Source organism: Drosophila albomicans, chromosome 3 (assembly GCF_009650485.2).
Source record: "Drosophila albomicans strain 15112-1751.03 chromosome 3, ASM965048v2, whole genome shotgun sequence".
Classification (NCBI taxonomy): domain Eukaryota; kingdom Metazoa; phylum Arthropoda; class Insecta; order Diptera; family Drosophilidae; genus Drosophila; species Drosophila albomicans.
Genome location: NC_047629.2, coordinates 53,508,190 through 54,081,163, shown reverse-complemented (window position 1 = coordinate 54,081,163; position 572,974 = coordinate 53,508,190). Strand labels below are relative to the sequence as shown.

Sequence of the window (572,974 nt, the reverse complement as noted above, 5' to 3'; positions counted from 1 at the left end):
CCCACCAAATTGAATGGGAAATAATAATAACAACAACAAAAAAACAGTTACTAGCACTTGGTCAAGCTTATCAGAAGAACTTGCGATTTACGTCACAAAAGACTGCGCGGGCAATTCATGAAATTTTACAATTTATACTTAATAAATAATACTGAACTGAACTCGATGTGTAGGTGTCGCGCTTGATAAGCGATTGATAAGTGTCAAGGCACTTCAATCGAATCGAATCGCAGCAAAGTTTTTTATACCCGCTACCCATAGGCTAGAAGGGTATTATAACAACAGCCGAGACGATCTAGCCATGTCCGTCTGTCCGTCTGTCCGTATGAACACCTAGATCTCAGAGACTATAAGAGATAGAGCTATAATTTATTTTCGACAGCATTTGTTATGTTTGCACACAGATCAAGTTTGTTTCAAATTTTTTTCCACGCCCACTTCCGCCCCCGAAAATAAAAAAAATCGAATAACAAGCGTAATTTTCAAGCTAGAATTGCATTTTTTTTGGTATATACAGTAATTACTATAGTAGTTAAAATTCCTGAAAATTTGGTTGCGATCAGATAAAAATAATCGAAGTTATTAAAGAAATACTTTTTTATGGGCAAAAACGCCTACTTACTAGGGGTCTTAGTTGCTTTGGCCGACAATCTGGTATATTGTGCCGTTTTTGGTATATTTTGAGTGCGGTACTATATCGATATACCAAATATACCACTTAGTATATTTTTAGTATTTTCGGTATATTTTGAAAATAATACAGCAATATTTTGCTTTCATTCAAAATGGGTAGCGGGTATCTCACAGTCGAGTACACTCGACTGTAGCTTTCTTACTTGTTTTTTTTTTTGTGTTTTAGTGGGTGGTTAGGCAAAGAAATTTACAAGTGGACGCTTTAAGTGTGCATTGCATAAAAGGCCAATAACTGACTCATAATCTAAAGGCGACGACGACGACGGCGGCGCTTCATTAGGCCAACATTCGAAACCTGTTGCACGCAACACGCAACTTGCCCCAAAGAGTTGTCTGTCGCTTAGCACATGCAACTGTCTGCACTTAGCGCTCGCTGTCGCCAATTTGAATGTTGTGTGTACTCATCTCGCTCCTCTCACGCCTCAAGTAAAGCGGTTTTTATCTCCCTCTCGTATTTTCATTTTCATATTTGTTTTTTTCTTCGCTCAAATTCGTAATATGTTTGTGCATTTTATAAGCACAAATGCCTGTCGCATAAAAATTAATTGTAATGTTTGTTTATGCGCTCGCCAAATGTGAAACAAGTTTTGCATCGTGCGGCACACACGACGTATACGCAATTTGCCAGAAGTTTGCGCAGTTAAGCAGCGATATGAACTAAATTCTAGACTTCTGCTATGACTTTGACATATCAGTCGAATGACAGCTTTGAAAGCACATTAAAGCTTTCAGCTGATGTCCGTTGATTGAGGCACACATTAAGCACACTTCAACGGGGTTTTTCCTGCTGCCAAAAATGTTGCACTAAATGTGCGATAATGACTCAATTTATTTATTTTTTTTTTTCATTTGAAATCGCCCTCAATCTGTGCTCACTCTCTTTCCCTCTTACTCTCTCTCTCTCTCTCTTTCGATCTTTCTGGCTTCCTCGCTGCTAATGAAGTACATAAATCCTCGTAATTTCAACAGCTTTGAATTATAATTGTTTTTTTTTTTTTGTTTTGTAGTGTCTGCTGTTATTTGTTTATAACTTAACAAAACACTGCAGCTGCTTAATTTATGTAATTCTCATTGTTGTTGACATATTTGACTTTCCTTTGCCGCCTCCAAAAAGCCAAACTTGTCGTCGTTTTAAGTAAGCGCAAATGGCTCTGGCTAAAATAAAAATAAAAACAAAAACAACAACAAACCCAGAGAATATCTTCATGCCAACAAATCCATTACAGTCAAGTGCGCGCCAGGCAAATAAATAAAAGTAAATGTGTGTGTGTTAACTTAAAAAAATTAACCGAAATTTTATTAGTATTTGCGCAAGCGCAGGCAATGCCACAGCAAATATTTGACAGACAGTGGGACTGACCAAAAGATCAGAGCTGAGAAGAGAGAGAGAGAAAAAGACTGCAGCGAAAGAGAGAGAAAGGGAGAGAGGAGAAGGGTCTGTTGTGGTCCATGACCAAATCTCTGTTTGAGTTTCGAGGCGGGCAAACCAAGCAAAAGGCAATTAGAGTTGACACTTTTGGTTTTGGCGGCGACTCGAAAAAGGGTTGCCCAGGCAGCCTAAAGAAGTTGTCGACGTCGTCGTTGCTGTCGTTGCTGTTGTTGAAGTCCAGGCGATGACGTGCCCAGGGACAGTTTAATTTTCACTAGGCAATGGGGCACTTAAAAACCATTTTCACTTGAGACGTGACCGCTGCTGACGTTGTTAACTTCTGCCCATTGTTGTTGGTGTCTTCTAATGCTGCGTCTTTTGTTTTGCGTGGTGTTGTTGTTGTTGCTGTTGGCTGTAGCTGTTATTTATTATCAATATTGACGCAGCAACAACAGGAGAACAACAACAGCGAACAGCGAACAGAAATCTGTAAAATACCACGCAACATTGTAAACAAAGTGTAAGCCGCTTTATAGTTGTGTTCTTCTTCTGCTCATTGTTGTTGTTGACGCGCCTAAAACCAACCAACAACAACAACAACAACCCAACAACAATCGGTGTCCCCAAAGCTATTTTCGACATTTTCTTTTTGGCCACCTCCGCCTAACAAAAGCCGACGAACTAATCATAAATTTGTCGCGCGATTATTTTACAGTTTTCAATGTTTGATCACGATGATATTTCAATATGAAAACTGAAACTGAACTGAGCAAGAAGAAGGCTTTTCAGACAAAAACAATTTTGAGTTATGAGCTCGAGAAATGATTGGAAACGAGCGCCAAATGAATATGCAAATTATAGTTATTATTATGTTTATGTTTATGCAAATACTTCTATGAAATTCTCTCTCACTTTATGCTGCTGCTGTTGCTGCTGTTGCTGTTGCCTTTGTGCGCTAATTGTCGAAAGAAAGAGGCAAATTTTTCAAAAGCGACTTTTAAATGCTGGCACGTGTGCCTAAACTTGGCCATAAATAAATCCCAGCAACAACAACAACAACAACAGTAAAAGCAAAGCGAAGCAAAGTGAGCGAAGAAGAAAAAAAAAATTAAACAAACGGCAGTCGAAGAAGCTAAACATTGTATATAAATATATCTTTTTTTTTGGGCTCTTTTTTTGTTGTTAAGATATTTACTTAGTCTCCTGACTTGAAGTCAAAGTCAAAGTCAATTCACCCCTGAAACAGAGAACGCTATCTGTAAGTGTGTGAGTGTGAATGTGTGTGTGTGTGTGTGTGACCAGCACAGGAAAAGGGAAGCCTGTTGAGTGGCAAACTGATTTCCGTTGACAATTTATACGAAAAGCAACAGAGCAACAGCAACAACAACAACAAGAAGAGCGAACTCGAAGTGAAGTTTTAAATTCCATGGCATACACGTTGTTTGTTTTTGTTGATTTGCTTGTAGAATTTGTAGCAACAACAAAAATGCATTGGGGCAAGCCAAAGACAGCGAAACACATTGACAAGCAACACGAGAGAAGAGAAGTTCGAGTTCGCAGCTTGCAACTGTTGTTGTTGTTGCTGTTGTTGTTGTTGCTCGAGACTTGACTCGACGCAGTTTTGCTTCTCACGCTCGCCACACAAAGGACACGCAGACCGCAGTCTGTCCTTCTCTCTGTCCGTCTGTCCGTCTGTCTGTCCATCTGTCCGTCTGTCCATTCGCTGTCCAGTTAGCCCAACAAGCAACACACACCCACAACAAAGCTGAATGCCGAAGCGCAGCCTATCATGACAGCTTATAGCATAAATTTGTGGCATGCTGCAAAGTGCACTCAAGTCGACTCGACTTGCAGATACGCTGTAAATATCAACAGCTGCAGCTTAGAGGGTATTTCTGCACTCAGCTTTCAAGTTTGCTGTTTGCTGTTTGCTCTCTGGCTGTCGCATTTTTATCGGCTTTGGCTTTGGCTTTGACCAATAAAGTCTTATTATATACTCATCAATTCAGCAGCAGATAAAAGTCAAAAACTTGAGATACGTTTGCGTCGCGTTGTCGTTGTCCAAGACTCTGAATCGTTGTGGTTGTTGTCGGGCCAGCAGCAGCAGCAGGCAGATAAATTATAATTAAAGCAGCCGCAGCCAAAGAAGATGCCGATGTGGATGTGAATGTGGTTGTCGATGCTAAGATGCTGCTCTGTCTGATGTCAGAGCGTATTTAAAATACGAGTAGAACAACCTGCATCTCAAACGCCGACGCCGACGCCACACGACCAGAGCAGAACAGAGATAAACAAAACAAATAAACCGAATCACAAAACTCAAAACCAAAGCTGAGCGAGGTGAAGACAGTCCACAAGACGCGTCGCATAGAATTGAGCTTCAGTCAGCGCAAGAAACACCTGTCAAACTGGTCCACAACACAACACACGCGACGAGGGCCCGAAAAAAAAATCACTTTGTATATATACAGAGAGAGATATGTATAAGGGGGAATGCTGTTTGGATAATGACGTTGCCAAGGAAGCAGCTCAGATTCTTTTCGAGAACGAAACGGATATGCAATAGACGCCCCAAAACATTGATTAGGCAGCTACCATTTAATTGAAACTAAAACGGAAGTGATTACAAACTCTTGTTGCAGTTGCAGTTGCGACTGATTTGATTAGATGATGCTGCAATATTTGCGCACCTAAAGCCAATTATATAAGACTCTGCGCTACAATGACTCGGTTCTTTAGGCGGCCACCAAGAACCTTTAAGCAGGAAGTGCCAGCTGGCTCAAAGGGGGAAGGGAAGAATTCTTCCCTAAAAGGCAGACAACATTTTGGTGTCATTTGAGGCTGAAATTTGACTTGTTTCAATTAGCAGCAAAACACGCGACTGGTGCAAAAGAAACTTAAACTTTCGACACAAAAGGCAAAACAACTTAACTTAACTGAGATACAAAACAAGCGAGCAGCAATCAAATTACAAACTAATCGCATGCAAGCGAGCAGAAAATCAGCAGCAACAGCAACCAACAACTAGCAACAACAACAACAACCACGACAACACTAACAAGTTCATGTCTATGGTGTGGATTACTTTGGAGTCAAGTTTTGTTGGCAACGCGGCGCCTTCGTCGTTGTAGTTGGGGGTGTTGAGTGAGCCAAAGTGAAATGCAGCCACGTTTTTGCCGCAACATGCTAAAACACAACTGCAATGCGTGCGTGTGGCAAGCAAAGAGCACAAAAAAGTTTTCTTTGCCGCCTTCGCCTTCGCTGCAGGAAATGACGCAGTACGCTGCAAAACGAGGACAACTTTGGCATGTCTTGACAGTCGACAGGAAGTGCGCAAAATGCCACAGCAAAGTGCAACCCCCACACACACACAAACACACACACACATAGATACATACTGACACTTACACGCACACTCAGATACACTCAATTGCATTGTGTAAAAGTATCTTTAAAGTTGCATGTTGAACGCTTGTAAACAAGCTTGTCGCGTCGGCCTATAAAAATATTATTAAATTAAAAGTTGAGCGGACTGAAGTTGAAGCTGAAGCTGCTGTTGCTGTTGCCTTGGAGGCGGCCATTGTGAGGCGTGACTCCACCCACCAACAACAACAACCAACTTAAGTGCAACTGCAACTGGCCAAGACGAGGCACAAAAAGGCAATGCGCAAAAATGCAGCCTGTGCATAATTATGGAGTCATGACGTTGCCAACGTGGCGATTGCAATGGCGATGATGATGACGACGACGACGACGGCGACGACGTTGAGACCCAAGCTGCCTGCCTGGTCATTAACTGCTGATGAGCCGTGGCAGTAGTTGTGGCGAGAAACAGTAGCCAATGCCAGTCTCTCTCTCTCTCTCACTCTCTTCGACTGGGCAGCATAAATAATTATTGGCAATTGTGTGCAGGTGCAAGCAGCAACCAGCAAGCAGCAACCAGCAACCAGCTAGCAGCAACATAACTTTGCCTACTTTAATACTTATTGTTGATATTGCACTGCAATTTAAGCATTTTTCACATTTTATGCTGCCGCTAAAACAAAAGACTTAAGCAACGAACTTGCCGCCGTTCGCTCTCTCGCTGTTAATTGAAGAAGAAGAAGAAGCAGCAGCAGCAAGCGAGGGCTGCACGAAAAGCAGCTGACAGTTACACGCAGCGTGCCCCCGAAATTATGAGTCTGCTGACCACCCAGCGATATTATTTCACTCGTCTTAAACAAACTCAGCCCCCTGTCAGGCAGTTCCCCTCCCCCTCCCCCGCTCTGTGTCTCTCCCTCCATCCTCTGCAGACAGACAGTGCAGCTGTAGCTTTAGCTCGATGTTGTAAACGTCAAACTGAAAAACCACTCAAAGTTTTCAAGCGGCAGCAGCAGATGAAAAAAAAAACCAAGAAGACGAAAAAAATTATTAACTGACATTTTAATGATGATAATGATGATGCCGTTGACGTTGCTGCAACTGCGTCGGTGGCTAGACATTAAAAATAAGAAGAAGAAAAAACCCTTTTTGCCCCACCGAAGACACACAGGTAGAAAAGAGAAAGAGAGAGAGGGAGAAAACCATCACTGAAGCTGTTGTTGGTTGTTTGTTGATGTAAGCGGCGTGATTTTTATCAGTTGGAGCCGCTGTGTTTGCCCAACTGGCGCCAGTTTTTATGTATTTCAGTCGCCCGAAAAAACATACAACATACAACAACAAAATGAAACGAGAAAACGTTTTTCGAAAAGTCTTCTTCAACAAAAAGTGAGTGTAGGTTGCATCTGCGTGTAAAAGGCATTTTCAATTGCAATGTTTCGAAGTGTGCACAAATCAATTGGCTATGAATTTTAATTGATTTTTTGCCAGCACACAAAGGCAACAACAGTGGAGTAAAGTTGAAAGTTGTATTTCATTTTCAGTTTCGTTGCGCTTGTAAAAGGCTTGCGCTCAAATAAAGCATGAAAATAAGTTTTGTCTGCAAAGCAAGTTGCAACTGCAACTTCAGGCGAATTGTGGCTAATTTCAGTAATCTGCAAAGAATGCTGCAAAAGGCACCCACAATTCGCTGCACAGACTGAGCTGGACAGGCAAAGCGAGAGGGGGGAAGGGGAGGGGAGGGGGAGTGACACAGTCAGACAGTGCTGTCCAGACATGTGTGCGTCTGTTTGCAACCTGCTTAATGTCATGCAGCGGCAACAACAACAACAACAACAGCAACAACAACGCACTGTCACTGTCATGCATCATCATCATTGCAGCCCGAACTCTGGAGCTCGAGCTGGAGCCGGTTGCTGGCTGGAGTCTCTGCAGTCTGCAGTCTGCAGTCTCTCTCTCCATGCTGTTGTATTTGAAAATTATTGCATGTCCAGTCTGCAGTCTGCAGACTGCCCCGTCTGAGGCTGCAGGCTGAGTCTGCAGTCTGGAGTCTGGACTCTAGAGAAACTGAGAAGGCGAAACACTTGCAGCATTGGCATGGCCAGTGAGTGATGCGATTATCTGCAAGATTCGCTTATCTACGGTGATCCATCAGCTGTGTGGCACTGTGAGCCACTCGCAAATGTCAGCTTGCCTTTCTCCTTCCCCCCTCTCTTTGAGTGTTGCTGCTGCGTGCAAAAATGCGTAGCCTGCGCGGGCGTTTTGCCTCATGCAATATAAATTAGAATGTGCCTTGTTATTTACCACATATAAGCACATAAATTTCAACAAAAAATATATACACACGAATTTATTTGTGTTTTCTGGAGGCTCCCACGGTTGAGCAACACCCGCTAGCAGCGCCTGCGGTTTGTGTTGCTGCTGCTGTTGCTGCTGCTGCCAGGAAGCGTTGCTGTTGGCGTAAACCACAGCGTGCCTCTTTTTTATTTTTTGTTGACTTTGATTGAAAGTTGACACAGCCAAGCGTTGAAAACCACATCCGTGGTGGGCAGCAGCAAAACATCAGCAAAAACTGACAACTGGCCACTGCAGCAGAAGCAGCAACCAGCAACCATCAACAGCAGCAACTTTTGGCTTGTATGCAAATGCAATTAGTTTTTGATTAAGTTGTAGTCTTTCAGCCAAAAAAAAAAGTACTAGCCAGAGATGGCTTCTAACTGCTGCCACAGCGCACCAAAAGTACACTTAAGCGCAGCGCAAAGGCAAAAGCAAAAGCAAAGGCAAAGCGACAGACCGTTAAATTGTTGCAATTACCAAAGCTAGCGTTGAATGTTGCTGCCGCCATATTTGAGCATGTTGCCGGCGTGCAGCTGTAAAACAATATGCACAGTGGCTGCCTTTCGCTGCTTGTATGTGTGGGTGTGTTGCAGACTAATGTTGCTGTTGCTGTTGCTGTTGCTTTGGTTGGGCCAATTGTTTAGCACGCGCTACTAATTTTTTCGCTGCTGCTGCTGCTGTTGCTGCTGCTGCGAGGCAGGCAGCAATTTCTAAGTTGCATGCACGCCTCGTTGATTGTAGTAGGTGGCCCAGAGACCAGAGACCAAGCCAGCAACCATTATAGCCGTTGCAGTTCGCAGGGTGACCAGAGCCGCGCAATCATGCTAATAACAGCTTTGTGTTGCTGTTGCTGCTGTGCTTTTTGTTTTGTGGCTGGTCAGTTGCAAGTTCTATGTGTGTAATTTATGCCTGTAGCTAATTGCATTTGAAAGTTTAACTGCAAAAGTCAAACGGTTTTCAGATATGCATAAAAACACAATAAACTTGGCAGCCGCCCCAGTGAAATGCTATTTTTCTCACAAGAATCTCTGAACTGATTTTTCCCCTCTCTCTCCCTCTCTCTCTCTCTCTCTCTCGCGATCTCTTCTATTGTCGCTGGCTCATTTGAAATTCCAATTTCAATAACGCTCAATGATGTTTATCGGCATTTTTTTCTATTTTTATTATTATTTTTTTTTCACTTTTGAGTAGGCGTTGTCCGCAGCAACAGCAGCAACATAGCTTTGCCTTGTACCAATTTACGCACATATATTGTAGCTGCGATGTGTTGGGCCAAGGTTCAGGGCGGGGCAGAGGATTGTGAGAAGGGGGACTGAGGCTGGGCAGTTCAATGGCTAGATAACGCCATGGGAAGCCGTCAGCTTCAGTGCGTGAGCCGATGCTTTGGCTGCTGCTGCTGCTTTGGCTGCTGCTGTTGTTGTGGGTGCGCGATAAGACAGACCCCGAATGAGAGTCAAAAGTTTATCAGCAACTCTGTGGCCTGGGCAACAGCTTGTGGCAGCTGCGACACATTGAAAATTCAAAAACTGAAACTGAACAACGACAAAAATCGAACATTGAAAATTGTTGCGCTAATAAATTCATGTCGCTGCCGCAGACAGCAATCGCCTGGCTGCAACATAGCTGAGATATATGTTTAGAAACAAGTTTGTCGGGGCGGCATATTTGTTAAGGTCGCACAGCTGCGACGCCAGCAACAACAACAACAATAGTAACAATAACAACGACAGCAACTGTTGCTGCGGTAGCCATTCCACACAAATAGCTGCTGCTCAAGTGGCACATGAGTTTCTCATAGCGCATTTTATTTTCCTTGCTTTGTTGTTTTGTGTTTTTGGCTATTTGCACACCCGCATTGGCAGCCGCAATGCAACAACATGCCATGTTGCATGCCTAATTGCAACAGGTGGCAAATGCCAGCCAGCCAGCCAGCCAGCAGCCGCAGGCAGACACAGTTACCATGTGTGGTTACAAGGGTTGCTGCTGTTGCTGTTGCCGCCGCAGCAACATGTCACATTTGTGCCAGCAACAAGCCAATTAGCGGCAGCAACAACAACAACAACGACAACAGCAGCAATAATAACGTTTGCAATTGTCAAACAACTAAATGCAAATGCAGCGCCGCAATTGTTGACAATTCTGCTAAATGATTAGCAAATAATAGCACACATTAAAACAATTGTTAATTGTTTGTTGTTTGATGTGTTTGATGTTGACCAAAAAAGGCAGCAGCAACCACTTTATGTTGTCACTTTGCCGTGTGTCATTTGATTGGCCTTTGATTTGTTGCTACTGCAGCAGCAGCAACAGCAGCACCACAAATAATTAATGAGTTAAATATTATAATTTATTTAAACCTGGCCACGATCATTAATCAGCCATGTAAAATGACTCTCCAACAATATATTTTTATTTATTTTTGCGCTTGGGCTTGGCATTGACTCCAACTTCAGCTTCGACTCGGCTTCGTCTTTGTTGTGTGTCTCTGCCACCGATTTGTTAAGGAGGGGGAGAGGAGCGGCTGCTGCCACGCCCCACTAATTGGGCAAGCAACTGTTTATGCTCGTTTATTTGGTGGGTGGCACCACGCTTTGCTTTTCTACTAATTTCGCATTTATTGCCAAACACACTCAATCAATCAATGTCCCCTCGCCTCGCCTCTCCTCTCCTCGCTCTGGGACGCGTTCGCAACAAATGTTGCAATCACTCGCAACATGTTGCGTAAAATGAAAAAAAGGGGGAAAAAAACTGAACAAAATCAAAGCCACGCAGTCTGCTTGAGAAAAATCATTAAATAAAATCATCATAAAGTTAAGCAAAACTATTTTGTAGACTTGTCGATTTTGCGGCATTAATATTTATAAATTTGAGTTGTGTGTTGTGTGGCAGATACAACATTCTCTCTCTGTCCATTCAGCATCGTGATTAATGATGTTTGATCCGTTTTGTTTGACTGCTGCGTTTGCTTTAATTACTGCGGCAATTAGCAAAGAGTTTTTGACCGCAGCCACAATTTGTCATGAGCATCGAGCAGAAATGTTAACACATTTCCATCCACATGCCACATGTCCACCACACACACTCTAATATAGAGGTAGACATATGTAAATAGAGTTGCCTCGTAAAGTGGCAATAAAATGTTGCGAAAGTTTTCTAGAAAGTCTCTTTTATAGCAAAAGGCATTTTTTATAGTTTTTGTTTTTTTTTAGCTGAAATTGCGCTTGTAAATGATACGTTAATAAAACCATATATCTCTCTTTTCTCTCTCTTCTCCTTACAGAATACAGAATGTCCATCAGTTGGCCAGCGATCATCAGATCCTAACTCAACCGAGGTAAGCATACACAACTCGTAAAATATAATGTATTAAGTTGAGTTGAGTTGAGTTGACTTGAGTTGCACGGCAGCTGCTTTTTTCGGCTGACAATGGCAACCCTGGCCTGGCCATGCACAGCAGCAACCTTCGAGTGCAAAAAACGACAACAACGACAACGATGAAAAAAGCTGCAACGCATTTTGAATTAAATGCGTGCGTAGCAGTAGGACAAAGGAGGAGGAGGAGGAGGAGGCTAGGGGGAGGGGGGCAGCTCGGCATTCGGCATCGATCATGTGCGCCTGTCCAGCTTGCAACATTCAAGTGTCGTCTTGTGTTTCGCATGAATTTCGTTTCGCTCGTCGTCTCTCGCTCTCTCTCTCTCTCTCTCTCTCTCTCTGAAGTCTCTCCGAAAGTGTCTGCGACTCCGATTGCGATTGTTGAGACTGCGTCTGGGGCAAGCTTGAAGTTGCGGGCGTTGTGTGTTGTGTGTTGTGTGTGTTGCACGGCAGGCGACCTTCTAAGTCGGCCGCTAAGGAATTGCCAACTGCCATTGAAAATGAGTGAAGTTGAACATTTTAGACAGATTGCCAAGTTTTGTCATAAAAAAAATACACAAACAACTTCGACGTGTTGTTGTTGCTGCTATTGGTCTTGGCTCTTTTTGAAGATTAATTGCTTGCGACAGTTTGCGAACGATGGCGACGTTCAAATTGCAACCACAGTGAATGTGGCAGTGGCAGTGGCAATCGCAATTGCAGCTGCCCCTTCTAGCCATAAAAATTGGCATTTTGTGGCTAAAATTAACATGACTTCTCGCTCTCTCTCTTACTCAGTCGCCTCGTCAATTGCTTTTTGGCTTAGACTGCGACCTTTGGCTGCTTGTTGTGCGATTAAGGCCGCAACAGCAACAACAGCAACAGCAGCAACGACAACAGCAACTACAGCTTAATCTCATTCGCTGTTGCCCGGCAGCTAATTTTTAATTTATTTGTTGAAATTTCTTTTGACACGCCCTAACAAAAGCGACGCGCTTTTGGTGTCATCACATTTGTTGCTTCGTTTTTTTCTTGTTGTTTGCTTCTTTCGAACATTTTTCATTTGTATGTTTTTTGGCTCTTTTTTGCAAAAAGCAAAACCGTTGCTTTGGTCGCTTTTATTCATAAAATGTATCTCGCGACACATGAAGTACAGCTTAATTAACAAAAAATCTGAAGACAACCTGCAGCTGCTGTCGGCTCAAAAGTCAAAAGCGCAGTTCCATTCATACATTGAATCCATTCAGTTAAAGTCATTCAAGTCATTCGGTGCGTTTTTCAGCTCTCTTGATTTATGTTGATCAATTTGTCACAATATTGTTGTCATAATTTTTTGGGGTGAGTAACAAGCTTCAACTTGAGCTTCAACTTGAAGCCAGCAGCAACATTCACAACGATCACAACGACAATCGAACAGAAAACAAGCCAATGAAATCAATTAACACCTGCCGAAGTCAAAGCTAAGTCCAATCCTGCCACGAGCTGCATAAATTAAATAGCTTTGGGCTTTATGTTCTTTTCATTGGCAATCAGTAAACAAATGCTTTAAATTAACATATCAAATACAACATAATTGCGCGATAATAACAAACAGACAAACAAGCGATCAACATGAAATGCGAAACCTGTTCTCAAAACATCAAAATCTTTCTATGATAAATGGCAACATTTCTCACACACAATAGTAAAGAGTAGATAGAGATAGAGAAGAAGAGGGAAAGAGCGATAATCCTGCCTCAAATATTATTTTAAAAGCTATTTTGACGCCTGAAGCTCGTTGAAAGCCGCCTGGCAACGTGCAACGTGCAATCTGCAACCTGCAACATGCCCTGCTCCTAACTGTTGTAATGCAAAGTGACAGCGACAGCGACTTGTAGGCAATCAAAATGCAGCATAAAACATGTGCAGCTTGCAATAGTTAGGAGAGTGTTGCAGGTTGCTGGTCGCTGGTTGTTGGTTGCAGCTGGCAAGGGGCACAAATTGAAAGAACTTGTTGGCTGCACGCAGTTGTCGACGACAAGCAAATTGAAAGCTTTAGCTTTGCACTTGCTTTGCGGTCAAAAAGCAAATACTCCAATGGCAAGAGCAACTTGTGGTGTTGCTGTTGCTGGTGTTGCTGTTGTTGGTGTTGCTGTTGCTGGTGGTGGCCTGTTTGGTGGTTACAACTATTGATTACAAGTTGCCAATCGCTGGGTCTCACATTACCCAATACAACAAGCAAAAAAGCAAAAACTGGCAACGACCTCGATGCGGGTGTTGCAGACAGGCGCAGACAGGCTCCAATAACAACCAGCAACAGCAGCAGCAGCAGCAGCAGCGGCAGCAACAACCACATGGCATGGAGGCTGTAATTAATGCGGGAGCCTGTGCTGACATTTTGAGAAATTTATTGCTCCAAGTGGATTTATAGTCTGCGACATTTTATAGTTTTGCCTTGCGGTCGTTTTGCGATCGATGTTGCCAGCAACATGTTGCTCCGTACTGGCTGCTGCTGTTGGTGTTGGTGGGAACTGCAACCCTTTAATGCGCATCATGTGCGCGCGCGCATATATAATTTGGCTACCCGATAATGATCGGCCTTTGGCATAATAAATTTACAGCAATGCCGCAAAACGTTGCAAGCAACTTTCAACTCGCAAAGCTAAAATGTTGTTGGCGTTACCTGTTGTACATTGTGTACGGACGTTGAATCCTTTAAGGGAACCGATACACGATATGTGCGAGAGAGTATCTCTACCTTGCAATCTATATTAATTTTTATATATAGTCTCGAGTCTTGAGTCTTGAGTCTCGAGTCTCAGTCACGCTGCACTTTCATAAATGCCCAAAAATTTCACCTGCTTTCACAAAGATGATTAAAAATAAATATGCAGTGACTGCGAATGAAACGAGTGCAGTTCTGAGCTGCAGCCATGATATACGATAATTTCGTTCTGATAATGTGACGGACAGCGAGCCAAAGACTCCGTCTGAGGCTCAGTCTCTGACCCAGATGGCAATGCGTGAGTGTTGAGCCAAAAATCGTTTAAGGCTAATTGCAAAGATCGCTTTCCGTTGATAAACGAGCCAGCACAGCAAATCAAGCCGATCACATCGACTGAGCAGCTGGAGGAGGAGGAGGAGGGGAAAGGAGGCATTGGGAGGTAAGGGCGGGCGGGTGAAACGGTTCACTCAGGAATTGAAATGCCTCTCGGCGCTGACCCAAAACCTTTATGAGCCAAAAACCAAAAAAAAAACAAAGCTCAGCTAAACAAATACGAATACGAAGCGCGTAGTTAATGATGATTGCTGGCCCCCAAAGGTTAAAATTAAATAATTTTCAACTCCATCTCCAGTCTTGAGAGTCTCGAGAGTCTCTGCCACACAAAATGGCGGGCGTTTCATGCATCCATCGGAGGCATTCATTCATTTCATTCCATTCATTTGCCTAGCCATATAATTAGCATGAAATGAGTAGGATTTTTAGTTAAATATTTCAAGAGGTTTGCGCTTCTGGCGCTTTTTTCTTCTTATTGTTGTTGTTGTCTTCTTCTCTCTATGTTAATTTTTAGTGGTTTTTTTTTTGGCGCTTTGGCAATTAAGCAGAAAATCGTGTAGCTAATTATGATAAACATTTGTGAGAAGGAGGTAAAACACAACACAAATATTTCTCTCTCTAAAAACCACAAAAATGGCAACAGGAAGTGGAAGGTCAAAACTCAAAAGAAACTCAAAAGAAAAAATGATATATGGATTATAGCAAAGTTCATAAAGTCATCAAAGATTACAACAATTGAGCAGAATAATTAAGCGAATGAATCATTTTTGCTTAATGTGTTGTTGACAAATGAGAATATCAAATAATTACGTATACGTCTTCAATTGAATTTTAATTAAATTGTAATAAGTTCTCCTCCCCGCTACGCTCTCTTCTCCACTCTTCGCGATTAAATTGTATGAATTATCTTTTGTAATTTGAAAATGTTTTCAGTTTATTTCAAGCACATTTATGAGTCGTTTAACTTGACTTGGCTTATAGACACATCTCGGCATGCAAAAACCGGTTTGGTTGCAGCTCCTTTGGCCCATTTTTATATGCTCATTTGGGGCGACCGCAGGCGCCGCAAGTTGTTGCAAGTTGTTGCAAGTTGTGGCAAGTTGTGTGCTGCTTTTGGTCGTCGATAAGGCGGCAATGGTTTAATTTAGCTGAACAGCCAAACAAAAGGCAACAAAAAGCAACTGCGACGGCAGCAGATGACGACAGGATCGTTGGGCCCAGCCCACGTGCAGCTTGCAACGTGCATCATGCAGCGTGCAACGTGCAACGTAGAGCGGCAACAAAAACAAATGTGTCTGTATATCGCAACTAAATTGACTTTGATCACGCGATCCCCCGGCCTTTGTGGCAAACGGAAGTATGCTAAGCAACTTGTTGCTGCCACGCCGGCAACATCCAGCAGCAGCCGCAGTGGCAGCAGCAGCAGCAGCAGCTGAAGGTGTATATTGCAAAAATAATTACATTTGATTGTAAAAGGCCAGAGCGTCTAGGCCGCAGTCGAAGCCGGACTCGAAGTTGGAGTTGGGGCAGTGCCAAAGAAAAATGTGCAACATGATTGCAGTTAACAGCGATGCAGAGTCGAGAGCCAACACCGGCAGCAACAGCAGCAGCAGCAACAACACAAAACCAACAGATAAAATGCATTTACAATTGAATTTGAATGTAATTTTATTTAAGCTGCGGTCAGCCAGGGGCATATGTGTTGCTGTTGTTGCTGGGTGTTGCTGTTGCAGCTCGGCAGCAACAATTGGCCAAGTGGCAGGAAATTGCCATTATCTGGCATTATCCACTTGTGCAACGGTAGCAACAGATAACAGGCGTAGGTTACACATCAATCTTTGGCCAGAGATCAGAGGTTTTGCCATCGTACTCTCTCATCTGATGCTCTTAATTAATGAGGCCATCAAGGCAAAAAGCAAACAAAGCGAATAGCAACAATTAGCATATCGTTAGAGATCGCAATATTGACGTCAAATTTCGAGCCGCATTTAATGAGCAGCAAACAAAACAAAACAAAAAAAAACAATTGAAATCAATTCGTAGTCTCGTACTCTAAATTACGGTGATCATTTTAATTGCAGTGCGCCAAGCCAACTCAAGTCTAAAGCCAAAGCCAAAAGCAACTCTGAAACTGGACGCCACCCAACGCTCAATTACAGCAGTGGGAGCGAGAGCGAGACAGCTGCTTGTATGTGTGTGTGCATTTTAAATCAATTAAAAAGAGCTTTCTAACAAGCTTTGGCCTAGCTTAAGTATGTTTTGAGCTTCGGCTTTGAATGGGGCGTGTTTACAGCGAGCATTGCAACATGTTGCTGACTCAACTTATGTTGCTTTCATTGCTGCGTACTTGTTGCTGTCGTTGTTGTTGTTGTTGACGTTGTTGTTGCTGTCAAGTGGGCTTTGCTCATTGGCTCTTTGCTTAGGCGTGGGCGTATGAATTGCTTTTGTCAGTTTCGTTTCGTTTCGTTTTGTTTTCTTTTCTCTGCTTTTCACTTGATGCGCACTTCATTTGTTTTTGTTGTTGGTTGCTCGCCGTGGTTGTCGTTGTTTTTGCGTTAAGCAAATGGCGTTTTATTTTATTGGCCATATTTGTGCGCTGTCATGCTTTGTTTGCTTTTGACTGAACAACTCCATACGCAACTCCGCAGTTGTTGTGCGTCTTTGCGCTAAGCCAGTCAGTCCATTATCAATGCGTATCACGTTAGTGGTTGTTGTTGGTATTGCCTCAAGTCGTTGAAGTGTGCTTAAATGGCGTCAGCAGCAAGACATTTGCCAGTGCTTAATGGGTTAGTCTCTTCATGCCATGGACATGCTACCAAAATGTAAGCCAACATTTTCAGCAAATAACAAACACAGCGCTAATAAAGGAGTCCACTTCAGGTATCGCTTTCCCTCTCTCTCTTTCGCTCACAGGGCGTGTCGTGCACACAATTTGTTTACATTTTAATTTCTGCAATTTTGTTTAGTTAACTTTGTGAGGTTTCGCCGTAGGGACGCCATAGGCACACAAACACAGAAACACAAACAAACACACACACACACACACACACACACACACACACACACATACACACACACACACACAGACAGAGCTTATCGCTGACAGCCGCAGCAGGCCAGTTGACAGAGCTGGCCAAAGGGGGGCGCCACTGTGTAAAACTTCATCAAGTTTCAGCTGTGCGCCCTCTGTGCGAATGTGTGTAAGCGTGACAAAAGCTAAATAAACTCACTCACACACACTCACATGAGAGATATGCGAAGCGCAGCCATTGCAGCAACTCCCCCTCACACTCGCACACACACACACACACAAACACATGCAGCAACGTTGCATTTTTATGCAACAATACTGTTGACGCTTTTGTTACTTGCATTGTTTTATTTGGTGTTAAAACTGTTGTCATAATTATGCAGCTTAACAAAGAAAAAAAAAAACAAAATGACAATGAATCATATTTCCATTGGCATTGCACATTTTTAGTTTTCCCCACTTTTCTTCTTATTTTACACTTTTGAGTTCACAATGAACAACGTTCGACGCATTGCAAGCAAAAATCAACAGAAATAAATGAATAAAATAATGAGCGCCATTTAATGCTGTCCGCTTCCTCGTTTCATTTATTGTTGTTAATTGTAATTAAGCATTAAACATTAAGCGTTTAGCTTAGCATTTTGCACTTGGCTTGCACTCGCAGATACAATTGTATCTGTATCTGTATCTGTGTCTGTGTATCTTTATGTGTGGCGGCGTTCCAGTTCCAAACATTTGCTTACAAGCATGTTTCGCTGTTTTGCGCCATGAAGCGCCATGTTGATGAGGTTTTTATGTGAGATATTTTGTGGCCAAAAACTCACTAGTTAAACAAAATAACTTGCTTTCTACAGATTTTTCATTTGATGTCTTTGGCCATTAATGGAACTTATTGCAGCGCTGCTGTTTGCTGACTTTGCAAACGAACCACTCATAAAAAATACATATATTTCTTTTTGTTTGTTTGCGTTCGTTTTTTTTAAACGACCATAAAATATGTGTTTTGTATTTTGGCTTTTTTGTTCCCCCCTTTTTTTTATTTGGGTAATTGCACAAGACATAAACAAGAAGCTAACTGGCCAGGGTTGCCACCAACTGCATAAATATTTATGGCATTTGATGTCTGCTGGCGCTTGATGAATAATTTGTTGTTCAAGAACACTCATAAACGGTAATTGCAGCATAATAACAATCGCTTTGATTGAGTAGTAAATGGATTCTTTGACAAACTCTGAAGTGCTGAGGCAACCCTCGTTCTTTCCAGTCGAATTTGACTGTCGAATTAACACTTCATTTAGCATAATTTCACACCATTCTCAGTCCTTTTCTCTTCGTCTCTATTATGCAATCTTTTCTGCAAAAAAAGAAAGAAAATAAATTTATAAAAAAGAGATATGAAAATCTGGTGCCATAAATCAAAAATCTCCGCTGCTCGTGGACAGCGCTTGTTGGCCATTTGCTTCCCTTCCTTTTTTTTTTTTGCTTCGCCTCGCTTGTTGGCCTTTTCGCGTGCTAACAAGGCACAGACACGAAGAGGGAGAGCACCTTGGAGAAGCAGCAGCGACATTGCTCCAACGCCGCGGCGTGAAAATTTATGTTTTTTTTACAAGAAAGACAAAAAAAAAACTACAACTCAATGTCTTTTGGCACAAATAATAATACTATATGCAAAAAAGAATTATGAAAAAAAAGAAGAGAAACATTTGGTTTGCTGGCGGCGAGCAAAAGTTTTTCGCATAGTTGTCAGCGCTGCGTTGCTTAATTACGCTAATTAAGAATATTAATTGCCATTCGCCGTTTCGGGGTGCCGCTGTAACTGTGACCCCACCGTCTCCCCCTCCCGCCTTTGTTGGCCCAGTTGAAGGTTCTTTATTGCGCAATATAGAGAACATGAGTTATGAGATATGATATGCGACATAACGAGTAAACTTTTCCCTATTTTCCATTTAACTTGCTCGCAATCGAAAAAGTTCCATCACCGAGACCGAGAAGGAAAAACTTTTTAAAGTAGAGACAAAGGGCAGCGCACGCACTCCATTAAACGAGTGTCGAGTGCGCCAGACATATGCGACAACAGCAACAATAACAAGCCACTAACTGGCACAGGACATGCCTCAGAGTTGAGGGGCAGGGCAGGAGCAGGGCAGGACTCAGGTGTCCATATCGCTGGCACTTCAACACCCAAAGAGCTAGGCACACAGCGCACGTTTCCACAACGTACGTTCGTTGCGACTCTTTTCATTTTCTCAACACGTAAAGTAAACACGTGACCGTTAAGGACACGGATACGGACATGGACACGGCGAAAGCTACCTGCTACAACCAGCTACTGTTGTAGGCGCAAATTGCAAACAGAAGGACAACGACAACGACGAAGTCGAGACTCCGCCATAAACTGCCAGCTTATGTCAGACACAAAGCCAACTCAGTCCCTGCTAGCCAAAAGCCAAGTGAAGCGTGTGGCATACAAGAACGAGTAGCAACCTCTCTCTGTCTCCCTCTCACTCGCTCTCCCACTCTAGGCATGCGTGTGTGCACAATATTCATATATCACAAGGATAAGCGCAATGCAGCAAACGTCCTTACAGACGTGCCGTCGCTGTCCCTTTCCCTTAGTCTGTGTTACTGTGTGTCCTGTGTGTTCTATCCTATATCCTATATCCTGACAGCAGCCAGTTGGCACTGACCACTTGGGGTTGGGTTGGCTGCAAACTAAACTTGCGCTTCATCTGTGTGTAACTTTTAATTATTTGCGAATGTTGGCGCCAGACGTCGACGTCGGCTTAGGAGATGCTGTTGCAAGTTTCATGTGTGTGTGGCAAACAAACATTCATTGATTTCCAGTTGGCGCTTTTGAGTGACCAACGAGTGGCGAGTGGCGACGAGTTTGCAACGAGTGAAGCGATGCGACGACGACGACGGTCAAGGCAATGTCATAAACTTGAGCACCATAAAATCTGCTGGCAGCGCAATAAAAAATGCCACAGCGGGATATAGCAGAGATGGCGATAGAGTTGTTGTTGTTGCTGTTCTGCCAGGTCCAAGTCCAAGTCCAGGGCGTGACCAGAGGGAGCAGCAGATTTAGTGACAAACGCCAAACGCATAAAACTAACGCAGCGTAAACGGGCAACGTTTGGTGTTTTGGCAGCGATAGCGAAAATTTATTTTATTTATTTGTTGAGCGAAAGCCAAGAGAGCCAAGAGCAAGTGCAGCATTTTGATGCTTGACTGATTGCAACGAGTTTATGAGGCGCCACTCGGTGAATGAAAATTTGCGGCGTTGCCAGCCAGTCAGACAGTCGAGTCAATCAAGTGCGGCGTTGCCAATTGCCGTTAAGCAAAATACAAACTTGACAGGCCAGCGAATTAAGCAAAAAAAAACAGTTAAATAAAGCGACTAAATCGGCTTAACTTTCTATTTCTTTAAGATATGAAATTAATTTTACATTTAAATACGACTTTACATTGTGTCAAACAAAAGTCAAGTTTCGCCACGCTTCATAGTTGGCAACGCGTCAAAATGTGTGTTGGCAACGCTGCGCGGTTAACTTTGAAATTCAACTTAAGGCGTAGGTGGTGTGCGTTAGAGCGGGACGACACGACTAACATAATAAGCTGTCGACGCAAATGGGATTTCAATGCGTGAAATTGCGAGCATTCAGCATAATTTCACACCATTCTCAGTCTTTTTCTCTTCGTCTCTATTATGCAATCTTTTCTGCAAAAAAAAGAATGAAAATAAATTTATAAAAAAGAGATATGAAAATCTGGTGCCATAAATCAAAAATCTCTACGACTTTACATTGTGTCAAACAAAAGTCAAGTTTCGCCACGCTTCATAGTTGGCAACGCGTCAAAATGTGTGTTGGCAACGCTGCGCGGTTAACTTTGAAATTCAACTTAAGGCGTAGGTGGTGTGCGTTAGAGCGGGACGACACGACTAACATAATAAGCTGTCGGCGCAAATTGGATTTCAATGCGTGAAATTGCGAGCAATTAAATCGGGTTGCATGACCAAAAGGAATTAATTAGAATTAAAGTTACTAAACGCTAGCAAAGCAACAAAGAATTCAGACAGTTAATGAAAATGCCGGTAGTCGAAGTATTTATTAAATTCTATATGTGTGGAATATGATATTAATTTGTGTTATTTTCTTTTGTGTTCTCTTTTGTATTTGCAGTCATTTCGGTCGCGTCAGGTCGCCCGCAAGAATCCACGGCCGTGCAAGCTGAAGTCGACGGACTGCAAGGAGAACCACGTTGCACGTTGCACGCAGCACACGCAGTCACAAAAAGTTGACCTCATGACGATGGCAGAAGGCACCGACCCCATGGGGCATCATCATCACGCCGCCGGCTCGCACAATCCCCACCATCACTACCACCACCACCATCATCCCCACTCCCACTCCCATCCCCACTCGCAGTATCACCACCAACACTATGCGCCCGCCCAGCAGCCTCCGCTGTCGGGTGCAGCTGCGGCTGCCTCCCACTATGCGCCCTACGCCCAGCTACAGTATCCGCATCCGCATGCCTTGCCGCCCCACCATCAGCACTTGCCCTTGGCCCTGAGTCTGCATCAGCAGGCTGCTGCAGCGGCGGCGTCCGCAGCGGTTGCTGCTGCAGTTGCCAGCGTTGAGCAACACAACAACAACAACAACAGCAGCAACAACAACAACAACAATCAGCCGCTGATGGCGAACAACAACAATAACAACAACATAATGCCATGGAAACAACGCAAGCGCAAGCGACTTTCGGCTGTGCTCGATAAGCTGCACAACAACAACAACAATAATAACAACAACAGCAGCAACAACAACAATAACAACAACAGTAGTAACAACAACAACAACAACAATGGCGTCACCTGCAAGACAGAACCCATGGACATGGATGAGCGGGAGCTGGACGACATGGAGGAGGAGGAGCCGGAGGAAGACGATGAGGATGCGGCACGCGAAGCCAAGCGTCACCAGGAGGCTAACTACATTAAGAGCGAGCAGCGCGAGGCATCGTTGATAGCAGCCAGCGACGATGAGCAACTCGAGGCCGATGCCGAGGCAGAACTCTCCACGGAGGAATTATCGCACTCGGATCAGGAACCCGAACAGGAGCACGATAATCTGCGCATTAGCATGAGTCCGCTGCAGGTGGCAGCGACGCCAGCATCGAAGCCAGAGAACGTTGCGGTGGCCAAGGAGAATCCACTGCACGTGGACATCAAGACTGAGCACATGCCAAGCCCGTATGATCGCTACTTTCCCATTCCCTCACCACTGTTCGGCTACTATCTGCACACCAAGTACTTGAACGAAGTGTTCCGACGTCGCCATGATCTCTACCCCTCGCCGCTGCAGCACACGCCCTCGTCGATTGCCTCCGAGACGGAGACATCGCCTCTCAGCCAGAGCAAGACATCCTGCAACACATCGAATGGCAGCCAGAGCAATGGCCAACAGCTGCTCCCTGCCGTGATGATCAATGCATCGCCTCCACCCTCGTTGCCATCGCCGCCTCGCAGCGACTCCTCGCAGACCACAGCGCAACCTACACGTGTTAGTCCGAAATTAGGGGGAAAAAAGAAGGCAGCAGCCTCATCTGGAGCTGGCGAGAAGCCCATGCCGCCACCCCAGGAGCGTCCGCTGGATCTGTGCATGCGCAGCGACGGTCTCGGTGAGCCCAAGAAGTACAAATCCTGCTCGCCACCGCTGCATGCCACGGCGGGCGCCATGATGCCACCGCCACAGACATCGATGAGTGCCGCGAGTAGTTTGGAGAGCATGAATGCACTTTCGCCCGCATCCAGCACACACTCGAACACCTCGCTCACCAGCAGCACGCCCACATCCACGCTAGCACCGCCCTCAGCCATGTCGCCGTATGCCATGACCGCTGCAGCGGCTCACGCAGCAGCCGCAGCAGCTGCCGCCGCAGCCATGATCAAGATGGAGATGCCCATGCATCCGTTGCACTCGCATGTGCCGACCACAACGGTGGGAGTGCCGGTGATCAAGGGGGACGTCGCCTCGCCCACCACCAAGGAGACGGTGGCCTGGCGCTACAATCTCGATGTGTCGCCGGTGGTGGAGGAGATGCCGCCCGGCTCGGATGTGGCGTATGTGTGCCCGACCTGTGGCCAGATGTTCTCGCTGCACGATCGGCTGGCCAAGCACATGGCGTCGCGTCACAAGTCGCGCAATCCCGCCAACGACATTACCAAAGCCTACTCCTGCGATGTCTGCCATCGTTCGTTCGCCCGCTCCGACATGCTCACCCGCCACATGCGTCTCCACACGGGCGTCAAGCCCTACACCTGCAAGGTGTGCGGTCAGGTCTTTTCCCGCTCCGATCATCTCTCCACCCATCAGCGCACGCACACCGGCGAGAAGCCCTACAAGTGTCCGCAGTGTCCCTATGCCGCCTGCCGTCGCGACATGATCACTCGCCACATGCGAACCCACACTCGCTACGAGTCGCGAGGTGGTGGTGGAGGAGGAGGAGGCGGGGCTGGCGGCGGACGAGGTGGCGAGGGACGCGGCGAGGAGCCAAAGTCACCGCTGCCGCTGCTCGACATGAAGATGAACATGAATCTGCCGCTGTTGCTGCAGCAGGAGGAGCTGCTGCAAAAGTCGCCTCTGGGTCTGGGCGGACCCATGCCCATTGTGGTGAAGACGGAGAGCGCCTAACGGTATCTCTATGCGGCCGCCGCCAGGCAGTTTATGACCTTCTAGGCGCCCCCAGTCCTTGCCCCTTGCCACCCCTTGATCCCTTGCCCTGAACAGCCCATAGATCAGCTGTAGTCGTCTAGCTACGCGCAACACTGGAAATCTCTCTGCCAAGACTGAGAACCTAATTACTACCTACAGTTAGAAGGCCTAGGTTTATGCATAGACATACTAAATATATAGATATATATAGTATATACCATTTAAAGCAATTAAATACTATTTTTTCATACCATAATTTGTACTCATCAACACACACGACAGACAGAGACAGCGATAACTCAGACCACCAGCCAACGTATTAGCGTTTAAAAAGAAATCTATACATATAGTTTTAGGGTATTCGAGACAGTCGGCTTTAGTTCGTATTTGTATTCGTATTCGTAGTATTTTAGTATTTTTTGCATAGATTTGTTATAGACAACGTTCAGATACAGCTAGCAATTCCATGTTCCACAATTTAGTTGCGTTTATGTGGCGTCAACTTATTTTCTAGTAACTTAGTTAGGCAGAGGTCAAAGTTCCCACCTCTGGGCATTTTTTAAAACACAACAACAACATTGAAATTACTCGTATTAAGCTAGAGACACACACACAAGCACACAGATAACTAGGCTATATATATTTTGCTATTATTATTAATATACACTTTTAGATTTTATTCGTATTTAGTTAACTTAAAAGCAAAGCGGACAAACCACAAAATAATTATTTAGTTACTTATTGTAATTTTACACTTCATATTAATTTATTTTAGTTTTTATCAACTGCAGCATTGCGCATTTAGTTTTTAAACATTTTTAGCGCTTAAAAGACAACAATTTGTATTAATTTAATTCTAGTTTTATATATTTACAAAATTTACATTTACAAAAACGCTACAACAACCACAACAACAACAACAAAAAGACAAAGAATTCTCCCTAGGGCACAAAACAAAATTTATTTCGAATTCGTACGTGAACATTTCGATGAAAAACTTTACAATCTATTATACAATATTCCTTCGGTTTTTTTGTTTAACAAAAATCTTGATTTTGTTCTTACATTTTTAATTTTTTCTCTTCTTTTTTTCATAAAATGAAATAAAATTCTTTGCTGTTTTCCTTCTTTTTTTAGTTCAAATACATAAATTATTATTTTGATAGACTTTTTTCGGAGAGACACATATTTGAATTGAAAGCAAAAAATGATATTTAAAATTTATGGCGATTTTCTGTTGAGCCACAAAAAAATATTGAAATTTCTTGATATTTGTTTCAAAGTTGAAGTTTTTGTTATTTATTATCACTTTTTTGCGGAGCGTATGAAATATTGATTATTAATTCTAATTAAACGTTTAAATAAATTATTAATTTATGTTATTGTAGTTGGTTATGATTAGTTATTAGTTCAAATGTTTTTGACAAAATAAAACAAAACACACACACAAACACAAAATAAACAAACAGTAAAAAAATAAAATACAATGAAATTCAACACACAAAAAACAATACACATAAATCTTATTATTTATTTTCTTTTATGGTATTTTTTTCATCTTGTGGTATAATTTTGGTCTCGCCCTCCAATTGATTTATAGCACACTGAGAAGGTGGAGACGCCACATAAATTATTGGATCAACATAATTAACGCTATATGGGGTTTATCGAGGTCTCAAGTTTCACCCAAAAAAACACCTAAACAACAAATTGAGCTAGCACCAGCTAGAAGAATGATATTTTTTATCTCTTTCATTTCTTGTACACTTTTCCATTTATAAGGTTGACTTTAAAGTTGACTCTTTTTGAGTTGCGTTTAAGTTTTTGGCCCAAAATCCTTTTACCGGAAACTGGCTTACAAGCTTTTAGGCAATTGAAAGCGCTTACACGACATTGCTGAAAATTGGGAGTTGGAGTTGCAAGTTGGAGTTGCAAGTTGGTGTTGGGGCTGGTCACGAAATTGCAGTCTGGCACGCAGCAGACGAAGGCCACACCCCCGTCACAAGTCTTTTGGCAAGTTTTTCCCACGCTTTGCCACTTGCGGGGGTGCCTCATCCCCCAACCCTTTCATGAACATGAACATTTCTTTAGGCTTAATGGCCTGACGACACGAAGGCTCCCAAAAGGCAGTGTGGCAGCGTGGCAGGCGTGGGCGGGCGGCCAAATTGTGCCCACTGTGCGACTGCTGCAATGCAGTTTGCGGCTAATGTTTGACCTTGTTTTCCAATGACTAAATTAATTCCTTAATAAGTGCAGAGGGGCGCAAAAGCCAACACACTGCAGACATGGCACAGTTTGTGGGTTTTGGGTTAATTGTGGCAGCCACACACCGCTCCTCATTCTGTATGCCACCCGTCTGGCTCACTGCCTATTTGCTCCCTCATTCGTTTGGGGGGCTAATTAAACGATGCAAAAGTTTTTTGGTGGCAACTTTAAGGCGTCGTTAATTGACAGACATTGCGGGATCCTGGCGAATGCCGCAACAGCAACTGCGGCACATAAATCAGTTTGCGTTCGCTGTTGACTAAGTAGCCTAGGCCTAGTCATGTTGCACATTGCACGAGTTGTGACTTATGGTTAGGCAGAGATTGGAATAGTGTTATGTAGTGTAGTGGCTGATGCCGCATTGCATAATCCATTGCCCCGAACGTGCCCCATTCCCATTCCTATTCCGCTCGGTCGTCGTGCATCATTTTGGATGCCGCCGCCTCCGGTCGACGTTGACATTATTTGCAGCTCGGCCCGGATTTTTCTACGCATAAATCTCTAAACAAGCGCGCGTGTCGTGCGTTTATTATCACTTCCGTCTGGGCCAGGCCAATACACAGAGAACAGAGAAGAGTGAACAGTGAACAGCCAACAAGCCAGCAGCCAAAACTCCTTTTGTCTCTATGGCCATACGCGAAATTTATCGCCATCATTTGTAATTGTAGCGCGAAAATTGAGTTTGAAGTTTTCGGTTCAGCTAGGGTTCATTTTTTGGGGATTCTTTGCTGCGCAACTTTATTGTTTTCATCAACATAATTCTTTGGCGCTCGCTGCGCTTTGGAGCCAGTCCAAATGATTGTTAGTCGAAGATTTACTGCTCGGCAAAAAGGTGGCACTAAGCTGGGTATTTCCAGCTCCTAACATAGTTTCGCGACTGCCAGGCCATAAATATGCACAAAGTGTATATAAAATGTTGCAGACGACAGACCGAAAGACAGAGAGAGACGGACAGAATGGAAGACAGTTATTGAAAATGTATATTTAGTATATTTCCGTCACACGGAAGTGCCTTAAAAACCCAATTTTTGATACGATACGCATTGGACTCTCATGAGTTATGGATATTGACATTGTAGATACATAGTTATACTAGATATATAATATTCTATATACGCGCAGATATTTTTAATATCTGACGCTCACACATTTGTCTTATTGCATTGTAAATTGTGCGATTTTTGCAGCGATCACATTTTTGACTAATACTAAAATTATACTAATATTATACTTACTACATAGATAACAACTATTTACCAGGCATACGTACCATATTTTTTACTGAATAATAAGTCTAAACAATTTTCAACTTAATGCTTCTGAGAAGTTAAAGATTTAAGCATTAAATGCTGCTTTATAAGCACTAAACTAAAAGTATTTTTATCAAGCTCCATTTACTAAAACTGAAAAACAAAAAACGAGAAAAAAAAAAATTAAAACTAAAGTCCAGAAAATCTTTTAAAAATGAGAAAAAAAAAGTTTAACTAATCGAATAACGAAATACATTTTACTAAAATCGCTTCAACAAAATATTTTTATAACGCTTTTCGAATTTTACCTAATAAATACACGAAAAAAATGAAATATGTAAATTAAAGCAATAATTAATTGATATTTATCAACAAATCGAAAGACTTTTTCAAACTCTTAGCTTACATTTGCCTTTTAGAACTTAAGAATGCGAATCAAAGATTAATGCAAAAAAATATGAAATATTCAAAAATTTACTTATAATAGAGTTTAGTTTAACATAAGCAATGCAAATAATATTAATAATCAGTGAGCAACATTGTGATATTAGTTGAGAACAAAATCGAATTACTTCCATGCTATTTCCGATATCATTTGTGAACGTTAATCTAAAACGTTTATAAAGATCGGTTCGTCGATCTTTCTAGTTAGTTAGTTAGTTTCTCTTTTAAGGTGCAGAAGTTAATCCGTCTTCTTTTATGGTGCTATGTAAACTTGTGCTTAGTTAGATTAATTTAATTCTCAGACCCAAAACATTGTTTGTTTGTGGTCTATATCGACAATCCTTAGCAGCCCAAGAAAAACTTGAATAAAATATCAAATTACTTTAACATTGACTAGGACTCAATCGAAATACATAAAAAAAAAATAAAAACAAAAAATTAGTAATGATCTAAACTCTTGGATCTAGATTCATAAATCATTTCTACTGCATGTCACATTTCGTAAAAATTATTAACACATTTAACTAAATTATGAATAATCTATATTGTATTATACGCAAATTAGTTTTTTCACAATTACAACGAAACTAAACTAGGACACTTTTCAAACAATATTTGGAGCCCGCAACCCGATCTTAAATCAAAAAATCTTAAAAATAAATAAATAAAATAAAAAATAAAAAGGAAAACAAAATTATGCAGCTGAGTTTCATTTTGGCTGCTTTTTTTTTTAGTTTTGGTTTGGAATGCGAAAATAATGCAAATGCATTTGGCCGGCGGTGTTTAGTTGAATGCAATCAGTGGAGATTATGGAGGGGCTGCACCATCGCGATGGAAGGAGGAGTGGAGGAGTGGAGGAGAGGAAGGTGGCAGTCGGTGGCAGCAAAAGGGCTGCAGAAATAATGCGCGTAATAACAAACTGCAGGCGTAACTGAAATGCCAAGCTACTGCGCATTTGTCCAGGCAATGGCAATGGCGAAGGCGTTGGCCAAGACGGACGACGGGAGGCGCAACTGCGGTAATTACAATTGCCGCCGGACATGGACAGCAGCAGCAGCAGCAGCAGTAGCTGCTGTGGCAGTGGCAGCAACACAGCTGTGTGGCTGTGGCATCAACGCTACAGATCTCTTCGAGAGCATCCTCGCTCGCCCAAGACAATTATATGCTGCCAAAGACGCATGCGCAGCAGCAACAACAGCAGCAGCAACATCAGTTCAGTTCAACTCAGCTTCCTGGCTGCATTTTGTTTTTACGTTTTTATTTGAGCAAATTGCTGGCAACTTTGCGCACTGTGACTGACTGAATGATAGACTCACTGACTGCTTGACTTACAGAATTTCAGGTTGACTGAATGACTGACTGCCTGACAGTTGTTGCCTTGCCCGCTGCCAACCAATTGCAATTTGTTGCTGCTGCCCCTCGATGCAACAACAAAACGAAACTGCAAAAAAAATATGCCAAAATGAGTACGTGCGGGCGTTTTACTGGGGCCAAGGAATCTCTGAGCCCGGACAACGATAATGATGATTGCAGCTAAATTATGATGCCCAGCTGAGTGAGTGAGTGCAGAGCGAAGAGAGAAAGTGTAGCACACACAGACGCAGACACAGACAGTTCAACAGAAGCTGCCAGCAACATCATCAAAGCCACATCGAAAGAAGGGCAGCTTCTCGCCAGCTTTATTTAGCATAGCATCGTCGCCATCGCCATCGCCTTTGGGGCCGGCAGCAACAGCGACGAGAGAGTAACAACAACAACAGCAACAACAACAACGAGAGCAAAAACAAAACGTAATAATTGCAAAGCAGTTTGCCGCAGGTGCGCCACCCGCCTTTTGTCGAGGACCTGCAACTCAACCGGCTGCCGCCTTACAGAGATGAGCATGCCCGATAAAGCGGCGGCAGCAGCAGCAATAACAACGTGGTTGCTGTAGCAACATCCGATGCGGACAACGTCTCGTATTTAATGCATTTGATCCTTGATGCTGTTGAAAATGAACTGAGCTCGAACATGCAATCAACTAGCCACCGCAGCCCGCCCCCGTTTCGTTTCGTTATGATGCTGTTGCTGTTGCTGCTGCTGGACAATCTGGCCAATTTCATGAATGAAAACTTGGCAGAGGATGAGCGAAGTCTTGGACTTTTTGCATGTTTGGCTTATGCTGCTGGCTCGTACTTATTATATGCCAGGAAACAACACACGCACACCCACATCTCGAAAAGTGGCAGAGGAGCTGCTTTGCTGCTTGCAACATTTGCGACGCTGGTGTGTTGCAGCTGCAGCGCATTAACCTCGTTCATTGCTGCTGATGCCGAGCTGGCAAGCAAAATATTTACCAAAGTGATTAAGATGCCTGAGTAATTTTTAACACAATTACGCTGCCAAGCAGACGACGGCAGTCGAGAGTTGAGAGACGGCACTCGGCTCAGTCTGCAATTGTTACTGTTGCTGTTGCTGCCTGCCCCGTTGAGTGGCTACTGTAGTTACACCGCCTCGGCGTCAGTTGCAGTTGCAGCTGCAATGCTGCTAATGACCAGGCCAAGCCACTCGCAATATAAACTGTGGCATTGTCTGACTACCAACTACCAACTTCAACTCCATCTCCAACTCCGACTGCCATCTCCAGCAGCAGCAGCAACAGCAACAGCAACAGCTTGAAGCAAGTGCCATCACGCGGACACCCAAACTTCTGTGTATCTTAGCCATTAGCATTGCCACACTAGGCTGGCTTTAATCGTAGCGAAACGGCGATCGGCAAACCGAAGCGGCCGGCGGTTGCGGGTGTTTTACGCATCAACGTTTTTTGACAGCTTCTTCTACGCCAACAGTAACAACCACAACAACGACTATCAACAACCATCAGCAACAAAATAAAAAAATATAAATAAATTTGACGATTTGTTTTGTGATTTATTGTATATGCGATTTTTTGGCAGGTGTTGAGCTGGAGTTGCTGTTGCTGTTGCAAAGTCATTGCAACGTGCGGCACATTTGACGCTCATTGCCTGCCACATTCGAACGCAACGCACGACAAGGCAACCAAATGGCCAATAACAAAACAAACAGCTAAAAGAAGAGAAAAAAAAGGAGAAGCAAAAATCGTGATGCGTTTGGTTTAGATTCGAGCAGCACGATTTTGCTGGCGTTAGCAACATTAACAATGTTGCAACAGCAATGAACGAAGATGTTTGTTGTATCGCCGTTGTCCAGGCAGAAAAAAAAAACAAAATGTTGACAAAGAGCAGAGTTCGCGATTTCTGAATTTGTTGGCCATTTAGTCAGTAATATTTGCACACTCACTCCTCAGAGAGGCTACCTCGAATTGATCAGGTTGTTAGACGGCTGTCATTATATGTTAGTGTGAGTTGCTACACCGATTTGCATATTGAAGCTAAGTAAAACAGAAAGGTGAATCAAGTAATCAAGTTTTGCAGTTGTGGTTTAATTGAGCCTAAGTAATTCTAAGCAATTTTATTCCTTAATTTGTTAAAGTATTAAAAGTATTTTGTTTGGATAGTTATAAAATATTTTTTTGTTTTATTTTATCAGGTGAGACTTTAAGTATAAACAAAGTATAATCAAGATTTAAGAATACCTAAAAACTATTATTATTTTTAACGCAGTTCAAAACAGAATTTCAATACTTTTTTGCTGAATAAATGCTAATTTTAAGCCATAAAATTTGATGGCCAGCTTAAGATATTTACAATTTGTAATATCTTGTTAAGCTCCACTTGAAATAGTTAATAATCTTATTGCAGTATTTCCAACTTTCTGTGGCTTTTGCTTTATCCAAATTTGGTTGTAAGCTCTCCATTTGAAGTCTCTAATACTCGTCGAAAGTGAATTTATTTGACACTCCATAGATGAAAGAAACATATTGTTTATTTACAGAAAATTAAAAAAAGATTAAGATCGAATCTGGTTTGGTATCTCCAATTAATGTTGCATTTACATGAATATTTCTGATCATAATCTCTTGAGGTGGACTTTCAATTTAAATAATCCCATAAATCTGTCACCTCGATAATTATTCGTTATGAAGGGAAACTATTTATCGGTTAGCTGCGCATACGTAAAATGTCTCTCCACGCTTTGGCTATGACAAACTCGAGGCTCGAGCTTAAGTCTAATTTCCCTCGTTCCCCTCCGAAATGAAAATGAAAATGAGCGCGGCACGCGCTCAGCTGCCGCACGACTGGAAAATTGCAGCGATCGCTTGGCTGCACTTGGAAATAGGGAAATAGGGAACGGTAGAAAGGGTGTGAGAGTTGTTGTTGTTGTTGTTGTTGTGAGGCACTGTGAGGCAGCCACGTGTTGCGCATGCGCTTTTGGCCCCGTGGACATGCAGTTGGACACGACGCCCTAAGTCTCACAGTCTTTGCAGTTTGCGTTTGTCAGGGTCGACTGCACCGCGTTGGCTTCGTGCTCGCCACTTTGCAATTGTTCCAAGAGTGCTGCTGTTGCAAGTGGCAGGCACGTTGCACGATGCAACGCTTCAGCGTGAGGAAGCGAACAGCAGCAACAGCAACGGCAACAGCAACGGCAGCAGCAACACCTTCACTCTCTGCGGTTGTGGCGATAGTGCGATGATGTATGGCATGTGCCTTCAACGTTGCAACACTGCAACACTGCAACGAGAGTGCAACGTTGCCACTGCCACTGCAACAGCTATTGTAGGCGTCAACTCACGTTTATGCTTTGTAGACATTATCGCGCCTGTTTATCTTTAAATTGCAAGTAAATTACTTTGGCTCGCGCAGCTTGATGTATTATGCTGCCTTGTTGAGTGGCCACTGAGTGATTTGATGAGCTGCCCCAGGAGAGGCGTCTAGAGGGGACCAGGACTCCAGAGAGTGAGAAAATAAGTAAGAAAGCGGTTGAGTGTGCTCGACAGTGAGATACCCGCTATCTATCAATGAAAGATGCGGTATTAATACTAAAATCTACCAAATTAATATACCGCAAGAATACTAAAATTATACCTAAGGTTTTTTTTTTCGTATGTTATTGTAGTACTACATACAAACATCACAGTGCGGTAATAACTTTAAAATCTAAAAAATGAATACTCCGCAAAAATACTAAAAATATACTAAATGATATTTTTGGCATATTGGTATAATACCAAATTGATACAAAACAATGTGGTATTAACTTTAAAATCTACCAAATTGATGTTCCGCAAAAATACTAAAAATATACCAAAGGTATGTTGGTATAGTACTACATGCAAGCAAAACAATGTGGTATTAACTTTAAAATCTACAATTAATATATCACAAAAATAGTAAAAATATACCAAAGGCTATATTTTTTATTTTGGTATAATACTAAATGCAAACGAAACAATGTTACATTACCTTTAAAATCTATCAAATGAATATTCCGCAAAAATACTAAAAATATACCAAAGGTATGTTGGTATAGTACTACATGCAAGCCAAACAATGCAATTTTAACTTTAAAATCCACCATTAATATATCACAAAAATACTAAAAACATACTAAATGATATATTTGGTATATTGATATAGTATACCATAGATTGTCATATACCAGATTGCCAGTCAAAGCAACTAAGCAAGTAGATGTTTTTACCGACGGACAGACAGACGCACATGGTTAAATCGTATCGGCTGTTGATCAAGAATATATATGCCTTATGGGGACGAAATGACATTTTCTATCTGTTACTTACACTTCCTGGAGGCACAAAAAATAACCTTCTACCCTAAGGGTAGTGAGTATAAAGAGAATGAGTTTATGGTAAAAAACAACCCGTTTTTATTCGATACAAACTAAACGTTGTGCGTAATAAATTAGCTATGAAAGCGTCGTCATGCAGTTGATTGTGTTGAAGTGTGTTTAAGTTTTGGATGGAATGCTTTTGGGGGGAAATCTCTCTCAGTAATGAGTCTCAGTGATCCTCACCTTGCCATATTTGCCATGCAAATGGTGTTTGGCAAAGGACAGCAAGTTGGCATGGCTGTGCACATCAAGGTGGGCGGGCACGATGGTCTTGTGGACGACGGCGGCGTGCGAGTGATGATGATGCACCAGGGGAGCGGCATGATGGTGGTGCACCAGCGGAGCCGAGTGAGCATAGTGATGCAGATCGGCGTGGTGGGCATGATGGTGTTCATCGATGTGCGCATCGTTGTGGATGATGTGGTGATCGACCACGGGGTTGCGGTAGTGCAGGAAGTGATGGGGTTCATCGTGCACCACCTTGTGCACATGATGAACTGGCGCCACCTCGTGAATGGGCTCGTGGCTCACAATCTTGGCTGGGGCATGGACATGAGCATGGTGCACATCGTGATGGACATCGTGGTGATCCAGGTGAGCTGCGTAGCCATCGTGATGGTAGACTGGATGGGGCACGGCGTCCACATGATGATCGGCACCATCGAGTACGATGGCCGAGCTGTGGCCCAGGTGAATGCCATCCGAGTGATGAATATCGCCGTCCACATAGTGTGGCAGATCCTCATGGTGATGCTCGTGCTCCAGATGGGGCAGCAGACCAGCCTGAGCCACGCCCAGCAAAGCCAAGGTGCAGATGAAGAACTAAGAAAGAGATCACTTGATTGTAACCGATCTTTAGTTTAAGGGTTATCCTGTTGCTCACCTTCATTATGGAGATTTCACGCTTAGGTTGAGTTAATCCAAAAGTTAAGGTTGTCGGTGAGACACTTGTGTGTGCTGCTGCTGTTGTCGCTGTGAACTGTGCCTTAATCCAGCAATGCCCACGCATTTTATAGCCAGCTGACAATTGCAATTATTGGCCAATATCACGTGCTGCCCTGGAGCAGCCACTGGTCAATCCCCCAAAACCAAAACCAAAACCCAAAGCCCTACCGAAAATCGCAACAAGCAATGAAAGTGATGTGTGTGTTGTTGAGTCGTGCTCTGCATTCTCAATGAGTTTTATGTTGTCGTCACATTTGAAAGGTGCCACTACTCATTATGTAAAGAGCTCAGAGTGCAGTCAATAAACCTTTTCCAGGTGGCTGACGGCCTAAACACTCGTCCGGTCATGTCATAATTTTATGGCCAATCGCATGACCAACAAGCAAATGAGTTGCGTTCGGCTCGATTATGGTCAATTGCTGGCAAGGCCATTTCACCCTCCTCCTCCTTCTCCTCCTCCCACTTTATGCACTTCCCAAATTGCATTTTGCAACCAATTTGGCAATCTGTTTTAGCCAGTGAAAGCGTTAGCCAGCTGACCAACATTCCTACTCCGATTCATACTATGCAGTATTAACAGTATCGTTGTTTTTTCTTATAATGGCCAACAAAATCGATTCACACGATTTGCATGGAGCATACAAAATTCATAGCGACTACGTGCGAAATTTGCCAAAAAAGATTGAAAACTACTATTTATATATACTCACACAAATGTGTTAACAACAATAATCACCCAAGCACACTTCGTAGTTGTGGGTGTTGTCAATCGAAAGTGCCAAATGACAGCTTCAGCTTTGGCTTCAGCTCAATTGCCAACTTTTTATACCCGCTACCCATAGGGTAGAAGGGTATTATAACTTTGTGCCGACAGGAAATGTATGTAACAGGTAAAAGGAGGCATCTCCGACCCTATAAAGTATATATATTCTTGATCAGCGTCAACAGCCGAGACGATCTAGCCATGTCCGTCTGTCCGTCTGTGTGTCTGTGTGTCTGTGTGTCCGTCCGTCTGTCCGTATGAACACCTAGATCTCAGAGACTACGAGAGATAGAGCTATAATTTTTTTTCGACAGCATTTGTTATGTTTGCACGCAGATCAAGTTTGTTTCAAATTTTTGCCACGCCCACTTCCGCCCCCGCAAATCAAAAAAATCGAATAACAAGCGTAATTTTAAAGCTAGAGTTGCAAATTTTGGTACATATAATAACAACTATAGTAGTTATGATTCCTTTTGATTTGGTTGCGATCAGATAAAAATTGTCGAAGTTATTAAAGAAATACTTTTGTATGGGCAAAAACGCCTACTTATAAGGGGTCTTAGTTACTTTGGCTGACAATCTGGTATATTGAGCCGTCTATGGTATATTTTGAATGCGGTACTATATTGATATACCAAACATACCATTTGGTATATTTTTAGTATTTTTTAAGTATTTTCGGTATATTTTCAAAATGATACCGCAAAATTTTGCCTTTATTAAAAATGGGTAGCGGGTATCTCACAGTCGAGCACACTCGACTGTAACTTTCTTACTTGTTGTACTTGTTCATGTGCTGCCAAAAATAGCTACTAAAATAAGCACGATTCTTGAGGCGTCAAAATGTTGTTGAAATAAGTGTTCTTAAATATTTATTTTATTTTCAAAGCAATGAAGAAGATACAAATTTTTATTTATATTCATTCGAGTTCTAAGTGATTCTTAAAAATGCATTTAATTTATATTGATTATGAATTGAAGAATGAAGAATTTTGTATCTTCAGTTTATTTAATTTGTACTACATAATATCGCTGCGGAAGGAGCGAGAGAAATGTATTATTATTGATTTCTTAATTAATATTGTTGTCAATTGGTTGTGTCAAATGACAGCTTTAGCTTCAGCTCATTTGCCAACTTTGTATTTATGCTGCCAAAAATAGCTACTAAAATAAGCACGATTCTTGAGGCGTCAAAATTTTGTTGATATAAATGTTCTTAAATATTTATATTACTTTCAAATCAATGAAGAAGATACTATTTTGTTTATATTCATTTGAATATTCATTTGATGCTTAGAAATGCATTTATTTTATATTGATTATGATTTGTTTGTATCTTGAGTTCATATATGATTATTGATTTCTTAATTAATATTGTTGTCAATTGGAAGTGTCAAATGACAGATTTAGCTTCAACTCAATCGCTAATTTTGTACTTGTATTTCTACTGCCAAAAATAGCTACTTTTGTGATAGGTGCTCTCAAATATTTATTTAATTATAATAATGAAAGGGGTTTGTTATATCGTATATTCATTCTATTTGAATCTTCATAGTGCAATTAATTGATATTGATTGTTAATCGAAAGTTAAGCCACTTTTGACCTATTTTCCAGTGCGATATTATTCTTAAAATAAACCAAATTATATACCACAAAATACTAAAATATTCCGAGGTTCGTATTTTGTAATTCGTTGAAGTTCTACATTTGAAATATATTTGGAGTTAAAATATAATAGATTGTCAGCCAAAGCAGCTAAAACCCAATTTCAGAAAGCTCAATTTGACATGTAAAAGTATTTTCTTACCTTCTACAATTTTTTTCGGATCACAAACAAATTCTAAGGAATCATAAGTTCTATAGATATTATTGCCGCTGATTAAGAATTTGTATACGGGTATAAAAAGTCATTGCGCAGACTAAGCCTCATTAATAATAAAGTTAGTAGTTGTCATAAGATTTATACTAAATAGATGGTTTTAGAAAGAAAACTAAACTTAAGACTAAATCCATTGAATAAAGGAAACACATAATTTATGGGATAATTAAAATAGAGAACTTCTAACTGAAATTAACACCACAAACAACTCTTACAAACTTAATGCTAATGCGGCAAACAAGTTGTGTGATAAATCGTAATAAAAATCAACAGAAAAACAATTTGAATTTATCAAATGGAGAAAAAAGCTAATAAATAAATGTAAATTGACCAACATTATGGCGTGCATGTGAAGCACGGGTATAAGTTTTATTTGATTGCCATTCATCAATGCAACTGCACTTCCTGTCCAGACGACGTGCGGTCAAACACGTTCCATAAATTATGAAAAAAATTAAATAAAACTTTAGGCAAAGTTGCCTGCAGTCACATCAGCTGTCTGTGGTTGTGGTTGGGGGTCTGGCAAGATAAGCCAAAGCTGCCAAAGTGGGTCAGTCCACTATTGGCTATTGGCTAATTACATAATAATTTGGTCAATTTAATCACGGCGCTAATGAGCTGCGTTGTATGCAAGGCGTTTAGTCTAACGACGATGAAGCGGGGAGGGAAACTATCGCAACTATCGCTTTGGGCGGTGGCCCACAAAAAGGCGGAACGGAGCGGACGTGCACGACATGTGCAATGGGCCCCAAAAAAAAAAAAATGTGTAACTTTAAAAGGCGGCGAACGACTTAAAATGCCCGCCAGGTGCCCACGTTAGTTTGACACGTTGTCTCAGTGTTGTTGTTGTTGTTGTTGTGGGTTACTTTGCTTGTCGGCCTGGCCAAAAGAGTTTTTTCGAGTGCGAATTTGTCTTGGCTTCGATAGAAGCGCAAACGCAATTTGTACGCCTGACAAATGTTTGAACATTTCCAATGAGTTTTGCGTACGAATTTGACAATTCTTTTTCAGTGTTGCGTTGCCTTTGGAATTGCCACCAGTTGTCGGACTGTCTGTCGAGTTGTTTGCTGCGTGTCTTACACCTGCCCCAACAGCCAATTAGCCACAACAGTATCTCGTGGCATGCCACCGAGTGGGGCGGCCACTGCAGCAGCAGCAGCAGCATTTGTAATTAGACGACTGCCAGCGACGTCGACTTATTTCAATATGCAAATTGTTATTAGACGAGAACAGCGAAAGATTTGTGCATAAGCTAGAGCCAGCTGCAGCAGAGGGAGACAGCAACAGTGACAGAAGCAGCCACAAAACCAAAAAAAAAAAGAAAACAGAATAGAAACTGAAAGCAACAACCACAAAAAAAAGAAGAGACAAAACAAAAATCTATAATTTATTTGCACAAAAATGACGTTGGCGCATCTATTTAATTGAGTGCATCGTTAGCGGGGCAGCAGCAGCTGCGGGGGGCTGGTGGCGGGGGTGGGCGCTGTACTCGTATTAGCGACGCTGCCAACAACTAATTTAATGCCAGCGGCATCAGCAACCAACAGCATCAGCAGCAACAGCAGCAAACAGCAGCGACGGCAACATGTCAACAGCAACAGCAACGCCTGCCGCCAGCAAGGATGATCCCCCATCTGAGGGGGTGACATGAGGTCGAAGGGGGAGACGACATGAGAGAGGAATGGGCAGTGGCCACTGTGTGCATATTTTATGCCTTGCGGCACAACACAACACACTTGTGATGCGGTGGCCATTGTGGGCAGCCATAAAACAGAGCACACAGCTCGGCTGCAAATAATTTTGCATCACATTTTGTTCGCCAACCACAAATCAACGGTATGAGAAATTTGATGGTAATTAATATTGTAAATGGTATAACTATGTAGGCTTTTGAATAAATGGGTGTGTTAGACTTAATGGATCACGGCACTAGCTTTACGAGTATATGCAAATTGCAGCACTTGCTACAGCATCAGTAGCAAACAATTACAGCGAAATGCCATGGAAAAGTGCAAAAAATAATTTATTTTTAGAATATGAATTATTAAGTGCGGCACATAAGTATGAAATATATTTTAGAGTGGCATGACAATTTTTTTTTATGAATATATTTTACAACAAAAGAGCTAAAACTTATGTAAAACAAAAATGATCCCATTTTGAATTTTAGAATATTTTATAGTTAAAAAATTAATAGTTACAACCATATAGTACTTATTATAAGTAGGCGCATATTTTGATTATGAGAATATTTTGAAATATTGGCTTTTTTATTTTAAAATTCTTTATTCAAAGAATTTATCCTAAATTTATCCTTTGATGAAAGCAAAATAAAGATATTCATACGAACAGATGAATGGACAGACGGACGGACAGAGAGACAGGCAGACAGACGGACGGACAGACAGACAGACACACAGAGAGACAGAAATGGGTATATCGTCTTGATTGTTGACGCTGATCAATATATAATATTATATACATTCTATACAGTCGGAGATGCCTCGTTCTACATTTCTTGGAGGAAAGTTATAATACCCTTCTACCCTATGGATAGCGGGTATAATAATTAATATTCTAATGTATCGTATATATTTTTAATATTTTTGAATTGCACATCGTTGAAAACTTTTAACTGTATCCATACAACATTTTTCAATGGATCGAAAACTACTTCTTTTTATAGTAAGGTTTACAATGTTAATTTGTTTATTTCTGGAATGCAACAGATTTTTTATCGAAATTATATACTATTTCATATATAACCAACATGTGTTTATTGTAATCTAGAATTACATAAAGCTGATCTTTGAATTGCTCCCCTGTTTTTTCTCATCCTGAGATTACAATCCCAATTGCCTGTTTATAACTATAATTGAAGTTTTTTTTTTGCTGGCGACTAGGACTTCCACTCTTACTCTCGATGCTACTTATATTGACCCATTCCGATTCGATTACAATATTAATTTCACAATCATCATTATGCACTCAACGCATCCGCTAACCAAAGGGCCAACCAATGGCGTTTTTATTCCTCTGGTAGCTGCCTTGATTACACGTTCATGGCCGAAAGCCCCTTTGGCTAACTGGGGGAGCTGAGCTTATCAACGGTAGCTCGTAGTTGGTAGCTGGTAGTTGGCTTCGATATGCAGGTGTTTTTGGTCAATGCTCCAATTTGCTGTTCATATTGTTTTCGATTTCTCAGCACACGATTTTTAATCATTATCAAGTCCATCGGGGTTGCAGTTGGAGTTGGAGTCGGAGTCGAAGTCGGAGTCGGGATTGCATGAAAAGAGAATCACATGTGGCTAGCTGAGTTGGCTCTTCCCCCAACAAACAAATTGCTTGGCGAGGTTGCAAAAAGCTTGCAACTGGCAGTATTATTGCATTTTCGCCAGGTAATGAAGTTCAGCAAAAAGTTAATCGGAAAAGCAAGGCCCCGCAACTAAATAGACAAATGATACGGAACGGAAGCTGCCAGAAGAGCAAGTTGCCAGTTGCCAGTTGGCCAATTGTGCGGTGGGTTTAGCTTGCACATTAACGGCTATAAATTGTCTTAATGCACACACACACACACATCCACACACATATAATACATATGGGATAGAGAAAGAGATCGGGGCCAGGCAGACACCTTGAACGGCGGCAAAGATCAGACCCAGAGGCAGAGAATAAAACTGAGACTGAGACTGCAACTCGTCGTCGTAGTCGCCGTCGTCGTGTGATTTCTGTTGGAGTTGGAGTCCAGGTTCGGCATTCTGATCTTCATACATGATCATGCATTTGGCGAGGCGCGTGTTGTGTATCTGTATCTGTATGCAGCAGCCTCAGCTACAAGAGTATCTGCATCTGTAGCTGTGGGCCAGGCTGTTGCATAAGCTGCTGTTGCTGTTGCTGCTGCTGCATGTCCAATCGCTGTAAGATTGTGAAAATTGTAACGCTCGATTGAGAGCTCAAAGTTGCAGTGGTTGTTGTTGTTGCTGTTGTTGTTGCTGCCTGCTTTGGCTGCTGCTGCTGTTAATAATATTGCACAAAGGCAAGTTTGCGAAAGTTCGTCAGCAGAACAATGGCTTCGACTCAATTTGAAGTGCTGCTGTTGTGCTCTTGTTCTTTGTGGCCATTGTCAGTTGATTTCATCTGAAATAGAAAGCATGCAATTTTCATGCCACGCTATGGCGTCGATAGCGGCAGCAATTGATCTGCCGATCTGCGGATCGATTGAAGGAGTTATTACACACGAACAAAGTAACTGAACGATGGGATGCAAGACGATGCCAGAGCAGACGATGCAATAGCATGTGGCATCAAGAGTGGAGAGTGGTCTCTGAATGAGTGAGTCAAATGCCAGGCTATTGCTCTATTAGTGTTTAGTGTTTTGTGTTTGGGCCTTGGCTGTGGCCATCCCCAATGATGTGGCATAATGATTTTGCGGAATTTCAAATGGACCGTAGGACAGGTGCTAATTTCATAGAACGGCCAATTGAAATGCCTCGCCAAGAGCTTCACAGGCCGCCGACAAACTCATCGACAAGTGCGTGGCTAAAACTAACTATGAATTACACTGCACAACAGGGGAACATAAATTTGATTAAAGTGAAGGAAAAGATACTGACATACATAAGTGGAGCATATTTAACTAGAATGTGTGTACAATTTTCAAATACATTTTAGAATATTATAGCACTTTTGTTTCTGCATAATTTGATCCAATCATTATAAGTTAAGAGTGACTTATAAATATTCATTTTGAAACTATATTTAAAAATGAATTCTTGCTTACATACTTATAAATAATGTTTGCCCCAAATTAACCTTTAAAATATAGCACACAAAATCAATAAATAGTTGAACCTAAATAGGTTTGTTTTGTATTTATTTTCTATACCAATTGTGAATATTTTCTATATGAAGTGTATAGCTTAAATTGAAGTACATAAGATGAAAAGAAGTTAAGCAAGTAAAGCAAATATGTTTTGCATTCTCATTTATTTTCGAAGACAATTTTTAATTATTTCTGACTAAATTCTGAAATTTTAAAATAGTGCGAAATACATTCTTGGATTATTTATTTTTTTAATGCCAATTATTAAGTTATTCCTTTTTTATGTGTACTAATCACATGTTTAACTTTTTGCTTATTTGGTTTGAACTTGTTAATCTACTTTTTTAGATATATAATTTAGGTTTCTGCTCTTGGACGAATTGTGTTTTTTCCCCATATTTATATTCTAATACTTTTTTGCTTATCAACCAGAAGCCTGAAAATGTTGTTGCATAGTGTTAACTAGTAGGCAATTGGCAAATCGAACAGCCAATTGACCAATTGGACTGCAACTTCGGGTTCGGATAGCGGCTCGTTTCGGCATCCGCATTGACAAAGCGGCGTTTAATTGCCTCAATGAAAGTCAGCCTCTCGCATTGCCAGCTGCCAAGTTGTCCCTGCTTTGAGTAAGTGAGTGTGAGTGAGTGTGTGTACATACTTCTGTGTGTGAGTGTTGAGCTGTGGGCAGTCAATCCTTATCGGCATTCCCACGCAACATCGGTAGACAGGTAGCCGAGTTGACAGGCAACATTGCCACCATGAAAACTCATAAAATGTGTGCCCTAAGCAAAAGGATTCTTAATGCATTGCTGATAAGGATGTGTGTGCACCGGTGTGTGTGTGTGTGTGCCGACAATCCCGTCGAAGCCCGATCCGACTGTCCATTTAATGTCGGCACATAAATTAGTCAGTTAGGTTCGAAGGCAGGTCGAATGAATGAAATCGATTGAAATTGATTGAGTTTAACTGTAAATGCATTTTTAAGCGTATGTTTTGCTGTGTTTTGTTCAAGATACAGCCGCAGTTGCAGCCGCGCTTATCAAAGCCAAAATATCTAAGTGGCTTTGTAGTTCGTTTGTATGGCAACAGAGGCAAAGACAGCTCAAGCGACAGAGCAACGACAGCGTCAGGGACAGGGACAGGGACAGGGACTGAGGCTGAGACTGAGGTTGTGGTACTCTTTTATGGTATCCGACTGGGCAACGTCTACATGCATTTATGCATATCAATTCCGAGACTTGTAAATCTGTGCGTATGCCATTAATTTTTTCCTCCATCGGCTTTTTCTTCGACGTTTCAACAACAACAATAGCAACAACGGCAACAACATCTTGTAAAACTGTAATTTTAAATTAATAGCCGCGTATTACAAGCAGTTTATATGCGCAGGCGTAGGAGGCGGAGGCACCTCCCTCACTCTCCCCGCCCCTTCTCTCTCACTCGTTCTCTGTTGGAGTCTTTGGCTTTATCTCGGCTAAGCGGGGCCCCATGAAGGTGTTGAAATCAACAGCTAGTCCAAACTCTATAAGAATTTATAGCGGAATTATGTGACAGCTGCTGCCGCACGGTCTTAGTCTCGACGTTGGAATTGGAATTGGTATTGGAATTGGTATTGTTGTTATTATTGTTGTTGTTGCTGTTGTGGTTGTTGTCGGGCTAGCGGGCGTTCAATAATAACAATAACAATGCGATAGTCAAGTCCGTCTCCATTTGTAGTCTCAGTTTCAGTTAGACGTCTCAGATTTCGTGCGTTTCTTACGGCATTTCATTTCAACGCATTTCATTTCATTTCATTTGATGCGATTCGATTCGATTTGATTTCTTTTCTTTACATTGCCTTTGGGGGCCAGGCATGAGAAGCTGCTGCTCTTTAATTTTCACCTGCCTGCTGAAGGCTTTAACTAATTTATGCAAATGTATATTTAATCGTCGTTGACAGTTAAGGCGGGCGCTGAAGAACACAAAAGAGGCAACAGCAATGACCAGAGCACCAGCATCAGCAGCAGCAACAGCGACATCATCGACAACAGCAACATCATCGGCAACAGCAGTAACACATCAGCAACATTGTTGTTGTTGCTGTTGTTGCTGTAGATCGTGAGCTCTTTTGTGCGATGATAGATGTTTATGAGGCGGCAACACCCACCGTAGATGGGACTCGAAGATGGCGCTGAGCTGATGTTGTTGGTGCAAATTTGTTGACGGCGCATGTTGTGCATTTAAAGAAGTTCTCCATCTCGGTGCCCAACTTCTTCTCTGGAACTCAACCCAGCACCCAGTTAAAGCAATTAAACAAAGCAGTATAGACATTGTCTCCCTTTGCTCTAAACAAGTTATTAAGGGTATAAAAATATGAATAAAAAGCAAAAAAAAAGAAGCAAAAAAAGATTGACTGACTTTGAGATACCAGAACAAATTGCAAAGAGTGCTATTTAAAATGTTATTAGCAAGTAACATAACAGAAATGTTGACATTGTAGTCGAATGTTAAAAGTAGCATTGGAAGCTTCAAGAAAACAAACTTAAAGCAAAAGTAAAATTTCTTTCCTGAGCTAATTTTAAAGGCAAAATTTTATCAGCAAGTAACATAACAGAAAAGTTAACATTGTCGTCGAATGTTAAAAGAAGCAAAGAAAGCATTCAAGAAAACGAACTTAAAGTAAAAGTAAAACTTCGAGACTGGGGAAAATAGCATTGAAGTCATATATAAAATATATGAGATACCTAAGTAATATAACAGAAAGGTTAACATTGTATTGAAATGTTAAAACAAGTTAGGTAAGAAAACATTGCATTTTGAGAAATTATTAAAGCCAGAAAAATTAAAGTAAAAGTAAAATTCCAAATCTTAAAAAAGTAATATTGTTCTATAACATAACAATTGGAACATTTATCGTTAACTATAAGATTTCTAACATTTTGTAATGCAATTTAACATAAAAGGATAATTTGACATAGTCGACGAATGTTAAAAATTCGAAGATTAAAAGTAAATAATATTAACTTTCTTTAAATATACCAAAGTCAATATTGGAATTGCTTTTAAAATGTTAAAAAATTAACTTTAATTATAATATTTATAATATTTGGTAATGCAATTTTATATCAACGAAATTGTAGTCAAATGTAATAATAAACAAAATAAGAAAATATTGATTTAAGAATGCATGAAAGCAAGCAAATTTCAAATAAAAGTGAAAATCTACGTCTTGCAAATTTAATATTGGAGTTTTATATTAAATTTAATAAAGTCAACATTGCACTCCAATTTTCAATCTAGAAAACTTAACCGTAACTATAAAAATGCTAACATTTCGTAACGTTATTTAACATACATTAATTTTTAGCATTTTCTCCATCGCTCATTAATTTAATGAAGTTGTAAATTCCTGCTGCAATTGTGGCCAAATTAGAACTTAATATCGCGCATAAATCTCTGTGGCTTGAATGAATTGGTTGCAGGTTGGTCGAGTGCCTCCCTTAAGGCGGCAGTTTTGAATTGATTAGAAACAAAATATGTCCCAACACATGGGCATTAAAACTGAAATTACTACCTGAATTCCGCAAGCGCATAAAACAAAGCCAAACGCGACAAGACACAAGATGTGGCCAAGGCAGTGAGCACTGTTTAGCTTAGCTGGCCATGATGTTGTTGTGCTCTGTTGGTTGAATGCTTATAAAGCAAATCATAGACAAAAGGCAACTAGCTTAACGGGCGCCATAAAAGAGATGCTCAGATGTGCTCTCGGTGCCGCTTGAATGGCCGCAAGTGTCGTGGACAGGATGCAGCACGCGCTGACCAAAAGCCTGCAACAACAGGGGAGACTCTTCGATTTCTCAAAGAGAGAGAGAGGAGATGGGGGAAAGGAGCTCAGTCCCCGCCACTCGCTAAATATCAATAACATTTTTATTTATTTTGTTTGCGGGCATTTTGGCATTTTTGAGTGCATTTATTTTAACGTCCTAAAACGAACGTTTTGTAAAACGTTTTGTCTGTGCCCCTTCTGCATGTGCTGCATGCCCCGTGTTGCCAGTTGCCAGTTGCCTGTTGCTGATGTTCCCCTTGCTTACGTTACGTTCGAGTGCACGCCGAGATTTGCCACAGTAGCCATTGGCCCATTGGCATGGCGCGTGCAACTGCAGCTGCTGCTGCTGTGGCTGCTGTTGCACTTGTCTGCAACCACACCACAACAACAGCAGAGCAGAGCTGAGCGGAGCACAGCATCGCTGCGATGCCGATCGCTGCTCTCCTGGCAACAATAAATAATAAACCTTTTGTGGATTTTGGTCTTGATGGCGGTGGCGTTGGACCGGCTACCGATCGGCCCAAGATCAAAGTCCCAATTGCCGCCATTGTTTGTAGGCTCAGCAGCAGCAACAACAACAAAAATACCGAAGCTGCAAATCGAGTGAGCAAATAAATATGTCTGCAAAGGAGTTGGAGTCGAGGTACACACACTCCAAAAAACAAAAAAAAAAAAGAAATAAATAAAAAATAAAACAACACTTGGAAAGTTGGCCGCATGATTGTTAGACAAGTGCTAAATGCGGGGCATTTATATTAAATTTTAATTAAAAAGGGAAAATCGAGCGGAAGCTGACCTACAACAGCCGCAACAACGTAGACAACAAACTGCGGCAACAAGTAGGCATAAAAGTGAGACGGACAAGAAAAACCGGTGGCAATAATTTTAATGCCGCTAAAAAGCAAAGTACGGACATTCAGAGAGTGAGACGGACGGATGGATGGACAAACGGCGGCGGCATCGTAAAATTCTTAAAACATATTTTATGAGCAGCAACAAGAAAATACGAAAAACGCAGCACGTTGACAAATTTGAGGCCCAAAAGAGGTCGGCGTTGCTTGTTGGTTGCTGCTTAGTTGGTTGCTTGCTTGCTTCGATGATGTTAGTCGGGTCGCTCTGGTAGGCGCCCAAAAGGAAAAGCAGCCTCATAAACGATGGCGATTTAATTTAACGATTGTCATACTCATACTTAAAGCGAAAGGGTAAAAATTCGAAGCAAACATGAAAAGGCAGTTGCCAGTTGGTTTTTGGTCGAGTTTCGGCCGAGTTAACTGGAACTGTGTATGACTGTGTGTGTGTGTGTGTGTGTGTGTGTGTGTGTGTTTTGTGTGTCGATGTGTGTCAGACAAGACCCAGTGGAAGCCACCCACATAAAACAACAAACGCTGCGCCATTGTCTCAGGCGCTGAAATTCACTTGAAAAAATCCCATAAAACCCCGAAATAAAAATGAGCAACAGAAATCAGAACTTTCAGCTGAGTAATCGACTGTGCAATGCTCTGTCGGCGTTTTACTCAAAGAAGCTGGTAATAATGGATGATCATAAATATAACAACTGATAAAAGTCAAGTCAAACTTTGTGAAATTAATATATAATTTAATTTTGTAAATTTAAATTATCGATATTTATTTATAAAATATGTATCAAATATAAATTTGTGTAAATTTGAAATATATATGTTTTTTTAATTTATATGGTACATTTTAGATTGTAAATTTTATAAGGATGAAAATGAGAACTGTCGATCTTGGTTAGCACATTTTTGCACAGATGCCCTAAAAGAAAATCGAAAGTATAGTCGGTTAAAGAGTTCGCTTAATGTAAGAATGTTTGACTGTGTATAAATCCTCAGAATAGTGAAGTAAAAAGTAAGGAGGAGTAAAAGTTAATAAGATAGAAAACAAACTATATTGATCGCTGATCTTAATTGGATCTTTAATATTTATATAGGTGATATTATACTTGAAAAACAATCGAATATATCTGGTATTGATTCACAAATATTAATATATAACAAAATGTTATCAAAATATTTGTAATCGTAACTTTTATGTTATGATCTTACAGAGTTGCAACAAGCACCTTCAGCTGCCCCATCTACCCTCGAGTGTAGTGTATGAGGAGAAAAAGCTACATTGAAATACATAAAATTGTATTGAAAAGCCCTAAAACGAAAGCAGTCGACGATTTCAACTGTTTTGGATCTCTGCACCCAAAAGTCAGCAGTAGCAGGAAGAAGCGGAGGCAGCGGTGGCAGAGAGGAAGAGGGAAGGAGCAAGAAGAGGCACAGATCAACAACGTTGATCACGCGCATGCGACGACATTCAATGTGATTTCGTTTGAAGCGCCGCGCGCATGCGCGGGAGCAAAACAATCGCTTGACAGAGTCGCCGTCGTCGTCCGCGTCGTCGTCGGCGTCGTTGTGGTCGTCGGACATTGACAGTGGCGTCGCTGCTCAAATTGGATCGTCAAGCGATGGCTGGGCAGAGATCCCTTTGGCAGCCACGCCACTGTCAAATGGTTAATATTGCCTAGAGTTAGTTGTTGTTGCTGTTGTTCTCCTCTCTCTACTAGATGCGCGCCTGCTAATGTTAGCTGGCCGCTCAAAAAGTCAAAAGTGAGCCAGTGCAATCTGATAATAATCTGACAAACTGTCGCTGGCGTTTGACGTCGCACAAAAGCCAAAGCAAAAGCCATAGCCAAAGCACAAAGGCGGCAGCGAGAGCAGGAAGAAATCAAATTTAAGGTAAGCGGGAAAGCTCATAGCGAAAGGAGGGAGGGAAGGTGAAACTGAGCTTAGAGAGCGGTAGCGATTGCCTTTTTCCTAATGATGACAATTTGAGTTGCAAGCTGAAGCCGCTAGCTGGCTGCAACAGCAACAGCAGCGGAGACAACGGCAACTGTATTGAATTTTGAATGATTAGTTTGATTCGCGAGCGATCGGCAGATTGAGCCTGACTTTTAAATGTCGCAGTGTCGTTGAAGTTGGCGACGTCTCGGCTGCTTATTAGCCGCGCTAAATTGCACTAGGGACCCAATTTTGCACAAAGCCACGACAACGTCAGACTCTGACTCCAACTCCGACTCCAACTTCGACTCCATCTCCGAGACTGACTCCAACTTCGACTTCGACTTCGAGTTGAAGTCAAAATGTAACGTGTGTCAGTTTTAAGGCAAGCGTCAACTCTAATGAACTCTTGTGTGAATTTAGCTGAAGTCAATAAGCCAAGCGCTGTATATCAATTAAACTGGCAGACATTTGTTGTGCAGCGGCTACTACCTGATCGTGTGGATCGTGGCTACCACAAAGCCGAGCAGTGTGCATGGCTTTTTGTGACGCCCACTTGCGGGGCAACATGATGATCAATGATCTCAGCCTCTCTGACTCTCTGGTCACATTGAGGCACGTAGAAACATGCGAGCTGCTTGTCCATGTCAAGTGCAACAATTACCACAATTGAACGATCGTGTGTCCGGCCAACAGCACAGCACAGCACAACAGGCAGTAGCCAACTCATATTATATAGTAGTAGAATATAACCTAGGCCAGCTGATCAATCCCATTGCAAATTGAATAAGAACATTATCACTGCACTACAAGCCACAAGGCTACACGACAATAATAATCAAGATCAATTGCAATTACAAGCACAATGAATGCATTGCCTTCAACTTGACTCAATGACTATGACTCTGACTACAACTTACAATCGCAGTCGCAGTTGGACTTGGACTATGACTGACTATCGATCTGGCAGGTAGACTCAGTTGTTGTTGTATTTGTGCTGCCCACCTTGTTGGCATTGCTTTTGCAGGAAGTGCGCAGGAACAGACGACCAGACATTGACCAGACACATGGACAGCCTTTTGATATGATTTGCTGCAAACATTTTGCTGCCTGCAACAAGGTTGGTTGCAACTTTGTCTGTCTCGTTTCAGTGGCTGCTGCATGACGCGACTAATGCGCTAAATTCACACAATTCATCATCATGCTACACTCTGGACACTAACAAGCCCAAATCATTTTTACAGCTAGCAAACACAGACGCACAGTGGAAAGTTTTCATACAAAATTGTCAACTTTTGCTTAGAAAATAAATTATAAAAATAATTCTTAGATGCGGATGATATTTTGTAGCTAATTTCAGGAAATTCGAAATATATTTGATTTATCATTTGATTTATTTAAATATATTTATTCACAGTATCTTCTTTGGTATTTCAATAAATATTTTAGTATTGAGATTAAGTTGAAAGTAAGTAACTAGCAAGCTTAAATTTCAATTATTAAAGAAGTGATAAAGATAAATAGATATCACATTTATATTGCTTTGATCTTTTACGAAAGTGTGTCATATAAGAGTTTATTCGTCTTCAATTTTCATCTATATTAAATCTTATTTTAAAGGCATATTTTTTCTTATACTTTAAACACACGTTTTATATTCTCCTTGCAATTGATCTAAATTACTTTTTGTCACATTGATCAAATTTCTTTCCACTGTAAGTGATCACTCAGTGATGTATCTACTTAAGTCTGTAAGCGCTATAATTGCTTAACGAGCGTTCAAAATGCTGCGACTGCAAACCAGCAAACCAGCAGCAACTGCAACTGAAACTGAGGCGCCTTAATATGGCAAATGTGCAAGGTGATTGACAAGCAATCAGAATTGGTATCTGGTAATCTATATGCAACTTGAATGCAGCCAAACAAAAGTATCTTTGAAGTACATAGTAGAGAGCGCAAAACTTGTTGCTGAGAACACTGTTCTCAACTCGGATACGATTATTTTATTTTATTCCTCATTTTTATATGAAAATTTGTAGCATTTTGTGATTTCCGCGGAATAGATACATCTACGAGAAGCGCGTCTATAAAGAGTTACGCCCGCCCGCCACAAAGAGTCGAAGTTGTCGACGCCGCCGCCGTCGCTCTTGATGTGATTTCGTAGAAGTGACCGCTGATGGACTATTGCGTATTGCTATTGCGCGGTAGGTACAACACCAGCCAGCCAGTCAGCCAACAAAACACCATTGGCCAACACGCTACGGTGGCGGGCCAAACGACCTCCAGTAAGCCAAGTCCAACACTTGGAGTTGGAGTCGGAGACGGAGATGGAAGCGGTGAGCGGAGAGTGAGCCCGTCATCATTTCATTGTTGCCATAAACTTGCATTTATGATGACTTACGGGTCAGTTTTCCTTTTGTTTTTCAGTCGTCGTCAAACCAAAGCACTTAATGTCGCACATGAGTTACAAATGCGATGGCGATGGCTCCTCCACACACTTGAGGCGACTCTCGCTCGATGCTGTTGCTGTTGTTGCTGTTGTTGGTGGCGGTGGAGGAGTAGTTTGTGTGGCTGTTGCTCGAGCCTACGCCTGGATTGAACCTGGTTGCTGTCTGTGCTGTGCTGTGCTCTGTGGAGTGTGAGGCTCTCTTGGCTTTTCGGTAGTTGTGGCCAGGCCAGCGAAATCGTTGTTGTCAGTTGTTGTTGTTGCTGTTTCGTTGTTTGTTCTTTTATGTTAACCTTTTGTTTTTACCTGATTTCGACGTCGTCGACGACGCGACGGCACACAAAGTTACCAAACGCATTCGCCCTCAATGTCACAACAACAACAACAGCAACAACTGCGGCAGCAACAGCAACATACATTTCATGTTGTTGTTGTAACATTCGTAGAAATCACAAGTGCCAAGCGCGCTTCATTGTGGGAACTGTTTTTGAAGTTGGCTCGCTGTCGGTCCAAGTGTCTGCGCCCCTCAAACCCTCCCTCAACAACACAAACGATCGAGTCAACTCCCTCTCTTTCTCTCTCCCTCTCCCTCTTCTTGTGCGTCTCTTTCTGACCTGTTTTATACTCTTTTGGGCCACTTCACGTATTGACTCTAATATCCTTTTGAAATTGATTTGATTAACCTTTTGATGATCGATGATAATGAATATTTATTAACTGTTCGCCGGGCGCCACAATTTCCCACACTCGCTTGTCCAAACATGTCATAAAACGCAAGCTACAAATACACTATAAACATTAATTTTGAAATACTAATATAACGATAGATAGATGGATACAAAGATAAAATGTAGCATTTTTTAAGTAGCTTTTTTGTGTATTTGTTATTTTTTTTTTTATTTTAAAACAGTTTCCTGCGGTAACAGTTACCATTTGATAACTGCTATTAAAAACGAGAAGACTTAAGAGATTTTTTATTATAAATAAACTGTAGCTAATTGGGTGTTGGTTGTCTTTTTTGGGTTGGAGATCGGGAGCGGGAGCGAGAGCGAGAGAATTAGGAATACGAATACTGTTAATTAAGCGTCTTAGTTTCAGCTTTTATGGCTCAATTTGGTAGTACGAAACCCGCTAGCAGCAGCCGCAGCCGCAGCAGCAACAACAACAGAAATATACCAAAAATGACAATTTATGAAAACGAAGAAAAAAAAAAAATAACGCGTAATAAAAAATCAACTCATAGCCGAACCCAAAATCCGTATGACGAGTATTTTTTTTTTTGTGGTGGGGTTGGGCTCGATTTTGAGGGCTGCCCATTTGCATAGATTCGTTAATTAAACGATCATAGCCCTGATTTTAATCAGAGATAATTAAGTTGCATATGCCAAAGGAGCACTGCTTACCATGTGATAAAATGTTATTAATGAGATTTTACGAACCGCATCTAAATACAGAAAATACCGAAAAAGGCAGCTGCTGCTTCTGCTTCTGCAAAAAAAATAAACATACAAAATCAAGAGACGCGACAACAAGTTGAAAACCGGGGCCAAAACATATGTTGAAGCCATTTTGATAGATTCGCAGCAGCATCATCAGCAGCGCAACGGAAACATCAAAGCCTGGCAACGGTTGTTAACTATCGAATATGGTAATCTTGAGATAACGATAACACGCACAAATGTTGTCGATCAATCGCTGATCAAGTTGTCAGCTGCAGACGCAGACGCAGACGCAAAGCAAGTGTTGGATTTGAAACCGTTCAAATAGTTGATATCTATAAAGGGATTGTTACTAAATAAATCAGAAAATTATGCTAATGATTATAAGTGATAGTTTGAATAGTGATAGAGCAAATTTCAGATAACGATAGCATGGCAAATGTGCTCTATCAATCGTTGATGAAGTTGTAGTTGATATTTCCAAAAGGAATATGTTATAAGTTAATGATTTCATGCGATAGTTTGTGTAGTAAAAAATAAAGCATATCTTGGCAATTGAATTTGATTTTCAAGGGAAGGTTTCTGTAGTAGTAAGTTAAATGTGCTCCATCTATCTCTGATAAAGTAGTAGTTGATATTTTCATGGGAATATATTATAAGTTAATGATTTTATGCGATAGTTTCTATAGTAAGCAAGTAAAACAGCTACAGTCGGGTGTGATCGACTGTGAGATACTAGCTTTCTATTTTGAAAAAAAATAAAATAGAGCGGTATTACTTTTAAAATATTATTCATTTGATACCAATTATACCTATGCCATTACCTATATTTGATATATTCAATATAAAGTGCATAATATACCAGATTGGCTGTGAAATCATCATGCAAAAGTATTTTTTAAAGAACCTTCTTTAGGGTCGGAGATGAATTCTTCTATCTTTTACATACATTTTCTGGAGGAAATACCGTTCAACGTAATGGATAGCTGATCTAAAAAGTAATATCTAAATAAACATAACTTGGCAATTGGAGACGATCACTAGTTGATATTTTTAAAGAAATGTATTACAAATTGATGACTTTATGCGATAGTTTCTATAGTCGTAAGTCGATCACTTCCGATCACTCCCTAATGAAGTTGCCTGCTAGTCGATATTTATATGAAAAACGAAACCGAATAAATCACAAATATAATGATGCCCATTTGAAGCGTTAGTCTCAATAGCCAATGACCCATTTAAGCACTTTGATTGGAAGTGGAAATCATTCATTATACACGCTTAGTCCTGTTTTGCATATTCAAGCACCTGTCAACTTGCCTCACGATTGTCAACCTGTTATCATCCCATTAGAGTTTCCTAATTTTTAGAGCAGCTCATCTGTGGTGTGACATTACGCCGAAAACTCACCGGATATATAATTTAACCACTTTATAGATGGCGAAGCACCGCAGCAGGTAACCGAAAATCATATTGCTAAACGTAGACGGTTATTTGAATTTTCTCGTCGAGTCAAGTGAAGTGAATGCGATGGGTGGTTTTGTTTTCGGTTTGTGATACAAATGCATTTGCATAAATATGAAATTTATCAACGCAGCGGACGGAGGTTCCAAATGGATGGTGATTGGACTCATTTGGCTATTCAGAGATTCAGCGCAGTCTTTATGGTTTATGGCGGTGCCACATCATAATAAACCAATACAGAGAGAGAGAGAGGGAGAGCTAAACTGGGCTTGTTTAAACAAAGGCAGTTTTAATAAATAGACACATATGAAACACGACAACTAACACCATTAGCTCCACTTTAAATTGTTAAATTATTCAAACACTAATATGGTGCAAATCTAACACGACTAACAACGGCGACAATGCCAACAACAACAACGGCCAAACGATAAAAAGCCAATTTGTCTGTCATTTTTGGTCAATTTCATACAATATTTTAGTGATCAGTTTGCCAGTCTCTTGAGTGTGTGTGTGTGTGTGTGCGTGTGCGTCTGCTCTATATATATACTATATATGCAATATGGACGAGACTCATTTGTGCGGACATCAAACAAATTACTTTATCAACAGCACAACACAACAAACGAGCCAAAAGCTGTTGATGTGCTGTTTATGCATCGCCCCCTTGTTGCCCCTATTCAACTCCACGCCCCCCTCTGAAGCACTTCGTATAAATGTGTGTGTATGTGTGTGTGTCTCTGTCTGACACTTGCTCTCTCTCCCTCACAATTAGCATATTGCGGGGTGTGGTTGCCTAAATGACAACCAGCTAAACAAGCAGGCAGCCAACCAACCAGCAACTGGCAGCCAGCCATAAAGTGGACCACCAACAGCAACAGCAACAGCAATAGCAATAGCAACAGCAGCCACCACCACCACAGCAACCACCACCGCTAACAACAAATTAACTTTGCGTTGTTGTCGTCGTCTTTCTGTATCGATATTTGTGTTGTTGTTGTTGTGAGAATTCAAATATATTTTTATTAACAAGCTAGGAAATTAGTAAGGGAAATCATAATTTCATAGCTATTTCTGCTTTTATTGTCAACTTTTGTATCTTTCGCTTTGTTTCTGTTTGTTGTTTGTACGTTTTTTTATAACTGACTTTTGGTAATATGATATGATGAGGACCACTCAAAAAAAAATGTGTATAAAAAACAATATGCGTATACTATGAGATTGTAAAACATAAATCTCCAGCTTCATTTAGTGTTTCATGATGTCGTTAAATGTACCCCCATGGATGTTTGGCATAGCGCGCGTAGCTCTAAAATTTTGACATTTATTTCAAAATTAGTTTTAGAAAGCTCCAACACAAAGATATCATATTTTATGGGCCGCCGATCTATTGATATCCGAGATACATAACATCATAACATATTTGTGAAAAAGAGAATACGCAATGTTTTTTAGACTAAAATGTGACCATTCAGCTGCTAATTAGATAGATAAGCCCCACTTAGATGGACCGCATACCATCATGACATACTCTATAATAACTAAATACACGTATAGTATACATACATACTATATTTTATTTGATACACACGCTGGAGCGCAAGGTGTCTTGTGTGTTGTGTTTATAATAATAAAGACATAGTCATATATTTATGCTTTAAATTGGTTTCACGTTATGCATATGGACACACATGTATGTTTAAGCTTTTGGGTCTGTAGAGGGGGGTACAAGAAAAACACAATATCAAAGGTATACTATACTATACGTAGAGTAGAGAGTACCAGAGAGGCTCGTGTATGTATAGTATATGTTACTATACAACCAGTTCTTTTTCCATTGAATTTCAGTCATGCTGTCTGCTGGCATCAGGCTCAAAACTTGTCTTGTTGTAAAAGCCAAACTATAATTTTGTCATTTTTTAAATTTATTTTATGAGCAGCAATTTTTTTCTGCTTGTTTTTTTTTTTGTTTAAATAATGCCCAAGTAGTCACATAATTCATGCAAAACTTTGCTGCCACAATTATGCTAATTTTAATTGAAAGATTTTTGTTGCCGCCGACGATTTCTTCTACTGATTTTTCGAGCTTGTACACAGAATTTTCAGCAGTTTTTTTTTTGTGGCTTATTTATTATACATTTCGTATATACTACATACAAAGTATTTTTTCATTGTGTTGTTCTGTTAAAAAATCAACGGCAGAGCCTATAATTAAAGTATCATATAGCACTCGCGGGGCTGTGCATGAAACTGTCAAAATATGTATTTCCCTTTTGTGCGAGTAGCAGCCGAAAATAACCATCGTTATCTAGCCAGAGCCAGAGAGCAGCTTAGCTTTTGGTTAGCTTTAGCTTAGCACACACGGGCATAATGATTAGCCGGTCATTAGTTGGGCCTCCAGACTGACTCTGGATGCCAGTCGAGAGGGATTCATTTGAAAAGCCTTTAAGCCAAAAACTGATTCCGTTTCGTTTTGGGTTGCGTTCTTTTGTGGCATCTACAAGTATGTGTTTTTTATTTTTTGGTTTTTGGTTTTTGGCCGGGGGTGCAGCCTAATGATGCTACAAATTTTATGCACACATGCCCATAATTATGTGTAGGCACACAGAGCAGCAGAGAGAGAGAGAGAGAGAGAGAGAGAACCCGGCCAGGTCTCGACCTAACACCGACTTCGACCCCGACTCCATTTCAGAGACGGAGTCGGAGTCGGACTTTTGGGGCACGCAAATGCACCCACAATAAGAGAGAAAGAATGAAGAGCTACTCTCTAGCCATGGAGACAATGGAACAGCATACTTTGCTTTGCTTTTGGCTGCTTTGTATACGTATCTGCAGTTCGCATCTATTTATGTAAAATAAGCAGAAAAATGCTTGTCACTTTTCGATTGTCTCTTATGCGTTGTGCTTTGTTTTATTTATTTTTATTTTTTGTTTTGTGTATGCTGCGATCTCTCACAGATTTATAGCGAAAAAAACATTTGAAAATCAATTAGGCGGCCGGCGGTCTACGGTTTTTTTCTCCTTCTTTCTTTCTTCTTTTTTTTTTTGTCTATATGACGATACGGTCGTCGATGGCGACGTTTCACTGATAAGCAAGTGACAAAATTTGAAAATTCAACTTTGGTTTTCAAAGCGGCAAAACGGTGAAGAAAAATGTTAAAACGTTGATCAAAAGCTCAGTTCATTGGCAGATGCTAAGTTGGTAAATAAATAAATTAGGTTTGGTAAGCAGGGGCGTCTAAAGCAGAGGGAGTTAGCTAAAAAGCAATCTCCATTATTAATAGCAAATTTGTTAAACATATTTCCTCTTACTAATGGAGCTGTAAACATTTTTGAGCAATATGTTCGAACGGTTTTGTAGAACATTCTCTTTTTAAGTTCTTTTCGGGGGCAGCCTTTCACTTATGCAACATTACTTTCTTTTTTTGTGTATTGTTGCCAGCCCCTCCCCCCTTTTTTTTCTGTGTGTGTGATTATTGTGGACACGCCTCTGCGCCGATTTATATAGTGTGTTTATGCTCTTTTTGGAGCTATCTGGTTGTGCATATCAAATTTCATTCATTTCGATCCGTTAACCCAAGAAATCGGTCGCGAGTTCGAGTTTAAAGATCGAACTCCGGCCTGGGAAGTCGCAACTAAATCGACGAAAATTAATTAATGATCCAAACGATGCTGACACTCCTCCCGCATAATGAGCCACAAATATGGCTACATCTGAGATAGGCTTAGGAAGCCTACTTATATACACATATTTAAGTATAGATTGTGTTGCTTTGTTGTTGCTTTCTTCGGCCAGATACGGCAGCTATAAGTCGCAAGTTTATGGCGCTGTTCCCAGGCTTGTTTTTTTTTTTTTTTAGTGGGGGCTTTTGTTAATAATATTAAATTAAATTAAAATATGTTGTTGCTGTTGCTGTGGTGCTCAGCCTTGCTGACTACCGTTAGAGCTAAATGAATTTTCAGACACATCGCTAACAAAGACACGGCGATCGCCTATCGATGGCAAAGCTGGCCAAAAACCAATCAAACCATGATGAACAATTTATATGCTTTTATGCAAATCGAATGCCGTCCACATATTTCACTGTGTTTGTTGTTATTGTTCTTGTGGCTGTTTAGTCTTTTGAAATTGTAATTTATTAAATAAAATAAATGTTTATGAGCTTTTAATAAAACGCGCCACAATAAAATACTTAAAGTTTATATAAGCTGTCGAACTTTTTGAACAAATCGTGCCAGACATTTTGGCAACAAATTGAGGGGGGATTCACACTCACAGACACATCGAGTTGTGGCTATTTTTAGAGCAACTCTCACTAAGCGAGAAGTTGGCCAAAAAGTTGGATTAAGTCAAGAGGCAAGAGCCAAAAGCGGAATGCCGAAAGCCGAAAGCCGGCGGAAATCCACTGTCAGTCTATCAATATCAAAGACAAAGACAAGCATCGAATCGTCACAGTTTGCAGTTGCTGTTGCAGTTGCAAGTTGCTGTTGCACTTGCCACGCAATTCTATAGACTCCACTGGCCATGGGCCATTCGCTGCCGATCCCGTCGGACGTTGTCAGGTGTCAACAACAATGCGACGATCTCATCGGCATCGACATCGATTCGAGACTCGAGCGTCGAGCGTCGAGCGTTGCTTTGGCATGCAAATGCCCAAATGGGTGTGTGTGTGACGATCTCTCAATCTCTCAATCGCAATGTGCCAATCAGATGGCCTTGATATCGACGCCTAATTAAAATAATATGCCTACTCGGATTATGTATCAATTTAACACAGGGATTGGCATTGTTTTGCTCTGTCATCGTTGAACAACTGGTTCACCAGCCAAGCGAGACAAACAGTCTAAGAAAGAGAGAGAAGGGGATGGCGAGACTTTCCCAAAATATACAGCTATAGTATATCATCTCATGAGAGAGTGAGAGACTCGTAGTATTTGTAGAAGGTGCAACAACTTTTGCAGCCAATTTCACACAGTTTATTGGACGAGCCGCAATATCGGGCTGACACATTAATTATGAAAAATTATGTACGAAAGGCAGAGTTGTCTGCCACATGTGGCAGCAGGGCAACAGCCAAGTTAATTACAAGTTGCGCCCACTACAAAACACCAATCGCCAGGGAGACGAGTAAGCGGTCGATTCGAACCCAATCAAGCAACGCACAATCGAACTTTTCATTTTGCCAGCGACAATAAAAATAAGTATACAAATTGATAGTGGCAAGAGGGGGACCAAAAGATACCCTGTAAAGTTAGAGTAAGAGAGTAAGTAATAGGAAAAATTAAATAAAATTTAAAGATTTGTTTATGCAATATAATATTTATTGTAATGAAATTAAATCCAGATAAAAAACTAGATTAAATAGATGGATAAAATATCCGGTAAAATAAAGTGAATTTATAGGCAAGTAGGAAATCAAATTTAGTAAAATGTTTAATTGAACTATTACGTTATTTATTTTAATGTATTTACAACCTGATGAAAAAATAGATTAAAAAGGTTGATGTTGATGATGTAGAAGTAGAAGTAGAAGAAGAAGTAGAAGTAGAAGTAGAAGAAGAAGTGGAAGTAGAAGTAGAAGTAGAAGTAGAAGTAGAAGAAGAAGTAGAAGTAGAAGTAGAAGTAGAAGTAGAAGTAGAATTCCTTCACTATATAGTATTTCTTAATAATAGCATTCCACATAATACACACAGTAGTCTAGCATACCCCATTGACCCTACAGCTACACATTTCATAAAGTAAATGCCTCTCATTTCGTCTGAGTCAAGCAGCGTCTCCGATTAACTTACAAATTGAGATTAGCGGGACACCGAGGTAGCCACAGACTTCGACTTCAACTTCAACTCAAAGTCCAACTCAATTCGAAATTCAGACGCCGCCTTCGATGCTGATCTTACATGAGAAGACCCCGTGGGGGGGAGGGATCTTGGACCTTGGTGGTTGTAGCATACTGAGTCACAGCATTAGCACAATTAAAAGCGCGTTCTACGCATTCATTTTTCATATTTTAACACGCTGCCCCCGCAACTGGCTGGACTGAGGCTGGGGCTGGAGCTGGGGCAACAAAGGGTTCAAGTTAAAGAGTATCGAGCGTGTGGAGTAGGACTCATTAGATTTTCCATATCTAATTATGTTCGAAATATTTGATTAATTATCGGCGGCTTGATTGATTGACCACGCCGAACAAAACACCTTGCAGCAACCAGTGCAGAGACTCGAGCTGAGAGTGAAGAAGCTGAGACTCTGTGTGTTGCAGAGGTAGAAGAGGGATGCAACGTGCCACCGAGGTTTGAGGAGACTCCCGGCTGGCATTGAAAAATGCAACAGCCAAACGAAGAGCAGAAGAACAGCAACAACAACAGCAACAACAAACGGCTTTCATTGTGTTGTTGTCAGTGGTAGACGCCACAGCTTGTGGTGGTGGCAGCAACTGTTGCTGTTGCTGCCGCCTGGAAGTTGCTGCATGTCAAAGTTGTATGTTGCTGTTGTTGCTGCTGTTGGTTGTTGCTGTTACCGCTGCGCAGCTGTTTGATTGATTGCCAATTGAATATTTGTGCCTTGCGTGTTGTACGCTGTACGCTGAACGTTGTCTAACAAAAGCTTCGCATGTTTTCGATGTGCCTCGACATGGTCAAGTCCATTGATAAAAAGAAAAAACGATACCAAGCAAGAAAAAGTGAGTCACAAACAGAGCAGAGAAGCAAACCAAAAGCCATATGTTTTTCTTTTCTTTTTGGGGCTAATCAATGCTGGACAGATTTGCACCGCTAAATGCAACAATTTCCTGCCAACAATTGAGGCAGCGGCAGAGGAGACAACACTGTAAGCGGCAAATACGTTTGACACATAGAGAAATAAATAAATAAATACGCAAAATGGCAAAATGTGTAGCGACTGACAGGCGGGGCATTAAATTTATGGCGGCACAAGGTATAAAACGTTGCCCAGCGGAAGAGACCAGTCGGAGTCGCATTCGGCAACAAAGTTACAGCCCGAGAGGATGTGGAGCAAAATCTGTGTACACAGAGAAAAAAAAATAGTGTAAAGATAAGAATGAAATTCTAGAGTCTGACAATAATATATACATAGGTCAAAAATGTAAATGACACTGTTAATGAATTGCAATTATAAAACAAAATTAATACAAAAACAAAATAAGATGTTAACTTTAAAATGCAAATTTAGCGTATAAATTTTAATTTTCAATTTTGTATCCAAAAAATCGCATTTCAAAATTGTGTTTATAAGATCGAAAAATTCTTAAATTAAGATTCGAAATTTAGTTTTCAATCTATAATAAAACATTCTTGATTCAAGATTGTAATCTTAAAACAAGATCTTGATTTCAAGATTGTTTTTTATCTAAAATCGAAAAATCTTAAATTATGATTTTTTAATCTAAATTTTTGACTCTTTGTGTAAAGCTATTTTTATCATATTTTCAATATTGACTAAATTTTAAAGAGAAATAATAAAGAATGTGTTTTTCGAAACTTTTTCATAAGGCATTTTTTTCTAGTGCGCATTTCACTGGTTCGCATTCACTTTTTTTTTTTTTAATTTTTGTAAAATCAAATATTATATTCTGAATTTAGAAAATTATGTGTTTCATTGCTTTAGTTTCCTTTTGATTTAAAAATTTGATCGAAAACTTCGCACTTTTTTTCACTGTGCCTGCTGAGATGCTAAACGACTGCAGCGCAAAGGAAAAAACAAAACAGAGGGGGAGGCTAAGCAATAGCAACATCAACAGCAACCGCAACAGCAACAGCAACAGAAAATCGAAGCATTTGATTTCGGTCAGAGATACAAATTAATTAAGCAGCATGCAGCAGAAACGCTAACTTCATTGGTTCACGCAATAAATCAAATTGCCGCCGAAGCAGCTGCTTGTTCAAAAGGCACCGGCAACAATGTCACCTGTCCGACGTTGTTTTGTGGGGCAACAACTAGTGCGATGGCAATTGCTAGTATGCAAAGTGTTGCAGGTTGACCGGATGAATTTATAAATTGCGAACGCAATCGTTTAATTATCTTAGCACTAACTATATTACACATAAGAACTATTCAGAGCAACCCACGACTCGAAGAAGCAGCAGCAGCCCCATCATCATCAGAAGCAGCAGCATCATCATCATCAATATTATCGTCATCATCATTACAACTTGGCCCACTCTTTGATGATAGTCTACGCAACATTGCGACAGCAACATGTTGCTGTTGCTGTTGCTGCCGCATGCTTTTGGTGTCTGGCAGCAACACTTAACGTTTGTTTATCGCACTCGCACGAAATGTTGTTGCCAGGCGCTGTTGCTGACGCTGCTCTAACTGCTGTTGTTGTTGTTGTTGGCCACGACCACCGCCCACTTTGTCAGACGGAGTACCGTTAGTTTTGCCACCGCCGCCACGCATGTTGGTCACTTCACGCGTTATTTACAGTTGGGTCGGGTGTACGAGGGAGTTTGTAGCCGTTAGATGTCTGCTGCCGCAGTTGCTGCTGTTGTTGCTGTTGCTGTAGCTGATGCTGTTGCAGTTGCATGTTGTCGCGATGCTCCATCACATGAATCACGACGCACTCGCCTGGCAGCCAACAACATTGAAATTGAGGCAATTTGTTTGCTGTTGTCGCGCATCCTGCGGGTAATTAAAAAAGGCGCAAGAACAGCAACAGCAACGCAGCAACAGCAGCAACACAGCAACAGCAACAGCAGCGACAGCAACAAGATCAACAACGATGCCATAGACATGACTATGGCCAATGGCGGTGGCAAAAACTGGTCACTGCAGTGGCAATTTGTGGCAATTACATGCGGAGCCATTTACATTTAGATTGAAGGGTATTTATCTCAGCCACGTTCAACACATTCGCAGCAGCAGCAGCAGCAACAAGAGCAGCAGCAATGCTGTGACTTGTGCCCAACTTAACAGACATTATCAAAATGTTTCAGCATTCATATTCACATGCGTTGGCGCCCGCTAATGAAGTGCAGCTCGAACAGTTCTCGAAATGTTACAAAATGCTAACAAGTTGTTATTATAAATCGACATGGAAATTAGTTTGCACTTGAAGCCGTTTGCCCGTTTGATTTATTGCCGCCTGTCGCCTGTTTGCCAGCTGTCTACTACCAACCCAGCCACAGTCAAAGCTAAAAACCAACGCTGATACCGATACCGACACCACCACAGAGACACCAACATCGAGACCGACACCAACTCCGACACCCGACACCCGACACCAGTCAAAGCTGGCGCTGAATAGACGGCGCGTGGATCCTAGTCAACTGGAGCCCCACACTCTGGTATGGTTCGCTTTGCTTTGCTTTGCTTTACTTTGCTTTGCTTCGGCTGTATTTTTCTCCGTCTGTCTGTCCGGTGTGTGCTCCATAGGTCGCGCTGCCTGTCCGCCCAATGCCGCTACAAAAATAATTCATTGCAACCGCAGCACCACACAGACACACGGCGAAATAAATTAAAACCTAATAACAAATAAGTCGTCGAGTGCTTCGCTCTTCGCCATACACGCTTCTTTCTGTCTGGTTTCAATTTCAATTTCAATTCCAAGCCAAAGCGCCTACGCATAGGCAGCACTTTTTAAAGCACAAAACAAACAAGTTGACAGAGAGCTTTAAACAAACAATGCGAAAATTAAAATAGTTTGGGGAAGTACTTAAAGTTTAAGAAAAAATAAATATCCAAGCTTGGTGAAGAAATAAATTTGTAAATTATTTACTTTATTATTTATTTACAACTGGCTTACAATATTTTTTGGTAGGTTATTATTTAAGTCCAATAAGAATTTTGACAATAAATTAAAGTTTTCATACATTCACAACTATAAGGAAACTACCTCATTTAAAGCACTTGAAATCAGATATTCTTAAATGAGATGTATTTCCCCATGGCAAAATGGAGCTGCTGTTGCAATTGTGTGGAATAATTCACCTGATGTTGCTGCTACAGTTGCTGCTGCTGCCATTGCAATTCCATCGCCATTTATACTTTTAACGTCGCTTTATTCTGGCCACACTTTTAAGCTGTCAATTTTGGGGCACTCTGCGTCTGTTAAATGCCTACTTAAATGCCACGCCCCATCGCCAACTGTCTGTAAATATGCGCTTAATTACATGTCATTACACAGAACACAGAACACAACACACACATTGCCGAGAACAATGGCAATTGCAATGGCAATGGTAAAAAGACAGCAACAGCAGCAGCAGCAGCAACAGTAACAACCTCATAAGTAATAAAGCACGCCAATTTAACCGCAACTCGGAATTCAACTGCGTCTCCAACAACAACCTCAGCAGCAACTGCCACAGCAACAGCAACTCCAACTCCAGTTGTGGCCCCCGGGTCATGTCACATTTAGCGCATAAACTATGAATCAATTTACGGGCGGGCATCGGGCGTTTATCAAACATAATGAGGAAACAACTTTTTGACTTATCAACTGCCTGGCTGTTGGTTGTTGGTTGCTGGTTGGTTGGTTGTTGCTCGATGAAGTTACTGCTGTTGTTGTTGCTGTTGCTGACTACCTGACAGCAACGCCTGCTGGCGAGCCAAAAGTGTTGGTTAAAGTGTCAGAAAATTTTCATTATCGCTCACACACACACACATACAAAGTTGTGGCGCAAAAAATGTCGTGCGGCATGCAATGCAGAGGCAGCAAAAGAGAGGGAGCTACAGCGAGCGGCAAAGACAGACAGAGAAAGAGAGAGGGAGCTGCTGCTATGCCGGTGTCTGCAGCATTTATGCCAAAAAGGCAATGAGATATGTAAAAATAAAATGAAATTAAACAAAAAACCAAAGCAGCCCAGCAGAATAAGTGCGAGTGTGTGATTGTGATATAAGGTAGGCTGTACTGCCAACAACAAACTTGCCCAGTCGCCTGGCTGATATTATTAAAAAACTGTCAAAAACGCCTGCGCGACGGCGCCGAGAAGCGAGCTGAGACAGAGATGGAGATGAGACAGGGACAGGGCGAGTGACTGAGACTGGAACTCAGACTGAGACTCAGACTGTGCGTGCTGGACTCGCTTGTTGTGTTGTATCTGTAGCACATTTATCATTTTCATTTCAATTTTGGCGCATTATTTTTGCAACTAAATATCGCAAGCAGCGAAAAAAAAAAAAAAACTGAGAAACTGAGAAGGCGTGGGCGGACAACTGTCTGATTGGCGCGGGGCCACATGGCGTATGAGCAACGTGCGAGTCGCCTTGTCAGTTTCAGTCGCAGTCGCAGTCTGAGACACAGAGTCAGCATCTCGTTCTCATTATAGGCATGTTTCGCGCCTCAACTGGCTCACACATTGCCGTCGCCGTTGCTGTGGCTGTTGCAATGCTTGTTGTGGCGTGTCATAAAACAGTTTGAAAGCCCATAAAACTGTCAAAGTCAGTTTACTCGTGCTTAGAATTTTCTATGCAGGAAGTTACAGCACCAAAGCAAAGCAAAGCCAAGCACAGCACAGCCCAGTTACTTGCTGTGCTTGTAGTCAATTCAAAGATGAGCGGAAATGTTGCAAGCAGAGAGAGAGAAAGGGAGAGAGAAAGAGAGATTTGTATGTTGAGTGAAAAGAACATTCATTGATTTTTTACGAGGTCATAAAATATATGTGAAAAGCTTTACAACCATTTGAATCAATTGAGCAAGTTAATAGCTTAACTCTTTAGCATTAACTCCAACAAATACTTATATTTAACTCTTCTAATTTATACACAAAATAATAATATACTTCAACAAAAAACTTGTATTAAATTTAGTTGATCAAATATCATAAATTCCTTGCTGCATTTTCATTTTCTATTTTCCATTTCTTGTGCTGCAGTTTTTCACTTAAAGTTTATGCAAACGGAAGTCAGCCTGGCAGCTGGACATACTGTCTGCTCTCCCAAGAGAGACGCGAGGGTTAACTGGAGGTCGCCAAAAGGCAATGAACGGCACCTACAAGGAGCTGGGAGTCGCTGTTGTCGCTGCTTTGCTGTCCCGTTTTGTTGGGCTGCCAAGAAATTGCAGTGCCAGCAAGCAGCTGTAGTCGGCAGTCGACAGCAACAAAAGTCAGTCAAAATTATGCAATTTATGCGATTTACGTGGCAGAGGCAGCAACGCTTCTTGGCAGGCACAAGGACACACAGGGTTAACCAAAAAACACACTTGGCGCCAGTTCCCGCTGCTGCTGCTGCTGTGTTGTTCGCTGCGTGTTGCCACCCATCACTGCCTCACTTTTTTTGTATTCCTTTTTTTTTTTGCAACATAAATTTGCTAACCACGTACGCGACTTGAGCTGCAATGCGGCGGCTTTTGTTGCTACTGTCATGTGTTTGGGGGTTTTCGCTTTGTTTGCCTGGTAATCAGACAGCTTCAGTCTGCTCCTGATGCTGTTGCTCCTGTTGCAAGTGCAGCTGCAGTTGCTGCTGCTGCTGCGACAAAACGTTGCTCCAAAATTGGCTAAACTGTGTGCGCTAACAAAATGTATTAGATTTCGCGCAGATAGCGTCGACTGCTGAAGCGTAAAATGTGCGCCTATCAAGCAAATTGTATCAGCAACACGTTTAAGTTGCTGCCGTTGCAGCCAACACTAACACCAACGGCAACAGCAACAGCAGCAACATTGACCCACGCGACGGCAACATCATCTAATGCCGGGTGAAAACACTTTGTCTGAAATTCAATGCCAGCGGGCGCTTTGCCATTTCGCACCTCTTTGACTTGCAGCTACCTAAAAGCCAAGCACCTGTTATTGTTGTTGCTGCTTCTGATGTTGCTGCTGTTGCTGCTGCTGATGGCAGCTGGTATAAGCCTAAGGCGAGCGCGTGCCCCCCACAAAAGTGGGGATTTACGATGGCTGAAATAATCAGCGCAAGCGAATCGCAGACAGCCCAACACAAACTAAGGCAATAAAAAGCTTCCGGTGCAGCATCAGCAACAGCACCAACAGCAGCAGCAACATCCACGACAGCAGCATGTTGCTGCTTACTGACGTTGAAGTGATGCATGAAGATTATCGTGTGATATGTTCTAGACCGCGTACTGAACATTCAAACAGTATGCAGCCACAATATTTTGGCTGTCAGCAGTTCCAGTTGATGTCGTTGCTGTTGCTGTTTGCAACTTGCAACTGGCAACTGGCAAGAACCTTCGTTGTTGTCGTTTATCAACTGCGAGTGATCGCGTTCGCGCCACATTTGATGATGACTCTTGAAATGCGCTTACATGCAGCACATTATCTTAATGTGATGGCAAATAAATGCGCCTTGTTTGCCGCATAAAACTATTTACCGACACAGACGCAGAAAAAGACAGAGAGACACACGCAGATTGCGTATACGCCACTTGCACCAGGCACCAGTCAAGAGCCAATAAAGTTGTGGTTGTTGTCAGTTCATAATCTGCTATTTGGCAGCTGGTAATTTGCTTAGCACCCGCAAATGAAGATAAAACGTTTATTGTCGTGTAATATTTAATCAACGATGCGCCGTGTTGCACTTGTTGCACAAATGACTCATCAATTTTTTGGCACACAACTTGCGCAGACAAACCATAAAGTGCATATTTAAAAGTCTCCCACATGTGGGCAGCAGCAGCAACAACAATAGCAGACAGAAACGCGGGACGAGACAAGAGCCGATGGACGGGCAATGTTGCTGCTGCTGATCAGATAAAAGCGTCGGCAATCAGCAGCGTCATAATTTTTCCAGCGATAAATGAGTTGCGATAAGCGGGGAGAGGCATGAAATGAGCAGTCCGCAAGCTGTTCAGCTCGGAGTCTGTAGTTGAAGTTGGGGTTGCTGATGGCGATGCTGATGGAGTTGGAGTTGGAGTCGTCGTCGCAGTCTGTGCCTGAAAGCTGTAATTAAATGTCGTCAATTAATCAAATGTCACAATAAAAATAACAGAGTATAAAATCCTGAAATTAATATGCGTTAAAATGAAATGGCCTCAACAACAACAGCAGCAACATGGCCAGCAACAACATCAACAGCAGCAATTGCTGACCACAGGAGCAGCAGTGTTGCCTGCATTCTTGGAACACAAAATCGTGGGAGCAATTATAATTATTTTTAATCCACACTCACATACAAACATATGGCATATGACCTGCTGCTGCTGTTGTTGTTGTTGTTGTTACTGTTGCCCTGTTGCCCAGTTGCCCAGTGACTGGCACTGGCTGCGTCTCTGGGTGCGTGCGTCGTATTTCATGAGCTGTCCTCCAACAACGACGTCGACGACGACGACGACGACAACGACGATTGTGTGGCATCTGCGATTTTTATCGCCGCAGCGCATATAATAACAATAATTCTTAAAGTGGGGGAAGGTCAGCGCACAATGACAACATGCAAAGAACACAAGAACAGCAGCTGAGACTCCAGGGAGGCACACGGAGACACAACCAATGCTTGAACTGAGCTGAGCTGAACCTCCGTCCCCAGAATTGGCGACGATGTGAAGTCGATGGCGTCGACGAAGGCGGGGAGTCACCGAGACAGAGAGTGAGACACTGGAAAGCAGAGAATCGAGCGCTTAAACTCAACAGCAACATTAATTTGCAGCATCAGCAGCACCACGGCAGCAGCAACATTTGCATAAGGGCTCAGTGATGGCAGCGTGAGTCACGTGATTAAAATGTCTTAAAAATATCGAACTTTAAAATTGGATAAAATGTTTTAAAATTAAATGAATATATTTAATAACTTATAATAATCGTGATTATGAAGTACAATATATATGATAAATCATTTTAATAAGTAATAATAATCGAAATTATGAAATAGAATATATAAGATCAAAACTTCTGTATTACATAATTTTTAAATGAAATGAATAGTTTTAAAAAGTAATAATCGACATTATGAAAGAGAATATATAACAGAGAAATTCCAATATTAACTAGAATAAGTATTGAATAATAAACATATTATTGATTGATATATAATATTATTCTGTTGTTTTTTATAACAAAACTGCGAGTGACTAAAACCTAAAATTGGTAAGTAATGAACTTGTGCTGCAAGCTTTTAAGCTTTTACTTTAATTTACATAGCATTTCAAAATCTTTAGAATACGATAGTTAAGTAAGTTACTCTATCTATATACACTCACGTGTCCATCTCTAGGAGGGCGGCTCAGGTCGGTTGTCGCAAGGCTTTTGGCTCTGCACAAGTTGTAAAATGATATCATAATATGCGCCATCAACGGTTGCAAAATTTATAACTTATTTCGTGGCATCAACTGCAAATGGAATGAGGAGCGTGAGAAAGAGAGAGATGCTGAGGAAGAAAAAATGAGCGAATGAGACAAAGATAAACTCCAGTGGAGCGTCGGCGGCGCCACTTTGGACCATTCCACCAAAAGGAATGAAATTGTGACTGTGAGTGGAGACTGAGACTGTGACTGCGACTGCATCTTCGACTGTGCCACATTCAACAACAGCAGCAGCATCAGCAAGAGCAAGAGCAAGAGCGACCCCCTACAGTAGTGCCAATGAGCTGTTAATGTGTGCGGCAAGGATTTCATTTCATTTGTGCGAATCTCTGACTGCTCCCATAAAATGATGTGCTTTAAATTTGCTTTAATGTTGTGGGTGATTGCATTTTGATTGTCTGCCGTTGTTGTTGTTGGCTCTTCTGACCAAAAGATGTGGGCAGCAGCAGGATGCACATGTTTGGTTGGCCAGCTCTAGTCGCATTTGCTTGTTGCCAGTTGGCAGCCCAAGGCGCTTGGCCAGCTCGGCGCTTGTGTCAACAGCATGTCAGACTGAGACAGCAACTGGACAGTAGGCAACATTGCCTACGCTCTCGATGTTGCTGTTGCTGTTGCACCAACCAACAACATCTCTCCTACTCGATGCTCGTTTTTTTATTATAATTTTGCTAGCTCTTTGCCAGCTTATCAAGCTGCATTATTGGCTGTCCCGCAGACTGCACTTGAACTTGACTTGACTTGCTGTGGGCAGTTGTTGTTACGCTTGTCTGGGCTGTCTAGGGCGTTGCCGATAGTCAGCAACAACAGCAGCAGCAACAGCAGCAGCAGCAGTTGCAGTAGCAACTTGGCCAGACATACGCCTTGTGGTTGTAGCTGTTGTAGTTATACTTATGTACTTCTTGTTATTGCCTGGCTATTAATTTATGAGGCTGCCATTTATCACATTTGCCTGATTAATCAATTAATTTCATATTCTAAAAATATTTTCATAATACACTTATGCGCATGGCATTAAATGAGACTGGCAATAAAATTTATTAATATATTAATCAAAATATCTGAATGAAACTCTGTATTTTAATAATAATGTTACTTGCATAACCGCCATAAATTAATCATTTTTAATATTTTAAAGTTTTTATACGGTCAGCAACTTCGTTAAAGTTCAAAGTTTGCAAATTGCGCACAATACATATAAACTTGTTAATCAAAAATATTAAATTACATTTCGCGAATGACGATAATATTAACATCTTGTGTTGTTGATTAAGTTAATTCGTTAACTTATCTACTGTTGATTAATTGCGCACAATAAATTAAATTTTAATTGGAAATTGTTTTCAAGAACAGAATATTTATTTTCTTTTACTTATGATGATGTTGAGTAAAAAACTATTAAACTTCAATGTAATAGAAAAGATTATAGAGAAGAGATCTATTTTTTTGAACAAGAATATAGTTTTGGATATTATTGTAAAACAAATTGAATATATTCAAAAACACTTAAAATGAAAATATATATTTTTAATATAGAGCTGCTAATAATAGCCTTTAAAGATAATTAATTGTTTACCAGAAATAAATCATTGACTGAAATTAGTATTGCATTTTATTTATACGGGTTTATGTCGATTTGTTTGTTTTCTCAATCATCGAGTCGCGTGTTAAATATTTCAAAGTCTCAAAGTGTCACTTCTCAATAAATATAAAATTCTCCGCCCCAAATCATTCGACAAGACGTGTTTATTTTTTAAGCTAAATAACGGCATGTTTGCCATCAATCTATGCCTGTTAATTCTTGGCTCGTTGTTGTTGTTTTTATACCCGCTACCCACAGAGTAGAAGGGTATTATATCTTTATGGCTGCTTGAAATGCATGTAACAGATAGAAGGATGCATCTCCGACCCCATAAGGTATATATATTCTTGATCAGCGTCAACAACCGAGATGATATAGCCATGTCTCTCTGTCCGTCTGTCTGTCTGTCCGTATGAACACCTTTTGCTTAGTTGCTTTGGCTGCTAATCTGGTATATTTTGCACTTTGAGGTATATTTTGAATGTCTTCGGTACAATTTAGTATTTTTGTGGTATATTTTTTTTTGATATATTTTAGAAATAATACTGCACTGCTTTGCTTCATTTCACACTGGGTAGCGGGTATTTCACAGTCGAGCACACTCGACTGTAGCTTTCTTACTTGTTTGCTGTTGTTGTTGTTTTTCTGTCCGCTCAGCTATGTTAATGTTAATGTCCATGCGACAATGTTACTTCTGCCATGTCCAATGATTTAGTGGAATTTTTATGGCAAATTTATTAGCGCGACGCACACACACACACGTATATACACACACACACACACACATACTGGCATACACACGCATAGAGAGCAGCACGAGAGAAAGATATTTTAATTGATTTTTCAGCAAAAGTGTGGGAAGAGAGTCCCCCGAAAGAAAGTAACCCAGAGAGCCATGGCAAATGATATATCGATTTGTGCGCTGTTATTAAATGCTTTTGCACAGAGAGGACACAACGCCAACCAGAAGTAGAAGCCACATCAATTGCCTGGTCAGCATTTTTCGTTGCCATTGGAATCGCTCGAATCGCTCGGATCGCTTGAATCGCAGCAGATCGAGTCGAAACGCATAATTAATGCGAAAACCAACGCACTTGAGCGGCAGCGGCGCATGCGTAAGGCCAACGAGGAGGGACTGTGTTGCAACTGTCGGGAGCAACAGCAACTGGTAACAACTCCCCACGCAACAGCAACGCTCTCCGCCCCCCTTTCTTTGGCCTGGCTGTTGCTACCTGCTCTCTCATGCGAATTCCGGAATTTTTAATAATTGCACTTGTTGCGCCCAAAAAAAAAAGAGGAGAGAAAGAAAAGAAGACAACGCGAAAACACAACAGCAAAGCGAACAGTGGGAGCCAGTCTAAGAAGACTTCCAATCCAACTCCGACTCCAACTCCATCTTCAACTCCAACTGGCAAGTGCAAGACGTTGCGTTGCAAGGCGACGATGAAGACGACAACGACAACGAAGATGACGCGGCAAGGCTGCAGGTGCAACGTACGAATGGGCAGCCGTTGCGTCTGCGTGGTCATGCCACAGTCCCCCCTTTGGTGTTGCCTCGCCTCGCCTCGCTTTGCTCCTGCGCCGCCTTCTCTCGCTCGTTGGCGAGATAAATTATGTCGCTAATGCAAAGTGCTCCGCTTTATGCAGGCAGGCAGGCAGCTTGTCAGGGGAGCAGAGGAGAGCTAGGGATGGGAGCCAGTCAGAGTCGGAGAGAAGGTATGACAGGAAGGAGTTGCAACAGAGTCTGAGGCAGCGAGTGAGGCAGACGCAATGCGTTTGGCTTTTATCTCGCTTATTGGTTGGCATTTGCGGTGTCGTCGTTGTCTTGGACTTCGACTTCGACTGGCTGCAACTCTGCTGGACTGTGACTGTGGTGCTTGGGAGTAGGCGTAGGCCATATTAGCGGTACAACTTGCACAAAAAACAAACCCGCTGATAAAGTGACATCGTTAGGCTGGCGCTGTCTGCATTCGCTAATTACTGGAACCACCAGACTCCGAGCTCTGAGATCTGAGCTCAGAACTCAGTTCTCTCTCAAGGCGTGGGAAAATGGGGGAAAAATTGCTATTCAAATCGGAGGAAGTGAAGACACGTTTAAGAGTTATTAACCATTTTCATATGATGCAATCGCATTTCAATGCAATCGTCTTCTGATTGTCCACTGACATTTTGCATCTTTTCCGACAGCTAAAAGCGAAATTGCTTAGAGATTCCTTTCATTCTGTTTTGAGCTCTTAAATGGCTTGTGTACCTTTAATTGTGCCCTGCCCTGCTCTGCTATTTAGCTAAAGTCACGTTTTTTGCTGTGGCTAAAATTTTTAATTAAAAATATTTATTTAAAAAGCGAAAAAGAAAAACTGCAACGAACATGTGACTGTTGTGTCTTGTCTCTGTTGTTGTCTGTTGTCTGTTGTTGCTTGTTTCTTGTTTACTTTCACCATTCGCGCGACAAATTCGCTGGTCGGCAAAACTGCTCAAATTAGCAGGCAACAACAATAACAACTAATAATAAAAACTCTGAAAATGAGCAAAAGGCAAACAAAACATTTGTGCATGGCAGCAGCAACAGCAGCAGCAGCAGCAACAACAGTGAACGAAATGACACAAGAAATAAAAATGAGAGCACGCTTTTTGGCTTTTTGGCTTTTGGGCCGTGCAGCTGTTACAAAATCTTTTGCCACATGTGGCAGCCATTTTGTATTGCCATTAGGTGAGATGTTGTTGCTGCCGTCGCTGCTGCTGTTGCTGTTGCTGTCGTTGTCGGTGTCGTTGTCGCCGTGTTGCCCCACATGAGCAACAAAAGACGACAAGAAATTAATTTTATGCACATAACAAAAACGAAAGCGACAAAAAATTCACAATTCACAACGTGACATGGAAAATATTTGCTCGCGTATTTAAATAAACTTTTTTTCATGTTGTTGTTCCTCTTTGATTGTTTGCTTCTGCAGCAGCAGCTCCTCCTCCTCCTTCTCCTCCGCCTGTTGGTGGGGGTTGAATGTCTGAGGCGTTGGGGTTGCAACGCGGCGACTTTTCCACACAAATTAGCTTACTTTTTGTGCCGCCAAGTGACGCTAATTAGCACGCGCCACCATCGCCACCGCCAACACCACAGCAACAACAGCAACATGGGGCACCATCACCCGTTGCCCGTTGCCCGTTGCATGCTGCAACGCTTATTAGATCATTTTTGCGGCCTGTGTTTTTGGCAAACAGAATGCAGACTGCATTTTGCGATTTTGTCACAGTAATTGGACATATTAATCTCTGTTCACGTACAACTCTTTGACTAGCCGAGGTCTGCCAACAGCAACCACGTCAGGCGGCGGCGTCGGTGGCACCGATGACGACGACAACGACAACAGTTGTCCTCGTGTTCCGCGTGTCGTGGATGCCCAGACTGACAATTTTTTATCGCCTTGTGCGATGCGAAAAACTGTGAAAACTAAATACGAAAAGCGATTAGAGCGTGCTCGATACTCGAAATTTGTGTTAGCGATTTGTGTGCGATTTGCGGGCGATTTGTGTGCGATTTTTGTACGAATTAGTAAAGTATTGCAAAATAAAATAGTTTCAATTTATCATTTATTGACAAAAGTGAATAAGAATGCGGCTTTGTTAAATAATTGTGATATCTTTAATCTGGCAACATTTTGTTGGCAATCGCAAATAATTTGTAGTCTGGCCTCCAACAAAAGCGCGCACATATATTATTAGAAAATGTTCGCAAAACGATTGACTCCACGCAGAGTCGGAGAGTTGGATTCGTAGTTGCGATGAATTGTGGACCTGCTGCAATTTTCAAAACGAATTGCTAATGAAAATGTCATTTGAAATTGCGGCACGTACTCGGCCAGCAAAATGGGCAATTTGTTGCTCGCTTGTGCCGCGAGTGCAACGCGAGTAAGAAGTAAAAATTTCCCCATCTAAGATCAAGCTCTAGCTCTCTCTTTACCTCTCTCTAGACATTTTTTTCCTTTGCGGCTAAGTGACAAAGGCCTTGGCGCTCAATGCCCTAAAAGGAGTCTTATCATTGACACCTTCCATGGCCTCAACCCTTACTCCTCCACCGCTGCCATTCAATGCTCCCTCCTCTCCATTCACAATCTAGTGTTGCTGCAGCCACGTTGCAACGTTTCGCGTCTCGTTAGCTGCCAAACGCTTGGCGATTATCGCATTTGCATTCGCGAAGATGGCAAACAAAGTGTAAAATTATTTAATGCATGTGCTTAAGCATGTCGATGGACAGAGAGGGAGGAGGCAGCTGGAGTAGGTGGGCTGTTGTTGTTGCTGCTGTGGTTGCTGTGGTTTCTGCACTTGCAATTGATGCGCACGCAGCGATATCATTTGGCATTTTTGTAGGTGTTGCTGATTGCTGCACGTACTATAGTTGCTGCTGCTGCTTCTGCCGCACCATCCGCACTTGAAAGTCAAGTCGAGGCAGCTGAAGCTAAAGCTAAAGCTGATGCTGTAGTCAGGCTCTTCTTTTTTTTCTCTCAAATTCAATTTAGCTGTGTGCTGTTGTTGTTGCTGCTTGTAATATTGTTGCTGCAACAGATGCAATCAGCAGTTGAGGTAAAGGCAAAGCTATCGATATCAGTTGCCGTTGTTGTTGCCAGAGCCACAGTCAGAGGCAAAGCCACATTGCGAGTCAAAGGCAATCGTGCAACACGGCATGTTGCAGCTTGTTATTGCTTGATTGCCGCTAAAATTAAGTTGGCTATTGGCCGCAGTGGCTGCAGCTACAGCTCCAGCACCAACTCCAAATGATAAATCACTTAATTGCACAGCGAGCGCATAAAATGGAAATTGAGCGTGGTCAAGACATGACAAGGGGTTGCTCTTGTTGCAGTTGCTGTTGTGCCCCATGTCGCTGACGCAGTTGTTACTGTTGCGAATGTAAAAAGGAAAGGAAGAGAAGGATCGGGTGACCGCCCGCATAATAAACTCAAATCATTGCTGCCCACACAATTGCCCAATGCGAATCCCACAAATCGAAGCTGATATCGAAATCAATGCCTGACAAATTGACACAATTGCCGCATGAGTCAATTGAAAAAGTTTCACACCACATCGCTGCTGCTGCTGATGATGATGATGATGATGACGTTGCCGGCGCGCTGTTGCTATTGCTGTTGCTCATGCTGTTGACTGTTTGCCACTTTGTTTTATTGTTTCCCCAAAGGCAATGCAACGAACAACGAACGGCAGCAGAAAGTGAAATAAATCGCGCCGTCTGCCTGCCACAATTCTAACAGCCAGCGTCACGCAATAGTCAAAAGGTTGCTCCCCCTCCTCCTCTCATTCTTTCCCTTGCCGCACTTGGTGTGAATTGTCGACAACCGGCGACAACAGCAACATCAATTAAGCGAACAGCAGCAACAACAACAACAGCTTGTATGCGGGTGTAAGTTGTCGTTGTTTTGTCATTGATTTCATTTCAATTTGATTGCAAATTGAAATCAATTGTTATTGTTGCTACCCTTTTGCTTGTGATTTGGCTTTGGCTTTAATTGATGCATTGATTGTGGATAATTTGTGACAATCGTTTGCCCGATTTTGATACTCAAATAACACAAATTCAAAATGGAAATCAAGCTGAAGCCGATTTGGTGGGAAATGTTGTTGGCCGCTTTTGAACTTTCACACAACGCGAGCTGTGCGATTGGTCATGGCTGTTTTTGGGCTTTCAAAATGTTTCCATTGATTGGCTAATTAACTGGCTTTTGCACCTGCTTAGCCGAGACGGCTAATAAGCGTTATTAATAAGCATAAAACATCGCACAATCAGAGACAATCAGCGACAATCGGCCAATCGGACAATCGACCCACGCAAATGGACCAAAACGAACACTTTAATTGATACAAAACAAAGCAGCAGAGCAAAGAGATGAAAGAGCTAAAAGCACAGCAACAACACAAACAGCAACAGCAACACCAACAGCTAAGCCGCAACAACAAACTGCGACAATAGCCCATCTCAAGATGAAGACGGCAACATCGATGGCAACAGCAACGGCAACGGCGACGACGACGGCGACTCAATTTAGCCAAGCGAATGACTGATTAAAGCCAAAGAGCAAAACGACAACAAGACATTCGCAAAACGCACATTTAATGCTCTTACTTTTTATTAGCATTCTATAATATTTTAAATACAGACCTTTTAGTTATTTAAAACTGAACAATTCTTTATGTCTCATCATATTCAATCTTCTGTTCAAACTTATTAAAATATTCTACAACTTTATACTTTAAAAGCTACACTCATTTATAGTTCTGTAATAATAATTTTTTGGTAAATATTTGTTACCATTTTACCTTTACCTTATAATTATTTCGATTCTTTTCATTTTTCAATATTTCGAGTTGCAATTTCAAGCACAAAATGTTTATAAACATTTTAAAAGATAACAATAAGGTGAAAAATTCCATTGAAATATTAAAAAACTTTTAACTTTTAAGTTTATATTTTTTAATAGTTATGTAATTTTTCATTATTTCTTTTTAATTTCTTTGTTAAAAATATTCAAAGCTTTTTTTGTCTTTATTAGTAGTTTAATATTAATTTTTCAATATTTCAACAAACTTCTAAGTTTTTCAGAGATTGTGAACACTTCTTCTTAAAGGTGTAATCATTTTTCTTTTTTTTTACAGATAAAGCTCTTTTTTAAATATTTTCAAATATTTTACTTTCAATCTGATTATTATTATTATTATTTTTTTTTTTATTTATTTGTCTGTTAAGGCAAACATTCTTTAAGATATTACACATTTGCTTAAGCTACCTCTTTAGCTGCCCACAAAATATTGGCCTATATTTTAAGTGAAGCTCTTTTGCTGATTGGCCACGCATAAAGATTGCGGGTCTATTACGCAGCTGTAATACCCTTGAAAAGCTATTGAAGTGAAGTAGAAGACGGCACAACTAAAGAGCGACACACAAATTAGCATTTCCCTTGTAGCAGCAACAGCCAGAGCAACAGCAACAGCAACCAAAGACGATGGGGAAGCAGTGCAGTGAAGCGCTGAAGCAGAGAACAAGCCCAATTCCAGAGTCGTCGGACTCATCATTAAAATGTGTCCGCTCGCCCAAAAACTTGATAGCGACATTGCCTGTCGTCGTTCGTTGTGGATGCTTGTCGTTGTCGTCAATGTCGCCACAAAGGAGCCGACGCAACGTTGCCGCCGTTGCCGCCGTTGGCGAGCAGAAAAATGCGAACTGGCCTGCATACTCCCACTGTAGACGACGGACAGACAGACAGACAGACTGCGACTGCAGACTGAGGAGTGACTCTTGGAGCATCTGCACCTGTCCTTTGCGTTTGTGTACTGGGCACGTCATTTAAATTACATTAAATTGTTGCGCTGACCATGAAAGCGCTGCAAATAAATTCGTTAAAATAACTGAGCCAAAAACGCAGCAGCAAAACAGTCTCAGATTTGCTGTTGTTGCTGTTGCTGTTGGTAAAGTGGAGCACAGTGAACGGGGGCAACAATCCCCGCAAGCAAGCAGCAACCAGCAACGGCAACGGCAGCAATTTATGCGGCCAAGAGACAGCAACTGTTGCTGCTGCTGCTCTGGCTGCTGTGGCTGCTGCCGGGCATTTGATTTGCAACACAAACAATGACAACGGCAACAAATTTCATGAATGAAAGATTGTGCTGCTTCTGGACAGGAAGTGAACTGCATAACGGACGCGGAGGTGGAAAGGATGTGGTTGCAGTTGCAGTGGCTGTTGCCATTCTCGTTCGCATTCGCGTTCCCATTGCTGTTGCTACTCTTGTTGATTGTCTGTCGATAGGCGCGTTGTTTTGTCAGTGGGTTGTGCAAAAATGTTGCTCAATCAGCATGCATAATGCAGCTGATACTTCGACAAGCAACGAGGGTGGCTCCAGCAGTTGCAGACAGTCCGCACAACATTTACAGCAAATGGCCACAAATTGCAGAGTCGAACGTCAATTACGTGCTTGCAACTTGACATTGAGACTGCCCCATATAAGGCAGGAGCTGCGCATTTATATTGTAATTATGCTGCAGTTGGCGTTAATTTCATTGGCAGGAAGAGCCGAAGCACCTGCAATACAGTAGCAACCAAAAGTTGTTCGACCAGCTCACATCCCTTTCCTCTCACTCACTCTCTCTGTTGTTTTTTTGCGAGTCACTTTAATTCAATTTACAAGTCGACTCAAATGTTTTTGGCCAGCTTCAATTGCTTTTGAGGGTGCCAACTGGCATGGAATTTGTGAAAGTGTTGCCTTTGCTTGTGTTGCTGATGTTGCTGCTGATGTGGCTGGCTTTATTTTGGCACTGCTAAATTAAGATTCCATTAGCTGCCGACTCTGGCATCTTAGAAATGCATCCGAGAGCTGCGGCGATAAATCTCGCAAGTGTCAAATGCTCCTCCGTCGCCGCCAGCAACATCCTCGCTAAGTGCCGCAACAATTCTCAATTCTCTCTAACAGGCAGACGAGCAATTGAAACGTGTGTCGTAGACAATAAATTCCAAACTACAATAAATTATTGCTATAAATATTTCGCCAAAGGTTTTTCCTGCTTTTCTTTCCTTTTATCTCTACCAAAGTTTGAAGGCGTTGCAAAGCAGCAACAAAGCATCAGTAAAGAGAAGGAAAGTAAAGACAGCCAACAGATTTAGCTACTTTAGCTTTTCTTTCACAGTTTTTTTTGGACAAGTGACAGGCCAAAGTGACAGAGACTGCCAAGACAACCCCAAAAATTGAATTAGCAATTGAGAGAGAAAAAGCAAAGTGCAATTGTTCAGCTTGCCAGTTCATAGTGTTCCACAAGCAATGACAATAAATCGCTCACACTTATGACAACCAGCAGCAGCAGCAGCAGTTGTAGAAGAGAGGACAGAGGATGGAGGGAGCATTGGGAGCCTGGTCAAAACGGAAAGACAATCCTTTTACGGTCAGCCAAATAAATCATCACAGCCGCACAATGATGAAATTATTATTTATGCAGAGAGTCTTTACAAACTTGCGTGTGCTCCAGTTAAAGTTAAATTCACTTTTCGCATACACTAACTGTTGAATGAGCTGCTTCGACTAGCAACAGTTGCTGAAGTAACTTATATTTTTTATTACAACTAATCGCTAAAAGAGTATCAAAGTGTTGTCCTTGCTGTGGAGGGGAATTGGCAGCCCAGCTGGGAGCTGAAAGTTGGGATTGTGGTAGCCCAACTTTAACTTCAATTGGCGACCTGTGGACACTTGTTGCTTGCAACATTGCTGGCTGCTGCTGCTGTGGCTGCTGCTGCCTTTGTCGCCATGAAATTATTGCATGCAACATTTACCGTATTAATAAATTATGAGTATTTATGTGCTGTCAGAAGTCGTGACGGCAGAGCGACACACAAAGTGATAAAATTAGCACAAAAATCTGTGCGTTTCTCAGTGTTTCGCTTATTCGGCACAGACTCGTAAATAATGCAAGTGCGTATGTGTGTGTGTGCTTATTGAATGTCTTCATAAGCGGGCGGGCAACAATTGGAAATTTATGCTCTGGACTTATATGGGCAACAGGTTGCACATGGAGACGTTGAGTTGCGCCGCACCGCTTTATAACTGTAACTGTAACTGGCTCAGCCACAGCTAAGCAGCAGGTGCAGGCAGCCAGACAGACAGACAGCCTGGGCAGTCACTCAACCAATGTAATATGTCCTGCAACAACACGGCGGCAACTCCAACTCCAACTGCAACAACAACAACTTGTCTTTTGACACTTGGCGCATTTGACACTCAACGCGCGCATTCACTTTAAATCTAAATTTACTGATATCTGCGTACAAAATAGTATCAACAGCGGCGACAGCAACAACAAGTGCTACAACTCGACTCAAAAGCACCAACAAGAAGAACAACAGCAACAACTACGACAACGACAACAACAAGCTTCGGCTTGCTTCGAACGAAACGAACGACCTTAGAGGTAATAAACATAAATAACGCCATTGAAAGCGACGCAGGCGCAGCTGAGATCAGTCCAATACTGAGTCTAAGATTGCAATGGACTGTGATCGAGAGACGCAAGACACACGGGGAAGGGAGAGCAGAGGGAAGTGGGACATAGAGACAGCTGTAGAGGGAGACTGGCCGCCTGCCTTGTTGCTTGTTACTTTGTTGGCTAAAAGACTTTGCGAGTTGGGGCCTGACTTTGACTTCGACTCCAACTACAACTACGACTGCGACTGCAGCTTGGTTGTGACTTGCCTCTTGTCTATGGGCGGGCGTCACAAGAGCCGTCGAAGGTCAACAGATTGTCGGCCTGGTGTCTATCGGTGTCTCTCTCGCCGGTTAGCTGCATTTTTGCTTTTTGCTTTTTGCAGCCGGCGTGCCTTGCCTTGCCTATAATCGTGGCTCAGTTGAGCGGGCGGCGATTTTCATTTTGGCCAGGCGTTGCCGTGATAATTGTTTCTTGTCCATTTGGCCAGTTTGATTGCAACTAATGAACTCTAATGAATAAGCAGCAGACAAGCTTTTGATGGCCAAATTATCGAGAGGAATCTCTAAGCTCATTTCCTAACGAGCTGCAGTTTAGCTAAGTATAAGTTGGAGGTATTCATTCATACTTTCATTCATGCATTCAAACTATAGAAAGGTAATAAAAGCTTCATCGAATTGAATTATACATTTCACTTGGCATAAGTTTGAGATATTTATAAGACTTAGATCCTACTTTCATTCATGCATTTAAGCTAAAAAAATGTGAAACAAGTTTAACGAATTGATTTCTACATTTTAGTTGGCATAAGTTTGAGATATTTATAAGACTTACTTCTTACTTTCATTCAAACTATGGAAAGGTAATAAAAGCTTAACTAAAACAAACATAAGTTTGAGATATTTAGAAGACTTACTTCTTACTTTCATTCATGCATTCAAACTATATGAAGGTAATAAAAGCTTCAGACTTAGTTCTTAGCTATATCGAACTAAGTTCTACATTTCATTTAGCATTTAATAATTTATGTTGTCCTCAGCTAACGAATTGAATTCTACATTTTAGTTGGCATAAGTTTGAGATATTTATTAGACTTAGTTCTTAGCTTTATCTATATTATTTATAAGACCTACTGACTTTAATTTAAAACATTAAGCTATTGAAAGGTAATAAAAGCTTCATCGAATTGAATTATACATTTCACTTGGCATAAGCTTGAGATATTTATAAGACTTAGATCCTACTTTCATTCATGCATTTAAGCTATAGAAATGTGAAACAAGTTTAAAAAATTGATTTCTACATTTTAGTTGGCATAAGTTTGAGATATTTATAAGACTTACTTCTTACTTTCATTCATGTATTCAAACTATGAAACGTTAATAAAAGTTTAACTAAATTGAGTTCTACATTTCACTTGGTTCGAGATATTTATAAGTCTTAGTTCTTAGCTATATCGAACTAAGTTCTACATTTCATTTAGCATTTAATAATTTATGTTGTACTCAGCTAACGAATTGATTTCTACATTTTAGTTAGCATAAGTTAGAGATATTTTTAAAACTTAGTTCTTACTTTCATTCATGTATTAAAACTATAGAAAGGTAATAAAAGCTTCATCGAATTGAATTCTACATTTCACTTGGCAAAAGTTTGAGATATTTATAAGACTAACTTCTTACTTTCATTCAAACTATAGAAGGGTAATACAAGTTTAACTAAATTGAGTTCTACATTTCACTTACCATAAGTTTGAGATATTTACTAGACTTAGTTCTTAGCTTTATCGAACTAAGTTCTACATTTCATTTGGCATTTAATAATTTATGTTGTACTCAGCAAACAAATTGTATTCTACATTTTAGTTGGCATGAGTTTGAGATATTTATAAGACCTACTGACTTTAATTTAAAACATTAAGCTATAGAAAGGTAATAAAAGCTTTATCGAATTGAATTCTACATTTCACTTAGCATTTAATAGTTTTTTCGTACTCAGCTAAAAGCAAATTGTGTGCGGCCAAGTTGGAGTCGATGATGAGCCACAGTTGTAGCTTAAAATTATATTGCTTACTCTCAGCTCAGATTTGATGACTGGCGAGCCAAGCCTACTTCAGAGCTGTCTGACAAACAAGCCAAGTCGTCTCTTTTAGCCTGACGAAATGTCAACAAAGGCAACAAGTCTATCGTCTATCCGGATGGCTGTCTCGCTGGCTGGCTAGATGACTGGATGACTGGCTGACTGCCTGACACCCACATGGCCGGGCAATAAGCACACAATTTGCATAAGCTGCTCAAGCAGACGACAGACGACAGACTGAGGACAGACTCTGACTCTGGAGTAAGCAACAAGTAAACAGCAGCCAGAGCTTGGTTGAGCACACTCCGAGCATACTTGGTAGGAGACAGAGGAGAGAGCAGCGGGCGGCGAGGCAGGAGTCAACTAGCCCAGAGCTAGAGACAGCCAACATCTTCAGTCTGCCACATATTTGCAACAGTGCAACCAACACACACACACACTTTGAGAGCGGGGGAGAAATATAAAAACATGACAGCGAAAGTCGTAGGAGAAATACTCTTCTAAGAGTTAGAAAATTAAATTCTAAATATTTAAAAAATCAATCTTCTTTTTTAACTCGTGAATATAGACTGCCCAATATTTCCAAGCTTAAGTAAATAAACTAAACTTGTTAAAATTAGATTAGGAAATTATTTATTTCAATTACAAAGTTAGAATGAATAATCCATATTATAGTGATAGAGAAGTTCCAATCACGAATACTTCAAATCATAAATAATTTGGCTACTCAAACAAAATTTGTTTTAGCTTACCAAAAAATCTTTAAAAATAATATTATCGTAAATAGAATTTTGAATAAAAATGATGTACAATCTATTCTATACTTATTCCAACATTCAGAAATGTGAACTATAATTTCATAGTTTCTTTTCATTCGGGTCAAAATGAAAACTTTTTAAAAGTGGCGAAAAATCCAAATTATTTAATATTAGATTTAAGAAGATTCGAAGACACTTCATAAAATGGATCTGCCATGCAGAATAATAGAACCAAACTTGATGGTAGATTAAAGACTTTTATACCTTTTATATAGAAGACACTTTATAAAAATGATCCACATCCCCAAAGACTTTTCTTTCCATGCAGAATAATTGCTTTTCGTAAGTCCATCGTCAAGTTCAATCAGTTCAAAGCGAGTTCAAATATGCGGCACGCTTATTAAACTGACAGATTCATGGCATATACCATGGCATATTCATTATGCTCTTCATATGTGCAGAAATATATAAACAAAAAAAGAGAAAAAAGAAGGTGAAATGTATATAAAAAAACGAAGAGGAGAATTACCTCTGCTTTGGGGGCTCTGCTCAGCGCACAAGACATAATAAAAATCTCTTTTATGGCACTTAAGTGTTTTGTGTGCGGATTGTGGGTAGCATTTTACCTTGCTGTGGATGTGGAGTTGACTCGAGTTGTTGTTGTTGTTGTTGGGTTAACCCAACAGTCTACATCTGCGTTTGTGTCTTCGTCGCTTGGCCAGAGAACGATTTATGCGACTTTTGGCCAAAGTAAATTGCGCATAAAAAAGGAGCCAACTTTGCGCTGCATTTGATGATGAAGTGCTCAAAATAATGCGAAGCCACGAAAATTTACTAAGTGCAAGCGTTGAATTTATTAGACAAAACTTTTCTGTTTACGAGCTGTTGTTACTGTTGTTGTTGTTGTTGTTGCTTTGTGCACGCTTATCATGTGGCATCAACGGGCTAACTTATGACTCCACATGGGTAACAGGTGCAGCCTCCAGCTCCAAGCATAGATCTTGCTCCAGCTCTTGGTTTTTTCTCAGTTGTTACTTTTGTGTTTTTGGGTTCGGTAGCCACAGCCTGCGGTCAAGCAAAAAGCTTTCAGGTTCAAGTCGAGTTGAAGGAAAGGTGCGCTCCCACGATGCTGGTGCAAATTACACACAATATACACATGCATCGTGGCAGCGATTGTGAGAGGCAACTAGCAACCGGCAACCGGCAACTTGCAACATTCAAATCCCATCAGCCACGCATGCAATCATCATGATCATTATGAGCGGAAATGCAGGAAAAGTAGGAGGTTTTTAACAGCCACCGAACGACCACCGACCACCGACATAAGATGCAAGAGAAGAGAGGAAAGAGAGAGGAGAGAACGGAGGCGACGCGTTTTTTGTCTCTCGCCGAGTTGGCATCCTGTTTGAATCGCATTCGCTCTGTTCATTCTCTTGGCGGCATGGGCATAAAAAAGGCGCACAAAACGTTGTGGCATGCAAAAAGTGGCGACGCCGCCGACGCCGCAGCGAGCAGCAAACACAGCGCTGAGGGCAGCGGTAGGAGTTGGTGGCAGCAACAGCAACAGCAAGAGCAACAACAACAACAACAGCAGCGGCAGCGGCGGCATTTTATGTCGCCAGCAACAACAGCAAATGACTTTAATTGCATTTCTCGGCGCACTTTTTGTTACTTTACTGCCACGCAGTCGCTGCTTCAGTCGACGACGACGGGGCAGACAAAGCGGCGGCTTTTGCAACATTAAGTAAAATTTAGCAAAGCACAAAAACTAAAAAGATAAAGAAAAGGGGGAGGCAGCTTCAAGAATCTCTCTTTTGTTGGTTTCAATGTGCCACAATCTTGATATAAATAATAATTAAATGGATTAGCGGGCAATCGGCAAATGCATTAGATGCTGATGCTGTTGCAACGCCTTTAATGCTCAGAAGCTTCTTTAGCCACTGCCACTGCAACGCCTCGAGAGATCAACGCCGCTGATATTGGCCAAAAGCAAACAAAAGCCTGACGCAAGCCGCGCACATAGATCGGCATCAGGAATCAGCTAGCGAGTGTTTGCCAGACGCAACGGGGATCGGCTGAGTGTGCATGTGTGTGTGTGTGTGTGTGTGTGTGTGCTCAATTAATTAATGGCAACCATGAAAGAGCCCGAAACGACTTTGCCTATGCCGCCAGCTGCGATGCCGACTGCAATCACAGCCACAACCACAGCCGAAGCAGCGACTGCAGCAGCGACAGAAACAGAGACAGAGACTAAGAGATTGCTATCGAAAGTACATTTTACATGCGTGTAGTTAACATACAAAGCGACCGTTCACACGGCCAGCTAAAAAAAAAAAAAGCTACTCAGATAGTCAGCTAGCTAGGCAAACGATCGTTTGAACCAAAGCCAGCCAGTTGATGCTCCAACAATCCCCAATTCCAATTCCAATCGTACGAATCGAATCGAATCTCAATCTTGCCTGCGCATGCGCAACTTTTATTTTTCGGCAATTGCCTTTCCATTTTGCCAGATACTCTGGCCACCAAATGGGGTAACGACGATTATTAAAAGGCTTCTAAGACTACCATAAAATGTTGAACTCAGATAATAATATATTAAATAGAAGTATGTAAGAATATATTATATGTTAATAATCCATAAGTGATATTTTATGTAAAGATATAACTTCAAAATATCAAGTCTATCTTAATAATCCATAGGCGATATTTAACTCTTATATTGTCTCATATTTTCCACTGAAACCTTAAACACTTTTGGCCTCTATTATCACTAACATATAATTCCTGCAACTTTGCAGATTAATAAATATTAGACAGACTATTAAAAGATATAAATTCGAAAGTCCATATCAATCTTAAGAGTTCTTAAGTGTGTGCCATTTTACCTTTCAATCTGACGTCGCATATTTGTCCCTGAGAACTTAAGCGTGAACATCTGATGACCAAAATGTAATTTCTATAATTTTTTAGATAAGAAAATATTTAAAAGAACAGTATAACGATATCAATAAAGACTTCAATCCTAAACTTAGGTTTCATAATTTTCGCTGAGAATTTTAATACTTAACTTAACCTGATAACTGAAATATATCTCCTGTAACTTTACAGATTAGAAGATATTATATGTATATATTTCATGTAAAGACATAACTTTAAGAGTTCACATCTATCTTAAGAGCTCTTAAATGACAGTTTACTTGTCAACTCATATTTTCTATTCCGACCTTAAATACTTTTAACCTATACAATCACTAAAATCACAATTCCTGCAACTCTTTTCTAACAAAAATACATAATCTTTACAAATATTTCGAACACATTGAAATTGCGACTTACCATTCATGAATTTTTGTTAAGCATTTTTGCTAAACACCTTTCGCCAGCTCAAAGTACCATTGTTGCCGCTTTTGGGTTGGAGAATTTGCTTAATGAATTTCTTATGGTTTTATCGCTTAATTTGTGCGCCTAATGAAGTTGCCCATTGGTAGCTGTCAAGTAGACAGCGCAGATTACACATACGTCGTGTGGTCCCCACTAAAGGCTTGCAGACATTTCGGTCGTGCCACAATATTTACTGTACGAGTACGCTTACACTGATCCCCATGCAAATCCTCGTGGCTCAGCGCAGTCAAACAAAATGCCAGACAGAGTCCATATAAATAAAATAAAATGCCATGCGACGCTCTTAAATATATTTCGGCAAATTTATTTTTTTTTCTCTCAGCTTCGCTTTCTCGCTCCTCGCTGTCTACTCTACATAATTACAAGGCAAAGCGAAATGAGTTGGAGAATTTGGCCGCGTCATCGCGTGTTGCAAGTACGAAATAAAAAAAAAAAAACAAATTTCAGGCGGAAAATTAAATTTTTATTTATGAGCTGCCACATTTTTTATGCCGTTGTCGTTCTTTGTACCCAACTAGACTAATTTTTTTTTGTTACTATACCTTGTGCTTTTTTATTTTGGTAATTCTCTCTCTTTACATTGTTAATACTCTGCTATATTTGGCGCTAGTCGCAGGGGGCGGCAATTTACGCTAAGTGGATAATGTGCATAATGGTAGTTAAATATGTCATAAAACACTTCATTTCGTAGGGTTTCCTTCTTTTTTTTTGTCGGCTGAATGTTTGTTTGTTTGTTGAAATGAAAAAAAGGAAAAACTGCAGTTTGTAATTTTGCTGTTGAGTGACAGTGCCTGGAAAAATGCGATGGTAATTACGGGGCTCGCCGTCATCGTAGAAGTCGAAGTTGTAGAGGGATGGGCTCAGCCAAATAGTTTGGTGAAAAGTCATGCAACCGCTGTAGGGAAAAGTCAATCACAAGTTGAATGTAAATATTTGTATTATCGAAAAATAGCTGGCCAGTTAATAGTGTTTAGAGTATTGCCTGAAGCCCATATTGAATGCCAATAAAGTCAATAAAAGAAATGTGCAATTGATTATTTTTGCATAAAAATTGTCCAATATGGCAATATATAGATCGTTGCCTGACACGACCTTGAGGCATAATAAAAAACTATGTAATGCAATGCAATTACAATCAAAATCCGCACGACCCACACATACATATTTATACATACTCGAGTTGTGGGGCCACCTTGGAAGTCAGTTCTGTGGCAGTCGAAGTCGAAGCCGAAGTCGAAGTCGAGGCTCTGTGCATACGCATGCGCCGCGTGAGCTCCGTCGATAAATCGAAATTGTTTGCACTGCCAAAAAGCGAATAATTGCACGAGGTGGGCAGCGAGTTGTAGTGTAGTCGAGTGTGCCCCCTTCTACGAGTTGCGATCGGGCTGCGAGTTATGGAATTATGTGTCAAACAAGCAGAGTTAATGGCCCAGTCCAGTCAGAGCTTGGTCTGCAGCCCTAATGGAAATTGCCGGCATCTGCTAGCCTCAGACTCTCTGAGTCTCTGGCTCTGGCGTGGCCTGTGATTTTGCGCACATTGAATGTGTTTTTAATTACCAGACTGAGTAGATGCCAAAGCGAAGGCTGTTACTTTTTCGATGTTGTTGCTGTTGTTGTTGTTGCCAAATGCCAGCGCACACGCCGCACTCATAGATAACAATTTAGCGGCGATTTGGGCACGTCCAATGGCCAGTGGAAACCAGCAGCAGCAGCCACACTCGCATTCACATCCACATCCACATCCACATCTACACAAACCACATCGAGTGACCGGCACCCGCGTCGCTGGCATCGCATTTGCTACTGTGCTAAAAGTTTAGCATGCGGAAAATTAACATGCGGCTGCAGAGACTGCGATGTGGATGCCACTCAGCAAGCTTTGAATCTCCTTCGGTATATATCTCAGTGTGTCTTTTGTGTGTTTCCTGGTTTTGGCAGATTTCCCTGGTGAGAAAAGCCACGACAACAACAACGACAACAACAACGCAACGGCGGCCGTGGCAGATTGAGCGTGTGACCAAAGTCAAGTGCAGTGAAAAGTAATTAACTTGAATTGGTGAGGCTGACGGCGTTGCATGGGATAACTGTGAGCGAGCCGTGGCACAGTGGGTGCCACTCACATAGGCGCACATTTTGGGCCCAGAGTTTCAGAAGAGATAAGCCACGAAGCTTAGCCAATAAGCAGAGACCTTTCATTAAGACCATAGCAAACGAAAGCAACTTTCGAATTATTGAAATTAAATGATTTTTATTATTATTGCTATTATAATTCGTATATTTTTCTCTCCCCTTGTTTCTTGTGTGTGTGGGAATTGAGTTCGAAATCAAATCAATTCGATTGGCAGCACATTAAAATATTCGATTTGATGTGGCGAAAGACCACCAGGCGAGTTTGTAGTTTCTAGCTACCTGTGCAGCAGCGAGTGGCAAGAGGCAAGAGGCAACGGACAGCGGACTGCTTGCAACAAATTCCGACAATTTGTCTGATTGAAACATAAAATTTGTTACACTTTATGCTTGGTTAGCAAGCTAGCAACTCACACAGCAAATCCAAATCCAAATCCAAAATGCATATTCGCTTTGGCTATTTATACGACTTTACTTGGAAATTTATCCAATCTCATGCAATGTGACATGCAACAAGGAAATCGCTGCCCCAGACACAGACTCCCCCACAAAACATTGCACTGGCAATGGGAAATCGCAACTGCAACTTTGCACTTGGACCAATGCGACGACGAGGGCGACAAACTAGGAACAACAACCGCATCGCATTGCATCGCATCGCATTGCATTGCATCGCATCGCTGTGCATTGAGTACTCCTTTTATGCGACATCTGTTTAGTGTGATTTTGGAAAATGCATATCAAGCTCATTACATTGCCAATTGCAGACAGCAAGTGCAGCATTCTGCAGCAGACAGACTTCGAAAAAAAGCCAAGCAGAAAAAAAGAGAAAATAAAATCTGTGAGCAACCAAATAGTTTTCCCTGCGCACACAAAAATATGCGATTTGCACTGAAGTTCAACAGACTTACAGATCACTGATCTGATCTGCATTTATAGTTGCAACGCGGTGGGAATGAAAAGTTGGTGGTAAAGTTATACTAGAAATCAATAAGAAATGTAATATTTTATTATTTACATGTAATGTTTTATTATTTTAAAATATAGAGCTACAATTTTTCTTTGACAGCACTTTTAATGTTTACACGCAGATCAATTTGGTTTCAAATTTTTAGCATTACGCTCCCGCAAATCGAAAAAAATTGAATAACAAGCTTAATTTATAGGCTAGAGTCGAATTTTGGAATAGCTGAGAATTTGATTGCGATTGAATAAAAATTGAAAGAGCTATTTAAGAAATGCTTCTGTATGGCAAGTTACGCCAACTGCAATCGGGACTTTGCTGCTTTGGTTGACAATCTGGTATATTTTAAATTCAAAGGTATCTTTTGAATGTAGTACTTCATCGATATACCGATCGATATATATTTTAGTATTTTTGTGGTATTTTGGTATATTTTTGCATATTTTTGGTATATTTTTGGTATAATTTTGGTATATTTTTGGTATATTTTTAAATTGAGTATACAGTCGATTGTAGTTTTCTTACTTGTTTTTTTTTATATTAATATCTGTTGATTCCTTAAAATTTAAAATATTTTTAATACTCGACCTTAAAAAGAAATAGATTTGATAGATATATGTCTAATATATAATACTTAGAATATTACGAACTTTAATAAAACAAACGTTATATTATATATGATTAGAATATATTACCAATTTATTTACAAAATTTTCATATTCAGTTTTATGTTTTTGTATCTTCGTGAACTTAAATTTCTTTGAAATACTTTGTACTAATAAATAAATGAGAAATTCGTTAATACATTTTCCAGTAGTGTCATTTTCTTTTGTATTTTCTTTAACAACAACTCGAGCAGCCCTTGTCGCTGTGACACTCACTTAGCTGTCGCTGAGTGCTTTGGATTTGTTGTGGTAGGCGCGGGTGCATTGCTCATGCAGCTCATCCTCATCCTCATCGTCATCTTCATCGTCATCGTCATAGCGTAGAGAGAGAGTATGTGCATATACTCGCATATATAAAATCTGCAGACAATCTGTGGAACAATGTGATAAATCTTGTGCCGCGCTGACTGCAACTGCAGCATGCCCCCTCTGGGTGGGAGTGTTTTGGCTGCAAGTGCGCAAAGACGCACAGACGCACAGTCAGGCAGTCAGTCATTCAGTTTGGTGCAACAGACAGAGCAGAGCAGAGCAGAGCGGAGCAGCCGCGGGGCAAGGCAAAGACAAGGCGCGGGCAAGGCGCGGGCAAAAGACGCAAGGCTCGAGGCTTGGCCAGGCGTTGGTCTGGTCGTTGCAACACCAACGCATCAACATCAACAACAGCAACAGCAAGAGCAACAGCAACTTGTACATCATTTTCAATGCTAAACAACATGGCAAGAGCAAGAGCAAGAGCAAGAGCATGGCAATGGCCTGCAACGACAACAACAACAACGAAAGCAGACACAACATAGCTCATATGGCTTGCAGATTTATTTTGCAGGCGTCGACTTCGACTTCGTCTTCGACGGCAAAATAGTTGAGCGCCGCGCAAATTACAAATTCAAATTTAATTAAGTAAAAAATTAAAGAAAAACAAAGCTGCAGACGTGTCTGCGTTGTAGTTTGTCAGTCACAGTCGAAGAGATCGGAGGGGGGAACTGTCAATGTGACAGGCGACAAGCATCGCAACATGGAGACGGAGTCCAATTCGAAATCGAAGTTGTTGCAACGATCTCTCCTCGAGGGGGCATGCAAATCGATGGCATCAACAGCAACTGTAGCGGCTGCACTTCAATCGATTGTCGCCTCGAAGCGTCTAAAAATGTTTCAATTAAATTAAAATAAAATAATAGCTACATATGCTAGTGTGTATATGTCTCCATATGCCTACTCGATTTACAGCACGCCTTTTACGGCAATTGGCAGCGTGTGGTGGCTGCCACAGTTGCAAGTTGCAAGTGAAGGTGTTGTTCCACTGGATAATTGCATGCAGCATGGAGCTATGTGCACTTGCCATTTGCTCGAGCACCACATGAGCCACATGAGCCACATGACCACCACCGCCGCTGTCATGAATTATGAACACCAATTTCTCTGCTCACTTGCCTCGCTGCCGCGTCTGCCACGCCCCTGGTAGTTGCCACAGTTGCCAGCGTTGCGTGTCCATTTGTTTCGGGTATCAATTTGCAGCGTTGGCAATAGGGCTGGGCAGGCATTTAATTTCATAATCACTGTGATCAGGCGCTTGATGTCCTGAAATACTGTGTAGTGTGTGTTGCAAGTAGTTCAACTGCCTGCCACATTCGTTTTCGTTCCAGTTTCATAACACTTTTATTGACAACAAAATTCAAATAAATTCAAGACTAAGTTCATCTAACTCTTAATTTTCTGGGAAATTCTTTCAACATAATTTCAGCAGCCAATGCAAATGCTTAGTCAACAGTTCAGTGACTTTTTTTTCTTCAGGCATTCTAATCATTCGGTTCTAGGCTCAGTGGCATCTTCAGTTGCGTTGTGTGTTGCAAGTAGTTCAACTGTCTGCCACATTCGTTTTCGTTCCAGTTTCATAACACTTTTATTGACAACAAAATTCTAATAAATTCAAGACTACGAGAAGTTCATCTAACTCTTCATTTTCTGGGAATTTCTTTAAACATAATTTCAGCAGCCAATGCAAATGCTTAGTCAACAGTTCAGTGACTTTTTTTTGCTTCAGGCATTCTAATCATTTGGTTCTAGGCTCAGTGGCATCTTCAGATGCGTTTGTCGTTTCCATTTGCCATTCATCAGCCAAGTTGGAGTCGCAGTCAAAGCCGAAGTTGAGGCCAAAATGTATTTGCATTTTGCATAAAGTTGGCAAGTTTGCAACATTTGGCTGCAGGGCGTATGTATTCGCAGTTGCAACGCTGTGTTGCATTCGCATTCCCAATCGCATTTGCAGTCGCATTGTCAACGGTACTTTGTGGCCATAAAACGTTTAGCCAATCTGTGCGTCTGCCTGTCCGTCTGTCCTCGATGTCTGATGTGTCAACGGTTGCAGCGATTGCAATTCTTGCAACCTGTTGTCAACTGCGGCTGCAGCCAACTAATTATGAATCAAATGAGCGAGAGAGAGAGAGAGAGACGCCTTGCTGTACCATCAATAATGCAATATTTAAGCATTGAGTTTATTGGCGGCACCTACATGAAATCATCATTAAATGTTGCAGACAGCGTTCTTGTTGTCTGTCGTATAACTCGTTTGCCGCAATTTGTGGCATTAGCAGATGCATCAGACATGTTAGCTCCTACACCGCAGTCGACAACAGTCGACCCATATCAGCCTAAGCAATTGATGTGACTTCCGCTTCTGTCTAAGCTAAAAGCCACAACTACATTGGGAGGGAGGGAAATGTCAGGAAGTGGCCAAGACACCGAAGCATATTGGGCTAAGACTTTTCAATATAAATCAATTGCGATATTTGCCCCAGCGCATACGAAACGAGGCATACGTCAATATGGCAAAATGGCAAAAAAGGACATGCGAATTGGCAAAAGAAAATCTCAAGACATTTCCAAATTTAAAATGCGATTTTGCCACACACACACACATACACACTCAGAGTCAGACTCACACTTACTTACTCACATATGCCAAGTCAAATTGAAAGGATAATTCGCCCGCAAACACCCTCCGGGGCATGCAGCAGTCCGCCCGGAGTCGACTCTAGTCGACCCTTTGCTCTCGACTGGGCTGATGGCATGCTAACACGCCTTTGAATTTGCCAATTGCTGTTGGCGCACGTACAAAACACTTAAATTTGCACAGCAGCAGCCAAGACGCAAGACCTCAGTCCCAGGCCAAGTTGCACATACACTTGTATGTATGTATAGATAAATATATCTGAGAGACCATACTTACATATGTATTGCTGCAAATGCGCAGCCGGCCAGGAGCCTGCTGCCAGCAAGGATGCCAATGACGATGCCCTGAGCACGTTTAACAAATAGAATTTTTAAGCAAGTGCGTTCAAGTCGCAACTGAACTGAGAACCGAAAACCGACAACCGACAACTGAGAACTCTGAGCTGAGAACTGTATTCAAGTCCATGTGCCATGCATGTGCTTTGTTTTGCCATTTGTTTGCCTTGCATGCACTACCAATTGAGGGAGTTTTAGTTATAGTAAGGAATATAATAATAAATTTAAGTAATTCACTAAAAAGTTTTCATATTTGCCAAAGAAGAAAAAGTTTAGAATCATATTGAGTACTAGTATTGAAATATTACAAAAATTCTTCATATGTATAAAGTCAATATCATAAATTGAACATAATGTCAACATATATATCGATAAAGAAATATAAATACTTAAGACTTTACTTAACATAGAATATTATAAAAAATAGTAATAAATTTAAAGTATTCTCTATTATGATATTAAAATAATGTTTACCATTTATATATAATATATATATATATTATATATCGCATTTATTGTATGAAATCCTCAAGTATTTTTTAATATTCTTCTATTATTTATTTATAAATTCCAAGAAGTTCTTTCACTTCAATATCGATGTCATATCAGTATGATATTGGTATATTCATGACACGATCGATAGCGGATGGAATCGATGAGATGAAGAGGTGGATGGATCACTAAAAATGTAGAATTTAATTATGTTAATAATCATAAGTTTAAGATAAACTAAAATAAAGGAACTCAAAATATTATATAACCTAACAATTCGGTTGCTAATCATCTTTTACATTAAAAAATGTCAACTCTCTACTTACATTTACTTTTACCTATTCATAGTACTTTTCTTTTACTTACTTTTTGGTACTTTACCAAAGAGCATTTGCTAGTCATCCAAAGTAAGGTATAGAAGCATTTGGAAGTGCACTTGTGCGATTCACAGCTTTAGAACTAATGAATAGCGCCTGGTTCAATATGATTTCTTGCACGATTTGTTGGTTAAAAGGCAATTAGTCGATCCAAAGTAGCCAAAAAGTAGTTGCCACAAACTCAGTTGGACCTTTAAGCAAACACACACATTCGAAAGGAAACTCGTAACACACATAGACAGAGGCAGCGTTGGCGGCTCTTTGGCTGCGTCGTCATCGTAGTTTGCTGCCACCATCGAGCAGAGTGGAGAGTGGATTGCTGTGGCAGTAGCTGTGGCAGTGGCAGGGCACAGCTTGCCACAAGCACTGCATAATAAATTCGCTAACCACGTAATGCTGCAGCTGCAGTGCAGGGATTTGGTATACATTTTTTATGCGCTGCCCGCCCGCCTGCAACAGCCAGAGCCAGAGACAGAGACACTGGCAAAAGTTTAAGAAAAGTCAAACAGTTAACAATGCGGCTTCAACGTGTCGCCCATGCGGATGCGGATGAAACCACAGAAGAAGCAGCAACACCAACAGCAACAGCAGCAGCAGCAGGAATAGAAGCAAAAGTCACCGCAGCAGGGCCAAAAGTTCGTGAGCTCTAATGGCATATTGCGGGCAAGTGCTAAAGCGAGCCGGCGACGATGCTCCAGGGAAGGATATGACCAGGAAGGATGTGAATGCGGAGTGAGTGTGTGAGAATCTCTCTTTAGTTGGCACTCCAAGTACTTGAGTCAAGTCTTGTCCCTTTTTGCCTTTAAAATTGGGCAAAACTTGCTGCTAATTGGATTTGTCAACTCAATAAAAACAGAATTAAATGCATTTTGATGGTGTGACTTAATGTTTGCCATTCTAAGTTCCTTGACCAGTCACAGTTGACAAAACTTGGCAACTCGCATGCATAGACAATCAGTTGAAGAACTAAAGGTTTCGAAACAAACTCGCAAACTTTTGCATATTAAAATGGCATAAAAAACAATGTGCACAATTTCCGCTGCCAATTGCATAAAAATGCTCAACTTAATACACAAAAGACATCGAAAAAAAAAAACAATCTCACTGACATTTTTATGCTTGCATAACAAACACTTTGCAGCGACAATGCTGCGTATGCGCAATTTTGGCAGCGCACTGCAAAGAGATAAAATGTCATTAAGCTAAAGTGCAGCACGCACAACGAAAAAGAGAGAGAGACTTGCAACTGAGACTCAATTCGCAATTCAGCTGCCCACACAGTGGTCAGTGTTTCAGCATTGAGTTGGACTCTTTGGGTTGCGTGACCGACGCAGCGCAGCGGCTGGGATTCCGATTCCGATGACGCCTTCGCATGCCGCAACAGCAGGATGCGAAGTGGAGCCTCCTGTTGGCCAGATTACGCGCACGATATGCTAATTTACATGCAGCAACAGCAACAGCAGAGCCAGAAGAAGGAGGTAGAGGATGAGGATGAGGAGGAGAACTCTTGTGTTTGTTGTGGGCGATCGATGGCCATGCGAGGCCGAATGAACCAACTGCTGCTGCTGCTGCTGCAGCTGCCTCTCGCCGATGGCTGCTAGCTGTTGGCTGTTGCCTGGCAGCTCGGCCTACGGGGCACCCTGATCGATATCTGGTAAGCTGGCAAAAAGGAAAAAAGTAAAGCGAAAAAAATGTGGTAAGTACAAGTAATCGAGTTGTAATAAATTTTAAGTGTGGGGCACCCACAAAAATCTCCGCCAAGGCAAACTTGTTGCACGCATATTGACGCACGCACAGTAGGCAGAAAGGAGTCAACAACAACAACGAGAACGACGAAGACGAAGGCGTTGCGGGAGGCGTGTCAGCAGGCGGCAGGAGAGTACGTTAGAAAGGCCAGAGCCAAAAGCTGTTGATTTTTGTAGCAAACATTTCACCTGTTTGCCTACTTGCACTATTGGACTCTGCTTGGACTCTCTGTTTGTGACTGTGGCTGTTGGCGTTGGCTGTTGAAAGTTGGGCCCGAGGGGCCATTTGGCAAGCATTTTCACGTTGCGGTTACGACCACTTAAAAATCGAGTGCCTCAAGTTGTTTGTGCCACAGCCGCAGCCGTTGCCGTTGCCGTTGCATGCAACAAGCGTCAATCACCCGCACAAAGCCAAACCGTTCGCTTCATTGCTATGGAAAATTGTTGATTTGCCGCTTGATTGCGTGCTTGGGGTACAGTTGTGCAGCTGTGGCAGCGGGGGCAGCAGTTGTGCCTGTTGTGCCACAAGGGGCACAACACCAACTCAAGTGATTATTGGATGCGTTGCTAAAACGCCGACAAACACAACGGGAAATGGCAAAGAAAGTGATGCTCAAATGATCCACTAAATGAGCCTCTTCCACCAGCCAACAAAAACTATACGAAAATTATACAAAATGACCGCAGCGCCAGCTGGCTTTAAATCTATTATCAGCAATCAATAACACCACAAGCTTAGTGTACTAAACTAAAACTTAATTTGATTACAATTATAGCTCGCTTAACGGCTGCAAAACTGACGAGGAAATAGGTCAAAAGAAGCAACAACCTATTTTCAATTTCATTGCTGCCGCTAAGCGAGGTCAAATTTAATATTCCGCTAACCCGCTGCTGATTTCAGTGCGTTGGGGCTCAGTCCGAGAATTACGGGTTCACGTTTCTCCAACACTAAGCGGACTTTGGCCACATAACCATTGGGTCCCGCCTCATAGGTAATCACGAGCACTCTCTTCAAATCATTGTCATCCGCCTCAAAGTCCTGTCTGAATACGCCATTCACAAGCGGCTCTCCAGTGTCGATCTCCTGCACAGTTTCCTCACGTACTGCGCCATCCGGATGCTCGATTCTACGAGTAGCATAAATGTCAAAGTGGATTAGAGAAGCACTCAAAATAGACTTTGACTTGTTTACCTACCTCAAGGTGTAGGAGTATTTGTTGTCATCGGTTGGCTCCAACCGAACGTGTTCATCTTGAAGTCGAGGCAACACAGCCGTCAGCACCGCGTTGGCAATGAGAATGATAATAAACTGCAGAGAGCGAAATCTTAAATGAAATGAGATACTCGCGTGTAATCGGTTAAACGAATACCTACCAAGCTGAACAAATTCGCAGACATGTTGTCGTCGTACTATCCGAGACTGTGGCTGGCAAGCAACTAGAGTCTCGAGTCGAGTTCAGCTGATGCCCAGCGAAACATCTCTAGGTCCAAAAATGTTGTAGTCGCTATATTTTAATTAAGATGAAAACAAGTTTTGCGCATTTCAGTGGAAACAAACAATAGCAACAACAGCAAAATACAAAACAAAAAAAAAAAGACAAATCATCGACCTTCAATTTGGAATTGTGTGTGACGACTGAGCCACCCACAAATCTCTCGCATCTCGAGAATTAATTGCATACTCGTTGAATAAAACGATTACTGCCCAATTTATAATGAATTATACAGGTACATGAGTAATTATTTATTTGCTGGGGGAACACCTTCCTAGTGATAAGTATTAATTTGCTAAATAACACTCTAAATAACAGCCCGTATGTTGTGCTGCAAATTTAGTCATTGTTCGAGCCAAGTGAATTAATGAATGGAGGGAAATACTCGTAGGCAACTTCACTAAACAGAAGCCTTTAGCCACAGGAGCCAATTATTCAGAATTGACATAAATCAATTTTAAGAGGCTGTTTAGAAAGGTTTGCTTTCTTTTATTGGGGAATTTTGCGCTTGAAAACATGACTTTACACCGACTATTAAGTCCGGCTCATTGGCCATTAGTTTGGAGTTAACTAATAGAAGTATTTGAGGTGAGAGTGAGAGTGGACTACCCACTGGCAAGTGGCAACAACTACTTTTCTATTCATTTAGGTATTAAACTTATTTAATGCAAAAGGCTTTGGCTGTGGCTATCCACTTCACTTGAGCCGGACTGAGACGGACAATTTTATGACACACATTTTTATGCCGGAAGTATGCCCCGTGGCGCTTTTGTGAGCACCAACTGGGCAGCGAGCATTTGTGCCCCAGCCTGGGAACGGAAGCTGCCTTTTTCTTTGGCTTTTGCTTTTGCTTTTGCTAGTGGCAACTTGCGAGTTGGCAAACTCGCCACTCCAAACTGGCAACTGGCAACCCGTTGGCGGTCATTAACAGCTCTGGCTTGGCAATTAAGCCACAGATACTTGCCTGACCAAAGTCCTTAAAGACTTGGACCCGCCAAGTCGGCTTTCGGTGTTAACTGATTGCTGCTGATGTAGTCCAAAGGTGTTAATAGAAATTTTTTTCGCCACTTTTATTGTTATTATGTTCAGAGTACAACATTCGAATCGATTCGTCATAACTTTGTTAATTGTTTGTTAGGTGTTGGTCAACAGCAAGATTTCATTTACATTTATGTATCAAGTGTTAAAGTCATGAAGGCCATTAACTAAATTTGATTTCAATTCAATCCGAAAAATATATTTAAGCATTTTACAATTTAATAGTTCTAATATACAATTATTAGCTAACCAGCGAGTGACTTCAGTGTTGTGGTAGAAAGTTGTGAGTCGGGTTCACGTTTTACCTTAACAGTGGGAGCTATTTGAGGGTTAAATAACCGCCTAGTCTGATATCTTCCATTATTTCGATTTGCGACTGTGATTCTTTTATTTCCATATGACCCTGGAGCTGAGTCGATTGCTAGAATCGAAAGTGCAATTAGCAACTGCAAATAATTCGAAAATACTTATCGAAGTGCTTTGTTATGGTTTATTTTCAAGTTACCAAGCCAAGTAAATAGGGGGACATGTTGCTAACGTCTAATCTAACGGTTAGGTAATGCATTAGTTTTAAATGTTATTTGCACAGTTTTATGGTTTAAGGTTTTCGTTTGCAAATTAAAGCGCCACTCATTGATTTATCACACTGAGTTTACAGAATCTGAAATACCGAGTTGCATAATAAACAAAACAACAAAATCAGCAAACACTTAGAAAAGTTTCCCATTGTCATTAACATATATCAAATCAATTTACTAAAAAATACTCCCATATACCAAATGATATATAATATATTATATAACAATATACTACATATGAAACAAAAATATACTCCAGAATGCCAAACTACAAAATTGTATAGGAATTCAATTAAGATCTAACAACTTCCGGCGGGGTTTCCCATATTACATTATTACATTTCCGATAGGAAATGTATGTAACAGGTAGGCATCTCCGACCCTATAAAGTATATATATATATATATTCTTGATCAGCGTCATCAGCCGCGACGATGTAGCCATGTCCGTCTGTGTGTCTGTCCATCTGTCCGTCCGTCTGTATGAAACACTGGATCTCAGAGACTATAAGAGATAGAGCTCTAATTTTAATTTCGTCAGCATTTCTCATGTTTACACACAGATCAATTTGGTTTCAAATTTTTACCAGCTAGAGTTGCGAATTTTGGTATATATACTAATTAATATGTATAGTAGTTATGATTCCTGAAAATTTAGTTGCGATCAGATAAAAATTGTGGATGTTATTAAGGAAATTCCTTTGTATGGGCAAAAACACCTACTTACTAGGGCTCTTAGTTGCTTTGGCCGAAAATCTGGTCCATTGTGCCGTCTATGGTATATTTCGAATAGTGTACTATATCGATATACCAAACATACTATTCGGTATTTTTAGTATTTTTTAGTATTTTCGGTATATTTTGAAAATAATACCGCAATATTTTGCCTTTATTAAAAATGGGTAGCGGGTATCTCACAGTCGAGTACACTCGACTGTAGCTTTCTTACTTGTTTTTAACTTATCTCAAGCACAAATTATAAGGCCTGTAAAGTCTTAAAGTCACATGGCTATATTTCTCTAAGTAAACATGAGGACAGACATTTAAAAAATAAACTTTATGAGATATTCTTTTAATGTTCAAAAACAAATTAAATTGTTATTTACACTTTACATGTATATTTGCTAATTGACAAAAAATATTTAAGAAGAAGAAAATGTCTTAGACTTGGCCATAAGGTGCATCCGGAAGAGTCGAGTAGTCGGGTTGTTCAGGGGTATCATGGTTGGAGTTGTAATCGGCTGGATCATTAGCATTGACCTCATCATTTTTATTCAGCAGAGCTTCGGATTCGTCCTCTGGTGCAATTGGATCATTGTAGCCAAAGAAAGGGTCTTGAAGGCCTTGTCCACCTTGGGACAGTCCATTTATACTGGGAATTCCAATTAGTCCTTGTCCGGGCTGAGTAGCGGGCAGTATACTAGTTCCGGGCAGTCCACCTAGTCCGGGCAGTCCACCTAGTCCGGGCAGTCCACCAATTCCGGGCTGTCCGGGCCAGATAGGGTAATAGGGGTAGCGATGCACCTTTAGCCGACATTCTAGAGAGACTGACACACAACTTGGTTGTGGCCAAATAGGGTCACAAGGTTGACAACAAGGTGGGTAACAAGGTGGACGTAGGTTTGGTAGACTAGGTAGCACGGGCCGGTTCGGAGGATTTATAATTACTACTCTGGATCCGGAGCGGAAAGGCGGACGCCTAACTATACCTCGATAACGAGGTATACGTATATCTAAATGTTCAATTCTGAATTAGATTATCTTAATGAGTTAAAAACTATTTAGATTCTTACTTGGCAATTGTCCAGGTAGTCCCGGTAAAGATCCACCACATGGTCCAGATACCAAACGACCGATAATATCTATTAGGTTTCCAACTGAATATTCAATTGGAAATAAGATTATCTTAAGAAGTTAAAGATTATTTAGATACGCACCTGAAGATCCCTGACCGCATTGGTTTTGTCCCAAGGGAACCAGGCCATTCGATAGGACTGTCTGAGCAGTCAAAGCCAAAAAAGTCTGTAATATAAATATTTGAATTATAAACTTTGCATTGTGAACTAATATTTAGTTCTTACCATACAAATCAAAGCGGTTCTCATGTTGATTTCGCACTATCGAAATGGTCTCTCAGGCCTTTTTATAGTCGTACTCCATTTGTTAAGCAATTAAATGAGACACATTGATTTGCTGTGGACTGATTATTAAATGGTTGCAGTTGAAAATTATTATAGATATCTCTCTTATAGTCTCTGAGATCTAGGTGTTCATATGGACAGACGGACATGGCTATATCGTCTCGGCTGTTGATGCTGATCAAGAATATATATACCTAATAGGGTCGGAGATGCCTCCTTCTACCTGTTACATACATTTCCTGCCAGCATAAAGTTATAATACCTTTCTACTCTATGGCTAGCGGGTATAATAAACTTTATAGGGTCGCAAATTCTTCCTTTCTTTCGTACTCACAAAGTAATAATATCCTTCTACGCTAGAGGAAAATAAAATAGATTTAATTATATCAAATAATGAAGCGCACTTTTTGGGAGACTCATTAAAGAATGCAATTTACTTTAAAAACAGAAATATATTTGTTTGATTTGAAGAATGGTGTTTTTGTAGAATTTTGGTGTTGATTTAAGAATGCGTCTTTTGGGTTAAATTTTAATATAATACAACTATCATGCTTCAAGAATTATTCTTGATATGATATTATCATCTTTTTTCTTTGAATAATATTTAACTCCATAATTAATAGAAATTCTATATTCAAATATCCTTTTAATGTTCAAAAACAAATTAAATTGTTATTTACACTTTACATGTGTATTTGCTGATTGACAAAAAATATTTAAAAGGAAGAAAATGTCTTAGACTTGACCATGAGCCGCATCCTGAAGAGTCGAGTAGTCGGGTTGTTCAGGGTTATCATGGTTGGTGTTGTAATCGGCTGGATCATTAGCATTGACGTCATCATTTTTATTCAGAAGAGCTCCGGATTCGTCCTCTGGTGCAATTGGATCATTGTAGCCAAAGAAAGGGTCTCTAACGCGTTGTCCACCTTGGGACAGTCCATTTATACTGGGAATTCCAATTAGTCCTTGTCCGGGCTGAGTAGCGGGAAGTATACTGGTTCCGGGCAGTCCACCTAGTCCGGGCAGTCCACCAATTCCGGGCTGTCCGGGCCAGATAGGGTAATAGGGGTAGCGATGCACCCTTAGCCGACATTCTAGAGAGACTGACACACAACTTGGTTGTGGCCAAATAGGGGGACAAGGTTGACAACAAGGTGGGTAACAAGGTGGACGTAGGTTTGGTAGACTAGGTAGCCGGTTCGGAGGTAGAATTATTACTCTGGATCCGGGGGGACGCTGGATCCCTGGATAAGGTCTTATACCTACTGTACGTAATGTTCAATTCTGAATTAGATTATCTTAATGAGTTAATAACTATTTAGATACTTACTTGGTCGTCCAGGTAGACCCGGGAAAGATCCGCCACATGTTCCAAATTGCCAACGACCGAGAACATCTAGTATTTTGCTACCTGAATATTCAATTGGAAATAAGACTATCTTAAGAAGTTAAAGATTATTTAGATACGCACCCTGACCGCATTGGTTTTGTCCCAAGGGAACCAGGTAATTCGATAAGACTGACTGAGCAGTCAAAGCCAAAAAAGTCTGTAATATCAATATTTGAATTATAAACTTTGCCTTTGTGAACTAATATTTAGTTCTTACCACACAAATCAAAGCGATTCTCATGTTGATTTCGCACTATCGGAATAGTCTCTCAGGCCTTTTTATAGTCGTACTCCATTTGCTAAGCAATTAAATGAGACACATTGATTTGCTGTGGACTGATTCATTAAATGGTTGCAGTTGAATAAGAGGCAATTTTAATTCGCATTTGCTACGCTTGAAAAACGTCTCTGTTGAATAAAAATGTTTGTTATACAAACCTTTTTTGTTAGATATATACTTTCCATTGAAAATTTGTTCCGCTTTTGTGTTCGTTTTAACAGAAACGTTATGCCAAGCTAACTGTTATACTAGACCAACTGCAATAATTCCGGTATATAAGAAAACAAAAATGAATATGAACATAATTTCTATATTTTCTGTAAGTTAAAATTTAAAAAATTTAACAAACTTTGGGCATGATTCAACAGAATCAAATTGTTATATAACTATCTGTTATACTAATAGTAACTGCAGCATTTTGTGGCAGCCTTTCAATACAGAAACATTGCACTGGATATATAATTATGTAGTTTTGTTTTCTGTTATAACCAGCTAAGAGTTATACATATTTACTAACTAAGTGTTATACTATTATACTATAATTACGATAGTATCTATCATATTTTTAGGCAAATAGCATAGCATATACATAGCAATATTTAAACATGAAAATTGTTATACAAACTGTTATACCTTCAAACATGCATTCTTGTGCATTTGTTATGCATTCTTTTCACCAAACACTTAAAGCTCATCAAGGTTTCCTTCCCCCTTCCTCCCTGTCTGTGAATGCTCATTGCCGCTAGCGTTGCAAGCACGTCTGGCTCCAACTGAGAGGACCACGAGGCACCCACGAGCAAATAGCAGATATTTTAAAGATGAACCCAGAACATAGTTGATGATAAAGCCAGCTGACCTTAATCACAAATTTGCATGCACATGGAGGCCTCAAGCCCAAAAGCCACACAGAGCTTGATGTTGTTGTTGCTGGCTGTTGTTGTTGAAGTTGCAGCTGCAACAGGTGCAGTTGCTGTTGCTGTTGCTGTTGTTGTTGTCCACGTTGTTGTGGAGTTAGTCTGGGCAAGTCTGGCTGCCTTGCTGAGTGGCTTGTTGTTAAAGTCGCTACACCCACACACGACCTTAGCTAGAGCTCATTGATTTCCATGGTGCCATGCCGCTTGACTCTGTGCAATTTGATTGCATTCTGAGCAATAAATTAATGTCATTGCATTGCATATTTGCTAAGGTCGCCTTGGCTGCCTTCGGACTGCCTGGGAAACGGGCAACCGGCAACACCCGCAACTGCCAATCGCCTGCATTTTGGGCGGCTTTGCAATTTGCACTCGAAGTCGAAGTTGGAGTCGGAGTTGAAGTTGGAGTTGAAGTTTGCAGCTGCAGTAATCGTAAAGCACAAGCATGATTTATGCGACAAGAACTGCGATGAAGGCCGTTGCTCATATGGCAACAAAATTGTCAACACAACGGCCCATAAAAGCCGAGCGCCAAGCAAACATCATGCGAGATACTCAAACGATACGAGGGCGCGATGCCAGTCCCGATACCGGACACTAATCAACACGTATTGATCATATGCAAGTGGTCAACTGCTGCAAACAGCCAGCAGCAAAAGCAACAGCAAAACAGCAGTCCATGGAGCGACTGTCTATTAATTAAGCGACTGGCAGACAGAGTGCAAAAAGTTAGCTGCCGTTTTGGTCAATACACGTTCACCCAGCTACAAATTGCTGTTGCCACTTTGGTGCGCCATTAGTCAGATCGAAGCGAGATGTGAGATGCGAGATGCTACCAATATGCTTATCGTGGCGGCATAATCGCCAATTGCGACCACTGAGTACAATGAAAATGGACAGCGATGACATTCCTGCTCCTGGCCATTAGCTGGGCCTAGGCCCAATGATAATGACGATAGTAGTGATGATGAGGCTGCTTAACTGCTAACTTATACGCAACGCGTACTCATCGGATGCTTCATAAATGTGACAGTTTTCCAGGGAAGTGCTGCTTTGGCGATGGCATGCAGAAACCTTTACGGTCAGCAGCAGCATGTAAAGCAGTATAAGGGATTATTTGAACAGTTCGTGAATGGGATGCTTAAACACCAACGGGCAAATAAAAAGTGTTACACAAGCGCATGCACAAGTAATTAAAACTTATACGAGTATAAACTGTCATTGCCTTCAATGAAATCTTCATTGAAGTTCAGCATCGCTTCGTCTCACGCTTTTGCTGTCATAATCTTGGCAAAGCCGGGAGTCATTCACTTATTTTTTGTGGCTGCCATTGATTTGATTGGATTTTTTTTCTGTTTGCCATTCCCAAGTCAATTTGAAACAAACTTGCGGCCTGTTAACGACAAATGACATTCAAAAAGCTATGAATTTTATGTGCAGTCTATCGCAGCATGAATGGTTCAGCAGCAGCAGCAGCCGAAGCAGCTTATGCGGGTGCCTTTTGGCCAGGCCAACAGGCCAACAGCGGATAGCAGTCGACCGGCCAAGCAGGTTTCGCCCTCGTTCTTTGCCCTCTCGCTGACTGCCGCAAAGCAGCGCACTGTGGTGTAATTAATGCGGCAGCAGCTGCGCTTTGCTCAGCCGCCGCCTCCTCATCTCCTTCCTCCTCCTTCTCACCTTCTCGCTTATCTGACGCTTGCATATTAAAAATCTTTATAGTCTTTTGCGGTTTGTCTTTGAGTTGTTGGTTTTTCCCTCCTTGAGTTCGCTTGTTTTTTTTTTTTTTTTTTGGCATGCATTCGATTTAGAAAATGTCGCATTGGGTGCGTGAGTGTGGGAAACCTGCAGCGGGCAAGTGAAATGGACATCGAGGCGATTCCAATCGCAAAAATCGCCCGCCTGGCGCTGCCAAACGGAGCGCAGCAGCCCCGCAGACGATTGGAATCAGCTTTTTGAGCATTCGGCATTTGGTATTCAGCATTCAGCATTCAGATGTGGCATTCAACGTCAAAGGCGCGTCGGTGGCTGCCTCCTACAAGTTTTGTCTGTTTTTGGCTCCTTGACAGCACAAATTTTATTTAATTTCCCTGCTGATGATACACAAATGATAAGAGCTCGCCTCTTGGCTAAAATTGCATTTCATTTGCGCCCAAAAATGTGTGTAGACACCGAGTGGCATGCAAATGGCCGGCATCATCAGGGGGCGCCTCGAACTCATTGCCCTCTGCCATGAGTCGTCCGTGGGCCTTGTGATCAGCGTCAACATGATGCGAATGCGACTTGATGCAAGGCCATAAAACAAGAAGATTGCTGCACTAAGAAACAACGAAGCCTCTATACTCTTTACATCTAAAAAGAAGTAAAATAATTTTTATATCAGTAACAAATTTTATATTTAAAAAATTGTTATACAAACTGTTATACACATTGCCATACAAACTGTTATACATACAACATGTGGAAATTACTTTAGTTTAAGCATTTTGCTTATTATAAAAACTGTTATACATAATTCAAAGTAAACTGTTATACACATAAGTACATACATACATACAAGAAGATTGCTGCACTAAGAAACAACGATGTCTCTATACTCTTTACATCTAAAAACAAGTTTATATAAAAAACATTTTTATATCAGTAACAAAAATTAAAAATTTGATGTTTTAAAAATTGTTATACAAACTGTTATACACATTGTTATACAAACTGTTATACATACAACATGTGGAAATTACTTTAGTTTAAGCATTTTTCTTATTATCCAAACTGTTATACATAATGCAAAGTAAACTGTTATACAGATAAGAACATACATCTACAGCTAATACATAGTAGTAAGTACTAACTCACTAGAGCTATTTACAAGTGTAATCTATGCTTATTATGCAAACTGTTATACACAATGCTTATTGTTATACAAATTTGAATTCACAGCACCAACTAAGAGCAGTAATTAGTAACTACTATAAAGTAGTAACTAATTATAAATTTAAAGCATTGAAATACCTTTATCAACGACAAAACTGTTATACCCACGTAAGTGAGTTTAATAAGCAAACAGTTCCGGCCCCGAAACAAGAGCGTCCAATTTGTGTGGCTTGTCGTAAAGTTTTTTCGAGGCAGCAGCTCCTGGAACTGCAGCCATTCATTTGGTTTTTACGAGGCGACCAGCCAGGACAACATCGCATCGTAGTCGTTCGTCTGACTTGATTAGAAGCAACGAGCAGGTGGCCGCAAAGCCGGAGGCTTGCCTTGTTTGCTTGCCTGCTTGCTTCTGCTGGCTCCTGTCTTCCTGCGGCATGTCCTGTTGATTTACGCGTGTGCTTATTGCTTTTTTGACTCACGTATGCTGCAAGCAATCGCCGCCCAACCACCCACAAGGCGACCACACCTAGCTGAGACAACGACGAGGACAACGAAAGAGTCGACCACCTTTGCCTTGACAAATCGTCTGACATTTTTTAGTTTGTCAAAATGTTTGGCCCGTTAATTGTGCGATTAATCCCCGCATTAGAGCGCAGCCCGAGGCCACTAAATCAACAATTGGCAACGCAGTCGCCGCAGCAGCAGCAGATTCAAGCTGGATCAGCGTTTGCAATTTGTTTGCCACATTGGCAATTACGCCAGCTGCCCACAGAATCAATGCAAGACTCCACAGAGAGAGGGAGAGAGAGAGAGTGAGAGATGGGAGGAAGGCGGCTCTAGACAATAAATAATGAAGCGAGGCAGCGGCACGTAACAATCGAAGTGAGCAAGACGCCCGTTCATCAGAGCACATCAGCCAAGAAGCTGCAACCTGGCCTTGATCATGCCGCGCACAGCTTTTGTCACAGTTAAAGACAGAGAGAGAAAGAGCGAAAGGGAGAGAGTTGCAGATTGAAATCGGGAGCCGTTGATTGCAGTTGATATACATCAATATATACATCAGGTTGTAAAAATCCAAAGCAGCAGAGCGGCTACTTCAGCTTTTAGCACCTGCAATCGAGAAGGCATCTTCTCATCATCGGCTTTATTAAGTTGTAAAATTGCGAAACGAGGTGAAGTGCGAGAGAAACAACGAAGTGCAGATACCCTACAACAAAAAACTGTATGGGGAATAATAATAAAGTAACTTCAATTGAATAACTTGCTACATTCGGAATTACTCTACCTTTAATCAAGCCTCTCACACAGCTGCTTTGACAGTGGTAATTGATTACGCGCTCCCTCGACTACTCAAAAGGGTGCGTCAAAAGCGAAGAAAAAAAAACAGATGCAGATCATTTGGCAGACACGTTGCAACAGTTCGGAGTGCGTGTGAAGTCGTCTGAAGTCTCAACTGCGAATGCCACATGACAAGTGAGCGATGCTCGATGCTCGATGCCTGGGAATCCGATGTGGCAACTGAGCTACGCATTGATTGTAGTGTCTGAGAGATTGGGCATTGCGCATACGCAGCGTGTGCAGCGTTTGCAGCGACGATTTTCCAGTGACACCGACAAGATGTCAATACAAAATATTATTTAATAATTGACAATTAAACTAACAATAATTGACAATAAATATTAAAGCAATGCCATGCAATTAATGGCGCATTTTAGCCATATACGTATCTCGGGCATTCGTCTGTGGCATGCCACACTGACAGTGTGTGAGAGCGTTGCCACAAAAGAGAGAGCGTTGCAGCTAGTAGATGGCTTAATATAACTCAATTAGCTGCGCGTCGCTCGACGATAAATCAATCAACGGAGAACTGCGCCCAATACCCAATAATCGGAGCAACATCTTATTGAGCAGTTATCAAGGTAAACCCCGCAGCTTGCTGTTGATGATTTGCGTGCCGCGTTGCCATTTCTCAGCACAGCTCGAAACTTCCGGCGCAACTGCTGGACTCCGACTTCGACTCCAACTCCAACTCGAACTCTATTCTGTGTGTTGGGCTTAATTGAAACATTTTGCGTAAGCGGTCAGACGATGAGGTGGGAGGACTCCATGATGATGCGACAGCGTTGCACTTCACTTCACTTCAGCTGCTGCACCCACGCAGCATTTTGCTAGCACTCAGGCAACTCCTGACTCCAACTGCAACTCCAACTTCGACTCCATTTGTGCACTGTGGCTTGTCACAAATTGAAAGCTACAAGCAGCAAGTACACGATTTATGTGGGCCGACGAGTTGTTGCAACAGAACAGCGGCATTAAACGAAAGTGCCTCTTGATGGAGGGGGGAAGAGCTGGACCCCAAAACAGATTTTCAAATTCAGATTCAGCGCAGTTAATCCAGGCGCATCCAGCGACATGATCATGAACGCCGCCGCCGCCGCCAGTTTATGGCATTTTAATGGTCACTTAATTTTGTTTATGTTTAATGGGCGCGCCTGTGGCAGCTGCCTGTGGCTTCAGGCTTCGATTCTAGTGCCCCGAAAAGCTGGGAATGCTTGTATATTGATTGGCGATTAACGTAACTTTGACCAGGTAGCCAAAGAAGAAGAATCGCAGATAGACGATGGCCATTGTTCGCAAATTGCGCATAATTTCTAGCTGTGGACGCTTTTGTTAAATAAATTTTTAAGCAAAATTCACAATTTTAATAAGCTCTCTCAAATGGCCGGCGACTGTCGACTGTCGGCTGTCGACTTTCCCACAGCTTCGGCCATCTAGGCAGAATTAACAAAATCATAAAGCAAATAGTATGTATGATCGTATACCATATATAATACCTATAAGACCTACAATTCCAACTCCGACTCCAACTCAGACTGCAGGCCAAGAAGGCAGCCGGGCAGTCGGCTCTAATGATGATGAGCACATCGCTTTTTGCAAGCAAATTGCAGCAGCGTTATTTCCTTTGTCGGCTCACACCTCAATCTTCAATTGTATCCGCAACTCCAACATCGACTTCAACTCCAACTCCATCTCCAACTCCGACTACAATTCGAGCCCAAAGATGCTGCGTATCAACTGCAGTCGTAATGATTTATGAATGGCAATTTCTGTGATATTTTATTGCATTTTAATTAGTGTAATATCAATTTGGTGCCCAGCAAAAGCCAAAACCTTGTAAAGCGCACAAAGGAAGTCCGCCAAGCCTCAGGGAAGAGGGAAGAGGAAGAAGGAGATGGAAGAAGAAGAAGTTTCTAACAACATTTTGAGGCACTCATTAAATTTGATTTACCCACAAAACGCACACAACATAAAATCGCACATGGCTGTCAGCTGCAATTGCAGCTCCATCACTTTCCTCTCTTTCTTCTGCTCCTCCTCCCCCTCCTCCGATTTCACTTTGTCAATCTCTGTGAGAGAGTGCCACACCCACGCGACGGCACTAACAACGCGTGTCGTCGCAACGCCCACGCGTGCTACATAAATCTACCGATTTAATAACTCATAAATGCACGTAAATACACACACAATAATGTGCCACATATTTTGAATGTCGCAAATCGGGAGGAACCAACAGACAACAGACTCCTCCAAGATTAACTGGAAAATTGGTAGAAAAGCGCTCTAAAGCAGCTCTGGGCGAGACAACACTTTAAATATCATTTACAGTTGCCAAGCTGATGAGAAAGTTCTGAATAAATACAAATATTTTTAAAAAGTTCAGTTATAAAGTAAAAGTAATATAAAAAACTTCTTTTCTTTTTAAACGATAAATATTTAAAAATTATTTAATATTATAATGAAGAAAATATTATACTTTAAGAAGAATAATTTAATCGATACTAAATAAAATTTAGAAAATGTTTAAGAAATAAAGAAAAAAATATATACTTTAAGTAGTAGTTTTGTTATTTTACTATATGAAATAAATTATAAAATTAGTTTTAGAAATTCCAAAAATAATTTATTGAAATACATCTTGAATTAGAATGAATGGCAAACATCTTAAAATATCTACTGAATATTTTAGAAATTCTGCAAAATTTTAATACAAAATCTAAAATGAAATTTTATGAAAAAAGAAATATTTCTTAAAATAATATTGCAATATTTAAACAATTCTCAAAAATGGGAATACAAATTTATATAATTATCTATTATAATCTCTAAAGTCAATCTTGAAAATATAACAGAAAATGTATGATTATAGAAATTTCATTTTAAAATTATATTGTAGTACTTACAAAATTCACAAAAATTGGTATAAAAAATAATATTGTAAAATCTTAAATGAATCTTGAAAAAATAACAGAAAATAATAAAGCATAAAGCACTCGAAGTAAACTTATATTTCAGTATCTTCTAATAAAAACCAACACAAATAAACATCTTGAACTTGAACATATTTTGTAGAGTGCGTCATGAGCTCACTAATGATCGAGACTTGATATCGTTTTAATTGTGCTGTCGTTTAGGAAAGAAACATTCTAAAACGTGATCAAATAACATTTTTTTTCGCACTGTCATAATCAACTCTAATTCGAACTTAATCCATATATAGAGGAAGCAAAGTATTTCTTGCTGTAGTTTAACTAACATGCCGCATACGAGTAACGTGCAACAAAGTAAATGAAAGAAACTGAAACTCAAACTCAAACTCGTAGTCGTAGTCGGAGTTGGAGTTGCAGTCGTCCAAAGTCATCTTTCTTCCGCTGGCAAAACGATGACAAATTGCATGAAATAATATAAATTTTCAGTCAGGACAGTAAAACTGTCTGGCCCCGGAGACCCGAGACCTCTGCTTGAGCTTCGACTTCAGCTCTCTCTCTCTCTCTTGCTCTCTTTGGCTGTATGGCAAGTATGAAGTAAACTGTTGTTTTTCACGACGACGCGTGTCACATTGTCCACCCACAAGAGCAGACGACAGCGCAGACCAGACGAAGACGAAGAAGGGGAAGAGGAAGGGGAAAGGGAAGAGGCGGACTCTAGAGTCGACTCCAATCGACCAAAGCAGTTGCTGTGATCTCATAGGAGTCGTGAAATTTGCATAATTTGCTGTTAAGGATTGTTTTCTGTCTCTATGCTCGTCTAGGAGCACCCACGCTTGCCTCAATGATGACTGGCAGTTGCTGTGCCACAGTTGCCACAGTTGTTGCCCCGTCGACTGCCAAAACGCCCTTTTTTTTAGTTGATGCGGCATGAAGTCAGTTATGATTGCATCCAAGTCAATTACCAACACCCGCATGGTGTTGCATGTTGCATGCTGCCCACATGAAGTAACCCCTTTTTTTTGGTGCCACGCTTTGTTGCACCAACAATGACAACAAATTGATCGCCGGCAGATCAAGCGATCAACTGATCAACTGATCAGCTGCTGCTCATTAGCGCGTTCATTAAACCCGCCACTTGCAGCATGCGATCAATAATTGTTGAGATTTTCATTTAATTTGTTTAAATTAGCGCAGCCGACGCAATTTTCCCACTGCTTCGACTGCTGCTTCGACTGCGGTTGCTGCCGGCACTTAATAAATCTTTGTAAATTTATCGTTATCGCCTAATAAAATGTCACTGGCGATGTCACAGACCTGTGATAAATTGAAAGCGCCCAGCATTTGAAAATAGCAAGCAATTAAGAGCAACAGCCACACAGCAGTGGCAACAGCAACAGCAGCAACACTGTCCACTGTCCATGCCACAGCAGCGAGTGTTGAGTCTACACCTTCAACTGCAGCTTCAGCTTCAGCTTTAGATTCAACTTCAACTTCCAGTTGGGGAACAGGCCATATCAAAGCATCTCCACAGTCAGTGGCAACGTCGCGTCGGCGAAATCGTCTGATTGCCGCAACATGCTCGAAATTACTTTTCTGTGTAAACTGTGGCACACACACTCACACGCAATCACACACACACAAACATACAACAACAATACTACAAAGAGGTTAGATTTGTTGTACAAAGGTCGAAGTTGTTATACACTTGCAGCAGATTAAGTTAGGATCTGTTTCCGCTTTAGTACAACAAAAGCTAAAATTTTATTGATACCAAAAGACAACAACTAATTAGGTGACAAAATAAAAAAACTGTCATTTCAAATTTATATTAAGTGAAATAAAAATCAGTAAATAGAATATAATATAAATGATAAACTAAGCAAACAATTTACTTTAGTTTGTTGTACACAGAAATGCCCTAAAATCAAGAAAAAAGTTTTGAATCAAGATTGTTTGTATGTCATAGTTGAACCAAGAATCTTAAATCAAGATCGATAATCTACAATAAATCTAAATTGCCCAATCTTGAAATTCAGAATTATAATATTATTTCAAGAATATTAAAATCTTAAAATTAAATAAAGAAGGAAAAATCTCAAATCAAGATCAAACAATCTTAAATTTACATTAATTTACTTTAGCCCATTATAGATAAACATTATTGTCAATTAATTCATTTAGCTATTTGAATAATGAATAATAGAGAAACGTTTGAATGAATTGTTGAGATTCTAATTTATTTGCCATTTGCATGATAAAGCAACATTCTCAATTAACAGAAATATATTAAATTATAAATAATCCTTAATATTACAGTTTATTGAATAGTAGTTCATTGTCGTAAATTCAAATCACTTTAGCATACGATATTAGCTTTGTAACTACTCAGCTCTAAATATTTTGCATATTGTTCTAAACATGTTGAAATTATATTGCATTATTATTGCACCTATCTAAATAATATATATTGCTGTATTTATTGTGATTTTTTTTACATTCCGCAAACTAATAAAGATCAAGATTTCACTTTGATTATTTATTTATTAGGAAATTTAAAATAGATTATATTTTATTTTTAACTTTCTTAAATATTAATTCATATTAACTTTTTAGATTAGTTTATCATGTAATTTTTTTTAGAGATTTCAAAGTTAAACAATTGTATTGCAATAGATTAATTTTATATTTCTTATATAAAATTTTATTGTTTTTTACATTTAAAATAAATAAATTTACTTAATAGCTTAGTTTATCATATAGTATATTAGCGAAAGATAAACAATTTTATTAGTATATATTGATAATTGTTCATATTCGAAATCGCTCAAATATTACATGATAAAGTTATATATATAATATAAGCAATTTTAATGTTATAAAATATAATAATAATATGTAGATAAATATAAAATATATTATATTTTAATATTTATTACAATATAATACAATTAAAGCTAAACCATTATATTGCCATAGATTGATAATTCTATTTGAAAATATTACATGAAGAAGTTACATATAAAATCTAATTTATTTTAATGGTATATATGTTCTATATCATATGTAAAGTATAATTGATTTTAATACAGGGTGCGCCATCTAGACAGGACCTATTTAAATGTTTAATAACTCCGCAATTTTTCAGCCCATTTTGGAAAATAAACAAGATTCATTTAGGGTATAGAATGTCATTTTATGACAATTCACTCAGAATACAATATCGATCAAATGACCGCCTTCATTAGAAACACAAAAATCTGTCTTTTTTGGGCATTTCGCATTGTATTTGACAACATTTCGGGCGTAATAGCAGTTTCCGCTTTGATATTAGCTTTCAGTTGTTCAATAGTCTTCGGTTTGCTGACATACACATTACTCTTCAAGTAGCTCCACAGAAAAAAGTCCGGTGCCGTCAAATCCGGCGAACGAGAAGGCCACTCCAAATCACCCTTTTTTGACACAACGCGTCCCGGGAACTTGCTCTGCAATTGAACGATTACTTTCGATGTACAGCGCTAAAATTTCAGCCTGATTTTTTGCTTTAAGTCGATTCATATATAAAATGGCATAGGCTGAAGTTTCAGAATCTGGCTGGCTTGTCAAAATAGGCTGAAAAATGGCGGAGTTATTAAACATTTAAATAGGTCCTGTCTAGATGGCGCACCCTGTATTAATATATTATATAGTAAATTTAAATATGAAATTTAATATTTTTTAATCTTTATAAATATATTTTATAATATAATATTGTATTCTGTAGTATAATAGGTTAATGTAATATATCATATATTTTAATGTTTATAAATATACATATCGCATGTCTAGTCGTGCATACCCCACAACTGTGTGCAAGCTGCATGCCCATGTCAGATATCATTGTCTTGAACTCGCACATTTTCACACACTCTTCACGGGGGCAGAAAGCGAGCTGAGCTGAGCTGCGCGTCTCTGTCGCTGTCTCTGTCGCTGTCGCTGTCGACGCCAGCTGCGACGTCGACTGAGATAAGCGGGAATTAAATAATTTTACACTCCATGCGATTATCGGCAGCGATTGCGATTGCAATACGGATACAGTTTGTGTATGCTAACGAGCTGCTGGCTGCTATAATTGGCCCAGTTGAATTGGTGGTTCAGAGGGGAGATGAGGTGAGATACAGATGCAGATACATGCTGCAGACGCAGATACAGATACGCAGAGAGACTGAGACTGAGACTGAGAGAGGTAACATAAAAGATACTCGGCCACGCGTCGTAGTTGGCTCAGCCGGGAGTCAAGTAATTGACAAACAATTACCTTTAACGCAGCATTGTTCCGGATCTGTGGAGAGTTGCCTTTGATCCTTGGCGTTCGTTCGGCTTTTTGGCTTTCAAGTTTTTTCTCGCGCGCTCAACGGCAAACACCTCAATTCTCAATTTTGGTAGCCGATGACGATGCGGATGCCGGCAAAACTGCTTTGCCTATGTGCACAGAGAGAGACAATTGTTTTTGCAACTTGCAACTTGCAACTTGCGGCTGCACCCCCAACACCTGCAACAAATACACATTGGCAGACAAAGAGGCAGAGCTCAAGTAGCCGACACAGAGTCAGAGGCAAAGGCAAGTCTTTACTATATAGCCCATGGCCCATAGCCCAGGCCATAATAATAAATATTTCATGAAGCTGTCAGCAACAAATAATCTAAAACTGCAGCGCGGGCTGACCAAAAGGCAACAAAAGAAGCCGCCAAAGAAGAAGATCTTCGCAGTCTTCTCTCTCTTGTGGGTGTTAAGCTTCTCTACTACTGCTGGAGAAGGAATGCGGAAAGTCAAAGAGATAGCAACTGCATTTATTAAGCATAAATTCATGAACATACTCGCATTGACAGTGCTTTAGTGCTTTGGCTTTCGTTCTTCCCAAAATCAATTCAAATGCATGCAACACGGAGCGAGTTTTGTGGCATAAATGGAGCATGCGGCTAGCTGCATGCACCTGTCAATGGCATTGACATAAAGCGCAAACCGGTCGAAGGCTGCTGCTGCTGCTTACGCACTTTGCAACGAGATCAGCAGCGGGATGTTGCATACAGAGAGAGAGACCTGTTGCCATCGCTTGCGATGCGTCAAACATGCGCTCAAACGCCTTGCCACATCGCCTTGGCTTGCCACATCGCGCAGCCAGAAAATTTTTATTATTATTATGACCATTTTAGCTACCAAGCATGCGTAAAGCATACGGCCAAGTGGGACGGCCAGAAGCAGTCTCTGGCATCTCTGTGGCCAATAAATTGTGACGCTAATGTAAAGTGTGGCAAGCCATTAGTGTGTTGCAACAGCAGCAGCCGCCGGTTATTGAACCTGCCCCCAGCGACAGCTGATGAGCAGCTCAAAGTGGGCGCAACTTCAACTTCAACTCGAACTCCAACTCCAACTCAGCGCCCACATCTTCTTCTTCTTCTGCTGCCATCAATCCTTTTTGCATCGCCTCAATCTGAAACAAGTCCAAGAGTGGCAAAGATTAGATGGCCCTGGAATTGACTGTGGCAAGTTGTGTGCGCCTTTTGGCATTTTTATGGCATCCGCTGACAGATTTCACTTCCAGCGGAAAACGGAAGCGCTCAGTTTGCTGATCAGCAACAGCAACATCAGCAACAACAGCAGCAACAGCAGCAGCAACATGTTAACTTCCTCGACAACGCATTTTTTCTTGTAGGCGACTCTGTCTCAGACTTCAACTACGACTCTGGTTTGCATTTAATAGATTAATTAAAGACAACGCGAGCGCCGCCCAATGATTAAGCAAAAGTTGCTGCCGCCGTTGACTTCCGTCAATCAAAACGCGCAAGGAAATTGTCCAGGGAGGGAGGAGTCCGAAACGGAGACGGAGACAGCGCATTAGCAGGTGGAGGCGACACTTGCCAGCGGCAATCTGTTGGCCAAGTTAAAGTTTATAAAGCGGACAAATGGCAACAGCAACAGCAGCAACAGCAGCAACAACAACAACAACAACAGCGAAAGCAAAAGCAAAAGCAAAACGCCTGCTGCGGCGGCTGTCCAATTTTTTTGCGCCGCCTTTTGTCAACTGGCAGTGGCAACTGCAAAAGGTGCCTCCGACCGACGACGACGAAAAAATAAATACATATAACAACAGCAACAACCAGAGCAACAGCAACAACAATTACAACTACAACAACCAAGGCAGCTACAATCGAAAGTGTTCGACTGCGAAATACCTGATAATTACATTTAGACAGATGGAATTCTTATTCTGGTTATTGGGTTAGGTATTCAACTTAATAGATCAATTTTTTTAATGTACTATATATGGGTAATTCCATGGCGAAATTTGTCCCATGCGAGACTTTTTACAGTGCACTGCAGTGAAAATAACATAAACTGAATCAATTTTAAAAATAAGTGAATGTTATTCTTAAAGTTTTAGATAAGCACTATATTTAGAGCTAAGATTGATTTTAGGAACTTTTTCTGCTTTACGTTCGTTTTATGGTTGTGCGTACGAATTGGTTAATTTTTGCAATTATCACAACTAAAAACAAAACAGAAAGAAAATTCCAAAATCATTCTTATCTCTAATTAAAGTACTTATTTAGAGCTATAAAAATAAACTTTTCTTATTTTTAAAATTGTTTCAGTTTATGATATTTTCAATGTAAAGTGTCTTGCACGGGACAAATTCCGTCATGGAATTACCCATATCTAGTTGTTGAGAGATATTACTTTTTTGAGTCTGATTTGTAGATAATATTAATACCTTTTTAGTTATTTATGATTTTGATTTTATAATAAGGATTTTAAAAATAAATTTGGTCATTCTCTTGGAACAGATTGTATATAAAATAAAATCTACAATATCTTATGAATCCTGACTTAAATCGAAAATTATTCAGAAAATTAAATAGAAACGTATCATTAAATTTGAAAGTATAGCTTTAAATATATATTTTTGACGACAATCAAATGAATCAACTTAAAATGAAGATGTTATATTTTATAAGATCATACCTTTCATTATTATTATTTCCATTCTTACAAAAATAATTAAATTTAAAAAATAGCATCTCCAACTAGTAGTTTACAGAGAGAAAAATGATTCAGCACATAAATGTTCAACAACAAAGGTGTTAACACAAATATGGGGAAATTTTATCTCTGAGTTAAGATTTCCATTTTCAGAGATCATTTTTACTATCGTTGCAATTGTGGCTAGAACTATGCCTATGAAATGTCAGTCAGTGCCACAAAAAAGCCGCACTGTGAAGGTTTACGAATTTTTAACTTTCAGGGCCTGTGGTTTCATTAAATATTTGCGGATTCGCCCAATTTTTTTATAACAAGTTAACTGATGGTATGATAATAAAAGTGCATACCAATTTTTATTTTAAATTTGTTTTTAATATTTAAAAAACTGTTGTTTTTTTATTTCACCCTAGTTTTAACTACTTTTCACTATTATCAAACTTAAAGAAAAAAAATCATAAAAGTTATAATAATGAAAAACTTCAACAAAAACTATTTTTTTCCAATTGAACACCTTACGAACTATAAAAAAAATTTTAAATCTAGGCAATACAATATTGTAGCTTTATCTGTTACAGTCACTGATATTTAGATGTTTATGCACACGGACAAATGTAAAGCCAAAAATTACTTTATAAGCTGATAAAAAATAAGTATACTTAATGCATTCTAATGCTGTAAGAGACGCCTGCTACACAACTCTCAAATACCTTGTCACCCTTTTCGGTTAAGAGGTATCAAAATGGGAGCAACAAAAATGCCAACCACAAGCACTTGATGCCAAGCGACGGCGGAGGCGATGGCGGTGGCGGTGACAATGGCGGTGGTGATGACGGTGGCCAGAGCGATGGGCCAAAGGCTAGAGCAAGAGCTGAGGCTAGAGCTGAGGCCAGGTCCCGGGGACCCAACGACGACAGAACGTGGTTAGCAAATTTATTATGTAAACGGAAATACGGCATATCCTTGCTCAGTGGCAACGACAACGGCGCCGCAGCAATAGAAATAGTTTTGCGGCTCCCGAGGCAAGAAAAAAACGTAGAGACAGAGTGAGGGAGAGGGAGAGGGAGAAGGAAAGGGAAAGAAGATGCCAGTGGGAGCGAGAACTGAAAATGGAGTTGGATGGCCAAAACTGAAGGAGTTTTGCTGGAGCTCGTAAATCGCATAAATTGTATAATTCTGGCTGGTCATTGTTATTGTTGTTGTTGTTATTGTTGTTGTTGCAGTTGTTGCCTGTTGTGTTTTCTGTTTTGCGAATTTGTTGCCAAATTGCGTTTGTAGGTGCCCCTTTGTTATGGCCCAGGAAAAGCCGAGACAAAGCCGGAATGAAACAATATGTTGTCCGCAGTTTCTATTGAGCATTTTGGACACGTGCAACCTCGACTGCAGCTCCTAGCTGCTCCTGCTTCGCCTGCTGCTGATGACAGCGATAGTTAATTAATAACAGAATCAAAACCTGCGACACCTGCAGTCAGCAGCTTTGAATTGGTTTCGAATGCAGTCGAGTTGATTGAATTCGAATGCTGTTTGTTGCCAGTCAATTAGCAATAAGTACCACGAAACTTTGCTCCTCAGACTTGGCTTCATTTAAATGCAAAGCGTTGCTGCGACAACATGGCGTATGCGCAATAAACGAGTTGGGAGTTTAGAAATTGCGACAGGGATGCGACCATTGACCGCAGAGGACTGTGAAGAAAGGGGAAGGAAGGAGAATGAAATAGTAGGAAGGAGAAAGAAGAAGAAGAAGAGAAGGCAGTGCATGAAAAGTTGGCTTGCCAAAAAAAAATGAAATAGAAAAAGATTTTAACTGACTCCAAAACTTGCAGCGTTTCATAGACTTGTTTAATTACTAAATGGGATTATATACATAGTTAATCAAAAAAATGGTAATCTTTATATGAAACTGAATTATGCAGTCATGTCATTACTCAATTTTTTAAATTTTCTTTTCAATCAATGAATGAGATGAACTATACAGAGCTTTTCTAAATGAACAAACATTGTGCGAGCGTAATTTTCTCTGATTTTTGATAGTAGACTACTTAAGTAGGATGACTAATTATCTTTATTTTTGATTTATTTGTATTAAGTAATATAGTTACTGAGGAGGTGGCAAATCGAAAACAACAAGTAAGAAGGCTATAGTCGAGTGTGTAGGACTGTAAGATACTCGCTATACATTTTCAATAAATGGAAAACATTCGGTATTCTTCATAAAATATATCGAATATTATACCCCAAAAATATATAAAATATACCGAAGGTCATATTTTGTATATCGTTGAAGTACTCTGTACATTCAAAATATACCTGATTATCAGCCAAAGCAGCTAAGAGCCAATTGCAGCCACACAGAAGTATTTCTTAAAAAACATTTACAATTTTTATCCGATCGCAGTCAAGTTCACAGGAATCATAGGTACTTTATGTAGTTATCATTATCTGAATCAAAATTCGCGCCTCTAGACAATACGCTTGATATACGATGTTTGCCGACTTGTTTGTTTATAAGTTTATAAATAAAATTCTTACTGTAAAAGGTAACAATAATAAAACAAAAATAAAAATAACAAAATATATAATAAATAAATACAGCTATGAATATTTGCCATTTACTTTATTTATAATTTAACTCAACAACCAAAAAACGCAGTATATTTTAATATTTCATTCAATTTGATTTGATTTTCAAAATAGTTGTTGACATAAAAATATTCAATTGGCAATGACCGAAAGATAAGAAAGAATGTCGTAGCTGATAATTTTGGGAGCCACGAAGCCACTAGCTCTATAGTAGATGCCGATGCCGGCTAAAGGCACCGAAGGATCGGAAGCGACTTCCTGTACATCAATAATCGGAACTGTCTTTTGTGGGTTATCCTCGAGAGTGAATTCTAGATATTGGTTATCCTTTGACAACGGCTGCGAGCTGTTTACAGGGGGGGTTAGCACAATCTGCTGTCTGTTATGAGCATTTTCCTTCGAGTGCCAAATGCTGTTGACTAATTCACCCTTGAGGAAATCGAACTTACTGAGATGCACTTGCAGATTGAGATGTCCATCCACAACTCGGAATCTCACGCCGGTTACAATAAATGTTTTATCGTCAGTTTTCATTACTTCATCCAGATCTAAAGCATGACTTCTTTTACTCAATGCGTGATAGTCGACACGTTCCTGAATATTCAAATCGTCGATTTCATAGCTACTCACTGGCTTCCACTCCACGGTTGAGGCATTGATGAAACCTCGGGGCAGGAGTTGTCCTTGCTGTATTTGCAAATGGAAAACTCGATTGCTCTTTACAAACCTGACTCCAGTCACCACTTTGTTGGCCTTCACATCCGATAAAGTCTCTCGAAGATTGAAGAAACGAATCTCATCCACATTTGAAGTAATATTTCCCTTTTGAAGAGGTGGATCACATCGAAATAAAACACGATCGGCTTTTTCCACAACATCGCTGAGAGTCTTGAGAGCTCTTTCAGTGAGTTCATCATAGTTGCGTAGTAAATTCATTCTCCTCTTATAAAAATGAAGATTTCGAGTAACTCGATGAATCATTAATCCATACTCAATCAGTATATATGCCTTGAGTTCGGCTAGAGCAATATCCTTATAGAAGGAGTAGAATAATTGCTGTGGCGATTGTCGAACTTTGCACATGGCATTTAATGGAAGTTCATATATCTTCGTCCATCGGTTCAATTGTGTTCTGACGCACTTCACCAGTATATAATCATAATCACAAACAATTCCATGCAGTTCCTTATAAAAATCATTTTTATACATGAAGAACGTAAATTTCAGTAGAGCTGCTTTTTTAGTTAAGTTCAAGAGAGTTTCTTCCGAACAATTCTCGCAAAAGTCCAAATCTAAGTCGAATGAAATCCAATCTATTGCACCTTCTAAATAACTTCCGTCCCCAAAATTATAGTACAACTTTTTTTCTGATGGTGTTAAGTGTAGCTTCTCAATCTGATCAAGTTTTTCTTTGACTTTCTTGAGATGTTGAATCACTTTTAGTTGATTTTGACGAACGTCCGCAGCAATGAATTGTCGAGTTCTCCTATTTAATCTCTTAATGTCCAAGCGCAGAAATGAAACCAATTCTTTAGCTGCATGTACAAAATGTAAGTCAACATCATTCGCTTCTTGGATCGAAGTTGATTGACTGGTCTCTATGAAGATTAGCAATGTGACCAGCAACTGGGGAAACTTCATGGCAGGTATTTGTTTATATTTGGCTCTTAATATTTAACAACAGAACTGTCACCACGAACAAATAAAGCGAAACTGAAACAAAGCTTAAGACGCCACAAATTTAAAAGCGGGGTATACGTCTTTTAATCTCGGAAAGGTTATCAAAGGTCAATCCAATACTTCGCACAAAAATTTTGAATCGCAAAGCATTTTTGTGTGCCGAATACCCGTCCTTACTTCTAACTTTGAAATATAAATAATTAATACTAATAACAGTAATTAATATTATTATTCTTAATAATTCGTTTAAATAATCATACTGTAAAACATTTACTTTATTCTAACAATCGGCGTCACAATATATAATATAATATTTATTCAAAAATCTGAAAATCTCGTTACCGTATTTCACAGTTGAATTTTGTAAACTTCAGCAGTTTTGAATATATAAAAAAAAAAACATGTAGCTCAGCATGCAAAGCAAGTTTGTTTTAGATTTTATAATATGTATACAGTCTATGGTATATTTTGAATAAAATAGTAAATCAATATACTAAATGTATTCTTCTTTTAGTTCTTGTCGGTATATTATTTTGAATATACAAAATATAGTCTTCGGTAGTAGTATATCAATATACCAAAAATCTGTTGAATTTTGTATGTTTGGTATATTCATTTGGAAATGGTCGATATAAAATAATTCGATATAATATTAATATACCAAATATTTCCTTCAGTATATTTTTATCCTTTTTGGTATTTTAATTGTATATATTTTGAGAATGTTTTAGATTTGGTATAACCTATGGTATATTTTGAATATAATAGTATATCAATATACTAAATGTATTCTTCTTTTAGCTCTTTTCGGTGTATTAATTTGATGTATTAATGAATATACCAAACATAGTCTCCGGTATATCTTATTACATTTTTAGTTATATATATTATAGTATATAAATATACCAAAAATGTGTTGAAATTTAATATACAAAATATTTCCTTTAGTATATTTTTATCATTTTTTGGTATATTCATTTGATATATTTTGAGAATGTTTTAGATTTGGTATAATATACGGTATATTTTGAATATAATAGTATATAAATATACCAAACACAGTCTTCAGTGTATTTTAGTATTAATTATAATATTATAAATGTGCAGAGATTATCTCTATTTCGAACACACTCAACTTTTGAAGTCTTAATGTCTGTTTATTTAACAATTCAAAGCAAATAATACTAGATTAATTTAAATTTTGATTCATTAATATAAAAGTATCTATATACTTTCATCATCTCTTACAGCCCTGATTTGTGTGGCAATTTCGCTGCATCCCTGGGAAATTGTAAATTTTTGCAGTTGATTTCCTTGGTCGCCGGACGACGCATCAAATGGACAAAGTTTGCCAGCCAAAGGGACGCCTATTGCAGATTTATGACATTGAATTGAAGTGCAACAAAGCGTGGCAAGTAAGAGAGAGGCCAAAGTAAAGCTGGGAAAAAAGAATGTCATTATAGTCAGAAATCAATCGATCGACCATCTAGTTAATTTATGACCCCAACACAAAACGAGAAAAAGTTAATAACTTTCATGGTCGCTTTTGTTGCACAGTGAATTTAAATCCAATCAAATGCCACAAAAGAAATGCGAGTTGCACAATATAGAAAAACGCGTGTTAAACAGTTTAACACTTCTGCATGGTCACGTCGAACGACAACCGAAAGAAATGCAGAAGGGAAAAAAGTGAAGCTCATAATTCATTTAGGAGCTGGCGAGGCGAGGAAGACAGTGGAAAATGTCTAAGAAAGCCAAAAGGAAATGGCAATGCATTAAGAAATAAGCAATTTGCTTTGCAAACGGCAGCAAAAAACGCGCCACAAGATCACAGTAGCGAAGGACGAAGGACGAAACATAGAGAGAGAGAGAGAGAGATAGCCAATGTGTCGCGACTGGCGCTGGAAGGCGGAAGGCTGGCAGTAAATGTTTAAGGCGAGCCAAGGCCACACAGAGTAACCCATCCCTTTCCATCTTCCCTCTCTTTCGGTACTTTTTGCACTGGCAAGAGTCGCAATCCCTGCGCTAAGTAGTTGCATTAAAAGCTTACAAGCAAAACGCAGAGGCAGCAACTGAAACAAATGCAAACCAAATTTCCCAGCGCCATAAACTGTGACCTCCCCCCACCCCGCCCCTTTGAACGCACTTTTTTTGTTGGCAGCCGCTCAAGTAACGTGCGAGTATTTGGCAGTAAATCATTTGTGTACTTTATGCAGCCAGTTGGAGACCTTAAAGCTGACTAGTATTACAAATTATTTATCAATATCGCATTTATTTGTTACACCTTACAAAAGTGTTGTTGCTCTATTAATTTTATTTAATATTTTAAAGGTTGCTTTCAAAAATTTGAATACGCGCCAAATCGTCAGCTACTGCGGCGCCACCTATTGGCGTTTATAAACTTCACGCAGCCAGCTCGACACCATAAAGCTACTAAATGTTTACGTAAATCAACCAAATGTAAATACAATATATAATTGTTACATACTACAAAATAATTAAAAATTCCTTTTTAATTTTGTGTAACTTTCCTGCTCAGTTTTAATCTTTAACTTTCGCCAATCAAGTTATGAGCACTGTCTTATTTGCATACTTCAAATATTTAAATGCGCGCTAAAGTAGCGCCATCTATCATCAGTGCCACACAACAAACCGTGTCTCAGCCAACTAAGGCAAAGCGCGTTGCCAACCACCGTGGAGTGCTGCCAACTTGAGTAATTTCGGGCATTTACATTTATTGCGCAATGGTAACACTGCTATTCGCTGTCCTCTTTGCAGAGCCATTCGCCGATGCAACATTCGTGAAATTCGTTAAAATTGTACATTTTTAACGTGGACTCGCAGCTGAAAAGCGTTAACGGCGCCAAATCATTTCGGCTTCTAAGGCGTGCGACGCGTGTGTTGTGTTTTGGGCGTGTTGCAGTTTCTCAGTTGCACTGTTGCAGCAATAACGGGGCGTGTGTTGTGTGTTGCGGTGGAGCGAGCGAGCGAAATGGAAAACGCATGTTTCGTTCTCAGATAAGGCCCAGCAGCTGTGCGTCGGTCTCGCGTCAATTGCAACAAATTGTGTCCGGCAAAGCGACACACAACAACAAGCAAACAAACAAGACATCAACTGCTGCGACACAGCAGCAGCAAGACACCTACGCAACTAACACACCTACAACACTCACAATACAAATACACCCAGACGAGTAACCCACAAAAAAGGAACAAACAACAACAAAACAAAAAAAAAACAAAAAACAAAAACAACATGCACCCACTGCAAAGTAGTTAAATAATTCTGCCCTGTCTGCGCTTTATTTCCTCTTCATTCTTGTACTCGTTTTAATTTCAACAAGTTTTCTCTCTGTTCTCGCTTTCCCCACATCTCTTTCTTTTTTATTTTCTCAACCATCCGACGCGCAGTTCTTTTTTCGTTACTACTTCACCACCAACAACAAATACCAACAGCAACAACACTTACACACACACGAACATACGACAACACACAAATACAAATACATATTGTAGCTGTGACGCAGCAGCAGCAGCAGAAGCAGCGAAAAAAGCAAAAAGCACCTGCAAAAGCGGCACGAGACCAAGCGACCGGCTCCCAGTGCAGCTGTCATAGCGCAATAAGACGACAACAACAACAACTACACGCAAGACACAATACAACTACAGCACACACAGCCACACGCACACTTGTTGCAGGGAGAGTGTGCGAGAGCAAGCGGGAGAGCAGCAGAGACAACTAAGCGAGAGAACGAGCAAGGGCGAGCGTGTGAGAGCGTGTGTGAGAGAGAGAGCCGCTGACTCTCTGTATAAAGTGCCTAAGCAGTTGGCTATCAACGTTCATTGCCGTCGTACTTACAAGACTCAAAGGTAAGTCACAGATGTTGATTGCGAAAATGGTTTCGATCATTCATGACACGGCTAATTCACAAAAAGGCAAACGGTACCCGGCAAACACACACACACACACACACATACTTATACGTATGCATAATATTGTTGTTGATAAGCCGGCGCTGCATTTTTTGCCGGCGGCCTCTCAATCGTTTGTCTGATAAGACGGAATCACGATTCTCATGTGCGCGCACATTCAAATTAAACGCGACAGCAAAACGAAATGATAAACAACAAAAACAAAAAAGAATTATAACCCGAGCGTTATCGCCAATTTTATTTTTGTTTCTTTGGTTATATTGTTATTGGGGAATAAACGAACTATTAATTTCCTACCTAACTCACTTGTGATTATGTTTTCTAGATGGTCAAGGAGAAGCCCAACTCAACGCGCATCTATGATAAGGATGGCTTCAGGAGACGCGCCGCCTGCATTTGTGTACGCGCCGAGAACGAAGCAGAGGTAAGAAAGGGTTTCTATATATACTTGTTATCATTATTAATCATAAATTTGTTGCAGGTGCTGCTGGTGACTTCTTCGCGGCGTCCAGAACTGTGGATTGTGCCGGGCGGAGGTGTCGAACCGGAGGAGGAACCTCCAGTAACCGCTGTGCGCGAGGTGCTTGAGGAAGCGGGCGTCGTTGGCAGCCTGGGACGCTGTTTGGGTGTCTTCGAGGTGCGTCAATAAACCGAATATTGTCGATAATTGCACCTACACTTAATTGCACAACCAAGATCAATTCAAAAAGTGCATTTAAATGCTGTTTAGAAGCTCTAAATCTTTTAACTTAAATGCAGTGCACATACATTTAATAATATCTATCACAAGATATAGTTTGCATACTCTTTACTTGTCAAAGTTAAATGCATTGCACATACATTTAATAATAACTATCACAAGATGCAGTTTGCATACTCTTCAGTTATCAAACTTAAATGCACTGCAATTATCTTAAACTTCACATCAAAGATAATAATACTATACGATATTTGTGACATAAATGATGTTGATATTTGCATCGTTTCTTTGTGTAATAGTTGTTCATGCACTTAAAGACATTACTCTGCATTTAATTTATGTAATTTACAATACTTACATATTCCATTGATTTCCAGAATAACGATCACATGCATCGAACGGAGGTGTTTGTTATGAATGTCACCCAGGAGCTGGACGAATGGGAGGATTCGCGCAGCATTGGACGCAAGCGTCAATGGTTTACGATCGACGATGCCTTGTCACAGCTGGCGCTGCACAAGCCCACCCAGCAGCATTATCTGATGCAGCTGCAGCTCTCGAAGACGCTGGAGAATGCCAATACGCCCGGTCGGGTAGTGAATGCCACGCATCCGCCCATTTTGACCAATGCTGCCTCGGCGGCAGCATCGCCGACAACGGCATAAGCTTGAATACACAAGGAATTATCACACACACACACACCCACACACATAAACACCAACTGTCACACTAAACACACACACTCAACACATTTTGACATTTTGGAAATTTACAATTAGACAGGCAGTAAACTCATTATTTTTCGGTATGTTTAAAATCATTTACCTCTCCCCCCGCTCTCCTCCATTTGGAAGCACGAGCTTCCTTTTTCTTCGAGTTATGTTTAAGTCTAGCGCTTCATTTATGTTTTTTTAGAAACTGTATTGAAAACAATATGTATGTACTTTAAATAAGAGCAAAAACAAAAAACGAAATTGATAACAAAAACATAAGGAAATGATACTAAATTAACGAGAATGAAACAAACATATAATAATTTTTGAGCGCATAGGGCACTTTTTGCAAAAACGATTACGAAATACGTGTACTAACAGAAATTATAATGATATCTATTAGATTTTTCTACTCTTTTTTATAATTTACTCAAAAGAACGTCTTGATTATTGTAATAAACAATTGGAAATGGCTTTAAAGAAGCGCTAAAATTGATTAACCTATGCTAAGCGGCCTAAACAATAGTAATAAACAAAGAGAAAAACAATATATATATATATTATAAAATAAATGAAATTAATATCAACACACGAGAAGCGAAATTAAACGAAACAATTTCGTTGTAAATCTGCCACAGTTAAACAATTTCAACTTTGTTTGCAGATCCTTAGCGAACTAAACTAATATAATTAACAAACGTTGCCTATGCAAAAAGATTAAAAAAAATTAAAACACAAAATATAAAAAAGAAATAAAAAGAATTATAGGTTATGCCGTATGTGAACTTAAAAGTCTTGCAGCGCAGCCATAACAAAAACGTTAACTTATTGTAATAAAAAAAATTTGAAATTAGTGAAACCAGAAAACAAGATTAATACATAACAAAAAAGAAAACAACTAATTAAACTATATACTAACAATAAGTTATGTGCACGCTGTACTTTTCAAAAATACAAAGCAAACAACAAGAAAAAGAAAATCGATAAAAAAATATATATAAATAAAAACGATAAACATATAAAAAGAAAACAACAACTTAAAATGTCAATGTGATAAAAGCTAATCAACACTTTTATGTAACTCTTTTGGAATACACTTACTTTGGGCACATTCAAAGACAAAGCAAAATTTTAATTCAAGTTTTAACGCTCAAAATTGATTGATTTTCAATGAAATTTCGAAATAAGTTGCAAAAGATCAGAAAGGCATGCCACAAATTGTTGCAAATTCAATGAACAATTTTTGAATGGAAAGTCAAATAAAGACACGAAAGAAAAGAACAATTGAAAAGCCGCTTTATCATGTATTAAAAAACCTTTTTCTTTATGTTAATTCTACAAATCTTTTTTAATTAAAACTAATTTCTGTAAAAATGCTACCAATTGAGTTGAGCAAGCCATCAGCAGGAAATGTATCTGTAACTGAGTCTTCAGCGAGTTAAGCTCCTCCTCCTCGTTGCCGGAGACGCGGTGCCTCGTTCTCCACTTCGACATCGGCTCCCGAAGCCGTTATGACTGCCTGAAGCAGCTGCTTCAGCTCATTGTAGAGTCGCAAAGCCAGCTGCAGATTGGGCGCCTGGCGACGATCGGGCACTTGATGCTCCTTCGGCGGTTGCACGCACATCTTCACCAGCTTCTGAAGTGAACGAGGCATGCGAATGCCACTCAGGAGTCCTGGTTGAAAGGTGCCACTTCCAACGAGAACGTGCTCGCAGAATATCTGAAAGTTGTTGTTCTGCTGGATATGTGTGCAGGTTTGTCGCTCCGCATCGCAGAGTCCGCGACACGAGTGGAAGTTGCACTCCTGATTGCTGTGGCACTTGGCGCCATTGGACATCCGCTTGTCCAGCTGACTCTCCACATAAACGTGCTCTGCAGTCTGATACTTGAGACGTCGATCGGGCGTCATGCCGAAGCGGCTCACTTGTATTTTACACATTCTCAAGGGCTCTGGTTTCATTTCCTCCAAGCGAAACATGTATTCCATTATGTTCAGAGCGTGCTTTAAACGCTGCTGACGATTTGAGGCACTAAGAATTGGAATTAACAATTTGAACTTTTATAATTCTCTTCCTCTACTCACAGATATTGTATGATGCTAGGATTAGCCTGCACTATTTCCAGGCCTTCGGTGGCATAGTAAGAACCGCAGGAGCCAAGCACGGCTGGAAAAACGGACTCCTCATCGAACAGTTTGCCCATCATATAGTTGTTGTCCTTGAACAAACGCCAAAAGCTGACCATCTGCTGTGAATTGTTGTCAGCTATCTCCTGGTTGACCAAGGCTCTTATCTGCAAGTTGGATTATGAATTACCCTCGATTATAGAGATGTAGAACTAACTTACCATATTGTCATCTAAAGTTACATTGTAGGCGAGTATAATGTGCAGCTTAACAATCTCATGGAACTCTTCGATCTTGGGATAGATCGACTCTCCTTTGCTGTTCGTCCAACTCAAGTCATCGTCATTATGCTTCGCCAGCTATATTATGAAAATTGTAGTCATGACAACGGGAAAACTAAATGCTAACTGACCTACCTTCACCGCATACATATCGCCATTCTTTTCGGCCGTAAACAAAATAGTTTTCATATCATTCAAAGGACACTGGAAATTATCAAAGCTGGATTGTGCGCTGCAAAGTTCCTCGCAGAGCGAACCACTGAACTCGTGATGCTCGTACTTTTGACACTGAAATACCAAATTGTATCAATTGCTAGTTAAAGAGGCCATCTTCCTTTTTGGTACTCACCATGTGCGTGAGACTTCTGTGGGACATAAGTTTGAAGCAGAAGGATAGATTGAGGAAGGCATAGCTGAAGAGGCCAACCGCCAGCAGCACGGCAATGAGAACTGTTCGCTGCATTCCAAGGCGAAATTTGCGACGCAATGCAGTCAACATTCTATTTATTATTTAAATTTTCATTTTGTTGATCAAGTTTTCCTTCGTTTCGCTTCGTCCACTCCATCCAGGTATATACATTTCAGGAAGAACTAGGCGGAACTGTTGAGTGGCGCATTTTTGACATCTCACGGACATGCGCAGTGATCAAATGGAAGCTGGTGGCGGAAAACCATGCTTCAAACACTATGGGAGTGGCGATGACACCAGCGACACATCGATAAACCTATCGGAAATTCTCGTTTCCGTCAACACACTGAAAACGTCCCAAAAAATTAGCGTAGTTTTCAGCGTTAAATGTTGTAAGCTTAGCACTGAAATCGTCCTTTTATACTCGCTACCTATAGGGAAGAAGGGTATTTTTGTGCCTGCAATCTGTCCGTCTGTCTGTCTGTCCGTATGTAACACTGGATTTCAAACACACCAAAAGACGCTTATTGCAATCGTGTCTTATTTGGGTTGGCTGACAATCTGGTATATTTTGCAATCTATGGTATATTTAGTATAATGTAGTACTTTATTTAGTATTTAGTGGAATGTAGTACCATATCAATATACCAAATATATCCTTTGGCATATTTTTGGGGTATATTTTAAGTAAGTTTTTAGAATATAGTTTTATGGGAGATGAGTGCGGGTATCTCATAGTCAAGCACACTCGACTGTAGATTTTTATACCCGCTACCCATAGGGTAGAAGGGTATTATAACTTTGTGCCGACAGGAAATGTATGTAACAGGTAGAACGAGGCATCTCCGACCCTATAAAGTATATATATTCTTGATCAGCGTCAACAGCCGAGACGATATAGCCATGTCCGTCTGTCCGTCTGTCCGTCTGTCCGTCCGTCCGTCCGTCCGTATGAACACCTAGATCTCAGAGACTATAAGAGATAGAGCTATAATTTTTTTTCGACAGCATTTGTTATGTTTTCACGCAGTTCAAGTTTGTTTCAAATTTTTGCCACGCCTACTTTCGCCCTCGCAAATCAAAAAAATCGAATAACAAGCTTAATTTTAAAGCTAGAGTTGTGAATTTTGGTATATACAGTAATTACTATAGTAGTGATAATTCCGATCAGATAAAAATTGTGGAAGTTATTAAAGAAATACTTTTGTATGGGCAAAAACGCCTACTTACTAGGGCTCTTAGTTGCTTTGGTCGACAATCTGATCCATTGTGCCGTCTATGGTATATACATATATATATACATACCATTTGGTATATATATATTTTTTTTTTTTTTTTTGAAAATAATACCGCAATATTTTGTCTTTATTAAAAATGGGCAGCGGGTATCTCATAGTCAAGCTCACTCGACTGTAGATTTCTTATTTCAGTTTAAGCATGTCATATGCATTTTAGGTCCAATCCCAATCCATCTCCTTTTAAAAACAATTAGCATAGTTTTCAGAGATTTTGTCTCTAGAAATTTGTAGTTTAAGCAAATATTAAAAGCATGCCTTATGAAATTAAGGACCAATCCCATTCCCTTTCCCCATTTAAAGAATAAGACATTTAAATTTTTGAAATTATTACTTAACGTATAATTCTTTATTTATACTCTTTGCTAAATTGAGCAATTATTTTACTTAATTCATCAATTTAATTTCAATAAGTTTTTCTTCTCTTTTTTATATTTGCTTTCAAGTGGTTTTTAGAGTTGTCGTCATTTATGTATTTTCTTTTTGTTTTTTGGGCTTTTTATCTTTCGCTAAAAATAATTTAAATTCATAATTATATACCTAAGTCCAAGTTTATTGTTGTATATCATTATTAATTATTATTTTCATTGCCATTTTTTTTTGTTATCCGTCTTTAACTAACGCAAACTCATATTCGCACTAATACATTGTGTGTGTGTCTTTGTTGTTGTGTCAGTGTTAGTGTATGTGTATGTGTGTGTGTAATTCACCTTTATATGTATTTATATACTTAAGATAACTGCTCTTTTATGCATCATTTTAACTAGTTATGTACACAACTATATATTGTTATGACAAATGCTAGAACATATTTTTGTTAATTGGTTGTTTGTTGTTCTTGTTCTTGTTGTTTTACTTTGTGTGCCTTTTGTTTTGAATTTGTTAAATCATATAACAAATTACGTAAAAAATTTGTAAAAATCAAACCGCTTTGAAAAAGGGAAAATCGTTTGCATTTTACTAACTTCGTCTATGGATCGATTGTAATTGTATTAATTCTGCTATATAATTCAAACGGTTCTCACATTTCCTTTTTTTATTTTTTCTTTCGCTTTTGTCTAATTGTTGCTGTTAGTTTTTTGTTTTTCATTGCATTCAACTGTGTGTATGATTATCGTAAATCGTTTTGTTTTGGTTTTTGTTTTTTTTGTTGTTTATTAGTTTAATGTGTATTATTTTGTTGTATTCTGTGAACATTAAAATTGTATTTCATTAGCTTTTATTGTTGTTTTTATGAACGATTCTCGTTAAATTGCATAGTTAATTCTTTCTTTCTTTGCTTGTGTGTGTTTGGTTTGTGTGTGTATATTAACTTGTTAATGGGCGTTAATTAACTTAGTTGATTTCCTCATTATTTACATTTAGAATAATGCACACAACATTAGACTAGTTCGGCTCAAATGATATGCATCTCAGATACTTTCGCAATCTGCAATCTGCAATCTGAAATCTGCAAAAGTATCTCAGGTGTCGTATCAGATCAAACTCACAACCAGTTAACATCGTTTTCGTAGTCCATTTTGCGCTTCTATTGTTTTTTTTTTTCGTTCGTCAATTCAATTCAATTATTTTATTATTTTAAACTTTATGCAATGTTAACATTTTATCTTTTGATTTTGTTACAAAATCGCTGCCGCGTGGCTTTCTTTTGTTTTTCTTTTTTTTTTTAATATACTTTTTGGTTTTTTGTTTTTAAGAATTTGTATTTAACTCATTATTATTGTTACTTATTTCATTAAAATAATGTAAAAAATCTGCAAATTGCATGCTCCTCGTTAATTAATGTGCCATTAAAAAATGTCTATGATTTTCTATATGTATTCATTCTTATATTTACAGCAGTATTTTGTTTAAAGTTTTTTTTTTCTTTTTGAATTCGCTTTTGTTTTTTATTTTTAGTTTTTTTTTTTGCTTTTCTTAGATTCTTCATCGTCGGTTTGTTCAATCTATTTTGTTGTTGTTGTTGTTGTTTTACATAAAACCTTTTTTTGGCAGTGCATTTATATTTATTATTCCGGTTTACTATTTTAATGATTTTTCAGCTAATAACTACAAATTATATTAAGTTTCATTAAATGTAATTTATTTCGTAAATTAATTTAATCTTTAATTAACAGCAATTATTTACAGTTGTTCGTCTCATTTTTTGCCTTACTAATATTTATTCAATGTTGTTTTTTTTGTTTTTGTCACGCAAGGTACGTGATTTAATTCATTCTTTAATTTATCGAAATTAAAAATTACCTATTTAAGTGTTTTTGTGTGATTTAATTTGTTCTTTTCGTTTTGTTCTTTTGTGGTTTTTCTTCAAAGGAATTGAAACTAGAGATGTACTATAAAATACAATTGGAAGACAGTTGTTGGGATCAATGCAATTCAAATGATTATTAGCTTTGAATCTCGAGAAAGAAAGACAGTTTACCATGAAACGGAAAAGCGATGAAAGTATTCGAATTTCGAAACGAGATTAAATGAAATTGGAAATTGGGAATCAAAAAACACAAAACACAAAAGAGATTATCTTTTTGAGCAAAACGGCTTATTGCTTATACATAAATTGCAAGCAGTCCCTGAAGAAACTTGTTCAACTTCAACCATAAAAATGCGCATATAAAACAGTAAATATAACTAACAAAAAATCACCTTCCTATATACCTATAATATTATTAAATTTGTAGCTTAGTTTAGCTTACTTACTGATTAAGTGGAATGCTCAATAACTTTTGCATTTTATGTGTCAGCTACAGTTGTTGTTGTTCTTCTTCTTGTTGTTGCTCTTAAATGTTGTTTTGCAATTGGTTTACTTTTTATTTGGTTTAATTTATCAATTAACTGTTAATATTTTCTGTTTTCTTGTTGTTGTCTATGCTGCAGTTGCTGAAACTCTAAATCTTGTAGCGCTGCTTCGATCTCTCTCCGGCGATCTCTTACAAATAGTTCTATTTAATTTTAATAACTATGTTATGTTTTCTTGGGTAGTTGTGCATTATTATTTGCATTTGCCTTTTTCTTTTCTTTTTCTTTTTCTTTTTCGTATTCGTAATTTAAATATGCAAATTCAAAACCTGTACTTAATCATTAAGTTGAATATACAAATGTTCATACTTATCATGTATACGCACTGTTAGCTTAGTAATTCTTTTAAAATAGTCGTTGTTGTGGTTGTTGTTGTTGTTGTTCATCGTCTTGTTCATCTTGTTGTTGTATTTTTGTAGCTGGCTGCCGCATGTGAATCAGTATGTGTGAGTGTGTTCTTATGTGTGTCCATCGCACTTAACAATTTGGCCTACCACAAATAAATATTAATAAATTTCAAACATCTAAACTTCGTCTTCGTCTTTTTGGCAGTGTATAAATTTAAATTAATTAATTTCGTTCGAAGTGATTTTTGTTTTTGATGAAAAATGTTTAGTTATTGCTTTTCGAAAAGTGTGCGATAAAAATGCTGATGTTGATCTTTCTTATGTTGTTGTTGTTGTTGTTGTTCCATCCACAATCCACAATTATCCACAGCTAATCCTCGTCCAGGCTTTGCGAGCGACGCGGCTGCGACTTCGAGACGACGACATACTTGCGACCAAAGTATGGCGAATCTAGAGGGACGAAGGGGGTGGAAGGAGGAGGTTATCAGCAAGGAGGTCTCACGTGTCCCGCTCTTCACTTCTTGCGCAGAAAATCGGTGTATTTGCGTGCACGCTTGCGCACCTTCTTCAAAGCATTCCCCAGCCGGAATTGCTCCTCGGCCAGGTCGTGGGGCGTGTGGGGGCCATAAGCATAGGTGCACGTGCTGTTGGTGCAAGTTGTGTTGGTGCTGTGATGGGCATGATGAGCGTGCTGTGAATAGCTGTGCGAGTACTGCGAGCCATGATAATGCTGCTGCTGATGAGGATGCTCGAGATGCGAGTGATGCAGATGCATATAACCATCGCCAACAGGATTCACCGAGACCGAAACGGAGCCAGGCGAACCAGGCGACATCGGTTGCGACAACAGATTGTGCTCCGATGCCGCATCGAACGAATCAAAGTGCAGCGATGACGAATGCTCGCTGGTCGTCGAACCTCCGCCATCCAAATGGGCGCCAGCGAATTCCTTGGGCAACTCATCGATGCCCAGCGGTTTCTCAAAGTGCGAGTTGCCCGACATGTTGGTATAATCATAGCTGGGATACGTGTAAGGCAAGTACCCGGCATGATGCGCCTCCGAGCTGACCATCGTCGAGGAGTCCGTCACCTCGCCAACACCTCGCTCTCGCTCTCTGTCCGCGCCTCCGCTGCGATTGTTGATGAACTTCACCTCGTTGGCATTGCGCTCCTGGCTGCTGCTGCTGAACACGATATTGATGTTGTTGCTGCTGCTCGACAGGTTAATGTTGCTGGGAGACATCGGCTCTGTTGCTGCCGCCTGGCCACTGGCATTTTGATTCAAATTCGTCTCCTTGCTGGAGGCGCTGGTGTGATAGCTGCGCTCGTAGCGTTGAAAGCATTCCCCCGCATCGCTCGAGGCGGTGTTTGTGGTGTTCGTGTTGTTGTTGGCATTGTTGTTGCCCTGCTGAAAGTTGTTCTTGTACTGGAATTCGAGTGCATTGCTTGGCTGAAACGGATAGTTCTTCGAATTGTTGAGCACATCGCCCACCGTCGGATTTCCCTTCGACAAATACTGATGTATATCCTCGCTGGTTATCTGCAGATCCTGATCCAGATACGTGTTGCACTGTATGTAGTTGTTGCAGCAATTGTTGTACGTCTCCCCCTCCTGATCCTGATGGAACAGCACCGTCGTCGACTCCTCGAACTCGCAATGATAGTTGCTGCCACGTCGTTTGCGTGCCGCAGCCGCTGCCGATGTGCTCGGTCCCTCATCGTATAGCGAACTCTTCCAGCTGCTCGTGCGCTTGCGGCAGGGCTTCACCTCCGGCTCGGGCACATGCCACGCATCCAGCTTATCCTCGACAGCAGCTGAGCTTGCCTGTGCTGTATCCGTGTTGCCTCCCACAGCGCCCTCTAGCTCAAACTCCGTCGGGGACTTTCCGTCGGCGAGGAAACTCCAGCGTATGGGCGATGGGGAACAAGCGTACTCGGGCAGCTCGTTGCTCAGAGCTCCCTTGGAGCTGTGCCGCTCCAGCGTGGAGCCACGCGAAGGCGTCATGGCCGACTGACGAGCCGCATCCTGCTGTTCCGTGTACTTGCTGTCGTCGGCAATCTGCTTGGCACGATCGAAGATGGAAGTCAACGAGCCCAGCTGACTGTTGGGTCGACTGGCGTTGAGGCCACGCAACGAGATGGAAGTGTAGCTGGGTTGGCGAGCTTGGAGACGCTGCTGCTGGCGCATGGCAGCCGAGGCGGACTTGATGGAGTTGTTGCGACTGAGCGAGGAGCGTGAACCGTACAGACTGGTGGAGTCCGTTTGATAGCAATAATCGGAACTGGTGCAACACGAGCTGGGACGACGTGAGGATGCGCCGTAGAGATCCTCGGCAAAGTATTGGGCCAGCTCAGTGCGTGAGGCACTGCAGCAGGACTTGCGCACCATTATCTCCTGGACTTCGCGATCGGCACACGCTGCATCCTGGCAGGCGTTGATCGAGTTGCAGGACACATCGGTGACCGAGCGATGACGTCGACTGCTGCACACGTGACGTGCGCTGTGGTGGCCACCGCCTCCTGAGTGGGAGTGTTGGGTGTGGGCGCCTGGCAAGCTGCCGCTGCCACCGACAGCAGCGACACTGTGCTGCCGACGTCGACGGCGATAGTGATGATGATGAGAGTGCGACTGAGATTGGGATTGCGATTGTGATTGCGACTGAGATTGTGATTGACTCTGACTCTGACCCTGACCCAGATGCGAGTGATGACTGTGCGGTGAAGTGTGGCGACTGTGGTGCGGACTGTGACTGTGGCTGTGCTTGCGTTGCGACTGCGACGACTGCTGCGGCTGCTGCTGCTGCTGTTGTTGCGTCTGATGGCAGTGGGAAATGATGGCTACCGCCTCCTGGGACTGCTCATGCTTGTGTTGTTGTGTGTGCGATGGCAGCGGTGCCTGATCACATACGATTTCCTTCTCATAGCTACAATGTACGTATTCGTGTGTGGTGTAACAGGGTTGATGCTGATGCTGAGAGGACGACGAGCACTGCTGTTCATGTTGCGGTTGCTGTTGTTGCTGCTGTTGCTGCTGTTGTTGCTCCTCAGCGCGACTCGTTGAATGTACACTGGCAGTTTCAGGAGGTGAGGCGTTCCTCAGTCAAGGCCCGCTGTTCTGGCAAACAGGTGCTTGCTGACGAAGGTGATGGGGCACAGAGGCAGCGCTCCGGCCCTGGTGTGTACTTCGGCCGCCGTCTAAAAATCGCTCGGATGCAGCTACAAGAAGCGTATCAAAAATTGCGCCAAAAACACAAAAAAAAAAAAATCGAAAATAATATATACCAATTAATAGAGCCATCAAATTAAGCGTTTTTTTGCGTGGGTGTGAGTTTTTGTGGATTTTCATTTTGATTTAAAGTTAGTTAGTTTTCATGGCTGGATTTAGTTTTGTTCATTAAGTGGTTAAAACAGTGCATGCAATAAATACATGCCAATAATACGCATGCGCATAGTTGCTACATTCGTTAAAATCTATCGAAAGTCATGCAGCCTATAAGAACTGAAGCAAATGAATTAGTTTTATGTAAATTATATGAAGAATGACAAATGATTCGATAAAGCGTTTCAAAATGCACTTTCTTAGCAATTTTGCCTGCATCCAAAAAGTATGCAACAGAAAATTATTCAGAGTTCCGCTCGCAATTTAAAGCGGTACCTAAAAGTATGCAATGAAATTTCAACAAAATTGCTAAGAAAGTTTGCGGTGTGAAATGATATTTTTGAATGGAAATATTGATGTCAATGTTAAACCCGATGACTTTAGTTTGATTCGTGTACTTTTAGGCACATTATTGGCACTCGTTGTGTGTAGTGTATATTTAAAGTGTCGATTTGATTGAGTTGATTTTCAGATCTTGTTTACTTAGCCAATTCATTGATTCTTTTTGGTTACTCAAGTTGGTCCCAAGTTCGCGTTCACTTGCGTACTATAAAAGAAAACAAACAAACGAACAGATAAATAAAGAAACATATAAACCATAATATACTTATTGAAAGCAGTTGTTGAAAAGAGCTCTACAATTGTCAACATTTAAGAGAACCGTCTGCAGTTCGTTATTTTATTGCATTGTAGTTTTATTATTGTATTTGACAGGGCTTAGACTAGCATAGAGAGAGAGTGTGTGACTTAGTTACGAGTATTTAGTTTATTGACGAGCGTGGTGCAATTGTGTTAACGGTATTTTTCCAAGCGGCACGCGCGGCATTTTCATGTAAATGCTTTTGTGGCATTGGCTTGTGGGCGCCCCACACTTGCGTGGTTTATGGCGTGGAGGGCTGTGAATATGTGGTTTTTAGTGGCTCTTAGTCTTAGTAGAAGTGGTATCAAGTACGAATACAGACAGATACGAATACGTTTACGTTTACGAATACGTTTACGTTTAACGAATACGACTTATTGTTGTAGTTTTATTTTGTTTTGTTCACCTACATGACATTCTTCCGTGCGCCGAGTGCCGGCGAAAGTTATCATCTCGGCCATAGTCAGACTCATTGTAGTAGCATTTGCGATTAGGAACTGGTGTTTGTATATTTGTACCGTAGTTTGTGTAGCAAGCCGAGGAGGAGCCGGCCACGCCGACTCCGCCGCTCATATAACTTGTTGACGTTGGACCCAAGAGATTGGTGCTATCGCTTAACGGATATGGACCCATGCCTTCAACCGTCAACGAGAACGAAGTCGTACCAAACACTTTAGTATCATATATATTTCACAAGCAATTTTTTGTTTCCAAATTTTTTTGTTGTTCATGCATTTTTCAGATTGTCGCCAATATGTCAGATACAATTCTCAATTGGTTACATACAGCAGATATGGTTATTATTATTTGTGTGGTAGTTGTTGTTGTTGTTATTGATGATGTTGTTGTAGTTGTTGTTGTTGTTGTAGTGTATAGATCCATTTGATGATTTGATTGGTTCCCAATATGGTTATTGACCAATGTAATTGAATTGTTGATTTATAGTTTTTTTTTCAGTTTTTTTTTTTTGGTTTGTGGTTTCGATTAATGCACATTCAAAATTCAATACAATTCGAATTGTTCAAATGAAAATAAAGAATATGAATATCGTTTAATTTATATAGTCTTCCAAAATATACAAATATACAAAGTTATACGAATAATATTAGTAGTTAAACATTAAATTTCTACGAAATACGAATAACAAGCGGCAAATAAATAGACACTTAATATAGCAATTGCAATTGTTTAATTTAATTACAATTTCAAATGTAAACTGTTTGGTCACCCAAAAAACCATTTAGTCAAGTGAATTTGCAATTGGAAATCGAATTCGGAATTTCGTATTTGTTACTAAATCAACAATTGCATTTCATTTCTAGCTTTAATTGAACTAATTTCTGTAGACAAATATTTATAACAATTAAACTATAAATTAATATGAGACAAATAATGTTCTAGATGTATTTACAGACATGCAACAATTCCATATGGAGTACATACAGATATGGAGTATAGATAAATAAATGGCTTGACATGGTTTGGATGTTAGTAAAAATATTGTTTGGCAAATTAAAAACAAACATAAATAGAGAAATGTTTGCTAATTACTCATAAAAAGTATATGATTATGCGTAATTTTGTGTATTATTTTTGATAATTTCACCATGTCTGAGTGTGATTGTGTGTTGGAGTAGAACATGTCGTATACGCAATGCATACACAAAGGGGACGCAAAAAATTAATAATGCGACATGTTGAACATGTGTACAATAACTGCAGTAGAACTGTTATATACATGTGTGTGTGTGAGTGTATGTGTGTGTGTTTGCAAGTTGTACAAGTATATTTAAGTTCGTTTAGATGTAGTTGCTGGTCAAGCTAAACGTCTGCTCTGTTTACCTAGAGGTCATTTTGTGTTCTGCATTTTGTTAAATGCGTGTGATTGTTATTGTTAGTATTATTATATGTAGGATAGGTAAATACTGTATTCGTATTTGTTTTTTGGTTGTATTGTATTGTGGGGTGTGTGTGTGTGTGGTGTGTTTATATTCGACTGAACGAGCAATTTGCACAACAAATAATAGTTTCGTAAAATTAAGAGCATAAGTTGGGATTTTGTTTGTAGTTAGTTGCTAATATTATTTTTTATGGTTTTTGTATTGGATTTTTGTTTTGTTTTTGGTTTTTTATTTGCGTGTATTATTGATTCTTACGTGAGTCATGTTGGGTCTTCTCCTCAGATACCATCAATGCGGCATGCTCGATGCCAGAATTCATACTTTGTGGCTCCAAGCTATTTGTGCAGTTTAGCATACTCCTGAAATTCGCACACTCTACGATTATGTTTTAAGTGTAAACGTATTTTAAATTTAATTTTTGCAAACTAATGACAGCAATTTCAAGACTTGACTGAACACAAATACGCGTGGCGGACGTTGAGGGCATTCAAAGGGGGGTTAAACGTTGTGTGTGTAGGTGTGTGTGTGTGTGTATGTTTAAGTTGAGTGTTTACCTGAGCTGAAAGAGCTAAGAGCTTAAGTTTAACTGGCTTGGAAGTTATTAAGCGCGGCTAAAACAAAACAAAATAATAAATAAAATTGAAACTGAAACTGAAAGTGAAAGTGAATGTGAAGGAAAACATAACTTTATTATTGACAGATGACAAACAACAATGTGAATTATAACTTACAAATACAATTAAGTTGACAATAAATTAAAAGTAAATAATAATATTGAATCGCAAGTGCAGGCAACAAATACTTTTTCCCCATCAATTTCAATCCGAAAAGTTTCAAGAAATTGCAGCAGAAAGAGATTTCCGACTGAGAAGAGATTGCAACTGTCTCCACATTGAATTGGCAATTAAACTGGCCAAATGCCATGGCAGTTGCAATAGCATCAGCATCAGCAACGGCATCAGCATCAGCATCAGCAGGTGCCACTCAAATGCATTGCACTTTACTGCTTTTTGGGTCGAGTTGCATTCGAATCACATTGCGATATCTCAATGTCCTCTGTGGAGGTGCTGTTGTTGCCGTTACCGTTACCGTTGTCGTTGGTGGAGGAGGTGTTGGTGGTGGTGTTGTTGTCGATGCCACTGTCACTGTCCCCACTAAATGGACAAGCAACATAATCAGTATGTGTTTTGTATATGTATTCTGTGTGTGTGTTAGTCTGTTGTGATAGTAGTTGTTGTTGTTGTGCATTGTGAGTTTGGCTTAACACTGAACATTTTTGGTGCTTTAAACTAACCAATTTATTTGGAATGAACAATGAGCAGAGAGAGAGAGAGAGCGAGAGAGAAGAAAGACGGGATTGTTGAAATGTAAGGGCGCTGCATGAGTAAGAAATTGAAATTGGATTCGTTTTTATAACAGAGGTGATATGAGAGAGAGATAGACAAAGAGAAAGTTACAAAACATTTGATAATGAAATATGACATTTAAATAAGTAGAAGAGTACAGTATTTAAATTCATATTAAATAGTTGAATAATTGATATTTAAATTGCTAAATATGAACTGGTAGTAATTAAATAGTAGTTATCACAACTGTAGCCAGCTGTTTATTGATTTTATAATTTGTAATCGTAATTGTAACAAAGTAACGAGTAGTACAGGCAAAGTTAAGCAGACATGCCAGAAAAAGTATGAAACTTTGAGCGCAAGTTTTCATCGAATTCCATTTTGTTTATATATTTTTTTTTTTTTTTTTTTGTTTTTTTTTTTTTTTTGGTTTTTGTTATATTGATTAAAATGTACAATAAAGTTGCTTTAGAGTGAACTAATAATACGGCAAAAAACGAGCTACGTTTAAATAGAGCGAAACGCTTCAGATTGAAGTTTATTTAAGTTTTAATCTTGATAGTTTTTTATATGAATTGTTTACTGGTTGGTTTTTGGTTTTGGTTTTTGTTTTTGGTTGTTTATTTTGTTTTCAGTTTCTCTTAGTTCATGCAACTTACCCGTACAGTCTACTATCTCGAAATGTCCTTTAGTTTCGGGCAAAGATAGAATGGACATGTTTTTGTATTATTTTCAAATCGGTCGATAAAACACAATGTGCAACAAAATAAATAAGAGAGGTAATTTGACAAAATGAATAGACTTTTCAATCGCATAACGTATACGATTCAAAAATAATAGATATATGTATGTTACAATACGATGCACACCGCATAATAAACTTCCAAGTTACATATTAAGAGTAATTAAGAAAGAAAGTGACAGTTTTTTTTTCTTGGTTTTGTTTGGGTTCGTTTCGAGTTTCATGTTTACGTTAGTTATACTTTATAAGAAGAAGAGTATGAGCTGCTCTGAGGAGTGTTTTTTTTCTGGTTCTGGTTCTGGTTTTGGGAATGGGATGAGTTGAGAACTAGTTATCAGATTTGCAAATGAGCTGTGTGCAGAGAGCCTAGAGCGCATACGAATGGGATCTAAGAAACATACCTGCCGTTGTTGTGACGGAAGAGAGCCAAGATCTCTTCAAAGGTTTTGTTTTTGGTCTCAGGAACCTTCTTGTAGGTGAATATCCAAAATATGGCTAAGAATACGCTAAATGGCAAGAAAGTGTAGTTCTCCAATGCGGTCTATAAGAAAGTATATCAATATAATCACAAGTAATTAAAGATATTCTTCAATCAAGATTAACCTTCATGCTGGGGAAACCAATGCCGACCACAAAGTTGGCCATCCAATTGACCAGCACTGCAATGGCCATGGCACTGGGCCGCGGTCCCTGCGAGAAGAGCTCCGCGGTGATCATCCAGGGTATGGAGCCGGGTCCCACGGCGAAGAAGACGACGAAGCCGAGGGTGGCCACCACCGAGAGATATGACATCCAGTCGATCATTTCCTGCACATAACCAAAAAACTCCTATACAAAATGCATAGTACTCGCATTCTCGATGATTTGTAGGCTTTTCTTTTTACGTTTACGTTTTTCATTTGGATTTTCGTTTAACGAACTGTTCGTCGATTGTAAACCAAAACAAATCAAGGAGCTGTCATCGCATAGTATAATAATTAAAGGTATAAATCGAAAGTAAAAGTAAGTTAAACCCTCAACTGTTCACTTTTATGCATGAGTCTTGAGCTTATATCTCCAGCATAGACTTAGTTTTAAGTTAAAAGTTAGCTTGATCTTGGTTCTCAAAGAGTTGAATCGGTTACCATTTTTGCTCTCGTCGCTGCACTTTGCACAAAACAAACTGTCACTTGAGTTTTTTGATCTTTTGCTGTAACCTTTTTGTTTGGAGAATGCTTAAAATAGTAGCAGAAAATACTAGTAGTATATCTTAGTTAAATAAAATAATATAAATTAAGATTAATTTAAAGTCTAATTAATGGATTAATCTGAATAAACAAAGCGGCGTGTTGACACAGTTTTCACATTGTGTTCTTGTGAGTTTAATTTTAGTTTTGTGTTGTGGAAGTGGCTTCCAAAGCTTATTTCAGCGCGTGTTCTGCTCTAGTTTCAAATTTAGCAACAGCTTTTGTACAGTTTCCAACACTGGCTCGTGTTTTTTGCTCTTTGCTCATAGCTGTGTGTGAGAACTGTTTGCATTTGGTGCCCGGAAAACTTTTTTTTGCAAATTCGTGTGAATTGTATTTGCATTTGGAACTGTGTCGTTATACTTTAAATTTAGATTTAACATTAAGTAGCCCAATTACGTTTATGAAAATAAAATGAAAAAGGGGAATTTGAAATAAAGTTTTTTTTTTGCAAATTCGTTAAAAGATTGGTGTGTGTTCTTGTGTGTGTGTGTGGGGGCAAAAGCCTGCCAAGTCGAGAATAGCTTTTAAGTGGGGGTTGGGAAAATTGCACAAATGAGCTGCGGCTTAAACTCGGTCCATTTAAAGCGAAGTCTTTGGTTTCTGTTTTGGCAAAGACAGCTTGAAATGTTGGTCAAATAAAATAAATTTGCAGCTCATTTATGCAATCACTTAACCTAAGCACAACACAAAGAAAAGCAACTAGAGTTTCAAAAGCTGAGTAGAGTGCAAAAAACGGGCAACAAGCTACTATAATATTGTATTAAAAATATCATAGTATGTAAAAATAGACTAGAATAATTTAAGCACTTAAACTACGTAAACTTAAACGAGCTTTAAAAGCCTCTGCTAAGTGCAGTGCATGCATTGATATTATTTTATGTGCAGCGCTTTAAACATATTTAAAAAAAATGTATGTAAAAAATTAATAAATTCAGTAGCTTAGCGCTGGCCTATAAATAACAAAGTAGTACTAATTTAAACACACATAAATGCAATACGACACACGATGCGATAGCGGAGAGTAAAGAGGGGCAGGAGTAAATTGATTGCTGGCACAGGCTCAGCTATAAATTCAACTTGTTATAAATTCAAATATACATATCTCACATCAATAATTTATAGAAATACGCGCGGGACAACTGTCATGCCATGTTACAGTTTTTCTTCATTTTTTTCGGTTTCACATTGAGAGAGAGAGGGGAAAAGCTCATTTGGGGGTCTACACAACTTCATGCATAAAATATGTATGTCAATATTTAAATATTTATAAACACACGCATACATTAGAGATACGGCTTAGCATTAGTTTGCAAAAAATATTCTATGGATAAATGTATTTTAGTCAGCGTCTAAAAATGATTACCAAAATCAAATGCAATTGGCCCAAAAAATCGTATGCAAAGGCCACACAAAATAATATTGAGAACTCAAAAATGCAGGCAGACGCTTCTTGAGATATCGAAGAATATCTATCGAAAAGCTAATCACAATACTGGCAACCCCTGTACTTGCCTTGATCAGGAACGAAATCGTTATGAAGATGGAGAAGATGAACATGCCGCCCAATCCATAAAGATGCAGGGTTCGACGACCTGTGCGATCCATCAGCGGTATGGAGACCAAAGTCATTACAACCTGTCAACAGAATATGAAATGCATTAAATACGAATTTAATATAAAAGCTTCATCGATTAGTCTACCATAATTGCGCCAATGCCTATCGTGGCAAACTTGGCGCTCTCCTCAGTCAGTCCGGAGCTCATGAAGAGCGATGTGGAGTAGTAGAAGACGGCGTTGATACCGCTAAACTGTTGACTCAGCTGCATCACGATGCCAATGATCAATGGCGGACGCAACGTGGGCGAACAGATGAGCTCCATGGTCGATATATGGCTCTCGGACTGCTGAGCACGCTCCTCGGCGCGCATTTCCTCAATGTCCTCATCCACCGAGCCGGAGGCGCGCAGGCGACGCAGTGCTGCAAAGTGAAAATAGTATTTAAGAAATGCCATATTTTATAAATAGTATTAAGATAATACCATATTGTATTGAAATAATACTTAAATAATACCACAATTTATAAATGGTATTTAAATATTACCACATTTTTTAAATGGTATACAAATACCACGTTTTGTAAATAGTATTTAAGTAATACCGTATGTTATAAATAGTATCAAAATAATACCAAATCAACAAGTAATACTAAAATACGTTTTTAAAGTGTTAGAAAAATACCACGTTGTATAAATAGTATTAAAATAATACCACATTGTTTAAATAGTATTAAAATATCACTTTTCGAAAATAGTATTTAAAGATTAACATATTTAATAAATAATATTAGAATAATACCAAGTTTTACAAATAGTATTTACATAACAACGTATTAAATAATTAGTATTAGAATCATACCACGCTATACAAATAGTATTAAATTAATACCACAAAGTATTAAAATACCACGTTTTATAAATAGTATTTAAATAATACCGAATTTTTAAATAGTATCAAAATAATACCACATTTATAAATAATACTAAAATACGTTTTTTAAATCGTGTTAGAAAAATACCACGTTGTATAAACAGTATTAAAATAATACCACAATTTTTAAAAGGTATTAAAATAGCACTTTTTGAAAATAGTATTTAAAGATTATTATATTAAATAAAAAATATTAGAATGATACCACGATTTAGAAATAGTATTTACATTTTAAATATTATTAAGATACCACATTTTACAAATAGTATTTAAATAATACCGTATTTAATAATTAATGTTAGAATTAAACCACGCTATACTATACGTATAGTACCACGCTACTATAGTATTAAATTAATACCGCAAAGTATTAAAATACCGCAGTATAGTATTAAAATAATAATATATTTTACACATAGTATTAAAATAATACCGAATTTTAGAAATTACAATGTTTACCTTTACGCGCCTCCTCCTCCCATTGTTTGGTGATGAGCAAATATCTGGGTGATTCGGGACAAACTGGCAGTAATATTAATTGCAATATTGCTGGACAGATGGCCAGACCCAGGAGTATGGGCCAGCCCTCATTAGTGCCTAAGATTTGTTCAATGCCCAGCACCTGGGATAATAGTAAACCTACAGTCACAGCCAATTGATTAACAGTACCTAAGCCACCGCGTAGATTCAGTGGCGCTATTTCAGAGATGTACATTGGCACCAACGATGTATTGAGACCTGTTTTGTAAAGTATTATAGTACATTAAATATATAATTTATCGTATAAAAAAGAGAGTTTACTGTACCGCAATTAACACCAATTATAAATCGGCCAAGGAATAACATTTCATAGGAATGACTAACTTTGGTAAAACCCATCAAACAAGCGCCCGAAATACCAAGCACATTGTTCAACAATAGACCGCCTTTTCTGTAAGTACAAAATTGAAAATTGAAAATATTTTAGTTGAGCAATGATAAAAGAAAATGGTAATCAAATTTGTATATAATTAAAGAAACATACAATGAAATTTACATTTAATTAAAGTATAAAATCTTCTGTTGACAGTTAACAATCAAAAATGTTAAAGCGACATTTTAAATTCAATTTGAGAAATCAGATTATTAAATATGGCAAATGTTAACCAATTTATTACTTCACATTATAAATAGAAATAATTAAAAATATAATTAAGACGAAAAAACACATAAAATAATGCAATTTATCATAACTTAAATAATTGAAAAAATATTTTAGATAAAGAAACACTTCAAATTGTGCAATTGAAATTTCTGTAAGTGCAAAATCGAAATTTAAAGATATTTTAGTTGAGCAATGATACAAATAATTAAATAAAAAATGTTTCAATACAGCATAATTAAGGAAAGACACAATGATATTTACATTTAATTAAAATAAAAAATCTTCAGTTGACAGTTAACAATCATAAATGTTAAAGAGACATTCTAAATTCAATTTGATAAATGAGATTATTTAATATAGCAAATGTTAACAAATTTATCACTTTTAATTTCACATTACAAATAGAAATAATTAAAAATATAATTTAGACAAAGAAGCATATAATATAACATAATTAAAATACAAAATCTTTAGTTGACAGTTAACAATCATAAATGTTAAAGAGACATTCTAAATTCAATTTGAGAAATCAGATTATTTACGAGTAATATAGCAAATGTTACCAAATTTATGACTTTTAATTTCACATTATAAATAACAATAATTGAAAATATAATTTAGACAATAAAACACTTAAAATAATGCAATTTAACATAAATAATTGAAAATATAATTTAGACTAAGAAACACTTCAAATAATGCAATTGAAATGCAATCCAAATTCGATAGTTGCTTCAGCATTTGATACACCAAATTGACGAAAATCAATTAAACTTAATGTTAGTATTAATTCGATATTTTAAACTACGAACCTGCCAAAGCGATTGGCCATCCAGCCACCGCTGAAACCGCCGAGCATACCGCCGATGGCGAATATGGAGACTGCCACCGAGTAGAGCTGCTGTATGAACTCCTCGCTAATGTCCTCGCCATAGCGATCCTTGTATACATCCTTCATGAAATTCTCAATATTCTTCTCGGGCGCATTGATGACTCCAGTGTTGTAGCCAAACTGCAGCATGCCCAGCACCGCCGAGAATATGGAGTAGGTGAGAAAGAAGGTCAGACCCTGTAAAACGTTTGCAATAGAATTGGGGAGAAAGTTAATAATACTCTTGAATTGTGCACAGATAATGGGACGGGATTCGGGATGATTCGGGTTGGGTTTGTGCGGGTTCTTCAAACGCTTTGCAAACGAGTGTGCAGCAGAAATAAAATACTATTCATATTATACAAGTACAGTTGAGAGATGAGGCCAATTAGCTACTTAATTTCATTATTTCTAAATCTAAATTAAAAGTAAAACAAAACAAAACACTCTGAACTTTGTGTGGCAAACTGAAACTTGTGGTGGCAACCAAATAGAATAAACACAAAAAGTCGAAAAAATAGTTCTCGAATATATTTATTACATAATTTGATTAAAGAACACAACGCAAGAGTAACAAAAATCATAAAGTATCGTTTTAATTGTGTGAATTTCAAAGCCGTCTGTGTATGTGGTTGGGTATTCGAAAGTTGCGCCCATGCAAAAGTATATATAAATATATATACACGGATATTATTCCATCATGAGCACAACTTGTCGAGTGTGTTCGGTATTGTTCGGTTGTGTGTGTTGGTGTTGGTGTGTGTGTGTGTGTGAGTTTGTATCGTGTGTGTGTGTGTTTTGGGTGTTTTTGGTTTGGTTTGGTTTTGTACATGAATAGAAATGAAATTCAAGTATTTAATTACACAACATGGCAAATAATTTAAGCTACAAACTTGTTCTAAAAGTCTTAGCTTCCGTCTGTGTGTGTGCTCCTCCAGTCTGTCGACATATTCGCGCAGCTCCTCAATCTCCTCCTTCACCTGCTGCACAGTGTCCAGTTCATGTTTGATAGCCACCATGTCACGTTTGACCTAAGCTCAAAGAGAGAATTGATAATTGAATCCAATTAGAGGCTGTGCTGCGGCGTGTTAATTATATTTTGCAGATGTTCAGACGCTACTCACCTCAGATACTTCGCTCTGGCAGCTCTCCACGGACTTGGTCAGCTCCTGCAGCTGTGTCCGGATTTCGCACAAGGCGACTGTCGTCTCCAGGTGTCGATCGCCTCGCTGCAGCTCATCGAGTTTCGCTGATAGATTCATGCTCATCACGCTAACTTGCTTTTGCAAACTACAGTTGAAGTTGCAATTACATATTCCGCCATCAAAACGAGGGGCGTATTCATACACGGTTTGGCGCAGTGGGCGTGGCCGTGGCCGAGTGCGGGTCATATGCGTGCAATGCATACAATTCAATTCCCAAGACCAAGAAGAAGACGAAGACGTTGCGTGACGTCACGTGCCAACACCAAGTCACGCAAAGTGCCCCCAAGACATTTGCAGTTGCAGTATTGCATTCGTATACGTATTTGTTTACGGGGTTTTGTTACAGTTAAAGAAAATATCAAGCAAAAATGCACTTTAGTTGTACGATATGGCTGGCAAATGCCTTGCTGGCATTTATTACGTATACGTAGAGTAAATTTATATATATATATACTATATAGAGTACGTCTACAGACTACGTAGTTACTTAGCGTATCAACGTAATTTATTTTGTGGAGCACAAAACGAAATTATTTATGACCGCTTGCATTAAAATTTACCGAGCTATGCAATTATTGAGGAATGAAGCAACATAAATTTTATGGCTTTTGGGCTGCAACTAAAACTCAAAATACAAAATACGAAAAACGCAGAAACACACACAGAGAACTCAGAGAAAGCAAGCACTGAAACTGAAAAGAACTTACACACACACACAGATACAAATACAAAAATACAGAACAGTCAACAATAAAGCAGGCAAAAGCTTGAAGTAAACGAAAGGATTTGTGTTTTAGTTCTTGATGTTGTCGTTGTTACTGTAACTGTTGTGGTGCCACAACGGAAGAGCCAAGCCACTAAGTACATAAAAAGTAAGTTAAAGTAAATTGTTGGCATTTTTCGTTAAGGTTAAGGCAAGAGTAATGCAGCAGCAGCCCACAAATGAAAAGGATAAATGATCTTTGCCGGCACACCGAGACATAAATACTCTTGCATCTATTTGCTGATAGTTTTTGCAATTTATTGCCATTTGTGCAATCCAATTAAGATCACACAAATGTGTGTTAAGATTAAAATATATTTACATATCTGTTGGACATAAAATGGGAATAACTGATGCAGCCCCTAAAAGTATGCTATAAAAGAGTTTCTTTCTCGATGCCGAATTGCAATTCGGAATTCGTAAAGAAAGCTGTAAATTCTGTTTGTCGTAGTTGCGAAAGTTAGCGTATAGTACGAGTAGTAATCACTTGTGTTGTGACCGGCTTAGATTCGACTTTTGAGTCTTTACGGAATGCATAAAATTTACATTTTCATCAACATGCAACGACATCAAAAACAAATAAACGCCCACGTTCTCTCGGTATGAGTGTTATGTGTGTAGTGTGTGTGTTGGTGTGTTTGCATTTGCCTTGGCAGGACAGTGAGTTGCCCCCCTCCCCGTTGTCCTCCTTCTTCCAAAAAGCACTATATGTACATAGTACCTAGTATCTATGACTGAAAGTGAGAAGTGCTTTTTGTTGGTTGAGCAAACAAAACGCGCGAGTGGCGCCCAAAATCAAACAGCAGCGGGAATAACAAACAAAACAACAACGACAACGACAACGAGAACGAGGCAAAAGTTATAGGCGACAGTTGCACATGCTCTATAGGGAAATTGTTAGAGAATGTTTTACGGCGGAGGAGGAGGCGATAACTGACGTCGCACACACAATGCGCATACGACACGTAGGCCGCATGCCCCTTGCAAATCCCCTAGCGTTGCCCCCTTTCGCATACACTTGAGTTGGCTGCGCATTATGTTAATACGCCTATGCAGGCTGCAGGCGGTGGAGGAGAGGAGGAGAGGGCGAGAGTCAGCGAGTTATTCGCAACATGTTGTCATTGTTGTTGTTATTATTGTTATTGTTTTGCATTTCACGGACATTGTTGTGCTGAGCATAAAAGGATTATTTTATGCATACATCAGCAACGAGAACCCAAAACAGAACCCAGAACCAGAACGAGGCGCATCCTGTGTAAGTTATTGTTCTCTTCATGAAAACAATTGTTGTTTGTATGCGCATATGTATTGGCATGCATAGTCGGTGTATCTCGTCGTATATATCTGCTATCTGGTATCCCTATCTATCCTCTGTGTATGAATACGAGCACTTTTGGGCGCGTGTCTCCGTCTCTCTATAACTGCATCTCTATCTGTAGTTGCATTTGTATCTGCATCTGCATCTGCATCTGTATTTCAATACCTTCAAGTATGTGTATGTGTGTGTGCTCGTCTGTCAGCTGCAGGAATTTTCGGTTTTGTGTAACGGATTTGTATACGTGAGCATTTAATAAAATTTCTGCCAATTTCAGCCAGCGCATTGCAATGCTCCAACAGCCAACAGCCATAGCTACTGCAGTCTTTTGTATTCATTTAATGCTTTCGCATATACTCGTTCTACTCGCTCGCTCGTTTCGCATGTACGTGCAGCTCCTTTGTCCGGACTCCGGATTGCGCCTGCATGTATAAAATATTATTATACATTTGAGTATTTTGTGCATTTTGACAGGGTACGAGGGAGTGCCACTTAATTTCGGGAAACATGGCAACTGTAACTCGGCAAAAAGGAGATTATGCTGAACACTCACTCACAGCTGGATGTCAAAGCGAAAAAGCGAAAGACTTCCACTGCATATTTGTCTTTCTCAGAGAGAGAGCTCAGCAATGCAAGAGTATTCATTGTATTTGCGGCTTGATTTAATTAAAAAGCTCAACCGCATCACAGTCTACTTACACAATATTTTCAAGCTTAACAAAAATACGAGTACGGAAAAAAAGAGAAATTAAAAACTCATCTCGTAACAAGTATAATACACATTTTATCAGATCAAAGTTTTGTTAAAACCAATTGGCATGGCATTGGGACATTCACCAAATGTACACAATTTTTTTTGCATTCGTTTTTGTTTTCGTTATTATCGTTATTATTTTTGTAAAAGTTTTGTTTCGTTGAATTTTCGGTTTTCTCGGTTTCATTAAAGTTTTTTCTCTCTCTCATTCTTTGTGGTATTTATTTTTGTAATAATTTGCATGAATTGACGTTTTATTTGTAGTTTTGAAATTTGATTTATATTCGGTTTTGGTTTTTCATCTTTTTATGTTATGCCAAGCAGAACGTAAAATGAGACAAGAACAGATGAGATATACAATTACAATTACGTGTTCAATTACAAAATATAATGCAACAATTTCCATGGCACACGTTCAATGTGAAGTGAATAGATAACAAATTAGCAACAAATGTTTCGATTGTTGTTTGTAAACAATTTTCATTTTTTGTTGTTGTTGTTGTTGTTGTTGGTTTTGGTTTTTTGATTGGTTTGGTGAGAGGACCATTCCGCCAATTGGTGAAAATCAAAATGTAAATTACGTATACGTACGAGTATTTTTAGGAAGATGGACGATTGTAGTAATCAAAATCAAAATCAAAATCAAAATGGAAAGTGGAAATGATAAACCTGAAAATATTGTGTGACTTTTGACTGATGGGTTGTTGAGGTTTCTCCCTCTTCTTTTTCTTTTTTTTTTGTGGTGGTTTAAAAGAGAGATGAGAATAACGCACGAGATTGTGGAAGGTGGCAAGCTAATTATGGCTTTGATGACATGCAAAGTGCGAGAGGGAAGAGGGTCGAGAACTGAATGTGTTGAGTGGCCAATGCTGATTGACTGCCTGGCCGAGCAGTTCATGTTATTGCAGCTGAGTGTAAGCCTGTCTCTATGTGTGTGTGTGTGTGTGTGTGTGCGTGGTTGTGCTTTGAAGTGTGTACAGCGACTTAATGGCACTCGAACACTTTTCGGCATGTCATAAAGAACATAACACACACACACAGACAGATAGACACACTCACAGTCACACACAATAAGAGCAGCAGAGGCTTCAGTTCACAGATTGTTGTGGCTGCTCTCGAGTGCTCTACAAAACGCATGAACTGAGTGGTTAAAGAGCGATGCAGTGGTGTGATGTGGTGTTGTATGCTGGTTTATGGTTGGTGGGGGAGAAGGAGGAGCAGTTAAAGGGGGAGAGTGACAGCCCAAAAACATACTTTAAACTATTTCGCAACACACTCTCTCGCTCTCGCTCTCACTCTGAATCGGTTGCCACAATTATTACAATTAAACAACTAAATTAAATTTCGGGCACATTAATTGAATTTTAATTGGCTTACATGCAATTTCGGGGGCGGTAACAGGAAATTTATTATTCGGTTTTGAGCAAATATTCTAAATAATTAACAAATCAATTTGATGGTCAATGAAGTGCCAAACATGAGTGCAAAGTGGAGAGTGGAGAGTGTAGAGAAGGGAGGAGGAGAGTGGGTGACTTATGTTACAATAGAGAAAAGAGAGTTGATATATTGATTGATATATATGTAAGATAGATAGGTAGATAGATAGATAAGTAAGTATGTAAAGTAGCAATGTAGCAAGTTAGTGAAGAAGTATCTTATGGAAATTGCATACTCATTGAGTGGCGTGAATACCAAACCACTTTGGGTGTGGCTTCTTTTGATTGTTGTTGCAGTTGTTGTTATAGTTGTTGTGGTTAATATTTTTATTGTTGTTGTTCAAGTTGTCGATTGATGATTTTGGTGGCAGGGAACAAAGAACAAAGTTATGTTTTGAAATTGAAAACGTGTATTAAACAATCTACAATCGAAATTGGAATTGGAATTTTGAATTGTTATCTATCTACAAAGTGACATCTGAATGATGAAGCTGATTTTGATTGGTGCTGCATAAAATCAAAATTAATTCAATTGAAATACGTGTATGATTGAATTTTAAAGAGAGCAGCTCTTTCTTTCGGATTCGGATTTCGGATTCGGATTTTGCATTGTCACATATGCAGATGATTTTTATGCTCAATTGATTGAAGATTGACATGGAATTTAAATGAGTTTTATACAATGATGATGACAGAGACAGTCGGTGTATATAATATGCACAACTTTACACAATTTAACTCAATTCATTTATTTGCATTATGAAATCAATGTGTAACGTTTTTTTACAGCACGTGTCAAAGCAACAAAGCAACGAAACGAATCAAGCTAATTAACCATTTTTAATTAAAACTCATACAAAATTATGAAATGCCTAGCCCGTTACACTTAACATTACACACTCACACACACGCACATGAATACATGAATACATACACTCACACACACACAGACACACGCATGTGAAAGAATAAAAGAAAAAAAACGACAATGAGAACGTTTATAATATGTTTGCATTAATTTAAAATATTTGCATTGTGGAAAATAAACAAATTATACACAAAAGACCAAAAAAACGAGAAGTGAAATGAATACATGGCGTATGCGTAATGTTCGAGTTGTTAATTATTGCTATGCTTTGTTATTATTAAAATTAATTTTAATAGTTGGGAATGCTTTTGTATATGTACCTGGGTGGCATTGTGCCCATCATTTTGTTGGCTCTTTTTTGTGTTCACACTCCGCCGTTTATTTGATAAATATTTCTCTCTCTCTTTCTTTCTTTCTTTCTTTCTTTCTCTCTTTTTTAGTTATGCATCAAAATACGTTTTGCTTAATTAATATATATTCATTTGTTGAAGTATTTCTTTAATGTTTTCAGCAAATTTCTTAACCCGACCTTTGGTGAATGTCGCATGTGCCCGCAGTTGTTGTTTATATTTTGTTTAATAATTTTAAGTTTTTTGTTTTGTTTGGGGGGGTTGCGCAACAAAAACAACACAACACTGATGCCCTCAATGAATAATTGACATTTTAAGGACACGCGAACATAATTTGCGTAAATCTGTTTATGGAGGGGGGAATAGAATTATTTGTAGAATATATTTTTGCGCACACATAAATAGTTATTAAACGAAAACTAAAACGAAAAATAATTGTAAAAGTTGTTTTGCATCTCGTTTATTTGTATTTGCACCATCAATTAAAAAGGCCAAAGTTTTAGGGTCGAATACATAAACAAAAATTAAATTCGAAATTAAATTATATATTTGTTCGTGCTTATTGTAATTTATAAATTAAGAACTACCAGAGAGTGTGTGAGTGTATAGTAAATATGCAATTGTTGTTGGTTGTTTATTTGTCTAACTAAATGCTAATACTTTATGGCGGATATTCTGTGGCATGCAAATTAAATGACGCATAATGAGGCATTCCACGATTGTTTGGTTCATTATGTGTTCATTTCATTTGCATTAACACAACGAACCGACCGGAGTGGAAAATGTTGAATGTTGAATACAAATCAAAATCGAATAACTGAACTGAACTCAACCGAAATGAATTGAGTATTGAGTATTCAAATAGAAGATAATGGAACATACTCGAGCAGCAATTGGCGCAAAGTGGCCTCATCCTCGCCATGACATCTTAATCTTGACTCGCGGTCACGATCATCACGACTCGAGTGGCGTTGACGTTTTGGGGCATAGCTGAAGGAATGGCGATAGAAACGTCCGTTGTTTATATTCTCACCTCGATAGGCGTCTGCAAGTCACACAATACACAATAATATTAACTAATATATAATATTATTTTAATCACTCACCTTCGGGTCGCAAGCGAACTGGCGGCGAGGTCAGCTTGAGTTGTGTTGTCGTTGTTGTGGGCGGAGTCTTACGTCGACCACCAAAAACATAATCGTAAGAATCTTCGCTCAAATTGGACACTGAACACGGCAAAGAATAACGAGCAGGCTCATAAGGATTTATCTTTGTATATATTTTGCTTTAAACACTGGCTCAAAATTATAACTTTACTTAAAACACATAAAGAAAATCACTTAAATGCATTTAAACTAAATACAAAAATTAAATAAAAGTAAGCCACAGCTGTGCGCAACAAAGTTTTGCACAACAAAAATTACTTGGACAACAGATATTTTTGTTTGTTTAATATTATTATTTAACTTAAAAAGTACTCCAATGGAAGCTCGTGTTTCGTCCTATTTGCTTAAGATGTTCTTGTTGTTGTTATTGTTGTTTGTTTTTATACTCACTCTACATGAAATTAGTAACGCATAAAAGCATATTATTCAATATAATTTTTAAGTGATTTGTCAAGATTTGATATCATCATTATCATAATGATTATCATTTGTTGTTTTGTCCGAGGGGAAAAAAATAGAAGAAGAGAGCACAAAATTGTTGTAGTTTGTTAGCATTTTGTTTTTGTTTGTTTTGACAGTTTTTTGGTTTTTTTTTTTTTAGGGGGGAGGGGGTTTCACAAAGATAGGTGAAGTGGAATGAGAAAACGGCTGGCAAACGTTCAAAAAATGTTTACAAAGCAGCTGCGAAATACAAAAATTTTGTTTTTTTTTGTCGTGTTTTTCTAATAAACATTTCCAAAAAACACACACGGCAGCAGCGTCAAAATGCAACTTTAAAAAGGTTTTCGTTTTTTTTTTTTTGGGAAATTTACAAATGAAAAAAACAAAAAGTTGTTGATTTTTGTTTTAGTTAAAAAGAGCAAGCAGAGAGAGAGCAGATAGAGGACATTGAGAGCGACATTTAATTAATGGACGACTGTTTGACTGATTGGTTGTGTATTTCTCTTTTTTTTTTTTTTTTTTGTTTTTTGGGGTTTTGTTATTTTGTTTTTGAAGGGGAATTCGATTGATTGATTGATTGACTGAATGAGTGCGGCGACGAACGCAGCTGGAAAATTCTAAACAAAGGTAACAAAAATACGTGTAACTCTGCGGCATGTTACTATGAGTGTGAGTGAGTAAGGGAGAGTGACTTTTTGTGTGTTTTTCTGTGGAGGGCGGGGGGAGAATGTAAATCAGAATGTGTAGTCTAGTGTCGAGAGTGTAGATTGTATTTGAATGATGGAGTCTAAAATAAAATACACACAAAAATTGATGTTCAAATGGCTTCAAATACAAACGGCAATTATGCTGGCAAACAAATCAAAAATCCAATCTACACATCAATTCAAGTGGCAATAAAATACTTGAAAAATCAAATGATTTCTTTTCTCGCACTCGTATGTGAATAAAAAACGTGTGCATACGAATGAAAGCTATATATTTATATATATATTGAGATTATATTGTATAAAAACACAGAGAACGAACAAAAATAAAAGCGAAATGGAAACCAAAAAAGAAGAAGCTAACAACAAACAAACAAACAAACGAGCAAAAACAAAGCAGAAAGCGTTTCGCATTTCTTTCAATTTCTGGGCACCTGGAAATACGCTCAATGGCTGAAGCACTTGGGTGGAACGCAACGGCGGGTAGCGGGGGCAGCTGTCCAAACGGATCTTGATCGTTTGAAATGGAAGACGTTGGCGGCGAGATCATCGATAAATCACCATTGGTCGCCATTTCATTACTGTGGCCAGCTGTAAGATGTAAAATGAAGAAATGTTAAGATGTCAATGGATGTTAAGAGCGTTGTTACACGACAAACATTTTAATATTTCGAGCTCATGCACAACAAAAGGTAAAACGCTGTTGTGGCGCCATATTTCGCACATACATAAATTGTGAGTCCAAAAGGCAAAGGTAAAGGCTCAAGCTGAGTGGGAGTTGGAGTCGGAGTTGGAGGCTGCTGCTAAGTCCGTCGTGGCAGCTGCAAGGTACGCATGCATGAGTGCATAGGCAAAGCTTTTAGCATCGACACACACACACAAACACACCCTCTGAGCCAAAGGATTGGAAGCCGCAGGAGCAGTGAAGCAAGCAGCCGCATATGTGGCTCTTCCTTATGTGTGTTGGCTTAGTTCCAGGAATCGTTTGAGGGATGAGAACGTGAGTGTGTGTGTTTGTGTGTGTGTGTCCAGGTCTTGGGTCTCGGGCACGTTGCGTGCCTTTGCATAAAATAGATTTCATTTTGATTCGCTTGAGCAGCAACACAAGGATAACTTTGCGAGAAAACGAAAGAAAACATTGCCAAGACTCGGATGCCCTCAGGCTGATATCATTTTATGGAAAATAGCAAGTACACTTTCCACTTCATACTAAATTCATTTAATAGGCAAATCAATCTTCACTAAACTTTTGCCCCAAATCGTATCTCAATTATTAGCTTTAATTTCATTTCTATGAATGTCGCTGAGTCGTAATAAAAGTTGATTTCATTCAATATCAATATCAATAATATTGTGTGATAATATCAAGATATCTCTATTTTTACCCTTTCTTCAAAGTTGGCACAATTTGCATTGCTTTCAAGCGACGCTTTTCTTTTCCTTTTCTCTCTCTCTCTCTCTCTCTCTCTGTCGTTTCCTTCACGTACACAACTTTTAGGTAGGCTTAAAAAATGGCTCGCTAGCTGCGATAAATGTGCCCGTAGTCAGGTTCTTGTTGTGGTTGGCTATGGATTCCGCAGGCCATCACTTGAGTCCTTACACGCACACACACACATACACACACACACTATAACAACAACAGCAAGGACGACAGCAACACGTGCAGCTCGGTATTTTGAATTTTTATTATTTGCAATTTGCGTTAATGTTGTGGAAAAAAGCATGTGGCTGTTATGGCTGCTGGCTTTAGCTATAAGCGTCTCTCATGTGTGTGTGTGTGTGTGTGTGTGTGTGTGTGTGTGTGTGTGTGTGTGTGTTTGTGTCTTTCTATGGCATATTGAATGGCCATTTGTGGCACACATACACACACACCGATACGCTCACCCACACACGCACACACTAATGACCTTTTCATGGCCGACTGTCGATGAATGTTGTAAGAAATGTGGGCAAATTATGGAAGGATCAGGCGTGTATATCCCTTGGCAGTTGTCGTTATTGACAAAATGATTTGTAAACATTTTGCGCGTCATTAGCTGCAGCAACCGATGGTTGAAAAGTCCGCAATGGCATTTAACCATTTGCGCATTTAACAGATTAAAATCATGCATGCATCAACAACATCAAGTGGTGGACGACGTCAAAGGAGGAAATGCAGTCACCTGGTTAAGTTCTTTTGCTTTTGCTGACACTGCAACTGCTTCCGGCTTCAATTGCATCAATGACAGCAGAGCAGAGCAACCACAGCAGCAGCAACAGCAGTGGAGTAGCCACAGACAGACCATGTAGGCCAAATAGAAGTCAAGTACCCGACCCATGAGCCACCACTGTCATCGGATGTGAAGAGTCGCCTCAATCTCCACATGTGGCATGCAAATATTTGCTTAAATTTCTGCTGAGGTTAAGTTTTTTGTTTGTTTTGCCTCTGCAGCAGCAGCAGCAGCAACATAAGCATCAAGGGGATCAGTGTTGAACGCTGGTTAAAAGAGGTTCGAGGGCGAGGCAGCAAATGCAGCAACTTGATGACAGACATTCAATGGCCTGTGTGATGCTTCCAGTCTGGGCAGCTGCATCCATCCGCATGCCTGACTGGCTTCCCCTGCTTCTGATCTCTAAGCACGCCCCCTCACTTGACTCTAAACTCTATCTCTCTGCTGACATAGAAAAATAGTTGTGGAAAATGGCAGCGCTGCATTTTGACTGCATGCCAAGGCCTCAACGGCACCAGCTTCAACTCTGACGACGATGCTGATGACGCAAGCACTACACATCACTGTGTGTGTGTGAGTGCATTGAGCAGTAAGTCATTTGCAAGTGTGCGTGTGTGTGTGTGTGACTTTGAGGCTTGGCCATTGACAAAAGTTCTCTGCATGCGTCCTTTGCCCTTCTGACAGTTATGAAAAGTAGCCCCCACCTTCAACCTTCCTTCAGCTGTATCCTTCAGCTTCTTGCCACTGGCCCTCTGTTGGTTTTTAATAATTGAAAATTATGCATTCAATGCTTGCCTCACTCTCTCTCGCACTCTCTGTCTCTCTCGATGTGTGTGTTGAGTGCTTGAGTTGAGCTGGGGCGCATATTTCATTGCATACTTTTAGGCATTGCAATCTGCTTATTTGTATTATTTATATTAGATTTATGCGTTTTCAAACAATGTTGTGTGTACGTGTGTGTGTGTGTGAGTTGACCCTATGCACTATTATCGACCCTCAATGCCCGATTTGAAGCTTTTGTATTTGCATAGCTCACGTTAGATGCGCGGATATTACATTTTTCCGTATTGAATGCTGTCTGTAAATAGTTGCACGAACACCACACAAAACATGTTGCATTTATTTTTCATTTAATGAAATACTCTGTATACTAAACCTGTCATAAGTCACTTAGCTAAATATATTCTCTATTAAGATAGGGAAGAAAACAACTAAGAAAGCTTCAGTCGAGTGAAGTATTATTCTTAAAATATACCAAATTAATATACTGAACAATACCAAAATATACCGAAAGTAACATTCAGTATATTTATATACTATTAAATTCAAAATATACCCTAAAATACCAAATTGCCATACAAAATTTACTAAATTTATAAACCAAAAAAGTACTAAAATATACCGAATACTGTATTTGGTATACTTTTAAATTTTAAATTTACAATAGAGTACGAAATATATCTGATTATCAATCAAAGCATCTAAGTCGCGGAATAAAATGATTTTTTTTAATAACTTTTACAATTTTATCTATTTGTTAGTTATAATACCATCCTACCTTATGGGCAGCGGATATAAATATTCTGCATTTATTTAAATTCATTAGATGCTTTCTATATTAAACCTGTTATAATTAAATTTGTTCTTTCTGCATCTATTCTCTATTAAGTTTGCCATAATTAAATTTATTCTTTCTTGAAAAGATTAAAAGTCTTTATATGAGCAGCTAAACATTTTGCTTTTATTTAAATTTTTAAAAATGTTTTCATTAAAATTGCTATAATTTTTTTTTCAGAGTATTTCGATAACTCTTGCTTGCATTAACTCGTTGCTCAGTTTATGAAATTCTTGGCCAGCTTTCAGCGTTGTGGCATAAATAAGATTTTACTTCGTTCGGCCAAATTACAATGCATAACTTGCAGAGTTTTTAACTTTTCACAAGTCATTGCTTAACTTCGCTCGCCTTCGTCTGACAGTTCATTTTATTAGCTTAATTTTTGATTTGTCTAACAACTTGAGCAAATGCACTCGCACTCTCTCATTAATTCTTGCCCCATTCCGACATTCGCAATCTGTGAAGAACTCTTTTCATAATTCTATTTCTCTTGCCGCCGCCGTCTCCAATCAAATTAGCAAGTAAAATTGAAAACTGATTTATTCATGAGCGCAACTAACCATTTTTTGAGATAAGAATAATTTAAAATTCAATTAACTAACATCCCCACCACGCACACACACACTTCCTCAGACACACATCAGCAGTCAGCAACAAAAGCTGAGAGAGAGTTCCGCTTTAGTTTTTGGGGTTCGAGTTTGTGAGTTGTTCCGAGTTTGCGAGTTTAGAGTTTGAGTTTGTGTTTGTTATACTAAAGCAGAGTATTGTCTTGGGGTTTGCATTTGCATTTGCCGCTGCCATTCAGCTGTGCGAATGTGAATCAATGAATGTGAGTGAATGTTGTCGCAAAACTCAATTGCGAATGTGCGCTCAACTCACGAGGCTTTTGTCTTAAGCGTTTGTCAACTAAATGCCGTTGATTAAATGAAACAAAAGCCGCACACAGACAACTGCACACCTGCATTGAATGCAACCACATGTCTATTAGTTATTGTATGTGTGAGTGTGTGTGTGTGTGTGTGAGTGTGTTCATTAATAGGCTTTTGTATTTGTTAACCACAAAAATGATTGCTGCTCAAATGCACTTGAATGTGCCATTGTTGTTGCGGCCATGTTGGATCCCAAACCGCAAAATCCTTTATTATTGCGTTGGCTTAAGCCAGAGAGAACGACGCATGCTACTCGACCGTACAGACCAAAGCATATACACATATAAATTTAATACAGTTTGCAGTTGAACTCAACCGTTGATTGCAAGTTGCAAGGCAAGGAGAGGGGGAGATGGGGAGAGGGGAGGAACAGAAAGAAAGGGAAGTGCCAGAAAAGAGGACCAAAAGAACGCCGGCAATGTAAGCACGTGTCTGTGGGCGACACTTGACAATCAGCACTCAAAACAGATGGAAACACTCACACACAGAGAGAGAGAACGAGAATGAGGATGAGGATGAGGATGAGACACAGTCAGACAGACAGCTCTCTAAAGATGAAGGCTTGGCTTGGCTTGGCTCCACTGACTGTCGCTGTCGTGGCAAAAGTGAATTGCTTTTCGACATCGACGCCGTCATTGTCATCCTATTGGTTCTGGGTCAGACTCCCGCTTCAGCTTCAGCTTCAGCTTCAACTCTGAGTTTGGGTCTCAGTCGACGTCTGTTTCTGGCTTGGGTCCCTAGCAGCAGGCTGCCATTCGGCTTTTTTGTTCAGCTCACCACGTATTGGCAATGTGGACAGCTGTTCATACACAAACAAACACACTGGACGCTGGACGCAGCAGCAACAGCACTTTGTTGTCAATATAATCATTTTTGCTTGTTTTTTGGAGGGTAAAGTTTACACGTATTATCAGCACTGTTTATTTGTCAGCATGCGGCTGCACATACTCGTATATGTATGTATGTATTTGTATGTATATAGAGTGTATTTTAAAAATCACACTCATTACGTTGCAGCACATGCGACGTATGATTAATTTTAAGCTGCCGCCTGAAAGTAGGCAACACTGCAGTTGCAACTGCAGCAAAAGTTGCGGGGCATCGCTTTCAACGCCAGCAGCTGGCCATTTAGCGAGAATGAGCTGTCATTTTGCACATTATTAAAATTACTTGAGTGCTTGTCGAAGCTGTCACTCAACGCGATACAGAGAGAGGGAGAGCGAAGGGGTCGAACGTCGAACGTGAGTTTTATGTCAAATATATCACGCATACGACCCCGTTGAACGATCAAAAACAACAAGCAAACTCGCATACATTTTCATCGATAATGGCCATAAGCACATCGTATAATATCGAGATGACTTTCTGCTTGAACAAACGTCACAAGTCACAAGGTGTCAAGTTGGAAATAAGTAAATAAGCGAGCTGTTAAAATATTCGTGAAACGTTAGAGGATGAAGTTAGTAAATAAATAATGATATCAAGTGCATTAGAAATATTATTATTTGGTATTGGAAATAATGCCAATAAATAAATAACAATATTATTAATGTTTGTGGTAGTATTATTTATGTATTCAATTTATCCACTGACGTATACGTTATATTCTGTTTGACTTAAATTCTTATTTTAGTAAAGATAATACGATTCAGTTGCCAGTTGACTCGATGTTAAGAGATCAGGTGATTAAATAAATAATAATATTAAATATATTATAAATAATACTATTTAGCTTTATTTAATAAATTTATCCACTGTCGAATACGTAACTTTTTGTAAAGAAGAAGTTCATATTATAATTTGCATTATTATTTTCAGCAATTAAATAAATAATAAAATTCCTTAGAGTTACTTTACAGATAATAACAATAAAGAAGTAATAAATTTTTTCATTTATTATCGCGCTCCAACGTATACGCAATATTTAGTAACGATGAATTTTCGATAATAATTTCAACTGTCAACTCTTCGATTCGAGCTTAGTCAATTTATGTAAATTCACCCATCTATAAATGTATCTATATAATTGCCAACTTGTTGTAAGTGGCCATTAAATTGTGCCAAGCAGTGAGGATGTGAACTTTATTTCTTGAGTTTTTGTTAAAAACTCACACTTGTTCGGTTATTTATGACACGAGAGTAATCTGTACTTACCGGTGCACATAGGAAAGCCATTTCGTTGCCAGTCCAGGGCCAAAGTAGTGAGTTATCATGCGTTACTCTTGCTGCTGATGATGATGATGCTGACGACGACGTCGACGATTAGGATGAAGACGAAGATGCGGGAGAGACGAAGATGCCACAGTCAGTCAGCGGTCGGTCGGTTGGTTGAGGGTAAATTTTCAGGCTCAGTTGCTCTAATGCTGCTTTGTGCCAGTCGAATCCAATTTTAGCTGCATGAGCTACTCACAGCTCTCGCCTCGCATAAACTTCACTTTTGCCGAGAAATAAAAAGGGACAGGCGGACGCACAGCACAGATATAGACACCGACATAGACACTCACGCACACACTTGCACACTTGCACACTTGCACTCACACACACTCGCGCTCGAGAGGAGAGAAAGTGGTGCACACTTTCAGGCGCGCGCCTTTTGCAGTTGGCAAATGATAAAAACTGGCAACACACTGCTAGAAAATATGCATTTTTAATGCCATAAATTAGTTTTGCTGTTTGCCGTTGCCTTTCCCGTTGCCGTGCACCAGGGAACTGCAATGAAAAAGAAGCAGAACAGAGAATAAGAGATAGTTGGAATGTGAATATAAAAAAAGAGATACATATATACAACATAAAAAGTAAAAGAAGCCGAGCTGAGTGTCTAAAGCTGTTTAACGCTATGCATAAAAACCTAAGTGAAATGTGCTCTCATTCTAAATGCGTTTTTAAATTTCACAACGATGCTGCAGCAAAAGGTTTATGTAATTTATAAACTAATAGCCAGCTTCCATTAGCTTCTGCTTCTGATGCTGCCTGCAAAAGGTGGCACAAGTTATATTCATTACAACTAATTTCGTATGCGCCATGGCAAAGACAAACTTTATTTCGTAATAACTAATTGAAATGCAGTTTTTGTGCAAATCTGTTTTTTAAAGCCAACTCGTTGGGGCTTTAGAAATCCAGCGGTTTGTTAGTTCTTTCCCAGACAATCCGCTTCACGCCCAGCTGCTTGCAAAAACTCTTTGAATAAAATAGAATAGAAAAGTAAGAGCAGCAGCTGTCCATAAATACAACGAGTACCCTGGAAATCATGTCAGCAAATATGAATATTTCATGTTTTGATGGCAAATATCACATAACAAATTTCCCCTGATCAAATTCAATTCCCACTTACGTGAGTGTTAGGCAATTTTCATTTTTTTCTTTTTTTGTTGTGGGGAATATTGCCCCGAAAATTAGACAGACAATGTCTGATATTCTTATAATGTCAAGCTGGAACTCAACACTGCTCATTTTGAATGCAGCCCGAATCCGCTTTCTTATGCCACTTGGCTATGCTTTCGAAAAAGTGCAACTCCCAAATCCAATCATAAATTGCATAAAAAACTATTTCGACTTGCTGAAAACGGGGCAGAATTGCAAAACGTCGCAAGACTTTGTCCGGAACTGAGTGTTAGTGACTGAAAACTGAAAACTGCAAAATGCCGCTTAAAAATTCATGAGTGTGAAAAGCCGCAACGAGTGAGTGTGAAGAAAGGAGGAAAAAGTTGCTCCCGCAAAACTTTTGGGCAGCCAAACAAAAATCATAACAGAATGCAAGGGCGAAGACCATAAGGGAATCGTCGTCGTCGTTGGTGTGAGATTCAACAATGGGAGAAGAGTGAGAGAGAGAGAGAAAAGAGTTGAAAAGCTTGAACTGGAGAATTGTGTGGGCGTTCGCCCGCTGCACAACTGACAGTGTGAATGAATGTTTATTGAAAGAACAACGTCAGGTCGCGACCAGCCAAAAAAAAAAGAAGGAAATATAACCTGAATACATGAAACGTCAGAGAATCAGAATCAGAGTCGTGAGCTACTCATATGCATAGGCAATAGCATAAAAATGAGACGGAACGAGAAAGAGAGAGAGAGAAAGAGAGGGAGAGGGGTTGCTTGTGATATGGCCCGTGCAGACTCTTGCTTTTCATTCATACGAAATTACCTGCGGCCAAGAGGCGTAATGCCAGTTGGACTGCAAAATCCACTTAGGAAGTTGATACAATCAGTTGCTCTGACGAGCTGCCTCGCTGCCTGGCTGCGGCCTCTCTCTCTCTCTCTCTGTCTCTGTCTGCATGTGGATGGATTCATTAAAACGAATTGCTCTGAGTTTTACGGCCCTGTCTCTGCCTCTGCCTCCGTGACCAGGCTCAACCAGGCCAAATAGTCCGAGTAGAGCTCGCCAGGGAATGGGCACGAATACGACTACGACTACGACTACGACTACTATATGTAGTACTATACTACACTATATATACGAGGAGTATATGCAGTTTTTGGGGTTTCTGTTATGGGACTCATTGACGTGCAGAAGCCACAACGATGCAAAGAGAGCGAGAGAGCGAGAGAGAGCATGGATGCTTGGTAGTGCTACTGTGACTGCGATTGTGGCCTGTGGCAGCCTCTGGTGCCTTGGTTTTGTTTGCGCCGCAAAGTATGCAACGGCTGCTGGTTTTGTGCACGGAAGCCAACAAATGAATTAGCCTCTGCCTCTGCTTCTGCCTCTGCCTCTGCTTGTTGCCAATGTTCGTCTGTCTCACTCTCTCTCTGTGTCCATTCCAATTGTCTCTATGCTTTGCTTGTTGTTAGTTCGCTTGTTTGTTGTTAGTTGTTCTGTGCGCTGCTTGTTTTGGGCTAAAAACTTTGCACTGGCCACAAGTCGAAAACGCATTAAAACTGTAAATTAACTGGAGTATTGTGCAGATCGGTTACGTGCCCTTTCCACACTCTTACACACTCACACACGCAGCAAGCCAATGCCCCCTTTGATTAGCCACACGACTGCACTTAAAGCGCGCCTAATTAGAAAATACTGCCCCACGTTGGGCGCCAATTGTAACGAGAGCTGTAAACCGCAGACAGAGCTTTTGTTCAGCATTCAGCATACAGCATCCAGCATCTAGCATCAGTCTCAGCCTCGTTTCAGTCGCAGTGTCTCGGTCTTTAGAACGAGCTGTTAATTATTTATATTTTACATTTAATGCGCAGCTTAGGCCAAAACACAACCACGACTCATACACTTACAATACACACTCGTAACGGGTGTGTGTCAGTGTGTGTGTGGCATCTAAGTATTCATATTCACATTCACATTCATTTTCATATTCATATGCTCTAGCCATATCTGAAGCTTTGAGCTTTGAGTCGCTCTAGTTGTTTGAAGTGGGCGCCCGGGCAACACTTCCGCATCAGCGTGAAGCGGTGGCGGTGGCAGTGGCGGTGGCATGTGGCAGAGGGCATTTCATGTGTACAAAAAGGCATAAAGCACACACACACACAGACACACACTCAGATGTAGAGAGAGATTTACATGCATGCATATTGTGCTTACGCATACATTTGTACAAACAAACAAACCCAAAGAGTCTCGTCTAAAGTAGAGCGAAGTCGCTCTGAACTAAACTCGTCTCAGTCTCCTACTCCTGCTCCAGCTTCGTGCCTCATCTTCCCCAACTCCCGCACTCTGGAGCTGTAGCTCTCCATGTCCATGTAACATGTTAATGAACTGCGCCAACTGTGTTTGCACAGAACTTAGTGTAATGTAATCCAAAGGCAACCAGGCAGGCAGGCAGCAGGCAGCTGATGAGGTAAATGGCACTAAGGAGGAGGGAGGAAGGGGCTAAGAGGTAGGGGGGCAGTCAGCCTGACACACACATACATACACACGTAGGCACACCTCAACGCCCCAATGTGTCGAATGTTACGCCAAGGAGTAACTTTGACATTTAGCATTCAAGGCTTATGAGTGCCACAAACACTGAGCGTGGCGGAGTCTGGGGACCACCCAAGGGGCGGAGGAGGGAGGCGTGGCGGTGACGGTGGAGGCTGCGCTGCTGACACTGAGGCTGCAAACCGCCTGGGCAATTGCCTTATGGTTATTTTCATAGCCCTGGCCTGGCCACAAACTGCGAGCCAAGTGTGACATGTGCTGCAGCAAAAACGAGCACAGAAATAATAAAAACCGAAAAAAAGAGAGAACAGAAAAAAAAACCGAGAGAAACACACACGCAGAAAGGGGGGGAGAAGGAAGGAAGACAACCTGCAAACAGTTGGGATTTTTAGTAGTGACATGCTCGCTTATGGGCCTGCTGCCATCACAGCATTCACAACAGCAACACAACATCACAGCACATTACAGCTTCTGAGGCAACTGAGTGAGCGTTAACTGTTAGCCACTGGGAAACTGGGGAAATAAAATGTCGTTGTTGTTGTTGGTGTTGTTGTTGCCTTTTGCTATGATTCCCAAAGATTGCGAATGACTTTCATAAAATGAAATTATGCCAACTCACACTCATCACACACACACATTGCTTTTATTCGAAAAGTTCATTAAAAATGATTATTCTAACGTGTTTTCATTTCGCCATAAACTTTTAATTGACAAATGCGAAATGTCACTTAAAGGATTTCAATCATTTTCTCCTTCCCCAATCATTTATTCTACATCTTCATGCGATGCAATTACGTTGCCTTTGTTTCGGATAATAATAGACAATTATTGTGGCAAAGGGTGTGACAGTTTAAGACGACAATCACTCAAAGTATTATCAAAATATTCATCGAGCAATTGAAAGGCTCTCGAATTATGTATGCGAATCAACTTTAATTACATTTGGCAATCGAACAAATTGCTCCCCTCCTCCAACGACTTGAATTTGCTGAGTGAGTATTACTTACTGCACTTGGGTGAAGTATCTGGCTCTGAGTGGGGAGAAGACTTCCATCGATTGACACTTTTGTTGCAATTTACGTAAAATTTATGCATCAAAAATGTGGCACTCTTTGCCTATTGACAGTATTTGAAAAGTCTTTGGCAAGTGGCAGCTTGGGTTGAGCATGCAAATCAACTGCCAGTTTGACGACATAATTATTCATATTGTTGGCCAAAAGATGTTACAGAGAGAGCAGAGAGCAGAGAAGAGTAGATAGACAGGAACCCGGACCTGGCCAGCAGGCAGAGAGAGAGAGAGAGGAAGGGGGACAAGTGCAGGGCACTTGCAGCAGTGTCATATTAATTTAGTCAAGTGGCCACTTAAATTTTGCCACGACAACAACACTAACAACTACGATGACAATGACAATGATGATGACGTTGCTGTGGCAACAAAACCAAGCCAAGTCGAGTCGAGTCGAGCTGAACGTGAAAATGGCAGTCGGTTCTCTTCTGTCTGTCTTTGCTGCGATTTGCATAACTGCATGGATATTAGTTGGCTTAAATGTCAGAGAATTCTCTGATTTTCCACCTTGCTGTGAGTGTCTGAAATGGCAAGGGGAGCAAAGTGAGCGGGGGGGACATAAAAAAGCTAGTTATTTGTCACAAATGTTGGCAGAATTACAGTAATTTCGACTTGTAAGTCATCCAGTTGTATGGCAAAAGTTCCTCACTGACTTTCCAGTTAGCATAACTTTGTCGAAACTTGTCCCTTTTTGTGTGTGCGCCTCAAAGTATGCAAAGCAAAAGCGCGAGTGACGTTAAAATGCCGATCCAAAGAGGCAGCGAGGAAGCGAGGCAAAGAACTGAGTCGAGGCTGTCAGGCCTTTTGTGCCACCCCCGACCGCCTAATGATTACAAATTGCCAGCGGCATTTTAATAACCGCGCGACCGCAAAACAATAAATAAAAATCAAACAATAAACAAAACGCGCACACACAAAAGGCCGTGTAATGAAAAAGCGGCAGGATAAAGCTGGCAAATCGGCTAAATGCGGCTTAAATGCATTGCTGCGATTAATATTAATTTCATGCAGTGCAGCACAGTAGAGCTGTGTGTGTGTGTGTGGAGCGTGGCACAGTTGGAGGCCGTCCAAGTTGCCATGTTGCATGTGCAACAAAGTCGACAAGTCAATGCTGCTGTGGCTGTGGCTTGCTGCTTTGGCTGCTGATGCTGTTCGTGATGAAGATGAAGTTGACGTTGTTGGCGCTGCCACAAGCACAAGCCGACAAGATGATGACGATGACAATGGGGCACATCATGCGCATCATTAGCCAGCACCAACGAACGAACAGTAGTCAGTGCCACAGCCAGAGTTGCCAAGTTGCTACGATTCATATTCCCTTTTTGCCCCCCTAGAGAGCGTTAGAGCGAACGTCACTCAGTGTGACAGTAATGTTTGCATGCGGTCCCCTGGGTGGTGGCACATCTCAAACGCTGCTCTGTGACTGCTCTCCTTACTCCCCTCACTCTGCTGTTACCATCTCTATCTCTATTTCTATTTCTATGTACTCGCATGTGCGTTGCATTCGCAATAATTTCATACGCCACATAAGCCACACAGATTCAATTCGCGCTCACTCCATTTGCAATAGCAAATAGCAATCGCAATAGCAATCGCAATACGAGTTATGTTTCTATGTATTTGTTTCTTCATATTCTCATTGCCATTTTCCACTTCAAATTTCAGTGCTAATTGGTGTCTATAGACTGCAAAACCCGAGCATCGGCATCACAAATTAATAGGCAAAGGTCCCAAAAAGCTGATACGACTACGGCAACATTACTAATTTGCGGCATTTCGACTGAAATGCAAACAACAACAACGCACACACACACACCAACACACACACTCACACAGTGACTCACATAAATTTGCACATTTCCACATTTCCAGTTTTACACATTTGCATATTCATGTTCATTTGAATTTTCATCAACAGAAGCAGTTCGCTCTCTGTCTCTCTCGCTACCTTTTGATGAAAACTATCAAATTCATGGGGATAATTAACAAAAGCAGCTCCAACCCCCTCAGCACCTTCCCCCCACCCATCCAACCTACTTGCTACATTTTTGTACATGTGGCCCAAAAATAGATATTTAATTTGACTTTTAGCGGTTGACGCCAAGGGGATTCGTGCGTCTCTAGCCTGGGGTTCAGTTACACTCTGTGGTTTAAAGTTTTGATCCAGGCAAGAAGAAATATGATGGTTAGCTATAAATTAGAAAGCAGGTTAATGTTAATGTTCTCTCTCTCTCTCCCTCTCTCTCTCTATCCCTCTCCCTTGCTTGTTTGTTTCGAGTTTGAATGGGGAAATGAGCTTGATTGACAGGGGAACCTTGCTGTGATGTGTCTCAAATTGCGTGACAAGTGGAAAAGTATTTCAATGGAAATTTCCGAGATGTGTTTTATGTGTGTAACCACTTTTCCTAAACAGTTCTAATCACTCGCTCCGAATGACAAGTTTTCTTTTATATAACAAACGATTAAACATAGATTAGGCGCATTTATTGCGACCCTTGTCTGATTAGTTAAACGTCTGGCAAGTTTAGACTGTCGAGATAAAAAGCCAAAGTGAACAAAAATACCATATTATGCAACAGTTTAAAGTTGAAACTGCAAAATGTGCTTCGATTAAAGCATGAAATTGATTTTCTTGGTTTCGGAAACATTTTAATTTGTGTGTGCATAATAAAATGTTCAATTGATTTTGTATTTATGCACAATTTATAACATGAAAATGCAGTTTCATTCACTTTCTTTGGACATAAAAAACTCGGACACACATTTAATAAAGTGAAGTGAAAAATGGATAATGGAAAATGGAAAAGGGGGGAAAATTGAATGTATTGGCAACTGGCTATTGCTTCATAATAGATTTATGTATACATTTTATGGAGTTTGTTTAGTCGCGTGGAAGTGCTATAAAAATCATAAACAGCAAATTTGCTGGTAACAATAAATGCAGCAAGAGTCGCAATAAAAAATGTTTAACGAATACAGCTAAAAATAGCAATAACATAGACTGATTGACTGCGAGATACTCAGTGACTATGTTTAGAAGTAGTTGATAAGAAGATAAGGTATGATTTTTAGTTTTTATTTATAAATATCAAGTGACTTTCATTTTTGAAGTGTTACTATCTCATCTTAACTATGAATCTATATTGTTGAACTATATTTAAACAAATTTAAACAAATGTTTTTTGAAGTAGAAAGATAAGTCACGATTCGTAGTTTTTAATTATTAGTATTAAGTGACTTTCATATTTAAAGTATACTTTTCTCACGTTCTCTAACAATCTATACTGATAATCAACTATTTTTAAACAAATGTTATTTTAGCTCTCAATTATTAATATTAAGTAATTTTCGTTTTCAATGTATTTGTATCTCATTATTTTTAAGAATCTATATTGCCAATCAACGTTATAAAAAATAAATGGTTTTCAATTATTAAGTTTAAGTTTAAGTTTTAAAGTACTTTTATTTTTTTGAAGAACAGGAGATGGTTTTTGGAATAAGAAGATAAGTCACGATTCGTAGTTTTTAATTATTAGTATTAAGTGACTTTCATATTTAAAGCATACTTTTCTCACGTTCTCTAACAATCTATACTGATAATCAACTATTTTTAAACAAATGTTATTTTAGCTCTCAATTATTAATATTAAGTAATTTTTCGTTTTCAATGTATTTGTATCTCATTATTTTTAAGAATCTATATTGCCAATCAACGTTATAAAAAATAAATGGTTTTCAATTATTAAGTTTAAGTTTAAGTTTTAAAGTACTTTTATTTTTTTGAAGAACAGGAGATGGTTTTTGGAATAAGAAGATAAGTCACGATTCGTAGTTTTTAATTATTAGCATTAAGTGACTTTCATATTTAAAGTACCTTTATCTCATCTTTATTCACAATTGTAATAGGCCGCTTGTCGTATCTGAAATTGGCTAAGCCTAAAAGTATGCAACATTTTTTTTCCGTTCTTTTTCTATACACATACATATTTCTACCTATTATTTATTATATTATTTATTTATATGTTTATTGTACTAGTTAATTTGTATTATTTAATTTGTTTCGTTGTATAACATAATTTGTAGTCTGAGAAAATGGTACTCAATGTCTTGTCGTGTTTTGTGCTTAGAAGCGGAGCTTTATTTACAAATGATACTGAAAGCTCCAGAAATAGCGCCATCTATTGGTGGACCACGATACATGCAAGCATTAATTGCTAGATCAGCTGATCGTGTGAAGTCCAGACCAAAATAGACAAGCGATTACCTTTTTGAGTAGGATTAATTGTCAAATTTCCGAAAAAAAGGTTTTTGTTGTTGGTTTTGGCTGGAAGAAAAATGGTTGGCAGGTTATGTGCCGAACCTGAAAAAATGTGTACAAGTGCATGTGACTAAAAAGTATATATCTCAGTGAAGTGGTTGGCGAAGCCTGATGCAGATATCTTACTTGTAAGTATACAATGATACTGCAATGTATAATTGTTATACTGATATATTAATGGTATTTGTTCTCGCAAAAGTGCACCTTTGCCGTCAACCCAACACATGCAATAGATGGTTGTCCACTGCAGGAGTTTGTCCTCCCATACCAAGTGCCGTTTTCCAGATTAGGGTAAATATTTGTTGAACGTATGTTTAGTTTTTCGTTGTTCTAAGTTTAGTTTTGTCTATTTATTTTTAGATTCGGCACTTAGTCATATTTTATATAAAACCTGGTATTAAACTGACTCTAATGACCCAGTCTTATTTTATATAAACCCAGCCATATTTTATATATAATAGCCCAGCGGTAGAATTTTAAATTTAATTTAAACTGCAACTTCAACAGACACAACTGCTTGATTAACGGCCAACCACCCAAAGCTCCACGTCGCAGCTGTGCTGGCCAGATCAGCTGTCTGGACAACACAAACAGTTGAGCGGTTGCTAGCTGCAGACGCTCATTGAGCACAGGAGAATTGCTTCCCAGCAGGTTGTGTTTCTACTGCAAAACACCTGCGTCCGGCAGCCTTGCGATCTCCGTTGGCTATTTGCTCCGCACTTGTGGTGGCATCGAGGCCGAGTATCTGCGTCACCCAGGAGGAAGGCGAACGGCTGACTAGCAGCTTATTTTTTTTTTTTTGTTTGTTTGTTTATTATTGTTAATTTACGTTATGTTGTTTAAGTATGCATTAATAAGTGATAGTCCATCAATGTTGTAAGTGTAATATGATGTGGCGAGAAAGTTGAACCAACAACTTTTCTGGGTCCTTCATAATACAAGTACCACTGTACTATTGTATAAAATAGAAATGGCAATCATTTAAGAAGGCATGTAAGGCAACACCTCTAGGCAAAATATCTTTGTAAAATTGAATTTAGTTATAAAAATTAATGTTTTTGTATTGCCTGGAAAGCATGTAAAACCATACTTGCATACATTTGTATGTATGCATGTTTGTTTTGATCGACGTTACCGGTCGTAGCAAGCAGCTTCCATGCAGGCGCAAAAGCTCGCAATTATTATTATTCCCCACAGATACACCACAGACAGGCACCAACACAAGGAAAGATCTTTCTGCGTGGGAGTCTCTAATGTATGTAAGTCTGTTTCACTCTAACTAATTAATAATCTATGAGCTAGAGCTAAAGCTTCCCTTTTGCTGGTGGTCCATCTGACCATAGCGCTGCTACAGCTGTCTGCAGTCCCAGCGGTCAATGACCTTGCGAGACTGGCAATAGCAAAACATTTCATTGGGTGACCGCCATCAGCTGATCCTCATTTTTACTTGCATCTAGTGATTGCCTATATTCGGTGTGATGACCTAACATTGCATTTCTAAATGAACCAAAACTAGTTCATTTTAGCTCATTTTTTCCTTCTCTTAATTTATTCAACATTTAAATGCAAAAATAATTATTTATATTATAATTATGCTAGATCATATTTTATATTTATAGGTTAATTATTTTTAGTTTTTCTTTATTTATTCTTTTTTTTTTTTTGCCTTATTTAATTAATTCCGCCTCATACACACTTAATATGTTTGTCCGTTAAATTATTTATTTATTTATTTTTCTTGTCATTTCGTTTGTAATGTTAAAATTCAAATCACTTTTCTTATATGTTAATAAATTAAGTATGTCCGCTTAATTGTTCACTTTTATTTGGAACCATGCCTAACGAAGCAGGAGTAGGTTAGCCGAACCACTTCTTTTAGGGATCCTGCCAACTTTTTAGTTTTTGGCATTTGAATGCAGGATCACGGTAGGGTGGGCGTCTGCACACAATAACAGCTGTGTTGCGTTAGAGAGTGGCTCCGTCTTCTTTTTTAACCTACCTTCCTCTCCTTCCCTTTCTCTTCTCTTTCACTATTGTTTCATGTAACCTTCCCATTGCACTCCTTCTCTGTTTTCCCATATGTACGCGAATTTTAAATGTATTATTGTTATAAGTGGTGCGTCCTATTAGTTGGCCCTTTCCTTGAACCCCATGCTATCTGAGCAAAGCCCGGAGAAGCCAGCGCGTACGCCACACTAGTAAACCTTCCACCAGCACCCGACGAATACTACTCTAGTGATTCGTTACACAATCTATATTGTTAATCAACGCTAACCAAATATATTTGTAGTATTTATTAATAAATATTAAGTGACTGTCATTATTAAAGTCTTCTTATCTCACATTCTCTAACAATCTATATTTGTTAATCAACTCTGTTTAAACAAATGTTTTTTGGAGTACAGGGTAACTTGTATGAATGAACGCCGTCAACAGCGGCAACAACAATAACAACAGTGGTTAATAAATAACAAAATAATCACAATAAATAAATTGTGAGGCCGGAAAAAGGTAGTGTAAATGTTTATAGAGAGGTAAGCAACATCATTGTTGTTGTTATTTTTTTTTTTCGATTGTATTTCGTTGTTATTGTTTTCAGTTGCAACGTGTTTTTTTTGTTGTAAACTTGGCTTTGCTTTCGCCGTTCATTGAACGTTTTAATTGAGTTGAGGTTGTTGCTTCTGCTTCTTCTTCTGTTTCTGTTTCTGTTTCTGTCTGTTTGCCTGTCACAGTTTCAGTTCCAGTTGCAGTTGCAGTTGCATTTCGATTTTATTTTGTTGGAAATTAATTTTAAATCCAATTGTTTTTCAGTGTCGAACAGCATCGTTCGTTCGCAAACGGCGCAAACTTGTTGCAATTTTCACTTATTGCTTTATCATGTCATGTACTTTGTTGTTGTTATTCTTCATGTCTTGGGCAATGTACCTTGACAGGCAGCAAGAGCGAGACAGCAACACAGCGAATGTGCAGAGCAAATGAAAGAAGAAGAAGCAGCAGAGGCAGACGCGAAAAAGAAGATTAATGCTATCGAAATATAATAAAATCGAACCTTGCCTGGATTTATATTAATTTATGTTTTAAAGAACCAACAACAACAACGACGACGACGACGATGTCGGAGATGGCGATGGCGATAAACAAAAATGCGGCAATTGTGTTGTATTGATTTAAATGAGTTGCGTTGATTGCCGAGTCACCGCACACGCACGCACGTATTTAATTATAGTTTATAACACTTTTCAGGCCCCGAAATGGCTGTGAAGTAGACCATAGATGCGCTGCGCCGATAGCAACGAACATAAAACTGTTGGTAATTTGCGTTGTTTTGCCAAGATATCGTCGTGCACACATTCACAAAGCTAAGCCAAACTAACAAGAATAAGCACCAACAACGCGTAATTAGTGTTATAAACACTGCGACTACGAATAATCGTAGAGAGATGCACGACACACGACAACTGAACTGACGAGAGACAAGTTCACGATCGCACTGCCCCTGCCTGAAGCTTTTGAGCCGCAGCACAGCAGCAGCGTCAACAGCAGCAGATCAACCGCGTTAGCTGAGAGAGCAAAATCAGCTGAGAGAGAGAACGAAAGAGCGGAACAGTGAGAGAGCGATAAGCAGAGAGGCGAAGTGCAAGAGCTGGCGGATAACAACGTGGCTGGCTTTAAGGCGAAGGCGAAGGCGAAGCCAGGGCAAACCCCAAACACAATAAAACATGTAAAAGCGTCTTGGCAAAATGGGTCGACTGCGCGATACCCTTTATTGATATATGGGTAATTCCATGAAGGAATTTGTGAGACTATTTACATTGAAAATAACATAAACTGAGACAATTTTAAAAATAAGAAAGGGGATTTTTTTATAGCTCTATATATGTAGGTACTTTAATTAGATCTAAGAATGGTTTTTGAATTTTCTTTCTGTTTTGTTTTCTGTTCTGATAATTGCAAAAATTAACAAATTCGTACGCAAAACCAAAAAATGAACGAATTCATATATTTTACCGTAAAACAGAACAAGTTCCTAAAATCAATCTTAGCTCTAAATATAGTGCTTATCTAAAGTTTTAAGAAAAACATTCACATATTTTTAAAATTGTTTCGGTTTATGTTATTTTCACTGCAGTGCATTGTAAAAAGTCTCGCACGGGACAAATTCCGTCATGAAATTACCCATATGTTGAAAATGATAAAATACCAAAATGTGAAAAAAAAATACTGTTTTCTAAATCATTTAATAAGTGAAGAACCTGACTACTTAATAAGTTCGTTAAAAAGATAGAGATAATAAAATTAAATGAAATGAAAATGAATGATGATAATGAAAGCAAACGTAAATAAAAATATGAAGATTACATAAATAAAAATATCATAAATTTAAGTTAATATTGGTAAAGTATTTTTAGTCACTTTGTGTACGAAGAAAGCAATCGTCTATTCGCCATAAAACTAGTTTTAGTGCAAAAACTTTAACACTGACATAATAATCAAATTCAATACTATGAAAAGAACTTACACTACTTAGTTTACTATGTTCACATACCATTGCACTATGGTCCCAAATCCCGATTTGGTGGCATAAAGTCCAAAATTTCATGGAAGAAAATCTGATTTTTTTTTTATATATTTAAACTAGATACCCTAGATAGAAAGTATCAATAAATATTTTTGTCAAAAATGCAACCTTGCAATTTTTACAGATGTTTAAAGTCAGGTGATTGAGCAGCTGATTTTTGTGACAAAATTGGCGGGAAATTTTTAATAACTTTGAGCGCTTGGCAAATCTAAACTAAACAATATTTTTCTATTATTTAAAATGGATATTGAAATTGGAGGTATGTAAATTACGAATAATAAACACAGTTTGTGTGGTAATTTGTTTAACGTTATATATTTGTACTGTTTTGTGTTGTCCAAGGAAATCAAAAAGCTGACAAAAGTGTTCGTCTTCTGTAGAGGAAAAAAGGTGTTCTGCGTATTTGTGCGTTGTTTAATGTATGTTAAACAATAGTAGACACTTTATATTAAATTTTAATAATAGTTTGGTTTGCGGCTTTTTGCGGCTTTTCCGATGCTTTAATTATTTAGATGTGCTTGAATTCTGTCACGCCACGTTGCTGGACGTGTGGATGGACAGCGGGCGCCACTCTTCCGCGCTGGTTGAACTTGTATTTGGTCAAATAGATGAATGTACACTGAGTGACGACAAAAAAGAGAGCAATAAATAATAAAAAAAAAAAAAAAAAAAATTTAAATAAAATATCACGTATACGTCATGATGTCTATATGGGCATTGGAGTAGGCGTGGTCAAACTTACTTGAAAGTTTGCTTAAATATTTAGAGTGGTCTATTAATGAAGTATGCCAAGTTTCAGCTCGATAGATGCAATATTCGATTTTATGCCACCAAATCGGGATTTGGGACCATAGTGCATTGTAATATTAAACGCAAGTAAATAAACTACAAAAATTGGTATTTAACCACAAATATATATATAATAATTCATTTTCGGTCAATTTTCTCTGTTTCACAAATTACTTGACAAGAATTTAATTTAATATACCCACAATATAGATCACCTACAGGGTATATAAACCTGCTATAGCTAAGCTGTTGTTATTGATATTGGAAACGCGACGAAAGTTGAGAAGCAAAACAAAACTGCAACAAAACATGAATGAATAAAAATTCGAAAGTAACTTTTAATTGAGTCCAAGAACTGGTAATGCCCTAAATAAATAAATAAATAAATAAATAGCATAATTCGTGAGATGAAACCGATAATGTGAAGAACTGAAACACTGTAATGCAATGCAAATTATTTATTTATTTATTTATTAAAGGCATAGACTAAAAATTAATTTATAAGCTAGCGTAAATTTACTAGCGCTTGCTGCTTTGGCCTTTGGCTAGGAACAAGTATAATTAAATTATTTACAAAAGGTATTTAACTATAATGATTAAAAAACTATATATTTAATATGTGCAAGTTATAATTTTAGTTATATTTATATTTTTATATTTGCTGCTTTGAAGAAATTGAGGATGTTAGATACATTAGAGGAGTTAGATATATTAGGAGTGTAATATGAGAGAGAGTGGGGATTCATTTCTAAAATGTGAAATTCCATTGCAAATGCAAGTAAATCCCCAAGCTATTCGTTAGAATAACTTTTATATTAATTTCCATTTATTTAGCTGTAATAAGGCATTCATTAAAGTTGTCACGCAGCTGATCAAGCAACAATGTAATCGCAAGCCGGTTCTAAAAATAATTCGATATATTTAATATTGGCTCCAACCACAAGCGGGATGCGGGCAGTTGTTGTTGTGACAAGCTTGAAAGCAAGCCGCCACTCCCCCTTTTTTTATGAGCAAGCCAAGGTCAATGTTATAAAAAACACTTTAGTGAGGTTTTCCATTTGTGCTCAAAAATTTACATAGCAGTTGTAGAGCGTAAAGTGCAGGGGAAAAGGGGAAAAAGGAGCGCTAAGCACAAAGCAATGGCAATGGCATTGGCAATGGAAATGCGAATGCGAATGCGAATGGAAATGAGAATGAGAATGAGAAGCGATGCCAAAGAGGCGACAGCTTTCGGCTTTTTCAGCTAAGCAAATAAAATTTGAATACCCAAAGCTTGAGTGTTGAGCGTTTGGAGTGTGTTTTTTGGAGGTGCTGAGTGCTTTTTGAAGTGGCCACCGAGTCTCACTCGCTTCGGCTTCGCTTGCTTACTTAGTTTTCCGCTATTCGACTCGAATTTGGGAGTTTAGTTTGTGGCTGCTAAAGTGAGAGTGAGAGCAAACAGACAAGATACTTAATGTAATCGCATTTGTATATGGAGTAGCGATAGGGGAGAGATGGAGAGCACTGAACATACAATTAGACAGCCGCAACACAAATGGGCCTGGCGTGCAACCCTGTTATCAGAGTTGCGACAGCTGCAACAACAATTAACACAGCACAACAACAATTGTTTGTTAGTAGCAACAGCAACAGCAATTCCTATAGGTGGATGAGTAGATTGTTGAGGCGGCTTAGTGCCTGTTGAACGTGTTGCGGCAATTAGTTGAGTGATTCGAGTGGCGAATATACGAACGAGAAGGGCGTTAGCTTTATGGATTGCAGCAAATAAGTAATTAGCTCTTGTTCTCATTCTCATAGAGAGAGAGAGAGATTCCCCAACACACAGCACAGCTGGGGAATTTTGCATTGGCATCTCTCTCTCTCTCTCTCTGTCTTTCTCTTTGACTTTGAATAGCTTTCAGTCCATTGCTCATTAATCTTGCTTCGAAATGGAGGCAGCCAAAGCTCAAGCTCAACAGATTTGCTGGCGCGTGCAGCGCCTTTAAGTATGCAGCAAACGCTGCGATTTACCCCACTTTGCATACGTGTGCGATTATATATGTGTGTGTGTGAGTGTGTCAATGTGTGTGTGTGTGCTTTTGCAATTATTTATGTTGTTCATTTGTTTAACGGCGGCTGGCAGGCAGCTTCAACAAAAGCGAGCAATAAAGGCGACGTCGCCGCTGCTGACGTGAGCAAGGACGACAAGGACGACATGTGGCTATAGATGTGGCTGAGGATGCGAATATAGATGTGGCTCTGTAGACGTCGACTACGACGTGGATGTGGACGTGGCCAGAAGGAACGATATCATTTACATGCCATGCAGGCGCGCGTTCAGGCCACAGCCACAATGACGCCCACATGGCCGCATACTACAATGGCCAACACAGGACACACACACAAGCAGGGGGAGGGCAGGCAGAAGTCCTTCCACGGCCAAACATGAGATGTAAAGTTTAACACATAAACTCAAGACAATTTGTGCGCGTATGTGTAAGGAATAAGGCAAAAGGCAAATAATTTACAAGTTCTGAAAAGAAAAGCCAGTCAGCGAAAGAGATAGAGACTCAAGGGGAGGTCAGAGAAGGAAAGAGAGAGGGCAAGCATGTGCAAATATAAAGAGCGGTCTCAGCTCTGCTTCTTCTTGTTCTTGTTCTGCTTTTGCTGTTGTTGCTGTTGGCGTAGGCCGAAGCCGAGACCGAGACCGAAGAACCGAGAACAGCGCCTTGCCTTGCCTGCCGAGTGTATTAAACAACAACGCACATACGCACACACACACAGAGAGACAGACACGCACAAGGCTTAAAATGTGTTACAGCAAAGTGTAAAAATAAATAATTTAAAGTGTGTGTAAGGACACGCTGCAAACGGCCGTCGTTGCTGTCGTCGCTGCCACCGCCATAAAGCGCCAAAGGAGTCGACAGCGAAGGCGGCGTAAATAGTACAAGTCACACACACACACACATGCATGTGTGTCCTTACTTAAATGTGCATGTGTGTGTGAGTGTAATATTTTCTTCATTTTTTTTTTCTGCGTTCAGTAAACTTTTGCGCTCAATACCACAGCAGCAGTAACAACAACAATAATAACTACAACAAACGGCAGCTGCAGGTTGCCCTTTGAAAGTGTTTTCCGCAATACAACGAACACCAACAACAACAACACCAACTACAATAAGTACAGCAACAACAATAGTCAACAGAAAATAGAGCAAAAACGAGAGAGAAATTTATTATGTTGTTGTCCATGAAGAAGAAAAAAGCCAAGAAAGCATTGGCGACTTTAGCTTAAGCGAAAGTCAGCACAACAAATAGATCAATAGATAATAACTGTTCAATGACAATAAATGTTATTTTCTGCAAGCACAAATTTCTGCCAAAACTTCCATCTTTAAGATTGCTTCAAGTGCGTTTCTACTGATATATAAGAAGAAGTACCGAACTACAATAAAACTAAGTGTTATTTTCTGCTTGCAATCTAAAATGTGATTTCATAAAATGAATTGAATAGAAAATTTTTAAAATGTATAAGTTCATTTTTATCTTAGATAGATGCCACGAAATTCAATGTATATTTTAGTTCTTTCAAGGCAAGACTTCATAATTTTACTCTTTTTCAGAGTATTTCAGCAGATTAAGATTGCTTCAATTGCATTTTAGGTATCTGTAGAACTGACAAATTACAATAAAATTAAGTGTTATTTTTTGCTACCAATTTGAAGAAACAATATCTGTAAAATGAGATTTTATAAAATAAATTGAATGACAAATTTTAAGGATTTCAAAGTACATTTTTATCTTAGATATATGTCAAGAAATTCTCTAAAGTCCGCACTGTATATTTTTTGGTTCCTTCCAGGCAAGACTTCATAATTTTGCAATGCTCTTTGTTAAAGTATTTCAGATTGCTTCAATTGTATTATAGATATTTCAAGAATTAACAAACTACAATAAAATTAAATATTATTTGTTGTTGGCAATCTGAAGAAATTTTATGTGTATAGTTCGACTTTTTAAAAATAATTTCAAACAATATTTTTGGAAGTTTAAAGTTCATTTTTATCTTAGATAGATGTCACAAAATTTTTAGTTCCTTCCAGGCAAGACTTCATAATTTTGCAATGCTCTTTGTTAGAGTATCTCAGGAGCAAACAGCGAAAGTCAACCGCAGAGAGATGCTGCCAAGAACAAAAGCGAAAGATATGAACAAAAAAAAAATTGGCAACTCTGCGCAATTATGGGGATCTTTCTGGCTAGAGGAATCAAAAAACAAGAAAAAATTCAAAAAGAGATAAAGTGGGAGAAGAAATGCGATAAGTGTCTATGGGTTGAGAAAGAGCAGTGGGTAGCTTAGGAATTTGCATATCTGGCATAAAACGAGATGCCAGAGAAAGTGAAAATTGTTGCAAAACAAAAGAAAACTGAAATTGGAATAGCTGGAATAGGTTACGAACCCAAAAACTCATTTGAAACTTTCTTTCTACCATTCTCTGCTGCTCAGCCTTGGCAGCGTCCCATATTTACATAAGCGTCGAAGAATGCTTATCTCTCAAGAAAGAGAAAGAGGTCAAGTTGGATGCTCTCTATCAGTGGCAAAAATATGTCACTTTATTATTTATTTCTTTGCTTTAGTTTTCATAATGAGCTTAAGCTACTTAACTTAAAGAACTACCATAGAGTATATATTTATTACTCAGCTTGCATTTCTTTTTTGCTCGCCACAATCAATCCTCTTTTGAGCTCTCAGTTCTCGCTTTTCCTTTTCACACTGACTTATTTTATGTGGCTGCAGCAAGCTTTCTACCTTCTGACCTCCTTCGTTGCCCGTTCTCAGTGCTGCGAGAAATCGTAATTCATATTAAAGGGAAATTCTTCGACAATATTTGTGCGTTGGCTTCCTTCATTTTATTTTCTCTTCTCTTCTCTTCGACTTTCCACTTGGCCACACAGAAAGGTGCGGAAAGTGCAGCACATTTTTCATCATTTAGCAATCTTCCATTTACTGTTTATCAATATGGTGACCATCATTTTTTCCACCATTCGCCATTCTTTTCAACCATCCCACCATCCCACCATTTGCAAGCCATTAAAGATGCGCAAATAGCGTCTGCATTGCTTCGCAAATATTAAATAAAAATGCGTTTTTCTGCTATTGACAATTTAATAGATGTAATGCTATTTTCCATTCTTTGAGCTTTCTTTGCTTTTATTTGCTTGTTACTTGTTGATGTTGTTGCTGTTGCTGTTGCTCTTGTTTTTGTAGTGCGCAAATATTTATTTAATTATTGCGTGGACAAAGGCGTACAAAACAAAAGCGACAGAAATATGCAGCAAATTATCTTGCCGTTGGCAAAAGACCAGCAGAGAGAGAGAGTGAGAATGAGAGACAAAGGAGAATGTTAATAATAACAATAAGTTACTTAATTAAATTTTTTACATGCCACTGGACTCTGCCGCAGGAGGCGTTTGCCGGACACAGAGAAACACAGAGACACACAGAGAGACAGAGCGAAACATTGCCTCTGTGTCACGCTTTGTATCGAGGTAATTATTATTGAATTGTCTGGGTAAAATTTCAATTATGAAAACCAAATAGTTCAATTATATGAACGCATCTCCGATTTCCATTTACCCATAATTGTTAAACGACAGACATGAATAAAAAAAAAACAAACGAAAAGGGAAAGCCACTGCTCATTTGATAAGCGACTTAATTATAAAGGGATTTGGCGAAAGGCGTCATAATTAAGCACGCAAAAATGGAATTAATATGTCATTTTGATACTATCACATTAGTGCCACATGCTGCACACCCTCTAAACAAACAGCGAGTGCAACATCAAGTGCAGTAACAGAAGCAGCAGCAGCCCGCACAAAATCAAAATCCAAACTAATCAAATCAAATTTCAATTATTGTGCTAGGCCATGTGGCTTGTGGGCGTGGCCAGCTAGCAACCAAAGGGGTCACAATGCAATGAGCCTCCACTCTTTGTCCGTTTCCCGTTTCCCTTTGCCCCTTGTGTGTCGTACATTGCCATTTCACTTGATTACATGCATTTTATATGCGCCCGCCTGAAAGTAGGCTACACTTTTCAATCACAATCAAATTTTATACCCCACACATGCACACACACATACAGGTAAGCTGTGTATGTGTGTGCGATTTACCCGTAGAATCTCACAATCAGATTCATTTACATTTCCGCCGCCCAACAAAACAACAACTAGCAACAACTCCATGGCATACACGTCGTATACTCATTGTTTCGCAGGTTCAGCTGCTGATTGTGAGCGCACTTCGAAATGGAATTTTAGATAACTATACTATAAAATTGAAAGCTGCAACAATGCAAAATTGAGCCTTGAATTTAGCTCGTTCAACACACACAAAACAGCGGCAAAATGTTACCACATTGTGAATGAATTTTGCAATAATACGGTTACGATTATAAAATTGCATAAATAGACAAATTGCAAATCGTTACACTCTATACTCAATAGACTAATACCCAACAAACTGAGCGAATCTTTTGTGAACAGACTTCACTACTGAATTCAACTACGTTCTGTTACGGCTTGCAAATAATTGTAGCATACTTTTAAGCGCCTTTTAAATTTCCCACTTTAACGAGCTAAACTGTAGTTAAATGCAGTGAAGGCAGTTGCAAGTAAAAGCCAGAAAAAAAAGAGAATTTATTGAATCTGAAATTTCATAGGTTTTATTAAATATTTTTATGCGCACATTGGGTAAATTTCAAATATGAAATGTTTGGCTTTAAATTGAATAGAAGCAGCCAACAAAAATGCAATATAAAATTTGATAGTAATAATAATAAATAAAATCAAAGTCAGCTGCTGCTGCTGCTGCAACGAACGCTAAGCATAATTTAGTGTATCGTAAAGTTTTTCGTCGAAAAGTAATTTCGTAGTACTGTCACACGCATGTGTGTGTTTGTGTGTGTGAGTTGCACATGTGCCATGAAGGGAGAGGGAGGAGGAGGAGGAGGGACAACAATTGGAGGGAAAACATGCAACCAAATTGACAGTTTGTTAGTCAGGCTTGACGACTCTGGCTTGGCCGAGCTTCATGTGTGATTTTACTGTGCACAACACGTCGTATACGTAACGTACTTAGTAACTATTTCAATGCTGTCGATTGAGCAACATTCTTTTTCCTTTTTTTTTTTTTTGAAGCAGCGACGAGCGACTCATTCTCATTTACATAACAGCCAAACAACTGAGTGTATTAGACGTGTGTGTGTGTGTGTGTGTAGTCAATTCGGCGTTAAAAGCGTTAAATGTAACAAGCCAGACGGGAAGCAAGTTCGGCTGCCAGGCAGCAAGCAGCAAGGAGTCATTCTGCCAACTACCACAAGCAACAACAATAAAAACTAAATTTAAAATTGGCAGCCGCACACTATAATACACACACACACTCACACACACACACAGAAGAGAGGGAGGCAGACATAACAGCAATTTTGCTTGTTATTCGCTTGAGTTTCATTTCGTTGGTGGCGTATAATTTACATTTTACTTCGGTTCATGAGGTGCCATAATCATAAATTGACAAGTTGAAATTTGCACATGACTGTGGCGCTGCCTTTTTTCCCGTTTTCCCGTTGGCTGTATCTGCATTTTTAATGCATTTCTCCGAAACGGAAAAAGTGAAGAAGAAATGGGCAACGATTCTTCCATCACTTCTTTGCTGCTGCCCATTAAAGTGCAAATGGTTTCAGGCGCTTGCAAATTTTTGACATGTTTTTTAAGTAAACTTTTTTCTCTCTCTCTCTTGTTTTATATTTTTGCAAGGCAGGTTACAAGAAATGGTCGACGCAACAAACACAAATTGGCGCGGCTTGTTTACATGATTGCTAAAATATATGCAACGTAATGAAAATTCATCGGCAACAGCACAAAGCAAGCCAGAGCGAGAGAGAGAGCGAGAGGCAAGTGAATTGATCGAAAAGTTCGTAAACTTTTCGATTTAATTTTTTTGCATTTTGTCTGCAAGTTTCATTTGCCGGCAGAGGGAAAAGTTAATTGAATGGCTTGTACTTCATTTAGAGTAAAGTTTCGACACAATCGGCACAGTTGCATAGCACATTGCAGTGCAACACATACAAATATATAATACTAACTATGTATGTGTGTGTGTATCATCAGATTTTGGACAATCCTGGAGCTGGAACGGCAGCAATGCGGTTGCCTGCTAATGAAGCAAAAGGCGCAACGTGTCCTGATCCACAATAAAAATGCAAATATTTAAACGAGTGCCGCAAAAGCACGCAAAAAAATAACACAGACAGAGCGAGAGAGGGAGAGAGAGAGAGAGACTCACAGAAGTCAGGAGTTGGTTGGGTGCTTAAATAAAAACCGCAAAACGCAAACAGAATACGCTACAAATACGTCTGTCTGTCAGTCTCTCTCTCTCTGTCTGCCTGACTGCCTCGTTGCCTCGTTGTCTGTCGGACAGACAGACTGTCGCTATATTTGTGTGAAAATTAACACGCAATTTCAGACTGGCCAAAAGCGAGAATAAAAATCAAAATAAAAAACGAAACGAGTTAAGTCGCGCCAAAACGTTTAAAGCTGAAAATCAAACAGACAAAAGACGTGACAGGCAGACAAACGGACACAGAGACTGAGAGACAACACGCAAAACGATCGATGAACACAACCGAAACGTTGAGATAACCAAAAGAAAAGAAAAGAAGAAAGATGAAAACACAGCTACTCAGACTTTGGTCTTAGCCTTAGCTAAACTCAACTCATCTGGTCTCGGTTCTCGGTCTTGGCCGTAGTCGATTTGAGTTGACTTGGGTCTTGGCTGGCACACTTTAAAGCATTAGTTGGACATTTTTATGGGCATGGTATTAGGCGCTTAAGACGTTCAAGCCAAAAGGATAACAACAACGCGTCGCACACGCTGCCAACGTGGACAAAATGGACGACGACGAAGACTACGACGAAGGCAGACGACAGCAGACGACGGACGGACAAACAACGGGCATATAAAAGCAAAGAGGCTAAGTGACAACTAAACTTAATGGCACTTCAACAGCAGCATGGGAAGCAATGGACGCACAAGAGCCCAAGACCAAGCAGAAGACCGACCAGACAGAGCAATAACAACAGCAAGCTGGAACTGAACTGGCTATATCTCCAGCTGTAGGTGCGGTGCAAAACTCAACGGACATTAGCCTCATTGAATTGAATGACAAAACAAACGACGAGCGGAAAGGCAACGGCAACAGCAACAGCAACGGCAAAGGCGAAAGGCAAAGGAAAGGAAAAGACGATGACAACGACAACGAAGACGACAATGTTGTGGATAAGGATAAGCAGTGCGACAACAACAGCAATAAGCTGTTGTACAACAACAAAGCTCAGCCTGTCCTCTGTCCGTGGCAAGTGTCGCTGTCGCTGTTGCCCAATGTGGAACAGCGACGAAAATTTTGTATCTAGACAGCATTAAGATAAAGCAAGAAAATGCATACATAAACAACCACAACAAGCCAAACAAACGTTTGACCCCCCGTCGACGAACTGCCAATACACTTGCTCAGCCTAATGATGGTGAAGCTTTATGGCATACTTGAGCGATTTCGACTTTCGTACTGCGACGAGGCGTATACGTAATATCGATAAAGTGCATTTCCATTCTAATCTAGCGTAATTTTAAAGCAATTGCTCGAGGCTTTGGCAAAGATCAGCAAACGAGAGAAAGAGAGGGAGGGAAAAGAAGAGAGAGAGAGAGAGAGAGAGAGAGAGAGAGAGACGGAGAGTAAAATAGAGCAGTTGAAACTGTTGTTGGGGAAAATCCTAGTGTTAAATATTAATATACTCGCCTATATCCATTTACATAATAATGAACATTTTTGGGTTACAAACTTGATGGCAAAGTTAACGATGCCATCGCCAAAAGCATGGCAACAAAAAACGCTATTAAGGCGAGAAAGAGATGGCCGAAGGTTGACCCAAAATAATGGCCACCAATCTTCGCTTTACTCCTGCCACCAACCCCTCCCTCTCCCTCTTCCCTTCAACGCTTCGTTGGCGCCCCACGTCGCCAGAAATGGCCATACAAATGTGTGAAAATAGTGGACAATATGTGTGGAAGTCCAAGTGCTTGCTTGTCTCCCATTTGTTCGTGTGCGTGACTGTGCATGTGTGTGTGTAAGTGTGCGAGTATGAGTGTGTGAGTGTGTAGATGAAGGTGCTGTTAACGCCATTTTTTTGCGTTGGCCTCGATGCCATTTTGCTGTCTATTGTTGTTGTACAATTTCCGCATCCGGCGCGTAAACGTTGCCGCTGGCCAAAGCCAAAGCTGAAGCTGAAGTCGAAGCGTGCGCGTATTGGTTTATGCATGAGGCGTTTGGCCACGCCCCCACGCCTACGTTTTTCGAACACTTCATTTGTCAGCGCTCTGCTCAGCGGGATAGATTCTGGCATGCATTTAAATGAAATGCCAAGCGATTTGAGGCTACTAAGCAACTAAAGAACTCAAGAACTGAATAACTGAGCCAACAGAAGATACGAGAGGGAGAAAGAGAGAGAGAGACAATGTCGGAGACTCTTTCAAAATGCACTTACCAAAACTGCATCAATTATTCAGCAGCCCATGGCCGGGCTGGGCCTGGTCAGGGATTGAGCCAAGTCGCCAAGTCGCAACGAGTTGAGCAGTTGAGCGCTTCGAGTTTGATGCATGCCTGCGATGAGAAAAAAGACAGAGAAACAGAGAGAATGTGTGAGTGGGATGCTTTGAGAATGCGAGAACGAGAACGCGAGAGAGATGTAAAAATATGGCATAAATATTAAATGCAAAATAGCAAAAGCGAGGCTAAGAAATCTTCCAAACTGGAAGCAACTGCCCTTCAGCAGCTTCACCAGCTGCTGACGCGGATGGCAAAGGAATCTTTTCGGGTTGGTGGCGTTAAATTCTTGAAGTAGGTAAATTTACTAAAATTATGCACATTTTGTCATATTTTTATATATATATTTTTTTTTTGTTCGTTTGTTATAAATAAATCAAATAAAATATGCGCGCGCGTTCACGCTGAAAGCTGAGGCCAAGAAAAACGATAACAACATTCAGCTAGTTGAGAAGCAAAAGAGCAAAAGAGGGGGGATTGGTTAGAGGGGGAGTAGAAGGTCTTTTGTGACCTGGTTTTTGGTCATAACAATATTGCCAACCGAAGCGTGGTGCAGTGCACACAATTACCGTGCCAACGTTTTGCTGGGCGATAGCGAATGGCGAGGGCGTGGCATTGTGCCACTGACGTCATTGCTGCACTCGCCTCGCCTCGCACTCGCACTCGCACAATTACCATTACGCCCTGGCGACGATAACGACGCCAACGACGACGACAGCGACGACGATGGCGACGACGTGACCTGGCGACGGTCACTTGGGCTATGGTTTAAAGCCTGCCCATTGCATACTTTCAGGCGTTGCCCATGGCTGACAAATAGACGCTTCTATATGCATGAATGTCCCCCATCCCCCTCCTTCACTCTTCACTCTTCAGTCTGTGTGTGTGTGTGTGCAAGTAACAAGGTTAATCAGCTGCCTGTCTGCTCATTTTAATTGGCTTTGAGCTGGCGTCTTAATTGAGTTATAAAAATGCGAAACTATTTTGCGAACAGCGAAATTTAATGCTCAAACGCTTGATGAGACTTTAAACTTAAGACTCGTAAATAACACAGAAAATGGAATAGACGATGAGACACAAAGTGTTAAAAACTAAAAAAATGCTGAATTAAAAGTTTACACACAAAAATTGAAGTGCGAACTTACTGAATAAGATTAAGCGACTAGCAAATGCGCTGCGGATGAACATTTGAATACATTTGGAGCAGATAATTCCGCTGGGATCAAAAAAGCTACGCAAGACAAATGACACTGCAACTCGCTTCGCTCTGAAAATATTATTAATACGAGTATCTCTAGTTTTGTGACACATTTAAAATCTGCACTTTATTTAATGAGTCATTTATTTAGAGCATTTTCATTTTTAATGATGCAAAAAATTGCAATCACTTGAAAATACGCAATTAATTTGTTGCCGTTTTCCTTTTTTTCGTTCTTTATTTAAGAAACAAAATATGCAGCGAGCAAGTTGATGACCTGGCGAGGGAATTTGTTTTACTCTTAATATAATTACAAACCCTTTTAATATTTTCATCTCTACCTTTTTTGCCGGCACTTGCTCTAAGTGTATCGCGTTCGCTTTTGTTTTTTATTTAACTCTTTATAAACTGCAGGGCAAGAGAAATTAGAGGAGCGAATGCCAGCAGCGAAAATAAACAAGCGAGTGAGCGTGTTGGCAAAAGCAAAGGCAGGTCAAAGGGGGACAGCTCAGAGTTCAGGGGGCAAGGGGGGAGGGGGTTAGGTCGCATCACGATAACGCTTTGTAAATACTTTTGCTGCACTTTGGCTGTTGTTGGTTTTTTATATGCTTTCCTATTTTTTTTGTTTTTTTTTTGCTGCTCATCTCTTTTTTCTTTTTTTTTTTTTTTTGTCGCTTCCTTTAGCTTGGCATGGCAAATTTTTATCTCCATTTGCGCGTTGTGCTCGTCTTTTTTTTTGCGCTCGCTAGTGTTTTCTTTTTTCGGTGGAGCTTAACTGGGAAAAATCACGAGCAGGACAAACAGGACAGCGCTGCAGCTGCGCTTTTGTTTTTCGGCATTAGGAAACGGCAAAAGGATATTATTAAGCGTGGATGTCAGCGTTATCGCCCCAGAGTTTTGGACAAAAGCAAGCGCTAAGTGCACAGCGGCAGGACAGCAAATAGGACTAAGAAGTGTCTGCACAAGAGAGCTAAAGACGTGGCAGAGTCGGGGAAAAAGGAAAGGAGGGAAAGAGAAGCAGATCCCTGACGCTGTTCGGAAAGCTCTTTGCCAAATTAAATATTAAAACCATGTGCACTTATGCAACTTTAATGCAATTTTGGGGCAAGTAAACGAGCAGAAAGAGCGAGCCAAAAAAAAAAAATATTGTATGTTTTGGTGGCGGCATCAAATAAGAGCGAATTACGCGAGCATACACCACGTATACTTAATTTTTGTGTGTCTGTTTCGCTCTGTCTCTGTCTCTGTGGCTGTGTGTGTGTGTTCGTTCAATGGCAAATGCCTGCGGTTTTTGTGCGCATATAAAAAAGGATTAATACACTTAAAAGGCAATGGCCAAAGGGGCGGCGAAGGCGTGGCAACGGCGGGTTCTCAATTACAGGGCCACGCTAAGCGCACATTTACGTGAAAGCCAAATGAAACCACACAGCCAAAAGCAAAACAGGCGCAACTACAAAACACGAAGCCGCAGAAAGAGCGCAAAGATGTTGAAGAAGCAGAGGAGAGGAGAACGAAGAGAAGAGTAGAGGAGCAGAGCAGCAGGCTGGCCAATAAAGCGAAGCCGCCTTAATTTAGAGGCAGGCCAAGTTTATGTCGCGCAATGGGCATGAAAAATTCAACAGCAGCGCTGACAACGTTGACAAAGGCAGCGATGGAAGGGAAAGAGGTGAAGAGGGGGAAAGAGGGGCAGTGAAGCATAGGCACAACTGGCACTCAACCCTCAGGAGTTGCTGTTGCTGCTTTTGAAATGCCAAAATGTCACAGGCGGTGCTTGCTGTTGCTGCTCTTCTTCTTGTTGTTGTTGCTGTTGCAACTTGAATCACATCCTTCCCGTACAACTAAACATGTGATTTTCGGTCAGACAATGCACAACAAATGCACAAACACATACATTCTAGGTATGCATATGTGTCTGTGTGTGTGTGTGTGTTGTGCACTTTGCTGCTTCGCTTGGCTTCGCTTCGCTGTCTTGGCATTTTACGTGCGTCCCTTTCTGTATGCCACACAGTTGAGCTCTTGTTGCAATTGTTGCTGTTGCAGTTGTTGTTGCTTTTTGTTGTCGCGTTGTTCAGCTGAAACAAAGTCGCGCTCCCTGCTGATCCCCATTGTACTTCCTTCCTTCCCTTCCCTTCTCTTCCTCTCTCCTTCTCTCTCTTTGGCCACCACACAAAACTACATTTTACTGCATGACAATTTATTGAGTTCTTTTTTGGTTGTTCCCCTTTCCTCCCCTCGCTCTTCACCACACTTTGCTTGTCCCCTTACTCATTTGCCGCTCTGTGTGGTTTTTGGGTTTTGGTGGCTCTACCCCTCTCAGCTCCTCCTCCTCCTCACCCTTCTCCCGCCCTTTTGCCATTGTTCGTTCGTAGGTTCGTTTTGCTGGTTGTAAATTTTTATTGTTCGTCTTTGCGCTATGGCAAAAATGCCGCACGACTTCTTGTTTTTCCAGCAGCAGATAGTATGTATTTTATTTGCCATGCTAACTGCAAGACCAAAAGTAGTGGGAGTTCCTCTTTTTCTTTCTCTTTCTCTAACTTTGGCAAGCAGTCAATGTTGTGCACAATTTATACAAAGTTGAGTTTTTGCCAGTTGATGCCAGCCAGTGATTGCTTTAAAGCCAATGAAGCTGCTCAGTTTTCACTTTATGACAATCACCTGTTCACTTGGCACACAATGTGCAGTTTATCAACTGCACAATGTAATTGTAAACAAGCATAAAGAGAAAACAAATGCCACAACAATATAAAGTTAATTTCACAAAAAGCTTCTCGACTATTTGATTAACATTGTAAGTTTTGGCATTGTGATTTAATATTTTGTAATCTTTATATGCGATTTATACGAAATGGTATTGTTTTGGGTCTGTAAAGTGGTTGACAATAAACTGTTTAAAGAGATTGGAAATGAGGGAACTTTGAAGAGAAGGTCAAGCATAACATTTTTGTAATGTCAAAGTAATAAAAAAGAGCATTTTAATTGTAGTTCCATTTAAACAACAATTGCAGAGAAAACTTTGTAGAATTATTAACATGTTTTTAAAAAGAAATTGTGGTACTATATTTGAAATTAATGGCATATAAAAGGTTTACAAAATGTCTCCAAATATCGATGACACATTGGAACACTGCAATGGAATGCAAGTGATGCAATAGAATTGAATTGATAAACGCTTTCATTCTTTTAATAATCATAAGTTTAAAACAAACTAAAATAGAGGCACTCGAAATATGACCTGACAAATGATTAACATTTTAACATTAACATAATGTGTGAAACTAAATTTCATTACTTTCCAAATTTCAATCCATCATTTTCCATTCATTTTCTCTTTCATTTTTTACGCAATTTAAATGCGAAATACCATTTAATTGCACTTTTATTTATGGACTGCATTTTAAACACGCTTTTAAATATTTTCATACAAATAGTTAATATATTTTCGAACAATTTTTTTCCACTTTAGTGTATTCGACATTCGTCCACGAGCTTTATTGAAATTAGTATTTCAATTGGCAATTTCGTTTATACTTAAATTTGTCTTGTTTGCTTTCGTTGCGGTTGCTTTTCTGTTTTATTTCCCTTCGTTGTTTTTTTGTTTTATTTTTTTGTTGATCTGTTTTTATTTTATATGCAAAATTTAGTAAATATCACAGTTGCTGCTTGTGCTTGCTTTAGTTTTATGTTTGTGCGTTTTTATTTGTTGCCTTCGCTGTTGGTTTTACTGCTGCTTTCTGTGTATCTTTGTGGCCTGTAACGCCCACACACATACACTTACACACACACACACATAGAGAGGGGCGACACACACACACACATGGCACATCATGCGATTTATTTACATATTTCGTATGTTTTCATTGCATTTGCCGCAGTTTGATAGCAAATATCACAAACATAAATACGAGCTGAATTCCTTGCTTCAATATTAGTTGAGCAAGAAGTGTGGAGGGGGAAGGGGGGAAGGGACGCAACCACAGGCAATCTGTTTAGCATGTGGAAATTTACTTGAGATTTTGATTGTGTGAGCCACTGCTGACAAATTTATGAGCTGGCCACAACTCAACTGCAGCTAAACTTCATTCATAACTCCGCTTGCTTTTTCTCTGGCTGGCTGAAAAGGCAATCAAAGCCACAAAAATTGTGCATGCCTCGACACCTGCAGCACACACACACAGAACACACACATTCAACTCTTTTTCGCTCGCACATATGCAAAATGGGCCATGGCTGTCAGCTGTGGGCGCATAAAAAATGCAATGCCAAGCTCGCTGGGAGCGAACAGAAGCAGAAGTAAAAGCTGCTGCTGTTGCAGCGTTGACCAGGCGTTGACCAGGGCACACATTAAATATGACCAACATGGCTGCTGTCAAGGGGAGAGAGAGAGGACTGACTTTATATCCGGGCGTGGCACAGCTGTGTCTGTGTGTGTGTGTCGGAGTGTGTGTGAATTTACACACATTGCAATTTGCAGCTTCAGCTTTCGAGTTACTCCAACCAGCTGCTGGTGCTGCGGTCATTTGGCGGTTAGCCGCCTTGTTTCGCGTCGTCTTCGATTTCGTAGGCTCCACTTTGCTTCAGTTTGTGCCCTTGAGTGCCGTCTCTGGACTATTAAAACAATAAAAAGCTACATAAAACAAACTTTATGCGCAGTGTTCGTGTTCGTTCCCATTCACATTCACGTTCACGTTTGTTGAGTTGAGTCTGGCAGATTGCCTCGCTTGCTGGCCACAGCAACAAAACCAACAAGTGTTGCCGTTGCCGTTGATGTTGCTGTTGCGGTGTCAGGGCTACACCTGGCTGCACTTGCGGACAACATGTGGTATGCGTTATATTTTATATGGCGCTTGCCTTTAATATTTATGAAAAGTGTTGCACGCTTTTCGGCGCTGGCCACGATGCTGCGGCATTACTTTCGCCTCATTTCGTGGCCATGCACGTGCCCCGCCCCTTTCTCTCACCTCTCACCTCTCTCTGCAAGCATATGTGCAAGCCTGTCTGTGTGTGCGTCTCTGTGTGTGTGTGTGTGAGTGAGCTTAAGTGTTGCTATTGGCGCGTTCAACTAATTTGAAATTAATGAAATTCCTTGAATAATTGAATTTGAATCGTTGGCATCTGTGCAATTAGTCGCTGCCATCAAAATGCACACACACATACACTATCACACACACATACTCGCACACACATTGATATCTATAATAAGCAGCGACGTTAACAGCGCACCTCATTATATGTCATGTGATCTCATTATGTCCTGCCGGGCACAACTCGTAACTCTATAAATGTGTGTTCGTGTGTGTGTGTGTATTATGTAACACCATAAGCTACACATATACATATGCATATGCATACGTATGTGTGTGTGGCATGTAGATTTACACTGGCGTTATTTAGTGCATGACAGTTAAATGAGTTGTGGCCTGCTATCTCGACTCTCTCGACGTTGCTTGTGCTGTAGATTTTGGGCGCATTTAATCAAATAAGTAGGCTTTGGGGCAATAGAGTAATCAAAATGTAAGCTGACAACAAATTTAAATTGTGATCTCGCCATCTCTCAATTAAAGCGAACGATGCTGCTGCAAATTTGATTGTAAATAGATTTGATTAAGTATCAAATTGCAATTAATGCTTCAGCAATCACCGAAGCACAGATTGAGTTTCCTCGAGTGCGCATCGAGTGCGGGCATGTAATTAAAATCGTTCTCACAACCGACAACCTCAACTGACATTTTGATGCACTTTAAGCTAATGGGCAAACTATTTAAATTGCGTTTATTTTCGCAGCAGAAGCAGCAGCAAAATGGCGAATTCTTACCCTCATACTCGTATTGCGTGGTGCAAGTTGTTCGACGATTAGTGGCTCTCATTATGCATTCCCATGGCATTCCCATTCGCACAATGGATACTCGCACAGCTGCCCCAAAGGCAGCTCACACATGCTGCAGCTAACTCGACTCAATGCGACTCGACCCGTGCTAACCGTGTTGTAGAAATTCCCCTAGTTGCTCGTATATTACGCATACGCCCTGCGTTCTGCGTTCTGCTATCTGCCATTGCAATCAACATTTCTCATATTTAAAACTGCAAATGCCGTGGCAGGGCAACAAACAGAAAGACAGGGAAGACAGAGAGAAAGGGAAAGCAGCGAGCGAGCGGTTTAATCGACTTCATTTGCTCATTAGGTAGATAGTTTTGCGCTGTGCAGAGTGCAGAGTGCAGAGCGTGTCCTTGCGGCGGGGCTGCATTACAACATTTCTAATGCGATTTTCCGTTCTGACATCGTCTCCATCACTTGCTGGCAAAATGGCGACATCTGCAACGCGTAATTGTTTCCTTGTTAGTTGCATTTGTGGCACGTTCACCTGGTCGCCGTGGCACTCACTGTGGCAGCAGTTGCACGCCGCAGCGACACGTTAAATGCATTTATGAATGGGCTCCGGCTCTGGCTCTCGCTCTGGCTCTGGCTCTGGGATCGTCAATTGTAATTACTTGCAACTACTCGTACTCATCCTGCATGCTGTGTGTCTCTGTATATGTGTGTGTGTGCTCATCTATGCTCGACTGTGGACTACATTTAGGCTTCGGAACATGTCCCGGCCTTCATTTGCCAACAGAGCCACCGAGCGAACATTAACGCTGAAAATTGTCCGCTTTGTTGCGGTTGCCAGAAGGAGAGACCGTGAAGGTAACGTTCCGCATTACGCATACGCCCCATAAGGCCAATGGTCAGAACAGACTCTGCTCAGATGGCTTCCTATTAATTTGGTAGCTCAGCTTTTTGTCGCGCTGTAATTGCATTTTATGTTGCCAGACAGAGTTAGTCGTTATTTTGGTTTAATTGGTTTTTGTGTGTTTTTAGCGCTGAATCTATTGGCCTTAATTAAAATGCAACAGTGCGTATGTGCAATGTAACAAAAAGTCACTGAGCACACACTCGCTCACACACACACACACTCAAATAGAAGAGCCCTAAATAAAAGGCCAATGCTCAATGTTTGCCCAGCACCTGAACTGAACCAAACTGAACTCAACTGAACAGAGCTGAGCTGCACTTTTATGACATTGTCACTGGGCGCCGTCGAGAGATAAAATAACTGCAAAATGTTGACAGTCAGCGTTTTGAGGAATGGGTAAGTTTTTATTGACAGCACAATGGCATGATTGCTGCTGACCCAAAAAACAACAACAACAACAGCTGATAAAAAACAAAAACCAAAAAAAAAAGAAAAGGGTAAAATAGACCCTGCTGCCTGTCAACACTTTAAACAACAACAAAAAACAACAAGAAAAAAACAAAAATGTAGCAAAAAGCAATAAACGTTGGTCAACTGCCTTCGTTTTGCTTTTATAATTTACATTGTTTGCGGTGACAGAACCCGCCGGGCAGCCAGTCAACTGTAAAGGGTAACAGCTTCAGCTCCAGCTTCAGCTCGAGCTCGATTTGATGCTCTAAAAATAATCATTTTGTGTCATCGAATGCCATAAATAAATATGCAAGTGAAAACTGGATTTTCTTGAAAGACAAATAATATTGTTTGGGCTTTTGTTATCAACCAAGTGCTTGGCAAAATATAAATAATTTCGTATTTATTTTATTTGTGTTTACGCTTGCTTTAAATGTAAATCTTTTATTCGATTTAAGACTTGAAACTGAAAGCAGATTTTTGATACATTTTTCTTCCACTTAAATGATAATATAAATTTATATATATTTCTTTACTTTTGGTGATTGAAAAGGCTTCATTTGCATTCTTCGAATGCTTTAAAATTAATAATAAAATAATATTGTTTGGACTGCTTGGCAAAATATTAATAATTTCGTATTTATTTTATTTGTGTTGATGCTTGCTTTAAATGTAAATCTTTTATTCCATTTAATGCAGTAACACTTGGAACTGAAAAGCAGATTTTTGATACATTTTTCTTCCACTTAAATGATAATATAAATTTATACATATTTCTTTACTTTTGGTGATTAAAAAGGCTTCATTGCATTCTTCGAATGCTTTAAAATTAATAATAAAATAATATTGTTTGGACTTTTGTTATCGACCAACTGCAAAATACGGCAAAATATTAGTTAATTCTTATTTTACATACTTGTGTTTACATGCGCTTTAAATGTAAAACTTTTATTCGATTTAGCGCAGTAAAACGTATGAAAATCTGTATTCTTTGATACATTTAAATTTAAACATATTTTTCTCTTTTATGTTTTAAAAATATTCATTCATCGAAAAATATGCAAATGGAAAGTGGATTTTAATGAAAGACAAAATATTTTGTTGGACGTTTATTATCCATCAAATGATTCCGAAAATATTAAAAAATTTTTATTTACTTCAAATGTTTTTATTACTGCTTTAAAAGCATTCTTATTGAATGTGATAAATAAATTTGGAAGCGAACGCTTAATTAAAGAGCAGATTTGCTTGAAACCAAAATTATTTTATAAAGCTTCTTTCGTTATTCGATTTGAGTTGATTATTTTTATATTTTTTTGTGCTTTTTATAATAATTCTTATATTGTTTTTAAGGTTTAAAAACATTTATTTTGCTGTCATTGAATGCCATCATTAAACACGCATGCAATTGCTGAAGTGAGAAGCGGATTTCCTTAAAGCAAAAAAATGTATTTAAATACTTGCTTTTTTTTCGTTCAACTGCGCAACAAAATGTTCATACCCGAACTGCGGATAAAGCTTATGTAGCTATCTACTATTTATCTCTCTGTGTATGTAGGTGAAAGAGAAGGGAACGAGAGGGGGAGGTGGAAGGCAATTGTCCACTGTCCATGTCCGCTGATTGCAGTGCCAACTGCAAGGACAGACGTCAAGTGTGGCGGGACTCAGTCGAGGGGGGTCAGTTTGAAGTGATTGATGGTTCATGGGCATGTCAATTGCTTGACCGTTTGTTGTATCCACTCTCCGCTCACACACACACTCCCACTCACGTATGTGTGTAGTTTGTCGTCCTTCATTCCCTTTGCAGTTGACGTGCTGCTATTGCAGTTTAAACAGATTAGAGCCACTTTTCTGTTGCCCATTTTTGCAGCAAAAAAAAGTGCTGCGCGTTTATTGCCGCGTGTTGTGCACGTTGTTCAATTTGATGCGATGCGACACCTGGCCAAGAAGCATCAGCAAAAATAACACACAGCAGCAACGTGAACAACAACATGAACGTGAACGGGGAAATGTTCTACATGCTGTACTGTTTTTTATTTACCTTGCAAATTAAAATCCAACACATGTTGTTTAATTAAAAAGAATTCGCGCACTACAACGAATATTTCATACGCCCCATTGGCCGCGGCCGTGTTGTAAAAAAAACGCCTCTCAAATAGTCAGTCAGTAGTTGTTACCACGACGTATCACAATGCTTCTGAATTAACGAGCGTAAAAAATCATGCGACAGCAGATTGCAAAATATTTGTGCGCTGTCAATGCAAACGCAAAAATATAATATTTCATCATACGCATGCGAATCATGCTGTTAAAAAGCTGAAAGCTGAACAAACATTTCAATTGCCCCAAGTTTTTAAATTTGCCAAACATTTAAGAAGCCTTTGTCAACTGTCTGATGGATAAATCTTGTATTTATATATTCGATGCGACACGATGTCTGCAATTGAAACCTTCCATCGTTGTATTTTGTGTGTGTGTGTGCCATAAATCATGGCTATTCAGCGAAGGCGAAGGCAGCTCTGCTGCATATTAAGCGAACTTTCGCCTATAATCATTACCCCTATCAAAATAAAAACCCCAAGCCGCAGACAAACTTTTCACATATGACGCCAAGTTTTCTCCCTGCTTCTTCTTTTGGTTTTGGTTTTCCTTCTTCGGTTTTATTCCTTCTTTTCTTTTTTTTTTTTGCTGCTGTCAGTTTGGCTACTTAACTGCAGCTGCAACAGCAACAAACTGCCAACAGCAGAAGGAGCAACAACAAGAAACAAACAAACAAACAAACGTGACGAGTGCAGCCAAATGCCAAATGATGAAATTGAAAGAAAAGCAGTAAAAGCAAAAAAGAAAACGTTGAAGGAAGAAAAAGGAGAATCCGACTTGCACACGCAGCGAGGAAAAAGGCAAAATAAAATGGCAGTCGGCAGTCGGCAAAAGAAGAAAAATTTCTAATGAAGTTTTCAACTCGGATGCGAAGAGCACAAAAGTAAATTGATTGCAATTGGAATCAGTAGCAGAAACTCGTAACGTCAATCAAATTGAATTCACACAGACGCCACCAGATGCTCTACTTGACTATATATATATAGGCGGAAGGGGCGTGGTTGCTGCCGATACGCATGTTAAAAAGAGAGAGGGAGAGAGGAAGGCGAGTGCAAAAGAAGGCAAAAGGTTCAAAGGCAGCAAAAGGCATATATCATCACATATGAAACTTTGTTAATGAAATAGGTGAGAGTGCGAGTGTTTGAATGTGTGTGTATGTGCGACTGTGTGTTTCTCTCTATGTGTGTGGGAGCATGCAATAAAACTTGAGTGAGCTCAACTAAAGGAAAATTGCTTTGCAGCTCAAGCTGCTGATTAAAAACGTCAATAAAAATCGAATGCACAGCAGAATTGGAGTTGAATGCAAACGTTCGTTCATTGAATGCCAAATGAGTGCATCTAATGTGAATAGAAATACGTTGCATTATCTAATGAATGGTGCAGCAAACAAAAAGTAACAGACTCTAATGCCACAAAGCACACTCAAGTGAGATGAATCGTGCTTAAGCAAAAGCAAAAGCAAAAGCTTAAAAGAAAAGTACTACGAACACTTGCCAAATTTGATTATAATAACTCAAGCACTTAGTTGGCACTGAGTCGAAGTGTATTATAACTAACAATCAGATACAAATTGTTGAAGTTATTTAAGAAATCATTTTATATGAAAAAACTGCTGATTCAGTAATAGTTGAATTACTTTTTTTGACAATCTGATATATTTCAAATTTCATGGGATATTTTAATGGTATATCACTATATGAAATACAGCCCTCAGTATGTTTTAGTAGTTGATTTAGTCAAACATCTGGCATCTATTTTACCTTATATTTTTAATGTAACAGTATTTTGATATACCAAATTTAGCATTCTGTATATTTTGATATTTTTCAGTATACCAATTTATTTATTATATTATTATTACAAAAACAAGCTGGTATATTTTGTATTTTAGTAGAATGTCAATATACCAAATAAAGTATTTGGTATACTTTGGTATTTTTCAGTATATTAATTTAGCACATTTTATATCTGGTTGTTGTTGTCTATATGGTATTTTTTGAATATAATAGTACAATATATATATTACATATCAATATACCAAATATTTTATTCGGCATATTTTTTGGTGGATTTTATATGACAATTTGGTATAAATATTTTGTTGTCTAAGGAATATTTAAATGTTTTTGGTACATTTATTCGGTATGTTTTATGAATACTGGTATTTTTCAGTATATTAATTTAGTACATTTTATATCTGGTTGTTGTTGTCTATGGTATATTTTGAATGTAATAGTATATCAATATACCAAATATTTTATTCGACATATATTTGTATTTTTGGTGGATTTTATATGGCAATCTGATATAAATATTTTGTTGTAAAGAATATTTTATTGTTTTTCGGTAAATTTAGTTGATATGTTTTATGAATAATGTATCGGGTGTATCACAGTCGAGCAGACTCGACTCTAGCTTTATTCCTTTTTTTTCATGCTGTGTGCATTGTCATGCAATTCGCTCGTAAGGCCAAAGCCACACCTTCATTTTGATAATGTCACTGTTAAAGTTTTAACACTTGCCAAAAAAAAAAAAAAACAAAAAAAACAAAGAGAGCAGTTGAAGACCAAACCCAAAAGCTGCCAGACGATGACGTTTGCATTAAAACAAATGTCAGACGTTGGCGTTGGCGTTGACGTTGACGCTGGCTTTGACTTCAGAGTTGAGCTGGAAGTGCAAGTGGAAGTGGAAGTGGAAGTAGATGAGGAAATGGAAGTGGAGCCGACGACGCTTATCACTCAGAGTCATGAGTAGCGGCATTAAAAAGTGTAGCATACTCTTGAGCGCAACTAAAACTGCCAACACCAGGCAACTACAAATACAACTACAACAACGACAACGATAGCGTCATCAAGCGTGACTGCGATGGCGACAGCGACTGCGACTGCGACGTCGAGGTCAACGTCAGGTTGCTGCTCATTTCGGCGTCGACTGCAACATTTGTCAACATGCCAAGCGTTTAAGGCATTCGCACGTGTTTCTCACTCTTCCATTCCCTCTCTCTTTCTCTCTTTCGTACTTTTTCTCTGTGTATGTGTGTGTGTGTGTGTGCTGCACGCTTGACCTGGCGATGTTTTAACTGTGGTTAACATATTTTTCAAGCGCTTTTGCGGCTAGCAGTGAGCAGCGGCAACAACTTCATTCTTGCTTTTGTGTGGTTTTTATGGCTGCGGTTTGCCAGCTGCAGTTGTTGTTTTCTGAAAAATACTAGCAGCAGTTCACGTAGTTGTTGTTGCCGTTGTTGTTGTTGTTGGTGCTGCTGCAGTTGCTATTGTTGCCACAAAACTAAAACCAGAAGCTGCGTGTTAATTTTACATTTTTACGCTTTCATGGTCGTCACTTGCGTGCGCCGAGCAGAGGAATGCGTTGCCATCTCTCTCTCTCTCTATCTCTTACTATCTCTTTCTCTTGCGCTGTTGTCTCGGCCATCACTCGATCTGTGGCACGCTCCGTCATTGTGCGGACAAACAGTTTCAGCTCATTGTTTCGTTAAATTTTAAGCAGTTTTAGCCATTTTGTGTGTGTGTGTGTGTGTGTGTTGTAGTTTTTCCGTTTGCGCTGTTCTCCACATTTCTCTTCTTTTTTTTTGTTGCGCTTTAGTTTGCTTTGTTGCCAGTGTTAACCTTTATGGCCGCAACAGTTTAAGCTGATGGCTTTTTTATGGCTGACTTTTCGCATGCTAAGCGCAGATTACGCATACGTCGCGTTGAACGCAGCCAACAGTAAACATCGCACGCACCACACACACACACACACACACCCGCACACACACTCGAACTCAGCAGCTGGCTGGAAAATTTATAAAATCAAACAACGACATGAGATTTGTCGCCTCTCATTGGCAGTTGTGGAAGTGGAGGCGAGTTTTATGTTTCTGCCTGCGCTTTAAAATATGCTGCATTTTCCTTTTTTTTTCTTCCTTCTTTGCGTTCCCATTTTTATTCCCCCATTTTGTGCGCTCAGCGTGCGGTGGGGGAGGCGGGGGGGAGACAGAGGCGTGGCAGTAGCAGCCACAGACATTGGCTCTTGGCAGTCTTCTGCGCTGACTTTTTGGCCATTTAAACCAGTTTGAGTGGCATAATCTGCCATTAATTTGAATTATAGCCAAGCCAATCATTTTAGCTTTGCCATTCAGCTGTCAATGCAATTTAATTTATATATATGCTATAACATTTATATATATCTGTGTGTGTGTGTGTGCGAGTGTAACACGATTGGCAAATGCACGCACTGATAATGCTGATAAACGATTCTGCATGAAAATCACCGAACGAAATCGAAATCGACAGCTTCGAGCTTAAGCTTTTCCATGCAAACAGCAATAGCAGCAATCTCTCTGTGGCCTGCCGCAGATTAAAGACTTAAATTGAAAACTGCTGCGTTAGAATATTCAAGTAAAATGTCAACCAGATCGTATACGTAATATTCTAACAAGAAAACTTCATGTATATTTTAGTATTTTATGGTATATTTATTTGGGGATTTGTACATACACATTTTGTTGTCTAATAGTATTTCAATATACCAAATTTAGTTATTGGTATATTATGAAATTAATAGTATATTAACAGTATATCTTACAATTTGTTCGGTATATTATTTTGGTACATTTTAAGAATTTTACTGCATTTTTTGCCATCATAGAATATGAATAGTTTAATCTCAGTATCCATAATATCAGCTGATGGCCAAAGAAGAAGGCTCCATTGGGGCTCTACATCGTAGTTCATTGCTATTAGATGTCCAAATAATATTGAAAATATTGCCCATATTAATATCCAGCCAAGAGTTGCATATTTGCTTGGAAAAATGTTATCGAATAACCAAATAAATATTTCCACAATTAAGCAGCAAAGAATGCAGCAATATGTGAAGCTATGCTTTGGCCTTTTTCCAGCTGCCAGCAACATTTTTCCACATTTTGTTTTTTTGGGGAAATAGTCTTCGTCGTCGTATTTTGTTTGTTGGTATTCATCTGGTGCAGTTGGCTTATGTGTGTGTGTGTGTGTTGGGGTTGCGAAGGCATCAAAGGCAAAACACTTTGATCGCCTTACACTGCACGAACATGGCAAATCAAATGATTTCCGTGCTGGCCGACAACAAGAACAACATTGTGAAAAGCTGGAGCAATAACAGGCAATGCAACGACATGGCAGCGGAAGTGTTGCTGCTTTCCTTCTACCATTTGCTACAGTCTCAAATGATGTTGTTGTTGTTGTTGCTGTTGCTATGGCAAGTAGGAAAATAGTGTGCAATTTACCTTTCAACTATTAAACGTCCGTGGTAAATGCACAAAGCGAAATCAAAGTGGCATGAAAGCGCACCGAAGACATTGAAAAAGAAAAACAAGAAAGAAAAAACAAGCAAAAGTAGCAAAAGAAGCATTCGGGCGATAGCTTAACCCTTTTGCAACACGACTAATGCTATTAGAGGGTATTACACACAGCTAAACACACACATCGAACACACGAACACAAACACAAACATGAACACACACTCACACCGAGCTATAGACACTCAAAGTGAGAGCTCGAGAAAATTAGAAAAAAATATTATTGTATGCATTGTATTGAGTGGTTACGATTTGCAAAGGTGTCCGTAAGTCCTCAGTGCGAAAAGGAAATGCCAATAGCCATAAGGGAGGGAGATGAAGAGAGAAGAGGAGGAGGAGTGTGGCAATTCAATGGGTTCAATTTGTGCTCGTCTCTATCTGACTGGCTGGCTGGCTGGCTGGCCTCACCTGTCCAGATATGCATGGACTTTTAGGCACTTGGATGCTTAGCAAGCTATTTGGTTTCTGGGGAATGTGAATTCAGAATACGAGACTCGGACTCGGTCTCGAGTTGAGTGCAAAGTTTGTTCAATGATTGCAGCTCTCTCTCTCTCTCTCTCTCTGCATGAAAATATGAATAAAAGGAAAATATGTATTTTGAGTGCATGACAAGGGCACTTCAGCCATTGGGCATGCACAAATATTTTGAAGATTTGTGCAATCATTGTTTTTAAATCAAACACAATTGAGGAATTACGAAAGTTGCTCTTCGAATGACGCAACAGAAATATTGAGTAAAATAAATAAATTTGTATTTATATATTTGGCAATGTCTGATAAACTTGAACTCCAATTCAATTAAAGTTGGCACAGAAAATAAATAAGAAAGCTAAAGTCGAGTGTATTCGACTGTGAGATATCCATTTTGAATGATAGAAAAGCATAATATACCGCGAAAATACTGAAAATATACTAAATGCTATATTTTGTGTATTGATATAGTACTAAATGTGAAAAATACTATATGTCGAGGACTGTATTTGATATATTGATGTAGTACTACATGCAAAATATACCATAAAGTGAAAAATATACCATATAGTCAACCAAACCAACTAAGACCGAGTGTACTCGACCGTGAGATACCCATTTTGAATGAAAGAAAAGCAGTTCGATGTTAATTTTAGAATATACCAAATTAATATACCGCGAAAATACTGAAAATATACTACGTGATATATTTGGTATATTGATATAGTACTAAATGTGAAAAATACTATGTATCAAGGGCTATATTTGGTGTATTGATGTAGTGCTACATGCATAATATACCATATAGTGCAAAATATACCAGATAGTCAGCCAAACCAACTAAGACCCTTAGATGAACATGGCTATATCGTCTCGGTTATTGACGCTGATCAAGAATATATATATTTTATACGGTTTCTGGGACAAATTTATAATGCCCTTTTACCCTATGGGAAGCAGGTATAAAAAGCTACATCATTTCAGCAAATTTAATCAGACTAATGTCACACACATTTTTCATTAGTTTAAGCTGCTTAAACTTATTATGGAAAGTATTAAAATGCTTTAGCTTATTAGGTTTACGTTCGAAGTAAGTGTGTGATGCATAAATTTTTCAATTTAGCAAATGCTGATGCTTATTATCACAAATTGATTTTTCCTGTCAGCTATCCCGCTTATTTATTTTGCATTAGCACTTTTAATTAAATACTTGCCAAGCAGCGAGGGAGACTGAGAGAGAGTGAAAGGTGGCAGCTGCCAGCAGCGATTGCGAGTTCGTAACCTGCCACCTACAAGCTGCCACCTTGCCACCTAAAGCCTGGCACACGGCACCTGGCCGATCCGCTGCACTCGGCAATCATTGTAATTAAATCAATGAATGATTCATGTGAGTGCGCGCTGTCTCCTTTTGCCAACTGCTGTCACTGCTGCTGTTGCTGCTGCTCTTGCTGTTGCATTAATGCAAAATCCATGTACTTAGTGCAAATGGAAAAACGCAGCAGGCAGCAGGCAGCAGACGTCCGACACTTGGCCAAGTGGATGAGAAACAGTGCAAAAAGAGAGGCGACTAAATCAGCGAACGTTGCCAACAGCAGCTGCAACGGAATGCAATGGCAACAGCAACTGCTTCGTGCTAATTTTAGTGCCAATTAATTTGATAGCAAACATTTGCAGCTCATCGCCAATTGTGCAGCACTTGCTGCAGTAGTTCAGCTTTAATTTTGTAAAAGGCTTTTGTGAACATTAACTGCGTTGCCCACCAAACACGTTGACAGTTGTTGTTGTTGTTGTTATTGTTGTGGACGTGTCCTCCAACTCGGCATCGGACTCGAACTCGGACTCGAACTCGACTGGCGCCTTTGGCTCTTGGCTTGTGTGTGAAAATTAAAATAAATTCAGCATGTTTATTGCATTTGCGTTGGGTAATTGCTTATACAATTTTATACGAAATTAAAAGCCACTTTTTTTGTGCATTTAACATTTAAATAGGCTTTTAATTTAAATGAAACGGAAGCGCTGAAGGCAATGTGTGTGCCCCAGATGAGTGTGCGAGTGTGTGTGTGCGGATCGGGACAACCTTTGGCATAATTAGCTTGCGGACATAAATTGCCAGCAAGTCCTGTAAATGTTAATGTGGCAAAATTAATTAAGCATGGCCCAAAAGCCTTTCATAGCGACTCGAAATAAATTTATAGATAATACGCAGCGTAGGCCAAAAATATGCAGCACAAAGAGAGCGAAAGAGAAATAGAACGAGAAAGAGAAAGAGACAGCCAGGTGAGTGTCAACTACAGACATTAAAATGGCGCCCATAAAAAAGTTGTTGTCGATTCTCAAATAAAAAGGCACAAAAGCCGCGCTAAAACTTTTGACACGGAATTTATGGCATTATAATAAACATAATTCATTCACAGCTCACCAAAAAAAAAAGAAAAAAGGTTTTTAAATTTATTTCAATTGAGCATTTTGATTAATTTCATTTAATTTAAAGTTATCAGCGAAGTGCCAATTAAAACATTCTTCATTTTATAACTTTTAATTAATATTGCGCTACATGCAAGCATATTTGATGGGATATTTTTATGCATAACATGTAATAATGGAACATAGAATATAATTATTAAAATGCAATGTTGTATATGGCATATTAATTATACCATATATGTAGTATTTTTTAAAGGGAAATGAAAAACATTTTGCCAAGACATTTCTCCATTATTTAGTAGGCCAGCAGAGTCAAGTTTTAACTCATTTAAAATATGCAACCGCCATTAGAACTTATCTCTCTTACATACTATAATCAGGTTTGCCTATCTCTTCAAACCTTCATTTAAATGCAACTCCTGCTACACACACACACATTATCTCTAATCCTCACCTTGCATTTCAAAACAATTTACGTGGCCAGGCAGCTGCGTATCTTTGTTCGTCCGTCTGTCAGTCGCTCCGTTTGTCAGTCACTCCGTCAGTCAGTCGCTCGTCTTCAATTCTGGAATCTGTTTGCTGCTAGCTGTCATTCAAGAGGCGCCGTCGCTCGTTAGCACACCTGGATTTCGAGTCGTCAACATCTTCGTCTTGTCTCGACCACCGCAACGCAGAGGCAAGTGCAGTCGAGCGTCTTCATTCCCCAGCTTGTCAGCAAAGCGCAGACACATCTCAGTGTCTCTGTGTCTTTATCTATGTCCTCTGTTGTTGTAGTTGTGCTCTCCTGCAGGAGCAGCTGCAGCCATCATGTCTGTCATTTCTATAACTACTTTTGTTACTTACTAGTTAACTGCATACCAGTTTCTTACCCTCTTCCTCTCCCCTCTCTTTCCACCCACTTTCCACACATGCAGCTACGCAACTTTTGCTTCCATTTACAACTGCTTTCATACTCAGCTCAGCTCAGCAGCCAGGCAACTCGGCTCCATCCTTAACACTTTTGCACAATTACATACATTTTTAAGTGCGTTCGTGCCTGTGCCGCTGCCTTGTCTAACTGTTGTTGTATTCATAACTACTTTAGGCCACGCCCACACACCCTTCCCTCCTCCTCCTCCTTCTTCTTCTCCTTCTCCGCCTCGCTCTCCAATATGTAGAGTGAGCCTTTATTAAAGTTTTATCGCATTAAAAATTTCTTTGCCACTTGCAAACATTTTTCGTGCAAAAACACCAACAAATAGCATGCCAAAAACTCAGCCAAGGACTAGATTGAGGGGGGTGTGGAGTGGGGAGTGGGGAGGGAAGTGGCAAGAGACAATGATGTCGTTTCATGTACACCTGTTTCAAGTTGTTTTTATTGTACTTGTTGTTGTTGTTCTTGTTGTTGTTGTCGCTGCTGTGCATATTTGAATACACTTTTCGTTGGCCGCTTAACTTAAATCTCCACTCGTTGCCTGCCCCCCCAACCCGCTCTGCCCCTCTCTCAGCAAATCTGCCCCAATGCAAGTTTAAGTGGGGATTTTACCTTTGGCAAGGCTGTGTTTGCTGTTGTTGTACAGGTAATGACAGTTATGTCAATAAGTTTGCCAACGCACCTTAAGCACTCACTGCAGCAGCAACAGCAGCGAAAGGCAGTGTATCGAGAGGACTGTGACATATTTCCCTCCTCTCTCTATCTACGCTCTCTATGATGTGACATATTTCGCCCAAGTATACCTTTTTCCCTCCCCCTTCCTCCTCTATCCTAGCTAATGCACTAAGTGCTTAAAAGCTGCCCCAGCAAATGAAAACTTTTCGTTATTTGAACGAACACAAAAAAATAGAGAAAAAAAAAACAGAGAAGGAAGCTAAAAAAATTGTAATAAAAGATTTTAATTTCTATATATGCACAAGCATATATAGAGTCGTAAATTATATGAAAAGGGGACTTGGGCTTTGTAAACTTTCACAGCATGCAGGCAACCCATTTAGTTTTGCTGGCAACCCTGGCGCAATTCATAAATTCGTCGACACCGAAGGAGCAAGAGCCAAGGAGGGTGCAAAACTGCGGCAACACACAGAGAAATAGGAGACACACACACAATGTAGAAGCTGCAGAGAGATGGGGGGAGAGTGTTGGATAGAGGAGTGGGGGGTAACTAAAAAGTGGCGCAATTTCTTCATGCTTTCCTTTCCATTTTATAAATATATTTCATTTACTCATTTTTTTTTGAGTATGCAAATTTTGTTGGCAACATTCATTAAATTTAGTTTGCCAGCTGCTTTTCATTTCGGGTGGCACTCAACTTTTTGCAGTTACTATATTTAAGTAGCAAATTTTGGTGCTTTACTCAAATATTTGTGCAACGCTTCAACTTGCCCATGCACCTCGCAGCTCAACGCAAACTCGAACTTGGCAGAGCAGACAGAAGTCCGTCAGTCTATCTGTCCGTCTGTCCGTCTATCAGTCTGTCAGTCCATCACTTTGTCAGTTTTGTTCTGGCATTCAGGTGGAGCAGCTTGATAAGACGAGCAAAACGAGCTTGTTTTGTGGGCCCAAAAAAAAAAAGAAAGACGAATGTTGCAACTGTCTTTCTTGTTGCCTCTTATCTGACCAGCATTTCCCTCACCTCACCTCACCTTGATGTAACAAAAATTTCAATTTCAAGTGCACTCGACAAACAATTTCACAAAATTTGCAGCCCTACACAGATCTATAGTGTATACTATATACACTATATAGTTTTTTAGCTACGTATATATGTACATATATTTTATGCATTTTGCCAACTGAATTTATGGTTATTTTGTTACAGAATTCATTGTTGTTGTTGTTGCCCTCTTCTCGTCCTCGTTCTCTGCGCTTTTCAACAGAAAATTCGTGTACAAAAAGCGCAACATTTATGCAATTAAAGCCAAATTAGCAATGAATGCAGCTCGAGTGCTTTTGCTTTTGGCCCCAGCTACAAAAGTTGCCATCAAACTTTTGGCCTTTTGTAAAGTTTTTGCTTTTGCTGCTTGCCTCAACGCTCCTCGCTTCCCTCGCTCCAACTCTCGCCTCTCTAACCCAGCGAGATGTACCTCTCGTCCCTTTCCACTCTATGGCTTCCTGCGTTTCGCTCAATATCAAGCTGGGGCTCTTTGGGCTTTGGGCTGCATAGTTTGCAGTTAGAACTGCGCTGCTTCCAATTAATTTAATGCCTGCCAGTGTAATGAGCGTTTAAGCCTTTCAATGGCGTCATCGTTTGCGACGACAGCAACAGCAGCAGCAAGAGCAGCAGCTGGCATCGTTATAGTTGTGGCTCCTGCTGCTGCTTGTACAGTTATTGCTGTGTGAGTGTCATTTTATGGCGCTCATAAGCAGGCAATCTTTGGCTCGCTCTCTATCTCCCTCTTTCGCTTTCGCTTTGTGCGACTTCATATTTATGAATTGAAAGCTTAAAAGCCGGACAGCGACAGCGACATGTGAGCAACTATTATTGAAAGCGAGCAGCGAAAAGCTTGGTTTTAAGCGGGATTTTCATTAGACTTATTTACTCTGCCACTGGCCAACGGCACGTATACGTAATGCCAATGTAAAGCGTATACGTAATATCGCAGCTGATGCACTACTTTAAGCTCGTGCATTTAACTAAGAGTCAGATAATAAACTAATAAACTACGGTTGGCCAAAATATTGTGCAAGTTTGCACCTCCTCAATCGGGGCTTAATAAAGGATTTGCGCCTAATTTTGTGAAGCGTTAAGCATGCATTCATCACGATAGTTGCCCAAGTGCCCAATTCACCATGCACCTTTGTGCTTAGTCATGGGCCAGCTGGTAAGCCAGCCAGCACTATAGATTGGTTATCAGATTAAGCTGTGTAAGTCGTCGGCCCTCTCACTCCTACCTCCCTTCGTCCCTCCTTTGCACTCGCCACTTGAAGCACTTAGCCTGCAATATAATCAGGAAAAGCGATTAAAGCACTTGGCCCATTGTTTATTATTACAATATTAGCTGAGCTTTTGTTGTTGCTGCCTCTGTGTGTGTGTGTGAGTGTGAGTGTTTGGGCCTGAGTTTGCACTCTAAGCGAAACGCTCTATCAACTTGACTTGGCTTTGGCTTTGGCTTGGCTTTAGCGCCATTGTTTGCACTGCCAACATTACATCAAAGGACGCGCCTCTGCTCTCTCCGTCTTCATCTCCATCATGATGTTGCAGCACGCGCCAGCGTTTAACAGCAGGCAGATCATTCATCAATAATTACATGCTGAAAGGCTAAAGGCGATGCCACAAAAATGCGCCCCCTCCCCCTCCCCCTGCCACAACCCACTTCGTCAACCCTTTAGCGAAAAACTTTAGTCCACAAATTCAGCCCCTGTACAAGTCTTGCTTTTGCTACTCAACTAATTTATGCCAAAATGCTTGGCAGACTAATGACACTTTGCAGCAAAAGACGACAGCGACGAAGCACTGCAATCGCTGAGAGGGGGAAGAGAGGACTGAAGAAGAGCCCATTCTATGGGCAAAGCACGCAAAAGTTTTTGGCATGCCGTTAGTTTGTTGGTACGCTTGTGTTCATTGGTTGTCTGGATGGTTGGTTGGTTGCTTCGTTCGCCTGTCATGCCAAGAAATGTAAAACTTGCGCGAAAAATGATAAATACGCTTAGACCTAATTAACTTGCGACTTTAATTAATTTTTAATGAAAAACTTAATGAGCCGAAAACTAACTGGGCCAATCAGTTGTGCATGTGTTTTTCCTACTCTTTCCACAATTTCAAAACAAACATTTTCAGCTCCCCTGGAAATCGATTTAAACGTAAGCAAACAGCAAGCTCTCGAAAACTTGGCAAAAACAATTTCATTTTCACACAAATTAAGTTGTCAAATAAATGCAAAGAAATTATGTTTAAATACTTGAGAGAAAGATCAACACACTGAGAACTTGAAACACTTTCAACTCCAAGTAGCCGAAGTGATGTTTCCGAAAAGTAGTTTAGTTGGCGAAAGATTTCCGAATCTCCGCTTTATGACACATACGTTGTCTTGTCTGACATTCAATCAGTCGCTGCTGCTGCTGCTTTTGCTGCTGCCACGCCCACACAATGACAGCAGCTTTAATTGGATTTTCGCTGTTGCGGCCGCAACAAAAACAACACAAATATCACCCAAAAAAAAATATTACAAAAAAAAAAACGAAGAGAGAAAGAGAATTGCAATTTTCGACAGGCGGCTGTCGCTTGGTTTCATTTCACTTCACGTTACTTTTGCCCGTCTTTACCCGTCTTTTGGCGAGCTTTTGTTGCCTTTTTTTTTGCCTGGCATCCATTACTTTTTTTTTTTTCCATCGCTGCTGCTGCTACTGCTGTTGATGGGTTGGGGTTGCCCTAGCTTTTCTTTGCAATTGGCGCTTGGGTTTTTGGCGCTGTTATTCCTCCGTAACAAAGTTTACATTTCACACATTCATCACTTTTGGCAGCTGCAACTAATAGTGTGCAATGTCGGGCAAATGGACGGCTCCGTTTAGCCAGCTTCTCTCTTCTGTTCTGTTCTGTTTTTTCTTTCTCCTTTTGGTCATGGGCACACATTTTTATTGCACTTCTCGAAGAGAGAAAGAGAGTATGACTTTTGCCAAGTTGTCCAGTTGGTTTGCCAAGAACGGATTACGAATTGTCTGCTCCGAGAGTCTTATAAATCAATGCTTTAAGCTTAAAGGCGCTGAGAAGTCAGGCAGTCACTCAACAGCGAGGGTTGGGGGGCGTGGCATCATCATTTTTTGCACATACTTTGTATGCGATACTTTATTTGCCATGCCAGAGAAGAGAAGAGTTCAGCTCACGGCTTCATTCCGTTCCCCATTCCCCGTTCCCCTCAAACCTTGGGCTTGTCCCTGCAGCGTGGCACAATGATGAAGCTGTTGCCGCCTGTTGGCTTAACACTTTGGCGACTGGTGACTCTTGCACGTTGACGTCATAAAGCATCAGACGAGTCGAGTCGAGTCGAGTCGATACGTGCCTTCAATCCAGGCAGAGTCATTGATCATTGCGCTGCCTGGGATACTGATTTATGGAATTCGCATCAATTTTGAATTTTGCAACAACACATGAAGGAGTTCGCTTTGCGTTGCGTTCGCATTGCGTTCAGCTGAGTTGATAGTCTGTCTCCTGGCCTGTGACAGCGTCTTGAGACGTTTCATAATTCATCTTAATTTTAATTTGCAAGTGATGGAGTGGCTTTCAGCCAAGCAGCTAAGCAGCCAAGCAGCCAGCGAGCAATTCAGTCAGGCATTCGAGCGGCTCCAAACTGCAGCTTCATTATCTTAATCTACTACGTTTTTAAGGCGCAAACTTTTAGCCAAGTAGCATCAGCATCAGCATCAGCACACCGCACACAAATTTGCGCCCAATTGCACTTTGGTGCAGTTTAATCTGCAAAATTGCCGGCCAGGCCAGCAATTTTCACAAATTGCTTACATTACGTAAATGAAGAGACACCAGAGAAGCGTCGCTCCTCCCTCCTCCCTCCTCCTTTCCCTTTTCTTCTATGTGTACTGCGAATCCCATTCCATTTCTATCTCCATTGTCATCGTTCAGCTTGTCCTTGTTGCTGTTGCTTTTGCTGTCGTCGTATCGCGGCCCGTCATCAAGGCGCTGCCATATTGCGTATACGCAACGTTTGTCGCTCGCTCGCTCGCTCGCTGTACAGCGATTGTGTCTAATTGAGCGCACATTTAACGCTCGTCCACAAATTGCAATACAATTAATTTATGACATTTTCGCGTGATAATGCAGTTCAAGCACGTTTCAAGCAGCAGCACTGCGAACTATTTGCACAAATATTTTTAATTAAAAAGCAAATATTAAATCAATGCCGCAACCAAATTAGTTGTTAGTTCTTTTGCCTCCTTCTATACCTTCGCCCCCCTAGGTAAAGCATAATTCATTTGGCACAGAAGGCCAACGACAAAGTCGCTTAATTACCAGCGATGCCAACGTCGCTGCCAGCGTCGCATTAACCCATTAATTAAGGTGACGTCAAAGACAGCAAAGGCAGCAAGCAAGCACCAAAAAGCGATAAAACCATAAAACGATAAAACGATAAAACGAGCAAAAGCCATACACACGCCCACAAAATTGTGGTGGGCGACAAGCAGCAGCCGCAGCTTCCCAAAGACCATTATTATTGAGTAGAAAAGTAGTCGACAAAAATCTCACTCGCATATTTATGGCCATCTTTTTGAACTGCTGCTGAAACTGAAATTGCCAGGAATGCAACCAACTGCGTTTAAAACGCTTTGTGCTAAATTCCAGATTCCAATTGTTTAGTTACCTGAAGAGTCAAGTCAAAAAGTTGATGAATATTTAATTGAATACACAAAGAGTGAAGCATGTTTATATTGTTAACTTTTGTCAAAGCTTTGTCAAAAGTAATTTGATGTGCAACTCAAACTCTTTGCATAGTTAATTCGATTAGTTTAAATATTTAAATTTCGTTTTGCATCACAGCAAACAATAATAATAATAATAATCATATGCTATTTAAGCCTATTACTGCGTTCGCTTTTCATTTATTCAACATGTTTTTCGAAGTGCATTTAGTGCCGCATTTAAGCCACACTTCAACAACTTAATTAAACTGTTCGTTTTTGCCATGAAAATTATTTTTAATAGTGACAAATTGATGCACATTAGATTGATAAAGAGCCGACTCATCCGCCATTAGAGTTTACGAGTATAAAATATGCTTATCGATTTCTGACTAATCGGCCAAAAGCTCTTCACCAACTCGGGTCATTCTTCCCCCATCGTTAAGGACATTCATTTGTCTGACTGCGAGAATGAAAAACGCAAAAAACTTTTGACCACTTAATGGCCAAAGCGGAGCGTTCAATGCCAAATGATATGAAATTAGTTTTGTAGCCTTGCGTTTTAAAAATTAAAAGAGCTAAAAATCAATGCGATTCTTCTTGCGACCATTTGCTGTGTTCCCAGTACGTTCTTGTCGATTGTTGTCCTCGTTCGACGTCAGTGCCAACTGGCAGTTCAATAATGAATAATAACGGGCGCGAGTAACAACAAAAAAAAAAGGGGGCAGAAAGGGAAAATCAGACTTCGCCTGCTGTGTTGCACTCTGCTGTCTCTTGTGTTGTGCACGCTGTCACAACAATGTGGAAAAACGCAACAACAACAACAACAACAACAACAAGAAACTTTGGCAATATATTTACAACGCATTACGTGGCATGTCAAGCGTTTTATCGCGCGTATTTTTCAATTTTCACTCTAGCAAAAAGAGGCGTTGCTACTGGCAATGACATGGCCCTCGCTCTGGCGATGGCAATATGCTTTGCTGGCAGCAAAAATTAAAAAACAGCCACAGCCAGAGTCGCCTCTTTTCCTCTTTTCCTCTAATGCTCGCTCATGTGGTGTGTGTGTGCTTTTGGTCATATATTTCTTGGCCGCCCGCAAAGATAACGCGAAGCACAGCAGCCCCAGCATATGCCACTCGAATGTGTGTGTGTCCAGCGGTGCAACCTCTTCAAATAGTTGCAAAAAAAAAGCAGAAACTTGCGCAAAAAAGTATAACACAAAAAGAAAAAAAAGAACAGAAATTGTAGGAGAGAAGGCAAGTGAAACACATTTCCGAGAATGGATTGGGAAAGGGACGCTCATATCCGCTTTTTGAGCGTTGAGCACAAACAGGAAACACATTATAGCAGCTGGTAGACAGACTTATGTGTAGCACTGTTGAAAAATTGTTACACACGCTGATGCTGTCACTGCCAGGCGTACTCCAACATCTCCTTCTCTGGGTCTTGCTAGTTGATGTTTTGCAGCGTGTTTGTTTTTGTTGCACAATTTTTTACATTTGGTAAATAAACTGCAATGTGAGTTATGTCAAGCAACCAACACACACACTCACGCCCGAACGTAGGTGTGTTGCATAATGGCTGCCATGGCTCATCTATCAAAATACGCGAACAGCAGCGCAACAACAAAAAAGTGTAGCATACTTTCGCGGGCTCTAATGGCAGCCAAACTGCAAGCTGCAAGCTGCTGAAAAACTGTTGTCTACTTATGCACATTTGTCAATTCGAAATGCGATGTCATCCATAAATACAGTTTCAACTCATTTGGAAGTCTAAGCGATACAGGATACGAGCATATAAGTGCTGAAATAAATTTAGTGCAAATAAACGATATAAATCATGCAGCATTCGATGCATCTTCGAGCCGCAAGCATTATCTATCTTTCTTGGCTGTAGTCAAACGACAAACATGCCATTAGGCATTGGCCTATAAAACTAACTTCCACTTTGGACTACACAAGCCAACGGCCATTTGTTTTTGGGTGTAGATTAATTTGGTTTGGTTTTCTTTTCTTTTTTTTTTGTGGGGCAGATCAGTTTCCAATTGAGTTTTCTAATGCATTCGCAAAAGGCATTGAAACGTCGAATTTTAGTATTCATTTAGTTGGCTAAATTTGGCGCACAGAAAAAGAACATGCCCAGCAAATTGCTCATTTATTTGCAACTGTCAATATCAATAACAAATTGGTTGTTGTTATGCCCCACACAGACACACAAGGAAGGAGAGGAAGAGAGACTCATTTATATACTATGGAAATGTGCCACACTATCAGTATTCAACGAGGGTTTTTTTTTTTTTTTTGGTTTTTTTGGTGCTTTGCGCTTGTGTTTGGTTTCTCTTTGGTAACTTTAGCCGGGGCCGGCAAAACTGACAGGCAGTAATAAAATAAATGAGCCGCCATTCTTTTAAATTGAGTTTAATAAACGTCACACTTCATCGACAAAAGCACTAGGGCCTAACAAGCTGGCCCCAAACAAAAAAAAAAAAGAACGAAAAGCGAGCAGGAAAAACCTGAAACCTGAAATCGTAACCGTAACCGAAACTGAAACTGTACCACGCTTGGTTGACTGACATCCCGAGTTCTCGGGTTGTCCCTACAAATGAACTATGAAATGGCCAGGACAACATGCATATTTTGAACACACACACACACATAGAATGGGGGGCACACTTATTTATTATTCCCCAAGCGTTTGACCAGCGGCTAACCCCAAAAAACTGAACTAGACTGGACTGAAGAGTGGACCGCATTCAAATGATGTCTTATTTAGTTGCCTCTGCATTGTGCAAATAAAAATGCCATAGTTACAAGCACACACATTGGCTATTGTATAGCCGAGATATACATGTATGTATGTTTATGTCTATGCAGCCTGGCTGGCGTTTTTTATGTTTATGGCCTCCGAAGTTGTGCAACAGCATCGCGAAATCGCTTACATGAGATTGTAATTACGATAAACGGCCAAGCGCCAAAGCCTTTAAAAATAAACATGAATATATGTAAGAGAAAGAGAGAGAGAGAGAAAGAGAGAGGGAAGGGATTGCAGTACAAGCGACGCCTTGTTGGCCATAAACCGCCAAATGAGCCAAATAAATGTTATTTATATATGTATAAAAATGTATAAAAAGCAGACGGCAAAAATTGCAAGTACGCGACTTCAACTCTGGTTTCGTTTGCCAACTTGTGTGCAAGCCAATTGCGATTTATTTATATAAAATTCATGCGATATGAAATCATATAGGTAACTAAATATGCCACACAGACAAACAGACAGACAGACAGCCAGACGGACGGACGGACGGACGGACGCGCATACAAACAAAAAAAGTGAGCGCCAGACTCAAAGCCATTCAGCAATTGGCTTTTGTGCCAGGGCGTTATGTAAACATTCGACATCGACATCGAAATCGCAGCGCATCGCATCGTAGTAGGAGTAAAAATAAAAGGTGCTACATACATATAGCTAGGACCTAGAAACACCAAAAAAAAAAAGAAAAGAAAGTAACAGCAGTTGGGGCACGCAGACAGGCGCCGTTATTGCGTATAAGCGATTGAGATATTTATTAAGCGCCAGACAACAACAACAACAACAACAGCAAAAAGTAAAGCAAAAGAAAAAAAAACAAGTAAGAAAGCTTCAGTGGAGTGAGCTCGACTGTGAAATACCCGCAACCCATTTTTAATGATACCGAAAAGTGCGGTATTAATTTTAAAATATACCAAACTAATACATATACCGCAAAAGTATTGAAAATATACCAAGGGTTATAATTGGTATATTGATATATAACTATATTCAAAATATACCACTGAGTGCAAAATATACCAAAGGCTGAATTTGGTATATTGATATGAAACTATATTCAAAATATACCATTGAGTATGAAATATACCAAATGCTGTATTTGGTATTTTGATAAAGTACTACATTCAAAATATACCATTGAGTGTGAAATATACCGAAGGCTGTATTTAGTATTTTCATATAGTAATACTTAAAAAATATACCACTAATTGGAAAGTATACCAAAGGTTATATTTGGTATATATAACTTCATTAAAAATATAACACTAGGTGGAAAATATACAAAAGGCTGAATTTGGTATATTAATATAAAACTATATTCAAAATATACCATTGAGTGTGATATATACCAAATGCTGTGTTTGGTATTTTGATATAGTAGTACATTCAAAATATACCATTGATTGTGAAATATACCGAAAACTAATATATACCAGATAGTCAGCGAAAGCAAGTAAGACCCATCGATGGATATGTCCATATCGTCTCGACTAGTCCCGCTGATCAAGAATATATATTTTCTATAGCGTCGAAGATTTCACCTTCTACCTTTTTCATATATTTTCTGTCAGCACAAAGTTATAATACCCTTCTATGGGTAGCGGGTATAAAAACATAACAATACACATTTCTCGACTCATCAAAACTTTGTTGGCCTCGCCAAAGTTAAAGCTTTGTGATTACATTTCAAGTATAGATTGAATACACAAACACACACACACACACACAGAGAAAGCGTCTGCACAAATCTTAAGTCGAAACTTGAGGGAGGCAATTGGCGTCGTAAAATTGAATCAAAAATTTAAAAGTCTATAATTTTTTTTGTGCCTGTTAATCTTAAGCAAACATAAAATATGTACTCGTATAATAAACTACAAACTGAATTTCAATTGAAATTCAATAATGCAAAATCAAACGAAAATATATTCGTTGGCTGCTGCAATTTTAATTAAATGCCCCTGGGATTTAATTCTCTAAAAACTCTAATAAATAGATATTTATTAAATATGAATTTTATAGAGGTATTTCTCATTTCGTTTTTTGTGTACAAATTGAATTTGAAAGCAAAGCTAAAAATGCTGTAAAAATAAAGCATTAAATGAGTCCTCGAAATTGGAATCAATCGTTGTTCATGTCAAAGCTGCGGGCGAAAGACAATACAAAATATGCTGCTCGATATGTGTTCCTATATGTGTGTGTGTGTGTGTGTGTTTGGCATATGTAAGCAAATACAAACAGCGGAGAGCGAATACCTATGGCAAAATAAACGCGCACATAAATAAAAAGAAAAAAAAAAGCAGACATTGTCAGAAAAACGCGATGTGCTCGAACGTTTATTTATGGGCCTCGTTCTCGTTGTCGCTGTCGTTGTCGATTTGCGAGTGGGTTTTTGGTGCTCTGAACTTATGCCCCAAAACAGCAGCAACAACAAAGAGAGGTTGGCGCATTTTTAGTTGTTTGATTGCTAATTAAAATGGCAAATCAAAGCGAAAGCGGCTCGAAGCCTCAATGTTGACAGTGTACAATGGAGACGACGCCAAACACACATCGAAACCACACGGCGTGCCATTAATAGAGCGTGAATTTTAGCGCAAACATACAGTGGGCGTGGCTGCCTTTTGTGGAGGCGGAGGCGCTGTGGTGTGCGCATTTGTAGCCCGCAATGTTTTGCCAATCAAACCCCAAAGTCATTTCATTATTGGCTTTGCGTAATCGACGTCAAAGCGTCCCGGGCAAAAGTCAACAAAGCGACGCCGCGATAACGCGCGGACTGAGGGGGGGACGGGGGACAAACAGGATACAGGATGGAGACAGGAGGATACAGGATGAGAAGCGAATCGCGACGGCTGCTGCTGATGCTGCCGATGCTGCTGCCCTGCAGTCAACGTCAAAACGTGCATGCAGTCAAGCGGATTGAGGCAAATATTTTCACATTGACACGGCAAAAGGATCAGCAGCAGCAGACAGGACCAACAGAGAGTTGAGTTTCAGATTGGAAGGCGACGCGACTTGACAATAAAGTCAAAAGTGTAAATGACACAGTTCGTTAGGCGCCGCAGAGCATGCAATACATATGTACACAGACACACAGTCATATATATATATATTAAATATATAGTATATATAGAGAGAGAGCGGGGATATATGTGTAGCATATAAAATGGAGCCATAGATACGTTTGTTATGCAAGCTGGGGCGTGGCCCCAAAAAAAAAAAAAAGAAAAAGGATTGCGGACCAAACATTAATGGAGGCCACAGACAGCCGCATTGAACGAACCAAACTCTGTCAACTGAGTGAGTATCTCAGTCAGTCAGTCAGTCAGTCTGTCAGTGAGTCACTGAGTCAGAGTCTGTGAGCGCAGAAAATTCAATACTGAGGCTGCCAGCAGATTTTGGAGTATGACAAATATTTTATGCGCACATCATAAAAGCGCCTCGAGCCTCGAGACTGCAGCAGGCACAACACAGAGAAAGAGAGTCACACACACACACACGCGCCCCGAAAAAGATACAGAGCACACAAAGATGGGAGGAAGGCAAGAGGCAGACAACAACAGATAGCAGATACAATCGCTAGCCGTGAGATACGAAAGAAAATTTGTGTAGCAGGACAACGCATAAAAAGCAACGCCAAGGCACTAAATAACAACAAGAGGAGTCAAGCGAGGACAAAGCTTTGAAGTTGCAGCATGGCGATGGCGATGGCGATGGCGACGAAGCTCCAAACCGAAAAGGAGCACACAAAACAACAACCGAAAAAGCAGCAACAACAAAACAACAGCAGTGTGTGTGTGTATGTGTGTGTGTGTTCGAGTTGAGCAGCAAAGGCTGGCTGGCTGGCTGGGAAAATAAAGAAAGCTAAGAATGCTAAACAACAAAAGGTCCGCAAAAACGCAAAAGGCGAAAACGAAAACGCAAACGCAAAAACGAATGGCAAGGTGCAAATAATGCTGAAAGCGCCCCAAAAAGTATGCTACACATTTTTGGCAGCTGCCTAAGTACGTGATAGTGTGTGTATCTGCAGCTGTAAATATATTTATCTCCTTTATGTGTAGGTGTATGTGTGTTTGTGCGTGTGCTTTGCCTGTTGACGTGAAAATTTGCACGTCTTTTGTTGTGCATGCGTGTAAATGTTTCGTGGATTTGATTTCGTTTCGTTTCGTTTCGTAAAATTGAAAAACTAAGCATTGAAAACAACGACAACAGCAAACAAACCGAAAAGCAAATGTTTTATTTGTCTAACGCACACACACAGAGACACAACAAATAAAATACACACACTAAGCGCTCAATGCACTGCGTTTTCTGTGCCAAATTCGTTTTGACGGCATCCAAACAAGAGCAAAAAGGGTTTTTTTTTGCGTTGCTTCTTTATTTTACTTTGCGGCCTCTTTTAGTTGTTGTTTTTATAATACAAATAACGAGAATCCCTTCAATACACACACACACAAACATACACATATAAATCGCATACTTTCTCTGTCTCTTTCTGTCCATCTCTTTTGCTCTCTCTCTGTGTGTATTTGAGGTCGGGTTGATTGCTTAAGTAAACGCACTCGGGGCAAGCCGCGACGAGCTGTGATGCCTTCAACTTTACTTTACTTTACTTGCTCAACATTTTTTGGCTTCATATTTATTTTATTTTTATTTTATTTTTTGCTCCTTTCGCTTTGTTGTTGCTGCTGTTGTTGCTGCTTTTTATTTGTCGGCATTTGCTGCTTGCTTTCAATGGCTGCTGAGCTGGGTCAATTCTTTTCGGCTGAGCACTGATTTTCTTCTCTCTCTCGCTCACTCTTTGCTTATTTTTATTAATAGACTTTTTGTAAAATGCCAAACAATATTTTGCTCAACGATTCGCCTCTTGCTTTCTCCGGCAATCGACAAACGACAATCGACGGCCGACGGGAAGTGTGCTCTTAAAATTATGCTACACTTTTCAATCAAAAGGGTTTCTTATCTCTCTCCGTCTATGTGTGTGTGTGTGTGAGGGTCTAGCGGCTGTTTATAAAGGATAAGTTGCTATGAAATTTCGTGTATGTTTAATCCGTAAATGGATATGTTGTTATGACGCCAAACACAGAGAAGCAAAAAAAAAAACGCAAACTAGAAATAAAAATAAAAATAAAAAATTAAGCGATAACTGAAATTCGGGTTTTCCTTTCTCCGATTGGTAAACATTGTCTTACTCCATTGAACGAGCATCGGTGTGGAATGAAATGAACTCCATGCAATCCACTTTATAACCCAACTAAATCAAAGTCTCTGACTATATCCTATACAAATTTACAAAGAGAACGCAAAATGAGCCTAATTTTGTGATTACTTTCATAATTAAAATACTTTTGAAAACGCTTTGGGCTGTTTTCGCAATAACTTATTAAAATTTCAAGACTGCAGATTTCATAGAGTATAATATTTGTGTAAGATTTCAAGTTAAAAGAAAGTAGTAGAAAAGTCTTGCAAATTGATTGCTTACAATCAAATTCTTAGCTTAATTGAAATTGTTATAAATATAGATGTAATGTTAGCTCACCTTTCTCCACGCCCAAGGAATCGGATGCCGCTTTTGTGTATTTGGAAATTCAAGTCAACAAGTTTATTTTCTTTTTTTCTGTGTTTGGTTTGTTATTCGTTTGTCTCTGCTCGATTGAAGCTTCTCTTTAGCATTTCAAACTTGAAAAAAGGCACAATTGCATCGGGTCATGCACAATTTGGCATAGTTATTAGAATTATGATAGATCTTATTTGTTTGTATGCTTTTTTTTCTTGTTGTTGTTATTATTGTTGTTGTATGATATTGCGATATTCGATGTTGTCCGGACCGCGCACGCGAACACTTTGCACGATTTTTGCAATGGAATTTAGCACACGGCTGCCAATTAATGAAAACCTGCTGGAAATTAAAGCGAAACTCAAGCAATTTGTAGCACAAAAAGTAGTCTACTACCTACTACGAGATAGGGGAAAGCGAAGGGAAGGGAGGGGAGACTGTTTGGCATTTGTCCTGTTCAGGCCGCAAAAACTGCAAAAGTGCATGACAGAAATGCCAATGCGAATGCCAAGAACAGAAACAAAGCCATGCGGCCAAATCAAAATGTATGAAATGCTTTCACAAAATACACACAAGTATACATGTGTGTGTGGGTGTGTGGCAACCACACATGTGGCATGCCTGACACAGTCTCTCTCTCTCTCTGTGTGTATGTGTGTGTGTGCACTTGAAAAGCATTTAACGTGGCCGACGAGACGCAGCAAGAAGACAAAATTGTTCGAGATAAATGTCAGAGGTTATGGTGTTAATGTCTCTTTTATTCAAAACGGATATCAGTACAGCAGCGAGCAGCTAGAGAGAGAAAGCACCACACACAAAGAGAGAGAGAGCGTTGAGAACAAAGGCGAGCGAATGTAATAAAAAATAAATTAAATGGAAAATGCAAAAGGAAAAGGCGGCTGACAGATGGACAGCCAAAGAGACTGAAGCGCGAATGTGTCACGGATTTCATTGCTCATTGAATACGCATTCATTTCATGGGGCCACGACACAAAGGCACAAGCACACACACACACACACACAAACACACACACACACGCATGTGGAAAAGTGTGCGAAGGACCTCCTGACTGCTGCCATTCGGGGCAGCCGCATCGAGTCACTCAGTCTGCGTACGTAAGCAGCAGAAGGACACACACACCAGCACACACACCAACACACACACACCAACAGAGACAAGAGACAAGTCAAAGGCGCTGCGAAAATCAGTGGGCAAAGTAAGCCACAGAGAAAATCAAAACTACGCGCACAACCAAAAAGGCGCTGCCTTCAGAGTCCAACAACAGTCTGTGCAGTCTGTCTCTGTGTGTGTGTGTGTGTCAGTGTGTCCTGTCATTTGCATGCCTATCTGTGTGTGTGTGTGTTGGTATGCTGGTGTGTGTGCGCGCTCTGCTTGTGCTTGTTTTGTTGTGTGGCTTTTCTATTTTTGTTGTAATTGCCATTTGGCAATTGCAATTTTCGCATTTTATTGAATTTTACACACACACACACACACGAACAAAAGCTTGTCTAACAGATGCGCACACACACATACACACATGTGCTCCACGACACAATAACAACATTTTCTGCTTTTCTTTCATTTCCATTTCATTTTTTTTTTTTTTGCTCTCTGTCTCTGTCTCTCCCTCTCGTTTTGTGTGTTTTTTTGTCATAATATTTTCATGTGTTCGAATTTCGCTTTACACGCGCTCACAACTAAATTTATTGTTAGCCTTTTGGCTCAATTCGTTTTTTGGTAAACAGTCACGGCATTGCGATGCTTCTTTCTTCTTTCTTGTTGTTGCTATTAAGTATTTTGTGAATTTGTTTTTGATTTGCAACAAATTTTCATACACACACACACACCAACACACGTATATAACACATGCACTACAATGCGGGACACATACGTTGTTTCGAAAGAGCGAAAGAGAGTGAGTGCGATTTTTGGTGGAGACGACGCGTCCAAGTTTTTGTGTTCTATGCTGGGACACTCTGTAGAGTACTGTGTGTGGCTGTGGCTGTGGCCTCTGCCTTGTGGAACCGCCCTAAAACAGTCGTGAGAAAAACTGAAAATGAAAATTTGTGAAAAATTTACCCAAAGCACGCAAACGCATGCCAGGCGCAAATGTAGCAAAAGCAAAGCGCAAAGCCAGCCAACAAAAAAGAAGCTTTTCGAACTAAAATCTCAGCACAAAAAAACCCGTTATTTCCTTGCTGCCAACAACAAGTGAGAGCAAATTCACAGAGAGAGAGTGCGAAAGTGAGAGAATGAGAGAGAAAGAGTGTAAGGACACAGAATCAATAAGTCCGCAAAACTTGAAAAGCTTTCGCTGAGAGAGCAAGAGACGGAGAGAGCGCGTAAACCGCAGAGAGCGATGGAGAGTGAGAGAGGGAGGGAGGGGGATGCGAGAGCGTGCACACAGCACCCAACCCTCCCCCTCTTGCGCTCGCCTAGCATCACTCCGATGCCTTCGCTGCCCCAGCGTCATTGCCGCAGGCAGCACATGCTACCAGCACGTCATGTTTTTTCTGCTTTCGCCTTTTTTCTTCTTCTTTTTTTTTTGGTGTGTTGAGGCTTTGGGGCTTTTTGGGCAATTAACAAGTTTTGGGGGCAAATGTAAACAAAGCTTTAATTAATTTTTTGCCAGCGCTTTCACTCGTCGAGCTTCTCACACACACAACGTTATCTGTTTTTTTTTTGTTGGTAATTTTTTTGTTTTTTGTTTTTGGTTACCGTAAATCGCGACTTTGCCAGCGGGCGAAACTTTCAAAAATGTTCTCAACTTTGCACTCAGTGTGTTTGGTGTGTTATTTTGGGGTTTGTTTCAGCTGCCTTGCGCTCAACACGTCTGACTTTCAGCGTCGCCACAACACGAATGTCAGGTGTGCGTGGATTCCGGCTCCATTTTGTCTGCTCCTTGAATGCCAAGCCAGACGACAGCAGACAGTCAGCCAGAGCGTAGGCGTTGTGCGAGAGAGAGAGTGAGAGAGAGAGAGCGCCAAAATGTACCGTTATTATTTTGACAGTTGGGGCTGCCAACTTGTTTAAAGCGCAGAGTTGCTTTCAGGACAGCTGCCAGGAGAGAGCCGCAGAGTTGCAACCTCTGAGTAAAATTTACACTGCGCAAAATCCTTGCGAGCTTTGTAACGGTTTCAAATGCCGGCATAAGTTGAAGTGCAAAGTGGGCATAATTATAGCGATGATGACGATGGTAATCAGCAAAAAGGCTTCTCAAGTGTCCACTCATCGCTCGAGCCAATCAGCCTCATCAAATCTGTCAACTCTTTGTATAGAGCGAGAAAAAAAGGGAACATACGGCCACTTATATCGAGGCAAACAAAGTGCCTGCATATCGCAAGGATTTTTCGAGAGCTACCTCTCAAGGTGGGCAAATTACCGCCGCAGGTCGTGTCCTGTGATCATAATTAGATAGAATTGAATCGACGAATGGACAGCTGCAGCTGCCACTTAAAGGCGAGGCCCGCACATAGCACAAAACTTGTCTCCTACGAGTATGCGCTGCTATGCGGCAGATCCTGCGTCACATGCGGGCGCACTTCCACCAAAGGTATGCAGGACCATGTTCTGTGTTCCGCATTTTGTGTCCCGTGCCAAAAGGTGCAAACGCAAGTTGCACGAACTGAGATATCAGTTTACACGGCTCGCTTGTATTATTATTTCTGAAACCCAATCGCCACAGATGTTGATGACTTTGCCCTGCCCTGACTGACTTCTCTTCTTTACAGTCTTTTTTCTTTTTTTTTTGGGCACGCCCGCGTTGCAGTATTCGATAACCCAGCGAACGATGGATGATGCTGCACCCCCTGTCAGTCAGTCAGTTACTCAGTCAGTCAGTCGGTCGCTGAGTCTATCGGATGCGGTAAGAGTATGGATAAGGGTAAGCATAAGAGTGAGGGTAGTTTTTATACTTTCGGCATGATTTTACATAATTCCAACACCCTTCGTGTGCATTGAACTTTGGCGGTGCGTACAGGACATCTACTTAATAGTATATATCGCTCTTTTGACGCTTTAAATTGATTCACACCGCACACGCACACGCACACAGTGCAATGCCATCACGCACATACCTGCGCATCCTGTGCGGCTTTGCCCAGTTCGTTAGTTCTCTACATACCCTGTACGAATTAGTTTTAAAAGTATATTGAGTAGAGCAAAAGAAGTTAGATCGAAAATCCTTAAATTCCAACACAAGTTGAATTATAATATTATTTAGTCAAGTATCGTTTATCACAATTGCTTAAATTCCGACAAAAGCTTAAAATTCTATATTATTAAGTAAAGCATCGTATATTAGAATTGATTTGTAAAATAGTAAAAAAAGTAAAATAAAAATCTATAAAAAGTTAGTTTTAAAAGTATATTGACCTATACTATGAATTATATAAATAGTAGAGCAAAAGAAGTGAAAACGAAAATGCTTAAATTCCAACACAAATTGAATAATAATATTATGAAGTAAAGCATCGTTTATTACAATTTCTTAAATTTCGACCCAAGTTTAAAATTCTGTATTATTAGGTAAAGCATCGCATATTAGAATTGTTTAACTTTTGTAAAACAGTAAAAATAGTAAAAAAAAATATATATAAAGTTTATATTCTTCCAAGCTATTAATAACATAGTTTTATTTACAATGTAATCGTTGTCTGCCAAAGATCTACAAATATGTCATAAACTTAACCTAAAAATATTAAACTATTACCAAAAAACAATTGATGAAAGTATATAGAAAGATTGTATTTATTTAAACTTATTTATTTTCTTTATTCTTTGTCATTATGAGTCTTTTTTTAACAATAGTTTCAACCCCTAACCAGTTAGTTCCTTTAACTATTTCAACTATCTTTGAATGTTTCTAAAATCCAGAGTACCTTTTAGTCGTGCACTCCCCATTGCAGCATGCTGGTTAGCTATTTTCCGTGTTGTCATGCATTTCGTATTTGATTAAACATTTTTTATGCATTTCCGTTGAGAGGGCATCATTAGTTGGCGTGTTTCACCGCTTCTTCTGGTCCAGCAGGGCAACGCACCACCTCCGCCTCCGCCTCCACCTCTGCAGCGAATGCCAATCGCCAACCCTCCTCCACCCCCCGAAATAGAGACGGATACGCACCCCGTTTGCTGTGGCATTTCCTTGTGTGCTTAGGCACAACTTGCATCTGTCCACTTCCGCCATCGAAGTTTCCTTTGTGTGTTCATGATGTTTGTTTGTTTGCTGCTATTTGTTTTAGATGCTTTTAAGTGCTGCCCGGTGGAGATCGATGATGTCGATTCGACCATGTCAATGTCCTTTACTGGCATTTCATTACATCTGCACCGTTATTTGTAGGCTAAACCAGTCTGCGACTGCGGTTTTGTTTACACACATCAGTTGCAGTTGCTTTACGAGCCCATCAAAACTGCCCATCGAACATCGATGAGAAAATTGCCAAGACACAAAACATAATAAAAACGCCTTCTTCATCATCTCATCGACATCGTCATCGTCAATGAATAGACAGAAAAAGCAATTCTAGTTGGATTCCACATTCGTCTGGGGTTCAACTACAATTTCCACCCTTCGAATAAGCCATTGTCAGACAGACTTTATGGTTATGAGCACTTCATATGAAGGAAGTGTTTACTAGCGCCACAATTATAAAGTGATTACCAACCAGCTTGTCTTGAAGAGGGGGGGAAACTCGATATCAGTTTGCCTAGCAACAACATTATCCATTTTTATAGCACTATAAATATCCGAAGCGAAGAAAATAAAACAAATTTCTATTTAGTTTCTTTTTTTTTTTTTGATTTTATTCACAAAATATATATGTTGATTTTACAGTTTTTTCGATTTTTTTGTAGTATGTAGAAAAATATAAATATTACGTATAAAAATATATATGGATTTATGACTTAAGTGCTAAAAATTTATAATGTTATTCGTTTGTTATTGTAAATGCACTGTGCGCAGATAAAAAACCATCGAGCACAAGACCTTTTGTAAACTTTAGGCTTAACAATGTAATATCACAAATTCTCACTTAACACTTAGATATGCTTATCAATGATATATAATATTATTAAAAATATTCTTAGAAACTAAATTGTATATAAGTATTGTGTAGATTGAGCGAAGTTTTCCCACTTTCGTTGTACTCTGCGGTTACAACCAAATTGCATTGCATTGCATTCTACAGACTAAGGAACAATAACGCTGTGATATTGCTCTGGATTGCTTAAACATTAAGAGTTGACTTTTAAGTACACAACCGCCGGTTTTTTTACTGTGTGTTGTTCTGTTGCCTCTGGCCATGCATCGATAACTTAAGTTGTACTCTTTAAATACTTTTACTGGTAGTGAAACGCTGGTTCAATGTCCGTTGTTGTTGTTAAACCTAACCCAAAAATAACTAACTAAGCTAAAGTAAACTAAACTAAACTAAACTAATCTGATACTGATACTGAAGCTGAGCTGCCTCGAAACTTAGAATTCTAAGAAATGACTAGAGTTCACACTCGACTTTTTTTGGAACCAGCACGGGAACTGGATTTCATTGCTTAGTTTACGACTTGGTTTTTTGTTTTCGGTTTGGATGACACTTAAAAACTATTACTGCACGTTTTCGCCTGAATTTCGTTTTTGAATTTTTGAAATTGAATGAAAAATAAATTGAGAAAATTTCGAACTAAATGTTTGCCTAAAGTTAAACTTAAAACTGTATCCGAAAAAGTAGATGAATAAGCTAATGAGATGCGAAATGAAGCTGACTAGCTCTTCAATTGACTAGATGAGCAATTAAATTAATGACTAGAATTTATGGTTAATGTTTATGATAATAAATATAAGAATGATGTGATGTGAAATATGAGTGAGGAATGAAGGAAAAATGTAGTGGAAAGAGTAATGAATGATTTATGTTTTACAGAATTTTATGGAAAATGAAATGAATGATGTATGAAAGAGGAATGAGATGTTGATGATAGTGTGAGTAGTTGTGAAATGTAGAATGTAGATGAGATGATGACTAGAATGTTTAGATGAGAATGAAAATGCAAGGTCGGAAGTGATGAAGGGATAGGAAATGATTATGAGAATGTTAGATGAACATATTTCGGAGTAGAAAGTTTGAAAAAGCAGGTTAAGAACTATTTTAAAATATATGTGATGATGACTTTGGTATAAATTATTGCAAATTCTGACTAGAATCTATGGATATGACTAGAATTTTACTGACTAAACGAACTGTGTAAATGCGTGGCCTGGTACTGAGAGTCCAAAGGGCTTTAGCTATCTACACTGAGATCATATTGAAGCTGACTTGTGCCAAGTGTATTTTTGGTATTTGGACTGACTAGAAGTAAATGATTTTAACCTAATGCTGATGACTAGACTATTTGTCGTCTTTGGTGCTATTTGGTATTATTTGTAGTACAACAACAAATTGGAATGTTGATCGAAGTACGTGAGAGTTTTTGACTAGAACTGAACTCATTCTTTGGTTTAGAACTAAGACTAGAAACTTGTGAAATGAATTAGTAACTAACCGAGTACAACTAAAATGCAAACGAATTGAAATTTGCAAATCTAAAAACTAATTTTCTTTGGTCTGTTTCAGCTGCAGTTTGTGTGTGAATTACGAAACTAAACTTAACAATTAAAGGACTATAAACAAAATGATTAACCCATTGTTGACTTACTTAATGCGCCATTGTCGTGTGTTGGATGACAGAGGCGCAATTGCGAAGATTCGTGAGAGCAGCTGCTGCGATGCTCTCCTCCTCGGTGAGACCATGTTCGACAATCTGAAGGCGCCCATAGCCAGCGGAGGAGGTGGACGAACTGCAGTCGGACAAGTAGTCAGCCTCGTAGTCGTAGTGACTGCTGCTGGCCACGCCCGCCACATAGACGCCTTCGTCCTCGTGGGTACCGGCGTAGGAGTGTGAACTGCTGGCGGAGCTGGAGCTGTGCGATTTGTAGACAGACGTCTGGAAGCTGCCCGTAATTGTTGTGGTTGCGGTGGTTGTCGCTGTCTGTGGCTCGATCTCCTGTTCCAACTCCTCCACCTCGTTCTCTGCCACTGTCTGCGTCTTCTTTGCATGCGTCTGCTGATGCTTGCGCAGATATGCGGCACGTTTGAACTTCTTGCCACACTCGGCACAGCCAAAGGCAAGCTCCTCGCTCGTGGATTTCTTCGAGCTCGATTGTTGTGGCTGCTCCTGTTGATTGCTGGTATTGCGGTTCTCCTTTTTGGCGGCTGTCGACGTCGACGTCGTCGTCTCCTTTTTGGGCTTGTGCCAGCGTCGGTGGGAGGCCAAATTAGCGGGGCAATTGAATTGCTTGCCACACTCGGGGCAACGATACTCGAGCAGCACAATGCAGGCGCAACGATGACGCGCCAAACCAAAAGCATCGTCGAACTTGATGCGACACAGGCGACAGACGTAGTCGCCAATTACGTTCTTGATGGCCGCCAGTTCGGCCTTTGTCTCGTCGGTAATCTCGACAATGTTGTACTTGGGATCGATGTCGCCATTGCTGTACTGCATTGTGCCATCGGTGATGTCCTCCAGTGGTCGTATAATTGTGCCCGAAACCGGCGAACTTGTCTCCTCATCGAACTTTAATTTGCGAGTCGCTTTGTTCCGCGTCGATTTGGCACTCGATGTCGATGTGGATGTCGATGTTGATGTCGATGTTGTTGTTGTGGTTGCTTTGGCGGTGCGCGGAGCTGTGTCTGCGACCCTAATGGGTTTCGCTGGCGTGGCAGCATCAGGCAAAGTCTCTTGTGATTTGGCCAATTTGGCTGGCGGCTGTGTTTCGCTTTGCTCGCTCAACTTGCGCTTGACTGCAACTGGAACTGCGACTGCAACTGCAACTGGATCTGGGCTTTGTGGCGGTGTTATGGGTTTCTCTGTAATAACGACCACCTCCTGGGCCACCTCCTGGGGCAGCACAACCTCCTCACTTGCGGCTGCAACAGCAGTTGCTGCTGGTGGTTCTGTGGTCGCCATTGGCACATCGCTGCTTGCCTCTGTCTCTGCCACTGGCAATGGCAATGCAACTGGCTCTGGCGATGGCGGTTTCACTGACAGATCCAATGGTATTTCACACTTGGTTTTGATGTTCAGATAGCGACTGCGATACTTGGGCGGCAGCGATGCCACCGTGGTCAGCAGACCCAAGCCATGTGGCATGCCCCCAGCCGTGGCATTGTGCAGCAGCTGTATACTGTGCATGTGTGGGTGAGACTGAGCGTGACTGTGGCTGCCACCGCTGGCTGTCGATGACGATGACGATGGAGGTGGGTTGGCAACACTGGCCATTGCACTGTGCCGCGTATCAACGAAATGATGATGATCGAAAATGAAAACTTGAACGCGATTTAAGAATCAAAACTGATAAACGCAAAACGAGAAACGGATGAACGAAGAGTGATGAACGATGAACGGCGAACGATGAACGGATGAACGGATGATGATGATGATGATGACGGGGAATGTGGATGGGAATTGAAGGTGCAACAAAGAGTTGAAGAGAACTAAGCAAAAACTTAACAACAAATTGAAACGTTGGCAACGTTGAGCGCTCCTTTGGCGGCTTCCTGTCGGCTCGACGTTTTTGCTGCGAATGACTAACAGCATATCCTGCCGCCTCTATTTATGTGTGCCAAAGGAAAGCGAAATTAAAATCATTGTTTGTGTGTTGTGACGGCGTCGCTCTTGGAAATTTTCATCCCCCAATTCCGAGTCGTTGTCCTTTTAGCCCTCGTCGCCGGCAAACTCTGACGTTGCTGCTGCGTCGCTGCTGCTGCTGACGTTGGCAGCGACGTCGCCGCAGAGCCGGAATCTTTTGTTAGCAATCACACACATTAGTCACCCTTTTTTCCATACTACACACACACACACATACAGATACAGAGAGCGTGTCGCAGCCTGGCGAGGGGAGCAGCAACGTCGACAGTGAAAGTCCTTTGCACTGAGTTCAGTCTGCCTGCACTTGGAGAAATCTTTTGGTGCCGAAACAATATTTTTTTTGCAGCTGTGCCTCAGGTTGCCTCAATGCCCAAAAATGCCACGCACCAAAGAAACACACACACACAAAAAAAAGGACACGCGACAGGAACTGTAGCACATGTTCGGTGCTGTCTTGCAAATTCTACGATTCATGGAAATTCGCCAACAAAGACCCAGATTCTCCATTCTTCCTTTTTCGGGTTCTCTTTTTTTGTAAATCTTTGCAAACAGCTGATATCCATGAAACCGTTAATTGTGCGTGTAACCAAAGGTTAAATGCGATACAGAAAACTCAATGGGCCAGAAATACCTGAGGCACACACACACTTAGTATCTGTGCCTTGTCTCTCTGTGTCTGTGCTGCAGGCTCTTAAGCAGCTGTGGCAATTGGAAACATTTGTCTGCTCTAAAGATACATAACAACAGAGATTGAACTATTTGGGCCAAAAGGCAAGCTGACGGAATACCAATTTTTAATATCAGTGCTGACTGCAAAAGAATAGTTGCTTTATATATTCCTTCACTAAGTTTTAATACTTAATCTTTAAGCATAATTTGTAGCTTACTTCGAAGGCGAATATGGAGCTTTATCCATTGAATATTTTCTTTTGAAACTTCAGCTTAAAAATCATTGTGATGTTATAAGAAATTCATCTGTATTATTTCTTAGAAACATATTGTTAAATGTTGTAGAAATCAAATAAAAGTTGCAGAAGGTATTTAAGAAATACTTTTGTATGGAAAAAGCCTATTTACTACGGATCTTAATTGTTTTAGCTGAGAGTCTTGCATATTTTATACTCTATGGTATATCAATAAACCAAATATAGTCTTCTGCATTATTTTAGAATTTTTTTAATATTAATTTTGTATATTATAAGATCAATACTGCACTGCTTTGCCCTTATTAAGAATAGGTAGCAAGTATCTCACCGTCGATCACACTCGACTCTAGCTTTTTTACTAGTTATATTGATCTCAGTTTATAGTCACAAATAAAAAGAAAAATCTACTATTTGGAAACATTATATTTAAGTATAAAAATATTTTAATTCATGATAATGATAATGATTTCAATTTCTTAGTAAATTTTTAACTTGATGTTTTATTATATACAGAGACAAAGAAAGTTAATCTTTATAGTTGCTTTATTATTCTTACATTCTTTGAGTTATTGTCTTTTGAGTAATTTATAAAAAATATATTTCTAATTTCTATTAAATCACTTTCTGTAATTTTATTCTGAAGTTCTATGTTTTTCAGACTTTATTATTGCCATAAAAGAATGCTATTCTACAATAACTTTGAAGTGAAAGCTTTAAATTATTGTAATTTAACCACTTTTAAATTCAAGTAGAGCCATAAAAGTGTGTTCTTGAATATTCTATAAGCATAACTTTCTTTTTACTCGTAATTTTTTAGCGTGTAATATTTTTGGTGTTGCATTTTCAGGTTTTCATTTTGGCTGCGGCGCTGTCTACTTCGACGCTGTCTGCTGCTGCCTCGTGCTCTCTACGCACAGGCGACACACACACACAAGCACACTCCAGCACACACACACAAGCACACACAGACAAAGGCAGTGGATACAGCAGTGCTATAAGCTCGTCAAGTTTGCTTTTGGTGGGGTAGGTACGTGGACGTGAACGTGAACGTAGACGTAGCACCGAGAGACACGCACACAGCAGGAGGACTCAAGCACAGTTTGGGCTGCTCAGCCACCACAAAGCGATTGTTGTTGTTGGTATCTGTGTGAGTGTGTGTGCGAGTGTGTGCTTTGCATTAATATAATCGAAATGCGACGTCGCTTTCTCTGCCTCTGCCTCTGCCTCTGCTTTGGCCGCTGCTTTGCTGGCGTTGTCCTCATGGTTGCCATGAAAGGGAATGCACTTTCGATTCCCAGTGAAGAGAGAGGAGCAAAAAGGCTTTTTGGTCGCGCTGCTCGCACCAAACACAAATATGGCATATTATGTTCGAATATGACGCCATTGTTGTTGTTGCTGCTGCTTCTACTGCTTTTGGCTGTTGTTGTATTACGGTAGGCACGTGCGTGGCAACGACGTTGTTCGTTGTTCGTTGTTCGTTGTCGCCACCCCAATTGGGCTTACGGTATTCCCAAAGCGACTTGCAGCAGCAGCAGCAGCTTTCTGGCCGATCGTCGTCCTCAGAGTGTTCGGGGTGAAAGGCGAATGGATGACCCCTTCGGAATCAGTGTTTGTTTGCCATGCAGCTTAGAATTAATAGCGCACGCACCGAGCAACGGCCGAGAATTCGAAGCTGATGCTGATGCTGAGAGAGAAGTGCGCCAGCCACGCGAACAATTGCAAGGACACAGGACAGGCAAAATTCCAACCCTATGTTGGGATTTGGGTTGCAAACGCAACCCTCCGACTATTCGCTACGTTGATCTCCCAACTCCCCAACAAATCATCGTTCATCGTTCATCGTTTGCTGTCATTCTGTCAGTCTGTCAGCAACAAATGCTGCGTTATTTCCACCTCTCTCCTGGCTTCGATACGGTATTCCTTTGACTGACTGCTCGGATTTCTTGCTCAGCGCTCAGCGCTCGAAGGCGCGCTTAGCTTAAATTTGCACTCAACAAACACCCAACACGACCCCAAAGAACATCTTCTTCGTCTCTCCCACTTGTTGGAATACGAATTCTGTTTCTGTTTGTTGTGCGTTGTTTGCCTGCTCATTGCTAACCCTTAAGTGCATCTTTTATGGTAATTTCAAGTGCAGTCCTGACTCTCTGTCTGCTCCAGCTCGCTGCTCGCTGCTTGCCAGCCAGCCTTGCCTGCCTGGTAATAATTAATGTTCGAAAATGCATCGTTTATGTGGCATAATGCATTTGCATTTGTGTGTGTCTCAAAAGGCTTTTCAGCGGCCATGTGCTTGCGCTTGGCCAGCTCCTCAAGGATGCTTCACTGTAGCACATGTTGCCATTGTCGCCGCCGGCAGCTTCTTTCTCTTCCAGTCTGTGGAGATGTAATTAAATTTTTGCGTTTTTTTTTTATAATTTGATGCAATTTTCCGGCTGCTCGAAAAAATCAAACGGAAACTGCCAGAGATTGGATTTTTACATTTCGGGTTTCTGCTTTTCTTTTTTCATTTATCCGAATGTGTGAAATTTTTTAATTGTATTTCTGTTGCTGTTTTTTTTCGGCATATGCTGTTGATTAGAATAGGATCAGAGGCAGTTTGAATTCGATTCGCGCCAATTAACAAAAAATCTCGATGAAGCGTGGAATTGTTTTGGGATTTAGTTGCCAGCAAATATTTGAACAGTTCAACTCGACTTTTTGCATTCCATTTTTATAGGTTTTTTTGTTGGTCAACATTCTGTGTGAATTGTTTTGATTTTTATATGTTTTGCCCGACGGCAGTGTCATTTTAAAGGATTAACTAAAAACAATTTAAATATTTATATGCGCTTCGTATTCATTTCCAATTAAAAATGCGAAATTCAATATTTGCTTAAGCTTTTTAAGGCCAAATAAATAGCAAAACTGCATAAAAAGTTTGCCATGTGATAATTTAATTTATTGAGAGGAAAGTTTGCAAATTGAATCGACAGAAAACGAAACTGAATACACAAAATTCAATTTTGCGAAACCTTTTTTAAACAGCCTACAAATTGAATCAAGTTGAAAATCGTATTTCTATAATTTGTATGGGCATGTGAAGAGCTGAAAAGATGTCTGGTCAGGATTAAGGAATTTGCACACTAATCCATGCAGGAAAGTAAACAAAAGCCGCATGACTAACCCCCAAAACAGGAAAGTCCCAGCAAAACAGAAAAAGGGAAGCACTAATTATATATTCCGATTTATGACTATGACTATGAGTCAAGGCGAAATTATAGTATATGTCGGCAAATATGTGAGCACATGCATTAATGTATTTATGCGCCGCAGGACACTCACAAACACATACGCACTTTTATAACTCGTCAAAGCGTTTTGCATGAGCGCGCAAAATGTGGAAGAATAAAAGCAGTGAAAAAGGAAAAGCAGCAAGAAAATGAAAAACAATCACAATGCACAATTCACAATTCTGTTGGGTGTCGAAGTGCTTCGGGCACGCGACCAGCAACCAACGCTCATTTGTTGTTGCTAATGTCCTTGCCTAGTTGCCAGCTTGACAGCTTGCCAGCTTGCGGTCCTTTGCACTGGCATTGGCATGTGCACCATGGAAATCAGAATGCAAGCGAAAAACCACCACCCAATACACAGCAAATAGAAGTCAACGAAGTAGTATCGAAAACCCAACACACAATACCATATTCCATATTCAACCAGGTGCATTTTCAAACACTAACCAAAATGTCGTAGGGCGAGCCACGAGCCAAAATACTCTACAACAAACATGAAGGGGGAAAACGGAACAGAACAGAACTCGAGTCCCTGGAATATGTTTGTTATACCCGCTACCCATAGGGTAGAAGGGTATTATAAGTTTGTGCCGGCAGCAAATGTATGAAACATGTAGAAAGAGGCATCTCCGACCCTATAAAGTATATATATTCTTGATCAGCGTCAACAGCCGAGACGATATAGCCATGTCCGTCTGTCCGTCTGTCCGTATGAACACCTAGATCTCAGAGACTATAAGAGATAGAGCTATAATTTTTTTCGACAGCATTTGTTATGTTTGCACGCAGATCAAGTTTGTTTCAAATTTTTGCCACGCCCACTTCCGCCCCCGTAAATCAAAAAAATCGAATAACCAGCCTAATTTTAAAGATAGATTTTAGTATATACAATAACTACTATAGTAGTTATGATTCCTGAAAATTTGGTTGCGATCAGATAAAAATTGTGGAAGTTATTAAGGAAATACTTTTGTATGGGCAAAAACGCCTGAGTTGCTTTAGCCGACAATCTGGTACATTGTGCCGTCTATGGTGTATTTTGAATGCGGTACTATATCGATATACCAAATATACCATTTGGTATATTTTAAGTATTTTTAGTATTTTCGGTATATTTTGAAAATAATACCGCAATATTTTGCCTTTATTAAAAATACCGTTTGTTATATTTTTAGTATTTTTTTAGTATTTTCGGTATATTTTGAAAATAATACCGCAATATTTTGCCTTTATTCAAAATGGGTAGCGGGTATCTCACAGTCGAGCACACTCGACTGTAACTTTCTTACTTGTTGTATATAAACCAGAGCTCAAGCATAGCGCGATTCCGATTTCGATTCCAATTCCGATTGCTGCACACAGACTATGCCTATTTCTACCCGATTCTGAGGCTGTTGCTGCTGCTGCTGCTGATTTTGAAAAGCGCTTTAAAAATGATATGAAATGAAATGTTTTAGGGCGCCGTTTTTAGGGGTGGCTCTGAAAGTGCAGCCGCATTTTGAGACTCGTATATCCGCATGTCAGTCACAGCGAGTGCAGTGTATATATCGGAGGGTTCGGAATTGTGGTTGCCAGCTGTGGAAGGGGGAGGGAAGGGGGCTGGATATATATGTATGTACATATAAAATATATTTCATTTTTTTTTTATCCCCCCGCCACAGGACTCTATAAAATTCCAATTGGACGCGTACACCGCAAAAAAAGGGGCGAGTTCTTTCAGCATTCTCTTTTTTTATGCTTTATTGTTTAACAGCAAAGATCCTGTGCAAGATTTGTCGTCGACTGCGACGCTGGCAGCGACTGCGACGGCGACGGCGACGGTGACTGCTGTGTGAAAATTGCACAAGTTGCGCTTCTGCTTTTGACAATAGCCTCACATTAACTAGTTTCCGTTGCAATTCCAATTTCAAAGCCGCCTCATCGCGACTCAACTCGACTCGGCTCGCCTCTTTTAATGAGTAACTGTATACGCAAAGCACTGAGAACTGCCAACTGGCAACTGGCAACTGGGAGCAACTGGGAAATGGGAACTGGCAACTGGAAACTGAAATTGTGGCAACTGGGAAGTGGCAACTGCCAACTGTGAACTTCATTACAAAAGCACCCCCTTCATTTCAGTTGAGTTCAGCTCAGGTCTGCGTTGCGGCGCTTCCTGTTTGGTTTGTTTCAATTAAATCGCATGTGCGACCCATAAGCACTGCCAGGACACACTGCCAGGACACTCTGCCGGGACATTTGCCAGAGCATTGGACAGCGCATTGCTGGGCACATGGCTCATCTGTTACTTAATCATGGCATTGCCATAGATACTAGACGTCTCCTCAGTTGAGGGTGCACACTCACTTACACACACTTACACACACCAACACACACTCAGTTACTCACCCACCCATTCATCTATCCACTCACTCCGCTCTCCCACCCATTTTACTCAGCTACCCACTCGCTGGTTCCTTAGGCTTTCGCAGAGTTTAAAGCAGCTGCTGCCAAATGATATTCCTCTTCTCAATTTCAATTATATTGTAATTGAATTATGGTTAATATCCCATTTCATTGGCATTCAAATTCAGCGCACAGCAGTTTTAAAATAATCTTAGAGCTTATTCATTGGTATGCTATTAAACTGTGTGAATATTGGTTTAATTTACATTTAATTTTTCAGAAAATACAAATATATGGAATTATTCAATATTTATTTGAATTCAGCTTATCATTTACATTAATTTTATAAAACTCTGTGTGAATTAAAAGTCAAAGTTTAATTGAAATTATAAATTTATTTTTGCTTCAGCTTTCTTGCTTAATGCTTACGGGCATCAAACAAGAAAGAAACCTACAGTGGAGTGAGGTTATTATCAATTAGAGCAAAATACTGTGGTATTATCATTTAAATATACCAAAATAATATACCGAAAAAATACTGACATATACCGACATGTTTATTCTATATATTGATATAACAAGTGTTGTCAAAAAATATTCCAAATGAATATACAAAAAAATACTGAAATATACCAAAATGCACATTTGATATATAAATATCAATATCAATATCAAAATGGCGTATAGTTTCTGAGATTGAGGTGGTTATACGGACGGATAAACAGATAGATGAACGTGGCTTTATCCTCTTCACGTTGACGCTGATCAAGTATATGTTACTTTATTGGCAGGTGGTATAAAAATAAAGACCTCTCAAGCTTCAATCCAAACGCTCGATCTGACTGTGTTTTAAACACAAATCAAATTTATACGAAATTCACAATTATGAAATTCTATTTTCTTAGCGTTCTTATCTTGCAATCCACCTATATGAATTTAAAGGAATTTTTAAAGGAAATATTTGAATTTACGCAAATTCCACTTTTAACTATTAAAACTTCTTAATTTTTGTAATAGACAATTGTTTTCTTAAATTATTTTTTAAAGTGTAAGACTACTACCAACTCACGATAAATATAGAAATTAACATTATGTTACCATTTATACTTATAGTATGTCAGCCTCATACTTTATATTAAGGCTTGGTTTATTTTTCATGCTCTTCCTGTTTTGGTAAGGTACTTATTAAGTTGTTCACAAATAATTAAGAGAAAAACCACAACATTATGATATCTTTAATAACATATTTTTATTTTCTGACTAGATTTCACATTAAGATTAGATTTCATATTAGTGAAATAATAAAACCAAGAATATAATATTGCAAGCTGATATTTCATAGCAGTAATAGTTGGATAAATGCGAGTATAGTAATTTTAATAGATAGATTTTCTATTAAAACCGCTTCACTTCGTGACCGCTCTCACAATTGCGCTTCATTTAAAATCCCAGATAATCCTGGTAGTCGTAGTTGGAGATGGTTTCATTGCTCCATCCCAGTTGGTAGCGAATAAGTGAATCCACGCCAGCAATATCCACGCCCAAGGCACGCAGGCGATTGCCAAAAGCGATGGCCTGTGGTGTGGCCACAATTCGTTCGTAGACCGGCTTCAGGGCAACCAGACGACGCCAGAGCTCGGCAGAGGCGGGACTCTGTTGGGCGTTGCTTTCCAGGAGACTGCGCAGCTGTTGGACGGGATACAGATAAAGGAATTCCTGCTCGAAGCCAGCGACTCCATTCACCGACTGAGCCCAGTAGGGATATTTGTTGAACAGTTTAATCTCAATCTCGAGGTCGTCAAACACTTTCAGGGATCCGCCTGACAGCAGCAATTGCTGCCCCAGCCACTGAATGAGATGAAGCACCTCCGGCTGACGGAGCACTTGCTGGCGCAATCGATATGTGGGCAACGAGTTGATCTCTCTCAGCACTGACTGGAATCCGGCATCATTCAGAGCATAAGCTCTGACCAATTGCTGGATCTCCTTATGTGGCACACTTCGCACCCAGTTCTGCACCTCCAAATAGAAATTATTGGCTGGAGCAGCTGCTGTCCTTGGAGCTGGAGCTGGAGCTGCAGCAAATCCCACGGTTAAACCGCAGATGGCAATCAGTGCTAATGTGAGAGAATGCATTCTGTTGCTGGATCGAGTAGTTTTCGTGAACTGATTGCCAATGATAGCCACTCTCTTTATATATCATCAGCCTGAGTTTATCTAACGAGCATCTTGTTTTGATTTCTTGTGTAAATGTGCTGTGGGAAGTTTGATTTACATGGTTGCTTACTTATCACGAGCTTATCAAGACTAAAATTGTTTGCACACATACGTGTAGTGGCAATAGACTGAGTCTGAAATAATAATAGGTCTGTCTTTGCTTGTCGTCAGATGCCAAGATAAACTCGAGTCTATTTACGAGATTTAGTCATCATTCGCAAATTGCGATGATGATGGCCTGTTGCCAGATGGTGGGAAAAATTTGTAGGAGACCATTTCTTAGAGTTACGAGTTATCGGCAAAATATGCAACTTAGCAACTATATACTGATATGTATGACAGTTCTTTAAAATAGCAGAAGCTATTTTCATTATAATACAAAATAGTTAAGACATTTATATATTGCAATGATGATGGGCTGTTGCCTGATGGTGGGAAAAATTTGAGACCATTTCTTAGAGTCAGTAGCCACGATTTGCAACTTGGCGACCATCTACTAATATTTTCTTATATCTATATTTCTATTACAATACAAAATAGTTAAAGCATTTATTAACAAATTGCGATGATGATGGGCTGTTCACAAATGGTGAGAAAAATTTGTATGAGCCGATTTCCTAAAGTAGCCAACATTTGCAATTTGGCAACTATCTACTAATATGTATGACAGTTCTTTAAAATAGCAGAAGCAATTTCTATTATAATACAAAATAGTTAAAGCATTTATTTACAAATTTCGAAGATGATGGACTGCTGCCAGATGGTGGGAAAATCTTGTATGAAACCATTTTTTTAGAATTAGTAGCCACGATTTGCAACTTGGCAACTATCTAATAATATGTTCTTTAGAATAGCAAAAACTATTTCTATTATATAACAAAATAGTTAAAGCATTTATTAACAAATTGCGATGATGATGGGCTGTTGACAGATGGTGGGAACAATCGTAAAGTTAGTAGCCAAAGCAACTTGACAACCAATCTTAGAGAGTTCGAATGTTTAATATGTAAGCAAAATTTTTAAATTACATAAAGCAACTAAGACCCGTAGTATGTAGATTATATCTTTAATAACTTATGCAATATTGATCTGATCGCCACCAAAATTATAAAAACCATAGTTACTATGAATGTACCAAATATTGCCTCTAAATTCAAAATTAAGTTTGTAAGCTAGATGGAAATAGGTTAAGAAAGTCTTATGTATATTAAAGATCAATACACTAAATTCAAAATTTGATAATAACTAAAATTACAATATTAAAAAGCTTATTTGTACTCAAAAACTTCAATATATGAGGCGCATTTAGCTTAAAACAAACACAACTATGTAAGAAATAATATCAAACTTTATAATAAGTAATCGACATCGTCTATAGAATTTTGAATCAGGGCAAGATGTGTTGACTTTCATTAAAGAAACAATAAATATTGAATATTAAAAAGAATTTTTGTCATACGTTTCAGTTTATTTGGTGTTTCAAATAAAAGACTGTCTGTCTACTACTCTAGAATAAATACAACAATGTAGGAAGTAATATTAAAATTTATAATAAGTATTCGACATCGTTTTAAGAATTCTCAATTAGATGTCTTTACCTTATGATTGTTCACTAAAGAAAAAACAATGAATAATGAAAACACTTTACAAAAAACTTTAATCATAAAAAGCAATGAATAATGAATGTTACAAAGAAAGAAATAAAATACTGACTGTTAACAAAGGGTTCTACTTAAAAAGTTCAAAATTGCTTTGCCTAATTTAATGATACTATAATTCCATTTTACGAATGACATTTAAATGAATCCTTAAAATCAGTTATGAATAGAAAGCATTTGTAGATCAAAACTTTTTTCTATTTGATGTCTCAAAAAAACAGACAGTTAATAAAAGGTTGTGCTTAACTGTGTTTTGGTGACACAAGCTGTTACTATGTAATTCAGTTGTATATACTTACAGTAAGTAGTTGCTCAATGGGTAATTGCAGCTCGGCGAGCTATAGCAATTTTCATTAGTTCCAGTCGAAGAGACTTGTCGCTAAAGAGTTCAATGCGCTCGACACTAAAAATCTAGCATATGAGCCGACAAACACGAAACAATATTTGGTTGCACCCCGCGATATCCATGAAATCCCATGGACACCATAAACACACCAAACACACAGCTCACAGATGCCGAGGTAATTAGGAGCACCCCTCTGAGAGGATGGAAGAGGAAGAGGATGGGAAAAGGGGGTGAGAGGAAGCGGGTGTTTGCAACTAGCGAAATAGGAGTAACAAACAATTCAGATGGTCAGATTTTTGGTAGCTGAAAATGTAAAATTTCATGCAGTTTATGTGCACAAATGCAACAACATCTAAATAAATGAGAGCTCTGCTAATAAATAGTATAGCCACACATACATATACAGCATATATGTATGTGCATAGTAAGCCACCCCAAAGTGTTTGTTAGGGGGTTGATTTTTGGACTGTTGTTGGGCATAAAGTATAAAGCATAAAGCATAAGCATTTTTCGGCCAAGGGCGATCGCAGCCCAAAAATACCAAAAGGGGGCAGCAACGGCAGCTGCAACAGCACAACACACACACATACACATTTGCTGTGCTTGATAAATCATGTGTAAAGGTATTTTGATTTTTATTTCGCTGCGATAAGCGAAGTGCGGCAGCTGCGCAGCTTTGTTTGCCAAGCCGAGTTGCAGCGAGACAAATTCTAAAAAATAGAAATAGCTAAAAAGAAATACATGTATGTATGTGTGTTGCCATGCAACAACAACCGCGTTGCGTTGTCGCCAGACTGCCAACCAAACAAGCAACTAACAATTTTTAATTGATTTGGCATGCTTCAATTTAACGCTTCGCTGCCACTTCCTTTTACATCCAACGAAAGTCCTTGTTTTTGCATACTCGTATTGCACGTGTCCTGTAATTGCCGGCTTTCAGTTTAGCTGTAATATTCAATACTTCTTTTTGTTCTGTTCGTTGTTCGTCCCTCGGCTTTGGCAGGCGCTTCCGCTTTGCGACGTGGACACGGCAATGAGTCACAGGACATCGCCATCGCCATCTAGGCCTGTCAAGCAATGCAGACGGCGGAACTGCAAGGCGACAACCTTGACGGCAGACAGACGATAAGGTAATGAACGTCAAACCGACTTCTCCAGCTACAGGTATTCCTCAGTCACAGTCTTCGACTTCGACTTCGACTTCACCCCTCCTCCCTTCACCCCTGGCTGCCTTCCTTGGCACGCGCCACAGCTAAAGGAAACCCTCTGCCAAGGCGTCGTGTGTCCTTTTGTTTAGGGGTTGCAAAGTGGCACTGGATATTCTTATAAGAAACATTCCTTTGCCGCAGGAAGCGAAGCAACACGTTCAAGACATTGTTGAGTCACCACACAGCCACATCCATAGTCCCTTCTTTTATTTTTTGTGTGTTCCTCCTTTGCGGAGGCATTTATGTGCTTCACTGACGACCCTTCTAGCTTTCTCGGTTTCAGAGCCGTCTTTCTTATCGGAACTTGCGAGGTGCCAGGCACCGCACCCTCCTTGGTTCCTTCCTCGCTTCCCATTTGTTTGGCTTGCCCTTTTGGGTTTTCATTCAACTTTCGTCACTTAATTGAGTTGCGGTGCCGCAGAAGCAGAAGAAAGGCAAAGAGCACACAGCACACAGAAAAAAGAAAAAAGGGGGAATTCCTTGGCTGCAAAGTGCCAATTGTAGGTTTCACTTTAGGCAGCAGCTACAAATTGAAATGCCCACGGACATTTGCCTGGCGTTGACTCTTTTTTTTTTTTTTGTTCCTTCTCGTATTTTTATTCATGTGCCTTTTGGCTTCGACATTGTCTTGGTCTCCTCCTTGTTTTTTGTGTGAGCTGTGCGCTACCTTGAGTGTAGTTCCTTTTTATGCTTGCTCTGCATCAGGGAAGCCATTAAATTGATTATAAAACGTCCTCGAAATGTGTGTAAACAGTCTGGCAGACAGCCTGGCGCCCGAGCGAACAACCAACAACGAACAACGAACAGGGACATTGACTTACTCGATTGTTAGCTCTGGAATGCTACTAATTACATGGGCGTTGCGAAGAGTCAGAGCGGAAAAGAGTCCAAGGGGCTGACAAGGGGCTGGAGGAAGGGAAGACATTTGTGACTTGGGTTTTAAGAAGCAAATGATTCAGACAATTTGCGGACTAAACGACAAACTCACACACACACACACACATACACACACGTTCTCCAGAGGGTCAGCAACTTAAGGGTTTATCAATGACAATGAGGGAAGTAGTAAAACACTAAAGCGAAGGGCGTGTCCCGTTGCTCCTTAAGACAGCAGACAATCATCGCTTAGAATTCTGAGTAGGCTTTTGTTTTCGACCACAAATTGCTTTAGACGAAACTAAAGTGGCGTAAAATTATCTTTAAGTGTTCTAAGAAAATTGCCTTCTTGATTGTATACCATTCGAATATCTAATTAAACATAGTCAATAGGAATATATTGAGGGCCACAATGTCTAGCCCAATAATCTGTAGTTTGCTAATCTATAGATTATGACAATCAAGGAACTTCATTAAAAGTGTATCTTCGCTTTTCTTAGTAGTTTGTTTATTTCTGATAATTTACGTGATAACTAACACAACAAAACAAATTTGTTGACTTAATATTTCAAGTTTTCTATTAATATTCAATATTATATAAAAAAGTTATAAGATAAGTTATTTTTTAATTATATCTAAAACACAGTATTTATAAATAAAATGATTATTCTCGTCTGTCATAGTAAGTAAAATTAAGTAAGATTTTTAATTCCTATAACATTTAAAAATTACTTTTGAACATAATACTTATATATTAAGTGAGTTAGTTAAGTATTTGGTATATGAATATATCTCATTTTCGATTTAATTTCATTATTTACTGGGTAGCAAACTGATGTTTTTGGAAACACTTCACACAAATCTAAATATTCTTATATCAACAAATCAAATTTTAATATACAGTCATATATTTAGAGGGTAGTTAATTCTTTTAGAAAATATCCCTGCAAGTTTTTCGAAACACTTCACATAAATCTTAAGCTTCGTATAACACCAAATCAAAGAGCGTTGCCAAAAAGCTGCAGATTAATGCCCAGCTTAATTATATCATTATAATTTGATGGTATCTCGCATACCGTCAAAGTATGTTTTATAAGCCTTAATGCTGCTTTGCACAATTGTCAGATATTCAAAAGTTATTTCTCAGTATCGAAGCTCTATAGGAAGCCCTTTCCAAAAAGGGGTTTCGCTTAGAACTTTCCGCAGCTTAATAGGCTGAGCAGCTGTCACTCGCTTATCAGCTTGCTAGTTTCAATTGCTGCCTCGTGGCATGCCACCGATAAGACCACATCATAGAAATCTGTCTGGCTGCCTGGTTGCCACTGCCACCACCTCGTACCCGTTGAACATTTGCATGTTCACGGCTTGTTGGTCAGGACACGTGTTCCAATCTACATGGGCATTTGCATTTGCATTTTGAGGCAGATAAAGCTCTCCGACTCGTTCCCAATCAACTTTAAAAACTTGCATGCGACGTAAACAACAAAGCGACTCGTATTTATTTATTTATGCAAATATGGAAATGAAGCTTGTCGGGAGCAGCAGACAGTGCATGTTAATGCAATGCTGTGACAGCGTCTGCCAGCAGCGCTGCATCTGCCGGCAGCGCTGTATGCTCTCTGTTAGCGATCGCTTGCAGTTCGATCGGCTAATTGTTTGTTACTCTTGTTTGACTATTGATTGTAAATTGCTTGTATATCGTGTCGGTGGCGAAGCTTGAAAGTGTTCAAGTCACAGCCAAATAATCCAAAGTGGTGGTTACATATACGAACATATGTGCCATTTAATAAACATTTAATTTGAATTCGCGTGTTTTATTTATAAACAATAGACGTGCGAATAAAAGCTACTAAAAAAGCTTAGTAGCTCAACATTTGGAGGCCCCGGCGAGATACATATTCTCGCTTAGTGTTGTGAATGCAATTGATTTTTCATAAATAATTGTTGAAAGTAACTAAACATAAATAAAAATAGCAATAACAATTGTTGAAACATTGAAAGTGCAAGTGCTGAAGAGTGCAAAGTGCTAGAGTTGGATTTGATTTATATATGCACATATGCATATATATTTAACAAGCGGTGCATTTCTGTTCTTGCATTCTCCGTTGTTTGCGCATGTTCGCCGTTGCTCCGTGGCTTGCGCACCTTCTCCGCTCTCCGTCGCTTGTCTATGCTCTCCGCTACTCCGCTGTCGCAGCTGCGTACATTGCCCTTGCTGCTCTCTCTTATGCTCTCGGTTTGTGTGATCTAAATCAGCTAATCAACTGATTAACTTTAAACAGCTGCTGTGCGTAAGCAACTCGCGCGCGTTTGTGATTGCGGTTTTGACGCGTTTTCCGTGGTGCGCTTCACTTTAAGCTACTGCTGTGCTTAAGCAACTAGCGCGCGGTTGTGATCGCGAGTTTGACGCGTTTTGTCTTACTTTGAACTGCTGCTGTGCTTAAGCAAACCGCGCGCGTTTGTAATCGCGGTTTGACGCGTTTTTCTTGCTGCGCTGCACAGTAAGTTTGCCATACAAAGTGAGCAATTGCCAGTTAGCAAAAGTGCGGTCAACTGCTAACAATGGAAAACTCGATGAACGAGCAAGCGACTACTGTCGAAAATCGCGCGCGCGGTTTTTCAAGCGGAAGGTTTTATCGCTTTATGATAGCCTTGTGAGACTCGATGCGTCACTTTCTGAAGTTAAGCTAGCTACATTTAATTCATCGGAATTAGCAGTACGGTTGGAGCTATTAGAACGTGCTCAAGCTTCGTTTGACTTAGCTCAGAATGCGCTGGAGGAGATTGACTATAATGAGATCGGTAGTGAAACGCGAGACAATTTCGATGAACGGTTTCTTGAAGTGAAATCGCGTGTTCGGGCGCATTTTGACAGTCGTGAGCGCCAGTTGATTCGGTCTTCCACATTGCGGCGTGATGAGACCATCGATCCTTCGGCTAATGGCCTCGGTGCTCGCTCTAATAGACGTCGTCTACCCGAGCTCAAACTTCCCACGTTCGGTGGAGGTTATACGGAGTACGCGAGTTTTTGGTCAATGTTCGAGTCTGTCATTGACAAGGACAACGACTTAGATGATGTTGAAAAGTTTCAGCATCTGCTATCGTGTTTAACTGGTCCAGCGCTGGATGCAGTTCGGTCGTTGGAGATATCGCGGCCCCAATTATCGTGTGGCTCTGGAGATATTGGATAATCGGTTCAACAACAACCGGCTTGTGTTCCAGTCGCACATCAAGGATCTGTTGGGTACCAAGAAGGTGGAGGCAGGAGCATCCGTGGCCACTAAACTTCGTGAGTTTAGCGATAAGGTAAATGTTCACATGGGGGCATTAAAGACTCTGGGCCGTCCAGAGGAAATCGCGAACAGCATTCTTATTTACGTGCTGCTGCAAAAGCTGGATGTGGAAACCCAGGCTGCGTGGGAGGATAGCAGGGCATTGGACAACCCTGCCGCCGATAAAGTGCCGACAGCCAATGAGTTCTTCACGTTTCTGGATGAAAGATGTCGGAAGCTCGAGACTCTGCAATACGCTATGGGTAGTCACACAGCAGGCTCACAGGTGGGAAGGAGCTTTAGCCATAACGGCAGCAGGAAGGCGTTTGTGGCCCAATCTAGCCCCAGCAGAGCAAATGTTTGTGGGTTTTGTGACGCGCCTGGTCACGGCATATACTCCTGTCCCATCTTCGCAAATTTGTCTCCCTTCTTGAGACAGAGAGAAGTGAAGAAGCTCGCTCTCTGCTTTAACTGTCTAAAGAAAGGACACCAAACTCGATCCTGCACATCTGGCGCTTGCCGTAACTGTGGTGGGCGGCATCATTCTTTGCTACATTTTGAGACATCGCAACGAGCCTCGTCAGCTGATGCGTCTGCCGCTTTACAGCCTCAAGCGTCCACCTCTCTTGCTGGTCAATGTCTTCGTTCTGATGCTGCACTCTTGGGTACTGTTGGTGTTTTGCTTAAGAGTCGTGCTGGGTCGTTCATTCATTGTCGTGCTCTGTTGGATTCTGGTTCGCAAATCCACATGATGACGTCCCATTTAGCCCAGCAGTTGCAATTAAAACGGACGCGATCAGATGCTACGGTTTTCTGGCCTCGGGGACACAGACGTTTCTGTTGAAGGATGCACAGTCAATGTTTGTATGCGTTCTTGCATCTCCGACTATTCTGTCAATCTTCAAGCTGTTGTGACGTCTACAATCACTAACAGCCATCCGAATTTTGACATTGACATCGACGGTTGGGCGATTCCATCTAACATTCCGTTAGCTGATCCAGCCTTCAATTGTCCGCAGCGCGTGGACCTGCTGATTGGTGCAAGTCTATTCTACGGTTTGTTATGTGACGGACAGATTGACCTTGGAGATGGATTGCCTATCCTTCAGAAGACCCGCCTTGGTTGGATCGTTGCTGGTGGTGGAGACAGCAGACAGCAGACAGCATTGATGGCAGCGGAAAAGGTTTTTGATGATAGTGACGAACAGCAGCAATGCCAACGGATGGGAGTCGCCAATGGTGTACAGTGCATGTCCAAGCAGATGGACAAGTTGAGCTGTCAGGAGAAGTCACAGACAACGCTTGCCGAGACAAATGCCGTGCTGCAGCAGATGCAGCGCAGTTACGAAGAGCTGCAACAGCAGTTGCACGACAGCGATGTGGAATGGACGCAGCGTCAGCAGGAGTTGGAGCATCATTTGCGTCACAAGCAGGATCAGCTGAATGCCGCCGAGCAGCAAGTGCTGCAGCTGCAGACACGCATTCGCGATCAGGAAGCGCAGGAGCGGATAAAGGAGCTGGGCAAGGAACTGCAAGCGCTGCGCACCAGCACCGAGATGAAGGAGCGTGATCTGCGCGATCGTCTGGCGTTGTTTCAGGATGAGGTCAGCGCGATGCGCACTTCGTCGCAGCTTCGCAGTCCCAGCAACCACTGCAATAGCAATGGCAACCACAGCAACAGTCTCAACGATAGCAGCGGTGAGCTGTGCCGTTTGACCAACGATATGGAGAGTTTGCGCTGTGTGCTGGAGCTGAAACAGGCAGATATCCCGACGCTGTCCAAGCAGAACGCAGAGCTGCAGTGTGAGAACGACGAGCAGCGCAGATTGAGCAATCGTGTCACTCTGCTGCACCATCTGTATCGCTCTGTTGGTCGCTTCGTTCTCAATTACGATGAGCTTCGCACGTTGATTTGCCAAATAGCGGCAATACTTAATAATCGTTCATTGCTATCAGTTTCAGAGAATCCTGACGATTTGGATGCGCTGGCTCCCGCTCATCTACTGTTTGGTGGTCCTCCAACCGTGATTCTTGAGCCCGACCTAACTACGTTGGACTACAATCGGCTGGATGGTTGGCAGCGTATCACTCAACTGCAGCAGGTCTTCTGGAATAGATGGCGGGAGGAGTATGTGACTCTTCTCCAGCAAAGATCCAAGTGGCGCATTCCTGATTGTCGTCTCCAAGTCAACGACGTGGTCTTGGTGAAGGACGAAAATTTGCCTCCTCTTCGGTGGCCGCTAGCCCGTGTCATGGCGCTCATCCCTGGCAAGGATGACGAGTATCGAGTTGCCGAGTTAAAGACGACGTGTGGTAGCACCCGGAGAGCCATAAGCAAACTCTGTCCACTGCCCCTGAAAGATGATGTTGAAAGATAGGCTTTCAACGGCGGGAGTATGTCGGGAGCAGCAGACAGTGCATGTTAATGCAATGCTGTGACAGCGTCTGCCAGCAGCGCTGCATCTGCCGGCAGCGCTGTATGCTCTCTGTTAGCGATCGCTTGCAGTTCGATCGGCTAATTGTTTGTTACTCTTGTTTGACTATTGATTGTAAATTGCTTGTATATCGTGTCGGTGGCGAAGCTTGAAAGTGTTCAAGTCACAGCCAAATAATCCAAAGTGGTGGTTACATATACGAACATATGTGCCATTTAATAAACATTTAATTTGAATTCGCGTGTTTTATTTATAAACAATAGACGTGCGAATAAAAGCTACTAAAAAAGCTTAGTAGCTCAACAAAGCTAACAAATGAAGTGACTGGCGCGCCGGCGCAATAGGCACGTTCCAGAGCACGTTCCTATTTTACGGAAAACAAAAAATAATAATGAAAAGGCAACCCCTCGTTAGATAGCAGCACATACACCTCGAACAAACTCGTAAATATGTTACACATTTTACATAACATTTACAGCTCTACAATTTCAAATGGCAGCTGCTGCTACGAGTATTGCCAAAAACGAGTTTATCCATATCCTTAGTCGAGGTGTGGCTTTGGCTCGCGTGCCACCAAATCCCACCCCAATTGCTGGAATTGTGCTGCAGTTTCAGCTCATTTCGATGCTCATAAATAACAACAATAGCGACGCGGATGCAACAAGAACAACAACAATAATGAAAGCAACTCTGATCCCCAGGTATTTTTCACGTGTTTGGCACGTTTCGCTCGATTTTCCGGTTCTCGATTCCTATTTTCAGTATTTGTTACAAACCTCTCTCTCTCTCTTTCGCTATGTTTATACCCGCTACCCATAGGTTAGAAGGGTATTACAACTTTGTGCCGGCAGGAAGGAGGCATCTCCGACCCTATAAAGTATATATATTCTTGATCAGCATCAACAGCCGAGACGATCTAGCCATGTCCGTCTGTCCGTCTGCGTGTCTGTGTGTCTGTCCGTCTGTCCGTATGAACACCTAGATCTGAGAGACTATAAGAGATAGAGCTATAATTTTTTTTCGACAGCATTTGTTATGCTTGCACGCAGATCAAGTTTGTTTAAAATTTTTGCCACGCCCACTTCCGCCTCCGCAAATCAAAAAAATTGAATAATAGGCGTAATTTTAAAGTTAGAAATACGATTTTGGTATAAACAATAATAACTACAGTAATTGTGATTCCTGAAAATTTGGTTGCGATCAGATAAAAATTGTCGAAGTTATTAAAGAAATACTTTTGTATGGGCAAAATCGCCTTCTTACAAGGTGTCTTAGTTGCTTTGGCTGACAATCTGGTATATTGTGCCGTCTATGGTATATTTTGAATGCGGTACTATATCGATTTACTAAATATACCACTTAGTATATTTTTAGTATTTTTGTAGTATTTCGGTATATTTTGAAAATAATACCGCAATATTTTGCTTTCATTCAAAATGGGTAGCGGGTATCTCACAGTCGAGTACGCTCGACTGTAGCTTTCTTACTTGTTTCTCTTCTGCCCCTCTGACTGAATCGAGTCTAATCCTTAGAGGCGGCTGAACGGACGGCGCCGAGGCACACGGCACGCGGCCGTCGTCTTTGTGATAAATTGGGCTTTAAAGCAGGGGTCTTCAATTGTTACCCACCCGACTAGACTAGACTGAATTCAACTCAACTCGACTCGACTTCATTGACAAATGGCTGAAGCTGTGCCAATGGACAGCTAAACTTTGGGTCTCTCTCTCTCTGTCCTCTGGCTGTACATGCGATTGTTTGTTTCATTGTCAAATAAATCTTGGTCTCCACGCTATGAGTCTCTTGTTTTATTTACACAAAGTCGGCCAATTACTTTAAGTATATCGATATACGCCTACACAATTTATCAATGTCTCCATCAAAGTTATTCTAGTTGCTACAATTTTCATATACTACTGGCACATTTATTAGTTTGTCTTGCGGTTATTAAGTTAGTAATGTAAGGCAGAGACTTTTTCTGGAATCCATGCAAGAGGTTTTAGGATTTTCTATGCCAAGACCTTGCCTATGGAAATTACTTTTAAAAAGGCATCAACTTAACTCAATTGATCATTTCAATCAATTTCATTTTATAACTTAGTCATAAAGCTCTAATATTAAAGCTTGTTCAAAATTTAGCTTGTTATTCGACTGTGATCCTAAATAGGTAAAAGTCCGATTCTATTACTATTACTTATAGTTCTCGAAGTTCTAATTCCCAGCTCTCGAAAAAGTTATATTTATTGTGTCCATATTTGATTAAAGTCAGTCAACTATCTCATATATTCACCATAATATCGATTCCTATACAAATCATCATGAAGACTTTTTCTCGAAAAGTATGTTTAGTTTTTTCTTAAATTTTTGTACAAAGATTCAGCTTGGTGGATTAACAAACTTTCAAGGAGATATTAATTCGATTGGACTACTATTCCATAGAGTTGTCATTATAATAATTTAAATTTCTTTATATGGTGCAAATCTGGTTCAAAACAAAAAACTTCCTTAATAGAAAATATATCCAATTGAAGTAGTATTTCATATACTATAGCTCCTAGTTTTTCTCTTAGTACTTTATCTACTCTTTCACTCCTTGATTAAAGTCTGGGATACATACATATGTATGTACATCATGTATTCATCATAGTAACGCTACTTTACAAGAACATTTGTGCTGTCAACATTTTTCTCTACCAAACTAATCTTCACTCTGCTAAGGAATTCTCACTTCGGCCTGCCAAAGATTATTGTTCATTCTCATTACAACTTCTCGGGATTATCCGAGTTTTGTGCACTCCAATACTCCAGCTTTTGGTCCATCTGTTTGCCATCCAAACGTTTGGGTAACGCATACGTTATCTCTGGCTGTCCAAGCACTCGTATTTTATACAGAAAATACTCATACAGATCAAAGTCATGTGTCTTGCTATAATGAAAGCTGATGCTCGTGTCCGAGCAGCAATCCGAATACTGAAATTAAAAGCAATGATTTAACGACATTCGACTACAATTTATGCGCTGACAACTCACATTCATTTTAAAGTAAAAGGTCTTATCCAGCCAAGTGCCTGGCTGTAATTGAGGCATCAGATGTCGCGGATTTAGAGGCAAGAAACGGTCGCGACCCATGTCATCCCGAGTGTCACCGGCGACCACGCCCACATTCAGCAGACAGTAGCCAATTTGTCTGTCCTCGGGACGACTGTTCAGCGGACAGAACTTTGTGCTGTTCAAAGCAAACAGATTGAAGCGACGCAATGCATCACGGCTGAGCACATAGCCAGCTCCCCCCGACATGTAGCCATGAGGATAACTTGTTCGAAAGCGATAGCCAAAGTACACAGGTGCCTCTGGATCGTAGGGATAGAGAAAGTAACGCAGATTCTCCATGATGACATAACTGAAAGCCAGCAAACAAATCCATAAATGAATACAACCAAAAGCAGCGCGGCTTACGTGTCGTCATCTGCCTTGAGAAACCAGTCGTAATCCTCCACGTAATGCTTGTAGACATAAGCTAATCCCGCACGCATTTTAGTATAAAGATTGCTTCGGTTCTCAGTCACATTGAGATTGACAGCTCCAAGTTCTGCATCATCTTGGCTGCTCAGAAAGATAAGCTTGTTGCAGCGAGAACCCCAAGTGGCTTTCACCTTGGCCGCCTTCGTGGCATGATCCTTGGGCATGGTCAACACTAAGCACAACACTCGCGTCTCATGGTGCAACCAATCAGCCAGCGATACCTTCAGTGGCAATGTGGGTGCAGCTGTGTCCACTGCAATCGCTGTGCTCTCGTATTCATCCGTTGTGAATGTGAGATAGCCCCAGAACTCAGTCAACTGTATGCCCACGATGAGGCCCAGCACCAAACACAGCACATTCCGATACATTCCAATGATTGAACTACACTTTACACTGGCATTTGCCGCAAGAGATCTTTTGATCTTACGAAATCCTTAACTCAAGCTGCAGCTGTCTGTGCATTTTGTCACAGTGTCTCCGGCTTCTGCTGATTCGCGACTGTGTTCACAGCACACACCGTTTTTGGAAGAGGGTCTCTTCTAATAGATATTATACGATGTACACAGAGAGCAAGAGTCAGTGGCAAAGTCGAAGTCGAAGTCGTGGCTTGGTGCAAAACGGGTTTTTTGTTGTCTGTTTCGTTTGTGATTCGCATAACAAATGAATCACAAGTCGCTGAAGACGTCGTTTGCCTGATTTCAACAAATATTTTGAAAAAAAAAATAAAGAAAGAGTCAATGTATTGCCCTTAACAACTGCGGGAATGTTGATTTCTTTAAGCAGTTTGAGAAGCACTGAGGCGTAGCGAGCACTGCTGAAGTGATGTAAGGTTTGGGAGTCATTGATTTCCTACAATTATACTGCAAGTTTGAATCAATCAGTTATTTATATTGGTATGTTATAAATATATTTATTTTCTATATTCTGTTAGGGTATTCATTTGTTGTCAATACTCAATTCTTTTCGATGCTCTCTTTTTGGGTATAAACCGGTTTTGAGTGTCTTCTGCTCGTGATGATTTTGACCTACACCAGCATATGATTTTATACCTATTTATTAGCAACTCTCTCAATGAACTCCTTTCACTTTCCTCTCCGCCCTTTTATTTATGTTAAACTTTAATTTAGTCCCACTTAATTTCCGTTTTAGTATTTAAATTCTATTAAATGCCGTTTACAAAAACAAATTTTTGTAGTAAACTAAATTTTTATACACTGAATAAAATGCTAAATATACTTTTAACCAAATATGGTGAATAATTGAATTATATTTAAAAATATTATACTCTTTACAAACTTGAAAATTTACTTACCTTATATCATTTCTTCAATGGATTTTTGCAATCATGTTGAAGTACACTAAAAAATTGTTACACCAAAGTAAGAAAATAAAAACAAACTTGGGTAATGGTATTATTTATTTTATTGCTAGTTAATTTCGTTTTTAGTTTGTGTGGATGTATCATGTTACAAATTATAATAGTTACGCTTAGCTTTAGTTAGTACAACTTTTTCAATTCGTTCTGTTTTGTTTTGTTTACTTTTATTTTGTTTTAGACTAAATGTGGACTAATTTATTACGCTCTGTTGATCATGTATGTTGTTTTGTTTTTGTTTGTTTTGTTGTTTAAATATTATTAATTTTGTTTCCTTAAACGTCTTTGTATGTCTTCCTAGTCATTTTCGTTTCTTAGATTTCTTTGTAAATTGATGAAAACTACTTTTCATTTCCCACATTTTCTGATTCACATTACAAAAATTATTACAAAACATTTAACTTTAACTTTAGTTTGTATGCTGTTTAGTTTTATTATTTTTTTTATAAATTTACTTAATCATTTTTCATTTACTTTGTATATCTTAATGATTTTATCGTACTTCGATTATACGTTTAGTAAGTGCACTTGCCAATTCTCATTACTTTTACTTTACTTTCATTCCTTCTAGGGTCACAACATATAGCTCAATAACTGGAAATCAAAAGTAAACAATAATCGTAAATTGTCAGGCGAAGTCAACACAAATCCCGAAATTTTATAATCATTTATCGGTCACTTAAATAATTTTGCATTTCGTTTTGTTTAGCTTTTAATGATATTGTATATGTATATGTATGTATTTAGTTAGTTACACAGCCTTAGAAACTACTTAAAACCTAAAACATTAATCCAGGCAAAACCCGACTTGCCTTAGCGCCAAAGAATTAAAAAAAAAATAGGGGCAACAAAAATTAAACAATTTAAAAAAAATGATGTATAAACTGATTATGAATAAAGTCAGAAAAATAATTGAATTTTGGAGTATTCCATAAATATATAAATCGATTTTTTAGACAAAAAATGTTAAACTATTACGTCTTTAGTTTTGGTTACTACGTTATATATTTAATATTTATGTAGATGCGATGTATGTTGAACATGTTAATTTCGCTTGAAAAAATATATAATATGGTATGAAAATTAATTTCCTCATAATTTTCCTTGATTTTTACTTTATCTTTTTCGTTTTTGTTGTTTGTTTTCTTTTTGTATAAATTTCATTTATATGTGTATGCATGTGTATGTATAATTTTGTTTATGTTTCATATGTTGTTAGCTTGGCTTTAGACTACAAAGTACTAATATTATTGTTTTTGCTTTTGTTTTCCATTACTTCACTATCCTTCTTAATTTTCTTTTAATTTCTATTTATTTTTTTTGTAATATTTCTTAGTTTTTTTTTGTATGTTTTTGTTGGGTTATTTTCCTCGCATTTTTTAGGAACCTATTTGTAACTAGCAAAGCGCAGACGCTGTAAAATTCCTATAGAAAAAAATGTTTTGCTATAATTTGGCTTACAAATAATTCATATATATGTGTAACATCAAAATATATATTATTGTTTTATAATATACATACATAATATGTCGTATATATGTATCATTATATAATATACAACTACTAATCACTTGAATTAATCAAGTTCTTTTGCTGTTTATATGTTTATTTTTACAATCAATACGCTGACATCTTGACTTGGCTTTCGAGAAATTCCTAATTAACAATTTTAGTAGGTATAAACAGAAAATCATCCAAAGAATACTTTAAACAAAGCTTTTGGCAAACAATTTGCTTATTTGGCTATCGTAAAGTATTCCCAAGGGAGTTCAGGAAGCAAACAGAAGAGGTTACTTTTAAATGTGGATGTTAAATCGTAGTCCAAGCAATTTACAGCACAGTTTCTATAGATTTTCCCGTAATTATATCAAATATTATTAAATACAAACTTAATTTAACAAAATTTCGTAACTATTTTTTGTTTTTGTTTTGTTTAACAACATATTTCTTCGTTTAGTCACTGACTACACAATGCACTCAAATCGTGTGTTCGACAACACAGAATTCATTTCATTTTTTTTTTGTATTTTTTGTATAATTTTTTATCGAATTTTAACATTGGCACGTTATTTATAACTATTGTAAGTGTATGTGAATTAATTAATAGCATTACAAATTAAAAAAATATGCATGTATCTGTGTAATATGCTCGTTTGCTTATAGCAACTACAGATGCAACAACTAGAAATCTTGATTAGTTGTTGTTCTTTACGAAATATGAAACTTGACAAGTTGATTTACATAATTTATAGCTTTACTTTGTTACAACAAAATCTAATATTTATCAACTAATTTATGTGTTTTGCCAAAAGACAGTAAAATATCATTAGAGGTGCGAAAATAATTTGAGGAATAGCGAAATAAATGATGAAGTACAATGATTTGTGTGATTGATTTGTTTTCTAACTAAACAACAAAACGAAATAAATTATGAAATGAACGTAAACTTTGATAAATGTAAGTGGCGTTACTATTGTTGGTTTGCTGATAACTTATTCCCGACTTATACACAAAATAATGTCTACATATTCCATGGGTTTTGTTTGTTTGTCTTGTATTGAATACAAAAGTATTTGTTAATTTGATTTGTTTTTTGTTTTTCTTGTTTTTAAAGCATATTCAAAGCATTTCAATATATATTGTGAACTATACTCAATAAACGGCTGATTGTTTGCTCTGGGACCTAAATGCATGCTGCATGCTCCATAAACAATTACAAAAGAAATGGTATTCCTAGTTGTCCTATAACTATGTTTTATATATATATATAATGAATATGTACATATAGAGCTCTAAATGTTTGTCATATCGAAAAGGTCTACCAACTATTTATGTATATATAATGCACACGACTGAACTTTGTGCCATTTAGAAAGTTTCTTTTGTATTTTTGGAGGAAAATTGGGCATGCTGATAATAGATTGGCTGCTTTAACTATATTAGCAACTAATTAGTTGTAATTGTATGTATGTATGTATGTATGTATATGATCATTTGCTCGCTGTTTCAGTTAACGCACGCGCTACCTTTGTACAAAGATTTCGTTTAAACGAACTTTTTGTTGTTCTTCATTGTTGCACAACTAAGCTGCTATCGACTTAGGACTACGGCTAATGCTTATAGCTAGGAGTTTTGCATTAATTTTAAGTCTTATATGATACACACACACGCACGCACGCACGCAAACAGCACACACACATACATCGACCATTCACACTTACATGCGCTTTGGACTTCGGGCTTAAATATAGGCATTTAAATATAATATATATATAATATAGTTTAATTGTTAAATTGTACATGCATAGAAAACCAAAACGTGGCATGCCTAGTATTATACTTTTTTGACAACATAGTTTCATTTGTTATTCGCTGAGTTTGCAGCTGCGGTGTTGGAGGCGGCATTGGACGTGGCATGACCATGACCATGAGCATGGCCATGGGCATGGGCATTAGAGTTGCCTCCTGAGGAGCCACCACTGCCGCCGCCGTTGCTTGCCTGCTGCACTGGAGGCAGGGTATCGCAGCGGCGATAGTAGAGTAGATAAGGCACACGCGGCGTATGCGGCTGCAGCACTTGCTTCTCGCTGATCGGTTTCACCGAACTGTCGTCGTAGCGCAGCCAGCAATTGTAGCCGGTATGGAACACGTCCGTTATGTAATGGCCCTTCGAGGCCTCTTTGCCATCGTGATAGACGACAGCGAACAGGCGATAGGCGCGCTGCTTCTGCGACGTCTTCTTCGAGCCAAGTATCTCTGCAAAAATAGGTCATGAATTGAGGATAATCTTGGTGTTTTATGCATTCACTCACTGGCATCGATTTTGAGTTCCGCAGGGAACTCAACCTTCTTCAATATCTTTGTGCAGCCATCGGATCTGTAGTCAAAGTATTTCAAATGCAAGATGAGCACAACGGGTAACTTCTCGAGAGTCATTTGCTGCCAGGCAACCACCTCCTGTTTGGTCTTGCTGCCAGTGACACCCTCAAGCTGATCGCGACCAATCAATATCTCCAATGCCTCCTTAACCGAAGCAGCTTTCTGTTTTGTGTATAAAAAAGTAATTGTTAGCATGAACTAGATCGTTGATTGGTGTCAAACTTACTTCAATGTTCAATTGCAGCGTGAAGAATGGCTGAATAACATCCGTGGAGTGTTCGCCCTCGCGTTGCAGACGCGAACGCAGCTCGCCTCGGAAGATGTCGCTGAGTGGCGTGCGTCCAAAATCGGTTTGGCGTGTGACGCTTCCCTTGTTGCGATTGTTGCAGATCATCTGTGTGGGTGGAAATTCATTAAACAACATTTTGCAAATCATTTGAGATATGCGCGAAAGCACTTACCTGCCAAACATCGCCGCCATCCTCCTGCTCCTGTTCCTGCTCTTCGCCATTCTGCTGAGCAGTTGGCTTGGCAATCAGCTTAATCACCTAAAGCATAAATAATTTAGTATGCCGTTAAATATAAAGACAACTTATTCAGTACTCACTTCCAGCATCTCATCGTTGAGCTTGTTGAGAACGTAGCCCAAAAATTCTTCGGCATCTTCCTGTCTGCCCTCAACATGCTCCTCGCGACTGTCGTTCCACAGCTTGTAGATCTCGGTGGGCTCAAAGGCCAGATCGCACTGCAGATCCACGCCAGCAAACTCATCCTTGCCCTTGATCTGAGCTGCCTTGTTGTTCACACGCAAACGTGAGCCGCCAGGCAAAGCGGAAAAGTTTGTCATATAAGACATCCTAAAGGAGAACAAAGAGAAAGTATTTTAGTTAAAGAATTTCAATTGCATATAATTTCATTTTACTGTGCGTGCAAGAAGCAACACATGAAGCCATCGATGGGACATTCACGCGTTACACACTGCACCTGCATTGGCCTCGACGTTAAGCATAGATTGACCCCAGAACGGAGGCAACCAATGAACGCCTGAGAGGCCAATGCCAATTGCTATGCCACAAGCGTAACACAGACGACAGCTGGACATGGTGCCGAGACGTCTGTTGACTTGCCTGTGGCTGCTAATAAACCCCCTCTCAACACGAAATCGAAACTGGGTCACTTACATGGCATTCACGGTGGGTGTCTTGACCTCACTCAACACCGCCGCCTGCTTGGGTATGGACCGCAGCAGATTGTAGAAGGGCGCACAGCCCAGAAGCGCCTGCAATATGGAGTTGATGTAGCAGTAGTTGGAGCGATTGGTTAGACCACGTGGCCGCAGACTGATGGGCGTCAGATTGGTTTTGTGACGTGTCAGAAACTCGGCATATTTATTGGTCCATTCATCCAGCTGTGCAGTACGCGTTGGCTCCGGCTTCAACGGCTTGACCGCTGCCGAGGCTGGCGAAGCTGCTACAGCGGCAGGCACAGCCTGAGCCGAGGCAGCCGAATAGGAGAGGGTGCCGGGTGTCACAAGGGGAGCAGTGGGCGCTGGCACTGGAGTTGGCGACTGCAATTGCTGATGCACATTCGCAGTCGAAGCTGCTGGCAATTGTTGCTGCTGTGATTGCTGTTGCTGCTGCTGCTGCTGCTGTTGCTGGGCAGGCAATTGATGTGGTTGCTGCTGCGGTGGAGCCAGCTGCAGTTGCGGTTGCAGTTGTGGTTGCTGCTGCTGTAATTGTTGCTGTTGCTGCTGCTGTTGTTGCTGGGACTTGTTGCCGTCGTAGGGCGCCACTTTGGCCACTGGCTTCGAGCTGAACAGGCTGGCCCATGATTTTTGCACGCTGTCCCCGCTGCTGCTGCTCTGCGATGCGGGCGGCACTGGTGGCGCCAAATTGAGCGCTGGCTGTGCTGGCTGCTGCTGTGATGCTGCTGCACTGAATGTTGTTGTGCTTGTTGTTGTTGTCTCGCTGCTGAAATTGTGTGAGACGAACTTTGTTTTGCTCACAAAGGATTTGCCACCAGCTGAGGCAGCATGTTGTTGTTGCTGGTGTTGCTGATGGTGCTGCTGTTGTTGTTGTGGCTGCTGCTGTGCTGGTTGTTGCGATTGCTGCTGCTGCTGTTGGGGCAGCACTGTGGCATTGTTTGTGCTATTGGACTGGTTGCTGTCAATGGACGTCTGTTGTTGAAACTGATGCGGCGCTGCTGTAATGCTTGCCGTTGAGGTAGTTGTTGTTGCTGCTGCATTGCTGTTGCTGTTGCTCTGATGTTGCTGCTGTCCACTAATTTTGCGCTCCAGCGGTGGCGCTGTGCTGGCCACTGGCGATGAGGGCACCTTCATGGTGCCATATGTGCGCATTTGTGGCTGATTGCTGTTGTTGTTGCCGTTGTTGCTGTTGCTGCTGTTGCTGCCACTGCTGCTGCTGTTGTTGTAACTGGTTTGGTAGTGCTGCTGTTGCTGGTAGTGCTGTTGATTGGTATAAGTCTTGGTCGGGTGACTGTAGGCACCGCCACCACTCGAGGAGGAGCCACTGCTGGACTGCTTATTAAAGCTGCTGTTGCTGCTGTTGTTGCTGTTGTTGCTGGCACCACTTGGTGGTGCGGTTGCTGTGGCAGCCGTAGCTGTGGCAGCCAATGCAGCACCGCCGTTGTTGACAGTGTTTGGCGATGCTGTCACCGCCACCGACTGCGTGGACTTCTTGTGTTGCGAAGAGTTGGTCCACGACATGGTTTTGGTGGTCTGATTGGCGGAGTCGTTGCTGCCCTGATGATGGTGATGATGATGCTGCTGATGGTTGTACTCTGATGAATATTTGCGACGCACTTGTTGTGCATTGTTGTTGTATTGCTGCTGCGGTGGCTTGCGCTGTTGCTGTTGTGGTTGCTGTTGTGGCTGCTGTTGCTGCTGTTGTTGTTGTGGCTGCTGCTGGGCATGTTGCTGCTGTGGAGCATGCTGATCATGGTAGCTGGGCTGCACCTGCTGCTGCTGTGGTTGCTGCTGCTGTTGTTGTTGTTGTTGCTGTGGCTGCAGCCCAACTGGCGAAGTTTGTTGCTGCTGATGTTGTTGAGTTGCTGGTGCTGGTGCTGCTGCTGTCTGTTGTTGTTGCTGCTGTAATTGGGGAGCAACAGTGGCAACAGAGACCGCCAAATTAGTCGTTTGTTGTTTTTCAATCAGTTGCTGTGGTTGCTGTTGCTGTTGCTGCTGTTGCTGCTGTTGTTGCTGATATTCCAGCTCGAATTGCTGCTGCTTCTCGTTGCTGGCAATCAAAGTCTCATCCAAAGCCGCCTCGCTGCCCTTCTTGTTATTATTATTGTTGTTGTTGTTGGCCACCAGCGTTTTATCAACTGCAAAAGAGAAAGAATTTCCTGCATTAATACAAAATTTATCAACCATGTTGCAAGGTCAAGTGCTGACCTCTAGGGAAGGCGACAGCAGCAACGCATACTTAATCCGCCAGCCCAATTGCTGATGTGCAGCGCATACAAAATAATTTACAATATCATCAACATAATTGATACCAATTGATGTTAAATGAGCTACACACAAATTTCTCAATGCAAATTTAGGCTTCTCTTTTTGTTTAATTGATTTGTTTGTTTGACATTCGAACACAATTTGGTAAAGACAAGGGTAAAAATAAGAGGCAAGTGTTTGCTTTGTAATTGTGGATTTAGGTTGATGGAAAAGTAGCTCAAAATAGCAAAAAGTCAATAGGAAATTAGTTCACACATCGCATCGCACATCGCTAATCAGCAGAGACAATAGAGATCCGCCTGATCAATAATAGAATAGAGAAAACTGAGAGTTGATTCACTGCACTTTAATCGGACACTTCTAACAGCAACAAAAACAAGAATAACAAAAAGCAGACCACTAGAGATAACTGTCACAATGAACAATGGGTTCACAATGTTTGTGCCGGCGACAACAGTTGTTATTGCCCAGAGTGCGTTGATAAGAGGCATGCCGCATATCGCTGCCGCCTGTTGCTGTTGCTGTCCAATCAATTTGTCAGCCATTTGCAGTAAATAGAAAATAACTGAACTTAATCCATGTCAATTTCAGCGGATATAAAGTGCGATTACAACAACACTATCGTGTTGGTAAATCATAATCAACACTTTGGAGTAAAGACTATGCGACAGCAGTTTCAGACGATAAACCCGAACATGTTTATTATTTATTAACGATATCACACACCCATCAGGGGGGGCAGCAAATGACGTTATCAGTGCACACACACACACACACACACACACACACACACACACACACACACACACACACACACACACACACACACACACACACACACACACACACACACACACACACACACACACACACACACACACACACACACACACACACACACACACACACACACACACACACACACACACACACACACACACACACACACACACACACACACACACACACACACACACACACACACACACACACACACACACACACACACACACACACGTGATGCACTGAAGCAGTCAATGAGATGCTGCTATTTGCTATTAATAAATGCCTAATTAATAATCCCAGCTAAGCATGAGAATCGAGGTGCTTTGCTCTGCTCTACTCTGCCATTGGGGTCTCGCCCCATGTATTAACAATTACGCGCCGCTGTAAATATTAACACTTGATAAGCACAACAACAACAACAACAAGAATCAACTGGACAAGGCTGTTGATTCTCCACAGCTCATGGTCATTGGGGATTGGGGGTCTGTAAATGTGGGAAATGCTGCAAAAGTGGAGCGCACACTCACTCCAAAGTTTGCCCAGCTGATTAACTGATTCATCTCGCAATCACAAGATTTGCCAAGTAAAGCCATGAACAGCAAATCGAATCAAAACAAAGTGCCTGTAAATCACACACCTGGGAATCACAGCATTGAAATGTGATTAAGAAGTATCAAGAGGGAATACATGACTTATGCTTTTGTAGTACAAATTTTTAAAAGACAGAGAGAATCTATCTAAATTTAGAATCTATCAAAAGTAAGCTGCTTCATTACAAAATTAAGCTTACGTCTAAAATGCAAAGGTATTTACAAAAAACGCATCAAATAATGCATTAAATAAATCAAAAGTTAATATCAATTAGTTAGTCATTAATTTTTGAACTTTGTTAGCTTCATTTGAATAAAGTTTAGAATATATTTAGAATGCATTTGTTACCTTCAAAACAAATTAAACCTTGAACTCGAATCATCTTTAATGTGTAAAGGTGTCTGAAGATCTTAGTTGCTCTGGTTCATCTCTCATTGCAATAAGAAATTGTATTCGTTATTTCAATCAAATAATAATAACTTTTAGAAGTAGAGCAAATGTTTCATGTTAAATAAGCTTCGTGCTGAAGACTAAACTTTTTCCCAATCAAGACTTAATTAATTGTTTATTAATTTTTGCACTTTGTCTTGCACCTTACAAACAAAGTTCAGTGTCTATTTAGAATAAAGCTCCAGCATTCAATACAAAGTTAAAATAAATCCAGCAACTTAAACTCAGATTATCTTATATACTAATGGTTATCATGTTAAGTACTGAAGTTATTTTTGAATGAAAAATAGATTAGATAGATTTTGTTAAATCAGCACATCAATCAATTAAAGTGCTTAATATAAAATGGAAAACTGATTGTACAATCATAACAAATTATTGAAAAATAATAATTACTGAATTTCTTTCCAAAGTATCTACTCTTTTAAAAAGAATAATCAAGTCCCAATACTTACTCATGTGTAAGTACGAAATCGTATGCCAGCACATTTGGGATATCTTTTATCTTTCCTCTACACGAATTTAATTTTTTTTTTCAACTTGAATAAAACAACTTTAAAATATTTACAGTTGACTCAATTCTGAGATGCTTACTTTGCTCTCAGTCTCAGTTTCGTATGCCAAAAATTCCATTGAAACTTGTGAGAGATCATTTAAGATCAGATGAGATTTGGCGGGGGCGAAACAAGCCCCTCTTTATATATTTGTATATCTTGGCACATGCTCGGAAAGCAAGGGTAAAGAAGAGAAGGCGCGACAGACGCGATTAGAAAATGTGTGTACATCAAATAGACTATTAACAATTTCTTTGACCAGCGCAGCGCAGCGCAGAGAGGCTATTTAAAGTTTCATTAGCATTTGGATCATAACGAATGCTTTCAGTGTACAATTAAAAGGCAATGATAAATACGAATACGATATTATATTTACCCCATAACGTCATATGACAAAGAGAGCAACCCCGGTCAGAATCGGATTTCCAACAACAACCAACACAATACAACAAATGGAATTTTGAATACAGAGTGCGAGTGTTAATTAATTTCAATTAGCGTATAACGAGAGCAACAATAATAATAGATATATAGATGAGAGACGATAGAATTGGAACTCTCCAAAACGAAATGGAAATTTATAGAACATGAGAATGCAGTCAGTATTAAAATATACTAAGTGTGAGTTAAAATTTTAAATTCATACTTTGACAAACAATATAATTCGAACTCTGAAAATGAAATTTAAATTTATAGAACACAACTTTGTAGTCTAGTCAGATGAGAATGCAGTCAGTATTATAAGCGACAATGAAAGAAACTAGAATTGGAACTCTCATAATCGAAATGGAATTTTATCGAACAAAACGTTGTAGTCTAGTCAGATGAGAATGCAGTCAGTATTAAAAATATACTAAGTATGAACTAAAATATAATAATTCATACTTTGACAAATGATAGAATTAGAACTCTCAAAAATGAAATGTTAGTTTATAGAAAACTTCTTTGTAATCTGCTAAGATTAAGATAAGAATGCAGTCGGTATTAAAATTATACTAAGTGTGAGTTAAAATATTATAATCGACGATTAAAAAAACTAGAATGGGAACTGTTATAAAAGAAATATAAATTTATCGAACAAACCGTTGTACTCTAGTCAGATGAGAATGCAGTCAGTATTCAAAATAGACTATAAGTATGAAATAAAATATTAGAAATTATGCCAAGGGAACAGAGAAAATAGAATTGGAACTCTCAAAAATGAAATTTAAATTTATAGAACACGAAAATGCAGTCAGTATTAACAGTATTAAAATATACCAAGTGTGAGTTAAAATATTTTAAGCGCGACGATGAAAGAAACTGGAATTGGAACGCTTAACTAAATGGAAATTTATTAAAAAAAAAACTTTGTAGTCTAGTCAGATGAGAATGCAGTCAGTATTAAAAATATACTAAGTATAAATTAAAATATTATAAACAATACCTAGGAAACAGAGAATATAGAATTGGAACTCTCAAAAATGAAATGAAAATTTATTGAACACAACTTTGCAGTCTAGTATTAAAAGTATACTAAGTATGAATTAAAATATTATAAACTGTGCCAGGGTGTCAGATTTGGGTGCGACGACGACGACGATGAGCGAGAGAGAGCGACTGAGAGAGCTGCATTGTCACAAGGTTGGCTGGATAATTACAGACCTGAGCGCACAGGTAAATTTTACAACAACAACAAAGTCAGTAACAATAACAGCAACAACAACAAGAGGCAAACATGTTACGGCTAATAATAGCAGACAGCAACAACAACTAATAAAAGTTGAATGCAACAATGCAAACAAGGAAATCGTCATGACACGAAAACGCGAAAGCGACAGCGACAACGACAACAAAACGCGACTGTACTTCACTTTAACACATGTGGCACCCGACTTGTTCCCAAAGGGGGGAAGCAGCCAGAGGGGGTGAGTGCATTAGAACAGTTTCATGTCGCCTCCTCTTCTCTCCACACACACACACACACACACACACACTTGACTGGACAATTTCGCTTTCAATTTCACTGAGGAGCACACAGAACTGTGCTACGCTCGGCTGTATAACAGTTTTATTTACATTACGCAAATGAATTTGTTGCGAGACGCATTTCAATCGAGATTTTGTTACTACGTTTTGTTGCCATTGTTGTTTTTGTTGTTGTGCAATCCTATTTGATATTTAATTGATTTTCCTATCCGACACAAAAACGGGGTCATCAGCATGGAGAGGAGAGGAGAGGAGAGCGCAGCCCCCTCCACAGACATCGTCTAGCTGTCGGCTCTGCTCTTCTCTCAGTTTCTGTTGTTGTTATTGAACGCGCGATTTTATTCAATTTTTATTAGCGGCAACAACAATGACAACTCAAACAACAACAACAACGACAACAACGATTGCCGCCGCATTCAACTAATTTGTATTTGGCTTATGAATTTTAAACAATTGCCGGGAATATCTCCGAGTGAATGAGACACAGCTTCCCCACCAATTGAGCCGAACCGAACCGAGCAGAGCATTAGAAATAGAAATTTGTTATTTAATTAAAATACATAAAAATAAATAAAGCCAGCGCAATCAATGCTTCAACGAATTTATACATATTTTACAAAACAAATTTCACAATCAACAAGTGAATCACTCTATTTAATTGTGCTTATCATCAAGTGAACTTTAGAGCAAGTTTTGTTTTTGTTGTATTTTTATCAATGAACCAACACAGAAGCCGAATTTTCATGTTCAAGTTAAATTCATTCAGAATTCCTTCACTTGCTATCTAAAGACATGTGTTTTCTTCAAGAGTTTATTGTACCCGTTAAATGAAGAAGACAATCCGTCTGCCCGTCTGTCCATGTTTAAAAACACTTTAATCTCAGGGATCTTAAAAGTTACAACCAACTAACTAAATTTGATATAATGATCCTTAAGTAGATCGAGGACTTAACTCCTCACCACATATTGAATTTTCTTCTTTTGGTTTATGAGATTTAAAAAAAAAAAAAAAAAGAATTCCTAAATAATATATCATAAAATATAATAATTTGTGCCAGAGGAATAGAGAACATAAAATTGCAACTCTTAATTTCATTTTTAAGAGGCAGATGAATGAGGTCAGTATTAAAAGTATACTAAGTATGAAATAATTTTAATATATACAATGATTTATTATTTTAATTCATACTTGGAGATTGCGATAGAATTGAAACTTTCAAAAATAAATTGGAAGTTTATAGATCACAATTTTACAGTCTAGTCAGATAATAATAAAATTAGTATTAAAAGTATACTAAGTATGAAATAATTTTAATATATGCAATGATTTACTATTTTAACTCATACTTGGAGACGCGAAAGATTTGGAAGTCTCAAAAATGAATTGGAATTTTATAGATCACAACTTTACAGACTAGCCAGATAATAATAAAATTAGTATTAAACAGATAATAATGCAATCAGTATTAAAATATACTAACTATGAAATCCTATATCACATTCCATACAATATTTCTGTTAAGCATTGATTTTTTTACATAATTTCAAACACGTTTACTTGTAAAGATCATCAATTATTTGTTTTAGCCTTTAACCTTCAATTTCACGAACAATTTTATATTCTTTATAGAAAGAAAAAGTATTCAAATGTGCAGTGTTTCATTGTCGAGCTAATTCAAATTCATATCATTCGCAAATAGATAAAAAGCTTTGACATATTTGCTAAAATGTGTTTGTTCACTCGACAAAAGCATTGATTTCCTTTTATATTACTAATATAATGCAGTAATCTATCACAGCATGAGCAATTGTGTATCATTATAGCAATACATGCAAAATTAGTCACATTACTTTGCATGAATCGACGCAGAACAAAAATAGAATCAACATGACTAGTTGATACTCTTTGCATAAATAGAAACCAACAACTCTCAGTCACGCTTTTTAAAATGTATCCACAATAAATAAATCAATTAACTTTTAATACTGACGACTGCACAAAATAATTTATTGCTAAGCGAAAAGTTGAAAGCATAAATGCAATAAACAAATAAAGCGTGATGTCAGACTACGATCGTTCGTTCACACACGTGGTGTGTAATTGTTATTGTTGTTGTTGTTGTTGCTGATAAGAAATCTGGCCAACAATTTGTCGTATTATGGGCGTTTGGCTGCGATGACAAACAAATAGTAAACACACTCAACTTGACTGGAAAATGCGGCCTGGCAACAATGGCAAATTGAATGAAACACCCTGTTGTCACCCTGTTGTCAGTTGCCAGTTGCCCCAATTCGAAATTGTTGTTGCTGCTGCAATTCAATTGAATTCATTTGTGTCAATTTACAATAAATAATAGCCAAATAGAAGTGCAGTAAACAATAAGCCAAAGAAAATTGCATAATGCTCAAAGAGACGACGACGACGACGACGACAAAATGCGGCACGCGACCTTCGTCTGAAGCAGCCACAACATCGCACCGCAGCTGTCAACAGCAATACGGTAAAACAACAAACAACCGTAAAACGTTTTCTTATCAATGAAGGTGGAAAGAACTAGCCAACAAATAATTTACGAGCAACAACGACGACGACTCGTGGCTATAAAGTGGGGCGGTGATTATATTAAGCCATTTTTCTTGAAGCTTCTTTTCGTTGAGCGTTGTGTGTGTGGCAGATAAGCATCGATTGCTTGATTGGCAAAGGCAAAATGGGTGATAAGGGGGAACTGAAGTGCGTTAAAGGATAACTGAAAGTAAAACTGACAGCTTGACAACTGAAAAAACAAGTAAGAAAGCTACAGTCGAGTGTGCTCGACTGTGAGATACCCGCTACCCATTTTAATATAGGCAAAATATTGCGGTATTATTTTCAAAATATACCGAAAATACTAAAAAAATACTAAAAATATACCAGATGGTATGTTTGGTATATCAAACCATTCAAAATATACCATAGACGGCACAATATACCAGATTGTCATCTAAAGCAACTAAGACCCCTAGTAAGTAGGCGTTTTTGCCCATACAAAAGTATTTCTTTAATAACTTCGACAATTTTCATCTGATCGCAACCAAATTTTCAGGAATCATAACTACTATAGTTATTATTATATATACCAAAACTCTTCGCAACTCTAGCTTTATTTTATTACGCTTGTTATTCGATTTTTTTGATTTGCGGGGGCGGAAGTGGGCGTGGCAAAAATTTGAAACAAACTTGATCTGCGTGCAAATATAACAAATGCTGTCGAAAAAAAATTATAGCTCTATCTCTTATAGTCTCTGAGATCCAGTGTTTCATACGGACAGACGGACAGACACACAGACGGACATGGCTAGATCTTTATAGGGCCGGAGATGCCTCCTTCTACCTGTTACATACATTTCCCGTCGGCACAAAGTTGTAATACCCTTCTACCCTATGGGTAGCGGGTATAAAAATATGAAACGAGGCAGCAAAGTAGCAAATGGAACTGAAGCAGGATATCAGTGGCAGGCAGTATTCAGCATTCACGGGAGCACATCAAGGACATCGGTGTGTATCCTGCCTGGCATTAACATATAAATGCGTATAACAGTTGTGGCGCGTGGGCAGCCGAAGCAGAGGCGGCAGCAATGTCATCTACTAGATACAAATGTATCTAGCAGGTACAAAAAAAAACAGAGGCCAAACTCACAAAACGGGGAAATGAGCTACAATCGATGCGATGCACAGAAAAAGCAACAAGTAAAGCAAAAAAAATACAACAACAACAAAAGCGCAAAATAAAAAGAAATAAATGTTGGCAGGCAGCAGCAAAAACTGCGTCATTTTGTGTAAAATTGTTGTATCTATTTAATATTGGCAGCAAAGACTACAGCTGGTGCATCTAGAATATATATATCTAGATATATAATCAGATCGAGTATATGTGCAAAGATGGACAAAGTCACAGCGTAAAAAATTACACACAGTACTCAACGTTAAACAAAAGCGCAGCACATTGACTGTGTGACAGACAAAGTGTCTCGGGGCGCGCACAACGCGGCGTATGCGCAATTTCAATTTCATTTCCCGAAGAGGCACAAAGACAAAAGACTAAAGGAAAGCACAACAGCAACAACAACAAAAATGATCAGAAGAAGGTTGTTAAGAAATTCTTGAACTGGCCCAGCAGAGGCGTTGGCATTGTCTAGATACAGATACAAATACTGACAGAGAAAGAAATTCATCGATGATATACGATTGTTTACTGTGTGAGAAGTATCTACTCGTATAAAAGCGCATTCAACTCGTGCACATAAAGGAAAATCTGTGATGAGCGAGGGAAAAACCAATTGCAATCAGCAGTTTTTAAGTTATTAAAATGTTGCTAATGAATTGTTCATCCCCCTTGATAATTCCCATTTAATCTCAGCTTTGCATTTTCCTTCTGCATATTTCTGGCAACTTAAATTGCTTTGTTGGCATTTCTGTGTTTTCTGTTGGAGCTCTTGTTGTCACCTGCTCTTGCTGCTCGGCATTTTTGGCTTGTGGCCCAAAACAATTTCGATTGTGAAATTGTGCAACTAATTCAAACACCTGCTGCTTTGTGGTTTATTGTGTGCGGGGGCGGGGCGATAGAAAGCAAAAAGTTTGTCGAGTTCTGTCAACCTTATGCATTTCAACTTGAACTCACGCAATAACTGTGTTTTGCGGTACAACATTTTAACGCATTAAATTTCACTTTTCTTTATTATAATACTTGCTACTAATATGGCATAAACTAACGGTCAATTTCCTGGCCATAATGCCAACTACTACCAAGAGTGCTGTAATGTGGTTTAAGTAAAGGAGAAAGCAAAAACAGTGCAGGAGGCTGACTAATGCGCTAATAATACAGTAAATCAACTTACGAGAGCACAAAAGCAAAACGTCAAGGGCTGGCGCCCTCTGGCGTTGACCCATAAGTCATGTGCACATATATGTATGTGTGTGTGGGTGTGCGTGCTACCATTTTTATGAATGACATTGAGCACGTACACACACACACACACACTTGCACACTTGAGTTAAATAGACATCCTCGGAAGAGAGCTAGACAAAAAGGCACTTTAAGAGACGTTTCAACTTTTCAATTTACTTTCCCTCTCTTAAAGCACTCACATTGCATTATCTACGACGACTTTAGTATTTGGCAAGTATTTGTTTATGAGCTAAAAGTCTAAAAATAATCCATTTATTGACCAATATAAACTGTGAAATTAACACGATTCGCTCGCTTATCAACCTAAAAACAATGCCAAAATGCTGCAATGACTGAAAACGCGTTAAGATACGACCAAGACATGCTGAAATTACGAAATTGCCAACTCCCCAACGACGACCTCGTGTTCTCCGCCAGTGTCGGCGCCTAAAAGTCGGCACACCAAAAAATTTTCACTGCTCACACACACACACACGCACACGCACACGCACAGTGGTTAGAGTGACATGGGAAAAAGTAAAAGTTTGAAAGTCGCAAGTTAACCTTTAACCTAAATCACAACTAAGAGCAACAGTTTACGCTCTTATATGCCAAACTGTTATACCAGGCAAAAGTGTTATACGCGTGCCGGTTTCCCTTCAAGAAGAAGAACCAGAACAAGAACAAGAAAGGTAACGGTGAACGCGTCGTTTAAGAACTACAAAGTGAAGACTACCCTTAAAGAAAGTGCGTCATAAATATACGTAGAGAGGGTAGTTTGCACAACCCCAAAGGGGGTTGCTAGGCTGTTCTGTGCAAAGTTGTTTTTGTGTGAAATCTGTGTATCAAACGCAACTGTAGCCAACATTCCTGCCTTCTGCCTTCTTCTTGCTGCCGCTGCGTCTGCTGACTGTTATCGTTGTTGTTGTTGCTGCTTTTCGCACAATGTGCAAATCAGCTGTTTCTGTCGAGCGCAACCCTTGCGCCGCATACCTGTAAACCCAAGCAAATGTACAAGCTGTCAAGAGAGCGCAAGATAGTGAGAGAGCGAGAGCGCGCGTGCAAAGACAAAGAGAGCTTTTGTGGCCAGGTGGCCAGAGAGAGCGTCGAGCAGCGACTGTGAGAGAGCGGGAGCTTGCGCGCTTGAACTTCAAATGCATTGCATGAAAAATAGACATCGCAATGTCAGCAACCGCATGGCGAGAACATTGTTTTTTTTTCATGTTGTTTTTCGCATTTTTGTTGCCAGCTTGCTCGCTTGTTGTTGTTTGGTGTAATTGAAATTGTGTTTGCTGTATCCGATGAGGTTATATCTAGATATGTGCATGTGTATGTGGAATTGTAGTTGTTGCTTTTACATTTGTTTTGCGTTTTTTGCCTTTGCATTCTCACTTGGCTGCCTGTTTTTTTTTTTTTTTGTATATGTCAGTATAACAGTTCGGGTTCTAACAGCCCCATTCGGTTTTCGACGTCTGTTGGTTACGACGAATTTTCATTTTATATCGAACAGTGCAGCAGTGACGACGGATACACGCCGTCAGTGTGTGTTTGGTGTGCTCTTTTTGTTGGTATCTCTCGCGACGCACAAAGAATTCAAATCGCTGAATACACCCCAAAAAACAACAATATAAAACATATAGCAATATTAAATTTGTAAAATATATAAACAACGAACGAAATTGGCCATTCTTCCGTTGATGTGTTGCACATGATGTATGCAACTCTCGACGTCAATTGCTGTTGTGGTAAAGTGTGAAACACGTAAGCTCAGAGTTCCGTGTATTATTGTCGTTGTTCTTGTTCTTGTTGTTGCCTCTCTGCCGCTGCCTTCGCAGTTCACATTTTATCGATCACACGTTGCGGGGCCGTCGTTCGACAAGCGAAGCTTTTCGTTTGCTTTATTTGCGCTCTTTTTCTGCTGACGCCGAAGGAATTTTCGTATTTTTTATACACATTTGTACAATCAAATTTCAATACTCAACAAATTATACAATTTGCAATTGCATTGCCATCACATCAAGTACGTACAGCACCCCCAAAAAGCAGCGCGGTCGCGACGCTAACAGCAACGGCAGCAATGCAAAAATATGCCATAGATAAAAGCAGCAGCATGTACTAGCCGCAAAAGCAAAAGCAAAAGTAAAGCACAACAAATCGACGCAAAGACAAAAGTCAAGCATAGCAAAGTCAAAAGGCAGAAGCAAAGTCAAAAAACAATAACAACAATACACACGTTTTGCGTTTGCTGCACATCCACCAATCGAATCTCAAACCAAAAATTTTATATTGAACAAAAAGCACACAACATTTTACAACGTGACAAATAGCAAAACAAACTTAAACGAAAATCGGCAAAAATATTTCATGAAAATGCAGTGTTGTTTTGTTTGTATGTGACGGCGACGACGACAACTGTCGATAATGCATAAGAACTTTGAAGCAATAACAATTCAAGAATAACAACACACACGCGCTCACACACACACACATAACGGCAGTTTAAGCTTCACAACTTAAGAGAGGGCGCGAGAGCGAGAGCACCTCGAGTGGGAGTAGCAGCAAACGAGAACGAGAGCGAACGCGCGCAAAGATAAAACATAGTAACAGCAACAGCAACAGCAATAGCAGCCGAGGCAGCGACGTCGACGTCGACGGCGGCCGTTCTAAGGCTCGCATAACTCGTAACGGCGTCGAGCGTGACACTTCGGCCACGCATAACGCAGACAATTCGTCGACTACTCCCAACGAACTCCACTTGCAAGGAGCTTGTTGGTGTGCGGGCAGCAAAAAGCAACGCGCGGCAGGCATCAAGTGAAAACGAAAACGAAAACACAAATCGAAATTGAAACTGAAATTGAATTTCATGTTGAAAGCTCGCTCAAGTGCATGTGTGTGTGTGTAGTACAGCAAAAAACTAACGGTGCTGTAAATCAAAGCAATTAAGTAAAGCAAAAACCAAAAAAAAAAAAAAAAACAAATTTTCAAAGATGGTGGACAGCAACAGCAATGCAGCAGCCGCTGGCACAGTGGGCAATTCGGCGGCACGCCTGCGCAAATTCGAACGCACCGACAGCGAACTTGCCTGCGAGGAAGCAGCTCGTCTAACCGCCGAGCAAAACAGTCCCGAAGACGATGAGGACGACGAAGAGGAGGGTGAAGGAGAAGGCGACGATGAGGATGAGGTTAGCGTCTATGGGGAGCTGCCGCCACCGCCGGACGGTGGCTATGGTTGGGTCATCTGCTTTGCCAGCTTCATGTGCAACATGATTGTCGACGGCATCGCCTACACATTCGGCATCTTCCTTGAGGAGTTCGTTGCCTACTTTCACGAGGGCAAAGGCACCGTCGCCTGGGTGGGCAGTCTGCTCTCCGGTGTCTATCTGAGTGCTGGACCCATTGTCTCGGCCCTGGCCAATAAATATGGATGCCGAGCTGTCTGTATTGCTGGCAGCATCATTGCCTGCATCGCATTCGTGCTGAGCACGTTCAGCACGAATGTCAGCATGTTGATGGCCACCTATGGCTTCATGGGCGGCTTCGGTTTCGGCATGATCTATTTGCCCGCCGTCGTCGCCGTCGGATATTACTTCGAGACGAAACGTTCCCTGGCCACGGGCATCGCTGTCTGTGGCTCGGGCTTTGGCACCTTTGCCTTTGCCCCGCTGGCTACTTATCTGCTGGAGGAGTACGGCTGGAAGAATGCGCTGCTCATCTTTGCGGGGCTGATTCTCAACTGTGCCATCTTCGGTGCTATGATGCGTCCCCTCACCTATCCCAAGAAGAAGCGCGTCAAGCCGCTGATGCAACGCATGTACGAGGAGAAGCAAATGCAGCTGGAGCGCGGCTCCTTTGCGGGTTCCCACTTCATGGTCCAGCTGCCCGATGGCACTATGGAACGCAAGCTCAAGATGCCACTTAACGCTGATCCGGGTGTGCATTCCAGCCTCAATCTGGAGCTGTTGGCACAGCAATCGGGTGGCCTGCATCCGGTGTCCACGCTGCCCACCATCACCGAGTCCAAGGTGGTTGAGGTGAATGCCCAATCCCCGCCTCAGAACAACGGCAATGCTGATAGCAACGGTCAATTGTCCGCCCGATCCGGCCGTCGATCGCATCGCAACTCCGAGTCGGAGCACAGTCCTTATCAGTCACAGGATGCCATGATACGCAATGCCTCGCAGCCGGCCTTCCTGGCCGGCGATCATCAAAGTCTTCCCAAGAATGGCTCCGTGCCGTCCTTCAGCCGGGTGCGCAAAACATCCGCCTCGGAACGTTATCAACCCTCGTTGGCGGCCATTCGCGCCTCGTCACGTGGCGACATCGAAGCGGGCGCTGGCGGGGATTTCAACACGTCAAAGTTATCGCTGTCGCAGCGTCAGGGCAGCTCCAGCGGCAGTGCCGGACGCATGGTGCGTCCCATGTCGCGTAAGGATATCTTCTACTCCGGATCCGTGACGAATTTGCCCCAATATCAGTCGCAAAAGTCGCTGACCAACTATCGCAACTCGGTGCTGTCGCTGACCAAGTACGAGAAGAGCATGCAGAGCATGCGTCTGGATCCGTTGGCCGAGGCGGACAAGCATCGCGAGGAGTACGATCTGTGCCCCTGTCTGGGCATTCCCGACTCGGTCAAGTCCGTGTTCAACACCATGCTGGACGTGAGTCTGCTCAAGGATCCCGTCTTCATGCTGATGGGCGTCTCCAACATCTTCGGCATGGCCGGCTTGTATGTTCCCTTCGTCTATCTGGTGGATGCGGCCAAGGAGCACGGCATTGCCAAGAACGATGCTGCGATGCTGTTGTCCATCATCGGCATCACCAACACCGTGGGACGTGTCGTCTGCGGTTGGGTGGCGGATCTGCCGCAAGTCAATTCGCTGCTGCTCAACAACATCTGTCTGCTGATCTCGACGGTGGCGGTGACCCTGACGCCACTCTGCTACAGCTACAACGCCTACATTGCCATGTCGATAGCGTTTGGCATCGCCATCTCTGGCTACATTTCGCTCACGTCAATTATCCTGGTCGATCTGCTGGGCCTGGACAAGCTCACCAATGCCTTTGGCCTGCTCATTTTGTTCAGAGGATTCGCCGCCCTGATTGGCACACCGCTGGCCGGTGCCATCTATGATCTGACCCACACCTACGATCTGCCCTTCTACATGGCCGGAGCTCTGTTTGCCATCTCGACGGCGACCAGCTTCATGGCGCCGTGCATGAAACGCTTCAGCAGCTCGAATGAGACGCCAGTGCATGTGGAGACACTGACGCCCATCGATGAGGAGCAGGGCGAGGATGGCGAAGAGGAGGATGAGGATCAACCAATCACCATAGTGCCCAAGATCATCAAAACTCTGCCCAGTCCACTGCAGGAGGAGCCGCAGCAACAGTTTCCCCCCACGTCTGGGACACAGAAGGCATCGACGACGACAACAACGGAATCAAAGCTCTAAGCATGAGAAGTGAATTTACAACAACAGCAACAAAGTGGAAGTGAAGAGAAACTATAATTATAAAACAATAAACAAAAACAAGTCAAGTACGAAGAAAGAGAAGAGAGAGAGAGGGGATCATGAGAGACAAAGAGCGATATTTTTCTAGCAACTTATACAAAGGAGAGCAAAGTCAAGACGGATCCAGAGGGGAAAAGAAAGAGAGAAAGAGATCAGCCGGAGAAGTGAGCAGCAGGGACAGGGACAAGTCCAGGGTCCAGGCAAAGTATTGAATAGAGCACACAAAGAAAACTATATACAAAACAAAAACACAAAAAGAGCGCATGTAAATCGTATATATATAATATATATATCGATGCCGATGCCGAAACTATGCCTAAGCAAAAAAAAAAGAAAACTATTCATACAAACTAAATATATAGTATACAACAAATTGATAAATTATAGCAAACAAACTTGGCTTAGCTTCTCGATGATAAGATTGTAGCCATATACAAGTATAAAATATATATATATATTAGCTATATAACAATATAGAAACACACACACAGACACGCTCACTTTGATAAAAACCCTGATCGATAAATATAGTCTCAACAATAGCAACAACTTCAGCTACAGCTACCACACACAGCAACAAGTCTACATTGTAAAATATTTTTTATTATTTGTTTGTTAAATTTTACGATTTTCTTTAATTATTGTGTATTTTATTGCTATTATTATTATTATGAAGATGATGTTTATTATTAATGATTATTGCTAAATATATATGTATTACGGATAAACTCTCGATCTATATAATTATTACTATAACTGTATAACTGTTGTTGTGCATTCGTTGTTATACGGCAAGTGTTATAAATGTGTCATACGACCTAAATGTAGTAGGCAAAAAAACAAAAACAAAAACCAAGTAGCGATTTAGCAAGCAAAATACAAATTCAAATTGAAAAACAAAAACGAAACGAGTGTGTAAACCTTTTTGGAAGTAGTTAGTTATATTTTCGTATGTAAACTAGAGAAGGCAAAGCGATGATTAAGTTGTAAATTGTAAGAGAACAGCAACAACTACTATATAACAAATTATTATGCTAAAACAACAAAATACAAATAAATTTTATATGAAAAAAAAAGCCCAAGAAAAAAGCTACAAAAAAACATAAACTGAAATTGTTTTCAATTTTAAAAAGTAATAATTTAGCTAACGGCAATTTTATGGCTCATGTTTTATACATTAAAGAATTACTTAATAATAATAATAAACTACAAACTATTTCAGGCAAGTCCATAAGCAAAAGCAAAACAAATCTTTAAAGGCTTGTGCGTTTTGTTATACACTACAATTACAATAAAGAAACATACGTATATGTGTTATACATTTTAAAACTAACCAAATTTTTAGAGTGAATAAACAAGAAGCAATAAAATGCAGTTTTACACACAATACACTCTCAATTAAAAGAAAAATAAACAAATACACGCAGAGAGCAAAGCAGAACAATAAATGTTAGAGAAAATAAACAATATTTGCCATTTTCAAACCTAGAAAACTATTCAACAGCTGTTATACAAGCAACTAGAACTGTTATATGAACAGCTGTTCACTGTCGCCGCCCCGCGATAGCAATCGAAATCGGAATCGGAAAATGTGTATTAGAATTTCAGCTCATTATGATGTGTTCGACGACAACACAAAACACAAAAAAAAAGAGCTCTAAAAATCATCGATCAAAGTTCAGATAATTGCGTTTTTTACTGTTGTTTTTTTCGGAGGGGCCTCTCCCGTTATCGCACGGGCTTATGCCCCAAGATATCAGGAATTGAGCATGGAGGTCTTATATGGTCGTGCGCCACTTGAAGCGACCCTGATTACGGAACTAAAGCTCCATATAAAAGAAGTCTGTCGCAACGAGCCGTAAAAAAAAGCATAAAAAAAAAAAACAGATTAGACTAATCAATAAATGGCGTTTAAATGAGCATTAGCAATTGCAACAAGCGGGCATAAACTGTGTTAACTGTGTTGGGTTGGCAATTGGTTGCGATGTGTTACGATTGTGTCCCTATATCATTGAGTGCTATATATGCTATCAATCGTATCTGGTCGGTCGTGTATAAACACGCCAAGTGCTATCAAATTATTGACAAAGTCGCCGAGCCAAGTGCTGCAAAAATAACAATAAAAGAAAGCAACAACAGCAATTTTGACGGCGAGACAGCGTTCACTCCAGCTTTTCTACAACAACGCAAACACACTCACTCACACACTCACAGACACACAGTGGACTAAGACCCTCAACTGGCTGGACAGCTATCAATTTGAGTTTGGGCCGAGTGCATAAAATATGTGAGCCAAGTACGAGAATATGTGGAGTGATCCATGGCGCCGTTGCTTTGCTTTAATGCTCCATGCGACATGCCAGTGAGCAGTGGCCAATGGCCAACAAAAATGTCAATGACTGTGCTTGATAAGGCGGAAGGCAACTCTAAACCAAAGCGAACCGAGTCCCATGCATCACACAAATGACCGTTGGACGGGACGCAGCTGAACGAAGCCAAAGAGTAAACAAAAGTAGCTAAAGAAAGCGAAATTAATGCAGAGTTCAACAAGAAATGCTTTTAAGGGTAGTCAATAATTCTGTATGCTTGGTTACTGGTTACCACATGACCAATAATTGACCACAAATTACGTGTACAATATCTTGCAGCTGAAGGAATGAGAATGTAATCTGTTTATGGTCACCCTAATATGAAGTTACGGTCATCCTATTCAACATCATTTATAAAACTAACTATTTTCGGTCACCCTGAAATTCAACTTATATGGAATATGGTCACCCTATCCAATATTTCTAAAGCTCCTTACATTAATGTTTTCTTAGGATTACTAATATAACAACTATTTCAGCCTAATGGTGCAAACACCATATATAAGGTTCCTTACAAAAATATGTCCCCATTTAAAAAATCAACGTTGTAATATGGCCACCCTAAAACGTGAGCATAAACAATATGATGAATGAAAACAAAAAAGTTGTAAATATTATTTAAAGCAACAAGAAACCTCAAGCAACCTAAACTTTTTCATAAACAAAATCTCAGCATTTCTAAACAAATTCTTTGGTCACCCTAGGACTATGCACTTTGATAAAGTAGACCATATTAATAACGCATACTGCACACAAATATATAAGACTGTAAGTGGAGCAAGACGTTGACGCATAGAAAGCGTCGGCGACTGATAAGCAGAAAAAAAAAGTCAGGGAAAAGAATAATACAGAAATAAAGAAAACTGCATAAACAGAGCGAGCGACTCACAGCTGATTAGTGACAGAAGTGAATAATATACTACATCTACAATAAATATATAGCTGGAACTACAAACAACAGTAAAACTGTTTCGACAACAAATCAAACACCTGTGAAGTGCTTCCTCAGACAAAACATGCGCTCTGGATAGGCATTCAAAGCACTTGGAGCCCGAGAGATCCGCAGCTAATGGACGCCTAGCAACAAGTCGTCGTCGCCGTCGCAGTTGCCACTCAAAGGGCAGCCACGGCAATTAAGCGGAGAGCGAAAAAACAAAAAATATATATACTGAAAATCATGGCAGAATGTTGTTTTTGTTGACGACATCGACGGAGACGTCGAGCCCACAAACGCAACGCCTCGTATCATGTGACGCCGGATTCGTCGTACACCTGACACACAACAGACAGACAGACAGAGGGACAGACAGACTTAGACCCAGACCCAGACCCACAGCACAGCACAGCACAGAATTGAAACCTCCAGCGACACGAATTGTAAACTGAGCGTGCAAATGCCCAACAATTCAGCAAAAACAAAAAACGGGAAAATAAAACTGCAAGCTGATGTTATCGCAGCGTATCGAATGGAATTGAAACGAATAAAACCTTTACAACACCCTTTAAATAATAATAAAGTGAGTCTACAAACTATTCATCAAATCAAAATATAAAAGAACCAAGACATAATCATGGTAAACAACAATAAACTGGAGAAGAACAAATAAGAATAAGTTGAACGATATTATTATGCAACGATCTATAAAGTGAATCGAATATCAATTCATTCCCATGGAAACGCGATTCGAACGGAAGCTATCAATATTCCATCAACATAAACATCAATTTAAATATACACATACGTACATACATATATAGATAGATAAAAGAGAAATATCAGTTATCTGGTTGCTATCGGAACACGTCCCAAGGCAGCTTATCAATTAGAAATATAACAAAAAATTGCCACTCACCCAATTGCGGCTCCTGTGGCGCCTGTATTTGCACTTGGGGCGTGGGCGTCTCCGCTTGTGGAGGATGAGTTGGCAGCTGCTGCTGTTGCTGTTGCTGTGGCGGTGGCGGTGGCTGCTGTTCGATGCAAACTGCTGGCTGTGTTTGTTGTTGAATGATATGATGTGGAGGTGCCGCCTGGACAAGCATTGCTTGCGGCTGACCATCGCCTTGCATCCAAATCTCCTCCTTGTACTAGAAAAAACAAACAATACAAGATTAACAATGAATTCAGGGTAAAAAAGTCAACACTCACCTGTGGCACACCGGCAACTGGATGCATTGCCTGCAATGGTGCCAGCTGGCCATCGGCGTAGATCTGCATGACGCCCATCTGCTGCTGCATCTCGTGCATCTGTTGCGCGTCATAGATGGAATAGTTCGGACTCAGCATGCTCGACGTTTCCGAGGAGGCCAGCGATGAGCTATTGTGATTCAATTCATCGCCATTGACATGCGCCACCTCCGCATACTCTTCCGGATACATGGGCGCCGGATGCCACAGCTGTGGCATCTCCTGTGCCGCCTGCCGTTCGTCGACAACAACACCAGCCTGACCCTGGCCACCATCCTCGGTGGTGATGTAGGACGCGTACTCGGATGGCGGCACCATTTGCTGAATCACATATCCGCCCCAATTGTACATGGGCGAATTGTAAAGTGGCATCGGTTGTATAAACACTGGCTGTCCTGTGGCCTGTTGCGCAGCGGCAGCAGCCGCATTTGGTTGTGCCGGTATTGGGCCATGATGGGACGCAAAATAGGCAGCCTGGTAGCCGCCATAGGCAGGATACGCTGGTGGTGCGTAGTACGACATGGGTTGCAACTGTGCCTCTGGTGGCGGTGGCTGTGCCATCTGTGGTTGGCCCATCACATCCGCCTGCATTTGCATCACATTCTGCGCTGGACTTGAGCCATCTGGCTGTTGCAATTGCTGCTGCTGTGGCTGCAGTTGTTGCTGTTGCTGCTGCTGTTGTTGTTGCATGTGCCGTGGTCTGTGGAAATCATTGCGACGCTGGCCACGATCGCGTTCGCGCATGCGTCCACGCCCGCCCATGCCACCCATGTGCCTGTTGGGATTACCCTGATGCATCGACATGGGCAGCTGTTGCATCAGTGGATTGCCATGCAAAACAAGTAAAATATTATTGTGTGATCAAAAGTGGGCAAATAAGACAACAAACTTACCTGTTCCTGCGATAAGTCACCATGCGCAGTCGCATAGTGAGGCGGCGCTGCGCTGCCAGCTGGATACGCATACGTGTGCGGCCAGTTGTGAAGATTCACATTAGCGGTCACATTGCCCACATAAACGCTGTTGGGCATATGACTCGGGATCACTGTGGGATGGAACACGGGTGCTCCTTGGGACATGTGCGGATGATGGCCGCCATGACCTGTGGGCATGTATACAGGCTGATTGTAGACGGGTACTGGAGTGAGTACGCTGTTGTTGTTGTTGTTGTTGTTATTGTTGGTTGGCGACACAATGTTGTTGCCATTGTTGTTGTTGATGTTGCTGCTGTGGGGCGGCGGCTGTGGCGTTGTTGGTGTCGACACCGGCGTCGCTGCTGGCGACGGCTGCTGCAACGGTTGATGCTGCTGCTGTTGAGGCGGCTGCTGTTGCTGCTGCTGCTGGGCAACCGGCTGTGTTTGCTGCGCCATAATTGGAACAACTTGCAACGCAGTTGACAACGCTGACGACTGACGATGCAATGCGATTGCGGCACGTTGGCGTTTCTGGACGAATCTCAGGATACACTACAGCGAACGCCAAACATTGAAGTGTCTTCTACAACTGTGTTGGAAACCAAAAAAATATATAAATTAGCAACGAAGCGCCAAATTTTGAGGTTAAATAGAAGGGCACGCGATCTGGCAACGCCGCACAGCTGTCGGGGCCCCAGCAAAAACACAAAACGGCAAAAAAGCACAGACAAAAAGGCAAATAAACAGAGAGAGCAAGTGCAAGAGAGAGCGAGAAAGAGAGAGTGTGATATGCTGTACCGGGTGGGGTGACAACCCCACCAGCTCCCCCACAACGAACGACTGCAGTGTGCCGTTCAAGTGTCAAAAATATACATATTAATTCAAAACAATGCAATTTCGTTAGATGCCGGCAAAAAACAAATGCCAAACGAAATGTAAAATGTGCTTGACTTAGGTTGGGCACACTCATAAGTGCTGGCACACCGTCAAGCAGACTGAAGGAGCACACACACACTCAAACACACATATATATGCAGCCAAAACACACACCTGTACAACAGGCGCCGCACTACGTCACTCAACTGGAAAGAAAAGCGAAGGAAGGCAACAAAAAAAAAAGAAATAGAGCGACTCTTTCAATAAGTGTCGAAATTCTAGCTAATTCGAATAGACTGCGTAACTTAATAAGCATGCAAATGCACGCAGCATTCCAATGTCCAATGGCGGCGGCAAACACCACGTTGACGACACAAAAAAAAAAAGCGAAAAGAGAACGCGGTGGAATTTATGTAGCAGCGGCAAAGGGGACAACAAAGGGGGTTGGATGGCTTACGGGCGGGCAACAAGAAAATACTTAAGTATGCTATGCTGTTGTGAACTTCTTTTCTGCTTACCTTTAATAAGTTCGCCAACAAAAATAAAATAGATGAATCAGTTGGGCTGCATCCAATCTAACATGTTTTTCTTTTTTTTATGCGTGCGGGCGGCCTCGCGACAGTGCGTCGGGCGGCTGCTGCCAATCTAAATGGAAAAATGAGTCGTGTTTCACTTGCCGCAGCACTCTTCTTTTTCAATTCTACTTTTTTTTTTGCTTTTTTTAATGACACGACGAATTCTGCAAGCAACTTTTGTTACACACTGCACAGTTTTTTTTTTGTATTCGGAATTAACAACGAACTGTTTGCTGCCTGCTTGCGCCACCCGCACACGCACAAGTATGAAAATGCAGTAGATAAATTATTAGCGCTACCCACAAAAACACTTAATTATTTTTGCATGTGCAACAAAAAAAGACGGATTTGTTTCTTTCTACTACTCGTGGTGACAGTGTGACCTGTTAATTAACAGACAGTCACGTTAACAGCCGCAAAACTTTTAACGTTTACGTGCCCTGTTAAGGAAACAGCATATACGGCATTCTTTTCTTGTATGACAAGGTTCACACGCATACATTTTTATAATTCCATACTTTATATATTTCAAATAAGATTTTTTTAAATTAATAATTATTTGGTGCTTATTAAAATATTGTTATTTAAATAACGTTTACGTATAGCAGCTGTTAATTGAAGAGTGCATAACAGCAACTGTACTGTAAAATGTTATATTTTGTGTGTGACCATCCGCTCTGCACATTTATCGATAACTTGCTTATAACAACAGAGTCAAGAGTATGTTTTGGTAACCTTCTATGTTTTTGGTACATGAATTGAACGACACAACGAAAAGAAATTAAAGCTTTGATTTGCGGGTGTTAAATTTCATGATTGCCTGGATAAATTCGTCATCGAAGAAACGCTTGTACAGTGCCTCACACTCCTCATCATTGACCCTCTTCAAACTCTCCCGTAGGGAGAAGTTAATCAACCGCTTGCATTCCCTCATCGAGGTGGGCGGCAATTCAGAGTATTCGCGAATCTTTGGCCACACTACGGAATCCAATTCACTTAGCTTAAAGATGCGAGAGACGAAATGAAAATGTGTTACGGACTGGTTGTCTTCCCTGGGGCCGTGCCGGCTGGCTCATCGGTACTCAGGTGGAGTCCCATCCCTGGCCCGCAGTCCGCACAATCGATAACTTCACCGATATTAACAGCTGTTTTTTTACAACAGAAAAACACATCACTAACAAAACAAAACAGCTGCCGCGCAATTGGAAAATTGCGCAAAAACAAAAGGAAATTCAAAACAAACTATTGACGACGATAAGTACAAAGAAAAAAAGAATAATAAACTACTCACTGATCCATTTTGTGTTTGAATAGGGCCTCAACTGGACCCCGGCGTACCCACCCTGCCTGAGATGGCCACATCGGCGCCATCTCCCTTTCGTTGGCCACCACCTCAGTGGCTGCTCCTCATCCGGCGTAGCGCTGTCGAATCCCCCTCCCCTCCATGCTGAGAAGACTCACACAACCATGTTCAACGTAAGTACTAATATATAATTCATGAATTTCTCTTAATATCTAACATTTAATTTATTTACAGGTATAATATTAATATATATTCGAATTTCATTACAGCTACACGGAACAGTATTTGAAGCAAAGGCAAATAAAACAAACAAGGCGGAACAACAAAGAGAATAAAAACGGAGTAGGGACAATTATATATGGTATGTAAAGATATCACAGATAGGTATATTTATGTATGTATGTATATAAATGAATGTATGTATATAAATGAATGTATGTTTGATTCGCTTAAATGTCTACCTTGACCTGCCTAAGAGCTCTTGAGGTTTGGTGAAGGGGCGATAGGTGATAATATAGATCATTCACGTATATTCTGTTTTTACAAATACAACTATACATTTGTATCTCCGTAGAGGCAAATGTCGATCTGGATGAATTTTTTGTCCAACACCTACTCTGCCATTTTACAACAAAATATTGATTTATTTTACTTTAATTTGTACTCTACTTTAATTTATGTTTTTATTTAATTGCCTTTGGAATTTTAATTTACATTAATATGATTTTATAAGTTTTGTCTTTTAATATGTTTCTTATATTTTCTGCTAAATTACTAATATGTTTCTTTCTACAGTCTTCACTTCAATTTAATCTAATTTAAATATTGCTCTAGCCTTCAAAATTAAGTTTTTGTGGTTTAGTTTTCAGGTGAGTTATCAAATTATATTCTCTTTCTATATTTATTAATACTTCAATTTGGTTTCTTTTCAGGCTGAATTACGAATTCTTTGGAGTGAGAAATCTACGATCGCCGATGACGGTCGTCATCAGTCGGGAGTTGACGATGTCGCATTAAAATTGGACAGGGAACGGCTTGGCGCCGCCGCACTAACTCACTCGGACAGGCTCCTCCTCTTGCTCGTCGCTGGATGCGTCGTTCAGCGTTCGCTGTCCCACGCCGTCGATGGCGCTCCTGTCGTTAAAGCGTCGTGTGTCTCGCGGATGGTTGCCCGCACTTATCCAGCGGTGATTGTGGCCGCTGGTGTCGCTTGACCAAGTTCCTTCTCGCTCCCTCGCAGATGGTTTGCTCCAGGTGGAGTTGGGTCACGATCGACTGTCGCCCTCACACGATTAAGTAGCTGAAGATGCGATGCTCTGCTGCTGCGGGTTTTTCTCGGCTGCCGTCGCGGCCCGATTCGGAGTTGCTGGCGCTATCGTTGTTGTTGTTGCTGCTCGAAGAAAGCGACTCGCGCCTTTGTTGAACCGGACTTGAGCTTCTTGAGCGTGGAGTATTTGTTCTCGCCGGCCTTAATCTGAGCCTCACTGAGTATGTCCAGGCTGCTCTGGTTCTCCTCGATCTTGTGCGGCGCTATCTCTTTACTTATTTTAATACTTTCACGCACGTTGTTGCCGTTAATGGTTGTTTGTAATTGCTCACACTGTTGTTAGTTTACGATCTTGTAACGGAATTTCTTTTTATATACTAAACAAATCTTAAATTTTTGCGTAACTTCGTATTTAATATTTATTTTAGGGTGCAGCAAACACGTGGAGTAGAGTCTTCTCTTGCTTTTTCTCGACCGTCTCCAACCTTCATCCAAATTCAACTCCTCGAGCCAGAAAAATCCACCTTCTAACCTCTCATAAAAAAAAGTTGACCGTGCTTTTTCAACTCCTATTTAACAGGAGGAGCAATTTTCAAATTTCCCTCCCTGGAGTTGCCATTTCATCTCTCCGATACATCGCCTTGCGATATATCGATAACCCCCCCCCAACATTGCTGGCACAAACGATATCCCAAAACGTAACAATACCCCCCCCTAGATCGTTTGTGACCAGCCGGCATCTATTGCAGCGCCCAACGTAGGCTACACCCACGACACTAATTGAAACAGATATAGAGGAACGGATCACCAACACTACATCCGGCAGGCGGTAAGTCGAGCTCACTATAATCGTATATCCTTGCTGTGAAAGACTCCTAACGATCTTCCTTGCAGGTCCTCTAATTCATAGGCGTTGCTACCTATACCTCGAACGACCCGGCATTTTACAAACTTCTTTGCAAACTTCGCGTTGAATGCTTTGCCGAAGTTGCTAAGTGCGAAGTTTCGCCTCCAGACTTCTTGTCCTGGCGTCAGGAGAAGTTGCCGTGCACGCTGATCATAGCGCTGACGACTGCGTTCATAGGCCTTGTGGAGATGCTCCTTCACTTGACTTCGGATGATGGCCAGTCTATCCCGGGCTTCTAGGTCGGTGATAGCATGATCCGACAGTGATCTCAGCTTCCTGGCCAACTTGTATTGGTGTCCGTTCAAATACATGTGTTGGCCGAACACAGCGAAAAACGGCGTCACTCCAGTAGCGCTATGGACTGCGTTGCGTATCGCTACCTCGATTTCCGGTAGGTAAGCATCCCATTCCCGGTGGTCGTTTTCCAAATACGCTCTTATGCCAGATATTACAGTCCGGTTTACGCGTTCAGCGGCATTACTTTGGGGCGAATACACAGGCGTGCGCATATGGGTGATTCCAAAGCCTTTGACCATCGTCTCAAAGGATTTGGAAATGAATTGCCGTCCGTTGTCAGAGTGTATCACCTCCGGTACTCCGAATTTGAAGAATACTTCGTGAACTAGGAAGTCCACGACATCCGCAGCCGAAGCGTCTCTCATCGCCTTCAAGAAGGTGAACTTGGAAAAATGATCTACGACTATGAAGATCCAAGCGTGCCCACGTTTGGATCGTGGATATTTCCCCAAAAAGTCTATATATAGCTTCTGGAATGGGCGATCGGTGAGCATTTCCTTTCCAATGCCGGCCTGCGTTGAGTAATTCAATGCTTTTGTCTCCTTACAGGTAGCACATCCTCGTACGAAATCCTGTACTTGTACCGCCATGCCAGGCCAGTAAAAATGCCTCCTCAGTGCATGCAAAGTTTTCGCCACCCCGCCGTGAGCTGACGTCTCGTCCGAGTGCGCCTTCTGGATCAATCCCGCCGTCAGTGAATCGGGTATCCACAGCTTCCAGCTCGACTGGGTCGTTCCATCGTCAACCGACTCCTCCGTCACTCTCTTAAACAGCATGCCACTCTGTACTTTCACGTCTGGCAACCGATGTTGTTGGCTGGTGACCTCGTTGACCAGCTGTTTATAGTCGGTTGACTCGAACTCCGTCGTCTCCATCCCAAGAAGATCCTCCGGCGTCACAATTAACTCCTCTACGCTTCTCGACAAAGTATCCGCAACGACATTCTCAGTCCCCTTTCGAAACTGCATCGTGAACGGAAAAGCCTGGAGTTCCAGTGACCATCTGGCCAGTCTCCCTGTCAAGTCCTTGAGACTCATGAGCCATTGGAGGCTTGCGTGGTCGGTGATCACGGTGAATGGCATCATTTCAACATACGGCCTAAATCGGTGAATGGCCAACTTCGCTGCCAAGCACTCCTTTTCAGTCACCGTATAGTTGACTTGGTGCCGGTTCAATTTGGCCGAAAAGAACGCGATCGGCCTTTCCTGCTGTTCCTCGTCCAATTGGAACAAAACAGCTCCGACTCCGAAATTCGATGCGTCACACTGGATGTAGAAAGGCTTCTTAAAGTCGGCGTGCACCAACACAGGAGCCGTGGTAAGGGCCTTCTTCAATTTATCCACAGCATCAATAGCTTCTTCACTCAGCTGAAACTTCCCACTCCTTTTCTTTAGAGAATTCGTCAGTGGTACTGAGATCTCTGCGAAGTTCTTAATGAATCTCCGATACCAGCCAGCCGTACCCAAGAAGCTACGCAGTTCCTTGACCGTTCTTGGAGCAGGGATGTTATTTATGGCCTCCACTCTGCTCGGATCCATCCGCAAAGTGCCTCCACCTATGATGAAACCTAAATAGTTGAGGTTCCTAAAGCAGAACTTTGATTTGGCCATGCCAATGGTGAGATTCGCCTTCTTCAAACATTCCGCCACTAGTTTTAAATATTTTAGGTGTGTGTCGAAATCCGCCGAGATGATTAACAAATCGTCCAAGTACACGAATACATTGGACCTTAGGGACGTCGGGATTACTTTGTCCATGAGTCGGCAAAGTTGCTGTGCTGCGTTGCATAATCCGAAGGGCATGTGGCGGAATTGTACAGCGGTCGTCCCGGAACTGTGAAAGCTGTATAAGCTCTACTGCTTTCCTCCAGCTCGATTTGCCAGAAAGCAAACTTCAAATCGACACTTGAGATGAAGTGCGTCTCGTCGATCCGCGAGAGAATGCCTTCGATGCATGGAAGGGGGTACGCATCTTTCACCGTCACGCTGTTCAGCTTCCGAGCGTCTAAACAAAATCGATTCTTGCCGGGCTTCATGACGACCGTCGTCCTATTGCTCCATGGACTGTTGCTCTCTTCGATGATGCCCAACTGAAGCATCTTATCAACCTCCTTCCACACGATCTCCTGTTTTGCTGGGGATAGAGGGAAATGTCGGTCCTTCACGGGTTCGGTTCCTTCACTTAGCTGTATCCGATGCTGCAACAGAGGAGTCTTACCCAATCCATGAATTTCAAATTGGAGAAATTCGCTTTTCACGGCTTCCAACTGACTCCTCTGCATCTCTTCCAGGTCCCACATCTCCGGATCAGACTCGACAACATCTTCGCCTCGGTAATAATCCACTTCCACAGTGGCTACTTCCGACACATCTCGGGGTGACTCTCGGTGGTCCAATCCTCCAAACAAATTCGGAGCGATGTTGAACGCTCTCCAGAAATCGATGCCCAAATAAATCTCCTGCTTTAAATCGGGGCACATGAAGAAAGTTATTTGCTCCGACTTGTCCCCATACGACACCGGCAGATTAATTCGTCCTAGGATCGGTCGGCTGGCTCCTGCAGCAGTAGTGACCATGGACGCGTACGGCTGAACCTTCCAGTTCATCTTACTGGCCAGCTCTCGGCATCCTCGCCCCATCAGACTAACGGATGCGCCAGAGTCCAGAAGGCCTTTGAAAACTTGTCCACCGATGACGACGTCTACAAAAACTCGGGGATCGGTGTTCTCCACTCTACGAACTGCTTCCACCACTTGCCTCTTCGTTATCCTTCGTCGACGAAAACGAGCGCGTGCCCTTATGACGCGTTTCGTGGCCAGTGTCATCCCTTCACACTGCCGCTCACCAAAAATTCTACTTCGGGCCGACATGTATGCCCGAACACGTTCTCCATATGGCAAGCCTCTTAGTGTTCTTCCTCTCACTAAGGTGTTCTTTTCTTCTTCATTCACCAAATTTCTCCTTAACCTACTTGTAACCATACTAAACTTATGTTCTCTATTCGCAGTCGCATCCTCTACTTGCTCCTGTTGGCACGCCACTCCGGCTTCTGCTCGGGTCTCGCCTCCGAACGCGTCTGCCCCGGCTTCATCGCGTTCGCCCAGGTGTTTCCCGGACAATTTACGCATTGCGGGCTAAAAGTGTCAGGTTTGCCACACCTGAAGCAAAAAATGGTCCTCGTCCCGGACATACAATCCCGGAAACTATGACCAGGTTGCCGGCAGTTCCAGCAGATCCGCTTACTCGTCTCGCGGGTCTTCGCTGCCACCTCTTCCACTTCCGGGGATGGACTCTCGTCGCGCTGAGGTGGGACTTCAACCTCGTAAACTGACGGTTTGACCCCCTGCGGATATCTGGTTTGCTGTCCTTGTGATGAGCGTCCTCGACGGCTCATGTATCGCTCCACTTCGATACATTCTTGGCGCAACTCGTCCACCGTAAGAACATCCATTGCATACACATATCGGGCCAAGCCTTCCTTTAACCCGCGCTTTATAATTTTCACTAGTTCACGGTCTCGGAGAGGTTTCTGGAATCGTGAAGCTAGCCGCCGCATGTGGTGGATGTAGTCGTCTACACCTTCGCTAGACTGCTGTTCCCTCTGCAGTAGCTCCTGCATGAGGTCATGCTCGGTCTGGTAGCCCCGAAACCGGTCCAACATAGCTTGACGCAATTGAGTCCAGCTATCTACTCTCGAGTGCCTCACGTGCATCCAGTACCACTCCCTGGCTCTGCCCTCCAATAGAACATGGAAGTCGCGTAGCACTTCCCTCCATGGGCATTGGTATTGTCTCTGCAAGAACTCGATGCGGAAGACAAAATCCTCCACAGCGTGAGTGGAATCGGCACCATCGAACCGCACGTTCCAGCGTTCCAGCTTCAGGTAAGTGCGGTCCCTCGACGACTCAGTTACCATACCTAATTCGGTCCTTCCGTCTCCAGCATCTGACCGCATGTTGTCGTGGGGATTCCGCCAGTTCCTTGCGTGCGGATCGTACACTTCCTCAGGGCTCGTTAAATAATCTGGACGCGGCAACGGTCCGCGCATGGTCTGCACCGGCGGTTCCGGCTCATTTTTGTGGACCTTCGGGATTGCTCCTGTCCCTGCCATCGATTTTTGCTGCGTAAAGACGGGTTGACTGCCACTACTACCGTCCCTCTGCGGTCGGGTGGTCTCCTGCATCAGCTTCACCAACTCCATGAAGCCTGCGCGAATTTCATCGCGTATCGATGCCGCAATACCCTCCTGTAGTGAACTCCTGTAGGTCGCGTGGGCCTGTGCGAGAGCTGCACTTATCGTCGACTTGAGGACTGAGTCCGTCGGTTCCGGAGGATAGATATGTCGGCCCGTATCCGCCGAGTTGCTGGCAGTTGTGGCTCCCATGCCGGATGCTACTGCCGGTGGTCGAGTACCCGGTTGCAAAGCCTCTTGCTCCAACCCTACAAGTGCCTCAGCCGATGGAAATTGTACTTCCGGGAATCCACGAAAGTTCATCGGAGTCCTCGCCATACCTCCCACTAGATGCGGCAGGTTCCCCGGTGCTCCATCTGTTTCGCGACCCTCCGACATTACTATTTCCCTATTAATCTACTGCTATATAAGAAAACGATACCTATCAAAACAAACTCCTATAATAAATAAATAAACACCAAAAACAAACACGTACCGGAATAAATAAATAAATAACTCAAACAACAACAAAATTTTCCTTCTATAACATTAACGAACGGAAGGGAGAGAAAAACTTCACACTACGACCTAACCAACGCTTTACTACGCACAATTCAAACAATGGACAAACACTTAAGCACTAATCAGATGCTCTATCCATCACTCTCGTGATGGATGGCATCCAAGGAGCGCTACCTGAGATCTATTTTGATTCCGTCTCGCTTTTGAGCACGTTTGGTGTCCGCTGTGTGGCAGGTGCGGCGCAGAATCGATCCTGTATCGACCTGGGTCACCTGTCGCCTATGCTGATACTGGAGCATCAGGCCAGCACACATCCAAGCGTCACTCAAAATGAGACAGAACAAATAGTAGACATAAACAACGAAGAGAAACTACAGAGAAACTTAGAGACAACAATGCTAACCTAATATCACAATTTTATCACAGTCTTTGTTCGTTGCTGCCACCAGGCTACGATGACGCGTTGCAAACTCTCTACTTCCTCGTAAGAGTGACACACGCACATCAACAAAATGAACAAACACTGCAACAAAAAAATGACATTAAGACTTGGATCCTGTCACCGAATGAAATCCTGCTCAGAGCTGCGCAATTATGGGTGACTACATCGCACCACATAAGTCATCAGATGAACACAATTCCACTCAACAAAAGGACATACACTACATCGATGGAACTATCTTTTTTTTTTTTTTTATTTTTTTGAATTCAAGTTTCAAAACTTGGGCGCCATATTGTTACGGACTGGTTGTCTTCCCTGGGGCCGTGCCGGCTGGCTCATCGGTACTCAGGTGGAGTCCCATCCCTGGCCCGCAGTCCGCACAATCGATAACTTCACCGATATTAACAGCTGTTTTTTTACAACAGAAAAAACACATCACTAACAAAACAAAACAGCTGCCGCGCAATTGGAAAATTGCGCAAAAACAAAAGGAAATTCAAAACAAACTATTGACGACGATAAGTACAAAGAAAAAAAGAATAATAAACTACTCACTGATCCATTTTGTGTTTGAATAGGGCCTCAACTGGACCCCGGCGTACCCACCCTGCCTGAGATGGCCACATCGGCGCCATCTCCCTTTCGTTGGCCACCACCTCAGTGGCTGCTCCTCATCCGGCGTAGCGCTGTCGAATCCCCCTCCCCTCCATGCTGAGAAGACTCACACAACCATGTTCAACGTAAGTACTAATATATAATTCATGAATTTCTCTTAATATCTAACATTTAATTTATTTACAGGTATAATATTAATATATATTCGAATTTCATTACAGCTACACGGAACAGTATTTGAAGCAAAGGCAAATAAAACAAACAAGGCGGAACAACAAAGAGAATAAAAACGGAGTAGGGACAATTATATATGGTATGTAAAGATATCACAGATAGGTATATTTATGTATGTATGTATATAAATGAATGTATGTATATAAATGAATGTATGTTTGATTCGCTTAAATGTCTACCTTGACCTGCCTAAGAGCTCTTGAGGTTTGGTGAAGGGGCGATAGGTGATAATATAGATCATTCACGTATATTCTGTTTTTACAAATACAACTATACATTTGTATCTCCGTAGAGGCAAATGTCGATCTGGATGAATTTTTGTCCAACACCTACTCTGCCATTTTACAACAAAATATTGATTTATTTTACTTTAATTTGTACTCTACTTTAATTTATGTTTTTATTTAATTGCCTTTGGAATTTTAATTTACATTAATATGATTTTATAAGTTTTGTCTTTTAATATGTTTCTTATATTTTCTGCTAAATTACTAATATGTTTCTTTCTACAGTCTTCACTTCAATTTAATCTAATTTAAATATTGCTCTAGCCTTCAAAATTAAGTTTTTGTGGTTTAGTTTTCAGGTGAGTTATCAAATTATATTCTCTTTCTATATTTATTAATACTTCAATTTGGTTTCTTTTCAGGCTGAATTACGAATTCTTTGGAGTGAGAAATCTACGATCGCCGATGACGGTCGTCATCAGTCGGGAGTTGACGATGTCGCATTAAAATTGGACAGGGAACGGCTTGGCGCCGCCGCACTAACTCACTCGGACAGGCTCCTCCTCTTGCTCGTCGCTGGATGCGTCGTTCAGCGTTCGCTGTCCCACGCCGTCGATGGCGCTCCTGTCGTTAAAGCGTCGTGTGTCTCGCGGATGGTTGCCCGCACTTATCCAGCGGTGATTGTGGCCGCTGGTGTCGCTTGACCAAGTTCCTTCTCGCTCCCTCGCAGATGGTTTGCTCCAGGTGGAGTTGGGTCACGATCGACTGTCGCCCTCACACGATTAAGTAGCTGAAGATGCGATGCTCTGCTGCTGCGGGTTTTTCTCGGCTGCCGTCGCGGCCCGATTCGGAGTTGCTGGCGCTATCGTTGTTGTTGTTGCTGCTCGAAGAAAGCGACTCGCGCCTTTGTTGAACCGGACTTGAGCTTCTTGAGCGTGGAGTATTTGTTCTCGCCGGCCTTAATCTGAGCCTCACTGAGTATGTCCAGGCTGCTCTGGTTCTCCTCGATCTTGTGCGGCGCTATCTCTTTACTTATTTTAATACTTTCACGCACGTTGTTGCCGTTAATGGTTGTTTGTAATTGCTCACACTGTTGTTAGTTTACGATCTTGTAACGGAATTTCTTTTTATATACTAAACAAATCTTAAATTTTTGCGTAACTTCGTATTTAATATTTATTTTAGGGTGCAGCAAACACGTGGAGTAGAGTCTTCTCTTGCTTTTTCTCGACCGTCTCCAACCTTCATCCAAATTCAACTCCTCGAGCCAGAAAAATCCACCTTCTAACCTCTCATAAAAAAAAGTTGACCGTGCTTTTTCAACTCCTATTTAACAGGAGGAGCAATTTTCAAATTTCCCTCCCCTGGAGTTGCCATTTCATCTCTCCGATACATCGCCTTGCGATATATCGATAACCCCCCCCCAACATTGCTGGCACAAACGATATCCCAAAACGTAACAAATGATACGCCTCCTGGGCCGAGAGCTTCTCATTCAATACCAACACTTCAGTGGCCTTTGACCTGCCCATAATTAACGGGAATGTAAAGCTGGAGCAAGCCTCTGGTACTAGTCCAAGACGACTGAAAGGTGTCAAGAAGGTTGCCTGAAAGAGACAGATAGATGGAGCTAAAGTTGAATGAAATGTAAAGTAACCACTTGTTGCTTACCTCCTCGGCACACCACGCCACATCAGAGAGGGCCACGATTGTGGTGCCGATACCAATCGATGGACCATTGACCAGCGTAAAGATAAGCTTGTTGCAGTTGATAAAGCTGGTAACCATCTTTTTGAAATTGTCATTGGACTCCTTTATATACGCCTCCACGTCGTTGATTTTGTGAATGGGGGTCAATTCATTGCCAGCGGTGAAATACTCACCTACGCCGGTAATGACAACAATGGTCACCTCATCATCGTTATTAACCTCGGTTAGAGCACGGGTTAGTTCCCCATAGCCATCGCGATTTAGGCAGTTTTTCTTTGCTGGATTGTGGAATTTAATGACAAGCAGTTTGCCCTCCTTCTGGACGATTAACGCCTTATAGTTCAGATATGACATATTTGTACTTTAACAAGTGATCTGCACACCAATGAGTCTTTGATTGAAATGAACAAAGTTCAATTGGCTTAATCGTTTACGACTCCAGGATAGGCAACAATAGGCTACAAACAAATGACTGACGTCACAAATGCAGCAAAGCAGAACAATAGCTGCAATACGACACGGTGGCAACGCCCAATACAACAGTCTGGCAACACAAATGCACTAAATTCTAATTTAACCGTTTTGCGCGTCCGTTTCTTTTTTCTGTATATTTGAAATGTAATAATGTACAACATTTAGCTTAAAACTAAGATTATTCACTAATTTCATCGATGACAGGCACATTCTGCAATTCCGAGCATTTGCGTTTCCACACCGAGATTTGTTCGCGCAGCATTTTCTCCTTGGCAGCCGCGCGTGTCAACAAAACTTTTGCCTTTTGCAACAATTGCGTTTTCTTCTGCAGTTGCTCCTTGATATACTTCAGCTCTTCCGGTTGCTAACGGGTAAAATTATAAAATTCTTATTATTTATGATTCAAATTAGAATAAATATCTATAACATGTCGAAAAATCTAGAAGAGACCGTTATTTTTATCTCATTCTATGTACATATGTATGTAATTCTGGTTCTGTTTGAGGAAAGAAGTTAGTATAAGATTTTTACCTTGCCACTTCCGCTGCGCTGCTTCAGATCTTGCTGCAGCGTGGAAATCTTCTCCAAAGCCTCAGCATGAAGTTGCTGCAGTCGCGTTAATTCCGCAGACGCAGGCATCGAATCCGTAGAGCTGCGTGACTCGCTGGAAAGTCTGCCATCTTTGAGGAACTTATTTTCCGAACGCAGCTTCTCCACGAGATTGCGCAGCGATAGAATCGTGTGCTCAGCGGATTGTCCTTGATGTGTGTTCACCTTGAGCCCGCTGCACTTGCACAATTCTCGACGGGATTCAGTGCGCGCCATTTCCTCCTTGAGTGCCAATATATAGCTGCAATGCCAGGTAATTATAATAAGTAATAAACAAGTGATCTTAGCAATGCTGCACTTACTCTTCCAGGTGCTTAATACGCTTGTGTAAGCGATCGCTGCTGTCGCCCTGACGTAGCAGATCCGTGTCCAGCTGCAGCTGCAGATTGCGTGCCTCCAATCGTATATTCTGCGCCTCTATCGCCTGGCAACGTTCCTGCAGCTTCTCCAGCTCCGTGGTCAGCGCATTTGTGCCTCGTCCCTCCAGCTCCATGGCAATAATCTTTCGCTGCTGCATCTCAATGCGCGCCTTGAGAGCCTCAATCAACTCTGACTGTCCCTGCTCATAGAAGCTGTGATGATGTCCCGCACTTGGCTGCGATTGATGATGAGCCGGCGAGCTGCACTCGCTGCTTGGACCCGTCGTGTACGTCTCGGGACTCTCCGAGGGCGAAGGCGTAAACTTGGCCGCACCCACATGCTGCAGATTAGGACAGGACGGAGCACGACAGCATTTCAGCGCATTCGCATGATTGCCACTTGAGGCTGTTGCATTTGCTGAACCAGTCGCCCCTCCTCTGCCCAGTTTGTTCTCCAGCATATGCTTGTCCTTCTCCAGTCTCGCGATTGTAGTGCGTGCCGCTTGGAGCAGTGTGCGAGTCTTTTCCAGCGCCAGCTCGGTCTCGTCCAGCTTCAACTTGAGCTTCTCCGCTTGCTGCTGCCAGCGCTTTTGCTTCTCCCATAGTCCCACTTCGTTGGCGCTGCGCGTCCGCTTCGCCTCTAGCAGCGTCTGCTGACGTTGCAGTTGCGCCCTTGACTCATCCAGATCCAGTTCCAGCTGCTGTATGCGCTTCTGCAGGTTCTCGTTCTTGACGCGTGCATTCAGCTCGGTTTTGATGGACACCACGGGACGTTTAAGCAGCTGTTGGCGCAGCGATTGACTCAAATCTCGAGCTTGCTTCTCGCGTTGCGTGACATTCGTCAGCTGACGACGCAGTGCCTCCATTTGTGTGTGATAGATCTTGTTGGTGGCCTCGGTGCGATTGAGATCGGCTGCCAGCTTTGCAATCTGCTCTGCTGAGTAGTTGGAGGTGTCGTTGATGTAACGCTGCTGATCGTCCTGCGGGAATAAAAGATGATTAGGTGAAGTTCAGAAGTTAAGTGAAGCTATAGCTACATGGAAGTTCTTGAGCGTGTCCATTAGATCACGTATGTGCTTGTCCTTCTCCTCCAGGAAGACTCGCAACTGCTCCAGCTCGGGATTGCTGCTGCTGCTTTCCGCGCACTTTTCACGATCCTGATAGAGCTTTAATCTGTAAGTAAAACTTTTATTATTTGATCTGTGTTTTCAGAAGCTTTACAATTTGAACGGTGGAAAGCTTAAAAGAAGATTTAAAGCTGAGCACTTCAAAAAGTCAAATCCTAATTTAATATTACTTAGATTCTTATGAAATTTAAGAAAGTATTTTTCAATTATGTAAGAAAGTTTTTTTAGTTCTTTAAAAATAACTTACGAAGTATCAGATTGAATAGATTGTCTTAAATTTTAATAGATATTGGAGCTTTCTCAATTAAATTTAATTTTTTAACATTCATTCATTTAACAGTTTCATTGCTACATTTTAATGAACTCGAAAACGTCTTTAATTTAATAGCCGTTATATTAACTAAAGACTTAAAATATTCAATGGATGCCTGAATATTATTATAAACATCAAATTTTAATATACTTCTGTTAATGCTTATTTACTACAAGTTGTACTAAAAGTTCAATTCAATGAGCTTTGATGCTGCTTTAATTTAATGATTCCTATATAAGATGATCTTTAACCTGATACTACTTTTCCACTAACTAAAAATTGTAATTTTAAATATGCTTTCAACTTACTTTTCCTTCAGGATATCCACTTCCTCCTCACGCGTTACTAGATTCTGTTCGCAGTAGATGAGCTTGTCCTTAAGCTCCTTGATCTGCTTGTGCAGCGTGGGGAGCTCTTTGAGCTCTTCGGTATCCTGCTTTTCCTCTTCGCCAGCCACTTCATCTTCACCTACAGCCAAATCTTGTTCCACCTCTTCCTGTTCCTGTTGCCGCTCTGGACTTCGATCGGTTGAGCTGTGCTCGAACATTTCCTCGATTCTCTCATCCGTCAATTCATTTAGAGAATTGTCCGTAGAAGGCACGGTTACACGATCCGGTGTCTTTTGCAACTCTAGCTTGGACTTCAACTCTAATATTTCCTGATCCTTGGTCTTGATATTAAAGTTGAGATTGTTGACTGTGGCTTTTAGGGTTTCATTCTCTGCGGATTGCTTGGTGATCAGTTGTTGATTTTGTTCTCTCTCCGTTTGCAGCAGATCCTGATACTTTTGTATGGACTGATCCTTCTCGAGGAGTAGAGTGTGGAAGGAGAGAATTGTTTTCTCCACAACGCCGCTGTGCTGACTGTCGGATTCACTGGATGGATTGGGAGGAGGAATGGAAGTTTCCAGTTGCTGCGTTAGCTCATCGATGCGCACGTTGGCTGCCTGAAGACTGGAGAAGAAGTGTGAGTATATCAATATAGTTAATCCTCTGAAGAACTTACGCTGCTTTCAACTGTTGCAGCTCTAGATCATTTGTGAGCTGTTCCTGCGCTGTCTGCACAGCTTGATGCTGCTGTTGTTGTTGTTGTGGCTGTTGTGGCTGTTGCTGCTGTTGTGGTTGCTTCTCCACTTGGCTGCCATTGGTCTGCACTGCCGTCTCCATGAGCTGTACTGCAGCTGCCTGCTCCGTCTGTATGGCCATGTCCTGACTGGACAATCTTCTACTAGGCGAACCTATAGGAGAGGATTGCTTGTCGATCAGCTGCGCAGTGCGACGCATTGCTGGAACTGGAGCTGCGCCTATTGTATTGGTGGCCACATCCACCTTGGACTCCTTAGTCTCCTCCGCTGACGTATGTCCAAACAATGCTTGGATCGTCTGCCAATGCTCAGAGTCTGTGGCATGTTGCAGACGCAGCTCACTCAACTCCTGCTGCAACTCAATTTGCCTCAACTGCAAACTCTCGCAGCGCTGCTCGAGAAGCTTCGTTTGCGTCTCGGATTTAATCAACTTGATGAGCTGCTGTGAGTTCTCCTCATGTGGCGACAACTTACTCTGCACTGCTTGCAACACCTGCTCCACAAGCGTGGAGTTGTCGCTGGATTCTTGTGGCGGTAATTGCTGTTGGGATTTGTGGAACTTTTGATAAGCGAAGACAAAGTTGTTGAGGAAGATCAAAGGCGTGAATTTGGCATATTTCTCCTTGAGCGTGAATAGCGAACGCTGCAGGAATCTAAAGAGGAAGCAATCAATTAAGGGATATACATAGATAGAGTCAATTTTAAGCTCACTTCTGCTTGATGTCGCTGCTACTGCGTTCTAGCTGAAACTGTTGTTGAGTCTCCGTCGCCAGCTGTTCGGCTGCCTGCAGTTGCGTCTCCAGCTGCGCCACATGTTGCTGCACATCCTTGTGAGCCAGCTCCAAGCGCACAGTCTCCGCTTTAGCTAAGTATATCAGAGACTATTAACTGATCAACTAACTTGATTTGAGTAATTCACCTGCATCCAGATCCCGCTGCATCTTGGCCATCAACAGCTTGTCGCCAGAGCTACTCTGAAGATCAGCCACCAGATGCCGCAGATTGATGTGATTGTCGGTGATCTCGTTGAGTAGCTTCTGCTGTGACTGTATCTGTCCATTGGCCACCTGAAGCAGCCCCTCCAGCTGCTTGTTTTCCCGCTGCAACTCCGCCTGCTGATGACGCCACGTGGCCAACTCCTGACGCTGCTGTTCAAACTCCTGTGCAGTCACATAGCTCAGCTGATAGTTGTCCTCAATGATGCCATAATCCGCACAAATATCCTGCAGCTTCAGCTCGCCCAGAAGCTGCTCAATCGCCTGTGCCAGCTGCATGCTCAAGCGTGCATTACGCTGCTCCAACTGCTGTCGCTCCTCCGCCGTGCAAGGCTGCGTTCGCTGAAGCATGCTCAGTTGCTCCGTCTTGGCAGCCAGTTGGGATTTTTGCTGCTCCAGCTGCTTTTGTATACCTGCAATATCCTGAATATAACGCAGCTCCTGTTGCTTCAACTGCGTCAACAATTGATCGTAATCCGCACGCATGTAACCATAGGAACTGCTCTGCTCCTGCAGCTGCCGCTCCAGGCTCATCTGCTGCTCGTGCAGCTCCAGATTGTAGCGCGTCAGCTCGTCGCCATCAGCAGCCATGTGCAGGCGCATCTCCTCATAGTGCTTGCGCAGTATGACGAGCTCGCCAAGCTCCGCTGAACTTGGCCTGGCTTGCTGTTCCGCCTCCCGTTCTCCGTTCTCACTGATGATGGGCAGCTGTAGTGCCTCATTTAGCTCATTGGGAGTTGTTGGCCTGGTGGCCGTGTCGATGACATTACTGCTGCTCTCCAACTGCTCGTCGGGCATTTCGGATACATCGCGCATGCTGTGCACCGAGGACAATTCGCCCGTCTCCGACTCGCTGACATTCTGCTGCAGCAGTTGGCAAAGCGCCTCCTCCCGGGCCTTCAGCTCCTGCAGCTGACTCTGTAGACGCTGCGGCGTCGCTGCTCCGCCGGGCAGTGCATCGATGAGGCGACGCAACAGCTCAGAGTCGATGGTAATGTGATCCGAGGTGGCTGCAAAGAAGAGTTGACAACGGGTTAAAAGATTTCGGTGGATTGTGATTGGCAAGCAAAGAGTGAGTAAAACTGTCACTCACTAGAGAGTGACAAAGGTTAGTTTTACTTGCATACTTTACTATTTTAATGATCTTTAGTATAATTTACATAGTCATTATTTTATTTCTCATCTTTCAATCTTTAATACTACACTTGGAATTAATTTATTTGTATAAGCAGCTCGATTGAAATATGCAAATTTGCAAATTCCGTAAAAATACTTAATTATACCAAATTATATATTTAGTAAATCCTTATACTACTTCTACTACATGCCATATATATTATACTGTAGAATGCAATATATACCAGATTGCTTTGGATTAAGATAATAATGATGCCCATGTGAAATTTGAATTTAAAAATTCCTTAATAAGATTATTGTGACCTGCGATAATTTGGGTGCGAATAACATAGATATGTATAATGCTCCTAAATCTATGATTTAATCCGTTTTAGTGAAATTCACATAGTCATTATTATATAATATTTCTCATCATTCAATCTTTAATTCTACACTTGGAATTTATTTGTTTAAGCCGCTCAATTGAAAAATGCAAATTCCGTTAAAATACTTAAATATACCAGTAAATCGATATACTACTACTTGCTAACTACACTATAGAAAGCACTATATACCAGATTGTCAAATACTAAATGATATGATTAGTATGTCGATATACTATTACATGCCAAATATATTAAAAGATGCTATATATACCAGATTACGTTGAATTAAGTCAATAATCGATGAATATGAGTTCTTAATTAACAAAACTAAAATCACATTCTAAAATTTGATTATTATGACATGCGATAATTTAGGTCTGAACTATAATGCTCTTCTATCTTCTACCCATCTACCATTTATAAACACTATCTTCTGCTCTTCCCAGACTCACCATCGTATTCTCGCATCTTCTCGAGGATTTCATACATGCCCATGCGCAGCGTTTCATTCTCGGCCAGCACATCTTCGTATTTGGTTTGCAGCTCAGAGCTGGCGGCGCCATCGCCCTGCCCACGCCGCGGGGAATTCTCCAGCGGCGCACTCGAAGGAACCTCACCCATCTCACTCGGTTGCTGCTGCTGATGATGCAGTGACTCCGCCTGCAGTGGCTGTCGCTCCAACAACTTGCGTCTATCATAATCAAACTATAAGTATTACATTTTAAAATGTATTAAACTTTCACTCACCTCAGCTCGCTCTTTTCCAGCTTCAGCTGCAGTCGCAGCTCTTCGGAAGTGCGCAACTTGAGCGTCAGGCGTTCGATCTGTTTATCCTTGTTGCGCTGCTTGGCGCGCACTTGCTTCGAAAGCACCACAACATCATCGGGAATGTTGAGACGTCGTCGCAGCACTTCGTTCTCCTGCGCCAGTTCGTGCATGGCATTCAGCTCTTGTGTGTAGCTGCGCAGCTGTTTCTCCCGGTCGCTCAGCTTCTGCTCGAGGCCAGCGCAACGACGCAATGCAGGCACAAGACCGTCCTCGCCACGCTTGTAGGATTCAAGAGCTGTGAGCGAGTGCAGCGCCTGCTTCGCTTTGAGCACATTGTCCTGTTCGGTGCTGTCCAGCAGCTCGGCCAGTTGTTGTGCTCTGGCATTGGCAGCACGCAGACGCTCCTCGATGAGCTGGCAGCAGGCGCGTGGCTTTTGAGGATTCAATGAAGTCTCCCGCTGCAGCGACAACTGATTCATTAGCTTCGTAGAACTGGCCATTTCATCAGCCACCGATTTGAGCTTCGCCTCCAGCGTTTCAATGCGTTGCTCGCGCAGTTCCAGCAACTGTCGGAAGATTGATTATTTAGAAGTTCTATAATGGAAATTTACTACTCACATGACGAAGTCGTGTTTGCTCCTCATCCATCTGGATTTGGCTGCTGCTCGCGCTGCTCAACATCAAATTGTGGCCAGTGATTTTATTATGTTCCAGTTGCTTGCGCAGCTGCTGCAGCTCCTGTTCCTTTTGCTCCAGCGACGTTCGCCAGCTGAGCGCCTGCGTTTCGTGCTTCTCCAGAAACTGTCGCATCTCTAGCTCCTGCTTCTCGCGTTCATCTTCGAGGAAAGTGACGTTGCCTTCTAAGCGTGTCACCTCTAGACTCTGCTGCTGCATCGTTTGCTGCAGAGATTTGCGTTCCTGCTCCACTTGTGTGATGTCCTGTGAGATCTGCACGAGCCGCGTCTTGATCTGCTGCAGCTCTTGCTCATTGAGCGCTATTGTCTTGGACTGCACAATGTTCTGGTTTTGCAGCGACTACAAAAAGTAGAAGTTAAGTAAGTTGTCCAAAATATTTTACTTGCTTAAACTCACGTCAATTTCTCGCAGCAGCCGCTTGATGTGCTTGTTCTTGGTGTCGATGTTATGCAGCAGTTGCTCCTGCTTGTCCAGTTCAGAGAGAGGATCCGAGGAGTCCTTGTCACTTGCCTCCGCCTGCAGCGCCGCCTCCCTCAGCTGCTGCTGTTGTCGATTAATCTCCTCACTCAACTGCAAGTTTAACTTCATGTAGTTTTATCAACGTCTAAACTTTGCTGACTCACCTCCTTTGTTTTCTGTTTCAGATTGTCGCGTTCATCCTCTAGCTTTTGCACCATGCGCTTCAGCTTCTCGTTCTCATCGTGGACGCGTCGCTCGCCACTCGACTCCAGTTTCTGTGCCAACTCGCCTTTGTACTCCAGCACAGCCAACGTGAGTTCCAGCGTCTTGCGCAGCGATCGCTTGGGCAGCTCCTCCAGCGTTTCGCTCAGCTCGAGCAGCGTCTCGTAGAGCTCGTGCTTCTGTCGTGGACTGAACTCGCGAAATCTTCGCACCGACACTGTATCCGGTATCTCCATGCTGCTGCTGTCGCATGCCCCTTCAACTTGTGGCAATAACGATGGCGATGGCGACTTGCGTTCCTTTTGGCGGTTCGTTGCGTTCTGAGCGAATGAAAATTTTCGTATTGCCAGCAAAAATTGAGCTCGCTTTTCGTAATATTTTTCATTCGCTTGTTTGTTTTGTCGCACGTTGTCATGACAGCACACTCACAACAACAAAAAACGCGCTCTCAACTTGCTAGTTGCAAGTTACAGCTGAGGGGTGGCGTCTCCCGAACTGACTCACGTGCTGCACACAAAACGGAAACTCGACGGTGGGTGAAACTCGACGACCGGCGACTGGTAATGACCTGCCTTTGCCTTTGGGCCTTATTCCCAATTTTATTTTTTTGTTTTTGTTGGCATTTTGTTTTGCTACCAACTTCGTGTGTGTGCAGCAAGTTTTCTGACAGGATAATTGCTGGCTCATGTCCTGGGGCACAAACAAATGGCAGGTAACCAGGAAAGTGTTAATTGGCAAAGTGTCAGTGTCAAAGGCGCAGCGAACGCGAATTGAAAAACCATTCAAATTTCATTTTAAGACATCCTGATCGTCCTCGAACTCCACTCCTTCCACTCTGACAACTCGTTGAGTTGGCGTAACAATCGCTGTACAGTTGTCAGCTTTACGTATGTCCAAATAATTGAAACTAATGGCAAACGACTTCGGTTACCCCCCAATTTGTGGACTCGCCCTCTGTGAACCGCTGCACTTGGCCGCAAAAGCCCGAAAATTGAAATAATATTTCACTTTCCCAATTAGGACAACAGTTTACGAGCTTTATTAACAACCAGGACTACCACAAAAAATCCCTTGACTTTTATATTTTCGGTGGTAGTGAGGTACAAATTTAATTATTGAATATAACTCTTATTAATTCAATTTTTATTTCTCTTTTATGCACATAACGCCGGCAGATCTCCCTTTTGATCCTTGGCATCCAATTGCAATAGCATAAACTCGTAGTAAACCAGTGTGGACATCATCTGAAGAAAGAGATTTTTTTACCTGAACAAATTCAATTAAAGAGCTCACAATACTTACACCAAAGAAACTCTTGCGTGTGAGATAATAAAGTCGATATCCTGAGAGTGCAATGAACTGATTGTTGATTTGATGTGTGAATCGTTGCACCTCCTCAGTCCAGTTGTCGCTGGGCACCATATAAAGCACCTCCAGAGGCAGCTCCGAGAACTCGTGTATGCGTGAAGCATACAAAAAGACGGCACAAGTGCGACCCAATAAGAACAATAAACTAAACCAGAAGAATGCATAATTCACTGGATAACGCAATTTGCTGTAAGGAAATAAAATATAGAAGACTTTGGAAAAGCACTTCAATGGATAAACTTACGTGAATATAGTAAGCAAACGATTGCATATAAAGTAAATGTTGTTCAAGCAGGAAAAGAGCACAATACTCGACATATTCGTGTCAACTAAATCCATCAGCTCGCAAAGCAGAATATGATGCTGACGCAATTCATGCCACAAGGCATCAGGAACTTGCTGTGAAGGAGAAATATAGTGTATGTATAAAGCTTTCAAAGGCTGAGTAATTTAAATGAATGCTCTACAAATTCTTATATTAAGTTTCATACATTATTGTTCTACAAATTATTCTATGTAATCAAAAAAGTCTAATTTAGTCTATATTCTTTTCTTGATAACTTTTCTATTTGCTAATGTTATATTTTAAGAAAGTTTTCAAGTTTGAAAGCTTCTTGAATGTAAGCTCAAATAATTCTTATATTAAATTATTCTTTAAATTATTGTAAATTATTCTGGGCCCTTTTTTGATCATTTTTCTAGTTGCTGCTGTTATAAAAAAATTTTCAATTTATCGTTAATATGTAAGCATCATTATTCACTTGTATCAAGGCTTAAATCCCAGATACTAGCAGAGACACTTGAATTCTCAAATTTACTAAACAGACTATTTATTTCCGAATTGTTAATTCTACAGTAATTAGATAACTTATTCAAAGAAACTTACTCGATTTTTAAGCTTCAACACTCTCTGTGAAAACTGCTTAAATCGCTGAGCCAATCCCATGCTGATAAGTATAATAAAAGTGTCCAAGAAATTGGAAATAAAACTGAAGGTGCCAGTCAGAAACTAAAAAGAAAAATATTATAGTCTATGCAGAATTATTTATATATCAAAATTTACTTACGAAAGCATAGAATATAAAAAGAGGATTATAGGGCAGCATTTCAAATATGTCCGCAAACTCGCGCTTCATATAACCACTGAATAGAATCTCTGTAACATTCGGCTGACAATGCAACATATGCATATGATAATTGGTATAAGCTGAGGCATAATACAAGCCATGCTCAACTAGGGAAAGAAAGTGAAATGAATTTCACTACATTGATTAAAATTTTAATGCTTTTGCAACTCACTTAAAGTCAGGCAGCCAAACACACAACCAGTAATAAAAAGTTTAACTCGCAAACTTATTTTAGTCGGCGCATAGGGAGGAAACAACATGATGATATCAATCTCATTCCAGGGTACAATTAGACGATGCCAACAACGAGCAAAAGAAATAAAATTCAAGCAGATTATCAAGCCCATGATGTAGAAAACCAAGCTAACTTTAGATGGGAATATAAAGTTGAAATTAATAATCATTAATTGCATAATCAATTTCATTTTACCCAAACTTCTGCTATTGATGCCACCTTGATAGATCTTGGCTGCAATTCGCATGGTTTTTATTCCTCCAAGCAGTAGAAAAAGCGCTGAGAAACACATTCCTGTGGAACGTAGATGAAATTTCACTTCCTTGGCATGAGGACTCATCACATTTGCCAACGGCATCATGCCAAAGATACGCGCCAAGCAAAGATCTGTGTGAGTAAACAAATTGATAAGAAATTCCTCTTTTTATATTCAACTTTAATTCACAAGGTCTTATTGCACGATGAAATGTGTCCAACTCCTCCAGATCCTTGGCATTGTCCTTGCAACGCACTTTGTGAGCTGCCAGAGCTCGTTGCTGGCGCCGCTTTAGTCGAAGTTGCCGCAAAATGTTGAAATTCGGCTGAAAGAATTCTGTACTTGCAGCTTGCCGCATGTTGACTGAGCTGCAACAGAGTCAAAATGTGTTTTTCCGCTGTCCATTCATAATTATTGTTTACAACTTGCGCTTGATAACTGCTTTTCCAACCGACAGTAATTTCCCTTTTGTAGTGTGACCAGCAAAATTCGCACAATTTGCTAAAATGGCTCAGTGCACAAATGACCGGCGACATGGAAGGACACTCTGGCTGGAAATTGCGGCACATTTTCAATCGCAAGGTGAAGCAGGCGGACGAAGTTTCAACCAAACCCACAGATGACACTGACTTTGACTTCAACATCATCAACAATGAGAAGCCCACGGATTATGCTCAGTTAGAGACATTTCATAGAGCTGTATATCCAGGTGAGTTCGTATAATTATTTATTTGAATTGTTGCTAAATTCCAATTTATAATATTTCAATTTATATCTCGCAGTCATGTTACTAGCGCAATGCTTTTCACTCATGCCTTTAACCAACATTTGGCAACCGAATCCACGTTGCATGAGATTTAAATTCAAATCGCTGCAAATGCTTGTCACCATTATCTTTATGGTGGTCACTTCTGTTTTACTTGTCAGCATGCTCAAGCATTTATTCAAGATTGGCATTACAGCTAAGAATTTTGGTAAGTAAATGTTCTAACTGAATGACTAAACTCGAAACATAGCTGGTAAGAGCAAAGAGAATGTCAGTAGCTTCCATAATTTCATCTTGTAATAAGCCTGGGTTTTATCAACATTTGTACCCTATCTTAAGGTGAGAAGGAAAGTGCTTTACGTCTTGAGAGTTTCAATATTTATTTATTTACAATACAATTTGCATCATTTTATCGTTCAGGCAGGGTTTTTCAAAGTTTGTACTCTATGTTTATCACTAGAATGAAAGTCTTGAGAGTTTCAACATATATAAATCTTTCCGACTCAACTCAAAACAGAGCTGGTAAGAGCAAGAAGGATGCAAACAGTTTCTTTCTTTAAAATTTGAATGAAACTTAATCAAGTCTTTGGAGTTTTTACTTGTTTTATATAAATTTTTAATATAAATATATATTTTATATTGATTTAAGGCAACTTCTTGATGTCTTTCCTTGCAGTGGGTCCTGTTTTCTTCACCTTTGTAGAATGCGCTTGTATTTTGTTCATTGATTTGGCTCGTAAGTGGCCTGCTTTGATGCGTCACTGGACACGCTTGGAACTGATCTTCAACAAGCCACCTTATGAGATCCTGGCCACGAACTTGATGCAACGCGTGCGTCTGCCTGCTGTTATAATAATTATATGTTCTATAAGTAAGTGTACGAATAGTAAAAAGGCTTTTAATAACTCACATTCTATTTTATTGCAGTTGAACATTCTTTGTACCAAGCCTCTGCAATTGTGAATTTCGAGCAACGCATTATAATCTGTGCACAAGCTCATAACACAACTGCGGATACGTCATTCGACAACTACATACTGCACAACTATGAATATGTGTTCCAGGTGATGCCTTATCATCGCATCACAGCTGTCTATATATTGGTAAGAAAATGTAATTGATTTAAAAGTATGAGAGTTAATTTAAAGCTATTATATATTTCAGTATTCTTTTGCTAAACTAACTAAAATTGTTATTGACTTAATTGACTTTATTTACGCAAATTAATAATTTCATAATAATGTTGAACATGAACTCTAATTATAAATTATATTTATACAGAGAATACCTATCTATCATATTCTTTAAGCAACTTTCTTTTCTAACTTGCAGCTCGTTAATGGCACCTGCACTTTCATTTGGAACTACATGGATCTCTTTATCATGATGGTTAGCAAAGGCTTGGCCTATCGCTTCGAACAGATCTCCACGCGCATTCGCAAGCTGGAGCACGAAGAACACATCTCGGAGTCCACATTCATCGAGATTCGCGAGCATTATGTGCGCATGTGTGAGTTGCTGGAGCGTGTGGATAATGCGCTGTCCAGCATCATTTTATTATCCTGCGTGAATAACTTGTACTTTGTCTGCTGTCAGCTGCTTAACATATTCAAGTATGTCACTATAACCGATTGATATAGAAGACATAAAGATCAATTTATCTTCTAGCAAACTTCGCTGGCCCATTAGCTATGTGTACTTCTGGTACTCCACACTTTATTTGGTGGCACGCACCGCCTGCGTCTTTCTTACGGCAGCCACCATCAATGATGAGTCAAGGAGTGCACTCGGAGTATTGAGGCGAGTGTCCACTCGCAACTGGTGCGTAGAGGTGGAGCGATTGATATTTCAAATGTCCACACAAACTGTCGCTTTGTCGGGCAAGAAATTCTATTTTCTCACTCGTCGTTTACTTTTTGGTGTGAGTATAATTTGTTATTGAGTTAAGTACGTGTTATAAACGTTTACCTTCCTCAGATGGCTGGCACAATAGTCACCTATGAGCTGGTGTTGCTGCAATTCGATGAACCGAATCGTCGCAAAGGATTGTTGCCCTTGTGCGGGTGATAAATTGGCAACATTTGCATTGGCAAATTGCCATTCGTCATGGCCGGCCGACAGGTGCCGCAATTAGCCTTAAATTGTAGTAAATACTTGCTGCTGAATTGTAAAAAAACAACCACGCCCCCATCATCATCATGCTTCATACACAACTGTCAACTTGTCGCAAGCACACGCTTCACTCATAGTTCAGTTTTGACCATGCCACAAGGCGAAGCTTTCTATCGCGCTGTTTCGCAAGGTAAGCCAGGGGTTAATTAACAAATAATATAATTGTATTTGTGGAGTAAACTGCTTTATTGTTTTAAGTAATTCAGCATGATTTGATTAGTAAATAACTGAATTAAATGTTGACTCACTATGAAAATGTTTAATATAAAAAGTGTTGCATACTTATTTGGGCAATGTGAATATGAACTTTCAGCTCAATACTTTCAATGAAATACTTTCGTTTAATATAAATGATTCAACATAACAAAGAATGTAATTATATTCGTGGAGTAATCACTTTATTGTTTTAAAAAATTCAGCATGTATACAAATTTTATTAATAAAAAATTCAATTAAATCTTGATTCACTATGAAACGTTTAATATAAATAAGTGTTGCATACTTATTTGGTCTATATGAGTTTTGAGTATTCAATTAAATAGTTTCGTTTAAAATAATGATTCTATTTCATCAAAATCATGAGCTATTTGCAACATAATTTGATAATCCATCAGATCCACATTGGTTAATGGCTTGAAATCTGTAAGACTTAAATAAACCTAAGAATCTGTTTTGTTGCTTGAATTACATGTGTCATATAATAATATAAACTAAATATAATATAAATAGATATTGCTTAATAACATAATTGCATTCATTCTTTCAGTACTTTTTATCTCACAAATCTATGGTCTGCTGCCTGTGAATAACATTCGTTCGCTCGATGACGAGAATATCAAATTTCGCTGGCTTAGTCCACGCACGTTTTACTCGGCCATCATTTTGTTGCTCAATTGTTGCGAATTTGGCACAGTTTTAAACTATGTCGTTGAGGTGGGCATTAATTTTCACCTCTAGTAGCTTGGCTCTTTATATTGTGTGTCTGCTGGAGCATGTGTTCTTCTGGAAATTGGCCATCAATTGGCAACGCATAATGAAGCATTGGCATCGCGTGGAGCAGCTCTTTCTAAGTATACCTTATCGCTTCTATGATGAATACAAAATGAAGCGACGCATTAACATTGTGGTGGGTCTCATTATGTCATCTGCTTTGAGTGAGTAACCTATTGTAGTATATATCTAAGAATGTTTTACTTCTAAAGTTAACAATGTTTTCCTTTTAGTTGAACACTTTTTGCTGCTGGCCAATTCTTTTCACTTGAGCAATCTGGAACGCACACAGTGCAACATTAATGTGAGCTACTTGGAAGGCGTTTACAAGTGGGAGAGGCCGCATCTCTACATTATCTTGCCCTACAAGATCTGGCTGCTGCCTTTCCTGGAGGTGACTTTGAAGATGTATTTACAACCCAATTAGATTTCTTATGTTGCTTTCGTCTCTGCAGTGGATCAACGAGACTATTGCATATCCTCGCTCTTTTACTGACTGCTTTATCATGTGCATTGGCATCGGCCTCGCTGCACGTTTCCATCAGCTGCATCGTCGCATTGCCGCCGTGCACAAGAAAATAATGCCTGCGGTCTTTTGGACAGAAGTGCGACAACATTACTTGGCTCTGAAGCGTCTGGTGCGTCTTCTAGATGCAGCAATTGCGCCACTTGTGCTGCTCGCCTTTGGCAATAACATGTCCTTCATCTGCTTTCAGCTATTCAACAGTTTCAAGTGAGTGGTATAAACTTAAAAACTTATTTTATATAAACATTTTATTGCAGAAACATTGGCGTGGATACCATTGTCATGGTTGCCTTTTGGTACTCGCTCATCTTTGCTGTTGTACGCACCACTTTGACCATTTTTGTCACGGCTTCCATCAATGATTACGAACTCAAAATAATTACTGCGCTGCGCGATGTGCCCTCCAAGGCGTGGACCACAGAGGTAGGAAGCTGTTGCCTTTAGAAATTATTACTAATTACAATAATTTACAGGTGCAACGCTTTAGCGAACAACTGGGCAATGATATGACTGCGCTCTCTGGCAATGGTTTCTTTTATCTAACTCGTCAACTAGTGCTTGCTGTTAGTTATTTAATTGAAACACTATTTGAACTACCTTTAACTCTAAACTATCTTGCAGATGGGCACCACAATAATTACGTATGAGCTGATGATCTCCGATGTCATTAATCAGGGCTCCATTCGGCAGCGAACTGTTTATTGCTAAGCACTTATTTTAGTAGCTGAACTCTTAAGCACATTTCTGGTTGTCATGGCACATTGTTAACTAATCAGATCTTAACTGCAAGCTCATTAATAAAAGTTGCGTCATACGCCCCGTTGTACACACGCTCGTTTGATAGCAATCGTTGTATTTTTACAAGTGCTGCATGCCACATTTGGCCAGTAAACAAGCAGCAGCAATGCAGAGGCAAATGCAGCGCAATAAAAATACACTTCACCATGCCATCGGACCTTGTAAGTGATTGACAATTAAGTTTCCTTTAATTACTCGAAGTTTCTTCTTTTGTAGTTCTGATTTTGGCGCAGTTTTTGGGTGTTCTCCCCGTGGCTGGTGTGTCGCCGAATGCTGCTGTGGAAAAAGTTCAATTTCGTTGGTTTTCTTTGTCGTTTCTCGTAAGCTGTATCATACTGGGCTTTTCCATTATGGACTGCGTGCTCTCCTCCAAAATAGTCTTCGAAAATGGTCTCAAGATATACACGATAGGTAAGTCTTATGAAATCGAATCGAACTTTTTGATATTTTCCTTATTTTCGACAGGTTCTCTTAGCTTTAGCGTCATCTGCATTGCTGGCTTTAGTGTGTTTCTCTTGCTTTCCTTTCGCTGGCCTCGAATCATTAAGCAAACAACTCGCTGTGAGTTGATTTTTCTGCAACCCGCTTATGATTGTCGCTTTGGTCGACAATTTGGGCGTCGGATCCGCATATGGGGCGTGGTTTTGCTTGTGGCTGCTCTTTGTGAGCACTCGACTTATGTGGGCAGTGCCATCTATAGCAACTATCAGCAGATTAAAGAGTGCCAGTTGGATGTGCTCTTTTGGTTGAATTACTTTCAGCGCGAACGTCAAGAACTCTTCACCGTATTCCACTTCAATGTGGTGCAAGCGATCTTCATCGAATGGACCACTTTAGCCATGACTTTCGTGTGGAACTTTGTGGACATTCTGTTGATACTGATCTCTCGTGCCTTTCAGCTGCGCTTTCAGCAGCTGCATTGGCGCATCAGGCAGCATGCGGGACAACGCATGTCCAATGAGTTCTGGCAGCAGATGCGCTATGATCTTCTAGAGCTCAGCGATCTGCTCAAAGTGTATGACAAGGAGTTGTCCGGCTTGGTCATCTTGGCGTGTTCGAATAACATGTACTTTGTGTGCGTGCAAATCTATCACAGCTTCAAGTAAAGTAGCGACTCCTTGTGACAAAATCTGCCTTGCTTTTATAGCTTTCATTGTATCTTCTTAGAGCCCGTGGCAGCTTCATGGATGAGCTGTACTTCTGGTTCTGTCTGTTCTATGTCATCACACGTCTCTCCAATATGATGTTTGCTACTGCAGCTATACCACAGGAAGCCAGAGAGATTTCCTACACACTCTTTGAAATACCCACCGAGTTCTGGTGCATCGAACTCCAGCGCATCCAAGAGATACTTTTAAGCAACACTTTTGCGCTGAGTGGCAAAGGTTTCTTCTTTATGACACGTCGTTTAATATTTGCTGTAAGTTTAAGAATTATTTAGAAAGTATTCCTATTAATCTTACTGTTTTCAGATGGCTGCCACGCTGATGGCCTATGAGCTGGTCTTGATTAATCAAATGAGCGGCTCTGAGGTGCAGAAGAGCATCTGCAGTCGTGGCGCGGGCAGTTCAAAGAGTATTTTCTATTCATAGTCAGCGTGCTGCATATTTGATGAGTGTGTCTGCAATTTGCAAAAACCAGATTTGTAAACAGATAGCGCACAAAACACATATATTCAATTGGCATGTCCTGGCATTAAAGCTAAACTACAACTCAAGTGTTCTGTTTGTTATGAAAGTGGCAACAGTTTGTCGCCTGACATGGCACGGTCAATAGGTGTTGCAGCCAAGCGGCGCAAGAGTGTGGCACTCATCAATTTCTGGCGTGTGGCACGCGCCGACAGCGCGTAAGTTGACACGATTTTCTAAAAATATAAGTGTGCTAAAGGACTATTTATAGGACGAACATAAAGCGCAGGATGAACTACAAGAGAAATAGTCAAAAACGCTGGCCCAGACGTAAGCAGAGTAGAATTTTAACTATTACTTTAAGTCTATATTTTAACTTTCTTTAATAAGAAAAATAATTTCTTCATTTGTACTTTCTTTTAATAAGAAAAATCATTTAGGTATGATTTAATTTTTTTTGCTCAAAATAAGTATTATTAGCAATGCAATATATTTATTTTCTTTTTTTGTTTAGACCCTCTTTATAAGTTTGTGTAATTTTTGTTGTCAATGAGATTCACACAAAAACTTTAAAGTAAAAGCGAATTTTATATTGAGAAAATTGGGTATACATTATATTTTCGAATTTAATTTTTATTTTATCATATATAATTATTAGTAAGTCTTCTAAAATTACTTCCAATAATGAAAAATATTAATAACTGTATTATAATTTCTTACCATTATTTTTAAATTATTATTTTCTTACTTCAACTACTTAAAATAATGGTCTAAAATCATTCAATTTTACTATATATCCGCATTTGAATGTAGTACTATATCAATATACCAAATATAGTTCTTAGTATATTTGTAGAATTTATTGGTATAATAATTCCGTATATTTTAAAATTAATACCGTACAATTTTGCTTTTATTCCAAATCAAATATTTGCTTACTAATTTCATCATAATAATCATTCTTAAACTAGCTTTTGAATGCATTTTGAGTGTATGTATATTAATTTGGTGTATTTTTTAAATTAATGCTGCATTGCTTTGCTTTTAATATTTTGGCGGTATATTAAGTTGGTATATTTTAAAATTAATATATCACTGTTTTGCTTATATTCAAAATGGGTCGCGGGAATCTCACAATTTAGCTAATTGTTTATTATTACCTCACTTCTACTACCCAAATATATTTCCTAACTAACCTTAATTTAACGAATAATGTTCACATGAAAGTAAAATATATATATCTTTTATATTTCTTAGTCAATGCCTTACTACAGTACGCTGATAGAGATGACTATGTGCATAGCGGTTCCTTTCAGGAGGCCATCAAACCAGGTAAGTCTACTACAAATTAACATTCTCCACATTCGAATCTTTCTCTCTGCAGTGCTCATCATAGCTCAGATATTTGCTCTGATGCCCGTGCGTGGCGTCAGCTCCAAGTACGCCGAAGATCTGAGCTTCAGCTGGCTTAGCTTTCGCTCCTGCTACTCGCTGGTGGTCAGCATATTGTTTTTGATTAGCTCTGGCTACATGGCCGCCTTTGTGATGCATGTGAATTTTGACTTTGACTCGGTGGAAACTCTGGTCTTCTATGGCTCGATCTTTGCAATCTCGGTGGCCTTCTTTCAACTGGCAATCAAGTGGCCAGCTGTAGTGATTGAGTGGCAAATGGTGGAGTCCCAGCTGCCGGCTCTGCGAACCGAAAAAGAACGTGGCGCCTTGGCTCATCACATTAAAATGATTGTAATAATTGCCATGGGTTGTTCGTTGGGTGAGTCAGACATGTTTAATGAATTTGTTTTATTTTCTATATACTCTTCATTGCAGTAGAGCACTTGCTGAGCATGCTGTCCAGCATCTATTATGTCAACGCTTGTCCTGTGCTGCCCAATCGACCCATTGACAGCTATTTGCTCATAGTCTTTAGCATGTTTTATCACTTTGTGGAGTACTCTACTACTTTGGGTGTGCTGGGCAAGATTGTCAATGTGTTGGCCACATTCGCTTGGAGTTTCAATGACATCTTTGTCATGGCTGTCAGTGTTTCTCTAGCGTCAACTCAACGATTATATGCTACGTGAAGCTAGAATGGTTAGAGAGATTTTTTAATAAGTTTCTGATCTATTAATCAGTTTTCTTTGCTTTACAGCCCACTAGCGCTGACTACTGGATACAGTGTCGCATTAATTTTCGCAATCTCTGCAAACTTTGCAATGTTGTCGATGATGCTATTTCAGTCATAACTCTGCTCTGCTTCAGCAACAATTTGTACTTTATCTGTGGCAAGATATTGAAGAGTTTGCAGTGAGCACTTTGTTAATTTATTATTAAGAATTTATAGAATGTATATTGAATCTTTTAGGAAGAAACCTTCTGCTTCTCATACCGCTTACTTTTGGTTCTCCTTGGGATATTTGCTTATACGCACTTTGATACTCTCGCTTTACAGCGCCAGCATTAATGATGAATCTAAGCGACCTTTGCTCATCTTTCGACTGGTGCCCAGACAATACTGGACATCAGAGGTAAGTTATTGATATAGAAAGGAAAGTTTATATATATACATAGTAGATTAGACTAATATTGTGTATAAATTAGAAGTACAAAATAATGTAGAAGATGTAATAGTAGATATGACTAATAATAGAACAATATTTCGTTTATTTTGTATTAATTATAAGAACATAACAGTTTATATTTTATAAAAATTATAAGAAGAGAATAATCTAATAATTTAGCAATTATTTTACAAATTTAATTGCCTAAGATTTGGGGTTTATACATATTAACTTATTCTTATACTATGAAATGTTGTTTTTATTAGAGTCAGTAGCTTTATTTATAATGCAATTTCTGATAATAAGAAATTTATTAATCATTTACTCAGTTTTTAAATTGAATTAATTTTGATTAAATGTTTTTTCTTTCACAGCTCAAGCGCTTTTCGGAGGAAGTGCACATGGATCAGGTGGCTTTAACGGGCATGAAGTTCTTTCGGCTAACTCGAGGAGTTGTCATATCGGTATTAAATGAACTATATATTCATTTAAAAAAGAACCATACAAATTGTATTTATATTTTTTAGGTGGCTGGCACAATTGTCACCTACGAACTGATTTTGCTGCAGTTCAACAAAGCGGACAAAGTTAATGATTGCTATGAACACTGAAAAAAAGAACATTGAAGCAGAACTTGCAAAAAAAGTGGCTAACAGACAGCTGAGTTATCGCTTTGTGCGCCAATGACCTGCAATTTGTAGTGTTATTTATAAATGCCACGTTGTCGCTTTAATTATGCAAAACAACAGGTGCATTTTTAATGGGCAGGACATGCAGTGACAAGCTTGTTATTTATTTTTCTGCACAGTTTAGTTTTGCCTGCGATTGAGCAATGAGGCTTTTGCCCAAGCTGGGACGCAAATTTCGTCGCTGGAAGAAGTTTAAGAAGTCCCCCTTGCTGAGGAAACTTGATTTGCTACACGAAACGTAAAAATGTTGTACTTAAATTCAAATAAATATTTCTACAATTAATCTTTTTATGCAGCGCTCGCAAGCGTGCCTTCTTGGAAACCTCGCAGGATTACATAAGTCGACTGCAAGCCGAATGCGATGAAAATGTGGTCACAAGTAAGCGTATACTTGATATTGTCGTATACTTAATATTACATTGCTTTGCAACTAGAATTGCGTGGCAAAACCCGTGACCAATTCCTCTACAATGGCACTTTCCATGAGGCTGTGGGCAAGGTGCTACTCACCGCCCAATTCTTTGCCATGATGCCGGTCCGAGGCGTCACAGCGAAGCATCCCAGCAGCCTGAGCTTCTCCTGGCTGCATGTGCGCACCTGCTGCTGCCTGTTGTTTATCACCTCCACCCTCATCGATCTGACCTTGACCATCTTCAAGGTGTTGGATGGACCCATTAGCTTTAACAACATTAAGCCCATCATCTTCAGAGGCTGCATTCTGTTGGTCTGCATGACAGCTCTCAATTTGGCACGCAAGTGGCCCGAATTGATGATGCACTGGCACGACATCGAACAGGATTTGCCGCAGTATCAGACGCAGAAGGAAAAGTGGCGTATGGCGCATACGATACACATGGTCATGCTGGTGGGCATGATGCTGTCCTTTGGTAAGTCGGAGAAGGGAAGCTTAATAGATTTTTATACCCGCTACTCAAAAGGTAGAAGGATATTATATATTTGTGGCTGCAGGATATGTATGTAACATATATGTAAATTGTATATTTTTCATCAGCTTTAACACCCGAGTCGATATATTCATGTATATCTGTCCGTCTGTCTGTCTGTCTGTATGAACACCTACTTCTCAAAGACAATAAGAGCTATAGATATAATTTTTGTCAGTATTTGTTATGCTTGCACGCAGATCAAGTTTGTTTCATATTTTTGGCTCACCCACTTCTGCCTCCGCAAATAAACAAGAATCGAATAACAAGTCTAATTTCCTGAAAATATGGTTTCGATCAGATTAAAATTGTAGAAGTTATTTAAGATAGACTTTTGTGTTATGGGAAAAAGTCCTACAGCAATGGGGTGCTGCTAGCTTTGGCTTACAATGTGGTATATTTCAGTACTCTATGGTATATCTTGAATATAGTACTATTCAATATACCAAATACAACCATTAGTATATTTTAATATTTAGTTCAATATATTAAAATTAATACCGCACTGTTTTGATTGTATTCACTACCCACTACGTCGCTATTCACTATCTCACAGTCGAGCATACTTGACTGTAGCTTTTTTATTGTTAACGTGTTGTAATCCTTTCAGCGGAGCACTTGCTCAGCATGATTTCGGCCATCAACTACGCCTCGGTTTGCAATGTCACCGATGATCCCCTTCGGAATTTCTTTATGCTTACCAACGATGAGATCTTTTACTTCATGGGCTACTCGCCGCCCTTGGCGTTGTGGGGCAAACTGCAGAATGTCTACTCTACGTTCATCTGGAACTATATGGATGTGTTTGTAATGATTGTCAGCGTTGGTTTGGCAGCCAAGTTTCGTCAGCTCAACGACAATTTACTAAAGTTCAAAGGAATGGTGAGTTGTCAGAGTTTCCTTGTGGAATCCTTCAGCTATTCTTCAATTACAGCACATGCCACCTTCATATTGGTCGGAGAGACGCATACAATATCGTAACATTTGCGGCTTGTGTGGTAAAATGGACAATGCCATATCGTTGATTACCATGGTCTCCTTTTCCAACAATCTCTATTTTATATGTGTTCAACTGTTGCGCAGTTTGAAGTGAGTATTGATGACTTCTCTTAAACATACTTTAATCAATGTTTTCTATTTCCAGTCAAATGCCTTCGGTGACTCACGCTGTTTACTTTTACTTCTCGCTCATATTCCTGATTGGACGCACGCTGGCAGTGTCCTTATACGCAGCCAGCGTGCACGATGAGTCGCGTTATTCACTGCGCTATTTGCGCTGTGTGCCCAAGGATTCATGGTGCTCCGAGACAAAGCGTTTTGCTGATGAAATCACCAGTGATTTAGTGGCACTAAGTGGCATGAAGTTCTTTCATCTGACCAGGAAATTAGTGTTGAGTGTAGGTTAATTAACTGCAAAAGTGAAAGGATTAATAATAAGTCAATTATATACTTTTAGGTAGCTGGCACTATAGTCACCTATGAGTTGGTGTTGATACAATTCCACGAGGATCAGAATCTCTGGGATTGCGATCAAAGTAATTACTCGTAATCGATTTTTGTTTTGCATTGTTGTTTTGTTTTTATTTTTTTTATTATCATTGAAGCAATAAGGAAACCAACAAAAGATCGCATCCTTAATATCAATATCGGTTATATGCTTAACTATACAACTACATTTCATATGTTCATGTTTTTTTTTTGTTTTTTGTGGGGTATATGTGAGTTTTGTAGATTTAAATATCAAATTGTTGTCCATGTTAAATATATATATATTAATGGTCACTAGTTTCACTTACACGCTAAACAGCTATTTAATGAGTGGGGGAGACGAGGGAGGTGGCAAGGGAATGGACACTGGCATGGGGTCGAGCCTTCTCTCTTCATCAGTGGTCGGGGTCGGTGTGGTGTCGATGCACACAAAAAATTCAGCTAAACATTTTCAATTATCGTAAAACTGGCTTAATTTTAAATTCAGTTGAGTTGCTTTAGGTTTCATTTTCATATTTGTTTTTGTTTTAACAAAGAAGGTAACACGTACGATACGGAAGTCTGGTGGTTTCTTGTTGCTTTACGTTCTCTTTGTTTTTTAAACATTATCAAAAAAAAAGCCAGGCTAGAAAAATTATTGTAGCGATTATGCGATATTAAGTGACATATATATATATATATCTATGTATGTGTCTTGTATATATATGAAACTGAAGCGGAAGCTACATGATCATGATTGCTTAGAACTATGCATTAGTGTAATTGCTACAGCTACATGTGTGTGTGTGTGTGTTTGTGGGTGTATATAGTACTATATAAATGTGTGTCTGATTCTTACTGCTGTCAGTAAAGTGCTACGAAAAAACTTGTTCGATGTCTTGTTGAACGCCATCTACACTCTTCCATTCCATAACACATAGCGAATACAATATAGTAATTAGATGAGTTTCATTGAGTTGGTGAAAAGGCAAAAATAAATTATCACAAAGATTGAGATCTTAAATTAAAGCATAGCGAGAGTGTTTTCAAATAAATATCGAATATCGAGTACATAAAAAATGAAGTAAACTGAGAGCATTATCAATTAAACTGTAGTCCTAAAATGAGGAATGCTGAAACACAAATGCGAGCGAACCGTGTTTGAAAATGCTGCTTTAAGGTTGAAGCAGCCAGAGATAATATTGGTGAGGAGTGAGTGCAGGGGGAATGGTTTGCCAATGTCTCTGAGCTCAGTGTCGCTTGGCATCGTATTGCTTAACCTTCTCCGGTATGGCTGCCTTCTCCACAACCACATGCAGTCCCAGTTCCTCCAGAGATTTAACGTAGATCAGCTTCCGCCAGAACTTTGTGCTGTGGGGAATACAAAAATTGCAATTAATTTATGCAGTTAACAATGAATATATATTTTTATGCAAATCATTTGTACACAGCCTAATATAATTATCTCAACTTTCTCATGTTTTTTTAATCCCAATAATTTTTGAAAGCACAAAAAGTTAATACAATTTTAAAACCTTATTAAATCAGTTGAATGAAACTGGGATTGCCTTTATAATTTCTCTGACAATATTAATAAAAATCCTGAAATTAATTTATGCAGCAAACATTGATTATACATTCTTATGCAAATCATTTCGAGACTGACAAAAATAATGGATTACGTATATGAAATTCTCTTGTTGGTTTAATGCAAATACTTTTGAAGCACTCAAAAAATGTGTATCAATTTTGTTTGTAAGTTTCGAATAATAGTAAATTGTTCATAGTTCAATATAAATAAAATGAAATACACTTTTTAAAGGCTCAGTCATTGATATTCCCCGATTTCTACTTAGCTGTAAATGCTGATTATTCGCTGCCTTATCTTCTTTGCATATAGATGTTATAAACTATTATTTCGTATCTGCTCACCTGACAAATGGGCGCGCCATCCAAACCAGGGACTTGATCCAGAATGTAGGATGCACCAAATACATGTGCTTCAGACTCTTGCGCAAGCGGCGATCCAGCAGTTGATAGCAACTAAAAGAACATACAATTATTTGAGCAAACAGTTACTCGATACACACAGTGTGCAGCTCTCACCGCTTGAGCCATGGAAAGGGTGGTACATTACGCCTGTTGGAGCCGCCATGCAGATAGATGAGTACATAGTCATCGGTGACCAGCTGCTCCAGCGTCTTCACCACATACAGAAACAGATTGTCCATGACATAGCTATAATCGGCTCGCGATCTGTCCGGCAAATGACAGGCACAGAATATGACAATGGCATTTTGTCCGCCAGCCTTCAGATAGCCGCCATGGGAGAGCACACGCTTATAGGGCTCAATGACACGCATATCAATCTCACGGGTCTTGCCATCCGGCAGCGTTATCTTTTGCCAATTGCGTGAGTCGCGTCGCTCCTCATCCGCCGTATATTGCGGCAGCTCGGCTGTTGCAGCAGCAGTTGTTGTGGTAACCACAGCGCCACCAGTTGCATGTGGCGTGGGCGTTGTGGCCATGCCGAAATCATCTAGGTCATCATCGTTGTCGGGCAGCAGTTCGGGACCCTCGCAGTCGTCATCATCGTCATCGTCTTCGCCATCGAGGCCGTCGATCAGTGAACTTGATGGACTCAACGAGGCCAAATTGTGCTCGATGTCTTCGTCATCGTCGAAGCTGTGATTCGATATGGAATCCAAGCTGGAGATGTCTTCGCCACCAACACCAATCCGCTTAGTTTTGCGCGATGCCTTGTTGTTGGCATTGGGCAGCAATGAAACAGACTGAAAATTCGACTCCACAGCTGCCAAATACTGCGAGACATCCGCATCCGACTCACTGCTAATCAGATCCGGGCTATTGGCACGCAACAGACTGACCTTTGCGTCCTTTGGCGGCTTCACGCGCATATTGTTCTGCTGATTGAGAGTGTTGCGCACAGCTTCCGTTGGCACAACGTCGGGGAAATTGTTGCGCTTGCTCTGAAACGGTTCAGAGTCGGAGTCTGTGTTTGTGGGTGACATCAGCGGATGGCTGTTAGCCAGCGTTAGCGTGCGTTCGGTTGTTATATGTCGTTGTGGTACTCCTCCTCCGCCTCCAAGCGGCAGCAACAACTCCGGCCGCATTATTCGATTATCCAGTAATGATGAGCTCACATTCTCGTTATTCTCTCGCTTATCCTCTTCGATCTGATGCTGCTGCGAGGTGGCATCGTTCACTTTGTTTGGCATCCGCTCGTCGGCCAGCGGCGAGACGCCTGTGGAGTCCGTTGGCGTCTCGGATATGTCCATTTTGCTCTCGGACTGCGACGATTCCGATTCCGCGTAGTGACAACTGAAAGCAAAGCGCAATCGATTAGTCATCATCGGGTTCAGTTGTCGCTTAATCTGTGCTGCACACACTCACCTCATAGTTTTGTGGCGTTTGGGCAAAACGTTAGCGAGTTGTTAGCAATAATGTGGTGCCTCAACGCACGTATTTATGAGGCTCATTCTTAGGAATTAGACATTACTTATTTCTTATTTATAGCCTCTTTCCACCGCACGGTTTTCTTTGGTTTTCTTTGGTTTTTTCACGTTCAGGCCGAATGTTACGTTCGCCCCATGTAAAAACCCATAAGAAAAAAAAGTCGGTTTTTCTACGTTCGCGAGCTACGTAGAAATAGCGAACGCACTTTTTGGGTAATTATGCGATATTTTGATCGATATGACAACGAAAAAGAGCTCACCACTAACAAAACAGCTGACATTAAAGTGCGCCAAGGTATGAAAATAGAAAAATAAAAATTTGATTTTGCTTTTTAAAGCAAATTTTTTATATTTTAGATGAGCCAAAAAACTCGCAAGCCGTCAATATCGTGGAGTGGCATCCACGAGGCTATGTTGTTCGAGTTATGGGAGGAGAAATGTAGTGCCTTTTTTGGCCAATCCACAAAGGCGCTCCACAAGGATGCCAAACTCCTCCCTATTAATTCGAAAATTATCTTCAAAAAAATGATTCGTTGTTTCCAGGAACATCGCGCTCCTAAAAACACCCATGCCGTTGCTAAAAAGTAAATGTATTTATGTAAATATTACATTGCTGCCAGCAATGGCCTATACTCTATACTTCGCTAATTTTCCCTCCACTTCGTTAAAATCCTCATCAAAATTCTGCAATTTAATAAAATTTTCCATTTTCAAATGCGCGTGCTGTTTTTTGAAATGTTCGCCAACTCGTGTTTACATTTGAACAGCTGATATTTCAGAGCGGCCATATTGAGAAATTTACCGTTGCCCATATTTTTCGGTTCGTGCAGATGGAAACCCCGAAACGGGACTTTAAAAAACGTAGAAAAACTGAGTGAGGTGGAAAGAGGCTATTATTCGAGAATACCACTGCTTTTGTATTTGTAGCAAGTGTGACCGCATGTGTACTCTTGTCAATACACCACTTTTGAAATATAATAATAATTTATCGCTATCGATAACAGATTGTTATTCGTATTTGTTCTGAATTCTGTTAACTGAACATGGTGTTGCCACTTAACAGAGCGTTAAATGTATGTTACTAAATATATCATATTCCTAAATTGGTAATATCTAAATAAATTTAGAAGAAAAATAAAAATTACCCTCTGGTTCTTGAAAAAAATTAATTTCACATAACTGATTAAAAGGTCTACAAGTTTTGCACGCATTTTTGGAAATTACCAACTGTCCATCATTGTGTGACCAATGTGGTAATTTTAGAAGTGATATATTTCGGTATATTTATCGACTTAAAATAGTATATTTTGGATTTTCACTGTGGTTACCAAGCACATTTGCGTTGTTAAAAGAAAAACAAAAATATTGCATAAAAAACCATGGAAGGTACGCAATTACCTGCTACAATTGCTAATAATGCCACCCCAGCAATAGTGAAAACAACTCTAGGACCAAATGTTGCAACGCATGCAGCAGGCGCTCCTCCTGCTGCCACTACTGTCAGTGTGGTGTCATCGACATCTGTCAACACTTGCGCAGCCCCTGTCATACCAACAAAAACAACAATAACAACAACTCCATTAACAGCATCAGTAGCAGCAACAACACTTTTGAGTAAAACTCCGATTCACAATTTGCCGATTGAGTTGCTGCAAAACGACGCTGCCAAGCGTCGAAGGTGAATTTTATTTTGACATTTCGAAAGTTCATTAAATAACTGTACACAAATTGACTTTCAGTTCATCGCGTACAATAAAGCGCAAACGTTTTGACGACGAGATCGTTGAATATAATTTAACAATACCAAACAGCCGTGGCGGCGGTGCCGATGCAAACCGATCAAACAGACCGCGCACAACATCGCAGAATTACACGGGCATCCCCACAACACCCACGAGTTTGCTGCAGTCGCCTGCAACAACTGTTGTTACCGCGGAGACATCACAAACTGCGGGCCTAGCTGTTGAGACGTCACTTGGAGTAGCAGCAAGCAACGTTGCAGCAGCTGCCACAACACCTGCAACACCCACAACGCCTGCAACGCCCAGCTTACCGTTGCCCACGATTATTGCGCCAGTGCAACAACAACAAACGCAAGCGCAGCCGAAACCCAAACCAATTATGGAACGTGCTCCTGCCACAGAGCGCCGTCCACGTCCCGCACGTCCGGCGAGCAACAAGAAGCCGCGTCGCAATGGACGCCCCCTGGCACAGATGGCCACCAAGGATTTGGGACGCTGGAAGCCAATCGATGATCTGGCGCTTGTCATAGGCATACAACAAACCAACGACTTGCGCATGATTCATCGTGGGGTGAAGTTCTCGTGCAAGTTTACGTTGCAGGAGCTCCAGCAGCGTTGGTATGCGCTGCTCTATGAGCCCGCGGTGTCGCGCATTGCCGTCTCTGCCATGCGCAATCTGCATCCCGAGCTGGTGGAGTCGGTGCAGCGCAAGGCACTCTACAGCGTGCTGGAGGAGGATCTGCTGGGCACCATTAAGAGCGTAAGTCAGGCATCTGTACTGAATACAATATGTGTTAATATTTGTAATCTCTTTGGCAGACTGATACACCCAAATTGGAGCAGTTCCAGGCGCTGCTGGACAAGAATGCAGCAATCTTTTATTGTGCGCGCACAGCAAAGTCGCTCCACAATCATTGGCTGCTGCTTAAGCAGTATTGCCTGCTGCCAGATCAAACTGTGAAGCCGCTACACGTCAGCGAGCCGCTTAGCTTCTCGGATGCCGAGGATCAGATCTTCGATCAGGACTTGCATGAGCCACGGGACGAGGCCTTGGAAGTGGAACTCGCTCTGGCGGATCGTCGCAACAAACGCGACATACGTCTGCTGGAGAACGAACTCTCACGATGGGGCGTACTCGTTGACTCTGTGCTGGGACCCACGGCAGCTAGTGAGTTTGATAATCAGACACTAGCTTGTCTGTGTGGACGCTTGGTGCGCTATTTGATGCGCTCCAAGGAGATTACATTTGGTCGCGAGGCCAAGGAATGCGGCGTCGATGTGGATCTATCACTGGAGGGACCTGCTGCCAAGATATCAAGACGTCAGGGCACCATTAAGATGCGCAGCAATGGCGACTTCTTCATTGCCAACGAGGGCAAGCGTGCGATTTTCATTGATGGCACGCCGTTGTTGAGTGGCAATAAGACTCGCTTGGCGCACAATTGCACTGTGGAGATCTCGGGACTGCGCTTTACCTTCTTGGTGAACTATGAGCTCATCAATGCCATACGGCAGGAGAGCGCCAAGACTTCGAATCCACTGAATTAGCTTAGCTTTAGAGTAACTTAGAGTTTAAGCAACTGCAGCAAGGTCGCTGTTATGTATTTCTATTCTTAAAACTAGTTCTGGAAATATACGAGACATAAACACTGGCATAAGCGTGTACTTAATGACGCCCACGACGGCTTCATAATAAAGTCAATGTGCTCACGCCTTCGATCGAACGGAAGCAAGATCAAGATACTCAACTATGTATGCCGGCGGCAGCCAAGACAATTAATTTCGTTAAGAATTGTCAGCTTTTCGATGTGTAACAGGATATCGTTTACGAGTATATTGCGGTCAGTTTGGTTTTCGATGCCCACACGCGCCTTTAGACGCGAATTCGAGTTCAAAACTCCTACGCAGTCGAAACTCAGTCAGCAACTACTTCAGGCCAAGAACAACGAGAACGTGAAGCGAGTGTGCTCGACTTTGAGATACCCGCTACCTATAGTGAATAAAAACAAAACAGTTTTAAAATATGCTATAAAAATATTAAAAATATACCAAATTATACGTTTGGTATATTGATATATTACTACAATCAAAATATATCATAGAGTATAAAATATACCAGATTTATACCAGGCAAAGCAACATACAAAAGTATTTCTTTTATAACTTCAACAATTTTAATCCGATCGCAACCAAATTTTTATGAATTATAAAGACTATAGTTACTATTGTATGTAGCAAACATAATATAAACATCTAGTCACTGAAATCTAGATATTGCTACGGATGGACGGACAGATAGACAGACAGACAGAAAGACACACGGACAGACAGAAAGACACACATGGCTATATCGTCTCAACTATTGACACTGATCATAATATATATTCGTTATAGGATCGGAGATACCTGTTACATACATTTTCCGGAGACACAACGCAACTCTAGCTTTTGAATTAGGTTTGTTATTCGATTTTTTTGATTTGCGGGGGCGGAAGTGGGCGTGGCAAAAATTTGAAACAAACTTGATCTGCGTGCAAACATAACAAATGCTGTCGAAAAAAAATTATAGCTCTATCTCTTATAGTCTCTGAGATCCAGTGTTTCATACGGACGGACGGACGGACGGACGGACGGACGGACGGACGGACGGACGGACGGACGGACGGACGGACGGACGGACGGACATGGCTATATCGTCTCAACTATTGCCGCGGATCAAGAATATATACACTATATAGGGTCGGAGAAGCCTCCTTCTGCCTGCTACATACATTTTCCGAAGACACACAGTTATAATACCCTTCTTACTCTTTGGTTAGCAGGTATAATAAAAAAGCAAATAGGAGATTTAAGTTCTTGGCGCGCTATGTCATGCGGCTAATTTGTGGCTGAAGTCGTAAGCTGTTATTAATTACAGCATAGCTCTTAAAAGTGGCTACTAGCATACTACTATAAACCATTCCTAATCATTCTATTCGCATCAAGAGTGTCGCGCAGTTTTTTCATATTTTGTTTTTTGTTTTTGGGAATTTCTAGTTAAAGACCATCAAACCATAAAAATAACGAAAAAAAGGCAAAAGAGACACGCGATTGTTGTTCACATTTTCGTTCCCATATGTAATTAAATTAAAATTTAAATAAAGACATTTTTCAAATTACAGAAATTTGTTCGCCGACTAAGTGCATAATTGTATTTATTGTCCATTGTTCTGTGACTTCCACATTTCTTCTGATCTACGCCGAGTCAAGGCAACGTGACGTATGCTTGATCTGATGTGTGATGTGATTTAAGCAAATTTGTTAACACATGAAAACAACAATAAAATGAAAAATAAAATGATTAGCTGCCAAGACGATGGGTAACTGCAACATTTGGTAAGGCGCCTGGCCAAATACCATAATTAATTAACAAAAAGAGCGCGCGAGCGGCAGCTGAAGAACACCTGTAACATAATATAGAAATTAGTGGCAACAAAAGGAATAGATAGAGAGAAAGTTCGATGACTTTCGGCAGCGGCGACCTTTCTTTGTGTTCGTGTTGTATTCGTGTTGCCTCATCTGTTGACGCGTCTTTTAAGCGCGTTGTTGACACTATAAACTAATAAGCTGTCGGCCATGCTTAGCGGGGTTCAAGCCGCCATCTGAGAGTCTCAAAGTAGTCAAAGTCTCGAGGTCGTAGTCGTTGCAAGGCATATTAAAATATAATTAATTGTTGTCACTGTCTATGAAAAGTCCATTTATTTTGTCGATAGATCGAATTTTGTTACTTGGAATTTCGCTACGCTTCTTCGTCTGCTTCTTTTTACCAATTCTTCGACTTCTTTTGCTGCCTTTTTTTTTTTCTTGTTGGTTGATTCCACAACAATTCGAACGTTGATTTGTGTGCATTTTTTGTGGCCAAATAACAAAAATAAAAAAAACCTTCAACTGCTTTCTTTTTGGCCAAGTTAGCTGATGATGCCAGAACTCGCCAGCTAATGAAGTTGGCCTTTGTCTTCGCTGTTGTTGTTGTTGTTGTTCTTGTTGTTGTTGCTTTGTTATTACATATTATATCTTCCGATGCCTTTTGTGCAGTTCAGCGAACTTTTGTTGTTGCCACGATGCTTTGGCGATGTCGCAACTGCTAAAATTAGTCGGAATTTTCTAAACTTATTTCTTCGGCTCGTCTCGCATTTGATTTTCTATTTTTTATTTTCTATTAGCGTAGGTCATGCTGTTTCTTCTCTTTTTTTTTCGCCAATCCCTAGTAACTGTTTGTCTGGGCCCAAATGTGGAGCGTTCCAGCGATTGTTGTTCTGCTATTTAGTTTTTTTTTAGTTTTTTTTTGCGCATGTGGGTGTTTTTTTGGCCATAAGCTATAAGCTTTGTGTTTTTGGGCCAAACTTTCACAACAAAAGCAGCCGAGCAGGCAATCGTCGGGATTAGCTGCATGAGATCATAAAGTGTAATTTATATGGGCTGAAATTGGGTTAGTCTATTGTCAAATTGGCACCTGCAACTTTGCCTTTGATATACAACGCTTCGATTATCTCATGCTTACATAAAACCAACAACAACAACAAAGCAGCGACAACAACAAAAATGTTCATAAAACTGTCAAAGTCAATGCGCGTCAAGAGTTCGTGACTTTGCAGGAATAATAGTAAAAATAATATTAAATATCTATGTAAAGACAGATATTGGAAATAACCAAAAGAAAAAATCCTAATAATATAGTTTGAGCTGAACATTAAATACTCTTAAATATGAAGCTTTGAAATGTTTTTAAAGGTTATTCAGAAATAATAAATTGTTGAACAATAGATAATCATAGATATTTCCATTACTATAGCAACTTGTAATTAGAAATTGGTTAAGTGTATTATTATTTTAATAAATTTAACTATTTAAATATTATATCAATTAAAATTGTAGTATTTCACAAAAAAGTAAATAAAAAATTTCCAAGAAAAGTAAATGCTTCAATAAATAAAATACAAAATTTTATATAAATCAGAAATTGAATATTTCACAATAAATTAAATTCAATATTTCCTAAAAAAGAATTTGAAAATGATTTACTTTTAAGCTCATAAGTTTTATTGAAAATATATATTATTAAATTGTAAATATAAAAAAATATAACAATTTTAGATATCACAAAAAAGTAACTAAAAAATTTCCTAGAAAAGAATTTGCAAATACTTTACTATTAAAATAAAAACCTTTAATAGAAATATATTAGTTCAGAAAGAGAAATTTTTGTCATAGAAAAGTTCTTTGTTTTCTTAAGATTTATGCAAATTACGCCACGCATCGTAAACATTTATAAAAATAGGCTAATTTCTTGTAAGTAATAGGTTTATATGCATAAATGAAACAACAATGCGAGAATAGACATAATCAGATCAATGTTATTATGTTCATTTTGTTCAATAATATTTTGATGGCTTCTATTTTGAATAATCAGCTCATAAAACGTATCAATAATTAATATACTCAAAGTTGTTAAACAAATCCCAAGAAAGTGTATGTGGAGAGCCATAGAAATAGACAACGATTTGACATGGAACAATTTGCTGAATCGATATGCCAAAATCAAAGCGACAGCGTGCACTTCTCCCTCCACCCTTCTCCCTGCCCCTTGTGACTCCTTTCGCTGTCATTCGATCAGCGAGTCAATCAAATCGAAAACTCTTCGCTTTGTAGCTTTGTACAGTGTGTGCTATAAGTGCACGCACATGGATTATACAATGCGCCAATACATCGAATATTTATAGTTTGGGTCTGTATTAATTTTGCTAATCGCGTTTCGATCAATTTGATTTCAATTGTCAAACGCACAGCAATGTTGTTGCTGTAGGGGGAGGTGGGGGCGTGTCACATTGAGTGACACTTTTGGACAACATGTCGTATGCGTCATGTTCAGATATTTAAATTTTTCGTTTGCGCTTGTAACGCATAAATACTCACAGCACTCTCAGCATTTGTTCCGCATTGCCTGTTTTATTTTGGTTGCTCATACGCACAGTGGGTCGCGCGTCTGTGCACTGCATGCTAATTTCGCCTAGACTTTGTTTTGCTTTTTATTTATTGAGAGTTCGTTTGTGAGTTGCAGCCTTAGATTTATGAAATGTTTAGATTTTCGTGTGATTTAAGCTCAGGAAAATGATATCATGGCAATGCCATTAGCTGTGACGTCACTCCAACGCCCACGGGGCAAGCCAGAGGGATAGGCGCAGTCTCTAAAGATACAATGTTGAGTGTGTGAATGTGTGTGTGGCACAACAAATGGTGGCGACTCAAGCGCCAGCCAGCGGCGACAAGTTGAACGGATCGCATAGCCTTGAAATGCGTTAGACAATCGGCGAAAAAGATTGTCAGTCACCCACGCACTTCACAGCCAACAATAACAACAACACTAACAACAACAACAACACGATTGACAACAACGATTTTATGATAAACGCTGGCGCCAAGATCAACTACGCTCAATTTGCAAACTCCACTCTGGGCGGCTTAAGAGCTCAAGTTGTTATGTGAGCCGAGAGAGATCTTTAGCAGACAAACAACATTACAACAGTTTTGATTTTTTAATTAAATCAAGCCACAAGGCAACAATACTATAATTGTATATATATCTATACCGATCTATGGATCGATAAATCTTTTAATCAAATGTGGGCGCCTCTTTCCTTAATGGATTCGCTTTTATTGCATTTCGCATACATTTCGACTGAGTCAAGTTGTGAGTTGTTTATTGATTTGTGAAATTATAGTTTTAACTTTTTGCCATTTATTATTTCTAACACGATGAGCAATTAACGCAGAATTTGTATGTGTATCATAAATATTTATACCCACTTGCAAGAGGGTAGAAGGGTATTTTAAGTTCACAAGTGCTGTATGTTACAAAAAGAAGAAGTCAAAAATAGTTCGAAAAGCAAGCGTTGTTTTGAAACTAGAAACTTATCAAATCTTATTATATCTGAAAATTGGTTCCGATCAGATAAATATTGTAGAAGCTATAAAAGAAATTAGTGCTGATTAATATCTGGTATATTTATGTACTCTATGGTATATATTGAATATTATATTGAGTACCAAATATAGTCTTCGATATATTCAGTATCGAAAATGGTTAGTGAGTATTTTATAGTCGAGCACAATCGACTGTAGGTTTTTTGATATTGAAAATACGTCTTAGCAACTCTTTAAAAAACGCAACAAATATTAAGGTAACTTTGGATTTGATCAGATAAGTAATGTGAAGTTATAGAAGCAATTTGGTATGTTTTGTACTTCAAGGTATATTTTGAATAGTACTTTTTCAGTATTGAAAATCGTTAGAGAGTATTTAAAAGTCGAGCACTTGTTGCTATTGAGAATGCGTCTTAAAAATTCCTTCAAACAAACACCAAATATCAAGGCAACTCTGGCAACCCTTTCTAAAATATTCAAGTACTCGCACTGCACTTGAGTGACTGTAGCATCAATCGATGATAAATAAATAAATACAGCAGAGCAGAGCGCTTGCAAGCTGAACTTTATACCGGAATTATAATCAACTTTTAATTATTTCAATGGAATCAACAAATTACCGCTGTGTGATGTAAAAAATATAAAACTAGAGCCAGACAATTTCAATTTTCAATTTGGCGCGTGACTTTTGCGGGTGGCCGCAACCGAAACTGAAATCGGCTTAAAAGAAAAATGTGCGCGAAGAGTGCGCCATAAAGTAGATTAATTCTAACAGCCATGACAACGGGCAAATATGTAGAAAAAACAAACGCGGCTTTACAGCGTCATGCCTCACATGCCCCAATGCCCTGTGGGGGCAGCTCCCCTTCTCCCTATCCCCCTCTCTCTCTGTTTGCTCACTCAGCTTCCCCACAGTAGCAGCTACAAAGTCGTTACCCGAATGGCGCCGAAACAATCCGATCCGAAGCGAACCGAAGCGAACGAGCCACGAAACGTTTGGCGATTTGAATTTGAAGTTTTTTAAACCGTCAACTAAAAGCGCTGCGATTTTAGTGGCAATCGAGCCAGCTGAGCTAACGGACGTGCGAGACGCTATCAAAATCAAAATCCGAATCAATATCGAATTCGAATTCGATTCATCGGAAGTGAAGCATCGTGTTTTATTGCAGCACTCGGCGGAACTAATTAAAAACATAGAAAATTTGCAAAGAAAAAAAAAAACTGTTAACGGTGCATCTTTTTGGGCAAATCTTTTTGCTTCGTTCGACTTCGACGCGCTCGGGCGTGATGTCGTTTGACAGCTGCAACGCCGGGAAAACACCAAATAAAGCGCTGCTCAAAATTGCTGGAAAATTAAATGAAAATTTCTGAAGATTGAATACAAATTTTTGTATTGTGCGACAGCCGTGAAAATACCAACAGCAAATTAATATATTGAAATTGAAATCAAGTGTTGACAATATTGTTGTTGATTTTTGTAGACCAACCAAAGGAAAAGCTTTTCAAGACAATGTTGCTGCATTGCATACATCTGGTAAGTGTGTGGGTGTAATATGTAAATGTAAATGTGTGTGTTGTCAGCAAGAAATAAGTAGTAAATCTATAACATCTGAGGGGGCGTGGCTAGAGTTTCTACGAAGCTTCGGCATTGACTTCATAGCAACGATTGCGATTCTTTAACAAATATGTGGCCAAAAATGTTATGGGATCCGTGGGTCTGTCTTTTGCCACCGCTTGCAGAGCGTGCAGCAAAATGGGCGCCACAGTCTGATCCAGATATTGACGCACAGTCAACGAGTTGAGATCAAGTCGCGGCTTGCGGCACATGGACAACAGATGTTGGCCATCGCCAATAGAGTCCGTCTCCAAATTCTGCATTGGCGAAGATTCCCTCATTGCAGATTTGTGCTCAACGGGAGTCGGTTCAACAGTTTCCCTCTTTGGCAGCGACATTTCTGAGCTGTTGATGAAAAATATGATAAATATTGAATATTGAAGTTTTATATTCCTTAGACTCACCAGCAAACAAACTTGGCTCAAAACGTAAACTTATAGAATTTGTTTTAAATTGTTTTTTATTTATTTGTACTGTCCACGCCAAAAGTGGAAAAGCGAATGCGGGTATTCAAATATATTTAAAACAAAAGTATACTTTCTATAGCCTACTGTAAGAATGTTTATGTATAAATAAATGTTTGTTCTGACTGTTTGAGTAAAGTAGCAACGCACAGCTCGAATCTGAAGAAGTAAAAGGTTTCCAGTTTTAGGAATATACATATAATATATTTAAGAATATATAATGTATGTTCTTAGTGTAATAAGGTGGTGTTCAGCGAATTTATTTTTCTTTCTTTATTAAGAAGATCTACTAAACTAACATCGCAAAGTTTCAAGCGTAAGAAATAGGAGGCTGTAATTTTTAAGAACATAGATTATCGTATTTTTTAGGGCAATAAGTCAGTGTTTTACGAAATTATTTTCTTTTTAAATGTTTTTTCTTTATAATTTATCAATTTGTTTACTTTAAAATGACTGATTTTATTAGCAACGCACAACTTAAATTGGCTAAGAGCTAGGAGGCTGCAAAATTCAAAACGGATTTTATTATTTCATAGTGCAAAAAGAAGGTGTTTTACGATTTTTTTCATTTCAATGCAATTTTTAATATACTATTATGTTTATATCAAAATGATTGACTGAACTAGTCACACACAACTCAAACGAAATGACTTAGAAAGTTGCAACTTTTAAAATAGATTACGTAATTTGGTAGTGCAATAAGATTAGATTTTACGATTTTCTTTTCTTTTGAATTGTTTTTTTAATACTCCATTTTATTTAAAAATGCAATGCGACCAAAGCTGCCACAAAAGCTTGCTAACATACTTGTAGTATACATTTATACTTCTTAGAATTCGAAAAAAAAAGTTATTATGATGTCAAGAGATCAGTTGAAATGCAAATTCGATGACTTTGTTAAATGGTTCCCACAATCTCAGTTTTCCATTCGAACTTCGGCACTAAATTTAAGCGTTTATCTAGAAAAGAAATCAATGTCATTTGTTTGTTAGCTCCCCCTATTCAAGTGGCGAGATTTAAAATCAAACGCTGTATGCAGTATACTTGCGTTGATTTATTGCACGATGAGCAACACAAGCGTAAGCGCAAGTTATGCAATTCTCGACTTGAGTTGAACTAGTAAAAAATGACGAGTCTAATAATTAGTTTCTCCTACTTACGTGTGCACATAATTAAGCAATTAACTTATTGCTTGAAATGAAAACCAGATTTACAGCCACTTGTTTGTTGCAAATGTTTGTCGTAAATCGTAAAACAAAAGACTTAGGCAACAAACTTATTACCTCGACTGCATTAGGTCACAGCAATATTCTTGATCAAGTCCTATAACGTAAATAGTAAATATTGCATTTTATTAGCCACTATTTGTGACAATATTATTAAGCGAAAATGCCACTTGTATTTTTATTTTTATTAATTTGTGCTATCTTTGAGATTGAGACAAAGCTATTGAATAATTTATGACTAGGCACAAGACGTAGTACATAAGTGAGAGACTCATAAGAGAAATATGCAAAACTATCGTTTCGTGAAAAATAGCAAACGATTAACACATATTTGCGTGTGTGCTTGTTTTTGAGTTCATCACAGAAAAACCTGTAGTTTTTGACCCATATTAAAATGTTGGCTAGCTACAAATTTGAATATAAAAAGAACTCGGTGAATAGGCAAAACGTTATTTCTTAACTGTTTGCCGGGAAGTTTGGCAGACATCGAGCAAAGGGCTGCGGGAGGTGGGAGATGGGAGGATGCCAAACTCTTCGATCAATCTTTGTAAACATTAGCGAATAAAAAAAGTTTCAACAAAAATCGTGAATTACATTTTTGGGCCGTTTATTTTTGAGTGATATTTATGATGAGACAGCAGCATCAGCTTCAGCATCAGCATCAGCGGCTTCCCCGATATTGATCTCGGCACTCAATAAATATATAATTTGCATAGTACAAAGCGAGCGAGCGAGATGGAAAAGCAACAAAAGCAAAAGCATAGCAAAGGTCACTGGCATCGTCTTAAACCAAAAATCGACGAAGATTTACTGATGATGAGTACGTGATGATGTTGATGACGAACTTGATGATTGTGTTTTGTGTAAATGTGTTTTGTGTGTTTGTTTTTGTTTTTGCGTGGTTTGAACTCGAAAGCAAGACAAGAGATCATGTGGGCAGGTCAGCGTTTGCATTGTTGACTCCGTTGGCCTTTTCCTTGAAGGGCGACACATCAAATAAAACTGCAGCCAGCCAAGTTGTAATTGCGTAAATTGGTAACAATGTTGCCAAGACCCGTTCAGAGCCAAGAGACAAGCATTCAAAATGCAAATGAGCAGCTGTAAACGAACCAAAGCCAAAGCACAAAAAAAAGAGAAAAAGCGGGGCCACAAAATTAGCGCAACTGAATTAATTAACAACTGTAACATTTTGTTGTTGTGTTGTTGTTGCTGTGTATTATTTATGTGACCTTGAGGGAGATAGCAGTTCCAGTCTGGGACAAGATATCAGCTGAGTGATAGCAATAAATTCCGACACAACAACAAACATACAACATACAACAAATGTTTTCCATTTTGTTTTACACGCATTTCGGGGCCAATAATTATGTAAACCTCGATGCGAATAAAATAAGTTGGTTGATATTTAATTCCCCTAAACTCATTTCTCATTTCACAATTACAGCGCATTATTATTAAATATCATTTCAAATGTAACACGCCGCCAAAAATAAATTGTGAACCCCAGGCAAAAGAAATGTCTGATTGTTTTAATTTTTTTTGCTCATTTTGTTTTGCATAAATAATTTTGCTCATAAATTGTGCACGCCCCTAATGAACTTTGATTAAAATCACATTTCACGAACTTTTTAGCAATGATGCTGCAATTTTTATTTTATTAACTGACCCAAATTTCATAGATTTTGCTTAATGTACAAATAGAAATACTTTTTATTTGTTGCTCTCTGATGAAGGCGGCCCTGAAAAATATTTTCTACTATAAATTCTAAATGGTTCACACGACTTTTTGCTACTGTTGTTGTTCTTATTGTTGTTGTTGTTGCGCCATCTCAATTAGCTGCACAATATTTGTAGCCAATTTGCAAAGATTTTTAATGGGCTGTTAAACAAATTAGCTCCAGCTGCCGTCTGAGTTTATGTTTTTTTATGGACTTTTTGTATGAATGAAATGCGGCCAAATGAGATGTGGGAATATGTCGAGGGTGGAGCTCATTTCATCTTTTTATTTGGGTGTAATTGTTGTGCAGTTGCTTGATTTGACTTTTGACTACCTGATATGGTTGGGAGACGCTTCAAAGACATAAAAGGAAACTGTGCATGGATGTGTGAAGAACACTGTCGCTGCTGTTTAATTAAACAAAATGTGAATTTCGTTCGTGGAAATTATAAATCATTAGTTAAATGACTCTGCTCCGATTTTGGGTGGCAGCGGATGTGACTAAATATTTAGTTTAGAAGTCGGAAATGCCGCTGAGTAATAAGATTTACAGTGGTTTTTCCTAGTTGTTAGTCAACAATTATTATTATTATTTGTATATTGTCTCAAAGTCAACTGTAAACTGTAAAATTGTACTCGGATTTTACACAGTTGACTTTGAGACAGACTTGCTAAAGAGCTGCAAAGAACAGACAGCCGCGTGTACTTAATAATTTGATTCGAATGTGCTGATTTATTTGTGGCATATATATTTGCAATATGCAGAGACATACGCCTTGTCGCACTTCTGTCTCAAATATTTCAGACAAAAAGCAAACTGTCAGCTCCAAGCTGGAAGTTGTTAGAGTGCAAACTAGACAACCACGCTCTGAAATCTGCGATCTGCGATCTGAGCTCTTTGCTCTGCCCTGTGCCCACACACACACTCACAGAGAACTGACAACAATGTCGCCAGCTTTGCTGTGTAACATATTTTTATCAAGAAGCAATATCCAAGTTGCAGCCTACGCAAAGTCTTTGTCTTTGTCTCTGTCTGAGCGTAATGCACTCTGGAAATGCTAATAACCGAAATGTGTGAAGCCATTAAAACTATGCCAAAGTCACGCTGTCGTTGGCCCTTATTTCAATTTCGAAAGTAAAAAAAAAGCCATTATCACACTTGGCAAATAGTTTGGCGTTTTTTTTCCGAGCATTGGAATTTGTCCCAAGCGAGCATTTTGCATAAAATGCAACAGCCACAGCAAAACATTGCTGACACAGTTCACGGCGCCCAGCCCCATGGCAACAGCAACAACAGCGATTCGTAAATGCTGCCAAAAGTGACTTTTCCCACAATGCTGTTATCTGTGAGATAGCGCTAGGTACGTGTCTGCATATGAAGTTCATTTACACGCAGCTCAGACAGCAGCTTGGAAAAGCCGCCGACACCTCTCTTGGCCAATTACTTGGCTATGATTAATTTGGGCAACAACAGCAGCAACAACAACGTGTTGCAGATGTACATTGACGCCAATGTAAAGTAACCCACAGCAATTATGAAATACGTTTTAGCATTTTAGCCAGGCAGTAAACAGCTAAACCGAAAAAAGAAGAAGCATCCATCCAACATCGGCAAACAATGCAAGTTGCATGCCCGCACGCCGCTGACAATGAAAAAAAAAGGCTTTTATACAACACGAAATTAAAACACGATCGCACATTGAACATGGCCAAAAACACAGCAACAACAATAACAACAACAACTGAAGCTATGCCAAGTTGCATTGGGCCATGTCGAAGCTGAGCTGAATTTAATTCGATTGCCAGTTGTTGTTGTTGCTTCGCTTCGTGCAACTTTCACTCTCTTGTGAGGCCGAATGTCACGAGCATTTGCTTGGATTTCTTTGACCACAAAATACAGAGCTTGGACTTGGACGCGGACTTGGACGCTAACCCAGTTGGCGGCATTGACAAATTGGAGCAGTCGCAAGTGCAGCACCCAAAATGCGGAAATTTTTTATTCGGCGACAAAGCGTAGCAGAATCGGCACAAGCAAAAAATAAAAAAAAAAAAAAAAAAAGACTTAGGACACGAACTTGCCGGGGCGAGGCAATGAGGCGTGCAAGTGCCAACGCTTGACAGCTCTTTGCTACACATTTGGCCAAACGGTTTGTTTGATTTATGTGAATTTATTGCCCACTTATTGGCTTTCTATTGCTCTTTGGCTCCTTTTTGGGCTTTTGGAGTGTTTTATAATCAGTCAAAGTCAAAGTTTCGCATTGAGCGTATTTCTGATGAGTCAGCGTAGCACTTTTCACAGAGCTAAGAGTTGACTTCATAGCTGGCTGCCTAATTACAAACGACCTTCATGCAATTTGCAGCTAAAGTCGCGTCTTTTATGGCCCCACTTCACCTCCCTCCTCCTTCCTCTGGTGGGCGGCAAAGATTACACAACTTTTCACGCCTCGACAAATTTTGGGCACACCTATAATTCTGTGTGCTGTGCGTTATGCAATCTTGGTTCCATTTTGTGCCACCTGACAATATATTCATAATTACTAATTCACCACCCAAAAACAAAGCAATGGAAAAAGTGAAAATCTACGTGCGCCCTTTTAATTCTTTTGATCGACGTCGCTAACGCTGACCTTGTCGCCTCAAGCGCATAAAAGCAATAATAATTTTTATGGCCTATTATTTATGATGCATGCACAAATTTGTTTGTTCAACGCGACGCGACGCGTTGCGCATTTGCATGCCAATTGCATAATCGACAGAGTCATTGAATTCTATTCTATGCGCTTCTAATGTCATTCGTTTCGAGAGACACGCGTGGCTGACACAACTATGTGTAGATATTTCTGTCAGTTGGAACAATCGCATTTCACTGATCATAATAATCAGCGTATCGCAATTCACGTAAGCGCCATTTCACACCTTGCGAGTGTGTGTGTGTGCGAGTCAGTGTGTGTGTGTGTGTGTGTTTGTGCATGCCAAAAGTGTTACGCATTTGCCAAGTTCCACAAATATGGCTCAAAGTGATGCAATGCCAACCGTCGACGCTTTGGCGTCGGCGGCAAATTCAAGTCAAACTGTCTGAATGCAGTTTTGCTCGCAATTTGTTAAATGATCTATGGCAGCCAGCTAGCAACAAACAACAACAACAATAACGAACAACAACAACAACTGCAGCAGTGCGAAAAGAGCGAACAACTATGGCTTTGTCATGGAGACACCTGTATGCCCTTGTAAGTCTTTAGTCAGTGGGAATAAATTGAGATGCATGTAATAATATTATACCAAAAGATGATGGTTATATGAGTAAAGACAAACAAAGCAGTATTTTTAATAGTTGTTATAGATAAATGAGCACTTTATTTATCTATATTAAATAGTGACTATATTAGAAAAGTTTTAGAAACTAAATAGTTGAAATAATAATGTAATAATAATGGCTAAAGATGATGGTTATATGACTAAAGACAAACAAAGTAAAATAACTATTAGTTGTTATATATAATATAAATGAGCTGCCATTGCTTTACCAATAGCGTTAGTATTAATTTTAATTATAGCTGACCTTATAAATAATAATAATAAATGAGCTCTTTAGTGAAATTTATAATATACATTTAATGGTGACTATTTTAGAAAAGTTTGAAGCTAAATAGTTGTTATAAAATAATAAACATTTCAATCAATTGTGATTAAAAACTATTTACATAAATATATGTGAAATTATATTTTACTTTTTTTTAAAACTTGATGTGGTATTTTTGGATATAAATAATTGAATTGTAAACTAACAGAATTTTTATTCAATTTAGTTTTAGTTTGTTATAGATAAATGAGTACTTTAGGGAACTTTTTTTAGTGTTTATTATATCAGAATAGTTTTACAAACTAAATAGTTGTTATGTTGTGATTAAGATAAAAAATGAGGAAACTATGAGTAAACTTATATTAAATAACTGATATTAATAAAAGAAAGTATTTCATTTCATTGTTAAATATTTAATGATGGGAGACTTTTGCATTGAATCGAATTTTTATTAATATTTTCATTGGGAATATAATGTAGAGCATGTAATAATTTAAAGACAAAAAATAATAGTTATATGAGTAAAGCATTGGAAACTAATATATTATATTTAATGGGTATTAAAACTAAATCAGCATTTGAATCAATTGTGATAAAAAAATTTACAAATTTAATCATGTTTACCTTTACTTTAAATACTTTTTCGTATAATATGAAAATCATACCATATCTTTGAGTTTAAAATTAATTGAATTTAATTAATATTTCGAGTTTTTAATCTGATAACAAATACTACAAGAAAGAGCTTCAGTTTCAAAGATGTGACATTTATAGTATTTAGTCTTATGAATGGGCAACGCATATCACAAGACAAAATCAGATAAAATCATTGACAATTCACATTTTTCAAAACAAATGAAAAACAAATGTTTTGAAAACAATAAACTCTCATCTTTAATGTCAAACAATACAGTTTTACATTAACAAATTATTTATGGATAGATTAAAGTCTGAAAGTTGACAGATTTTTATTACTATGATAAGATTGCGAGATGTGATAATTTATTCAGCACACAAGCGTTCAACACATTGCATTAAATAATTACCAAAAGTCGTATTAATTAATTGGCAAATATCTCACAGAGAAACGAATTAAAATTAGTGTGCTTAGTCAGCGGATTTAAATTTATCAAGTGGCATTTAGGAAGAGTATTAAAAGCATTTGCATGCTGCAATCGATGTGCGTCGGATGTGATTTTATTTATAGAAATTAGCAATTATTTAGTCGAGCGACAGTTGGGGGACAGGCAAGGGGGAGAGGTAAGCGAGGTAGCTGCGAGAGTAGCAAACAGCTGTCAAATGCAAATAAACTGGGTTACCGAGAGGCGTCGCAAATATGCAAATGCAGCAGCCAACCAACTGCCAACTGCACTGAGCTGGTCAATTTTTTGAATTGGACAAACGAGACAGACAAGACAGACAAGACAGGCCAAGCCAGAGGCTGGTTCTACTATAAGCACAAAATGCCAACAAATCAAAAGCAGAAAATAATAAAATCATAACAAGAAACAACACCAACACAAGTTTGTGGTTTATAATGTTGTTGCGCAACGCATATTCCACTCATATTCAATTGAAGTCGCAGACGTAGTCGAAGTCGAGTTCTAGTCAAATTGTTTATTGTATAAGAGAGTTGAGCGCAAGAAACAGGAAATGGCAGCGCCAAAAATGTTGACCAAAAAAGGCAATCACTTTGGCAATTTTTTTTCTCATTTTTTGTTGTATTTTGCACGTTACGAAAAGTCAATCAACTAACGAAATTTAATACAATTTGATGTAGCGTTCGTTGTTAGTGTTTGGCAGCTGCTCCCACAGTAATTTGGGCTCTGCTCGAAATTTGACGGCGGTCTGTCAGTAGCTGCTGAAGCTAAGCTCTCACATGTGAGACCCTCTGTGCTGTTCGGTGTGGGTGTCTCCCCGAAAAAGTCTGTGTGTAATTCAATAGGCAACAAGTTGTAGTTGTTGCTGTTGTGTTGCTGTTGCCGCAACATTCTCGGAATTGATTGTGTCTAATGAAATGTTTCACTTAATCGCCGCATATTAATATAGAATTTCATGTTTGCAATTCGCCTTCTACTTAGAACAGGCTTTGAGTGAGTGAGTGACTATGTTTGTGTTCTATGGAATTTGAGCAATTAGAAATTATTATTTGCTTCATTGCCTCATTGATATGTTTGTTATACACGCTCAAATGTCAACCGCAAGGCAAAACAGACAGCTCACCAATCGAGTATTTCACTTTTGATAAGCTTAACTTGGCTAATTTGCATATGTATACAACGTACATGGCTAACAAGCAAAACCCGCAATGGTTTCCCATACGCCCACAAACCCACAAAAACCATAATAAATAATAAAATGTAAACTAAATAAACAACAACATTTGCATGCTGTGCAACAAGTTTGTGTCTTCAGTCTTTCGTTTTGCATGCGCCACAATTTGCTCAGTCCAAGCTTCGATTTCAGTGCTTTGGCATATTTAAAGACGGAAGCGGCAACAAATTGTAATTAACATATGTTTTTCGCTGCTATATCCGACAGACAGACAGATAGACACAATGTGGGCAACTTGCAACTCACTTTTGGTATCGGATAAATAGGAAAGGCAAACACCCAATATGAAAGCCAAGAGTCGTTAGCTCGATGGGTGCGCTTCATTAGCGCCTTGATTTAATGAATTTTTGAAAGATTTTTGCGTGCCTCAACCAGAATGCATGTCAAAAAGGCACAAGCTGTGACTCGATTCTCAGATCATTTATCAAAAATTGTTGTGTGTAGCTGCTTCGTTTTGATCTAATAAATTCAGAGAGCGCGCGCATAATTATAATTGAAGTGATTTTTAATTAAAAAACTACAACTGTGAAGGTCAGTCTGGGGCAAGACAAAACCTCGGTCCCCCTGCGGCGCTGCTCGACCACAAAGAGATAGTTATGGTTAGCTTAGATTCGCATAAATTGCACCACCTTTTCCACCTTCAATTTTTCTGTAGAATGAATTTGGGGTCAAGCCTGAAGTTGTTTATTTGTTTCACTTATTTTGTGGAGGCTGCGTAAATTACGCCAGAAACAAGACAAGACACAAAAAAAAAAAAAAACAACAGAGTTGCGCAAGAGTTAACGGGCTTTGTTACCATTTCGACCAGCAGCAATAACAATAAGGTAAACACAGAAAAAAAAGCGCCACTTAAATTGCGCGCCAAGAAAAACGTGATTTTCCACTTTTGATTTTTACTTGGATCTTTTTTCTATGCCTCTCATGTTGTTGTTGTTGGTTTTAAAGGCGCGCTCGCGCCCAGAAAGGAGTTACTCTCGTCTCGGTGATTCTCACGTAACCGAAACGCTTGCTGCCCGGCAGCATCAGCCACAGCATCTTAACAACAACATATGTTGCCAGGCTGTGGCTCTGGAGTCAACACCAACACCAACGCCAACCGGTTGAGTAACTGCGACGCCAATTTCCAACTAAAGCAGAAAAAGCAGACACCAAATTTCTTTCAGATCTTTGCTCTCGATGCTCAAAGTGGTTTGTTGTGTCTGCCACCACTTTTACTCTCATTGCCGCATTTGCCGCATTGCCGCAGACAGCTCGATGTATGTCTGCAATCTTTTTGCCCCATAATGCCATAACGGAAATGACCATAATAATTTTTGCACAATTTATTACGTTGCGTTAGCAAATGAAATAAATTTTCTAGACATGCCACAATTTGTTGTCTGATTGATACTGACGTTTACACGCAAATATTTAAATTGAATGTAATTGGTTAGCGAAGGCGATGGCGATGGCGAATTGGGAAAGTGCCACTTTAGGCATTTGTTTGTTTTGCGACTTTTGTTCAACTGCTCTCTACTGTCTATTGTCTGCTGTTTACTGCTGCTGCTGATGTAATCCATTTCTCACTCATTTGCATAATTGATGGCTGCACCGTGATGACTTTGTCAGATTGTTAGTCAGCCCCGCAATAAATCACCAAAAATATTAACTTACAGACAATGAGACACAATGCATTTAAGATGCTACTTAAATTGAGTAAAATGTTTGGGTTAAAACAAAAAAAAAATAAAAGTTACCCGTCTAAAAATAAACGCATAAAGTAATTAGAGCTCATTCATATTTACAGCCCACAGCAACCTGTCATAAAACAACACCTAACGAAATAAATATGTAAAAGAATAATTAATTAAGGCGAAATAAATTAAACGTCAAGCGACGAATCGGGTAACAAGCACAAAATTACAATAAACAAGTCAAAAGGCTATAGTAGAGTGTACTCGACTGTTAGATACCTGCTACTCGTTCTCAATAAAATCAAAATAATGTGGTAATATCATTTAAATATACTGAAATATGCTGAAATTTAGTTTATTATATTAGTATTCCGATTGCTGTCCATCCTTTAGAGTCCTGAGATATAAGTGCTCATACAGACAATCAGAGTATTAATATCCAATGCGATATTTTCATTAAAAATAAAAAATACTAAAATATACCGAAATGTACCTTTGGTATATTGATAGAACAAGTGCTATCAATTTCGGACACACAATAGTAAAATACCCAATTCAGTATTGTCAATTGAAACTCCACATTAATATATCGAAAAAATACTGAAATATACTAAAATGTATATTTGGTATATTAATATACCAATTTCCGGATATTTATAATAGTCTCAGATATCTAAGTGCTTATACGAACAGACAAAGTTTTAATTAGTTTACCAATAAAATACTAAAATATACCACAACATGTATATGGTATATTGAAGAAAAATTCTGTGTCTCAGCGACTCAAGTGCTCATACGGGCAGACAGATTTATAATACCCCTCTGTGCTATGCCTGCTTCGGGTATAAATATGCGAGCTAAACGAACATTGGCTTAATTGAAGCGAAGAATATTTCACGACGCCCACAGGGGCAATGCTCTTGTGGCAATTGCGATTTCAGTGTGCTTTATGACTGCACGCTGAAATAATTGAGGCGGCGTGCGGGTGGCATTAGAATTCAAATAATTGGCCAAAACAAGAATTGGCTAACCTTGTCCATGAACAAACCTCGCAAACACGTCGCATCGCGTATACGCAACCGGTTCGCATTGCGACTTGTGGTGGTCACTTTCACATGCCACATTTCCGTTTGCAACATGTTGTGCATGTTGCGTCAGAGTGTTGCGGTTGCATCTCTGCTCGCATCACCTTGACTCTGAAACGCTAAACACTGAACACTGAAGTGCAATCACGTTTGGCTACCTTGGTCTTATGGGTAGCCAGCACACAGCTGGCATTTGTCTATCACTTTGAGTTGTGGCCACGTTTGGCCAGATCCAGATGCCATTAGTCAAAAAAACAAAACACAAAATAGTAGCAAAGTGGCAACTGGCAACCGGCAAGTGCAAAAGTGTTACTGACCCCCTGTCGACAATAATTTCATTGCAGTTAACATTCGTCGTGCTGGCAACAGCCTCGTGGGGCGATTCCAGCCAAAGTCAGTACCACATTCAAACGGATGAGGGACCCGAGAGATATTTCCGCTTTCAGACCGATAATGGACAGTTTCGCAAGGAGAAACGCTTGCAGGACGGCACAGTCATTGGTAAGTTCGCACAGACACAAAATTCATTACTAAATTATAAAGTGAAATCTGTATTGATTGATTTGATATCGGATGCCAATCGATTTGATTCGCGAAAGCATTTCCTGCCTAATTACTGCACAAATCGTAAAGGGAAATTGATTTCGCTCAATGAAAAGTAGTGAAACTCTTTTTGCTTACGTCTATGATTGTTCTAAATTGCTGTCGATTTGCTAAAAAGGTAGTTTTGGCTTATACAACTTGCCATTTATCATTGTAAGCCACAATTTGATGAGTCAGAAAGCTAAAAATTGAAATTGAAAACGAAATGATTTGGCTGAATAGTTTTTCAATATAAAAAGGTAAAGGAAAAATCAAATAAAATAATTGATATTTTCTTGAAATCTTTTAAGTTTAAATTTAGGTTAAGAACATTAAATAATGTAAGAATATATTAAAGTTTAATTAAAACTTCTTTTAAAATAACAAAATTTACTAACAAGCATAAAATTGTCAAATTGTGTATACAAAAATAATTTTGTTTAGGGAAGACAAGTCATTGGAATGTAGGCAATCTTAAATAAAATCATTTATAAAATAAGATACCATTAGTTGATTTTTTAATGTCTTCTAAGCCTTTGATTGAATTAAACATTTCTAAACCTTTTAATTTTCCATCCTCTACTCCTATACACTTTTCCTATCTATCGATTTCTCGCTCTCTCGCTCTGCTTCTATTTCCTTATTCCTTCCCTATTTCCTCAGGCACTGAGGCCTGGATCGACGCAGCTGGCTTTCTGCGCCAGAAGGACTACATAGCCGATAAGGAAGGCTATCGCATACTCAAATCGAAAACAATATTCGTGGGTCAAGGCAAAGGCATTGAGGTGACTAATGAAACTAGGAATGCGTTTTCACTTTCTATAATTTGAATGCTCTTATAGGAGGCCATCAAATCCACAAAGTCAGCGCCAGCGCAGTCTGGCATTCTGGTTGATGGCAATGCTGGTGGCAACAATGTGCCCGGTGGCTATCGCAAGCACAGCTACAGCTATAGCTCAACTACCTCAACGACGACGCCTCTGCCGCCGCCGCTCTACGAGCCACCGAATCAACTGGCCACTGCCAATCTGGACTCGGGAGTGGGTAAACTCAACTACTTGCCACCCGAAGAGGCAGCCAAATTGCAGCCACAAACGCAACTCGGCTTCGATCATTATCCCGACGAACTGCCGCGAGCCAGAGATCAGCTGCTCAAGGGCATTGCAACTCCGCATGTAGAGATACAACCGAATGCTGAACCACTACCCGAGCTGAATGCCATCAATGTGTACGATGAGGAGGCGGATCATGGCTTTGCACCCGGTCGCTTTGCCAGTGTCATTGGCACCACGCCGCGTCCCACTTTATTTGTGGCTGCGCCAACGCCAGAGCTCTCCATGCTGCCGCCTTTGACGCAACGCAGACGCCAGCGACCACGCCCCCAGGCCATAGGCATAGTGTCCACAACGCCGGCTCCGATTGCGGCAACTCCCGAAACGTTTGGCTTCTCGACGCCAGCGCCGTTTGCGGCGCCTCCGCCATCCGTTGGTGGCTATCATTATGCTCCAAGCAATAGTGGCTATGGTTACTATGGGCCCAACTCTTCCCCGCTGGAGGTGAATGCGTTGGATGCTCCGCTGTTGCCGCCGCTGCCACAGCGTGCGTATCGCAGGCGATTGCGTCCCGCGTTGCACACCAACTCTTTGGATGGGGCAGCTGATTATGATGGAGTGAGTGCGACTCGGAATGGTTTTCGATATGTGCTGCCCAAGCAGTATCATGAGGAGGACACGCAGGTGGATGGCAAGCGGGCGGGCAGCTTTGGCTATGTGGATCCATTCGGTATACGCCGTGTGGTCTACTACAATGCCTCACCTGGGCGTGGCTTCGTGCATCGCAACAACAATCAGTTTGTGGGCGCCAATGGGGCGCCTTACGATGAACCCGGGCCAGCGCAGTTGGTGAATGGGCAGTGAACAACGAACAACGACAACGATAGCAAGTGGTGCTATAAATGCAATTAAATTAAATCAAATTCAAATCACAAACAACTGCCACTCCCCCTCTCCATTGTTGCACCAAAACTAACCGAGAAGCCTCACAAAAAAGATCTTAAGCTAGCCTCATGTGGGTTGTGGGTCAGCCACGCCCCCAAAATGTAATCTGTACATAACCACGCTTTAAACATTTCACTCTCAACACACACACACAAATAAGAAAACGAATATCTGTGTTAATTAATTTAATACTTGTATGTGTAATTTAATTTATGTTTGTAATCAAATTGTGCAATTAGCGCCTAGCAATAGAAATTAGACTAAAATCCGAAAAAAAAGAAAACAAAAAACTTAAAGAATATTAAGCTAAGTGAGAATCGTTTCATGTATTAATCTTGCCATATTAACAAAACATAAATAAATGCTTAACAAATACACACACACACCTACACACACTCACACATTTACACCTACACATATGGACACACCTAGCGTATGGAACAGTGACTAATTTCTTTGCCAATAGTTGTTCATTATGCAAATCACAAAAGTAAAAAAAAAAACTTACAATCCATTCGAATTTTTTATTTAAATAGACAATGAGCACCCGTTGCATAGAAATTAAACTCGACACTCGTAATAATAACAACAAAATGTATTGTATATTTAGCTATGTATATCGAAATAAAAATCATATTTAAAAGCTAAATCCTTGACTTACTTTCCCGCTGTTCAATCGCGTTTGCGGTGCTTTCTCGCCTGCTGTTCTTTACCTTGACCACGACAAAAGCGACTTAATCCATAGAGTATGAGAAGTGGAATCAAAGCCAGCACAGCGAGCACATCCAGCGAATGTGTTTGGAAGTAGTTCAGTTCCTTGGCTTCAGAGTGCAGATGCACAGGATCCGGATGACGCATCAAATACTCAACCCACCACACGGCCAACTCGAGTGGCGGCACAGGATTATCACGGAAGCGTTTTGAGCGTAGTTTCATGGCCTTTGAGTAGCGTTCGTTCTCGGTCACCTCACGTATGGCTGAAACCAAACTGTCGGTGGTCATCTTCAGGTAGTCAACTTGAACAGCGGCGCCAGATCCGATTGTTTGTAAGAGATTCTGCACAAAGATTAGGTTTAATCAATGAGAAAGCTTTAGTGAGATTCCCGATACACATATTCAATGTGTGAAAACGGCAACCGATTCATTCAGTGTCGTTAAAGTATACTGAATGAATAAACTTTTGAATTAAATATACCATTACATTCGAAATATACCGAAATATAGATTGACAAACACAGGCATTAGACTCTTAACACATGAAATGATATTTTTACTACATTTTTGGGTATTCTATTGGAAACCATTTATATTTCTATTGTTTTATTATTCTATTTTGTTTTATGAGTAATTGGCGTCTCGAAAATTAAAAGCAAACTTAATTTGCGTTAACAATAACTAGCATTGTCAAAAAAAGTGAGCGTACATATCTCGTAAAATCTCTAAAATCTAGATGTTCAACCAGACATGAATTGATAGATTAACATGAGCAGCTGCCCTAAAGGCTCAATCTCACGGTGCCCAGCACAGAGAATTAGGATTAAGCATCGATAAGTGTCCCCATGAAACAATTCCACAGCTACACATTGAAGAGCCAACTATTTGGATCGGCTCAACCTCATGTGTGGGGAGCGAAGACTATCTAAACCTCTTTCGAATTATGGTATCATGGCAACAGGTAGCATTACACAACTTTACGTCAAGCATGATATAAACCACAGCCAACCCGATATTCCCTGAGGTAATGAATGAGTTTGCCAGCATTGTAATTGCTAGACGGCGGATGAGTGTTCCTGAAGGCAGCAATAATTGAGCGTGCGTGTGTATAGGTAAGGAGAATGGGAACGTTAGGTAAGTAAGCATGAATCGGGTTGTATGAATGTGCTGGAAAGACGGACATGACGCTGTCATATTGTCTGATGACATTGTTCAAAATTAAAATTATATATTTTATAAGGTCACGTCGCCTTCTTTTGCATCTTACAAACATTTCCTGTTGGCACAAAGATATAAGACCTTTGCATCCTACGAGCTGCGGGTATGGAAATATACGAAGTTTTCTCTGTAAACTTACGCGATATTGATCCAGAAACAGGGGAATGCCAACTAAGGGCACACCATGCCAGGTGGCTTCTTGTGTGCTCAATCCTCCGCAGTGGGATACAAACAGTGTCAGAGATTCATGCGCTGCAAGGAGAGTGAAGTTCTAACCAATATCTCCACTCATTTTAGCACCTTCAACTCACCCAGTATATCGCGTTGTGGCAGAAAATCTCTGACCAGAACATTGCGTGGCACTTTCACATCCTTTAGATACTCGTTGTCAAATTTCCAAATGAAATTGTATTCCGGTAGCTGTCGGAAAGCCTCCACAATCTTCAGCTTCGTCTCTCTGTCCACGTTGTGTGGCAACATATTGGTGCCCAGTGAGAAAAGTATTGCACCCCGTTTTCCTCCTCGCATAAACTGATCCAAGTCGGTGGGCAAAGGTTTTCCCGGTCTGCCCTGCATGCCTCCGATTTCAATGATATTTGGTGGCAAAGATTCTACATAATCTGTTGCAGGATGTGTGTTGATCAGCGAGATCTTTGTCAGCTTAGCTAGCTCTGAGAGCGGTGGCATATCAGCACCGAAAAACGGACGCATTATCTCATCGAGTTTGGGATTGTAATACAGTCGACGATAGCTATTAATTTGGGGAAATATTATAAATGTTTAGTGAATAATCTTATCTCTGAAATGGATGCCATACTCACATTGTATCCAGGGCGAAGATTAGCGTGTTATCGAAGCGTTGGAAAAAGTTCATTTTCGGGGTATATAGGGTGGAATAATATGGAATCAGGGCAGGGAAATAACTATTGGACATAAAGTCCAGCACCAAAGGTTTGTTGTGGAAGGCAGTAATGCCAATTACAGGTGGATAGTTGAACTTGTGCACAAATCCCAGCAAATATGGACCCATCGTGTAGTCATTGATGATCACATCGAACTTGAAGTCATCGGGATAATCCAGAAGCTGCTGCAGACCCTTCGAAAGTGTAATGAACTCGGCGGTTTTAACGCCAAACTTGTAGAGTATGGGAATAGTTTCGTAGCTGCCGATGCCAATAAACGAATTGATGTCAATCTTATCGTTATCATCCGTATAGAAATCATAGGCACGTTCCAGATAGATGTAGTTAACATTGGCGGGCACTTTATCATTGGCTCGTGGCAAATTCACCGAGAGAATGGTCAGATTGTGACCCCTTTCAGCTAGCTCGTAGAGCAGAACACTATTCCTGAGAATGGAAAAGTACTGAGATTATAGCTTAGTTAATTTGATATGCAGTTGTTGTCTTACCAGATGTGATGACTGTGCGATGTCATGCCCATCAATGCCAAGATGTTGCCGGCCATTGAGCAGCCGAGCAAGTGCAAAGCAATTGCGATGCCCAGATACTTTCGGTTCGACATCTTGTTAGCTACTAAACTTGTATGACGATCCCTTCATAGTATTTATACGATATTTATGTTTGATTGTTGATAACACAGACGCTCCTCGTAACACGAAATCGCACTCCAAGCGTGAGTGAACACTTTTTATTAAGTGATTATCGGACAAACATTTCTGAGAGAGACAATCGTCTAGAGATTAGAATTAGAGCTGACCACTATCAAGAGAATTGCGTCAAATGGTGAAATACAATGGGACAAATCTGTCCAAATAAATAATCAATCAAATTTTATATATGTAGGTCAGAAGAAGTTACTTGATAATTTCTTTCAACTAAAAAGCTTTGATCAATTCACATACTCAGCACACACATAGAGAGCTTTAATAGCTCGCATTTGAATGCAACTGACATCACATAAAAGCTCACCAATACTTTTACATTTATACCACAAACATTCAACATAACCTAGTCCAAGTCATCCTACTCTGCCTACTCTGTTTATTTTGCTTTTCTTATCAGTTTTGACAGCCGGCTGCCTTTCTAGAAATTCAACTCTCTTCATATTATTGTTTTGTTTGCTTTACGAAGAGCACGAAACTCGCTCTCAAAAATATTCCACAAAAAGTAAAACAAAAATAAATATTAAATAGAACAAAAAAGTGAGTTCTTATCGTGCCCGGCTCACGTAATCTAATCGCAGCCGGCAAAAGGCGAGCAAAAGTCAGTGAGGTGAATCAGTCGCGTGTTTGTTTCGGTGTGATTCAGTTTTGGTTTGCGATGAAGTTGTTTGTGGCACTTTTGCTGTCTCTGCTGCTGCTTGGCTGCTACAACTGGCAGCAGTTGCAGGCAGCGAACATATTGTGCATCGTTGGCACCGCCGAGGAGAATAATCCCGCCTGGTCGGAGCCATTCTTTGAGGCGCTCGTCGATCGTGGACACAAATTGACCATTGTGGGTACTACAACAGACCCGGAAATAAAAGGCATTGAACATATTCAAATTAAAAACAATTACAATGCGAATAATCAGTATGTGAAGAAAGATAATCCCGCTTGGCATGGCTGGGACATCAAGCAGATGCTCAACTGGAATGAAGCCGTCTTGGGAAACTGTCGTGCAGTCATACAAAATGAACACCTGGATGCTCTGAAAGGTTACTACGATTTGATCATCTACGATGCCACCTACACGGTGGAATGTTTGCTGACCAGATTGCCGCAGTTGCACAACAAACCGATACTTGCTTTGAGTGGCGGCAAGTTGACTGCGGATCTGTTGAGGCTCGTGAATGCCGAGAACACAATTAATCCTGCGAGGATTCCCTACTTTGCCAGCAAACTGCCTCTGGAGATGAGCTACTGGCAGCGCATACAGAACCATCTCATTTATTTTGGCCAATCAGCGTAAATTGTCTCATAAATGTTTGCAACTTGTTAGTAATATTTCCATTATTCTTCAGCATTCGTTGGGGCGTCGTTGAACCTGTGTTAAGGGGCATGTTACCGAACTTTAGACAGCCAGCGGTACAAATTGTACTCTTGAATACTCATCCAGTGCTAGACTATGTGCAGAACTTGCCACCCAATGTCATTGAAGTTGGTGGTCTTCACATTCGTGCCGAGTCGTCGGCTTTGTCACTGGACTTGCAGTCCTTTGTGGAACGTTTTCCAGAGGGTCTTGTCTACATTCATCTGCCGCATCTGAAGCAATTCACGGACTCTGGTGTACAGGCAATTCAGGACATGCTCAAGGAGTTTACACAGTTTGGTTTCATTTTGAATTCAAAGCTAGAGTTGGCGAGAAAATTTAACAATTTGAAAACGGTCGAAGTTGATAACAAAATACAGCTGAATATACTAGGTGAGTTACAACTCTTAAACTAAAAAAATTCCGTAACAACTTATATTTTTCTTCACAGCTCAATCAAATGTGAAGGCCTTTATTAGTCACGGCGATAGCTTTGGTCTGCAGGAAGCCATTTACAATGCAGTGCCAGTCATCATGTTACCACTATTATTTGATCAGTTTAATGTAAGTGGCAAATGCAAATTCAATCACAAATATCTTTATTCGATTTCTTGCATTGCAGAATGCTAAGCGCATAGAAGAGCGTGAATTGGGAATTCGCATTACTGCCAACTCTACAGGTTACTACGATTTCGGCAATGCCCTCCAGCGCATCGTACGCGAACCCACCTTTTCAACCAACTTGCAACAAGCTCAGTTCAATTTCCGTACTCGTAAGATGAAGCCCGTGAATGAGGCTATTTGGTATGTCGAACAGTTAGTGGCTGATGCTGATCAATTCAAGCATCTTTCGCATTCACAATCTGCGGAGCAAAGCTACTTTGTTAGCCATTCGATCGATGTATTGTTACTACCGGTTTTGTTCGTATCTATCTTCATTATCAATCTAATTGTGTTGATACATCAAGTCGTTAAGACCAAAAATCCAAATAAGGATAAGACTAAATTGATTGAGAAAAAGTTCAAGGAGAAGCTTAAAGAATTGGAAAAGAAAAAGTCGACAACAAAGATCAAGGGCGTGGAGAAGAAAAAATCATCTGAGAAAGTGCTTTCAGCGGAAAAGAAACAAAACTAGTCTGAATATTGATGGGATTTAAGTGCGTGTATTATAGCTGTAAACAAAGCGTATTAAATAAAGAGTAAACTAATTCGCATATCTGTTAATTATTCATTAAGCTCAAAAGTATGCAATGACTTTTTAAACAGTCGACTAAGCAGGGAAATTTAATGATGACGCTAAAAAGTATGCAACACATTTATGTAAATGCTCTTCAGCAGCTGTTTAAGAGCGTTGTAAATTCTCTCACCAGGTAGTCGACTCGTTTGACATCTGCTACACAGGTAAAGCCGACTCTGCGTAAGAATATTCGTTACCTTTCTGTGCGACAAGTGAAACAAAAGAAGCCGCAATAAATTGAAATCCCAGAATGCGCTCAGGCCCGATAATAAAATTGCGGCTCTCAGTACGTTTCAAGAATTTGCAGCGAACAGACACGGAAAAATGTTGACTAAGCTGCTTAAAATCTGCTGCAATTCGCGGCAATGCACATTCGCAAAGCCATTTGAGGCCATGCCCGGTCCACGAGGTCCCTTTGGACTGGGCAATCTGTACAATTATGTGCCCGGCATCGGCTCATATTCGTGGCTGAAGCTGCACAAAGCCGGCCAGGATAAGTACGAGAAGTATGGTGCGATTGTGCGTGAAACGATGGTGCCAGGTCAGGATATTGTGTGGCTGTACGATCCCAAGGACATTGCCACGTTGCTGAACGAACGTGACTGTCCGCAGCGACGCAGTCATCTGGCTCTCGCTCAGTACCGCAAACAGCGTCCGCATCTCTACAAGACAACAGGATTGTTGCCCACCAATGGACCAGACTGGTGGCGACTCCGTACTCAGGTGCAAAAGGAGTTGAGTGCGCCGCGCAGTGTACGCAGCTTTGTGCCCGAAGTGGATGGTGTAACGCAGGAGTTCCTGAAATTCCTGCGGCACTCAGAGGGCAGCGACGCCATCATCGACATGCTGCCCAAGCTCACTAGACTCAATTTGGAATGTAAGTGAATGTCACAAGAAAAGTAGAAGCTGAATTTTAACCTTTCTCTCCCTTAGTAACCTGCCTGCTAACCTTTGGTGCACGCATTGAATCCTTCTCGCCGGCGGAGCAACATTCGAATTCTCGTTCCACGCGTCTAATGCATGCGGCGGAAACAACCAACAGCTGCATTTTGCCCACAGATCAAGGACTGCAACTCTGGCGTTATGTGGAGACACCCAGTTTTCGCAAGTTGCGCATCGCTCAATCGTATATGGAAAGTGTCGCGCTAGAGCTCCTGGAACAGACTATGGAGGAAGGCACTTCCAGCTCCTCGCTGATTGCCGCCTACATTCAGAATCCACAACTCGATCGCTTTGATGTGGTGGGCACATCTGCTGATTTGCTTCTAGCTGGCATTGATACCACCTCGTATGCTTCGGCATTTCTGCTGTATCATGTGGCTCGGCATCCTGAGGTGCAGCAGCGTATCTACGAGGAGGCACTCAAGGTGCTGCCCAATGCGGAACAAGCTCTTAGCGCAGATGCACTGCGCACGGACATCACTTATACTCGAGCTGTGTTGAAGGAGTCGCTACGTCTAAATCCTATTTCGATTGGCTTCGGACGAGTGCTCAACCAGGACACTGTGCTGAGTGGCTACTTTGTACCCAAGGGGGTAAGTAGAGGGGAATTTCCCATGAGTAAGGATTAGTGTAAAATAACTCTGTATGAAACCAAGATTTATATAGAAGGATTAAGGATTAAGGTATGAACTTCAAGAAATTTCCTAGGACCTAATATCGAGGTGGCTAAATAGTTGTATAAAAATGGATATTAGTTTTATCACAATCAAGTTTGCTTTCAATACTTTAATTTCCTTTTAAAATTTATTCCATATCATAGACCACCGTGGTGACTCAGAACATGGTGGCTTGTCGTCAACCACATCACTTTCCCGAACCGCTGAGTTTTCTGCCCGATCGTTGGCTGCAGCAACGCAACGCTCTGAATCCCTATCTGGTGCTGCCTTTCGGACATGGCATGCGTGCCTGCATAGCACGTCGTCTTGCCGAACAGAACATGCACGTATTGCTGCTGAGGGTGAGTATCGTTAATAGATGCCAACTGGCGATCATTGATCCAGTGTCGAAATCTAACTGATTCTTTTGCAATTCAAATCCGCAGCTGCTGCGCAACTATGAGCTCATCTGGCGTGGACAAACGGATGAAGAATTGGATATTGTGACGCTGCTGATCAACAAGCCGAATGCTCCCGTGTTGATCGAATTGCGATCGCGATCCACTTGATTAGCAAGTCAATGTTGTGTTTTTGTGTACACTTTTAGTTCATTGTTTATTTGCGTTAAAAAATGAATTTAAATAAATTTCGTATATATAATATTACATATACTATATATTTTAGTGTAAATCATACAAGTATTACTAGTGTTATTTGTAATTGAAAGGCTGCGGGTGTTTTTTTTTTTGGTCTACAAGTACTACAAAACTTTTGGAAAACGAAAAAACAAAACACGAAACATTAATAATTGAATACAATCAATGGGGAAAGGCATACGCTTGAAATTCATTATGTGTAGTGCTTGCCAGAGTTGTCAAGTTTTGCTTTAGATTCTAAAGTTTAGAATAACATCGTATAATACTCGAAAGTAGTTAGGTGTGCTATATGGCGCAGGGTTGTCGGACACTATTTTCTGGAGTTTCCCACTGACTTGACAACCCTGTCCGCCTCAGCTTATACATGTACATGTGTTGGAGTGTGTGGTCTATATAAGTATAATATTATTTTGTGATTATAAATTGGGGGTGTATATGGCTTTTAAAAAATGTTACTAAACTGCGTCTTTGTCAGCTTGATCTAACACGAGGTACAGCAAGCTCAAACTTACACTACTAAACAAGCTATATAATCAGACTGCTGTTCGTCAAATTGAAGTCGCAAAAATACTCTTCTCTCCTCTCTGTTTACTGTTATATCTGTTCCCATCATCTGTCGGTACTCTGTTCCCACTCTTCGCTCTGCTGTGTTCAGTTCTATAACCTATAAGGACTTTGGTTGTTTGCCGCACTAAACGCTAGGATGATTGGTGAAAAAATACATATACAATCTAGATTTCTCTGAAGCTGCCTCTCTATCTCTCTCTCTCTCTTTTTCTCTCTATCTGTTCATCTGTCTCTTCAGTTGCATTGACAAAAATACATTTTCACTTTATATTAGGTATTATCTTCTGAAGATCGGAATTCAGTATTCAGGTTCGAGGGCCCTATCAAACTACACTATTTTATATATCGTATGGCTATCGTTGAATATGTTGCTGTGATGAAGTTTTGAGATATGAGTTGTCTATACAGTTCTGCTGCCGGCTACAGGTATCAAACCTATAGCTCCAACAGCAGAACCTCCTCATGCTAGAGTATGTTGAGCAGCGACGAATCCATCATGCGATCATCGTACAAGCTCAGCGTCTTTGAGGCACGCGCCTTCCTCACCGAGGGCGGCACATCTCCCGGCGTTTTCACCCGCTCGCTGGGATCCCTAAGTCGTTCACAGCTACCCCGACCACTAAACACCTCACGGAAGACCTCCAGACTGTGTTGGCGACGCAGCTGTTGCTCTGTGGGCGGCGCCATGTGACCGCCCGCTTGAGAGCCGGTGACGAGCAGGGAGTTTGTGCGCAGGTGACCAGGACGACGCTTTGGAGCACGCGTCGCCGTCAGCAGATGCAACTCGTTCTCGTTGTAATTGTTGTTGTTGCTGCTGTTGTTGTTGATGTGCTTGATCAGGCTGCTGGACAGCGAGCGTGGCACAATATGAGCTGGAGTTCCGGTGCGCTGTTCCGCGCTGCGCAGCTGCAAGGGATTGCTGCGATTCAGCGGCTGCAGCGGACTCAAGTCGAGATTGTTGGGACGCCGCAGACCGCTGGCCAACCGTGCATTATCCATGCCTTTGAGGGCAGCCACTAGATTGGACTTTTCCTCGCCCAATTGCAGCTGACGACAGATCTCCTCGGCATGCTCCTTGCGGAACAGCTTCTTGTGAATAAGCGCACGCACCGCATGCCAACCACGCAACTTGTGATCTGTGTTCTGTTGCTTGGGGAAGCCCTGACCCAGGCTAGAGTTTTGCTGCTTCTGCTGGTGACTGGCTATGAGCTCTTCCACGCTCACATCGTGCTCCAGACAGGACAGACTCTGCTCCTGCTGCGTCTGAAAGCTGTGCTTCTTGCTGCGCTCCACAAGCACCGGCGGCGCACGTTGCGACTGCGGAGCCAGATTGCGTTCCTGGCAGGGATTGCGGCCTTGCAGATGAGGCTGCAGTTGCGGCTGTGCATAGTTCAGGTGATTCTTCTCCGTGGGCAGCTGTTGATTGGGCGGCGGCTGCAACAGTCCGCCATCCGCTGAGCTCAGCTGCGACTGTGGCTGATGCACTGCAGCTGCTGTGATCGTGGTGCCACCGATGACGCTCACCTGCAGCTGTGTTGTTGGCGACGCCAGATTGTTGGTGTTGAGCAACGGACTGGCGGGCTGTGCTTGTAGTCTGGGGCGAAGACCTGACATCTCCTGCATGCGCTCCTCGGCGCATAGCGAGGTGAGTCGCGCATCCGCATCGTGATCCCAGCAATCCTCGCAAGTGTCACGCACCAGCTTGGCAGCTGCGCCTCCGCCCCATCCGGCGGGGAACAGCGGACGCGCCTTGTGACGCACCACAAGCGCTTGCATCTGATCGAAGCTGGGATGTGGTCCCACCTCCTGTTCGTAGGGCGCTTTATATGGCGGCGTCATCTGTCCGGGCGCATAAAAGTCTGCACAACGCGTGGCCACTTCCCACAGCACCAAGCCGAGTGCATAGACATCCATTTGCTTCAACGACGTCTCGCAATCTCGCAGATTCACTGCACCCTCGAGCAGCTCCGGCGCCATGTAACGCAGGGTTCCTACCTCATTGATGCTCTTTGTTTCGGCCATGGCTACTTCGCCTTTGTACTCGTACTTGGAGCCAAACACCTTAAGCGCAAACCCAAAGTCGGCAATGCAACAACTGAGATCAGCTTGCACCAGAATGTTTCGTGAATTGAGATCCCGATGTGCCACACACGGCTTATGCAGATCCCCTAATCTCAGCTCTGTGTGCAAATGCGAAATTCCTCTGGCGATGCTGCGCAACATGCCGCAGCATTGGGAAAAGTCCGTGGTGTTGGCAATCAGCCAATCCTGGAGACAACCCAAGGGAGCCAACGACAAGACCAACTGATATTCCATGCGGCCATCCATCGTGCGTCGCTCATCGTAGCCAAAGTAGCTAAGCAGAGCGGGACATTCCATCAAGGGCAGCGCATAGATATTCCGTTCATTCACATAATACTGATGATGCGTTTCCGGATAGATCTTAACAGCGACTTCCTGTTCGTGCAGCAGACCCTTCATCACAGTGCCGTACTTTCCGCTGCCCAGCATGCCAATCAGATTCAGATTGTCCACATTGCGCAGATTAGAACTGTAGCCAGGTCCCGAGGGTGCTAGTGGAGACTCTTCAGGTTCAATTTTCTCCTTGACCACACGACAATATTGCCAGGCCATCAGTGCACCAATCACAACGAGCGTGATGAGTCCCACCAGGCTCAGCATGGTGGTGGCCCAAACGGAGCTCTGCTGATGCGTTGCAGCACGATTGCTGACCGCGGCACGAACATTGTTGGCGAGTTCGAGGGGAGCAGGCTCCACGACAGCCACTTTGTCGTTGCAGAGATCCCCGGAGCAGCAGCAATAGTAGAGAGAATTGCTGCGCGATGTGGGCGCCGAGCTGGTGCATTCCGAGTGGTTGCAGATGGAGTTGCGATCGGTGTTATCCTTCCAGCACCCTGAGGAAGAGCAAGTTTATTAGTCCCATTAAGAGTTGGGGAATGTCTAACTTACCCTGCTTCACCAGTCGTTGTCCATTGGCTGTTTCATTCCACAGACTGAAGCAGAAGGTGTAACCCTCACTGCAGATGCGTTGATGCCGTTCACTGGGCGTGGCACTCGCCTCCAGCTGCTGCTGCTCTGCACTGATGCCTTCGCTGTTCTCCGTTTCCAATTCATCGTCATGCAGTGAACTGTCATTCTCCTGATAGCTCATGCAGCTATACTGACGATTGACTACAGGTGCTGCACACAAATCAAGAAAATATCAATTAAGATTGGGTTGTATATATAACATATCTTTAAGGTACTACTCACTTGCTTTGGCCAGCGTTGACATGGCCAGCAATAACAGCAGCAACGATATGCTCCAAATGCGCCGCGTCATCTTATTAATTTTCGTTTATTTGTTTTGCCGTTTGAAGTGCTTCGTTTTGGCAAAAAGAATGTTGTTGTTAATTTGTGTGGTTTATCACCTTTAGCTCCTTCACGCGATTTGTTTATGACATTTTGGCTGATGGTGCAGAAAAATGTACATGGAAAGAAAAAGATTGCTGCATAAATACAATTTTAAGCAAATTTCAATTGTTTATTATTGCGTTGGCTTTTGTTATAAATAATAACGAGAACACATCAATTATTATTGGCCGCACATAAATATTTTTGTATCTTCTTTTTCTTTTTCTTTGTGGTTCTTCTTTTTTTTTTAAAGCCGTTTCAGTATTCCGTAGGCGCTTTGTCAATTTTGCAAACGCTGCAGCTATAGCAATAGCAATAGCAATAACGATAACGCCCAGACCTAAATACTCGCATATACCCAATCAACTTGGTTGAGCAACTGCTGCACGATCATCAACAAATACAGCAACTACAAAAAATTAAAAAAAAAAAAAAACACAAAAAAAAAACAACATTGTTGGCGCTTCTCTCTATATGTCAGTCTGTCTCTCCACCCACCCACTTTCTTGTAAACAAAGTTGACGCTGCAGAGGGGGGCGCTACGTAGACAGCGATGCGCTGCACTTTGAACCATTTGGGGCCGCATTCTGATGTGCAAATTGAGCGCGGCACAGTCAAGCGACAGAGTGGGGAGAAATACGAGTATAAATAACGTACACTGAGGCAAAGCGCAAATAAACTTTAGAAATAATTGCTTTCAAGAAATTTAAAAGCGTCAAAGACAAATAACAAAATTCAGTACTTATATTGGAATTGAGAAGTTACTGGGAAATTTGTGTGAAGCAAAACATAAACCTCTTCTTAAGAATTCCTGATCAAATATAAAATAAAATTTGAATTTATAATTCTAAATAGAGATATTTGCTTTTCTTAAATTAAAGCATCTTGCAAACTTTAATAAATTGTAAATTCTAATACGAAATCATTATTATCATACATCAAAGAATTTTTTCTATATATAGTATACATATAAAGTTGTGTTTTAAAGAATCAGAAATATCAAAACTTTTCTCAGTGTAGGTATTCTCCCTCGCTCTGTATAGATAAAATCAGACACATTCAACAATAGACATGCGTATACTTGTTTTCAAGAATTTTGAAAGCGCAATAAAAAGGGGAATAAAAATTCGGCAATAAGATGTTAGAGCACATGAAATTGTTTTTTAATGAATTCCTCGCCAAATTGAACTGGAGCAAAAGACAAATCTATTTCAAGAATAATTAAGAATTCCTCATACTCATCTTGTTTTTCTCTCCGTGTATAAATTGCATACACACACATACATACATACATACACATTTGACAGCACACATTTGCAAAACGCCTTCCCCTATTAATGTGCCGCCAGGGAGACGCTGATTAGAAATTTGTTTTGGCTTTCATTACGCGCTTGGCTGAACTTTGGAAAATGTCTTGGCATATTACGTGAATTGCTACACGTTGTTTGTGTAGTACTTCAAAGCTCACCTTATCTACCCACGCACACACACACACACACCCAGACATACTCATATTTACTTCTAATTGCTTTTATGAATTAATTCCAAACGGTTTAGTCGAGGCGCCGGCTAACGGAAATTGGGTTAATTGCGTTAACGTGCCTCGTTCTAAACTTAGACAGGATAATTATGTGTTGAGATCTCAACAGACTAGATTACAACTTACATCGATAATTAGTAAGTACATTAATGAGTGTGAGTTCTCTCCTCATGCACTCAACTCGTTGACAGACATTGACGCTGCTCGTGATTAAAGAATGAAACTGAAAGCTTTGTCTGTGTCGATTTGTGACTTACGCCAGATAAGAAGTCAACAACTTTTGGTGATGGCCAGACAGTCACAAGTCGTGTCACGTGTCGCACACAAATATCAAAACATGAATTACTTTTAGTTTAAATTGTAAATGCAATCAGAGTTCAACACACACATTTCCTTCACCTTGTCATCTCTAACGTACTAAACGCACAATGTAAATATAAACACGGCAAGCAATTGTGCAGATTTTTGCTTTATGCTCTGTTTTCGCATGTTATCGCCAATTGTGAGTGGACGCCAATGACGACGCCGGCGCGTGCTCTCTAAACGAGACAGAGCGAGAGAGAGATATGGAGATGGAGAGCAGCGTGACCGAGGACCACTTGAGAGTCAAGACACGATGCGACGGTTCTCTCTCGTGCACATGCGCACACTGCATGGCAATAGTGAAATGATAGTGGGAGAGCGAGAGAGCTAGTGGCGCGCCAAAACAGGTTCCCTAAGGTGAAAGATTCGCCGATGGGGAGAGGGGGATAGCGCGTCTGTTCCAGCATGACAGCCGACGGCGCCAGTTAATTGCAAACTTTTTTCTTATTTTTTTTTATAGCCTTTTGCAGTTGCGTATCTTTCGCTTCGTAGTTGTTGTTGCTGGGGGCACTGTGCAGCGAGCTGATTAACTTTTTGCATGCTGGCTGAGTGCATTGGTATAAGTGTGTCTGCATTGAAGAGTATTTTTGGTGCGCATCTTTTGCGACAGCTATGCGGATATCTGCAAGTGTGTTTGTGTATGTGTGTGTGAGTGCAAAAAATCAATGCGAAGCACACAAACATAAAAGTGCAAGCAAACGGCAAAAGTTGAGGACAATTTGCGACTGTTTCAAGGGTTTGAGTTGTGAGTTCTGGTTTTTGTTGTGTACGCCCGGGGTGGGTGGGCGCCAAAGTCTGTCTGTATATGTGTGTGTATGTGATTGTGTGCGTGCGCAGACCTGCTCAAAAATTGATTTTTCCAAGTCAATGCGAGTTGTTTCTTGCCGCAAATTGAATGTGAAAAATATTTTCGCTGCCTTAAATACAAACTGGCAAAACTTGTCAAATTTGCGCTTTTCTTTTAATTGGTTACTATTGCTTACATATTTAACGCTTATTCAAGGCATGCCCTCGATAATGATTGATTTAGTATTTTGTGTGTGGCGCTTCTTCAGTTGTGTTTTTTCTTTTGTTTAAACAAAAGCTGCACATTAAATTTATTGCGCGTATTCGAGCGGCGCCAGTCGCTTTGGTTATCCGTTGTTTAACTATGATTGTTATTATTATCTCTTTGTTTTTCTTTCTGTTTTTTTTTTTTTGTGTATATAAAAAATGATTTGTTTGCTGCGCGACGCTTTGCAAATTGCCGTGGGACGCCGCCTTCGCCGTCGCTCGCCGAGTACTAACTAACTGACTCTGACTGAGACCGTGACTGAGGCTGAAGCTGAGGCGCCAGCAGCGTCGTCGACGGCGACTGCGCTGAGTGTGGTTGCTTGTAGAAGCATGCGCATATTTACGAAGCAGCGTGTAATGGCGCACACAACAATTGGCGCTCTCGGAGAGTGAATAGCGCCAAAGTGAGCGAGAGAGCGGCACAAAGTGAGAGAGCGAGTTAAAGAGCGAACTTGCGGGTGAGCGTAAGTCACTTGTTGATTGCAATTTAGGACAGAGCGTGCAGGTACAGTTAGGAGAGCATTTATTTATTGGTATTTGTTTTTGTTTTCTTGACAAATCACTATTAATCCACTGGGTGAGCGGGCAGCACTTGGCCAGCACAGGTGCCGAAGCCAATGCGCAGTCCGTTCTTCTCGCAGTGACCACGAATGATGACTTCATCGTAGTCCTGCAGGAATTTGCGTGTTTTGCCGTTCTGAAGTTCAACGGTTTTGGTGCCGCGCCAGCAAAGCTCCAGCAGCGAACCATACGAATCTGGAGTCTCTCCACTAATGGTGCCCGAAGCCATTAAGTCACCGGGACGCAGATTGCAGCCTGTGATCGTGTGGTGAGCAATCTGTTGGAGTGGAGTCCAGTACAAGTGCTTGAAGTTGGACTTGCTGATCAGCGTCTCGTTGTCATCGGCAGCTGAAGATGATGAGGATCAAAATGAGATAAATAAGAGACACAATTTCAATATACTTACGTTTCAGCGACACTTCGAGATTAATGTCAAAGTTGAAGGGCAAAGTCTGACGCAGATATGGCAGCACTTCCGGTTCCTGTGGAAAGTTGTCCAGCAAGAATGGTTTCAACGCCGCCGTTGTCACCACCCAGGGTGAGATGGTTGTGCCAAGATTCTTGGCTGTGAATGGACCCAAAGGCACATACTCCCACTTCTGTATATCACGAGCACTCCAGTCGTTCATCAGCGAGAAGCCAAAGACATTCTTCCAGGCATCGTCTACCTTGATGGGCTCACCCAACTGATTGCCTGGTCCACCAATAAAGAAGGCCATCTCCAGCTCAAAGTCCAGCAGCCTGCAAGCACCAAACACCGGCTTCTCGGCGCCCTCGGGCAACGTTTGTCCCAGTGGACGACGTATGGGAGTGCCGGAGACAACCACAGAGCTGGCGCGTCCATGATAACCCACTGGCAGGTGACGCCAGTTGGGCATCAGTGCGTTGTCTGCACCACGGAACATGATGCCCACATTGGTGGCATGATGAATGGAGGAGTAAAAGTCGGTGTAGTCCCCAATCTCAGCTGGAAGGTGCAACAAAATCTCCGATTGAGGAATCAAGCAACTGTCAGAAAATCAATTAATGAAAGAAATATTTAAATGGAAGAGTATATTGCCACTTACACAGTTCGCAAATCATTCACATCTACGACAGAGCCTTTGGTGAGGAGTTCTTGGGTTCGTGTCCTGACTGCATCCCAAGCTTCATGGCCCAAGCTCATCAGCAAGTTCAAGTTGTGCGATTGCAGTGCAGCCTGCAAAACGAGTCGATACAACAAGTAAGCAGTGTCGCAAGCAGTTCAGCATGCAGTGCATTCAACTTACCTGATGTTCGGGTGCATAGTACTGCGCCACTTCTTTCAGATCCAACACATAGTCGCCAATGGCAACGCACAGACGATGTTTGTCGGGCTAAAACGGTATACGATAAAAAGAAATTATACGATATTTGCATACGATATTCAGGTGCCTGCACAGGTGCCGCTTTTATGCATATGAAATTTGACGTTTGTTTTTGTAAACAAACTAGTTTGCCTTATGATTAATGCAAATTAGATACACTAAAGCGGTTTTAGAGAATTCTAGAGTATTGTTCTATTTCAAAAACATGTCAAACTCGCTGAAAATCACATGGTAAATTAAAATAAATGTGGAAAAACTTTGAAAAACAACTTAGATTTTGGAGATATTGCGGAGACTCTTATGAAATTATTAGATCATTCTTTTACTCACCTTTGATTTTTTTGAGAAGACAGCATATGGCAGGTTTTCCAAGGGAAAATCGCTACCCTCTGGGATTGGCACAAAGCTAACTGACATTTTATCCAAGTTCACACGCTTTTCGCTTGAGTTAGAAAAGAATTTACAACTTCTGGGCAGTTGTACACAGATTAAACTGATTAGAATGACAACAGCTACAGGAAATGTGCGTAACGCCAGAGCGACGATGACGACGACGACTGAGCGCTCGCTCGATCACGATCGTATTTATATAGCTCCCAGCTTTATTATCTTGCGTTCTCTTTTATCGTCTCAGCAGGTTTTTATCGCGCTCTTAAGCAAACAAGCCCCCCAAAATAATGAAGAGAAACTTCTATCTTGCTCTTTGATTACTTTGATTTATTATTTACCCGTTATGTATATATTTGTTTAGATGCTGGAATAATTGTTTTATTCGAATTGTAATTCTCAAATACATTATACATCAATTTATACATACATAAAATGCAAATAATGTGATTTTAAAAGTTAAATTTAAATACATATTTCTGATATACACATAGTTGTTATTTTGATTCGATTGAACTTAGTCAACAGCACATTAAAATACAAGAAATGTATATAATATCTATGTAATATTGAATTATTTATACTTTCAAAGGATATTTATGTGTACAGCGCGTGTGTTAATTTGTTATGTTAATTGTTGTGTGTACTTTGTGATAACAATTCGATCATTAATTCTTTCATTCGATGTCCAACACGCGGCTGCTGTTCTTAAACAAGTGAACAGAGTTGAACCAAAAATCAATTGTAATAATATTCCAACATTTTGATTGAGTTACGTTTTGTTTAATTGCATTTAATTGACACCGAATATATGTATATAGGTTTATATATGTATATAAGTATATCAGACATTTATCATGTTCAACACAAATTTGTAACTAAATTGCAACTAATTTCATTCATTAATACGTATTCGTGTATATAGCACAGTTCGATACTTGGACTAGTTGTGGCCCAGGATTCGCAATCGATGATCGATCCTTGGGTCCTTCATCAACTCAATTACAACTAACCGAGAGAGTCAATGAGCTTTTGCATTCTTCTTCAAATTTTCTAGCAATTTTTGTTCTGGATTGCGATTATAAGTGTAGAGAGTTTAACAAGCACAGGTCTCTTTTGATATAAAGGTACATTTATTGCCGGAAGCATAAACTTTGCCATTGATCAACTTCGATATATATTTTGCAACAGAATTTACAATAGAATTTGAAATAATTGGAAACAATTGTCAACACTTTAGCAGCCTCAAAACATGCATTTGCATTCCAAAATTAATTTGGGTTCGTTTTTCCTTCTTCTGGTGGTGAACGTGGGTGGTTTTTGTTGTTGTGTTGTCTTGATTTATAAATATACATATAGATATTTATATGGGGGGTTTTCACTATATATAATATTTGATTTGTTTATAATGTGCAACAGTCGTAATAAACTTTTGTTTTCTTTGAATGTGAAACGTAAAATCAACTTGGCATTGTTTTTAATCATTTTGCAACACTTTGATTATAAGTATGTGAGTACATAGTTAATAAGTAGTTTTCAAACACTGGCCTGACGCTTACAAATGACTTAACTGAAGAACGGAATCAAACATAACATTTAAATAGTTAACATTTCATTTTATAATTTCATTTTTTTTCGTATTTCTTATTTCGTTTTTCATTTCAAACAAATTTACAGCAACATTGAACTTTTGATAAGTTGGAAGTTATTTTGCGTTCTTATGATATGCTTTTTACCTTAAAGATACTTCTTGGTTGTATGAACTACGCAATAGTTGTAGCTACATTGATCTCTGGATCTCTGGAAAACTAATGCTTGAGAACCAACTTACAAATCATCGCCCAACCGATGAATCTCATCGAGCATAAAGTCCACATCCTCCTCGGTGACGGCAGCCGACGAGATGATCGAACGGAAGAAGTTGGGTCTGCGATCATCGGGCTGATAGCCCACCATGAGTGTGCCCTTCTGCATCATGCGTCCCTTGATGATGGGACAGATCTTGCCCAGCTCCACTTCCTTCTTGCTGTCGTGGGGAACGCCACGCAAACGCTTGGGCACATACCAGAACGAAACGTTGACGCACTCGGGCTCCAAGATCAAGTGGAAGCGATCGGATTGCTCGCGAATGCGCTTCAGCTGATACTGCACCAGTTCCATCAAGCGATCCTGCTGCTTCTCAAAGCCCTCGGTGCCCTTGGCACGCCATTGCAGCCAGAGCTTGAAGATGTCGTTGTGGCGACCACACTGGATGACCTTATCGCCAGTATCGTAGCTGATATCGTACTGCTTATCGGTCATGAACAGATACTCGGCCGACATCTGGTTGCAGCTGATGAGCAGACCCTGTGGCGGAAATAAAAGTATTGAAGTTTTGGGGTTTCAGTGCTCATAAGTCAAGTTGAAATTTTAATTAAAATTCCGCCTGCCAAAAGGCGCAACTGTGACCGATGGCAACATATTGCACAGCATACTAATACCATACTACAAAAAATAGGAAGAGAGACCAATTCGAAGGGTGTTTCTATTGCAAGGTTTTGTGCTCATTCATTGTGCCATTGAGCTGCGACAACCCCTCGGAGCAGCCGACAAACCTGACTCTGCTAGACTGCCTGTCTACCATTTGTTTGGCATGAAAAATAACAAGGAATTGTTCGAAATACAATTGGAATTCTTTGGATAAACAACAAACATTGTGATATGCACAAGAATGTTGGGAAAGCTGCAGGCTAAAATACGGGAATGAAAATTCGTGTGTAGTCAGTTGACTTCAAGTTTGAAGAAACCCTTTAAAAGTAAAAGTTACATACTAACAACATTTAAATTTATAAAAAAAAATGATACCTGGCTTTAATATAAAACTGTCTATGGTGCCCAAGAAAAACTAGAAAATCTAAATATTCCAAAAATAAGTTAAAACTATTTTATAAAAATATTTCCTAAACGTTTTCTCTTTAGTTAATTGGAATAATAAAATTTATGATTGATTATAAAGTTTCATAGCTTTAAGCCTTATACCTTCTGAGATTTTGATGTTTTTATTGGTGGACGAACGGATAGACGGACTTATTGGCATTGACTCAACCGATATAAGTCGTAATAAGTCCTGAACTGCTGTAATATGTATAAATGTTGCATGAATCGAAACTTAGTTGACTGAAAGTCTTCATTAAAGGTATTGAAAAGCTTCCTTTTATTATTTACATATTCAGCTACTATTTAAAACATACATATTTTATATTTTCAAGTTTCCTAAACTTGTTTCCCTTTAGTAGAATCTTGGTGTTAATTAGAATAATAAAATGTAAGATTGATTACAAAGTTTCAAAGCTTTAAGCCGTATAGTGTCTGAGATTGAGATGATTTTGTTGGTGGACGGACGGACAGACGGATTTGTTGATAATAAGTCATAATAAGTTCTGAACTGCCTTTATCTGTGTTAATGTTGCAAGAATCGAAACTTAGTTGACTGAATGTTTTTAAGATATTTAAAGGCTTAAACTACTAATTAAAACATATTTTATATTCCCAAGATTTTCTACTCACATCCTCCTTGAAGTGAATCGTCGAGCACTGGAGCAGCGCACCCATGAGTTTGTGTGGATTCCAGGTGATCGAATCGGCGCTGCAAAGAGTCAAATCAGAATGAGCCACAAATAATATTAAATGACATTCAATTACAAATTACAAACAATTAACACTAAGCTACCCCCTGTGCCTTCGCCTCGTCCTGCTGCCTCACACTCCTCGATGGAGGCACGAGCAACGACAACGAGAACGAGTGAGGCAAGTGCCATAAATTGTGGCAATTTCAGGCCGCAGCACTTTAATTGAATTCAAAGCGAGCGCAACCCCGAAGGCAGCCCTGAGGGATGACAGACGTTGCTGCCGCTAAACATCCCTGGGGGAGCTATTTACAGTTATCTACAGCTGAGAGTGTGTGTGAGTGTGTGTGTTTGTATGGGTGTCTATAAACATGATGCTTATGGAGTGCCTGTAAGTATGCTTCAGTTTGAGTGGCGGCATGTGGCGCTTGTGTGTTTGCCATTTAAGTTTGTGGCAAGCTTGGCATTGTTTTAGGATTTTCTTCGAACTCAGGCGAATTAAGTGCAGCTCCTAGACTTGCCTCCATTAATCAACATTCGGCTAAGACCGCAAATGATTAATTTATAAAGCGCCGAAAGCCGAGCCTCGTCAATTTGCATGCCACAGCACTCAAATTGAATGAATAGCAAGTGTTGCCCACTTGATGGATGGAGTCCTCATCAATTTGAAAGTGTTTATGTGCCATTCCCTTGACCGCAAGCTGTCAATACGAAGGAGACGACAACGACGACAGCTGCAACAGCAACATTTGCCTAAGCTCTGCAAGGATTTGGGGTTACAGAGGCGGCAGCTAAAGTGCACTTACAGACTCCCTCCTTCCTTCTCACGTTTTAACTTTAAAATTAAAAATTCCTTGCAGTGCAACATCTCGAGCAGCAGCAACTTCGTCTGCCCTCCAGCTATTGTTTGGCGTAATTGTTGTGTAAGTAATGCTCACCGTTCCCTTTTTTTGTTGCAGGGTGGCAGATGGAAAGTCAGAGAGTCGGAGAAGGGTAGCAAAAGGGAGTGCGGGTTGAAAATCCACTTTGTTCATTTGTTTGTCTTTTACGTAAACGAAAATGCACTCGGCTTTGGGCCTTGTAATCCCTATAAGCTCTGAACACCTGATGGAGGCACTAAATGACAAATTGAGATTTTTCCCACATGTCGTTGAGGGTTCAGAGAGTGAGAGAAAGAGAGAGAGAGAGACTGAGCGAGAGCAGTGCATTCTGTTCAGCGTCATGCGGGCCATTTGGGAGCATTTAGATTTGAATTTGCACAACAAGAGATTTCAATTTTTTGTTTTGACTGCCGCATATGAGGGCAAAACAGGCTAAAAAAGGGCCAAACAACATGATGAATGAGCTGAGTTCCTGAAGAGTGAGACATAACAACACAAATAACATAAAGATTCACTTGATAATATTGATTGTCTGGCTTAAGTTGAATTTTAAATAGAATTTTAGGATCAAAATGATTGAAATGTATTGAAATTTGCACTTTAACTTGACTTATTTTTAGGAAATCGAAAATTCTTTTGATTTCTTTTACAATAAAAGACTTTTATTCTCATCTTAAATATTTTTCGTCAATTTTATAATTGATAATTGATAAAAAAAAATTATAATATTTTATCAACCGCCATTAAACCAACAACTTTTATACTTTCTTTAAAATTCATTCTAGTCAAATACATTCGTAATTTACTTTACAAAATGAATAAATTTGAGCCTCTGTCTGAGCAATTTCTTTAAGTATATTTTTGGAGTAAGCACATTTCTCAATAAAATTGGGAAGATTGATGGCCGAAATGAAAAAGAATAAGGTTCTAACACCAAAAGGTGCTTTTCTGTTGATTCACAAATATTTTAGCGAATAATATAGTAAAATTAAAACAATAGAAAATTTTGGACTTGCTTGTGTGATTAAGATTTGATGGGTGACGAAAGTCAGAATCGTAAACATACACTCAAATCTAAGTTAATTTAGCTAAATAGACTTATTCATTAACTCGCGTTTTATTTTATTACGTTCATTACTTTCATTTAAAAATTTAATTACAAATAATATACAAAAATTTGATTGAAATTCAAACTAAGCTCTTTATCATATAATTTATGTGTCATGAGTTTTAAATGAGTGTAAGATTGTAAGGGGAAATGCAGCACACAAAATATATGTCATATTCTATATATATCTTATACTCGATATATATTTTCTGTGCGTCATTTCCCCTAATCATTTAAAACTTATGACATATTATTTCTGCGAAAAAGAACTTATAATTGAATATTTTTCTTAATTTAATAATATATTTTAATGTTGCCCCTTAAAAATATAAAAGTAAATAATCAAATTCAACTTACCGTTCTACGCCAGTCAATCTGGGATGACGATGTTTTCGCGACATGAGCAAACCGCCGCCCCAAGCAGCCTGCAAAGAAAGGAATGAAGAATAATTGATTAGCACATTTAATTAAAGACTCCCACTCCAGTTTCCACTTACATCGATGTGCATCCAGCAGTTGTACTTCTGGCAAATGTCAGCAATCGTGTTGATGTCATCAAAGGCTCCCAGGACAGTTGTTCCAGCGGTGGCATTGACGAAGAAGGGAATATCGCCCTTGGCCTTGCGCTCCAGAATAAGACGCTCCAGCTCGGAGGTGATCATTTTGCCATGCTCATCAGATGGCACAACGATGCAGTGATCGGTGCCGAGACCACAGACAGCGGCACAAGATTTAATCGAATAATGACACTGATCCGATGTGAACATAACCAAAGTGCCGGGCAGACCCACGGAACCGTGTTCCTTGTAGTTGGGGAACATCTTGTGGCGAGCGGCCAAGAAGGCATAGAGATTGGAGATGGAGCCACCAGGAGCGAGGATCGAGTCACCTCCTGACCAGCCGATAATCTCACGCATCTTGGTGAGCACTACGTTCTCCATGAGTATGAAGACCGGAGCGATCTCGTATGTGAACATGTTCGTATTCGCAGTGGCTGTCAACCATTCGCCAGCCATGGAGACCAGATCCAATCCGCATGACAGCTGATTGAAGAAATGCGGATGACCTGAGGAGGGAAAAATTCGTGAGTTTAATGTAGCTGAAAATGCCTGTCGCTTTTCCATTTTCGCCATGGCTGTCTTGACTGTCAACCGGAGTCCTTTAAGCTGACAGCAGATGTGCCTGGCAGCTGCGTTCTCTTCTTTTTTTGTTTTATATTAAAAATATTTCGCAGTCCTGAAACAAAAGCAACAGTCGTTGGCCCCCCTTTTTTCATATGCTTCGCTGGCGTTCAATACAAGGCCGGAAGTACATACGTTCAAGGGCAGACATTGTTTTATTTTTACACTTTTTTTGGGGGTCAGCAAAATCAATAGACTGAATTCCATGTAAGCAGCGAAATCTTCTTGTTTCGAGTGTGTTTTAAATTGCTCATTTATTGCAGCTAATTGCGACTTGCTGGGCATTGAAAATCCCACGAAAAATCACAAAATGCTTTCAGTGCAAACAACAACAGAAGCAGCAGGAAGCTGTCGAAGTTCCCCCTTCGCTAAATGCTTTGGCGAACCCTTCATTGTTGCTTCTGGGGGCGTCTGTCAGTTCACATCTTGAGTGCCATAAGTCGTGTGATTAAAATCCCATTGCCCACAAGGCTAAATCCACCCACACACACACACACACATAGAATGTATCAGCGTCGGCATTCAAACATTTCAATTTGCCCATGTGGCTGCAGCTGCCACAACAGCAGAAGACGACGCACCCTCGACCTAGACACAGGACTCAGAGAGAGTCCTGGCCAGACTACGACGGCCTTAGAGCGTCAGGCAGTCAGTCATTCACTCGCATCAAAGGATCAGGAATGCAGCGAGTCAGAAAATAACAACGGATTTTGATTAAAGCTCCCCTTTTTATATAGAGTCGTCGACTCGTCGGCAGACACCAAAAGCCTGCCTTTGGCCTCTGCCTTGGCATATCATGTTTCCCTTGTGGCACTCGCGGCAGGGTGCGCATTATGTGAGATTATGGATCATAAATGGGATTTATATCATGCCAGTTTACGCAAAAATGTTGCGTCTGCTACTAAAAAGGAAATTCCATTGCCGAAAACTTTCAATATCCTTTTGAGTACATCAATTTGTGCACTGGATTTTCGATTGAAAATTAGCTAGTTGACGAGTCTTCAATGAAATAGTGTTGAACTTATTCTTTTAAAGTCGAAAAATCGTATTAAGCTTGAATAAGAAGTTGAGTAAAACATATAGCAAATGTTAAACCTAAGAATATATATTTTAGTTGATTATTTTCTATTCTAAGAATAATTTCTGTGACTGGGATTTAATTGAATTTTTATAAACAAGTTATATTATCCTTAAAAAGAATAGCTCAATGAACCTCAATTTTACTTTGAAATGAGAATATTTTCTCCTACTTGGATACAATTGAATTTTAATAAACAATTTATTTTATACTTTATACGAAAAATACATAAACAGCTTCAAAAATTAATTGGTTAAGAATATTTTCTTTTCCTGGGATGGTTAAACTTGAAACTTTTAAACTTGAAAGAGGAATAAATATATTTAGTAAAATGTAAAATGTATTATATTTATATAAATGTATTAAGTGCCTTGAAATGCGTAATTACTTTTTTCAATACCATGAATTTTTTCTATTCCTTATAAAGTTTAAGTTTAATGAAAGCTAAAGTCGAGTGTGCTAGACTGTGAGATACTCGCTATCCATTGTGTATAAAAGCAAATGGCAGAAAATTTTGTAAATATACAAAATTACTATACAAAAAAAAATACTGCAAATATACCATAGGCTATATTTGGTATATTGATATAGTTATACATTCAAAATATACCGTAGAGTGCATTTTTCATTTCTCTTTCAAGACATTGAAATGTGTTATGAGTTCAATTAATATTAAACAATGATAGAAATGTATTCTTTTTCAAAATATAATTCCCAAGAAATATGTTGATGTTGCCTTCTTCATTTTCACTTATTTGCCCCATTCACTTCACTCCTCAACCACAATATTGATTTAATGCTATTCTTTGAATGTTCCAAACATAATAAAATCTTGGTTTACTCAGCTACTCGTTGATTACATCACAATCTCAGACTTGTTTTAATTCAATTTTTAGCTACCGAAATTTCAGAAGGCAAAAGAATAATTTCCGACGTTCCCAGAGCAAAGTAAAAATGAGGGGGGCGGAAAAGGGAAGTGACGGAAGCCCAGGCAGTTTCCTAGACAAGGCCACAGCTTCCGGGGGTGCTTATTATCGATACTCCAAACACAATTGCGGTCACGTGCGCTCGCTCATGTCCTCTGACGATGTCCTGACGATGTCCTGACCACCCCTGGCATTAATTTTCAATGAAATCAGGCGCATATTCAGCGCCAATAAAGAAAACAACCAACAAAAAGTGAAACGTGCGAATGACTTTTGGCTGCTAAAGAGAACCCTTTTTTTTTGGCTGTGGCTGATTTATGATTGATGGCATATGAGATTTACAGATTTAGAAGAAGTGGAGTGGAGTGGAGTGGAGTGTGTGTTTTTGAAAGGTGTAAACAAGAAGTCGACTGGGGACGAGCACAGCTCAATGGGCCATAAAATGGCATTGTCTGTTGTCTCACTGTCTCTTCTCTGTTGCCTGTGATGTCCTTGCAGCTAATGTGCTTATCTACAAGACTGCACACTTTGTGCCCTTAATGCGACCACAAGTTATTTAAGCACGCGCCCTGCAAAAGTGTTCTATAATTTCTGTCAGTCAAACATATGCTATGCAAATTTATGCAGAGACAAATTTGATTAACACCAACTGGCTGTGTAAACATTTGATAAGCCACCCCTGGGAAAGTCTTTCACCTTTCATTCACCCACTTACCCGTCTTCACTTGATACTTCAGCGTTGTGGCACAATCCTCGATCAGCTGCTGCAGCGGCAACGCTCGGTCAGGTACATCCAAGTCGAGCAATCTCTTCATGTCCTCCGGATGATGGAAGTCGAGCACCTTCTCATTGCGATCGTTTGTTGCCTTCACAAAGTCCAACAACACATCGATGACTTTCAGCAGGAACTCACGTGTCTCGGGTCCTGCGCTCACTGTCGTTGGCATCAGATCTGCGATAAGAAGAAGGCACACACACAAAAAATGATTCATAAAATAAAAAATAATATTCAAGTACTATCTTTTTCTCTTATCGAAAAAATTAAAGAGCGTGCGCTGTTGCTGACAGCGTAAATGACTTTTGGGCCTTATCTGGCCGCAAGTCCTTAACGTGATATATGATTATTATTGTTATGATGATTTGTGGCACAGCTTTGCCATTGAAATTGAAACCCGACGCTCGAGCCATAAAAAACAGATTTCAATGCTCGACCCTCACAGTGAATCCTGAGAGTTTCAGTGGAACGAGTGTGCTTAAGTGAAGGTAAGTGATGCAAATGGAATTTTCGAGTTTAAAACGAAATTAAAGAGAAATGAAATATTATATATAGTTATTGCAAAAAAGAAAATACTATAAAATACTTATAATTGGAGAGTTTTAAAACGAAATTTAAGAGTAATGAAATATTATATATAGTTATTGTAAAAAAGGAAAGGGTGTTTATTGATATAAAATACTTATAGTTGGAGAATATTTCTTAACTGAAATAAATAAATAGAAAAAAATAGCAAATTCCATAATACATAAAAAGTAAAATAGTTCATGACGCAACCTCATGATTATAAAATGAGAGTAGATAACAATTCGGCCAAAAAATTATATTAAAGGAAAACGATAAAAGGAATACAATGTAAAAGATTTATAGCTGATGAAGGTATTTCAAAAAACCATCAAATAATATATTAAAATACTGATATTAAGCTATCAATAAATTTATATCTGATGAAGATATTTCGAAAAACTAACACTTAATATATAATATTAAAATACTGAATTTCAGGTTTCAATCAATTTATATCTGAGTAAGTTATTTCCTAAAATCAAAATACTGCAATTAAGCTTAAAAATATGCATTTCATTATCAATTATTTTGAAAGTTTCTCTTTCTGTTTAGATTTTCTTTTTGTCTTAAAAATTGTTATAATTACTTATACATTTAGTCGAGATCCTAAGCGCTGATGTAAAACATGATCAACTGCTATGTCAATATGAAAGTCTTGAATCCAAAATGAAAATATATTTTAGCTCCATTTTAAATAAATTCTCAAAGAATGAATCTTCAGTAAGGGTATAAAGCTGCCCGTCTTATGCATAAAAAAGTACATCACATATTTTTAAAAGGATTCTTAAAATTTACAGCTCAGTCCTGAGCTGAGCTGCCTGGACATTACGAGGTTTTTATGGCTTATAGCCATATGCCGTGGCAAGCTGTGGCTTTGGTTTATGTGGGGTTGTGCCCCATGCTGTGTGGCAAGGTTGTTTCACAGCGGGAGCGGCTTGTCCATCGTTGCTGATGTGGTTGCAGCTATTAATTGCCTGGCTTTATGATGAAATTAATGTAGGCCAGCGCCAAGATTGTTTCTTCTTTCAATTGGAAACTTAACGTTGCGCATGATTGTCATTAAAAGGGCATCAAGTGAAGCCTGGCGAATTTTCAATTCAATTCAAATGCGAGGCAACTGCAACTTTCTACCCCAAAGGAGGCAAGGAGGCAAGGATACCAGCAGCCGTGGCAGACAAATTGTAGCAATTTCGAAATTCCTCAAGTTTACAGCAAAGTTAAATAAAATTTAATGTGCTGAGCGTGGAGTTGTGCGCTTAATGTCAAGAACAGCCGTGTCCATAACAGGACAAGACGGGACAGGACCTCAACCCTGATCCTGCATGTAACTGTTGCTGTCTCTTTCATGCGTGCACGCGGTAAGCGTGCGTAATATCCTGTGACTAAACGGTTTATGTTTGTTGTGCTTTCAATTTCGTGCACGCGTCTGCCAGCACCTTATGCTTAGTCCTCTGCTTTCTCTCTTTCTCTCCGTGGTGGTTGCCTTTGACTTTTGCCCATTCGCCACATCCGTCTCCCTGTCTGTTTGTCTGTCTGTCTGTCAGTGTGTGTGTGTGTGTGTGTGTGTGTGTGTGTGTGTGCGACTGTTTGTCTGTTTGTTTGCTGGCCCAAAAAATCTGTTACAAGGCATTCGCCAGTTTCACGCACCAACGAAGCCAAACGGCGCAGCAATTTATCAAGGTCTCCTGCAGGACTCCTGCTGCAACTGGCAGCGAATGTCCTAGACAGCCTCTCGACAATCGAATTGCTCTCCTATGTGTTTGCGCTCTCTCTTTCTCCCTCTCTGTGTGTCCTTGCGGCTGTCCTTCGCAGCGTTTTGTTTGCCAGTGTCAGTTTAACACTCTCATTTATTATTGACTTTGCAAATAAATAACAGAAGCTGAGCCTGTTTGGAGTACTCGCATGTGAAGGAATTGTTTGAGCACACATTTGCTTAAGCTAGTAATAACTTATCATCATGATAAGCACACCACAGCTAAGTCTTAAATGATTAGTAATGATTGACGATTAAGTGACTAAACATATATTAATGGATAATATGGGAAACAATGCTAGAATATAAGACGAAGTAAAGGATTTGAGCTTGGGACAATTTATTTTAAAAGAAAAGTGAACTTTTCGTAGTAAAATAAATAAAAAATAAGAACAACTCGTGTTTGTTTTAAGTTATTAAATCTTCGTTTAATATTGACTCGTCTAAAACAACTTGTTCATTTTACGTCGATAAAACAAAAGGAATAAGTGATAGTCAAAAGAAAAGAGTAAAACACTTTCAGTGTTATTTTTCCATAAAATATTATACAAATTTTAAACTACTAAAATTAAATACTTTCTTGAAGTGTGTTTAATTTAAATGTGTTATTATTATTAGTTACTTATATTTCCTACACATTGTTATTATAATTTATATCACCATTATTATGACTACCAAAAGTTAACTTATATTCTCAATTTGAAAACAAATTATTTATTTCAAATAAATTAGCTTCAATATCTGATTTATTTTTCAATTTAAAATGAGGTTCGGAAAAATTTCTATTCTAATAAGTTGAAAGATGTCTTTGTATTTTGATTCGGCTGAAAATATTATTGAAAATATAGTTATAGTTAAGGATGTATTTAGTTTCTTTATCTTGCCATAAATTATTACGATGCTAATCATTAAGCTTATATTTAAATTCTAAGAAATCATCCCTACACGAGATACTCGTATGTTATCATTTTGAAATCGATAATTGAAAACCAAACTAACTTTTTCATTATGTTTGTGTTAAAGATTCCTAGAAATGTATATTCAAAGATTCAACAATATTTCAGAAAATATTTTTTTATAGAATTGTTTAACCAAATGTGTGTCGAATTATGTCTTTTAGCTTGCTTTAAGTTATTGAGATGTTAACCATTAAACTTTTATACCATGCATAATCTAAGAAATCATTCCTACACGAGATATGTTATCGTTTTGAAATCGAAGATTGAGAATTATACTAATATTTTTATCATATTTGTGTTAAAGATTCATTGATTTATTTATTTAAAGGTTTAAAAATGTATCTGAAAATATTTTATAATAGAATTGATCAGGTTAGAATAGTTGTACTCACCATGTGCCGTTAGTTTACCCGTCCTGTCGGAGAGTTTATACCCGTTCGGATTAAGCGACATTTTCTCCTCTGCAAGAATAAGAAAAATATTTCGTATAAAATCATAAGCATTAACTCGAATTAAATGAGAAAGTTGCCTGAATCAAATGTGCAAATGTTATGCAATTGCAATTGAAATTGCAATGACAATATGCAGATGGCAATAACAAGCAAAGTGTTACACAATCTACAACTGAAAAATGGAAAATGGATACCTACACGAACAATTACATAATCGAAAGCAAGGCCAAGGGGAAATATTCGGGATGGAGGGAAAAGAGCGGGAAAATGCAACGATTGAGTAAATAAACAGAAGCAAGAAGAGAGGAATACATAACTGTTCAGCCTGAACACAAGGACAACTGAAGGACAAAATTGGTGTATGAGTGTGTGTGTATAGGTGTGTGGGTGTGTGGGTGTCGCAAGCTTCCTTCCTTCCTTCGTAGCACATAGAGAAATACAGATTTCATATACTCAAATGAGGCTGAGACTGTATAGAATATGGAGTGTGTATAGAGTGTGTGTTGTGTGTTGTGTATATAAAGCTGGACGCCATCTGCATTTGCGCAGTGAGTGTTAAGCTAATTTCCAGAGTCTACAGGATGTATATAACTATGAAGGATGGCAAGGATATGAGGAGTGGGAGGAAGGCAGCGCGACAGCTGCTGGCGTAATGCGAAAAACCTTAAACCTGACTGAGCTGAACTCAACTTATATAACAGACAGCGAGAATTATGCAGAGATAAGAAAGAGATAAAGCACTGATAATGGAGTATGTGTGTGTGTGTGTGTGTGAGGATGTAGGATATCTTACCGATTATCCTGCGGATATCGTCGATGTATTGCTTTAGATAATTCACTTTGGCTGCGTATACGTAATAACGTGTGCGAATGCGAAAAATGTGCGATAATAATCAACAAGAAGAGAGAACAACAAACAAACTAAATGACGAAGATTGTTTGGCGAGCGAGAGCGTGCGAAATGATTTTTAGTTAATTTAGCTACTCAGTTGGTTAGTTTAGATTTGATTTTGTTAGTAACTAGAATGCAATTGATGTGCGAGCTGACTGAAGACTGGAAGAAGGTGACAGCAAACTAGCAAACTACAAACTTACAAAACTTTGTTTGTACACACGCGTCGTGAATTGTAAATTGTTAAGAGTAAATTGTAACTTGAACTGTAGCTGAACCGAACGGGACGGAACCACTTGACTAACTGTGACTAGCTTGTCGGATTTGTGGTGACTCTTGGCTGTTGGCTGGCAAAAAGCAGCTTCACTCGCTGACGATCTGCGGAGCTCTGAGCAGCAGCATCCGCTTGGGTTGCCTACGATGCCTACGCCACGCACAACACACACAGCAAAAATCCCACCTACACACACACTTTACACACACACACACACACATTACTATATGTGCTCTGTTTGTGTTGCATAACCTTCAACAACAGCAATGGCATTTCGTTGTCCTTATGTATGGGCACGTCTCTCGTATATATGCAGATATATTTCGATGTAGTTGTTGCTGTGATTTTGGGCGCCAAACGATGACGTCATCGCTGCCATTTCTGGCAACCATCTTGGCCAAGTTGTACATGGCGAAGGCGGAGCTACAATAAATGGGGCGTCAGCATATCCACTAGATACACATTTCAAAATTCGACTCAAATGCGCAGGCTTCATTCAAAGGGGGGAGTATGGGAAAGTTCAACAAAAAGTGTTGAATGTTTTTTCAACAAATTTAAATGGCATGCCTTAATTGTTGTTGTTGTTATTGTTGTTGTAGCGATTCCTCTTTTTACTGTCAAGCACTTTGTCTGCTTTTGCCATGTGATGTGGCAGAATGAAAAGCTAATTAACAAACTAATTTTGCAACTGTTTTTGACATTTACAATGCCCAAAGTTTTTTATTGCCCCATCATCATCACTAGAGAGAGAGGAAAACGCAATTTGCGATGCGAAAAACCTTGAAGTAACATAACAGTAAAGTAAATAATAGACCAGCATGTGCTATATATAGAAATACTATATATCCTGCTTACATATGTGTATGTGTATGCCAAAGGCTACAGCGCAATTTATGGATTTTCCGAGGCACTCACAAATTTAGGTCAAAGCAAAGCACCGAAAAAAATAACAAAGTAGAGAGAAACACCTACATACACACACAAAGCGTAGAGATGTGTTTTGCAAAATGGCTGCCCGGACAGCACACACATACACACACATACGCAGTTCAATTGCGTTATTCGCAATTGAATGATTTCCATAGCATAGTTTTCAGCGTTACTCGAGTCTTATGTAACATTGATAGCTGCCAGCCGGAACTGTGCAAAAAAAAGTGTAGAAAAGAAAAAATAGGTGCAGCTGGCACAACTACCTACACTTTTGGCCAAGTTTGCCAGCAAGAACAGCAAAAAGTATCTTTCGACTTGGCTCGCTTATCTCACAACATGCAGGCATCGCTTGTGGCCCACAAAACTTTTGTCAGCCCTTAAGTGCCTGACGCTTTTGCAGCTGCTGCTGCTGCCTGGGTCTTAATGTAGTACTTGTGTTGTACACCGCATAGATTTGTTTATCTTGTCCGCTTCTTTAATTGAATTTCAACATCAACTTTAAATTCACTTTTATGTTGTTCTAATGTTCTGCGTGGACTTATCAGCATTGTTTTCCCAAAAGAACTTGAAGTAATTTCAAAGCTTAGTACTTAGTAATTGAAATATAAAAAAAACGTATAAGTTGAAAAGAAATATTTAATGTAAATATCAGAAATACTATACGATGAACTAATATTATTATCCTATATTACAAAGAAAAACACTGCCAATGTAAATTGAAGAATTATAGAGATAGAATTATGTGGAGATAGTAAAAAATCAGAACTTAAGCTTCAATTCCAATCTATTCAAGTCCAGATTGAGAAGTTGTATAATTTTCAGAATATTCACTTGTTAATAGCAAAAAAATTAAGTGAAATGATGCATTACAAGATGGGTTAATAAAGTATAAAACTTATGTTTTCCAAAATATAATATTGAGTGCATTGTTTTCTCACAAGAAATTGAAGTAATTTCAAAGCTTAGTCCTTAGTAATTGAAATATAAATTGTTTGAGGCACAAAAAACTGTTTAAATTGATGTGAAGTAGTTGAAAATGATTATAAATTATTTATAAATGTTAGAATTATATCTAATACCTAATATTCACAGTAAACTATTTTTAAGAGTAAAGCGTTTTTCAGCTAATTTGAAAATATATTATTGATTTTTTCCCGAGCGAAGATTATTTTTACCAAGAATCTATCTAACAAACTGATTTCCAATAATTTTGCAATTTATTCCATAGATTTATGTGAAGCTAGTACATGAATTAGAACTAAAGCTTCAATTGCAATATATTCTAGTCAAGAATAAAAAGTTTTTTACTATACTTCCAATAAGCAGAATATACACTCGTTAACAGCAAAAAAAACAAGAATGAAAAGTTGTTTAATATGCTTCAATACGCAGAATTTTTGCTTGTTAACAGCAAAAAAAAACAAGTTTTTAATAAAGAATATAACTTATTGGACTATTGGAAATATCTTCAATTTATTTAGAAAAGCCGTAACATCCAACATAGAATTAAGTAGGTAACAATTTAGATATGACTTTGAATTTATTTAAAACCCGCAATATAAGTTTCTAAGGAATCGACGGAATTACCTTTTAATTTAATGCAAAATAAGTAAAAAAGCTACAGTCGAGTGTACTCGACTGTGAGATACCCGCTACCCATTATGAATAAAAGTTCGGTATTGTTTTCAAAAAATACCAAATTAATATACCACAATATTTGATATATTCATGTAGTACTACATTCGAAATACTACATTCACCCAAAGCAACTAAGATCCGTAAGGCGGAAGTGGGCGTGGCAAAAACTTGATCTGCGTGCAAACATAACAAGTGCTGCCTACAATTATAGCGCTATCTCTTATAGTCTCTAAGATCTACGTGTTTAAACGATCAAACGGACAGACAGACGGACAGATAAACAGACGGATAGATATTTCTGCCAGCAGAGCATCAAGGATAATGTTCCCACTAAATTGGAAATCTGCAGCTAAGAAATAAAATCAGATCTTAAGCTTCAGTTCCAATCTGTTTTAGTTCAAAATAAGTTATTGTCCTAATAAAATTTATATATTTAAAATATCCGCATGTGGAAAATGTTGAAGCAAAAGTTGAAGAACGGTTGTAAATATCTTTAGTCTTTTTAAAAGAGTCGAGTTCACGCCCAATCTCTTTCCTGCAGATTTCTTTCAGTCAAGCCTAAGTCTTAATTTTAGCAGGCATTTTAATAAATATATTGTTAATTAATTCCATCAGCTTCACTTATCCTACAACCTGCATTTTATATCCTCAACACACATCGAAGGCCCGCATTAACTGTGCCCCACACTTTAATGCTTGATATTGTTTATTAGAAGTACACAGAATATATAGAACGAGCAATAATTGTTATCTAGTCGCATAACTGACAGGTTGAAGCTTATCGAAGCAAAGCTAAAATGCTTCCAATTATAATTAGGTGCTCCTGGTTAACTCTGTTTATCTCTGATTAAAGCCAACACAATAGGCCAAGCATATGTCAAAAAATAAAACATAATAGAAAACACTCAGCCGAGTCTCTCTAGTCGTGTGTTTAGCCAAGCCAATTGATAACGCTTTATTATGAGTGTTTATATACGCAAAATATATTTTCGCTTTAGATTTGCTGACCCATCTGGCTGAATCAGTTGATTGAGTATCGTGGCTTTTAAAACAAGTGCAAAATTTCGCGCTGAATTTAGTTCTAATTGAAGCACTGAGGTGTGAAGCACAACAAAGTGATTTATTCTTTATTAAATGTGTTTGAATTTTATTAAGTTGTACATCAATTTTATGTCTATCGAGTGAAATGTGAGTATTAAAGAAATTTTGCTGACTAAAAAACTTTGCAAAAAAAATAAAAAATGGCAGTCAATTCTTATTGATTGCCTTGAACAAAGTCATTAATTAAAGTGAATTCGTTTTAGCTTTTTGTGACTTGTGTAATAAATTATATATTAGAAGCTTTGTGCTTGGAATTCAATGCAAAGAATTTTTATAAATGCGTGCCATTTGTTTCTGTTCAGACACAAAATTCTTTATATCCTGTAGGTATTTTAGTTATTGGGAATTTTGTATACCATATATTTTATTCTATTTATTTGTATACCATATATTTTATTCTATATACTTAGAGAAATGGAATATGATTTAATGATATAATGCATTTAAGTGGAATCTTTCTACTATGTTTTGATATTACAAATTCTCAAATTTTGATCGAATAACACTGTAAATTCGTCGTGTAAATATGGTTATAAAATCAGTAACATTTAATGCAGTTAAGTAACTTATCCAAGTGGTTAAAAATCTATACAAGACAAGTAACTGCTATTTCAATGTCTCTTTCTGTCTCAACAAATAATTAATTAGGAAATAGAGGAAATAGAGAAAGATGAATGATGATGACTTTACATTCCTAATTGGTGTCTTTCTACTTTGTTTTAATATCATAAATTCTTAAAATTTAATCACATAACACTTTAAAATTGTTGGGTAATTAATGTTAAGAAATTGCTGAGATTTAATTAATAAAAGTAACTAAATTGTGTAAACATATACAATAGATAATAAATCTATCCAAATTTTAGCCTGAAAGCCTTAGATGCTCTGGCTTATTTAAGGAATTGCGATACGGAATAGATTATTTAAAGTAAATCATATTTCGTTCTTACTTCTTTCGTACTTTCTAACTCGAGAATTTATTTATTAAACATTGAAAACATATTTCTCAACGCAAATGAAATATTTGGTTTGTTATCTTAAGGTCAACGTCAAGTCAAGTATTTTCTCAATATCCTCGACTTTTGTCTTCAACCTTGGGGCCAGCCCTGAAAGTTCATTTCATTGCCATAAGGATTTGTATTCGTTACTAATATAAAAATAAATATATATATATCTAGATTATTTAAAGTAAATCATATTTCGTTCTTACTTTCTAACTCGATAATAGATTAATTAAACTTTTAAAACATATTACTCAATGCAAATGAAATATTTCGATTGTTATCTTAAGTCAAGTATTTTCTTAATATCCTCGACTTTGTCTTCAACCTTGTGGCCAGCCCTGAAAGCGATTCGCTGACTAGCCACAAAGGGTTTTGGCCAAGGACTTTAGTAATTAAAGCGCATATTTACCTGGCTGTGTTTGCACGTAGCGCAGATAGGCTCTATAACCCAGATAGGCGAAAATATTTGAATCTTTTACGTGAGGTGCTTGCGGCAACACCAACAAAGAGGTGAATAAAGACTCAAAACAGGAAAAAACAAACACCGTATGAAATGACAAATTGCGAAAGTTAATTAAAAAGCAGACACAGATGCAACGTTTAAATCCGGATTAAAACACCGAACGAGTATATAGAGCCCCCTCAGGGAATATAGAGTTTATACGGATGTGTGTCTGCGCTCGCTGGCAACTTCAAACTGTGTGGCAGACACACAGCGGACACAGCACGCTCAAGCGGAGTATTTGCTAAAAAGGCTGTACACAAAAAATTAACTCGCAACACACGGGATGATGGCAGCAAAAATCGATGCCAAGCTTTAGTCGAATATTACTTGTTTTTCGTTAGGGAGCCTAGATCTGGGTCTGACAAAGGCGCAAAGCCTTGCTTTTTGGCTGGAAAGGAACAAATCAAGCGGCAAGCAAAATGATGATGATAACAATAGACTCGATGCAATGCAATGGTGTGTGTGTATTTTTTTGTTGCCTACTTTCAGGCGCGCGATAATTGCATTTCGAGCGCAATTGCTTCCATTGTGCGATGTCAGTGCTTAGAAGCGAGTTCCGCACCTAGCAAACCTACATTCAACCCTCATCTCATCCCACCTACTAGCATTACATTACGCATACCACACGGTGGCCATTACACATTACATACAACGAGCTTATGTGTGTGTTTGCTGTCTCTTTCTAGCTGGTAGAACAGCATGTTTCGACTGCTATTGGTTGTCACCATCCTGTGCTTTGCGCAGTCGCATTGCGCCGTGACGTCACAGCATCCACGTCTGTTGCAGACATTGGGGGATGCTACAATTGCGCTGCAAGCAGCACAGCAAAGCCTTGAAGATGAGCTCAAGCACAGACCGTCGTTGTCGTCGTCGTCGTCAACTCTGACGTCCGTCAGCGTAGTTCAGGATTGGAGTTTGGTGTGTAAAGAGCTCTGCGGGTAAGTCAACAGTTACAGTGTATATGGTAGAGCGCTTCAACTTCGAGAGCACAACTCAGCTCATCAAATCTAATCTATAACCGAGTGTGTTTATCCGTTCAGCGTGCAAAGCTGTCACAATGAATGACAAATTAGTCAAAAATCAACTCGAGAACATCAAAACTTTTTGCTCTTTGTCGCGTGAATCGCGTGTGTTGAGTGATATGAGCAGACATTTCGCATTGGCATTTCGAGTGCTTTCCGAAATTCCCAGATAACTAATCGAGCTTAGCGGGCATGAATACTATTAAAATATATAAATGCCGGCAACTGTGACTTTATTTTGTTTGCTATTTCAAGTGTTGTTTACCTAATTTGTTTTGCTTTTGCCTTTTTTCGTTGACCTCTTCAGAGCTGGCCTCGGCGTAACGCCATGTGCGAATTACTGCCAAAAGTCTGGCGGCGGAATGGTGACGATCCTGAACACTGTTTTCGATTGGGCTAAATGCGGGCAACTGACTGGATCGCAAAATGGTAAGTCAAAAGTTCAAAATGTGTATGAAATTTAGTAGTCAACTTTGAGTACGCAATGCGTATTACATTTAGTAGATAACATTGAGTATGAATTTGCTAATTATGTAAACGAGAATATAGTGGTTACTTAGTATTCGTTTATTGATTATGTAACCCAAAAAAAAAGATGACATTAAATAAAATTATGCCTTAATTTTATTTATTTAAATTACATAATTTTGATCCTTGGCTTTTGTAAGTTGTTTTTTATTATTGAAAAGCATTTATTTTTATTTAAACTTTAAATTGTTTTAAATTAGATCATCAAGCTAAACCTTGTAATGTGAAATCATAATTTTATATCCTAAATTGTCCAACAGATTTAGTCGCTAGTATTCTAGTCCTATTTCCATACACTTATTGTTATATGAAATTAAATGCAAATTTAAATTACTCGAGATATATAATATTTGCTTGCCTAATTATACACTGCTAATAACATTTTTTTATTTACACACTTATATGTATTTAAACACTTTTTAAGTTTACACCTAGATCAATTTTGTTTTAGATTATAACTACAGTCTTTATTTGTTAAAACTTGTAGAAGTAATTTAAGAAAAATTTTGGTATGAGTAAATTACGCCTACTGCAATTGGGTCTTAACTGCTTTATTTGACAATTTGGTATATTTTAACCTCTATGGTATATTTCTTATGTAATACAATTTGGAATAGTAAGACCTCAATGGTATATTTCTTATGTAGATCTTCAACGATATACCAACTACGGCTTTCGGGATATTTAAGTTATTTTGTGGTATATTAATTCGTTCATTTTAAAATGAATACCGCTATGCTTTGCTTTTATTTGAAATGGTTAGCGGGTATTTCAAAGTCGAGCACACTCGATTGTAGCTTTTTTACTTGTTTTTATTTTACTATTGCATTAATTTGTCAATTAGCATGCGATGTATACATTTTGTCTATTTTAATTTTTATTTTTCATTTTACACAATCTAAATTTAAGATTTTTTGATCTTGATTTAAGATTTTGCCTTCTTGGTTCAATTTTAAGATTGTTCTTAGTTGAAAGAAGATTAAAATCTAGAATTTAAAGACTGGACAATCTAAGTTTTTTGTAGATTTTCGATCTTGATTTAAGAATAAACTTTCTTGGTTCAATTTTGACATACAAACAATCTTGATCCAAAATTTTATTCTTGATTTTAGCACAGATTTATTATTTTGGAAATAATTGCTCGAATCTTCCACTTCAAAAAATAACTATCTTTATTTCTTTATTATAATTCATTATCTTTATTCTAATTAAATAATTCAACTAATGACAACAATTTGTTTTAGTTCTTATTATAAGCGAATTTAAATCATATATATTCAAGATATACTTTACTATTTGATTCTATAATTTCAAAATTCTTTTCAATTCTTTTACAGCTTCTGAGTGCAAGGGAGCTGAGCCTCTCATCTCCTACGGCGATCGACTTTGCTCGAGTTTCTGTTATCAGCGCCGTCGCACATTGAACGGTTGCAGTCCATGTCAGTTGTTGAGTGTTTCGGATGAGGAAAAGGATGAGAAGGAGAAGGAGAAGGTCAGTGCAGTGCAGAATGCGGCTTCACATGGTTCCGGAGATGGCGCAAGTTTGACGATGACAGCAACAATGCAGCTGGCAGTCAAACCCCAAGCTGAGATTGCGGGAAGAGACGCTTCAGAGACGCCGGACTGGGACGAAGTGTGCAAGACGCTGTGCAAGACTGGCGATGGCGGGTCTTTGTGCAACTGTGATCTATCGCCGTTTTTCACCTGAGCTTCACACCTGAGGCTCTCGTTGAAGGTGCATAGATCGCAACTATAAAAATATTTCGTTGTCTTTTTGTTGTACACTCAAAAATCTAACAAAAAAAATGCAAAAAAAAAAAGGAAATTTAATTTGGTGTCGCACTCTGCGACAAATTTCGATTTGTGTTAAAAATGCTAGTGTTGTCTTTATATTCACTGTTGTTAATTGCGAAAGTTTAGTTGAATTGTATTGTATAAATGCGAAATAAGCACAAAAGTAAATCTATATAAATATATAAATGAAATACTTGTAACGAGCCATGAGCAAAAACAAAACAAAAACAAAAATTCCCTATGCGAATCAATTAATTTATAATTAATTTCAATTAAAAAATAAGATGAAAACCTAATAATAACAACAAGCGAATCTACACAACACAACAACAACAACAAACAAACAAAAATCACATTCTCAGCTCGTAAGCGGAAAAAACAGCAAAATCACAAAAGGGCTTCCAGTGCATAACAATTGCGAATCCTTCGAGGATCTATCCAAAGATCCTCAAGATTGCATTGTTAGCACAAAACCAAACCTAAGGATTAGTTGTAGGAGCTAATAGGAGGAGAAGAGAAGAAAAGAGAAGAGATCATAATGCTTAGAAATCAAACAACCAATTAATATCAAAAATACACAACATATCGTCGTGAATACAATTATTTACATACTACTATTATAATATGATATCACTTTTGTTTAATTAATGGAATCAGCATATCAATTTTACAAAGGCAGAAGGAAACAAAATTGATTAAACACTTTTGAGTTCAATTTAAACAAAAAAAAAAGTAATATATTAATATCAACAACAAAAAAAAGAATCAGCATCAATTACGTGTCACAATTATAAATGTTAACCAAGAGTTTAGTGTTGGTTATTATATATATGAATACGATATATATATATAGCTAAATTGGTCTATAAAAAAATAACAACAACAAAAATGAGTTGCGATTGCAAATCAGAGGCTCATTGAACAGAAAAGAGAAGCTGAAAGAAGTTTTTCGACGAGAACATTAATTAAATAAGTGTATTTACTGCAAATATCTCAATGTGCATAACTATATATATATACATAAATAATATAATACTAATAATAATAGTATATGCTAAAAAGTGTTTGGAAGACATTTTTTCGCATTTCAGCAAACAACAACAAGCATTTTGGAAGACATGCGTCAATTGCGAAACCAACATCTCTTGCAATTAGTTTCTTAAGAGCTTAAACATAGTATACAAAAACAAAAACAAAACAAATTATTATTTCCACATATTATATTTAAAAGCTAGCACACGTTGTTGTGTTAAACGCGACGCTGTGACAGACAATAATTAAATATAAAAAAGAAAACAATTTGGAGGATGAGAAAAAAAACACATTCACAATCGAATGTGTTTTGTGTGTGTAAAGTTTGGCTACACTGAAGAAAATTCTATTTATATATAAATGTTAGAAAAACAAAAAAAACTATATTCATAATCTGGCACTCTATAAATGTTTGTAATTGCACAATTAGTTACAAAAAAGAAGATTATGAAAAAAGTGAAAAAAATGAAGCAGTTTAATATCGATTTCAGAGCACATTTATTTACCATTTATTGCGGCTTCAATATATCAATGTGTAGCATGTTTAAACATTATCCACAAATACATTATATTCTAGTATATAAATATATATACAAATTATAATATATATATGAATAATGCACTTTACATTTATGTATATGTATATGTGTTAGGCGTTGCGTTTCTGCCATGAATACAGCGGCCGAAAGAGTCTTAAATCGCTCAAAAATAACAACTAACAAATATATCAATTCATTATAATAACTATAATGAATACAACTTTAACAACATCATCATCAATTACAACAAAAATATGAAAAATAAGAAAATTCTTTGGTTTAATTGTAACTGGCATTGAATTGGTGTCACCAAGAAGTGTAACATCAGCAACAACGGAGAAAACTATATAAATAAAATACAATAACAATTACAAATTAGCTGAAAGTAAATAACAATTAATAACAAGCTTAAATAGAGAAATAGGGTAGACAAAAATCCATGCAAAACAATGCAGAACAGCGCAAGAGAAATTTAATGACAAATTCATATTAATATCCATAATACAGAGCAAAACCCTACATAAAAGTCAAATATATTATGTGTTAAATGTTGTAAAGCCCCTCTAAAGAAAACTGTGTTTTATTTATGGTCCATAACTTGTAATGAAATGGGAAAGGGAAATGAGAACATTAGCTTATGAAGTAAACGGTATATTGGCATTTTATATTCACTGCTGCAATTGAGTATATTTCTCTCAATATATTGCTCACAAAAATTATCGAATGTTGTAATTTCATTTCAAAATTGATGTCAGTGAAGTCGCATTATAAAACTGGTACAATGGGACCGAGATCTAATATCGTTTTAGAACAAAACAAACTGCTTTAGTACAATTTACGATATTCAACTGACTTGTGACAAGCAGTTCGCAGCAGAACAGTACACAACAAGCAAGCAGTTTACAGCACATGCAAAATTAACTCGACCAAGCAGTTCGCAGCAAAACAGTCCACAATAACCAAGCAGTTAACAGCACATTAGAATTAGCTCGACCAAGCAGTTTACTCCAAGGCTCCAAGCTGTAAGACCTAACTGCTTGCTCCCATATTGCGCGCCATATTTGAATTTTAAATGAAAAGCCTTTTCATACATTTTGTTAATATGTATATTTATTTTTTCGATATTTTCATACGCATTTTATAAAAGAAAATATACTTAAACTGGACGTGTTTACATTATAGTATAAAAATTAAGATATTAGCATTTGTTTTGTGTAAAATTATTTAACAAAAAACGCGTGCGGCAATTTGCAGTATTTTACCCAACTGCCGCAAAATATTCTTGAGTTAAACATTTTAACTAATTTGCAATAAACAAGGAAGATTCAAGTATTGTGCTCGACGCCTAAGACGCAAGTGTATGAGTGTGTTGTTGTTTTGAGTGTTTCTTCTTGTTAAGTACAAAATAAGGCTAGTGTGGCGCGTTTTACATATGTACGTTTTTGATATTTGCTTTCGATTTAAGGATTGCATTGAAAAACAAACGATAAGCGAAATAAATACGCTAGGATAACGAACATATTATTGCTTTAACAAACATCGATATAGCATATGCGTTGAGTTGAGTTTGAGTTGATTTGAGTTGTAGTTTATACTATGTTACATTTCTCATAATATTTTCTTTTCCCATATTCAGGTTAGCAAAATTTGTTACTTATAAAAGTTAAGTTACAGTTACAATTGGCAAGTATAAGTTTAAGTATTTTGTTTGTTGTTTCGTTTAGTTAATGTTAACGTGAGTTCGATTTTTCTTCCTCTGTCCTCTGTCTCTGTTAATATCCCAAAATTTGTCTTTCTTGTTGTTTGTATGTTGTGGTCTTTATTCGAGTGCCTTTCAGGCGTGTTGTGAGAATCAGCTAATCGACATCCGATTAGATAGACGTCTTCATCATTCGCCCGCCATCTCATCAATGCGACAGCGCACAGCGTGCTCCAGCACCTCCAGACTGCTATAGTCCAGCTCCTTGACCAGGCACAAAGTGGCCGACAGCAGATTGGAGTTCTGTAAAATGAATGAAATTAAATTAATGAAATTGTTGAATGTTCTACAACTCGACACTGAAGCTGAGATAACTTTATTTACATTTCAAAATTAAATTTAATATTGTAATAATTTGATTGAATAGAAAAAAAATTAACAAAATCTACAATTAAAGAAAAAAATTAAATTTAGAATAACAATAAAAAATACAAATAAAACATATATAAATAACTATATTTATAATCTAACAAAAGCTTAAAATGAAAAAGGAATAGAAAGAAGATACCGGATAAGATATACAAGATATTTCATTGATAAATGCGAAAAATTAGAAAGATAAGATAAGATAATATCCAAAATATAAAAACGACAAAACTAAACATATATGGAATGTGCAGTGCAAATATATTATTATATCATTATATTATTATATCATAATATGTATGTGCATTTATAATAGTATTTTTCAATTTTAAACGCGATCGTGAGCACTGATATTTCAAAGTTCACACATTCATATGTTAGTAGTACTATATTTTTAATCAGAAATGAATACTTAATAATCTATAAATTAGTCGAAACTAAAACTACTTATCATGCTTATTTAGCTTACTCACCCTATTAACAGGTCTTCGATGACAACCGGAGAAGTGATTCAAGACATTTGCTGACACATTACTGACCGAATCGCTGTAGCGACCCTCGGGACGTCTGCTGCTTGAAGCAATGAAATATATTGATTACAAATCGTTCGCACTTCGATTGATAAGATAGTGCTAAAAGGTGACTCGGTCGTTACCTGGATCGGGGTCGCTCTTCCTCCCACTCTCCCCCATTCTCCCGTGCACTTCCATTCCGATAGGCGTAACGCTCTCCGGTCTCGGGACCCGCGCTGCGTCGCTGCTGTTGCTGCTGCTGATAATGCAACTGCATCTGGCTGCCGTAGGGATTGTGATGGACCTGAGGTGCCTGATGCTGTTGATGCTCCTCCCATTCAGTCAGATCAGTTTGACTGTGACGATAATGTGCTGGATATGGTTGACGATCCGACTGATAGTATTCCTAATGAGAGAAGGGAAGGGAAGGGAATACCATAATCAATAAGTGATCACCATTTGAATCCCTGTTAGTCCTCTGGTTACTGTGACGATGCTTACCTTCATCGAGTGTGTGGATATGCTGGGCGGCAGAGGCGTTGGACGCACCTCCCGGTAACCAACATGCGGGCTCTCCTGATCGGAGCCCGGTGAGTGCTACACCAAGTAGTAGTAAGTGGTAGTAGTAGTTGTTGTTGTTGTTGTTAGTGTGGTGCATTCGATGTTTGGGGAAGGGAAGCACAAAGAAGTTGTTAGTTGACATTTGTTAAAAAGTTTCTTTATCTCATTAGCATTTATGTTACGAAATTTTGAGCCGCTTTTTTGAGTCCCAAAAATGTTCCAACCAAACCCTTTTTTTACTTCTGCTTTTTTTACTTCTGTTTCTCTTTCTGTGTTTCTGGTTTTTCATAATGACCCATTTAATCAGTTTAACTTTATTTTGGATTCTACGCTGGCAATTATGTTTCTCTTTCTCTCTCAAAGTCAAATGCTGTTTGCCGGCACGACTTAACCCAGAAAAAAGCGAAGCCCCCTTCTTTGTTCACTGACAATGGGCCAAAAGCTAGCAGTGAGAAATTGAGAAACTGAGAAAAATGGAGAATAAAAAACCTTAACCATGCCAGTGCCACATCGCGTGACTCGTTCACGCGTAACACGGCGCCCAACGTGGGGGGACAAAAGAAGGGGCCAGGGTTCGCTGTGAGTGCGCCTCAAGTGTGACGTGTACACGCCCAAAAAAAAAGCAAAACTTATAAAAGAACAAAGAGTATAATATAATAATAAATAAAAATAACAAGTCCAACAAGCTCTACATTGACTAGGCTCAACAGAAGTCAGAATTTAAGCAGCTCATCAGTTCGTAATATAAATGGTAATTTTGTTGGTGGCCCAGGCGGGGGGAGAACTTACATCATATTGATGAAAGGAAGTGCGTTGCTCTTTAGTAATGGTGTTATATTTGGGCGATGGCGGGTGCGCGGGTTCCTGGGGAGATAGCGTAGCGAATTTGGCAACAAAACACAAAAATTAGTTTATAGGTTAGTGTTAAAATTTTGTTGGTGTGGTCACGACATTTTTTGGTAAACGACCCTCAAGGTGTTTCTGCTTAACACTAACTTCCAGGACTAACGGAAGCTCATTACATTTGGACTACTTATGTAAGGTGTTGCCTCATTATCACCTATGGACTGAGGTTTCTTTCAGCCAATAGTTATTGCTTAATTTGGAAATCATAAGGCATGGATATTATATCAATTTCTACCTAGGAGTTCATACACAATAAACTTCTAAACTGTTGTAAAACTTTATCAAAATAAAATAGAATTAATTATCTTTTATTTTCAACCAAGGTTGTGGCTATCTTCCTAATTAAAATTATAGCATTTTGTGCTCGTTTTTGAACGCCCAAATTAATGAGTATCCCATTTCAATGTACACAAAAATTATCGATTGCGATTAGCAGGGAAAAAAAAGCTATTCTTCAGTTAGGCAACACGATAAACACATTTTGAAATTAAAATACATGTTCTTCATTTTATAAGTAAGATAGACATTTCCTATAATTAATAAGATATTAACCCAACTATAAAAAAAACCTAAGCTTAGCAAAGTAATACAGCTGAAGCTTTTCCCACACATATTTCTTTTACTTCATTTCTTTCCTCATTTAATATGAAAGATGTGCGTTTCCGATAATCATTAAGCTATTGACATTAAAAAAAGAAAGGAATTATTAAAATTAATCCCTACGGATGAAGCGGAATAACAAAAAGGTTTTTCTTTGATATCATTCCCTAAAAAAATCCATGACTAATGTCAGACTAAACTATAATTCAGCTAATAACATATTTGGTCGCCCAATCCTAGCCCAAATAACATTATCGGTTATTCCCCAGACACCCTGACTTCTAGTGTGTGGGGGAATTCAATTATAGTCCGAAGTTCGACATTCAACAAATTACCCCTAAGTTGACACACCGCAGCGCGTTCGTTTACCTTTGTGGGTGTGGGGGGCATTGAGTTTTGCACTTGATTACTATATAAATCGGTGATATTATTGGTTACACTTCCATCCAAGTTATTGGCAAGCGGACTTGCTAATTGTGGCGGCTTGTTAATAATTGAAATTGAAGGAAAACAAACGAGTTGAAGTTGTTATAAATGTGACTCGCAATTAGTGTCTACAACTATGCAGGGAATTTCTAAGAGAGATAAGGGGTGAGGAGAGTAAAGCAAAGGAATTTAGTTACCTCTTTCATGGGACTCGAGCTGCGACGCTGTTGATGTTGCTGTGGCTGCTGTTGGTGTTGATGTTGCTGCGGTGAGTGATGTGTTGGCTGTTGCGGTGATTGTTGCATGTGCTGTTGCGGTGAATGCTGCTGCTGCGGTGAAACGCGTTGCTGTTGCTGTTGATGTTGCTGCTGCTGCTGTTGTTGTTGTTGTTGCTGCTGTTGTCTCGCCTCATAGGCATCCTCATAGACATCGTCTTCGGTGGCATGCGTCTCGCCGCCTCCGCCTCGCAATGCATCGTCGAGCTCCTCCTGTGTGACCTCCACATTATCCAATTTCTTGAGGTTGGGCAGAGCGCGTAACACAATCGCGCGATAGCTGCAATATACCGAGGGAGGGTGTTAAATGGGGCTTCTGTCTCTACATGCCACAAAAATTCACTCACTTTGGTCCCGCACGATCGCAGCAGGGATTCTCCTCCAGCCACAGATACTTGAGCGCTGGCAGATTTTGCAAATAGCTAATTTCATTGAGATTTTGTATATTGTTTTTGCGTAAATACAGCTCCTGTAGCTTCAGGCAGTCTTCAAATGGTTCCAGAGTGCTGATCTTGTTCACGCTGCGTTAGAAATGGAAATTATTTATAGTATATGATCTAATGGGTTTAACCTCTGTATATACTATATATGTACTATATATACTCTAAAAATAATACTTCAAATCCAAATGTTCATTATTTGGTATATCGATATACTACTACGTCCAAAATGTACCATATACCGTACGAAACCTTTTTAATATATTTAATGTTTCACTGCTTTACATTTATTTCAATCTCTCTATTCTATAATTTTGTTTACCCGCTACTCATCAGGTAAGTAAAGTAATTAGTTATACACTTTGTTGACATCACAATATATTAAACATACATTTCAGTATGTTCCAGCATTTTTTGGTAAATAATATAAATGGTATATTTGGAAAGTAAAATAGTTTATCAATATACCACATGTAGTCTTCGGTATCATTTAGTATCTTAGCGGTATATTAGTTTGGTATATTTTTCGAATAATACCATTAATGATTATCTCAATAGTCTTCGGCATAATTTAGTTTTTTTTCTTCAGTATATTAAACATACATTTCAGTATGTTCCAGCATTTTTTGGTAAATTATATAAATGGTATATTTGAAACGTAGAATGGTATATCAATATACCACATGTAGTCTTCAGTATCATTTAGTATTTTACCTGTATATTAGTTTGGTATATTTTTCGAACAATACCACATTGTTTTGATTTTATTGAAAACGGTGAACGATTATCTCAATATAGTCTGGTATATTTTTAAAATAATACAAAAATAATTTGATTTTATTGAGAACGGTGACCGATTATCTCCCGTCGAACACACTCGCTTTTTCTAATAATGTGCTGAATCGATATAAATATAATGAGTCCGTCCGTTCGTCCACCTGGACGTGCCTTTTTAAGTGAACTACACTCTAACCTTTTCAGCTATTTTAATAATAAATACGTGCTACAGATACTTAAAATATTGATGTTCAAGCACTGCCCACGTTTGACCTTTACACCCAGTGGAACTATTCACTCAGCTCAAAAACTAAAGCATAGATAAGACCCATGCATAAAATATTGCCCAACACACTTAAAGCAATCACAAAATAAATAAATATAAATATCATCAAATTAATATTCTTTATTCTATCTGATAAAGGCTTTCCCTCAAAGCTGACTTTGTTCTGAAGCACATTTTAGCTTCGTAGATAGTTTTCTTTGCTTGCTCATTACCGAAAAAGTCGTGACCTCAATGCTCAGCGCATTTAGGACTCGTTTTCTTCGAGTGTATTACCATATTAAGTGACAAAGACGCCCCGCTTAAGTGCCATGAATCATTTTAAAGTTATGCCAGGGCGGCGCGACCACACAAAAGATACAAAAGAAACATTTGGTAGAGCGTCGCTCACTCTTGGCTGCTGCACGAGGTCATTAACATTATGTAGAGGGAACTTTCTTCAGCTCTTCCTCGCGCTATCTCTCTCTCTCTCTCTCTCTCTCTCTATCTTTCTCTCTTGACATTACTAAAGCCTACCGTTAGGAAACAAGCTAGTTGGCATGTTAAGCTCTGATCAGACAAACATAATAAGCGTATCTTTCATCGTCAAGGTCAGGTTTGCACCTCGCTCTCTAATTTGCGAGTAAATTGGCAATTTTGCTGCTTTGGATGGTTCGTGCTTTGATTACTTTCAATTGCCCCATGTTCGATGATAAGATAAAAGCACAGCGTGAAGATGTGTAAAAATACAATTTTGTAGAGGAAAGAGATACTCGTCGATCTAAAGATAGCTGAAAACGTATTCGATTCGTAAATGGCACAAGGGTGCATTGCCACGACAAAATTTTCTTTATCAATGTGGAGTTGTCGTCGTCTATACTATTTATAGTTGCATAGAAACTGGCACAAGATACTCTCGAAGCCAAAACTATCATCAATGTCTTTCAAGGTTAGCACTTGGGTTTTGAAGTAGCGCTCTCAAAGGGAAATAATAATAATAATGGAATACGGCACGCAATGCAAATCAATATGAATACTCTCTTATACAAAACTTATCCAAGCATATCACAAGCAGTCAACGGGGCGCATGAGTAATACTCAACGCATTGTGTGTGTGGGTATATTGAACTGATTTATGGTTAGACTAGACGAGACGACCTACGCCTTCTGCCTTTGCCTAGCACAACAATTCTCCGCCTCAGAACTCGCTTTTGCCCAGGCCATAAACGGCAAACGACAAAAGAGTCAGTCAAATGAAACAAAAAGGGTTTCCTTGTTAAATGCAAATGTAAACGCAAACTCAATGAATGTGTTATTGCCCCTAGGCAGAGTCTTTTCTTTATCTATAAGCTACATAATTTCCCAGTAAATACTTTAATTGAGCAACTGATAAGCGCTGACTTTATGACATCTGCAGGGCGTCTTATAAAAAGTAGCTACAGCAATCGTGTCACAAGGAAAGTAATAAAGCCCCAATTACAAATGAGGAAAAAGTCGAACACAAAAAAACCATATGTTTGCCAGCAGTTTTTGTATGCAAAGCCTTCCTTTTTTGAGGCACACAAATAAAGTGATTAAAAGCAAAAAAGCAGAAAAGCATGAAAACAAAAAACTTGTATTTATAGTCACGTATCGTGCAATATGTTGCCCAGATGACATGACTGACAGACAGACAGACTGAGAGACTGAGAGTCTTGGCTTGCAAATCGATCGCAACGACCTTGACAGTCAAAACAATGATTTTTTGCCTTAAAAGGCCGCACGATGCAGCCAACAACTCGACAACAGATACTTGGCATAATCATCATCGCCAAGTAAGTATCTACAAGTACGACAGCTTGTAGTATCTTGTATCTTGTATCTCTGGCAAGTGCGCTACGCCTACGCATCTTGTTGTAACCCACGCTCTCGCTTTGCTGGGCAGTTGCTGGACGCAAAAGCTAGAGAGAAACCTACAAAAAGCCGAAGTCGTTGTTGCCAATTTTGGTGCTCCCACAACATTTGTTAAAAGTTCGTCGTTGTTCGTTGTAGTTTTCGTAGCTGCTTTTTGCATTAATTACGCGCATGAGCGTGCCAAAGTTTTTGCGCTTTGCTTGCTCGATGCCGATGATGATGATGATGATGATGCCGCTGCCTCTCGCTGTGCTCGAATGACATCATTTCGCGCACAAGTATCTTATGGATAGGTACTTATTATATCCACTATCTACTTCGCTCTCTCTCTCTCGCGTTACTTTGAGAAGATTTGCTTAGCGCCGCAAGCGCTTAATTGAATTTTGAAATCAATCATAGAGACAAACGCAGGAAATGAGCGTAACGGTTGTCTAATCTAAAGCAAGCCCCAAATGGGAAAAAGCCCCATACAGAAAAGGAGCAAATTGACTGAGAACACTTACCTAAGCGCCAAGACCTCAACACCACGCATTCGTTTGATTATGTTCACATCGCTGAGATCACTGCCCCTATAAAGAGATGAAGTAAGACATTATTAGTTGTGTTTATAATTCCCAAAATATTTTCTCTTTTTGTTTGTAAATCAATGCAAACTTAAAAACCGGCATTTCTTTTCTTGTTAATGGAATAGACTTTGATTAATTGAAAGCTTTGAAACCAATCTTAGACTATCGAGTTTTAAATGTAGAGTTTGAAATTTATTTAAATTAGTTGTTTATTAATTAAAAGCTTTAAGCAATTTGTAATCTGCAAATTCCAAGTTTTGCATATCATAAAAATTTAGAGTTTAGAATACGATTATTAAAAATCCATTTAAATTAGTTTTTGATTAATTGAAAGCTTTAACTAATTAATGTAAAAAATGTAAGGTTTGTATGTGATTACTAAAATTAATTTAAATTTGTTTTTCATTTATTGTAAGCTTTGTTTAAATGTTAGTCTACGAAGTTTTGCATATGATAATGCAAAATGTAGGCTTTGAATACGATCACGGAAACTAATAAGTTTTGATTAATTGAAAGCTTTAAGCAACTTTTAGAGTGCGAGTCTAACACTCTTAATCTGGACTTTTCATGCTTAAAAATTCATTATTGCATGAACAAATTTAGCTTCGCTTTTGCATAATTGAAACTTCTCGTAATCCGAGTCAAATGGCAATTAAATGTTAGATTTTATCAGTATTAACTGTAAAGACTTTTTAAAAAGCTTAAATTTCAAATTTTAGATGGTCAAATAAAAAAATAAATGCAAATACAGTGTGATGATAATTGCAACAACATTTAATTGCACATCTAAGTTAATTACTTAAAATGTTATGTATAACATTTCATGTACATATTTCGCGAAATGCAGTTTATTTCCTCTACGTCATTTAATTTTAATACACTACCAAGTTAATGTAGTCTATCATAAAACTAAAATGCATTAGGTTTATTGCATAATTTGAGATATCAAGTTTGCTATTTTGCTACATATATTTTTAGTTAATTGGAGTCACTTATTGGCTTAACAAAAATAGACCACGATCGATTGCTTTGTGATAAGTTTTAGTTAAACGCACAGTAGCTGATAATTCATACAGTTTGCCGGTTCAGCAAAAATAAAATGCGATCATTATGACTGTCGAATGTTAGTGCGAATTCGTTAAAAATAAAAAACAATTGCTATTGCAAATAATTGCATAATTTGTAATCTATTGAAATGGAATTTATCTCTCGTAGCAATCTTCAATCTGCTTTTTGGTTTATATTGGTTAATCACTTAATTACTTAATTTCATATTTCATTGTTTATTAATCTTCATTATGCGTTTTGTATTTATAATTTTAGTTTAACAAGTTTATTTAAATATTGCATTTCGCAAATTTAAATAAAGTTTAGAAATAAATGAAATTATGCATAAATAAATTAAATTATTCGTAGATGGTTCTAAACTGAAACTGATGCCTGAAATGAGCATCCTGTGGGGTTGCTGCTTAGATATTGCCTTTTGTATTTAATCTAGTTAGTTTGTAAAGAAACAATTATTAAATGTTTCTAAGCTTTAAACTGCAAGCCAAGAGTTTTGAGTATACTTATTACAGAATTTGGCGTTTTTGCTTAGTACATAAATTTAGATAATATTGCATTTCGCATTAATAAATAAATAAATTACATTACGCAAACAATGATTTAATATATGTTTTTAAGCTTTAAGCAGCTTTCAACTCGCACGCCAAGAGCTTTGAGGATGCTTATTGCAGAATGTGACTGTGCCACTGAGTAAGTTAATTTAAATATTGTAGTTTGTATTAATGTAGAAATTTGTAATCTAGTTGAGATAAATAGAACAGAAATCATTATTAAATGCATATAAGCTTTAAGTAGCTTTTAACTTCTAGCCAAGAGCTTTGAGGATGCTCATTATAGAATTTGACGTTGCTGCTTAGTAAATTAATTTGAATATTGTATTTTGTATGAATGTAGAAATTTGTAATCTACTTTACATAAATAGAACAGAAATCATTATTAAATGCTTTTGAGCTTTAATCAGCTTTCAACTCGCAAGCCAAGAGCTTTGAGGATGCTTATTGCAGAATGTGACTTTGCCACTGAGTAAGTTAATTTAAATATTATATTTTGTATTAATGTATAAACTTGTAATCTAGTTTAGATAAATACAAGAGACATCATTATTAAATTCGTATAAGCTTTAATCAGCTTTCAACTATAAGCTAAGAGCTTTGAGGATGCTTATTGCAGAACGTAGCGTTGCTGCTTAGACTTGCTAACAGCACTTGAAGCCATGTGTGAAGTGCCTGGCCAGAATCTCTGGCAAAATGCTCGAGAGGCGCTTAACCCCTCAGGAGAGCTCGACACAGTTATAAAGACGAGAGCAAGAGGCCAGTGCGGGAGAAACTGGTTAGAAGCGAGGGATTTGGGTCAGTCAGTTAGTCAGGCTGACTGGGAAGCGTATTTGAAGCGTAGTGAAAGCGTCTAAAGAGAGGCCAGAGATCATGGACGTGCTTTGATAGGCTTTCACTACAGCAGCAAGACCAACAGAAACGCATTAGTTACATTTGAACTTACCAGCAATTGAGCTTTTTAATCATTCCCAAATCGGATTGCTTGGAACGGGCAACAACCATTTCTTCCGTTAGGCGCGACATGTTTGTTGTTTATTGTTTGTTGTTTGTTGGGTTTGATGCGTTGTTGGTAGCACAATTGGGCTATAATGACTACTGCAAACAGGTGTGCCGCGGGCTTAACTACGTTTTGTTTGCTTGTTGTAAGCTCAATGCGCGCACTCTCTTTCTCTCTCTCTCTCTCTATCTCTTTCCACAATTGTATCTGTATGTATTTGAATTTCAATGTGTGTATGTGGTTGTATCTGACTCTAGATCTGACCGTTTTTAGATGGCGAAAGGTGAACAACAAAAGTCCACAACAGGTTACTACGGTTTAGTTGTTGTTGTTGTTAGTTGATGAGTTGTTGTTGTTGTTCTTGTTCTTGTTTGCTATTGAAATCAGTAGCGTAGCAGAGCGTAGGCGTGGGCACAATTCGTTGCTGGTAATTCGTAATTATTTACCAGTCAAGTCACAAATTCGCTGCTATCTATCTGAGCAGCTCTGTTTTATTTTCTATTTTTTATTTTGTTGAGTGCCTTGCACTTCGTACTACCCAAAAGCTGGAACTGGAACTGCGCTGGCGTAACTCACACGGATGACTAAGCGCCCTCTTGTTGTTGCTGTTATTATTACAGCTATTATGATTATTATTGTTGTTGTTGCTGTTGCTGTCTTGTTGCAGCGGCTGTTGCTTTACAAAACTTATTGCGCGTTTTTTTTGTAACTATTAACGTAATTCACTTTTCAACTCGCCTCTCACAACAACTTTTACTAACTTATCTCTCTAGCTCTTGATTTAATTATATATTTGCTTTATATTTTTGACGTATTTCTACTTTTTTTGTTTTTTTGAGGCTGCGGCTCCGGCGTCGGCAGACAAGTCTTATAATTTTGGCCGTTTTAGCACAATATATTCGGATCGATTTTTCCGTGCAATACGTTGATTCCTAGCGATGTGAGAATATTTACGGAAATCTGTTGTACAAATGATTCTGATGTTGTTTGTTGCTTGTGCTATACGTTACTAAATTTCAGTATTTGACACAATTGTAAACGCATTATTTGTTTCATCGCATTCGGTTTTAACACAAAGATTTTCCCCGATTTTTTCATGCACAATTTTCCTAGTTGCGACTTTTCACTCACAAACTCGCGCACAAGCCATGCACACGAACGCGCTCGTTTACAGGTATTTGTATTCGTATTCGCCTTGCTGCTGTGCGCACAAGCGAGATAGCATGAGGCCGCGTATCGGAATTCGACGAAACGTTCGTTCAGCTGACCGAGAGACAAAATACGTGCGCTCCAAGAGACAGCGCCGCAACGACTGGTGCTTTCGGGCTGAACGGGAGCTTTCATTGTGTTTGTTTACGAATGACGTGTGAGTAGCAGTGCGCGTTAGTTGGTATGCGTGCGTGGCAGTCAGTTTTCAGTGCTGGAACTGTTTCGATTGTAAGTCGATTTCAATTAAATTCTTTTTCACATGATTGTTGTTCACATTTATTGTGTTTCCCCTTTAATAATGGTTGTGTTACAAATTTTATAATTTCAAATATAAACAACGCCCGCCTAATTAGATTTAAATTACATTAAATAAATCGATTAAGTCGATTCGTTGCTGTAAATAAATCGAAAAGCTCGTTCACTACAGTCATAAAATCTTGCAGTGGCAATGACGACATTTACTTGCGCTTTCTGCAAGTGGATTGTATTGTTTATATTATAATGACTAATACTACATTACTCATACACATTTCCTTTAAGGAATGTATGCATTTATTTAACAAATGTAATTCATTGGTAAATTGCCAAATGTACAAGAGGGCACCATAAACATATTGTCTTTTGCATTGATTTATCAGCTCGGTATATAAAATATACCGCAGCTTAAAACCAGCTTAAATATTAAAACATAATTAAAAATTGTACTCTCAAATAAAAATCCAAAGAACATTTTAAGCTTTTATTTATTTTATAGCAAAGCGTGTATTTACAAAATAAAAAAAAACGGTCATAAAGGTTTTCCGCGAAGTGACGATCCTACGTAGAGAAAATGATAAGCGGTCACACTACGTTTAAACGATACCATCGCCATGATCAACGATAATATGCGCTATCGATAGCAGCGATTGGTAGTGCTCAGCGGTATTCGAAGAAGGCAAAGGCCGATGATGACGAACGTGAAAAATCTGCTAAAAATAAACTCAAAATATTAAAGCGACAAAATTATTTAGGAAGCTGAGGCAGCAACGCAAATAGCAACCCAAAATATCTACTGTGCTGTGTATTAGCCAAATAAACAAGCCATAAACAAATAGAGGCACACATACCAACAAACATACAATTGGCAGACAACAAAATGTAAGAAGCAAAAGGCAAAAATCCAAACGAAAACACGTCGCGTCGTCGCTGCTTCGTGCTGATTTATTTATGAATTAATTTCTCTCTCTATCTCTCTTGCGTAGCTTTGTGTGCACGATTCGCTCGCCGCCGTCGTCGTCGTTGTTGCGTGTGTGGAATTTTGCAGCATTCATTAGTGTTTGTTGTGCCGTGGGACGACAACGACGTCTCCACCAGCTTTGAATTAAAAGTTCGAAAGAGCGCCAGCAAGAGAGCGCTTAACAAATAACCTTGGACGGGCATAAATAACAATCGTGAGTGTGTGTGTGTTTTGTTGCACAGCAGCGTTAGAAGTGGAGCTGTGGAGCTGGAGCTGGAACTGTGTTGCAGCTGGAGCACGAAGTAGAAGTAGAAAACATCTGGCCAGATAAGGGCCAAGAATTTATTCCATTTTCATTTGCAGTGCAAATAAAAGAAGACAGCGCGCACATAATACTATAACTTGTGGATAGAGAGACAGAGATAGAAACGAACGTAAGTAACGTAAGCGATTACGTCATCGTTTGAGCAATTTTTCAAAAAAATAATCAAGTGATTTTTGTAGCCATCTGCTTAAATAGGAGCACAACAGCAGCAACAAGATGATTCATGTGGGCGAAAACACCTGGAACCTGCGCATTCTGATCACAGATCTGCAGGTGGAGAAGACGCTGCGGGTGCGCGGCGATCAGCACATTGGCGGCGTTATGCTGCAACTTGTTGATCCCGAGATGCCCAAGGATTGGTCCGATCACGCTCTGTGGTGGCCAGCCAGGAATATTTGGCTAACACGCACACGCTCCACCTTGGATCAAGCGGGCGTTCAGTCGGATTCTTTTCTCTACTTTACGCCCATGCACAAGACGCTGCGTGTTCAGCTGCCGGATTTGCGGACGCTCGACTATCGCGTCAACTTCTCCGCAAAAACATTTGGCGCCGTCGTGAATCTGTGCAAAGATCTGGACATACGTTACCCTGAGGAGTTGTCGCTCTGCAAACCCGTCGAACAGGAGCACCTCAAGAAGAACTTCTCCAAGCTGCCCTCGAAGCTGATTCCCGTCGCCGAGGCCAATGGCATCGCCTACTTGCAGCCAGCAGCGGACACCAACAGCTTTGTGCCCATCACTACGGCTTACAATGGCAGCAACGGCAGTCTGGATCGCTCCCAGGGCCTTAATGGGAATAATTTCCTTTGCGCTCCCGCCTCGCCGTACGGCACAACGCCAAGGCGAGCGGCCACAGCGCCTGGCACGCCCATCAGCTCGCCCACCGGCACCTGGAAGCACAACAACAGCAGCAGCAACAACGGATTAGCATCTGGTGGCTATGCTGCCTACGATTCTGGCTCCAGTTACGGCGACTTTCAGGAGAATCTGGCGGTGTCGCCACGCTCGCCGAGTCCCGATGTCCGTGCTCGCCTTGTGCGGCCCAAGACGCTGGTGCAGAAGGCACGCTTAAACGTCGGATGGCTGGACTCTTCGCTGTCGATCATGGAGCAGGGAGTGCGCGAGTATGATACGCTGTGTTTGCGCTTCAAGTACTACACGTTCTTCGATCTGAATCCCAAGTACGATCAGGTGCGCATCAATCAACTGTACGAGCAGGCCAAATGGTCCATCCTCAACGAGGAGTTGGACTGCACCGAGGAGGAGACTCTGATGTTCGCCGCACTGCAGTTCCAGGTGAATCATCAGACGGACAAGCAGCCAGCGGGCTTCAATGCCAGCCAGGATTTGTCTGGCGCACAAACAAATGGCGGTGACGATGACATCGACTCGGCGCTGAATGAGCTGCAGATTACCCTTGAGGGTCCCGGAGGTGGAGGCGATGCTGGCAACATAACACGCATACCCGAGTTGTCCGATTACTTGCGCTTCCAGAAGTCACATCTCTTCACGCTCAAGTCGTCCAAACGCTACTTCTTCACCTATCGCGATCTGCACCTCCATCTGTACAAATCGCAGGAGGAATCCCGACGTGGCGCGCCCAGCATCAGCATCAATCTGCGCGGCTGCGAAGTGACGCCCGATGTGCACTTGGCACAGGGCAAATTCGGCATACGACTCGAGGTGCCGCCAGAGGGACGCAATGGACCGAATAGCGAGTTCTGGGTGCGTTTCGACAACGAGGAGCAATACGCCAAATGGATGGCCGCTTGCCGATTGGCGGCCAAGGGACGTTCGCTGGCCGACAGCAGCTACGACAGCGAAGTGAGCAGCATACGCTCGCTGCTGCAGATGCAGAAACCAGCGCAGGCAGCGCCACTTAACATAAATCCACGCACAGTGGATGCTGTGGATTATCTGTCACCCAAGATGCTGCGCAAGCTGTCGAGCAAGGCGGTGCAAAGGATTCTGGAGGCGCATGCGAATGTCCGTCAGCTGCAGCTGATGGATGCCAAGTTGAAGTACATTCAGGCCTGGCAATCGCTGCCCGACTTTGGGGTCACACTGTTTGTCATCAAATTCGATGGCCACAAGAAGGAGGAGCTGTTGGGTGTGGCGCACAATCGGATCATGCGCATGGATCTGAATACGGGAGATCACATCAAGACGTGGCGTTACAACACGATGAAGGCATGGAACGTTAACTGGGGCATCAAGTGCATGATGATTCAATTCCACGACGAGAACGTCGTCTTCTCTTGCCTCTCCGCCGACTGCAAGGTGGTGCATGAGTTCATCGGCGGCTACATTTTCATGTCGATGCGCTCCAAGGAGAACAATCAGACGCTTAACGAGGAGATGTTCCACAAATTGACGGGCGGCTGGTCGTAAAAATGCACGGCGAGCACAAATTTCTGATTTGTTACCTTCTCTCACTTTTTGTTTGGGGAGAGAATTCAAAACAAGTGCCAAGCACAAAAACAAAACAAAACTAAAAATTAGAAAGAAAATACTGTCGCATGTTTTCAAATGGTAACAGCATTAATTGATTTGTGTGCGTGTGTATCTGTGTCAGTGTGTAAATGTTAAAATAGGCAATAGTGTGTCATGCTATTGTTGTCAACGTTAATATCTAGACTAATATATATGTAATACTTTGTAATACAACCCACGTTGTGCCTTCTATACAATCTTTTAACCCCCAAGTCAAGACGCATTTTGTCGCATGTCCAAAAAAAGTGTGCCTACTAAAACTAAAACAACAACAAAATAGTAAAAAACGTGTTTTCGTTATCAGTTTATCAGTGTGTAATTAAAGTTCGGGTAGCATATTAATAATTTTATACACTCGCCTATTTTTGTACTACAAAAGAAAAAAAAAATAACTAACCAGAAACATTTTTTACATATTGTATATTTATTAAAACAAATTAATAAGAGCAAATAAATTATTTTATATGTTTTTAATGATCGTAAATTGTTCGCATTCTTTTTCGTCATCTCCGAGATATGCAGCGATTACTCATTGAGGGGCGTGCGCGACGTTGACGACGACGACGCCGCAAGTCTGTGTTGATGCAACAAACATTCCCATTTCTCGTATAAAGCGTGCTATTGTTATTAATAACATTTTCAATTGAATTGATAAGGCCAGACAGACGTTGTTGCTGCCACCATCAACAAATATTTACACAACTTGCGGAACGAAGCGGGCAGAGGGGAAGCGGATTATGCGCAAGATATTCGAGTGAATTAAATCTACATTCATGTGTGTATCGCTGATTGATGACTTATGTACGTATTTGCGGACATGGTAATCATCATAAACGGGTGTGCTGTCGCTTACTCGGCAGCACAACTTCTCCCAAGGTCAGCAGATCTGGAGTTGCTGTAATTTAACTCAATTAACCGCAAGGTTCAAGTGCATGCAACAACTGAGCGCCAATAGCTTGAATTTCAAATTTGATAGTTATCGAAATAAATCGCTTATCGAAAAGTTCGTTACATCTGGCAGCCTCAATGGACATCTAAGCGGCCACACCATATAACAGTATATTTATTTATAATGGTGTATTTTTAAATTCAGCTTACGGTCACACTGACCGCATGCGGCCAGCTGAAAAATAACAATTTGCAAGTATTACATTTAAATTGCAACAATAACTGAAATGGACGATACCGACGATCCCATTGTGGAGGAGATACCAGTATTTCTATCCAAGCATCTGCAGGACCAGCTCTACCTATTCCAGTACCCCACCAAAACCGAAATTGCCAACCACGACGATGCTGTCGTCGTTAACTGCTGTGTGAAACCTTTCACGCAGGAAGTCAAAGTGGATTTCGGCCTCAATCTCGAGTCTAAGCACTACGATCGCTTCAAGGGCGAACAATTCGCAGTGGCTGCCGATGGCAAGAACACTTATGGTGCTGTGCCCGCCAAGGGAGCCGAGAGACCCACATATAAGCGTGGCATTATGGATAAGCAGGCGTTTACAAGTTCGCGCTCGCTGACTGACATCTCGAAATATGTGGTGGGCATCTATACGGAGGATAAGGAGGTGCATCTGTCGCCATTGGCAAGCATTGTGCAACTGAGGCCCTCGCTCACCCACTTCGACAAGGAGGACAAGCGACGCAAGGCGGAACAAAAGGCACAAAACGATGAGATGGATGATGAGGAGGTTGCCCAGCAGGTGACGGTGAAGTTTGCACGTGGCACCGGCGCTGGCGCCGCTGCTGCCAAGAAAACAAAGGAACAGCGAGGCACCTACGATAACTTTGTGCAACGCATTGTCGAGGAACCGTGGTGCGAAACCTATTGGCATGCAAGGAATACGCCGACAGCGGAGTTGGAACGCCAGAAAATGTTCTGCACAAATCATCAATCGAATCAATCGTTGGCGTTGCCATCCCGCGAGTATCTGAACAAGCTGCTGCCACACGATGAGCACGTGCAACAGGTTGACGCAAACAGCGTGTTGCCAGTTTATAACAAGGCCATGTTGAAGACGATGCCGCTGCTGGAACAGCTGCGTGTGCTGCTCAAGGATGCCAAGCTGCTCTCGTTTGCTGATGTCCTCCACATTCTGACTGAGCACATCGATCCGCATGTGAATGCGGACAAAGTGCTGGCGCTATTACCTCAAGTTGGCATCTTGTTGCACGGCAACTGGGCGCCCAAGTCGGAGGTCGTTTATCCCGAGAAGATGCTATCGCATGCAAATGGTGTGACAGCGGAGCAAATGATTCGAGCCAGGGATTACATAGTAAGTGATTATCAGAAGCCTCCTTCCACAAATTCCATGTGATTTACATTTATTTTATAATCGATCACTCTGTTCAGTTACTATTCACATGCTAAAATATCGATATATTGCGACAACTTATCGAAACTTGCAGCTCACCTTTGCTAGTCAGTGGGCGCCATTTTTGAATTTTAACAGAACTTGTTTACATTCTGATCAGAAGTGGAAATAATTTGAATTTTATCTTGCAGCTCTTTAGATTCTCACGCACCTCGTTCCTGTATCGCAACCAAGTCATGACTGCCACTCAATTGCCACCCGCCGAAACTCTGGATGTTCTGAAGACTGTGGCACGCGTAACCGCTACGAAACGTTGGGAGCTGCTCCTGCCCCCAGATAAGGAGTTTGAGCAGAAGCATGTGGAGCTGGTGCAGCGTCAGGAGCTGCATTGGCGTGCCACCGAGCAGATGTACAGTGAAATGGATTGGGCCAAGGAAACGAAACGTGTGCGCAAGCGTTCCACGCGTAAAAGTGAATCGCAGCCATCAACTTCGGCAACGACAACGACGATGCCGCCTCCTGCGATGCATTTGTCCGCAACTGAAACGTAGCATCTACTAAACTGTTCCAAATAATAAAATAAAACAAATTTGTTAACAAGATTGTTTCTAATCAGTTCGAGTACACTGTTAAAGCTGCTCTAGCAAAATACAGTTTAAGTGTTACAGTTTGAGGCATACTGCGTAAGCAACAGTTAACAGTAATATAAACTGTACAGTTTGATGAACAATTTAATTTAAAATCATTTATTTCTTGAAGAGCCACAAATTTTTATATATAAGTTTAATAAACAAAATAATTGACTTTTCGAAGTCATTTTAAGTAATTGTTTAATAAATCTTAAATACTCTGAAATGTTTAAAAGGTCGCATGTTAAATGCGCCCGATAAAAAACCGCATAACATGTTATCGACCACACATCCCATTTGAGTAATGCCAAATTGGATTTTAAAGTGGTAGATTTATGAACGCAGCAGGTTTGGTCACTCTATGCCGCCGTATTCGTATTCGTCTCGATTCCGAAGCACAAGTCGCTCGCTCGTCGCTCGCGCATGTGACGAAAATCCGAAATTTGAAAGAGTTTGTTCAACAGCCAAAATAACACACACCGACGCAGTGCAACAATAAGATCAAAATATTCCAAAGTAAAATCAAATCAAGTGAATTCCAATTTGTTGAGTGCAAGAAAAAGAATATCAAGTGAATTTAAAATCAAAGCAAACTGCGACTGCGGCGGCGTCGCTTTCGTGCCTTGTTGTCTCCGTCGTGTTGTTCTTTCTCATTCGCTTTTCTTCTTGACTGATATTCAAAGTCGCTTTTTTTCCTGTGCTTGAGCGTGTGTGTGTGTGTGTGCGCGAGTGTGTGTGTTGTGTTCTCCCCATCTCGCTTGCTCTGCGGTGGCGGCGGTCGCGAGTGCGTTTGCGTGGCGCGATGTTCGCTTTTAAGCCATAACATAACAACAAAATACGAAATACGAAAAAAGTGCATAGTGTGTGTTTGTAGAATATTTAAGACAATGTCGGAGGCCGAACACAAAACCTTGTCACCAAAGCGCAGCGAGCCTGACGCTCCGGAGCAACAACAGCTGCTGTTGCATCAAACAACTCAATCGCTGCTCATGGCCAGCTCAATGCTCTGCCCCCTGCCACAGTCACAGCCACGCCCACTCAATGTGGAGGATTTGGTGCACGAGAACAATGTGCTGCACGCCAAGCTCAAGGAGCTCAGCATCGAACGCGATCGTCTGCTCTGCGAGGTGGCTAATCTCCGCTTGGAGCTCGACATGTCCGAACTGAAGCGTCTGCCCCTCGATTTGGATGAAGGGTGAGTACAACTACTTTATGCTTAACTTGTTTCTAGAGGGGGGCATTGACAGGGGGCACTTTGACTACTGAGTCACAGTGTTGTTGCGTCATGTCCTGCTCTCGACCCAGCTGTCAAATTGGTTTTTGCAAAGGCTCTGAACAAAAAATGCTACGACTTTTTCCTTCAACTTCTTTCTGGTTTTTTTGCAACCCCTTTTCATGTGCAATTTCTTAGTGTGCGTGACACTGATGGCCAAAATATGGTGCCAACTTTCGATCGAGGCGAGCATTAAAAAGTGTGCCTGTTTCTTTTTATTACCTTAATTGTTTTTTCTTTCCCTTTTTTTTTTTGGGTTTTTGCAACTCTGAGTCAGAGGCCGCTGTTATTTTTTTCGGTATGTTTCGCTTCTGCTTTTATGCTTATCGTTTCCCCTGCCATTTGTTTGCTTTGCACTTCGACGTCAATACACACGCACACTTGTACAAGTGTGTTTGTGTGTGTGTAAGTGTGTGTGTAGTTTTCACCTTATCGTATGCGCCTAGTTGATAAGCGACTTCGCACTATGCTAGACAAAGACTCAGTACACAAAACGGTTATCGATAAGCAGACCGAAAATTTATAAAAACTAGGAATTTACCAACGGAAATTCAATGGCAAGTTTAGGGCAGCTGCACATCGAACTTGTTGTTGTTGTTATTGTTGTTATCGATGTTGCTAGAGATGAGCGTGCTGCGGGTCGTGCCAAGGGTATCTGCTTTGCCCTGACCCAAAAAGCACGATATAAAAAAGTCACAAATATTACGATATTGATATACGCTTTAATTGACGTCAACACGGTGAATTCTCTCTCACACTGTCTCCCTCAATTGTTGAGATAATGTGAGCATGAAGGGCAAGTGACAAACATGGATGATCAATTAATCTACATGAAATTATATTCAAATGTTTACGGTGCTTGCTCTTCAATTAAAAGCACTCAAAATTGGGCGGTAAAATATCCTCAAATTTCGGAGAATTTGTGAACAGAAAATATGCTTATTATTAATTAAGAAATTTTAATAAAATAGTATACTTTAATTTAAAATACTTGGATCATGATCTTCATGAAATTATTTAAAAATATATACAGTGACATTCAATTAGAACCTCTTAATATTTGACAGTAAAATATCGCCAAATTTTGGAGAATTTATGCTCAGAAAAGATGCTTATTATTAATTTAGAAATTTTAATAATAGTAAACTTTAATTTAGAAAAATTTGATGTTTACATACTTGGATCATAATCTTCATATAATTATATTAAAATATATACAGTGGTTTCCATTCAATTAGAACTTCTCAAAATTTGACAGTGCGTGCTAATGAACTAACTTTAAATTTAAGCTTAGAGTAATTTGTTAGGGTTAATGCTCAGCAAATTATTAATTAAATAAATAAAAAGTATACGTCAATTTCGAAACTCATTAATCTGCATTAAATTAGCGGTTGCTATTCACTTAGAATATCGTGAAACTTGAGACTAAACGATTTTTGCGAGAACTCATGCTAATGCGGAAATAATTGGCTGTTAATTAAAAAGTTGGCTGACAAATAAATTTGACAAATGTTAATAAATATTAATGCTTTAATTCTAAAACAGAAAAGCAGTAAAATATTTAAATGCGCATTGATAATGTGAGTAAAGTGTCGGCATTGCTGATGATCAATGAATAACAAATTAAATAATATTGCGTGGGTGCGTTTTAATTGTAGATTCTCCAAAAAACGAATCAGAATATCGTAAAACGTTGTTTCGAAATTTGTTTTTGCCACATAATACAATGCTAATAAAACGAAGATAAACTCGAGCATAAATCTGCCATAAAATTGCATAATTAAACGAGCTATCTAAATCATATCTGTGCAACATTTAAATATTTAATGTAATTATAGTTTAGTCCCACGCTGCCATCGCTAGTAAATGAAGAACTTAGTCGCAGATTAGTTGTAGTAAATGCAATGCAAACACGCAAAGTACAAAAGATAAATTGGCCAGAGACACATATCGACATTGAAATACACAACGATGGAAAATAAAATAGATAAAGATACGAAAAATTTAAGTTAATTGAGGTGGAAGAGACGGAGGAGGGGAATATTTGTTTTGCCTTGTGGTCATGCCCAGCGTTGAACCCGTTTAAGCAAATAAACGCAAGTGTTCAGTTATCTCTAACCGTTGTTTTTTGGCTGCCCGTTTAACCTCGCCAAATAAAATTTACCAAAAAACTAAAAATACAAACTGAAATTTTAAAGAGTTATAGCTGAGAGGCAGAAGATCAGACGGCAAAGGTTCTTTTTGGCGTTGTTGTCTTTTTGCATTGTTCACCTTCGCACAAGCATTAAATAAAACAAAACGCAAACGAAAAAATGAATAAATACGAAAAAAATAAAATAAAAAAGAAAAAACTACATTCTCAAGATGAAAACGTTGAAAATGCGCGGGCAGCTCAAATGAAGTTGTTTGTGTTGTTGCTGTGGTTGTTATACCCGCTACCCATAGGGTAGAAGGGTATTATAACTTTGTGCTGGCCAGTAATGTATGTAACAGGTAGAACGAGGCATCTCCGACCCTATAAAGTATACATATTCTTGATCAGCAGCAACAGTCGAGACAATCTAGCCATGTCCGTCTGTCCGTCCGTCCGTATGAAACACTGGATCTCAGAGACTATAAGAGATAGAGCTATAATTTTTTTTCGACAGCATTTGTTATGTTTGCACGCAGATCAAGTTTGTTTCAAATTTGTGCCACGCCCACTACCGCCCCCACAAATCAAAAAAATCGAATAACAAGCTTAATTTTAAAGCTAGAGTGCGAATTTAGGTATATGCAATAATAACTATAGTAGTTTTAATTCCTGAAAATTTGGTTGCGATCAGATAAAAATTATCGAAGTTATTAAAGAAATACTTTTGTATGGGCAAAAACGCCTACTTACTAGGGGTCTTAGTTGCTTTGGCTGACAATCTGGTATATTGTGCCTTCTATTGTATATTTTGAATGCGGTACCATATCGATATACCAAATATACCATTTGGTATATTTTTAGTATTTTTGCAGTATAGTCGGTATATTTAAAAAAAATACCGCAAAATATATTTCTTTTATTCAAAATGGGTAGCGGGTATCTCACAGTCGAGTACACTCGACTGTAGCTTTCTTACTTGTTGCTGTTGTGGTTGTTGTTGTTGCTGTGGTGTTGTTTGCTCTGCTGCTTTTGGTCAGCCAACACAATTCACAATGTCGTTGGCTTTTCGCCTAGTGCTGCTGCTGTCAGTTGAACAACTCATTAGCCAAGTTATCATCATCTAATAAAGCTAAGCTCAGCCTGCCGGCCAAAACAACTCCGGATGGAAATGGCTGTAAAAAAAAAACTAAAAAAAGTCGACAAACAAAAAAAAAAAAACATTTGCCCATTTTAAAATTGTCTGTCGAGTGCGATAATTAAGCAAGTTGGAGAGTCTATTAATTTCATACGCCCCTTTTAAGCTGCTCATCGCGAGTGACAGAGATGGACATATCCGAATGAAAGAGAAGGGGAATAAATGAATGATAGCATGTTAAACAAAGGAATGAGCAACGGTTTTCGTACCACTTAATGAGTGAACACTGTGCCAAAACTACTATTTAACAGTTAAAGATACAGAATAGATAAAGAAAGAGAGACAGAGAGAGAAAACAAGAATTATTGGGAAGTCAATAACTTGGTCAAAGAACTTGGCGAAAGGTGAATATGTAGATCAGTCACATAATACTGCAGATAGGAGAGCTGCGTGGTAAATTCAAAGCAAATAAAAGATAATTGTGCTTGTATGCTAGATACACACTTAAACCTAAACATATATAAGACTTATCTTGTATGTTCCATAGAAATAATGTCAATTGCTATGCATGACGCAACGAGGAAAGAATAGATTCCACACATGAGCAATTATTAGATAAGTATTTGCACATTGCCGCCCCATTTATAGAGTGTGGAATTTAGAATAAAGTAAAGATACTAATTGTTATAAAATCAAATTCATTTTAGGACATTTTTATAGTTAAACAAGTTTCTCTTTTTTAGAAATTATGAACTAGAAAAAAATATATTTTATACATTTTAGACTCCAATTTTTCTAAACTTATTTTTCAACAAAGATAGCTGCCCAATTTAAAGAGTGTGGAATTTAGAATAAAGTAAAGATACTTAATTGTTATAAAGTCAAATTTTTGGAGCTGCATTTTTTCTTTCTGATTTTTTTATTAGGATATTGTTAAAAAAAATTTCCCAATTTATAGAAATTGTAAATCAGAAAAGATATTATTATTAAATCAAATTTTTTGAGGTTAATTTTCTTGTATTATAGAAATTTTCCCTTTTCATTAAAGTTATGAAAAATATTTCAAGATTTGTATCATCATAAAATCAACTAAAATCATTATATGTAGTTAAAGAAATTTATAGAAGTAAGGAATTAGGAAAAATATTCATAGATATTTATTATCAAATTTTTTGAGCCTTTAATTTTTTTTTATTGTGTTAGTGAAAACAAAAATCCCTTTAGAAATATTAGAAATTACGAAAAAATATTAATAGATATTTATTATCAAATTTTTTTTGAGGCTTTCTTGTTTTTCATTAGCATACAGTCAAAAACATTTCCTTTTTTATTAAAATTCGAAATTTGGAAAAATATTAATAGATATTTAATATAACAAAATCAAAATTTTCTAAGCAGCTCATTTATTTTGTAAAGATTGGAATATTTGAAAGCTAATTTCTTATAATCAGAAATATTTATGCATATTCTACAAATTTAGTGACTAACTATTGAAAAATGTTTATACACAATAATATCGAAAGTTTTCTGTAGATAAATACATTTTACTACAAAGAAATCATTTTCCAAAAGTTCCACAATTCCAGAGAAATATTTTTAAATTGCCTAACGCAATTTCTAATGAAATATACTAAATTTGAATATTATTTCTGGGGAAAATTTTAATGTTATTATATAGATTATTTCACTATATTAATAACGTATGTGGGAATAACCAAAATATTTCTTGGAGCTATTTTTGTTTGAAATATCTGAGCAATGAAACAGATTTTATTTATTCGTTCAACCCATGACATATTTTATTGTTTTGTAAATCTCTTCAATACTTTATTTCTCTTAACTTGTTTTTCTATATTTAAATGACTCGGAAAAATGTTCTTTATAATTTTATGAATACTTTGTTAACAGTTTGCTAGAGTGAAAGATTTGATGTTCTAGATTTGTATTATTTTATTATCTAGATTTAGATGTATTTCGGTTTCATTAGTAAAAGTGTATTTTATGGTCGGTGTCGTTGATATAATCTGCGCTTCGCAATGATAAGTATCTTGTTAAATTTAGTGGTTAGCTTATACTTATAATTTAGTTTTTTTTTTTTCTTCATTTGCATGCAACATTTGTTTGTTGGGCGTCGACGTTGTGGCACCTAATTTTAAAACATGCGTGCAGCAAATGTTGTTTCTTCTCGTGGTCGTTGCTGTTGCTGTTGGCTTTTAATTAAAAGTTATGCTAAATGGACATGCACTGTAAGAGTTGAAGTGAGGGTAGCATAGAAGGGGGAGAGGGGAACAGTGCTGATCTAAGCGCTGAACACTCGAGACAGACAGCGAGTTGAGTCTGTGGGAGCCAAGTGGAGTCACTCCCCCTCAGTCCTCCCTCTTTCTGTGTTTGACTAGACAACAATACGAACTCGTAAACATACAGATAATTATTTATTACGCATGCAATAAACAAAATATAAAACACTTTTCTCATGAGCTGCCCGAAATACAGCAAAAAAAAAAAACAGTTTTTCAATTGAAAAATGAGATCATCGAGCAACCAAACAGCAGCAGTGGTAAAAGAATAATAATTAAAATCACTTGTCTATATCATTTTGAAATGTTTAATAAACAATGCCACTGGCGTCTCAAGCTATTGCGGTTGTTATTGCTGTGCTCGGGGCCTTCGCTTCACATGCGAATTTCACTTGCAAAAAATATAAATATGAAAACACTTTGCAAGCAGTCAGCTTAAGTCTTAAGTCTTTGTGGATTAGTTTTGACTGTGCACAACAACAAAAAAAGGCACAATGTAATCAATTTGCGGGAGACATTTTGCATTTGTTGTGTGTTGCTTGAGCTTCGGCGGCTTTGACGATGATTGATGGCCATGTAAATTGAACTGTAACTCAACTTGTAACAGTAACTGGGACTGAGACTGTGACTTAAACTGAAACTGGGAATGCGGCTCGTTATCGTCTCCTACAACCAACTTCCGACTCGTGCAGCATTTTTTGCTCTTTCTGTCGCTGCTTGACAAGCTCGTGGACAACACAACTCGCCTAACTTGGCCATAACACACACTCAGAAACACGGTTCACGATCATCACAACTTTGGTACAATTCCAATTCCAATTCCGATTCCGTATTTCATTGACCCAAAAATGGCAAAATTCACTATGTGGGATTCGCTTTTTGATTTTATTTCATTATGGAGAGAACTAACGAAGAAGAAGACCCGCTACTCGAATACGTCTCTAGTTATGGTCAGCAGTTACAGCAGCTCATAATGAGCTAACTAAGCCTATTGTTCTAGTTTTGGCAAGATTTTTGTTGCCAAATTTCGACTGAGTTTTAACCTTAACCCTGATATTACGAAGTTCGTATTTGAAGCTGACTTGTGTATTGTTTATTTAGCAGTTTTGCAAAGAGAAATCAATGGTGCAATATGTTGTTAATTTAACTATAGAAAAACAACATTGTTTAAACAAGACTTGCATATAAAACAGTTAAAAGAAACTTGCAGAAAAGAATAGGATAGGGTAGCATACGTTAGATTATTATAGGGTGGGATAGCATAAAATAGGAAAGGATAATATAAGCTAGGATAAGGTAGGATAGGATAGGATAGCATAGGATAGGGTAGCATAGATTAGTGTAGGGTAAGATAGGATAGAATAGGACAGCATAAGATGGGTTAGAATAGGATAAGATACTAACCTAGTTAGTATAAAGAAGAATAGGATAGGATGTTTTCATTCATAATATGATACGATAGGATACTATCGTATAGAATAGAACAGGGTAGCATAGGTTAGGATAGGATAGAATAGAGTAAGACATGTTTCATCCTAACATAGGATCGGATAGGAAAGAAAAGGAAAGAAACGGAAGGGAAAGGAAAGGAAAGGATAGGATACAATAGGATAGAATAGTATAGATTAGTGTAGGGTAAGATAGAATATAATAGGACAGCATAAGATGTGATAGGATAGGATAAGATACTAATCTAGTTAGTATAAGGATAGCTTAGGTTAGGTATGTATAGTATAGGATACGAATACGATCATCTTATGACGGCAACCCTTTCAAACTATTTCAAAATCATCATCAATGTTTTATTTCTTAATATGATAGGATAGGATACGATAGGACAGCATAAGATAGGATTGGATAGGGTGACATAAGGTAGCATAGGATAGGATAGGATAGAATAGAATAGAATAGGATAAAATAGGATAGAATATGTATAATAGGATATAATAGAATTGCATAGTTTAGGTAAGTATGGGAAAGTATTGAATATAATACGATATTTCTTTAAAACACATCTGATGATGACAAATCTTTTAAACTCTTTTGAAATCATCATCAATGTTTTCATTCTTAATCATAGTAGCTTAACTCATAAAGTTACATGTAAAGATAAGTTCTATCTTTAGATTAATTTACATTAATCATGAAGTCTTCAGTTTCAGTTTCATTTGCATTCTTATCTCAATGTCTTTTATAATCTCCCTAAGCTGCTCATGTCATAAAGATGTAAGAGTCTGTAGTATAGTTCTGATTGTCTGACTTGAGCAACACCTTCCACAATATGTTTTCCTCGTTGGATAAGATAAAAAAAGTGTCTCTTCTTTGTCATATTACAATGTGATGTTCTTAAAGCGGAAGCTGACTAAAGATGAGTGCAAATGGCATTATCTGTAATCGCATCATCTATATAGTTTAGCTGTGAGCTATGGCTATGGAATGGATTGTGGAAAATCTCAAGGAATGTAAAGTGACAGCCACTTCCGTTCTAGGGCTTTTGCAATACTCAAATGTGTGTGTTTTGAGGCAGCAGCTGCAGCATTTGCTTTGTGGCAGCTTTTCCTTGCCGTAATTTCCAACATTCTTCAATTTGGGGTCAACTGTTGAGGGCGCGTGTCTCTGGAAGAAGTCTCGAAGTCGTCAATCAATTAACGACTGCGCAGCATAAAAATCGAGCAAAAATTTCTTTCAAAACAGTAATTAAAAAGATGCAATGTGTGTTTATTTTCTTCTTCTGTTTTGTAAAAATTATAAAAACATTAAAAAACGACAAGAATGAAAAACGAAGAAAAATGAGAGAATGAAAAATATATGTGCTTTTGTTTTTGGGCATTTGATTTTCATTTTTTTTTTGTTTTGTCTTTTGTACATTGACCCAAATTCAATGCGCCATCTTCCCCTCAGGGCTATGAGTGCGTACTTCCTTCAGCTTACAGCTGACCCCCCGATTGGCCACGCACCACGCCTCAAGCTGCTTGCCGCTTGCTGCTTGCCTCTTGCCTCATGCCCCATGCAGCAGCACGCCCCAATTGCGTCTGGTGCCAAGAAAATGCGTCGTTGCTTAATTTCCACACACACACTCATACTCATACTCATACAGCTTTGCCCCTTCTCTCTTTTTTTCCCCCCTTAGACACTTTATCGGTTTTTGAGTGCAGCGACATCAGCAGCAACAGCAGCTTCCTCCGTCTCTGCCTTCGAGTTCCCCCGCATATTCAAATTTAATTTTTCGAAAATTAAAAGCACGTCAATTCAACAGCTGTGCGAGTGTGTGTGTGTGAGCGTGTGTGTGTGTGTGGGCGCTTTGCGATTTATATTTTTAGGTTTATTTTTTATTTTTTTTTTTTTGGGCGACAAATACAACTTGCCACCGCCGCTCATCACTCATCAGCGGCAGCTCTTGGGGCTTGACCTTAGCTCTCTCTCTCTGTGCAACCTCAACTCGCCAACGTCAACGGACGCAGCCAGCGGCAACACGTCTCCCCCTCTTCACCCCCTCTCTGTGTTCGTGCTGTGCGCAGTCGCCAAGTGATTGGTGACCGTCGTCAGCGTCGTCGCAACGGCGCCGCTTGAGACGCATTCAGCAAATACGCCCACAATAAATACACACGAATATGAATATAAAATTTATATGTATTACCAACAACACACACTCAATCGATCGACTCGTATTTTGTGTATTAATGCCGTGTTTATGTTTATTTCATTCATTCAACCAAATTACAAATAAAAAGCGAAATCGAAAACGACAAAACGTGAATCGAAACGAAAACTGAAAAACATGCAAATTGAAAGCGAATTCAGTTAGCTCAACGCTTTAGCGCTCTGACCCAAGCACTCCAACTTGGTCAACACCAAGTTGACCAGCTAGCCAAGAAAAACCACGAGCAACCAGTCAACCAACCAACCAAGCAACCAACCAGAAGATAGCCATTTACGTGGCCCATTAATCGATTGTCAGCAGCGTCGTCATATAGCCTCCCTCTCTTCGCTATCTCCCTTCTCCCCTCTGCTCTCATCTCATCTCTCTGTCTTCCACTCACTCTCAGTGCGTTTCCCTGCGCCCCCTCTCTCCCCCTCGTTGGTCACTTGGTGTCGCTGCCCAGTGCTCACAACCAGTTGTTGAATTATACTCTAATAAGCGAGACGAGCATGCTGAATTTTTAATAAGGGGCAGCGTAATTGAAGTAATGCTGATAATTTAATTACGTTTTGGACATTGTTTAATATTGAAAGATGAATAAACTGGCTTTTATCTGTTGTTTTGTAGTTGATCAGATCTGTCTACAGTGGAGAGTAAAATTGAGAGTATGTTCACGACTCGTGTCTTTTGTCACCCGTTAAATCACAATAAAAAGCAAATTCTATTATATAAATTCTATGGGAAGGAAAATACTAGATGCGTCTCTAATCAATATATTTAATCTGCTGCGGTTTGTAGCAATTAATTTATAGAAATAATCTAAAAATTATCCTGCGTGTGTAATTTATTTGAAGAGTATCAATCTATACTATATAATATTATATATTGTGAGTAGAATACTTTAAGTTTTTAGCTTTTTCTTTTACATTTGTAATTTAAATATTCTATAGCAAAATTATACAGTATAATTATACATTCTGTAGTATAATTATATACCAACGAGAAATTCGAATACAATTCATTCTCAATTTCTATTTCTTATCTTATTTGGTTAAGAAAAAAGCTTACGATTCTTACTCAATTTCTATTTCTAATGCTTCTTTGATAAAGCAAAGATTTAGCATGCTTCTCAACTGCATTAATTGCAGATCATTGCATTATAACTTTGCCAAGTTTTATATTTCGGTATGATTCAGTATTTTTTCAGTATTTTATACCTGTTATCCGTCTGTCTATATAAGATATAGAGCTATATTTGGATAGAACTTTTTAAAAAAATATACCGAATATACATTTTGGCATGTTTTAGTATTTTTTCAGTATTTTATACCCGCTATTTATCTGTCTGTCTGTAAGAAATTAAGCTAGATTTTTTTCGGGACAGCAGTTTTTTAACCAATATACCAAATACATGCTTCAGTATATTTCAGTATTTTTGGTATTTTAATTTGGTATGTTTAAATGATAATACCGCACTATTTTGATTCTAAGGAAAATAAAACTACTCTTATTTTTATTTTCGTTTTTGCACAAATAGAAATTAGAATTTAACTTCATATTTTTATCAAATGAATATACATATTTCATAAGTGATTTTTTCTTGCATTCCCTTACTTGCATTTATAATAATCACTTAACTTCTGGTTCAACTTTCGATCATATAAATTCATAAATTATTGTCATCACGATATTTTCAAAACATTAATAGCCAGCACAAATAAAAATAAACTATTTTACTTTATTGAAATCGCTTTCTATAGCCATAAGTTGTCAGAGTCAATAAAATATATTTGAGCATAATAATCAAACACTCTCGAGGCGTGTTATCGATCATTATTTACTTGTTAATATTCATGGCCATTCACTCTTTGATTGAGGCAGACGCATTTCCAAAGTATTCACATGTTTACAAACACAAACACACACTTGAAACGAAGTCGCAATCAATAAATGCATTTTCCATGTGAATCAACAATTTCTATTTTCAAAGTTGATTTAACAGGCGTAATCTGGAAATTGAAACCCAGCTTGTTGTTGCCCCGGATTACAAACATTCGAGTGCATTCGAACTTCGAGCAGAGATTTTTACTTGTGTGTGATTTCTAGTTACTGACTATTTTGTAGCCTTTGTAGTTACTGCAATTGTTGTTGTTATTTTAGTTGTTGTTAGTTGTGTTGTTATTGCAGTTGCAAATGTTGTTTCTACTTAGTTGCTCGTATTATGACTCTCTTTGGTGTAACATAGTTGGCTGTTTAGAGAGTTGAACCGAGCTGAGTTTGAGTTGAGTTGTTGTTATACCCGATACCCATAGGGTAAAAGGGTATTATAACTTTGTGAAAACAGGAAATGTATGTAACAGGTAGAAGGAGGCATCTCCGACCCTATAAAGTGTATATATTCTTGATCAGCGTCAACAGCCGAGACGATCTAGCCATGTCCGTCTGTCCGTCTGTCCGTCCGTCCGTATGAAACACTGGATCTCAGAGACTATAAGAGATAGAGCTATAATTTTTTTTTCGACAGCATTTGTCATGTTTGCACGCAGATCAAGTTTGTTTCAAATTTTTGCCATGTCCACTTCCGCCCCTGCAAATCAAAAAAATCGAATAACAAGCGTAATTTAATATTTCAATTTGGTATATTCAATAGTAACTATAGTAGTTATGATTCCTGAAAATTTGTTTGCGATCAGATAAAAATTGTCGAAGTTATTAAAGAAATACTTTTGTATGGGCAAAAACGCCTTCTTACTAGGGGTCTTAGTTGCTTTGGCTGACAATCTGGTATATTGTGCCGTCTATGGTATATTTCGAATGCGGTACTATATCGATATACCACATATACCATTTGGTATATTTTGTAGTATTTTTTGCAGTATATTTGGCATTTTTTGAGAATAATACCGCAAAATATATGTCTTTTATTCAAAATGGGTAGCGGGTATCTCACAGTCGAGTACACTCGACTGTAGCTTTCTTACTTGTTGTTTTTTGCCTGCCTGCCTGCCGGACTTGTGATTATATTACACTGCAGTGTCGACTTGGTTTTGCGGTATAGAAATCATCATCATAGTTGCAGCAGCAGCATTGAGAGCAAACCTGGGACGATGATTGAGTTCAACGTGTTGCCGTGGGAAGACAAACAAACATAAACTAAACGTTTATATCGATTCACAAACAGACGGACATCACCCACAGCTGGAGGAGCAAGCGAGTCTTTGCACATGCTTGTTGCATGCCACATTCATTGGCACTTTCATGAAAATTAAGTTAACGTTAATTGCGTCTACAGCACCCCCAACACACACACACACACCTTTACTCTTTGCTGTCTCGCTCTATTTTAATTACGCTACCCAATTAACACAGCTTCGTCTCCTACCTACCTCCCTCCTCCACCCCCTAACTCTAGTCTAGACGTGACAAATTGAAGCAATCGCTTGATTCCCGAAATGTTTTTAAAGTCTCAATTCGTGTTTGTCATATTAACAAAACATGCAACAGACTCTTCAATAACTAAGCCAACAAGCGCCCCCACACACACACACACACATACACCGATATATATGTAAATATACATGGTCCAAAAACAACATCAAGGCAACGCAGATTTTTCCTTGTGGCCGCCGCGTCGCAAACGCTCTAAAAATAGAGTTTAACAAACTGTAAAAGTATTCATTCCACCACATACAACGCACCCAAAAAAATAGCAGCAACAGAGAAGAAGATGAAAAATATATACTACAGTGGAAACACTCACGAGCGCACTCACACAATGACACATTGGGGATGACGCGTTGATGCAACCAAAACCGCCTCCGTGTGTGTGTGTGTTTAGTTATGGCTGTTGTGCCCATTTCATTTCTCTCATTCTCATTCTCTAGAAAAGTCGCTTGCAATTTTTCGCAAATATGCAGCACAACAAAATCTCAGCACACTTTTCCTACGCCTAACGAAACGTCATCGTCCTGTGGCGCTCACTTCAACTTCCCTACCTTCCTCTCTCCTCTCCTCTTCCTTCGCTGCAGGGCCTCTCTTGAGGGCTCTAACTGCAGCGCGAAGGGAGTGCAGACTGAAGACGCGGGGGCGGAGGCGTTTTGCATGCATCTTTCCCAGTGGAACAACGCTCGGCCCAATGGCATTTCTTTCAATGCGTTTTTCTCCTCTTTGTTCTTGTGCAGCGTCTGTTGAACTCCTGACTGAAGCATCTTCACTTTGAGATGCAGCTTGAAAGCTGCAAAATAGCTTCAGATTTGAGATGGGAAAACTGTCTGATATACCGAAATATGTACAACCAATTTTAGTAACTAAACTTTAACTTTGAAGTATATTCTATACTTTGAACGTTTGGTTATCAACTGAAATTCAACTTAACTTTATTCATTACTTTGCAAGTTTAGTTATTAACTTAGAATTTAGTAAACTCAATTTCAGCTTAACAGATCTTGAGTTGACAAGCCAAAAATCATATTCCAGAATTTATAATCTATATCTTCTTTTCAATCTAGAATAAAACTTTTTTTAATCAAGATTTTAATCTTAAAATAAAAAGTCTTTAATCTTAAAATAAGATGTTTTTAATCTTCAAATACAAATTCAGCACACAAATTTTGACTCAAGATTTTTTCAACCTAAAATATTTCAAGATTGTATTTTTTGTCTTCAGATCGAAAGAATCTTAAATCAACATTTTTCAATCTATGTTAGATTTATTTCTCTCTGTGTAAGATTTTTCAACTTAAAATATTTCTAGATTTTATTTTTTGTCTTAAGATCGAAAGAATCTTAAATCAACATTTTTCAATCTTGATTTCTCTCTGTGTACTAAATGATTTAAGAAAGATCATAGAAGCCAATACTAAAGTAAGAAATGATCATTGAAGCCAATACTATAGTAAGGAATCAACAAGTTGTGGCATATTTTATATTTCTAATGAGTTCACAATCTATGCATATAATTAAGATACAAGAGTTTTAACTTATCTACTCGATGGCAACAATTCAAGCTTTAGAATTAACAAGCTCAACATGTTCGTGTCTTAGATAAGTTGTCAATATCGTATATCAATATCTACAATATACTTCAAGTCTATCAATATCTTATATCAATATCTACAATACTTTTGTAGTCCATGGCAAACTAAACTTCAAAGTTCTAGTTAAAGATTAATTTCATAAATTTGAAGTAGGAAAATCCGATTTAGCAGCCAACAATTATCTCTTCAATGAAGTTTCACCGACAAAACTATCGAAGTTTGAAAACAAATCAACAAGTTCCACTTCTGCCATTGTCATACTTTCATGGCAATTCTAACGCAATCTCCTGCTTTGTGCTCAGTTTTCTACAACAATAAAAAAAGCAATTGAAATTGATAAGTTCAAGTGCAAATAACGCAGCTATCTAATAAACGAAACACTCATTTCCACACCCAACTGGCTAATCATTATTACTCGGACAAGTGCAAGAAATTGAAAAGATAGTAAAGTAGAAAGATAATCTAATTAAACTCGAGTTGAGCACGTAAAAAAGTGCTTGATTAATAACATGCTCATAAAAGTATAAGAATAAAACTGATTTAACATATTCTAAACTATAATTAGCTCAAATATTAAGTTGCAATTATGTCGTAATCTGAATTTAAATAACAAATGAATAAAACTAAAACTTATTTAACATATTCTTAACTATAATTAGGTGGAATATTAAGTTGCAGTTAACTCGTAATCTAAATTAGAATAATAAATGAATAAGAATAAAACTTATTTAACATATTCTTAACTATAATTAGCTGGAATATTAAGTTCTCATTATTTTGTAATCTGAATTTATTTTGCAGTTAATGTAGAGCATTTAATAGTCCTTAATGACTTCGCCATGCGATTTTATAATGTGTCAAAGACCGTGTTTTGAGGCGCCTCCACCCCAAACTGCAACATGAAGTGCACTGAAGTTGCATGCCCCACTGCAGCCTCCCTTTCCCCTTCCCCCCTCTGAATATGCGCGGCTCCCTCCTGGTGTGCTCTTTAGCGTTTGCTGACTTTTACACAGTTGACAAAGAACGACAGAGAGAGAAGCTGAGGGGGAGACAGAGAGGGGAGATTGGCATGGTTGGCAGCTGCTCCATTTATACAAATTTTGCTCGCTGACTGACAGACAGACATCTCCCTTTTTCCCATTTTCCTCGAGAGAGAGAGTCGACTGCTTCTTAGGAATGCAATTCTTGATTATTTATTTATCATAATTAGCTGCCATGAGCAGCGAGTGCTAAATTTGCAGTTACATTCAGTTTAAGTACTGCACCTAGCTAATAACTTGTCATCTTCTTGGCAGCTGGATATAGAAAATTCTTTTGCTTTTTCCAGCCAGACACACACACAATTTGCCTACTCGAAGTTGGTCTGCAGCTTCATTTCCATTTTCCATTTTCATTTCGAGTTCATTTCGATGATAATTCTGTGAGTTGTTGTTGTTGGAGCTGCTGCGCTTTTGTTTACACTTGAAGCATTCTTTGGGTTTGTTTTGGCTTCTCATCTTTCAGTTTGTTTGTCTTAGCTTCAGAGGGGAGCAGCAACAACATCGCAGAGAGAAAAGATACAACTCAACAATTTTTATCTAGTTCAAAGTTGCATTTCTGATGCGTCGTTGTCGTGCCACTAATGCGTTTGACCCATTTCAATTGGGGGGCGTGCACCCGAGAGCATGTTTCTTTCTCTCCCACACTCCAAACTCCACTTGTCTACACTCTCCACTCTCCACAGTGCAACGTGTCCACTTGTCGCTTCAAAAATTAATCCATGAGAAGCGCATTCACAAACTTTTGAACTTTGTTGTTGAGTTTTTCTTTTGCTCTTTTTCACACAATCAAATGCACAAAGAAACTGCCAAGAGGAATAAGGTTTATTTTCTTTCTTGTTGTATTTTTTTTTTGTTGTTGTAGCGGTGTCGTCTCACAATTGCAGTTTGCAGTTTGCTGCAGTTGCCAATTACCGCGATGTGTTGTTGCTGCTGCCGATTATTAAATGCTTATTGCCGCGCGTCTAGTATTTGAAAAGCGCGCTCGTCTATTCAAGTCGACATCGAAGACGAACTCGACATCGAAGACGAAGTCGAAGGCAAAAGTCTCATTTGGGGGTAACCTCGCTGTGAGCGTCAAGTGCTTATTGTTGTTTGTTGGCTGGTTGCATTGCATGCAACGGGGCCATAGAAAGTGCAGACAGCAGTCGTGCAACCAACCACCACCCCACTGCAACACTTCTCCCCTCCCCCTGACACTCCCACCTACACTGCAATTGCTGACACTCGAGCACGCACGCAGTCAACGTTCGAGGTTTGAGGTTTGAGGGAAAGGAGTTCCCAAAAGAAGTTTTCAATTCGTCACTTTTTCTGGGTTTTTACTTCAATACATGTCTCTTGTTCACATTCAACTCGACGCCACTCGATGCCATGCGATGCAGCCATAAAAAAGAACCTAATAACGCCTGGGAATTGTGCGCTAAAGTGATTTATTATTGATGTCAGCCAAGGGTTTGTTCTTTGGATTAGAAAGATATGGATTATCTTCTGATAACAGACAGTTTTATTTTATTCTCTAAACTATTTGTTAAGAAAAGTCTCTGAAGTGTTGGGCAAAATCTTTTATGGTTTGATTGAAATTTAATGCGAGTGATGATTTAGATTGAAAACCTAATTAGTAACCAATTAGGATTTAGTCTTAAAGCAGCTTTAGACTATGATACAAAACAAAATTTCTTGTTATTATTTGTTTTTTTTTTATATGTTTGATATTTTTCTAGTAACTAGTGAAGTCAAATGTTTTTAGTGCTATATTTAAATTCAGTCATGAAATTCTTAGGGAATTATTGAAATAATTAATTAGAACCAAATTTTATAGAAACGCCTAAAGCTAAAAGCTATTGAATTGACTGAATATAAGAAAAGATTGCCTTAACAATAATTTTTTTAAAATATTTAAATAAAAAACAGTAATTCGCATTTAATTTGCGCAATTGAAATTCTCTATTTATCGATAAACTAAAACATCTGTATAAATGAATTGTTCCAACTGAGCTGTGATTCAATGAATAATAAATATTACGTTGTTATCGCTTGAAATTAACTTAAAAATAGACGCTACGGTTTACCAAATCTATTTACATTAATTTAAGTTTAACCCTAATGAGTAACTAATAAATTGGCATGAAATAAGAATTTAAATTAATACATAAAATGTACATTGAAGAGATTGCTTGACTAACTCCAGGGGCATTCATTCTTATAATACCAGATTATTACATTATTGATACAATACTCATTACTGGGAAGACAAGTAAGTGAAGTTAATTGGCTCAACTACTAATGCGTTGGCAATTAGTCCGCACACTTTTCTTGCAGTGTACAATTTTCGAGCTGGCAACGCTGTTTGCTCTCTCTTTGGCTTAGGTTCGCTCTCTGAGCGTTGCTTTCTCTATCTCTCTGGGTCTCTTTTTGGCTTCACCCCGATTTTGGCAAATAAGGGTGGGCAATAAATTGCCCTAAAGTCTCTTGCCCTCTTGCGTCGTGCATCTTAAGGACTCCTCAGGCACTCAAAGCTGTTGTTGTCGTCCTTAGCAAACATTCCGGATTCGCTTTGCTCACGTTTAACCCAAAGGTATTGTGAACAAAATGTGTGCGACGGCATCCAAAGCAACCCCTAAAACAGCCACAGAGAATGAGAGAGAGAGAGAGAGCGTCCCCCCTTTTGGCGCTCCAATACTCTCTCACGCATTCGCTCTCTCTCTCTTTCTGGTTTATCAATAGCTATCTCGCTCAGTGACTGCGCTCGGCAAATTGTTGTTAATGGACTCGTTTTGCAGTTTTAATGATTTTTAATGCGCGCATAAAACTATTTAAGCGACAATTACTCAATGCAAGCGAATGAACTGAAGTTATTGGCCTGGTCCAATCAGCAAGTTGGCAGTACGACCAACAGAGAGAGAGAGAGGGAGGCAGTTAATTGACAGCAGCAGCTGTCCTGCAATGCAATTGCTGTGTTGCATAGCTGCAGTTGCAAATTGCCAAGAGTCTCTGGCAAAGGGACACGACACGACACGAGTCGAAGCAACCACCCGGCCCAAAAAGTAAATGAGACGCAGCCCGAGACGCGACGAGACGAGGCGAGGGAACATAGGAAAACAACCCGCACTCACATCTGTTCCATCTGCCAAGGGTTCTTACTCTCTTTTCACTCTCTCGGAGGGTCGCTCTCTCTCAGTTTTGCTGAGCAGTTGACGCCGCTTTGGCTCTGTCGACGCCTTTAGTAACGCTCCCAGCTCAGTAGCTCAGGAGCTGAGCGTAGCAGCCCCGTTGTAGTCAGTCTCGCCATACAGTTAGCCGACGTTAGTTTTTCGCCAGACGCTTTTCCGCCTAGCAACATTTTTCACATAAATATATACATCAACTTATTGTAGATCCCATGTAGTAGAGGCGCCACTTAGCGCTAGCTCTCTAGTGTTCTAGTGTTTTTCTCTAGTGTCTAGTGTGTCTCTAGTGTCTAGGGATCCCTCTGTTGAGATACAACAAGGTATCCTCGCGAGTGTCTCTCGGTGTCCCGTTTTCAGTTGTATTGTATTGTTTTTTGTTTTTTGTATTTGTTTTTTCGTACTTTTCGCAAACGTCCCGCCCCCCGCCTACCTCCGTCGCTGTCGCCGCCGCAGTCGCCTGTGTATGTATTCGTTTGTCTGCGGCCAACCCCGGCAAATACATCGCCATCGTCGTCGTCGTCGTCGTAGTCGTCTCTTGTCGCCCTCCTTCTGCCCCGCTGGGCGTTAATAATGCGATGAGATTGCTGCTAGTATATATGGCAGATATATATGTGGATTATAAATACTCGCTATAAGTACATATATGTAGTTTAATCGCGAAATTGGCTCAAAAGTGAAGTGAAATTTTCTTTGCCCGCTTGCGTCTCTATTGATTTTTTCTACTACTACTTCGACTACTACGTGTATCTATCGCTCTGGTGCCAAAGTGTTGTAAACCGTCCATAAAAGAATCAGAACCTAGTTCCACAGTAACCAAAAAAATAATCAAACAACAAACAACAACAACAACAATTCCGTTTCATTAGACACTGCCCACATTGCACTGAAGGGTCGCTGTCTGCCTTAACTAGCACGAAACTGAAACCCCATAAAACACAAATACATATATATTCTACGTACGTATATAAAGGAAGTTATTTATCTATACACAATGAGCAGCTATACGGCCGCCCAGTACTACAAGACCACCAATATGATTACCTCCAATGAGATCTACTGGTAAGTGGAAAGTCCTTATCCTTATCCTTTTTTTTTCTTTTCTTTTCCTTAACTTGCGTTGCACTTGTGGGGCATCCTTCGTTCACGAAATTGCTCCAGCTGACGCCCCCGCAAATGCGTCTGGCTGCCGGCAGTTCAAGGTTCGCCTTGACGAGGTCGCTTGTGACGCAATAAACGCCTACACACAACCATTCGCATCCATCCCACCGAAGCTGCAGCAGCTGCGGCAAAAATCAATGACATCTCTGCTGTTTGTGTTTCTATGATTATTCCCCCAACTCCCTCTGCCCACACATAGTTTGGGCCCCACCCTCCAATTGGCCCACACACGAACTTCCATCTCTCTTGTGGGGATAACAACAAAAGGCAGCGACGACGACGCCCACCACATAAAACACCCACACAACAGTCCCAATGCACAATGCACTATTTCAACGAGTTGAATTGGATTTCATTCAGCGCAAAAGTAGGCAACACTTTTATAACCTGCCCACTTGACAGCTGCAAGTATGCTACACTATTATTAGTTACGCCGCAGCGCAAAAGTATGCTACGATTTTTTATTGCTGCCGCTGCTGCTGCTGTGGAATGTGAGTTCGGCAAAGTTGTGACAACTTTATGATGGAAATAGTCACAAAAATTGTGTTAAGTAAATACCTTTTGTGTGCAGTTAACTGGCAGCCGGATGTGACAGGCTTAGATTATTTCGAAAGCCCATTCAATTGGAAACAAAAATCGATTATTTTGGCATGAAAATAAGCTGATATCCTTTTTCCGTGCACGTTCACAAAATATATATGTATGTATATGTATTGGACATGTACATTTGCTAGCTGACAGTTACATAAAAAGCATAGCTACTAAAGCCTTGAACTCTGACATTTTGGCTACAAGCACATGACACACATAAGCACATTTGCATATATTTGTTCGATAGATACAAGTGCTGCTCGCTGCTCGCTTGGTCGTAGTTGTAGATAGATACATAACATACTATGGATACAGATAGTACTAGTAGCAGACGTAACGCTCAGTGACTCCCACGATGAGACACGCGCATACAAAATTCCATGATAAACACGTGATTATATGTACATAACTGTCAATAGGTCTTTCGAGTCAAATGCAAGTGTAACAGCGACTGACAACCATTATCATGCACTTGTTTCTTTACGACAATCGTCTAATTGGTGTATAGCATTTCCGCGGAAAAATAAACTATAAACCTTAGGGCAAATTGATAGCACAGCGAAAGACGTGTGCGATATATAGAAGCAAACCCCGATTATTAATTCATAGTGCAGCTGGAATTGTATATTGTACTTAGACGTTGTTAAGGGTTAAGGGTTGTGATTTTTGCTGCCCTATTTCTTGTCTCGATAATTGCAGAAAATTGAACTTAATTATTGTTAAACAATTTGCATAACAAGCTAATTGATATGTACTGTAATTGAGTTGGCTCTCAGTTTTGTTTAATATAAAGTCAGTATCTTTTTCTTTTTTTTTATTATGCTTGCGTCTTGCGATACGGCCATGACTGTTTTTTCTCTCTGCTTAAGCTGGCAATTATTATAATTATAACCACTTTTTTTGTTTGGTAATAATCAAAGTTAAAGTACTACAAAACAGACCTCAATATTAGCCATAAATGACATAAAAGTTATTCACTATTTGTCCATAATAAAATCACAAAATTAAAGCCAATAAGGAAATGCACGCTTCACTGCAAACAAAAACAGATAGACGAAAGACATTAAACCAGACTTACTCATCACGTTGATAAATCACATAAAAACCAAACTAGATTTCACATTTGTATTGCTATAACAAAAGTCAAACTAGTTAAATATATACTATGTGTATACCTTGAGTTTTCAAAAGAGTGCAAAGAGTTCATTTTGCATATATCTACGGAACGAAACTAATGGAAGTTAGCACATTAATTGTGTACTTAGTTAGTAGCTGCTATTTAGCATTTAATCATCTGACATGTGGTTCAAGTGATCTTTCAGCAAGTCTCTCCGTCTCTCTCTCTCTCTCTTCTCTCTCTCTTTTTGTATCTGTTTATCTATTTGTATCTGAAGTTTCAGCGCCCAGCTTTTGTTCCGAAAGTCATGCTATTTAAATATATTATTCCACTTGACTTTATTGCCTTTGTCTCGCGATGCAAATTTCAAGTTCAAAGTGTGCCTTTAATTGCCTCTAAATGATCTGATCCACGTGATCTAGCTTTTTCACTCTCTCTCCGAATACTTTTAGCCATCGTTTGCTAATTGAAAGTCAGGCTTTTTTTTATTTGGTGTTTTATCAATATGAAATCGGGCTGCGATTTCTTTGGCATCCGTCGGGGCGGTTTTAGTAGGCTTCTGGGTTTGTAGGCCTACGCAAATGTATTTACACATTCAGCCGAAAAGTCGACGAAGAGCATCAAGAAAGCATCTAAATTAACAAACTGAAAAACCAGTTAAGAAGAGTTGCAAACCAACCAACCGGCTGACGTCATGTGTGGGTAACGAGGCGGCTGGCAGGAGGTTGGCGGAGGTGTTGCCTCAGTTTTTTTTCTTAGCTGCCGGTTGCCGGTTGCTACAGACCAGTTACCAGTTCTTGTAGCTGTTGTTGTTATTGCCACTTCCACTCTTGTTACTGTTACTACTTGTAGTTGTAGTTGTTGCTGTTGTCGTCCTAGTTGTGTGCCAAATTTCTGGAGTTCCAGTTAGTCGCAGTCGACGCCGTTGATTTTGTTGCTGTGGACACATCCACAATGTATGCAAAGCACAGCAAAAGCAAAAGCAAAGCAAAGAGAATCACAACACAACAAAGCCGAGAACTTAGCCGAAAAGTACTTTGCCGTTTTGCCCTGTAATCAGCGGGCGTAAAAATTTGCAGTGTATGCGATTATTAGAGGCTATATGACACGCTAGATAAAGCTCGATACATGAGTTTGTATGTGTGTGTGTGTTTATGGGAAATGCCAGAACAAAGAACTTGTTTAATGTTGATAAGCCACAAATGATCGATTACTTGCACTTTGGCATTGTTTACGTCTATCGATAAATGGCGCATATCGATCATTTATTGTATTTGTAATAATCCATCAATTTAAGGGGTGTGAAATGAAAGCAACTAAAATGTTCAGGAAAAACTGTTTTGAATATTTTCAAGTGGCTAATTGTACTACATATTAAACATAGTAAAGATTTATTTACATGTTTAATTTTGAATGAAAACTATTCTTTAATATTAATGCAGGTATATAAAATTAGATCGATAAATGGCGCATATCGATCATTGTTGTGCGCGACGTAATTCATCAATTTAAGGGGTGTGAAATGAAAGAAACCTAAATACTTAAAAATGATTCTTTTGAATATTTTCAAGTGGTTAATTTCACTAAAATTTAAAAAGAGTAAATATGTATTTACAAGTAAATGAAAGTAGATCGATCAATGACACATATCGATCATGTATTTGTAATAATCCATCAATTTAAGAGGTGTGAAGTAAAAGCAGCTGAAAATATTTATAAGAGATTCTTTTGAATATTTTCAAGTTGTTAATTTTGTATGAAGAATATTTTTTAATATTCATTGAATCGGAATGTAATGCAGGTATATAAAATATATCGATCGAATGGCGCATATCGATAATTTAAGAGGTGTTAATAGCAACTGAAATATTTATAAGAGATTCTTTTCAATTTTTTCAAGTGGTTAATTTCACTCAATTTTGAATGGATGAATGAAATATGTGTACATCAATGTTAATTACATCTGCATTTTAATTAAAGTGTATAAAATTAGATTAGTTAGTGATGCATATCGATCATTTATTATGTCTATTATTTATCAATGAAATGGATGAAAAGTTGAAGGAACAGAAATGTAAAAAAAAAGTTTTTTTTTTAATATTTTTATTCGACACTTTTCTTCATAGGAGTAAATCGATGAATTTCTAATATAGATCATTAATTATATATCAAATTAAGAAAACTGATTTTTTTAAATTCTAAATAATAATAATAATCTCATAGTAATTTGATTTATTAATGAGTTATTAGTTCCATTAATTTTTTAGCTTCCACATTTTACTTTCTAAATACCTATTTATTCTCGTCACTTATTCTATTTTTGCTGATCATTATTTTACTAATTTTATATATTAAATGAAATTGCAGCTTTGCACGAGCTTAAAGTAATATGTTATTTACTTATTATACAATTTCACTAAAAGCGATGCGAAAAAAAAGTTATTTTGAATGCTTTATTTTCCCATGACAGCAGTTAAAAGTTGAAAAGTGATTTACTAATAGCTTTTTGAGTAGTGAGTGACTACTGTGTTCGCTACAGTAGATATCTACAAGCTAGAGCAAGAGGTTTGGCGCAGTTCATCTACAATTACAGCACAGTGCACTTAATGTTCTTACAGGTTTTTCCTACCACCACTTTTCCGAGTTGCACAATAGCGGCACAATTGCATTGTTGTCGGTTTTCTCGTTTTGTACTTTTGTTGTTTTGTCGACAGAGCGTGCAATCGTCAGTCGCTGCGTCGTTGTCAGTTGTATAAATTTGCATTGAATTGGAAGCTGACGAAATGACGACATCTCAACATCTCAACAGCTCGCACAATTTCCAAATCATTGCAAGGGTTGTTGTGAATTTTTAAATACCGCACTCCTCTCTTCTCTATCAAGCGAAGAGTTCATTAGCTTCTGTGGAAAGTAGGCAGTAGCTTCGCATCAGGTTACCAAAAATAGACAAAAAACAAGATAAAAGAGTTTCGCATAATGATGTCCAATTTAGTGGGGAACAGATTATGCAAAGCTAGCCAATTGAATTGATGATGATCATTACGAAAATGGCAATCTTTCGATGCTGATAATCTCAGCCAGCAGCTGAGCTGAGAGTTACAATTGCATGAAACATAAATAAATAAATAAATAATAGGCTGCTAATCGCTTGTAAACATGCATTTTCCCAATGAACATTTCAACGCGCCACATCGATGAGAAAGCAGACACAGAAATGCCCCAAAGGAGGCAATAGAGTAAAGGAGGGAGGAGGGAAATGGGGGCCAGGTGGGCTGGGGCTGGGTCTGCGCTACGTGATTTAGAGCCTAACGAGCATAGAACCCTTGTGGGCGCACTTTCTCATCCACATCCACATCGTGCCACAATTGCTGCGCCTCGCTTTGCTCCTCTGTGGTTGCTTTTTTCGTTTTTTGTTTTTTTTTTTTTTGGCCCCGCGGCGCACGCTGCTCTCGTGATTGTTTTGTGATTGATGAAGGCGACGCCAGTGGGCAGCCAAAAAGCAGCGAATAGCAACCACCACCAACAACAACAACGATAATAACAATAACAATATGCTTCATTCATGGCCAAGAAGAAACAAGTGAACTGAAGTGAAGTGCGGCGCTGACTCTGCTGCTGAAGTGCAAGTGAAAGTGAAGTTTTTGGCGGCGCTTCGTTCGTCAGTCCGTCTGTCTGTCCGTCCGCCGTCTTTCTGTCGTGTACTTCATCGGCAACCACAACAAAAATTTCCCACTAACATAATTTTCAACAGCACAGCACAAAAAAATACACAGAAAACGATAAAGAGCAGCAGCAAGCAAAAATGGAAAATAAGTATGGAACGAGCATGCTCGACTGTGAAATACTGTACAGTATAATTTTTAACCTTTCTGCTCGATGTCTTGGGCATTATTACATATCTAAATGTAACGCTTTCTTTTGGGAAACCATTCTTGAGAGAATATGTGATTATGTGAAAACAATAATTTTCCCATATCAAATTGCGTTTTAGATTGACTAAATTGATTAAATTATTATACCTATTTGAAACTGTTCAGAAATTATACATTTTTTTTTCTAAATTTTATTCTGTATACCACACTATACTTTCCACAATTTTGAAATCGAATATCCAAAAATTGCAAAATTGTGTCCACAAATGACCTCTCTTAAATTATTATATCTTTATGAAATTGTTGAGAATTTATAAAAATTTATCTAAACTTTCTTCTATATACTAAAATTCATTTAGACAAATTTTAAGCCGAATCCAAAAATTGTGTTCAGTGATGATCTCTCTTAAATCATTATATCTTTTTGGAAGTGTTAAGAATTTAAAAAAATTGTTTGCAAATTTTATTCTATTTACCATAATTCCTTTCCACAATTTATATATCGAATATCGAAGAAATATTAGAAGTATTGTGTTCAGACATGATCTCTCTTAAATAATGACTATACCTTTTTGGAACTGTTTTATTTTCTAAACCAAAATTCCTTTTCACAATTTTAAATCAGGATATTCAAAAATTGTTAGAAGCATTGTGTTCAGATATGATCTCTGATAGGTTATGAATTATAAATAAATTTCTCTGTTGCTTAACACAATATTATCATACCCTCCTACCTTAGAAGTACCGGGTATAGAAATCATTGCCCATTTCCATTTTTTGCTGCTGCTGCTTCTGTGGTGGTGTCTGCTGTTGACTGATGTGATTGCCGCTCTGGCAGCCACTGCGGCTGCGGCTGCTGTGGTTCGTCATTGTTGCTGCTCATCTTCATCTTCATTATTGGCGCCTCTGTGTTTGCTACACATTTAATTAAATGCCCGACGAGTCGGAGTCGGAGTCAGAGTCAGAGTGAGAGTGAATCTGATCGCCTATCGCCTTTTGTCGCGATCTTTGTCTCACCTTTTGGCTGTAATTTCGGATTAGAGATGGGGGCAAAAAGGGGCACCCAACGGAAAAGTACATAATGCCATTTCACAGCTTAGGTAACACTGAGTAAATTAAGTATGTGCGTACTTCCCTCTTGCAACCACCCCAAAAAAAAGAAGAAGAAGAAATAAAACATGCCACGCTCCATAATGCTTTAACAGTCATCTCTACTCTGGATGGGCACGCTTCATTAACCGTATCCACCTCTCTTGTGTGTGTTTGCCCCTCTCTCTGTTTGCCATTGTCTCAGCTCGGAGCCCAGCGTTCACTTTCTAATCACCCAAAGTCAACGTCGCCATCGTCGTCAGTTGGCAAAGTCTGTGGCAGCCATGACCGACCGAATGCAATCAACGACAGCGACACGCAAGTTGAAGGTAGGAAAGACCCAGGAGGAGGCAGCAGTGGAGGGTTGCAAGCGACGAGCTCTCGCAATCATTGTGTTTAGCTTTATTTTTTCTGTTTTCTGTTTTTTTGGGGAGGTTTGAAGGTCTTTTTGGCCCCGCAATCGTACAGGGCTGACAGCCATATGCATAGTATATATGCTTATACATTTATTTATCCACAAATTGGGTTCAGACGCCTAAGGTCAAGTCAACAACAGGCAAACAGTCGGTAAACGTAATCGTAATCGCATAGTTAGTAACTACATTCGCTATGTTTACTAATGAAATATACAAAACGATTCGTATACGATGTTGTATGTAGTAAGCCTAGTCACGGGCCGCTCAAGTAGTTATGGAAATGTATAAATATTTGGACAACCCGATAAGATTAGATTAGTTAAATGAACTGGCCAAGTGACGTGTAAACATATCGATACTTTTACAATCCATTTTTTTTTTTTTTTGGGTTCTACGTTAAGATTAGATAGATATTTATTACGAAGTCAATAGACAAAAAGTATTGTACATTAACAAGGTGTAGGCGATAATTGAGCAGACTAAATAATGAGCGAGACAAGCTAAATTAATCTACATTTTGTCATTAGAGATTAGACTGAAAATATGGCCTATAAAAGTATACTGACCATACAAAAGTATTATTTTTAGAAAAAGAGAGAAATTTCTTCTTAGTATAAGACAAAAATACAATTTTGTAAAGTTGTTCTAGAAATATATTTTATAGTAATTACAACTATTATTAGATTAGACTGAAAATATTGGCTATAAAAATATATTGATCATAAAAAAGTGTTATCTTCAGAAAATAGCTAGAAATTTCATATTAATAACATATAAGTCAAAATTAAAAATTTCTTAAGTTGTTCTAAATTTAAATTGACTATAAAACAGTGATATTTTTAGAAATGGCTTTCTTTTTAAATCAAAATTAAAATTTTCTTAAGTTGTTTTAAATCTTTTCTACAATTACTAAAATAATATACTTTTTTTTATTTTCTATTAATATAAAGTCCTTGGTTAAGGATCAGGAATTTGTTTTACTTTTATATATTTTATAAAAAAATAAACCAGGAAATAAATAAATGTAGCAAAATTTAAGAAAATAACTAAAGGGTCTCTCACAGTCAATACAATAATTAGACATACCAACAGGAATTAAACCTGGAACTAAACTGAATTTTAATACCCAAATTAAAATGCATTAAAAAACAAAAAAACATGATGCATTGAAAGTGAATTTAGTGCACTCTGTCATGCAATTAGAGTGAGTGCAGCTGACTCTTAAGGTGTGGCAATTATATTGAGCAGCCCTCGCTCACATGAAGTTATTTGTTGTTGCGGTTGCTTGTCATCATTCGCTGAATGTTGTTTATTGTTTCATAACAGCTGAGACAAAGTCAGGCAAAAGGTAAATGGGTTTTGTGTACCTTGTGCCTAATGCGTTAATATCATCATCAAAGCAGCTTGCTTGCAAGCTTGCTCATAGAGTAGTACATACAAAACATAGTCGTATTGTAACTCATGTTTATGCTTGCAGGTGTGTGTGTGTGTGTGTGTGTGTGTGTGTGTGTGTGTGTGTGCCAGTGAATGAGTGTGGCACAGTGGGCACAAGTTTTGGTTTTTATGAATTTAGTTTTTAACGATGCCAGTGACAGCAACGTCCGACAACAACAACAACAACATCAGCAACAAGCGAGTTTCAATGAAAAGTCAAAACAGGCCGCAGGTCCGGATATAAATGGTTTGTTGTTCACACACTCACTCACACATACAAATGTCTGTATATCCATATGCAGTGGAATACACTCATCATTACGCTTAACGCTTGGCTCAGTCTCGCAGTCCCAGTCCCAGCCCCAGCCCAGTCAGCCATTACGAAGCCCATTTTGTTAGTAGCCCGCCGCAAGCAACTAACTACCAAAAGTGCCTCACAGTTCGCGTTTACAGCGGCCATAATGTACTCGTACTATTCGTACTCATAGTCGTACAGCACATGCACAAAAAAACACCACATACGCCAAAGAGAGGGAGCGAACAAGCAAGCAACAACGAAAGAGAGCGCCCCCGCTTACACTGCCGCCTTCGTTTCGCCCTTCACTCGTTGGTGAGTCGTGAGTCACCTGAGCGTAACGTAAGCGCAGCTTATTGTTGTATGTTTGGTTGCTTGCTCGTGTGCCTCGTTGGGTACTTGTGCTCGTTATTTCATTTTGCTTTTGCTATAGGTTTTGTTTTTGTGTTTTTGGCACTCAGCACTCATTCATTTGCGCTCTCCGGCTCTCCCACTGCAGTTATCGTTATTGTTGTTGTTATCGAGTTTGCTCTGAGCAGCTGTTTTCAACTGTCTCACAAATTGTGTTGCTATTGTGTGATCGCTCGCTTTTTTTTTGGACATGTATGAGCAAGCGAGCGAGCTTGTGTATGTGTGTGCATGCAAATTTACACCTTTTTTTACAGCAGCATACGTATATCGAATTATACGATTTGTTACTCTCTTTTTCCTCAATTATTCAATTTAAGCAAACGCATTTAAAGCTGACAAATCAGCCATAAACTGGCGTATTGCAGCTGTTTTCAGTGCTAAAAACTATTAGTTTGCAATTGCAATTAGTCCCACTGTACAACGTACGTCAATGCTCACTTATGACTTTATAGACGTAGATACAGGTGTATAGGAATGTGTGTGTGTGTGTATGTATGCGAATGATAGACGTACTATTGCAAGTGTTTCGTTTATAGACTGCCAATTGTTTTCGGTAGATCAAATTGAAAAGAACAGCTTATAATACAGCAGCCACAACACAACAACTAGCACACACACATGTGAACAATACGTTCGCACCATTCACTCATACACTTGCTCACATATACTCGAGAGAGCGAGAGAGTGGAGAAAGAGCAAAACGAACCGTGTGTAGTCGACTCACGGCTTGGAAGCTTGCACGCCTCGCTCGGCCAAATTAGTCTCTCTCAAAGTTTCGTCGCGACAGGCCGCAGCAGCAGCAGAGCACAGACAACACAACGTAGAGAAACCCGTGCGCGCGCGCTTTTCTCGATTCAAAACGTCGTCTGACGTCCGACGTCCGTCGTCTCTCAGTCTCAAGCGCTGCTCGATCGTGCGTTTTGTTGCTAACATTTTAACATTAACATTAACATTTTACTTGGTTCGGTTCGCTCGGTTGTGTTGTGTGTTAGTCACAAAATAATGGATTGCTTATTGCTTATTGTTGGCAGCAGCAGTGTTGTTGTTGTTGCTCTTATTGCCACTTTGCATACGCAAAACAAGCAACAAAATTTCAAAATCGAATAACACAATATTTTTTGCAACGCGCGAATTGATTTGCAAACAAAAGTTTGTCTCGCTGAATAATTGTGAGTGAGTTGTGATAGTGTGTGTTTGTGAGTGAGTGTTGAAAAAGTGAGAAATAAAACAACAATAGCAACAACATCAACATTATTAATTGCAAAATCTACACATAACACGCAGCTCACGATTTGGCAACGCGTGTGCCATCTTCATGTTGTTGTAGTCGATGGTGTTGTTGTTGTTGTAATTCCCCATGTCTCGATGTCGCTGTGATTGTGGCTGCTGTCAAGTCAGGGCCGGTTTATTAATTTGACATCGTCGTGTGCTCCCTCTTTGCCATACAAAAGCAATAAAAACAAATAGCAAGCGGCAAACGAAAACCCAAAAAACAAAAACAAAACGGAAACCAAAAAAAAAAAAAACTAACAACAACAGCATTGCACACAATATTTTTTTTGTAATGTAAAAAAATAAAATATAATTAAAGAGAAAATCGCCTTTCTCTGCTGCGCGTATCACACAAAAACAATAGTGCCGCCAACAAACACAGCAGCAACAACAAAAGCAGCGCAGCAGCAGCAACTACAGAAATAGGCGTCGACAGCGGGAATAGCAGCAGCAGCAGCGGCAGCAGCAGCCACTGTAGTAGCAAAGCAGCAGCCACGGCCACTGCCCCGTTACGTTTCGGCAAACACAAGTCCAAAGCGTCCCACTGTCGGTGTGTGTGTGTGTGTGGACTCGACTGGAAATTTCTGCTACACATTTTTTAATTGAAATTGTGGGCAAGTGCTGACTACTGACTGAGAGCAGCAGAAACAGCACATAGAGCACCCAACTAAAGTTATTAGAGTGAACTCACTCTTCCCCTCTCTCTCTCTCTTTCAACTAGCAGCATTCACAACATTCCCGCAAAAGCTTTGCGATCAGAGAGCAGTGTGCAGCTGCAGCTGTGAAATAACGTAACGTCCTTTGGGCATTACTCAACGTAAAAGCTTGCAGCTCACTTGACAGCCACTCAAAAGCTTCACAGCTGATATATTTTGAATGCGCAGTGCGCAGCTGCAGCTGACCTGCAGTGGCCAGAGAAAGCACTGTTAACCGTTACTTGGCTTCCCCAAAAACAATAATAAAAGCTGTCTGTCGTGCTGTGTCACGAAGTTGACAACGTCGCGCGCAGACGTTGCGCGATCTTAGTTGTGGTGGCTGCTGCTGCTTGTTGTGCTTCTCCTTTATTTAGCATTTTTTTGCTTGTGTAACCACTTGGCAACCAATTACGCTGCATACGAAGTATTGTGTTTCCACTTCCTCTTCCGCTCATTTTCGAGCGCTGCCTGCACTTGCAGACGCATGCAGCAAATAGTGGGAGAGCGAGAGAGCGCACAAGTGAGTGCGCGACGCGTGAGAGCGGCAGAGCGAAAGAGAGTTTTGGATTACGTGCTGCGCCGTTACTAATGACACGAAAGTGAATAAAGCGTTGGCAGCACGGGCCACAAACACTGTGTGGAACCCAACTGCATTGCTCCCTCTCTCTCTCTCTCTCTCTCTTAACTAAAAGCGCGCGTGTGTGTGTGTGTAATAATTATAAATTAAATAATTATACAATACAAGCAAAGAAAACTTGTAGCTGATTGCAACTGCAGTTGCTGCCGCTGTTGCTGTTGTTGCTCGTGCAGTGGAACACCTGTAAAACAAAGGCAGCTTTATCTACAACAACTACAACAACAACAACTTGCTATTGTCGTGCACTGTGGCGGATGCATGCAGCCCAGCTTTAAAGCATAATGAAAATTAAAACGCGACCCAACCAAAGCAATTTTTTTTTTTTTTTTTTATTTTACGAAGGAGCCAAGAACTCTTAAGCTGAAAAGTTAGCGCTGCAAACTTGTTCAACTAAAACTAAGACTGCAATTACAAAAGTATTTTCTCAGAATATGCTAAAAAAGAACAGCAACGAGAACAAGTTGAATGCTTTAGGCAACAATAGCAACAACATTGAGAACAACAACAACAACAACAGAAACTGCTTCTCAATAGTTTGCTAAATAATAAAACATATATTCGAAGCTGGGCTTTGATATTTTCAGTGAGTGGGTTTTTCGGGGCAGCATTCTCACAGTCGAGACTCGAACCTCGCCCCACGTCTCGCCCCGCTCTCCACGCCCCGAGAACAGAACAGAACAACTGTTGTTTGATTGTAGGCGACTTGTTTTGGCCAATAATGCCATGACTTGTTGTGGAATCCAAGGCAAGGCTAAAAACACACACACACTTATAGAGGGAGGGAGGTAGGGAGGTTGTTGGCTTATCGTTGGCTTAAACAGCTTTCAGCTTTTTGCTGTCGTGTCTCGATTTCTGACTAACAACAACAACAACAAATACAAGAAATCACGAAATGAGACATTGACAGCGTTTAGCCACAATTGTAACGAATTGGAGAAGACGTTACGCTAATGATGAAGACATCATGCCCATCGAGCATTTGTGATCATATTCACATAAAAGCCAAAAGCAGAAGAAGAAGAGCGACACTCGAGACTCTCTGACTGACGGATTGTCTCGAAAGGTTCTTGAACTTGACGCAAACAGATTTACGAGTGGAAAGTGCGGGGGCGACTTTGACTTTTATATTGTTTCTTTTTTTTTGTTACTGTTTGGATTCGAGAGTATTCTCAATTTACATTTTATAGCGATCTTGATCTTGTCTGACGATATACCATCAAAACATTTTTTGATTTTTCCCTTTCAATGCGCCATTGTTTTGTTTGTGTCGCGATTGCCATTGATAAATCTTCTCACGTAAATTTCCATATGATTTATGGATTTATTTAAGTGGATCAGGTCACACAACTGGGGGATTGGGGGACTGGGCACACTGCCAAAAGAGCTTTCTCGCCAAAGCTTTCGATTAGTGCAGACGGATGCCAACTGTTCACATCCCTGACATGTGCATGTGTGTGTGTGTGTGTGCTGGTGTGCGTGTATTCGCATTCAATTTGAATATTTATTTGTTTACTTGGCACTTGTCAAGTCGCTCGCTCGCTCGCTCGGTTTCATTTCATATATATTTTCTAGCTATGCGACTTTTACTTGCGATCGCTGACCTAAAAAGCTACAAAGCTGATTGAATGCGCCGAGAAGAGAGCTTGCAACTCTCCATCTCACTCTTACTCACTCGCTCTTCCACAACAACAACAAGCAACTATAACATTTTGCAAGTGTCACGCTACCCACTTTGCTTCATTAGCGATTGTCATCCCATGACTCTCTGTCTCTGTCGCTCTCTCGCTCTCAGTGTTTCGTGTGTGTGTCAATGTTGTTGCTTTATTACAGCCATTTTTTGAAGGGCGTTCACAATTGTTGCTGTTGCTGTTGTTGCAGCTAATGTTTATGGTTGGGCTACGCAATGCGCAAAAAGATAGTAAAACGCGTGTGTGGAATGTGTAGCTAAAATTAATTTACTAATATTATCGCTTAGCATACCTCAAAAAAGAAGAAAAAAAACACAACAAACGTTATCTACAAACAAAATGTAGACAGTCAAAAGGAAGAGTGAGAGGGAAGAAGTAACGAATGGATTCCATAACCAAACCAAAGATAAAATGGCAAAGAAATCAAAGAAGAGTACATCAATAAATACCACAATCAACAACAAATATCAATAAAATATGTACATAAATTAAAACGAAAGCAAGAACAATAAATTATAATCGAAAACAACAAATCAATTTGCAACTGAATGAAACGAAAGCAAAAGAAACCGCAATAACACAACAACGACAAATAACAACAACAACTCAACTCGACTCTCGAGTCAAAGTCAAACAAACAAACAAAAACCTACGGAAAGTGAAGGCGAAAGTGTAGTCAAACCACGCCCCCTCCAATTCCCTGCCCCTTGTCTCGGTGTCTGTGTCTTTTTCAATTGTGAATTGTGTGTGTGTGTGAAACGCAACGAATGCGAAAGAAACAACGTCGCTGTTTCAATCTCCCGTTCCAACGATCATGTCCAAGACCAGCAGCAGCAGTACCAACAACAACAACCACCACCACCATCATCACAACAACAACAACAATCGCAGGCATCTTCCTGTGCCCGCGAATCTCGATGACAGCGGCGGCGAATCCTTTTTGCAATACGACAGCGAAAAGAAGCCGCCGCCGATTGTTGTTGTTGTCGGCGATGGTCGGAGTCGAGTGCGGCGTGTGGTGCGCACAGCGACGCGGCACGTGACCGTGGTCAGTCTGTCGACGCGCCACAAGGAGACGCAGACACACACCTCGCACCATGTGACGGCCGTCAGGTAAGCGCCACAAAAGATGTAGGCTACCCAGCTACCGTTATCGTTATCATTCCGCGGACTTGCCTCGAACAGCAGTTAAAAGTATTTACGATGCATTAAAAAGCCTGTTATCGCCTGTGCTTTGTTATGTTCGTTCCATTTCCAATGCGTTTCATTAACACTGGAACGTGTCTTCGCTGCGTGAAATGAAATGCAACTAAAACGTTGCATACTTTTGGGCTGTAACAGAAAATGCTAAGCTGCTGTTAAGCTAACAGCGCTGTTACTTCTCAATAAGAAATGGTAATATAGAGGGCATTACTTACAAATTTAGTTAATTAAAAGCTGTTTGAAGACATAAAATGAATTTGTAATGTGTCAAAGTCAAATGCAATAAGTTGACTTAACACATACATTTAAATAGAGTCTATTACTTAGACAGCTTCGTGTTGGCTTCAGTTTAAAATGAAAACTAAAAGTCTCGCACCTTTGCACTGGGTTTCCCTGTCACTTTTTTTGTATGTCTGTCTGTCTGTCAGCTGTCTGGCCTTTTCATTTGTTTGTTTGGTTCTTAATGTGGCACACTCCATAAAGCATAAGACCTCAAAAACGAACACTAATGTAAAATCAATAACAATTACGGGTGCGCTTTGCTTAAAGGCGGTCGCCGACGTCGACGACGACGTCAGGTCACGCAAGTCGCAACGTCAAAAGGCCGACGACGACGACACTTGTTGCATATCAAACAGCCACTGAGGAAGTGTGCGAGGAAGTGCTCGCAGTCCGCTCGCTGCCTGAGGGGCAGGGGAACGGACAAAGTTTTGTGGCTCGCGGCGCAAAGCGTAGTGTGTCAGTGACGTCGCTGGCCGCAAGATACAATCGTATCCAAGAGATACAGCTACAAATACAGCTTGAGCTGGAGGCAAACAAACAGCTGGACACATGTGCAGCAGCAAACAATTAGTGGCGACGTGTGGCAGATGTTTTCTTCTTTTTCACTTGGACGTCGACTCAATTTTCAAGCAGGACTCGCCAAGCACTTAAATCGTTGCACAAGAGTGAGAAAGAGAAAGAGAGAGGGAGAAAAACTGTGTGGCAAGTTGCTTGGCTGGCAACAATAACAACAAGAGCAAGTTGTTGTTGCTCTACCTGCTCTGTAAGGACAACCGGGGTTGAATTGTTCGCCAGGTGCATTATTCCTCAACCTGGCAAAAAAGCAGAAGAAGCAGAGGAACACAAAACAATCGGACAAGGATAAAACTCGTATTCGTATTCGTATTCATACTCGAATATTCTTGTATTCACTCGCCCCTTTTGAAAAATCGTATTGTGCGTGTTTTCCTGCCTCGTTATCCTTCAATCCTGTTTGTGTTTTGCTCGCTGGGTGCAAAATCCAGCTGCGCATTGTTCACAATTTTGTCGATTCGAGATTCTTTTCCATTTTTGTGTTTTTGGTTTTGTGCATCGAATGCTCTAACTGATTGCGTTTTAGCCACGGCCAAAAACCTATTAGGCCACCAACTGAGCCATGTTTCAAATTGCTTCGGCACTATACGAATCACATAATCAATTATTTAGACGCAGTAGCGCAGGGTTTTAACGGTCGGGAAATAATTAAAGGAAATAATTATAGATTTATTTGTAAAGGAAATCTGAAATTATAGAGTATAAATATTAACTGATGTGGGAAATTTAACGTTTCAATCGGTAGCAAGAAATGTTTAGGATGAGTCTAGTTAAAGCGGTAAAATTTTGTGTAGATCAAAGGAGATGCTTGAGAAAAAGAGAGAAACAAATCTTAAATAGTTAAGGATTTTTCAATTCTAGTTATTATGGTGAAAAATTCCTACAACTAAAAGATTTTCAATTTTTTTTTTTTTAGTCAAAAGGTTATTTTACTATATTTTACTAATCTTAAAGACTTTATATTCTATAGAGCGATTTAATTTATTTTTAAAACACACAAAATTGTTGAACTAAAAGATTTTGAGTTCTATTTTCTATAGTCCAAAATGTCACATACGGCATTTTAGTAATCCTAGTAACTAAACAGAATAGATAGGAAAATCTTCTATCAAGTCTTTTCGAATTTGAACTATTATTATAATATCGAATATATGTAATTCAATTTGAGTTAAATTTATTTGCAAAGTATAGGTAATGCAATACTGATTTATGTTTCTGATTTGTATCGAGTTAAGATCTCTTAATGAAAATGAATCAATCAATACCGTATTCCTTTATATTATGTTACTCCAAAGTATGATATTTATGCACATCTACAAATCTAGCTTTTTATCTTGAATTATTGATCAATCCTCACCTCTGCTCAGAGATCTTAACAATCTAATAATTGTTTTTCTTTTCCATTTTCCAAGGCATATATTATGCTTCAATCTATCAATCTAATAATCACTTTTCTTTTCCGTTTCCATTTCCAATGCAATGTTGTTGTTAATCTAACGCAGCTCAGCACTTTCTCCCTTTTAATTTCCACAACAAAATTCTTGAAGATCTGTCGCTGAACTGCAATCTTTGTGTCTAGGGGATTTCTCGATGTGTGTGTGTTTGTCATCGTTAGCTAATCATTTCCTATATAGAGAGAGAGTGGATGGATGTTAATGCTGATCCAGTCGACATATGGCACTGACACTTTTGCCCCTTCCCCCGCCTCCATCTCTGCTTTAGGATTTTTTTGGGTTTCATTTTTGAAAGGGATCCTTTTACGCTTAGGAGGATCTTCTTCAGTGTTTTCTCACTCTCTTCTTTTTTTCTCGTTGTATTGTTGTCTATGGCTTCGCAAGGGTAGCAACAACAACAATTGTTGAGCTCAAAAACAAAACAGATGCATTTCTGCTCGATGCGTAGGCAGCTGGCATGGCATACTAATACATATATAATATAGTATATGTGTGCACACACACACATACAAATGAAAAACACGTTTAGGCCTTTTTTGAGCAGCTTGTCGAGCTCGAAGCGATGTCTCTCGGTTTAGTTGAAACGCGACCGTTGCTGGGCGACGACGCGACGAACGATTTCTTCCGCTTGAGAATCGAAACTCTTCTTCTTCTTCCGCTTGAGAATCGAGTGTTGTAGACTCTTTGAGTGCTTCCTGTGATCGGTCAAACCGTAAACACAAAACTCACGAAACTCAATTTGAATTTGAATATTTATTACAACTTTTTTTTGTGGCTGGCGTTTTTATTGTGATTAACTCGCTCCATAACTGTAGTTGCGTGTATATATATTTTAGATGTGTTAATGTGTGTGTGTTAAAGCAAACCCATAGAATATTTTTCCAAAATGATCATTTGCATTTCGGGTTTTATAATTGGCGAAAGGTATGCATAACAAAAGCTGTTGCTGCTGCCCTCAACTTCTCACTCTCACTCTGCAAATTTACCCTTAACTAAACTAATCTATTTCTATATTCTAATCTTTGCAGCTTTCCCCAGAAGAGCATCGAGCGCAGCGGCTCCACACAGTACGATTTGGCGGGTGCGCCAATATCGTCAACTGGAGGAGGTCACGGCTCCACATCGACCACGGACAGCGTCGGTGGCTATGTTTATCTGCAGAATCATTATGCGGGGGCCGGGGGGCATAACTCGGCTGCCACCATCAACTATCCCGCGCCACAGCATCCGCAGATGATCTACCAGATACAACAGTATCCCACGTGCCATCAGCAACAACAACAACAACAACAACAGCAGCAGCATCAACTGCAACAGCATTATATGCAAGTGCAGGCAGCGCCATCTGTGGGCAGTGCTGGGCACTATCATCATCATTATCACCATGGGCATCATCATCATCACGGCGGCGCTGTCGTCATTGCGGGCAGCGGCGTCGGCACCGGCGCCGGTTCGGCTGCTGGCGCTGTGGTGTTGCAGCAACAGCAGCAACAGTTGCAGCAACTTCAGCTGCAGCAGCAACAGCAACAGAATATGCACAAAAAGAACTCCATCCGCAATGGAGGCGATGTTCTCAAGCGAACGCGCGCCCAATCAGCGTAAGTATTCCATTAAAATTGTGATCGATTATCTATTATCCAATGAGCCATCCAAACTGTCTTGCTAACGACTTTGGACTTTGTCCTTTGCGGCACATCCAACTGATAAGCAGAGTAGAGTATCGTATGTAGTATATATGTATGTAATCACCCAACCAACCACCCACACTCACGATCCCAGCCAAGATTAGGAGTTGACGCACATTAGCAGCTTGGAATGTAAATATTTGGCACTCAGTTGACAGCTGACTTTTTTACGAGCAGCCACAAGTTGCTTGGCCTTAATTCTCTCTCTGGCTACTGTCTGTAATTCAATCTCAGCTGTTTTTCCTAGCCAAAAGCAAATTCTCTTTTTGCCCGCTAGTTTGTCTTTGTTCATTGTTCAGCAGTAACGCACTTTCAGCTGCCCAGGAAAACAGGTCTCTGCGTGCAAATATCAAATGATAATGCGACGCAGATGTTTTCACTCAGAATCGTTGTCTGCAGGTATGAAGAAAAGTCTTAAACGCTGATCTTTGAAAGTGATTACAGATTTCCTTAACGCGTACTTTCTTCATAAATCTTTTCTTGCACTTAAAGATAAACTCTTTTAGACAATTTTACTAGTTACATGGATTTGTTGTATCTTAACTCAAATATTTTACAACTCTATTTTATAAAAGCAGTTTGATAGTTTATAATAACTATTGCCGATTTTTTAAGGCGCTTTCTTCTTCCTTTTTATTGAACTGCTAAATTCGCATATTAATGGATTAACCGATTAAGTGAAGTACATTCTTCGTATTCATAAAATAGATCTGATTTATTATTCAAGCAGTTGGTCAGCTTATGATAATTGTAACTATTTAAGTGACTTTCTTCATTCTAAACGATCTCCCAAATTGAAATATATTCTTTATGGATTATTTAATGTTATTTATTCATTCTTTCCAAACATTATTCTTTATTAATTAATCGATTAATTATAGTTTTTTATTCATCTTCGTTAAATATATTTGATTTCTAACTTATTCAAGCGCAAATGTTGAAGCGATTTTCTTCGGTCTTAACAATCTATAAAATTGAAATAGATTCTCTATGGATTAGTTCATCATTTGCTACTTCTTCATTTTTAAGAATCTCAAACTGATCATTTAAGATTTCTTTTTCATTCTTAACGAACTCCCAAACTACATTTTATTCTTTATGGATTAATCCATAATTAACTATAGCATTTTCTTCATCTTTGTAAAATATTTTGCATATAACTTATTCAAGCGCTTGGTCAGCTTGTATAATAAATTTATTGCAAATGTCATTCTTAATGAACTCGCAAGCTAAAATGTATTCTTGATGACTTATTCGATTAATTGAAAAACTTTCTTCATTCGATAACGATTAAGCTTCTTGAAATATAGTTCTTATCAATCAATTGATCATTTAAGGTTTTTTATTTATTCTCCCAAACTGAATATTATTCTTTACTGATTCATCGTTTAAATTAAAATCATTTTCTTCTACAGAAAGAAGGTTTCTTATAGCACAGCTTTCTTAATTTAGCCTGTAGAAACATTGTCAGCATTCTTTCTGGAAAATCTTGCATATGTTTTAATATTACTGCCATCTTAAGAACTATGTTATCAGCTATTCCAAGCTAGCTTTTTTTCCACCGAACTCATTTAGTTCGCTTGCTTAGTAATATTCCTATAACATGTATGGTACTTCCCTCACTTTATCAGCAATCAATCATGCAAATATGATACTTAAACATCTCTGAACAGAACTGTTTTGTTTGATGCTTGAAAAACTCGTGATAAACTCAACTGCCAATGACCTCAAAGAGAGTAAGAGAAAAAGATGCTTCCAGCGGGAATCTCTCGGTGTTTTTTTTTTGCAGATATCTTGGAGACCATCTGTATAACTGCTAATTAATATCACTCGCAAATATGACTTCCAGGTGGCTTTTTTTTCTGCTATTTCCATCTCCCATCGAAATGCGCAATATTAAACAAAAATAAAAATGGGGAAACTGTTTATGACCATAAGCAAATTCAGAGGGGAGGAACCTCTCTCTAGGTTTTTCGTTGCTCGTGGCAACATTTTTAATCAGGTCGAACCGTGGTGTGTGTGTGTGTTTGGGTAAAGATACTCACACGACGCTCAAATAGACGACAAACGATATCTTATCAAGTGACGAGTCGCAACTTTGGCGACTCGAATCGGGCAAACTTGGAGACTCGATCCTCAGTTATGCGCATATTTCCCAACGCAAAAGACTCTGATTTAGCATTTTCAATAACGTATATTTCGAATATTCTCTAACTGCAGCTACGAGCTATCACAGGATCTGCTGGATAAACAGATCGAGCTGCTGGAACGCAAGTACGGCGGCGTTCGGGCGCGCAATGCAGCCGTGACAATTCAGCGCGCCTTTCGACACTACATGATGGTGAAGAAGTTCGCCTCGATCACAGCGATGGCCAAGGCCGAGAAGCGTCTCAGTCGCCGCATGGTTGTCACCGCCTCCAGCATGACGCTGGCCGAGGAGAGCGCGGGTTCAGCGAATGCTTCGCTCTCATCTGCCTATGGCAGCACCACAGAATCTCAGCTCGAACAGCAGCAACAGCAACAACAACAGCAGCAGCAACAACAAGCAGCAGCAGCTGCAGCTGCGGGACAGCAACAGCCACGTGTGACCATCATGGCGGGTCCTCCAGGAGCCGCTTCGCCAGGATTATCGCGGACTCCTCCGACACGATCGATGTCCATGCGAGAGAGACGCCAGCTGGATTGTAGTCCCATTCCACGCAGTCAATCAGGTGAGAGATGTGAATTTAAATTGATTTAGAGTGAGAGAATTCTCTTGCGACTTTCAACCAAATATTGCCTCAGTTCAGTGCACGTTTCTTATCTAACGCTGAGTCATTGTTAACTTCTTTGTTTTGCCTGGAATTTGGTACGAGTATTTTGGCTACGCTTTGAATATCATGCCACCATAAAATAAGTGAAGCTATAGTGGGCTCGACTATGAGATATGCAGTAAATACGATAAGCATGGGGTAATCGATAATAACTTAATACGGAACTATCTAGAAATTGCGTTTGGAATTTTGTAACATTTAATATGCAAAGGCGGTGCTACGAAGTAGTTACAATAATAGATTATAAAGGTTGTGAAGTAAAACTGTTTACAGAAAAGTAATAAAAGACTGCAGTCAAGTTTGTCTTCTATACTTAAACAAATTGAATTAAAGTGAAACAAAGTAAGAAACATAGCAAACAAATCATATTGATTTAAAGTAAAACAAAGTAAAGAACGCAAATTACAAATTTCAGAGAAAAAAGTAGAGAACTGAAAAAAGATTGTTATACTAAATAATTGCAAATAAAATAAAAGCAATTAAACATTGACAGCAACTGTTGTGAATTGCTTCTGTAAACATTTAGAATGGATTAGTAAAGTATCAGCAATCGAAGACAAAGTCAATATGCGAGCATTTTAAGTCATTTAATATAAAGTAAAGGGTCTATTGCAGCCAAAGCTTAGCTGTAGCTTTCTTACTTATTGTTTTCCCAAAGGGGGACTGACATTGATGGAGTATTTTATTAGAGAATTAATCCTTGTAAACTACAGAGGATTACGGCTATCAAGTTTATGTTTAGAACGTGTTAATTATCAAACCGAATAAACATAGTTGCGACCTAGGCAATTATTTATAGAAATTACAATATCTGTTTTTAATATTTTTGCAATTTTATTTAAAGGCTTGCTTATTCAATTTCCAATTTTTGAAGTTATTGGAAGTCATTTAAAGTAAAGTGTTTATTAGAGTCAAAACTTGATTGTAGTTTTATTACTTTGTGTTTTCCAAAAGTGGGACTGACATTGATTGAGTATTTTAATAGATACATAATCCTTGTAGACTCTGGAGGATTACGGTTATCTAGTTTATGTTTAGAGTGTGTTATTTAACAAACTGAATAAACCTTGCTTCGACCTAGGCACTTATTTATAGAAATTACAATATCTTTTTGGTAATTTTTAAAATTTATTTAGGAGTTTCCTAAGGTGGCGTGACGGTGATATTTAAGTTCGCTTACTATGACTGTCAAATTTAATAGATTTAGTTCTTAGAGACTCAACGATCTAGTTATTTATACGAAGGGATAGACAGACAAATGAATTAGATACATTGTTAAATAGTTCCAGTTGTTAATGCTGTGTTATTTTATAAAGCTGAAGATGCAAATTTCTTGTGGGTATAATTATTAGCTATAGTTATATTACAGTTAAATTGTATTGCATATTTACTAACACATTCTTTGCATTTGCTCTTGCAGGCGCCTCCCCGGTTTCGATTGGCGGTTCCACCACCTCAGTCTCTGGTCTGGCCTCGCATCCGCACGTCAATTTGTTGCACGCAGCCGAGTCGCATTACTACAATGCCCAGGCGATGCCCACGACAGCTGCTTATTACACCAGCTACCACGGCTCGCCGCATGATCTGAGCTTCGCCAGCTCGGCGGACACCTCGTTGAATGCCTCGTGGGTGAACACAAGCGGACACTCGCCACACACGCCCTACTATTCGGCAGCGCAGATCTATATGCGACCCAAGGGCGGCAGCACCACGCCCACGCCCAGCTGTGGCAGCCAGGGCAGCGGCAGTGGCAAGAAGGTGCCACCCGAGGTGCCCAAGCGCACCTCCTCGATCACAGCACAGCAACAGAGTCAGCTGCTGATGATGCAACGTCAAACACCGCCGCCTCCCTCTTTGCTGCGCACCAACGGCCTCTGCAAGACGGCGGAGAACGGAAGTCTCACCTCGGTGCAGAGCTCTGGGTCGGATTCGAGCGTCACCTCAGCGGAACGCAACATGAACAGCGACTTGGGCTCGGATCGCAGCAATTCGCCGCACACCTGGAAACGTGGCACTGCGTTGAATAGTTCACAACAGTTCTCCACGCACTCGGCGGACTCTGCAGGAGTTTGTGTCACCTCCCAGATGCAGGTGGCAGTGGCAGCGGTGACAGCAGCTGGTGGCGTGCCACCCACAGATGATCATGCGATCTCGTCGCACACGAGTGCCGCACAGTACGAGCAACACGAGCAGCAGCAGCACGAACAGCAACAGTTGCAGGCGGCGGCTGCTGCGGCGGGCGTGGCACAGAACTACAAGATGTCGGAGACAATAAGGAAGCGACAGTATCGCGTGGGTCTCAATCTGTTCAACAAGAAACCCGAGAAGGGCATCACGTACTTGATACGCCGCGGTTTCCTCGAGAATACGCCACAGGGCGTGGCACGTTTCCTCATCACCCGCAAAGGACTCTCGCGGCAAATGATTGGCGAGTATTTGGGCAATCTGCAGAATCAGTTCAACATGGCGGTGCTCAGCTGCTTTGCCATGGAACTCGATCTATCTGGGCGACAGGTGGATGTGGCGTTGCGCAAGTTCCAGGCATACTTCCGCATGCCCGGCGAGGCGCAGAAGATTGAGCGACTGATGGAGATCTTCTCGCAGCGCTACTGCGAATGCAATGCGGACATTGTGGGTCGACTGAGATCATCCGATACGGTAAGAGAAACCTTTCCTTATATTAATCAGTTCCTCTGACTTACATTTCCCTTCCCTTACAGATCTTTGTGCTGGCATTTGCCATCATCATGCTGAACACGGATCTGCATACGCCAAATCTGAAGCCAGAGCGTCGCATGCGCGTCGAGGACTTTATCAAGAATCTGCGTGGCATCGACGATTGCCACGACATTGACAAGGACATGCTGAGCGGCATCTTTGAGCGCGTCAAGTCCGATGAGTTCAAGCCCGGCAGCGATCATGTCACCCAAGTGATGAAGGTTCAGGCCACAATTGTGGGCAAGAAACCAAATCTGGCACTGCCGCATCGTCGTCTGGTCTGTTATTGTCGCCTGTACGAAATACCCGATGTGAACAAGAAGGAACGTCCTGGCGTGCATCAGCGTGAGGTATTCCTCTTCAACGATCTGCTAGTGATTACGAAAATCTTTAGCAAGAAGAAGACCTCAGTGACGTACACGTTCCGCAACAGTTTCCCGCTCTGTGGCACCGTTGTCACCCTGCTCGATCTGCCCAACTATCCGTTCTGCATTCAGCTGTCGCAGAAGGTCGATGGCAAAATCCTCATCACATTCAATGCCCGCAACGAGCACGATCGCTGCAAGTTTGCCGAGGATCTCAAGGAGTCCATCAGCGAAATGGACGAAATGGAATCGCTACGCATTGAAGCCGAACTCGAGCGACAAAAGTCCGCACGCAATCGTGCCACCGGCAACGCAGACAATCGCGACAGCGGTGTCGCCGACGTCGAAGTCTGTCCCTGTCCCTATCCGCAAGGCACGCAAGCAGCCGGTGAACAGGCGCCCAACTCCGCGGACTCATCGCAGCTAAAGCGCAGTGCGCTCAGCAACAGTCTGCTGGACATGCACGAGCAATGTGAGTTCGACAGTTGGGCAGCTCTTTCATAAACCTGTAACTAATGTAACTTTCTCGCTTTTTTAGTTGGCAATGAGAAGCCGCAGCGTCGTGGCAGCGTTGGATCGCTGGACAGCGGCATGAGCATCTCGTTCCAATCGACCACCACATCGAGCGCCTCCCGGGAAAACGCAGCCGCCATCGCAGCGGCTGCTAATGCCGCCAATGCAGCCTCCAAGATCCGCTTCAACATGCAAGGCACGCCCAACAATGTGTACGCAGCTCCGGGAATGCAGGCTTATACGCATGCCAACTTTGTGCAGCAGTCGCAGGCCGCCTACTTGCTGCAACAGCAACAGATGCTGCAGCAGCAACAGGTGGCAGCAGCTCAAATGCAGGCGCATGCTCAGGCCCAAGCACAAGCTCAGGCGCAGGCACAAGCTCAGGCTCAAGCACAGGCTCAAGCCCTAACTGCAGCAGCTGTGGCACCAGGACCTGTGGTCATGGGTCGCATTCCGGGAAGAGAGCGCAAGGCATCGCGTTCGGATGACTCACGCTCCACGGAGGTCTAAATGTGGCTCAACATTTGTACTATCTTTAGTTAATTAGCGAGCGATAAATATAACACACACACTCATCTATTCAAACGTATCATACGACCCCGACGACTTTGTATGAGCCAAAAAACAAAAATAATGTTACAAAAAAAAGATAATCCCGAAACGAAAACGAATCGAACGCCATTTCCCGTAACACCAGAAGTAGCTACATTAGAAAAAAAAGAAAGAAAACAGCAAATATTCTTAAATGTTCCTTCGTTCTCTCTGCTAATAATTATGAATTAATTAATTATAATATTCATGTACATAAATTACAATTTTCGTCTATTCTACGCGATTTACACTTAACGGTTTAAGTAAGTTTCCAAAACTAATTGTACATATACACATACAACATATACATATATACTACACACGATATCTACTATATCTACGCATATATCTACTACATATATGGAAAATACCCCCTTAACGATAATCGCATACTCGTAACCAAAACTTTTGGTCTAGCATTTTTCTCTTCTTTTCTTTTGTATCTAATCCAATCCCTCTTTCTATCGATATATATATATTTATATATACTTATACACGACGTAGCTATATTACTTTGTATATTATTACTACCCCCATCCTTCCCCTATACAATAATTATGTTTGTGTAACTAAAAAACCAATCAGTCGATCGGCAGTTCGAGTATACATATATCTATATATATATCTCTCTCAATCTTTGTGTGAGTGTATATACCATGAATATTAACTTAAAAGCAATTAGCTATAATTATTCATATTTATAGAGCCAAAACTACCCAAAACCTAAAATATTGATTAATAATATTAAATACCAATAATAATTACAATTACAATAATAATAATAACAATAATGGTAATGATAGCGATATCGATAAATGAAAACGCAAAGTGTATGGAAAAAAGCAAAACACCCGATATGTATATGAAAAAGCAAAAGACTTAAAAATTTAAATAAATGAAAAGAAATAATACCAATGATATTTTGTTTTTACTAATAATATAGATATTTTATTTATTTTTGGTTAAATAATAAAATATATTTACCATTAAAACGATTTATTTACAGTTGACAGAACAAAAAAACCAATTCAGCCGTCAAAATTCAAATACAACGATCCCTCAAACAAAAAGCTCAATCAATCATTCGTGATACAACACTTTGACTCATAACAAAAAGAACTCATGCTCATCACTCTCACATACTCCACTCTCACTTACTCCACTCTCACTTACTCATCACTCTCACTCACGCCATTTCAATGTCACTCAAAGTGCATTCCGCTACTTGCTGCTCACTTCTGTTCGCCTGGTACTTCGGTCAGAAATTTGACTGTTTGCTTGACATTTTCAGCGTCGCCATATATGTGAGTGTGTGTGTGTGTGAATGTGCACACATGTGTTGGTGCCACATATTGTGTATGTGTATGTGCGTATATATGTATGAGTGTGTGCTGGTTGCGAAATCTTGAAACCGCCGACAAAGCCTGTAAATTCTGACTGAAGTACCAGGTGAACAGAAATGAGCAGCAAGTAAATGCACCAAAATTTTTCGAAAAAATTTTGTAGCATCTTTTAGGCGCACACTTTTAAATGATCGTTTTTCATCTTTTGGGCGCTTGCTTTAATTTGTCGTTGCTTATCTACTTTGCATGCAGTGAAGTGGGCGCCAAAATTTGAATAGCAAATTAGTAAATGAGAGACTATTTTTTGCTGGAATATCTAATTTTTTAGAGTGGAGCGGCAACTTTTCTTTAGATAATTCTTTGTATTTGAAAAGGCAATACTCATCCATATTCAAAACAGCTTTCCATAAAAAATAAAAACGGTTTTTACGCATTTCGTTTGTATAAATTTGTATATGTTTATTAGTGATTTCAACTTATTTCGTATTATTGCTGACTCTACTAATTAAGGCCTTGTACAAAATTATTGTATATATTTCTGTATGTGCTAAATTCTATATTCGTAGTATGTGTGAACGTGTGTGTGTGTGGGTGTGTGTGTTTGTTGTGTGTTGGTTACAATTATCAGCGTGTTAGTCTAAACGATTATTGCTTTAAACAAATATACAAGAACTAAGCATTAAACACGGGATCCTAAGCAGAGGTAAAGAATATAAAACTTTACATAAAAATGCTGCGAGCTGCTCTGCTCTCTCTCTCTCTTCTCTTCTTCGCTCTACTTACAAATAAATTGCACTTGCAAACTCTTTCAGATGCATTCCGGATGATTCGCGAGTGTGTTGCGTGTGTATTGGGATTGTGATTGTGTTTGTTGGTGTTGTTGTTGGGAAATCGATTCATCGACTTGTACGTACAAAGTATATAAACATTATAATTAAACTAAACATATTTTGGCACTGTAAATAATAAAATTGCTTCCGATATTTAAAGAAATTGCAAATACACAAGGACAAATAAAAAAAAAGAAAAGAATTGCGGCTACAAAACAAATCGAATCGACAGTCGATTATTAAAACATAAATTACAGAGTTTCGCAATTAAATTTGCTTGCCAAATGCAGTTCGATTTCTCGCTCTCTCTCTATCTCGCTTCCTCTACGGTTCGTTTTGATTATGCTAAGGATGAAGCGGCATCCGTTGCCAAACAGAGCTGCTCTGTTTGGCCGGAGGCGCCTCCAACTACGATTGGTTACATCTAGACCATGCCAAAGTCTGTGCAGACCGAAGCTGCTGTTGCAGTTGCTGCCGTCGTTGCCGCCTGGTTATTCTGTTGCTTCTCCTGGGCACTACTCGCTGCCACCGCAGCAGCCGCCGCCGCAGCCATGTTCAGTTCCACTAGGGTATCGATGCTGTTCAGGCTGACGCCTTGCAGTATTTTGCGTGCCGCCAGCGATGTGAAGTTGAAGGACAGATCCGTGAGGCTGGGAAAATTGTAGAGCTCTTCGTTGCCAGCGTTGAGCACATTGCCCATGCCCTGCTCCAGCGATTCCTTGGTCAGACTGAGTCGCCTATCCATGGCCTCCTTGTCAATGGCCTTGTCGTTCGCATGATCCTTTAAAGCCAGATTGGGTTCACTTCCCAGGGGATTGCTGGACTTTTGCAGCAGATGCGCCAGCGCCAATTCATCGCCATTCATGGAACACTTTTGCAGCTGACAAACGGATTCGTAGCACAGATTCTTAAGATCGCTGCTGCTGCTGTTGTTCATCAGCTTGTCCTTGGAGTGCTTCTCATAGAAATGCAGATTCCCCACCGAACCGGCGATCTCAAAGTCCTGCTTGGCCAGAGCAGCCAACTTCAGTGGCTGCTGTTGCTCCCCAATGGGTGAATTGGGTTGGGATTCGTTCTTGAGCACATTGTTCTTGTAGGCAATGCCATTGGCCAGCTGCAGACACAGTTTGCGACTGTTGTTCATGGTAGCATCGTTGTTGGTGTTCTTGGCATACTTGCCCCCATCGTAGGAAGGCGTCTCCGTGGCCGTGTTCTCGGGCGAACTCTCGCTGATGAAGGAAATGGAATCACAGGTCTCCGAGTTGGCCTCCGTTTCGCTTAGCGGCTGCTCTGGCACCGACTCGGGACGCACAGGCGTTGAGGTGGCCATGGGCATGGAAGAAGCTGTGTTTGAGGCAGCTGGCGTTGACTGCTTGGAGAGCGTCTTCTTGATAATCTCGCCCTTCTCGTTGGTCATCGTCTCGTTGTTGATGATGAACACATTCGAGTTCTCCAGCATTTTGCCATTCTCCAGCGTGATCACACTCCGCACTGGCGAGTTCTGCACAAAGATCTTCGTGCTGGGAATGCTCTGATTGGAGCTCGTCGTCACCTGCAGAGTGATCGAGTTGTTGCTGCTCGAGTTGGGCACACCATTCTGCGCAGTTGTTGTGGGATACGACAACTCCTCTAGGATGCGACTCGGAGTGCTGGCTCGTTGTCGTTGCGCCTGCGCTTCTGCCACACGAGCTCGCATAGCCTGATGGCGTGGCGTGCCACGTGGCGAACCATTCAAGAGGAGTATGGAACGTGTGCTGCCGTTGCCCGTTGTTGTTGTTGTGGGTGCCACAACGGCTGTGTTTGTGGAGCATTGAGAGTCGAGACTAGAGTGACCGCTCGTCTTCTGGCTGAACGAGACTTTGCCGCTGTCAATGCTCGAGGGGCCGCTCGCCAGCATCGATGTCTTGCAGGACTCCAGGCTGGAGGGGCCGCTGCTCTGCAGACTGCGATACCCGAGCTTGTTGTCCGTGCAACCGTTGATGACACTGTTGATGTCCGTTTGCCGCTTCACCGGCGACGCTGAGGCGGACTTGAGCGTGGAGCTGCGTGCCGGGGAAGAACTCTCGAAGATGTGCTTGCCAATCACCGATTTTTGTGCAGTTTTCTGTTGTGGCGCTGCGCCGTTGGGCAACCGCGAGAGCGTTGCCGACGAATGATTCATTTTGATGTGATTGTGATTGACGACGGCGCTGCTGCTGCTGCTGCTAGCCGGTATGGACTGCGTGGAGCGAGGTAGCGAGCTGCTGCAGTAGACGGGCGAACGGCGGCGTATCGGCGAGCAGTCCCTGGAGGAGATCAGGAACGTCGACTCGCTGGACATGTGACGGCGATGGCGGCGCGGCAGCGTCGACGAACGTTGGCTCAGCTCGGAGCCATCGTAGAACGTCGAATTGGACAGCGTATGAACAGCGGGCATGTCCTAAAGAGAGCAAGAGGGATTAATATGATAGTTAATACGAGTATAATATTCAGAATTACTCACGTGATCTGCAGTCTGGGTGCCCACACTGTGCAGATGCACGGCGCGCGTATTGAACCATTCAGCAGGTGGAAACTGCGCCGAATAAGTCTCAATTTGACGCTGCTTGGCGCGTCCGCTGCGTCGGAACAGCCGTGAGAGCAAAGATCCTTTTTCTGCAAAGCGAAAAACATTGCATCGGTTAAATTTGAGGCGGTATCTTTAATAGTAGCTTGATTTATAAATGATCTTCCACATTCAAAACGATATAGTCTAGTTAATACATGTTGGAATACCCCGATTCCTATTCAGAAATACCATTTAGTATATATACTTTTAAGGCTTTAATGAATACGTAGCCTTCGGCCTTTTATTGTGAGATCGTCAAGGAGACAAGTTGGAATTGGTGCTGGTGTTGCGGTATAATAAATAGGAACATAAAATATAAATACTTCTGTGTAATTATTGGGACTATAATTCAATTAACACAACAATACAATATTTTTGAAAGCGGCATCATTCTACATTAAACCTTGACTTTCAAATGTTCTCTTCCGCAATAAATTGCATTAAATTAACTTCTAATTACTTAAAACTGTAAAACGGATGGAGTCAATTAAGGGCCTAATTAGTGTACTTCCTAATACTCAGAATATTTACAGTGATTTTTTAAAAGATTTGTTTGGTTGGTTTGGTTTGGTTGTTATATCTTAGAATACAGAAAAGTTCCAAACCAACTTTCTTCCTGATATCAACAATTTGATCTTTCGTACTACCTATCCGATAGTGATTCCATTTAATTGCGAACTTTAATTTATAAATAACTTCGTGGAGTATTGTCTCAAAAAATTGTCGAAGTAAACTATTTAAAGTTTTTAATTTTTAAAAGATAAGAGTTCCTCTTAATTTAAATGTTATGAGTAATATATAGAGTTCAAATATAGAGTTCAAATGAGTATCAATCATTGAAAAAGAAAAGATAAAGAAAAAATATTCTTTCAAAACAAGTAGAAATCAAAAACTGCTATTTCAGTATGCAGTCAAAATGTTGTACACTTGTAAAAATATTAAAATAACAGAAAAATTTAATAAATTTAAAGGAGTTTTCGCTTATTTCTTATCTTAATGCTTCATTTAACAAAAACAATATGCAAGCGATCAACTAACAACAACGAATATGCAAAGAAAAGTGTTATGAAATTTGTTTTCTGTCACACTGCTATTTTAAAGTTCATAGCTATATGTGCTTAATAGAAATGTGTTCTAGAAGAGTTTTAAACGTAGTAAAGTATAATTGAAATGTGTGTTAGAAGAGTTTAAAGTTACCAAATTTTAGAAACTAATATGTATTTTGATGAATTGGGAGTAGAGGAAGTGGTTAGCTATAGAGGAAATGAACTGCGTGGGGTTCATATTAAACTAAGAGCCAAATTTGGAATCACTAATTATAAAGCTGATTAAGATCTGAAGCAAACAGACGGAAGGAAGATTTAATGGACAGAATTTCATTGTCTTGACTGTTCAATATGATAACTTCTGTCTGCTTTTCGTTCATCTAGAAGTTTACTCTTAACTTTAGTGCTTTGCTACTCACTGGGTGATGACGAATCTGTGCTTTGGTATTCCGAACTGCTGCTGTCCGTGGTGTTGAGTGTCTGGGCGTAGGTCTTGGACAGGCTGCGTGTGGAGGCGCAGCGTTGCAGGCGCTTCGATGAGCCAAAGAGCCGCAAACTGTGCCGACGTTCCAGGCTGCGCGGTGTCGGAAATGATGCACTGCGTCGCTTGGCCGCACGCGGATAGATGATCTTATCATTGGGATTGCCTGCAAAACAAAACATTGATCAAGTATGGAAGGAGTGAAGAACATTCTCTTCACTTACCACCACAGATGACATCCGCCAGATTGGTTTGTATACACTGATGCGTTAGATCACCGTCCCGTTCCGTGGATATTTCGCCGTAGAGCGAGTGCAGTGCCTCAGCATTTGACATGAGCATTGTACGTGCCTCAGGTGGCACCACATCCTGTTGCTGCTCCTCCTCCGCCAGCTGTGAGTACGCCAAGCTGCCGCTGTTGCTGTGCTGGTGATGATTGCTGCGTGGTCGTGAGCGACTGCGTCGTCGTCTGTTGGCGGAAAAAAGGAATTAGTTTGGATGATGAATGCAGATATAGAAGGAAAGTCTTTAAACTAAGAAACTAAAATCCTAAAAATACATATTAACACTGACAATCTGCATTCATAAGCTTTTCACATAACATTGAAACAACTTGAATGAAATTCACTTTCAATAATACGATTTAAGAGTAGCACACAAAAGGATAAAATTAAGTTTCAAAGAAATTAAATTTGATTCTGTATAAAAGTCAAATAAAATTACTTATGGGTTTGTCTTTCAATAAACCGAAATTCAGTTGAACAAGCTATTTAAGAAATAAAATAGTCAGCAGTTTCGATCGTAATTGTTATACCAAATATAGCCTTTGATATATTTTAAAATTTTCTGTAGTTGTAGAAGCTATTAAAGCTTTATTGCTTTTGACTGTCTAGTATATTTTCAACTCTTTGGTATATTTTGAATGCAGTAGTATATTAATATACCAATGTAGGCTTTATCATATTTTTGGTATATATATTTTATGGCTAATTAATCATATTTTAAAATAAATACCGCACAGTTCTTCTTGTATTGAAAATGGGCAGCGCGTATGTAACACCCGAGCACACTCGACAGTAAATTTCTTACATGTTTTTACTTTATAGATAAAACTGCTAGTCAAAGCTAAAACTCATTGTTTATAAGAGAGTTTAAATTTAAATATAAACATAAAAAATACATATGTATATTTAAATTTGAACTTTTAACAATAATGAGTTTTATCTTGTCTCAGAATTTAAAGAAGAAACTGCTTGAATTATTTTTCCTATTTTTGCACACATTAATCTTGTGTTTGTGCTTCTTTTCTTCTTTCTTACACTTGCTCTTATGTTAAGTACCCTCAAAATTTATGACTTCAAATTGTCTTCTCTCTATTTATTGCATTGATTTGAATATGCTACTCACTCTGGCGTGAAGATGAAGTAACCCTTGGCTGTCTGGTAGATCTTCTGCTCCTGCATCAGTTGGGCGAGCGTATCGTAGATGACCTCCATGCCGGGCGTGGTCATGTGTGGAAAGCGGACTCCCAGCTTGCTGCGCACATGCTCGATGGTCGCCGATTGACCCTCGGCTGTGAGGTCCATGATGACATCGCACAGTGCTTCGGGCAGCGGGGTGAACTGTCCCTGAACTGTTGGCGTCACAATGCAATCGTCAATGTCACCTGCAATTAGCCAAAAACAAGACAGAAAAAAAAAAACAGTAAATAAAAATGAAACCAAGGAGAAGCGGTCAGACCATGTCTAAAACTAAAAATTGTTTGGAACTTGCACTCAAAATGGTCAACTTCAGGGGCCAAGCTGCCACATTTGGTATAAACAGTGCAACGCGCTCGCTCGCATTTTTCCCCAACAACTAAATGGATTGGCATTTTGGGTGACCACCCGGGCTGCAGTTGATACTGATGCTGATGCTCTTGGCCAGGCCAGGCGAGTGCGAGTAAGTGAATGTGAATGTGAATGGTCAAAACCTTGACTCTGTGTGCGTTTCTGATTCAGTTGCTCTCCGTCTGGCATTTTGGCATTTGATGTTTGGTTGTTGGATGTTACATGCTCGGCTAATTAAACGTAGTGCCACACGCACTTTGCAACCACCGACGGGGTGGAGAGGCAAGAGATGTGCCGCTAAGTGCTTTGCTCCAGTTTTCAATTGGATTTGCCATTTTGTCATTCGTTTATTTTTGGCTCTCTTGAGTGTTTTGCTCTTTCACAATTTTCCATTAGTTGATCAATCTCTTATTTGCCTCTAATTCCAGCGTGATTCGAAGTGATTTATTTATAAAGTTTTGGGAAATCTTTGCATTCCTTACAGATTTATGTTCGCCTAAGTATTTTTTTTATAAGTTTATGAATTATGTGATTTACAAATCGAATCTGTCGTTTTTACAATACCGCTTCTAGTTATTATTATCTTTCTGAATATAAAGTTATCTTCAAATTCGCTTCTCGCTGTTATTCTCTTCGTGAATATTAACATCAAGAAATTAAATGGGAAAAACTTTATAAGAGCAGCAAACTCGACCTGAAAATCGTCATGCAAATTATTTATTTCTAAGTCTTTTGACACCAAATTTTGTTTGTTTTCTTAGATGAGTTTAAGACACAATATTAATTTGAGTGATTCTTGATAATCACTACACTTGATCTTTATAATTTAAATGACAACAAATGTTACAGTAAACGTTATTGGCGTTTGAAAGTACTTTCGTATTTCGCTTTTGTAATATATACAACTTTAATGATCTCAATATTCTTTTCAAATTCGTCCTCATTCTTTTCTCACTATGTTAACTCTTCTCAGATTTTTCAATTTTTTATTTTTATCTTCACATCCTTTCGGTGTCTTGCCTTTATTCCTATCATGTCTTTATCAAACAGTCTCTATATTTATCTCCATTTATTTTTAAAGTTCATTACTAATTCTTCAGTTCTATGAATTCTGTTTAGCTTTTAGTTGTTATATACTTTTTCGATCTTTTTCTGTTGTTAGTACGTGTAGTATATTTCACTTATTTCTATTCAACTATTTTTAAAAAGCAACACATCAAATTTAAAATTTCTTATCATTCATCTGCAGTTTTTTCTCTTCATTCTATACTCTTCTCATTCATCTCCTCCTCAAACTGCCTCCATATTTATCTGCATCTCTTTTTCAGTTCATTGCTAATTCTTTAGTTCTAGTTATTATTATCAGCATATTTATAAATTTTCTTTATTTTTATATTTGATCTATTTATATTGTCAGTACCAGTATCTAAAAATCAACTCCTCATTCTTTTTAACTTCCTTTAAAAACATTTTAAAATCTCTACTTATTCATTTCTGTCTTCATTCCATTCGCTCCTCATTCATCTCTTCTACAAACTGTCTCTATATTTATCTGCAAATTTTTTAGTTCTAGTTTTGAGTTGTTATTATCTGCATCTTTATTAAAAGCAAAATTGATCTATTTCTATTATCAGGATCAGTATCTAAAATCAAATCCTCATTTTTTGAACTTCCTCAAAATTCACATTAAAATTTGTACTCATTTCTGCCTTCTTTCCATTCTCTCCTTATTCATCTCTTCTTCAAACTATTTCTATATTTATCTGTATCTCTTTTTCCACCTCATTACCAATTCTTCCTCCTCATTAACACCTCTCTCTTTCTCCCCTTTCTCTCTTTCCGTCTTGTTCCAATTAACGTTGTCGCTCCCCATCTATTTATCAATCGATCACACCTCGTCGTGCGCTTGTCAACTTGTCGTTCGTTGTGTTTCAGCTTCCGCCGAACTTTTTAGAGTTGCAGCTGCCCCCGCACAGTTGGGCACCCTGTGATCTTGAGGAGCGTCGTGGGGCACGTAGCCACACAGGTTGCACATGCAGCGCAGAGTTTGTGGCAAGCGCAAAGCCTAATAAGGCAATTGCCAAATGATTTTTTGTATAAAAAAAAACTTATACACATATATTTTCCAAAGCATTGTTCACGCGTCGTATACTTAATTAAAATGCGCACCCAGCAAAAGCAACGACAACGACAACAAAAGACAACAATTATGAGCATCAAATCATGTCCCATGTCGGTTGTCGCTTGTCTTCTGTCGCGTTTGCCTCATGTCTCGAGATGTCTCATGTGTTTGGATCTCAGTTTGGCTGCCGCATTGTCGCCATCAATTTGTGGAGGCGCCTCCAACAATGCTTCCTACTTGCATCGAGTTTAACCTCCAAAAAGCGCAAGCAACAGCAAACTTTACAACACGCCCCCGAAGCAAGCTGCAACATTGCAACAGACGAGAGACAAGAGAGCGGCAGAGGAGTGGGAGCTGGGGCATGCGGCAAAATGAGACCAAGTGTGTGACGACCTCTGCGGCAGCCTCGTGGCAACAACGTCCTTGCGGCAGTTGCATAATTTTTCAAGTTTTCACTTTCTGTTGCAGTTGCAGTTGCAGCTGCTGTTGTTGTTGTTATTGTTGTTGCTGCTGTTGTTGCGCTTTATCCGGCAGCAATTTGCGCAAAACGCAAACGCAACATCAAAATGCCATGTGGGATGGCACCATCGTCAAGGACAATTAGCGCCATTTGATGGGCGACTGCAACTCTTTACTCCTCTCTTCCCCCCCTTTGGAGTACGAGTAATAACACCTGCTGCATTCGCACTTTCACATTGCGCACAAAATGACAACGACAACGACAACGAGCAACAAATTTGTTTGCCGCTTAATCGTCCACTTGCTCAAGCCGAGACTGCAAAGACTGCAATTGAAATTGCACTCAATCTCAATCTGAATGCCAAGGTGCAACTGCAACACTGCCACTGCAACACTGCAATTTATTTGCCTTCGCTTATCAGTTGCGGTTTTTGGCTTTGGCATCGCCCAACCCATAAATTGAGCAACTCGGCGCGAGTGCCAAAAGCATCCTCATAAAACAAATATCCCCTATATGAACTCATATATCATCTGCGGCATAGGACAACAATTTTACAGCAGTTGCTCTTGTTTTTCCTTTTTGCAATCCGGCATTACGTTATGCATATAAAGCAGCTTGCAAAACTTGGCAAGCATTCAATGTTTTTTATTTTATATATTTTTGTGTGTGGCCAATGGCCAAGTGAGTGTGTGTGTGAGTGTGTTTGTGTGTCTCATATTTAAAATGCAAAGCCAGGACCTTAAGCCTTGACTTTCTGTTGCAATGCAGCAGCAGCCTTGACTGTTTTTATGGCCAAATAAATATTTTGGCTGGGATCATAACAGCTTCCTTTTGTGCTGCAAACAGCTGAACACAAAAACTATTTGATATTTTAATTGTGAATACTTGCAAAATATAAATATTGATCAAATTCACAAATTCCTAGAAAACTAAATAGTCATTCAAAGTGTTTATATGAATATGATTCCTCTTCACCTAATACATTGATTTATAAGTTAACCTTGTATTGGGCATTTTTGCATATTTTTTTAATGATTCATAAAGATGAATATTGCTGAAGCCAAGGTTCGTTTTATTGGAATATGAGTTCAATATATGTAAATATATTTTAAATGTTACGCTTAAATACATTTATGTGAATTTAATATAAGAAAATACTCAAAGCTAAAGACCTATTCATCAAGATAAAGAAAAAACTTGTAGATAAGTAATGGATATATTGATTCAAAGTTGCATCATAAGATATACAAATTAGAGATATTAATCAATAAATACAACAAAATTAAAAAAAAAAAGGGTTTGGTCTACACCTTTCATAAGCCTATGATCCTTTTTATTGCTAAATGATTTAATCATTTCAATAAAGGTTGAAAAAGTTAAAAAATATTGCTACTATCCCTTATCAAATTACATTAATTTTTGTGACCTATAGTTAAAATGGACCAAAAAGTTACAAAAATGTTGTGAGAAGTAAAGCATAGGATTGAAAAGAGTTTCTCTCACTTTTTATGTTAGATGAGGAAAATATCGATGAATTTGTACTATATATAGAATCGAACTATAGAATCGATGTGTCGAATATTTCATACATATCAATTATATAAATATAGAATAATATTCATATATTACAATGAGATTCAAATCATTATGAATAACCCATATACAACATAAAAAATATAGTTAAAAAATGTAACTTTCGAGAATTTTATAGTGTAAGTTTTGCACTTTGAAGCCTTGTAGCTTAATGCAAATTTGTTATTGTATTTTGTTGAATATTTTATATTTATTTTCTAGCGATTTAGCTTGTAGCTATAACAACAACTTTGGCAATCCCTTGTGAAGTGGAGCAGAGCATCAGGTTTACGGCGGAGTAACCGGAGTCGAGTCAAAATTGATTGTTTGATTGATCAACCCGCAATTGGGGAGACTTGTGTTCATGCAAATGATAATCTTAGTGACTGCAACTCGGAGTTGCCGTTGCAGTTGCCGTTGTCGTTGCCGTTGCAACGAAACGCCGCGCGAAATGATAATAAATATCAAAAGCGAACGAAGGAGACGACGACGAGGGACACGGCAAATGATTTTCCCACCAACGCGATCTTGTCTCCCCCTTGCGTTCTCTGCCCTCCCTCCCGCTTCCCGGTCGGAGTTGCTCCTCCCTCAATCGCCTCATCCGTCTTAAGTAGAGTGAAAGTGTTGCGTTTTGCCTCAAATTGTGGACGTTGCGCCATTGTTGTTGCTTTTGTTGTTGTCAGTTGTTACTTGTTATTGTAGTATCGCAGTTGACTTGACTGCACTTTAGTTTATGTTATTGTTGCCAATGTTGTTGTTACTGTTATTGTTGCAGTTGTTGTTGTTGCCGGCGGACACATATCCTTGTGTTCAATCAAACCAAAGCGACGTCAACGCTGCCCGCGCTGAGCTATGGAGTCAAGTGTTTTGTAGCTTGAAGGTTGTTTCGTCTACCTCCCACTACCCAGCCTCCTTCCCTCCCCCCCTTTCCCCTCCCTCTACCTTCCCCTCCTTGTTTTCGTCATGCTGCGCAACATGCGGCAAACATTTTTAGCGCTTGTAGTTTTTTGCCATGCATTTTTATGCAAATGAAAAATGTTTCTTGCGATTTCCATTTTTTTCCAGCCGATTTGCAGTTGTTGCTTTTGTTTTTTTTTTTTTGTTTTTTTTAGTTGTTGTTGCTTTGGCCATTACTGTGATGCAATTGCCGCGAGTTACAATAATCTTGATGTATGATTTTTTCTCTCCCTCGCTGTTGTTTTTCACTGGGTATTATTATTAGAAAAACACAAAAAGAAAAGAAACCGAGAGACTTTAAAATAAAAGAGGAAATCTGCGCAGCTATCGTATCGTGTTGTTGGCACATTTTCGCGTTGTTTTGTTTGATCTCATAACCGCCAGCGATTCAACTAACAACAACAACAACAACAGCTCAGACAGTGAATCAACAACGACAACAACGACGACGACGACGACTGCGGACACCATAAACATTTAAACGCTGTCCATTTCGAAATAATCAATAATTTTTAGCTATCAGTGGCAATTTATTATTATTTTTTTGTTGTTTTCTACTTCTTTTTTGTTTTGTTGTTGTTGCTATTTCTTCGTCTCTCTGGGGAATCTCAACAATCGCTGGGGAAGCTGCAAATAAATTAACACTTCCTTAAACGATAAACACAAGATCGCCCAAAAGAAATAGCAATAATAACAATAATGCTGGCAGAAACGAGTTGGAATCGCAAAAGAAAACAAAAAGAAGTAGTAAACATGTAAGCTACCGTCGAGTATGCTCGACAGTGATATACCCGTTAGCTATACTGACTAAAAGGAAGACAGTGCGGTATTATAATTATAATATACCAAATTAATATACCATAAAAGTTCTAAAATATACCGAAGACTATATTATATATTAGGTATTATTCTTATATTATACCAAATTAATATACCATAAAATACTAAATATACTGAAGGCTAAAATTGGTATATTGATATAGTACTATATTCAAAATATACCAGATTGTCAGCAAAATTCTGGAGGTATAAAGTTATCGTACCTTTCTAATATACCACAAAAATATACCACCAGCGATATTTGGTATATTGATTGCAAGTGAAGTGCAACTCAAATCATGGAAGTACGAAGTTATAATACTCTTCTAGTATACTACAAAATACTAACAATATACTAAAGACTATGTTTGGTATATTGATATAATATTACATTTAAAAAACCTAGAGCCACGAAGTTATAATAATCTTCTAATATACAAAAAAATACTAAAATATACCAAAGCCTACATATATTTGGTTTGCTGATATAGTACTACACTCAAAATATACCAAATTGTCACCGAAAGCAACTCAGATCCTGGAAGCATGAAGTTATACATACATTTCTACCCTATGGGTAGCGGGTATAATAATGCTGGTCAAAACGAGTTGGAATCGCAAAAGAAAACAAAAAAAGGAGTAGTAAAAAATGCCGCAGCACAATTGCAATTGATAATAATTCGTTAAGTAATTGTCGGTGTGGATTCGTTTGATTTTCGTTTATTAATTTTAATTGCATTAGCCGACAAATGGTAAATGGCAAAAACAGCAAACAGCGAACAACAAATAGCAAACAGCAATTGGCAATTGGTAATAGGCATTTGGTAAATAGACACTCGCAAATGGGGAGTTGCCAGAGACAACGCCTCACGGCTGTTTTACCAGCTCTCCGATTAAGTGCACAATGCACAAAAAATACAAAAAAAATAAATAAAACAAAGTCGAAACGCAAACACATAAAGTGGTCTCTCTTTCTATCTCTCTCTCTGTCTCTCTTTCTCTATAAACTTTAGCTGGCTTTAACTCTATTAAATCGACACTCGAAAGAACTGCAATTAAAACGCAGTGAAACTTTCGCTTCGAGTGTTTGCTCGTAATGCGCTTTTCAATTACTCGACAATGAAAGCTCTTTAGTTTGTTTATAAAACAGATAAGCTGTTTTTCTCAAGAACAATATTTGTTTCACTCTTCTCTTATCCTTTTTGCAGCTCTCGCTCCCTCGCAATTTATCTATCTGTTTGGCTTAAGCACTTTCAGCGGAATTATGTATTTAAAGTGCTCAAACAATTAGCAAGTCATTATAGATGATATCAATTTTAATTATACAGAATTTTATTGACACCATTTTGCCTGTTTTGAGGGGCTTTTGACAATAAGTTCTAATCACTTTTGAAGGGGTATATAGGAATAATGTACTTATAAAGATTGCTTCTAAAGAGTTACCACTTTTTATATGATATTTGTCGTATCAATTTTCTGATCAGAATACAAAAAAATATATCTCAATTAGATATTCATATATGAGCAATAAAAAATAAAATGCTGCTTTTCTTGAACTATTAAACTATGCAACGCAAGTTTAAGTAAGACATCACAAATAGTTTCATATTTTTATATATGAAATATGTTCAATTATACTGCAAATAATATACTATACACATATTTTTCTTTTCAATATGTGTAATTCTTTGGCGATTTCACCAGAAAATTACTCATATATTCTTTGCATATTTTTTTTTACTTCTCATATAAATTTGCCTCAAATACCTAAATCAAAAACTTGCATAATTTAATCAGCTTTGTATTAAATCATTAATCATTATTGTATTTTAAATAACTTCTTTCTTTTTTCAATATAACTTACTTTAATTATTATTTATTTCTATTACTTTTCCCATAAAATTTATTAAACTTATTTTCGTTCTTATTTCATTACATACCTCTTTTTAAAAAATGTAATTTTATTTCCATATTAATAGTTATTTTACTCTTATTTTTTGCCTCTAAATTCAAAAACAAAAACTAAGAAAATTTAATTGCTTTTTTTCTTTCATCTTTTCACTAATAGAATTTAGTCATTTTCTTTTCCTTCATCCTATTTAAATATATTCCCATAACTTTCATTATCTCTACAGGGTATCTCTTAGTTTATCTACCACATCGATGTGAGTGCCTGATGAATTGTTTGTTATATTGTTTTGGTTGGTTTTCGCTTTTGGCAAATTGGTTTGAAAACGTGACGATAAAATGATAAAGTAATTATGAATACATGACACACCGACTCGACTTGGCATTAACATTTGCTACATTTGTTAGCAAAAGCTTATTGTTGTGGTCTCGGTTATTGTTCTGGTGCTGTTGACACTTGTTAATTTTGAATGGGTTTCTTTTTATACACATATATTTTATATTGTAGCTAACGGTGTAAGTTATTCTTAACTTTATTCGCTTTGGAATGAAACTAAACTGGTTGCCTGCGTTGTCTGTCAACAGCACTTAATGGAATTTAGCAGCGATCTTCATGGTGGCTTCGCCTCAAGGCAAACCTCTGGGAGGAAAACACCTTGCCGCAGTTTTTCGTTGCCGTTTGCTGTTCGACATTTACATAAGTTGCCGCCCACATCGCCAGACACGGCTATCGCTGCGGACAGCTTCAAGTGACTATCGATATCTCTTTTCGGAGTTTTTTTTTTTTTTTTTTTGTGTGGAAGACATGTAGAGCAGCAGCAGCAGCAATCGAAGGAGCTGCAAGCTGCAAGCTGGAAGCTGCATGTTGGGAGTTTGCAGCAGACGGTTGCTGTTGCTGTTCGAGTTGCCCGTTGTCGTCGTTGTTGCACTCAAAAAATGTCTAGCGGCAAACGACAATCACGATTTTGTGTCTGAAATGTTTTTTGCGCGTTTTCAATTTCCACTTTTTTTGTTGTTGTTGTTGCTGTGGCAAGGGGAAAAGGCCACGCAGCAGCGCCCCATAAAGGCAATGATACGCCTGTCCAGCCAATATGCATACCTCCAATTTTATTTTTCTGTATTTTTGTAGAGTGCACAATATGTTTCTCCTTTATTTTCGGTTTTTATGTTAGTTTGGGAAAAACGTTGCAAGGCGACGCTAATTGTTTCCGTCGGTTAATAAAAATATTTCAGGCCAGTTACAAATTGAAAACAAGGCTGCTGTTGTTGCTGCTCGACTCAGACTGTTTATGCAACGCTTCAGTTTCCAGCACGACAACAACAACAAAGAAAAAAAAATGCAAATTGACATTTTACGTGGTTGCAACACCACCAAAACAGCAGCAACAACAGCAGCCCAACGATGCTGGCTGGCAAATAAGGAGCAAACACGACGTCGATGGCGATGTCGACAATGATGGCCAAACTGCAAACAGCCAAAAAAGAGGCCCACAAAATATACTCTTGGCGACACTTTTTCGCCTGCCAAATCTCTTGCCAAAATAAAAACGGGCTGTGTTAAAGGTCAATGAGTTTTTGTGGGGTTGCAGGGCACTGGACCTGAACCTGGAACTGTCTCTCTGCCTGCCTGCCTCTCTGCCTGTCTGTCGAATATTCATAGTTGCCAAAAGCAAAAAGAGAAGAAACACAGCTCCTTTTATTGTTTGGCCCGTTGTGCAATAATCCCAATTGCAAACGCGACCAATTTCATAGACATTTCAGCTTATGTGGAGAGTCAATAACTTCACACAGATGTCCGATACTGTCAGCATCGGCATACTCGTATTCGTATAACGTGCCCCCAATGTCGCCCTCTGGCTTCATTTATTTTTCTATCTCTTTCCTCCTTTGCCTTTTGTGAAAGCGCGTTAAAGCCTTGTCAACTAAATGACAACGCCTATTCAATAAGGGGCAAATACATTGCAGCTAAATGTGGGCTAAGCTGCGTAAACAATTGTTAAAGGCCGTGTTTAACTAGCAAACTTAAACTGCCTCACACAAGGTGGCAACGCTGTCAATTTATTCTCGTTACATCAGCGAGACAATAAAGTAAACTTTAGCGTAAAGATTATCTGTGATGCATTGTAAAGCAAATGCTAGCTTAGCGAAGAAAAATGTGTGCAAAAGTGAAAAAAGATAAATGTAAGAAATAAATGTATTATAAACTTCTGTGAAATATTCTATTAAAGTGACAAAACCTAAAGAAACAATTTCGAATATTAACAAGTAAGAAAGCTACAGTCGAGTGTACTCGACTGTGAGATACCCGCTACCCATTTTGAATAAAAGCATTATATTTTGCGGTATATTTCTCAAAATATACCAAATATACTACAAAAATACTAAAAATATACCAAATGGTATGTTTGGTATATCGATACAGCATACCATTCAAAATATACCATAGACGGCACAATGTGCCAGATTGTCGGCCAAAGCATACAAAAGTATTTCTTTAATAACTTCCACAATTTTTATCTGATCGCAACCAAATTTTCAGGAATTATAACTACTATAGTAATTATAGTACATACCAAAATTCGCAACTCTAGCTTTAAATTTACGCTTGTTATTCGAAATTTTTGATTTGCGGGGGCGGAAGGGGGCGTGACAAAAATTTGAAACAAACTTGATCTGCGTGCAAACATAACAAATGTTGTCGAAAAAAAATTATAGCTCTATCTCTTATAGTCTCTGAGATCTAGGTGTTCATACGGACGGACGGACAGACACACAGACGGACAGACACACAGACGGACAGACGGACATGGCTAGATCGTCTCGGCTGTTGACGCTGATCAAGAATATATATACTTTATAGGGTCGGAGATGCCTCCTTCTACCTGTTACATACATTTCCTGTCGGCACAAAGTTATAATACCCTTCTACCCTATGGGTAGCGGGTATAAAAACTACATATACAAAATTTGAATAAAGAAAACTAAAAGAAAGAATTTTAAATATTGAAAATTAAATAGTATTTGAATTGTGAAAACTAAAAGAAAGAATTTTGCTTATTGAAAACACAGTAAAAGTTGTACTTCAAATTAAAATTAGCGGCAAAAAACAATGAAGTACAAAAATAAATTGACAAAAAATATAAATGGAATTGACAATAAAAACATACATCACATTTGTAAGTCTAATATGTATGAAATTCTTTTCAAAACTATGAATTCCTAAAACTTCAATTAAGAATTCATCATCGTTTAAAATATTAACAAATAAAACCCAGCTACGATTGCATTTTTAAGAACTGATAGCAAATACAGAATGTGAATAAAATAATAAATATATAATGTTAAATGAGTTACATGTCTAAAAGTACTAAAATCAGCAACAAAAGATACTTCAACATTTTGAATATTAACAATTGTAAAGAAGCTTTTGTTGCACTTCTAAATTGTTCTTCTTAAAACTGTCAACAGAGTGGCAACACTGCGCACTAATGTTAAGGAATTGTAATAAGGAAACTGAAATTGAGTTACTAATAAAGCAACAAATAATTGAATTATTCTCAGCATAGAGGAAATTGCACTTAACTGCACTTTGTAGCCTAGATTTTAATGCCAAGTTAATTAATCAAATTCCCATTTGATTAAGGCAACAATTTGTCAAGGTGGCAACGCTGTTTGTTGAGCTTTGCTTTGCATTTGACTTGCAAATGGAATAACTGTTGCTGCAATTACAGATATATGAAGATAATTAAACGAATTGGACACATGGAAAACGACGACGACGCTGCTGGAAAGTCTATCATGCACATGAGAAAATTGGAAAACTTATTGTGTGAAATTGTTGGCTGGGCAATTTGTAAGTTTGTACTCGTAAGAGAGACAATGGCGCGAACTTTGAAGTTGCAGAGAAGTTGGCGAGTTGCGGGCGAGAACACTTTCCCGTGATGTCTGTCGAATGGCAAAGCTCTGAAGCGTAACCACTTAAAAATAAGTCCAAGCCCAGGTTGAGGCTGAATCTGAGGCTGAAGACGAGACCCAAGTTGACCTCATTAAAGGCAGTCAACGGCGGCGGCAATCAGCGGGTAGTTATAGCAAAAGAGTCAGAGTCAGAGTCGGGAAGAGAACAACGAGAACAATAAAATTACAATAATCGCTTTGGCAACGCCAGCGATGTGGAGAACACTTTTGGAGCTGAAAGTTGAAGGCGGCACATGGACACACATATTCATATACATTTTTTGGGGTGTTCAAGCGAGCATGATGATGATGATGATGACGGTGATGGTGATTATGAACTTGCAGAAGGTCCGTTGACAATGAAGCGTTGATATGCCAACGATAACTTTGAAAAAAGTTTACCTTTAACATGCACTTTTGTGGCGAATCTTTTCTGTTTGTTCTTTCTCTGCTTTGCTCTGGTTACGCTTTGGCGAATTCTTTAACGATGAGTTTGTTAACCTTCGACGCTTCGGAGCTCGCAGTTGGCCTGTCAGCGTGAAATTGACTCGAAAAGCCACTTACAGAGAATCAGGGAATCGACTAACGGTATTCTCAACGAAAGAATTAAATGGCATTAGGAGCGCGCGTTTTGCCATTTTTTTGGGGCAAATATGTGACTGCAAAGCACAAGTGTGGGAAACGAAGCGAGGCAACAACTCGGTTTGTTGCCAGCCATTTGTTTAGTTAATGGCATAAATATTAAACTGCGATTACAGACAGACGGACAGCCGATCAACAGTAATAACAACAACAGCAACAACAACAATAGCTCGATGGCTCTTTGGCCACTGTCATGGCCACATTTCACTTTCAACGGGGCAACATCTCAACGAGAAATCGTGATGAAATTGATTTGCGGCTCAACTCTTAACGTTTTTTTTTTCTTTCTGTTTCTTCGCCATCATAGCTACTGACAGCTGTAAGGAGAGGAGCGAAGTGGAGGGAAGGGGGAAGTCTCCTGCATAATTTTCTCACTTTCCAGCTATTTTGCATTTTGCTATCAACTATCAAATGTTCATTTGTCTGCTGCTGCTGTTTTGTTTTGTTTTGATTTTTTCTACTAGTATTTTGATACTTCACTGTCAAATTGGCAATGTCTTCCCCCCTCGTCTCTTCGCTTACTCCTAGTCTTTTGCAATTGCCACTTTAACACGAAATTGAATTTAATTTCATTTTGTAGTTGTGTCTTGTGTTGTTTTGTTGCCTTGTTTCGTAGCTGCTTTGTTTCATTTGGCATGTTTGCTGTCTAATTGAGCGAGAAATTGCCGTTGATTGATTGTTTTGCATGCAATTTGTTATTGTTGCAGTTCCACTGTCAGGGCAACATTGATCAACTTTGAATAGATTTCAACACACATAAAACAAAGCTGCCAAAAATCAAAAGACTTGGCAAAAATGTTGCCAACGAAATGTTGCTAGCAACAAATGTTGCACTGCTTTACATTACAGTGTAGTGTGCACTGTTTGAACTGCTTGCCACACTGCTTGACAGCTTGTTTACGAATGGAATTGTCATGTTTATGGTAATTAAGAGCTAATGGGTTCTACGCCATTGCAAGCGTTAATTAACAACATGGAAAATTCTGCAGCGAAACTTCACTGCCAACAAAGTATCTCAATGTGTGTGTTGTTGTTTGTGTGCGAAAAACTGCTGCTGCAAGTCTCTGCTGGCAATATATATTTCCTCAATTGCAATTTACAAAGATAAACCGCCAGCCGGAGGCACTCAGCAAGTTGGGCGCCCCCTTGAGGCTGCCAAATCGCAACTTATTAATTTCCAAACGGGTTCGCCAAAGGCCGCCAATGAACTGAACTGAACTGAACCAGCAACAACCAGGCAAGTCGAACGTTGTCGATGGCGATGCCGACGCCGATCTTTGGCTGCTCGGCCATTTATCAATTCATGAGCTTGGCATCGATGAGGCCTGGTAGCCATGGTTAGCCATGGCGACAAGGTTCAGGCAGCGGCAGCCCATAAACCAGCGTTCAACGTTCCGCAAAGTGTGAAAAAAGCGCCAAATGCGACTTGTGCGCAGAGAGAAGAGAAGAGAGATATTGGGACGAAGACAGTGTCGCATTAGGCGTGCAGGTGTCCATTTAATTGACAGCTAACGAGGCACAACGGACCTGGCCATCAAAAAGTGATTAAGTGCAGCCAGCCAGCCAAAAGGCCTTAAAAGGGGCTGATGTTACCTTGATCTGTTCAATAATCGCAAATAGTTTGCCAGGATATCTGCTGTCGATAGCATCTAATGTCACTCGGCTGAGACTGTGAACTGAGATCTTCGCGCTCCCCGTGTGATGCAAATAATGCATCCATAATCCAATCGCAACGCGCTGTGGATCGTTTTATGTTCTGCAACTCGAGATGTATGTCCAGCAGATCCTCCTGTAAGTCAAGGCTACTCAAACTACGAGCTGAGCTGCTGCTCTGCAGATCAGCCACTTGCTTCATTTGCTCCTCAGTTGCTTCCTCTTCGGTTGCGCTTTCTTCCTCAAATTCCCTTTCCTCCCTTAGCTGTCTTTCCTGTTCGTAAAGCGCATCCGTAAAGGGCGTTCTCAATTCATTCTTCTGACTACTCAATCCAGTCAACATAGATCTCAAAGGTTTCAGCTTTTCATCCGGCTCACATTCCGGCACCATCATCGACATCGGCGATGGAAAACGTTGGCAACTGCCTCGCAACTCATCCAGCTGCAACTCCGCTTCCAAGCTGTTCTGCTCCAAGGCGAGTATGCGCCAAATGGAGACACCAATTGCTGCCTGACCGTGCTTCACATTGAACTCTCGCTGCACTTCGTACATCAGCCAACGCAACTCGCAAAGATTTTGCCAACGCTTGAACTTGGCCATGCGCAACTCCTGCGCTTGTTCCCTTTCTTCCAGCAGCTGAAGACGACAGTTAAGCTCTTCGGGAGATAGTTGTTGTATCTCGTCGGGTCTCAGAGAGAGACGATGCGTCCAGTAGAGTATTTTTGACTTATCATACAACATTGCAACATACTCTCACTCTTTGTTCTATGCACTCAATTAAAAATCTCTTTCACTTTAAACTAAATTTGCACATTTCATTTTCCCAAACATTGACAAAATGTCTACTAAGATCATTTTTGTGTACTTACCCACAGAACTAATGATGTAGGTGGCTGGTGGCTTGAGAACGCTCCGCGCAAACGCGCCACGCAACACTTCGAGAGCGCAGGGCTCGGCGGTGACCAGCAGCATTCCAGGCGCCACATGTCCGGCATATTTGAGCGCACGTGTTGCCGCCGTCAGTGGGGCATTCCACCAGCATTGCGCGTTGGCCGCCAGGAAGTTCTGCAAAAAACACGATTGGAGGAAACGTGTTAAAAGTCGCGCAGTTTAACGCAATGAAAGCCGGAAAGAAAAGCAAGAGAGAAAAGCTAAACAAGTCAGAAACGAGAAACAGTTTCAAATCGATTTCTGTACTCGGTACTTTGATATGATAACGGAGTATATTAGGTTTGTGATCATTTCAAGTGTATGTAAAGGGAGGACGAAGAAAGAAAAGCGAGAGAGTCAAACTAAAGAACTCAAACGCAATATTGTGGAAATTTAAAAAATTTTTAAAGGGAACAGAGGAAGAAAAAACGAAAAGGTAAAGCTAAACAAGTCAAAAACGAGGAATAGTTTTAAATCGATTTTGTACTCGGCACTTTAGTAGCTAAATGAGTATGATAGGATTGTGGGAATTTCAATGGGGAAAGGAAGAAAGAAAAGAAAGTTAGAAAGAAAACAAGTCAGAAAGGGTGAACATGAACATGAAAATGATTTTGGGTTCTCGGTACTTTGATACAGTTAAAGATTATGATAGGTTTGTGAGAATTCAAGGTATCTGTATATTGGAAAAGAAGTAAGAAAAGCCGGAAAAACTCGACATTTAACATAATTTTTGTACTGTGTACTTTAAAGAGTGTAAGAGCTCAAAGTGCTCGTATAAGGAAAATATATACATATTTTATATATTTGTTTGTCTGTTTGTATTATGATTAAACGTCAATGCGTCGTAGATCTCAGAAAACAAACAATAAATGATATGAGCAGCCTAATTTTAAAATACAATATATTCAAAAAGATTTTAAATTATCTAATATTCCTATTTGAAATTTTTATTAAAATACAAGTTATTTTTTTGATTAACTAATAAATATTATATAGGAACTTCAGCTAACTGTACTCTTACTATTTTCATAATTCAACCTACAGCTATCTCTAAGTCGATCACAGTTTTAGTTGCAGTTTCCATAGCAGTTCCTGACAACTTTCATTTGATTTCAGTTTTATAGAATACAATTATATGAGTTTCACCTGATTGACTATAAAAATTAATTACCGGATGGCTGCTTGGGAATTACAAGATTCTCTAGAGTATGCTTCATATTCATTAATTTAATTGAAACTGTCACTGCCAATAAAATATTTGTTAATATCAGAGATAGCCAAACAAGTTGTGTCAGCTGACCAAAGAGAACTTTTAAGCTGTTGTTGATAAAGAAATATCTCGAGATTTAGATAAAATCTCAAGTTTATGTTAAATGGAATTATACAAACAAAATCGAGAATAATGCTGTTTGATTCAGTTCAAAATAATAACTGAAACATTAAATATAACAATTAAATAAAACATTCTAACATTTTACTTCAAGTAAGTTTTAATTTTAGCTTGAAAACGCTCTGGTGCAATAAAATAATAATAATAATAATTTTGAATTTTTGCTGAAATTAAATTCTAAATAAAACTTCTTCATTTCATGTTCTAAATAGCTACAGCAAAAATTAAACGTTTATAAGATTCTTAAAGGAAAACTTATAAGTTTAAATTGGAATAGTTGATTCATTTAAGAGCTGAGTTTTCAGCAATTTTCCAATCAATGCATCAACAATGCAGAAAATATAAGAACACATATATTTATCAATTTTATCATCATAATCTTTAAGATTATAGTGCTAAAAATTGAAAACCAATTTATAAAAATTTGGATAGTTGATTCATTTGAGAGTTGTCTGAAAGAAGCCATAAACACTGCAGACTCTGGTGTAATTTTTCAATCAATGCAGAATCTGAATTAAATCTGCAGAATCAGAATTGAACAATTTAGTTTTGAATGGCATCAAGAAAGAGTCTGAAAGGAATCAGTTGTTTGTTGGCACAGAGTTGAGAGTAGCAGTTGATCTAATTGACAAATTGCAGTGCTGCAAGTGGCATAATTGAGTTAGGCCGCCCCTGTTGCAACTTGCAACCGCTGCTGCTGTTGCTGCCACTTCAGTTGTAGCTGCTTACGAGTAAAGAGTTATCCATCTGTGGGCGTAGCGTGTATATAGCCCAAACCAGTTGGCAGTCGTCAATTAGCTAAGCGGATCGCAGCACGCCCCTGAACAACAACAACAACATCTGCAACTGCAACACATATTTGCTGTTGTTGAGGAGGCGCCACAAAGTCGCTGCATCATTGCCTCAATTGATGCATTGTTGTTGTTGTCGTGAATGAAATGCCAAATCCTCAACACGTTCTGGCCCATATAACTCCAAGCACAGCGTTTATTTATGTATTTCTTTAGAGTATTGCCAACATTTTTTTCTTTTCGGCTTTTTGTGTCTGCTCTGTTCCCAACACTTTTTCAAAACTTTTGTCCGCGGGCAACAAATAAATGTCCAATTTGTGCGGTGACAGGAACACTTGAGGCACGTTTCTGATGTAAACATGGGCCCAGGGATCTCAGGCTAAAAGTCACACACAAAAACTCTCAATATATAAAGCCAGCCAAGGAATGTAGATGCAGCTGAGAAGGAGGAGGAGGAAAGGTCTTAGGAAATGCAAGTTTAAAGTGCAGTCAAAGGTTTTATTTGCAAGTTTCTCTTTAGTTTCACTCAAAAAACAAAAAAAAAGTAAAGAGTGCCTTTTCCGTAGCTTTTATAGTTTCACGCTAATGAACATCACCCAGATTTTGGGTCGCTTTTTATTTTGGTTTTGGTTTTGTTTTTGCTTTTGTGGTCTCAGCGATTTGACCTTTTCGATGCCATTTCTCGATGTGGTCACTCCTTGGCTTTTTAATGTCGCCAGCACGTCGACTCCGAGTCTCTGTGTCTAGTGTCTAGTGTTATACAATGCAGATGTCAGTTGGGGGGAGCTGGACTCGAGTTGGAGGCTCGACTAATGCATGAGATGGCGCAAAAATTAACTCGTCATTGCCTGATGAACCCGTCAGAGGAGAGCTTTAAAGTCATCTGCCCATAAAAAGTGGGCGTGTTCGGCTGTCACGCGCCGACATCAGATGACAACGTCCAAGCCAAGCATTATCTGCATTATCTATGCAATCATAAAACCATAAAAAAAAACATGCTCTGGGCACCGACAAAACTCTCCTCCACAATTTTCTGCTGCATCATCTGATGGCATCCCAAAAACAACAACAACAACAACAACAAAAATGAAAAGCGAAAAAAATATGTGTTTATGGCTTCTTCGATTTTCGTGCCGGCTTTCGGAAGTAATGCAAAACTTTTAATAATCGAATTAAATGTGTTTGGCTACGAAAGTCATTTGACAGACGACTGATGTTTTTTGTTTTTTTGTGGCTGCCACAAACGGTGGCGCTTTCATATTGGACTTTTACTTAATGCCTCGCAGCCGAAAACTCCCACCAACGAAAAAAAAAAGAAGACAACGACGAAAAATGTGTACAAAACATTTAAAGACTGTTTGCGGTGGCTTTAAATAGACAAAACTATCACCAAGCGTCTCCGTCTCGACTCGAGTTGGTCCAAGTTGTAAGTTGACTGACACTGTGTGGCGACTCAAGGGGAATCTTTCACTCTGTGTCTGTCTCTGAGAGATAATAACAATTTACAAACACAAATGTGTAGGCATTGTGGCAAGCAGCAAACAGCAAACAGCAAGCTGCCATGGAGCTTAATAGAGTTATGATGAAGAGAGTATAATAATCCTTGACCTTACCACGAACAAACATCAACTTGCAGCAGCCACTTAAAAAGCAACAACAACAACAACTACTACCATAAAAAAAGAAGAAACAAACGCTTGCTGTGTGTGGTTTTATTGAAGATTCCTTCGTGGAGCGGTTTCTACTTTTAGTTTTCCGTTTTAATTTTTGCAAGCAGCAAAACTATAAAGTTGCCGCTTTTATGAAATAGTTGGAAAAGACTAAAGTAAAGTACAAGCATATGAAAATACACACAGAGAAAAGCGACAGACTTTGTGCAAAAAGTCGTATATTAAATTTACGAAAAATAACGAAATATTCGTAAACAAACAAGAATTCTATATGTGTACTAAAAGTTGTTAATTGAAATATTTCATTGGTTGTACACTTTGAGTATTAATGTAGAAATATATTACTAAAATATTTGTATGCTCACTACTCATAGAGTAGGAGGGTATTATAACAAACAGAAGAAGGTATGTCCTACCCTATATAGTATATATATTCTTGATTGTGCCTTGGCGCTGTTGATCGTTAAAGACATGTCCGTTTGTCCGTCTGTCTGTATGGGCTTAGTTTCGTTGGCTGACCAGATTGCGGACTAAAATGTTGTTATTTAAGTAGTTCATTATTTCCACACTTTAAGGATTAACATAGAAATATATGGTTGAAAGATATTCAACAAATTTTGAGAACAGGAAATATATTTAAGCAATAAAAGTTGGTAATTTAAGTGATTCTTTATTTCCACACTTTAGGAGTTTATTCCGAAATATATTCTTTAAATATTTTTCATTAACGTGAAATCTATTTGAGCAACTAAATTTATTAATATAAATAGTTTATCATACCCCCACTTTAGTGTTTAATACTCAAAGTTGTTTTATATTTTAATCAAACAGAATATACATTTTTACTATAAAATTTTGTGTAAGTTGTTCTTAACTTTTAGTACTAATACAGAAATGTATTATGTACAGGAATTTCCTATATTTTTTCGAATCAAATTTTGCTATTATATTATGTGTTTAATTTCCCTTCCTTGAGGTTTTATGCTGAAATATATACAAGCATGATGTTTAATATCTTCAACAAACAGTAAATATCTTTGCCCAATAAAATTTGGCGTAAGTAGTTCACTATTTCCACACTTTGAGGATTAATGGAAAAAAGTCTGAATTGACTTCCTTAACGATTGCCAATAAACATTTTTACGCAGAAGTCTCCTTTAATACATTAAAGTCGTATTACTATTCACAGCTATATTAATGGTTATAGGCCAATTAAATATGTCGAAATATTAAGCGAATCAATGAACAAAGAAACAATGCAAATTACAAAGACAACCTAAGTATTTAGAGTCTTTAAAATATCGTTGTACGTAAGCGAATAATAAATCTTTTGGCAGGCAACATCATTAGTTCAATACTGAGTATAACAATAAACATAATTATTTAAATGACTTAAATGAGTTTTTTCTTTTTTTTTGCAAAGTTTCCCAGCCTGAAATTACAATTACAAAATGTGCTCATTCCCAAGACTAAAGTCCGTGGGCTTCTTTTTTCTATGCGGCTATCTAAGGGCGTCATCATTGTTTATATGTCTGCTACTCCTCCGAGTGGTGGTCAATGCTTGTCGTTGTCTATGTCTTCTGCTAAAATAAAACTACTCAACTCGAGTCGGACTGTCGGAAGCGGCTGCTTGCATAAATATGTTCAGCGAGAGAGCTCGCAACAATTCCAATCAATGCCTCAACTGATAAGCGCACAAATTGCATAGCCACAAAGCAACGCCCAGTTGGAAGCAGTAGAAGAAGGAAGGAGAATTGAGTAATCCACCCCACTGACCAAGTGAGGGGTTGGGAATGGGATTCTTGACAGCGTCTTTAGCAATTTGCACTGCACTTAAAGTGCCACATCGACATCGAATTGGTCAGTCGGGCGTAGCTTTGGGAATGCCTTAGGCATTGACTGTGGTGAGGGTTGTTGTAATCCAGATCAGGAATTGGGATGGAGTTCATTGAACCAGTGTCCTGCACATGGCCGATTTGTTTTATTAGTTTTTGTGTCGAGGCTTAAGTCATGTTTGTATTTGCCAAAACAAATTGCACTGGCAGCTGGCAAATGGCATAAAAACAGGACATACAGGACACACATAAAACTGCATCTGACAGTGCACAACGACGTATCTTCTTGGCAACCCTTTTTTGCAATTAATAACAAATATCAACTCGACTCGATGCCATTCTCATTCTCATTTCAATTCAATTCGTTTCAACTTCAACTTAAGTCTTTAAGCTGCAACTTCCCCCCAAAACCTTTTCCAGAGAGAGCTGTCAGAGCTCGTCTACAAAACTTTTTCGTATTGCAAAACTTTTGGCAAATAAAACGAGAAACTGCACAAAATAAATACCCACCTATATATGTATATATAGAGAAGAATTTATATAGAGTTTTACGACAGATATCAGCTGCTAAAAATCAGCAGCGCCTCAATTTAAAACCGAAGCGTGAAAAGTCTATTAGGTTGCGAGCTGTAGAAGTTCGAACAACAACACTGTGGGAACAATAAAGTCTGTTGCAGTCAGCTCCAATTTCAACCGAGTTGCCCACACTCCCCCCGCTCCCTCTGCTCTGCTGCCCCCTCTCTGTCTCTGTCTCTGTCTCGTTACCTAGCCGGATCTCATTGGAGCTGCCAACTCTTGGCACCTGTTCAGTTGTGCTCTGACGCTGCTTTTGAATTTGATTTGTTGACGTTGTCGTTGTTTTGTGTAGCAATTGTAATACCCTATAGAATAGCATAGCAAAGCATATTTGCTGGCATAATTTAAATCACAATAATGCATAACAAGAAAATTATACTTGAGTATGCTCGACTGTGAGATACCCGCTACTTATTTTGAAAAAAAAGATAGTGCGGTTTTAGTCTTCAAATATACCAAATAATATACCGCACAAATACTAAAATATACTTAAGACCATATTTAGTATATTTATAAAGTATCACATACGAAATATACCAGTAAGGTCAAAATATACCGAATTGCCATACGAAATATACCATTAAGGTCAAAATATACCAAATTATCTGCCAAAGCAGCTAAGAGTCCCATACACATTTTTTTCTTTAATAACTTCAACAATTTTTATCTAATTACAACCAATTAGGTATATTTTGACAGTAGTACTATACGTAGTACTATACCTACATACCAAATATACCATTAGTATACCAAATATACCATTAACGTCAAAATATACCTAATTGTCATCCAAATATACCATTAGCGTAAAAATATACCAAATTATATTTATTATTTGCGACTCTACTTTCAAGATTACACTGGTTATTCGATTTGCGGAGGCGAAAATGGGCGTGGCAAAAATTTGAATCAAACCTAATATGCGTGCAAAGATAAAAAGTGCTTTCGATAGAAAATTATATCGTATAGTCTCTAAGATCTACGTGATCATACAGACGGACGGACAAACAGACGGACCTGGATATATCGTATCTGATGTTGACTCTGATCAAGAATAAATATACTTTATGGAGTAGAAGATACCTCCTTCTACCTTTTATACCCTAGCGAGTATAAAAAGTATCTGCTCGTCGTGCAAAAGTATCTCAAAGTCGTAGCCCTTGTTGTAATTGCTGTTATTGTTTGCCGCTGGCTTTTGTATTTTGGCGTTGATGCGCAGCTGGCAGTTGCTGAAAAGTCTGGTCTGTCGCTTTTAGCAGTTAGTTAAATAGCTGCTGTATCTATACAACTGCAAAATGTATCTGCAGTTGTTAGCACGCAACTTCTATGTCTGTCATTCAATCAATCCGGCAATCATGCAATGAAAAACTCTGAGTGCATTAAATATGGTATATGAAGCAACATTTCCCACATTACTAAACTAAAAGCTGACTGTCAACATTTAATGGGAATAGATGAGACTGCTGTCAGAAATTCTAATTGCAATGCTATGCCAAAGTCCACAGATGGTAGAAAAAGATAATCAACCTAAGCAGTAATTTAGTTATTGAGTTTTAATTGCAATATCTAGAACACTTGACTATGACTATATAAGATTGTTTGGCAATGACAAATTAAGACATTAATTGCAAAATCAATTTCAATACTCATAGAGCAGTCTTCTAACTCTCGCGAGTTATTTCACAGCTCAGCACAGAGAAAGCGACCGCCAAGTCAGGTGAAAGAGAATCTACAACTTGAACATATGTAATCAGGTTTATGCTCGTCGTAAGTCATTAAAAATGTGTGAGCTTAAAATAGAACTGAAAACAAAGTTCAGAAACTCGAACAGCTGAGAGAAAAACCACAACAGAAATAGAAATAGAAACAACAGTGGAAATAGAAATGGAAATAGAAAAAAACTAGACAAACAAAGCGAAAGATCAGACAGATCGTAACACATTTGTGTGTGTGTGTGTGTTTCATAAGCCTAAAGTTTTCCCTTTTCTTCTGTATTCCAAGTCAATAAATCAACAGGTTGCACAGCAAATTATAAACACATCTTTTGCAGTTTTTACTATTAAACGGTTATGGGGAGTCGTTAGTCGATCAACTTGGGTGATGTGTTAATCTGGTTAATGCCAATTTGAAGCATAACTGTTACAAATACGAAAGCAACTCTCATCGTACTCGTAAATGCAGCTGGTTTAATTAACTTTTAACCAAACAACATTTCGGCTAACACCCCGAGGCGCAACAACTGTGTTGTTGTGTTGTGTTGTGTACTCGTAAATGTGAATACGAGTATATACTCGAATTCGAACTCAAACTCATACTCAAAACTTCAACTCCAACTCGAATCAGAGTCTCGCATATGTCTGACAAGAGTGTGGGGCAATTATTGTCGCCGGCGTGACTTGGAACTGAACTGAAGCAGTTTGCCACTTGACTGTGGACATTGGACACTCCAGACTCCACACACAACGATGAACTGACTGACTGAACGTAATCCAAGACGACCTTGTTGTCGACTTTTGATCGAAGAAACTTCGCTTGCATAATCCAGCCAGCAGCCAGATGCCCTCTTGCAGCCCACACAATTTACTTTGTTTTGCCTTCTTTTGTTTGCCAATCAAATTAGTCACTTAAAGCAATTGCAATTGCTGTGCTATTGAAATTGAAATTTTAAAATTAAAATCAATTATAAGGCACAAGCCAACCAATTAAAAGCGAGGCGACAAAACTAAATTTGAGTTTAAATGTTGCACCATCGTTAAAATGTTCATTTAACTCAATCAGCTTAATCGAGGAGGGAAGCAACAAACAGTTGTTGGGGAGTTTAGAGAAGGGGGGAATCAACAATCAAAGCCTATAACAATTCGAATTCGAATTGGTTTCCACTCTGTGTGTGCCGCGTGCCGATAAATCAATTTGCTTTGGCTTCGACTTCAGCTTCAGCTTCGTCTGCTTCACTTTTGGTTTATTTTCATTTTGATTGCACATGAAATTGTATTTGATCAAGCCAGAAAGTTGCCAGCGGCGAAGGAGTCGAAGTTGAAGCACTTAACAAGCTTGCCAAGAGTGAATGGCGTCGATTGTTCACATCAAGATCAAAACAGGAATCGAACTGCGTTCAAGATAGTTCTTTTTAACGCATTTCACTTTTCAATTTCATTGCCAAATGAATTCTTTGGATGACATAATTCTGCACTCTAAAGCATAAAGAACAAACGCAACGCAAAAAACTTGCTGCAATCTTATTTAGTTAAGACGCTTGTCTGGCCGTAAAAGTCAAACAATAATAATAATAAAATATCACGAAATACACGAAGAAACAACTTGTTTTAGCTCATGTCATTTGTCTGTTGCACACAAAAAAAAAGAGAGAGAGAAACACATAAAATAAACAATGCGGTTCAGAGATCAGTTGTTGTGGGTGCAGACCTCGGGGCATAACTTTTTTTTTTATACTTTTTGCTGTTTTGCTAATAAAATATTAGTACTAACATGCCTCAGAACTGACACTGAAGCTGCCTCGTTAGCTATAAGGCCAACAAAAATAAGATATACTGCATGCTATTAAAAAATATCATAAGGAAACTTCAAAAAGCTTGTTGTAAAAACCTTCCTTATTATAATCTTCAATAAAATTGGAAAATATGAAATTTTTTATATTTATCTATTTATCATAGAAATAGTTTGCTCAAGCAGCAAATCATTATGTTTTTCTCTGGCTGTCGTAAAAAGAAAACATTAACAATTTATTTAAAATGCATATCCTAAACTTTATAACACTTTTCTTGCCACATGCTGTCGGGTGTTTTATGATAAACTTTAATTAGTTTTCAATGGATTGCACAAGCGTGTTAATTTCGTCACACTAAAATGCGCATATTTTCTCATCATTCTCTCTACGGCCGGAAGCCATTTAAAAGTCCCAACATTAAAATAATATATATCTCTGTCGACTCGAGTTTTGATATGCTCATTAAGTCCATTGTCCCTGGGAAACGCCCTTAAAAATGCGTATACGTAATATGTCGAAAAACGAAATACTGAAGTTCTGTGAAAGGTAAAGAAGCTAACGCAACATTAACTTCAGACTTCAGACTTGCCACGCCCAGCATAATTCACACATGATTGCACCTCAAGCAAAACAAAGTCACAAAACTCACAAGTTTATCATCGCTGTTTGTTTAGTCGAAACGTCTTTTGACTGAACTTTAGTCACTTCCTGTTCTCTCTCTCTTACATCAATTTTCAATAATAATTTTTGGGCATTTCACGTGAAGCATGCCCCGAATTGGCATTGTTTACTGTTTACTGTTTGGCCCTAAACAACACATCTTTTGGCCTCTTCCGATTCACATTCAGGGCACGCTCCATTGTTTGCTCTTATCTCTCTGTCTCTCTCTAGACACAACTGATGATGAGAAACTCTACAAACGGAGCCGAGGCACGTAATATTAATTAGCACACTGGACTGTCCAACTTGGGGCACTTTATGAATGCTTCTCGTTTGGATTTTCGTAATGTATGCACTTACAGATATCTCTATATATGTATATATTGTACACACACATGTAAATGGAAATGTCAACGGAAACTCAAGGGAATTACTTCGCTTCAACTCGACGTCGTCGTGAATGTGCCAACATTTTGGTATGCAAAGTGCAAAAAATCGCAGGGAAATAACCGGGTCTAAAGCAGATAAAGAACGCCGTTGACACTTCTCTTGAAGTGTGTCTTGACCAAAACTTACAATTGAATGCACACAGCGTTCGTTCATTCGTTCGTGTGTACAAATAAATTACTCACTTTTAAGGCAATCGCACGACATTTAATTAAGTAATAATGAACCATAAATACAAAAAAGGGAAGTTGAAAATACGCAAATGGAATTTAAGTTGCCAACTGAATTAGCAATTGCAAATTGTTGATGGCTAACTTACAAGTTTATCAAGTTTCAAATAAGAAACTTGTGCAATTTAGACTTAACTTGAATAAGTCACTACAAAATGATGCAATTTAGAAACTTCAAGAAGTCTCTTATCTAAAAACATTTAACATAAATTTAGTTGTGGATTTTCTAATACATTGTTGAAGGAACATTTATAAATGTATTAAGTTGAGAAATTTGTTCTTTATTTGAAATTATTAGAGAACGATGAAGTTTAGAAAGTTCAAGAAGTCTCGAATCTAAACACTTTAAATGTAAATCAAGCTGTGGTTTTTCATTAAAATTGAATTTGAATTTATAAAAATCTTAAGTTTTTAATAAGAAGCTTGAGAAATATTAACTTGAGAAATATTAATTTCCAATCATTATAGAATGACGCAGTTTAGAAGTCACGAATCTAAACACCTTAAAAATAAATTTAGTTGTGGATTTTCTTCCACATTCTTAAATATATAATTCATTATGTTTTTAAAAAGAAACTTGGCAAATTTGTTCTTAATTTGAAATTATTATAGAATAATCCAGTTTAAAAACTTCTAAGAATTTCGAGAATAAACCGAATTCTAACAACATTCAAAAACATTTACATAGTTGTGAATTTTCTATATATTATTTTTTATTAAACACTGTTCCCAAATTAGTAAATAGAATTAATTTTTAGTTTTACTGTTTTTCCAAAAATTTAAATGTTATATACACATTTCTTATTTATCTAAGTTGAATTGGAATTTTTTATTTTGTTGTTTCTTCATAGCAAATTTCATATGGAAAGAATCTGATAAAGTTATTCTCAGATGTATATAAATATATCTTTAATATTATTATTTCAAACTCTAGCCACTTCACACAAATCAATTTTTCTCATGCTTTATAAACATGACAAACCTGACAGCAATAACTTGAAATGACAGCAATCAGTTGAAAACTCATCCACTTATTGAAACCACATTATCTCACACAAAAAATCATGTTAAATATTTTTCGTTTATTTTTAGAGCACTTTGCAAATAAATTCAGCAAATGAGTAGGAAGTGAAGCTTGACTATATTGGCTCCATTCAACAAGTATCGCGCATTATTTTGCATATTATTGTTGATCTAGTGTTTTTAATTTTTATTTTTTTTATTTTGAGTCATTTGTGTCGCTACATAAATTAAAGCCACAAACTTGAACTTGACTAGTGACGTCATGCGACAATCAAGTTGCAATACAACATCATCCAACATTGAACAGAACCCACAGACAATACAAACTCAGCCACCGAAAAACTGAATAAAAAAATTCGGAATAAAAAAACTAAAACTCATTTTGTATTCAAATTTGCTGTCAACGCGACGTGTTGATGAATGCATCAAGGGAGAAGAGGAAGAGAGAGAGAGAGGGGGGAATAAAGTGGAAGCTGAATGAAACAAAATGCCGCAGTTTCGATTTGCTTTTAACGTTGCAATTTATAATGAACTTCATGAATATGAAAGCCAGCCCTGCTGTGATTTATTTGCTGTAGTGCTTATCTGCTGCAAGCTGCAACTTGCATCTTGGCAAAAAGGAGCAACTTTTTTAGCCAGAGTCATCAATATAAGTCGACGATAATAAAAACAGAACTTGGCCCAGACAAACACGCAGAGTTCTGCTCTTTGTAAATTGCAGTTGCAATTGCAAGTTGTAAGTTGTAAGTTGCATGCGACTTGCGATGCTCTTGTCTAGTCTGAATGACGCCACACACAAAATTTGCCGCTATTCGCAATCCGAACAACTCCTAAGTTTGTAACCTGTGTAACTCGCCATCGTTCCAAGTCATTTGTTGTCATGGGAAGTGCTCACAGAAATGGAAAAAAAAACAGCAACGCACATCTCGAAGCGACCTTGAAACGACGACGATTATACTATAAACATCTCTACACTACAAAAATATATGTAAGTGTACCTAAAGTACTTTTCCACGCCTCGCGAAACCTGTCCACACTGTTTAGTTATATTTATAGGTTATTGCACGAGATTATCTCGAAATCATTAACAATAATTTGTTAATACTTTTTACTACTTTTTAGCTAAGATGGCAATCTTTACTAGCGATCTTTATGGCATTTAATTTCCTCTCAACTACAACAGAGTATTTTGTAATATTTGCAATCTATTGGTGAATCACTTGGTTTCTTTTTTTTTTGTTGGTTGTTTTGCAATTCTCGAACATCCTCACGCACTTTGGGGCGCTAAAGCGCCGCCTGAACTGAGACATTGGGACTTGCAACCAGTTGTGTCCAGAAACCAGTTCAGAGTTCTCTTTGCGTGTGTAAATGTCTATGTGTGTGTGTTGGAGACGGAGTTGGAGTTGGAGAGACTCACCTGAAATATCATATATCCCGAGTCGTACATCCAAAAGTCCTCGGGCGTGTGGCCCGGCTTGCTCAGCTGGATGGCCAGGCAGCGCTGCAGTATGAGACGACAGCGCTGTGGACCACCGGGTGACTTGGTGCCCATTGCGTTGTGATTTTCTTTTTGCTGTTTTTTTGCTGTGTTTTTCGCTTGTGTTTTGTCTAAAAATACCGCGGAGTCGTTGTCGACTAAAGTTCAAGTTGATGCCTCCTCAACCGGGGCGGCTCAATTCGTTTGTTGTTGCTGTTATTTTAGTTCTTTTTTTTACTTTTTATTTTATTTTCAACTTTGCTTTTGCCGTAGTAGTTGTGCGTTCAAAGCTTCATTACAGCGTCACTTTTAATGGTCAACGAAAAAACAAAAGAGAATAAGAACTAAACGAAGAAGCAGCAGCCAAAAGAACGAAACTCGTATTAAACTGTCGGTCGATTAGTTTGGTTTGGTTTGGTTTTGCTTGCTGTTGTGTTGTTGTTGTTACATTTTTGTTTTCGCACACTTTTATTTTTCGTTGCTCTTTTGCTTTAATGGCTTTTACTTTGACTCTCGCATGAACTTATAGGCTGAAGCGACGACATATTCAACCGCAGCAACACATCGATGCGACGGCGCACGCGCAACGAACAGAGACGAAGACGACGACGACGACGATGGCGACAACGTCAACGAGAACGAGCACAGCGCGAATTGCCAACCGAACGTACCGAGCGACAGAAACAGACTGAGCGCTGCTGCTGCGTTTGCTGTGGTTCGGCTGTTTGCTGCTGCTGCTGCTGCTGCTGCTGTCGCATAGCACGAGCGCCAACGAAGCGACAGCGACGCGAGCTGCTTCGGCTGCGCAAGTGGCGTTTGCATTGGCAGCAGCAAACTTTGGCTTTGCTTTGCTTTGTTTTTGTTTTTACTTTTTTTTGGTTTTGTTTTTGTTTTCGCACACACGTTTTTTTGGAGAGTTAGTGTCTCCGGCTTTGAAGTTTTGCCTGCGTGTTGGAGACTTTGCGGCTTTGCTGAAATGACAAAAACAACAATAAAACGAGAAGCGGCATTAAAACCTTGATTATAAAATCAATTAGACGCGAAAAAAAACAAGATTAAAAAAATATACAAACAACAAATGGTTAAGGCGACGTCTCACAGTCTACCTAGTCTGCTCCTAATAATATTGTATTATCATCATCATCAGCGTTAGCATTAGCAATCAAACGTAACGGTAAGCCAAATTTTTGGCAACTCTCCCACCAACTCTGGCCATTTCCTACCCAAATTACCGGATATAATAATGACTATAAATGAGTTAATTAAAATTAGACGCTAGTTTTTAGAGCATAGCTTAAATCTATGTGTGAGCTGAGACGTTATTTGTGGCTAGAATTCAATTTGCATGTACAGCAAGGAAATGCCAGTCGTAGATTGCCTTTAATTGCGCATACGCCATGTACGACACAACGCATGTCAATCAGCTTAGCATTTGCCTTTTCCTCAATGCACAAACTGTCATATGAAGCAGTAAAAAATACTGAGAATGCAATCAAAAATGGCAAGAAAAATAACAGGTGAGCATGCTTGACTTTAAGATGCTCTGTAAAAATGTAACTACATATAGTTTATGCGTCGTCTAGCATCATTAAAGCTTGTCATACCCTCTATATTTTGGAGGTAAGGTATTTCGCTGTGCGTCAGCATTAGAAATTTACATCAGCAATTTATCAGATTACGAGTTTTGTGAGATTTACACGATTATTTGATTCGTGTCGCGTTCACCAGGCAGTCAGTCAGTCACTCAGTCAGTCACTTGCCTTATCTTTTGGCATTTGTCGCACATTCATCTTCCGAATTCGGTCAACGCGCGCGCGACGCGACCATAAAAAGAGTGTAAAGTGAGGGAGAGAAGACAGCACAGCACAGCAACAACAGATTTTGAGGGCTACTGTGAAACCACAGCGAACGAAAAGAAGGAGGAGGAGAGAAAGAAGAAGCTTTGCATTCACTGTTGTAAAAGGCAAAGTCAAAGTCGCAGCCAATTAAATGGCGATGATCTCATCGCCCACGTTTCGAGACACAATTCGATTCTCAGCGCCTTTTGGCCAGAAGAGATCAAGTGACTGCTGCGAGATGTCGAAGAGTATTTTTATATTTTTTGTTTACCCCGACCCTTTACGCATTTTCCTTATATTATTTATTTATTATACTTTTATTTGTCGACCCATTAAGAGGCGGTCTTTGTTAGAAAACAAGTTTCTTAGCCAAGCAACAGGCTGGCCAACCTACCAACCAGACAACAGACAACCCAAACTCAAACCCAAACCCAACTCAACGTTAGCCACATTCCATGAGAAAGAGAATTTGCCAGCTGCGACTGTCCACCAGCTTTTGGCTTTTCGGCTTTTGTTTATCTCTGTGGCTGTTGCTGTTTGTCTTACAAATCATAAACATAACAAATGGGAGAAACCAACCCAACAGAAAACACACATACACAACAAATAAATAAAGGTGCTAAAACAAAAATCTACATCAATTATTACTATTAATAATAAGCTGTCCAACACTTTGGGGGATTTGCATAAAGTGGAACTGCCAAAAAATCACTGTTTTCTATTTCTGAATTCAATGCCCTCGGGGCGCCTCAAAGCTCCAATGTTTTTAGAGGTTGTCCAGTCACTGAGTCAGTAATTAAATTTGCGTATGACTTCGAGTTGCGCTTCACTTTGAATATTAAAATATATTGTCGAGTTTTCGAGAGTCGAACAATTGAAAAAAATCAGCAGCTGAACAATGTCCTGCTTTGACCTTCGATGTGTTTAAATCAAAAATAAATACGAGAAAAAACATTCAAGCCTAACAGCTACAACTAAATTTAAATGATGATGAAATTAACAGTCGCCGAGTCGAGTTCAAGTTGCGTTGAGATCATGAGATCACGAATTTCTATAACTGCTAACATAACTGCTCCCACCGCCATCGCCACCGCCACCGCCAAAGGCGACCTTGTTTTATTTTTGCCAAATAGCACATGAAACGTTAACTTTCTAATGTTTAGAAATATATCGTGTTTTTTCTATACTAAACCGATGTGTCCATGATCTGTTGTTCATTGTCAACCGACAGAATGAGATCTGCATGCGGATAACCCTGATCTGTTAAGTATTGTTTGATGTATGGATTCTCTACGCTCTTGTGCTTTCAGTTATAACAAGATCAGCTACAGAATAAGAAGAAAAGGAAGAGTTAAGAACTGAGCAATTCTTGAGATTGCTTTAATCTATCATTTTTATACCCGATACCCTAGGTAAGTAAAGAGGTATTCTAGCTTTGTGACAACAGAATATGTATATAACATAACACAGAGAAGGATGCATCTCTATCTCTTAATTGCTGGAATATATCTTACTCTAAAGCATATTTTAAATGAAGTAGTATATCAACATACCAAGTGTAGCTTTTAGTATTTTTTTGAATATATTAATTATACATATTTGATATACTTTAGAAATGTCGGCAAACCAAATATTGCTTTTTGTATATTATGGAACTTGTTCGTATATATTAGTATATATGCGGTATATTTTACTAATGATGGCATACCAAGTACATATTTTGGTATATTTTAGTATGTAGACATATTATTATTAAGAAATACAATATATATTTACTAATATATACGAAAAAATACTAAAATGTAAAGCTGTTGGTCGAGCAGAACAAAAATATATATCTTTTGGTATATTTTTGCGTCTTTTCGGTATATTACATTGGAAATTTTTCTTATGTTAATACTGCTTTCACACTGTTTTGCTTTTGTCGAAAATTGTCGACATACCGAGTATAGATTTTGGTATATTTTGTATTGGTAAATATATACTTTAATATGGTAGACCTACCAAGTATAGCTCTTGGTATATTTTAGTATCTTTTCGGTATATTAAGTTGGAAAATCTTAACATTAATAACGCTTTTGCAGTCTTTCACTCTTATCGAAAATAGTTAGCAAGTATCTCACAGTCAGCACTCTCATTTGCTTTCCAACTTGTTATTTAAAGAACCAAGGCGTAGCTAATGCCTCAAGCTGTACCTCGGAGGCATTAAGCACCTTTAAAAGTGTGGAATTTCAGCTTTTCATTGAGAATCAACTTGTTAAATTTTGCTGTTTGCTGTTTTGCTGTTTTGCTTTCATGTTGCGCCCCCGCAATTGCGGTGATCTCTTTGCTTGCTCTTTTATTGACAGCTTACTTTCAATTGCGACATCTAGTTAGCGCAAAAATTGAAGAGGCAAATAAAACGACACGATCGACTGACTGGTTGGTTGGTTGCCTGGCTGCCTCACTCTGGCATCGGTTGCATGAATGAATCGCTTAATGAAGCGGCGCTGCAATTGTAAAGTCTGGTTGGTCAGTGGACGACTGACTGTGGCACTGACTGTGGCAACGACTCTTTGCTGCTGTGTTTTGTGGTTGTGGTCAGTCCGTCATCAGCTTTTATCCACCCGCAAGACGACGTCTTTGGCTCTTTTCTCTATCTGCTTCGACATCTTTCTCTGTCTTTCGTTGATCCATAATTCAGTTTTACGGTTCAGCGATTGCTTGCTGCGCCTGCTGCTTGCTACATGCCGCATGCCGCATGCTAGCCAATTGCTGCAATGTGGCAAAGCAATCGATTTAAGCGCCGCCGCATAAATTGAAGGCAAAGCCGTAGCCGTAGCTGCCGTTGATGCCGTTGCCAAAAGGTTCCTCCAATCTGCAACAACATGATGAATTGTTTTCTTTGTCGACTTGTTGACTGCCACAACTGCAGCTTGAAGTCGAAGGCAGCGCCACAGTTGCCGCTTTGCCGCTGCTTTGCTACTTTGGCTTTGGTGATGTGAATGATGAAGTAGGAAAAAAATTGCAAATTGTATCAAAAATTTAAATTTTTGCTTTCATTATGCGCAGCGGTGGCGTCGTTGACTCCTTCTTTCCCCTCCCCCTCCGTCCGCTCTCTTCACTTTGGTCTGCCACTCAGCGGCGGCATTTGCTAATGGACTTGCCTCAGCTGCCGTTGTTGCTGCTGCAACCATTGTCTTGCTTTATTTCTTCAGCTTTTCCCTATTTTCAATTTTGACAGCCGCGTTTTTCACAAATAATGAGCTGCTTTTGTTCGCCCACCATCTTCACTCTTCACTCTCTCTTGCCCCGCTAAAAGAAAAGCCAAAGCGTTCACATCAAATAATTTATAGCCTTTGACCACAGGCTGGCTAACTGACTGAGAGGAGATCGTCCGAGATCGAGTTACACAGCAGCTGATTCTCGTTGCGTATACGCAACGTGGGCTGCCTTCTGCGTGAATATTCGACAGCTACGAATACAACTACTTGTGGCATTCACTTTCAACTAATTACGCGCATAAATTAAATGCAAAACAAGCTGCATTACAAATATCTGCAGCAAAAGTAAAATGAGGAACACAATCGCAGCTGGAGAAAGACAAAAGCAGCGACACGGCGCGAAGGAGAAAATGAGACGTATTTTTTCTTTATATTTTTGTTTTTTTTTATTTTTTGCGCGTTGCGTTTTGTCTTGTATTTTTTATTTGCTTGTGCAGATGCCTGGCTGGCTAGAGTCAGAGACTTCAGGAATGCCAAAGATGTTTGGCGAAGCCAAGAAATGACATGCCATGCTCATGCTCAGAGACCCATGCTCCCGTGCTCCCGTGCAGCACCTCTCCACCCTCCCTCCCTCCCCACTCTTCCGCCTCCGTGTGCTCTCTGTCATGCTCCTTGCAAACTTACAAGCAACCAATCTACGGCGAGTGGCAGCCACAGCCACAGCGGAGACGACAACGATGACGATGACAACGGCGGCTGCCAAGCGGAGACATTGCGGCAGACGTTGCAATAACAATCACAATAACAACGACAACAACAATAATAATAGCAACAAATCAAGAAATTTATAATATGCAATTGCAATAGGCTAAAGCCTAGATACTCTATCGATTGCACTTTCCAAACAAATAGAATGCTTGCAATTGGGGCTGCAAAGGTTCTCAAATTGAATTCTATAAATTCAGCAAATATTTGGAAAATACTTTTGGGCAAATAACTATTAAAATAAGTATTATTAGAGAAATGATTTTAATGTAAATTAAAATTAATATTGTATAAACAATTTTCGCCTCGAAACTTCCACATCAATATTTTTATGACTAGTTAAAACTTTGCTTGTAGGTAACTAGGCAATAGTCACATCATATGCAAAACATTACAGAAATTTAACATAAATATCTATTTAAAAATGCAATTGTTTTTAAACTTAAATTTATATTTCATTTTTTAATAAAATTTGTTATTATGAAATGAGTATTGTATATTTTCACATACAGATATTTACTTCATATCAAATTTCCACTGCTTCCAAAAATATTATTATTATTTTTATTAACTTCTAAAATTGCTAGATGAGATTTATTTATTTTTATATCTTTCTTCATATTTAACAAAAATATTTTGCTTAATATTTGTATTGTTTTTAAAAATTAAATAAATTGTTGAGCCGCATTAGTCAAAAATAATTTTTGCTTATTAAAAAAGTGCTAAAAACAATTTGTTATTTTCAAAATATGTGTCAGCATTTCTTTTAACGATTTCCTACTGCATTCAAAAGGTAAACATGGAAGAATATTTTTGTATTGTTTTGCAGCCATTCAATGTTATTGCTTATTAGTTTTTACGAAAATTAAGAAATGAAAAAATATATTTGACAATAGAAAAACTAAATAAGTTTTAAAAAGTTAATTTTTTCAGATTTTATCAAATGCTCATGATTATTGTAAAACTAATGAGCAAAAATAAAGAAACAATCATTTGATGGACACGAAAAGTGACAAGCCCGCATAATCGCAAGGGCATCCAAAAACATATGACGACAACAATTTCAGCAGCAGCAGCAACAGCCGCATCGGCAACGGCAACTGCAGCTACCGCAGGAGCTGTGACAATGCCGTTGATAACGACGACGCAACAACAAATTGTTGCTCCGTAGTTTTTATACCTGCTAACAATAAGGTAGATGGGTATTATAACTTTGTGTCTTCAGAAAACGTATGTAACAGTCAGAAAGAAGCACCTCTTAGCCTATTAAGTGTATGTATTCTTGATCAGCGTCAACAGCCAACGAGAGATAGCCAAGTCAGTCCGTCTGTCTGTCTGTCCGTTCATATGAACACAAAGATCTCAGAGTCAATAAGAGATAGAGATATAATTTTTTCTGATAGTACTATATCAACACATCAAATAGAGACTTTGGTATATTTGTAGTATTTTCCGGTATATAAATTTGGTATATTTTAAACTTAAAACTTATTTGGCTGACAATCTGGTATATTTTTCACTCTACGGTTAATTTCAATATACCAAATACAACCTTTGGTATCTTTATTTTATATTCATTTGGTATATGGTATATTTTGCACTTCGTGGTATATTTAGAATAGTACTATATTAATATACCAAATAAAACCTTTCGTATATTTTAAGTATATTTTCGGTATATTTATTTGGCTAATTTTAAAAGTAACACTGTCTTAGTAGCTTTGGTTGACTATTTGGTATATTTGGCAATGTATGGTATATTTCGAATACTACTAATAGTACTATATAAACATACAAAATAGAGCCTTTGGTATATTTTTAGTAGTTTTTGGTATATTAATTTGGCATATTTGCAAATTAATACTATACTTTGTTGGCTGACAATCTGATATATTTTGTATTTATTCGGTATATTTTAAAATTAATACTGCACTGTTTAGCTTTCATTCATAATGGGTAGCGGGTATTTCATAGTCGAGCACACTCGACTGTCGCTTTCGTACTTGTTTGTTGTTGTGGCGTCTTCAATTTCAGCATTCTTTTGGCAGTCTGCATATTTGACGCTGTCGTTGCAGTCATAGTTGCTGCTTTTGTTGATGTTGTTGCTGCTGCTGATTTGTATTGTTTTTATTGCTTGGTTGTTTGTGACAGTGTGAGCAACGAGTGGGCAGCGGACAAATGATTCGCATCGATCGTTGCAAGTGAATTGAGTGAGCTCACGTGTCGTATGCGTAATCTGACCACATTGCTGTTGCTTCGGCTGCTGTTGTTGATGTTGCTGTTGCAGCTTGTGGCCAATTTGACGTTGTCAGCGGCAAAACATTTTCGGGAAGTTGTTATCACAGCATTTTGTGTCAACGTTGTGGCAGCAATCGCTCGTTGTGGTTGTTGTTGTTGTTGCTGTTGTGGTTGCTGTTGTTGTGGTTGCTGCTGCAGTTGTTGTTGTTGTTAATGCAATATGAGCAGCATTTGGCTTTTGGCTTTACCAATGAGCATATTCATTTAGGCCGTCTTTCTTTCTTTCTCTCTAACTTGGCTGCTATATATCAAATGTTGTTGTTGTTGTGGTTGTTGCATTGATGTTGTTATTATTTTGTTATGTTGTTGCCGTTGTTTGTTGCCGTTTGCTCTCTGTGTGTAGTTTTGTCTTTTCCTTGTCTCGTTTGTCAGACATTTGACAGTTGTTTGTTATTTTTGCACGTTGACTTTTCTTGCTGTCTATCTTGCTCTCTCTTTCTAACTCTCTGTGGCATATTTTCCATGTGGCAGGCTAGTTGCCTAACAGCCGCCCACTTCATCAAGTCAACCTCAACCTCCGCTGCCGTCGCCGCTCTCTCCCTTTTTCGGCCATGTTTTCGATTTCAATTTTTATGGCAAGTCAAATTTGTGTGATGCCTCGTTTCGTTTTTGCCATTTTGGTGTGTGCAACATTTTCGAGGAAGTTAAAATTTGCATAGAAAAATGGAAATTAACAAGACCATTTGACTGGCTGTCTATGCACCCCCTCTTCCCCTTTCCCCTGGCCAGAGTTCGTCCTGTCGTTGTGTGTCTATATTTAGGCTGTGGCTGTGGCATGTTTGACCAACTGAACTGACTGACTGAATGACTGACTGCCACAGTCACAGACGACTGCTGGATGTTGCATAGCCTATTTCTCTTATTCCCCTCCTTTCCTCTCCCACCCCCCTTTCTAATCATGCAGAGTCGCACTTTTATATCTGCAGTGATGTAATCAACGTAATGCATGCGACAAACTTTCAGCTCGAATTTCAATTTCTGAGCCAGCAGCAAACTATGAAAGACTAACTATGAAAAGAGATCAAAGATCGCAAACGATTGCATCGCATTGCATGCATAATCGAATAATCGAATAATTAATAATTAATATTTAATTCTTTTTTTTTCTGTTGTGGCCAAAAAGTTTCACTTGCGAGTCCCAAGAAAACTGTTTACATAAATGCAATTTTGATGTTGTTGCTGCTTTCGGTTTCAACTCTCAATCTCACAGTTGTTGTTTTCTCTCACGTGACCTCCAAGGCAAACCTCACGTACAAGGATTTTATGATCAACCCACGGCACTTATATAAAAACAGAAACAAAAACAAAAACAAAAACAAGAAACAACTTCGGTAGTATCTTTTCGTATCTTTTGTGTGTATATCGTGTATCTATCTCTGTTCATATCTCTGTTGGAAAAGTGAAAATTGATGCATGCTCAAGCATAAAGGAAGCGACACTCTGTAGTGTTCCTCCCCTCCCGCTCTCTCCTCTCTAGCAGGCTCTCTCACCCCCGCCTAGCATCAATTTCCTTATGGATTTTCATATTTTTTTATAAACTAGTCACGGAAATTCGTTTAAAGACTTAATGAAAATGAGGCAGGCGCCAAAAGACGTGCACAGATACTAAAATCAAAGAGAGAGAGAGAGGAGAATTCACTAAAAGAGAGAGAGAGAGATTCCCAAATGTTAATTGAGTTTTCAAGCAATATTTTAAATGCTATTTAGTTATTTAGTTTGCTAATGGCAAACACAGAAACAAACAAAACAGTCCAACGAATGATGTCATAATAAAACTGGCAACAGAGTAGAGCACAAATCTTGGAAAAGAGACGCGCCAAAAAGTCAAATTAGTACACGTTAAACACAAAACTAAGCAAAGCAAATGCGCCAAATTGAAACACAAACGAAGAGTGAAGTGGCTGAAGTAGAAACAGGAGACCAGTTGAAGGTGAAGCTGAGTCTGCAGTTGAAGCTGGAGGAGATGAGGGAGTTGTGGCAGCTGAAGCTGAAAGTGGGAGCCAACACAGAGCTGGCACGACGAATGTCTAAACAGGCTTGGCAGCCAAATGAGTGGAGCAGAGAGGAGGGAGAAGAGAGATGGAAGAGAAGAGTTGCTTAGAGCTTCAGCTTCAGCTGTAGGAGGCACAAACTGTGCTCTGCTCTGGCAAAAAAACGGACAGCAAATACAATAATTAGATCACAAACAGACAGCCGACTCAGAGTTGCAGCAACATGACTGACAGACAGCAGGGGAGTGGAGGGGGGCAAGGCAGAAGGAAGTGAAGTGGAAGTGTGGAGTAGCTAAACATGGACTTCGATTTGACTTGTTCTTCTTGTTGTTGTTGCTGTTGCTGTTGATTCACAGTAGGGCGAGCAACTAACTAAGTTGTTAATATTATGATTTTGCAGACAGAACCTTTGCACTTTACATACCCTGCAAACAGTCCCCAAATCAAATGGGTATATCATTTAATAAATTAACTAAATGACTTCATTTTTTGTTTGCATTTTGTGTTCTCACTTGCTGGAAATTTACTGAATGAATTCGAAACGAGAATTTCCCAAGCTTCGCACGTGATTTCTTTGCATCTTGTGTGCTCTCAATTAGCACTGAGTCAATAATTTTTGTTAGCATTGCTAGCAAGCTTTTAGAATCCGGCTTTCAATGCGGCTTTCGTTTGGCTTGGTTAATGAACTTGCAATAAGTTTGAAGTCGCTTAGAAACAACATTTTAACTTTTCAAAGCAATCAGCGAACTTCTTAATCAACTCTGCTGATGAAGCAAATTAAATTTCAATTGCAACTAAAAGTTCTTGGGAACTCAAATTATTGAATTTATGAGACTTCATTTATTACAAGTTTTTACTAGCAACTAACTATCTAAATTTTGTATAATGTTAAACAGTAACTGAAAATCATTCTGGAGTACCAAAGAGTTGAAATTCACAAGAATATAATAATATAATATGATTTCATATTCATATTTTTAAATTATTATTATTTTAAAAATTATTTAGTATTGATTAATAACATCACTACAAAAATGATGAATGAAATAGAATAGAATAGATGGAAATAGATGCTTTGGTTGACAATATGATATTTTATTGTATTCTATGGTATTTGTTGAATGTAATAGTATATTAGTATACTAAATATACTTTTCGGTATATACATTATTATATGTTAAGAGTAATATCGAACTGTAATAATATATCGATATACTAAAAATACCCTTTGGTATATGTATTTCGCATATTTCAAGAGTAATACAGAATTGGAATAGTATATCGATATACTAAAAATACCTTTCGGTATATAAATTTGGTATATTTTAAGAGTTATACCGAACTGTAATAGTATTTCAATATCACAAACATAACTTTTGGTATATTTTATTGTATTCTATGGTATTTGTTGAATGTAATAGTATATCAGTATACTAAATATACTTTTCGGTGAATACATATTTATATGTTAAGAGTAATATCGAACTGTAATAGTATATCGATATACTAAAAATACCTTTGGGTATATACATTTGGTATATTTGAAGAGTAATACAGAATTGTAATAGTATATCGGTATATACACTTGGCATATTTTAAGAGACATGCCGAACTGTAATAGTATATCAATATCACAAGCATTACTTTTGGTATATTAATTTGGTATATTTTAAGAGTTATACCAAATTGTTTTGCTTTTATGGTATTGAAAATTGATTGCGTGTATCTCACTCAACTGAAGCTTTCTTTCTCGTATTCTTTTCTTGATTTATGGAATCAAATATCGTTCGATCAACTATAGTGTTAAGCAGCAATTGTAAAAATTGTGTAAACATTTTTGTTAATTCAATGAATATTCTTTGATTACTTGTATAATAGTTGAACTAAGCTCTTCTCCCAATTCAACAAAATAGTTCTTTTTGACAAAGTTCTCCAACTGTTTGTCGTTATCTGACACAAATAGCGACAAAGTTGGCTTAAAGGGTATGTGAACTAATGAACAGATTCACTTTGCAACTACAAATGAAATTCTGAAGTGCTTTTTAGGGTCGTTGTGTCGACCAACAGCTGCTGGGTGCCGAATAGTCATCGCAGTTTGTGTGAGATACAAGCGTGTTGCTTGTTGTGTCTCAAGACATGCAAAACTGTTGCCAAGTTTCCAAGTTACAGAGTTGCAGAGTTGCATGTGCCACAGCAGCAGCAACAGCAGCTTCCTACAACACAGAGCGAGGCACACACTCGTGTGTGAAAAACTAAACTCAATTACTCAACAAACATAGTAACCTACTTCATAAAACCAACAACAACAACAACAATAAAACGTTGTTAACAACAAGAAAAGCAACAAATTCATTTTCGCTTTTTTTTGTTTTTGTTGGTTTGGTTTGTTTGTTGTCGACACGAAGCGAAAGAGTCCTTCAAGCGTGACAATCACATGGAACAGTTGTTGTTGCTGTTGTGGTTGTTGCTGCTGCTGATTTATAGTTTTCATTTTGCAGAGCTTGTGTGCAGCATGTTGGATGTTGTAAAAGGAAATGTCAATTCTGTTGCCCGTTTGCCGTTTGCCAAAAACAATGCAACACGAAACACAAGAGGGGAATAAAGCGCCCGCTAATGTAAGTCATATAACAAATTTTGCAACTGGATTTGTGTGTGCACAAGAGAGAGAGAGAGAGAGAGAAGAGCAAGACGTTGGACTGAGAATCTGTTCCTACGCGGAACAAGAATCCAACTGGCATCTCCTTCAACAACAACAACATCAGCTCCAGCTCTCTCATGCTGGGCTCAGGCTTTCTCCTTATGCGGCGGTCAGCGCCAGGCGGTGGGCCCAAAAAACCGGCTGCGACTTTGACTTCGACTTTAACTTCGACTCCTTCGCGTGCTGGCCAACACTTTGCTGAAATATGTGCCCAAGCCAGTTTCTTTTGGGCCTAAATGGCCGCCTTGCCAGAATTTGTTAGCCTAAGAACAGCACAAAATGAGAAGCAACAAAGACTACAAAAAAAGTACAAAAAAAAAAAAAAGAACGAAACACAAAGCGAAGCGCCCATCGCATAAGAATGGGAAATAAGACCTGGGGACCTGGAAGTCGAAACTCAAACTGGGACTAAAAGACAGCGACTTTAACTTGGACTTGGACTTCGACTTCGACTTGGTCTCAGACTGGATCGTGAGTCAGCAAAGCGAAAAAACTTACAAAAATCAATGTTGATTTATTGCTGGCTTATTAGAATGCGAATGTGCGAAACAACGGAGAGAGAGAAGCAGAGCAAGAGCGAGAGAGTGCGAGGAAGATTGTGAAAGAAGCATGTTATATGTCGAGTTCTGAGAAGAAACGCTACGCACATTCAACATATAGACATAACCACAAGAATCGTAAACCTTGTACGGTAAAGCACAAAAAAACATGTATTTCTAATACTGCACTGCGAGAAAATTGATATGATAGTAATGATAATGCTGATAAGGACAGTCTTTAAATGGCGACATATCTTGCAAATTTCAAGACAGTCTGCTCATTTGTTTCTCATCAAGTTACAAGTTATTCAAGTTTTTCAATAGCAGAATTTCTAAAATTTTTTATTAAATATTAAAATTTTTTAATGACGGAAAAGTAAGAATTTTATAATCATGAAAAAAAGTTCACAAATGCATTTCTGGTTGAAACAGTTATAAACAAATATTTAGTAGTAAAATGAAATAGGTTCTATGTATAAAGAAATTATTATACAATTCTATAGCCATATTTAGCCAGATTCTTAAAAATATTTCATATGTTCTTTCATATGAGAAATAAATGTTAAATGTTCTGCAATGCTATGTGTATCAATCTTTAATGTTTTGGAATTTATATTGCTAATAAGTCATTATTTTTAATTTAAAGTTTTTTCTTACTTGAGAATCTGAGATATTTTATAGTCTACGGTATATTTTGAACGTTAATGTAGTATATCGATATACTAAACATAGCCTTTAGTTTATTTTGGTATAATTTTTGGTATATTTTTAGAATTATACGGTACTGTTTTGCACTTATTCAAGAGAGGATATTTCAAAATCAAGTGTGTGAAATATAACCTTTAGTTTTTCTAGTATATTTTAAAGATAATATCGTATTTTTGCTCTTATTCAAAATAGCGTGTTTCCCACAGATGAGTGTACTCAAAAGATACTTCTTATAGTGAATAAAATACTATTTTAGTAACTCATCCAATATTTTCTAGTCTAAACACTTTGTTTACAAATGAAAATGGCAGAATTAGAAATAAAGTTTTTTTGAAATATTTCCAGTGCACATTTCTACAACATTGCTGCAATAAACATTTTATTAATTTCTTTATTAACATTTCTTTTTCCAACTAATTAATTAGTTTCGCCATAATGAAAAGTGCATTTATTGTTCGTTGTGGTCAGATATTGTTTATATATTTTTTTTTTGTAGCTTTGCATTCTTTTGCCAAGTAACAGACGCTATTTGGCCTTTTGCTATAATTTCTTGGAACTCTTTTGATTCGAATGCCGCAGCACAAGGGAATTCACAGGCAGACAAACAAACACGAGACCGTTGTGAACATGTGTATGTACATGTGTCTCTATTGGATATATTTATGTATTGGTCATGGCAATCTAATATAAAGCACAATAAAAACTTGAATATTGCTATTTGCAACACGTCAACAGCGAACAGCGAACACTGAACAGTAACAATAACAACAACAATCACGCCAAGGCAATGAACGAAACGTGCCAACGGCTGACGATCGATGATAAGCCGCAGTCGAAGTCGAAGTCGCAACCGCAAAGGAGCTGAAGTCGGAGCTGAGGCTGAAACTGAAGCTGGAGCCGGAGACGGAGCCGGAGCTAAACTTGGTGGCAGCCAAAGAAAGTCTTTTTTTTTGCATATTTTACATATTTTTTTTGGGGGGTTTTTTGTTGGTGTATTTATTTTGTTGGTCGTCGCCAGGACGAGAGCTTTGGGCAGCGTAGATAACGGCTCTTGAACGCGAGTCTCGTGTTGACCATTTTTATGGCTGTTTTTCTTTTTGTGTGTGTGTGTGTGTGGCTGCTGCTTTTCTTTTCGCTAGCTGCCATTACCAATTAATAGTCGTCGCGCAGAAAATTTGCATGGCCCCCAAAAAGGAAAGTGACAAAAAGACAACACGAACAGCAACTCGAACTCGAACAGCAACTGTGCAGTTTGCTAGTCAAACTTAGTCAGATGTATAAAAATGGCCTAAAGATTGCAGGCGTCAAACGACGCGATAATTTGCGTCTATATAGCTAGACCAACAACAACAACAACAACCCACAAAAATAAAAAAAAACACGAAATGCTAATTGTTATGCATATAGCATGCTATCTAGGGAAAGAAGAGAAGGAGGGAAGAGGCGGCAAATTGGATTTTGGCGCCTTTTGAAAGTGAGAGTGACACCTGTTGTGCGTGCGTGAATTATGCACTTTGTTAGCCATCAAAATGTGGCAACATTCAGACCCAAAACGTGCCGCATCATAACGCAACGCATCTCACTGCCGTTGGCCATGTTCGATCGATAAGCCAGATCAGAGAGGTTCATCATCAGCAGCAGCAGCAGGGTGCAGACGAAACGCATTAAAGTCTCATATGCCGATCATTATTTTAAATTATGCGCACGAGCGCGATCAAGCTCAACTCAATGAGGCAGCAAAAAAATAACACAAAACACAAGTCAAAGGCCCATTCAATGGGTTCATTTGCATCAGCATGTGAGGAAAACTGATTAAAACTAAAAAAAAGAGGGGAAAAATAAAGAGAGATACACTTTTGCTTTTCAATTTCAGTTTGATGGATTGACAGCTGCTTGATGATTTCATTACCAGAAAAAGAACCGCTGTCAGTCAGGTGCAATTAATTGTGAGCTTAGTAAAATGCTCATTAAATGCTTCTTGCTAACTCGTTGAAAATTAAGCAATTCAATGTGCGGAATCAGTTGCCTGCACTTCCATTAAAAACACTTCTGAATGAACACCATTCTCGAGTCTAGACCACAACAGAAAGGAAAAGAAACACCCACAAAGTCAGAGCTTCATTAGAAAACATTTTCACTGATGACACATTACTGTCAGTCGGCGTTATGAGCTAAATTTATTGACGGTGCCACGGAAAAGAAACAAAATTGGAAGGAAAGAAAGAAAGAAAGAATATTTTCGTGTCAGCGCATGCCAAGTACTCGTTTCGTTTATTTTCGAGAGGGCCACATTCGAGAATGTCACATGCATCTTGTTGCAGGCATTTGAGCATTTGATTTGTGTGTGGCACCACACAACAGCACAAAAACAAAAGCACAGAGAACAGCAACAAAATGTGGCATGATGAAGCACAAATACTCTATGCAGCAAAAGAGAATAATTCATTTCCTTTTGTAGGAAAGTGATTAGTTTTAACTGAAAAGTTAACGAAGAAACGAAAAATAATGCAAAACAATGGCAATTCCAAAGAATAAGCTTCTTCAAAAAAAAGCGTTGTTCATTTGAAATACTGATATTCATATCGATTGTACAAATTTGTTGTAGCGATGAAATTTTTAAAGGAAAATTGCAATGTTAATGATAATGCTAATGAAAATGCAAATTCCAATATTAAATTTATAAAAATCTAACATATTTAAGAAGGAACTACAAAGTGGACACAATTAAATAAAAATTAGTAGAATAATGGTGATGAAAATTGCAACAAAATTTTGAACAATAATTTAAAGTAAATTCAAATTGTAATCTAATGCTAATACTAATTTTAATGATACTGATAATGCAAATACTAATGCTAATTTTAATGTCAATGCTTGTGCTATTGTCAATACTAATACTGATATAATTTCTAATTTTAATGATAATGTTAATACTAATGCTAAAATTAATGTCAATGCTAATGATAATGTCAATACTAATGTTCTTTTTTTTGATCATTGGAATGATAATGCTAATACTAATGCTAACTTTAATGCCAATGCTAATGATAATGCCAATACTAATGCTAATATAATTGCTAATTTTAACGATAATACTAATGCTAATACTAAGTTTAATGTCAATGCTAATGATAATGTCAATGCTAATGCTGATATAATTGCTAATGCCAAATGAATAAATAATGAAATTAATAGTTTTAATAATTCTGATTCTAATAATAATGCTAATAACAATAATATTCCTAGTGAAAATCAAAACAAAATATTTCTAGCGATAAATTTAAGGAACATAGCAATAGTACTATAATAGTAATGCTGAAACTATTTTACTTTCAATAATCAACGATACTATTAATGTAATCAATAAGTACCATAATAATTCAACTCTTAATTCAACTCCCTAAGGCTTTAATGAAAGTTGTAATAATACTTTTAATAATATTTGTAATACTTTACTTAAAAGAAAGCATGACCAACACAATTTACTTCTCTCATCTGAATGAAAAACCACATCACAACGTTGCATAGTTCAGAAGGTATTATGGATAAGCATAAACATGGACAAGTTTCATAAGTCATGAGTCATTAGATAATGTCGAATTGGAGGAGACAGCTAACTCCTCTGCTGCTGCTTATAAATAAATATAATTTGGTTTGTCACCGGGTTATGGATGCCACATTTTGTGGCGCGCATGGCAAGCTAAATGAAAAAGTGATCAGAGCCGCGTCGCGTTGCGTTGAATGCGTTGAGCATAAAGAAGATCTCAAAGTGGGAGGCAAAAGATCATTTCGTAATGCGTTTGACGCCTGAGTTGTGCCCCGTGAATGAGAATGAGAGAGGAGGAAACAGAGGGGGAGGAGGGAGGGGGGAAAAAGCGTTGACATCTTGGCTAACAACAAACAACTGCAGACCAGAAATTTATTGTAAAAATTCCATTGGAATTTATGTGCGGAATTTTGTAAATCGCTGGGCTTCGCCTGACGTGACATAAATTAACACAAAGTGTGAGTGTGCGGTGGTGAAGTGGTGCGGTGGTGTTGCTTTTTGGTGGGTTAGTGGTGCAGTGGTGCTATAAATGTTATGTGTTGTTGTTGGTGTTGGGGTGCAGCGATGCGAATGCTGATGCAACCGCCCGCGCAAGTTGTTATTTTAATTATCATAATTATTACTAATTATTCAACATTTTGTTAGAGCGCGCGTGCAACTAATTGCTTGCCTCCATCTCTTTCTCTTTCTTTCTTTCACTCTTGAAACTCTTTCGCTTTCTTCTACTTGCAAGAAGAAATTAAAACCTTCGATAAGCTTGCTCAGCGATGCGTTTGTGTTGCTGCTGTAATCATTTAATTTAAAATCAGCTCTTGGTTTTTATGTAATTGCTGCTTAATTACAAGCAATTAAAATGCGACGCTTTTAATTTCGTTTCTAGCGGGCGGACGAGTTGTGTTCATCACAATTCTTTCCTCTCTATAGTTTCAAATTTATGCATTTATGTTAAAGAAAAACGTTTACGAATGAGGTCAAGAGCTGACAGGAGTCAAAGTCGATTCTCTTCACTTTATCGATGGCGATTTCGACTTTTCTTACCGCGCTTTCCATTACATAATCGTCATCATCATCATCATCATGATCTACAATGATGATCATCATAATTTGTTGTCCACTTGGCGCCCCAGGCATCAACTGTCCACTTGAACTGCATTTAGGTTCGTTTGGGTTTTTCTTTCTTCAGCCTCTCAGTTGATCAAGTGCAGGCTGAAGACAGCTCCACTTCCATATGCACATAAGTAATTAAAGTTTTATGCCCTATTAAAAAAAAAAAGTAAAGTATAAGGTGTTACGACTGCATTAAACAGCTGCAGCACACATCACAAGAAACAGGGAAGTGAATGCTTCGAACTAATATTCAAAAGACAACTTAACAGCTGTGGTCACAAATATTCACAGCTCGTGGGCAGATTGAACTTTTGTCGAGCGTTGATTTGTTTCTACCACAAATATTCATGATTACTCGTATTTTTATTAGAGAAGTGTGTGCGCGATTCGTGGCATTGCATTTCTTGCCTTTTTCTCTCTCTGCACTCTATTTGAAGTTTGAAGTTTGTGTTTGTTTTTCACAACTAGCGGGCATTTAAATTGTCTTCAATTGCGCCCATTGCATAATTAAGACAGCACTTCCAAAGCTGACTCGTTGTCTGTCCAACTGTCTGCTGCCCATTTGACTGACTGACTAACTGCCAAACTGACAAACTGACAGCCCATCAGCAGCAGCAACAACAAACTGCTCAACACCAAGCCAAGCCAAGCTGTGACGTTGGCTTTCCCGTTGCGTCGACTAATCCGTGGCAAGTTTTTCGATGCATCATCGCATAATCAAAGAGCCATAAAAACCAATAATCATTATTAAGCAAAACAAGCCAATTAATGCTGCAGCAGCAGCCTCAACAGCAACAGCCACAACAGTAATTAAATGAAAATAAAACACCAAGATTCGGTCAACTTTACTCGCAACTCGCAACGTGGAATGAAAACAGCAGCAGCAACAACAAAATCAAGTAGGGAAGCCTCAGTGGAGTATGCTCGACTGCGAGATACCTGCTCACTATTATCAATTAAACCATATTCTCAAAATATACCGAATTAATATACCGAAAAAATTCCAAAATATACCGAAAACTATACTTAGTATATCGATATGGTGCAAAATTCAAAATACAACTTAGAGTACAAAATATACCAGATTGTCAGCCAAAGTGCGACATTCAAAATATACCATAGCGGGAGTACTAACAAAAAATAAAAATGAATAATTAATTACTCTAAAAATATACCGAATTGATATACCGAAAAAAATACTAAAATATACCGAAGACTATGTTTGGTATATCGATTTATTGAAACAATCAAAATATACTTTAGAATACAAAATATACCAAATTGTCAATACTCTAAAAGAGTACAAAATATACAATTTTATTAACCAAACATTCAAAATATGCCTTAGAGTACAAAATATACCAGATTGTAGTCCAAAGGAAACATTGATAGAGGTTATAATAAAAAAATAAATAAAACAGCTTTCCCATATTCTAAAAATATACCGCATTAATGTACCGAAAAAATACTTAGGTATACCAATATAGTACAAAATTTAAAATATATACTTCATAGTGCAAAATATACTATTTAGTCAGCCAAAGCAACTACCCTATAGGTAGCGGGTATAAAACCAAAAAAAAAAAAATAAAACAGGTCTACCCTGGGGAGTCGCAGCCCAAGTTGGGGACTGTTCAATGAGAGGAGGGAGGCGGGGCCAGGGGGCGAGGCATCTATAATTGCAGCTGGCCTGCTTGGCCGCTGCTAATTTTGCCATTTGCGTGCAATAATAAAGCGATAAATTTGTGGCAGCAACAATAATAATAAAAAACACAACAAAAAACAACACTAAATAAATAAAACTAAAACTTTGAAACGGAGACTGTAAACCGGGAAGAATATTGTTCAAGTCATGCCCGCAATTAGCGTTGAAAATCGACTCAAAATACGAGTATAACCATATATTGCGCTATTTTTGCGCATATTACTCATACGCCGCGTTGACATTGGCTGACATTGATGTTCCGGAGCATTGATGAATCAAAAGTGCGTCCTTTTAAGTAAATCTCTCAAAGTGAAAGTTGTGCCCAGGCAATGATTGTTGTTGCTGTTGTTACTGTTGTTGTTGTTGTTTTACAGTAGCCACTACAAATAACTACAACAACTGGAATGAAGCCCAACCTAGGGCAATATCGTGTTGGCGATCGCTTGAATTGATAAAAAACCAAAAGCAAAATGGGCAGAAAAAAAAACTTAAGCTGCTGCCAGCGGGAGATTTGGAAAATACATTTTTTTTTTTGTTTGGTTCAGCTCATTGAGTCGAGGCTATTAATGCGAGCTCGAGGAAACACTTGGGGTCAACGCTAATTGATTTGGAAAGGCTTTCAGGTCGGTCAGTGGCTGCAAACCTAAAAGCACAAACACAAACAAAAAGAAAAACTATAAATGGCCGTGACCAAGTCTATACAATTATCAAAATGATACGCCTTAGGCCTACGAAATTTCAATTTCCGCAAAGAATCCATCAGCAAAAATAATTGCCAGAAAATTTACAATCAATCGTTATCGATAGAAACCCATTAACAATGATACACGAGCCGCTTAAAAGGCAAAAAAAGAACTCTGTAAATGCCAAAAGGCTATAAATTCGCACAAAAGTTCGTAAATCTTTTAAAAAAGTCATAATTTTTGCAAAAATTTCACAAAGGAAATTAAACGCTTTGGAACGTGGCTATTTTGATGATGACAGCATCGAGACATTTTGATAGCTTTGCGCAAGAAAGCGGATATGAAAGAAGATAAGGTTTTGGGTATATAAAATTGATTCGTATAAAGGTTTAAAAATTGAGCCGCATTTTTATTTGAATTATCTTTTTAATGATGATATAACTGATATACTTGTATATGATATATTGCTTCAAATGGATTCGCAAATTCATTATATATTGATTTAAAATTGTACTAGAATTTGGTTGAATTGGATCCTACTTTTCTTTGCTCCAAAGGGTTTAAAAATCTCATTTATATTCAAATTCTTTGTAACCAAGAAACGTTAAATACTTCTTCTCTACAACCTAATCTAAGGGACATTTCATTAATTTTATTTGGTCGAGAATTTAAATATTTCAGAGCATTTTAATCAATTAAATTTAATTTCCTTTTTTTTGTTCAAGTGGAGCAGCCAAATAAAAAAATAAATAACAAAATATTTAAGTATTTTTAAACCAAGAAATGTGAAATACTTTTACTTTACAACATCAAGCAAAAGGAGTATTTTATTAATTTCATTAGGTAGTGAATTGAATTTTATTGCATTTAAATGGAGCACCCTCTATACATAATATAATATGATTTATACTAAAATTTGAGTTATACATAAATTTATTTTTACGATGAATAAAGATAAATGTATGGTGAATTATAACCTAACTTTTTTGATTCATAAGAATTTGAAAATTTTTATTGAATTAAAAATGAAGATCATAATTTGCTTAACTTTTTAAAATATTTAAAATTCATTTAATATCAAACTTCTTTCCCAAAAAATTTTAACTTTTTAAACTTTATCAAAGCGAACCACAATCAATATTTGTGGAATTTAATAACAAGTAAAATATTTCGACTTTACCACGCTTATCAAAGATAAATTGGTAATTTTATGAATTGAATTACTCTACATGTTGATCGAAAATTCCAATAAATTCGAAGCGGCATTAAATCAATTTTATCAAGGGAACTCCATTTGATTTTTCAAAAATTAATAATCAATTTCATTGAGGGGGAAATTGCGAATTCATGAGTTTCAATCTGACACTGAAAGTGTTTTATCTTGATTCCCATGCAAAAATGTGCAATTTGTCAGCGCGCTACTCGAAAGCAAACTCGATGATAGTTAAACATTTCAACATTTCAATTGAAATGATTGGATGCTACTTATTTCGATTAGTTGCGGCTAAATTTGGATGTTTCCCATGGCCAAAAACACCAAACTGAAAACTGGCAACTTTGATGCGATGCGGCTCTGTTTTTCTCTCTTTCACTTTGGATAACAAAAATTTGAGCAGTGAATTTTCATGTACATTTCAAATTTGAAATATTTCTTCAGTGCGTTTCATTTGAAGCGAGTTAAAAGTATTTTTTTTGGATTTGATTTTGTCGTTTGTCGAATTGTCCGGTTTTTGCCATTTGAAGTGCTGAATGCTGAATTTTTCATGTGCATTTAATTAGTTGAATTATGGCTGTGAAATGTGGCAACCAACGACTGCCAAGTGGCAAGTGGCAGCTACCGAGTGGCAAGCAGCAGCGGCAGATATAAAAACCAAACAATCTAATAGTAAAAGAAACTAACTGAAAAATAATAATAAAGTAAACACTTTTGCCATATTATGCGACAACTTTCGCGAAATTATTTTATAGACTGCTCGACGCCAGTTGAATGCGAGTTAATGTTTTTATTTTTTTTTTCTGTTTCTTTTTCGTGTTTGTGTTTATACTTCTGTTTATTTTCTTCTCTCTGATGGCAATCAATTGGACAATTGTCACCTTTCGAATTCGCAACGAAAGTGGCCGAAAAACTGGCAGCAACTTGTTGTTGTTGCCGCATGCAAAGTGGCAAAGTTGCAGCTGCAAGGACGCGACACACAAGTGTCTGCTCCTCTCCCTCCCCCCATCTACTTCCCCCCTCTAAAAACACTTGTCGTGCACTAAATTGAGCTTAATTTCAATTTGTTGCCCCGACTGGAGGAAGGGCCAAGCTCAAAAATCTCCGAGTTTTTCCACAATTTTTCTCTACGTATATTTTTATTTCTATCCGACGTCGGCGACTTGACCCAGTTACATTTGTTGATGTTTTTTCTCGGTTTTCGGTTTTGTTGTTTTTGTTTCTCTCTCTGTTTGTTCTTCCACATTGTAATTAGTGACGAGAATTGTTTATAATGAGACTGAAACTTAAACTGAGGTATGAAAAAAACTACATTTGTTTTTGGCGTCCAAATTGCGGGGCATAATTAAAAAGATTACCGACATAATTAGCGTGGCATGAGAATGGTTTCTTGGCTTAAAGTTCAGAGTGAAATAATAAGTTGAAGGACATGCAGAAAAAGTGTCAGCAGGTCAGAAGCGAGGTCGCAGTTGAAAAGAATCTGTTGCTGTTGCTGATGCTGCTGTTGCAGCTGCAACCACAAATATCACACACATTTCCGGTTAACGTGCGGGGTGCGCTTTGGGTTCGATTGTTTATGGGCACGTGCTTGGAGATAAGTCAATGGAAATCTGAGCTCGTTAACTGAAAGTGAACGAAAGTGAAAACGCAGATATATCAACACAAAAGTCTAATCAGTGCAACTAAGCAAGTAAAGAGAAAAAATAACTGGGCAACAAGCAAAGTACACAAACAACAACAACAAGCCACATATCATGCTTGAAACTCTCTTTCTGTGTCATTGACAGACGACGTTGGGTCGTTCGTTGATTCGTTTATTCGTTTGCCTTTTCGACTGACTGACAAATGAAAACTCAATTGGCTATCGCAAGACAATCAAAAGACGCCAAAGCAAAAGACGCAGACAACGATGACAACGATGCTGCTGCCCCACTGTTTGATGTTGTTGTTGTTGGCGTTGCAAACATTACACATTACAACTAGGCAAAAGAAATGACAACAACAACTGCAACAACCACATACGAAAATTCACTTTCACTCATCGCTCTTTTAATTTCTGAAAACGTCATCTTGTCGTTTGTGCTGCTGCCACACAAAACCAGCAACAACAACAACAACAACAAACAATAAACATTTAAAAGCTGTCGCTGATTGATGCGCCCAACACAAACACAAACACACGCAGCCACTGAACGCTAGAGGGCGCTACAAAACTAGAACAAACGAAATTTGTCAACGCCTACCCTTTTTTTTTTTCTCTTCTTCTTCTTCACACCCCCTCACTTTGCAGCTTCTCCTCCTCCCCTCCTCCTCCTCCTGCTGCTGCTGTTGGCTGTCCAATTAAATGCAAATTTTGTTTTTGTTTTTTTAGAAATCGTTTTGCTTGCGGCGTTCGCTGCAACTGCAACCAAAAGATGCAAATGCCAAGTGAAAAGAGCGAGACATAGAGAGAAGGGAGAGGGAGAGAGAAGAGGAGGGGTTAGTTGGGGTCCAGTTCCACCACGCTGACCACCCACATGGTCGTTTGGCTTGGCGCTACAAACGTCTCACTTGGGGCCGCGCCAGTTGTTGAAATTTATGTGCATTTTGATGAAAGCGCCAACATTGTGTGGGCGTGGAGCGATGTTCCCTCTCCCCTCTCCTCTCCCCACTCCACTCCTCCCCCATTGGGTTTTTTGTTTCTGCCTAGCGATCTCTTCAATATTTATACATTTTTATTGCTTGTCTTTCATATTTGGCCATTTCTCGCATTGGCAACGCTTTGGCATTGGAAATGCAAATGAAAATTCGTTTTAGCCAATACACAGATATCAGCCATAAAGACATAAGTATAGAGTAAAGCAAAGAGCAAAGCGAAAGCAATTGAAGAATCGCAAAAGCGAACTTGAATTTGCTGCGGTTATGCAACGCATCAGATTCGCCATCAATGATTCCAAATTGAACGAACTCTAACTATAGAGAAATGCGAGTTAAAGAGTCGCAAATTAAAGTGTGAAAAATCGAAAATATAATGGCAAGTTCGTTGCGTGAGAAACAAGCTGAGAATATGAAAGCTTAACGATGGTTACGTATGCGAAGTTTTTGCTTTTAAGTGAGCTACTTAATGGTTTCATATACGATTCACAATATGCAGGTTGTTAAATAATTTGTATAATACTTATTATTATGTTACATCGGATACGATTTAAGAAAACGAAATGAGCAGCTTTAGTTAATTATTAACTAATTTTCAAAATTGGGGATTAAAAAAAGAAATCGTATTGCTAATACGATATGTATTACATCTCTAATGTAATCGTCTCTTTATTAATATAAGGTTATTAGATATCACCATTACCAAAATCTCTAAATAAAGTTTACGGGCACACTGTTTTAATCTTTTTTGTCTAGTTACTGATTAGCTAATTTTCAAAAATAAGGATTCTACAAGAAATCTTATGTAATCTATGTCATCGTTAACATAAGGTTACCAATAATCAACATAAAAATTCCTCAATGTAGTATACGGGCACACTGTTTAAGTCTTCTTTTAATCTAATCTAATCTTCTTCTATCTAATTTTCACAATTAGGATTTAATAGATATATTTAAAATACCATATCACATTGCTAATGGAATAAATATGTCTTCGTTAAAAGTTCTTACAAAATCAGAATTACAAAAATCTCTAAATTAATTAATATGGCCACATTGTTTAACTCCTATTCTTTTAAAATTTAGTATATGACCACTTTAAGTATTTTTTCTAGTTAATTTCGATTTAAAATACAATCTCACTCCTCTAATGAAAGTGATGTATAATCGTTAATTTATGATTATCAACAATCAACATAATAATCCCCAAATGTAAAATATGGTCACACTTTTATGTTGTGAGAACACAGTGAGTGGCTGTTTTTGCCTTGAAATCGAAATATTAAATATTATAAACAATAAATATGTAATATTTTGTGTTTTTATTAATATTACATAATAAACTGATTAATTGCAATAAAAATCCATCTTAGTGTTAAACACTAAATTTAAAAATAACTGATTTAAAATAAAAGAGCACAAGGCTAAAAATATATATTATAATCAACTTTGTCAATTCTATTAAAAATAACCTTCGTCGGAAGCTAGTGAAAGGTTTCGTCAGAAATTCAATAAACAATAAAAAGGAACATATAAAGATTATAAATTTCAATTCAAAATTTACGCAACTCAATAGTTATTCAGATCATTACTTAACTTGGCATAACCAGTGTTTAGAAATTAGTTCAATTTTGCCTGAACCAACTTAAGTAATACCCTGATTTATAGCACAAAACTCAAAGCATTAAGCAGTAGTTATTTGGTAGTCGTAGCTTTAAGCTAGCCCAAAACATAAACCTGGCCCATTTTGCCACACATATTTCTGAGTCAATGTTTTGCTACGTTGAGTTTTGGGTAAACAGACAAAAAAAAGCACAGCATGTTGCATGCCACAGGCCGTTGCAGCAATAGCAAAAACAATAACCGTTGCTTGCCCTCAAGTCAGCGCAGCATTAAAAATAGGCGAAGAATTTATGAGCGAAGTGAACGAAGTCGAGAGTTAAAGTTAAAGTTGAAATTGAAGTTTCAAGTCATTTTTGCTTGCAGTGTCTGTCTTTTTGTTTTGGCCAAGTCTTTAGGCAGCGTCATCATCATCATCATTATCATCTGGCGAACTTTTGGTTTTTTCTTTTCGAGTCATTTTCTGGCTGTTTTAAGGGCTGGCCAATTGCTAATAATGCGGCTCATTTCAATTGTTCGAAATTAATTTGTTTCCGTTTGTAATTAAATTGCGAACTTTGCTTTTCTGTTCTTTTAATTGTGACTGTCGCTGGCAGCAAAAGACAAATCGGGTCAAGCTGCTGCTGCTGCTGCTGAACTGACCTTAATCGCAACTTGTGCGCAATTTAAAGTTTCTGTTGGTTTATTTCAGTCTTTTTTTGGTTTTTGTTGTACGAAGTTACCTTCAAAGCCAACTTCAACTTGGCCCATACAGATAAATAAATATGTTTCGCTACCACTTGAAATACTCGCAAATCATGGCATAAGTTATTGCCAGCATTTTCTTTCGGAGAATGTGAAATCCGAGCCGTGCCTCACCCACCTTGCCACGCCACACGGCAACGTGCCACTGCGTTTCTTTTTGCGCATAATTGCGGCTGATTTTTATTTGTGAATTTCTTGTCAATTCATGAAGTTTAATTGCAAGTTGTTATGAGCGGCTTAGAGACCCAGACCTAGAGCCCAGTCCTCATCATCCGATGGCCAATACATGGCAATGATATAGTATTTATATATACTTTGGCCTGCGGCAAAAGTGTTCCCTCTCTCTCTCACTCTATGTGTCTCTTTCTGGCTCCCTTCTAGCTGTCTGGTCCAACGATTGATGTGCTTATGCAATGCAACCCTTGCCCCAGTCTTTAGTTTTTCAGTTTCAGTGTTTTCAGTTTTGAGTTTTGCAGCTTTTGCAACCTTATCGGCCTTATGCGCATCGCTGGCTTTGAAGTTCAGTTCCAGGCACGCAAATATCAAAAAGCAATGCGGACTTAATAACAGCACAACAATTATGAACACCAAGATTCAAAATGCTGTACTAAGAGATACCCTAAGCCAGTGAATGCTAATTTGTATTAGCATCTTTTTATGTAAAAACATGTTTGAAAATAGGGAATCTTCATTTATCTGGCAACCCTACTAATGTTCATCTGGGCACACTGTCAATAAGTATCGATAGTTTGATACAATCTTTTTTGATGTTAGATTCTTAACTCAACTGACTATAGAAATTATATTCGTTTATATATCAATAAAAACTTGGTTATAATGAAATAATCGTCTTAAAAAAAACCCACTTAATAAAATATATATCATATATAGAAACAATAAAATACAATAATAATTATAATTTATATGAAGAAGAGTTGTATATAGAACAAGTTAATCTTTGATGGACTTTTAATTCCCTTGAATTTTAATAAGTCAAGAATATAAAAGTGCCGCAAAATAAAATGTTGAAATAGCGACTAAAATCTTTAAAGTTGTTAATTCATTTCCTCCAGTTCTATAAACTTGAAAATGTGTTTAAGAATATAAAACATTTTTAAAATTACTTTTTAAAAATCTGATCAAAAAAATATATAAATGTTCAAATTATTACCTTAAGGTTCAAGTTTAAATAGTTTACACTTACAAAGTCTGGAAAGAAACAGAAAGTTTAAAATTATTAGTCTTATGTTGAAATTTAAATAATAGATAAATATATGTGATTCTTAGTTTTCTTTTCGTATTAAGTTTCTTTCAGTAGATTCTTAATATTATTTCTGTAAATTTATTTACATAAGTAAACTCAATAATCTCTGTCATAAAATTCTTTATACTCATATGTTTGACACGCTCGAGTTGTAATTATATATGACAATGAATTCTTCTAAAAATTTCCAGGGTATCAGGGTTGCAACACGAACAACATTGAAATCCCACACTCCCGCACAAACACAGAGAAATGAAAAGTCAGCGGAGCGACTGCAGCCAAAGTTGAAGTCGAAATCCGCTTTCGAATGAAATTAAAATTTTTATCATTTTGGCTAATTTTTGCTGCATGCAGAGAGCAAAAACGAAAAAAAAAAAACAGAAACAAAAGAAGGAAAACAAAAGTCAAAAAGCCGACAGCCAACAGCCAACAAGCGAACCGACAATCGACAATGAAACACGCAAAACTAAAGTGCAAAATGTCACGGCGCGATAAATTGTAACGCCCGGAACGGAAATGAACCTTATGAAGGTCCTCAAGCGCCCTCAGGACAACCCAAACGAAACACAACAAAACTCACTTTTCGTTCCCCAAAAAACGTTGGATATATATATATAAAGTTCATTTGCCGCAGTCTAGACAAGAATTTCGCAACTGCAATGGCCAAGAAAGAGTTTTGGGGTAAAGGCAGATAGTTATCATAGACAAGGGGAAGCAGAGGGGGAGGGGAGAGAGGGAGAGTTAGGTGTGACTGCCAAAAAGGACATTAAATCATTCAGCACGTAAAAGCCAGAGCCAGACCCTGGACTTGCAGTCGAGGCCAGACACCAACAAGGCTAACAAAATTTCGAGTATGTGTGTTTGTGTGTGTGTGTGTGTGAAGATTGTATCTGTGTGTGCGCTGCGCCAAATAACAGTAATTTGGCTAATTCAAAAATTGCAGCTATCGACGCCAAGCTCTTTGTTGTTGTTGTTCGTTCATTCGTTCGTTCGTTTGTTCGTTCGCTTTGCTTCTAGCCATGAACTTGAAAATGATAATGTTGAAATTGGTTTTTCTGTTTTCTGCTGCTGACAAAGTGAAAATTAAATACGCTTCTCTTGTTATTGTTTCACTTGTTACAATCCAACCTTGAATACGCTGCTTAAATATCAACAAAAAAGTTTGGTTACAATGCAACAAATTGTTTAACTTGATTGTTGTCATGGCTACTTTTTTATTTATACCCGGCTTAAAGGGTATAATAACTTTGTGCCTCCAGGAAATGCATATAACTTGTAGAAGGAGGCATCTCCGACCCTATAAAATAGATATATTCTTGATCAGCGTCAACAGCTTAGGGGATATAGTCACGTCCATTTGTTCGTTTAAGAAATCGTTTCTTTGGATGACATATTTGAGTAGTCTATGGTATATTTTGAATATAGTACTATATAAATATACCAAATATAGCCTTTGGTATATTTTGAATGTAGTATTATATCAATATACCAACTATATCCTTTGGTATATTTTAAATGTAATACTATATCAATATATCAAATACAGTATTTGGTATAATTTTAATACGGTAGTATATAAATATACCAAATTCATCATTTGGTATATTTTGAATGAAGAACTACATCAAAATACCAAATATAGCATTTAGTATATTATGAATGTAGTACTATATCAATATACCAAACATAGCGTTTGGTATATTACGAATTACCAATATACTAAAAATAGACTTTGGTATATTTTTGTATTTTTGTGGTATATTAATTTGGTATATTACGAATGTAGTACTATATCAATATATAGCCTTTGGTATCTTTGAGTATTTTTGTGGTATATTAATTTGGTATATTTTAAGAAAAATACCGCACTGTTTTGCATTCATTTAAAATGGGTAGCGGGTATCTCACAGTCGAGAACACTCCACTTTCTTACTTACGTTTTTTCTGTCGATTTGCTTTGGCTGATAAATTGCAATAAATTTAAGAGTCAAGCGAGTTCAACTTAATATGCAGTTAAATAACATTAATAATTATTATTAAATAATTTAAGCAAAACAAACAACGTCAATCAAAGCGAGAATTAAGGTGTTGCCCAAGGGGCGTATGAGTAATGCGCAGACAAAATCGCATAGCGCATACGCCGCGTGTGCTGGCGAGACAACACGCAGAAGCTGCTTTGCCCACTTTTAAAGTGTTTTTAATGACCAAACGACGACGATCGACGAACAATGTTTGGCTGGCTTTAATTAAAGCTTAAGTCCAGCAAAGGAAACGAACAGAGGAAAATTTGCATTACCAAAGACGCCAAAACTGAAAAAACTGAAAAACTGAAATTGTGTAATTGAAATTGAATGCAGATGCAGCAGCAACAGCAGCAGCTTAACAACGCGGAAATGTGGCTGAGTTGTGACTAACTAAAGAGTTGGTTCAATTGAATTATTATGCAATTAGCAATTAGCATAAATTGAATCAATGAGCGATAGAGACACTTAAGAATGCCAAAAGCAGCACTCGACTAGGTCAACCATTCATTCATTCATTCAATTGCACAACGGGGTTGCCTCTAAGGAAGAGATGAAGAGGGGAAACCAAGGTAACTGGCAGCTTAAAGTCAATGCTTTTGTTTACCCATTTGTCGCAACATTTTGTCAGGCAAATAATGAAAAATTTGTCTTGCTGCATTTTGTTGATATTTGCATTTTGCAATTGAGAACACATCACCAAGCCACCTCCAACAACATCATATTGTATCTCAAGTGGATGATGTTGCTGTGATTTCACCATGCGGGCTGTGAGCTTCTTCGCTGCTTCTTCTCTATGGTATTAAACAATGCTTGAACTTAGCCAACAGCTACTCTCGAGTGCATTTCGTATGATGTAAATCGTAACAGCAATCGGTTGTATTCAAAAAGCACAACAAAAAAAGCAAAACCATTGCCAAAGGCAATGCGCTGCGTCATGGGCCCATGATTCTTCTAGACAGAGACTAAGAAAGAGTAAGATTCAAAGTCCAAAAAGCGAATGCGAATGGCGAAGTGCGAGCTATAAATAGGCAAACACAACAGCCAGCTGAAGAACTAAAGACAAACACAGGCTGAAGATGCGGCTGCAGCGTCGTCAAACCTCAACAAGCTGTAAGCAATCTGGCTTAATCATGTGAGAAACGTTCCAAGCCAAAAACAACAACAACAGCAGAAGCAGCAGCAACAGCAATAAACCAAAAAACAAAACAAAACAACATTAAATTCAACTTGCAACAGCGTTGCACACACATAGTAAAAATCAAGTTTCTGCAATGAAGATGACGACGACGACAATGCTCAGAGTGTTCTTTCTGGCCAAGTCTGGCCATATGACTCAACCAACTCTTAAAGCCATATACAAACAATAATAGCAGCAAGACGTGCAGCAAAGCTGACGAGATTAACAAGTCGAACTTCTGATGCGCTAAGTAAAAGTATTCATAAGAACTCTTTATAGAAAACAACTTTAAATGGTAACTAATTTAATTCAATTTTTCAAAATTGAAGAAAAAATTAAAATAATTATTATTCATAGCTCGAAATTTAACACTACTTTAAATGTTGTCTTTTCTAAATTCTTTTTAATAATTCATTAGATTGTTGAAGTAGAATTAAGAATAATAATAATTAATGATTTTGACAAATTTTTAAAAGCACTGATTTTTAATTTTCTATAATAACTATTCAAATTCATGCAAATATTATAGATTTTAAACCTTCGTCACTCTGGGTCATCTTATTTCAATAAGGAATTGTTTTGGTTACAATAATAAAATAATAATTATAATAATAATGGACGAATATAAAAGTTAAAGTTCAGGTAATCTATAAGAATATAACCAAATTGACACTATTAAAAATATCACAAAAGATGATGTTAAATTTAACTAAATAAATATTATAAGAGCTTGATATTACAATCTTAAATCCACATGGGAAAATGCATAGAAAGTTTTTCCAATATTTTAAAAACTAAATATTACAATCTGAATAAACATAGGAGAATACATGGAAAGTTTTGGAAATATTTTTAAAAATGAATATTACAATTTTCAATTTACATGGAAGAATACACAGAAAGTGTTGCAAATATTTTAAAAGCTTAATAAAAAATAACATAATTAAATAACCAACAAATTTTCGAAGAATTTTCACAAGAATTATTATAAAAGTACTACACAAAATTTTAGCTTAAATGTAAATTAAATATATGGTAGAATTTAGTAAAATGAAATGCATATATTTATGTGATGTTGAATATAATTTGTAATAAAAAAGTTAGACTTAAAGGCTATACTTTTTCGACACTTAGAATTTAATTCTCAAATAATAATATATAGCTAAATATAATACATATATATTAAGTAAATAATAATTGAAAAATTTGGTAGTTTTTTAATTATTTTGCTTCTTTTTCCGTATTTCCTAAGTTAAGTTTTTAAAGTTTGGTTATTTAACAACAATTTTCCAAAATAATCCCAATCAATTTAGTGCAAATTCAATTGCTTAATTAAGCAAAAACTTTAAATACTTGTGTGAAAGGAAATCTGTAATTAAAAATCAAAATTAAATGCACATTTAAACATTTCAAGCGACGTTTTTGCATTATTAAACAAGCTGCTAAAGTAACCGCTGTTTAAGAGCAATCTGGGGATTTAATAGCCAAGAGAGGAGCTTAACCAAGACGTGCAGATGTTGGCCAGGCAACTGCCAAGAGACTAGAGACAAGAGAAAAGAAGCAGCAGCAGGCTTAGAGAAGCAGGCAACTTGGCAAAGTTGGAGCTGAAAGGAAACGTCATTTCCAGGAAATGCGCTGAGTTGCACGAAAAGTCGCCAGAGCTGCACTTTGGCCCCAAAGTTGTGCGTATCAGGAGCAGTCAGTCAGTCAGTCAGTTAGTCAGTTAGTCAGTCAGGATGAGTAAAGCGACGTCGCAGTCGGAAGACAGGAAACAGTTCCGAATAAACGCAGCTGAGTTGTGGAAATCTTGGAAAATTCGTTGACTGCTCGAGTGGTGAGAACGAAAGCGAAACGAAGAAAGAGAAAGAGTACAAACAAAAAAAAAAAACCCTACCAATTGCTGCCCTCAGCTAATTAAGCGACTCGCATGAGTAAAGCAAATGTGGCAGAGAGAAGGAGGGGAGGCAACGAGGAGCTGCAGTGGCGTGTGGGCTGCAAACGGTATAACAACAATGAAAAATCGCCGGCTTCCTGGCCTGAAGAAAAGCACCGACAAAAAATAAAAGCAGAGCCCAAAGAAAAACAAACTTGTTCATCTTCAGCTAACGAGCAGCAACAGCAGCATCGAGGTGGGAGGCGGCATGATTGGACAGGTAACAGTTGGTGGCAAGTGCAAGTGTAACAACAGCTGCTGGGGTGGGTGTAGACTTCAAGATTTTGAGACTTGCAACTTGCGACTTGGGGCCAGGCCGAGACAATAAACAAATAAATTACATGAAAGCGGTGCTGCCACAGTTTTTGCTGTCTTTGCAACGTAAGAAAAATGTGCAACGCCAAAACGAGAGATAGATAATCACAATGAAGCGGCACGAACGAACTCTCTGTGTGTGTGTTTGTGCAGCAATGTGGCATCCTCATTAACCCAGACATCGCAGTGCAGTGCATCGCAGTTCCAGCTTCAGCTTCAGCTCCTGTGCTAAACAAAAGTGAAAGTCATGGCGCAAAAAAATTTACTAACCCTGCCGCATCATAATCACAGCAAAGCCAAGTCAAAGTAATTGGCCAGTTGAGGCTCATGGGTTAATTAAAACGCCAGACAGCCACGCACTTTTTTTCGATACCCGCTACGCATAGGGTAGACGGGTATGATAAGTTTGTGATTGCAGGAAATGTATGTAACAAAAGAAGGCATATCCGGCTGCATAAATTATAAATATTCTTGATCAGAGTCAACAGTCTGTATGGCTTTGGCTGACAATGTGGTATATTCTGTAGAATATGGTATATTTTTAATGTAGTTATATATCAGTATACCAAATATCGGTGTAATTTAGTATTTTTCCCGAATATTAATTTTGACTGTGACAATCTGGTATATTCTGTACTCTATGGTATATTTACTAAATCAATATACCCAATATTATCATTGGTATATTTTAGTTTTTGTCTGTGTGTTAATTTCGTATATATTTAGAACATTGTTTTATTGCAAATGGGTGGACTCAATATACCAAATATTGTCTTAGTATATTTTAGTATTTTGTAAGTATATTAATTTGGTATAATTTTTTGGTAGTTTCACTGACAATGAGTATTCTGTACTTCATGAAATATTTTGAATGTAGTACTATTATACTATTATACAACAATAAACCAAATATCGGTATAATTTAGTATTATTTCGGTATATTAATTTTGCTGAGACAATCTGGTATATTTGGTACACTATTGTACATATATTTTCAATGTAGTTCTACATCGATATACCAAATATTACAATCGGTATATTTTAGTATTTTTCCGTATATTATTTAGTAATATTTTTAGAACAATGTTTTATTGAAAATGCGTATAGCGTGTCTCACAGTTAAGTGGATTCGATATACCAAATATTGTCATTAGTATATTTAAGTATTATTTCTGCATATTGGTATAATTTTAGAATTTGGTTCCATTCTAAACTCCATGATATATCGATATACCAAATATTGTCATTGGAATGATTCAGTATTTTTTCGATATATGAATTTGGTATATTTTTGGAATATGATTTCATTGAAAATGGGTAGTGTGTATCTATACTACTAGTACTTTATCGATATACCAAATATTGCCATTGGTAGTATTTTTTCTGTATAGTAATTTGGTATATTTTCAGAATATGCTTGAATAGAAAATGTGCAACGGGTATGTCACTGTCGAACACACTCGAGTGTAGCTTTCTTACTTGTCTGTTTTTTTTGCACATCTATAAGTCAATAGAGTGTGTGGCACATACAACCGCAAAAGCCGCAAATGCGTCGCATCCGTGAGATGCCTTTGAAATGTTTTACTGAGATTTGCATTTGTCTTTTGCTATGATTCGATTTTCAGAAACCGACTCTGACTCTGCCTCTGGATTTTCACTTCCATCTTCCGCATCAAGCGCAAACGCAAAAGTAAAGTTGCAGTTGCAGTTGAAGCGCACTGAGAAAGCGCATAGAAAGCTGCTCCCAATGAGATTCAATAAATTTACCAAGAGACCGGCGTGGCAGCCACTTAAAGCTGATAGCTATATTTAAGTGCAACGGCAGCGGAAGAGGAGACAAGAGGTGGGTGGCAAGCGCTAGTGCGGTGGCTAGTGGCAAGGCTCTTTTGTGGGTCAGTTTTGATGTACGTAGGCCCCAGACTCAGACTCAAACTCAGACTCAGGTGTGCAATAAGCCAATTGGGTCAAATCAGTTGCCCAGCTCATTAACAAGTATTGATATATATATGTATATATATATGGCAAAGTGTGTTGCTTCCGCTCGACGTGCCACTTGAGGCAAGTAACTCGAAATTGAAATTTAATCAGCGACACTTGGAGAAACAATGCAAAAACAACAACAACAGCTCTGAGAATGGCGACTGCAAAAAAAAATGAATTGCCACTTGGACAGTTGGCCACTTGGCTGCTTTGGTTGCTTTGGCTCCGGCTGCTTGGCCTCGTCACGTGGGCATGACAGTTAACAAACCCTCCTCTAGACGACTCAATAAACTAGGCACTGGCCTATTGACAAGCCACACACACACACACACACTTACTAATACACTCACACACTCATCGAGGGAGCTGTGAGATTGAGATTGTGCAATGGGTGGGCATAAGAATCTGAGCCAAAGACCCAGCTGCTCTGGCCTGACAGACCTTGCCACCAAACGGTAAATGTTGTACTCAGTTGTGACTACATCATGTCTGTGTGTGTTAGTGTGTATTAGTGTGTGTGTGGGGGGCTGCAGCTGCCGGCAGGGGCGAGCAGGCTAACATTACCATAGCCCACATATTTAAGTATCCACACACATGTGTAAGTAGACGAGATAGCTGCATTGACATGCTCTGAATACTAGCCGCTCATTGTGAATGCTGCCAATACCCTGTCCTATGCGAAAACAAAGGGCATATGCTACTTTAAATAGATACATATGTCATTATGCAAATTAAACTAAAGTAAGACATTTTTGTGTACCCAGTTGACTAATTATTAAATTATATAACAATAATAATAATAATCTTCTTATAAATATAAATTATAAACTGCAATTCCGAAATCGCAAATTGGGAAATATTAAAAGTAATGCATCAAAAAAAACTTTAAATATGTATATAAAATTTCACTAAATGTACTTATCTAAAAAACTTTATACTCAGTTCTATACGACTTTTTAAACATTCTTGAAAAAACTGAAATAGGTTATTCTTAATTCAAAAAAAAAAAACTGTGCTAAAACTAACTAGCCTAACTCACTAAACAATTTTGTTCTAGTCTTCAAATTATGAAATCAGAATCTCTTAATTGACAACTCCATAATTAATAAAAATAAAGAAATTTTGAAAGCCATTTTTCTTCTTTTTCATTATTAAATTAAATCTGATCTCATCAAAGGAGCATCTTCAGTGGCACACTTTTAAAATTGTTAAAATTTCAAATATTAAAATTTGAAAATATTCACATTTTCAAACTATTATATTTCCTTATTAATATATTCTCTCAAAAATAAGTTCCAAGTCAGATGCAAGAATGGATTTAATAATAAATAATAAAATGCCTTTGCAAAGACCACAATTGCTGTGGTTAAATAAGTGTAATTTAAAATGTAGTTCTAGACCATAATTACAAACAAAAATAAAATTTTAAATGTAAAACACAAATAAATAAAGTTGGTGCCCCTAATAAACTTTTCCTATGGTTATTAGTCACAACATAAATTGTATAACAAAGCGTAGAGAAATCGCATGGCTTCAAATCTTGAATGTCCAAATTCTAATCTAGATTTTTCTATGGTATTTTTTAGTCTAAACTGCTGTTTGCGGTTTTAGCTTTGCGGCACTTGCAGCAGCCGCTTGTTTGCCGCTGGCTTGAGAATGGCATTTTGATTTATTGGCTTGTTTTTGCGCTCAGCTTCGGCTGCGACTTGACTTGGGTGAATTATGCAACCCGGCTATAAAGTGCAGTCAGGCAGCCAGCCAGGCGCTATAAATTCTCGAAATGCGTTTTTTGGCTCACTGATTTTTCCCACAATTTGCAAACAATAATGGAAAACTGTTTGGCGGCTGGCTGCCTAATTAAATGGAATAGTAAGCAAAATAAATGTATAAACAAAAAGCAAATACAAATACAAAGTGGAAAAAAAAAGTTTGCTGCATGCCACAAGTGGCCGGCCGGCAACGAGCGGCCGATAACCGATAACAGCGGCACAACGGCATAAACGACAAAATTGGCAGCAGCAAAAAGGCAGCCAATTAAGGCCAATTTAGTTGCAACAACGGCGGCGGCAGCGGCAGTGGCAACGGCAGCGACACAAAAAATAATCAGTAGTGGAAAAACGACAACAACTCTGCATGCAAATGAGAGCAGAGCAACAACCAAAAGTAACTCGACACCAGCTACGATAACAACAACAACAACAACGGTGGCAAAAATTATGTATAGCCAGATATTTGTAAAATTTTCACATATTTTTTTTGTTGTTGTTTTGCTTTGCGTCTTTTTTGCGGGCTGTGAGAAAAATATAATGCAAATAAAGCAAAGCTTTATGATGAGATCTTTGTATGCAAAGGAGGAAGCGAGAGCGAAAGAGAGACAGATAGACGATGACGATATGTGCTCAAAGCCACAAAAGCTGTGATATCGATAATGCAATCGAATGCAGTCGAAGCGCTCGCTTTTGATTAATGTGACCAGGCGTTGACAAGAGCAGCAACAACAAGTGTGTCAGCGTCAAGTGCAGTTGCCGACGCAGTGAAATCTTTTGTACTTGTTGTTGTTGTTGCCCGAGTCAATAACAATTGTTAAATGCGACTGCGCAGCCCAAGGCGGAGCGCGGCTTTGAAGCTGAAGTAAAAAAAAAAACACCAACAACAGCAACAACAACAATAACAGGTCGGTAACGAGCGACGGCCTGAGATTTTTTTATTTATAGTTTTTTTTTTTTTTTGGCATGTAAAAGGCCTCGCGCTGCGCCCATTAAGCTTCAACGGAGGCCTAAAACCCGGCAAGTGCCCGTGGATGACCTTTTCATTTTAATTCCAATTCTGAATGTAGCTCTGCTATTGTTGTTGTGGTTTTTGTTGTTTTTCTTTTTTTTTTTTTGGTGTGTGCTCGCAGAGCCGCATCTAATTGTTAGTGCAATCAGTTCAAAAGACTCGACTCGAGTGCTCTCAAGGAGATGGAGAAGCTTTTTGGCTTCATGCACTGTTGGTGTTAACAGACATAATCAAAAACCTAACATGAAATGAACAATCAATTTGACTAGGCAACAAACACACACAAACGCACAAGCACACGCACACCCACGCAGGCGAAAAAAAGAAGACGCAGTGTCGTTAAAGCTGCGCTTCTTTAACCTGTTTTGGTCACACTGCAGAAGCAGCAGAAACATTTCGCACACACTTGTTCACTTTCTTCTTCAGCTTCTTCGCTGCATGTGTGTGTGAGTGTGTGTGTGCATCCCAACAACAAGAAGCTGAAAGTAACTGTATCTCGTTGCAAGTTTAGCTTACCTGTCCAGTGAATTAGCAATATGGCCGCACAATAATATATGTCGCTTTCAATTGCATCTGCAGCTTGCAATCTTTAGTCGAACTTTAGCCCAGGCTCACAAACACACACACGAACGCACACATACGTACTGTATGTACTATTGTTTGATAAACACACGCGACGCGATGTGATGCGACTGCAAACCAAAAAACACTTGCACAAATATTAGTTCGTCACAAAAATAATGTCAAGAAAATGAGTGAGCGGAGTTGAGTTGCCGTTGCCGCGTTCTATGCAAAATAATGAATGTATGCGGCGCGCGGTCAAATGCAGCGCCAAACGAAAGCAACAACAAAATGCACAGCGAGCGCACTTCGTTTTGTCTGCTCAACCAGCGTTGCGCTCTTTGAAATAGTTGTTTGTGATGAACATCGATGGACGGCACTATCGATGCATCGATATGTGAAGTTTTTAAAAATCGATTAAGCTTGCTTCAAAGCTGTTATATCTTAACAGCTGTTAGGCGCTGTGCTTCAGTGCAGTTAGCTTCTATACAAACCAGTCAAAACCACACTTAAGACTTAAATTCATTAAAAATGGTGAATTAAACTAACTCTATACTACAGCTTCTTTGAGGTAAAGTTGATTCTGTTGCGGATCAATACCATCGGACATAACAAAGACAGTTGAAAAACTGCAGTCGGCAGCAGTTTAAAGGTAGTCTGTTAACTCCATCAAAACTCAAAATGGTTATGTTAACTTCACGTAGTGCGCCAACGTGCTGTTAAGTTTAAGTGGATTAAGTCGCCACTTTGCTGCATTGTATTTAAATAAGTAAATTTGAAAGTCAGCATAGATTATAACTTGGTTATTATTAAACCTCACAAAATTATTTCTGCCGTTCACTATGCACTAAATATGATTTTATTTTCTGTTTGCTACTTCCATTTTCGGCAGTCTGGCAACACTGCATTTAACGGATTTTCGCGCCGGCGCAGAAACTTGACTTTTATCTAAGTGTTTTTTTTTCTCTTCCGTTTTCACTAGTCGAAAGTTTTCTGTCAGTGAAATTGGGAACGAAAATATGTTAAAGTCGGAGGTGCAACACCAGTATTGGATCACCAAAAAGGTGGTGCAACGCAAACTGGGCAGCAAAGAGGACAAACACATCATATCCTCGGATGCGGAGCTCGATGCCAAAATCGAGATATTCAAATCGATAAGCGACACCAGCTCCGAGCTCTGCAAAATCATTGATCAATACCAGGAACGCCTCTGCATCTTATCGCAAGAGGAATGCGTCTTTGGGCGTTTCCTCAAGGAGGCGGGCAAGCGATCAAAGACCACAGGAGGCAGCATCACGAATGCAGGCAAAGCAATGTCCTTCGCTGGCCAGCAAAGGATGTGCGTCCGTGTGCCGTTGCTGCGCCTGCAGCACGAGGTCGATGTGTATCGCTGTCGTGCTGTGAAGGACACGGAGCTGACGCTGCAGACAATGGAGAAGGAGCGGACCGAATATCGCGCCGCTTTGGCGTGGATGAAGCACACGGCCAGCCAGGATATGGATCCGGATACGGGCAAGGGATTGGATAAGTTTCGCACGGCCCAAGCGCATGTGCGTGCTGCGAAGCACAATTTCGATGGCTACTCCTTGGACTCCATACAGAAGATTGATTTGCTGGCTGCGGCACGTTGCAACATGTATTCGCATGCTTTGGTCGCCTACTTGGCGGAGCTGAAGACGTTTGCCCAGAAGACGGCGGCCACGTTTCAGAGCATTGCAAATGCGCTGGTCGCCAAACCCAAATACGATTTCTGTGTGCTCAAGGAGCTGTCGCAAAACGAAGGAGCTGCCGAGGATGCGGCGGAGGAGACGCCTGTGGCGCCCATTGAGGCAGTCGATAAAGATCAGTCCTTGTTCTTTGCGGTAGCTTGTTAAATTATATGTTTTCCATGTGGCATTTAAGTTAAATTTGTGTTTTTACTTTGCAGGAGGATTACCAAGATAAACCCGCGTCCACTACGCCCACAGCAGACACGCCCACAACGACAGCAGCTGCCCCAGCTCCAGCTGCCTGTGGCGACAATGAATCCTTGCTCATTGAGCTGTCCAAGCAGCTGGAGGAGGCGCCGCTCATTGAGGCCTCTCCGCCATCAGAAGCGACGCTCAGCAACAACAAATTCTGGGCACGCATGTTCAATCAATCAACCGGAGCTGCAGCGCCAACTCCAGCGCCAGCTCCAGTTGCCGCTCCCAACAAGTCCAATCCAAGCAAACCGAGCCAGCAAAACAGCAGCAGCAGCAGCAACAACGCTTGGCTGGAGCTGTTTGCGGATCTCGATCCCTTGGCTAATCCCCAAGCGTTCGATTTGAAGCTGAGCGGCGGACGACGCGTCGCAGAACAAACATAAGTTGCAGAGGTTTCCACAAGCTGCATGGGATTCACATACATTTGATTTGTAATTATAACAATGATGGTTCTATTGGCCTACAACAACAAAAAAAAAAAAAAAAAAGGGAAAATGAAAAACTCGTTTGGATGTAACTTTTCGCTAAACGTTCAAAACTTTGTATCTTTTTATTTAAATAAAATGTGTGTGTATATTGGACACAGCAGCAGCAGCTAGCTAGCTAGGACACAAGCTTCTCTCCTATCCACTCCTCATCATCATTTAACTGCCGCCTGCGCCTCCTTCTTCGAGTTGACCAACTCCACCAGCTCCTTGACGCGTCGCAGGCAATCCTTTTTACTGCGATTCGGAATGCAAGCGGCGATGCAATCCCAGCGATCGGGCGTCGTCGTTGGATACGTTTTCATTGCCTGTTCGAGCAAGGCTTGCTCCTCCTTAGTCCACGACGATTTCGAGGATACGCCATTCGTGGTTGGCGGCGCAGCAGCAACGCCATTCTGCTTTGGCTCCACTTGCTGCTGCTGCTCCTGCTGTTGTTGCTGCTGATTGTTATTGTTGTTGACTGGTGGTGCACCGTTCTGTTTGACATTCTCTTTGCTGCTCTCCGCCGGCGAATCGCCGAGCGTAATATCGTTCGTTGTCTGCACCTCCTTCTTGGACTTCTCAAAGCTCTGGAAAGCCGCCTCGTTGGCCTGCGTCTTCAGCGTGCTCTTCGAGTGATCGCTGTGCTGCAAAGCCTTCGCCTTGTTGAGCACATCGCGTGCTGTCACGGGAGTCGTTGCGCCGCCTCCATGCTGGTTGATGAAGGTCGCGATCACATCCCAGCGCTGAGCAGTGCCAGCGGGAAACAGGTTGACCGCCTTGATCAGCAGCTGCACATTCTCATTGCTCCACACATCGCCCTTTTTCACCTCCTTGACGCCCGCTGGCGTTTTGTTTGCCTGCCCATTGGTTGTCTGCTTCTTTTGCTGCGCCAGATTGAGCTCCTCCAGCTCGTCGGCAATCTTGCGCTCAGCTGTTTGCAGAGCAGCCACAAAAGATTCACGTCCCTTTGTCTCCATGGCCTTGTTAAGAGTTTGCAGTTCGGCCAACGAGAATGTTTCGCATATCTTTTCGGTGCCCTCCATGTGCTTCAGCTGATCCTTGTCGTTTTTGGCATAGTACTTGCAATCCTTGAGCTTGTCGCGCAACGTTTTGCGCTCCTTCTTGAGCAGCTTCTTCTGCTGCTCGCGCTCAATCCTTATCTGCTCGATGCGCTTCTGTTCCGCCTTCTCAGCCTTCTCTTTGGCCAGCGCCGCCTCACGCACCGCTCGGTCTGCCTCGGCTTTTTGTGCCTGAGCTGCATCCATTTTGGCACGCTTTGCGGCTGCCTTGCGATCCTTCTCCTCCTGCTTGAAGCGCTGGATACGCTTGTCGCTGTTGTAAGCCAAATCTACGAGCGCACGAATGCGCGTCATTTCCTCCTTCTTGCGCTTGATGCGCGCTGCTTTGTTCTCCTTTTCGATCCAACGACGCTCGTCGCGATCCTGACCCTTCTCCTTGTCCTCCTCGTCGAGGTAGCTGAATTCACGCCATGATTTAAAGTCGTACCAGAAGTTGTAGAAACGTTCGACTTCCTCGCGTTTGGCGTCTACTTCGCCAAATGGCGGCACATGTTGCTTTTCACTCCAGCGTGCGTTCAAATTGAAATACTTGTTAAATGAGTTGAAGTAGTTGTTGTCGATGTCCGACTGTGAAGGGAAGTTGTCGTCAAACTCGGGATCCACGGAATCGTAGCTGCGGCGCGTCTTCGCGGTGCCTGTGAAGCGAAAATCGAGTTTAAATTAGGCGCCATGTTAGAAAAAACTCTATCGATAACAATATATTGCAGTACGATTAAGATGCAGTTCGATAAACGAGGCGCCAACTAGACAAAAACAATCGATTTCAATATATTTGCAATTGCATAAAGTTAAATAGAATTATTTAGAAAAAACATTTGCAGCGAGTTCAACATTGCTCGAAAGCAATTCTAAAGAGCCACCAAATAGACAAGTTTAGGGATTTCACATTACATTAATTAATTAATAAGTTCGTTTCTAAATATTTGCTCATTGTAATTACAGTTTTAATTGTGTCCTTACTATTATTGCAAATTATGCGGCGAATAACGTTGAATGACATTGAAAGTAATTTGCAAGCAAGATTTTCGTTTTGAAAAGTGTGCCAAAAATGGCAAACATATAGTTATCGATAAATTGCAAACAGCAATTCAATACAAGGGAAAGACAATTTGCAAATTGTTAGTTAATAGATCGCAAATGTTAAGCATCAAGCCAAATTATGTTCTTTTAAAATGTTTATAAATAGCATATACTTTTTTTTCTAACTTACCGAGTATTTCGTAGGCCTTTGTTATGCATGTAAAATAGTCGTCGTCGGTAATAACCTCCTCGCCTTTGGCTTTTCGCTTGTCCGGATGATGTTGCAGCACCATGCGTCTGTACGCCCGACGAATGTCATCATCACTCGCTTCATATCTATGTGTGTTCAATAAAATATCAAACAAACCCGCGGAGCAGTTAATAAATATTTCCATGTATGTGTACTACACGTGCACACACATACATAAGCACAGAGTCAAATGTGTGTGCGTGTGTGCGAATAGAACACGCGAATTCATGTGTGTGTGTGGGAAAGAAACGCACCTTAATTTTCCAAGGCCGAGCACGCTATAATGGTCTTGATCCTTCCACTCTTTGGGATCGAGGGATTTGAGGTAGCTAATATCGACATCCTCGCCAGCGCCCGCCAATTTCTCGTCGGAATCGCTGCGCTCAACGCCGCTCGCATCGCCAATTTGGCGGCGTGCATTGAAATATGCGCAGCCAACGCATTCGATTTTATGACGCGCTACCTTCAACGCTCCACACTCCAGTTGCAGACTGTTTGTCATGATGTGTGTGTATTTTATGTGAATTGGGTGCGTGTGTGTTTTAGCAAATAACTTAAATGCTGCAAATTACATAAAGCACACTTGCACTACCACGAATTTTGCGTTTAAAACCCGAAAAAAATGTGTAATTTATTCCACTTCACTACCGCATGCTAGAGCTCAGTGTGGGCAAGCGACCAAAGAGGCATAGCAAAAAATCCGATAATAGCAAAAATTCGATTTCAGCTCTTTGCAACACTGAACACTAACCACAACAATCGACAAACGAAAATCGGATTGGTGGCGCTTCCTCTTCGATAGGCTGTTCAAAACAAGAATTTTAATTGAAAAAGGTTTAATTATTTGAATTGTGCCAACTTGAAATTGACACAAAGCGAATTTTGTGTGTGTTTAAGAATGCAAGTAACAAATTAGTTAGAAAATATTTTGTTTTTGAATGAATGACACTTATCGATTGACAGTACGACATACGGTAAATTAGTAATTACGGTATATTTAAAAAGCAGACTTGAGTACTGAGTAAAAGTATTAAAAAATTAATAAAAATAAATTTGCTGATTATCTTTGTGATAGAGCGCACTAAATTGAAATAAAAATGATTAAATAAATGAAACAGGTATTTTCAATATATTTATTCGAGCCAGCTGGTATATTTTAACGGTCAGGACGCGGTCACACTGCCCGAGGAGTACCCCTACTGCTTTTGACCAACACACCATAAAAAAGTAAATAAAAAATGCAGCTGAGCAGATTTCGCCATCAAACATGAACAAATCTCAGGAGAGGAGCAACCACAGCTCCTCCGCCAACTCCACGCCCACAATGCACAATGTGAGCGACACGTTCTACACCAGCCAGCGCAAGGGAAGCCACGTTTTCCGCGTTCGCTTGGATGCCACGGGCTTCACGCTGCAACGCGAATCGCCCAGTGGCGTGACGATAAAAGAGCAAACGGTTAAGCTATGCGACATTGTTGGGGCCCGTTGTATGCGTCTTAAGAAAACGTCGCGCAGTTTGGCTCGCTGTGCATGCGTCAATCCCGGAACACCGGCGGCAGGCGCAGCAGGGCGTAAAGGTGCCACGCCCAGCAAATGCAGCACGGCCAGCAAGGAGGAGGATTACGGTTGCGATGGCGGCGATGCTAGCGCCTATCTGTATCTCTTTGCTTATGTGCTGAAGAAAAAGAGCTTAAGGAGCAGCTTGCATCGGGAGCGCACAGTGTTGACGCTGCGCTTTCGCTCCTTCGATACCTTCGAGGATAACATGCGGGAGGCGGATCGTTGGTATCGCGCACTACGCTGGCAACTGCACAACACGCTGGAGGAGATATTCGTGGATCGCTTAGATGAGTCACGCAGACGTCGTGCTCTGGTGCTACTGAATCCCAAGTCGGGATCGGGAAACGCACGAGAGGTGTTCAATATGCATGTGGCGCCGGTGTTGAACGAGGCGGAAGTACCGTATGATCTGTATGTAACGAAACATTCCAATTATGCCATCGAATTTATGAGCACCCGACGGCTGGAGGATTGGTGCAGCATCATTGCTGTGGGTGGCGATGGACTCTTCCATGAGATCGTCAATGGACTGCTGCGTCGCGAGGATTGGGCCAAGGTGTTGGACAGCATAGCGCTGGGCATCATTCCATGTGGTTCGGGCAATGGCTTGGCACGCTCCATTTCCCATGGCTATAAGTGAGTGAAAGAATGCACATTCATTTGACCAGGGCTACAAAGTGTTTCCGAACCGGTTCGACTTTCAAATTTGTAGTGCAATTGAATTTGAAAAGATAAAAATTGTTTTAACTATTAAATCGTTAAACTTGTACACAATTGAATACTGAACCGGTTCAGTTAAAAACCGAACCATACCAAAACGGTTCACTTCGTATTTTAAATGTCTCCGAACCGGTTCGGCTTTCAAATTTGTAGTGCAATCGAAGTGGATAAAGATAAAAATGCTTTAAATCGTTAAACTTTTACACAATTGAATACTGAACCGGTTCAGTTAAAAACCGAACCATACCAAACGGTTCACTTCGTAATTTGAATGTGGTTGAACCGGTTTAAAAACATCTTGAATTGGAACCCAAGATTTTTACACTTTGCAGCCCTGAACACAATCTCGCCACGCTCAGTTGTCAATGCATAAAATCGTCGTAGCAAAAAGTTCTATAATAATAATGCAAATATTTGAGCTTTCAACTCAAGACCATAAACCAAATGACGTGCTCCCCAACTGAGCTTAGGCCAATTTGACTACGTCAACACTATAACCCATCTTCTTGATTGCAGTGAACCCTACTTTAGCAACCCGGTGCTGGGAGCTGCGTTGACCGTCATCAGCGGCCGCAGCTCGCCGATGGATATGGTGAGAGTGCAGCTGAAGGAGCGTGTGATGTATTCATTCCTATCGATTGGCTGGGGACTCATCTCGGATGTGGACATTGAGAGCGAATGCATACGCATGTTTGGCTATCAACGCTTCACCATCTGGACGCTGTATCGTCTGGCCAATTTGAGGACGTATAATGGCAAGATTAGCTATCTGCTGGCGGACAAAGAGGCTTCATCATCGACATCACAGGCAGCCACAGAGCAATCGCAGCAGCTGGAGGAGTTGCGCAAATTGCAATCGAGTCGCAGCTGCAATATGCATATCGATAAGCTGGCCAGCGACAGCTATGCAAGACGTTCCATTGAGTATTTGCCGCAGGAGTTCGAGGATGTCATCTCGCTGGAGACGTCGATCAATCAATCGTTTCGTTCGCGTTGCGACAGCTGGCTGTCGGGTGGCTCCCGACGCAGCTGCTACTATTCCATATCAGAGAGTGTCTATCACAGTCTGGCCGATGAGAGTGAGTTTGCCCAGCAGTCGGCGACGGCCACAGCCGCGGGTTTGGAGCACTTTGGACCAAGCAGCAGTCTGCCAGCGTTGGACGAACCGTTGCCTCAGTCAGCGGGCTGGCAGGTGGAGGAGGGCGAGTTTGTGATGATGCATGCGGTGTATCAGTCGCATCTGGGCATCGATTGCCATTTTGCGCCCAAGTCGCTGCTGCACGATGGCATCATTTATTTGGTTTTAATACGCGGCGGCATCAGTCGACCGCATCTGCTGAGCTTCCTGTACAACATGAGTACGGGCAATCATCTGCCGGAGAAGAACAACGAGTATGTGAAGGTGCTGCCGGTGCGTGCCTTTCGTCTGGAGCCACACGACAATCATGGCATCATCACTGTGGATGGCGAACGCATTGAGTTCGGTCCGTTGCAGGCGGAAATTATGCCGGGCATTGCCCGTGTCATGATACCCAAGTAATGAGGCATGACCTGAGCTGAGCTGAGCGATTAACATTAATTGGCGCAATAACAAATCTCAACAAAACACAACGAGCAATAATTAATCTCCATTGGGAATCTCAAGCATTTTTTGTACACACATTTGTAGTTAATAGACAAATTCCGTTGTTAGGTTTGTCGGTATCAGAAGTATCTGTAAAACAAATTATATATACATATATGTGGTATCATATTTTTTTTTATTATTATTTCAAAATATTTTGTAATCTTCTTGTTAACATTTTTAAATACTATACCAGTTATTAATAAAATACAAAAAATATATGTGCTAGCTAGTTATACAAACAGTAATTGCCAATGTTTATTTGCGTGATAGATGGGAAAGATTGGGAAATTGTTTAGTCTGCCCAATTTTTTTAATGGGCCGAGTTTCTTAATTTAAAATGAATACAATCACTCCATTTAATCGTTTTAACCTTTGATTTATGTGAAAACTTATTATTTTCTAATCTTCTCATTGATATTTAAAAGTTCAATAAGCAAAAAACATGTAGTATACTGATTTTTTAAAGTTCCTTCGATTTAACTAAATTTAAATCGGAAAACGGTTACTTTTCAAATTTCAAGCCAAACAGCTGTTTTTTGTTGCCAAACAACAACCCTGGTTGAGTCTTGAAATTTATCGATAACTGATAATTGAAGCGCAGTAAAAAAAAAGCTTGTGAAAAAACGAAATAGTGAAAAAGAAATTCAGATAGTGCAGCAGATAAAGCGTATAAACGCTGCAAGTGAGCCAAGCAAAGTGTTCCATAGACGCCACCACATCCAAAGAGGCACAAATCACGTCCAAGCACAGCGCACATTAATCAAATAACAGCTGCAATATGTCGGAGGAGGAGCTGGCGCCAATTAACGAACAGGACTTTAAGGACCTGAAGGAGCGTATGAAACTGATTGTCGACGCGGATCCCAGTCAGTACCACAACGATTTCTCGCTGCGTCGCTTTCTGCGCGCGTTCAAAACCACAGATGCCGCTTTCCAAGTGAGTTACCCACTTTTTATGGTCACCACAACATTTTGACATTGAAAACGCGTCGCCCACTCCTCGATTTTTTTCGTATAGGCTTTGCTCAAGACAAACAAATGGCGTGAATCATATGGCGTGGCTAAGCTGAACGACGTGGACTGGAGTAACTTTAAGAACAAGGCGCGTGTGTTGCGGCATCGCGATTGTGTTGGCCGTCCAGTGATTTATATACCATCCAAGAATCATAACACGGCTCGTGACATCGATGAGCTGACGCGTTTCATCGTCTGCAACCTGGAGGAGGCGTGCGCCAAGTGCTTCGAGGAGGTCACCGATCGTTTGTGCATTGTCTTCGATCTGGCCGAGTTTAGCACCTCGTGCATGGATTATCAGCTGGTGCAAAATCTTATCTGGCTGCTGGGCAAGCATTATCCGGAACGTCTTGGCGTCTGTTTGATTATCAATGCGCCGGGCATTTTCTCGACCATCTGGCCGGGGATTCGTGTGCTGCTCGATGATAACACCTCGAAGAAGGTGAAGTTCGTGAGCAATGAGGCGGATCTGTGTCAATACGTGATACCAGATATATTGCCAACGGATATGTAATCGCTTTAGCTTTCGCGCTCGTTCCAATTAGTCATAGTCACACTTAGACACATATCTCCATGATGAGGCAGGCGGAACGATTGAGACGACGTGTACCTTCTACTACTACTACTACTACTAGCAACCAACCTAAGTACCTAAGACGACGTTGTATTTGTATCTGTGCAGAAAGATAGAGGATCTAACATACATAGTTTGTAAACTCCACGAAATCAATGTCTTTAATTTGTAGTGTTTTGTCATTGTATTTGTGCATACAATGCGATATTTTAGATAAATATTTATCTACGCATGTATTACTGTTTATTTATAGCGTAAATATATATATATATATAATATACATACTTATATATGTACTTTGTGAATGTGAGTAATCATATTTATATTTGGTGTATAAATAAAGTTGTAAAACGTGAAATCTGAAACCATTATTGACAACACTAATGCGGCATGTTCTACATTTAGCCATTCTTATCGCATGCATCATAATGATAAGCGCTATATAAATGCGAAAGTTTGTTTTTTTATGGGTCGCAATTGCCGATAATGTTGTGTATAAACAAGCGTTGATTGCCCTTTTGCATTTCTAATGTTCTATCAGTTTGCCGCCATATGCAGCGCTGCCAGACAACAAGAAGCAAGTGGCAAATTCTGGCAACGTTGCAAGCAAAGCTCTATGCGAAATGTGAGGTGTGGTAGCATTTGTGCGAAGTGACGTCACAACGCGTTGTTAATTAATAATAATTGATGGAAATGTTTTCCAATTGTATTTCCTACTACACTATGATAATAGATAAAAGTACGAGGTAAATATATATATGTATATTAATGAATATTCAGCTAAAAAAGGGTTTTTAGGCACTGCAACTATGACGTAGCAAGTACAATATGGGTCGCAATTGCCGATAATGTTGTGTATAAACAAGCGTTGATTGCCCTTTTGCATTTCTAATGTTCTATCAGTTTGCCGCCATATACAGCGCTGCCAGACAACAAGAAGCAAGTGGCAAATTCTGGCAACGTTGCAAGCAAAGCCCTATGCGAAATATGAGGTGTGGTAGCACTTCCGCGAAGTGACGTCACAACGCGTTGTTAATTAATAATAATTGATGGGAATGTTTTCCAATTGTATTTTCTACTATACTATGTTAATAGTTAAAAGTACGAGGTATGCATTTATAAGTGTATTAATGAATATTCACCTAAAAAAAGCGTTTTTGGGCACTGCAGTTATGACGTAGAATTATGTCAAGGCTTTACAACAACCTTTTGTTCATTGTTCATTGCAGCCTACTACTTTAGCTTGTTGTGTATTATCTAAATCTCGAGCAGCACTATTTTTGATAAGCAGCAATACTTAAAAGCAGCAACATGGAGCTAAACAAAAATAACAGCAGCGTAGCAAACTCAGTTTGCCAGCGTTCGCCGTTTAGATGTCAGTGAAGCAGCGACAGCGGCAGAGGTGTCGTTAGTATTTGAAATGACAACAGAAACAGCAACAACAACAAATAAAGCATCTCATATTGCGGCGTTGGACGTGGGGACAACGTACGTACGATGCTTTGTTCTCGACGACAAATGTGTGGTCAAGGGGTCGGCAGCAGACACAGTGAGTAGTGCAATTTAGTTAATTGGCAAACTGTCAAAGTTCCTACTACAAGCACTTGAAACCTGTTTGCAGGTGGAGCTATTAAATCCGCAGCCCGGTTACTTTGAGATCGAGCCCGAGGGATTGTGGCGCAAGATAGTCAAGGTGATAACGGAATCGATACGAGGTGCGAGGTCGACTTTGCCTTGTGTTTCAAGTGTTAATCCTAATCTACTATTTATTCAATAGATGCCAAGTTAACGCCTGCGAATATCACCTGCTTAACGATTTCCACACAACGCTGCACATTCCTCACCTGGAATCATCGCACCAAGGAATACTATCACAACTTTATCACATGGAAAGACTTACGAGCCGATGATCTGGTGCAGCAATGGAACGCAAGCTGCTCTCTGCGTGGCATGAATGGCGTCGCCTATGCTTTGTATTTGCTCACTCGAAATTCTCGTTTCTTGGCCGGGAGCGTGCTCAAGCTGATGAACAGCCAGGTGACGCCACGACTGCTCCATGAGATGGCCTACAACCCGAAACTGCAGCAAGCATTGCAACGGAAAGAGGCGCGCTTCGAGTTGCTCGATTCTTGGATATTGTATAAACTGCGTTCGGGCAACGGCTTGGATGTGAATGTGGAACACATAACCGATATTACCTCAGCCACAGCGACGGGTCTCTATGATCCCTTCACGCTTAACTGGTCCGCCATTGGACGTTTGTTGTTTCGCATCGATGTGAGTGGGAGAATGACTTCAAATTGTAGTTCGCTTAACTAATAGGTTCTTTTATTTATAGCTCAACATCATGCCGCGTGTGGTGGAGAACAGCTACCAGAACTTTGGCCATGTGCATCCCGCTGCCTTCGGTCCCGATTGGGGCGACACCAAGATACCCATTGCTGCCTCGCTGAGTGATCAAACAGCTGCCATTTGGGGCTCACAATGCTTTAGCACTGGCGATGTCAAAGTTACCATGGGGACTGGTGCTTTTCTGAACCTAATCACGGGCGTGGAGTGCAAGGCGGTGATTAGTGGCATGTATCCGCTGGTGGCCTGGCAGCTGAAGCAAGGCTCGAAGCTGCAGCAACGTGATACCATCTACTGCATTGAGGGAGCAGCTCATGACTTTGGCACTGTGGTAAGCTGGGCGCAATCTTGTGAACTGTTCGACGATCCAGCGGAGACTTCGGATATTGCCACATCTGTGCCAGACACTAACGATGTGTACTTTATGCCCGCCTTCAGTGGACTGGGGGTGAGTAGAGGGGTACAGCAAGGGAGGTAAAAGTTGAAAGATTAAGTGAGAAGTGAGAAGAAGCTTGAATCTTGAAAACTCTGTTGATCGATCAGTTTAGGTTGATGTCTGCTCTTCCTCATATCTATAGAAATTATAGATTAAAAATTAGCTAACAATAGTGTTGAAACCTTTTGAGAATATCCGTTTTGCTTTGAAAGCAAGTCACACTTTCTTCTGCACCTTTTATCAAAGTTTATTGTGACATATTTTCGCGAAATAATTATTCGCAACAGTTGCTATACAAAAAAAAACTGGTTTAAAAGTCAGCGACTTCTCTTTGTTCCTGACTGTTCTCCCTTAAACACTTTCTAAATTAAGAGTTATTTATGTTACAGCCACCGGTTAATGATTATCGCGCTGCCAGCGGGTTCATTGGCATGACGCCATCCACAACCAAAGCGCACATGGTGCGAGCTCTTCTAGAGAGCATCGTCTTTCGGGTGGTGCAACTCATTGAAAGCGCCGAGGAGGAAACGCATCAGAAGCTGAAGGTCATCAGGTAAAGTTCACTCAATACCAATTTTAACTCTCATAACTAAATCTTTTATCATTGCAGAGTTGATGGCGGCGTCTCCCGAAACGATTTTGTCTGTCAATTTCTCGCTGATGCCAGCGGCTTGAGCGTGGAGCGTGCCGAGTGCTCCGAGTCCAGCATTATGGGAGCCACTTACTTGGCAGGCGTTAATCATGGCATCTGGCAAACGCTTGAGGAGCTCAAGAGTTTCCGCAAGGTGGAGCGCATCTTTAAGCCGCAAGCGAAAAATTACAAAGTCATTTCTAATCGCATGCTGAAGTGGAGCAAGGCCATCGAACGCTTTAGTGGATGGTATTGAAGACTTGAAAAGGCAACCACATCGATTTTTTAGTATGATATTAATTTGTTTACCACCTGCACTTGTATAGAAAATAAAAATGGTCTATTAGCTTTGTTACGCTTTCGTGTCAACATTTTTTAAGGTGTTAAATGAAATGTTTAAATTGATGGGCAATTAATCTTGAAACTAATTTAAAATGCAGTGTTATATTTTGTAGACTACGTTTTTGTTAAAGATGAGTGATGATATTAGTTCAACCTTGACTTTAACATAAATTAAATACGCTTTGTTTTGGGTTGTTAAAATATGGTTAGAAAAATATAAAGCAGACAAAAAAGAAATCCTCAGATATTTTCAGTATACAATTATGTAAGAAAGCTCGAGTGTGTTCGACTGTGAGATACCCGCTACCCCTTTTGAATGAAAGCAAAATAAGGTATTCTTAAAATATACCGAATTAATATACCGCAAAATACTAAAATATACTGAATGCTATAATTGATATATTGATACAGTGCATACTACATTCAATATATAAAATATACCAAATAAATATACCACAAAAAAACTTTAAAAAATTGAAGGCCATTTTTTACATATTGATATAGTGCTACATTCAAAATATACCAAAGAGGGCAAAATATACCATAGTAAGAAAGACATGTCTATATCGTCTCGACTGTTGTCGCTAAAAAGCTTTGGTTTTTGTTATGCTTAGAGAAATATAAAGCAGACAAAAAAGAAACCCTCAGCTGTGTTCAGTATGATATTAAGTAAGAAAGCTCCAGTCGAGTGTGCTCGACTGTGAGATACCCGCTACCCATTTTGAATAAAAGCAAAATTAAGTATTCTTAAAATATACCAAATTAATATGCCGCAAAATACTTTAAAAAATCTAAGTCCGTTTTTTGTATATTGATATAGTGCTACATTCAAAATATACCAAAGAGGACAAAATATACCATAGTAAGAAGGATATGTCTATATCCTCTCGACTGTTGTCGCAAAAAAGCTTTTGTTTTTGTTATGCTTAGATAAATATAAAGTAGACCAAAAAAAAAAACCCTCAGCTATCTTCAGTATGATATTAAAATGTTTACGACCTATCTTAAAAATAAAGAGGGTAGTTTTATTTCTATTTCTATATATGTTTTTCAAGTTGTTGAATAGAATGCTTAAAGTAATAAGCAATGGAAGTAGTGACTTTTAATATGATATATTTAATTTTAGACCTTCCACTTTTGTAGATAATAAAAAGGGTGCTGTGAGCTTAGTTTTAGGGTCAAGGTTTTTCAAGTTGTTCAATTAAAAGCTGAGATTGATGAGCAATTAAAACAGAGTTAATCAAACAACTGCTGTGAAGCAGAATGATATATTTGATAGATCTTTACTATCATCAAAGTTGAAGTCGTTTTACCAGTAATAATAAAATGATTTTGTTGGCTTGACTTTAATAGAAAGTAAACAAGTTCAAGGTTCTGTTTGTTTAAATTAAATGCTAAAAGAAAGTAGAACAAAATAAACCTAAAAATACAATATTTAGACACATTATTTAATATTTAGTTTGGGGTTTTTAATTTGTTTAAATTAAATGATGAGAAATGGATATGGACAACATAAAGAGTTTGGGAGTTCAGTCTCAGTTGAAGCGTTGCTGGAAACTTTGTTGCTGATTGAACATCATCTGTTGTTGCTGCTGCTGTTGCTGTTGTTGTTGCTGCTGCTGCTGTTGTTGTTGCTGCTGCTGATGATGGAAATCCTGTTGATTTCCTGCGCCAGACAAACGCACTCGCTTCGCATTTGGCTCGTTGGGATTCATTTGTTGTTGCTGCTGCTGTTGTTGTTGTTGTTGCTGCTGTTGTTGTTGCTGCTGCTGCTGTTGTTGCTGCTGCTGTCGCTTGTTGTCCGACTTGTCCTCCTGGTCGTCGTCCGTGAGGAACTCACGCTTCGGATACGGAATGGGGCAACCGGCAAAGACGTCCTGCGTCGGCACCGGCTCCTCTTGGAAATACTGATCCTGCATCGCCTGCTCGGAGGTGATGCGTTTGTTGGGATCCATCAGCAGCAGCTTCTGCAGCAGATGGAATGCTTTGCTATCGGGTTTGATCTTGTGACGTTCCATGTACTTGGCCAGCGAGCAGGCGGAGTAGGTGGAACGTTTAAAGTCCTTGGTGAGCGTATGATGTTCGGGCATCTTCTTGATGTCCTCCCAGTCCTTGTCTTGTGGAAATCCCATTACGTTGAAGATGCGGTCTAGCTGATCGTGATGATAGGGATTGCTAGTCTTAATGTCCTCCTGACGGCAGTGGAAAATGGGCTCCGATGTGAGCAGCTCGGCAAAAATGCAACCAATGGCCCAAATATCAATAGCCTTAGTATAATGCCGAGCGCCTAGCAAAAGTTCTGGAGCACGATACCAAAATGTGACGACGACGGGATCCAAATCCGCCAGCGGTTTCAGTGGAGCATTGAACAATCGGGCAAATCCCATATCTGCGATCTTGACACGTCCACGTTCATTGCCATCGCCCATGACAAGAATGTTGGCAGGCTTAAGATCTCGATGCAGTACCCAATTACTGTGCAAATAGTGAATGCCATCGAGTATCTGATAGAGCAGACTCTTCACCATACCGCGCGGCACAACCACCTGCTTCTTGGTGGCCTTGGCTGCTCGATGGAACTTTATGATGTGCCACAGATCGTGTTCGGCATAGTCGATTAGCAGGAACACTTTTCGATCGCTGTGCGAGAGAAACACACGAATCAGTGTGATGACATTCTGGTGTTTTAGTTCGCGTAGCAGGGCGATTTCACGACAGGCGGACATGGAGAGACCAGTACCATCAATTTGCTTCAGTGCGTACTCCTTACCGTCGCTGGAAAGGATTAAAAGTTGCAAATTTCACCTCGGCTTCGGCTTTTGTTTGATTTGCTGCTCACCTTGTTTCCTTCCACTTGGCCTTGTAGACGTGACCGTAAGTGCCGCGTCCCACTTTGCAGCCCTCGTAGTTAAACAAGTCCTCCACCTTTGTGCGCTCCATTTGCGTTTTCATTTTAAAATCGTAATCCATTTTGGCGTTTTATTTTGCATTTGCCACTTTGCCGTTTACATCAGCTGTTTGCAAACATTTAGCGTCGATGTGACCGCAGGCTGCATTACAAAAAAAAGTTGAACGTCAATCACAGTTGGTCACACAGCTTGTTGTCGTAAACATCGCTTTAACCGATGTAGTTTTCTCTTCTATGGAGAAGAGACTGATTTATTTAAAGCAGTCTATTATAAAGCAAAATTAGATAGTATTGGTAAACTCTACTCTCTAAAATCGAAAATTTCTTTGATTATAAGAAGTGCATTTGCATACAGGAAGGAAGTTAATTAAACTGAGCTAAATAATAGCGACTCTTCGAAAGAATTCGCAAGATAAATTTTTTGAGGATAAATAATTATTTTCAATTCTTGTTTTTACATATAAAAAACCACGATAAGAAAATTGTTAGAAACCATATTTAGAACCTGGGAGACAAAAAACACTTATACAGCAACAGGTGTGATTTTAAAAAATACTAATATACCAACTTAAATATAACGTCTTAAAACTTCGAACTGCGGTCACTCTGTAAACTTGTTATTTTTGTGCAGGAATAAAAACAACGTGCAACCCACAACAGGCAGAGTTTAAAAATAAACAATTAAATAATAAATTAAAATCTACAAATGGCGAAACGTAATATACGCGCAAAAGCCAAGAGTGCCATCGGTGCCGTGAAGCAGAAAGCGAATGAGGCACAGGCCAAACTAAAGAAAGCGGAGCGCCAAGAGAATATGCTACACAAGACTTTGTCACCCAAGCAGACTGCAACAAAAAAGGAGAAATCCGCACAGAAACACACAAAACTTTTGAAACGTTTTGTGACTATCAAAAAAGAGGTAAAGGAGGAGAACGCACGTAAGAATCGAGAGAAAGCCAAAGTCGTTGGGGATTTAAAGCCACTGCGGGATGCGTTGCCCGCTTTAGGAGATATTTACGATCTGGTGAGGAGCTCTAGGAAACCAGCTGAGGACAAGAGTGCTCTTGCTGAACCAGAGAAGCTCAGTGCCAAAAAGAAGATAAAAACAAAGCGTGAGGAGTATGTGAAGAAGGTACAATCCTTTGAGAAGCTGATCAAGGACAAGAACTTCAAGAAGAATCCCCGAGAAGCCATTTCGAATCATCTGAGGAACAAGTATCAAGCAATGGAGGAAGATGATGACGAGTAGAGAATAAATAAAAGACTGTCGTTGCACTTGATTTTATTTATTAAGAAATATCATTAATACATAATTGTGTGTATTATGTATGTAGCTTTATATCAATTATTATCATTTAACGATGCATATAAATATTACACATAAGAATGTAAATTGTAAGCATTATATAAAGTAATGGGGATTTTCATAATTTTTGTTTTCGCTTGTTAACAGAACGCAATTAGAGTTAGAATAATATAAACTTTTTGAGGGGGAACAGCATTCTATTGTATTGAATAAAGCAAAATGGAGAACTGTTATTGTTGTTTTGTTGTTGTCTCTACATCTTTACGATTCTACAGAATATAGAATAGCAGCTACTATTATCATAGCCATAGAGCCATGGAGCTCAGCTTGTTTTGGATCAGCTTGGTGTTGTTTTTCTTACAGTTTATATATATATACTAGTATATAGATTTATTTAGCACAGACTGTGAATCCGTGTCCGACAGTTTTTTCCTATATAGAGAGATATACATATCGTTATCGTTAACGTTAGTGTTATTGTTAGCATTAATTGTTATGGCTCGATTTCGCAAGCTTGTGTTTCAATCATTATTCCAGTGAGATCATTAAAATATTATTATGGTTTATGTTTATTTCAAAGTCGCACTACACGAATTCTCCAGTTGCATTTAACAGCAAAGATTAACATAGTTATTTATTTGAAATTATTTTTAATTAGTTTCTTCAAATGGCATTGTCTGATTTCTTTTTCTTATTTTTTTTTTGTAAATTAGCTGTACATCATTATTATATGTACTTCACTTTATATCTGTATATTGTATATGGCTGTCAGTTTACGGCGATAAGATGGGGACTTGGCATTATAAAACATAATCAGGGTATATCGTATTCAACGTCAACTACATTAAAGTATGTATGTATGTTTTTCTTATGTCTTAACATTAATTATATCGCATCTGTTTTTTCGTTACGTTACGAGCTTCAGTAATGTGTCTGAGGGACAAAAGTTTTGCAATATAAAGCTTAAAACTCGACTAAATTTAGGGTTACAATTACAACCTACCGCGTTTACAAATTGTATTCAGTGTTTTGTGTTTTCGTTTTTGTTTTTGGGAGGATCATCGGGTAGGAGACATGTACATGTTTATAGATAGAAAATATATGTATATTAACTATATGTCTAGGGGGGTTTTGCACATTTATGAGTTAGAAACAACAAGCTTAAACTAGTTTTTCAAATTCTGCACTACGTGTATTTAACGATCGCTTTACTTGTTCAGCAGAAACATTAATAAGCTGCAAGAGAAGAGAGTTTAGTCGGAGAGTTTGAGGGAATATAAATTTAAATTTACCGGAAATTGATGCCTTTGTTAGCCAACATGCGGTTGCATTCGCTAGAGCCGCTGGCACCATTTCCATCGGGCAAAGGCAGCACATAATAATCACTTTCGGTGCTCTGTTGAAATAGATTTATTAATATTTGATTAACATTAATTTCTCTTTAAGCTTTACCGTCTCTGTGAACTCGTGCTTGTAGATCTGCGTGGACACCTTCATGTCGGAGAAGGGACCTTTGAGCGCAAAGAAATGTATGCTCATGGGTGTGCTAGTCTTGGTCTTCAAGATGAGCTGATAGGTGATGGTGCGCTCATTCGATTGATGCGGATCGCGTTGGCTGTTGTTGATGCGCGCCTTCACCACCCACTGCTGATTGAAGGCCGAGAAACGTGCCGTCTCATAGAACAACTTGTGCACATATTCATCTGTGCGATACGGTTTCATTTGTAGATCTGAAAAGTAACTTGACTGTAGAGGTTTGAATTCTATGAGTTATATCAATGCTTACCATTGAAGATGATTTTCTCGTAGCTCAGCAGATCAATCAATGTGTTGAACATTTTCTTTTCCTCTTTAATCTTAACATCATGCGCCTCCAGGGCGGCCATGACTTCGTAGCCCGATTTCTGCGGGTGCAAACAATTGCGCTCATGCTCGGTGGCTAAAATGGGAGAAAAACAATTAAGTTTCAACGCATAATTAACATATAAAGTAAAAGTCAAATGCTTATAGATATTTTATCATCGATCTAAAGGTCTTTTGAATGATTCCAAAATCTATTTATATTCATTCTTCTAATATAGGCTAATCCTTATAAATGTATACTCTAATTTTATAATTTAATTTTCATTTGAAATTTAGGAAGACCTTCTTGAAACTATAAAATAATCGTTTTCTTGTGGACAATGGATATGTTTACAATTATGTTATTATTTTAGGGCAATTATTTCATTACTATACCCCTAACCTATAGGCTGGAAATTATTTATAATTTTGTACCTATTTTGTATGTCAAAAATCATCCACTTAATACGAGTCTTGGTAGCTTTGGCTGACAATCTGGTATGTTTAATACTTTATGGTATATTTTTAATGTAGTACTATATAAATATACTGATTATAACCTTTGGTACATTCTAGTATTTTTATGGTATATTGATTTGATATATTTTAAGAAAAATAATGCACTGTTTTGGTTTTAAATTGTCTTTTTTTTTTAAGATAATTCTTCATTTTAGTAGAATATCTATAATTGCAAATATTTTGTAATTTGAATACGTTCTTAACAGATATTTCTATATTCCGAAATATCGCTTTACACTCACTGCACTATCATTAGGGCATAGAATCGTTTTTGCAGTGGATATGATTATAATTATAATTATTTCACAATCTTAAGGCTGTTTTTCCTGTTGTTCATTTTAGTAGAGTATTGGTAATTACACATCTTTAGGTATTCGAATTCTATTCTTGTAACATTCTTAACTATATTTGTAAACATATTTTCATTCTTATTCCATTATCATTGAGTCATACAACAACTATAGACTTCTTTCAAGAGCGACTTACTCTCATGATAAGGTCCACGCCACTGGCAACCAATGCGATGATATTTGCATTTCGTGGGACGCTCCTGGCACTCGTGTTGTTCATGGCGCTCCAGCGATTTGTATGGGAACTCCTTGTTGCAAAACTGGGAAATGGAAAAACCAGAAATGAAAATATGCAAATTAAAATGGGAGGAGGGAAGGGGAATTGTCATCACTCACCTGACACTCGCTGGGCAACTCAGAGGCGGCCTTCTCCACAGCGAGATTACGGGATGCGGTGCTCTTTGATATCTCGACACGGCAATTGGGGCATGTGGCAATCTGATCACGAAGGCTGCACACATCGAATGCAAATGGAAATGGAAATAGAAAGAAAAACAGAAATTATTCAATTGTTCAAGGGGTTTAACAAAGAAGGAAAGTTGTAGAAAAATGTGTTCAATTCACAGTAAATAATTTTTGAGGTCTTTTAATTTTCGCTTTTGTGTTTCATACCGTCCATCCGCCAGGAGATGGGTGAAGCAGGCGGCGCACATCAAATGACCCATTTGGCACTGCAATTAAAGAGAGCAAACGGGGAGAGAAGAGAGGCTTTAGTGCGGGCGCATGACAAGAGAATCGGTGTTAGGTGAGTTTATTAATTATAATATTATGTATCGAGTAGTAGTAGTAGAAACTAAATGAAAAAAGTGTGGAATACAAATTAACCTGCAATTAAAGAAAAAAGAAGAAAAAGTTGCTATTAGTCAAAATACGCCTTTTTGCAAAAGTTTCACAATGTTTTTGTTTTTCAAGATGAGAAGGAATATTCGTGAAAATGGAGGAGGGGGGAAGAAATGAACTTTTGATTGGGGTCGAGTGGAAGTGCTCTGAAATGGATGGAGAGGCTGTGTTTGCAATGATGTCAGGTGTATAAATGGATGATTTTTTTATTTTTTTGTTTCCTGTGGGTTCCTTTATAATCCTTGTTGGTAAATAAAAACGCTTCATTTGTATTTTGGTTTGATTTAAATAATTTGCATGGCCTGCAAAATTTATTGATCAGTTTCAGTTTCATTTTCTTTTTTCTTTTCGATTTTTTTTTCAGTTTTTAGTTTTATACTATTTTTCTATTTGGTACATTTCAAAGATATTTCAACAGTTTTACAGCTACTGCCTCTGATTAGATTTGATTTTAAAATACTTAGCAGTAATAGTTATTAATTACATTACTAGTGTCTGTCTATGTGTAAGTGTGTGTGTGTGTAGCTTTAGGTGTGTGTGTGTGCTTACAACAGTTAGCTAAATTGGTAAAAAAAATATATACGTTTCGTTTTTAAATTCGACTTAACTAGATTAATCATTAGAGAAAGATATAGAGATAGTTAAGATAGGTTTGAGATGTTAGAGAATGGAGCGTGTAATGAACTCCATGATGGAAAATTATAAAGTTAATACAATTTGTTTATTTTTTTTTTATATATTTTAAGTGGGCCAATTGTAGAGAAGAATATGGTGGAAAGAAATGATGCGTGTTACTTTTTGGTGAATGATGCAGAGAAACAGTCGATAGCAATTTTTGTAGGGTAGGTAAAATCGTTTTGTTCCAGTCAATTGAAAGATAAGCCGAAAGAAAGGTCAAGTCTTCTGGTGGTAATTACCATTATGATTCTGAGTATTCATTTTTTTTTTGATGTGCGTGTGTGTGTGTGTCTGGGTTTTTTTTTCAAATAATGCGGGCGTCGCGTCGCATCGTTAATTATCGTGGTCGTCGTCGAAGCGTGATAAAAACGCATTTTTTGGGCTGCTGTTTGCTTTTGGTTTCGTTTGCCTGCATTTGGAAATTTCTATTTACGGAGTTGACATGTGCGATATGCCCAACACACACACACACACGCATATGCATGCATGCACATGTATACGCATGCACATGCATGCATCTGTGTTGTGTATTCAGTAAATATCTCGCTATTCCAAAGATAAGCGCACGTCTGTTATTTCTTGTCAGGCATCTCTCACACACACACACATTCACACATGCATAACTGCTTGTGTATGTGTGAGAGTTGGACTTACTCACTGCACCCCAAATCCCATTCCCATTTCCATTCCCAATTCCATTCTCTTTCAAGTTGAATGAACTTCCAAAATGTCGCTCCAGCAGCATTAACAAAAAAGCATTAGCCAACACTAGGTTATTTATGACCTACAATAACCGATAGGCAGCTGCCTGGCAATTGTTTATAACAAAAACAAACTTTGAACTTGTTTTTTTTTTTATTTGCGCTTCGCTCACGCGGCAGACATAACAACAAAACCCAGCTGATGATGTTTTGGTAGATACGCATACAAGCACATGTATGCGCGCGTGTGTGTGTGAGTGTATGTGCGAGTAAGTAGCCCTGTCAACACGCAGCAGAAGAGGAAGAGAGCGAAGAGAAAAAAACCAAGCAGGCAAAAGAACAACAGTAGTGGATACAAGACAGATAACAACAACGTTGTGGCTTAGGTAAAAAGGAATAAACAAGACACATAAAAAAACATACGCTAGAGTTTTACAGGTTTCAGGTATATTGTACATATATTGGGCCAAAACTGGTAAAACGAGTTTGTCATAGAGATTACTACAGTTTTGCTGCAAATCACAACAATAGCAACAACACAACCTGCGCATAACAAATCTTAAGTGCTGCCCTTGCAACTACACATACATACAGGTCAACATACCTACTAATAACACAACCATGCCAATCGCTGCCAATTAAATGCGATTGGAAAAGTTTCAAAGTGCGTTGTGGTTTTTTTTCTGTCGTTTTGGGCCAATTGAATTTCCTATGCCTTCAGAAACAGCTGACTATGCTCAGCTCTGTACGAGAGAGTGCGAGTGGGACAATACGATTGTTGACACTGCATGTGTGTGGAGCGACAGAGACAGAGAGAGCGAGAGGCACAACAACTGGCAGCAAAAGCAAAACAATAACAGAGAACGTGAATATGGAGAGTGGAAAAGAACGTAAGGCTGCACGTGTATGTGTGTGTATATGCAAATGCCAATTAAACTATTGAATGCTGTTTCTAATTTATAATAGTACAAGAAATTAGAAAATTTATTTAAATTTAGAATTATTTAAATACAAAATGTGACCTCAGTTGAGTTGTGAGTATGTTTGTATTTGCTGCTGGGTCAACGTTATGACGCAGTTGTATAAAACTGCGTGTATGTATGTATGAGTGTGAGAGCATAAACATGAAACACCGAAAGAGAGAGAAAGTCAAACACAACGAATTGAGAGAGAAAAGGCTTAGAAAGCAAACGTTGAAATCAACAAGAATAAAGATAAGTATATATGTACACATGTATGTATATATTTAAGTATCCAAAGTATGTTTGTATTACGTAAAGTGCTAATTGTTTATAAATTGGCTCAATAAATTATTAAATTGACAAATAAAGCTGCCAACTAAAGCCAGCAAAATTGATGACGAACGTGTGCAATGAATGAAAAATTTTTATGCATCACATGTGTGTATGTATAAGTGTATGTACTTATATACACATGTATATGTAGGTGTGCACATAGAAACGGCTTTAAAGAGGAAATGACAGACTGACAATTGGATGTGTGAATGTGTGTGTGAACAAAGCAAACAAACATTGACGTTGCGTTGTTAGCATTTTTTTTTGGATTGCTGGCGGGGCGAGGCAACGGCAATGACGACGACGTCGACAACACTAGCGATGGCGCCGTCGCTGCGGAGGTCGCAGTACGGGCAACCAGCTAAAAATAGGCCACGAACAAGCGAACAAGAAAAAAAAGAAAGAATACAAAATACATACGGCTCCCATTTCACCATATGTAAATAACGCATCTATCTTTGCGATTGCCATTCGCACTGTTCCCAATATACATACATACATACAATACATACTTATGTACATAAATCTGTGCATGTGTTGGTGTAATAGTAAGGAATGCACACGTCGCATTTGAAACTTGTGACGCAACAGCAGTAAAATTGTAACTGCGCAGATAGTTGTAAGGTGAGGGGGAGGGGGTCATCGGTGGGGTGAGCATAGAAATTAAGCAGGGTTGCTTTGCGCTTTGCTTTGCTCGCCTAAAACGCAATAGAAGTGCAGCCAGCATGGCGAGAACTGCATGTTACACACATACACCGTATGTAACAGCAATGCGTGCGAGCGAGTGCGCTATATGCATGTGAGTTACAATACGATCGCGTGGTTTGGGGGTTTTTAGAAGGGAGGGAGCAGGGGGTGCTCGCAAGTGCCTGGCATTGTCAGTTTTCAAGGCAAACGCAGCGGGCAATTGCAAACGTAACCATAGACAAGCGAAAGAAAACAACAGCAAAACGACAAGAAAAAAAAAAAACAGTACAATGTTCTCTCGCACTCTCTCTCGCGCTCTCTTTGTGTTGGGGAGGCCAGCTGTGTGCGCTCCGTAATAGGTTGACGCGGTGTGGTGTGGGGAGTGGCCGCTCTGCTTACAGCTGAGTTTGCCGTTTTGCTTTTGCTCGATTTGTTTTGTATACAGAGAATATGGTCACGCATACAAACTCATGCACTTATGCATGTGTGTGTATACATAAATACACACACACATGCGTCTTTAAGCATATACTTTTAATTCAATAAAAAATATAAATGCAAATAAATAACATTTCTTTTGGTTTTGTTGGTGGAACTCACCTGATACATGGCCGTTTTGGGCAGATCCAAGCAGACGGCACAACAAAGCGCCGTCGAAATGCGATACGCAAGCTTCTCGTTTGTTCCGCTTCTAGCTCCAGCTGGACCACTGCCTCCGCCCCCTGAGGATGGGGACGAGGAGGATGCTGCATTTGGATCGAGCATTTGCTTTTTAGCTGGCGGCTCGCCACTGCTTTGCGTATCTAAAGGCACGCCCACTGAGCCGTTGCCGCCCCCCGATGATGATGATGACGAGGTGGAGGCCTGCATTTGCAATTGCATTGTGGAGACCTGGTTATCACCTAGCATTGGTAATGTGGACGAGGGGGGCTGCTGCACCGCCGAACTAGAAGACTCAACTGTGGACATATTTTTTGTTGTCTATTTGCCTTTTTTATCCTTTCAATTTTGGTTAATGCAAATCGCTCTCTTTCTCAGCTTACACATACACATAAGCACGCACACACATAGACACTAATACAACTGTAGAAATGCACTGCACTTTCTTTGCTCTTTACACTCCCACTTTTTGTGTTATTTGAAAACAATTTTGCGCTAAACGTCCGTTCGCTTTGAAAGTTACAGCTACAATGACACATAAGGCAAGTGAGAGGAAACGTCAATCAGGCAAAGAATATGAGAGAGAGGTTGGACAAAACAATAACAGCATGTTAGAACATATGGCATAACAGCAGGCTTAACATAGGTGCCTGCATTTGTGGGGCATAAGTTAATATATGAAAACGGAGGACTTTTTAAAAGAATATTATTAGGTTATCCATGAAATTAGACTTTTTATTGAGGTGTTATAATCTTTGATTATCGATAGGATCTTTAAATTTACATTTCAATACAGAATTTCATGTTTAAAGGCGACACACCATGCCATTTGTCCCCTGCATGATGGGTTATGTTATGTCTGTTAAGCTCAAAATGGTAATGTTATGCAAACAGCTGTTTTTGTTTTGGCTTTAAATACGATTGATAAATTAATAAATATATGTACATATTAAATACACACAGCAAACCTAACAGCTTTGTTAATCATATAAAAATCCAATATCTTAATGTTTAAATAAAACGACACAGCTGATTTCATATATGTATAACATTAATTTATTGGACTTATGTAATGCATTGTTTACAAGTATGGCCGGTCCATCGGAGTCTTCTTGGCCTTCTTGTCGCGGGCACGCGGGAACCAGCGATGCTTTGTGGTATGTGTTAGCTTCATAAGCTCTTGGCGAGCCACCTCAGGATGCTTGTTTTTAAATGCACTCATTGCCGAATCCAACGCCGTCTCCTTGATGACATTAGATGACTGTTTGGCAACAGTTTGTGGCAACGGTTTTGTTTGCTCGTAAGGAAACTGTGTCTCTGGATGCCAGGCGACAATGGTTTTACCATTTTTAGTTACAGCCACGCTCTCCACAAGGCTCTTACCGCCCACTGCATTTGTATTTATCGCATTTTTAGTTAAATTTGTTGAAAATAAGCGACAGGTAGAAAGAAAACGTGCCGACGACATGTTGTTTAAAAGAGCACTGGTTAACATATAGACAGCACTGAACAAGCGAACAGCTGATCGAATGCGATGTAGCCCTGGATAAATGTAGTTTTTAAATATGTGGTTGAAATATCTAAAAATGTCTTTTTTAGTTCCATGAAATTAGTTGTAAAATTAATTGCTTTAGTATATATTATCTTAGCATTAATTTACTAAGCCTAATAAGCAGTAGAGTATTTAAAAAGCAGCACAATTGTCAGCATATTTGTAGTAAGTATTGGTATATTTTCGAATTCAACAGATGGTTACACTTAACCGTGAGCCAAACATTCGCACAATTCGCGCAAAAGAAACATTTTTGATTCGTTTTACAAATATATTTAAAAAAGAAACTATCGTTTTATCGCAGAGTCGCATAAGACACAGGAATCCACAATTATCAATAAAAAGTCTACAGAATTTCTTGAATTTGCAGTAAGTGTGAAATTGTCGCTTTGTTTACATTTGAATTTCAGACCTATTTATTTTTTTAATTTAATGCATATAGTTGGAAACTAAAAATGCGACGAAGTGGACGTGTTCGTAAATCAAATGTTGCAGGCCAAGAGCGTTTCTCTGAAAATAACCATCTGGCCTTCGATAACTATGAAGATCCGCTTGATTTTGATGAGAGTGTTAAGGTGAAGAACGAAGTGCTTGTTGATGAAATTATGCCGGAACGCGAAGTCTTTGGTATGATGAGCAGTCAGGATCTGCTGGAGGAACAGCGCAACATCAATGAACGTTTAGGTTCTCTGGAGCGTAAAGTGGATTTCCTGATAAATTTGCATGTTGACAAGTTGTGTAAGGATGCTAAGGAGGTGGTCGAACCCACAGAGTTTCCTATCAAATCAACTGGCGATGAAGAGGAAGATGAAAGTTATGAAAATCCTGAATATAAAACTACATCGAAAAAGCGCAGTATAGAAAAATCAACTCCTACACCAGCAAAAAGAGGTAAGACCTGAAAAAACAATTCTCTTTTAATATTATCATTCATTTATTAATTGATATGGCAGCCACCAACGCCTATATTTTAGACAGACGTATCCAAAACGAGAACGAACCAGTGGTGAACCAGTCTCCATCCTCTCAGTCAGGACGAACAATAAATTCCCCATCCTTGCAGACAGAGCGGGCAAAGCAGTCTCCACTCTCTCATCGACCTTATCAGCATGAGCTCAGACATGGTCAAAAATCAAAACATCCAATACCGGACTTGCGGTTTGACCAGCTGAACCATTTCCCACATTGGTTGGATCGAAACAGTGGAAAAAGATGTTGCAAGCACTGTAAAACTTCACAAACGCAATGCATATGCACGAAATGCAATCTACATTTATGCTGCTCAGCGAATAAAAACTGTTTTGTAGAATACCATAAGAAAAATTAAAAAAAATCATTTGAAAAAAATTTTTTCACTCAAAGCCCCAAGCATGCCTTCAGACACGCTTACCTTTCCTTTCACCTTACAGGTAAACCGAAGATTCAACGTAATTTCTAAGCACATGTTTGAGCTTAGAAGCATTCATTTACTTAAAAGAAAATGTCTTTTTTAGTTCCATGAAATTCGTTGTAAGTAAAATGAATGATTAATTGCTTTGGCAAATATTATTTTAGCATTAATTTTCTAGGCCTAATAAGCAGTAGAGTATTTAAAAAGTAGCGCAGTTGTCAGCATATTTGTAGTAAGTGTTGGTATATTTTCGAATTCAACAAACGGTTACACTTAACTGTGAACCAAACATTCGCACAATTCGCGCAAAGGAAATATTTTTGATTTGTTTTATTTTATTCATTTCATAAAACAATTTAAAAAGGAAACTAGCGTTTTATCCGAGAATCACATAAGGCACAGGAATCCACAAATATCAATAAAAAGTCTACAGAAGCTCTTGAATTTGCAGTAAGTGTGAAATTGTTGCTTTGTTTACATTTGCATTTCAGACTGTATTTATTTTTATTAATTTAATGCACATAGTTGGAAACTAAAAATGCGAGGACGTGGACGTGGACGAGGACGTCCCCGTAAATCAAATGTTGCAGGCCAAGAGCGTTCCTCTGACAATAACCATCTGGCCTTCGATAACTATGAAGATCCGCTTGATTTTGATGAGAGTGTTAAGGTGAAGAACGAAGTATTTGTTGATGAAATTATGCCGGAATGCGAAGTCTTTGGCATGATGAGCAGTCAGGATCTGCTGGAGGACCAGCGACGCACGCAGCGAGGCATGATAGCCATTGATGAGCGCAACATCAATGAACGTTTAGGTTCCCTGGAGCGTAAAGTGGATTTCCTGATAAATTTGCATGTCAAGATCCTCGCCAGAGTTGACAAGTTGTGCGAGGATGCTAAGGAGGTGGTCGAACCCACAGAGTTTCCTATCAAATCCAAGGAAGAACTGGAGATCATGGATGAGAAGATCGCGAATGCTCCTGATAAATATGTAAGCAATAATTTTCGATATATATTCGAAATATAATAAGTTAATTGATTTCCTTTTTTCAATATGCATTTAGATCGAATTGTTTAAGGTTCTTTTTAAACCAGACGGTTTTGAAAAGCATATTTGTCGCATTTTCAACGATGAGATGGTCATCGAAATGAACTTTGATGGCGCCTGTTCCAAGCTGGGATTAACTAACTATGCCAATTTGAATTCGGCTTTATTTGGTAACTAATAAATAGATGGAGGTATATATAATTACTAATTAATGTTCTTGCTTGCAGAATCGCTAAAGAGAGAGGGTTTTACATACGGTGATTATAGAAAGACGGTCCGATCGGCTTTCAACAAGACTAAAAATCGTATCTATAAATCATGGACGCGACGTAGACAAGCAAAATCTGCGCCAGCGCCAGCAAAAAGAGGTGAAGTATGCAGCACAATGATAATCCAAGATTCAATATAATATATTTTGTATTTATAATTGTTGGCAAAGCTATGACACCCAAGGAAGATTCGGCAACAGGTGATGAAGAGGAAGATGAGAGTTATGAAAATCCTGAATATAAAACTACATCGAAAAAGCGCAGTATAGAAAAATCAACGCCTAAGCCAGCAAAAAGAGGTGAAATATGCAGCACAATGATAATGCAAGATTCAATATAATATATTTTGTATTTATAATTGTTGGCAAAGCTATGACTCCCAAGGAAGATTCGGCAACAGGTGATGAAGAGGAAGATGAGAGTTATGAAAATCCTGAATATAAAACTACATCGAAAAAGCGCAGTATAGAAAAATCAACGCCTAAGCCAGCAAAAAGAGGTGAGACCTCAAAAACAATTCTCTTTTAATATTATCATTCATTTATTAAGAAGTTTCTAATCAATTTTAAATTTAAATTTGGTTTTCAAAGTCATGGTTGAAAAAGAGAAATCACCACCAGCTTTGGACGATGCAGATGAATTTGAGGTGGATAGATTTGAGGACTCATCGGTAAGATGGAATACTTAATAGATTATAATAAGTGTAATAACGTTTTCTATTTACCGACAGCCAATGGATTTTGTCAAAGCCAATCTGGATATTTTGGAGGATGATTATGAACCAGAGATGTCAGCAGAACTGGAAGAACTTGTATGTACTATTTTAAGAAGTGAAAATATGAATAATGACATCATTATCTTTCTAATAGACAGTCGATTTTCCCATCAAGGATAAAAGCCAATTGGAAGCTGTCGAGAAAAAGATTTCAAGCAATCGAGAAAAATATGTAAGTCTTGCACTCTTAACTTCACTTAAAACAAAATAATTCCTATTAATATTTTTGTAGGTTCGTCTGTTTAAGTTTTATTTAAAGTCCGGTAGCTTTGAGGAAAACTGTGCGTCCTTTTTCGATGGAAGTTTGGCAGTTGATATGAGCTATGATGGACTCGGCTCGAAAACGGCATTCAGCAATTATGTGCACTTTAATATTGCTTTATTTGGTAAATATTAAAATGATAAAATATTTCTTAATTTAAGATTTTCATTGATTTCCAACAGAATCTCAAAAAAGTGATGAATTTACTTACGAAGATTATAAAAAGAGCGTGCGTAATGGTTTTTTAAAATACAAAAAATGGAGACGCAACGATAAGAAGAAATAGTTTAGATTAATATTAATATAACTTATTAGTCTTAAACAATAGAATAGTTCAACTACCAGTTTTATATTTATAATGAAAATAAAACATTGTTTTAGTGTGGCGGATATTCGAAGACTTACACGTTATGTAGTTTAAAGTGTTTTAGTTTTTGTATTTGAAAAGAAGAAATATACGTTGTGTTTATAAGTCTTGTTGAGTTGAGTCTTGTGATGTAAATAGTTTGAAATTGGCGCTTAATAAATATCGATACCGATTGGTTTGGTCTGTCGTGTTCAAAAATGGCGCTTATCGAAAATCGATATCGATATTTTCGGTCTATGATGTTCAAAAATGGCGCTTACCAAATATCGATATCAATAGTTTTGGTCTATCGTGTGCCAGTGTTGAGCAACGTTACTTTAAAGCGCCAAATTTAAATGCGAATAAACATTATCTGAGTGCTTTTTAAATTTAGTATGAGACTCGTAAATAATTTCGCACGCTTTAAAGGTGATTTGTGCGTAGCGTAACCTCGACATGAACCTTAAATGTGTGTCAATATGTCAAATAATCAAATAATTAATATTCCGCCCTAACAACAGACAGTTTGCCCCAAAGGCCTTTGGCAAATTAAACATTCTCGTTGCTGCTGCTGTTGTCTTTTTGGTGCACGTCTGAAGCTGTTTTCCATTTTTCTATGCCACTTGACTGCCGGCTCGACGTTTCGCCCTCGTTCAGCTTTGCTGCTGATGCTGCTGCTAATATTTTATTGAGTGCCTCAAATTTATTTTGAATAAACAGGCAAAACGTCGCCGGCTTTTCGGCCGTAGTCATAGCAGCACATCGTTTGTCGTCATCTTTGCTCTGCTTGTGCAAAAAAAAAAAAAAAAAAAAAATGATGCCAATTTCACACTTCTCCCGTTGCTTGCTGAGAAGTAGCAAAAAAAAATATACATTGTTTGCCTGTGGCAAATGTTTATTTATGTATTCGCTTTACTCGCCCTTGTCTTTGGTTGGATATCAAAAGCGACTTCATGACTTGAGCTATCAATGATATATGTGTACGGATACGGCAAAGTTATAATGCTATTTTTGATTTTGATTTTTATTTAATTTGCATTCCAGACCGCAATTAATTAAGCGGACAAATCAACAAATAAAAACACACGAAATGAGAATTTATCTACGTAGGCAGCATAGAATGGCCACAATAACCAAATAGCTGTCATTCGACTGTCGATGTCCTCGGTTATGGTCCATAAAAGTGGCACAGAAGCAAAAACAAATGCCAGACACGTTGAAAATACATTGCGTATACGCACAGTTATCGCTCATACATACATTTCCATCGCCAAATTTATTATACAAAGCGCTCTGGGGGCAAAACTATGTATGCCACGCCCACCTTTTGGGCTATTTCGTAACGGGCAGCCATAAAAGGCGGCAGCATTCCTGCAAATTGTCCCCCATTTGTTTCGCCTGATAATGTCTCAATAAAATCTGTAAGGCATCCATAGGTGTGCACATCTCTCTCTCTCTCTTTCTTTCTCTATATCCCTCTTTTTCGTGGTGTGTGTATAAGCATGTTTTAGGTGTGTGTTATTGACAATACGCCTGCCACTTAGCTCAGCTTCTGTACACATATTGGGCCTTTGCAACGAAACTATTTTGTAATTACCAAAGTTGTTAAATTTAACGACAAGTGTCCTTTGTTTCGCTGAATCTCTCTTTGTTCCTTCACTTACTTTGCTCTGAGCACTGCGTGTGTCCTTTCTGTGTGGAAAGTGCATTTTATCTAGCCTCGCAGCTAAGCTGACTGCTTAGTTTAATTAAATAGTTTTCATTCATTTATGATTAAAACACCGTTGGCCTTTAATTACTTTGCCTAAGAAATATCCTTGCATGCTTGGGGCGTTCTCAAAGAAAGTTTCGCGGAAGATTTGGGTAAAAGTATTGCTAAATGTTTCTTGAAACACCCCTTTGACATTTATTCTATCATTAAATGATTTGCTAATTGTCTTCGATTACTTAGAACTTCAACTTTTAATGCTCATAATAATGAGCGATCCAAAAGTGTTTTATTTGGAAATCTCCTTTTTTTAATTCTTTACACTAACTCACAGATTATGTCTAATAATATTTGATTACCTAATATGTAATACTTTTATATCAGTTTTGCCTTTAGTGTTTATTTCTAGATCCAAAAATGTTTATTTATTTAATTTAATATTATAAATTTTTTTAAGTCGAAAGCGTTTTGTGGAACACGTTTTTTATTAAATTGAAAAATCATGCTATATTCATATTATTCCATTTGAAAGTTAATTTATCTTATTTATTAAATATATTATTGTAAATGTCTTCTCGGGAACACCCTTTTTTGTAAGTTTTCAATATTATTATTTTATTAAGCTTAATTGATTATTGACACAATCTAATATCAAAAATAATTCAACACGAATTATTAATACTAAATTAGTTTATTTTATTCGATTTATTTAAAATAACATTGCAAATCTCTTACAGACGAAAGTGTTGGCTGGAACACGCTTTTTATTAAATTTGACAATAGTAAAAATCATGCTTTACTAAATCATTCCATTTGAAAGTTAATCTTATCTTATCTTCTTTATTCAATATATTATTGTAAATCTCTTTTGGGCGAAAGCGTTCTCTGCAACACGCCTTGGTAAGTTTTCTATATAGCTTAATTAAATATTGGCAATTTCTAATAATCCAACACTAAATCAGTTAATTTAAAACATTGTTTATTTTATTTATTTAATATAACTTTGTAAATCTCTTACAGTCGAAAGTGTTTGTTGGAACACGCCTTTCCATATTAATATTTTTTTTCTACTGTTTACTTAAACCTAATTAAAAATTGACAATTTCCTAGGGTAAATATAAATTGAAAATAAATTTAGTGTATTTATAATTATAACATTGCAAATCTGTTAAAGTCGAAAGTATTTGCCGGAACACTCCCTTGGGCATATTTTGCCTGCCAACAAGTTGTCCTCACTGCTGTCTGCATTGCATGAAAAGTCTTCCTCAAGGCTGTCGCTGGACAATTATGCATTGAAGTGCAAAACGTTTGCTGCATTTCTCTCTCTCTGTCGCTCTCTCTCTCTCTTTCTCGCTTGTCATAAATAAAGTTTTAATTGTCATGGCTGCTGATTTTAGGGTAAGAACAACGTCTGGTCAACATAGATTTTAATTATAGATACACGAGGATTATGATTTCAACACAAAAGTTTTGACATTTCGTAAATTGTGATATTGATTTAAAGCTGCAAAGTGGGTGTCATGACTGAGTCACACGGTGCGTATGATTAATATTTCAACGAAAATCGAGTTATTAAGTCAATGGATGGGCTCAGCAGCAGCTACGTGACTTGTGTTGTGTTATCTTTGTACCTTCTTAATCGAAACCTATAAATTGAGAGCTAATCAATTTATGGCTTAGCACGCCACAAATTGCAGATTCCCTTGTCGCAAAACGAGGAAGAACCAAAAGCAGAAGTTGAAGCCGCAGTAAAACAACAAATTGCGAGTAGACGACGTCAAATGCTGTGTATGTTTTTCATTTCAATTTCGATAAAGAGCTGAGGCCTAAGCTCCCCATTCAAATCATGGACAAAACTCCCCACATGGCCGTTATACTCAATCGAATGTGTGAAATGTTCCCTTTTCATAGCTGAATTAAATTCCAATGCGCACGCACAACACACACCACATACATCGTACACACACACACACACACACACACACATATATATATAAAGTAGATATATAAGCCCATTTATCTGTACTCGTATGTAGATATATATCGAGTCTCTAAACCTCTTCCATGGTTCGCACAGTGGGCGATCAGCGTGACACAAAAGCCTTTGTTCTTATTTCCACACTTTTAATTGGATTTTTAAATTCTGCATTCGGTTTGTCCTTTAAATCGATTAGAAATCAATTAGAAATGCCAAATGCCAGAACTTTACATTTTTCGATTATCCTTGTTTGAGATTTTCACATGAGAACATGTTTGAAATTCACAATTGTAATATTCTTTGTATCTGTGTCTTAAATATTATTTAAAAAACGGTAAAAATACCATTATTTCTAAACAAATTTCAATACAAATTATCAATAATTTGAAGCCTTTAACTATATTAATATAATATTATTTATTATTGTTATTAATCTTTAATTGATTAAGCAAGTATAATTTTTATTCTAGCTCCATTGCATTGGAATATTTTTTAAATTAAAAATTCTAGTTACAATCTTCATATTTGTTTAGGGGTTTCTTTAAAGTGTTAATTACATTTCAGAGTGTTTTTGGAGTATTTTTAATACATTTTACAAATATTAAATAAACTTTAAGCTCTGGAAAGTAACAGAATTTTGTTATAAACTTTATTGCATTCTAAAATTGTTCTTAAAATCGAATTTAAATGAAGTTTTTTTGAACGTAAACCTTTACTTTAATATAATTGTTCCCCAAAGTTTTTAAAAGCTGTTAAATTTCCATTATTTCTAGACAAATGACAATATAAATTATTACCATTTCTATGTATTTTTATAAAAGTATTCAAAATATAAGTTAAACTTTGTCATTACAATGATATTTGATATTTTTATCAGTTTTTTCTTTTAAACAGTGAACTGTTTAATTTCCTACATTTCAGATTATAATTAAATATATATTTTTTTTAACATTTTTAAAATTTAAATTAAACTTTGAGTTGTTTTTTATTAAGTTTCATTGAATTGTAAAATTTTTGTATAAGTAAATGTAAAATTTGAATTGGTTTTTTTACTGTATTGTATTATTGTAAAAGAAACATGCAAACAACTTAATAACGATTAAATTCTAAAATCTTAAATGTACTAAAAAGAGCAATGAATGAAAAAATACAGTTATTTGACGATTCAGCTTCTAAAGAGATTTTACAATGTGTCATATTCAAGTGGCGAACAATGTATTAATGTTTGTGTTCTCAAAGTATAATTTGGATATCTCTGATATCTATTCTTGTTGCCAACTTAATTTGGAATTTTTGCTGCTTAACATTTATTTGGAATTTGAGTATTTTTTTAATTTTTGACTGCAATTTTTTTTTTTAGATTTTTATATTTAAGTTTAGTCGCATAATAACAAATTGTATCTACTTTCTACATTCTTTCGTATCAATATTATGTTTATTTTTTATTTTTAATAATAATTTTTATTGATAATTTGCAGTTTCTTTATCTTTCCGAATTATTTTCAATTTGTATTTCCTTTACCACTGTGCATGGTTTGTGTTTTTGCAACGTTCAATTTGAATGCCTTTCCCTTCTAATTTCCTTTATCGAATTTACGATTTGTTGGCCATGTCATCAACTCAGCTCTCATATACACATAACAACGACACGAATATGTTTTCTCTGCTTTTTCTTGAGCATTTTTTTCTTAAACAGAAAACCAAAAAGCGATTTGTGTGCGGTTCATTTTCAGCGACGTCCGGATGTCTGCGCCGTCTGCCTTGACAAATGGCGTCTCACAACCA

The 572,974-nt window shown here is 39.4% G+C and overlaps 49 protein-coding genes and 4 long non-coding RNA genes across 89 annotated transcripts; 25 read left to right on the top strand and 28 right to left on the bottom strand.

Moving 5' to 3' along the window:
• Nucleotides 1–18,332: 18,332 nt before the first annotated feature.
• LOC127565636 (uncharacterized) lies at nt 18,333–21,088 on the bottom strand. Its single transcript, XR_007954966.1, has 3 exons — nt 20,978–21,088; nt 20,640–20,893; nt 18,333–18,529 (listed from the first exon to the last, which is right to left on the bottom strand). It is a non-coding gene; the product is annotated as an uncharacterized LOC127565636 (long non-coding RNA).
• A 77-nt stretch (nt 21,089–21,165) lies between these two features.
• On the top strand, nt 21,166–25,229 carry LOC117569699 (zinc finger protein 697). Its single transcript, XM_034250960.2, has 2 exons — nt 21,166–21,277; nt 21,357–25,229. The coding sequence occupies exons 1-2, from the start codon at nt 21,257–21,259 to the stop codon at nt 23,865–23,867; spliced, it is 2,532 nt and encodes an 843-aa protein (XP_034106851.1). The 5' UTR covers nt 21,166–21,256; the 3' UTR covers nt 23,868–25,229.
• An 8,419-nt stretch (nt 25,230–33,648) lies between these two features.
• LOC117571699 (histidine-rich glycoprotein) lies at nt 33,649–34,567 on the bottom strand. Its single transcript, XM_052005091.1, has 2 exons — nt 34,482–34,567; nt 33,649–34,420 (listed from the first exon to the last, which is right to left on the bottom strand). Exons 1-2 carry the CDS (start codon nt 34,485–34,487, stop codon nt 33,755–33,757), a joined length of 672 nt encoding a protein of 223 aa, XP_051861051.1. The 5' UTR covers nt 34,488–34,567; the 3' UTR covers nt 33,649–33,754.
• Nucleotides 34,568–97,271: 62,704 nt separating this feature from the next.
• On the bottom strand, nt 97,272–98,087 carry LOC117568882 (uncharacterized). The gene is made up of 3 exons (XM_034249782.2): nt 97,963–98,087; nt 97,785–97,897; nt 97,272–97,715 (listed from the first exon to the last, which is right to left on the bottom strand). The coding sequence occupies exons 1-3, from the start codon at nt 97,984–97,986 to the stop codon at nt 97,469–97,471; spliced, it is 384 nt and encodes a 127-aa protein (XP_034105673.1). The 5' UTR covers nt 97,987–98,087; the 3' UTR covers nt 97,272–97,468.
• Nucleotides 98,088–99,291: 1,204 nt separating this feature from the next.
• LOC117568883 (uncharacterized) lies at nt 99,292–99,676 on the bottom strand. Its single transcript, XR_004572207.1, has 2 exons — nt 99,625–99,676; nt 99,292–99,565 (listed from the first exon to the last, which is right to left on the bottom strand). It is a non-coding gene; the product is annotated as an uncharacterized LOC117568883 (long non-coding RNA).
• A 1,071-nt stretch (nt 99,677–100,747) lies between these two features.
• Nucleotides 100,748–103,553, bottom strand: LOC117570188 (collagen alpha-5(IV) chain-like). Of its 13 annotated transcripts, none has more exons than XM_052005086.1 (5): nt 103,445–103,553; nt 103,309–103,384; nt 103,168–103,248; nt 102,764–103,102; nt 100,748–101,048 (listed from the first exon to the last, which is right to left on the bottom strand). In XM_052005086.1, the coding sequence occupies exons 1-5, from the start codon at nt 103,466–103,468 to the stop codon at nt 100,858–100,860; spliced, it is 711 nt and encodes a 236-aa protein (XP_051861046.1). In that variant the 5' UTR covers nt 103,469–103,553; the 3' UTR covers nt 100,748–100,857. The 13 variants fall into 13 exon arrangements, with proteins under 13 accessions (XP_051861046.1, XP_051861041.1, XP_051861047.1 ...); XM_052005081.1 differs by having other exon boundaries at nt 100,748–101,153; nt 102,851–103,102; XM_052005087.1 differs by having other exon boundaries at nt 100,748–101,135; nt 102,851–103,102.
• A 17,728-nt stretch (nt 103,554–121,281) lies between these two features.
• Nucleotides 121,282–122,417, bottom strand: LOC127565424 (uncharacterized). The gene has a single exon (XM_052003621.1). The coding sequence runs from the start codon at nt 122,356–122,358 to the stop codon at nt 121,282–121,284; it is 1,077 nt and encodes a 358-aa protein (XP_051859581.1). The 5' UTR covers nt 122,359–122,417.
• Nucleotides 122,418–126,299: 3,882 nt separating this feature from the next.
• LOC117568657 (diphosphoinositol polyphosphate phosphohydrolase 3-alpha) lies at nt 126,300–129,435 on the top strand. Its single transcript, XM_034249454.2, has 4 exons — nt 126,300–126,699; nt 127,088–127,186; nt 127,244–127,399; nt 127,840–129,435. Exons 2-4 carry the CDS (start codon nt 127,088–127,090, stop codon nt 128,125–128,127), a joined length of 543 nt encoding a protein of 180 aa, XP_034105345.1. The 5' UTR covers nt 126,300–126,699; the 3' UTR covers nt 128,128–129,435.
• A 157-nt stretch (nt 129,436–129,592) lies between these two features.
• LOC117568656 (divergent protein kinase domain 1C) lies at nt 129,593–131,176 on the bottom strand. Its single transcript, XM_034249453.2, has 5 exons — nt 130,931–131,176; nt 130,717–130,869; nt 130,522–130,659; nt 130,259–130,467; nt 129,593–130,205 (listed from the first exon to the last, which is right to left on the bottom strand). The coding sequence occupies exons 1-5, from the start codon at nt 131,078–131,080 to the stop codon at nt 129,614–129,616; spliced, it is 1,242 nt and encodes a 413-aa protein (XP_034105344.1). The 5' UTR covers nt 131,081–131,176; the 3' UTR covers nt 129,593–129,613.
• A 4,057-nt stretch (nt 131,177–135,233) lies between these two features.
• Nucleotides 135,234–158,761, bottom strand: LOC117572188 (glucose transporter type 1). The gene is given in 16 exon segments (XM_052005077.1): nt 135,234–138,644; nt 139,858–140,118; nt 141,604–141,707; nt 143,838–143,977; nt 144,040–144,243; nt 146,178–146,300; nt 146,366–146,643; nt 147,612–147,890; nt 147,959–148,083; nt 149,109–149,365; nt 150,061–150,198; nt 150,292–150,457; nt 156,741–156,903; nt 156,965–157,084; nt 158,607–158,656; nt 158,658–158,761. Coding segments are annotated over 16 exon segments (5,199 nt in total). The 5' UTR covers nt 158,747–158,761; the 3' UTR covers nt 135,234–135,942.
• A 15,076-nt stretch (nt 158,762–173,837) lies between these two features.
• On the top strand, nt 173,838–176,387 carry LOC117572189 (uncharacterized). 3 transcript variants are annotated; one of them, XM_052005092.1, is made up of 4 exons: nt 173,838–174,464; nt 174,534–174,567; nt 175,371–175,432; nt 176,304–176,387. In XM_052005092.1, the coding sequence occupies exons 1-4, from the start codon at nt 174,324–174,326 to the stop codon at nt 176,370–176,372; spliced, it is 306 nt and encodes a 101-aa protein (XP_051861052.1). In that variant the 5' UTR covers nt 173,838–174,323; the 3' UTR covers nt 176,373–176,387. The 3 variants fall into 3 exon arrangements, 1 of the variants encoding a protein (XP_051861052.1); XR_007954965.1 differs by lacking the exon at nt 176,304–176,387 and having other exon boundaries at nt 173,847–174,301; nt 174,373–174,464; nt 175,371–175,580; XR_004572501.2 differs by lacking the exons at nt 175,371–175,432; nt 176,304–176,387 and having other exon boundaries at nt 173,887–174,301; nt 174,373–174,464; nt 174,534–174,614.
• A 55,222-nt stretch (nt 176,388–231,609) lies between these two features.
• LOC117571599 (insulinoma-associated protein 1b) lies at nt 231,610–234,202 on the bottom strand. Its single transcript, XM_034253815.2, has one exon. The coding sequence runs from the start codon at nt 233,884–233,886 to the stop codon at nt 232,261–232,263; it is 1,626 nt and encodes a 541-aa protein (XP_034109706.1). The 5' UTR covers nt 233,887–234,202; the 3' UTR covers nt 231,610–232,260.
• A 7,862-nt stretch (nt 234,203–242,064) lies between these two features.
• LOC117568313 (uncharacterized) lies at nt 242,065–242,990 on the bottom strand. The gene has a single exon (XM_034248864.2). It carries the CDS (start codon nt 242,966–242,968, stop codon nt 242,273–242,275), a length of 696 nt encoding a protein of 231 aa, XP_034104755.1. The 5' UTR covers nt 242,969–242,990; the 3' UTR covers nt 242,065–242,272.
• A 12,558-nt stretch (nt 242,991–255,548) lies between these two features.
• Nucleotides 255,549–256,887, bottom strand: LOC117568968 (glycoprotein-N-acetylgalactosamine 3-beta-galactosyltransferase 1-like). The gene is made up of 3 exons (XM_034249926.2): nt 256,298–256,887; nt 255,872–256,241; nt 255,549–255,811 (listed from the first exon to the last, which is right to left on the bottom strand). Exons 1-3 carry the CDS (start codon nt 256,729–256,731, stop codon nt 255,602–255,604), a joined length of 1,014 nt encoding a protein of 337 aa, XP_034105817.1. The 5' UTR covers nt 256,732–256,887; the 3' UTR covers nt 255,549–255,601.
• A 2,833-nt stretch (nt 256,888–259,720) lies between these two features.
• On the bottom strand, nt 259,721–287,161 carry LOC117566388 (myb-like protein AA). Of its 3 annotated transcripts, none has more exons than XM_052004736.1 (10): nt 286,739–287,161; nt 285,324–285,933; nt 284,392–285,261; nt 284,099–284,330; nt 262,799–264,959; nt 262,225–262,474; nt 262,079–262,165; nt 261,844–262,011; nt 261,551–261,779; nt 259,721–261,494 (listed from the first exon to the last, which is right to left on the bottom strand). In XM_052004736.1, the coding sequence occupies exons 2-10, from the start codon at nt 285,798–285,800 to the stop codon at nt 261,097–261,099; spliced, it is 4,872 nt and encodes a 1,623-aa protein (XP_051860696.1). In that variant the 5' UTR covers nt 285,801–285,933; nt 286,739–287,161; the 3' UTR covers nt 259,721–261,096. The 3 variants fall into 3 exon arrangements, with proteins under 3 accessions (XP_051860696.1, XP_051860697.1, XP_034101784.2); XM_052004737.1 differs by having other exon boundaries at nt 284,392–285,240; XM_034245893.2 differs by lacking the exons at nt 284,099–284,330; nt 284,392–285,261; nt 285,324–285,933; nt 286,739–287,161 and adding an exon at nt 267,372–267,470.
• On the top strand, nt 275,877–280,784 carry LOC117566389 (monocarboxylate transporter 9). Its single transcript, XM_034245894.2, has 2 exons — nt 275,877–276,124; nt 276,662–280,784. The coding sequence occupies exon 2, from the start codon at nt 277,351–277,353 to the stop codon at nt 279,814–279,816; it is 2,466 nt and encodes an 821-aa protein (XP_034101785.1). The 5' UTR covers nt 275,877–276,124; nt 276,662–277,350; the 3' UTR covers nt 279,817–280,784.
• Nucleotides 287,162–287,518: 357 nt separating the features above from the next.
• Nucleotides 287,519–298,953, bottom strand: LOC117566394 (enoyl-CoA delta isomerase 2). The gene is made up of 3 exons (XM_034245902.2): nt 298,451–298,953; nt 298,245–298,386; nt 287,519–287,824 (listed from the first exon to the last, which is right to left on the bottom strand). Exons 1-3 carry the CDS (start codon nt 298,841–298,843, stop codon nt 287,577–287,579), a joined length of 783 nt encoding a protein of 260 aa, XP_034101793.1. The 5' UTR covers nt 298,844–298,953; the 3' UTR covers nt 287,519–287,576.
• On the top strand, nt 288,123–289,768 carry LOC117566395 (uncharacterized). Of its 2 annotated transcripts, none has more exons than XR_007954905.1 (4): nt 288,123–288,271; nt 288,333–288,459; nt 288,894–288,967; nt 289,031–289,768. It is a non-coding gene; the product is annotated as an uncharacterized LOC117566395 (long non-coding RNA). The 2 variants fall into 2 exon arrangements; XR_007954906.1 differs by having other exon boundaries at nt 288,125–288,271; nt 288,368–288,459.
• On the top strand, nt 296,156–297,939 carry LOC117566396 (uncharacterized). 2 transcript variants are annotated; one of them, XR_007954907.1, is made up of 5 exons: nt 296,156–296,225; nt 296,282–296,443; nt 296,505–296,631; nt 297,065–297,138; nt 297,202–297,939. It is a non-coding gene; the product is annotated as an uncharacterized LOC117566396 (long non-coding RNA). The 2 variants fall into 2 exon arrangements; XR_007954908.1 differs by lacking the exon at nt 296,156–296,225 and having other exon boundaries at nt 296,297–296,443; nt 296,540–296,631.
• Nucleotides 298,954–299,044: 91 nt separating the features above from the next.
• Nucleotides 299,045–307,508, bottom strand: LOC117566387 (centrosomal protein cep290). The gene is made up of 13 exons (XM_034245892.2): nt 307,040–307,508; nt 306,813–306,986; nt 306,339–306,755; nt 305,700–306,286; nt 305,405–305,643; nt 303,375–304,460; nt 303,167–303,320; nt 302,377–303,108; nt 301,680–302,324; nt 300,969–301,104; nt 299,875–300,911; nt 299,495–299,813; nt 299,045–299,327 (listed from the first exon to the last, which is right to left on the bottom strand). Exons 1-13 carry the CDS (start codon nt 307,331–307,333, stop codon nt 299,142–299,144), a joined length of 6,006 nt encoding a protein of 2,001 aa, XP_034101783.1. The 5' UTR covers nt 307,334–307,508; the 3' UTR covers nt 299,045–299,141.
• Nucleotides 307,509–308,173: 665 nt separating this feature from the next.
• LOC117566392 (gustatory receptor for sugar taste 61a) lies at nt 308,174–310,446 on the bottom strand. Of its 2 annotated transcripts, XM_034245900.2 has the most exons (8): nt 310,273–310,446; nt 310,023–310,214; nt 309,765–309,959; nt 309,533–309,699; nt 309,352–309,474; nt 308,710–308,864; nt 308,400–308,652; nt 308,174–308,341 (listed from the first exon to the last, which is right to left on the bottom strand). In XM_034245900.2, the coding sequence occupies exons 1-8, from the start codon at nt 310,439–310,441 to the stop codon at nt 308,252–308,254; spliced, it is 1,344 nt and encodes a 447-aa protein (XP_034101791.1). In that variant the 5' UTR covers nt 310,442–310,446; the 3' UTR covers nt 308,174–308,251. The 2 variants fall into 2 exon arrangements, 1 of the variants encoding a protein (XP_034101791.1); XR_007954904.1 differs by lacking the exons at nt 308,174–308,341; nt 308,400–308,652; nt 309,352–309,474; ... (2 more) ...; nt 310,023–310,214; nt 310,273–310,446 and adding an exon at nt 308,957–309,021 and having other exon boundaries at nt 308,777–308,864.
• Nucleotides 310,121–312,916, top strand: LOC117571716 (gustatory receptor for sugar taste 64a). The gene is made up of 8 exons (XM_034254015.2): nt 310,121–310,218; nt 310,276–310,792; nt 310,866–311,057; nt 311,526–311,720; nt 311,777–311,952; nt 312,182–312,462; nt 312,518–312,770; nt 312,827–312,916. Exons 2-8 carry the CDS (start codon nt 310,606–310,608, stop codon nt 312,914–312,916), a joined length of 1,374 nt encoding a protein of 457 aa, XP_034109906.2. The 5' UTR covers nt 310,121–310,218; nt 310,276–310,605.
• Nucleotides 312,917–312,955: 39 nt separating this feature from the next.
• LOC117566391 (gustatory receptor for sugar taste 64b) lies at nt 312,956–315,245 on the top strand. Its single transcript, XM_034245899.2, is given in 8 exon segments — nt 312,956–313,151; nt 313,788–313,971; nt 313,973–314,175; nt 314,245–314,405; nt 314,467–314,744; nt 314,795–314,960; nt 315,011–315,100; nt 315,159–315,245. Coding segments are annotated over 8 exon segments (1,365 nt in total).
• A 163-nt stretch (nt 315,246–315,408) lies between these two features.
• Nucleotides 315,409–317,293, top strand: LOC117566393 (gustatory receptor for sugar taste 64c). Its single transcript, XM_034245901.2, has 6 exons — nt 315,409–315,496; nt 315,552–315,746; nt 315,801–316,437; nt 316,503–316,755; nt 316,808–317,181; nt 317,235–317,293. The coding sequence occupies exons 1-5, from the start codon at nt 315,409–315,411 to the stop codon at nt 316,925–316,927; spliced, it is 1,293 nt and encodes a 430-aa protein (XP_034101792.1). The 3' UTR covers nt 316,928–317,181; nt 317,235–317,293.
• A 907-nt stretch (nt 317,294–318,200) lies between these two features.
• Nucleotides 318,201–320,132, top strand: LOC117566397 (gustatory receptor for sugar taste 64e). The gene is given in 8 exon segments (XM_034245906.2): nt 318,201–318,295; nt 318,348–318,734; nt 318,791–319,013; nt 319,015–319,054; nt 319,113–319,267; nt 319,326–319,488; nt 319,896–319,985; nt 320,049–320,132. Coding segments are annotated over 7 exon segments (1,113 nt in total). The 5' UTR covers nt 318,201–318,295; nt 318,348–318,376.
• A 16-nt stretch (nt 320,133–320,148) lies between these two features.
• LOC127565571 (gustatory receptor for sugar taste 64f) lies at nt 320,149–322,720 on the top strand. The gene is made up of 7 exons (XM_052004738.1): nt 320,149–320,448; nt 320,507–320,589; nt 320,645–321,097; nt 321,765–322,036; nt 322,089–322,243; nt 322,299–322,555; nt 322,615–322,720. Exons 1-7 carry the CDS (start codon nt 320,354–320,356, stop codon nt 322,701–322,703), a joined length of 1,404 nt encoding a protein of 467 aa, XP_051860698.1. The 5' UTR covers nt 320,149–320,353; the 3' UTR covers nt 322,704–322,720.
• Nucleotides 322,721–322,730: 10 nt separating this feature from the next.
• Nucleotides 322,731–326,156, bottom strand: LOC117566390 (protein prune homolog 2). The gene is made up of 4 exons (XM_034245898.2): nt 326,036–326,156; nt 324,728–325,963; nt 324,554–324,664; nt 322,731–323,992 (listed from the first exon to the last, which is right to left on the bottom strand). Exons 1-4 carry the CDS (start codon nt 326,038–326,040, stop codon nt 323,872–323,874), a joined length of 1,473 nt encoding a protein of 490 aa, XP_034101789.1. The 5' UTR covers nt 326,041–326,156; the 3' UTR covers nt 322,731–323,871.
• Nucleotides 326,157–327,409: 1,253 nt separating this feature from the next.
• Nucleotides 327,410–329,497, top strand: LOC117570193 (microspherule protein 1). Its single transcript, XM_034251679.2, has 3 exons — nt 327,410–327,775; nt 327,837–328,599; nt 328,659–329,497. The coding sequence occupies exons 1-3, from the start codon at nt 327,477–327,479 to the stop codon at nt 329,385–329,387; spliced, it is 1,791 nt and encodes a 596-aa protein (XP_034107570.1). The 5' UTR covers nt 327,410–327,476; the 3' UTR covers nt 329,388–329,497.
• A 6,518-nt stretch (nt 329,498–336,015) lies between these two features.
• LOC117568134 (uncharacterized) lies at nt 336,016–351,372 on the top strand. Its single transcript, XM_034248542.2, has 4 exons — nt 336,016–336,333; nt 348,838–348,994; nt 349,739–349,860; nt 349,918–351,372. Exons 1-4 carry the CDS (start codon nt 336,310–336,312, stop codon nt 350,989–350,991), a joined length of 1,377 nt encoding a protein of 458 aa, XP_034104433.1. The 5' UTR covers nt 336,016–336,309; the 3' UTR covers nt 350,992–351,372.
• LOC117568135 (protein dpy-30 homolog) lies at nt 336,174–336,955 on the bottom strand. Its single transcript, XM_052005942.1, has 2 exons — nt 336,819–336,955; nt 336,174–336,759 (listed from the first exon to the last, which is right to left on the bottom strand). Exon 2 carries the CDS (start codon nt 336,750–336,752, stop codon nt 336,432–336,434), a length of 321 nt encoding a protein of 106 aa, XP_051861902.1. The 5' UTR covers nt 336,753–336,759; nt 336,819–336,955; the 3' UTR covers nt 336,174–336,431.
• Nucleotides 351,373–351,646: 274 nt separating the features above from the next.
• Nucleotides 351,647–354,888, bottom strand: LOC117568133 (UDP-glucosyltransferase 2-like). Its single transcript, XM_052003620.1, has 5 exons — nt 354,416–354,888; nt 353,826–354,353; nt 353,316–353,755; nt 353,099–353,256; nt 351,647–352,137 (listed from the first exon to the last, which is right to left on the bottom strand). The coding sequence occupies exons 1-5, from the start codon at nt 354,526–354,528 to the stop codon at nt 351,745–351,747; spliced, it is 1,632 nt and encodes a 543-aa protein (XP_051859580.1). The 5' UTR covers nt 354,529–354,888; the 3' UTR covers nt 351,647–351,744.
• Nucleotides 354,889–355,092: 204 nt separating this feature from the next.
• Nucleotides 355,093–357,180, top strand: LOC117568132 (UDP-glucosyltransferase 2). Its single transcript, XM_034248540.2, has 4 exons — nt 355,093–355,912; nt 355,969–356,369; nt 356,428–356,540; nt 356,599–357,180. Exons 1-4 carry the CDS (start codon nt 355,287–355,289, stop codon nt 357,109–357,111), a joined length of 1,653 nt encoding a protein of 550 aa, XP_034104431.1. The 5' UTR covers nt 355,093–355,286; the 3' UTR covers nt 357,112–357,180.
• Nucleotides 357,181–357,278: 98 nt separating this feature from the next.
• On the top strand, nt 357,279–359,476 carry LOC117568432 (cytochrome P450 302a1, mitochondrial). Its single transcript, XM_034249094.2, has 4 exons — nt 357,279–358,090; nt 358,147–358,748; nt 358,976–359,173; nt 359,258–359,476. Exons 1-4 carry the CDS (start codon nt 357,538–357,540, stop codon nt 359,378–359,380), a joined length of 1,476 nt encoding a protein of 491 aa, XP_034104985.1. The 5' UTR covers nt 357,279–357,537; the 3' UTR covers nt 359,381–359,476.
• On the bottom strand, nt 359,420–366,634 carry LOC117568431 (bone morphogenetic protein receptor type-2). 2 transcript variants are annotated; one of them, XM_034249090.2, is made up of 4 exons: nt 366,335–366,634; nt 363,308–363,503; nt 363,005–363,235; nt 359,420–362,949 (listed from the first exon to the last, which is right to left on the bottom strand). In XM_034249090.2, exons 2-4 carry the CDS (start codon nt 363,375–363,377, stop codon nt 360,500–360,502), a joined length of 2,751 nt encoding a protein of 916 aa, XP_034104981.1. In that variant the 5' UTR covers nt 363,378–363,503; nt 366,335–366,634; the 3' UTR covers nt 359,420–360,499. The 2 variants fall into 2 exon arrangements, with proteins under 2 accessions (XP_034104981.1, XP_034104983.1); XM_034249092.2 differs by lacking the exon at nt 366,335–366,634 and adding an exon at nt 365,115–365,196.
• A 306-nt stretch (nt 366,635–366,940) lies between these two features.
• LOC117572666 (fumarylacetoacetase) lies at nt 366,941–368,873 on the bottom strand. The gene is made up of 5 exons (XM_034255671.2): nt 368,642–368,873; nt 368,234–368,320; nt 368,033–368,163; nt 367,372–367,973; nt 366,941–367,313 (listed from the first exon to the last, which is right to left on the bottom strand). The coding sequence occupies exons 1-5, from the start codon at nt 368,726–368,728 to the stop codon at nt 366,970–366,972; spliced, it is 1,251 nt and encodes a 416-aa protein (XP_034111562.1). The 5' UTR covers nt 368,729–368,873; the 3' UTR covers nt 366,941–366,969.
• A 142-nt stretch (nt 368,874–369,015) lies between these two features.
• On the bottom strand, nt 369,016–388,325 carry LOC117572664 (glutamate decarboxylase). 3 transcript variants are annotated; one of them, XM_034255662.2, is made up of 8 exons: nt 383,079–383,254; nt 382,777–382,827; nt 381,924–381,992; nt 378,193–378,429; nt 374,790–375,358; nt 374,650–374,717; nt 372,245–372,323; nt 369,016–371,044 (listed from the first exon to the last, which is right to left on the bottom strand). In XM_034255662.2, exons 3-8 carry the CDS (start codon nt 381,982–381,984, stop codon nt 370,526–370,528), a joined length of 1,533 nt encoding a protein of 510 aa, XP_034111553.1. In that variant the 5' UTR covers nt 381,985–381,992; nt 382,777–382,827; nt 383,079–383,254; the 3' UTR covers nt 369,016–370,525. The 3 variants fall into 3 exon arrangements, with proteins under 3 accessions (XP_034111553.1, XP_034111554.1, XP_034111552.1); XM_034255663.2 differs by lacking the exons at nt 382,777–382,827; nt 383,079–383,254 and adding an exon at nt 388,232–388,325; XM_034255661.2 differs by lacking the exon at nt 382,777–382,827.
• Nucleotides 386,807–391,791, top strand: LOC117572667 (uncharacterized). Its single transcript, XM_034255672.2, has 4 exons — nt 386,807–386,905; nt 389,014–389,265; nt 389,657–389,778; nt 391,215–391,791. The coding sequence occupies exons 2-4, from the start codon at nt 389,027–389,029 to the stop codon at nt 391,583–391,585; spliced, it is 732 nt and encodes a 243-aa protein (XP_034111563.1). The 5' UTR covers nt 386,807–386,905; nt 389,014–389,026; the 3' UTR covers nt 391,586–391,791.
• A 2,951-nt stretch (nt 391,792–394,742) lies between these two features.
• LOC117572665 (adenylate cyclase, terminal-differentiation specific) lies at nt 394,743–406,504 on the bottom strand. 6 transcript variants are annotated; one of them, XM_034255664.2, is made up of 10 exons: nt 405,148–406,504; nt 402,523–402,588; nt 398,995–399,168; nt 398,570–398,927; nt 398,316–398,429; nt 397,230–397,304; nt 396,381–396,476; nt 396,023–396,285; nt 395,841–395,940; nt 394,743–395,244 (listed from the first exon to the last, which is right to left on the bottom strand). In XM_034255664.2, exons 1-10 carry the CDS (start codon nt 405,225–405,227, stop codon nt 395,131–395,133), a joined length of 1,440 nt encoding a protein of 479 aa, XP_034111555.1. In that variant the 5' UTR covers nt 405,228–406,504; the 3' UTR covers nt 394,743–395,130. The 6 variants fall into 6 exon arrangements, with proteins under 6 accessions (XP_034111555.1, XP_034111556.1, XP_034111558.1 ...); XM_034255665.2 differs by having other exon boundaries at nt 395,841–395,937; nt 405,148–406,501; XM_034255667.2 differs by lacking the exon at nt 398,316–398,429 and having other exon boundaries at nt 405,148–406,502.
• Nucleotides 406,505–407,320: 816 nt separating this feature from the next.
• On the top strand, nt 407,321–410,914 carry LOC117568586 (unc-112-related protein). 6 transcript variants are annotated; one of them, XM_052005940.1, is made up of 4 exons: nt 407,321–407,547; nt 407,652–407,928; nt 407,990–408,060; nt 408,119–410,914. In XM_052005940.1, exon 4 carries the CDS (start codon nt 408,168–408,170, stop codon nt 410,340–410,342), a length of 2,175 nt encoding a protein of 724 aa, XP_051861900.1. In that variant the 5' UTR covers nt 407,321–407,547; nt 407,652–407,928; nt 407,990–408,060; nt 408,119–408,167; the 3' UTR covers nt 410,343–410,914. The 6 variants fall into 6 exon arrangements, with proteins under 6 accessions (XP_051861900.1, XP_051861899.1, XP_034105210.1 ...); XM_052005939.1 differs by having other exon boundaries at nt 407,652–407,934; XM_034249322.2 differs by having other exon boundaries at nt 407,322–407,547; nt 408,131–410,914.
• Nucleotides 410,915–411,529: 615 nt separating this feature from the next.
• On the top strand, nt 411,530–413,359 carry LOC117570806 (DNA-directed RNA polymerase III subunit RPC5). The gene is made up of 2 exons (XM_034252661.2): nt 411,530–412,720; nt 412,951–413,359. The coding sequence occupies exons 1-2, from the start codon at nt 411,620–411,622 to the stop codon at nt 413,308–413,310; spliced, it is 1,461 nt and encodes a 486-aa protein (XP_034108552.1). The 5' UTR covers nt 411,530–411,619; the 3' UTR covers nt 413,311–413,359.
• A 387-nt stretch (nt 413,360–413,746) lies between these two features.
• LOC117572595 (IQ motif and SEC7 domain-containing protein 1) lies at nt 413,747–460,890 on the top strand. 4 transcript variants are annotated; one of them, XM_034255503.2, is made up of 6 exons: nt 413,747–414,583; nt 452,323–452,892; nt 455,200–455,690; nt 457,213–458,450; nt 458,513–459,347; nt 459,414–460,890. In XM_034255503.2, exons 1-6 carry the CDS (start codon nt 414,276–414,278, stop codon nt 459,896–459,898), a joined length of 3,927 nt encoding a protein of 1,308 aa, XP_034111394.1. In that variant the 5' UTR covers nt 413,747–414,275; the 3' UTR covers nt 459,899–460,890. The 4 variants fall into 4 exon arrangements, with proteins under 4 accessions (XP_034111394.1, XP_034111396.1, XP_034111395.1 ...); XM_034255505.2 differs by lacking the exon at nt 413,747–414,583 and adding an exon at nt 433,431–434,166; XM_034255504.2 differs by lacking the exon at nt 413,747–414,583 and adding an exon at nt 447,703–448,895.
• Nucleotides 460,891–462,354: 1,464 nt separating this feature from the next.
• Nucleotides 462,355–497,688, bottom strand: LOC117570959 (uncharacterized). The gene is made up of 7 exons (XM_034252902.2): nt 496,658–497,688; nt 483,053–483,248; nt 467,674–467,932; nt 466,491–466,735; nt 466,205–466,432; nt 464,635–464,786; nt 462,355–464,571 (listed from the first exon to the last, which is right to left on the bottom strand). Exons 1-7 carry the CDS (start codon nt 496,790–496,792, stop codon nt 462,577–462,579), a joined length of 3,210 nt encoding a protein of 1,069 aa, XP_034108793.1. The 5' UTR covers nt 496,793–497,688; the 3' UTR covers nt 462,355–462,576.
• LOC117570964 (uncharacterized) lies at nt 481,584–483,038 on the bottom strand. The gene has a single exon (XM_034252906.2). The coding sequence runs from the start codon at nt 482,922–482,924 to the stop codon at nt 482,133–482,135; it is 792 nt and encodes a 263-aa protein (XP_034108797.1). The 5' UTR covers nt 482,925–483,038; the 3' UTR covers nt 481,584–482,132.
• Nucleotides 497,689–536,924: 39,236 nt separating the features above from the next.
• Nucleotides 536,925–538,524, top strand: LOC117570963 (islet cell autoantigen 1). Its single transcript, XM_034252905.2, has 2 exons — nt 536,925–537,904; nt 537,970–538,524. The coding sequence occupies exons 1-2, from the start codon at nt 537,062–537,064 to the stop codon at nt 538,387–538,389; spliced, it is 1,263 nt and encodes a 420-aa protein (XP_034108796.1). The 5' UTR covers nt 536,925–537,061; the 3' UTR covers nt 538,390–538,524.
• LOC117570961 (dnaJ homolog subfamily C member 2) lies at nt 538,513–541,704 on the bottom strand. The gene is made up of 3 exons (XM_034252904.2): nt 541,077–541,704; nt 540,763–540,908; nt 538,513–540,187 (listed from the first exon to the last, which is right to left on the bottom strand). The coding sequence occupies exons 1-3, from the start codon at nt 541,322–541,324 to the stop codon at nt 538,647–538,649; spliced, it is 1,935 nt and encodes a 644-aa protein (XP_034108795.1). The 5' UTR covers nt 541,325–541,704; the 3' UTR covers nt 538,513–538,646.
• A 221-nt stretch (nt 541,705–541,925) lies between these two features.
• LOC117570960 (sphingosine kinase 2) lies at nt 541,926–544,974 on the top strand. Its single transcript, XM_034252903.2, has 2 exons — nt 541,926–543,018; nt 543,619–544,974. Exons 1-2 carry the CDS (start codon nt 542,090–542,092, stop codon nt 544,640–544,642), a joined length of 1,953 nt encoding a protein of 650 aa, XP_034108794.1. The 5' UTR covers nt 541,926–542,089; the 3' UTR covers nt 544,643–544,974.
• A 340-nt stretch (nt 544,975–545,314) lies between these two features.
• On the top strand, nt 545,315–546,586 carry LOC117570751 (uncharacterized). Its single transcript, XM_034252573.2, has 2 exons — nt 545,315–545,666; nt 545,748–546,586. The coding sequence occupies exons 1-2, from the start codon at nt 545,508–545,510 to the stop codon at nt 546,255–546,257; spliced, it is 669 nt and encodes a 222-aa protein (XP_034108464.1). The 5' UTR covers nt 545,315–545,507; the 3' UTR covers nt 546,258–546,586.
• Nucleotides 546,587–547,557: 971 nt separating this feature from the next.
• Nucleotides 547,558–550,088, top strand: LOC117570676 (putative glycerol kinase 5). Its single transcript, XM_034252475.2, has 6 exons — nt 547,558–547,866; nt 547,939–548,032; nt 548,095–548,594; nt 548,656–549,114; nt 549,492–549,655; nt 549,713–550,088. The coding sequence occupies exons 1-6, from the start codon at nt 547,738–547,740 to the stop codon at nt 549,987–549,989; spliced, it is 1,623 nt and encodes a 540-aa protein (XP_034108366.1). The 5' UTR covers nt 547,558–547,737; the 3' UTR covers nt 549,990–550,088.
• Nucleotides 550,089–551,420: 1,332 nt separating this feature from the next.
• On the bottom strand, nt 551,421–553,119 carry LOC117571054 (cyclin-dependent kinase 8). The gene is made up of 2 exons (XM_034253021.2): nt 552,915–553,119; nt 551,421–552,850 (listed from the first exon to the last, which is right to left on the bottom strand). Exons 1-2 carry the CDS (start codon nt 553,043–553,045, stop codon nt 551,611–551,613), a joined length of 1,371 nt encoding a protein of 456 aa, XP_034108912.1. The 5' UTR covers nt 553,046–553,119; the 3' UTR covers nt 551,421–551,610.
• Nucleotides 553,120–553,593: 474 nt separating this feature from the next.
• LOC117568242 (ribosome biogenesis protein SLX9 homolog) lies at nt 553,594–554,522 on the top strand. Its single transcript, XM_034248719.2, has one exon. It carries the CDS (start codon nt 553,690–553,692, stop codon nt 554,230–554,232), a length of 543 nt encoding a protein of 180 aa, XP_034104610.1. The 5' UTR covers nt 553,594–553,689; the 3' UTR covers nt 554,233–554,522.
• On the bottom strand, nt 554,506–562,399 carry LOC117568241 (zinc finger TRAF-type-containing protein 1 homolog). Of its 2 annotated transcripts, none has more exons than XM_052005941.1 (8): nt 561,802–562,399; nt 557,565–557,671; nt 557,337–557,451; nt 557,137–557,260; nt 556,076–556,228; nt 555,742–556,019; nt 555,582–555,685; nt 554,506–555,525 (listed from the first exon to the last, which is right to left on the bottom strand). In XM_052005941.1, exons 1-8 carry the CDS (start codon nt 562,168–562,170, stop codon nt 555,498–555,500), a joined length of 1,278 nt encoding a protein of 425 aa, XP_051861901.1. In that variant the 5' UTR covers nt 562,171–562,399; the 3' UTR covers nt 554,506–555,497. The 2 variants fall into 2 exon arrangements, with proteins under 2 accessions (XP_051861901.1, XP_034104609.1); XM_034248718.2 differs by having other exon boundaries at nt 557,613–557,671; nt 561,802–562,398.
• A 492-nt stretch (nt 562,400–562,891) lies between these two features.
• On the bottom strand, nt 562,892–563,363 carry LOC117568516 (39S ribosomal protein L42, mitochondrial). The gene has a single exon (XM_034249217.2). It carries the CDS (start codon nt 563,354–563,356, stop codon nt 562,943–562,945), a length of 414 nt encoding a protein of 137 aa, XP_034105108.1. The 5' UTR covers nt 563,357–563,363; the 3' UTR covers nt 562,892–562,942.
• A 199-nt stretch (nt 563,364–563,562) lies between these two features.
• On the top strand, nt 563,563–567,545 carry LOC117571192 (uncharacterized). Its single transcript, XM_034253231.2, has 12 exons — nt 563,563–563,578; nt 563,718–563,782; nt 565,329–565,794; nt 565,868–566,021; nt 566,079–566,219; nt 566,291–566,419; nt 566,491–566,619; nt 566,711–566,790; nt 566,851–566,931; nt 566,990–567,067; nt 567,128–567,281; nt 567,340–567,545. The coding sequence occupies exons 3-12, from the start codon at nt 565,342–565,344 to the stop codon at nt 567,441–567,443; spliced, it is 1,503 nt and encodes a 500-aa protein (XP_034109122.1). The 5' UTR covers nt 563,563–563,578; nt 563,718–563,782; nt 565,329–565,341; the 3' UTR covers nt 567,444–567,545.
• Nucleotides 567,546–572,974: the final 5,429 nt, after the last annotated feature.

Coding starts and splice junctions, on each gene's coding strand:
- LOC117571716 (XM_034254015.2), top strand. CDS start 310,606: ATGACCGGCGACATGGAAGGACACTCTGGCTGGAAATTGCGGCACATT. Junction 311,058..311,525: donor CATTACAGCTAAGAATTTTG/GTAAGTAAATGT, acceptor CTTTCCTTGCAG/TGGGTCCTGTTTTCTTCACC. Junction 312,771..312,826: donor CTCGTCGTTTACTTTTTGGT/GTGAGTATAATT, acceptor TACCTTCCTCAG/ATGGCTGGCACAATAGTCAC.
- LOC117570188 (XM_034251672.2), bottom strand. CDS start 103,468: ATGAGAATCGCTTTGATTTGTGTG. Junction 101,719..103,444: donor GAATCGCTTTGATTTGTGTG/GTAAGAACTAAA, acceptor TTTATATTACAG/ACTTTTTTGGCTTTGACTGC. Junction 101,574..101,633: donor ATGCGGTCAGGGATCTTCAG/GTGCGTATCTAA, acceptor TTGAATATTCAG/TTGGAAACCTAATAGATATT.
- LOC117572666 (XM_034255671.2), bottom strand. CDS start 368,728: ATGTCAGTTAGCTTTGTGCCAATCCCAGAGGGTAGCGATTTTCCCTTG. Junction 368,164..368,233: donor ACTATGCACCCGAACATCAG/GTAAGTTGAATG, acceptor CTCGTTTTGCAG/GCTGCACTGCAATCGCACAA. Junction 367,974..368,032: donor GTGAATGATTTGCGAACTGT/GTAAGTGGCAAT, acceptor ATTTTCTGACAG/TTGCTTGATTCCTCAATCGG.
- LOC117568133 (XM_052003620.1), bottom strand. CDS start 354,528: ATGTCGAACCGAAAGTATCTGGGCATCGCAATTGCTTTGCACTTGCTC. Junction 354,354..354,415: donor TCGCACAGTCATCACATCTG/GTAAGACAACAA, acceptor TTCCATTCTCAG/GAATAGTGTTCTGCTCTACG. Junction 352,138..353,098: donor TATTTCCATACCCGCAGCTC/GTAGGATGCAAA, acceptor TTAAACCTAATC/TTTGTGCAGAATCTCTTACA.
- LOC117569699 (XM_034250960.2), top strand. CDS start 21,257: ATGAAAATGCCGGTAGTCGAA. Junction 21,278..21,356: donor TGAAAATGCCGGTAGTCGAA/GTATTTATTAAA, acceptor TTGTATTTGCAG/TCATTTCGGTCGCGTCAGGT.
- LOC117566387 (XM_034245892.2), bottom strand. CDS start 307,333: ATGGAGATACCGGATACAGTGTCGGTGCGAAGATTTCGCGAGTTCAGT. Junction 305,644..305,699: donor CTGGAAAAGAGCGAGCTGAG/GTGAGTGAAAGT, acceptor TGATTATGATAG/ACGCAAGTTGTTGGAGCGAC. Junction 304,461..305,404: donor GAAGATGCGAGAATACGATG/GTGAGTCTGGGA, acceptor TCTTCTTTGCAG/CCACCTCGGATCACATTACC.
- LOC117570806 (XM_034252661.2), top strand. CDS start 411,620: ATGGACGATACCGACGATCCCATTGTGGAGGAGATACCAGTATTTCTA. Junction 412,721..412,950: donor TTCGAGCCAGGGATTACATA/GTAAGTGATTAT, acceptor TTTATCTTGCAG/CTCTTTAGATTCTCACGCAC.
- LOC117568431 (XM_034249090.2), bottom strand. CDS start 363,377: ATGACGCGGCGCATTTGGAGCATATCGTTGCTGCTGTTATTGCTGGCC. Junction 363,236..363,307: donor GTCAACGCTGGCCAAAGCAA/GTGAGTAGTACC, acceptor ATTTGTGTGCAG/CACCTGTAGTCAATCGTCAG. Junction 362,950..363,004: donor ACAACGACTGGTGAAGCAGG/GTAAGTTAGACA, acceptor GCTCTTCCTCAG/GGTGCTGGAAGGATAACACC.
- LOC117566394 (XM_034245902.2), bottom strand. CDS start 298,843: ATGTCATATCTGAACTATAAGGCGTTAATCGTCCAGAAGGAGGGCAAA. Junction 298,387..298,450: donor TGGCGTGGTGTGCCGAGGAG/GTAAGCAACAAG, acceptor TGTCTCTTTCAG/GCAACCTTCTTGACACCTTT. Junction 287,825..298,244: donor CTCGGCCCAGGAGGCGTATC/ATTTGTTACGTT, acceptor AGTCCGTAACAC/ATTTTCATTTCGTCTCTCGC.
- LOC117571192 (XM_034253231.2), top strand. CDS start 565,342: ATGCGAGGACGTGGACGTGGACGAGGACGTCCCCGTAAATCAAATGTT. Junction 566,620..566,710: donor GCCTAAGCCAGCAAAAAGAG/GTGAGACCTCAA, acceptor TGGTTTTCAAAG/TCATGGTTGAAAAAGAGAAA. Junction 567,282..567,339: donor CTTTAATATTGCTTTATTTG/GTAAATATTAAA, acceptor GATTTCCAACAG/AATCTCAAAAAAGTGATGAA.
- LOC117570961 (XM_034252904.2), bottom strand. CDS start 541,324: ATGACAAACAGTCTGCAACTGGAGTGTGGAGCGTTGAAGGTAGCGCGT. Junction 540,909..541,076: donor CTCGGCCTTGGAAAATTAAG/GTGCGTTTCTTT, acceptor GAACACACATAG/ATATGAAGCGAGTGATGATG. Junction 540,188..540,762: donor AAAGGCCTACGAAATACTCG/GTAAGTTAGAAA, acceptor TTCGCTTCACAG/GCACCGCGAAGACGCGCCGC.
- LOC117570959 (XM_034252902.2), bottom strand. CDS start 496,792: ATGGGCACCAAGTCACCCGGTGGTCCACAGCGCTGTCGTCTCATACTG. Junction 466,433..466,490: donor GGCGGATGTCATCTGTGGTG/GTAAGTGAAGAG, acceptor TTTGTTTTGCAG/GCAATCCCAATGATAAGATC. Junction 464,572..464,634: donor GCACCCAGACTGCAGATCAC/GTGAGTAATTCT, acceptor TGCTCTCTTTAG/GACATGCCCGCTGTTCATAC.
- LOC117568241 (XM_052005941.1), bottom strand. CDS start 562,170: ATGTCCACAGTTGAGTCTTCTAGTTCGGCGGTGCAGCAGCCCCCCTCG. Junction 557,452..557,564: donor GACCTCAAAAATTATTTACT/GTGAATTGAACA, acceptor CGATGTGTGCAG/CCTTCGTGATCAGATTGCCA. Junction 556,229..557,136: donor GCGTGGACCTTATCATGAGA/GTAAGTCGCTCT, acceptor CTCCCATTTTAG/CCACCGAGCATGAGCGCAAT.
- LOC117568656 (XM_034249453.2), bottom strand. CDS start 131,080: ATGTTGACTGCATTGCGTCGCAAATTTCGCCTTGGAATGCAGCGAACA. Junction 130,870..130,930: donor ACAGAAGTCTCACGCACATG/GTGAGTACCAAA, acceptor TTGGTATTTCAG/TGTCAAAAGTACGAGCATCA. Junction 130,660..130,716: donor GCGATATGTATGCGGTGAAG/GTAGGTCAGTTA, acceptor TTCATAATATAG/CTGGCGAAGCATAATGACGA.
- LOC117570676 (XM_034252475.2), top strand. CDS start 547,738: ATGACAACAGAAACAGCAACAACAACAAATAAAGCATCTCATATTGCG. Junction 548,033..548,094: donor GATAACGGAATCGATACGAG/GTGCGAGGTCGA, acceptor TTTATTCAATAG/ATGCCAAGTTAACGCCTGCG. Junction 549,115..549,491: donor CCGCCTTCAGTGGACTGGGG/GTGAGTAGAGGG, acceptor TTTATGTTACAG/CCACCGGTTAATGATTATCG.
- LOC117568586 (XM_052005940.1), top strand. CDS start 408,168: ATGATTCATGTGGGCGAAAACACCTGGAACCTGCGCATTCTGATCACA.
- LOC127565571 (XM_052004738.1), top strand. CDS start 320,354: ATGAGGCTTTTGCCCAAGCTGGGACGCAAATTTCGTCGCTGGAAGAAG. Junction 320,590..320,644: donor CGATGAAAATGTGGTCACAA/GTAAGCGTATAC, acceptor CTTTGCAACTAG/AATTGCGTGGCAAAACCCGT. Junction 322,556..322,614: donor GAAATTAGTGTTGAGTGTAG/GTTAATTAACTG, acceptor ACTTTTAGGTAG/CTGGCACTATAGTCACCTAT.
- LOC117566390 (XM_034245898.2), bottom strand. Junction 324,665..324,727: donor CCCTTTCCATGGCTCAAGCG/GTGAGAGCTGCA, acceptor ATGTTCTTTTAG/TTGCTATCAACTGCTGGATC. Junction 323,993..324,553: donor ATGGCGCGCCCATTTGTCAG/GTGAGCAGATAC, acceptor TATTCCCCACAG/CACAAAGTTCTGGCGGAAGC.
- LOC117568968 (XM_034249926.2), bottom strand. CDS start 256,731: ATGTATCGGAATGTGCTGTGTTTGGTGCTGGGCCTCATCGTGGGCATA. Junction 256,242..256,297: donor CTCAAGGCAGATGACGACAC/GTAAGCCGCGCT, acceptor GCTGGCTTTCAG/TTATGTCATCATGGAGAATC. Junction 255,812..255,871: donor CCTTTTACTTTAAAATGAAT/GTGAGTTGTCAG, acceptor TTTTAATTTCAG/TATTCGGATTGCTGCTCGGA.
- LOC117570963 (XM_034252905.2), top strand. CDS start 537,062: ATGTTAAAGTCGGAGGTGCAACACCAGTATTGGATCACCAAAAAGGTG. Junction 537,905..537,969: donor ATCAGTCCTTGTTCTTTGCG/GTAGCTTGTTAA, acceptor TTTACTTTGCAG/GAGGATTACCAAGATAAACC.
- LOC117566388 (XM_052004736.1), bottom strand. CDS start 285,800: ATGGCGCAGCAAACACAGCCGGTTGCCCAGCAGCAGCAGCAACAGCAG. Junction 264,960..284,098: donor GCCACAGGAGCCGCAATTGG/GTGAGTGGCAAT, acceptor TCTCTTTTGCAG/TTGATAAAACGCTGGTGGCC. Junction 262,166..262,224: donor TCAACGATGAGATGCTGGAA/GTGAGTACTGAA, acceptor TTTATGCTTTAG/GTGATTAAGCTGATTGCCAA.
- LOC117568134 (XM_034248542.2), top strand. CDS start 336,310: ATGTTGCTGCATTGCATACATCTG. Junction 348,995..349,738: donor GCAGGACGGCACAGTCATTG/GTAAGTTCGCAC, acceptor CTATTTCCTCAG/GCACTGAGGCCTGGATCGAC. Junction 349,861..349,917: donor GTCAAGGCAAAGGCATTGAG/GTGACTAATGAA, acceptor ATGCTCTTATAG/GAGGCCATCAAATCCACAAA.
- LOC117570193 (XM_034251679.2), top strand. CDS start 327,477: ATGGAAGGTACGCAATTACCTGCTACAATTGCTAATAATGCCACCCCA. Junction 327,776..327,836: donor GACGCTGCCAAGCGTCGAAG/GTGAATTTTATT, acceptor ATTGACTTTCAG/TTCATCGCGTACAATAAAGC. Junction 328,600..328,658: donor TGCTGGGCACCATTAAGAGC/GTAAGTCAGGCA, acceptor TCTCTTTGGCAG/ACTGATACACCCAAATTGGA.
- LOC117571599 (XM_034253815.2), bottom strand. CDS start 233,886: ATGGCCAGTGTTGCCAACCCACCTCCATCGTCATCGTCATCGACAGCC.
- LOC117572595 (XM_034255503.2), top strand. CDS start 414,276: ATGTCGGAGGCCGAACACAAAACCTTGTCACCAAAGCGCAGCGAGCCT. Junction 452,893..455,199: donor CGAACGCGCGCCCAATCAGC/GTAAGTATTCCA, acceptor CTCTAACTGCAG/CTACGAGCTATCACAGGATC. Junction 455,691..457,212: donor CATTCCACGCAGTCAATCAG/GTGAGAGATGTG, acceptor TTGCTCTTGCAG/GCGCCTCCCCGGTTTCGATT.
- LOC117568132 (XM_034248540.2), top strand. CDS start 355,287: ATGAAGTTGTTTGTGGCACTTTTGCTGTCTCTGCTGCTGCTTGGCTGC. Junction 355,913..355,968: donor ATTTATTTTGGCCAATCAGC/GTAAATTGTCTC, acceptor ATTATTCTTCAG/CATTCGTTGGGGCGTCGTTG. Junction 356,541..356,598: donor TATTATTTGATCAGTTTAAT/GTAAGTGGCAAA, acceptor CTTGCATTGCAG/AATGCTAAGCGCATAGAAGA.
- LOC117566392 (XM_034245900.2), bottom strand. CDS start 310,441: ATGCGGCAAGCTGCAAGTACAGAATTCTTTCAGCCGAATTTCAACATT. Junction 309,475..309,532: donor TTTTTATATTCTATGCTTTC/GTAAGTAAATTT, acceptor TTTTCTTTTTAG/TTTCTGACTGGCACCTTCAG. Junction 308,653..308,709: donor CGTTTGCTTACTATATTCAC/GTAAGTTTATCC, acceptor ATTTCCTTACAG/CAAATTGCGTTATCCAGTGA.
- LOC117568313 (XM_034248864.2), bottom strand. CDS start 242,968: ATGCATTCTCTCACATTAGCACTGATTGCCATCTGCGGTTTAACCGTG.
- LOC117566389 (XM_034245894.2), top strand. CDS start 277,351: ATGGTGGACAGCAACAGCAATGCAGCAGCCGCTGGCACAGTGGGCAAT.
- LOC117571054 (XM_034253021.2), bottom strand. CDS start 553,045: ATGGATTACGATTTTAAAATGAAAACGCAAATGGAGCGCACAAAGGTG. Junction 552,851..552,914: donor GCCAAGTGGAAGGAAACAAG/GTGAGCAGCAAA, acceptor AATCCTTTCCAG/CGACGGTAAGGAGTACGCAC.
- LOC117568242 (XM_034248719.2), top strand. CDS start 553,690: ATGGCGAAACGTAATATACGCGCAAAAGCCAAGAGTGCCATCGGTGCC.
- LOC117568432 (XM_034249094.2), top strand. CDS start 357,538: ATGTTGACTAAGCTGCTTAAAATCTGCTGCAATTCGCGGCAATGCACA. Junction 358,749..358,975: donor GCTACTTTGTACCCAAGGGG/GTAAGTAGAGGG, acceptor TCCATATCATAG/ACCACCGTGGTGACTCAGAA. Junction 359,174..359,257: donor TGCACGTATTGCTGCTGAGG/GTGAGTATCGTT, acceptor TCAAATCCGCAG/CTGCTGCGCAACTATGAGCT.
- LOC117570751 (XM_034252573.2), top strand. CDS start 545,508: ATGTCGGAGGAGGAGCTGGCGCCAATTAACGAACAGGACTTTAAGGAC. Junction 545,667..545,747: donor CCACAGATGCCGCTTTCCAA/GTGAGTTACCCA, acceptor TTTTTCGTATAG/GCTTTGCTCAAGACAAACAA.
- LOC117568882 (XM_034249782.2), bottom strand. CDS start 97,986: ATGTCTGCGAATTTGTTCAGCTTG. Junction 97,898..97,962: donor CTGCGAATTTGTTCAGCTTG/GTAGGTATTCGT, acceptor CGCTCTCTGCAG/TTTATTATCATTCTCATTGC. Junction 97,716..97,784: donor AAATACTCCTACACCTTGAG/GTAGGTAAACAA, acceptor TGCTACTCGTAG/AATCGAGCATCCGGATGGCG.
- LOC117568516 (XM_034249217.2), bottom strand. CDS start 563,356: ATGTTAACCAGTGCTCTTTTAAACAACATGTCGTCGGCACGTTTTCTT.
- LOC117570960 (XM_034252903.2), top strand. CDS start 542,090: ATGAACAAATCTCAGGAGAGGAGCAACCACAGCTCCTCCGCCAACTCC. Junction 543,019..543,618: donor TCCATTTCCCATGGCTATAA/GTGAGTGAAAGA, acceptor TCTTGATTGCAG/TGAACCCTACTTTAGCAACC.
- LOC117570964 (XM_034252906.2), bottom strand. CDS start 482,924: ATGTTGTATGATAAGTCAAAAATACTCTACTGGACGCATCGTCTCTCT.
- LOC117572665 (XM_034255664.2), bottom strand. CDS start 405,227: ATGTCGCGCCTAACGGAAGAAATGGTTGTTGCCCGTTCCAAGCAATCC. Junction 398,928..398,994: donor TGCGATCGTGCGGGACCAAA/GTGAGTGAATTT, acceptor GGTATATTGCAG/CTATCGCGCGATTGTGTTAC. Junction 395,245..395,840: donor ATCGAAGACCTGTTAATAGG/GTGAGTAAGCTA, acceptor TTCATTTTACAG/AACTCCAATCTGCTGTCGGC.
- LOC117572667 (XM_034255672.2), top strand. CDS start 389,027: ATGTTTCGACTGCTATTGGTTGTCACCATCCTGTGCTTTGCGCAGTCG. Junction 389,266..389,656: donor GTGTGTAAAGAGCTCTGCGG/GTAAGTCAACAG, acceptor TGACCTCTTCAG/AGCTGGCCTCGGCGTAACGC. Junction 389,779..391,214: donor ACTGACTGGATCGCAAAATG/GTAAGTCAAAAG, acceptor ATTCTTTTACAG/CTTCTGAGTGCAAGGGAGCT.
- LOC117568135 (XM_052005942.1), bottom strand. CDS start 336,752: ATGTCGCTGCCAAAGAGGGAAACTGTTGAACCGACTCCCGTTGAGCAC.
- LOC127565424 (XM_052003621.1), bottom strand. CDS start 122,358: ATGTATAAAAATGATTTTTATAAGGAACTGCATGGAATTGTTTGTGAT.
- LOC117566393 (XM_034245901.2), top strand. CDS start 315,409: ATGCCACATTTGGCCAGTAAACAAGCAGCAGCAATGCAGAGGCAAATG. Junction 315,747..315,800: donor TCTCAAGATATACACGATAG/GTAAGTCTTATG, acceptor TATTTTCGACAG/GTTCTCTTAGCTTTAGCGTC. Junction 316,756..316,807: donor CACGTCGTTTAATATTTGCT/GTAAGTTTAAGA, acceptor TACTGTTTTCAG/ATGGCTGCCACGCTGATGGC.
- LOC117568657 (XM_034249454.2), top strand. CDS start 127,088: ATGGTCAAGGAGAAGCCCAACTCAACGCGCATCTATGATAAGGATGGC. Junction 127,187..127,243: donor GCGCCGAGAACGAAGCAGAG/GTAAGAAAGGGT, acceptor AATTTGTTGCAG/GTGCTGCTGGTGACTTCTTC. Junction 127,400..127,839: donor GCTGTTTGGGTGTCTTCGAG/GTGCGTCAATAA, acceptor ATTGATTTCCAG/AATAACGATCACATGCATCG.
- LOC117572664 (XM_034255663.2), bottom strand. CDS start 381,984: ATGTCGCTTAATCCGAACGGGTATAAACTCTCCGACAGGACGGGTAAA. Junction 378,430..381,923: donor GGGTAAACTAACGGCACATG/GTGAGTACAACT, acceptor TTCTTATCGCAG/ATCTGATGCCAACGACAGTG. Junction 371,045..372,244: donor CGATTCACTTCAAGGAGGAT/GTGAGTAGAAAA, acceptor TTTCCGCCACAG/GGTCTGCTCATCAGCTGCAA.
- LOC117572189 (XM_052005092.1), top strand. CDS start 174,324: ATGTATAATTGTTATACTGATATATTAATGGTATTTGTTCTCGCAAAA. Junction 174,568..175,370: donor CATATTTTATATAAAACCTG/GTATTAAACTGA, acceptor TATTCCCCACAG/ATACACCACAGACAGGCACC. Junction 175,433..176,303: donor CGTGGGAGTCTCTAATGTAT/GTAAGTCTGTTT, acceptor GCGTCCTATTAG/TTGGCCCTTTCCTTGAACCC.